This window comes from Pagrus pagrus (assembly GCF_965226575.1).
Source record: "Pagrus pagrus genome assembly, chromosome: 4".
NCBI lineage: Eukaryota > Metazoa > Chordata > Actinopteri > Spariformes > Sparidae > Pagrus > Pagrus pagrus.
In genome coordinates, this window is record NC_140188.1 from 23,876,015 (window position 1) to 24,363,601 (window position 487,587).

Genomic DNA, 487,587 nt, shown 5'->3' on the forward strand with positions numbered 1-487,587 from the left:
GGCAGGCTTCTCTGCAGTGTGCTGGCTCTTTGGACGTTACATGTACGAGAACCTGAAGTACCCCATAGGACTGGTGGAGTCCTGTTGGGGAGGCACCCCTGTCGAAGCTTGGTCATCTTCCAGGGCACTGCAGCAGTGTGGACTAGAGCCAAGTCAAGACAGGTAAAGATATGGCACAGTTGAGCTAAGCTGCCTGCAGCCTGATATGTATGGTAACTGATTTAGGGCACTTAACAATAACAAAGAAAACTTGGCATGCACTAACTGTGAAAATCTTATCAGTCCTAAAGAGAAAAATTCTGTCTTGTGGAATGCGATGATCCACCCGCTGCTCAACATGACCATCAAAGGAGCCATCTGGTACCAAGGTAAGACTACCTGCACAGGTAGCAGATGTTCGGTATACCATGGATCCAAGTACCTTTTGTTCTTTTGAATTCCTTTTTAGAAACACGTATTAAAAACAAAACAAAAAAAAGAAGTAGGGGCGCCAATTAGCTCAGTTGGTAGAGCGGGCGTACTATGTACAGAGGCTTTGTCCTCACTGCAGTGGCCCCGGGTTTGAGTCCAACCTGTGGCCCTTTGCTGCATGTCACCCCCCCACCACCCCCCCAATCCAAGAGGTGGGGGCTTGACCGCACTTTAACCCAGGCTTAAGCAGCACCGTCTGGCAAACCTACATCTGACGGTCTTGTCTTGTAAATGACCACATCTGGTCAACAGACCAGGGGATCAAATGACTAAAAGATACACTGACCATCATGCATCTATAATTCTTGTCTCTCCTCCAGGTGAAGCAAATGCAGCTTATCATCAAGATACATACAACTGCTCCTTCCCCGCAATGATTGATGACTGGAGGATGGCGTTTCACCAGGGCTCAGGGTGGCAGACGGCTCACGACTTCCCCTTTGGATTTGTCCAGGTATGTTGGTATTATAGTTTTAATTTGCATGGACTATCCTTTTGCAGTATTGTAGATGTAATCAATGATTTCCTTGTACTCGTAGCTGTCTACTTACAAAAAAGACTCCACAGACGACAGCTTTCCGAACATCCGCTGGCACCAGACAGCAGACATCGGCTTTGTCCCGAATCCCCGCATGCAGAAAACTTTCATGGCTGTGGCTATGGATTTACCAGATGAATCCTCCCCCTATGGCTCGTAAGGACCGTGTTTATGCATTCCTAACATTTGAACTCAATTTACGTAATTAACTGAGACAGTGTTAGGGCTCAAAAACAGATTGGTGTCTATTGTGGTAACATAAATGTCATTTTTGGCGATGCTGGATTGCTGCCAGACTGCCCGTTAATACACGTTCATACCTACCTCTGTGAGCCGCAAGCAGGACAGAAAACTGTTTTTTGACCTCAGTGAAAAAGTCATTTTTTAAAGGAGAAACACCAAACAATATGGACTGAAGGACTCCTTCATGTGAAATTAACTTTTAACTTGAATGTTGCGGTGCAGGAAGCCAGTGCTATTTTTGACGACCGTGACAGGTTTGACCTGATTCCATTCATGTTGAGTATGTTTATGAAGAGTTTTGCCGGAGGACTTTTAATGGGAGCAAAGAGCTCAAATCACACCTGTTCAAATCTTTCTCGCTCTGGCTTCCAGTTAGTCTTTGGATGGATTTTTAAGATCCTTATAAACATCCATAAAACTTTTTAATGGACTTGTGCCTGATATGCTGCCAAGGCACAGTAAGTCTCTGGCATAATTCTCATATCTACAGACTTCCTTAATGTACCGAAAGCTGAAAGAACAGCAGGGAAACAGCTTTCTGCTGTTTTTGTCTTTATTACATCTGATTATGTGATTATTTTCATTTCTAAGTGATAAGCTCTTTTTACTTTTTACTGTATTGACTTTCAACCTCCCTATCTGGTCTCACCATCTGTCTCATCATGGAGTGATTTTATTTTTCTTTCAGGATCCACCCCAGAGACAAGCAGGATGTAGCCCACAGACTGACACTAGGAGCTCGGGCAGTGGCCTATAATGAGCCGGACGTGCCCTTCCTTGGACCTTTCCCCAACCTCATCCTGTCCACTCCAGCGTATATCAACATCACCTACAATCAGACCGTCTCTGTCACACCGTCTAAAGACATCTTTGAGGTAAGGCTGGTTAGTCAGTGCCAGTTGTGTCCCATAATAACGCACTGGCTTTGTTAACCAATGCTAACAGATAACCACTATCAGATAACAGTTAGATGTAGTTGATGTTCGGTCTGATGATCAATAAACTAATTTCTTGCTAAACAAACAACACAAAACATCTATTTGTCTTTTTCTAAGATCTGTTGCTCGAGGATTAAGGCTCCATGTGGGCATAAATCTCGCTGGATTGAAGTTCCCATCATGCAGTGGGGTCGGACCACTGTCCAAGTATCTGCCAAAGTGTGTGAGTTTGCTGATGAAGTAGCTGCCATCAGATATGCATGGAGAGACTGGCCCTGCAAGTTTAAAGCCTGTCCAATCTACAGCTCCAGTGGGATTTTACCTGCACCTCCTTTCATTATCAACCGCTACCCACCCAAAGGAAACGTTTGGATAAGTTACTGAACCGGCAACTGTAAGAAGACAAATTGATAAAAGCAAGTGCCTTTTTTTTTCTTGAGATGAAAATACGCTGCCTGGACGGATGTCGCCAGAGTTAAGACAATTGATGACAACGTAAAAGTGATGCTGAGATAACTGTAGCTAATGTTTGTGTTTTTCAGAGATAGGGTTTTTTTTTTAATTCAACAGTCTGTTTTGTGTTACCAATCAGTCTCTGAGGAAACTACTTTTTCATGATTAGCAGAGGTGGAAGTAACTAACTACAGCTACTCAAGTTACTGTAAGTCATTTTTTAGGGGACTTGTATTTTATGAGTATTGTTTCAAGTCTGTGATTTTTAATCATACTTAAGTATGCATTACACCATGTAATCTACTTATAATCAAAATTGAGTGCTGAGTACGATTTGAATTAATATCTAAACCTTTCATATACATTTTGTACCCAATAAGACTATCCAATCACAAACGGGCCAGTGAAAACCCTGACATGCGGACAAAATAAACAAAACTGTGCAGCAGGCGCACGTCTGAAGAGGTGACCGTGACCACCGAGCAGAACAGAGCAGGAGCTGGGAGGAAGATTTAGAGAAACAGAAAGCATTTTGATTGAATGCTGCTATTGATAACGCATTAAACATCAACAGTTTAAAGTAACTAATACTCTGAGTAGCATTTGAGAAGAATACTTTGTACTTTTACTCGAGTATTATTTTAATACCAGTAGTTAATAATTACCCTTTACTTGTAATTGAGTAATAATTCAGGAATGTAACTGTACTTGTACTTGAATACAGATTTTCAGTAATCCTTCGTCCACTTATCATCAGTCTGCCTGGTACAACACAAAGCTTACTGGAGCTTAGAAAGGCAGATAGGTCTGTACATATAATTTTGGTTTCATGTGTTTATCCTGTATACAATCACTGCTGTTACAACCACTGCTAATATTTGCTGGACTACATGAATGTAGATCATTGTGACAAATGTGTTTTTATTTGAATGAAACTGTGGATTTTGAATTATACAACACAAATAAGCCTCGAGTACAATTTTGCACAAATAAATGACAAAGCAGCTGCTAAGTGTATGTGGGTGTGTTACATTCAAAGCTGATGCTTTTTATTTCAAAATAAAACAGATGGAAATGCGATGAAGTTATTAATCCACAATAATCTACTTGTTTCAACAACTGCAGCTTTAAATACCAACAGGATTATAGTGTACCATGTACCGACACACCAATTAGTAAAAAATATTATACTAATTACATTTCAAACATAATGTCACCCGACACAGGTGTTGGGTTTATGTTGCTATTGGCACATTAAGCACACAGCTAACTAACCAACCACATCCAGTATATTAGCATAAACCATGCTAGCACATATCCCCGGGTAATACAGTCTGGGATCGCTTGAAGATGACATACTGAGTTATTGAGCCAGGCAGGGAAAGGGGAAAAAACAACATTGTAAAAAAGAATGAAAGTTCACGAGGGTTGTGGTCATGTTTGACCTTGATTTCAGCTGCTGTAATATGAGGTAGAGGGCTTCATGGTCGGGGAGGTCAGGTGGTGCTGATGAGAGGAGCTGGGAGACTGTGGTGTCTGTCCTGAGGAAAGAGACGGATAAACAAGAGAAGACGAGTCACTAGCTGCATTTACATGAACCCTGATATAATATTCCACTAACAATCACAAAAAATGGCTCATGATCAATTGGAAGAGACTGGTCCAACCCCCCCTGATGAGAATTAATTTTCACTCGAGCATAGGGAAAAATATTTGCGCCTTAAAACCTTGTGTCTCTCCGGGGGGGGGGGAGACACAAGGTGTAAATCCCATGGACGACATATCACTTACCAATACTTTCAAGTTATAATTGGTCTACCCGTCGCTGACCGGAGCACTTTTTACCACAATTGGGTTACTTTGGTTAGTAGTAAGGCACCTAGAAAAGTTGAGATTCTGTCTCAGTACTTACAACTTTGTCGAAATGGCATTTGCCGAATTTACAAGAATTCCGTGCTGAACTGTGAGTCATCGTGTTTTACAAACTGTAAGATGTGTACACTTACTGATAAACAAAGAAATATTAATTTATAAAAGAAAGATTTAAAAGGGCACTTAGTGTGTCCGCCTGAAAAAGAACAAACGAAATTCCATTCAAAAATCTTGTCACTTTAAAGGTGGCTGTGTCTTGTCAGCAGATTAGATGCTTCACATCTTGTCAGATCAATTAACATATTGCATTTAAACAGAGTCAGAATGATTTCAGTCTGGTTGAAGAAATACTGTCCATGCAGCTACTTTCAATGCTCAATTGCTTTGAAATCCTCATGGCTTGTTACTCTTGTAAGAGGAGTGCACTTATAGTTTTCAGATAACCTAGACACTTTCATTTATGATATGTTGTTTACAGCAGAGGCCTGGAGGAGCAGCTGCTGGGGTAAGGAAGGTAATTCACACACACTCGAGCAGAGAAAAGTATAACTTAGCAGCTTCACTTTGCTCACACATTTTGACAGCAGTTATCAGGGAACAAGACCGTTTTTACTTATTTCCCCACCACGAGAACTCTAACCCAGCTGTTCAACCTAAGGCTCCACTGGTTTCTAAATGTTTGACACATCAGCTTTAATGCTCCTACATTACTTGTGAAATGTTTGGTTGTACGGTACATGCAATAATCAGGGTTTCTGTAAATGTAACAGACAAAACAAAACATCACAGGAGTAATAAACAGTACCACAAAGCTAGAAACATCTCCAGTATGGAAGAGTGATATTTAACCAACCTGTTATGTGCTCCGTCTTGATGTTCTCATCAAAGCCCTGGTGTCTCTGGTAGGCCTCAAAGTTGACCGAGGCATCGTCCTCCGATAGGCTGTGAGGAACCTGGCCGTCACCAGGGCGACACACCTCGAAACGTATCCATCGGTAGCTAAGGCAACAAAATTTTACTCATCATCTGGGAAAACAGGTTGCAAAAATTGTCGCAGTCTATAATAATTATTGTAATTAAATGACCCATCTGTAAAAATCCCTCATAGCTTGATGGTTACCACACTACCTACAGTAGGTTCTTGTTTAAATAATGTAAACTTTACATTACTAAGCACAGTAAGTCATCTGCTTTCCAAAGTAAACAGTCCAAAAATCTAAAATGTTGTAAAAACATGAAAATACATCTCCTTCTTAATCTCAGAAGATTCTAATAAGTCAGAAAAGATGTGATGTGCATGTCGTGTTCTCAGTGAGAGCTTTGAATTTACTTGCTGCATTTGCGAGCTCCAGGACAGCTCTGGATGAGATTCTGGATGGTTGGGTGTGAGAAGCCGAAGAAGTCAGCTCCTGACGGCACGATGGGCACCACAGACTTTGAACTAAGAGAAGGACGCATCAAAAGAGTTTTTCAAAGTGATCAAATACAGTTGACTTGGCTTTTATGAATTAGTCTGATAGTGGACTAACATCAAACCTCGAAGCACAAAGCCTTTATGTTGTTTGTTAATTAAAACCAAATACCCCAATCAAACACAACCAATCCAAGGCTTTGTGGTGAACTCTGGTACCTGACAGACGCGATGGCCTTCAGTAGATTGGAGTGGCACGTCAGGGCAGAGGAGGCCGCGATGGCATTCTGAGGATCGTCTTCAGGCACAATCTCAAACTGGAGGAATATTATAGAATAGCATGTGTTAGTAAAGTTTACTCAAAACCATCGACTTTCAGGTATTCTGCACCTTCTATAGTGGCAATTTTGTCATGTGACACCAAGTTTAAAATATCTGCATCTTTCTACTGCATGGACAGGCCCGTTTGATGCAAGGGCCATCTTTCCAGTCATTAAATACTTCTTTAAACATTGAATTCAAGGACTTTCCATGCCCAATTCCGTCATGTTCAAGGACGCTTCTGTGTTGTTACAACACAGAAGTTTTATAATTAGTTGATGAAACCGGCAGGCTCTACAGAAGCTCTCAGACAAAACTTAAAAAGAGAGAGAGGATGTGTGAATAGGTCTGTGTGTGTGTGTGTGTGTGTGTGTGTGTGTGTGTGTGTGTGTGTGTGTGTGTGTGTGTGTACCTGTGGACCTGTTCCCCCATCCTTGATTTGGCAGGTGTAGAGGCACTGCTGGTCGGGGTTTTTCATGCTGGCAAAGACTCGTGTGCTGCAGAATCCCACTGGGTAGATGGCACACTCATCGTGGAACAACATCCTGTCTGTGATGATCTGGAGATCAGACAAAAGGTTGCATTCAGCTCTCTATCAGCATTTTGTTGTGTTACAGACTCCATATTTATTTATTGAACCACCACCTGCCGGACAGTTTGACTTGTCACAGCATGACGAGAGCATGTGTGCCTGACAATATAAGTGACCATGGTGATAATAAAGCTACAGCAAGTGAGTGAAGCCACACACTGACCTCTCCCAGACTGTAGACTGTTAAACCTCCTAGTACGATGGGGAAGACGGGACGACCAGACGAGTCCAGAGGTATGGGCTGCACCAGCTTCCGAGACCCGTCTGCCAACTTTCTCTTCTTAGACATCTTCTTTGGAACTGAACAAACACAAGACAATAAAATAAAATAAGAGGCCAGCTGTCTTGTAAAATTAATTTCATGTGTCATGTTATCTTATTCCAGCACTCACGTTCCTCTTTTCCATTTTCCCTGCCTCGCTCTTTCCTTTCCTTCTTTGGTTTTTTAAGCGGTCCGTCTTCCCCTGTTGACACCATTGACACCAGGTTGTGCCCCCCGGACAGGCCCGAAGCCCCTGCAGGACCTGAGGTCAATGCCACAGGCGGCACAGGCGGATGGGAGCTTGAGCTAGGCGTTGGCAGTATCTCGCCCTCTGACAATGACTGGTACTGCAACAGTGACTTCAGTAAAAACCTGCAAATGAAAAGGAACACTAATGTGATTCAATCATTTGGGCCAAAGTTGGATGAATGTGAAAGTCCTTGCTGGACACACCAGTTGTTCAAAACCATTTTTACACGTCTACTCACCTCCGCTCCTCTTTCGCTCTCAGAAACTTTTCCTCTAAGTGGGCAACTTCATCACAGAGAGCTGCATTTTCCTGTGGGTATCAATCAATCTTTACAATATCATACTGAGTGAACCTACAAAAAAACTAGTCACAGCTTTAAAAGAATGAATAGTTTGCTCACAAATATCATGGCCCGGGCAGTTTTGCGCAGTCTAAGGTACTTGAGCCTGTACTTTTCGTTCTGGTTTTTTCGCGGACCTCTCTTCATGTTGGTCTTACGCTCGGAGGAACTGGCAGGGGATGGGAAGGCAGGGGCCGAGGCACCTGAGCCAGAACTAGAGATGGTGTTCTGCTGTGGGGATCCTAGGAAAGACTGGGCGGTGAAGGCCTGCAGGGCCTGCTGCCTCTCCTCATCAGTCTGTGAGCGAACAGAGGAGCAGAGAAAGACAGAGATCTGTTCTTGGGTCCCACAAGTACCTGAGGCTAATGCTCGTGTTGCCTTCAGGATGATGGATGACAATATACAGAACAAAATAACACTGATGGAGCTTACAGTTAAACTGCTGTATGACAAACGGTGAAAGTTACAGAAAACAAAATGTGCACGGGGTCTTCAAAATGAAAGAAAATGAAATAAAGTAATTATTTGTGCACTGAATTTATCTATAGTAGGATTCCCTTTTTATCATCTTTTCAAACTGAAACACAGATCCACGAAAAAAATGTTGAATCCAGGTATGCATTAGTCAAAATGAGTCGTCTGATATGGCTCCAAGATCCCGCTGCTGACCAATATTTAACACAGGCCCGACACCAATCAACTATGAGCTCAGCTTTGATGGTGTAAAAGTAGTAAGATGTGTAGTGGTTACTCTAATTAGATATAAGGAGTGATAAATGATGTTGAAATCTAATTTTCTAAATATATTGTGTCTTTCCTGATTAAACCAGGCAGTGATGTGTATCAAACTGCAGTTCTTGTGTGAACAGCAAAAGAGAAAACCAATTCTTGACTCTTAGATGCATTGTGATTCTCTTTTGAAAGATTATTTCTTAATGCAGGAAAGGAAAGTCAACAATAGGAAATTTTACACCCAACTGACATGATGATCCCCCATAACAACTCTGCAAAACCGGGCTGAACGTTCCTCACAGTTGAAGCAACTGGATGGTGAAACGTAACGGACATAAACATGTGCGTCGTGTTTCTGTTGTAAGCTCGGCTACTTCTTGAGTTTAGGTGAGGATGGCTGATCGTGAGCGAAGGTAATGGAAGTAAATTCATCTGTTTATTTTACATATGGATCATTACATATATGTTTTAAAAGTAACAAGTGGTCATACCGTGAGGAAAAAAAATATTTTTTTAATTTAATTTTAAAAATTCTGAAAGTTTTGATGCATCAATAGCCGTATCAGAAGTGCATTGTAGCCCTCTAAATCAAATCATAATGTGCTGAGAAATTCCCACCCCTACCAGAATCCACGACCAGTAGTCAAATGCATTTTCAGTACTATATTCATATAACTCACCAGCAGTGCAAAGACTCCGTTTCTGTTCTCAATCCTCTTGAATCTCCTGCTGCCTTTTTGTGTCTGAAACATAATGTGAGACTGACGCCAATGCATGGGCCTGGAAAAGCCAAATTTGACTGCCAAAAGCTGGGGGGAGTCAATTTAAATGAATTCTACTATTATCAGATATAGCAGCCATAAGGCCTCTGCGCCTGGGCACAGAGCAATCCTTTGTTGTGTCTCTTTTTAAAAATGTGAAATGAAGTCAAAGAAGCAGGATGGAAAACATGGAGAAAGAAAAGTAGTAAACAGAAATACAGATGAATGCATGTCCTGTGGCAACCTAACTCAACACATGTGCGAAATGGAGGTGCAGGCTTTTAAACTCGACAGCAGAGGTTGCTGTTAGACTGAGTCTTAAACATCCTCCTTACCTCACGGTACATGACAGCCTCCAGGCTTGACTTTGCACTGCCAATGAGAGAACAGCAAGATGAGCGAAGTATAAATGTAAATTCAGGAGTAAGTTTGCAGTCTACTTCAGAAATTGAGACAAAACTGAGCCGTCAGCGAACACTTAGAAAATCCATCCTGACTGCTTCAAAACCTGGCTTAACAAGTGAGCACATGAGCTCTTAGATGTATCGTAAACTGAGAGATTTGCTGTACTTCGATTGAACAAGTCCCCTGTCGATGATTCTCTGTTTTATCTCCTTTATGTGCATGGGACGTCCAGCTTCTTCCAACACAATCTGCATACAAATAAAGAGACACACACTAAAAATCATATTTCATGATAAACGGTAAATGTTATTACTAACACCAGAGTAAGAAGAATGAATGGCGGATACCTGTGCAGCATCGAGCCATGTGAGGTTGGGCTTCTCTGCAATTTCACTCTGTGGTTCACTGCAAATAGAAAGGATCTGTATAATCCAGTGTAACATTGATTTCCTGGCACTTTTAGAGAACATATTCATCCATATTTTTAAAATTAGTAGTAAAACTGTACCAGGAAACTAAGAATGGCATGCAAATGAAACGTGGGAGGTATTGTGTTTATCGTTTGATACCAAATTGATCTTTAGTCACAAAAACATTAATGATAGAGTCTAGAATCGCAATAAACTTTGCCACTGTTGATTACGAGTGGCATTTAATCATAGTATTAAATATGAGTTGCATTATAATTTCATTTTCTGTAAGCACTGTAAACACTTCACCCACTGACAGAGATTTTCATTTGGGTACATACAGATAGGATGCTCTTCTCTATAGCAATCACACTGTGTAATCTAAATGAGTCATGGATTAAATCTTGCACAGTTGTCTATATATAAGCAGTGAGAGTACGCTTTCTAAAGTATGACACAGTAATAACATGTTTTAAAATGACAACCTCTCCAGAGTTTCAGCAGTCCCAGACAGACTTGCAATGCTGTCCAGAGCAGGAAACAGAGAGTAGTTCCCCTGCCCATCAGCCTCCATCTCAGACTCAAACGTGTTGAGTGACTCCATAGGAGACAGGGACCTGCACAGAGAAACAGCAACAACACATGTATTACCTTCTGCCTTCAAGAACCTCATACACTGAGCCACAATAACACCAGCAACACTGAGGCAACACACGCACAGATATCTGACTATTGTGTTATGGTGTAGTTAGCTAACACTTGCTAACTGTTCATAGCGGCTAAGACGTAATATATAGGAGTAACGTTTAACTAGAAGCAAATACTTACACCTCAGTAAAACTGCAACAAACCAGCAACCCCACTTGTTCAGGTCGTGCTCTGGCTTGTTTATTTCCGTGAGTCAACCGGAACCTTCGGTCGTCTTAATCGCATTGTTTACATACCGAGTGGCTAAATGCTAACGTTAAAAACCAAGCAGCAGCCATGTCTGCATTAAGCTATACTGTGGAGCTGTATACAGAAAAAAGGTAAGAAATGTGGTTCAAAATGTGAGTTTCTACGGGAGAAATATACACGTATGTAAAAATAAATATAGACGATAAAGGAGATCGGTAAAGGAAGTGGTCGGACATTATAACTGAGCGCACCTTCAGCGGATACGGAAGCCCTAAAGGGCCATGCATTCATATATTTGATTTCCTCCGTTTTCCTGTGATAACAAGTTAATTTCATTTGTTTTCTCGAGATCTCGAATTATTATCTCGAAATAACAACTGCCGTTTTCCCGAGATAACGATATAATTAATTTGAGATCTTGAGAAAACAAAACGATAGTGTAGTATATTAAATCATTGCAGGAAACATCATTCAGTGTAGCAATGTCAGAGGAGCAGGAGCATGTCGATCACCATGTCACATATCTTTTCAATCGAGGCCTGACACAGGCTGAAATAGCACTATGCCTTGCTATTACAGATAATATACACATTAGTGTGTGTAATCTAAAAAGAGGGTTAGCAAGGCTTCAGCTATATCGGCGGCGCAATCCAAGCCTGATGTCGTTGTTAACTACATAGCTGACCAGCTACGAGGTCCCAGGCATGTCCATAATCTCAGGCCTATCATATCACATTATCTCGAGATCTCAAATTAAATATATCGTTATCTCAGGAAACAAAGTTTTGAATGCATGGCCCTTTAGGGCTTCCATAAATGACTGCAATGATTTAATATACTACACTATCGTTTTGTTTTCTTAAGATCTCGACTTAATTATATCAGTATCTCGGGAAAACAAAGTTTCGAGAAAATTATCCCGTTATCTCGGGAAAACGGCAGTTGTTATTTCGAGATAATAACTCAAGATCTCGAGAAAACAAATGAAATTAACTTGTTATCACAGGAAAATGGAGGAAATAAAATGGATGATGCATGGCCCTTTAGGGCTTCCGTAGAGATATCCGGTTTAGTTTGTTTTATTTTTGTATTTTTTTGTATTTCTTTTTTTTTTTTTTACTTTATTGAACATTGAATTTTGAAGTGGTTTAAAGTTGTATTTGCCTTAAGTTTAGTCCCTGGTTTGGCCTCATTCGCTGACTTCCCTATCCATCCAACATCTGTTAAACAATGGAGAACATTGTAAATGAAAGATTAAGATATTATGTAAAAGGTAAAGTATATAACTATCAGAGTGGTTTCAGGAGAGGAAACACACTGTGGATCCAGCTTTGTGTTTAAAACATGAAATAAGGAAAACACAGATAAACAAAGAAAATGAAGTGGCCGTCTTTTTTGACACAGAGAAGGTGTATGAAATGATGTGGGGAGAAGGATTATTAGTCTGACTCAGTAAATAAGGTGTCAAAGGTTGAATATTTGGATGGATTAAGGACAGGAGAGTAATACAAGTTAGAATGGGAAACGACCATTCAGAAAAATTTGGTGTTGAAAATGGAACACATCAGGGAAGCATAATCAGCCCTTTATTATTTCCATTAATGATAAATGATGTATTTATGGAAATGGAGTGTGGATGATTTAGAGAAATCTTTAATTTATTGTAAAGAAACTGCAGGGTGCCATTATGAAAACTGAGGAATGGTCGTATAAATGAAGAAAGAAAAGAAGCGGAAATGACATGAAACCAAAGTCATATAATCAAGACACTTAAAGTTTTTGGGGTTGTGGTTTGATGAGAAAATTATATGGGCTATACATGTTCAGAAAGTGGTCGACAAGTTCATGAAAGTATTCAATTTAATGAGATTTCTTGTTGGAAGTGAACGGGGGACAGACAGAACTATCAACATGAGATTATGGCTGTGTGGTATATGGGTCAGCAGCAAGAACAAAAAGTTGGAAACGAAACGTGTAAGTATCATAAACTTGTGTTTTCCACAGATTCAAAGATCACATAAGCCTTTCATTAAGGGAACCAGAGCGATGCTAACTTCCAGATTAGCCTACAAAATACATCATCCCCACAGCACTCTATTAGGGCTTATCGGGGACAGTTCTTACAGTTTTTAAGTCCCAAGAGCCAAGTGAGAAACAAAAATTCTGGTGATCCATTTTCTAAATCTGATCTTAATTGTTTTCTCTCCTGTGTTTTTTACTTAAGAGTGGAAGAAAATAAAGCTGTATAATTGCAATGTCAATAAACAGCATCCAATTCTATATGATAGTTATGAATAATAACCATATTAAATTAAATTGCCAAAATCAAAACGTATCCCAAGTGCTTATTCTGTTGTGTATAGCTATCACTACATGTACCACATTATCCTATTCCCTTATCCAGTCACAAATCCAGCAATTTAATCAAAAATACAAGTAACCTTATAAACCTGGCAGAGTGTCTAACAGACTTAAAGAACCCTCTGTTGCCAAAACAAATGTCTATCAAGTGTATTGCAAATTTTCAGTTTTCACAAACAAGTTTTCACCTGTTTCTTGAAACCAAATGTAGATGGCAAGGAGAAATTAGATGGATGGGGCGATAATAGAGGCAGTTTGCATTTAGTCTCTTTCCTTCTGAGACAGTTAAAAGTGATTTATTGGAGGATTCTAGTGGTGCTTTTGAGAAAAAATTGAAATATTTGACATAAGAGAAAATGAGAGTGTGTTTTTTAAGCTTGATGTTCGCGTGGATTTATCAAGGGAGCTAGTGCTGAACTCCAACACCGCTGAACAGGTAACAATGATGTTCAGTCAGTAAAAGGCAGCTTATAGCTTACAGCTCTGTTTTCTGGATATACACTGATCCTAGGGCATCGGTTTGAGCATACAGAAATCAGCCTGTCAAATGTACAAGACCTGCAGTCATTTGAGACCAGACAGTGAAAACACCTGTTTTCGACCAGTTAAAAAATAGGAAAATAAGCTAAAATAGAAGGTTAGGTTTAAAGGAGACAAGACTGAAGAATAAAAGCATCATTGCTTCAATGAAAGGCAGAGGCAAACAGAAAGGTCTTCAGCCTGGATTTAAAAGAGGTGAGAGTTGGAACGGACCTGCAGTTTTCTGAGAGTTTGTTGGAGATATGTGGCGCATAATAACCGAACACTGCTTCTCCATGTTTAGTTTTGACTGAAAGCAGACCTGTACCTGACGACCTCAGAGGACTGGATGGTTCATATAGTAGCAGCAGATCAGAAATGTATTTTGACCCCTAAACCATTCAGTGCTTTATAAGCCAACAGCAGGGCCGCTCTTATTTAAGTAAATGAATCATTCCTCTTCAGATACCTGGAGTCAGAGCGCTATAACAGTTCCTGTGAATTCTCTGTCATTCAGGTCATGGGATATCTGGAGGTACTAAGTACTAGCTCACACTTGTATAGACTGCTTCTGCCTCAGCAGTTGTTAACATAACTTGGTTTCCTGGAAAACTCTTTAGGGCCAAGATTACTGGGATCACATTCTGATTTTATTAGATCTTCTTTATTCCAAATGATATCTTTTCTCATCACTCATCATTGCAAAATGATCGACAGTATGTGGTACAGACCTAAAATGTATGTGTGGTTGTTTTACGTGCAGAGAACAAAATAAGATTACAAGGACATCTTGAGGAGCACAAATATGTCACACCTACAACCACAGCGCAACAAAAAGTCCTCTAAATTCATGGGTGACTGACAGAAATGAGGTCAAACTGATCTCATTGGCTGTTTACTGGAATGTCAACATCTGCAAACTAAATTACACTTGAGTTACTGCCTGAGTTCTGTCACTTTGACGTGTAAGCAGGCAATAGAAGGACTAGCCCTCCCTTCAATTTGATTTAAGCAGTTACCTCTTCTAATCAGTATTAAGACCACCAAAATGACTAAATAAAGGGTTGGTTCACCCAAATTACAATAAAGTATTTTCTCACTTACTCCTTGTGGTAAATAGCCATGCAGATAGTGTTGGTTGGTTGGTTTTGTCTGCTGACGTTTAGATTTCTGCCTCTTACAGTGGAGGTGTAGCTTTGTGAATTGTGTAGACAGTTTTCCACTGGAGTTATAGTCATAAAAACAAATGCTGACAGTGTGTGTTCTGGCTATTATCTGGAGTATGGGGACACATTCGGTAAAGACATTTTGCTGTTGTGTAATCCTGCGACGATGACACTAATAAGGTCCTGTCACCTCCATTGTATTCAGGTAGAAGCAAAAATTCTAGTGATCGATATTTTAAAACCTCAGTAAATAAAACAAAATAATTGGATACCATTACAGGTAAGAGATGAAGTTAATTTGGATGTAATTTGGGTGAACCAGCCCTTCAAAGCTCCCCTTTTCTTGTTCACCTCCTTGGTTTGTTTTGTGCCTGTACTGCCTGGACGCATGCATCACTAAACTATAAAATCCTTATTTTAGCCACATTCATGAAAACAGTAGTGACTCAGCTCTCTTTCTTTATTGAGTCACCTCTCATGTGGCCAAAGTTGACCTAACAAGCCCTGTGGTACTAGTTCTAAAATTGCAGCAACCGCACAAAACACAGGAGTACTTCTGAGCACAGCAGAGACATGATGCAAAACAAATGATGGTGTAAATTGTTTGCTTTTTTTCATTGTAACACAAGTTGGTGTTTTCACTTAAGAATATTCTGCATGCTGGACCCTGATATGGTTAAAGGCGATGGAGATATTGTATGGTAGCTCTTGCATAAGTCTTTTTTCACATTTATTTGCCACCCTGGACGTGTTCAGAGGACCCCTCATATTACACTCAAAATTGTGCATTTTATCATCACTGAAATGACTCAACATCTCAAATACATTCACCATCAGTACATTATTTTGCAAATTCCATACAGAAAAACATTTAACAGAAACATTTTTAAGCAGGTCAAGGATTATTTACAGAATTGATCGAATGATAATCACTCACTGACCTTTGCCTTCTAGAGTATTTGCAATATACGTCAGCAGCTGCAGTAACACTTGCAGAACAACATCTGTCATTGAGAACTGTTGCCCACATCATAAGAATATATTACTCATTTGATTTACTTCTTGATATGCTAACTGCGGTCACATCTCGGACGTAGACAGCTGTGTCGTTGCGCCTGCCGCAGAGTTCTCAGTAACAGTTGAGCCAGCCGTAGTTGAGCAGCACACGCACCACCCTCTTGTATGTCAGGTTGTACTCAGTCTGTCTGGGACCAGATGAGAAATATAGATATCCTGTGGGAGGAGAGATTCACTTTATATCAATCATGCAGTATTAAGTGATTAGTTGGCCACTCAAAGTTCTTCTGGTGAACGTGTCAGCAAACTGTTGGCTGATTAAAGGGACAGTTCACCCCAAAATCAATAAAAAAAATTTCCTCTTCCTTTCCCCGTGCTTTTTATCCATCTGGATTGTTCTGGTGTGAGTTGTCATATTTCTAATGTGTGTCGTAAAGGTGTCTGCCTTCTCTGGAATGTAATGAAACTAGATTGCACTCTCAGCTTTTGGTGCTTCGAAAGTGTCAAAAGTAAATATTTAAAAAAATAGGCTATTTATTTTTGATTTTGGAGTGAAAGGTCTCTTACAGAAACCAACATTATGATTAATTTAGAGTCATGTTTCCTGCCACCTAAATGAATGTATGTTGAATATTCACTCTCCTTTTCGCTCTGCTTTTGGTCTCCACCAACTGTCTTTAGCTGCTAACTGCTCCACTGTGGTCACCAGCTAATTGCTAACTGTGTCTGTCTGCTGTTTGGTGTTAGACATAGGGCGCAGTGAGTTTATTGGAGCTATTTTTTTTTTTTTTTAAAAACAGCGGACAGTTGCTGGAAACTAGGTTAACAGTGGTGGTGTGAGTGAACTAAAACTTTAAAGTTGTGGCCCATAAAACCCAAAATACACTTCCACACTTCATATGGCAGGAATTCTCTGTGGGATTTGTCAATGTGAGACCTTTCACATTACATATTGTCATTCAAGCAATTTTTTAAGTTTGAAGAAATAGTCTACCCAATACTAACCTCTCTTTAATCAATGACTGGTTAAAATTAACAACAGAATATGAAGAAATAACAGTTTTGACATAATGCCAAAGAAGACTATGTATTGCGTTCCTGAGGTGTTTACTTTAGTTAGCATGCTAACCAGCTAACACTGGCCCATCCTGTCTTGTAATACCATTCTGAGCTCCCAGTCAGGACCACTGCTGTTAACTGTTGCTGCCGTTAGCTAGTTAGCTCAGTTAGCCATCCAACTAGCAGTTAACTGGCTAACTGAGTATAATATAATATGTTGTCTGGTATTTGTTTGGAGTATGAATTCAAAAGATGGCCAAATCTTACAAATTGCACCTTCTATCTAAGTTAAGCTAACCAACTCCTGGCTGTAGCTTCATATCTAAGGAGCAGACCCATGTCTGGTAGTCACTATTTTTCTCATCTAATTCTCAGCAAGAAAGCAGGTAAGTGAAGCTGTCAAGCTGTTCTTTTGATAGCTGTAAAAATACTGATTATGGTGATCATTTTCTGTCCTTACAGAAACTACAGGTGAATCTTGACTTGGGTTAAACAAGTAAAGTGAATAATGTCTCTCACCGTAATTCTCAAATGCGGCATCCACTTTGGAGCCTATGCCAGGGAAATCCCAAGTGATGTATCGTGGGTATCCGGTGTCCATTTGGTTTCTGCGGTCATCATAACTGCAAGAGAAATTAATAGAAACTATCACAAAAGCTTTGTATGTGTGTAGTTGTACGCAATAAATATATCACTGATTCATTTTTACATTTTATCTACTAAGAGTATGTGCCTTGTTAAAAAACATAAAGACCTGTTCATGACCAACACTCACCTCCAGTACTGGCTATTCACAAAAATGAGGGTTTTTCCAGTACTTGGCACGTAGACGGCTGCATCTACCTTTCTGACTGAAGAGGGCAGACCGAGGGTCGTGAGAGACTTTGGATAGCCAGGCATTATTGTCTTTGCATAAGCTCTTATGCCCCAGTATTGATTACCTGCAGAGAATCAGTTGGTTGGAGAATATCACCTGTTTCACAGTATTTATTGAATTGAGTTTTCAACATCCATAACCAAAGCATTTGAAACTTACCTTCAAACAGATGGACCAAATTTTTGCTTGGGACTTCATAGGCAGCATCGACATAGTCAATTCGTGACCATTTCGTGTTCACTTTAATCAAACGGAGTCCTTGAGATGAACTCTTCCTCCAGTAGTATCTAGTAACGATTTGAAATGAAAATGTCACAAGATTATTACATATTACAATATTTACATGTCACACGTGAACAAGATGATTATCAACTGTACCCGTTTTTGAAGAAGTACAGGTCTCCCCTGATGGAGGTGGCAGCGTCAAACACCAGACTGCGGCTGCACTGCTCATCTTTGGGGTTGGGACCTATGTTTGGATCCTCTGTTGGGTCCTCTGGCTCTGGTTCTGGTTCAGGCTCTGGTTGAGGAGGTGGTTTAGGTTTTGGCGTGGGCACTGCTTGGCGGCTGCCTGAAAGATTGATTAGCAAGAAAGATTGTCACCATAAATAACTACAAGATGCACTTTGGTTAATGCTTGGGCCTTAAACTCATGTTTAAATCAGTCTGACTGTCAGGGATATGAACCACATTAATATAAACTGGATCCAGTTTAATTGTCGTGGTCGAATGGAAGATTCTGTCATGAGCCAAATATGAAGTAAAAAAATTCAGCTTGGCTTTCGCTTGCATATTTGGACTGATTGTTTTAGCAGAAGAATGCCTCACCATAATTTAATAATCCAACATTAATGTGAATCATTACATGGAGTGTGCTGTCCTTGCTCACCATAAAGGGCTTGAACCCCACGCCTGTCATCGTCTGGCAGCCTGTATCCATTTGTGTTGACGTATTGGTAAGTGGGGAACATTAGTGCTCGTCTGTCCCTGGAGTGATCCAGGCCCAGAGCGTGGCCAAACTCGTGGGCCGCCACCAGCAGGAGATTCACACCTCAACACAACAATTACATGAATCTAGTCAGACATATAAATATATACTTTATCTGCAGTACATTTGTTCTTTAACAGAGAAAAAACTTATTATGGAACTATGGATCAGATTCAGTTTTTTCTAAAGAAGAAAAGTAAATTATCTCAACAAAAGATTCTAGGATGTTTATTTAGCTTACTTCGAAAGAGTCAAGGCTGTTCCTTGAGTGAAGACAGTTGCCTTGAAATAGTTTTAGTGATAGAAGTTTTGTTTTTTTTCCAGCTGTGGGCTTTATTTTTTCCTCATGCACTGAACAACTAAACTGCTATAAAGGGATCTGTACAGATGATGTTGCTTTTCCCCAGTGGACGGAGCAGAGTATATTTACCTCTTCGGGTAAGAGTCCAGGTTTCGTCATCATCAAAGTGCGTGTCCCCTCCCTGATTCCGACCAGGAGAGTTAGCATGAGCCAAAACACCACCCGCCCCATCAAAAGGGTAAAAGTCCCCGTGATCTACAATGGGACAAAGAAGATAATGTAATCTATAGTCTTCAGAGTCTATAATTGTATGCAAGGATAACAAGGATTCCTGTAAAGATCAGCTGGGGACACTGACAAGAACAAAGGAAGAAGGCAAAGGTTATTTTTATCAAGGCTGTGTTTAAAAAGCTCTCGTCTAATCCAGACTCACATCCACCCTTGAAGAGGATCATGATGTCCGCAGTGCCACTGTTGATCTGTTTAAAATCCAGTGGGATGACATCGCTGTAGAGCTGGAAGGCCTGAGCAATGGTTGCGTCCACCTGACTCCTGCTCAGATCTGGAGTGTACTGAGTGATCCTGTTCGAATCATATTACACGTCATCATGACTATCACATTTCTGTTTATACTGTAAAAATGAAATCATGTGACTGAAGCATTGCATGTAACTTCCAGTTACCTGTATGTGATTAGCCTTTTTCTCCATCTGGGCTTCCCGGAGAAGTGTCCGTATCGGCTGATGTCTGACACACCACAGCGAGGTGCCTTCATCACCTCAACAGTCTCGTTATTCAAGACACCAGTCACCTAAGTGAGGTTTGAAAAGTGTTAACATTTTGCTGTATGTTATCTCGTATGAATCCTTTTCGTTGATTACAAGAGGGCAAACATAAGTAAAATCTTTCATTCATTGTGAATACCTCCAGGCCAAAGAAAGCCTGCATGGCCTGTAGGTCCTCAGTGAAGTTTGAGATAGTGAGGCTTCTAGCTGAGGAGTTTGTCATCCCAACGTCCGAGTAGAAGCCAGAAAGGTATGCCTGATATCAGCACAAGAGAGATGATGTTATTGCATATGATTCATGTTTCATCAAATCTATGACAGAGCTTAATTCCAAGAATTTCAAGACTCATTTTGCAGACTTTGACATATTTAGTTATCAGAGTGGTTTAACCACAACATGTTATCACCTAGTTAATCCAGACAGTTTTTCATTGCCAATCTTTCTGCAGACTATTTGCTGCCTTACCTGAGCCAGGTCTTCATCCTCTGGTGAAACCGTTGGAGCGGTGGTAGGTGCTGCACGACACACGGCTAAACAACCCAGCAGCACCAAAATCCCAAAATCAGCTGGAGACATCTTGTTAAAATGTTGTCTTCTTCCCATCCGCTCTCCTCTTATAAACACGGCTTTGACAGCCTGATGAAAGTTGAGTAAGAGAAGCAGCGTCCTCTTGCACATTCAGCGAAAATGTACAGACAAGCACCTTTACCAGAGGGGGAAGGGGACTAAATAGTTTTCAGTGTTCTCTTGTACTTTTTGATAACAGTTGACCACAGTCCAGTTTGGTGGGTAAACATGAGCATGGGGTGCAGTTAACCACGTCACATGATTTCTAGGCACTGAAGTCCACTGCAACTACCTCTCACTGCCATTTGAGGACGCCAAAGTTGCCAAAACTTTCTAACAACTTTCTTGCTCGGATTTCAATGACACAGGGGCGCTTCAGTTCATGTAACTGACTGAGTGGTCAGAAAAAATCAAGTGTACAAGTGTACTTATTGTGAATACAAGTCGGGGGCAATTTAAGTATTCTTTTCCTTTCATGCTTCTTAATACAAGTACTTCCTTACATCTCAGAAATATTGTATGTTTTACTCGACTGCATTTATTCGGTAACTGTATTGGTTATTTGGAGATTAAGACCTTCAGAACCCAGCATGAGCATCTAAAATTCAATGCATTGTTATACAGTATAACCCCAAATACAAAAACATCGAGGCGCTGTGTGAAATGCGAATAAAAACTCAATGTGATGATTTGCAAATCATTTCCAGCAGACCTTTAATTGAATGCAGGACAAAGATGATATGTTCAGTGTTCAAACTGATAAATGTGTTGTGTTCTGTAAATATACACTCGTGAATTTGATGCCTGCAACATGCCAAGTGAGAAAAAACACAGCATCTCAACTTTTCTTCAATCAGGTTGGGATATGAACAACCTCACAATATATGAATTAGAATAAGCCCCGCTGAAACCAACTACAACAATGAATACATGCTTCAAAATGAATGCGCCTTTAATAATAATCTACTTGTGTAACATATATGACGGGGGCCATTTGCCTGCATACTGAGTATGTTTACTTTTTATAAAAAAAAACTACTTTTACTCAAGTTATGAAGTAAGTATGTTTAAACTGGTGTATTGTTGCTTTTATTGACTCTAAGTATGGAATATGAATATGTGCACCTCTGCCTTGAAAGGGCAAAGATGAAACAACTGTGTTGTACAAAAGCATTTTCAGATTTATCAACCAAAATGACATTTCAATTTATTAAGACACATCCTGTGTTTACTTATTCAGGCTCACAACATGGTCAAAGTTATGTTAACTGTGACATCCTACACAGTACATTTGGGATATAAACAAGCTAAATTAAATGTACATTTTGAATGTACAGCTTAATACAAATTATATTAAAAGAAATGATACACAGTGCACTTGATATTCACATTATAAGACCTCTGTACTTGTATATCCTTGCACATAAGGGCTATTGTGCTCAGCAGGGAATAATAGATGACATATACATACAGGTATACACATTTAGTTAATTCAAATTCATAATGTCACATGGTTATTATCTCAGTCTAACAATATGACCTTTCTTTTCTCCTTATTTCTCATTATGGAGTTCTATATAATGAATGTATTCCCAGTGCCTCGCCCACCACTGTATCCACTGTATCAGCATCCTAGCCAGGAATTTGCTGAGATCACGTTCACCACCCGGTTTCGTCTGAAGTCGTACTGGTAGGATTTTGCCCCACTGAAGAGGAAGATGCTACCTGTCAACAGAACATCATACAAAAAATGTGTCATGTCCTCATGTTGTTTCAAAGCAGATCTGATGAAATGTGCACATGAAAGTCTAGCTGTAAACATAGGGGTTATACTTGGGTAACACATTGTTCTAAAAATGGGCCGAATGGTGTTTTCAGTATAAAAGTGTGTCCAGTGCGGTAAACCCCACCCGTCTGCCACCTAAACACGGTAAAAAGAAGAAATTACAACTTCTATTTCAGCTGTTTTCTATTTGTGTCCAGCTCCTTAGGTCCACATTATACAAAGTTCATGACCATAAACTGTTACAGGTTTCCCTCTTTACCATGTAACTTGAAGGCGGCGTCAACCCTTTTCGGGACTCCGGGCCAGTCTGCCTGAATGAGTCTGGGGAAGCCTGGGTCCATCCTTCTGCTGCGCTCATCATACCTGAGAGTGGATCGTTCAAATAAACTAGTTTTCAGTGTGGAAATGTCAGTAAAGAGAACACTGTTGTTTAATGTTGTTCATCCAGTTAAATCCTTTAAAAAGATTTTTCCAGATCAGACTTAATTTGCTCTTTGGGTGCAGGGACAGTACATGCTGATTTACCTTAAACGGACAGTATATATACATAATAATGGATTTATTAACAAATTAAGTTTTCCATTGTATTTTCTTTCATGTAAAAATATATGATCAACACAAAAAATCATTTTAAAGGGACAGTTCACCCTCAAATCAAAAATACTTATATCTGCTCTTACCTGTAAAGTTGTTTTACATCTAGATTTTTTCTGTGTGAGTTGCCGAGTTTCGGAGATATCGACAATAGAGACATCTTCCATATCGCGAATATACTGGAACTACATCTTGTGCTGGGCAGTTTAGAGATCATTGTCTATCTACCAAACTACCATAAACACATCACCGCACAGAGGAAAACATGCATCAGCTCATGGACGAGAGGCTCGTGTTTATGACAGTGCGGGATGTCCTCCTCAGATGAGATGTACTGTAAGAGTGCTTGGTAAGCTTAGCTAGCCTTGTCCATGAGTAGATGCAGTTTCTGTCTGTGTGGTGATACGGTTGACGGGTGCAGTTTGGCAGAAAGAAATGAGTTCCTACAGGAAACTGCTCACACGTGGTCTGTGCAACTGCATCTGCTCATCGACGAGAGGCTAACTGAGCAAGCTAATGTTACAGCTCATCCGAGGACACCGTTAACATTTACATCTGTCGCACACAATCATTAGCCTCATGTCCATGAGTGGTGATATGGTATACTTTGCTAGAGACAAAATAGTCTCTACATAAAACTGCTCACAACAAGGTCTAGTTCCATTATATTTGAGAGAAGGTAGACATCCCTACGGCCGATGTCTCCAAGACTCGGCTACTCACACCAAAACATTTTAGGCACGAGGCATAATATGTATCTTTCATTTTGGGGTGAACTGTTCCTTTAAATGTGAAACAAGTTGGCACCGAAAGAAGTTACCTGTAATAAAGCTCTCCTATGAAGAAGACTGTTTTCCCATATTCACTGACATGCACAGCAGCGTCAACCTGCTTGACTCTGGAGGAGAAGCCGTACTGGAGCCAGTATGACTTTTCATCTTAAGCTGTTGAACCACCCAGTACTTATGACCTGGAAAAACACAGCCGTGTCACTACATTTTTGGACACTATGAAAAACAGAAACATACCACAAGCGCTGCCAAACTCAACGAGCCTCTTGCATGAACTGCAACACTTAAGTTGCACAAGGCTGTAATTTGGGTGCGACATTGTGTTCCCCGGCTGGAAATCGAGCCATGTCATGCTGACAAGACCTAAGTGATGCTTTGCAGACTGCCCATTACTCTACCAGTGAATATGTACGCCACGCCTTTGGCAGGGATGTCATAAGCGGCATCAACATGAGAACTGATGCTCGGTAAATATGTGCTGCTGAGGCTCTCTCTCAGGCGATTCCAGTACGTTGTCTGTGTTGTTCTCATCCACATGTGCCTATAGGTTGACAAAGTAAGCAGACTCAGTCGCAGCTCAAACATACTGAAGGTCTCTTGCGGTCATTTAAAACACGTCGTACCTGTCTTTAAAGAAAACAATCTCATTTCTGATCATGACTGCTGCATCGAAGGAAAAGTTGGGGTCACACTTTTTGGGGGCTGGTTGTGTTTCCGCTTTCCCTGTTGGTTTTCCTAGGAAACATTGAAACATGCATTTAATATAACATTGCACATAATGGTGCACTATTCTTCAGTCATTTTATATCCAATTTTTAAGTCCCTCACCGTACAGTGTTTGGATCCCGAGCACATCATCTTTGGATAGAGAGTGCTGAATACTGCTGCGATGCCTGTAATTAGGGTACATGATGGCGGAGGGGTCCTTTGAGTGAGTCAAACCCAGCGAGTGGCCAAGCTCATGAGCCGCAACAGCGAACAGACTGTAACCTGAAATGCAGGAACAGAAAATGTCCTGTTAGACCATTTGACAGGTAAATTGACTGAAACTTCCAGAAATGTTGCACTTTTGGCCACACCCCTCTGATGATGTCATAGGAGTGTTTTCAATTAGTTGACATGAGACACCTGGGGCAAGTTCAATCTGAAAATGGTGTGGATTGTTTTGCTGTGGTTTCTAGTTTGAGCAACATGTTTCCTGTGGTGTGCAACAGGTTAACACACATTTGAAGCAGCAGCAACATGCATTTAAACCCCGCCACAAAAGGCAGAGTGTACAAAGGACAACAGGATTTTCAGCGCATTTCTGTTTCTTCCTAAATATATATATAAATATTCATACTATAACACATTTTGCACCTGTGACACTGATTGGGGTGTAGTTTAAAGGGGTTTAGAGGAGACCTATTATGCTTTTTCAATTTGACTTTGTGACATCACACGACGTCACAGAGTCACACATTTGCATGATTTATGCCTTGCGGCTAGTTTGGCTGGAAATAATTGATTTAGCACAGCTGATATGTTGTTGTTGTTAGTGTTGCTGGGCCAGGCATGTGTGAGCTGACCAATCAGAGGAGACTGGGTATACAGGAGGGGGAGCCTTAAAGAGACAGGAGCTAAAACAGAGCGTTTCTGACAGAGGGGGAATATAGTGCTGCAGCACTGGACAGTACGAGAAAACTGATGTGTTTTTTCCATCATTAAAGCATGTAACAACTTTTAACAAGTTAAAGTCCTGCAGACATATGCACATAAAAGTACATGTAGTGAAAGCAATATGTACTTAAGCTCCCATGAGACTTGTGTTATTATATGTCATATCATGTATAATTATTATGTATCCAGCATTATGTAAGTAGCATTTTATTGCTGTAGTTGTGTGGAGAGAGCTTACTTTAACTACATTATATACTGTTAAGTAGGTTAATGTTACAACAATGCATCAAATGTTATGTTGTGTAAATGGATATGAAGTTGATCTTTCTATATATCATGTTAAATGTCAACAAAGTAACTATAAGGTAGCTGTATAAAGTACATGGAAAAACTGAAAAAAAAGTATCTTATAACTGTACTAAAATACAGTGCTTCAGTAAATTTACTTTACATTGAAAATATTGACTAACTTCAACAAGCAGTTTAAATAAAATGACTGGACTGTTTTAAAAGCTGCACAATCTTTCTGATTCTTAGCAAAGCTTGCTGACTAAATATTGTTCCTGCTCACTGAATTGTAAACATGTTTGGAGTGACAAACCTTGCCTCCCCGCTGTCCATGTTTCATCCTCATCAAAGTGCACGTCTCCTCCCAAGCCCTCTCCTGGCTGAAAGGCATGAGCCAGCACACCCCGGGGTCCATCAAAGGGAAAGAAATCTCCATGGGCTGCAGAAGAAAAGACACTTCTTCACACTACGATTGAGACAGGATTTACAAAGAATCTATTTTACACTAATTACTAATCAGGAATTCTCTGTTGAGAGTATCTTAACCATCATATTAATTGTTCAGAAGTGGTTTTCATATTTACTTCTGCGAGCGAAGGAGAAGACTATATCAGCTTTGCCATGGTTGACTTTGATGAACCTCAGCGGTGCTGCGTCACTCCACAGCTTCAGGGCTGAACGAAGTGACTTTTCCACATCCTCTCTCTTCATGTCTGGGGTGTATTTGGCAATCCTGCCCGCATGGACACAAACCCAACATAGTGTGAGCAACGAGCTCCACGGCAGCAGCAACAGTAACATTTAAAATGAAATCTAAAAATAAAATAAATAATCAACATGTTTTTGTTTATATTTATCGTTTTACAATATGACAACAAGCTTTTTTCTGAGATACCATGAAACATCTCACATGTATGTGATGGTGGGGTTCTTCCATTTAGGATTTCCGGGGTAAAAGCTGAAGTTTTCCACATCTGGAACACCACACCTGGGCTCCCTCATCACATCCAGGGTGTGAAGGTCCAGACGACCCGTCTCTCTCAGACCAAAGAAGTTCTGCATCTCTCTGATCTTCTCCTCCACGGCTGACGTGGACCTGATACTTCTTCCTGACACTCTGCCTCTGGGGTTCAGGTTGTAAAACCTCCTGAGGTAGCCCTGTTGTTGAGAGGATACTCAGGTCGAGAGGCTCGGGTCTAGACAAGATGTCGAAAATGCATCTGCAAATAGTGTTTTCTGTTGTTTTTTTTTCTCTAACAGTATTGGAATATGATGATGTGAGGTTAAAGCTAGTGTTTTTTTCTTCCAGATGCGCTTTATATTAGTTATACAAATCCTTTCCCCCTGAATTACCACAACTAAATTGTGTTGCCACCAGGGCAGATTTCTCTCTTTCAGTTCAATTCATGAAGGAGACAGTTGAAGAGTCAGGATTATCCCTCATTGATCCGACTTATTAAATGTACAGTCTATCAACAGTGAAGAGGGAGACAGATTAGAAAAGGATTTTAAGATAATTGAGCAGTGGATTAATGAAAGGAGCTGTAATTAAGAGCTAGAGGGATGCTCACATATTTAGTTTTTATGTCATGCCAGTAATGTTGAGGTTAAAAAATGTATTAGCACCAATTCTGGTTGCTTTGCATATAGAGCTGCAGCAATCAGTCGATACATTACATTTTCAAGCAAAAATGTCAAACATTTGCTGGTTCCAGCTTTTTAAATGTGAAGATTTGCCGCTTTTTTGTTTTTCTTTGGACAAAAGAAGCAATTAAAAGACATTACTATGGGTTGTAGACAACTATAATGAGCATTTTCCACATTTTTTTCACATTTTATGATTGAAGGATCAGTTGATTCATTTCTAAAAATTATCTGCAGATTATTTGATAATGAAAATAATTGTTACTTGCAGCCCCGGTTGCATATTATCCTTATCATGTTATACTTAAAGAATCTGCATTTTTTGTGGGAAACAATTGATCTATGCATAAATTGTTATTTGTGATATAGGTTAGAAACCGCCTGCATTATGTTGTAGATACCACTTTGTAACTGATTCCATTAAAATCAAATACCCAATATTATTCCTTTTTAACTGAAAGGATACTACACACTTAGTTTACAGTCTGGAATAGGTAAACTTATTGAACTGGACAATAAAAGAGACATTCATTATCATGTAATTAAATATGTTTTAGCACAACATTTCTGTGTATCATATAATTTCCTATTTCGGTATAAAGACAGTCGTCCACCCACAAACCTCAGCCAGCTCCACATCCTCAGGCCTCAGCCACTGCTCCTGATCAATGGGTAGAGTCCACACAATTTCCGCTAACATCAGAGAGCCCAGAACAGGTATCCACAGCCAGAACAACTCCATGTTTAAATGCACATTTCCACCAGGCTTCACATTTTTTATATGGGAGGATTCCCATGGATGTTGGGCAATCACATGCCACAAAAGCGCACGATCCTGGTAGTTACAGTCAGGTCTACCTGCCCCAATTTTCTGGAGGTTTTGTGGTTCAAACCTCCCAATGAAATGTCTACATACTATGTCTACATACTTTCTGTCTGTAATGGTGAAATATGTGTTTGTGCGCTGTGTTTTGTTGTATAGAAACCAGAAGCCAAATGTGTTGTTGTGTAAATTCTGCAGATTCTACTCAGTCAAGTCAGAACCTGCAGCCATTAAACTCATCACATCTGTATATCAATCTCCACCACAGGGATGTGCAGATCTATTTAAAAAAAGGATTCAAACTAAACAAACCATTAAGTGCTTGGAGCATTTTTCTGTGGCGTACAGAAAAACCACACTGATCATTAGGTTTAAGTTCTTTATTCTGACAAAATAAGATAAATAAAACTCCACTGAGACGTGAAGGTGTACAGTGTTTATTTTTTCTTCTTCTCGTGGTTTAATTTAATCAAGGTTTCCAGGTAATTTCCTTGTTGCATGTTGGGAGATTTACAGTATTTCAACATCCCAGCCAAGAATTTGCTTTCTCAACCCCGACGACGTGTTTCTGGGTGTAGTCGAATTTGAAGACTTGTGATCCGACAAAGAAGTGGATGAAACCTGAGTGAGAAAAAAGAGCAAACACAGTGGTTCAGAGTAGTCGAGTAGTCCCCTATGTTTATGTTTTTGATGATGATGATGATGATGATGATGAGCATCTATCTGAACTTAAATAACCATGCAATGAAATGTGTATCACATGAGAGGCTGGTGGTGGGTAAATTATATGGTTTGAATCATTGAGGGGAACCACATGCTCTGCAAAAACTTTGCTCAGCTGATGTTGCATGTAAATTAACATTCCTGTGCTACTAATAACAATACAACTCGTGAAAGCTCCCTTAAGCTACAGACAGAAGTATACTGCCTGCTATAGACAAGATTACTGCACTTTCCACATCACTTAGTTTGCCTACTGTTTACATGTACAGTGTGTTATGTGGTTTGCTGTGGAACATTTTTAGACTTGAGTGAGATTTAAAGGGGCACTATGTAGTTTTGGAGAAGAAATTCATACTCAGAATTTTAATATTTACCATATTACTGAGGTAATAATACAAACTCAGAAATATTTTTTTTCCCATAACTGAATAAACATGCTCTTCTCTGAGGAAAATAAGGTCACCAGAACACTGTTTGAAGCTAGTAAGGTGGCAGGGTCCGCCAAATATAAACAAAGTAAAACAATATGAAATTGTGTTGTCCTTGTCAGTTTGTTTATTCAGTTTATTCAGTCATGACACAAAGAGAGTTTGTGTTTTAGTTTGTTTAGGCATAAAAAGAATCTGTTAATGAAGATGTTTCTCTTCTGATTAACATTTCTTCCCCCAAACTACACGGTGCTCCTTTAAGTAAACAAAAATCAGTGCAATCATTCATTACAGCGGGTAATAATAATCACTCTGGCTCACCGTCTTTATACAAAGCTGCACTTATTGTGGTGTTGACTCCGGGAAAGTCCTCGCTGATGTACTTTGGGTAACCGAAATCCATAACCCTTCGATTTTCATTGTAACTGGGAAAAAAAATCACATAAACTATGTTTTTCAGAAGTCATGACTCACGATCAACAAAACACATTTGTTCGTGGTTGCTACTGGTCCGGTCACGTCATCAGACCTCAGAGTCCACACTGAGCCCTTTGCTCTGTGTGTGAGGTCCAAATGACCGATGAAATCTTTTAGCCTGATCTGAGTCAACTCTTTTAACGTGCAAGTCCCTCTCAACCAGTGCTTTGTGATTTGTCTCGGTTATGCCACTACACGTTCATTTAATTTAACACAATAACAAAAAAGTAGTTCATTTAGACTAAAAACAGTACCATATAATTGTGTTTAATTTAATATGTAGTGCACATACACAGAAATCTTTTATGTTCAATAATGCATGAAAATGGACTCTCCAATTTCCTGCCCTCAAAAAGGGAAAATATATATATTTATTTTCTACAGTGCAAAACATGAGCATTCTGGCACTTGAGACTGTTTGCTAAAATAACCTCTAACAATTGAAAAGAAGAAGAAACTAGTGCAATCCAATTTGACAACAAGTCTATAAAGGACTAGCTTGTCTTAACTGATGTATAAGAGCAGTGGGGATATTGTTTAACTGATTGGACTCATGCTGCCTTACCTCCAGTAAATATCATGCATAAAGAAGAGGGTGCGTCCTGTTTTCACTACGTGCACTGCTGCATCAACGTCCTGGACCCAGGCTGGAAACCCAAAGTGACTGAGTGCTCGTGGCTTTCCCTTCACAAGAGAGCCTTTCACGGTCCAGAACATGGATTCTGTCGACACACAGGAAGAGAAAAATCAATGGGTTTGTTTTTTATGTGAAATAAAGGTAAAATTGCTTAATTGTTGACTAACAGCTATATTACTGGTCAGTGGCCTTGCGCTTCTTAAGTATGAGGGTGCAGTCACACATGCAGCATCATCTCTAGACATGCCCCAGTGGTGTAGTAATATGAAGAGTGAGAGTGAGATCAGTACTAGTCAGGAGGTGGTTGGGATTGGGTGGATCACTCACAGGACTTTCACCAGGAGAGCCCCAGTACCCTGTGTGACCAAGTGTCAATGTAAGGACAGTAAGGACATTTATGTAAATTATTACATATATGTTAAATGTATGTCGGCAAGCTTTACTTTGAAAGTCTAACCACACATTGCATATAAATGCTAACTTCAAACGCTGACACTAGAGGGGTAGGTAGAGCATCACAGTTCAAAGCTTGAGGCCACTGACCAAGCTGCCGTATTTGACAAGTTGCCGTGGCATCAAGAGATGCGGTGGCATCAAGGAAACCTATGCTGCAGTGCACTTGCAACACTGAATTACTGAAGACATTTACCGTGAATGAGATAAGCGGTGGATCTGCGAGGCACCCAGAAGGCCGCATCAATGCTGGTTTCAATCTTGGGCATAAAGTTGGTGATGGGACCTTCTTTGATGCTGTATTGCTCATTATGTTTAATCCAGAGATATCTGGTGAGCAAGAAAAAAACGGGAAAGTCAGAATATTAAATACCAATTACTGTTGGATGCAACTGATAATATAATCAAGATCTCTTAAAGGTACAGTGTGTAGGATTTAGTTGCATCTAGCTGTTAGGTTACAGATTGCAAGCAGGTGAACACCCCTCACCTCAGCCTTCCACTCTGGTTGCCGCTAAAAATGCAAATGTATTGCCATTGAAAGCATGTTTTGCCCATTATAGGCTACTGTAGAAACATGGCGGACTCCGTAGAAGAGGACCCGCTGCCTCGACAGATATAAAAGGACAACATTCTTCATTTCAGCACTAATGAAAACATAGATGTGAGTATTATATTTAATTTCTGCCCTAATCCCCATCACTGGACCTTTAATGCAATCTGGAAGAGGCTGTATTATTCATGAAATTTAGATATGATTATGAAATAACGTATCCAAACCGTATGAATTTATCAATACTATTACATACCAAAAACTAGATAATATTCCGTTTTTCTTGAATGGTAAAAACTAAAACACTTTTACGTGGCAAACCATCAACTCCTACAATCAATCAACTGTATAAGACACAATTATTCAGTGATACAATAAGCTGTTGTCTGACTTTTTGCTTGTTCTGAAGTTAAAATATATCTTTTCATTTATAAAAGTTCTGAATTAAAGGAGCAGATTCAGTCTTATCTACTCCGAAAAGTAGGATGAAGTTTCATAGTCGAGCTAGTACACCAACTTCGGATGGGCTAACACTTTTAGTTTAGCAGCTACAGTGAAGATTTCGGCTTTGGAAAAGTGTAACTAACAAGTATAATAAGTATAATAAGTCGTTTTATGTTTTTTCTTCCGATTGTTTGTTTACATTTAAAAATTTCAAAAGTCCCTATCAGCTTCAGTTGTTTAAGAGAATGATGTTGTGCTGTGAAGCTCCAGAAATGTTTCATGGACTACGAATCTTCACCTGACTTTCCATCCAACTGTTTATTAAAAGGAAGGAAAAAATGATAAACAATGATAAATATTCATACCTATCTCTGAAAAAGAAGGTTGCATCCCCAAGAGTGGAGATGGCGTCAAAAGTCAGGTCTGCATCACATTTGTTCTGCATGAGTCGAGGGAACAGCGATCCTGACACCCAGGGGTTATACTGAGTGCCGTACCTCGAACCTCTGACTGGACCTGACACACAACAGCACACACCAAAGGATCAGGTTCCACGTACAGTAAGCAAAAAAGTGTATTGTACTTCAAGTATTAATCGTTTTAGGTAGATATAAATTTACTGTAAAGTGCGTTGATATTTGCTACATCTTCTCTTGATAATATGTTGGCTGGACGGGAGGATTTGTAGGTCGGATACATCAGTGACTCTGGGTTTGTGGAGTGCTTCAGGCCCAAAGCATGGCCGAATTCATGTGCAGCGACAACAAACAGATTAAAACCTGCAACAGGAGAGAGAGAACGTATCCACATAAGTGATAGTCTTTTATGTGTATCTATTGACTTCATTCCTCCTTCAATTCAGCACCTGTTTCTCCTGCTGTCCAGTGCTCATCGTCGTCAAAGTGCGTGTCCCCTCCAACGCCCAAACCTGGACCGAAAGCATGAGCCAGCGTGCCTCTGGGTCCATCGAATGGATACAAGTCTCCATGTTCTTCATGATATAATCCCGGCAAAACATGAAAGAGAAACCTCAGAGAGAACAATTTTGTTTCACGCCAGAAGAAAATTACAGGCCTCTGTTCACCTCACCTAAATGAGTCTGACGAGTTCAGCAGCCAGTGTGCGATGACACTGCCTTGTTTAGCAGTTAAATGACTACTGAAGCAATGGTGTGGTGTTTTACATTATACACCCTATATCAGTGAAAAGTGTTTTCACTCTGTGAGCATGACATACGCTGTTCAGTCCACATCTAAATATCATCCATCCCTGTCTTGCGTGAAACAAAAAGACAAACTCACGATTGGTCACAAACTCCAGCATGATGTCAGCACTGCGGGTGTGTGACCTGACAAATGTCAGACCGCTGGCTCGGGCCCAAACGCTGAAAGCTGAGTCAACCAGAGAGTCCACAGTGAAGCGGGGTAAATCTCTGGTGTACCTGCCAATGCTGCAACAGCAGTGAATGCATGTCATGTTGTTGATTAAAGATCAAGACATAGGATGCCCTCAATGTAAATATACATCTCATCATCATTGATACTGATACTTTTGAGAAAAAAGTAGATAACCATAGTCCAACAATGCCAAAACATGTACTAGATGGTTAAACAGCCTTTTGGAAATGCTCTCTACATTGTAAAAACAATGGCAGTAGCTGCCTTTCATATTTTATCTTTAATTATACATTCGTTCCACATCTAACCCAGCAGGCATGCCTCGAGCAGAACTCACAATGAACTGCAAAAGGACATTTCAGGCGGTGTTACATAAGTTAAGGCATGTATGGTGAACTTGGCACTTTCACAAGCCCACAATAACTCCCAGAGGCAGGAATCCCAAACCCAAATACTCTGTTAACCATAATGATTTGTGACAGTTGCTATTCCGTCTTTCTGCCAAAGGTTTTATTGCCCGCTGGCTCAAAATGTTTCCCACGTACTGGCGGAGTTTGCAGTTTAGGGACAACCAGACTGGTCTATTTTTTGCAAGCTCAGTCTCGGTCAGACATGCCTATATCTGTCCTATACAGACTGTAATTCTACTCCATTAAAAAGTACATTGATCATTAAACACCATTAAAGACCGCATAAATACCTGTAGGTTATGACATTCTTGTTCCATCGTGTCCCCTGGATGTCGCTGAGCTCCTCCACATCTGGGACGCCACACCGAGGGGTACTCATCACCTCCAGGGTGTCTGAGTCCAGAGCACCTGTCGCGTTGAGCCCAAAGAATATCTGCATGTCCTTCACCTTGGAGGTGAAGGTGGGCGAGCTCCGCTTCATGCGCCCCATGGGCTCTTTTTGCAGGTTGTAGTATTGTTGAAGGTATTCCTATGAGTAGATTCGAAAGCAGCATCAGACCTTGTTGCACTGCAGAGCCAGGTAAATGAACTGGTCCTGCACCATTCCATCAATGTCAAGGACGGTCTGCTTTTTTGCGGCATGCATGATAGTAGTGTCCATCTTATTTTGTAGTATCCATCCAATTGCACATTATTTCTAATCATGACCTCCACATAAACATACTGATCTACACCAACAGATGATCAGATTTACAGCATCACACCTTCTCTCATTGCAGCTAAAATCCTTCACAATCAACTGGATAAAAACAGTCCAAGCATTCAGTCCCCATGCAGATTGTCTTTCCAAACAATTCCTTCTAAAATAAAACAAGAACACGTCCACGAAAGGACATGACGATGCTGAAAGAATCTGCTAAAGCATGCGATATAACAGCCACTCGGACTCCGAGGGCAGTGCAGTGACTTACCTCCGCCCCCCACCCACACAAAAACAAAAGAAATAAAAAACATAATGGCAAATTCTCAACACAGGCGAGACCGGATCGTTGCAATAACCCTCAATAAAAAACACTTCTAAATTGTCACATTTCTGGCATTGTACAGAAGATAAAAAGTCACATGCAGTCCATTCTCTAACATTTGCAATGCAGCTCATGCAATTATGCACTTACAGTGGCCAGCTTCAAGTCAACCTGTGGTTCTGTGGAAGGAGAGATCTCTCCCTCCGGCACAAATGTGGGCGCCGTAAAACACGGACCGGGCATAAGCAAGATCAAGACGCAGCAGGAGAGCAGCATGACATGCATTTCACAGACTTAACACTACATGAACTGTAATGGCCCAGTTTAAAAACACCTGGAGATGGAAGTTCTGGTTAATGAGAAAGCCTTTTAAATGGTTATTGTGACTCATACCGCTTGCAAATCCAAAGGGAAGCCTCAGACAGTACTATGGAATTAGGGAGGGGTTTGGAGAGAGCCAAGGACAGCAAAAGAGAAAAGATAGAAATGACATTTCAACATTTTTTTGTCACGTGACTCGTTTGCTCCAATGACGATTTAAATGGATGCAGTGTGTGGTTTCAATTTCAACACTTTATTGAAAATCAATGCAAATTTAGGGCTGGAACTGATTGTTTCAATAAGGATAAGAGTGACGTGAATTAGACAAAGATGCAAAATTTACACTGGGAGTTCAGGAGTGCAATGTGTTGACTCAGATAATCCCAAACAAGTGGTGAAACTGAAATATGAGGCAACAAGTAGCATAGAAAAAGATTATTTCTGCAAGATGTGCTCATTACTGCAACTATAAGTTTATTTGGCTTAAACATGTTGATTAAAAACCTCTGATATTGAGTCAATGACTCCCTCAGCAGAGCTCCAGTGAAGGAACCTCAAGACTGATGCAACACAGTGAGCTGGGTGGCACTGCTCAGTCCCACGCATTCTGCGAGGGCTCCCGAAATAACCCCATCAAAGACCATTCTCGTACCGTTATAGCAGCAGATGCATGTAAGACCTTTCAATGAGAGAGTTCGCTGAAAGGGGGCTGAAATTGCAGGGGTGGATTTAAGGCCTTCGAAAAAGACAATGGCCGCCAGCCAGGCCGCCTAGACTGGCAAGGGTGGTGCCGCGGTAAATTCAGGCTACAATTACGGTTGATTGGTCATTGTGGAGGTTTATGGGACCAACAGCATTCCTCTGCGGGGCAACATCAAGTTTTCCAGAGGACGCCACGATCTTTTTGCAAGAGGACTTGCAAGAGGACTCGCTATGGTTTTATGGTCTAAGTACAGACGAGGTAATGAAGTCATTATAGGCAGAGGTGATGACTGAGAGTGGAGTTTGGAGCTGTAAGGTTACAAGCTGGGAGAGACCGCTGGGGTAATTAGAACGGTAGAAACAACTCTGTTTTGCCCCAAACATACACTTTCAGACTGATGAGGTGCCGCAGATGTTAGAACAAGTAGCAGAGATGACAATATTTTTCCTGGAAAGCATCTTTTTTTAAATCTGTAATGATAAGAACTGAGAGTGGCACGGTGGTTAGCACAGCTGCCTCAAAACGAGAAGCTTTGTGGAGTTTGCATGTTCTTATCATGTCTGCATGGGTTTCCTCCAGGTACTCAGGCTTCCTTCCACAGTCTAAAAACATGCAGGTTAATTGATCACTCTAAATTGCCTGTAGGTGTGAATGTGAGTGCAAATGGTTGTTTTTTCTTTATGTCAGCCCTGAGATGAGTCAGTGACCTGTCCAGGGTGCATCCCGCCTCTCGCCCAATCTCAGCTGAGATTGGCTCCAACCTATAAGTAGTTACAGATAATAGATGAATGAATGATAAGTACTGAAAATTTGATCTGCGTTTTTCTACTTTAAGACACTGTGTATCATCAAATGACTAAAACGGGAACTGAGAGTCAGAATGACATGACAAAGCTTTCAACGCAATGACAAGTGACTTTATTAATAATGCAGATATTTTTAAACAAATACTCAAACTGGTTCCTTCCCTTTATCGTTCATTCTCCATCACTCAGGAAAAGTCAAACCCAACTCCGATCGAACCTGAATATTAATTCTTGAGTTTCCCATCACACAGAATCACACCATGTTCTGAATGTGTGAATGAGTCTTTGAAAACTTATCACTCCACTATTTATATTTCAAATATGCAACATACAAGCAGTTTTGTTTTAAAATGGCACTATCAAATCCACTGTGTGAAGCAGGCACTGAAACAAATGATGGTGCCTTTAAAGCCACAATGTGTAGACTATGAGTCTGGCTTTGGCTCCCCCTGGTGGTACTATCTGAAAAAGTAAATGTGGCGAATTGTACTGCACCTCGAGACTCCCCCCCTACACATCCAAGCCGATATGAGTGGGTGAAATCAACACTGTAGTGCTGAAATAATCTCAACTAGGATTTTCTAATTTTTTCTACAAGAGGAATTTATGACAATAAATTCGAATAATCCATAAATATTCTACCCACAGTGGCTTTAAAATCCCTGTATAAGATTATGTTTTGGATGTAGCACTTTCACAGCAGTAACATGACTACACACTCTAGTGATGACTACATGATATTGTTTGGTTCCTCTAAGAGCTTTCACAATCTGTAGCCAGAGGCCAAGTGAGCCATAAAGGTCATGTAAGACTTGTTAGTGTACACGCAGCTTATTGCACAATCTGGGGCAATCTGCATCAGTCCAGCCCATATTCTGTTCAAACAACTAAATGTGCTTGCCATCAATATAAAATGGTCCAAAAGCCACATATCAGAAAAAAATAATAAATTAGTTAACAATAGTGCTGATATTTATGGTTAAAATGTGTTTTTACAGGCTCTTTCGATGATGGACGGCAAAATGTTTGTGCTCTATCTATTTCAATTTAACCTTTGTTGACCTTTAATGCTCCATGAGGTGGTGGTAACACCTGGGGCGTGATAAGTGACACACAGAGGACCAGAGGCACAAGAGCCGTCAGTCTGCTGCTCCAGTCTCTGCTGCCCTCCTCTGGTGTCTCTTCAGTACATATAGTTTCTACATTTTTCTGAATAAGCCTGACCTTAAACCACAGCAGTCGCTGTGGTTTGAATCCTAGCTGTTGCTCAGCAATTGGAGATGCTCAGCATTTTAATTTAAGCCCTATTTATGTATTTTTATTGTGGGCTGGCGATGTGTGAAGATGAAATTACAGCTTCAATAGAGTACTGTATGATTTCTCATTCTGCTGTGTAATCTAAATCCTCTCTTTACTGAGGGCTGCAGCTGGTTCATATTGTGGCTCACTGAAATGTCATTATATTACATTGTGTTTATTTGGCAGATGTTTTTGTCCAAACAGATTTAGGCTACAATACATGTTCCATATTTTTCCATGGTTGCATAATGCTGTTGCATTTTCCCCAGTCTGTTGCCAATAAATGTGTCATGCAGTATGTCAGGCTTTAGTGTACTGTTTAAGGGTCTGTGCTTGTTCTTCTTCAGACCTTTATCTTACAAAAAGATAACCACAGTTTGGCTTCTCCTGCTCCTCTACCTCAAGAAATATGGTATGCGACTACACACCACAATGTACAGAGTCTCCAAGTTTACTTTCTAAGTTAATGGCTAACATGGTACCTAACAAATTAACCAAAAGTGCCAATAGACCACATTCACTCAGCAGCCATTTCCTGTTTGGGGTGGGAAGCTAGGATCTCGTACTGCTGTGTTCCAGGTTGCAAGTCGTATTAACGTAGGGAATCTGATAAATTCTTATCATTTTATCGCTTCCTTATTGATCAGCAACTGGAAAGACAACATAAAGTGAAAATCCAGAGGGACATCGGGCCATATTTCACAGTAAAACAACATATTTGATCCCATTAGCTACTGTTAGACAACAGCTAACGTTAGCATTCAACCTCATCCTAGCTAACACAAGCCTGCTGTTTCATATAGTGTTAAATGATACGATAGGAAAGGTGCTACTTAATTCTTAAATATCAACACACACCTTGGACACATTTATTTAAGCCTGGAGGTGAAAGACACTGGATGTAATCAAACGGTAATGTTAGCTATGAGTGGTTGAATGCTAATGTTAGCTCATTTATTTGCTACTGCTGTAGTGTTATTTTAGGTCACACTACCTCGCTCGGCATGACCCGCCCTACTCTGCGTCTATTGTGTGCAACCCTCACCAAAGACTGAACAGAGGCGAGATGTCTCACTCTGTAGCTAACATGGAGCGTTCAAGACACAGTGTGAAAAGGGATGCTGCAGAAATGCACCATATGAGAGCAAATATGTGTTTTTTGAAAATTAAATATGTAACCCTATTATATTGTGAAGCTTGTGTGATGCAGCTGCAGGCACACATTACACATTGAGTGAGTAAATTATTAAAAATTAATAAAAATGTCAAATTTCACAGTGATTTCATGGCGATTTTGGAGGTGGATCAAAAGGAAAAAAGTGTAATAACAGCTCCACAAATCCAGGTGTTCTGGATCTGCTAAATTTAGGCACAGCAAAATAAATGTACAGGCTCTCACTCAAACCATGGCCATCCACATATTCAGTAAACTCCACTGACTGAAGCAACAGTACAGTTCATAACTTATCTGCTAGAGAAATTAAGGAAAATGCTTTATTAAGCCTTACGTGGGCAATGACATGCTGTAAAAACGTCTACGACATCAGCTGTTTTTTTTATTACTGCCTGCTGTATCTGAAGGGACAGCAGGAGTACACACTGCTGTAAGATCTTATGATGCTGAAGTCTTTCAAACTATTTCAAAACTTTTTTTTGGTCAGAATTTCAAACACAACAATTAATAACTGATTTACACGATGAGACACTGCGCACATCAGAGTGAAACTAAAACCAGCATCTTATGTGAAAGTGTACTGTAGTTCCAGCTAAGAATGAGTCCTCTGTTTATGACAGGGTGGTTGATTTATCACACTAGGGGAGGGCCATACCATAGACTTTAGTTTCAATCTGATACCAAGTAATACGAGGGCCAGGATCATAAATATCTATACCGATAACATTATTTTAAATTGATTGTGCTATTAATAGGCTACCTCTGAACATATGTTAATGACCACCAAACAGACATGAGGTGTTTATTGTTACTATTCTGTGTTAAAGACTTTATAACGTTAATGTTTAAACAGAAGACATTCATTGATATTACATAACAAATGTCAATCATGTGAATGATTTGAACTGAAGAGGTGATCACTGTGGGCCTCCACAAAACAGCAGCAGAGATGCAAGTATTGGAGAACTATGAATATTCCCAAGATGTGATCTAACATGTGATGGATCCAATTGTTTTTTGATACTTTGGGTACGATCCACCCTCCCCTGTGTCACACCACGTCATCCCTGATCAACCTTATTGCAGGTTCCATGCCAAAATATAATGGCGAAGTGGTATAATAGTGACATTTAATGTGTGAATTTCACTGACATGATGAGTGTCATTCCAGTTGCAAAACCAGTAAAGTAATCCAATACACCAATTCAGAGTAAATGTCCATAATGTACGTTTTTGCAAACCACAGATTTATGTTGTGACAGTGCTGTCTGGTTCGATTTAGGCACAAAACCCCCTTGGATATTGTTTGGAAAAGATCATGTTTTGGCTATAAATATCTGGTTTGGTCACTACAAGGCATTCTGGACATGTCACGATGCCTCTCTGTTCTGTCTCTTCAAATCCAGCTCGAAATTGTCCTAAGGTGTCTTAAAAGTATCCAGTGGTGTCGCGTCTCCAACTGTGGTCAGTGGCTTGGAAGCCTTGTCGACTTGTACTTTCCACCTCCAGCCAGCTGAATTCCAAGCACTGACATAACAAAATTTCCAATAACAAAACCTAAGAGGCTTTGGATCGATTATTACCAACATGTTGATTAATCCAGAGAAGGAGCAAAAAGGGTCTGAATAGGGAATGAAGGCAAAAAAACAGAGTCGTGCAATCAAAGCCTGCAACTGATGTGAGGCACAGTGGCATCGACCAGTTCTTCATTGTGTCAGAGAAAGGTTAATGCAGGATGATCAGCGACCAGATGAAGTAGTTAATGTGTCATTTGTCATAATTCTCTGTTTCCAACCAGCAGCTCATAATGTCCATCTCGGGATTTGTCTCTTGGTATGACAGGATGTTAGAGAAGCCTTACTGAGCCTGAAATGTACAAAATCCCTCAGTGTGGAGAGGATAAAAAAACACAGGGTTTCCTCCATCTCCATTATCGGGCAATAATTAAACTTTTTACTCCACAAGTGTTAACAATCAGCATCTGACAAAAGACTTTTCTGCTGTGGAATGAGAATTACAGCCTCATGGGACTGCTGACATGGCTGTAGACGTATCGCTCCTCTGAGACAAGTAAGAGCATCTCAGAGAAAGAATGACAAACAAGCTGACAATGCTGCTTACCACAGCACCTGGAATTATTTTCTTATCTCTGTAACAGGGATATCATTGAGTGTACCATGCAGCATGCCATTTGTGTGCTTTATAGGTTTGAGTCCTCGGACCTGCCGCCACAATATAGGTCATAGGGCACCGTTTTTTTCACATCTCTGTACTGTAACTATCTTTGAACGCTACCAGAGCCTCACAACACAGATCAGGAGTGTGTGTGCTTCCATATTTTTGTGTGTGTTCAGTGTGTATGTCAGTGACATTTTAAAATAACAGCAAAAATCCCCCTTGCCGCCAACTTCCCCTGGAATGAGTCAGGAGCACTCTGTTAGCCACCGTCTAAACAGTGATGCTACTCCAAAAATATTTGTCTCCACAGGATGCTGAGGTGTTTGGATACAGTGTTTGTTACACATCACACATGATATCACAAACCTGATACAGATAAATGTTCTCTGCGTATTACCCTCATAATGCAATAATTACCATACTTTAAATCTTTTTTTAAGAAATGTAATTAAAAGCATCAGAATTTAAATTGAAGTTTCACATGTCACTGCCACTATAACTACTGCTCCAGCTGTGACGCCAGCTGTTTGTAATCTGTATGTGTATGAGGTTGGGTTTGCTCTGACAGCGCAGCGGCTTGACTGCAAGACTTGACGTACTGTCTCATACTCAGCAAAACATTGTCATTAAAGGACATTTCCCGAAAGTATGTTGACAATGACTGGGATTGTTAGACATCCTTCGGTCCAACACTTTAAGTTGTACAGAATTCTTTGAATGCCTAACTCACTGAAAAAGTGATTTATTTTTTTTTCTATCCAGATGTGAATAGATCACATGGTAAACACTGCCATTTTTTTAAATTAATTGATTTTAGAAAAGTGTAACCTCTTACAAATGTTTTAATTCTTGTGGTCTTCTCTCTTATGTAGAAGTGAAGGAATTCCATTGTTGTGGCAGGAGGAAATAATTATACACCTCTGTTGTCTCGCACTGACAGTGGAAGCAGTAAAAAGCAGCATGTTGCTACCTGCCCTGGCTCCAGAGGCCTACCAGATACTTTTACAGTTTTATTTTTCCATTGTCATACCCTGAGTCCTGGTACAACAATGCTTTTATTGTCTTTCATAGCCAGACATCATTTGACATCATCACTACTGCAGTGCCAAACAGAAGTTAAAGTCAGGGCTTTTTCTTTGAAAATAACGTAAAATAATTTCTATTCTACTTTCTGTGCAAAGCATTGTTGTTAGCCATAAAAACAATCCGGGTGTTACAGCTGCCCTCTCCATCTCCTTCGACCTAGCGTATGAGACCTAAACCCTCCCCAGTGTAAACAGTCTACAGCCATGCTAGCAGCTCTTGAGGCTTTACTGATGCACAGCAGTGCATTAAGATGTGCTAATATTAGCAGTTCTAATGTGCGTACATGGAATTGATAACATGCTGACGTTCAGGAGGTATTATGCTCCCCATGCTCACCATCTTAATCGAACAAGTTAGCATGCTTATTTTAATTAGCAATAAACACAATGTACAGCTGAAGTTGATGGGAATGTCCTGATGATTTCCCTGGATGAGTGAAAACATTGACCTGCTGTTGGTGCCAAATCAAAAGTTAAGGGATCAACAGAGGCGTTGGGATTTATCCTGAGGGCTCCGTAGATTAATACACTAAATTTCAAAATGCTGTGCACATGCTCTGGTTAGATTAAGGCACAAAAAACACTTGTTAGGATGAGGAAAACATCATGGTTTGACTCTTTTGGTTGCCTCAAACACAGCTTGAAATGTTTTCTTTGTGTTTCTATGTATGTAAACTGTGCTGTAATAAGCGATTATTCAGAATGTAAAATTTCATTGTTTTTGTAGTGTGTCACCACGGTTTCTACACTGTAATCAAAACTTTTACAGAAAACAGATCCTCATCATTGACAACACCGGGGTCATTTACGCATTAAATTAGTCATTGCTGTTCTGTGTAATCCTGCTGACTCTGAATCACACTCTGCTGTAAGGAGTAATGTTGGGACACACCTAAATTAGAAAGAGCTGTTGTCAATTACGAAACACATGCAGAACATTTGTTTGAATTAACTCAATGTCAGTATGAGTGCTCACTTTATGTTAAATAAAGTTGTAACTCCAAATGTTTCAAGTTTAAATGTCAATGCTTCATCATTTATTTATCTATTCATCTATTTTTATGTATTTATTAAATTTGACGTGTGTTTGTTAGTCACATATTCCTATACGTCCTCACCTAAAATAACAAGACGCAGACTATCATGAGACCAGCTGCAGCATGAAAGAATTCCTGAAACTCCCTACTTTTTATAGTAGCGCGTTTACTTTTTTTTCCAACTGTACAAGATACAGATAACCGGTAATAACCGATGCTGTGACATCCTTATTAAAGGAAAACCCAGAGTACCTGCCAAAAGGTCATCTCTTCTAAATCTGCCAACAAGCAAAAGATAAGACGTGTTCGTTCTTGTGTTTGAAAGAAGAAAGGAAGAAAAGTGCATAATTTTGCCTCGTAAGCATTTTCAGGGAATCTATCGGCAAACTCCTTAAGTCATGGCGATTATGGGAAATGGGATATGTTTTATCAAAGCACTTTAGGTGGGTTCAAAGGAGTTCACCCAAACCACAGTCACTGTACAAGCACATTCTCAACAGACAGAGGAGGAAGTGGCGAGGTGCTTTTACATGATTCACTCGGGCACTTTGAAAAAAACTGGTCTCAAACAGTATAAATACCCCGTAGAGCTCTGCGACCCCAATGACTGGTTAGGACAACACAGGGACAACAACAATGATAGCTTTGCTGCTGCTGGTGCTGGTCGCTCACTCCTTTGCTCTGCCTGTGCAGTCAGGGGACAACTGGCTTTTAGCTGAGGTAAGAGCTGACGTCCCTCAGTCAGACATGATTTAGTCCTGCACTTCTGGCCTCAAATGGCTGTTTTTGTCTTATCCACATAGTGTTAGAATGGAGTAATCTATGGCTATATTTCTCATATTACAATTTTTGCCATTCAGCTGTTGTTCTCTTTCAATGAGCAGAAGTACCTCCGACGGTTCTATGGCCTTCCAGCTGGTCTCCAAGGAAGACAGAGGACGTCAGATGCCTTTCAGGACAAGATCAAGGACATGCAGAAATTCCTCAACCTCAAGGTGACCAGATCTGTGGTGTAGTTATTCATTCTGCTGATACAAATGAAGAAGGCTATTGGTGCTTTTGTAAATATTCTTTGAAGTTGATCTCTGAATTATTCACAGTTCAAGTGAGAGTAGTGAGACAGCCTATAGACCTTCAACACAGATTTTGGTTTACATTAAAACTGAGTTGTAGGACAGAAGTTAGATTGCATCGAGTTGCCTTTATTGCTGTGACAAAACTTAGTTAGGAGCTCGCCTTGTTGAGCTCATAGTGCAGGACAACTTTTCTTATATATTTTGTTGAGCTGTGTACTTACATTATCCTAAATGTTTCCAACAGTATTTAAACGAACCTAGAAATTATTTATTTTGCTTTTAAATAAGAAATTGAACACATTGAAAATACACAGAGATTTGAAGAAATTTAACCTCAAACAAATATATATCTCAAAGAGTCAAAGCTTCAGAATTCAAGACCACCACACAGCAAGGGTAATGTCTTGATGAAGTGTATTAGTACTCTTGTTGACTGTACCTATGTAACATATTTTCTTTCCACCTCCTCTGCCTCTGCAGGTGACAGGAAATCTGGATGACAACACTCTGGAGGTGATGAATCAGGCCAGATGTGGCGTCCCAGACGTCGGGGAGTACAACCACTTCCCACGACACCTCAAATGGCAAAATAACAATGTCACATTTAGGTATGCATTATGAAGACACTTGTGAATATAATGTAAGTTGAACTATTCAGAAAGCGAACACTAAAGTCTCCTATCCCCTGATGTTTCAGAATAGTGAATTATACACCAGATCTGCAGAAGTCTGATGTGGACAGAGCCATCCGCAATGCACTCAACGTCTGGGCAGATGTCACCCCTCTGACCTTTAAGAAGCTGCACCGGGGCATAGCTGACATTATGATCAGTTTCGGATCAAAAGGTGCAACAAGCGTTCATCCTGATGCACTGCACAACCTCTGAAAATAGTTTTTTATACACCGCAGCTGCTTGGCTTTACAGAACAGATATTATGCAAGTGCACATTCTGCTCAAGGTATTTATGAATTGTCTGTCCTGTACTCTGCAGAGCATGGAGACTACAACCCTTTTGACGGGCCTAATGGATTGCTGGCTCACGCCTACCCACCCGGCCAAGGCATCGGAGGAGACACTCACTTTGATGAGGACGAACACTGGAGCAAAGATTCATCAGGTACCAGTCATGTTCAACATAATACAATAAGCTGCATCCTAATGATTCATCTGAGCAGTATTTTGACCGAGCATCCTTCCTCTCCAGCTTACAACCTGTTTATAGTGGCAGCCCATGAGTTGGGCCATGCCCTCGGTATGGGCCATTCCTCAGACGCCGGCGCCTTGATGTACCCCATCTACTCATTCGCTACAGGCTACCCGCTGGCTGAAGATGACATCGAAGGCATTCAAGCGCTCTATGGTAGGAAAATACACAATCTGCGTTTTTATGGCACAAAACAGGTGTTATTTCTATTAAGGGAAATATTATGTGAACAGTACATTAATGCCAGATATTCAATCACAGGCCCAAACCCGGACTCAAGGAAAGTGAAGCCCAAACCTGATGCGCCAAACAAATGTGACCCCATGTTGACTTTTGATGCCGTCACAGAGCTCAGAGGGGAAACCATCATCTTCAAAGACAGGTACAGTAAGAAGCATGATGATGCTTACCAAGATGGTGAAACATAAACTCTGGAGCTTGATCACCATGGACTACACTGGTAACCTGTAACCAGCAGAGGGCGTCTCAAGGAAGAGCTGATTATTCTGTGAAAACAATAACAATGTTTACTGTTTACATTATATTTATGTATTTACTGCAGTGCATGTGTGTTCCCCTGCATTTTAAAGGAGCAGTATGAAATAATTTTAGTTTAACACATTAAAATATAAAGTAAAATTATCAACAGAATGAAAAGAAAATAGCAGCTTTGACATGATCACGTTGACGTACACTGTTGCAGTGATATCTACTGATGTGAGCATGCTAACCAGTTAGCCTGCACCGAATCAAGCATTTTTTTACATCTCAACAAATGAGGTAAATAAGGATACCTCCTTAATGGTTATGATGCTGATAAGTTTCTTCTCCTATATTTTGCACTTTGTTGCAGATTCTACTGGCGTCTCCATCCTCAGATGCCCGAGCCTGAGCAGACACTGATCAAGTCCACGTGGCCCTCCATCCCCAACAAGGTGGACGCAGCGTACGAGAACCAAGAGAAGGATCTTGTCATCATATTCAGTGGTAGGATATATATATAGATACTCATTGATGTTATATTTTTTTATTGACATGAGACACTAGATACAAACTGTGCTCTGTGTTTCAACAGGGATCCGAATGTGGGCTTTGAACGGATACAGCCTCGTGGACGGTTATCCAAAGTACATCCACAAACTCGGACTTCCCAAGACAGTAAGGAAGATAGATGCTGCTGTGCACATCAGTGACACCGGGAAAACTCTTCTCTTCTCTGATGAGGACTATTGGAGGTATGTGGTGAATGATCTGCTTATGTTTCTGTACATACACTAACGTGGAAATCCACATCGCTTCAGAAAGTCTACCTTTACAATTTAAACATTTACACAGATAGTTCCTTAATTTGAATCAAAATAATTATTGCTAATGTTGCAACTATCAACCTAGATCTCTGTGTTGTTCAACTACATACATTTATAATCTGTTTACTTTTGTTATTGCTGCTTAACACTGTATTCTTATATGGGATTTCTTTTGTAAATGTCTGAGCCTATATACATGAAAAAATTCCTGGGTAAGCTTGTTAACTTTTATCATTTGCTCGTACTATTCATACTTTTATTGCTTTTGTCCTCACTGCAGTAAAAAGCAGTTTTTAATGCTTCTTATACTGCAGACCCGCAGCTGGCAATGGTTTTTCATCTCTCTGTTGTTTATTTCCTGCTGAAAATAAAAATAAATTAAATTAAATTGAGAAAGTATTACATGTCTCAGCGTAAAAAGTCTTTCAAGCTGCAAAAAAACCCCAGATTATTGAGGAACTCTTGAGTCATTCTTGTTGTATGTAATTGTGTATTTCATCAACGTCGTTATGTTTTTTATCCCCCGCAGCTATGATGAAGCAACAAGCACCATGGATACCGGCTACCCACGCTCCATTGAGGAGGACTTCCCAGGGATGGATGACGAAATCGACGCTGCTGCCTATCACTATGGTATTGTGAAGCCTCAAATGTCACATTTTCAGTGTTTTCAGTGTAGTTTAAGTATACAAAAGTCGGATTGTTCTCCCAGCACCACCACCAGACTGTTTTCCTCACTGTTATCTCGCTCTGTTCTCTTTCAGGATACTTGTACTTCTTCCATGAACAAATGCAGTACGAGTACAGTTACAACGCAAGAAAGGTCATTCGCATCATGAGGACCAACTCCATTCTCAACTGCTGAGGAGGTGCTCTGCAACTGTCGGCAACGGCTTCACCATATACACAGAATATGCACAAACACACACGTAAGAAATGAGACATAGGAAGATGCAGGTCACTGAGTGAGCAGGGTCACTGAGTTGTTACCGTTAAATAGGTTTTTGTCAAGTTAAGAAATAATGTTTACTTTTACTCGTGCTGGACACCTGTAGGTCTTATGATTTGTCAGACACAGGATGCTGGAGAATTCCTCAGGAATATGTTTCCTTAGATTATTGATATTTATTTTACATCTCTATATTTGTACTTCAAGTTTCACTACTGACAGCGAGATTCTTAGCAGGTTAAGTGTCTTGTCGGTCTCATTATTTGACTTGTTTCACTAACTTTGGTGTTTCATCAAAGAGCTTAGAAGTTTAATATATTCTGTGTTTGTCCTCCCATTTTTGTAAGTTTTGTGAATTACAATAAAAAGCAAAGAAATCAAAGCTGGTGTGATGATCTCGTTGTTAAAGAGCTCAATATAAATAATGTTGTCCTATTTAGTGACAACTTGAGGGAATTCCAACATTCAAGATTGCATTTCAAGTGTCATCCTCAACATTGCAGACCTGACTCTGCAAAAATGTTACATATGTGTACATATTGAGTATGTCAAAGATGAATCTTAACACTGTCACACAACCGTGTCTGAAAGCTCCCATTATTCAGGCCAGATTTCTCAACATACTGCTTTTTCCAAATGTGGTTCAGCACTGAAGATATGTGACATATTGTTAATATTTTTGCACAATTTGGCAAATGATTCATTAAATAAAATGCAAGTATGCTATGACAGTCAGTAACTCAATCACCCAGTGGTGTACTCAGGATGTTTGAGGGGCAGGGGTGAAAAAAATAAAAAGGGCACCACATGTATGCAGGGAGGGGAGTCATGATGTATTTATAGTGAAGAGGGCACTTCACCATGTTTTGTACACTTGAAGGACGCCTTAGACGGCACTTAATCGAGTTTTATGGCATCCCCCAGTACACCAGTGCAATCGCCAAAATTAATGTTGGCATTGTACATATCTGCAAACCACAGATAAGTTTAACCTTTACATTTCTTTATGTTTCAACTTAACGTTTAAATTTTAAATTGTATGTTGTGACAACAAAGTGCTCATGGTCTGGTTAGGTTTAGGCACAAAAATCACTTGGTAACAGTTAGGAAAATATCATAAAATATGTTTTTGCGTCTCATTAAAAATATCCAGTTTTGTTGCCACACAGACGGCTGGAAAAAAAAAAACATCACTAAAATTACCCAGTTCTGTCTGTTGAAATGGGACGTGAATGGTGGTCTTGAACAGTGTTCGCTCATCTAGCAGTTGTCATATAGTACATACTGTTGAAATGTTAATATGATACATATGGAACCAAGTTTACTGTTAGCAGAAAACATACATTGCTTACGTTTTATTACACTGAGCAGGTAAAAAAAAACTTCAAACAGACTGATGAATTATGGTTTATTCATTTGTAATGTTTCCTGGAGCCCTCATGCAAACTATCAGATGATGTAACCTTGAAGAAAAGTGTATGATATTATAGACTAGCGCTGAGCTGAGCACAGTTGAGAATTGGAGGAATTGCTATTCATTTATTGCAAAAATATTCAACAAACTCCTCACACCACAGTGAGTCACTGAATATGTAGAAGCAGTATGGTACATGTACTCGTAATTCTCTACCTTATCCACTAGAGAGCACTGCTATCAACCATTTGAGTGCACAAAGGTCCTACTTTGACCAGAGACCTGACAGCTCTGAGACAGATTAAGCAACAAATAGAAAAATATATCTAATACACAAGATATAAGCAACATCATGACAATATTCCACTGTGTGGTGCGAGGTCTCTATGCCATCAAGTGTCTCCAAGTTGGGAAAAAAATCAGTCTATGCTTCATTAGCACAACAAATGTCAGGGAAAATGGCCACATTAGACCTGAACATACCACATATCAAACAGACTAAGCACTAATCATATTAATAAAGAGCCATTACACTCGGTATCTTCATCCCCCAGCCTTCTGTAACAACCCAGAGCCAATGATTTCATTTGTATGTGAGTTGTTTTTCAGGAAATTAAGGATTTGTGTATTTTGAGCAGCCCAGTTTTTGAAAGGTCAGTAGAGTATCTCTTGCTAAAGTTTAGAAAACAGTGTAGCTTGAGCCAAGCAGCATAATCCACAGGCCCAATCATGTGGATGTAATTACAGTGCAGTGAAGCAGTCACCTCATTTGCTCATTTCCGAGGTATTGCGCTGTGGAGGCTGCACCACCGGTTCACAAATCCTGTGTGTTCATCACCGGTGCTCCTTTGAAAGTCTAAGCTCCAGTTTTACAGAAACACAGATGCTTGATCTGAGAGTAGTGTGCCTTTTACATGACCCCCTTTTTTTTTTTTTAAATCAAATCAAGACTATAATCATTTGCATGTGTCAGAAATGATACTCTCCCTTTAGATCACCACTTCAGAGTTCATGTGTTTTTGAACAGGATTTGTAATTTTGCAGTGGGCACTGGAAAATGAGGAGGAGAGACAAAGGCAACATTTAAACAAGGGAGCTCATTGTGTTGTGCGAACAGCAGTAACCGCTGATACTGCTACAACTGACTCCAGGCCTGTGTTAAATGGTTTACAATCCTCCCTTTTCCTGTAACTTCACCTTGATGCTTATCATGTTTAGAGATGCATGTCAGTGGGCTGAGAGAAAGTAGATCCCATCCAACTCTGCAAAGAAGCACTAGCAAATAGCAAAGGTGTCAGATTTAAAGATCAAGCTGTAAATGTTTATCTAAGTGTGAGGATCACTCCTGTCTGGTGTACTTGGATGCGTCTTCGCTACTTTGGAAAAATGAACTAGACTCTAACTAAATATTTACTGCTGCTCCTTGGTGGTTTGCACCCCTTTTGGTATTGACATGACGTTTTTAGAGCAGTGCAACTAAGAAACATCAAAAATTGAGCCACTTTGAGCCTGTGTGGATCTAGAGGTCGTGTAAGTCTCCTTATTTTCCTGCCCCAGTCGAAAGTCATTACCACATCCAACTCTTTCTGCTCATTCTAAATGCAGCATCGAGGATTTGAACCGGAGCCAAATGAAAAGGTCATAAAGCCTGAATTTTAATGTCTCTGCACTGGTTACATGTGAGGCTGAGAAGTGTTACTGTGTTTATTGATATTTCAAGGAACAGCCAGGTCAACTTTTAGCTACATTGCAGAGCACTCGCTGACCTGTGAGCAGAGGATTTTGATCCTGCAGCCAAGACTCAAGAAAAGGTGGGTGCGGTTCAGCCATCAGTGCTCTTAGTATGGAATGAGCTCCCTGAAGCTAGAAAACCAACCTTTATCTTCTCATCCACCTCTTATTTTTCCGTTTTATTATTTGAATGTTATGTTGAACACTTATTCAAATGAATCTGTGTTTTTTCTAACTTCAGTTTTATGGGGATATTTGACATTACTCTGTTTAGGTACTATAGCACTCTGGAGTTAATAGAGCAAGGGAAGAGACAGTTCAAAGAGGTCAATGGGGAAAAAAAGTAGGAGGTTAAAACAAAGGTGGTATCCTTTGAGGAAACCTTTACGCAGTCCAGCCCAGCAGCTCCTGATGGAAACCAGATGGAGGAGAATGACAGAAAGGGCGGCAGTCTCAGGATATATCCCTTTTCCTCTGGGAAACTCCCTCCTCAGACCACCAATATGAGACGGGTGATGCAATGATGGTTCTGGGGAGTTATGAGCGTTATTAAGAAAGAAAGCTTTTGATTGAAACCTTCATTTATGTTCTTTAAACACCTACGAACTGCATATTTGAGTGTTGGGCGATTTAAATGTTCTTGTTACACTTTATGTCCCCTGACACACTGGACACATTTCTAAACATGCATGTCAGTCAGTGTGCAGGTCAGCATGTCCTTGTTTCAAGTCCACTTCTTGTTTTTTAAGTGATGAATGCGTCTTTTATAGTGTGCATCCAAATATGATTATTTTCTGTAGTACTATTAAACTTCTTGTCTCCCGGTTGTTATTCTCAGTCTTGTAAAAAGGACCCAAAGGTCATTCTTGAGTTAAAGTCAGGATTGTGTGTTAAAATAAAGAAGTTAAAAAAAAAAAGTCCCCCATACAAATAGTATACGAGAAAAAGTCTTAAAGTATCTGATATGACATGTACTTAAGTATTAAATTAAACAATTAAACATACATTCGCATGTATGTATACACTGTATACTTAGTGTTGACTTTTGCCGCTGCCGTTATCAACCAGGCCAATTTTCAGATCTGATATTCAGCATTTTTGTGGGTTTTTTTTTGTTTGTTTGTTTTTAATTTGATTGCGGATAAAATTAATTAATATACAAATGTGCTGCTTTGGCTCAGATGCAGCATGCAATCTGCAACATAACTAGTAGCTAAAGTTATCAAATATGTACTTGACTAAAAAGTACAACATTTGCAGTACATATAATATGTAAAGTATCATAACATTTGAATACTAAAGTAATAAACAAGAGTTGTACTTAAGTACAGTACTTTAGTAAATGTACTTAGTTACATGCCATCACTGGTTATTCTTTGTTTTCCCTGCATAGAATAAAGAAATCCTGAAGACAGAGTGTTTTTAAAGCAGCCAGTGCTTCACTGAAAAGGTGCAGTCTGTGTTTCTTCCTGCTGGAATGTGGAGAAAGTCTGAATGAAGCTCTGTGTTGACCCATGAGTAGCTAAGTCTAACCAGATATGACCCCGGGGGCAGATAGGGCTTTGTCGTAAAAGTGACCAATCAATTCAGTAAAAGAGTTCATCTCTTTGGTGCAACAGCAGAGCTGACAGCGCGCTTTGAGAATTAGTGGCTATAATGTTTTAAAAAAAACTTAAGGTGTTCATTGCACAAGATTAATTAAAGCCGATATTGGTATTTTGTGAAGAAGCACAGGCAAGGCCTTAGTTGAGAACACAGGAGTCTCTGTATTTTATAAAAATGGACCCTCACAGGTTTGATTTGAGAAACAACAGAGCCGGAGAGCGTGCCATATCTACTGCCCGTCACTCAGTCTTCAATTCTCAGGCTGTGAGACTCCTCCTTAGAAATAAGATGATGAACATAATTCTATCAGAAGCGCTGTCAGGGTGTTGCCATTTCCAGCTGTCTGTGTGTGTGATTATGCTTCTTCTTTTCACTCCGTGTAAGAAAACACAGTGTAGGCCAAAATGCAAATAAGCCATTTGTCATTGAGAGTAACTCAATCCAGGATTTGTTCCTTGACAAGCAAAGTCATGCTTTTCTCTCACATACCTCATGTCGCACACTGTAGATACAAAACAGATAACCTGAAGCTGACCTCCTATGAGGAACAAGATGTAGATAGCATCATGTCATGGTGGTACAAAGTCAGTGATATTTATGGAGGGGAATAATACAACAACCAACCTGTTCCACCTTGTATCACATTGTCTCTGATATTCAAGATGTGTAAAAGTCAAGTATTATTTCTAACAGTCTGGCTGAGTAACATCTAAATCTGACACATTATAAAATTGCTTTGCATGTTAAGTTAAACACAAGCAAAACTATCTGAACTTGACTTGTGTGGTTTTAACCAGTTAGGGGACACTTGTAATGTGAATACAGCAGCAAACAATTGTACCGACATGACCTCAATTTGCATTCAACATCAACACACGTCGAATGCAAACTCGTTCTACAAGGTCCTCTCGAAGCAAAATACAACAATCAGCGCAACACAACTGCTACTGTGCTGCTGCTGGTGACCATGAGCTGGTCGTCCACATGCTGAGTCAGCTTTTTTTAATAATGGCTCGATTTAAAGAGTTGTTTATTATTCTTGAGATGTTTGACTTTTTAGCTGATGGGGAGATTTCCGAAAGCCACAGCAGCATTTTTGGAGAGCAGTGGTTCCCAATCTGTTTTTGATCATGATCCCTGAAAACAAAGCAGTGTTTACAGTTTGCATGCATTTGTCCTCAGATTGTGATAAAGAGTGATTTTTAAAAAAAACTACTTTAATTTGATCTTAGAAACCCAGAGTAAACGAGAAATGTATATTTTTTTCTACTTCCCTCTGTTATTAATCATATCACAAGCCCCTTTGGAGAGTCCCAATGACTGTCTCAAACTACAAAGTGGCATCATGTCTTTTATGAGAGTCAAATTCAATGAATATGTCGCATTTTCCTTGTTTAAACCAAGTCTAATAGGATTTACCAAATGCATAATAATGCCATACATTGGCACAAACTCCAACAGTTTTAGTGGCTCTTAGAAAAACAAGCAAATCTTTGTGGCCCGTGACAAGTTGAGCTGATCTTTTGTTTGTGTGAAAAACAAAACCTCTGTGCTGAGCTGCAGTGCGCTGACACAGTGCCTTGGTGTCTATTGTCACGGCAGCACGACAAGCCAGAGGGCATTCGGAGCATCAATACATCAATATCGCTGCTGTCCGATGAAAACTTCAAATCTGCTTCAACTCTTCTGGAAAATACAAAAAACAGGTTATTGTCAAGTAAATAAACACTCTAAACAAATAGCTTCGGGGAGTTGCTCCTAGAAAAAACATTCTTGAGTTTCCTGGCGTCCCGCGGGAATGAAAAGTAAAACCTTGCAGAGCTCGGAGCGGTACAGGCTCATTGTTGAGGCAAAGTGAATTAGCTGCTTGGATAGCCTGATCCTCCAGAGGGTCTATCAGGGAAGGTCAAATTACATTTGTTTGATAGCTGCTCAAGCAAGAACAGCGCACTTAATAAAGACACCCTGGTTCTGCTTGCCTGAATTAATTATACACAGTTCAAAGCTTCCCTCTGCTTTGAAGTAATTACATCTCGGAGCCAGACCTCTGCAGAGAGGCAAGTGATTGCCTTATGATTTGTTCGCTCACATGTCCCACACTCCAAAAAAACACACCTAAATTGAGTTGTTTTCAAAATATGAAATGAATTATGATGCTTAAAAATGCTCTTTAAGCCGTGGGCGTGCTTTGAAAAACAAACTGAGAACAAGAAATTCAGGTAGATAAAGCCCCCTTTTATTCAGTAAAAGCTGAGGCAAGTCTTATTAAGTCCTGTTTAAACTTGCATAAATGTGAATCTGCTGTTTGTTTAGTAGAGATTGCACCACAAACGTAGACACACATTAAAATGCTGTCTTTTCAGGCATCACCTGACTGAAAGCACGTCCCACTCACTCAACTCTATTAACCCAGGATCAATTTTATCTACAGAGAACAACCAGAAAAAGGAGCGTTGCTCTCCTGATTACTGTCCCTCTTCCTATCTGACTGTTATTTAGAGAAGGCCCTGTATTTATGTGATGACATTACTTCAAACCATGAAAACAAGATGTCATGACAAAATTCCAACACTGTCATTGCTCCATGGACGTATTTGAACACGCCTGGGTTTTTTACTTCCTTAATGGGAATTTAACCTTCTGTTTCAACCGTTAGGCAACCGTATCCTGGTTAACTCTCGGTCACTGCACCTCTTTTTGAGTTCAGCATGGTTTGTTTTTCCAGTGTCAAGCAGACATGTCAACATTTCTGTTCAGATCTCTATCGATTCCAGCTCTGACAGGAACTTCTGCACCCCCGCTAGCTGTAAACACGTCCAAGTTGCCAGAATAAAACGTTGGCGTTGCACGATTGTGCATTAAAGGTACGATAAGTAATTATTTCAGGTGAAAATGCTCAAAAATAAACTAAAATCATCAACAGAATGTGAGAAAATAACAGTTTTGACATTACATCGAAGATGTCTATGTAGTGTGTTGCAGAGATATATGCTGAAGTTATACCACTCTGAGCTAGCTTACCGCTAACTGCACGGCTAACTGAGCTAACTCGCTAACGGCAGCCATAGATAGCAGCGGTTTCTGGTCAATCTGATGATCTGCTGCCCCCTATTTGTTTAAAGTATGGATTTGAGAGGTGGCCAATTTTTAAATATTGCATCTTTAAATGTGTACGTTCCATATGTTATCATATCAACTATTTCTACAAACCCAACATAAACAAATGTAAAGTTTCAACATAAATGTGGATTTTAGCATTTATTCTGGCTGGGTTGGGTTAGTGAAACATTGTTAGATGTTCTCTTATAGATTGTGCTTCATTGTGTGTTTTCTTGGAACTGAGCAGCAGACACATGTACAGAGCATCATTGTTGTCAGCCAGCAAGTCTATAATGTATCATAAAGATCACAGGACATGTGTGCTGCTTTTCAACACATCTCTGCATGTCCCGGAGCAGACAGATGGGCATTGTGAGGAGCAAACTGAAATGTAAACTGACACATGACCTGATCTTCACTCGGTGTATCTTTCTGATTAAGTCCTTGCCCCCACTAAAATCTTAGTCATGTGGCAAACACACGGCACTTCAACCTGAAACCATCATGACACACACTGGACTTCATGTGCAGACATGAAGAGCTACAACCGTGGGACCACAGCGAAAAAAAAATCCTCTTACTTTTGATGTGTAACCTGATTTGTTGTGCTGATGCATTCCCCGAATGTCTCTGCAATTTCACAGCGACATTCATCACCGCGCTACTGAATGCAACAGGGACTGTTTCTGATGGATGGCTGGTTCCTTAGGTCTCAACATGCCAGCACTTCAGGAGATGGACAAAAAACACCACCAACATCTGGAAGTGTTTTCTGCAATGGGGTCAATCCAGAGAGGGCTCTCCGGCAGCCTCCTACCCACTTGAAGAGAATAGTCCCATTCACACATAAACCAGCTTAAAGTGACTCAAACACAACTGGAGGGAATTTGGCTTGTTTAAAGACTCACCAGAGGTCCTCTGTATTCTCAAGCACGTACAACCATGATGCAATCTGTGAAAAAAACCTTCGGTTTAGTCAGCCTTACTTTGGCTGTTTCTGGGTGTCTGAGTTTAAGAGATGTGTCACAGGAAGGAGTGGTGCATACACATACATGAGTGTTTTCTCTGTCTCACAGGACAAAAACACTCATTGTCAGACACCACACAGGAGATCTGTAAGCTGCCATGACTGAAACCCAGCTTTCTTTCCCTCTTCCTCCTTTCTCTTCTCGTCTCCTTCCCTGCCACCTCCTTGGCAGGTTACCAGCACAGTGTAGCGTGGTATTCTGCCAAACCCTGGCGTTTCTGCCCACTTTACTGTGTTTTTTAAGGACCGTTCAAAACCACAAGTGTGTGTATGACAGTGTCTGTGCATCCAGACACTTTCAAGTAAATACAGCAACGACAAAAAAAAAGCCCTACACAAAATCATGCTACTGAGCTGTAAAAAGAAAAGAAGCTGTTGTGAGGGTGAAGCTTTGAAATCCAAGCTTTCCTCTTGTCCTATAGAGGGGCACACCCTGCTATGAGTCAGTCCAGTGCTTACAAACGCATCACACTTTGCTTTGAAAAACAGGATCTCATGCAAACCGTTAAATACAGTGTTGACACAGACACGTTCTTTCCTTGTTTGTGGTTTTCGCTTTTAATGTGTGTTTACGTTCCTTCGCCGACACACCCAACAATTCTTTGTCATTCCTTACATCAAACAGTGAGCCGCAAGTGTGAGAATAGTCATTTTATTACACATATGATTCATATACAGTATATATAAAGTTATATACAATATAGTTACATACACACACATATAAACTTCGACACCGAGACTGGGCTAATTTGACTTTCAATTAACCAAGTTAAAAAAGGTGGATTTCCTTTCAAATTTCCAAACCAAAACACTAAAGGCCATGAGCCTTTTACACATTGCTGACATTCAAAAACCCTAACATGCAGTCTTGAGGCTGATCGTCCCCTTAGGTCCACAGAATACCACAGGAATGCCAAGGTAAGGCTACACAAGACAGCACAGTGTGCCGTTTAGTCATCAACATCAACATACTGGCATCACTTCATTACATGTGAAAGTTGCCGTACTTCATTGGTCAAAGTTTGCGTAAAACAACGGTCTTGCTCAACTGGAGGCTGATTTGACAGCAGGTCAAAATAGAGTCCCGGTCAACGTGGTCACATGTTTGTTTACGCCTGTTGTGTAAAAACAAACAAAACACAAATCAGCGAGCGAGATGTCAAAGGCTGCGTGAACCTAATTTGCAAAGGCTGTGCACCGAACCTCGTCTCATTATGAGGACTCATTTTCCAAACACAATGGACAAGTTGTCAGACTCGGGCTAGTATTCATGGAGACTAATTCAAGTAATGAAATGGTCATTTTGTGGGTGTAACAAGAAAAGATCTTTACACTCAGCTGGGTTTAGTTACAGTGTGTGTAACAAGACTTTACTGGAGGTTTCCCAACCAGACCGTTCTCAATAACAGAATCCTAGTCCTTGGATTGTACATTTTCACATTTTTGGGAAGAACACTATTAGCCTTCTCACTGAGAGTTAGATAAGAACACTGACACCACTCTTGTGTCTGTAAGGTAATACAAGGCTACAGCCAGCAGCCAAGATAATCCAGTTAGCTTAGCTTGGAATAAAGACAGGAAACAGGTGGAAACAGCGAGCCTGGCTCTGTCCAAAAGAAAAATAATCCAGCTATTTAACAGATTACATCTCATTTCTTTATACACAGAACAATCACAAGTGTAAAAACAACAGCTTGTGGTTGTTCAGGGGATCTCCGCTGGTTGCTTTGAGACCTCATGGTGAGGACATCAAGACGCCAGGAAGTCGCTGAACTGGCCATGAAACGGCACCTCCCCCTACAACCACGACCGCTTTACTTTGGTGTTCGATGGTTTAAACAAACAAGACATATCATGTTAATTACTGAGCTTTAGTGCTGGTAGGGGGGTTTGTACTGTGTTAGGCTCGCTCTTTCCCCGTTTCTATTCTTTGTCCTAAACTATGCTAGCTTGAAGCTATCAATCTTCAGATCTAACTCAGCTCTAGAAAGTGAATATGTGCATTTCCCAAAACTCTCCCTTTAATCGTTCCAATAAAGCATCACATTCAAAGTCAAATGAAAAATCTTAGTGGTCAACAGTCGTAAAATATTCTTCAGTCTGGATATTATGAGCGATGCATTGCTGGTTTTATGTTAGACTGGGTGACATTTCGGCCATGTGTAAATGCATCGTCATTAAAAAAATACCATGACTGGAAAAAGTGCAAATAACTCTTAATATGGTCCCACTTTAAATGAAGTACATGATGTATAAACATTGCTTAAAGTTTTGGTTTGATGACAGGTTCTGTGCTATCAAAGATAACATTTTGTCGTAGTGTTTCAAAGAAGGTACAAGAGTTCATGAAGGCTACATTAAACCTTTAAGGCATATTCCAGTTTCACCTCAGAACAGAGGTAATTAAGTAGGGGTATCACAAAAAAATGTTTTGCATATCAAAGACGATAAGGCACGGCTCTGGCATCAAGATTGTGAGGGCTGGAGGTTATTCTCTATCAGAACTGGATTGTAAAATGCGCTGTCGGACCACATCGCAAAGTGTTATCGTTGTTATGAATGACTACAAAAGAAGGCGCAGTGAAAAGCCAGCCATCATGGGTCGCAGTATTGTTTAAAAAGTGGGGATGATGGAGAACATTTTTACTTGGTGTTGCACTCGGTTGTACATATGAAATGTTAGAGAAATAGTTGTGTCAAGAATGAAAAAAACATCATAAAGTTGGTGTGAATGTCAGATCCTCAGTTTCAGAATGACACAGAAATGGTCGGACACAGCCTCCTCTGATCCAACATTGAAAAGCTCCGGGTAGAACCTATTCAACCACCCAATGAGTTTACTGGCCGCTTCAGGAGTTGTCCGTGTCCACAGCCTCACAACACAACGCCCTCCACATTACAGGTGAGCACCTCGTTGTGTTGGACCTGACCCAGCTGCCGGTGGAACTGTCCCTGTTTCTGGGTCCTCCAGCACTGGATGCTTTCTCCCAGTGTAATACTCTTTATACTGGGCAAGTGGGTCAACATGTTATTTGGCAAGGACACCACACCAGAGCCAGACAAATTCAGCTCTTGCAGGGAGTCCAGTCCGCTGAAGACGGCGGGGCTCAGATTCTTGAGCTTGGGGTTGTTTGAGAGATCCAGAACTTGCAGGCTCTGCAGGCCCTTGAAGCTGTGTGGCTCGATTTCCTGAAGCTCAGGAAGGCCACTGATGTATAAATAAACCAGATCTTTCAGCTGAGCGAAAGCCCCCTCCTTGATGCAGGTAATGGGGTTATCGTCTAGATTGAGGTACCTCAGCGGAAGACCTCCAAGCTTCGGTACGCTCGTCAGCCGATTTACTGACAGATTTAAGCTTTGAATGTGTAGTACTCTTCCATGCAAAGTCATGGAGACCGACACAAGCTTGTTATGAGACAGATCCACGTTGAGAGGTTCGCCATTGACTTTAGAAGTGAACGCGTCCATGTCGAACTCTTGGAAGCTGTTGTGGCTGAGGTCAACTTCAGCCAAAGGGAGGCCGGAGAAACAGCTCGGGGAGAGGCTCTCCAGGTGGTTCTGGCTGAGATCCAGAGTCTCCAGGTAACGCAGCTTGGACAAAGCATTGGAGCTTATCTGAAAATGTGAAGGCGAGGGAGAGCAGAACAAAGATACATTCAGAGACACAAGTTGAAGATATAGTGAAATAATAATATACTGTGAGATTTGACATATATATCCTCATATAAATCAAATATTGTTTAAAAAAAATATTTTTTTAATATTTCTGTATAATAAAAAAAAAACTTTTACTGCTCTAAGATCACTTTTAAATACTATTAATGACTGCGGTACAATCTACAGTGTACAGTGTACAACACACATCTATCCAAACAAAATGAGCTGTGCTCTTATGTCATTTAAATAAAATAAAGACACAAATCACCAGAAACGTGTCACCAGCAAAACTACTGCTTCCCTAAGGGAAAGGAGGGGGTGCTCCTTTCTTGCTCTATGTGTCGTGTTTTTTTGCAGTTTTTAGAAGTTAATATATAATGTGATGTAATTTATGTAATATAAAACAGCTTTTCATTAAATCAGTCACATATGATGGATGGATGCGCACAGCCTGGCTCCACAGGCTGTAACACCAAAAGTTCACTGAATTCAGGATGGATGTATTATTAATTATAAATAAAACTTTTTGTTTGTCTCAGTAAGAATGTGTGACCTTTTTAAAGGCTACATAGTCTCATTATAGACCAAAAAAGTCTTTACTCAAGTTCCTCCCACCACTGACCTTTGTTATATGGTTGCTGCTTAGGTCCAAGCTAACCAGGGTAGTGTAGCCTGGACCAGCTAACATGGTGTCACTGAGCGGGCCCATGGTGATGGAGGACAGGTCTAGGTGAGAAGTGTCCAGCGGGATGGGGATGGGCATGGAAGTGCTGGGTCCCAGCCCTCGGCAGTCCACCCTGGTCAGGCTGAAGCTGTCGAACAGGCCAAAGCTTTCCACCTCACAGCGGCAACCAGGGTGGCAGTTCTTGACGGCGCTGGACTGGACAGAGGCCAGCAGTGATAGGCTGAGCCACAGGAGGAGTGCCATTATAGCCTGGAGAGAGAGCAAGTTGAAATCTTTTTAACCTGCCACTCTCACTGAGGTAGGAGTAAAAAACATCTTTTATGATGTTCAAAACAGCCTTCATGCTACAATCAGAGAGAGAAAAACGCACAACCACAGTCACCAGATCAGATCAGCACACTTTGTCCAAACTAATTAAAAAGAACACCTTGTTTGTGTTAGAAACTGGAGGAGCTGTCCCTGCCCCAATGTGACCTTCAAGGTATTTATTAAGCTCTGTGAGAAGATTTTAAGCTTTTATTTGTGCAACTTGAGTAGCCCCAATTTCCCTCGTTCTTGGCTTCCCAACGGGTGTGACCTAATTTATTTTGATCAAAGAGTTCATTTGCACTTTCTTCGTTTACTCTGTACGCGTGATTGTAATAATGAAACTTTGAAAGGCTAATCCCTGCTCCATTTTAATATTCAGGAAAAAAAGAGATGTGCCCATTTTCTGAGCACATTCTCGTCGCATTAAGACGAAATAAAGCTAATTCAGACAACTTCTCCTTCTGAAAAAGATACTACAATATGGTCTAATACCACAGTAGCACTGCAAGTGAGATAATAGAGGAAGCTTCAAAATCTACAAAAGGACACACAGCATGCACATTCAAAAGTGATGAAACAATAACTTTACAGTATGAATTACAAACTCCTAAAGAAGAGAATAAAATATGATATAATATAATATATAAATGAAAAAGACAGTTTTGTTTAAAACCAGAGAAGATCCTGTCATACCTTTCTTTCAACTGTTTCTGCAGCTGTTGCTGTCCCTCTATGTGTGTCAGTCTGTGTGTAAATCAATGGTGCTCACAGAGTTCAACTTGAGCAACGTGTACAGTACACACGCGCACACAAACACTTAAATAAGTATGAAAATTGGACAGAGGTGAAGAGTTGCGTAACAGGTGCACACAAACAGTCACGGTCTAGTGACTCATGACACAGCAGAGCAGTGTGTTTCAGATACCATCCAGAGTTTTACAGCACCATGTTAAGTTAAATAAAGCTTTTCAAAATACATTTAAAGCTCAAAACCTGATGCAGAATTGTAGAATTTATTGTTTGTTTTCTCATATTCTTGAAGGTGTTTGTTTACATTATAAACAAGTAGTTACTCAGCGCACTCTGAGCAAATCCAGCCCTTCAGAGAAAATGTATGTTCCTGCTAAAATCAGTACAATTAACTGCTGTGTAATCCTCAGACTGACCAGTGTTTTAAATTCAGACAGACTTTTTGGGGTGTGCAGTTAAGATGCGTGACTCAGGTTACGGCTGTAATCAGGTATATTATCTAACAGGGGTAAACGTTATTTATCTAGGCTTATGTAACAGGATGAGGTTGCAAGACCGCATAGTACTTGTGGGTCAACATATGTAGGCTGATTACAATGGCTCAAAGTCTGCTCAGACAGAGCTGCGTTTCTTTAGTTTTGACCCATGAACTCACTTATTGGCTGCTTGTAACACTGAGAATGTCTGATTCTATAATGAAACCACCTGACTGATTGTAGTGTAGCGCGCTTGTGACAACGAAAGTACAAGGGCCATGTATGTTTTAGTCTTTGAGGTGAGAGTTCGGTCACTGTTATCTTATTCTCCTACATAAAGAAAGGAACTTTAAATGGTGACAAACTAGATTTGAAGCACCTTTCAACTAAATCCAGGGAATCTTAATATAGAGAAAACAAGCAAAAAATAGTTTAGTGACTGAAAAACACAAGTTATATAAACTTTGCTGGTGTTCAGTCTCTTAACATAAAAAAGACAATAATAAAATCAGTATGTGAAGTTGTCTCCAGTCTCCAGATGCTATGATTTCATGATTATGTGTGTGTGCGTAAGTCACCCTTTGAAACCATTGTTTCAGGTCAATGAAGGACAGACACAAAACTTCTCAACAGGTGATGGGATCAACCATCCGTCTGTCACCGTCTATCACGGGCTAACTTCTACAAACCACATCAACAGTAGGGGAGTGCTACCACCAGTGGAGCCCTCTGGTAAAAGAAAGAAATGGTTTTAAGGGTAGGGTTAGAATTAAGTTCAGCTTAGGGTGAGGGTTTAGGGTTGGGCAATTAGTTGTGATGGTTTAGGATAAGGGGCTAGAGAATGCATTACGTCAATTAGGGTGTGTGTGTTTGTTTTGAGTTCAGGCTAGAGTCCGTCAGCTGTGTAGGTTCCTCTTCTTACCAGTTAAGCTGAGGATACAAATCTTTCACCCGCTGGACAAAATTTAACCAGATGTTTAATGGTTGATCTATTGAGAAGCTCAATAATAATCCACCCATGCAATGAATCCCTCATAAAAGACAGAGAGGAATGTCAATGAATGACCTGATCAATGGATTCTCTATATCTTAAAAGATATTGGTAGTATGAGACCAGATTTCATACATAGTGTTTTGGATATTAACTCCACACTTCCAAGGTTTTATAGCAACTGCTAAACTTGTATTTTTCTGTGTATATATCACATCATTGGTTGATTTAATAATGATAATAAAAGGTCCTTCTCAGCCCTCCCTGCAATTACAAGTTTTTAAAACCTCAAGCAAACTGCAGGCCTCAAAAGAGATCAGCCTCGTTGTTAAACCACAAAGAAGCCACATGCAGACTAAACATGGGAAACTGCCAGTTAAACCAAGTGGTCATACGTGTTTTTTTACCACACCGCCCATCAGCAGCAGCTCGTCATCTACGTGTGGTTTCGCAGCCACATTCATTCGTCCCTCCTTCCTTTTTCCAAGCATCCTTTGCTCCATCTGTTACTTCAGCGCGGATTGTGAACTTTCTGCGCCAGCTGTTCCTCTCAACCTCCTGCCAATAAATCTCAGCTAACAGCAAACTGCTGTTGCCGCTGCCTTCAAATCAGACACAGTCTAACTACCGCTATTACCCAAAGGCAACGGCAGTTCGGGCTGCGAACCCCCTGAGTGGACAATTGGCAAAGACCTGTGAAGTCACGCCCCAACACCTTCTCACTTTCAGAGGCCTCTTCACACCTTCTTGTCCTGGGAAAGAAGCACAACAACCTCTGCTGTCCTCCGAGGATCATCAGCCATTAGTTGTTTATTATGTATTTACCATCCTACAGCTACTGTATACTTTTCATGGCACAATTTTAACTGAACTTTTGCCAAACTTTTATTGTGATAATCCTATTACCGTTATCGTGGTATCATCGTAAACACAATGATTAAATGTGTATCAAAATCCAATATAAAGCCCCATTTTTATTGCCCACAAGCAATATACTTATCTTAAGTCAAGTAACAGACTTTTTCTTTATCAAAATGCAGAAAAAACAAAACATATGAAACTGTGCATTTAAAGCAGAAGACAGAACGAAGATCTACTTTGGTTATCCCATTTACAACATTCATTTGCATCTATGTCACACATCATCTAGCCCTCAATTTGTTCAGCATCCCCTCCTCTTCTTCATCAGTCTTCTGATGTATCCTTCATGTCATTGAGACCGCTCTCTCCCAATTTAATCTTCCAGTTGAAGGCTGAAAACTGTGTAATTAGAAGATGGATGCCACGCTAATCCTTTTAGGCCAAATTAATGCATGTCACTGAGGAGGAGGCAGTGAGTTTAAATTAAATTGATGGTACTTAAGTGTTTTAAAACAATTAGGCACCAATGGGATGTCTACAATGACGGTGAATTAATTAATTCACAAGTCAGGAGACTGATCAAATTCATCAAAGTACATTTTAACGAAGCTGGGAGAGACAGTATTTCAGAAAAACGGATGAAAGATTCTCCGGAGGTGTGGTTTAACGGCATGGTCTGAATATAATGACCACTTTTTGTCAAGAGACAGTCTGATGTAATAGTTTAACTTCACTATAGGCTGATCTCTGGCTAAAAGATGGTGAACTTTAATCTTTTAATGTTGTGTATGTAAGACAGACCTCCAGACTTTTTTTTTCTCCAAGTTGATTTCAGCCAATAACAACATGCTTGTTTCATTTGACACAACAAAATGCTGAAGTTGATATTAAAAGTCAAACTTACCAGAGGAGAAGAAAAGTCCAAAACCTTTCAGTCCTCTGCCTGTATTATAACAGTAGTGATGGTAGATGATACTGATACTGGTTTATCAGTATCAGTATGATCCATCAAAAATTGTTTGTCAAACATTTGTGACAAAGATACGTGATGGACACAGGATATTTTACTTTTACTTCATTGTGTAAAACGACATCAGTGCACTGAAATAGTGCATTTTAAAGGTCTCAAGGAGACCGATAACTGATACTCCGAACCAATATAGATGTGCACAATCTTAGTGTCAAAACTTAGAGTAGTGCAAATTCCTCAAGTACTGTACTGTTTTTCCATTCTCTGCCACTCTATACTTACTCTCCACTACATGTATTTGATAACCTAAGTGACTATTGCCAAAGTAGCACATTTTAAATTCATTATTATTTCTATCAGCAAATGGATGGAAAAAAAACACTGATACTGATAATAGGAAAAACGCAGCCCAGATAATCAGCCAGGCTCATGATCAGCCTAGGCCTTGTAAATTAACTGGGCACTTAATAATTATAATGTATACAAAGAATCTTTTTTCTGTGTTATAATCTCTAAAAGAGGAGAGGTTTTTATACGGAGGAGTATCAGACAGCATTATGCCGATACTGATGTGTCTGTGATGGGCCAATATCGGCCAAACGACAAATCAGTCAGGCTCTATTAGACAGTGATTTATCAGTAATAATAATCTGCTTAATGGAAATATGTTACAACACAGACACATTACAAAGTAAGCTCCTTTTACAACTAAACAATATGCAACTTATTGCACCATTGCTACTTTTACATCAGTGACAAACTTCTTCCACCACTCTCTCTGTTACAACCAGCAGCTTTATTAACAAACCCCTTATTATGCTCTAGTTTTTCCCCTTTTTACACCTTCTGCATCATTTATAAGTCTGACCAACTGAATTAGTCACTGCTCTCGCTGCATTACCACAGTGAGCCACTGCCCTGTCCCGGGAAGTTACCACAGGAGGCGGGTATACAGTCCCTGCATGGGCACCTCTGCAGATCAGATTTCCAGCAGCCGTACGTGGCAACCCGAGGAGAGGCGAGGACGCTGCTGCAGCCCCTTTTTCGGTGAAATTAAACAAAACAGCGATGACACGTTCATCTCCGAGCACCGTTATTAATACCCTCAATGTCAACCCCGCCCCTCTTCAGCTGTCAATCACAACTCCACATGTCACCTCTGCGCGCATCAGTCGCAGGAGTTTTACGCTCTGCGCGAAAGTTTGTGTCTCCGTCTCAACATGTTGCGGTAACGACACACTTGAGCCCGGTCAGCTCGGTCGGGACACCAGGGGCGGGTTTCTGAAACGCGGAGGCAAAACGTGAAATCTGATCCTGACCACGGAGGTCCGCTGGTTCCGCTGCGTGTGTCCGAAACTCCGCCGCCGCGAGACGAAGACCGAGCACACGCTTTTCTGACCGACACCGGAGGGACGTGATAATGAAACTGTCCCACTTTTTGTGACTTTTTCTCGCTTCGCCTGTGTTCAGAGAGTAACTTACTTTGGTGCCGTTCATCCAGACAGTCCGCTCTTCGGCCGTTTTTTTTTCACTTCACCGCTCCCATTTTCCAGACCCCCGCAGCGCTCCTGTGTCCCGCTGGTTCGCGTGTCTGCGGGTCCGCATGAGCTCCGCAGCTCCCTCCGTGTGTCCGCCCCGCCGCAAGAAACTGTCAGGAGCTGGAAACACTGGGACACACTCGTCTCTTCCCATCCCACAAAGTCCTCCGCCTCGCTTTTACCGCTGTCAAGCACGCCCGTTCACAAAATAAGCGCACTTCCGGTCCGTAGTTTCCAAAATAAAACACCTAAAAGTGCAACTTTTACTTTTTGTTACATTTCACTTCTGGTTTCATTCGTGTATGTCGCAAAAGTTCGCTATGTTCAGCCCATTAAATGTTCTGATCCTGTTCATAGTCCGTTCTTTCATTGTGTTGCCATGGTGCTTTTAATGTCAGTTTTTTTTTTTTATTAATTATTTCACCTGGTAGCCTAATTAGCTTAGCTAAAACACAACAAGGTAAACTACACTTAAAGTTTTTTTATTCCTTTGTTTTATTATAGTATTTTTTTTTTTTTTATAGGTTGAACTTGAATAATTGGAGTCAAATGGAAAACATCATTTTATGCACTTGACCCCTCCAGGAAAATAGGCTATTTAATCTGGTCAGTATCATCATGGGTAAATACTATAATCATTCATGTAAGTCAAGAAAGTGTGGTTGGGAAACGAATAAGCCTAAAATATTATCTTATCTTCTTTATTGATACTAGCTGATGAAAACCAGCCAACACACAGCCTGACACTGCTGCCACATGGGTTGACTGTGTGATTTGCTGATAGGGTGAAACAATATAAATGAAGTGTGGTACAGTGGTATGTTTTGGCTGTGTATAGGGATCTGTTTGGACTGTTACACTGACTGCTGAAATGAGAAGATGCCTTCATTATTTTTTTTGTGGGCTACACCTGCCATTATTTTACTTTTAGTTTTCATTTATCTATGGATCTATTTTTATGTATTGTAAAAACAGCCTTATTGTTTTTGAGGGAATGCACAATCAATATTCCTACTCGAAACTGTAATGCACTACATTGTTCTCCTTCGACCAATCTCACACTTTTATTTTTGAAGGCCCAAACGTGTAGCTTCCGCTCTCGGTCTGCCGTCTCAGGTAGTCCGGACGCTGTTTGTCAGTGCGCCCTCTAGTGGAGAGGCCGCAAACAAACCCACATGCAAAGAAACGGAAAACATTGTTGCGCAACAAGGCGGCGGTTTGTTTCATTTGGCCTGCAGTTCACATTTTGATGAAACTGATTAAATAAAGTGAACAGGAAGCCCAGACTCTTCCTGTTTCTGCCTATGCAGCATATCTGGCCTGTGCAAAGAAAACAGCCATTAGTTTGGTAAACAACATTTTCAGAGACGGATCCTGCAGGTTTATGATAAGTAATAATAATAAATATGTAGTGTGCTTACAATATGAGGAAACAGTTCTAGACAGGAATATTACAAAAGAGCCAAATGCAGCTTACTACAGGACAACGTGTGTGTGCATTGTTATAGAACAGAAAATATGTGGAGACATTAGACTGCGTCACTGAGACACTGTAACAAGTTCTCTCAAAGGAGGGCCAGAAACACTCAGGTCAAGTGTGATGAATTATGATGAACATCTGTTGCTGCTCACACAATGCTGAGGGGCCTCTGCTCGTCATCTGCTGCCTCAGCCATTGTTTTCCTCCTGAGAACATGACAGCATCACTGCACAGCACAGCACACACCCATACAAACTACACTCGCACTCTCAACAATACACGCACAGCTTTTGTCTGAAATTAAGGGAGAAAAAGAAACAAAAGGATGATGGCTGTGTCCTCTCAAGTCATGGGCAACTGTTGTACAGTAAGCTGCGGTGGAAAGAGGAACCTATTTGGCGTTACCCAACATGTAGATACTTGTATACACATATATCTTGCTTGTTGTGGTGTCTGGGAATCTTCAAGGGTGTAAAGATAAGATAAGGGTGGAGGCAGACAGAAAGCAGGGTGCAGGGTCAGTCTGAAAAAAGAACAACAACAAAAAAAACCTCAGAATCTGAGACATATGATGATGAATATCCTACACAGAGCAGACACTGCGATCACCAGATAGTGGATGTTTTAGTGTCGTTGTTGTCCACAAGTTTTACACGTTTCAAAATACAGTCCCACATTGTACTCCTATAACACTGTTGGACTCAAAACCTGGCATCCACATTTCCCACAATGCAACTTAGCCCTTGAGTGACATCATTGGACGCAGTTCAGATTGCATGCAGCTTCCTCTGGAGCCAGAAAAAGGCATTATGCTACTTCCCCCCCATGACATGTAAACATATTTTAATGCATAAAAATCTGTGAAATTACCCTTTAAAAAAGAAAAAAAAAAGGATTCACAATGCAAAGTGTTGTCATGGAAATCATCCCTATTGAATCTAGGTTGAAAGAAGCAGTTGTTCAGGTTTTTTAGTATCCAAAGAGGTGAATCTTGTGACACATGGGGTCTATTCACTTTTATTCCAGTGCACAGTACAGTGTCACTGCATGCTCGTCCACTAGATGGCGCCAGAGCTAAAAACATCCTCTAATAAACTGTCTGCAGTTGCACAGTAAAGGCTCATGAAGCAATTTAGAGAAAGCAACTCACTTTTAAACATAGGAGTGCATTTATCGAAAATAACAGAAAATTAAAACAAGAGGTCAGTGCAGGTCCCACACTACAATAGTCAATAGCATTCCACCTTTCAGTATTGATTCATGACCTGTGCCTCAGCTGTGACCACCAAATGTGTGTCTTTTATTCTGGGTAGCTCTTCAGAAACCTTAATTTAAATTATGTTCAATATAGGCCTGAGTTTTGTATTGATTCTGCATGAATAAAGCTGAACGTTATGTCCCAAAAGAGACTATAATGTTATTAAGAGTCTGTCTGAGCCAAAAGCATTCTCACTCACATTGTTGCTCAAATGTGCCTCGATACAACCCTACTCTCCCTAATCAAGAAAAAATCATTTAATTCATAGAGTGAATTGTATCTTATTCAGATCACATCATAATTACTGGCGAATCCTCCTCAGTCTTGGTTGTAGCCCAAGCAACATTAAAGGACGGCCCATTGCAGGATAAGTTCACGAAAAAAAATGAAAATCCAGATGTTATCTCCTCACCCTCGTGCTGATGGAATGTTGGGTGAGGCTTTGTAGTCCACAAAACATTTCTGGAGCTTCACAACAAAACAGGGTTCCTAAACAATTGAAGTAGATGGGGACTTGTTAAAGATCGTAAAAAAAAAAGGCCACCAAGAAAAATCATAAAATGGCTCCAGCTCACCTGGAGTAATAAAAGTCTCCAGAAGCCCTGAGATCCCAAATTGATTTGAAAAGATGATGTTTACACCCTTGATGTGCGGTCAAGCTTGTGCGACCACTTCAGACAAGGTGCGTGCTAACACCTTTAGCTTAGCAGCTACAGTGAAGATTTTGGCTACAAAGATGTGAATTACACCAGCCAAGCTGTGTGGAGCCATTGTAGGTCATTTTTCAGTTATTTTTTTATATGTAAATCTCCATCTGTTGTTGTTAAGGAGAATGCTAACATGCTGTTTTGCTGTGAAGTGGACTACAGAACATCACCTGACTAGTGTTCAGTAGATAATGACAGAATTGTTCATTTTTGGGTGACCTAATCCTTTAAGGGGACTTGACCTTAACATTGACATGCAAGGTGTGATTGACTTTAAAATACAGTTCAAAATTTAAATACACAGCAATGTTGTTCCCAGGTGTCCTTATCTGCCTTTCACTGGTGTATTATTTCACACCATCGCCTCATTTATTCTGTTATGCGTGCACCTGTTTATCTCCTTTTTGCCCACGCAGCATTTCAGATATTTCTCCTTGTTCGACACAGAGATGTGACTTGACTTTGTTTGATTCATTTTAAGTCATTTTATTGACCTCCCTGTTCTACTTTTGAATCATTACGTATTTTTGTTTTGCATCTCTGTTAATTCCATGACACTACTTTTTCATGTTTTCTGCTTGTGGAGACAAGCCGTCTGAGCGGCATCAGATGTGCTGCGTTCACTGCTCGCTGGGTGGACGTAGTGCATAGCGCTGAGTCGTCGCTTCTGGCCTCTATTCCTGGATGCGGGACAGCGTTGTCAAGGTGGTACGTTTAAGAGGCTCATCAGCTTATGTGGGATATGGGTCAACAAAGGTGGAATCACTTTTCCAGCTCCATGTGCACACAATGCAGCGTAGTATTCCTGCTGCATTTATGTGATGTTTCTTTACGGGTTTCACTGCCTTTCGTGCCGAGCAGTCAGGATTGAATTTGTCCTCCAGAGACACACACAGTGTCTCTCTGTCTGTCTGTCACACACACAGAGGCAGCAAGCAGCCTTAGCCTGGTGCTGGTCGAAGCTCACCTTGGTTACTTGAAGCTTTGGTTGCTTTTACCTGAAACCAAACATAATGGCTCTGTCTTTGTAGTATTTATTTCCCTTCCTGATTATTTTAACAGTCAGTAAGCATGTAAGATTACTTGTTTAGGCTGAAATTGATCATTTTTGCAGTTCTCTTGACTAATAAACACACCTCATCATGACATCAGGTAGTGGAGGCACCTGAACCTGAAGAATCTGCTGAAAAACAACAGATTTTTGATGTATTTTTGCAGTTGTTTGCTTTGTAATAATCACAGTCTAATCACAACCACTGCGTGGTGTCATATGGTTCTGTAAAGTCATCCATCCAGCCCACATTTGTGCCTTGCGCCCTGTCATGCAAGGTTGATGTTGTGGCAACCAGCTGCAGGGATCATTTAGCAGGCAGGCTGCGTCACCTGGTGGAGTCTTTTCAAAGAAAAAGACTGACGCAGGCAAAACGCAGCAGAACTCAGGGGACCGACAGGGAGAGCCCTTCGTTATCTTTAATTACCACCACTCCACCAGGGTTCAAATTCACTTTAATCTGCTGCACCGTGGGCATATTAGACCAATTAAAGCACGGTATAGTGCCATGTGGCTGAGGTGTCTCCATGGCGAGAAAAATGACCCCAGTCTGCACATCAGAACATGTTTGTTTACTAAATCAATCATATCATTAACTGAAATCAAATGGGGAAAAAGTGACTTGTGACTACACGTCCGGAGGAGTGTGACGGGGGAAGGCCTTGTTGGCTCTCCAGCCTGCATGATAACAAAGCTTTTAGAGTGGACTAAGGCCTGCTGTCAATCCTCTTATATTGTGCCTCACTGAAAATGGATTAGTGAATAACACCTATTGGCCCCAGGTCACTTTGGAGGGATTTGATTGAATGGGCCTGTAGCTGACACTGGCCTCCCATATTGATAATACAACAAACAGGCCTACTCTTCCATTTTTGTTATTTCAAAATAGTCTTTTGGGAGGAAGGTTGCTCGTTTTTGCGTCACCTGGACTATGATTTTTATTTTTTAAATACATATGAATGGGAGAAAAGCAGAGGAGCAGAGCAGAGGTGTTTTTTCCTCCTCCTCCTTCTTCTCCTTCTTCTTCCTCAGACATGCAGCCTGTGAACAGAGGTGTTTGTGGAAACGCACGGGAGCCCTGAGAGGCGCTGACTGCGGGACGTAAGCAGCTCTCCAGGGTGCTGAAGTTGTCTCCGAACGCCGGAGCGCTGCCTGTCAACTTCCAGCCCCTAATCCAAACACGATGACCTGCGTGCGTCTACACCGAGGCGACGCCGCGGACCCTCGGGGTGAATAGGTGAGGTTTTTAGGGATGGTTAGGTGACGAGTCGTGCGGATAAAGCAGATCCGAGAGAGGACACCTGTGCGATTGTCTCATCGGATCCAGACGCTGCCCTGATGGAGTCAAACAAACGGTGAGAGGCGCATTCGTTTTCAACCCAGCCTTGTTATAATGTATAATCCCACTGTGAGGAAATGACCATGGCTGTTATGTGTTACCCGTTTTGCAGGTGGTCTAACTGACAGCCTGCTCCAGCAGTGACCACAGAGACTCACCGCCTTGGATACCCCTGAAGGACAATGCAACATATTCCCCCAAGCTTCAGAGGGGCGCTATGGGAGTCCAACCATCCATGTATGCCCATAATTAAAAGCAGGCCAACGTTAACGACGCTGCCCTTTTATAACTTTATGTTATGGGTGCTGCTCGGGGTGCTGACGTTCCCCTGCTGTGTCCGCTGTTTGATATTCAAAGTGGGGGTCCTGGGGCCCTGGAACTGCGACCCTGTCTACTACAGGGCCCTGCCCGCCGCGGCCGCCAGGCTCGCCGTGAGCAGGATAAACGGTGACCTGAGTCTGGACCTGGGTCTGAAAATGGAGTTCATCATCCTCCAGGAGCCGTGCGAAACCTCCAAAGCCCTCACCGCGTTCATTTACTACGAGCAGATGGCGGACGCGTTCGTGGGCCCCACCAACCCGGGGTACTGCGTGGCGGCCTCTCTGCTGGCCAAGAACTGGGACAAAGCCATCTTCTCTTACGGCTGTGTCAACTACGAGCTGGACCGGGTCATAGGTTACCCCACCTTTGCCAGGACCGTGCCGTTCCCCTCTGACGTGCTGTTCACCGTGCTGAAGCACTTCAGGTGGGCCAGCGTCGTGGTGGTCTCATCCAATGAGGACATTTGGAGGGACACCGCGGGGAGGGTGGCCACCGCCCTCAGGAATAAGGGGCTCCCAGTCGGCCTGGTCGCATCTATGGGTATGAATGAGACAGAGGTGGAGAGCACGCTGAGGAGGATCCAGGCTGCGGGGGAGGTCAGGGGTGAGTGTGCAAGACTGTTATGTGAAAGTGAATCCAGAGGAGATAGTGTAAGATCATTATGAAGCAACAGTTAAAATAGTGGATTTATAGCAATTAATAATATAAAACCTGTAATTTAAAAAAAACAAGGGGAGCAGTTTGTACATCCCAGCTCTCCAGCTGGCTTATCACTCCACCACCTGACCAGGACGCCATTTTGACTCTGCAGGTGTCACCTTGTTGTTGAGGTGAACTGGGACAACAGTAAGGGCTGGGCTGTATGCTGACAGCACCGTTATCTTGGTGATATGAGTCCTCATATCATCTCAGATGTTTTGATGTCATGGTGTCGTGATACTTATACGTGTTGTCTTTTCATTTCCTCAACTTCCCAGACTGCTCTGGTTGTTCAAACACTCGCCTTTACCCAGTGTGTCATTATGTCCCCATTGCTGATGGTTATGTGCCTTCTCTACTCCATCATGGAGAGCTGTAAGGAAAGAGCAGAGAGGGAGAAAGGGCTGTGGCGAAATTCAATTATTGTAGATGTTATGTGGTCAGTTCAGAAAGGCCCCCAGTACTCCAGTGCACCCCATAGACTCACTTTTGGAGTGTTTTTTAACCTGTCGAAGGGTCAAAGTGCTGTAAGTGCCTACCAACCCACACTGTATATTCATAAGAGGAAGTAAATAATGAATATATAGTAGATCCATGCCCCACACATGAAGTGTGTCTGTGGAGCAGTCTTGGGAGTGTGCTGGTGGCTGAACCCTTGTAAGTCGGCTAGCTGCTATGCTAGAGTCAACTTAAAACAAGAGATGTGTCACACATTTTTATTTACTGTTAACACTCGATAGATTAAAACACATTTACAGTTATAACCAGACTGCATTGTGTTTGGTCCTTTTCCTTGTAACTGAATCTTCTGCATCAATGCGACTGTATATGTCAACATGGGGACATAGCAGCTTCTTTTAACATGCTGGTGCAACCCTAAAGCTATTTACCCGTCGATTATACAGTGTGGTTTGAGAGTAGTCATCAGCGTTTCTTCTATATGCATTTAGTATAACAGTGTTTTTGGCGGCACCATTGGTGTCCCCTTCAGGAATTGCTCTGGAGAAATGTTTCTGTTTATTGTCCCCTCCCCCCAACAATGGAGTGAAATATCCTTATCCCTTGTTTTGAGTATATCGCTGTCACTTCACTTTAAGGGGACATTAGAGTAATCTATCCAACACTGCATTTGTCGGGCTGCAGCTGACAATTACTTCCATTATTGATTAATCTGCCAAATATTTTCACGATTAATAATCAGTAAATCAGTAATTTGGAAAACTTACTATTGCACCAATATTTTAACAAAACCCATCTTATGTTCTCCTCATCTGTTTCAGTCATCATCATGTGCATGCACTCCATCCTGGTTGGAGGCGAGCAGCAGGCTACTTTTCTTCTAAAAGCACAGAAAATGGGCCTGACCTCGGGGAAGTACGTGTTTGTGCCCTACGACACCCTCCACTACAGCGTGCCCTACACCAACGTCTCCTACCTCCCCCTGCTGAACAACAGCAGGCTGAGGGAGGCCTACGACGCTGTGCTCACCATCACTGTGGCCTCGGAGCCTCTGTCCTTCAACGAGGCGTTCACTGCCGCCCAGAGGAGCGAGGAAGTGACGTTAGCTGTGCAGCCAGAGCGGGTAGGAAATGAAAGGATGGGATCACATTTTGTAAAGCTCACATTTCAATGTGTACAGTAAAAAAGGTAGTGGTTGTCCATACTGACCATGAAGTGAATCCTTGAATCCTAGCATGACTCCATTGTGAGAGATTGGAGGTAAAATCCACAGTCCTAAATGCAAAGTATTATGAGTCAGTGTAATCATGTTGATGTTACAGTGTCTTGTAACAGGGTGAATGGTGTCTCTGTCTCAGCCACTCTGCCCCCCATCACTTGTTTCTGCTCTATGTAACTTCAGTGAGAGGGGAGGATCACAGCGTTACATACATGTTTACTTCAACATACTAGTTTTCAACACATAACACTGTTATGATGTAATGAGTTTTCTTTGTAGTTAGCACCTTAGTCTGACAAACTGTTACAGACCTGGGATCTGTATTTATGACAGTGGTGTTGCACTCAGAAACTGCGGGGGGCATCAAATCACACAAAATGCCATTTTCTACATAATGTTGCTTTAAATGGCTGCTCAAAATCTGTGCATTTTACAATGTTGTTCCATCCCCCCCCCCCTCGCATTTCCAGCTCGTATCATTGTTGGCATCACTGTTGCAAAGACAACTGGATCGTTTCCATTTTCCTCAGTTTTTTAATCATTTAGTCTGTAATAGAAATGGATCGCCAGTTAACCTTGCCTGTCCTTCTCAAAATTCTCTTGATTTTAATCTTTTAAAGATTTTCTTTTTTGGCTTTCAGCCTTTATTTGAGTGGACAGTTTATAGAGTTTGATAGGGAATTGACTCATCCTCTGCACATCTTCACTGATAAGAATTTGCAGTAAAACATTTACATTTTATAGGTCACCCTGGTAATTTGCCTGGTAGAGTGTTCATCCCATAAAATTTAATTTTTACTGCAAATGCATATCATTTCTGAATACCTCACTCTCCTCGGCCCTGAAAATAACTCATTTGTGTCCCTGCTAAAAACATCCTGTCTCCATCTTCACTGAGCCCTCTGTGTCAGCCCAGATCTGAAACATCTGATTGGGTCCCTGTCATTCCTACAGAGGACGATTACAAATAGTTTTAATCGTCTGCTTATACATTTCATGTCTTTTCTTGTGCCTCCTGCAGGTTAACCCTCTCTTTGGGACCATCTATAACAGCATCTACCTGCTGGCCAAGTCCATCCACAATGCCAGGAAAGCAGGCATGCGGCTGTCAGGCTCAAACCTGGCCTACTTCACCAAGAACACCACCTTCAGCGGCTTCAACCAGAAGGTTTGGGTGGACACTGGTGGGGAAGTTAAGACCAACTACGTCATCCTGGACACTGACAACAGGGGGAGCCGGCTGTACCAGACCTATCTGGTGGATGTAGAGTCCGGAGTGCTTCGTTTTGCAGGGAGGTCCATTAATTTTCCAGGAGGGTCTCCTCCGCCGTCTGACTCCAGCTGCTGGTTTGATAAGAACGCCATCTGTAAAGGAGGTAATAGGCACATGGATGTATGGGTGGATGTGTTTGCTCTATGTTCTCATAAACATTTTGCCATTTGTTCATCATTCCTCATTTACCACAACATCGAGTTACCTGCTGTCATCCTCAGGTGTGGAGGTCACCTACATCATAGTGGTGTTGGCTGTCATCTTCATTCTGGCTGTAGGAGGGCTCGCTATAAGTCTTTATATCAGGTACAGCCTGTAAACACAAACAAACTCATCTTTTTCACCAAACAACTCTTCCAGACTTTTTTTTTTTATCAGACAAGATGCAGTCATATATTCGATGATGTGATGTGCACAATAATGGATGGTCTGTGCAAATGCTTGAAAATTAGAAAGGAAGATTTGCAAAAATAGTCCCCCAAAGACATCGTCTCTGGAGGAAAGGGAATCATAGCTGAACAAAACAAAGATGACCACTTGAAGATCATCTCAATTATTTCAGTAGATTGGTCCGCCATCAAATGTCTTGTTTGCTCTACAACCCAAAGATATTCAGTTTACTGTCATAGAGGAGAAGAGAAACCAGAAAATATTCACATTTAAGAAGGTGGAATCAGAGAACTTATACTTATTTTCCTTTAAAAAGAAATACTCAAACCGATTAACGATTATCAAAATAGTTGGCAAGTATTTAAAAGTTGCTGATTAATCAATTATCATTTAAACCACACAATGGATTTCCTTGACGTAGACGTCAAAGTAACCTTTACTTTGAAAGTACCTTAAGCAAGTACTTCAAACAGCACAAGTGAATGTAATCCAAAAGTAAAGACTTGATTACTCATATCAGAAAACCTGACCCTTTTTATATTCTCCCATCTGACTACAGGAGACTAAAAGTAGTTCTTAGAAAAGGCCGAGCTTTCCTTGTTCATCATCTGTCTTTGATCCAAAGATCATCTCTGACGTAGTTTTAGGAAACACACTGCCATCGGTTGAACTGATTTCCTTATCTTTTCTAAATCTGATTGACAGGAGGAGACTTCAACAAATCCAGCTGGTCAAAGGTCCCAATCGGATCGTCCTGACCTTAGAGGATCTCACGTTTATCAATCCTCAGCTTAGCAAAAAGGTAAGCAGCATCACCGTCATCCAATCAAACTAACGCACATTTAATCTATTGTTTGTTTGTTTCCACATTCTTTGAATTTTAGCTCAAAATACGGAATAATGTGCACATTTGACACATAAAATGTTTCAGGATGCAGCTAATTTGTTTGATGTCACACAGAAAATCACTTTGGAGGATCTGAGTGAGTCTAAGAGTGCTATTGAGGAGAAATCTGCGGAGCGCTCACACTCGATGAACAGCCTGCAGACGGCAACTCATGAGACTACCAATGTAGCTGTGTACGAGGTAGGTGACACTAACAGAGTCGTCACACTTCAGTCTGTACGTATACACAACATTTAAAAATGCAGTCAGTATGTAAGTTAGGAAGGGACGGGTCTGGGCCTCATAACACTGCTTTGCATTATTTTGTTTGAGATCACTATTTTAGGGGGTTCTACAGTTTTCTGTAAGATTGAGATCATTTTTTGTGTGGGGTGGATGAACAGGCAGCAGTTAAAATAGGTATTGACTTATTTAGAAGTTAAAAAAAGGTTTAATACCTCTTTCAGGAAGTAACACCATCTTCTTTTTTATGCACATGGAAGAAAGTACTTGAGCCAAACGTTTGATCCTGCTGTAACAACACAACTTCTCTTCCAGGGTGACTGGGTGTGGCTGAAGAAATTTGAGGAGGGACACTTCAAGGAAGTGAAGCAGAGCACCACAAAGATTTTCACAAAGGTAGAGCAACATGTCTCGATCTATAAGAAGTAACACTTGCACCGAATTGTATTTTTACTGTAATAAGGTGGTTTGAAAAAGCTACACACTTCCACAAACACATTGGCCTCATATTCAGGGCAACAAATATTGCAGTTGTTAAAAGATAGAACCTACACATTAAGTCCCAGTAACAAGGCATACTGTAGATTAATCTGTTGTGACAACCTCCATGGACTTGTTTATCTGCTTCCTCAGATGAAAGACCTGAGAAACGAGAACGTGAACCCATTCCTCGGCTTCTTCTCCGACTTCTCCATGTTCGCGGTGGTGACGGAGCACTGCTCACGGGGCAGCCTGCAGGACCTGCTGAGGAACGAGGACGTTAAATTAGACTGGATGTTCAAATCCTCGCTTGTGCTTGACCTCATCAAGGTAAAACACTGACATCCTGAATAAAATTAATAATGATTATCCACCGTGTGCTCCAGTTGTCCTCGTCGTCTTGCATGTGCACAGTTTATTGTGCGATAATTTGCTCTATGATTAATTACACTGTTGAACTTATTGTGCTTCCAGGGTATGAAATACCTTCACCACAGAGATTTCCCCCATGGCAGACTAAAATCTCGTAACTGTGTGGTAGACGGGCGTTTTGTCCTCAAGATTACTGACTATGGCTTCAATGAGCTGCTGGAGTCGCAGAAAGCTCCTATAGAGGAACCTCCACCTGAAGGTACCTTAATGTCTCATTACTGTTCATGGCCAGCCATATATTATCCTTTATGTGCAGTACATTTTTGTAGAAAGAAGGTACCAGGTTTACACTCTAATTACCAATCTTTTCTCTGTCTTCACTCAGATCTATTTTGGACAGCTCCTGAGTTCTTAAGGGACCTTGCTAACTCACGTAAGGGAACCTACAAGGGAGACGTGTACAGCTTTTCTATCATCCTTCAAGAGGTGGTGGTCAGAGGGCCGCCGTACTGCATGCTGGGTCTGTCACCCGAAGGTGTGTATCCATTAGGGAGGAAGAGGTGTAGATAAAGAGAAGCTGTCATGAAAATGTGTTTTTCTCCCTCTAACATGCAGCAGAGCTAACAGTGTAACAGAATACTGATGTGGTACATGTTGTAATTTAAAACGTGACTGGCGTGTCCCGTCTCCTCACCAGAGATCATCCGCAAGGTGAAGAAGCCTCCTCCGATGTGTCGGCCCACCGTGGCCCCGGACCAGGCTCCTCTGGAGTGCATCCAGCTGATGAAGCAGTGCTGGAGCGAGCTGCCTGAGCGCAGGCCAGCGTTCGATGAGATCTTTGATAGGGTATATTTCTGGAGACTACTTTATCTGCAAAGCCCTTTTTAAAACATGGTTTTAAAGTGTTTTACAAAACAAGATTAAACAGTACACGCAGTCAGTACAGAAACATAAAAGATAAAACAACCAGAGTAAAAACATAAGACCTGAGTGTATTATTAAAGCACACAGATAAAAGTGATAAACGAGGGATAGAAAGTAAATACAAAACAGGTTTATTATAAAAGTGAGTTTTGAGGAGAGATTTAAAAAGAAGTAACTTACCTTGTGAACCTCAGCTCCTTAAGGAGTTTCACAGTCTTGAGTTCAAAATGCTACTTAAATCAAAGTACAGAAGTATTGTTATCAAAATGTCTGATATTAATTTGTATGTCTTTAAATTTGAATTCATACTAATGTACATGTATTAATCACTTTCTTATGAGCCATGTGTGAGCAGAATGTAACGTGGCGTGAAAAACGAGACCCTCCCCATTTCTCTCGGTTGCCTGTACAAGCCTGTTTAAGTTGTCTCATGCTGCTTGACTGTGGATGTCTTTGTGAAGGACTTTCCGTCCAAAGGATGTGACTTTATGCCTGTTCTCGAGTGCCTCGTCTCGGTGCCTCTCTCCGCTACTGGAAAGTCACTAGTAACAAGAAGTGTCAAATAAATGTAGTGGAGTAAAAAGTACAATATTTCCCTCTGAACTGTAGTGGAGAAGAAGTGTAAAGTGTCTTAAAATGGAACAACTCCACTGAACAAGTGTGTCAGAATAGTAATTAAGCACAGTACTTGAGTAAATATACTTGATTACATTCCACCACTGCACCCTTGCAGCCTTATTGTTTTGTTATCCAACTTAAGTCAACCAGTTTTAAAATATTAAATATGTATTTATATAATATATACTCATTATTTAATATGATGTTGTATTTCTTTAGTTCAAGTTAATCAACAAGGGGAAGAAGACGAACATCATCGACTCCATGCTGAGGATGTTAGAGCAGTACAGCTCCAACCTGGAGGACCTGATCAGAGAGAGGACAGAGGAGCTGGAGGTGGAGAAACAGAGAACAGAAAAGCTGCTGTCAGAGATGCTCCCACCGTGAGTTTACACACAAACACACACACACACACACAAAATCAATCTGAATGTAGCCTTCACACGTCTGATGGGTTTAGACATATTTAATAAAACACCTGATCGTCCGTCCTCAGTTCTGTGGCTGAGGCCCTGAAGACCGGCGCCACAGTGGAGCCCGAGTACTTCGACCAGGTGACGATCTACTTCAGCGACATTGTGGGTTTCACGACCATCTCCTCGCTCAGCGACCCCATCGAGGTGGTCGACCTTCTCAACGACCTCTACTCTCTGTTTGACGCCGTGCTCAGTAACCACGACGTCTACAAGGCAAGAGGACATGCTCAGTCATTTTTCTGACTCTTTATAAAGATGTTGAGTTTATGACTTATGAGGGATTCTGAACATATTCACAGGTATGTAGGTCTTTAAATATTAGATTAAGTGGTTTGTTTTCCACTGAGAACAAGTAAAAGGTAGGTTAACATTGACTAAACTAAATGCACACATTGATGTGGCCATGATTTAATAAATATGTTGACATTATCCAGGTGGAGACCATCGGTGATGCCTACATGGTGGCATCGGGTCTGCCGAAGAGAAACGGCAACAAGCACGCTGCCGAGATCGCCAACATGTCTCTGAACATCCTCAGCGCAGTGGGAACCTTCCACATGCAGCACATGCCAGACGTGCCGGTCAGGATACGAATAGGAATCCACTCAGGTGAGACGAGACAAAGCCGGAGTTTCAGTCACTCTGTTTACATTGGGGTGATCCAGTACCTGTGCAAGAGCAGTCAATTAATCCAGAAAATAACTGACGGATTCATTGTCAATGAAGGCACTCGTTATTTGCTGCCCAAGCCTGTGCAGATGGAGGCGACTGTTGGCCTTATTTCAACTGCATGTTTTGTCTGTTTTTGTTGAGATTTATTCATTGATTATTTATTCTCACTGCACCCATTTTCATCACACTCAGGGTGGGAAGCTCAAAAGTGGTACTGCTGTATTCTAGGTTGCATGTACCATAAACGTAGTGAATCGGACAGAATTGTTGTAAATTCACTGCTTCCTGATTGATCAGCAACTGAAAAGACAACAAACAGGTAAAATCTGGAGGATAAATCCCAATTAGCTTCCATTAGACAATAGCTAACGGCCTCCGTATGATTATGGTCTATGGTCCACCTCAGAGAAGACGCTTGGTCTCACCCATCACCTCGACAGTCCAGGCTGCACCAGCTGCCTGCACCAACGCTGACTTTGTGATCTCCTCAGTCTCACTCCTTACAGTGTCCTACTGTTGACTCCATGTTTAAACTGGGCAAATGTCTTCATTCTTTGTGTTTCCAGGGCCCTGTGTTGCCGGGGTGGTGGGTCTGACTATGCCTCGGTACTGCCTTTTCGGAGACACCGTCAACACTGCCTCCCGCATGGAATCCACTGGGCTGCGTCAGTGTCTCCCGCACACATACCCGCCAGATTTTTGTCGTGTTGTTTCATGTTTTCTTTTGGTCTGATTTCGTCTTCCTTTCTCCTCGTCCCTCAGCTTATAGAATCCACGTAAATATGAGTACTGTGAAGATCCTCCATTCTCTCAACGAGGGTTATAAAATAGAAGTCAGAGGCAAGACGGAGCTGAAGGTAACAGTCTATAGCCTCTTGTCTAACTTTAAACCTTTTAATGTCAGTGCTTGAGAATTGAGAAATATATTTTGGAGTCTATTAATTTATGCTTCCTTTTGTTGTTTCAGGGTAAAGGAATTGAAGAGACTTACTGGCTTGTGGGAAAAACAAACTTTACAAAACCTTTGCCAAAACCGCCAGAGATCAAACCAGGGTAAGAGCTTCAACCTGCTGTTGAATCAAGAAAATAGTCATCAAAAGTGTACAAATTCTTTAATACATAATTGTTGAATATACACTTCCACTAACCTACTCTTACCCATCTGATCTAAAACTGAATGAATACCTTTGCTACCCTCCACCTGCAACAATGTGCATATAACTTCAGGGCAGACAATCACGGGCTGAACCCTGAGGACATAGCTGCGTACAGGAGAAAGAAAGCTGAGAAAAAGGCTTGACCATCTTAGTCCGAACACAGGAGGTAGAGACCTGCATGCCGGCTGGTGTCTTGTGGTGGAAATGTTACTGTGGCTGTCAGCTTGATGTGCACACGCACAGTTTTGTCTCAGTGATTCCTGAATGTTATTGATCGCCCTGTGACCTTCTAGTCTCATTAATCTCTTGATTTTATCACCTTCTGCATCTTCTCATAAGCAGATTGGGGAAAGCCCTCTTTGTTCAGATCTTTCATTGTGGCTGGCTGGCACACTGTCATGATTAACTCTATTTTCCTGTGTTTTTGTCAGTGTTTGTGTTTTTGTCTGTTTTGTGGTGTTCATGTGCTTTTATAGTTTTTTTCTCGTGTCTTTTAATCCCCAGTGTTCTGCTTAAAAACAAATGTCTGTAAAACACATTATCGGTCTTAACTCCACCCTCTGTATTTACCAGGGACAACTGGCAGGAGATGGTGACAGAGGAGATCAAGACCCTTTTCCGCAAGGCCAACAGGCAGGTGGATAAAAAGATCTGAAGTGAAGGAAAGTTGTGAACGAAACAAAACAAGAGGAGCAGAGGAGAGGAGAGGAGAGGAGAGGAGGACACATCCAGGAGACAGAAAGGGACAACGATCTAGGAGGGGCAGGCAGGGAACAGAGAGCACCACCCAGCCTCTCACCGTGGCTTAATGCAGACTTGTTTAAGAGGATTGTCCATCGGCTGGCTAATCTGCCTGCAGCCAGCGCAGCAGAACACCACGGTGCTAATGTAATGAGAGTTGTCACATTACCTGCCTACGTAGCACGGGAAAGCTGCGCCGCTCCTTCATAAAGGATGCACTCATTCACTCCTCTCCGCACTCACTGGCCACCAAGTGGTCACCTACTTCAGGGCAACCAGAGGTTCACCCACTGGAAGATTGAACACCCCAAAAGCCTATTTCTAAATGAAATGTTTATATTTTCTGGTGATCATGTCTGTTTTTAGTTTGCCATGAAAGCTCAAAATAGAGTCATGGGGCCGAGGCTGTCACTTAGCTGTGGATGAATATTATAATAATATTATTAGCTCTCCAAAGTTGGAGGCAAAGGCTGCTACTGTATATAATTTCCTGAAGAGGAAAGGAGAAATCTGCCACTTTTATTATATTAGAGCAGAATTGAGGTAGGAGTCGACCAAGTCCATTTAAGTCCATTCAAATAAATTATTTTTAAAAATGTTCAACTGTCACCTTTTGTTGTAAAGAGTGACAGTGCTTGGAGAGCGATGGGGATGCTATGAATGTAATGAAAATAACATATATATTTTTTTCTGTTACAATCAATACAATTTTAAGGTTCCTCTGTGAAACATGTTGCTGTTTTAATCCACTGACACGTATTGTTGTAACGCTAGTTGTCAGCATCTATAAAATTGAAATGAGTTGGTTGTTTGTGCCGCATGTCCAAATCTAAATCATACTTCTGCGGTATTTGCTTGCCATCAATAATGGACCTGAAATATGAAGTCATAAATAACATGAGGACAGTGATTTGTGGTGGCCAGTTTCAGCATCATAACAACTTGAAATATTGTTAGTTTGTCATATCACAAGTTTACAACCTCTTTTTAATGTCTCAATATGAGAACACAAACTCTTGATGCTCATACGGCAATTTGTATTTCATAATTTATAACACTGATCAAAATGTCCTCAAAATTGATTATTACTTTGTGATGTCAAAGTGACTCTTACGCATAAATGAATGTATTCTGGTTTATTTCTGAGGTCAGCAAAAATGTGTTAATGTTAAACTATGGTACCTTTAAAGACTTCTGTTTTCAGAAGAGGTTTCCCTCTCAGATGCATGATGTGTCTGTGGGATGCTTACGGGCACCATCTAGTGGTTAAATTAAGACGTGTTCAGAAGCAATGGATGGGTGTCGAGTGACTTTGAGTACAAATTAAAAAGCAACATGTTTCGTGACATGTTCACTTTCATTTATAAAATGTCATGTAGTAAGTGTCATGTCGTGTGTAAGTAGAGCACACACTTATAAATGATTTAAAACTAAAATGATGATAATAATACTAAATATGTTATTTGATAGAAGTGTACCTACCTGTGAAAGTATTGTTTTGACATAGCCCAAATATAAAGTCACCTCTCAACCGAACCATACCCAATAATGATTATAATAATTATTATTTTGTAATAAAATGTGGAAAATAATCCCCTGCATCTCATCATAATATTCATGCAGACTATAGGAGCAGCTTAATTCATGCTTGGTGTACAGAACAGCAGAGTCAGTCAGAAACATGTACATTGTGTAATTTATGTCTCTATTTGTCTTGTATATTATCACTGCAATGCAAAGTATGAGGTGTGTGTAAATATGATGTCATTAAGTAATTAAATCATTGATTTGTAACACCTTCATTGTTTGGCCTTCCTTATAGTGTAACCACTCCTTTTCCTTTGTACAACCAGAGGGTGGCGCTATTATACAGAAATCCATAAGGCTTTTGTTTCTTCTAAAGGGATTGCATCATTATGTAAGAGAGTTTTTGCATTCTTTGATGCATTTTTTGTGATCATTGACAATACAAGAAAACATTTCATGCTTAAAGGTGCACAGTGTATTTTGGGGAAGACATTTTATTCAGGAGAAAGACCTTCAGTCTGTCTAAACAAACTAATTACACAAACGTCTTTGTTTTCATGACTGAATAAACAAACTGACCTTAAAGGGCAACACAATTTCATACTATTTTACTTTGTTTATACATGACGGACCCTGCCACCTTTCTAGCTTCAAAGAGTGTTCAGGGGACTTTATTTTCCTCTGAGAACAGCTGTTTATTCAGTTAATGAAAAAAAAAATAATAATTCTGAGTTTTAATTTCTTCTCCAAAACTACATAGTGCCCCTTTAAGTTGGATGAAATGCACCTTTAACACTGTTCAGTTGGAACAACTTTTGTCAGTCTGCTGTTGCAGTGCAGCTCCAGCTTTCTGTTTGCTCTGCTGGAATTGCAGGTGACCGAGCGTCCCATTCACCACGAGAACCTGCACTCCAGTTTTTGCACCGCAGTGTGCTTTTCTCCTGTTTGAGACACCCCAAAATAGATCTCACTGACATTAAGCTGGAGAAATGAACCACAAAATTCTCAAGCAGATTAGCTGTACAAGAAGAACGCCCTCATTGTTAAATCCCTGCATTCCAGACCTGGGAGGATTGTTTTACCTCCAGCCAACTGGAAAGATTGTTATCCTTTTCGTTGGAGATGTTAACTCTAGCGAGCTCAAATTCCTCTTCTAAACACTCCGCAGGACTGTATCAACTGTGTTTGGATCATATTCAGAAAACAGAACAAACACACGCACACAGATCTTTTTCTTTATTTTTATTGAAAAATCAACACATTATTATCACACAATTCCAACAGCTTCTCTGCGAAAAAACAGCAACAAAAATGGCACAGTGTGGCTGGCGAGCGAACGCAAAGGAAACGCCAGATATTTGCCGCCTTTTTTTCTGAACAAGAACAATTCAGTGCAGGCTGGACAAAAATAACAACAATGAGAAAGCGAAGGCGGAAGGAGTGAGACTGAACTGTTAAAAAACTAGCTTGTGCATTGATCTTTTTTTCTTTAAACGTTAAAGATAGTGCAAGAAAGCACGCATGGATAGTGGCCGAACTAATACAGAGTGTAAAGAAAAAGAGATCATACTTAATATAAGCATGTTGTCTGCTGTGCCAACTGCTGTTTGTTAATGGAAGATCTCACATACATTTGTAACTGACGTTTTCGCAGAATTGTTCCCTGCGAAAAGGTTTAGTGTATCTTAAAAATAGTACGCTCAGATAGCCTGTTGGAATGTGCTCATGAGGTAACAGACATACCAGAAATATTTTGTGTTTCCTGCCATTCATTTCACAAATAAAGCTACCCAGCACGACTTAACATTATAGCTCGTCGCGCATCTTTTCTCCGTTAGGTCTAACCACCCTGCCGATGTACATGATGGAGTTGGTCTTGTTGTCCCTCACTAAGAAAAAGAAGGGGTGATCTACGTAGAAAAGTTTGGGGTTCCTCAGCTTGTCGGAGCTGAAGATGCTGGGGTCGTACGGGTTTCCTCCCACGTCCAGCTCCAGGGCTGATGCGTGGAAGACGTTGGAAAGGTAGAGGTCTTTCTTTCCAGAGATGTTGGACAAGTCGGCCTTGGCTTTGTCCACGGCTTCAGTCAGGCCGAGCTCAGCCAGGTGTTTCTGGAAAAGAAAAATTGCTCAGGTCAAAGGGTTGCTGTCAGTTGACTTTTAGATGTGACCATACATTTTTACAACCAATCGATCCATCATATCGCCATGACTTACCTGCAGGTTGTGGCTGACGTCCACTGAGACCTTGGGGAGGGAAATGGCCACAGCCCTGTTCTCCATCTTGCTGATCCAGGTGTCCACCTGCTTTCTGGTTAGGAGTTTCTCCAGACGACCGAGGGGCTCCAGGTGGTAGGGCATGATCATGATCATAGAGGCCTGCTTCTGGCCCAGGGGCATGTTCAGCACATAGATGCGGTTCTCCGTGTCATCATAGAAGTCATACAGACCTGCGGGGAGCAGACAAATCAGATAATGTTATCTTGCTTGCATTCTTGTGGGTAGAATCAGTTTTGAAGACACAATAATGATGGAGAAACTCACCTGTGCGATGCATCATGGGAACTCCAATGGTGAATGAGCGGGTCACCAGGAAACCACGCTGGTCCACCATTTTCTCATGGAACCTCTCGTCCCAGTGAGCTGTTGGCACAAAACGTAGAGGACTCGGTTACACATCTCCATGTGATTGAGATGAAAAAAAGGAAACATAACAAGTCTTTGAACAAGAGAGACTATTTATACTTACGCTTGAAGAACATAGCGTTGACAATCATGGCTCCGTCTGTGTTCTGCACATCCTTGGTGATCTCAGGCAGCTTGCCATCGGTCGACTTGGCTGCCCACTCGTTGATGGAGTTCACCGCGCTCCTCTTGTCCCTGAAATTGATTTTCGAGTGGTCATAGTTGTAGTGCTTCTTGCTGGTTTTCACAAACTCGTCAGCGAAGGAGACGGAGCTGGGGCCGTAGAGGCGGTTGTTGATCTTCCAGGTAGTGTTGCGCTTCTTGGCATCGCTCACCTGAGAAAGAGCAACATATTAACGGTCACAAATGAGCGATGTATAGAAAGGACTGAGGGTCTAGTTTGTGTATTTGATATTGTTGTACTTACCTCAGTGAGCAGCTCCGACAGGCCTGCATGCAGATGCTCGTCCTTCAGTTTGTCAGCACTGAGGACGGTTTTGACCTGTGAGGCGGTGGAGGCCTTGCCGCCAAGAGCCACCATCCCCAGAGAGGAGGCCACCACCACGGGGGAGATGAGGATGTTCTCCATGTCTTTCTCCTTCGCCATGTTTTGGTAGAGGCTAAATCAAAATCACAAAAAAAGATGATATGCTTGTGTTGTACTTCAGCAAAACCAAGTGTATCACCATCACAATACACGATTCTAATCACGGAAATGTGTCGATGTCAGACCTGAAGGCCAGATTGGCGCTGGTGTCAGCCAGCGTGGTGGCATGGCTGCTCAGCTTCTTGTCCTCTGCAGAGGCCATGAGGCCCAGCAGACAAAGAGCAACAACGTTAGTCATCCACATCCTGTCTGTCTCCTAAAGCAGTCTTGGCAGCCTGTGAAAAGGGAACAAAAGAAAAAGTTAGGGCTTAACGTTACTCAACCTGCGTTGGCTTCCTAAAATCAAATAAAACAGGTATGTGTATTGAGTTTGAGATGGAAGGCACGCGTTCAGAGTATCTCCCCAGAGTGGGTTTGTGGAGTGTATAATCTTCAGAACTGGAATATGATTGGGATGTGAAGCTGCTAGTGGAGGGGCAGGGCTGGATCAGCCCACACAGAAGCTTGGGGAGGCCTCCGGTTTCAGGCTGTACCTCACCACGTCAGCAGCAACTGAGGCTTTTAGCTGTGCAGCTGGAGCTGCCGTCCAGTCAGGGTGAAGCTCTGCGCTGAGTCAAGACTGAAATATGACACCTCTCTGTTCTCTGTTTATTGTAATTGATGCAAACTGTTGCACATCTACATTTTGATGACTCTAATGACTTCTTCTTGAGCCAAAAGAGGATAAGGATAAGAAATCACTGTGTTTCACTGTGCAGGGTTTGTTTAACACATTCTCTACAGCAGCTCTCTGAGCCGTCCTTCGTCCCAGAGAAAGGGCGTGTGCCTGCAGGCTATATCAAACTCATCCCATCGCTTGTTCAAACAAAGCGCTCAATACCTAAGGCTGTGTTTAACCAGCTGCTTCCGCATCTCTAAACATGTTTCTGCTCCCTTTCCACCATTCTGAGTGCAGATATACAGTACGGCGTCTGCATCTCTGTGTTTGCATATTTGTGATACAGCAGAAATGACTTTTCATCATGTTCGTATACCTTGAGATCTTTTGATGTCTGTGATTTTCATTCTGAAAGACAAGAGGTGCGAGCAGGGTGTAATTCATTAAACAAGACCTGATGCAGACATATTCTGTGTTGTCGGAATTTTTCCATCTTATTTCCCAGTTTTCAACCTTTGAGAGTTAAGTCGTTATGCAAGTTAGTCACCACTCATTCGCAACTTTTTTCATTGGCTGAGCGCGAGCCAGAACAATTTCATCCAATCAGCTGCGCCACAGTGGAGCAGCACAGATTTCTGGAGGGCAGGGCTGGACCTCTCAGCTTCACAAAGTTAGGGATTCAACAACAACAAAAAAATAATAATTGGATGCATATGACGTACTTTCCTAATTGCACTTGATACATTTAAATGTGCACTGACAAGCAAGAGGCAAAAAGCTTTAGTATCATCATGCTGGGAAACTTTAAGATCAGCAAAAGAGTTATTCTTTTTTTCCTCTACAGATAAACTCAAATAATCTGCGTGCAGGTCAAACAGCCAGAGAGATAGTTGAGATTTAAAACTGGTTAAAATGGAAAAATGCTGCACTGTAACTTTGAACCATAAAAAATAAAGCAGTCCTTTCACCCTCGGCATTCCTCCCTGAAAACAAAGACAGTTCTTTTCTAATCCTTACCTGGCACAGATTCGCTGGGTCTCTCCTCTGAGTTTTGTCCTGTGAAAAGCACAACTGCAACACACTCTCCTGCCCTTTATATCCTGAGAGAGAACTTTCTAGAAGTGGGAATGGAATATTCCAATGAGGGTGTCTGCCTTTCCTCAGGAAGTTGGGAGTTGGGACGTCCCACTTTTAACCACAGGCTGGAATGAGAGGGGCAGCTGAAGTCTCAGCACTGGTCTGGGCTCAGCTTTGAAACTTTCCCAGCAGTGGTTGCAGATAGAAACAAAGAGAAAATCTGATTTATGGTCAGTCTTAACTGCTGATGTACAGAAATACTCCTCTGTCTCTTGGTCCTAAAGCTGCTCGCTGACCCAATCTCTTACACTGGTTTCATCACATGTAAAATATGAACAATAAACTGATTTTTAGTACGAACTGAATGATAATAGTGCATAAAAAGTTGTGGCATGTCGACACTGTTTTTGCAGTTGTTGAAAACTTTTGTGTGGGAGCCTCTATGGAGCACCATTCTTCTGCATTCTCAGTCGATAACAGTGACAGTAAATGGGCTCATTGTTTGCAAATGTTCCCAAGTAACGAGAAAAGCAGTGACTTTATTAGTGTTAACATCGTTAGAAAAATGTCTGATTTCACATAGAAGTTTTACAGAGGCTCACAGGGATTCATGATCTCCATCCCTTGCCCCCTCCCCCACAGTGCCACGTCTCTCCAACCCAGCTGCTGATTGCAGGGTTGTTGAAGGACGGGGGTGTAAAGGAAGACCACTGTCGTAAAAAAAAAAAACTGCAGTGTCCTGAGCAGAGACTCCTTTCTTAATTCATTTAAGAACTTTTTAAAGACAATAAACTATACAGTGTATTCGTGTTAACCTGTCTGTCCTTTGCTTGATACGAATGTCTGTACAATGCTTGATACAATGTTAGTCATAACATGTACTTATTTTTCTATATGTTCTGTCTAATCTGCAGAAATCAGTGAAATATTTGCCACAATAATATCCACTACAGTAGGTCAGAGCAAGACAGTTGATAGATGAGTATAAAATATTGATCTTGGTGTCTGATGCAAGCAAGAGGAATTCCTTCACGCTTAATCCTCCTCTTTTGCAGCCCTCTGCAGACTGTCCTGACATGCCAGCTAATAATTGGCTCGGAGTTTTTATAGCGGCTTGTCGGGCGAGACGTCAAGAAAGTTCTGTAAAAAGAAAACAGTCCCCAGATTTCAACGCTCTCATCTCATTTGAAACAATATATGACTCAAAATTTGGGGGACGAGCCCACATTACTAACAATTTCATCTTTAAAGGGTTTTCACGTGTGCAGGCTTACAGCCACTTCCCTCACCTCAGGGGGTGTTTGTCATTCTACAAAAGCCCCAGGAGCAAAAGTTCACTGTGAAATTCCTGAGACTGAGGGCAACTTCTGGGTCAAGCAAGACTGGTCAAATCTCTGAGTACACATGATCTTTAAAATAGCAGTTGCATTGTCTGCTGTTATGTGGAAGAGGCCTGGAACATCCACACAGACATAAAAAGTGGGAAGAAAAGGACTCAAAAGTTTTTGTATTTCTATGATAATGGTCTGATCTCAATGAAGACGTGAGATTGTGATACTAGAAAAGACTCTATTACATGCAGAATAAAATAGACATACAGGATTAGTACATCCTTGATACTGTCCATAGATACTGTTTACGTATGTCAGTGTGAGCATAAAGAAGCTTCCAGCGCTTTCCTGAACCACCACCACACGCAAACATCTAAAATACTTTGAGACTTTTATCTTTAAGATATGGTAGGAAGGATGTAAAAGCAACACTAAAATGATGCAATATTTCACCAAGTGAAAATGTAAAGATGGTCAGAGGATTGCAACAGAATCTGATAATAGAGCAGGAGTGACAGCCCTCAGAGGGTGGAGCCACTCCTAAATAACTAGAGCAACGAAATGCTATGGAGCCCGGTCAACATCTGGCTATGATTACACTAACCTCAGCATCCATCTCGGTCTATTGCATCATCAGTTGTGTCTTTTTCAGTGTTGCTAAAAAGAAGATCAATCGATGAGGTTTTTTCTTGCTTGTTTCCTTCAGTAAATTTGAGTTCATTTCATGTTTATACATTTGGATTTAAATGATAAACTATGGTTGACAGAATCGACACGTTTACAAACAGGATGGTCAATATTTTACAAGTATTGATTGGAGAAGGAAAAGTAGCTAATATTACATTTAAAGGAGACATATTATGCTAATTTCACGTTCATAATTTTTATTTTGGGTCACTTCCAGAAATGCTGAAAAAACACATCAGTTTTCTCATACTGCACTGTATTACCCCTCTGTCTGAATCACTCTGTTTTAATTGGTCAGCTCACTCACACCTGAGCCAGCACAGGCAACATTGCTGACAACAACAGAGCAGCTAACAATATCAGAGCAGCTGTGCTAAATCAATTTCTATGTGCCAAACTAGCCGCTAGGCATAAATTATGCAAATGTGTGACACGATGATGTAGTGTGATGTCAAAAAGTCATAGAATTTAAGGTGAGACTACTGACGAAGTGTTTCAGGAGCAGTGTTTTTTTGGGGGAGAGATGAGCTCTGTTGGTACGGACTTTGACCTTTTTAACTTTCAAGATCTTTTACATACACAAGAACATATACACTGAAGGAAAACAAAAACAAAAAAACAAACAAACAAACAAAGCATAGTAGGTCACCTTCAAAGGTCCAGTGTTTAGGCTTTAGTGGTATCTAGCCCTGTGGTTGGAGATTGAAACCAACTAAATACACCTCGCCTCAGCCTCCCCTACAGAGGCCATTAAAAATGCAAAAGGCCCGCTCTATATCTAGTGGTTGATTTGTCCATTCTGGGCTACTGTAGAAACATGGCGGTGAATATGGTGAACTCATTGTAAGGTAGCAAAAACACAGTTCTTTGTTCAGGCGACTATACACTAATGAAAGCACAGCTGCCAATAGATCCCCCTAAATCCTACACATTGGTCGTTGCTATTTATCAAGTTATAAGGAACTCTTTATAAGAAATTCAAACAGCTGCTGGTTTTGAAGTTGCTTCAGTAGAGGAGGTCGGACCCACATGGGGGATGAGAACAAACATAGGAGTTCAGGAACTCTCCCGTCTGACCATCTGTGTTAGTTCTTCAAGCAAAAAGACAAACAGGATTTGGCAGCCTGTTGGGCTCTTAGGAGGACTTCTAAACACCTACTTCCAGACGTGTCAGCGTTGACCCTTCCTCATTAATGTTCTTTCCATATGGACAAACAATATTGTTTACAGATTCCTGTGCTATCAGCTAAACTCTCCCAAGGTGTATGGGACAGAGTTTGAAGTATGTTCTGTTTTCTTTATCATTTACAGTTGCAATAAATAAAAATGTTCTAAAAGAATGTTAACAGTTTAAAATCTATGTTATATATCATGTTTATCAGTGTTGGTTGTAGTCACGTCACTCTGTTACAAACTACTACAACTGCAGAGTCTACTGAGGGAAGCAGAGCACTGCAGCTGCCAAGAGAAGTGTGACGTAAGACCTGAGAGATGTTTCATTTTTGCTGCATGATGTGACATTCTGTACTTTTGAGTCTATGAGTGCGGCGAGGGGTTTTATTGTATATAGTGCAATTTCAATCTGACCCAGGCTTTACATCCACTGGAGAATTAAGACCACTTGCTTTTCTCTGAAACACACTGTCAATTCACTGTTCACAGTCAATTTTGAATATTTACATCAATTTGACCATTTGAACTGTGTACTAACTAAACTACTGATGCTGTACAAGTAGGATTTACTTTATAATCTTCTAATAAACACTACTACCCCTGAAACAGTTCCATTAGATAGATAGATAGATAGATAGATAGATAGATAGATAGATAGATAGATAACCTATTAATACCAGAGGGGTAATTACTTCCTCTATAATATTGTGCATTCAACAAAGAACGATTTATCATCATACCACATCCTGTCACTAAACAGTTCAGCTTTAAGTTCATTAATATTAGATTAAGATACTCTGTCTACGAAAACATCAAATTAATGGGGGGATAAAAGAATGATGTTCCATCAAAATTATAAAGCTGACCACACTGAGCACAAATCTTTTAATTTAACAAAGCAAATGAGAGGTGGATAATTACACGGTCATTTTGTGCAGTGTAACTGTCTAATTTGGATCTAAGTTGGTGATGACAAGGCAGCAGCACTGCTGTGAGTCCTTCCGATGGTTTTGATAATGAATAAAAATGCCCCCTGGTGGCAAAAGTTTGAAGTTGAAAAGTTCCTCAAGGCCATCAAAGTTCTCTTCACAGTAATTAAAGTCTTAATTGAGGTTGTGTTAAAGTTTGGATTATTTCTTTTACTCTAGAGATGTTGTTAAATGTAACCTCTTTTAATTGGTATTTTTTAATCTCCCACTATGTGCATGAGGAAAAAATGCAAAAAGAAGAATGTTGCCATGACACCAGAAACATCAAACCCTTAGAGTTTGTGAGGAAGCCATAAATGTTGGATATAAACACTGAATGTCTACAAATGTAGAAGAACAAGTGGAAAAAATAATGTTCTATTATCTGTCAGACAATATAACTATTCTGCCACTGCGTTGCATTGTGGACTAACAGCCACTAGATGGAGTGCAGAGCAACATAATAAAGTACACCCTCTGTGCTTAGGAAGGTTTTTCAAGACAGCATCCTCAAAGATATGCAGATGGTGTTGTTGTTCCTTTACAGCATGCACATATTAAAAAGTGAGGCATTTTGAGGAGTCAAATCAAGCTGCTTTGTCGACAGTCAAGATATAGTGACTTCCACTTTCTGTTTAGGGGCACTGACACATTTTTCTGTTTTCTCAACCGAAGCAAAATTAAAGGTGCTACATGTAAGTTTACCTGCCAACAGCTGTCTCCAGCAGTGTGCAGGCTGACTACTGTTTTGCTTCCATGTCTGTCACTTTTTTTTTGCTGAGGAATGTGGTGTCTTAGCCCTCGAGGCGCTACTTCATCATCATCGCACGTTGGACTGAGGGCAGACTACATATAGCTCCTTATGGAGAGGAAAATTGAAAGCAAAATACGCAGGCAAACATTCACAAGCTCAGTGAGTGTGACGGCTCCTGACACCAGTGTTTATCTACCTGTCAGATAGTTGTCGCATATATTGGATAAACTGGGTCAGATCAAAGTAACAAGGTTCATATCGACTCCCTGCAGCATTCTTTAAAGTGTTATATTAAATCAATGCTGTTTCATTCCCCCGTCAGACTTGCTGCAGTGAGGCCTCTGAACAAACCACACCCTGCTGTGAAATTCCAGCCAACCTTCAAAGTCATAACAAGCTGTTGAAGTGGCATTTAGACGATACAGTCTGCATTATTTTCTTCATTGGTATTCTTATTATTTCATCCTCATTCCCCCATGTCTCTGCACCAGTTGTGTCCTGCACCCTTTCAGACAACAGCGGTCACAAACCCTTCCATCGATCCTGTTGCATTACATAACACCACATGCAGAGGAGACCCCTACCAGCCATCCCACCCTTCCTGCTTGGTTGGCATTTCCAAATGGGTGGAGTTCACAACAAAATGGAGCAGCAGGAGCTACTGACTAATACCAACCTGTGGAGAGAGGAGCAGGGAGGCTGGGGTCAGCCACATCAAACAGTGATATGCCACAGGAAATGGTCCTGAGGGGAAGCATCTCCCCTGCTTCCCCACCTGTTGATGCTCACAGGGTGACAATGTCAAGGTGTGTGTGTTATGTATGTTGGCTGCACGGATGTGAGGACGAGGGTATAATCTCAATATCAAATTGCCAGATGGTTTGAGCGCTTTTTGGTCTGACTGCAGTTTTATGCAACATGTCTTAAGAAGGCAACACATACACAACTCTTAATTTCCGTCAGAATGATGCTGAAGTATCTGGCAGCATCACCACACTGACTGTTTCCCTGGTGATAAATCTGAACTGTTACTCTTTATAACCACAACTCCTCCTCCACTTAACATAGGAATGTTCAATGTTCAGGTTAACCAAATAAATGCATCTGCTCTGAAAATGCTTTAACACCGCAAACACTGTATCTGTATCTGCTGGTGAGTCATTTCACACCCCAGAGACCTGCTGACCGCCTGTCATTGTCCTGGACGATCATCACAGTGAGTGAGTGTCCTCTCTGATACAATACATACTTACTTTGTCTGTGTAGCTTTGTTCCAGAGAAAGTGCATGTGTATGAAATAAACAGTTAACTAAACATATCACCACATACTGCATGTATGAAATGCACCTTAATGTGTGCAGTTCAGTGAAAGATGGTGGTCTGTTGGCCACTTTAGTAGGTTTCTTACCTATAAATAAAGATACTGATGTCATGGAAAATCAGTCTGTGTAATCCAACAAACTACTTTTTTTAAAACAAGTATTTGCCTTTTTCTTCATGAGTGAATACATTGTATCCATGCAGTCAGTACGCTGTGTTTCTTGATGTTTCCAGAATATTCATTTGTGGTTAAAATGGGGTTTCTGTTATGAGTATTGATCCAAGTAACAAAGGAAATGTTTTAATCATTACAAGAGGTCAACATTTGACACCACCCACCAGCACTGTGGCATTATCAGCAGCACATCTATACAGCTAATGGAACAAATTAGAATGAATACTTGATGTGTCACAGTGTGTGTCAATGGTCGATGGCGAGGCCCTGCCTGACATTACATACTGCCTCTGATTATGACTGGAGAATGTTCCTGTGACAAAAAAAAAAATCAATAAATCAGTTTTGTTTAATGAGTTATCTGGTGTGCGTCAATATCACTGAAAGCGACAGAGTCTAAACGGGGAAAACACTGAATGTGGATGGGCCGGTGACCCCTTTGGCGGATAGATTGTTTACTTTGTTGAATTGCCTGGTCGATTAATGGGACTCATTTGAACAGTAACTAACTTTATCAGATGCAATGGTCTCTGATGGTACTGGAAAGCAGACCTCACCGCCTGTTAAAGTGGACGACAATCACAAAAACACTAGGATATTAAAACATGTAATGCAGATGAGTAATCTGATTGAAAAGAAACCCCTCCATTTGCAGAGAGAATAAAAAGATGAAAATGTTTTCGGTCACAACCTTTAATCTTTGTCACGTCTGATAATCAAATGCATTTTGTTGATTATTTCTTAATATGTACAGTGTGTTAGGTGTGTCACTGAGATAATAAACAGACTGATAAAAAATGCTCTTTTGGCTTAAATGACATTTGCACGTTGTTGCGTTCACATACCATCGGATTTTCTGACAACGAACAGTCGACTGAGGGGTTTGGTAGTTTAGTAGCAGTTGGCTTCGATTTCTCTCACTAAGGGTGTTATTAGAAATTAAGACAATAATGTTTCAGTTAATTAAAGCAACGTAAGCGCTTTTAAGGTGTACTACCGGCGCATCAAACACCGGCCATCGGGTGATTTTCGACGTGACTTGAACGCGCAGACCGGGAGTAAAGTCAAGCCTGGTGACGCTCTCTCACTGTACAGGAGGGCTGGAGATAAAAAGACCGACACACACTCCTCCCACCATTCAGCACACTGAACCGGGGTGTCGGTGTTATACTGCTGTTCACAAAGGGACGAGGAGGCTTTACTTACAGTGCGAACTAAAAACCACAGAGGACGGAGTAGCTGAAAATATGAGACGGGACGTTTTTCTAGCTTGACCGAAGCCACCGCCAGCACCGTCCCGCACTCACCTCACCCGGCTCCTTTCTCCTTTGTTTTTCGCTGTGAAACTTCGGCTCTGTCAGCATTTACCGGCCACCCACCTCTCACACGTTACCTCTGACACGGGTTGTCCCCGTTTGACTCTCGGGGAGGGGGACGTTTTTTTTTTCTTTTTCACCGAGGAGAAAGAGCCTCAACTTCACCGTGCGGCGCAAAGCTAACTGTGAAATCAAAGAAAAGTGGCAGCAGCCCTCAGACAGGTGAGTGTGTAACGGTGTTTACCTGTGGGTGACTTTTTTTTTAAGTTAGCAACATCTGCATACATTTTCGTTTTTTTTCTTTCTAGAACATTTTTACAGTCACACACCTCCTGTTCATATGTTTTAAAAAGTGTTTGCAGCTCTAATTGATGGGAGTTTTTTACCATTAACACAAGCTAACTAGCTGTAACGTGCCTACAGTCAAAACAAGCTAGTATCCCTCACAAGTTGACATGTTTCTGTCCTTTAATGGACGTTTACGTGTCAAAGTTAAAGGCTGGATCTTTGGGCTTTCTCAGTGATAGGCATCATCAGTGTATTTTTAGCTATAAGTATGTGTTTTACCCATCACAGGCTTTAGGCTCGTACTTGCCACACTGCTCACTGGTGGTCTCATGTGCACCCAGAGGAATGGGACACGCCCATGATGTTGTTTCCCATGATAGCTAGGGTTTCCCTTTTTGGTGAGACCTGATTGATTCACACACCTGAGTTTCCCATTCACCAATGGATGTATATCACAAAAAAAATGATCATTCATGTAAAGCTGAGGCTGTCTGTGAATTCCTTGTTCCATATGTACAGCATGAATTAGGCCGATATGGCCTTAAAATAATATCGCAACATTTTTAAGCTATGTCACGATGCATGATACATATCTCCAAATCGCCAAATCTCAAAGCTCGATATCGATGTTGCGACTTATTGTAGAGATGACTAATGCTACTTTCTCAAAATATGAACACAATGAGATGGGTAGAGCAAGTAGAATAGTCTGAGTATAGAAAATTACATAATTTTACTGTAACACAGCTTTAATAACCAGCAAAAGACACTTATCGTGATATGACTACATGTCTAAGAGAATATACAGTTTCATATGAAATAACTATAATGACAACGATATGATACTGATAATTTGATATATTGCCCAACCCTCATATCAATTTTACTCATGCACAGCTCTCTTGCCACCGACATTCATAATTCATGACACCATTATTTTTTCTTTTGAAGCCAAGGATCGTCATTCGGATGTTCCTGGGAGCATCTCTATTCCAAGAAAGATTTCAGTGTCTTGTGTGAATCATAGGATCACTAATTGCATTCATGTTATGCAGCACTTCAACAAAGAGAGTTTAATCTAGTAAATATGCAGGCTATACTCATCTTTAAACTCGGGCCACTGGAGAGGATCCATTTGGTACATCGTCTCTAACGTCTAGATCCTACTTGACTTTGTTCACACGTCCCCATCTGTCAATGCAACACTTCCAGTAAAAACAACTAACACTTATTTGTTTTTGGTAACATCTTGTAGGTGTGTAAATAATTACTTTTAAAAGGATTACAACCTGCTTGGTCAGAGTTTCAATAGACGGATGACTCAGGACGAGTCAAGACTTTAAAAGTGACTGTGCAAGGCTGTTTGTGTTTATCGCATTTTTACAACGTCTATAAATGGATTGAGGGGCCTCGGAGTGGAGTGTGCTGAATACTGTGTTTTTTAACCTCTTTTTGGCTTGTACCACAATACTGTATATGCTTCTGCGTAGTGAGTGAGGCTCCTGTCCCGAGGGTAGCCAGCGCTATAAAAATGTTTTCAGGTCATGACATTGAAACTCATATTGTTTGCCACGTGAGAAAATAAACATTACTCTTGATGTTCAGATCGCTTCAGTTTCAGCTATGCAAAAAAAAATGGTACAAAGCGTTGACATTTTGAGGTTAGCATACGTGGCATAACGTATACATTTGTACAGTTCTTCAAGTTTGCTTGGATTACAGTTGGATATGCCTGTCAAAAAATGTCAGCAACCATGCTGAAAAGGCTTTGGCTTGTTTTAAAGATTACCCTCAACTTGAAATGTTATTTTAGGAGAATAAATAGAGAATGGAGGGAGATATAATAGGTCAGAACATGGAGGAATGCAGTGTGCTGTGTTCACAGCAGTAATCCACTTACTGGATACCGACTCTTGCACACACAGTGTTGCAGATACATTGAAGAGCTTTTAAACCTTTTCTTTATCCAGCTTCCAACTTCCATGCATATTGCTGCTGTTTGTAAAGTAGATGTCCTGCTGATTAGACATGTAGAGTTGCACTGCGGAGACAGTAGCTGGCCCTATTGTCCATGTGAGATGAGTATTGATTCTGTGTTTCAGCTATTTGGCTTTGCCCTGCTTGTGTAACTGCCCATGTATATGTTTATGTACTGTATCCTCAGAAGAGAAACGCACCCAACACTCATCCTTCTATGGATGCAATATCCTGTAGGATACTTGCTAGCCTCTTAAAGAAACACATCTGTAAGATCAGTCAAATCTGTATAGAATTATCCAGAGTACCAGTCTGACTTGTAAAAAATTACCTGCTATTACTGGTTACCCTAAAACAGTGAGGTCAAATCCAGCCCTTTCTGTCTCTCTCTTACGTTCACACACACAAACTCACACATGCACACATCTTCTGTGCCTGTCGCCAGTAAGGAAAATGAACCTCCACCGAGAGCTAACATGCTTCTGAAACCATTTGCTATTAATTTGTTGCACCCACATAAAAGAAAAATCAGATTTGCATGTGGTTCCACTCACTGGAGCAATAGTAAATGTTTCATGAAAAAGTAATGGGTAGCTAAATTGGATTTAAAGGTTTGAGGAAATGAGAAATAAAAAACATTTGTACAAGTCTGTGTACATATCAGCCTTGCCTCAGAAGAGAACCATCATTTCCATAGTATTTTTACTTCACACACCGCTACTGCATCCAATTTTCCTCACTGCTAGTAAATTTCTCGCCATCTTTAACTGGAGTTAAAAGAGCTTAAATGATGCACATGCTGGCAAAGATTAGGTTCAAATTGATGCTGAGGAGTGGCAGTGCTCAAGACTTTACAATATGAGCTGGTCTAATTCTGTGATTGTTTGGGAGTTGTCGAAGCATTGTTGAAGCAAATGCGGATGAGTAACAAATGTTTGTTTTTCCAAAACTGATGTTGAAGCACACAGTCAATAACATGCAATCACATAATGGAGCCTTGCTTCACCGAGAGAACAAGCTTACTCAATATAGACTGAATATAAACAATAGGTTGAAGTTGAAGGATTGGCTAACAGGGGGAAAATCATTTGTTTATCTGGAAGACCAAGTGACAAGCCAACTCTTTATCTGCGTGTGATATTACACACTTAGTCAGCTTCTTTCAGTCCATGGTTTTCAGTCAAAGAACATAATGGGCTTGGGGGCAAAGTTTGTAGTCATTTTTGGCGTTCAACTGATACGTTGATGAGTAAAACAGTCCCTAGAATGAGCTTGTACGCTATATTAATAATTGTAATTTAATACAATGAATTGTCCCAGATAAATTATTTTTGGGGTTTTGAGACCATTTTTAACCACTGATAAAATAATAATATAAAAGCATAGTGAGGCATGTACACTTTTCAAGAACAGAGCTTTCAATTCTTAATATTCAGAGGTTGGAATTGTAATGTGAAACAATATTAAAATATCCTAAATAAATATGAAATAAATAAACTAAAACCATACAACCAAAACAATAAATAAAATGTGAAAAAAGGGAGGTGCTGCACCCAAGTCTAATATGGTAGGGAAAACCCTGCTATTTATTCTGGCATCATATAAACTAAAATGGGGGTTACATTTTTATGTATATGCAAGTTTTTCTTTAAGACATGTATAATTAATCGGTAATGTAATTATCCCTTCTGTGTCAAACACACTTGATATTTGCAATGAATAGCAGATCCTGTTAAATTTCAGTGTTTAGCAGAACATGACATTCGTGTGTGAAGACCACCTGATGGACTGTGGATTCTGGAAAATTGTTGCCAAATTGGAGCCCACAATAAAAGATCCAGGGCTAATTGCTATTAATTTCTCTGTCAACACTGGAGGCTTTGGTTCGCTGTTTTTGCTAGTTTGCAACTTGAGCTCTCTTCAAAGCCCTACAAACTGGGTGGTGCAAAGCAGAGGCCCCCCTTTGAAAAAAGGCAATAATACCTCCTTGACTGCATAACAAGTCTGTTTGTTTTTCTTTCATTCTTGGTTATATTCCCAGCATCTGAGATCCACTGCCACAGAGTTCGAACATTGACTTCTGTAGCTCAGAAAATGCCAATTTAGTAAAATAAGTTTTTCATATGTTCAGTGCCTTGGGTGTCTCTGCATCACATCTTTTAGAACTGATTAAGATTATTATCTAATCCTTTAACCATGAGAAGGAAAGTGGTTTTTCTGGTTATTTCATCATCTTAGTTTATTTCAGACACATATTGTACTTGTATTTAAAATTTCTTTGCAACTAGGAAATGAAAGTGTTGTTTTGTGTAATCAGTCCTGCAATGGAATTAAAGAAGTTGTATACAAGACCATGTTTATATATTGAGAAAGCTCAGAAAACCAAAGATACCATGGTGGCACCTGCTCGTCTGGTCCTGCCTCCCGGGCTCAGACAGCAGTCACAGTAGAGGACAGGGCTCGGTGTGATGTCAACACACAGATGGTGGTGAAGAGCCCTCACGCAGACATACAGATGGCACCTTGATAAAACATGCTAGTCCACCCACTTTCTTTTTCCTCTCAGCAGTGTAAAACAGTCGGACTGAGGAGGCCAGAGGGTGAACTAAGCCAATGGAGTTGTCCATTTGCCCACAACAATGGTTCCCACCATGTCTCTGCATGCCACGAATGTCTTTGTCAGCTGTTTGCTTTCCCGGCCACAGTATCAGCACGACAGTATCACCTATGATTAGGAACCCAGAGTACTTTGTCTCAACCCTAAACGGCAGACAGGCCAGTAGGCATCCAGACATAACCCCTTTTGCCATTGCTGTATGTTCCTTAAAAGCCTCACAGTTGGGAACATTGGGTCATGGCAAATTAATTTAGGAAGCACTGCCCCAGGTTGTATTACAGGAAAATAGAGGTGTACAGTGGAGTGTTGGAAGTAGGTCCATCATTTTCTGCCAGGCAGCACTAAAATCGTGCCATGAAGTGCCAAGTTTTCATCCCATCCAAAGAATACAGTCACTGATTTCATTGATGACTACAAAGTTACAGCCAAAAGAACAAATCTCTTAAATCCTCTCAAAACCTGATTGCTTTCTGCTGTAGAAAATTAATTCTCAGCAATAGATTGCTACAGTGATCGCTTGGCTGGTAACGCCCCCACACACCCCTTTTTGTTGACTGGCATTTTATGGCAAAAGCAGCTGTTAAAAGCAGTGATGTATTGGATAAAATACTGTAGGTTCAATCACATGGGGCACTGTAAAAAAGTAACTGTTGCCTTGGTTAAAAAGCAATTTCAGCAGGCTTGAGAGCGCTCAAGTGGTTGTGATAGGCTGTGTGTTTGTTACGGCCTTTACACTCTTTCACACAAAATGCATTTTGTAGGTATTTTAAATGGACCATTAACTTAATCAAGAACCATCAAATGGAAAGCATCCAAAAGTATCTGCCTGCATTTATCTTTCTTTATTAACAAATTCATGAACCATGTTATGAACAGTTTGGAGAATTAACATTTACAGACCATTTAGTGGAAACTGCTGATGTGCCAGCGGAGCTGAGCATGGGAGCTAAACGCCTAGTTCACATTCGTTATCATAACTTCAGTAATCGGTGTGAAGGAACATCAAATCCAGATGAAAGTGACTATAAAAAGCTGTTTAATAAAAGAAACCTCTTCATATAAGGCTTGAAGTATTGGATCCAGATGTTGTACACCTGCTGCTGGTTACAACACCACCATACACTGTTTTGACAAAGGAGGCAAAGTGCTCATCTTTTTTTTTCTCTGCAAAACCATTAATCCCCCTGCCCTTTTGTCCTGACTGTCTCTCTCCCTACCTACAAAGTGTTTTTGTAGAAATAGAAGGGATGTCAGAAACCCCTTGAGTCATTTGGTTGCTTTATCCAACTTGACTTTTTTTCGTGCACCACTAACAGGCCAAAGTTTTCTACCTGTCCAGCACAATATCTCAACAACTACTTGGTCTTGTTAACTTCTGAGGTTCATCTTTGTGGTTATAAGTGAAATGTCTAAAGAACGTTTGAATGGGGTGCCATTATATTTGGCACAAACATTCAGTGCCATCATCAGGTCAGAAATTCAGGTTTTCCAATACTTTGGTTTATGACTAAATAATTGCAAAACGAGAATGGCACTCAGTAGAGCATATACCTCCGTCAAGGCCCAGCAGTCTCCTCTAATACAATCAAACCTAATCCAAATTCAAACTCAACAGCCCCATATCATTCTAAATTTGAAACCACCTATAACTGCTTAGCTATGATTTAAGCTCGCCCTATCTCGCCATGTTAAATAAAATGAGAAAAAATTCCTGGATCCTTCTCTTCAATCGAATCTGAAGCAAAAGTTAAGGGTGTCTATTCTGGGACGAGACCCATCCTCCATCCAAGTTGCGTAAAAATCTGCTCAGTAGCTTTTGTCTAATCCTGTTGACAAACCCAACCTAAATCAGTTTAGCATCAAAATGTGAACATTGTCAGTATATTAGCATCCTGGTGTGTGCTTAGTCTGTGCTGCTTGTCTGTTAAAGTACAGTGGCTAAAAATTTAAATTCTAAAAAGTAAAGCCAGCATTTAGCTTTAATTTATGGATTCTTGTCAGCTTGGACAAGTTGCATCATGGACGCAGACATTCAGCTCAGACATCCCCACAGAGTTCTTCCTGTTAGCTCTTCATAGCCTGACACTGGGATCAGCCTCCTGTCCCGAGTGCTTCCCTTCACTATCCCTCCAGACATCTGAAATCACAGGCTGTACTGAAGTTCATAAGAAAGCGCAGTGCAAGTATACATTAAGCAGACAAGAGTCAGTGTCATCCAGTCTTTAAAGGCGATAATTATTCCCACCCACACACACCATCAGCTGCCTAAACAGTGGCCTGGTGGAATCAGAGGTTAGCACTGTCACCACACAGCAGGAAGGTGCTTGGTTCAAAACCCTCAAAACTGACTGGGGCGTTTCTTTGTAAAGTTTGCATGGTTTCCTTTCTGCCTCTGCACCAAAACATGTGTGTGGGTGGTCCACGTATCTTAGGCATTGGTAATACTCCTGCCTTTGGCCTTGACACCTAGCAGAAGAAACCTAATAGATGTTGCTCAAATTGTAGATCCCTATTTTCATGGTACATTGGTTGATGCCTCAAGGGAAAAGGACTGCATTTGCAGCACCTAAAACACATAAATCAATAATGACAAACTCCTCCACCCACAAGGCTCCATAAAGATCCTAATATGGCTTTATTGTTTACTTTATCCACATTGATTTGTCAAGCACTGTCCCTGCACTGTCAAGCTATCAAATCACCTTTGCTCAGACTTCAAATCTTCAGTCCATGAAGAAGCCTTCACGCTATAAGGTGAAGCCCACCTTCATGGACTGAGTCCAGATTATTTTTATCTCCAGATGAATGATGAGAGCAATATCTCCACACATCACTTGACCCACTTACACCTCTGTCATTTTGCCCGCACTGAAATGAGTGGGTGGATTTCCTTCTCCTCTTCCAGTCATTCATTTCATTTTGTTTTGCTCTAATAATGGAAATGAGTGACAGTAATGACTCTTCGTCTCCCGTTGTCAATTTCCTAATGTGAAGTTACTGATGGGCTGTGATTAGATTAATTTATCCTCGGGATTATCTGTGACCCATATTTTTTTCCCATTGATGGGCTGTCAGTGAGATGAACAAAGTGTCAGATTGTCTGGATGTTCTTGTACCGTACCGTACCCCTCCCTTCAGCTTTATTAATTCTGTTGTCGATTGCTGTTTGCTTATATTGTGTCAGCTGAATTATAGCAGTCATTTTGTGTTGGTTAGTTTGAAAATGATTTCCCCTCACAATAATTCTTATTTCTCAGCTGACTTTGAGCTACACTTGCATTACTCACTGCCTCATATAGCAGAGCCCTGGAGTGTGACTCTTTTAAATCTCAGGTTTAATATATTTGATAGTGTGAGCTGTTGTGATGTCTGCACAGCTCAGTTGGCCAGAAGTAGAAGAATCACTCTCTGTCATGTTGTGCTAAATCAAGCAGCGTTGTCCCCTATGTTATCTGGTAAATGGTTATATTAACATAGTGCCTTTTTTTTCCTAAAGCATTCTTAATGTCATAGAGGATACATTTACTCAAGATTAGTGGTGTAAATGGATTTGTAAGTTTCAGAGTCAATAATCATTAAATGCATATCATGACCTGTTCAATGTCAATAGCAGGAAGGATATCAACAGCCAAGAGCCCTTACGTAAGTGTTTTGCTATACCCCTCTATCCTCATTTGTCAGGTCAGGATGTTCTGGCACCATTGCCTCTTCTTCAGCGCCTGTGTGTGTTGAATAGTACTCAATTATTTTTTTTCTTGATGTCATAAAATCAGGGGAACTGGAGGAAACCTGAACATCGATTCATGTTACTGAATATTCATTATTCCTCAAGGCTTGTATGCGCTTATGAATATGTCAAGGACTGTTTTTAAGGTCACCAAAGTGTCTTCAATGGACTAGCGCCGTTAGACGTATCCCCTCACACTGCCTCATGTCCTCCGTTAAAAGATGCACTTTGCACCACAACTACATCCACCTGTTTTGTCAGAAGTGACGAGGGATGTGTAAATCACCTTTATCGCACCAGCGGAATCTCTTTTCCCTCCTTGTGTCCACTGTTGAAAATGAAAGAGTGAAGACGTTTTAAGACAAAAATCCCTGACGTCTACCTTTTCTAACATCATAGCAAACTGCTTGTTAGCCAGCATGCACTTAATTGTGCTTTGTCAGTGCTTATAAAATTGCTTTTTTGCTTACCTGCAGCAAGTTAATCAGTATTCCTCCCCTGATATTTAAATATTCTGTGAAGCAGACTGATGATTGTTAACATCCTCCTATTTGTAGGCGCCTGGTGACCCTGACAAAGTGAAATCAATGGCTGTAATTGATTCTACCATCAATCAGTCATTTGTCTGTCAGTCAGTAGCAAATGTCTGGACAAAGTGGATACATAACTGGAAAGAAACTTTGCTTAGATTAAAAACTTTAAGCGCGTTATGAGTTCAGTTTCAGTCTCATCTTGTGGACCCATGACTGAAAGGCTCGGGGAAGGTGACAGATCACCTTACTTCTATGTGTGCTGTAGGAGTCACTGACTGGCAGAGCTGACTGGACAATCTGAGAGTGGTTTGTGGTGGGACTTGATGTCGGACTCTGGAAGAACAGGAGCTTTGGGCTATAGGCTGTAGCCATTTATTCTTTGCCTGCTACCACATTGACTCATGGGAGTGATATATAGTGTTTGTTTAGAAGTATGTTGGTAACTTATGTTGACCTGTTAGTATTTATGGTTGCATTTGAGATTAGATGGAAACATTATATCTGTTGGGTAATGCAGAGGCTTTCTACATTGATTGGCATAAAGCCACTGCAGCAATGATTAAGAGGCTCAGTTTATAAAGTATATTGCACCATGTTGTTAATGCATTATGCATGCTGTACCTTAACACCACCAAAAGTATGTTGTATGCCTGTTTCTCATGCTTGTAACCTTATCTGGAAGTGGATATTTTTTCACACGTTTTGATATTCTTGTTGTTGTACTTGTTGATTATGTTACTTTATTAAGTGATCTTCACATCATGACGATCGCAAGGAGCATTAGGCGATTTGACAGAGGATGACAGGGGTTGCATCCCACTTTGTTACAAATCACCAAATTGACCTAGCAGCCCAGGAAACTGACGGACCAATTGCATGCGTTGTAAATTATCTCACGTCAAGCTACTCAGCCAATGAAACTGTGCATTTTGAGAAGCGCTGTATCTCAGTGAGTGGAATGGATAAATGCACAGGGGAGAGTCGAGATGGGAGACAACAGTCCGAGAAATAAGTTAGCCGGAGAAAAGTAATTTCCCATGCCGTGCTCTAAAAAGAGACAGACATTGAACACAGATTTAAATAAAGACTGGACAGACTTACACTCCTCCCATGGGCAGTGCAAAATCAGTATGTCTCATATCCAGGACTGTGGCGATTATTAAAAGTGGCACTTTTAGACAAAGCACAAAGCATTTTTTCAGCAAACATACCCACTTAAACCCTCAGGCAAAGAAAATAAAATACATTATATTATATGCTACTGAATCATGACACAAGTTAGACATTAGGAAACTTTCTCAACTCGACCACTTTGAATTTTAATCCCTCAGATATTGTGCAACTGAGTTTGTGATTTAGGGTAATACCCTCCACTCATTAACTCCATGGTTATTGAAGGGGGTGTTACTCGTAGCTGTCACCAGGTGATGGTGGATACAGCTTGTTTAGTTGATTATTATTTTCATCATTCAGATGGAAGAAACCAAATGAAACCGCCTATTACCTGAGCTTTTTAGTGCCTGCCACATGATTGAAATGTGTGTGAACATAGTTGTGATGTGTGTTTCCAGACTGTTCTTTATGATGCAGTTGTGCATTTTTTTTCCCGCCTTTACAATATATAACTTTTTGCAGTGTTTTTGCTGGGATTAAAAGTGTTTAGATTAATTATTGATGCAGTAGTTTCCATTAAGGAGGCGTAAGGCCAAAGGTAATATTGAGTAAAGTTTAATTATGATATATTATAGTGTGAGAGAAAATTGACTAAGCAGATTTTTTGAAGCCAAAGCCTGTGACTTTCCTGCTGGGATTTAGTGTGTTCTGCTGCCTAAATTAAAACTTGGATCTCCTCTTTCTCCCTGATCCACAGTGCTCCTTTATGAATAAATTTAATTTAACAGAATCTTTTTGTGACAGTAGCTTGCCCTTGCGTCACCTTAGCAGTTGAAGGAGTTATATGTTAAAAAGTGTGCACACAGCGCGTACACACACTCACACATAATATATTGCCTGTTAGAACATGTCTCCATATTTTAATTTTCTTAGGAAACTAACCTGGCTTTGTCACATGGCAAGTGGAATTAAAGAAAGTAGGTACAAGCTTAGCTGGCATTAGTGTGTGTGTGTCTTTCTTTATAACCTGTGTTCACCTCTGTTTACATAGTTGATGATCTTCCTCTTTTTTGTCTGTTTCACGTCTGTTTTATTTAATGACTAAACCAACAGCCAATTTATTAAAATGGAAACACTGTAGTCTTGTGCTGCAGTGCACAGGAGGTGAAGGGGTTCACTTCGCAGAAAGCAGCAACACTGGTTTGTTTTTGCTTAAACAGCACAAGAGGTGAGTAGCATTGGCTACCAGCACCAAGAGCACAGATTATTTGGGGGGGAATAGACCTTTCATGACTTAATTTCAGATGTTGCCAAGACTCTCTACAGTGAGTGTCCTCGACTGTCCTGGCTGAGCCAGCTTCAGCCGCTCTGATTTAATGACTTGCGTTGCTTGTTGTAATGGGCTTTTTCACCCATGTGTCACTAATCGGCTCCCTCGCATGCATCTTCTGAAATATTTTTCAGAAATATTCCTTAAGGAACTTCTCGTTCTCACTAGTGGCCTTCAGACCCATAGTTCTCTGCTGCTTGCCCTGTCCCTACTGAAGAAGACACTGTTTTCTGCTGAGAAACTGCTGAGGCATTTCCTCCCCTGCAGACTGTTTTCCCTCACTTTGCCTTTGGATTGGAGGAAATGAGGCAGCAGAAAAGAAGATGACAACAGCCGTTTAGGGGTTCAGGTCATACACCCCTCATCATCTCTTCATATTCACCCAATTTCAGACAACTTGTGTGACAGACACAAGTGTGGAAAGCTGTTTCTCCTGTGCTGAAATGCATTAATCACTTGTTGATTTCACCTATTTCAGTCACAAAGAGGAATTATAGCCGACAGGATCTAAAATGGTCGTTCCAGGCTTAGCAAAGTAGTTGCATTTCTGAAGATATCTGGATGTGAAAATAAGCATGTGGAAGGTTGTCTTTTCTGATTGTGTGTCCTGGTTGATGTGTCTATGACATAGTGAGTCACTGCGATAGTGCAGCCCACATGGTGGTCACACTTCTGCACCTACTGTGGCCTGAGGTGTCACATCCATGTTGTTCAAAATATGGCCGTGCAGCTGCAGAGTCTTGGATGAATATATTTTCTTTCTAAGATTTTAATTTAAGGAAAATTACTGCTCATGCTGTATTTAACTCAGCTTTTCCAATTCATTGCAGTTTATTCAAGATTTAATTGTCTCCACTGGGTCATATTTAGCTGATTAAATTCTGGAAAAACATCATGCTGATAAAAGGATTAACTGCAGCGTCTTTATGCAGCCTGGAGGAGGGTTGGAGATTATTAACTATGAAGTAAAAATGGATGAGCCTCCCATTTGAGGATGACAAACCTGTGGCCTCACTGCTGCTCAGCCTAATTATGATAATATCCCACATCAAATAGTTGGAATTAAAAGGCTGTTTGATGTTCAGCTCAATGTAAGTAGCAGTGGTGTGTGTATGTGTGATATTTTTGACTTTGAGGATACAAGTGGCTGCAACACTGCCGTGAATGGAAGCTTTTGGAGGTAAACATGTTACAACAAAAAACACATGAACCACTTGGCTGTGACAGCGTGGAGATATTGCTGTGGATACAGGTTTTAACAGTATAATTTGTCAACGAGTGACGACACGACGGTGCAGAAAGTGGTTGTTACTTGGCCTCGATGAACACGCCAGTGGGGCTTTGCTGTGTCAGCTGCACCATTGTTTTTTAGTCTTAAAGGCTTGGTCGACATGCCCAGACACATTTCCATGTTTGTCTTGTTCATTAGATGTGGAGTTGTTGATCATACTCAACCGCCATTGAAGTTCAGGCCTGCCAATATTTAATATTAAATCTTTTAATCCAATTTGGTGTTTGTTTAGCAATGGATTTACTTCATGTCAGTGTTCTCCCAAGTATATTTATCACAGCCAAATGGAAACAGTTTTCACATTTTTTTTTAATCCTTTAAATCGTTAGTACTAATTGGTCAAAAAAGTTGATCCTGAAAGTAGCAATAGATCCCAGTCCAAATTTGTACCTGCATAAAAAACAGAAAATGACTTTCTCTCCTGTGTTAGTGGTGGTGTTTCTGTCCTTCTGTAAGGAAATGTATTTCATGTGGCAATAAGGGAAAAAGTCTGAAAAGACGAGGGAAACATATCTGAAATTGCAAAAAAATAAGTTAAAAAAAATAATTTGATATTGATCATCTGTGTATATCGTTTGAATATCCACATTGAATTTAATGCGAATTCACTGATTCATTTTTGACGTTTAATGTCAGACAAGTGCCCATTTTAATCTGTTTTTGGCACCATGAGAAGTTTTTTTAACTGCTTGACCCTCAAAAAGAGCGACTGCCAACACCATCCATTGAGCCCTGCTGCCAGTGTAGCTAAAAACGGCAGGATTTTGTGCTCTACCTCTTTTTTTTGTGTGTGCAAATTTTATCCCCTCAGCAGACCCAAAATCCTGTGCTTCCCAAGCTGTGATCTCCATCCATCCGACAGACATGATTTATTCAGAAGAAATATCAGACAAGCATAATTGCTATGCCAGTAGTCAAGCAGTTCTGATCTGATTAGGGTCCAAATCCCACAGACTGTGATGTAGCTACGCGGTAATGTTGGCTGCATGACAGCTTTATATTTGGCAATACAGTAGTACAGATAAGATGATTATTGAGAACACACTGGCAGCTCGTGGTGTATTTAGCCAGTGGTGGAAAGCAAAGTGATGTTCTGCATTCGTCCAGTTCATGCCTGGTTTTGTTTGACACTGTTCGTCCCATATCAGTCAGTGCCGGTGTTCGGGGTTTGATTCTCATTTCAGCCAAACAATAGATTTATTCACCGTATTTAAAATGTTTGATGTTTGAACAGTAATCCAAATCGTATGCTTTCCAACCAGTAATGCAGCATTTAATTGAACAATTCTGATCTTATTCCTTCCAATAATTTAATATATTCCAGACTTAATCGCTGGTCATCAAATTAGTTGGCCTTGATTCTCGTGGTCGTTGAAGAGGTTTGATTGATGAGTTAATGGTTTTCTGCACCAATGTTGTTTCAATGGCTACATTGCTGCATGTAATGAAAGCAGCTGTATGTTCTTGTGTAACACTTTTCATCTTAAGGCATCGAGCAGCATTGCATGTTGCCTGTCAAGATCCTTTTTATTCTGCTGGGGTGGGCCAGTAACATTTACCCTCTGGTCAGGCCAGCCCTCCTCAGAGCAGTTTTACTAATAACAGGAAGCATGGCCACTGCTGCAGATGCTAATGAGCAGCTGTCCAGAGCCTGAGACAAACTGATTACAGCAGGAAGAGTGTAGTTATCGCGCTAAATGCTCTGAAACATCAGACTGACTTAACCGCGTGCTAGCTGTGCTTCAAAGCTGAAGGAAATGGATATATCACCAGTAAAAGTGCAGTGTTTGTGTGTTGCTAAGCATGTTTGTTTGACTCTAATTAGCACGGAGGGATTCCATTAATTATGCACAGTTTATGCTTTCATAACCCCAACATGCACTTTCAACCCCCAGTTTGTGTGTTTTGCAGCTGTAGCAGCACAACAGGCTCCATCATTTCCCTGGAGAGTGAGTTAAACTTGTGATAACAGCCAGCACTGCTGTAACATCATTATTGTTATTATAGCTGTTTGCAGAGTCTCAGTGCTGAATCAGCAGCAGCTCAATGGGAGGACTGAGATATAACTCTGATTATTCACAGCCAACACAGCCTGGTACGTCCTACCATGGTCAACACCACAGCATTAGACAGGCATGAAAGGGCTTGCTTCTGGGTTCCTTCTTAAGCATCATGGCGTTCTGCTGCTCCTCAATGTTGAGAGGGGGTAGTGGAGAGGTAGTGGAGCTGTAACAGGCACCAGGGTATGATGGTTCCCTGACACTTACATTTTAAGATAAAGCATGAAATTAACGCAAAGATCCTCTGATTTTTTGAGAGATCTAGAGAAGGCGGTAGAAAAAATGGAAAGGCCTTGTGCCTGTTTGGGTTTACAAAGCAGCATGCATTGATTTATATTCTGTAAATTGAATGGTTTTGCTAAAATGCAACTATTACGTTACATCCTTGTTATGCCCGTTGGCCTTTTCTTTGCCTGGCCTTTGTTCTGGGTCTGACATAAAAGATGGGGCCTTCATGCTGCCTTTTGGCCTAGACATGTACCGACTGTGTGATATATTCATTGTCACTGTAATTTAATGTGATGTTCAAGAGATGGTCTGTTCACCAAGCCCCTTTTCAATTTCATTTTACCTTTTTATCCCGTTAATCATATTGATGAAAGCTGCTAGCAGTCTCAGTTGTCATTGGAAACAGGAGCTGGGAAACAAGGTCTTAATTTGAGGCTGGGCGTTCTTTTATCAAGAGCATGGTGTTTTTAAGTTGGCATGTGTTTTTCAAAGTACCAGACATCTTGTTACTATTTGTTCTGTAGATTGTTCAATTTGGTCTTGTTGGTCTCAACACTTTACATTAATGCTAACACTTCAAATGTTTTTTTTTTTGTTTTTTTTCAGGATACTTTGTCGTCAGTGGGATGTTAGAGCTCTGGCAGCAGGACTGACTGAAGGAGCATGGTGAAACACCAACCCCTCCAGGTCTATGAGCGCCAGCTGTGTTTGTCATGTATCACTGGGATCTACGGTTGCCGCTGGAAACGCTATCAACGTTCCCATGATGACACCACCAAGGTGAGAGGGTGGGGGAGCCCCTATTGTGGATGAACAATTTAAAAAAAAAAAAAAAAAAAGACATCAAGACTTCTTCTGTTGACCCAGTGCAACGTATTTCATTACAGTGCAAGATACAGTACATCTATGTGATGGTCACTAGATAATACACATCACTCATGTGGGCCCTCAGCAGCCAATCTGTTAATGCACTGGGATGACATTTGACTGACCTTGCAGCATTTTACTGCATGTCTGAATAGTTTCCCATCTTACAGATTTACTTAAGAAATTTTACATTCAGGAGATTAAAGATAACCTTTCCCTGTGAAAAAAGAACCTTGTTGATGGTTTGACGCTCTGGTACAATGAATTTTCAAAACAACACTGGTTAGTAAAGCAGTGAGGTTGCGCTTGCTGTCATTGATTATCTCACAAGATAATTATATTCTATACACACACACGTGTGCACATTTGCTCACATCAGGTTAGCAGTGAATGAGACCTGATTGTCTCTTTCTCTGTGGAATCGGTCTTGTCAAGGTCATTTACCATGATGGCTGCGCAGCTGTCCTGAGAGACATCAATGTAGATTATCATTTGTCAGTTTATTACAAGAGCGTTCCCTTTTTTTTAAATGTGAATTTCTATGAATTTGTTTAAGATATTGCAGAATTTCTTGTCTGTTTTATATACATCTTGCAGTGACCTACCACCTACGTTTTTGGCAAATCCATGTGCATAAAAGACATCATTCCTCCTCTTGATTTTGGCTACTGAATTTAAAAGCCTTTATTGTAGCGGTTGCATTAATGCGAGTGTTTTCACAGCTCTGAGTAAGAAGATGTTATGTAGGAACTGGAACATTTTCAAACGTACTCTGTTACTGAATGTACTAAACCCATAGAACCATCTCTGTCTGGCATCCACTGCAGTGTGCTCGAACACTGCATGGTCTCTAGATGTTTTCTCTCAGCATTGATTTACGAAGAACAATTATCTTCAAACAAATATGTCCTTGCTGGCTTATCCAGCATCCAATAACCTTGAGCTTTCAACATAGAGGTGCATTTGAAATTACAAAACTCCACTGCTTCCAGTTATCTGTCATCTCCTATGCTCTGCACTTGTTTAATGAGTTTAATCAGATTTTGTGATGAATATTATTAAAGAAATGTTTAAAGGAGGTGAAGGAGTCATATTTTTCATACTCTGGAAAGATTTTGAGACAACTAAAGGTTAAAGGTCGAAATTATTTTTTAACATTTAAATGACAGCCTGTAAACGCTTACATTCTTAATAATTATGCTGTTGCCTTTTCATGATTGTTTCATCACTTGTAACTAGGGCTGCAAGAATGTATCGAAATATTACTGAAATCGCAATATGACCAAGTGCAATATCGAAATCTCAGAAGCTGCACTTTTTTTTGATAAAGGTAAATGTCTGACAAAACAGCATTATAATGAAGTAACATAGTGCTGCAGAGATGTCCTGGCCAACAAATCTTGTTCTCTGAATTTAAGGAAACATGTTTGTTTGGTACAGACCTCAGCGAATGTCACATCATGGCTACTCCCCAAATGATCATGCCCACTAATCATGAATCATATTTTCATTATCTGTCAACAAAATCGCAATATGATTTACTTTTTACCATATCAAGCAGCCATATCTTTTACACATATGTTGCTTAACTTTTTATAATAAAATTAGGGATGCAACTTATGATTATTTTCATTATTGATTAATCTGCCAATTATTTTCAACATTAATCAATTAATTGTTTAGCCTATAGAATGTCAAAAGATTGTGAAAATGCTCAATGTTTTGTCTTCAAGTTGCATTTTGCACAACCAGACTCTTCATTTACTGTCATTATTGACAAGGAAAAGCAGCAAATCCTCAAACTTATAAAGCTGGAACCAGCAAATGTTCAACATTTCTGCTTGAAATGCAATTAACTGATTATCAAAATAGTTAGCAACTAATTTTTTTCAATCGACTAATAGCTCTTAATAAAACTTTAAGCCTAAGTGTGCAACCAGAAGAGTCACACTACACTCCCGACCAAAGAATAGTACAGTGCTTTATTCTCATACTAGGCACATGCCAGGATAAGTATTACAGCCTACACAAGATCAGCAATTCATCCTGACCTTTTCCCTTTATCTCCTCTACTCTGTATTTAGGAAGGACACAGGTTATGTTGCTGCAACAAACTCAGACACACAGCACATACCCATGTCTGCACTCTCATGCACTCGGCTGGATAATTTATTAATGCCCACATACCATACTGTAGACAAGCAGCAACCTAGGACACAAGCAATAGACTCATGTCACTCAGCACACACTCACAGATGCAGCAAAGAAAATATATGGCCTGCATTAAACCTACATTAGTTGTGTAAACAAACAGACATAAATAACACAGGAAGGGATGGGTGGCTATATCTGATAGCTCTTGGATCATATAAAAAGCAGAACTAAATAAAGACAGATTGATTTTTTCCCTCCTGTATGCAGGAAACTGGACACTGTAGCTCTGTTTCCTGTGGCAAGTGGTTGTCTTTCAGGCCAACTGATAGGATAATGCCGAGTCAACATTCTTTGTCCACGGTGCTCATCCTTTGTTTTGACCGCGTTGGTGGTGGATAACACTTGTCTTGACCTCAGTGTAAGAAGCACACAGTCAGGCACATGCTGTCAATTTCAGGCAGGAAGCGGATATTTTCCCCTCTACATTCGTTTAATCTGTTTTACATAATGAGTGGAGAGAACTGAAAATAGATTGAGCCAAAATGATGCTTGTATGAACAATAGAGGAACAGAGCTGGTGCCTGACTATTTATATGCCTGTAATTAACGAAGCGTCTATGAGGAGCAGAGAGCTATCATTTCCATTGGGAAAACTTCCCAGCATAGGTCAAGGTGATGTTATATAAGTCTGCATCTTTAACGATCCCAGTAAACAAACTGTGACCAATCAAGGACAGGTATCAGCTACATGTAACTGGACCTGAGCGAATCACAGAAGCGTGAGAACTGAGAATCTCATGTTGAAGCAACTGTAGACTCATTCATAATCCACAAGTGGATCATTCAAGACCATTTCTCTCCTTTTTCATCTTTGTTCACTGCATTGAGCTGTTCCAGGTTGACTGGCTGTCTCAGTGAAGCCGCTTCTCTCTGTGTTCAAGGTGCTTTGTAGAAAGACAACCCACGTCATGCAGTGCAAGCCGATCTGGCCTCTCAGTAATAATTGAAAGTATTTCCATTTAGCCAGTCTTTACCATTCAGTCACACAAAGGCTTCAAAAATAGGAACAAAGCTGCTCTGCCTTCATTTGTCCGTGATCTTGTGGTCTTCATTAGCCCTGCCCTGTGAAATATTGGATAAATACCACTACACCGGTACCTAGAACTAGCAGTTGCACTTACATGGTGTCAGGAACGACACAGCTTGGTATATTGTTGTTTCATTAGCTTTGTAAACATTAAAAATGCCAAGAGAACAGGAGAGCAATTGAGCAGAGTTAAAGAGTAGAGACTTTAATCGTAGAATGGCCTTTGCAAGCCCTGATTTTCTTGCGTGTATGAGTTCTATTTTTGGATCAGTGTCTTGTACACATTTCTGAAGGACATTAACATTTTTTGTCAAATTTTTCTTTCCTCTGCCTTTTGTGAGCCTGATCACATTCTCGTCCACTCGCTTTCCCTCTACTGAAAGGTCATAAGCTTCAATACATCAGATGTGAGTTGACTCAGTGATGAGGCTGAGGGTGTGATGGATGCTTAGTGATGTTTTCAATGTAAGAATGGTAAAGATGATAAAGGTAATTCTTGTAAGACATTATTAGGTTTTGGTATCCGCTTAATGATGTTTTCTTTTGCTAACTTGGTAGGACAATCCAAAGAAATTAAAACAAATACAGTTGTTTTCCTGGATTAAATCCTTCCACTAGACCTCCACACTCTTTAAATCCCATCTTCTCCAGTGGCTGAGCATCTTTCATCTTTATTCGTCTTTGATTTTTGGAATCGCATTTGCTATAAAATATGATGGTCTTGCAGGTCCACATCGAGAGTTGTTGTGCTGCTGAACACTATAATCAATATTGTTAAGAGAAACCATCTATCTTTTCACTGATATCTAGTAGCGAGGTCTCTATTTGATGGTAAAGCCACAGTTTCAAGTGTTTATTCAACAATTTGTCCATTTTATTTGACGATATTCATTTGTAGGATGTGATGTAAATTCCAAAATGCTTCATAAGTTGTTTAAAAAAAGTTTACACCTTCACAGCCTTTTATCAGACCTTTTTATTTTTCACCACATCCCTAAATGTCCATTGACAGTAAAGTAACCAATATCTTTTTTGGAAAATCAATATCAAATTTAGGAAACTATAGACAAGACGATTCATAGATTATTGGATAAAATAATCCATCATGAAAATAGCTGCAGCCTTACACCTCACTCTTACTGTAATTCAAAACCATTAATAATGATTCATTGAAGTCTTTTTGTTGATAAAGATTATAATCTATTAAAGTGCAGTATTAATATAAATGTAATAAATGTGATGGGCTGACTTCCCCACCTTGCCTGCAAGGCAGCAGTCACAGAAACACCTCACACTCACATGTTCAAGACAGTGAAACCAAGGCCTTGAGGAGTGACAAATGTATTTGTCACTTCTCTGTTAAGTCAGCACACGATGAGACGGCGTTGCAATATTATTCTTAAGATTATCAGTCATTTGTTTGAAAGAGCCTCTAGTTATCAGGCAGTCACTTTAATGTGTATCAGCAGCACAGAAGGTTGCTTTGAAAATGTAACACAGGGGAATCAAAGCGGCTGTCGCTAAGGGACTAAAGCAGCTACGGTATGTAGACTCTAAAATATAAACCGGTTATCACCCGAGTGCTCTGATAGCTAAGGTTGTTGCTGAACAACATATTTACTTTATGTGCTGTGATTAGTAAATCAACAGTCCGCTTCCTGGTGTGTGACTGTTCACCCCCGTGATGCCTAGAGTAAGTGACTTTTGTCATATTGTCTGGTATGTGATCTGCCTTTTAAAGGGGTAATCCCAAGCATCTAGTAAATTCAGAACATACATACAATGTGCAGTGCAAGTATAGAATATTTCAACTACATTAGGTGTATGGACATTTTGGTGGACGGTCTGGCACTGCTTGTGATTCGAGAAGTCTCATGCTTAGAGTCATGTTTGGTACGAGAGTGTTGATCTTGCTTGAGGAGTTAATGACAACCACAAATACTGTGACAAAAATCCTCTCGCATGTGACCCTCTCACAGCAAAGAAGTGATCAGATTTAAGGATGGTTAAAATGGAGAAACAATTATGGATCAGCAAACAATGTTGACTGCCTTTCCATATAAAGCGACACATTAAGTATCAGAAAATTAAACATTTTTGTCAGTAAAATACATTTACGGTGTTATTTCTGTATTTGGTTAGTTTCAATTATCAGGGCCACCTTCCTACCTTTGCATACAAGTTAACATTGTGTGCATTGTTCTGCTGGTATAAATGCATTATAGAGCTGTGCACAGCAGCAGTGTGTGAAATGCCAGGGACTTATCTGGATATGTTCAGGAATGTGACAAGGGACCGAGGTGTTAAATCCAGTGAAGATGGAGGCAAAGAGGCATGTGAGGCTCGGCCTGACTGTGCCTCACAGGGAAAGAAGCACCGTCAGCAGAACATGAACAGCTAAAGCAGCTTTGCTTTTTTTTTTTTTTAAAGCGGTATGTGAGCTGAAAATGTCTCTCCTACATTTACTTGAGGTTTCAAGTTTATTGGCACGCATCAACATGTTTGTGTTTGTTTGGATCCGTCTGTATTTATTCTTGACAGTGAGTTGATTCAGGACCATCCCACACCATATTTTCTCTCCACAGTGTTGGCATGTTCAGTGGCAGCATACTGAGTCAAGCTGCCATCTAATTGAATGCATCGTTTAATTGTGTGTTGTCTATATGGTAGCAGAGCTCTGCACTGAAATGATCTGGTTAGAAATGATCTCTACCATATATATGTACAGTAACTTGGTGTTTGTATACGTGAATGTTAATTGTCTATTTTTGTAGAGGAGACTAATGTTGGCTGTCAAAACATATTTTATATCTGATAAATACAGAAACATATTCCTTGAACTTAATAGCAGCCTGCTTGACATTTTCTCTAAGCTCAAGTATGGGGATGCAAATTCTGGGTATAATCGAGGTGAACATTTCCAAAGGGATTACAAGGGATTTATGGGAAATAATAGGATATAACATGAATATATTGGAAATATAGGGGTAATTTGCTCAGGTGCTGTTAAAGGTGCAACATGTAGCTTTGATGATATGTCTGTGGATTATGTTAAAGAAATATCTACTGAAATTGTCATGCTAACCAGTGCTAGTGGTGTTAGTACCAACATGCCCCCAGTGCTGCGAGCTCACAGTCCGGACTGCAAGCTGCATGACTAACTGAGCTAACTAGCCAACGGCAGCAACAGCTTGCTGAAATTAGCAACTGCTCTGGTGATATGTGGTCCCTTCTTTGTTTTGAGTTTGGATTTTGCAGGTGGCCTTTTCTACATATCACATATTTGAACATGTATATGCAGTTAGAAACAAAAGCTTTACCATGCCGTAAAATAGTTTATGTCAATTGAACTTTCAATAAATTAGTTGATTAATTTTCCAAAGATTAATGAAAAGAGTTTGATAAAAGAAATCCTTATATAGGACTATCATCAAGCTACATCCCACATGGGACATATTTAGCTAGCTGTTTACAAATTAAAAACTGTGTCCTTGGCTTTTGGCTACTATCTGCTGGTTAATTGTTTGAATATATTTAATACTTTTAAAAATAAATTCCTCACTGTAGTCCTTTGGCTCAGACACTGCAGTAGTCTTGGCAGTAGTGTGGGCTGCACATGTGATGGGAGAATAAACAGTGCCTGCAGTGGGTTGTTATTTGACTGAATTGCTATTTAATGGGATGCTGAAAAAATAACTGTGCATGTGATGGAAGAGTGTACTGCTGAATGTAGCGCATGGAGGTTACAATGCAGTTAAAAGAGAATACAAGAGGTTACGATTTGTCTTTTTTGATGTCTTATCTTGCCGTATGTCAACATGCATTGTCATTTCCAGAGTTATATCACAGCCTGAAGCAGATAATCAGTCGAGCACAAAAAGTGTTGTCTTGTGATACCGTACATAGCGACCTACTGTACATGATGCAAGGACACTTTCTTCTTAAAGTGCATACACATTAAGTTAACCAGCACACACCCAAACATGCTTCATTATGTCTCCCGTGTTGCTTCATACATCAGTTCTACAAAAAGTGGTTGTGTGCAGTTATTGTTACACTAGTAATCCACATGCTTGGCTGTGTGATTTATTGGCTGTTGAGCTGTGCTTCTTTCCCTGTGTACTGCTGTTAAGGGAGCTGGAGTTAAGCTGCATGTGTAGATTTGACAGCTTGAATAAATTTGCACACAAACACAGCAATACACAATTTGACTTGTGGATCTAGAGAGGGCTTCAAGAGTTTCAATGTGTGAATGCGTTTGTTTATTTATTTAGTATCACTTGTCAAAGAACAATGCATTCTGGTTCCATATTCGTCCCAAGGTTGACCTGCAAATCGGATGCAAATCAGAGTAGATAGTATTGGCATTTGCATTGTTTATGTAACCATGCAGCATGTGTTTGTGTTTTCTTTTGTACACTAAGTAACCAAGCATGTGTTGTCCATATATGTATGCACTGTGCTGTGGAGCAGCTGTCGAGTGTGAGTAATAGTCATCCTGTGGATATAACTTTATATTGTAGGCTAGATCCTGTATGACATATTGAAGCATTCTTGGAGGTAAAACATGGTGCACAGGTCATTCAGTCATGTTGACAATGTCATTAGCAGCTATCCTCACAGGGAAAAGTAGGCAAAACGAATACCAGAGAAAATCTCTGTGACCATTATAAAGTAAAAGACCTGAATTACTGTTCACATTTTAATATGGCCATATTTTCTGCATGGTTTTAATCTGATCGCCACCAGCTTGTCCCAAAGAACAACATAGAAAGTGCCAAAAATCCTAAAAAATATATATATATTTAAATTATAAGTAATCTACTGTAACTACAGTAAATTGGTTTGGTAAACTCTATCCTCCTGGCACCACAAATGATATTCACCATGCACTAAAGACAATATTTACCAAGCTTACCACAAATTACCGTCAGGTCTGCAAAATTTGGACAGGAGTATGGTTTCTGTTTAGCAATGTATTTACTAAAACTAATTACTTAAATTCAGTTAACTAGATTTAACCTAAAACACTTGATGCTGGGCTGTCTAAGACCCACCATTGAGGCAGTGGAGCTCAAACAAGTGTTTATTGAAAAGCTTGATGGTGTCAGCTCAACAAGAAAATCAGTGCTATAATTTAGAAGGCTTCCCAGAATTATGTTAGGCACTTTAAACTTTGCAAGATTATTTGCTCCTTCAGTTGTAATGTACTGTACTGGGCTTGCTCTGAGCTGTTAGAAGTCAAGACACATACATTTACAGGGGGAAGCAGAAAGGTAAAATTGTGTATTTTTGAACAAAGGCCCAAAGTTGTCCTCTCTCTCTCTCCACACACCTGCTTTTCCCAGATGTTAACTGAGGCAATTTCTTCTGGCGCAGTAATGAGTCAGCAATGATATATCAGTTTTACATTTTTTTCTGGTTCTAAACAGTTTTGCTCAAAACCTCGATGCAATCCCTTAATAAAAATGGTTGAACACTCTTCAAATCTGCAACACTTAAAAAGGGCTGTAGATCCTTTTAGATATATTACTCGAAATTGTCTTTTTATAGCATTGAGTTCAGAGAGCACAGTGCAACTGGAGGGTTTTCAGGAATGTTTTTTTTTTGTTTGTTTTAATATGAGTGTTTATAATTCTACAATGAATATTTCCTGATCCATTTGACCCCTCTTTTTTATCAATGGCATTTGTTCTGTAGGACTTATTCTTTCTTCAGTACCTTTTCAGTATTTTTGGTTTAGGAAGCTAATTTGTTCACCACTCTTAAAATAAAATCAATCCTAACCATCGCAGCTGTCTAGACTACATTCAGAAAAGGTCCCTGTCTGATCGTTTTTTAAAAGTCATTCCAACAGTTTTTGAATTACGTTTTAATTACAGCACACCCCATCATTTAATTTAAATTCAAGCTAATTCTGAGTCTTTCCAAGGAGAACTTGTCCCTTCTGTCCTCTATGATTTCTCCAAGGGAGAACAGAACAGCACTACACCAATCAGAGTAATTGTTCGAACAAAGCACAGTTGACTGTGAGCCTACGCTGTTAGTCAGACACTTCCCAGAGTTTATGGTGGTCTGATAGATTTCTGTTGCCTCACTGTCAGACTGTGCCATGGGATAAAATGCCAGCCATGCAGAATGGTAATGTGATGTCACTAGTGCAGGCCAAGTCGAGGCAGGCTGGACAAGCACTGCTGCTGAGTTAGCTGGCAAACAGAGAGCGAACATCAGACCTAACGAGAGAGATTAAGAAAAGTAATTTGTCTTTTACAAAAACTGTCAAAGCTAAATATTTTCTACTTGGCTGTTACAAACATACAAAATGTCCATAACTTAAAATCAAAGATGGAATTAAAAACTGTACTTGTGAGACAAGCTGATCTCCACTTTGTACTTTTGTTTTTGTCAGTTTTTATTATGTGCATAGTTGTAATGATAAGAAAAGGGTGGTGGAGCAGAAAAAAGAGAGATTTGTATATAATTGCTATATTCAAGCCAATGTTGTAGTGCAAGTTAATAATGGATAATAAAATCATCAGCATCAGATTTCAGAAATGACATTGGGTTGATTAGGTTATCCGATTAATTAAAGAAACCTCAGTGTGCATAACACATGAATTTCTCTCTCAGGGGCATCTCAGGATGCATCCATCATAATCCACAGGGGAGGGGGAGGTGGGTACATGAATGAAAGGGTAGGGGGTTAACAATCTCCCAGGTAGTTATTAAGGACCATGGGAACCAGAGTCGGTGCTTTGTCATCACTGAGCAGAGATGCCTCCCGCAGAGACCATGCTAACCTTTTTATCACTTGAGTGATTTGCTGTGCTCTTCGTCAGAGGACATATCTGAATGTAGGTAATGCTTTGTTTTGTTTTGTTTTTGTTTTTTGCTTTTGCTGTGTTTAATAGTAATGATAGAAACTTATTAAAAGTTTTTTTTAGCTTTATTTCTTTTTGTTTCATTTCATTCTTGTAAAGACAGCCAGCGTTATTTGATGCCCATATTATTTGATGAATGAGGACCTTCTTGCATAATATTGTTTTTCTTACACTTCTGAAATGTACTTCAGAAGCCATGCCCATTTATGAGATGGGATTGAGCAGCATTCCCCCCGGGCTTGTTTCCCTTTTTTGTACAACTGCTCTCTGTTATGCTATAATCATGCCCAGCAATGTAATAACCCATCTTCATACCATTGTGATTTCCACATTAAATCTGACCCCAGGTCCTCCTGCTGAAATGTGGAAAAGCTCTTAAAACAAGCCTCAGGTCGAAATATGACCTTCAAATGCTGCACTGTTTTGAAATAATTTCAGGAAGTGGATTGAATCATGATTCAAAACTTCCATATTAAGCACTTGAAAAGCTTTAGGAACAAAAAAACATACTGGGACTGAGAGCAGTTTAAAACGGGTCAGACGGACTGTCTTACCTGTGTGTCGCATCAGCTGGTCGAGGCGATAATAATCTGATCCTCGGTGCACACAACAATGGTGCATTCAAGCTGATATGCTTAGGTTGCTTAACTGAGTGTCTTTATCTTGACACAATCGTGCACACGATACACACATGCAGAACATACAGACAGCATCTTACCAGTATGGATTTTTGTTCTCACTGAAAATGATATTCAGTTCGTACCCCAAAAATAGGGTACAGCAAAATGCTGATCAACTATACATATATCTGACACATGATTTTTGCACTAAATGACATATCGATTCATGGTAAATACCTCTTTACTGTTCATGCAAATGTTTGCACATATTTGGTTTAAAAGTCTTAGCCGTCCTAAGGACATGTAAAGACACTTGACATCTTTAATGTCTACGATTAGAGTTGACGTTTTGATGTGATGTGACTTTTTTTCCCCAAGGTCATCTAAAGAAAAGATTACTGACAAAATGTGCAGTGTTTTGAGATGACACAATTAAAGTCATAATTCAAGAAGCCTAACTACTTGTTTATCTTAGAATGTGATCGTATATGTTTGTGGTTTTGTCACACTACATTTTAAGTAGGCAAATACTGCTGCTGCCCAGTTATTTCAGGAGTTTTCTTTATATAATAAGCAATTTCTATGGTTTATGAAAAGGTCAAACGGTTCTTGTCTGACTCACACAAAAAGGGTTGTTTTTAACGTATGCTGAGAAAAATGAAGATGAGCATGCCTGCATGCACGTATGCCCTTGAGTATGGCTGAGGGGTGTGTTTCTGTATCTGTAGATGTCGCCAGTTTAATATTTGCCATGGTACAAAAGTTCATGGCAGAGGATGACAGTAATTAGTCAGCTTGCATATGAAGTTATTAAAAGTCATTCCTTGATAATGAGCAAAGTGTGTGAGGGAATACTCTCAGCAAAGGTCAGCAGCCAGGTTGACATCATGTGCTCAACGTAGGAAAGTTTGTGTATAAGTTTACTTCTAATGAACTCTGCCGGTCTCTGAAGATCTTCTGTAAAAGTTGAAGTTGTGCTTATTAAGCCGATAAGTTATACAAATTCATCCCACAGAGATTCAGCGTCATGGCTGTCTGTCCACAACAGTAGAATTCTCTTATCTTTTTTCATTTGTTTTTGCAGCCTTCACAGCTGCTCTGCATTAATTGCCACGTCAGAGACCAGTAAATGTGCTTTTTAGTATCACCAAAATTAATTGTATTCGTGTGTGTGTTTGCATGTTCATAGTGGGAGCTGCTGTGGTCCCTCATCCTCCTCTTTACCTTCTGTCTGCTGCTTGTCTGGTTCTACTTCTGGTGGGAGGCACATAACGACTACAACGAGTTCAACTGGTGAGTACACAACCATAACCGATTGTTCCTGAGTGCTGTCAGGTCAAACTTGAGCCAGATTGTCACCATATTGTTTTAGCTGTAAATAAATTGTATCCATGCTTGTCGGCTTGTTGATTTCCTAAATCAGCTGTTTAATCCGTCCTCTGCCTTAATCTGACCGGATACCACCGAGCCCTCCACAGATTACATCATTACATAACTGAGATGGTTTGACCAATATTTCCTGTTCTGTCAATGACTCAGCCCCTGGTGGTTGCTTTTATGTGACCACTTATTTATGTGACTGAAAACAAAACAAGCAAACCAAAAGCGAAACTTATTCCAAACCTATTAGCAGAATCCATTTGTTTTTAAGTAAAGGGTTCAAATAAAACCACACATGCAATTTTCATTAAAGCACAAGAGTTACCATTATTTCATGCAATAAGTGTTGGTGAAATTCAAAAAAGATACCTCAAGGTGAAATAACTTACAGAGATAATTTACGTATAATTAACCATTCAGAACATTAAAATGATGTATTGATGGATGAAGTTTCGACCTTCTGCAAGCTGCGGATGAGACGACTCCCAAGATATTCTTCTGCCACATGCTTATAAATAAATAACAATAAATTAACATTACAATCGAATGGTAAAAAATTGACGTTATGTATTGTTTTAAATCATGATCCTGTACATGCTTTAGTAGAAAATGGTTACTGCTGTCTGTGTCCCATAATGTCACATACCCTGGACTTTCTCTCTATCTACCTTTCCCCTCCCCCTCTCCACCTGCTCTCAGTAGCCTCCACAATGTCACCTTTTTCTCTATATCCTCTGTTTCCTTTCATTACCTCCTCTCACATCCCTTTCCCAATGCAGTGATTTCCCAATCCAATCTCTATTATATGCCTTCTGTTTTTTTCTCTTTTACCTTCAGTAACCCTTTTCAGAACATCTATTGCTGTCACCCTTGTCTTTCAGTCTCCCAATCAGTCACCACAGTCCAGTTTTTTATCCTCAATCTCACCAGTGTTTTATTAATCTCTGTAGGTCCATATGGAGACTTTTTAATAGAAAATATCCACTTCCCCTGCTTTCCTTCCTGCTTTTTTGGAAGGACTGCACAGATAATCATGGAGATGACATCCCTGCCCTTATGTCTTCTAGTGATTTAGCAGCAGGGAGTGTCCCAGTCCATCTGCAGTATAAATATATTCACAAGGGGCTGGGAGCATCAGCACTAAGTGACCCTGCTGTGGCTCTGTGCCACTGGAATCACTGATAAGGCTTTGAAAGTGATTAGTGCTATAGGCCCAGACTGACATGTCAAAGCACACACTCACACACACACACTCTTTACTCTTTTGAGCAACTATGTCTGTCTGTATCTGTTTGCAAAAAAAAGTGATACATGGCTTGTTCACTTTGCTGTTGCCTCTGCTGCTGTTTGCCAAACTAAAGTTCCCCAGAAGACAGAAACCAGCTGTCAATAATTTGCCATTCAGCCATTAATATAATAATCACATAATCTCTCTGGTCTGAATCCTCCCTATGGCCCAACAATAGTGTCTGCAGTCACTGAGGCTGCTGTCTGTCGTATCTGTGCTGGATTTATTGCAACAATAAAGCATTAAGCTCGAGGATACTTGATGTGTGTCTGTTGCCGTTTCAAAGGTCTTTGACTTGCAGACAATCTACAGTAGTTTATGAGTTGCTCACAAGGTTTTTGTTTTGTTTGGGTGCTCGTTTTTTTAACCTTCCTTTTACCCGTCTTGCATATCTGTTGTAAACTGATAACGCTTAAGACCCTTATCGTCACATTACCGTGCTATCCATTTAGCAAATAACTTTTGCAGGCTGTTATTCTCTATAAAGTGTAATTATTTACATAATTGTAAGTGAATTAAAGGTTAAAGGTTTAAAGTGAAAATGGCAAATACTGCCTTTTTAAAAACACAAAAGACTGAATTCTCTCAACTCTTCACCCAGGGTAACAATGATATAATGCAGGTGAGCTATCAGCAAGTGAAATGTTATTCTTGTTCTTGTTCTGTCAGGTTCCTCTATAACCGCTCCGGGGAGTGGAGTGATGGCACTGTTCCCATCCTGGCCACCACTGCTGCTGGCTTCACCTACATTGCATTTTTAATGGTCAGTCCAACATCAGATGTTAAACATATTTTGCTCATCATAATACCCTGGCAGTGATTTGGAAGCTTTTGAATTGTTTGCATGTCTTTCCAGACATTGTAACAGTTATACACGTGGCAATGTTGAGCAAGTTGAGATCTGCCAGGCAGCAGACTTGTTTTTCTACTCTTACATGTGTCTCTTGTTTTCTCTCTGTTTTCAGGTTTTAGCACTTTGCCACATTGCACTTGGGCAACAGTTGAATTTGCACTGGCTCCATAAGGTAATTTGCCAAATGTGGGAATGAGTAACAGTGTTCGTGTTAGTGTGTCGGGGGGTGGGTGGTGAAAATTGGGAGGCAGAAAGGGATGGGTGAGATTTACATATGTGTCAATCTCTCTGTTGTTTTTTTGGTGTCTGCGTGTGTGCTCTGTCATTGTCGATCAGCTGAACTCGTCCTGAACTTACAGTTTGGATCGTGTAGTCCCAGGAGGGTTGTGAAAGCTCAGTAAATGACCTGGTCTAAAATGTTATCAGCAATCCAAATACAAACAGTGTTTGGGGTGGGGAAGGGCTTGGAGCTATTTGGGGTTATTCTGTGGCGTGGGTTTGTGTGGGCGTGTACATGTATTTATCCAAAATGACAGCCTCTCTGATTGTGTGCATCTGTCCCTCTCTCCTCACAGATAGGAGTTACCGCTGCTCTTCTCACCACTATTGTTGGGGTGATATCTGTTAATCAAACATGGGGCCAAGAGTGGGATGTTGTCCCCATCTCCTTGCAGGTTAGCAGACTGAAACACAGGAAAGCCCTGAAGTAGGATTGAACAGTTAATCGAAACATTATCAAATTCTCAGGCCAAGTGCGACATCCAAATTGCAGAAGCTTTATTTTTTAATAAAGATAAAATACGAGACAAACACAGCATTATAATGAAGTCCTGTAGTGCAGCAGCATGTCCTGACCTACAAATTGTATTCTCCAGATGTCAGAAAACACGTTTGTTTGGTACAGGCCCCATCAAGTGTAATAGTTTTTTCAGTAAAATGAAATTTGTCTTACCCTGGAGCCACTCTTGCTAATGATCACTGATGATGCCAATTTTGAGCACTAAACTGTTGTGATACAGAGCCACCCTCTATTTTTCAACAACCTGGACTTTGACCGTTGGTTTGTGAACACTGAATAAACTAATTGAGCTGTAAACACAGTTGGCTGGATAAGGAAGTCCAGGGTAGATTGTTTGAAAACTTCCTATGTGTTTTCAGTGAAAGTTCTCAAATACCTGTTTTAAGCCTGGTATCAAATCAAATACCAGTCTTTATATCTATCAATCCCACCTGCAACAGCTGTGTTTATATACACATCTTATATATTTATCTAGTTTTGTACTCTTTAAAAAAAATATCCTTTAAAGCAAACTGTATGTGGATAATTTTTAGGAGTGTAATGAGTTGTTTGTGATTACATTTCCATATTCAACATTTTCCGCAAGAAAGAGTAATATTTTAAATGTATGCTGCAGTGACACAACGCTCAATTCATATTTGTCCTGCTAAGAATTAAAGCTTCAGTGTGTAGGATTAGTGGCATCTATTGGTGAGGTTGCAGATTGCTATCAGCTCAATACCGCTCACATTTCCCCTTCCCTGTGGTGGCCTCTAAAAACTTGAGCCGTCCTAGGCTACTGTAAAAACATGGCAGTGCCACATGGCGGACTCGATAGAAGAGGACCTGCTCCATCTGTAGACATAAAAAACGGATTCTCGGGTAATGAAAACACCGATTCTTAGTTTGTGGTGATTATGCACTAATGGTAAAGTATGTTTTAATTATTTATAACTAAGAATATTATATTCCATTTCTGACAATAGAGCCCCCTAAATCCTACACACTGGACCTCTAACAGCTAACCAATATCCAAGGAGTCGAGAGAAGCGTGTGATTACCGTTTCACTGTGAGATTATGGAAGTGGACGCACAATTCCACTGAAACTGATGCCATTAAAATTGAATGCCTCTACAAATGATAGCTTTTATCTCTGAATAGCCGATAATGTCTGTAATTTAAGCCTCTCTTTGTTTCTCTACTCCTTTACTCGCTGTCATCTCTTGTAAACCCTGATTCTCTTCCCTTATTTCCCCTTTGTCTACAATTCTCTACATCATCTGCCTCACACCTCTGTCCAGGCCACAGGTCCGTTCCTGCACATCGGGGCTCTCGCTGCGATCACAGCACTGTCATGGATTGTGGCCGGACAGGTCGCCCGCTCTGAAAAAACGAGTACGTTTTCTTCTACAACACAGCATACGAGTTACACTCACCTGCTTGTATCCATCTCCTACACACACACGTGCACACACAGGAAGAGTGGTGAATGATTAACACTATATAGACAGAGGCCAGGACCTCCACAAAGGGTGTCAGAGATAACGAACATTCCTACAGGCTCATGTGATGTTTTCCAGCCAGGACACCTTGGATTGTTTTCACCCGGAGCACAGGACCCTTTTTGGGGATTAGCAGCTCTTGGTGTGTAGTCAGACTCTCGCTGCGATCACTGTCTACATAAATGAAAGTCAGTATCATTTATTCAGCAGTTTTTCTGTCTTCTGAAGGAAATTATTACCAGATAGCATTGTAAATTCTTGGTCATGTAAATCACACAATTTATTTAGAAGTAACACTCTTCATTCATTTAATGATGCATTCGGAGATACATTCACTTGCTGTTAGTTACAGAACTTTCCTTTTTATGACTGTCCTCATACTGGACAAGGCAGTATGTCCTTTGTACTGTGAGAGACATTTAAAACTAATTAAAGGGATCTTTTGTCCTTCGTTACATTTTAGTTTGTGCTTATGGAGAGACTTGACGCAATGAAAAGGTCCTGGCCATTTCACTCCCACTTCAGCCTGCTTTAATGCAGAGTGGAGTGTGAATACCAAAGAGGATGTGAGGGTGTGTGTGTGCGCGCGCAGATGAAGGCTGCGAGTCTCCTGTGTGTGTAACAAGAGTTGTCTACTCAACCCCACCCCGGAGCTGACCTTGAAACAAATACATTACCCTGCATGTGTGTCTGTGTGTCCACCTGCAAACACACACACACTCACACCGCATCACTCACTTACACTAAGGTAAATGCAGGGGAAATTGTATCCCCTTGGCCCCCTATGTCAGTGTTGATGGCCACTGTGAGTAGTTATAAATGATACTGAACATTACTTGCATCAAACATAAAATATGTCAAATCAACATTTTCTCATGAATGTTGGTGCTGTAGCTTGAATTTGTTTATCTATGTCCATGCTTAGGATGTTTACTAAAAAGAGACGGGCTTGGCAAATTTGTGTGTACATTCTTTATGATTGTCATTTTTACACGTTTTTTGCTCAGATCAAACAAACAACACTGGACAGAGCTAGGCTAACCATTTCCCCGGTTTCCATTCAACTTTTCTTTTCACTTTCACTGTAATAATATCACCCTTAACTGTTGATTATCTTGTCTTCTCCCAGAATTCCAGGTGGTGGTCATACTGCTGTACATCAGTGTGTTACTGGGACTCTATGTGGTGCCCCTCTACATCACCTCTCCCTGCATCATGGACCCCGCCACCCTCAAACAACGCCCCGATGTTATTGGCCATCAAGGGGCCCCCATGGTCAGTCACCTGACCTCTAATCATCCAATCCGATGATAGAGGTTACAAATTGTATTCACACTGCCATATACTTTAAGCTACCTGACATTGGCTTTACAGAGGGTAAAACCCCTTACCTCAGTTATGTTAATGACAATGAGCGACTCTGTATATGGAACCTTTTACTTACTTTTACTCTGATGGGGAGGAGACAGCAGAGAAATTGTGCTGGCGTTATAGAAATGTGCTCCCCTTGTTTTTCATTCGTTTGTCTTCTCCTGCACTTCCCAGGGGTATTCTTGTCTAATAGTGACCTTGTGGTCGTGCAACTGAAAATAGTGCACAAACATAACTGAGTGAGCGCATGAAGCCTGGAGCTCTCACTGCATGATGTATGGCAGGAATATATTGAATATACTGAATATATGGATTTTGTGAAGTCCTGCATGAATGACTTGGCGGTTCGACATGAAAGAGAGTTGATTAGAGATCACTTAAGACCATTTTCATTGCTGTGTTTTCAGCAGTTACAGCGTTCCTCTCACAGATCAGATTTTGTAGACTCCACCACACTGTTAAAAAGCCTGTTGTAGCCTGTTAGCTAAGTATGCATCCAGAGGCCACATTAACGTATGACTCATGCACACCAAAGTGCATTTTTATATTTGATTTATCTACTTGGATTAATGTTATTGCTTCTAAATGTTAACCTGAAGTATGATTTATGTATTTGGCACAATATCAGGCTCAGTGTTGTAAAACACTTGCTTGGAAAGGGAAGGTGGATTCCTTGTTATTCATAACAGTTACTCACACGCTCCCAAACACACACACACCCTGATTTTTGTGGTATTTGTGTAAAGTGATCGATCCTCACAGTGGAATCTAAAATTAGGAGCGGCTCTGCAGGGCGGTGAGAAACTTCCACAAGGAAAAAAAAGTCACATGAGTAGAATCAGTTTCCAGGAACGTCTCTGTATTGATTTCAGCATCATTCCTATCCTACTAGTCACTATCTTTACTCATAGGGTCTCAGGGGAGGATGCCTTTCTAGTAAGTGATGTTTAACCTATTGACTTGATATTGATCATTACCCTGACGTTTTAAATTCACAACATTCCTTTGTTTCCAGAGTCTATTTTCACATACATCCGACTACAGTGATGTTTATTTTTTACTTTGCAACATAACCTACTTGATAATTAATTAGAACTACTTGCTTAGTTCATCTAACATTGTGTCTGTCATGTTTTTTCTTCCCGTAAAGTCCACCAATTAGGTCATTGTTACAGGACTACATGTAATGGTGTTTGTTTGTCTTTACTATGTGTGTGTGTTTCCAGCTCGCTCCAGAGAACACACTGTGGTCCTTTCAGCGAGCTCTGCAGATGAACGTCACTGGGTTTGAGGCTGACGTGGCTATCAGGTACACACACACACGCATGCGATCAATACAGCGGAACGACAAAGCCAAACAAATGAAGGATTATTTAGTTGTTCTTTCATATATTTGGTTTACCAAAACCTCTAAGTACCAGTTGTAAGATCTAACTGGAATACATATGACCAATCAAAACATAATGTGTTGCTTACATATAAGACATGAAAAGGTGAATTATTAAATTGATATCCCGCTGCAGTACATTGTTCAAGATATTATAATCTAACAAGGTGGATTATGAGGTCTATCAAAAAATAAGAGCAATGCTGTGAAAATACTGTCTTAAAGGAGGAATAGGCAAAGCAGTAGTATTCATGAATACTACATACATGAAAAGCAAGTAAAACAGAGCATTTGAAGAGTCTGTCTATGAATCAGTCTATCAGCAGTCAGTAGATGGAGGCAGGACATCACCAATATAATGAGAGATGACAGGCTGAGCTCAGAGAGACTCACATGGAGGAAGAAAGAGGAAGTGGGGAGGGTGGATTGAGAAGAAGCCTTGGTATATGATGGATGGTGGGTGTACATGTCCACTCATGCATGTGCAGTGATGGGGGGTGAGTGATTGTGTAGGGATGGGGAGTGTTGCTTTAATGGTGCTGGGTGTGTGTGTGTGTGTGTGTGTGTGTGTGTGTGTGTGTGTGTGTGTGTGTGTGTGTGTGTGTGTGTGTGTGTGTGTGTGTGTGTGTGTGTGTGTGTGTGTGTGTGTGTGTGTGTGTGTGTGTGTGTGTGTGTGTGTGTGTGTGTGTGTCTGGGCTTTGTTTTGTAGTGTAGCGTGTTTAAGTTTAGCGAGGGTAAGGTTAGCTTAATTACCTTTAGACTATTTTTCTAAATTAGCAACCATGTTGGCTGTGTGTGTGTGTGCTTGTATTTCTATCCTTGTGTGGACACATTTTTGGACCAGCGTTGTGAGGACATGTTTTTCATGACTTCAAAATGCTGTTTGAGGGTTGAGATTTGGTTTAAGGTTAGAAGGTTAGAATTGGGTTTGAGTTAAGGTTAGAGTAAAATGTGGGGTTAAGCATTTAGTTCTGATAGTTAGGGTTAGGGTAAGGGGCTAGGGAATGCATTATGTCAATGAGGGCCCTCGCAAATAATGCAAGACAAACGGTAGTGTATGTGTGTTTGTTTGTTCACTTTCAGTCCTAAGGGAGTTGACTGTGTGTGTTATTGGTGCAGCCTGCTGACAGGTGAGCTCCTGACTGTGCTGAGTAATTAGACTTGACGACAACCAGAGCGACAGGGAGACTCCACTTCTGCAGCAGACCGGACACACACACACACACACACACACACACACACACACACACACACACACACACACACACACACACACACACACACACACATAGACACACACACACACTCACACTTTGAATGGCAAATATTGAGAAATAGGAGGGTTTTTTCTTTGTGTTTACTGGACACCATGCCGATTTGAACTAAAGAAAGGGGGGAAGTCATTTGGTATTCAAATATTGAGAAGCAGCAGTTTCATTAAGAAAAACAAAAAAAAACCCTCACGTTGTCTTCTCTGCTCTCTATTTCTCTTTTGGTCTTGTTTGTGGTGATTTCAAGAGTTTACCCTCAAAACAACTTTCTTATCTTATCATATGTCTTATCTAATTGTCATTTTGAGAGCTTTTATTCCTCTACTAAACACAACATGATACAGAAAAGTTACCTTTGATCCCTTTTTCAGTCCTTTTTAAGTGTTAATGTTCGCTCAGTTTGAATTACTATAAGAATGTGAGCAGCACTAGTTGGGTGATAAGAGGAAAACCCCTCTCCTGTATATGATGTTATAGAAAATTACACAGTGAAACACTGCTGTATGAACACACACATCACTACTTAGTTCTCTAAAAATAACAGCACTCTGGCCAATAAGAATCAAGGATTTTTTGTAAACGATGTATAATACTAAATATTAAAAACTACGGAAGCCTATTGCTGCCATGCCAGCAAAAGAAAAATGGATCAGTATCATGTTATAACGTGAAAAGTTTATTGTTATAGCAAGATGTTTTCACCTTAAAACAGGATGTTATTACACCATATAAACTTTACATTATAGCATGAAACTCTTCCTTCTTCTAACAACGTATTATTTATCTTGACATAACGTGAAACATTTTATATTTTAACAAGAGAAATAGCATATGGTAATAACAAGAGAAGTCTTTTATTTTAACATGATAAGTTTGTATTATGTTATAACGTGAAAACATCTTGCTATAATATAAACTTTTCACTTTATAAGGTGATACTGATCCACCTTTCCGTTTCTGCTCTGGCAGCAATACGCCGTCATGATAAACTAGCCGACTTGCATGTTAAAAGCCTGCACCTCCATCTGATCTTTAGTGTGGACGGAGTGCCTTTCCTGATGCACGACCACACCTTGCAGAGGACCACAGACGTAGAGAAGGTTTTCCCAGACAGACAGACGGATGACGCCTCACACTTTAACTGGACAGATCTGCAGCAGCTCAACGCGGGACAGTGGTTCCTCAAGGTACTTGTTGTTGATGACGAGTTTAGAAGCCATTTCAGCTTTATTCAACAGCATGACGTGGTGCGGTGTGATGTGTGTGTGTGATAAAGGTCATTAGCCCATTGAGTCATGAGTACTCCTCAGCATGTTTCCTGCCTCACTGATACTTCATGACATCCTCTGGTTTTATCCATTAATGCTGTAGAGATGCTCTCCTGTATGCAGAGAGGATAAGGGTCAACTAGCGCTTCATAGTAATTGTTTGTTTCGACCTGCCTGAAGTACGAGACTAGTGGGGCCAAACAGGATGAAAACACACCGACAAATGAGGAATACTGTTTGTTCTGGTACCCAATTATTCCTTCCTGCATAATGATGCTGCACCGTCCACGGGAAGTGGAGAAATGACCCACTCCCACTCTACTGTTGTATTCTCCTGCAGCCATTACCTGCAGATGGTGTGAATGCATTTATCTTCATATTCTGTTTCTAAGGGAGAAAATCTGTTTGAATGTGGTGCAAGATGCAGTGATGTAGATACATGGCTTTCTGCTGTGTTCCACTTTAGTCCCTGTGCAATGGCCTCCAGTCATGTTATTGTTCTCTATATTTTTGTACTCGCTCAAACTGCTATAGCGAGCATTTGTAAATGTCTAAATCTTTACACTTACTGTGTAGGTTTGAACTCATCTTGTGTTTTCTGAAATATGTTCTTCTGAGACTTATATTTTAAGGGATCAGATTGTTGTAGAAAGACACTTTGCTCTTATGCCTCTGATATGTCAGTATTTGTTTGAATCTCCATTATCCTCTCCACTCTCCACTCTCCGCCTCAGTCTATTTACGTTGCATGTGGAGGACATTGTAGCAGGAGGAGATTGTACTCCAAGAAAAAGCTACCTCTCTGTGCTGTTATGACAACTCACTGTCATACTCTGATTTCCATACGCCCAAACATGTCTTAAGCTTTGTCATTTTACTGACACTTTGATTACACAATCAAGACAGATTAAGTGTTTTTTTTCATCGGTAAAGTGAAGCACAACATGGAGGATGTATATAAGTAGCATCTGATCTGATTCTCCTGCGTGCTCTGACAAGAAACGAGGGAGCAGTGAAGCAAAAAAGGATATGAAGGAAATGAGGAAGAACATTCAACTATTTTTATTTCCCGTAGGCGTTGTCCAAACGCTCTACAGAACACTTGGATGGATGTTGCTATTTAAAGCAACTCAGAGGGTTATGAATTCATATATATTTCTCGACAGGTTTCCAAAAGAATCTCTACAGGCAGGAACGTTATTACTATACAGTAATTGTATTTTAAACAATAAAACCAATGATATTACACTCTTGTTGAACACATGTGTGATCCTCGTGATTTTCAGGATGACCCCTTCTGGACGGTGAACAGCCTGTCCCCCCATGAGAAGGATCTGATTGCCAACCAGAGTGTATGCAGCCTGGAGCAGCTTCTAAAGCTGGCTTCCTATCACAACAGCACAGTGGTGTTCAGGCTGAGGAGACCTCCTCCAGAGCACCCCTGCTACGACAGCTGGATCAATGATACACTGCAGGCTGTGCAGCAGTCTGGGGTCCCTCAGAGCCTGGTGAGTATATAGGGACTGAAGGCTCTCCACAGCATGTTGTCGGGTTAAAGGGTTTAAATGTGAATTAATCTAATAATAGATATATAAATTAGTCTTGCAGAGTGTTCCCTGTTACTAGTTGTGTGAATTCAGACCCTACCACTTCAAGTGTAACATTAGTGGTGTGTACTGTGCTGTGTGTAGGTGATGTGGACTCCAGATGAACACAGAGCTCAGGTGAGACAGCTGGCACCTGGTCTGATCCAGACCTCAGTGGATAAACTGACTCCTCAAACTCTTCATCAGTCTGGCATCAGCAGGCTGCTGCTCAGATACAACCAGGCGAGCACACAGGAAATCAGGTAAAAACACACACACACACAAAGCTGATATGTTATCAGGTTGGCACCTTAACACACATGGGTTTCTGTTCAAAGCTGCGCCTGAGTGTGTGTGATTGCTTTCAGAAACTTCTCCGAGAGCAACATCAACCTCACCCTTTACACCATCAACGAGCCCTGGCTGTACTCGGTGCTCTGGTGCAGCGGGGTGTCTGCAGTCTCCTCAGAGGCCCCACATATCCTCAATAAGGTGCCTTACCCCATCTGGCTCATGGTAAGGACCCATAACACACAAACTGTTTTCTTCTTCTTTGCTTTGAACTTTGCAGGTATCGCTCTAAAAATCAAGCGCTGGCTTTTTTGTTCATAAAGTAAAAAGGTTTCATAAATTGGCTGTAGGTGGATTCATTGTAGATGTTATTGGACTAAGCCTGACTAAACTAGATTCTAACGGGTGACAACAATGGGACCTACCTGTCGACCGAGCTCATCTAGTCTGTTTATTCCCTGCACTGAGCATGCTATCATCTGATTTTAACACTCATCTGAGGACCCAGCACAGTAGAAAGGCGAGCATCATCACTGGAGTGTATCCTGTAGTGGATGACTCATGGCTTTCTAGTTCACTCGCCTCAACATGGGTAGCACCCACACTGTGCCACTCTGGTATTGTTCCACCACCACCGCGTCTTTGCAGTCTGCAGGCCTGGCCTTTCCCGTCTGTACCGCCATACGGGAGCTCTGTATGACAACATGTGAACGTGACCCAGGCCCCCCTGCTGTGGTTCAGGGGGAGTTCGAACCGCCGAGGCATCTGGAGCGCTGTCTGTTCATTTGAACTGTGAAAGTGAACTCTGCCATTCAATGTTGTTAAGGCCAATGGAGGTGAATATTTATCCTCAGGGCATCAGTTTTGCTTTACAGGGTTTCCTCTTCTTCTTTTTTTTTTTTCTTTTTTGTAAGTCACCTTTTATTGCTTTTCAAAATAAGAAACATCTCACAGAAGAAAAACATCACAAACAGGGGAGAGAACAACAACAAAGTGAAAGGAAGGAAGAAAGACATTACAAGAAAGCAAAATTAAGGAAGAGATGGAAAGGAAGGAAAGATGGCCGGATTGAAGGAAAGAATGGAAGGAACGAAGGTTGGCTAGAAAAGAAAGGAAGGGAATGATGGATGGATGGATAGAAGGGAAGGAAGGAAGGACGATGGACGAAGGTTTTCCTCTTGTTGTCACTGTACATGACAGATTTAAAGATTCTGTTGTCATCTTAAAAATGCACAAAATGAATTGAACTTTTCAGTAAATGTTGCATTTGTAGTGGATATATTTTTAAAAAGAGCGAGAAAATGTGAGTTTATTTGCAGAAGTATTGTTCAAGACAGTTTGAGTGTTGCTGCTTATATTAGAGATTATATTGTTGACCTAAAGCTCCACCCAGTGGTGAACCCTGCCATGAACCTGTTTACACCCGGACCTACCAAAACCCTTCATGTGTGTGTTTCCAGAGACCAGATGAATACTGCCTGATGTGGGTGTCTGCAGACCTCATCTCCTTTGCTGTAGTCATAGGAATATTCATTTTCCAGAAGTAAGTCCACTCACTCTGTGATAAAACTGTAGTCAAATCATTGTAGTGAGTTTTTACACAAGTGTTAATGTTTCTGCATTTTTTTCCCCCTGCTGGTTTATGAGGAGGGAAGTTAATGCAGTAAATGTTTGTGTTTTCTCTCCTGTTGTGCTCTTTCACACCCAAACACACACGAGTACATATCACACTTTCACACTTTTACTCAGTAAATATGTCTTTGTCTGTAACAGATAGTTAAAATAACAGCTCATACGTAATTACCAAGGTAACAAGGCGATTTATTTGTCATTATACAACACAGGGTTTGTAGAAGGAAAACCGAGTATGTACTTTCTTCATGCTACACAAACATGGATCATGCAGTTATTGATATACATAAACACATACACACCAAGGAGACAATTCATGCAGCTTCTTTGCATTTTAATCACTTTTTTATTGATTTCACAATAATGACCTTCAAAAGAAAAAGGCGAGAAACACACATCGTTATGTTTCTCCGACATGTGTGTATTATGTGGTTTCATAAGCTGCTATGATGTATTTTTGCTGTTCTCTCCCCCTACACCTCAGTGTGGCCTCAGAGAAGATGTACTTTGTACGAGCATGTGTTCTCCTAGCTGAAACATATAAACCCCTCACGCTCCTCCAGTATTTCTGCTCCTCTGTCGGAGAGTGTGCTTTTGTCTGTTTCTGTGACGACTCCAGAGACAGATGGCCCGTCCTCCTGTCATCTCGGGGACGGAGGGCACCGATCTTTCTTCCTTTTCTTTTTTTTTTTTTCACGGCCCGGTGCAGGTTTGCTCTGCTTAGCCGAGCTCTTCAGTAGCTTCTGCTGGCTTCTAAACTGACCTCTCTTGTCTCCCGCCTTCTTTTGTCCTTTTTTTGTCCTTCCTGCCTCTTCCTCGTCCTCTCTCCTCTGCCTGATGTGCATGCTCTTCTCCTCCTCTGCTGCATTCTGGCATCTTCTCTCAGCTATCACATGATCAGGTAACTGGGTCGCCTCTTCTGACCCGAATACTTCTCTTGTTTCACCCTCCGTCTGTCTTTTACTATCTTTATCTTTCTTTTGTCTGATGCACTCTTTTGCTTTCTTTCTATCTTCTTTCTATGCTTTCTCTACTATGACATCGATCTCCATTTGATTTTGCTCTCCACCTTACTTCCACTATCTTTTTCTATGTTTATTCTCTCTCTCTTTCACTTCTCTCCGTCTCACCTGAATCGTTGTACTGCACTGCTGCCTCTTTCCTCTCGAGGGAGGAGCTCACGTCTTTATCTCTGTGGGCTAAACAAAATGAATGCTTTCCACCCACACGGCGCAAAATATCTACTGCGTTAAGTCACCAATGAGATTTAGAATTTATTATCCATCTAATTGAGACAACCGATTAAATGTCCAAGAAGAACTACGGGAATTCATTCATCAGGGGAAGTGCTTAAGCGTTAGCTTTTATTGATGCTGATGAACTAAAAGCCCTCCTGTTTGCATTTCTGTCTCTAAATGCCTCGGTGCATTAGTCGCAGTTCATTGTGACTAATGTTCTTCAGTTAATTGAAATTAAGGCTCTTTTCATTAAAGCAAGGACACCGGTTTAACATTCAGGAAATAAATTCATCTGATGCGACTGATATTTAAAAGCTAAATCCAGTGAGTCACTTTATGTGCAACTAATAAATGTTGATAAGATGAACACTGCCTCATGGAAAAGAGCAAAATGGTCTCTTTTTTTATGACATTGTACTAATTATGAATTCAGAGGATATTTTCAATAAATATACAATGAATGCAGCGAAAAAAAACAGAAATAGAGAACACTCTGAAGAGCAGTCACGTTTCCCTGACTCATTCATAGTATTTTCTGTAGGTAAACAACCGACCCGAGTATACAATCTGCTTCCTGTTAACAACCTCACGCACATTTGTTGTATGGATGCAGATTATTTCTGAAACGGTGCTAAAACGCTCGGTTTACAAAAATACCTGTGTATGTGTGGACAAGTTTCTGAAAGAGGGCTGGAGAGGATCAGGACCAAAATATACTTATAGACTTATTATTAAGCATGTATCAGTGGTTTACCTACATTAATAACTTTATTACCAAACAGAAAGCCGACAGTTGCAACATAAACGTGATAATTAAGGACCCTATCAGAAAGTGGTGTCCGTATTTTAGTGCTCATTATACACTTTGATAACATGAGAAGCAAATGATGTGTTGTGTTGTGTTGTGTCAGCCTAAACTGAGCTCCATACTCTGCATTAATATTCTCCATTTAGTCACCTTTAAACCAAATCAGATGAAACAACCCGTAGCTGCACTTCAGGAGCTCAAAGAAATACTCAAACATTTGTTTTCCATTTAAAAAAAAAAAAAAAAAAAAGAGCTGGGTTTGTACACCTACTCCAAAAATGTAAATGTCCTCCCTCTGTAGAGCAAAATCCTGACCCTGATCTGCATGATGAGAGTAGAGGCAGCAATTTTAGTGGCACCATTATTGTCTTGAGGAGATCTCTGACCTCACGTGTGACCCCCCGCAGGTATCGGACGAGCGGTATGCGCAGCTACAACCCTGAGCAGATCATGCTGAGCGCCGCCGTCAGGAGGTCCAGCAGAGACCTCAACGTGATGAAGGAGAAACTTATCTTCTCTGGTAAGATGTTTGTCACTCTTGGATGTTTTGTAGCCTGTTCTTGTTCTTGTTGTTGTTCGGGCTCCTGAACTCTGAGATAAATTTCTCTTTTTGATATGCTGATTTTCCAAAAAGCAGTTTCTCAAACTTCTATCTTAAATATGATGAATGAGCCTTTCGAGCTTCAGGCGCCCAGCGAGCATGTCACTCCATCCCAGCATGCATCCGTCTGAGTGTCTGTGAATGTTCTCCTACTCTTCCTCCTCTTCCTCTCTTCCCTGTTGAAGGTCAGCCCCAGTAGCAGCCTGTGTGATGTGCGCCACCTCCTGTCCATGCTACCAGCAGTGTGACTTCTTCCTTTATTCCATGCATCCATTGCATCCCTCGTTACCCACCACTTCTCTGCCTACTGTGCCCCTCTCCTCCTTCATCCATCCATCCATCCCTTCATGCACCAAACCTCCCCCATAAACCCTCCCACTGGAGACTACGTCATGTGTAGGGGAGCTTATAGACGCCCCAGTCTGTCTAGACAGCCCCTAGTGCTGGGGGTCAAAGGTGAGTCACATCAGTGCCAGATGTTTGAGGTTCTCCATCACCTTCTCATTCATTTTTTCATTCAATGTCTCCTTTATCTTTAAGTTTGTCAACCTTTTGACTAAATCTGAGTGGTTTCTTGTGAAAGTGATGACATCATACAGTTCACTGACTTTTTTTTAAAATCCTTTGGCGCCCTCCAGAGGTGGGGAATGGAGTTGGCAGTGCTGAGGAGCTGTACGGGGACAATGGCTACGACTACTACACCAATCAAGGTATCAGCCAGTGATTGGGACCGTGTGAACCTGCTCGGATCATTCCTGTTTAAGACGGAGTGAAGTCTGTTCTCCTCCTCTGTCCGACTGATCAGCTGACAGACTGCTGTACATGACGGAGGAGACATCCACCCAGTTGCTTTGTGTACATTCTGTAAATAGTTTTGCTTGTCAGACATACTGTATATCGCATGGGACTACACGCACTTTTTATCAGCGGGATACGCCAAATCCGTGGCCTCCTCTCTCGCATCTAAATGTCCCAGAGGCCCCTCTGAGTTACCGATGCCTGCTTCTTTTTAAAGATGTTTTTTCTTTCATGTTTTAAGCTAATTTTCCAAAGCAGTGTCTCGTTTTTAACCACTGTACATGGTATTCTTCTCTCAGCAGATGAGTTTCTTTTTAACGAGGCTTTATTGCAGCATGAGACTAAACGCTAGCAGCTCATTATGCCCCCCCGCCTTCTGTCAGCACTCCACTGTGCTGTTGTTCATAAAAGTACAAGTATTAATATTTATATTTAAAGAGAAAAACAAAAAACACAAACAAGCTGTTTACAGAAGTCCTGCCTTCTCCTCCAGGTGAAATATTCACGTGGTGTATGTAAGATATCACCTGATGTGTGTGAGCTGTGCTCCCAACAACCAGAGGAACTGGTGAAAATGGATTGGGGAGGAACATTAGTGTTGTCTTTTTATGGTTAATGTGAATGTGTTTGGATTTTTTTTAAAGATGTGTACGGTGTATTGTGTGTATTCTGGCCGGGTACATATTTTTTACCCTGTGTGCAGTGCTACGTTGAGTGTGTTATTGTACATAAAAGGTGAACCAGTGCATGAGATGCTCCAGCCAACTAAGAATTACATTGGAACAATGTGACAGTGAAGAAACTGTTGAATAACTCCAATAGCAATAGTCTGGTCATGGTGGAAGTCGAGTCACTTCCTGCTCAGCCTCTGAATTACAGTTAAGTCTGTGGTATTTTAGTGTTGACATGCATCTAACTGTTGGTTGCTGGTGTAAAACTGAATGCTGTAGGTAAATGAAGTGGATGCTAAATGTGAAAATAAAGCTCTAAGCTAACTGAAGGGACACTACAGGTATCACAAGAGGCAGCACAGGGTCAAGAAATGGATTGCCTTTTGTGTTTCTTTTCCTTTCTTTGGGTATTACTGTGCCTCAGAATAAAACATTAAAAAATCTTCTAAAACAGTTTACTAGTTGTGTTATTTATTTTTACAGCCTTGAGGAATCTGTTTCAAACTATTTTTTTCCCCTACATACATACACACAATCAGGTTTGGTGTTTTGCTCAAAGACACTACAAATAAAACACTAATCCTACCATTAAGTGAAAGCTTGTCGTGTCCATTTACATATATCTTATATATGTTCAGGACGTCAGTCAATTCAGGGGAACTGAGGATGTTATAGAAGCTCAGAGAGGCAACGGAAAATTTAAGGATCTTTATAAGATTATCCTGACTTTTATTTTTTCCTACATACTCTTAATACACAAACGAGAGAAAACTATTTAGATAAGACTTGTGTGTATAAGAAAATGTATCACCAGAGTTAGTTTTTTGTCTCTGACTTGCCTCCCAGGGGTTTTATACAGTACCACTTTGCATCTTTACACATCATGCGTCTGCTGTTGGCCTGTGGTCCACCACTGAGTGACACTTTTGGCCCTCCTAAGGGAAAAAGGTTGGGCACCCCTGAGCTGGAAGATCTTGATACAACATGCATGTATAACAACGTATGTGAAGTGCTAAAGTATGTGTACGTGGCCCAGCAGTCTAAAGTCAACAAAAGAAGTTTGACTCTTCCTTAAAATAAACAGACAGTGAAGAAGTTGCAGAATTGAGTTTTAATTGGCTGAAAAGTTGGTCATAACAGTTTAACTTTGTCATTTTTTAGTTGGCTAGACTCTGACAGTGAGTAGAACATGATATAAAAATAGACCTTAGTCTCAGTTTGTTTCTCCCTATTTCAACAGGGACTGATGTTTTTTTTACAGTATCAAAGGCCAACAGTATAGCCTTAGCTTCATCTTTCCTAACAGCTGTTACATCAAGATCTCGGTTCCAACATGAGAAATACATTTGGAAAAGAAAACAAGATAAAGTAAAACACCAACTCATGAAAGACATTTGGCAAAATAAGTTGTGACAGCTTTTGAAGGAATGTTGGTACTTTTAGTTCTTGGTTTGAAATTATATTAGACCGTCTGTACTTCAGAGATACAGAGTTCTGGGTTTTCCAAAGACAGTCTAAGAACAGAAACGGAAATCAACTTTCATACTGGACGCACAATAACAAGGCAGTCGTCCACCAGAATCAGAACAGGTGAGACACAGTTTCTTCACACAAAATTACTGAATAAATCTCATCTTTCTCTTCACATTTTAGGCACTACAAATGCAATATCAAATACACAAGGCACCAGAAAGCAACGCTTTGGTCCTCCTGTGGGACTCAGAGTTGACCTTACAGCAGCAACAGCAGGCTGTACTTCACTCTGATACGCAGCACAAACACTTAAAGTGTGCGTGCCATTGCCTTTTAAATGAAGCATGCACTATTGCACAGAAAAAGTAAAGTTGGCCAACAAGTGGAAGTCCTCAAAGTGCAGCACTGAGCATGACTCCTGTTGCTAAATGCATTTCTTCAACGGGAGGGGTGATGCTAATGATTGAAGATTTACAGTACTGTGAGAACATTAAGGCTTTCTCCAACATGCACCTCACGAGACACCTTATTCATTTATCAGGCGAGTAGCCTCTACAGTGGTGAATTTGTTTGGTTGTCCAAAACTACATCTTTGCACTTCCCCTGTTTGCATGACCATGCAAAGTTTGACAGGAAACCACCAGAGTGCAGTGGTTCGCCTTCACACGCAAACTTTCACAATACAGCAGCTTCCTGCACAGACGCACATCTCCATTAAAGTCCTGCTAAACACCTGTATACACTCACACACACAAACATACACAGTCAGCCACACAGTTAATGGGAATAAATAAATAAATAGCTGAAGATGCACTGATCAGTCATTTAGTCCATTAAAGGAGAGGCTGTTCCCTGAATTGAACACCATTTAAGTATCTACCATGAATAAGCATCATCAATGAAGCTGAATGGATAAGCAGATACACGAGATGTCACTTTTAGCAAGGCTTCTCATTTATCGCTGTTATTTCTGCTAAAGCATCGTGTGCAACAAAAGCAGCCGTCAGTTTCGAAATTATGAAAAGGACGGTTCACGTCTGCAGATGTGATCAGGTTACTGCGCCTAAAGGAGGAATGTTGGTTTCAATACATAATCATCACATATTTCCGCTACTGCCGCTTTTCCCAGAAATGTAAGCAACCTGAGTATCTTGCATGTCTTCATTCGGGTGACGCTGCCTTTTGTTGCTTCAGTAGATTTTAAATTATGCACATAAGAGCAGCATGAAACAGTTGGGAAGCAGTGACAAGTCTCTGAGGCATCACTTTGATGTTAACAAATAACCTGGATGAAGATTAGCTGAAGTTCGTCTTGCGCAGGTGTCTGTTGGGGATTTCTATAGCGCTCACTTGTAAAGGCCAGGAGCCGCCCATGATGCCAGCCTGAATGGCCACACCTGTGACCACAGCCAGGTCAGGGTCCACCGACGTGTTGGGCTCCTTCCCAAAGTACTCGCTGATCAGCCTCCTGATGCGCGGTATCCTGGTGGACCCCCCGACCAGAACGATCTCATCCACGTCATGTTTCTCCAGGTGACCCTCCGCTAACACGGTCTCCACCGGAGCCAGGATCTTCTGGAAAAGGTCCTTGTTGAGCTCCTCGAACAGCTCGCGAGTGATCTCAGCCTGGAAGAGAACCGGAGCAGGATCGGGGCCTTCGGGTGACTCAGAGCTGTCGTGGGTGTGAAGGTGCAGGGGCACCCTGACGGTGACGCTTGGTTGGAGGGTGAGGTTGAGCTTGGCGGCTTCCACAGCCTGTCGGAGACGGTGGATGTCCTCTTTGAGAGTGGGTGGGACGCCAAACTCCTGTCGGACTCGCTCTGTGGTGTACTGGAGCAACCTCTGGCTGAAGTCTTGACCTCCCAGCTTGTTATTCCCTGCATAAAAATATTGTCCATTTAAGATTAGGCCACTGTTATCCTCCAGCAACAACACTTCCACAACCTCTATTAAAAAAAAAGTTGGGTCACTGTGGTTTTTCTCACTTTGTATGTTGCAGCCTTCAAATTTATAATGAGTGTGCATTTACGAAAAACAGAATTCATAAGTCTGAACATTGAATATCTGTCTTTGAACCATATTAACTGAATATAGATCGCAGCATCCCAACTTTTTTGGAATCAGGGTTGTAATTCAGACAAATATTACTTAAAAATAAACCAGACTATTGTCTGAACAGATATTAGACGCCCATACTTTCCTCTCCCTGTAAACACACTGACTGGCTGAATCCATGTGAATGTTCTGACCCCACATTATTACCCACTGTTGAATCCACTTCATTCATGAAGAGGAGAGCTCTGACTCAAAGGACATTTTAAGCCTTTAACTGGGATCCGAATAGTGAAACAATATGTAAAGTTCCCTTTTCAGACAACCGCAGGCTCATATCAGTTTCTATCTCTTATCTCTGTGGAACACATTACCTGCCATGGCTCTGGTGAGGAACATGCCCCCCTGTTTGTTGAGCAGAGAAACATCCAGGGTTCCTCCCCCGAGGTCGACCACCAGCACGTTGAACACGTCCACCTTGTGCAGGCCATAGGCCATGGCTGCAGCAGTGGGCTCATTGATCACTCGCAGGATCTCCAGGCCTGCAAGACGAGGAAGAATGTACATTTTATTCCAGATATCTGTGTGTTGATTGTATTTTTAATTCTTTTGGGGAATAACAGCCAGTATGGATCTTATCTGAAATATATCCAAGTATACCAGTAGCAGAGTGTGTCTAGAATGCTAGTGTTTATTTAAATGATATTTTATTACCCAAAGGTGGAAATTAATTAGTTAACAGTGAAAAAAATACACAGACGAAGTAGAAAAATACACAAAAGCTTAAAATAAGAACTGACTGAGAACTGACCGGCGAGGTTGGCGGCCCTGACGGTGTAGTTCCTCTGCCTCTCGTCAAACTCTGCCGGCACTGAGATGACAGCTTTCTGGATGGGCACACCCAGATGTTGCTCAGCCATCTTCTTCATCTTCAGCAGCAGCCTGGAGCCGATGAACTCTGGGCTGACGGTGAAGGTGCGGTTGGTGGAGACCACGAACTCTGCACTTCCATTATTGTTTATCACCTGGAAGATGGGGCGACATATTAACATGATTTTGTTGGAGTTTTCAGTTTTCTTACATAAAAGTATAGTAAGGCGATTTTATTGAGAGATAGCTGACATGGATTTTGATGCTTTTATAATGTGTGTATCTGATTGCATTTAATAAAGGCTGATTAAAGTAGATGATGGTTGACATGGCACATGCCTCTTTTGGGCCATTTTACATGAATGTACATACACCTCGTATACTGCCAAAAGGTTTCAAAACACAGATTAAAACATTATCTTAAAACTAACGTTTCCCAGAACTGTCCTACAGCAGTTATTAAAGTGAGATCACTTATTTTCCCACATTATCTGTGTGAAACAGATAAACAAGCGATTATAATAAAGACAAAGATGCTTGAGGTCATTTATGATTATAGCATTTCCAGTGAAGTTTACTGTTTCACTACGCTGATGTCATTTTAGACAATACAGTGTATTGTTAAAGTGTAAAATATCCTACATCTGTTACATGTATTTGTGTTTGTAAACCACATTTTAGAGTATTACTTTAATGCATTTGATGGCATGTTAATTATTTAGTGAGACAATTATTTATTTCTATCCTTATTTTTTATTTTGGGAGCTTCAGTCCTCCATACATCAACGTGGCATTCCACTCAAAAACACTTAAATAAAACAATTAAAAAACACCTCCTATATAACCCTGTGCTGAAGTGACTCCACTAAACAAATCACTCATTCTGCAATAACACACAAATAAGCCCACAGTCAGATGTAGCAGCCCCAGCATGACCCACCGTAAACGGGTACCGAGCACTCTCCTGCTCCAGCACCTCCGGCTCGAAGATCTTCCCGATGAACCTCTTGGCATCATAGATGGTGTTTTGAGGGTTGCTGTCGGCCAGGTCCACGGCGTCGTGTCCGGACAGCACCGCAGCAGTGGTGAATGAGACGGAGCTGGGGATGCTCTTCCTCCCATCTTTATCCGCTATCACCTCCACGTCCCCGCTCCCCGGGAGGAAGACGCCGACGGAGCAGAAGGTGGTGCCCAGGTCCAGGCCTATTACTTTGGGTTTGGGGGGCGGTAAGTACTGCTGGCCCAGGTAACCAGCCAGGAACAGGGCCAGGATCACCGAACCTGTGGCACGTTAACAACACGCGTATTACAGGTGGAATAAACCGGTTAGCTCATGTGTTAGCACCCAGTCACCGGTTAATTACTGGAGAAAAATGCGTAATTAAACTTACCAATCATTGAAATTTCTCCCGTCATCGTCTCACAACTGTTGCGAAGTCACCCACCGCTTGAATTTCACAAAATGTCGGTATAAATTGCTCAAGTTGCGACCAAATGATGCTTTGACAAGTGGATGATGCGATGTGGGAAGTTTTTAGACTACCAACAAAATACACGTCAATGTTTTATCACTCCTGGTGTAGGCTGGGTAATGTAGTTTGCGGGTAACACCATCGACGCCACGGGTGGCGCAGCACGTTATAGTTTAGTACTACATTTCCCGTCAACGCTTGCGATATGCAACGTAACTCGAAGGTTTTGTGACGTATCCGTACACTCAGCCAACCAGGCACGGCCAAGACAGTGGAGCGTTTATAAAAAAGGAAAAAGGAAATGTTCACGTTGAATTAAAATGTCTAAATAGTTTAATGATAGTTTTTTTCTTTAAATAAATAAAATAAAATAAGATAATACAAACAAAAATATTTAATGCGAGTAAAATTAAAAGAAAAAATAAACAAATAAAAAACAAAAATAACGAATTCAACTAAAATTAAAGTAGAATAATAAATAAAAGGAAAGAAAGAAAAAGTAAAAATCACAAAAAATATTAATTCAGCTAAAATTAAAATTAAAAAAATCTATTGTAAAATACAATATTGGACAAAATAATAATAATAAAATAATACGAAAATAATGTATATAATATAATCAGAATAATAATTATATACAAAATAAATGTTAATGTGTAATATATACATTTCAGAAAATAGAAATAAAGAAACAAAATCAAAGATAGTATTTTCAGCTTATATTTAAGTAAAGAAATCTAAATAATGTTTTAACTTTCAAATTAAAAATCACATTTGTTTCTTATATATTATATTTAATTTAAGGTTATTTAGGCCATCAAGCACTCAAAATAGGCAGTGTACTAGTAGGTGAAATAAATAACTGACTGACAGGAAAACATCATTTTAATTCTTCTTTGATTTTATTTACAAAAAGTTGTGAAAACAGTTGAATTCTGACTTTCACATGAATGCACACACAGGCTCTCTCCCACACATTCTCATATCCATCCACACACATTCAGAAATTAACATACACGTTTTCCTGTACAGTATAGATCATAGGCAATATTTGAAATGCATTGTTCAAACCCATCACAGGAACATCCATTCACCACTAAGACCAATAATTCATAGGAAAGAGATAACACTGGATGCTGAACTGAGATTGGATTTGATGAGAAAGGTCAAAATGATGCAGATGCGATAAATAAAGGCTTTATATGGAAAAACACTGAATGATTTAGAATGCAATAAATACAAGTGACGTTTAATCAATGAAATGTCACCTTTTCAAAAACATAAAATTAAAAAAAAACTCAAGAAATATTACAACTTGATTATTAGCTGACAAAGTGACAAATGGATAAGATGACATTTAGAATATTGGTTGTTCGTTCTAAACATCACACTTTTAAAATGCTTCTACACCGGGCAGACTTGTGGCTACCTTGTTGGAAGAAGGGTTATTAACATGACATTTTGAGAAAATTAAGGGATAATTGAATTCCAAATGTTATCATATCCATCTGACAAGTAATGAAACACATTAAGACTCCACAGCGTGTGTGTGCGGCTCTGTGTCCTCTTTGCTGTCTGAACATTCGGAGGGAATGAAGCAGCCCGAGTCTCTGGGACAGTCGCTGTCTTCTTCCTGTAGAGTGTGGGAGGATTTGTGCTCCTCCGCCTCCCTCACATCATCACCTGCAACCACAAACAAAATAGAATTTAATCAAATGTCATATTATTCCAAGTTTCTGTTTCCAACCACATCAGAGATTAAATTCAGCGTGAAGCGCTTCAATCACTGGAAATTAACCCATATTTAAATGTATGAAGCTGATGCTCTTTGACATTTAAATCATTTATTGCTGTGACAGCAACAGCACTCTAGATTGTTTCCAAGATTAGAGGCTGTTATTACTCAAATGACGTAGAAAGTGGAACAATGTATGGCTGGCTGACTGAGTGGCCAAATGACCCAAAAGCTGAAATAACTTGTGCAGGTGTGACCCAGCAAACATCCGCAGTAAATCATGCCTTCTTCTTTTAGATACAACACCTCAAAATGTCCTCTTTATTTCCCACTCTCACAAAGTAAAAATATTCCACCATTCTTTAATATTTTCACTTCACTGATGGAAGCTACTAATCCTCATGTCCGGGTTGCCAAACCACTAACCTAATGGAGCTTGATTAAATTACTGGCCTCTCATGTGAGTCAATAGGCTTGGCAGGGTCACGCCACGCTGGCCGCTGCCATCTGTTTCACTCAAACTGTCACCCGACACAAACATTACAATGACCTTTCATTTGTCTTGTACACAAACTGCAGTAAAACACCAACAGACTGAACAAAACTGGCCTGTAACTGCTGTTCCTCTCTTCGCACTGGAAAGTAGTTTTGTTTTCATTCATGCAGGATCTGCGATTATAGGCCTTCTGCTACAAGACATCAGATTACAGGAACACCTTCTGCCCCATTAAGCACTTTCTATCTGAGTAACAGGAAACCACTGATAAGCCTCTCACAGCACGGAGGATGTTAAAGAATAAAAAAACACCTTTCTACTCTACAGCAGAATTTACTTCGCAAATAATTTCCAGCCACATCAGCAATAAGGAACAATGGAGTGACAAAAATATAGTTAAACTGTTGTATATTTATTTATGTTGAACTAGTATACCTTATTTGACAGAAAGACCAAAGTCACTAAAGCCCTTTGTAACTTGAAAGTGACCGAGAACTACTCTCGCTATGGTGTTTTGTTGAAAGCTCATTTCTGATTGGCTAATGAGACAAATTCTGAGGCCTATCACCTCACACAGGTGTGTCGCATTTAATCATAATTACTGCTGCTGCTGTTTGATTGCTGTTAAGAAGCACGAAACCATCCACACAGATAGATGCAGAGGGATTTTTACAATACTGACTTGATTTACTGAAGGATTGTAAAACCTTATGACTGCTGGTTAAAAGTTAGAGGGCAGTAATACCAAATATGTCAGTGCCAAAATTTAAATATTGTCAGTGAGGGTTGTAATGAAGAAAACAAATGACAACTGTAATTAAGTAAAGTGGGAATAGGCTTTTATCACAGGAGACATTTGGACTTTTAAAAAGTAGGTGAAGCACAAATATAACTGATAAATAAATGATGGCTGAATTCCATTTAGCTGATTCAGTTTCAGGTTACTGATATTGTTCGTGCCTACTGAGACACTTTAATGGGACAGAACCATCATTAGTGTTATTAGTAACCTGTTTCTTTGGGTTAGGGTTAACCTTTTGGGTTAGGGTTAACCCTAACCCTAACCCATGATATGTCAAAATGTCTGCTGTGAAAAAAGATTATGTAGGCTACAGTGAGCCAATCATTAAAGGTCCAAAAGGTAAGAATTTGAGTTGAAATTGTTAAAAATGAACTTAATTTATCAACAGACTGTAAAAGAATAACAGTTTTTACATTATGACGTCTATGTAGGCTATTGTGTGGCGGAGATATCTACCGAAGTTAGCATGCTAGCCAGTTAGCCCTGGCCCATCCCAGTCCAAATTTCCTGTGTAAGCACCAACACTCCTCTATTGTTTCGAGCTCCCATTTTTGATGCATTTCACGAACGGCTAACCAAGCTAACTAGCAAACGGCAGGTAAAGTTAGCAGCAGTTATTCTAAGTGCTGTATCATAGGCAACTGGACATGTTTCAGTTTCTTCTTCAGTTCTAACTTACTGGAGGGGGAGTCGCAGGCCATCAGCAGTTAGTGGTTACTTTGATCTTATGCTTCCCCCTGTTTGTTTCGAGTATGATTTCAACACCTTTAATAGCTCTGGGGTTTTGTCAGGGTTTAAGTCGACTATGTGGCTTCATAATTAGTGATCTATAAAATGAAACGTTAATTGTTAATAATATGGCCATGGCTGGGTGTGTTGCTCACCTTCTGTGTAGCGGTACTCAGCAGCAGCGAGAAGTTTGCGTCTGTGCTCGGGGTCTTTGACGTTCAGCTCTATCAGGTGCTTCTCTTGCAGGTGCAACAGGTCCTCCACTGTCTGGTAGCCATTCAGCAGCAAGGCAGAGGCGTACTCCTGCAACAGCAACAGGGGTTGTTTTCATTGGAATCAACTCGGTAAAAAAAACCCAGTGGCGCAAACATTCACCTAGTTTCTATCAAGTTTCTGATCATGTATAGTACAAAAGGTTAACAAAGGTGTAACACTGGTTTCAATTCGGAGACAACAAAGACTTGATAATGTCAGGTGTTTTACCTGCATACATCTTTGATGCTGAGGTATGAAAGTAGGGCAGCATTTCGTGGTAAATGAGATGAATTTAAAAGGATTTCTTTGAATTTGCAGAACAATTTGTTTTCATTTATGAAACGAGGTTAACGGCATCAGAAGTGTTGCTACTCATCAAGAATAATACTAAACAGAAGAGTTAGCTGAACACTCTTTTAACTGGTTTTCTGTCTGAAACCTTCTTGTAAACAGACTAAATCTCACCTCGAGGTTCAGTCGCTCCAGTAACTCCAGCAGCGTTTTAGGCCGAGGTCTTTTGCACAGTTTCTGTGGTCTGATCTTGGGAGCTTCTTCTTCTTCTTCCTCTTTCTCCACCACAATGTCTACATAGATGAACTTGAAGTTGCCCACTTTGTTGTTTAGCATGCCCGTCCAGATGCCCATTGGAGGCTTACTGATGATGTTGATAATGTCACCCACCTGTGAGTGTAGAGAAACATTGAGATGATCCTGATCTTGATGTCTTGAAAGTATAATGTCTTGTTGATGTTGCTGCTGCACAGCAGTGTGCACAAACAGTGCTGTGTCTTACCTTGAGTTTGAGGGAATCTGTGTCGTACGGGCTGGGAACGAAGTCTGTGTGGACGCGAGCTTTGCCACAGAACTCTCCCTGATAGGAGCCGTCCTCCTCCAGCCTCAGACTGTCTCTCTGACCAGAACCGTTGGACTCACTGGTCACACCGCCTGAACACACAGACACAACATGGTTGAAGTCCAAACTCTTTTGTTGTGGATCCACACAGTACCCTTTGGTCCAGCCTGTGTGCAGATTGTGCAGATACTCACTCGAGGAGCTCTGTCCGCTGTAGAGACTCTCTAAGGAGTTGCTTGTCTTTGCAGAGTCTTTCTCAGCCGGAGCCCCACTCTCCGTCTCTGCCTCTGGGTCTTTGTCTGTGTCATCGCCCTGGTAGGAAAAAAAAGTGAAAAGATATAAAGTCATGTCATTGAATACAGACATAAATGAAATCTGCTAAAGTCAGCAAATTCCCGTAAAGTCCGCGTGAAAGTAAAAGTCAACAAGGAAACTAAAAGAGCGAGCTTCAGATAGGGATGTGGGCTGTGAAAGTTACACAGCTTGTCAAAAGCTTCATCTTATCGCTCCAACTCGTCTACAGTCAAAATTACCAGATACTCATCGGCATAGAGCAGCGTCAGAGCTGAGGATGTGGGTTTGTAAGAGATGAAAGTGATAAAACTCCAGAGAGAAACAGCGCAGGTTTGCTGTAACTGAGGTACTTCTGCTGTAATCTCACCCCTCGAGTTACTAATAAATGTGCATGGATGATGAAAGCTTAACCTGTTGTGGCTGATAGCAATTAAATAAAAAGGGGAGGCTGTGTGTACGTGAGTGTTTGTTTGTGTGTGTGTCTATTTTCCAGTGACTCACTGTCTCCTCAGAGAAGGACTTGGCGTGTTTTTTGCCCATTTTTCTGCGCATGGTCAGTGAGATTGCCTTCATCTTCTTCCCGAGTCCGGCTGATTTGTGCTGGTCCGGACTCTCATTTTCTTCTGTGAGCTGTGTAAAGAAAGCAGGTTTAGCACGTATGGTATTGCAATACTCATAACAGTGAATTTATAACTCGCCTCCTCAATTTTTATCCCAAACAAATTGTACTTCTGCTCCATAAAGACGGAGCAAAGTGCACCACTTCCTGTGCAGCAAAGGGTTTTTCCCAACATGAAGTTAATTTTCCAATGTAATTTTATATTAGAAAAACACCTTGCAGCATCATGGCTGCAAATATTTGTATATGTGCACATATTCAGCACATTTCTATCACGACTTTAAATTACTATATATAACTCTTGCTCTTACTGTATCTGACAGACATTCTTTGGCGTCACGCATACACAACTGTAATGAAAACAAATCTACGAACCACGGTTGTTCCATTTTCCTCTGGCTTGGCTTGTGATGAGTGATGTCTGAGACCCTCAAACTTGCCAAAGCTGGTAGAGCGCTGTGAGGAGGACAAAGCGTTATAGAGGCGACTGTCACCATTTATGCAGCGGGGTTTAACAGCATTGCATAACAATTGCCGAGACATTATGAGTCCTCGTCCCAGCTGTCTCAAGGCACAAAAATCCTTCAAAAACCTGCTGTGTCTTCACTCTGTGTGACCCGAGTGGATCCGTCTGATGAAACATGACTGTACAGTCTGTTGCGAGATTGTTTTTCGAAATGAGAGCTTCAAAAAAATGTTGTGCATTTGTGGTCATGTGGCAGCAAAGAGTGTACTGGTCTCTGTACAGGTGCACCAGTAAACCTGTCAGTATTCACAATAAGTAGATACATTAAATACATAAATGAAACTGTTGTCTCCTCACAGCACTGGTGATATGCACACACACACAGTGACTTCACTCTGGCCCTGTTTTAATACATTCCCCCCCTTTTTCCAATTTTTCATAAAACTAAAAGTCATTATAATCCCATCCTCTCCACAGCAGCAGAGCACCGAAATAATTATATAAATGAATAATCCCTGGAAATCCTGGTTAAATATGAGCTCCATACTCCTAGACGACCCTCTGTGGATTGATTTAATGCAGCGTCGTCTGCCAGCCCCAGTTTTTTATTTTTTTTATCTACAAATACAGCAGCAGAATTCAAGATTGTCTGTTTTATATCAATGTCCTTCCCCCTATTTATAGTTTTTGTGTTATTGTATCATTGGTATTTTATTGTCATAGTTTGTCTGTTTTACATTATGAAAATTCACTTTACTCTTTAAAACTGTATAAATGTGGACAAAAATATCCTCTCATGTCACCTAGTCTTTTAGTTTTCCTTTAAAAATACAATTTAAAATGTTCAATTTTCAATGACAATTCAAACAACGTTCACTTCAGGTATGTCTCTCTCTTTATCTTGAGGATTTTTTGAGCAACTATGTCAAAAGTCACATTCAAAGGTCTCGGCTTCCAACAGATTTATATTTTCTTTAAATGTTCACCTACCTTCGGCTTGCTCTTTGCTTTGTCCGACACATTGGAGGCTGCCCTCTGCAACATTTTCTCTTGTTTTAGGGTTTTTTATTGTCAAATCTCAGCCCTTTGCTTCTCTCTCGTCTTAACCCCACACTCTACTGACAGTGAAGTGTTAACTCGCACTGAGGCTGCCTGTCTGATGGGCTGGCTGGCCCACTTCCTTACAACACAGGATGTGAGGCAATTGGCATTGTGTCTCTTGAAGCAGTATCGCTTTGAAAAGGGGAAAAATACAAGTGCTTAAGTGTGCATTTTGTGGCCTGCTCGACGAAAACATTGAGCACCACTTCCAGGAACGGCTGTATTTAGGTTTTAAAACTGTGGTAGCTATTGATCAGCTGTTGTAGAAGATACGAGATTCTCCGGTGAGGATGAGTTTGTGTCACATCTGCTGCTGAGGTCGATCTGCTCAGAGTTGTGCTGTAATGTCACAAAGCAAGACTTATACTAACCACTGGAGTGGAGTCATGATAAATCAGGATTAGGGTTACATCCGTATGAACTAACTATCGATACCACTATTCTGAACTTTGCAGCGAAAGCTGTTTATTCATGACTAAAATAACGTAAAAATGTCAAAATCTTTCATTGTCAAGTCCAATATTCCTCAAAATGTCCTTTTCACAACAAAGGGGAACTTGGTTATGGTAAATGATGCTGGAGTAATTATTCCTATGTGTTCATTTCTTAATGTGGGGCCAACACTTTTGAGGAAGTGCTGACGTACGGCAGAGGAACAGCTGAAAGCGGCAACTTTGCCATGTCGAAACACTTTCCGGTTTGTCTCTGCTCTCAATATGGAAGAGGAAACACTTCATTTGAGGTCGTAGAAACACTTCACTGTCATGTTTGATGTGTCTGGAATACATTTTTCTTTTTGATCACCAAAATAATAACCTGTGACCTTCTCACGAAACATAGCCTCCCACTGAATCCGAGATCAAGAGGTGATTGGACTCCTCACGGGATCCTACATTTCTGTTAGTCATTGCTCTGATGTTGCCATGCGGGGATTTGCCACTGTGTTTACATTGCGGGGGGTTTGAAGAAAAGGGAATTCTAGAGACAAAACCATTGACTAATCCCACGGCTTGCAATCAGCCGTAAACTCCTGTCAATCCAGATTAAGGTTTCTAATCTATGACTTCAGAGGCTCCCCGGGGAGGCAGTTGTTCATCTGAAGAGTTCAAAATGAGATATCTGCCATTTGAAAAAGTCACCTGATCTTTGTTGAAATATGCACAGTCAGGGGAGGATTATGAGTTAGATTGTTTTAAATAGTTTTCAAATGGAACTGAGAGGAGGACAGATTTTATTAAAATACAGCAACATATGTATTCAAGGTTTATGTCTGTTATAGAGTACAGCATGTTTAGCATTTCAGAAAGGTTTTCTTTGTACTCATACGAAAGCTATGAGGCCTTTAAGAGGAAGCACAAAGACAATCTTAATCTCCAACATCATCATCATCTCTGGCTCTACTCTAAAGAGGCTTCGTGGCTAATGAAATGACCTTTTATCTCTAAGAACCAATGACACTATAGATCCATAGGCATCTTGTAATCTCCACCCCGGATCATCCTTTTCAACGTAGACAATTTTCTCCCAAGTCATGTTAAGCTTTAACAACAGCTTTGTGTCACACAGGGCACACAGGGCACACGTGCTCACCGGCTATCGGCAGAGGTCTAATGCTGAGAGATGTCAAGTGCACGCAAAGGCACTGACCTTGAGGTCAATCTGCACCCTTGTGTGGTATTAGCACCGAGTGACCATTGGACTTGTGGTTTTGAACAGCAAATGACTGAAGGAATCCCAATAGGACAGTCTTAGATTAGTTTAGAAATGACTTGGCAAATAAATCGAACAAATATCTCTTTTAGACGGCCTATCAACGTGCACCTGTCACCGGGTCTGTTGGGTTTAACTTATGATATTTGCTGTTGGATTAGGCTTGATTGAATTTGAGGGGACTGTTGGGCATTGGAGGAGGTATGTGCTCTACTGTTTGTCATTCTAGTTTTCTGATCATTTCACAATGGTTCAAGCACAAATAAACATGGTCACTGCGACGCACAATCCTCTGGATTTTGTGTGAAACCAGCCAAAGTGTGCACTTCATACTCTCTGCTGTTTGACTCTGCTCTGTCTGTGTGTATGTGTGTGTAACCTCGCCCTTGCACATCCATGACAGCCAGAGAGCAAAGGAAAGAGGCTGAGGCAACGATGTAACCTGGTCGCTACTTTTCTTGATGTGTGTTTTTTGTTAGGCTGGAGGCTACACACCACTGCCCAGAAACAAAAACACAGCAAAATATAAAGAAAATATGAAAACACAGGCAGAGAGAAGGGTCTCTGCAGACAGAGATACTGCCACACACTTCGAGTGGACTGTAAGTGATGATTGAGAGGGATTACTTTTGTATGAGTCAGCTCATTAGAGGTGCATTGTGACTGTCAAACTGCAGCTGCATGAAGCACTTCTGAAGTCTAAATGTCAATGATGCAATAAAAGCATCAGAATAAAAACAGCTCTGACTCGGATCTCTTTGAAAAACACGTATCCATCCAGCAGCTACTTACATTTGGTTCTGACAGATCCACGTCTGTGATCGATCGCGGCACCCTTGGGGGAAGCTGGGGTTTACAATCTCGTTTCAAGCTGCCATCCTGGGCCGTCCCTTGCTGCTGTCTTTCCTCCCACTCCTTCCCTTGGGTCGTGGCAAAGTCATGGGAGTACACGCGATACTCTGTGAGCGGCCTGCGGCAGGTGTGCTGGGCAGTCCCCCAGGCAGGACCGCTGTCACCTGGGTTGCTCCAGCGCTGGTGGTAGGTGTGGGTGGGTGTCGCTCCACCAGGGAGGTTAGCTATTTCTGTGCATCGGCCCGGGGTAGTGTTCTCCTGGGCAGGTAGGGTGGAGGACTTGCCAATGTAGGGTCTCCTGTCAGACCTGTATGGCACGTCCAGATAGTGGGGCCCCATGGTTGGACTCATAACAGATGGTGGGGAGTGCACTGAGAGAGAAAACAGAAGAAAATCTGAATGAAAAACTGACATTTACATGTTTCTGAGACTAGGGAAGCCTTATTTGACCTCTTTTAAACTGCGATCAGATGTGTGCGTCATATTGAAGTGTTGCTACACCAAAACTCTTCATTATGCCAGAAAATGATTCATAGTTCTGTATATGCTCAGCCCACTAAGTGTCATAGCACCACCACAGAACTTCTGTTTAATCTCTTTTAAACATTACTTTGTACTTACACAATACCCCAATAGCGAAGACAGTGAAGAGACATTTTGCACTAGAAATGGCCACTTAACACATCGAAGCAGCACCGGAAAGAGTGTAGGCTGAAATTTGGAGAGGGCCAAACAGCTTTCTTGTGGTGTCAAGCTTCGCCTTTGAAACCCCTATGTATAGTGTGAACGGATGTGTGTTGGCTGTAAAGCAGCCCCTCTTTGTACCTTTGCTGTAAAGACACCTCAGACAGACACCTACAACTGAAGGTTTTGCAACACTTAAAAGCAGAAGTATAATTTAGAGGAGAAAAGTCATGAACCAGAGTTGCTACATCTTGATAAATTCTGTGCGAGCCTCTTTTGCTAGTGCAAGCATAAGCCAAGTTTAGTCATGCTGGGGCATTGAGTCACGCAGATGCTAGAAAGGTCAAAAAGGACAGACATTACTTTTATCCTGCTGTACAGTAATTGTGGAAAGCGGTCTCACCTGTGGCGTTGTGGCTTTTCTTTGACGCCTCTTTCCCGCTCTTTCCAGCTGGTTTCTTTCCAGGCTTTTGGCCTCTCTTGACAGCAGGTTTAGACTCTGTCGCCACACCATTGGCATGGACACTCTGAAAAGAACACACAACACATTTAAAATACTTTAATTCCTACGTCTCTAAAGTGAGACACCTCTTCTGATTGTTTAATAAAACATGTATGGAAGCTTTACGTCATGGTAAAAGTGTTAGCAGCATAGCTATAGGGATGGCAATGTCAGTCTTCCAGTCGGTTGGTCCACATTCAAACAGCAGCTACTGAAAGGACTGCCATTGAATTTTGTGCTGACATTCATGGTTCCCAGGGGATGATTCCTACTGACTTTCTTTTCCTCAAGACAGCATGATGTTCACATTGTTGTATTTTAGTGAGATATCTCAACAACTGTTGGTTGGAGTGCCATTACATTTAGGACAGAGCTTCACATCCCTTCACTTTCCATTTCACACCATCATCAAGTCTGTGAAAAACATACCTGCTAAACTAATACAAATCTCATGAGCATTAGCTGTAGTTTGTGTTTTGAGCTAATTAGTAAATGTTAGCATGCTAACATGCTCAACTAAGATGGTGAACATAGTAAACAGTATAAACAAACTTAACATCTGCTTGTTAGCTTTGTCATTTGAGCATGTTAGCATGTTAATGTTGGCATTTAGCTCAAAGCACTGCTGAGCCATTAGCATGGCTGATGGTTATTTAGAGACAACAAAGACACAATATCTTTTACCAAATCCTATTTGGGTCACTGGTTCTTTTAGCACATTGTGAGGTGCTGAGAGCTGCTGCTGATCCACTACTGGCATGCTCTGTTTTGTTTGCTTCTCACTATGATGGGCATTAGTCAGAATGGGCACTGGATGACCTGGCGCGAGGCCTCTAAACCCTCCAAACCCCAAACACACACACAGAGGCAGTCCTCTTGTTTTCACATCTCTCTGCCATGTGGCCCAGAGATTACACTGGGGGCAGTACCCTCTCTGGACCATCTGCACTGCATTAAAACCCAATCAACATTTGCGGTAAATGATTGTGCCATTTAGGCCACCGGAGGCTCTCTGGATGTCACAAGCAGGTGGCAGCTTGAAACTCCCAAAGTTGACACAAAATGGCCCTGTGTGCCATGTGACCATGAGTCTGCACTGTCTGTAAACACGCTCCCGTCGACTGGCGCAGCAACAGGTCCATTTAAATGCGCCTCAAACACCAGATTGGGCACAGATGCATCAATCTGTGATGGACACTGATTTCACTTAATGCCTGGTAATAAAAGAGCTATAAGGGAGTGTGTTTTTTTGACACGTCACATGTGCTTGACTCAAAAACAGGTTAATGCTCCTCCATGTACCCTCTTTGTGGTTGCTGCTACTGACCTATAAACTGTTCCACTACTCTACTTCTACAGCGTATGTTACCCACAGCCATGCCTACAAAAAGCATTTAAAATATAACTTTTTTTTTTCATTTTCCATCATTGCAAAATTTTTGCATTAAAATATCTGTTGACTGAGATTATAAGATTATAAAACTGCAGTGAAGCTTTTATTCTAACCTGGCTTGAGGGCGGTTTCTCCTTTTTCTTTGTGCCAGAATGATGAGCTCCTTTCCCATCTTTGGTTTCTGTTCTGTGTTTAGTCTTCCTCATCTCTACATGGACACAAGATATTACAAAAAAACACATCAGGTTAGTGAAACACTGGAAAACCAAAAGAAAACCCCAAAACAAGAAATAAGAAAGTTATGCAGGAAAGTGATTTTATCATGTATTCATCTACTTTCACAAAGGACAGGTTCACAATTCTTCAAGTCATTTCAAGTATTAAAACAGACAGTCAGGTGCCCATCTGAACACTGAAACAGGTTTTGCTTGCTGTGATCACTTCTCCTGTTAATACCAGACATATGTTGTCCTTATGTGCTCCCAATGGACAAGATCCACATTCCTCTTTCTGTGTGAAAGCCTATATGAGGCTTCAGCAGCCTGAGTTAATCAAATCAAGTGGATATCTTCCAAATTTCCAGTCCGAGCAGTTAGAAAAGACCTCCCGCTATGCTCATTGCAGGCCTGTGTAACGTTATTAAATACTCAGTAGTTTGGGACACAATTTTGGTGGTGAATTGGTTGAAAAGCCCAACCCGCATCTTCAGACGTCACGCTGAGAGTCCAAATGAACGCTGGCACATAGATGAGCTTAACCTATTTATTTCCTATTTACCTTCATTGTGATTGTTGGTGATGTGGACTAAATCTTCTCGGCTCTTGGCGGGCTGCCAGACTGCGGCATTACAGCCGGGGTTATCTGCCACGGAGGGAGACAAATCACCAACATTGAGGATTTTAAGTGAAAAGTCAGGGTGAAGTGAGGTCACAGGAGCACATCAGGCTGAATGAAATCGTTTTCGGAGTCACGGACGGGCTGAATTGTAGGTTATCTGAGGTTTAAATCTAAAAACTAGACAACAATAATTTCTTCGGTAAATGATTTACTGTACTGTCTCCCTGAGGGTTTATGATACAGTTGAATGTATGGGTGGCAACACAGGAGCTGGTGTTAGTTCAAGTGTTTAGCCATAATGTTCAGTAATACTTAGAAATTAATAATTTTCTTGCTGTTGTCAATTTCCCTTGAGCCTATGCAAGTCTTTAAATTAATCCAGGATTAACAAAACACAAATGAAATTGTCTGTACTCACCAAGTGCTTCATTATCTGATGCTGATTTGGATATATGTGTTCTGAAATCAAAGTTGACAAAGATTTATATCATCAGTCACGTGTCTTTAAGTGTTTGAGTCTTCTGGAGCTTTAATCTGATAACAAATTACAAAAAAAAAACACACTATATGATTGTGTTTTTATGATGTAAAGTCACTTAAAGCAACATCGAAATATGTCAAAGACAGAAAGAGAGAGTGTAGATATTGTGCAGAAGTGCTCTTTGTGAAAGAGTGATCTACTTCTGCTCTGGGTTGAGACGCTGTGACCACAAAGTCGCGTTTCTTTCAAAGTAAAGGGAGTCAAGGTGTTGAGGCAACTGGGGACTCTAAGTAGGTGGGCATCGAATCCGCTTAGTCCAACTAGCCCAAAGCCATAATCTGCCTTCTGCTGGCCCTACAAGTCCGCATGGCCCTGCTTCTCAAAAAACACTCACTACCAATCAAAACAATCTTTATAAAGCTTTTTTTTCCCTTTCAATTGTGTCTAATGGGTTGTCAATCCCTCTCCCTAAAAATACAGGATTGCGTCGCAGACCAAAGATACTAAAGATAAGGATGAGGAGGGGAGCACTGCTGAAGAGCCCGTCTGCTCTGCTGCAGGAAGGATTTACAGTATTAACCCTCAGTGAAAATAAACAGGGAGCCTTTCAAGCCATATGATTACTCTATGGGAAAGCCCTTTCACTTGCACGGCAGATTTCCGTGGCGACAAAAGAAACATAAAGACGGTTATAGGGTAGACACACAGGAGCCTGAATTCCTGGCAGTAATTGACGTAATTAGAAGACGATGACGTAATTAGAAGAGGAACAAGTCACATGATCTAAAAGTAAATTTACCTGCGATCTAAAAAACAGTGTGATTTGGTGCAATTATATCAGCATGTTTGTGTCAAATTCTCAGGTGAGCTCACCTTCTTTTCTTTTTGTTGTAGTTGGTCCCCTGCATCTGAGGCATGTCCTGAAAGAAAACACAGTATTTTCAGTCACATTTACATTCAACTCGATGTAATAAATAAAGTTTGATTCACTCTCATGCCAAATATATTTACTTGCATGCCATCAGTGATATTTAATTTGCACGACAAGCTTGAATTAAACATTCTGAATTGTCTGCCCCTCACAGCAGCAGCTGTCGACGGGCTCTGTTCATCATTTCATAATCAGCTTTGTTTTATAGGTACAATCTGGTGGGTAGTCCAAAAGTCCCAATTCCTCTGAGAAGTGACCTCACACAATCTGCTCATGATTGCTCACATGGCCCCATCAATCACAGTCTGTATGACATGTATGTTTGCAGACATGTGTAAATGTTTTATTGTTATTCTTTGAATTCCTTTGAATCTCTGTCGCTGTTTTTAACTCTCCTGTCTGCACAACAAATTTACCCCTGGGTACCAATAAAGAAACTTTGGGCCTAGTTTGGTAGAAAAAAGAAAAAAAATGTATGCATTCCTCTCACCATAGAAATAGATCTTCCAGAGCCTCCCCACTTTGTGTTGTCGTCCAGCAGGACCGCTGGGCTGCAGGAGCGGCTGCAGGAACGACTGCACGAGCGGCTGGAGGAGCGGCTGGGGATGGGCGGCGGCGGGCCATCAGTGGAGCTCTGCACCGCCTCATACAGGCTGTCCATTGACCCCTCCTGATGCCACGTGGACAGACACACAGCTGTTAGACAGTGAAATTTGGCAGCAGGAGCAATTTATGAATGGATTTCATCTATCCTGTTGGATTAAGTCTGATGAGCACTTGTGACGAACACGGTGTGCACATAACAAACAGGTTTAACACGTTATCACACATCAGTTTAAAGCTTTAAAAATGGTTGTTTCCAGAGCCTAAAGCTGAGAAAACCTAAAGAGTGTACAAGATTATTTCCAATGCAAAGCATCACAATTTGATATGACTGTAGGGATGTGCTGCTAATGCTCCTCCAAAGCTCCTCTAAAATTGCTTGTCACCCATGGATGTAGGGGAGGATCGAAATTCCTCAGGACAGATTTCAGCCTGGATTAAAATGTGTTCGGCTTGTTTGGATTCCTTCTAGGAACGTAAAACCAATTTCTGTCTTCATCCATCTCGTCGTGTCCGCACGATGACATCTTATCTGTTTACTGGAAGGACTGCCATTTGTAGTGGCAACAAGGGAAGGTGGAAGGTGATTTTTACTTTTTTTTGATCCACAGAAATTCTCACATTTGTACGTTTACACAGTTTCCCTCTGAGTTGTAACAACTTCATTGGGGATATTTTAAAACTAATTCCTTTAATTCATGCTTTTAATTGTTTTCTATGTAATACGTTGAATCTTTGATGTAATCTTTGATCTTGTAAATTCATTACCCTTTTATGTGCGTATGTTTACTGCACCCAGTTAAAGTCGAAACATTTCAAATGGTATTATTGTTTGCACCGCTGTTGCAAAGACAACTGGATCATTTCAGATTTTCCTCAGTGTAGTAGCTGCCAACAGCACTGGGCAAAACATGGATTTATTAATTCAATTAGTCTAGACGTGAAAGCATATAGTAACGGTGCCAGGCTGCCAGCCTGACTTCATTTTACTAGGAGATTTTGTGCCCAGTGGTAGACAAAATTGCATTATGAAAGCGATGTTTATAAGGAATCAATCTAAATGCTGATGATGTCATTATCCTACAGTCATTACACTGTGCAATCAACATTTACTTCATAAGAATAAGTTAAAGGAAAAAAAAGTCTATAGCCAGATTTGAAGGTGTTCGCACAAGAAGTCCCTATACACGTGATGTTGAATCACAGCAAGAGGGAGGGCGCGGTCAGTGTGATCGCAGTTCAAGCCTTTGTTTAGCGTAGCAAGACGTTAGTTAAAATCCAGATTATTGGTCAACATCTGCAACATCTGTCTCAAGCCAAGTTTCTGTATACATGACCTTGTGCCCACGTGCAGCGTGACAGCTGCAGCAGCATCTGAGGGACCATATGTGCGAGCGGTGCGTGTGCGTATGTGTGCGCCTGCCAACACACACTTATCTTTAACCTTGTCGCTTCACTCATCAATACTTTCTTCTGCTTCTGCTTTCTCCCATGCATCATGAAAACAACAACTTATACATTAACTACGGCTCTTACATACACACATGTGGTGCTACTATCATACTCTACTCACATAGAACATGCAACGTCTCATAAAGCACATGAGTTTAAAGAAGTATTATTACAGGCAGCTGAGATGTGGATGGTGCAAAAGGAGAAACTTGTTATCAGGGGGATATTTCTAATAACTGAATAGTGGGGAAATGATCCAACTACAAAAGGAGTACTACTACTACTTTGTAGATTTGTCGTGCCTTGCTTGTGGCCAAGCTCACATTTGCATCACAGGTCTCTTTCCCACAGCATCTCACACACAGCTGGTTCAGTAAATGCATGAAAAAATGGTGTCTCTTACCAGGGAGAAGCAGAAAAGGTTCATGCTGGCTGTGAGAAGTCCTGTTGGTGTCGATGCGTCTAATGGAGGTGAAACAGCGAGCTGAGTGACAGCCAGAGACCAGGAGACACAACAGCTCAGTGTGAGCCCAGCCCGGGCCGCCTGCTGTCTTCTCAGATTAATACCACAGTGAAATCCCTCCACTAATCCAATAGATGGACCACCATTACTCTACCAGCTGAAGCAGAACTCACTCTTGACAACAAGCCCATCATTGGTGGAGCAACAGGATGAGTCTTTGTTTTGAATCTTTTTTTTTTTTTTTTTTTGTCACAGAGTGTTTTATCCAGCAGCCAAGCTTTTTTTTAAACATACACACGTACCAGAATAACACAAATGATCCATTACAAGTAAAATGTTCATTATGCAAAAAAAAGGTCCCACATGACTGATATATTATCATAAATGACATTATTTGATAGTTAAAGGTCAAGTGTGTAGGATTTTGTGACATCTAGCAGTGAGGTTGCTGACTGCAATCAAATAAATTCCCCTCCTCCACCAGGTCTCCGCTTAAAACACGGTATAGACCCGGTCACTGTCCAATCAGAGTAGCTGCCCTGTCAGAGAAGTGCAAGCATGATCTTGGATTGCAACACTACTTGGGCAAACCACATGCAGAACTGCAGTAACACCGTGTGGTTGCCTGTCACAGCTTATCATATTCTTCAGTGTTCATATAGTGGTTATTGTGTAGTGTCCAGATATTTGTCAAAAACTTTTCATGCTTTGGCTGTATTGTTCTTGAAACTTTCATGCCAATAAAGCCCCTTGAATTGTAATCATTATGTTATAAATGTTATTATTAGCAGATATAATCCTAATCACAAGATAATTTAACAAATTGCCGGTGTTACAGTAGCTCTGTGTGTGGCTTGTCCGAGTGGTGTTTCCATACCCAGCCATCCAACATGGCGGACATGCTCGCAAAATCATAGATATTATAAAAGAGACAATTAAAACTGTGGGCAGGACACTTCAAACTGCAAACAAGGTCAATAGTGACTTCTTCTATCATGAATTTATGATCCATGGGGGATTTATATTTGTAAAACATTCCTGCAGCTGAGAACAGCAATTGTAAAAAAAAAAATCTGTGATGTCATCGCAATGTGAAGTCTATGGGCCGAACAGGAACTTACAGGCAGCCGCTAATCGTAGTCAGTGTGCTGCATAACCAGGAAGTAAACCCGGAAGCTTGAAACCTTTTTTTGTCGATGGCACTAGATGAGCAATTGGATTGATTAGGCACCATCGTTGTGTGTACTAAATAGTATGTATGCTACTCAGATCACGCGGTTACTCAGATTGGGTAGTGACAGCTCCCAATATAGTACAGTATATAGTATATAGTTTATAGTATATTGTTCAAAAGGCTCAGTCTTAGGAAAACATGACTATGCACTAATGAAAACATAGTCAATCAATCAATAGTTCTTCTTTACTATTTATGATACTTTTTTAGATATACTATATACTGGTAGTTGAATCCAGTGGTTCCCCCCCCTACACATGTTCCGACACAATCCAAATCTGGGGGCTCTTGAGATGATAGTGAGAGCAAAGAGAAATTTTTGATACACCGTAAAACCATAAACTGAAATGCAATTAGTGATTATGTCTGTCAAATAAGTGCAGTTGTATAAAACGTATCCTTCTTAAATGAGTAAGAGTAGGAACCTCTACAGAACTGGAGTAAATGTATTTTCCACCACTGCCTACACGATGCTTCACATGCAGTGAAATCCCTTTGGTGCTGGACACTAATAATCAGTCGCTCTCTTCAGCACCATCTCCTGGAAAATATCATTCCAGTTGTGAGATGATTGAAAACTTTCAGCTCAGGCTCTCTGGATGAATGGAATCATCCGCACACTATTTTACCAGATGTGTTAGCCACAGATGATTGAAGAATGACTCAGATAGTGTATGATGTGTATGTTTATTACCGGGAACAAACAAGTGTTTTGTGATAAGAAAAAAAAGTGTCAGCCACCAACCACTTCTGTTGGAGGGGTGAATGACAGTTAATATGTTTAAAAATAACCCTTCCAAGGAAATGACTATATTTACAACAACATTGCCCTCATGCAGTCGTCATTTCGATATCAAAACAAACCAGCACAGCGAGAATGGTGCGCGTTGATTCTCGAATTGACAGCCACAGCTCTTTCCTGTGTGGGCAGTAGATAAGTCTTTAAGTATTTTTCTCATGCCCTGAATGTGGTTTTGTGCAACATACTGGCTTCTTCAGAAAGCACAATAATCACTCCACATGATGGAAAGCTTTTACATATTTGTTTTGGTGGAAGTCACCCGAGTGTGATGCAGAGAAAATAAGAAACATTTTGTCGTGAAGTGATGTAAGACATTTTTTCTAGAAGACGTACAATATGTGTGTAATAACCGGTAACACTTTAAGTGTAAAGGTTGTGGTGTGTTAATCCACCAATCATCCACCTCTGATGTCTGAGCTGCTCTAATGTAAAGAAGAAACAGCTGGAGAGATTAACATTGATGACCTATATTTTCATGCTGACGTGACGAAAGTATGAATTGCTGTAAGTGGAATGTGGTGAATCAAACCGGTCAGTTCACTGTGTGTTCAACTGTTACACAATGCTGTTATTTGAGCAACGGGAAACGTAATTGAAACTAAACATGAGTCCTCTGTGAAGGTGCTTTAATGATCATAGAGATACCACCAGATTATTACTTTCCGTGTCAAGCCTCTGAATGACACTGGCTCCACATTGTCTTGATTCTGGGCTTTAGTCCAGACTGCCGGGAACTGAGCTCATCTGACAATAACAGAATGTGACATGACCACTCGCCCTCAGGGTGCAGCGAATGAATGCTGCCAGACAAGACGCACCTGCAGGTGCACCTGAAAACCTTGAACATGACTCTGACTCATGGGTTGTTTTTGTTCTTATGTGTTTTATTGTCTAAATGAAAGAGAAACTACTTAGTTAAGTGGGGCGTTTATTGATCTAAGTGATGTATTTGTTTGCTTACATGTGGGTTGAACATGTATTTTCACTTCTTCATTTTGACAAAATGATTCAGTCAATTCAGTCAATCCATCTTGGCCCTGTTGGACACACTTGGTTTTACACTCTTGGTGTGGAGCTGATTTGGGAACTCATATGGTCTTACTGCTCCAAATGCCGGTGTATCCGGATTAATGTACGGACTACGTGGGCATTCTGGATAACATAATTGGCTGCTACAGTTTATTTTGCACAAACACTGTGGTATGTACATTTTACATTTCTCACAAAAATGCAATGTAAAGCTCTGAGGCCTAAACTAAGTTTTCTTACATTTCACTATAGTTAGTCATTACATCTAAATACAGCTGTTTTTGGCCTCAGTCTCAGCTTTTATATGGCATATTATTGCATTGAACACTATGATTACTAGCGCCTGCTTTGTGGGCATGCACTGTTGTTGTTTTTGCTTTAGTTGCTTGGTGTTAGAATAGCTTTTTGTTTGGGTACAAATGGTTATGATGTACTTTCAGCTGAGCTTCTTCCCATTAAACAGGCTTGCTGCAGAACAATGGTGCTGCGCCATTAGCATGCCCTTTAATGGCGTGTTATGCAATATGACACCCCGCCCCCTGTACAGGGGGCACTAGGGTTCTGATGATGATTTAATGCATGAATTAATACAGCATTCAGCCTTATTTCAGACCTGTGTGTTTGCTCAGCCCCTCGAACAGCAGGATCTCTTCCTGAAAATATGTTCCCAGAAATAAGAATGTTATTTTTAATCAAACTGGTCATCAGATGAAATATTTTATATACAATACAGTTACATAGATAAATGAGATAAAAATACATTATGTAACAGAAATCCAGCTAACTTTATCATATATCAATCAGTGTGAACTAATCACATAAAATCATGGTGATTTGATCGGAATTCATGATACACCCTGATTTAAACCGTGAATTGATGCTGCTATTTTTGAACCTGTCTTGGCTTGGTCTAACTTTCAAAAGATATTTTATATATATATATATATATATATATATAAAATCGTCATGCATTAGTTAATCATTACCTAAGAATATGAATTGTACCCTTAGTGTTATTGCACACATAAGCATCCTCGTGTGTTTTGATAGAGACTAATAAAAAAAAAATTTAAAACACGAGGAACCCTTAAAGCCAGCACATCTCAGCTACAATATGTCAGTGAAACCACTCATATGATCACGTTAACTATTTAAATCTTCAGAAAGAGAATTGAAACTGTAACAAAGGACAACTGAAACAAATGGATGAGATCAGTTCAAAGATTTATTCATTCTTCATTCAATGATTTTGAAACAGATGAGTTGGTAGTTCAACTTTGCATTGCAGCACAGACAGACAGCAACCCACATAGCAGTAGGCTGCTGCAGTGACCCACTAAGTGACATCAAGAGGGGATTAAGTATGTTTGTTGGCATGTGTGCCTGTGTGTATGTGCGGCTGCCCTGCTTCCAGCATTATTCATTTGAAAAGAAAATAAATCATGGCTGTGACTACGAGAGCATTGTGCAGCTTGAGGCAGCTGCAATTCTCATTGAAACTGAACAGTAACAAGACAAATCACAGACAGGATGTTCTGATTTAAGTTAACATTTTTTTTATACTTTTTTGATTGAGAAAGAAAACGAAAGAAAGCTGAGTGATGCCTCGTCTCTAGCAAAGATCTGTTGAGCAGCAGGATACGCCATACGTCTCCTCAGAACACAAAGCCTCACAAGTCCGAGATGTGATATCACCCCCTGAAAAACAAGCACAACAATATGCAATGACTGAGCCATTCCTCCGTCACTCTGTTACAGCTTCTATCAAAATATTTAAACACATATTAAAACATGAATATAAGAGGAAACACAATCAATGCAGCAGGACGAGTTCTACGTACCTGACTCTACAGTCTTGCAGAACTGAGCTTTTGATGAGCACACTGTCTCCGTCTTACAGTCGGGGTCACTTGCACCACCACAGGTGTAGCATGTGAGTGTGAGCACTGGTGACAAGACAAAACCCATCAAAATTAACATTTTCATTTGACACAATATAACACTGAAGAGCCTTTCATTATCTAATGGTGCCATTATAAGTTAAATATGTATATGAAAGCATTCATGTCCTCATTTTGACCTTTGCTTTAGGAAGAATAATGCAAAAATGAAATCAAAACCAAAGTTCCCTCACCTTGAGTGCTACACAGCAGCATCACGAGCGTGAGGAGTAGCAGCTTCATGTTGTCAGATGGTATGTGGACAAACCTCCCGCACAGGCGCTTTTATACTGAGACGCAAACAGCATACCAAACAAAGAATCAGTCCTGCACTTCCTTGTGTCGAATATTCCAGTAACTGCTCTCTAATCTATTTTCTCAAACTAAGGACGACACCTATGTGAGTTATTTAATCAGTGTCATGCTTTACTGATGAACAAGGTGTTCACTGAAGGTTGCCTTTACCCTCTCCTGTCGGTTATTCACGATGCCGTTTGTAACCTTTCACCTTTTTAGATTGATTTAATGTCTAAGCTTTGAACAGGACTAGATCATTTCCTGGTTGACTGTATCTGATTATATCACACCACATCATAGATTTCAGCGGGTCAATCTGTATTTTTTCCATCCGTTTGATCTGCAGAAGCACTCAAGGTTTAGTTTTGTCACACCCAACCAGTAGCATAACATTTATCCCACAACAGGACAATACCTAATTCTTTTGTTTGCTCGTCTTGGCTTTCTCGCCCAGCCGCCCTGCATTATGCTCTTATAATTACCAGTGCTCGAGTTTGGTATCCTTTCTCAGGACTTTTTGAGAAAGTGGAACTCACTGAATAGAGAGGTGAAGTCACAGCCCTTATGTTGGACCACCGTGGGACCTTATTTCAGAAAAGTATGATTGGTAGTGAATGGTGAGAGATAAATAATTTTTTGACCCTGTTTGAATTGTGCCATGAATTACACGCATGATGTTTGTCAAGGCAAAAGGTGTATTTTCAACTCTAGAGGGTTGCAGTTTGTCATAAACACTATACGACTGTGAAAATAGGTCATTAGCAAGACTGCGCACGCAAGAGTATCCTAATTTGAAAGTGATATTGCACACATAAGCATCCTCATGTGTGCGTTGATAGACTAAAAACAAAAACACGAGGAACCCTTAAAGCCAGCACATCTCAGCTACAATATGTCAATGAAACCACTCATATGATCACGTTAACTGTGTGTCAACTATTTAAATCTTCAGAAAGAGAACTGAAACTGTAACAAAGGACAACTGAAACAAATGGATGAGATCAGTTCAAAGATTTATTCATTCTTCATTCAGTGATTTTGAAACAGATGAATTGGTAGTCCAACTTTGCATTGCAGCACAGACAGACAGCAACCCACATAGCAGTAGGCTGCTGCAGTGACCCACTAAGTGACATCAAGAGGGGATTAAGTATGTTTGTTGGTATGTGTGCCTGTGTGTATGCGCGGCTGCCCTGCTTCCAGCATTATTCATTTGAAAAGAAAAAATCATGGCTGTGACTACCAGAGCATTGTACAACAATAAAAAGACAAATCAAAGACAGGATGTTCTGATTTAAGTTAACATTTGTTGTTCATACTATTTTGATTGAGCAAGAAACAAAAGTGACAGCTTGAAGAGTGATGCCTCGTCTCTAGCAAAGATCTGTCGAGCAGCAGGAAACGCCAACAGCATCTTCAGAACACGAATCCTCACAAGTCCGAGAGGTGATAACGCCCTCTGAAAAACAAGCACAACAATATGCAATGACTGAGCCATTCCTCTGTCACTGTGTTATGTCTTCAATCAAAATATTGAAACAAGAGAAAATCAATGCAGCAGGACGAGTTCTACGTACCTGACTCTACAGTCTTGCAGGACTGAGCTGTTGATGAGCACACTGTCTCCGTCCGACAGTCGGGGTCACTTGCACCACCACAGGTGTAGCATGTGAGTGTGAGCACTGATGACAAGACAAAACCCATCAAAATTAACATTTTCATTTGACACAATATAACACTGGATAGCCTTTCATTATCTAATGGTGCCATTATAAGTTAAAGATTCATATGAAAGTATTCATGTCCTCATTTTGACCTTTGCTTTAGGAAGAATAATGCAAAAATGAAATAAAAAACAAAGTTCCCTCACCTTGAGTGCTACACAGCAGCATCACGAGCGTGAGGAGCAGCAGCTTCATGTTGTCAGATGGTATGTGGACAAACCTCCCGCACAGGAGCTTTTATACTGAGACGCAAACAGCATACCAAACAAAGAATGAGTCCTGTACTTCCTTGTGTCGGATATTCCAGTAACTGCTCTCTAATCCATTTTCCATCTCAACCCTGACTGAAACCTTGTAGAGCCGGTCCCGTGTATCAGCCAGCTCACAGAACTGCATGACTTACTCAGCTTTCACATAACTGCAGTTGTCAACATGGCCAGATGTATTGTGTGCTTCACCTTTTTACATCATTTTCACCTCATTAACAAGGCCTGCGAGCCCCACTGACACCGACCCCCCTCCCTCCCCCTTCACTTACATTACATTAATGTAAGTTTTGGTCACTTATTTTGCACATTGCAATATCAGTATCTGCTGCACAATCCAGGTCAAACCTTTTGCAGTATACTGGATAAATCTGGACAGTCTTCATCTACTTTAAAATTGGTCACACTCTATTTCTATTTTTACATTTTTATTGTGTCTTTTAGGTATTTTTAGCATTGTTTGTTGTTTTGCGCCTACAGACCACAGCTAATTCCTCGTATGTGTAAACTCACTTGGCAATAAAAGCGATTGAGATTCAGATTCAGATTCTGATTCTGATTTTAAAATACTTTTTCTGTGACACATTGGAAGGGGTGTGACTTCCTTTCTCTAGGCTTAAAGCAGAAATATCTTTGTAAGATATGGCCCGCATCCAGCGCCGCCCCTCCCAACACGCAGAACACGCGCTGTGCGTAGGGCCCCACGATCCGTGGGGGGCCCCATTTTGTGCAAGGGGACGCATTCTCTGCAAATGCGCAAAGGATGCGCATCGCTGCCGTGAGGCGCGCATAGAGCACCGAGTCAGCCCGAGGCAGGAGAGAAAAGAAAGAGACGAATAATCTGACACCGCACACGTTGCCGCAATGATTGACAGCACGCAGCATCTGACCAATCAGCGGTCAGATGCGCTGACAGGCAGTTGTATGCAGGTGGAGAGATGGCGTCCAAACGGCAATATGAATCAGGAGCAAGCAAAAGAAAGACAAAGTCAAAACAAGAAGAGGCTCGTGCTTCACTTGAAGGTGGGTATGTTACACCCCAGCTGCTAGCATGCTAATCATGAGACAGAAGAGAGGATAATTCTGTCTAGATGTGGACTGGAGATTAAATTTTCCAGCGGCCCTGATTATCATGTATTAAATGTCTTGTTAACTGCATCTACATTCACCTCTGTTGAAAAAGGAGCGGTTAATTGACCAGTTGGTGGTCATGTTGGCTCAGGTTTAAGGCCTAGCAATCTATGCTATCAATAGAAGTTTTGGGCTATTTTTATGGAGGTAAAATGTCGCCATCTCTTGGTGAATTTAATTCATAACAGTATAAGAATATAAGATGAATTAAGATGATACTTTATTTGACCCACAATGGAGAAATTTAAAGCGTTGCAGCAGCAAACAGCAGTGTAGGAATATAGAACCTAAGTACAAGATGTAAAAATAACTATATAAAAATATTTAAATATAGAAATATCATCAAATCAAATCATTATTATTATTAGTTGTAGTCATATTTCCATTAATTGCATTTTAATCTTTGTGAGGAGGCTAGCCCCATTGCAGTAACTCTCCCTGCTGAGGGAAGCTTTTCAAAACTGAAGCTCATCAATGGCGCAAGAACGCTTGAGTGGCCTGGCTATCATAAGCATCAACTCAGAAGTGGCACAGCAGCTGTCATGTGATGACCTCATTGATGACTTTGCATCCAAAAAATGCAGACGTGTGCATCTGTAAAAGGCTTGTCCAGTTGTTGAAAGAGTCATTTTGTAATGGGGGGGGGGGCTCAAAATAAAATTCTTCTTAGGGCCCCAATTTTCTGCCCGCATCCAAAGGCAGCTTAAAAAAATAGGGGCCAGCTTAGCACCTTTAGCTTACCAGAGTAGCTGACAACTGCTTCTCTATACTCGTTGCTGTAGCTATCTTTGGCTGTAGCTAGCTGCTGTTAGCTATTCAGCTCAGTTAGCCGTGGAGTTAGAGGCTAGTAGCTGGACCACAGCCTCAGGGAAGTAACCACAGGCAACTAGGCCCAGCTAGTGGACACCAGACTCATAGCCTAAACAGCCTCCAAGACTGATGGAGGTCAGTTTGACCGACAGAGGACACAGTATGGAGGTGATTTACAACTATGACCATGCAGATGAGATACAGCAGGCAGGAGCAGGAGGCGTGCAGTGGAGGACAATAACAATGTGTAGACAGAATTTTGTGGAAAGACAAACAAAGGCTGTTCTGATGAGTTTTAATTTATATCGATCTTGAAGTGTGAAGTTTGTTTTACGATGAATTAATGAGGTAATTTAGCTTCTCTTAGATCTGCAAAACAGAAACTTGAATCCAGACAGGTGTATTTTTCCGTTTAGTCAGGAGAACAGATGTCCTTTCGTTACATTTTGAGAGTTTATTTCATTAACTTATCAGACAATGTAGCAAACCTGCCGCTGGAATACATCTCCCAGCTGAAAACTACAACAACTTTACTATCAGATATTTAGATACAATGTTGAATTAAGAGTTAATGTTAAGGTTAATCTAAGTTCATATTTCAAACTCAAATTCTGGACATATATTACCAAAACAAGGCTAAGAGTCCACAGTGCTAATGCTAACATGCGGACAGTGACAAAGCTAACATGCTGCTGTACTGAAGAGCTACCTTCATCCCTTTGGATATTCACAGCTAAACACAATATGTGTACAAATGAGTTTAAATGTAATGACTGTACAGACACCACCTTTTTCTAAAACCACAATTCAGTAATGTTAGTTCAATTAGTTAATCAAATAATTACCTCTTTAATATTATCCAATTGTTAACCTCAGAAAAAGGTGATTGTGTAATTCTGTTATTGTGAAAATATAAATTTACAGTGAGAATGTGAAAATGTAGTTTTAAAACAGAAAATACACAAAAAAGGCGGAAGGCTGTCAGAGATCACATCAATCATGCGAATAAGATGCAGGTTTGATCAAGTACACTTTAAAGTGCACAGGATTGTGACACAACTAAAGAGAAACTGTCACTTAATTTTCCTTAATTAGAATACGTCTAATATACCTTTATACATGAAAAACAGTAACGATGCACCCTTAGCACAACTAAATGAAATAATGTTGTCCTCAACCGACTGCCTCTATAAGTTATTACATTTAATCACTCAGAAATCATCATCATTGCTCCTCATATCTGACAAGGTGATTCTGTGGGTTTATTAAGAGAAATGAAAAGCTGTCTCACTTCCTCTGCGTATTTTCTCAAGTTTCTAATATTTTGTGCATAGGGGGTCAAATAGGGTAAATAACATCATACTCTTATTATCTGAATACTCATAAATTCTATACCCCAGAAGCCCTTCTAGTGATTATGAGTAGAGCCTTAATACGATACAGTATGCTGTTTAAGCTCGGGCTGACTCTCCCCGCTGTGAAGTGTTTATGAGGTTGAATACAGCATGATGTTGCCCTTTAGTGACATCTGTTGGCAATAATGAGGAAGTGCAAGATGTTATATTATACTGTGCATGAGAATTTATTACAATTATTTTTTTGTTGTTGTATGTTTTACTCCATTTACAACAAATCACACATATTTTACATTCCAAAAGACCCTGTAGGGTTTTAGTTTTTGTGTTTATTTGCTGTCAAAGTTGTTGGCAGGGTAGCTGCACTCACCAAACGGCAACCAGCAAAGACTGCATTGGAAAATAAACTTAAGAAATGCAACAACATATCTCTCCAGAAACAATGTCCTTAGACTTTATATAATCATTGTATTTACCTCCACTGTAATGGAGTGACCAGCCAGAGATAATATCTCTCCCACCATTTCAATCTTTCCGGTCTGAGTCATACTACAGCTTTGTAGGTTTAAAAAATAAATGAAGGATGGTGACAGTGCTGAGGAGTTGACAGATTGGTGTTTACTTGGTGCTTCTCCACTCTTCCCCATAGGACATTTTTAACAAAGAACATGTTTTACTTGTTTTCAGAATTAATTTTTTAGGAAAAGAAAATGTTCACACCCAGAAATAAAGATATTTCTTGCCACTGATGTCCCTACTGTGCACTCGGCACTGGCACAGCATCAAGAGTTTAGCTCAACACCATTACATCATCTGTACCATTTATTGAATTTATAAACCAGAACTGTAAAAGGCATGCTGGAGAAAAGCCAATAAACATGCTGTCACAAAGCAATTATGCCGTGATCTTGTGTAGACAGCCAGAGGCTTCACTGGGTTTAAGCATATTTTACATGTACGTCCAGTTGTGTTATGTTAGCTTCAAGTGCTGCAGCTACTGCCTTATTTAAACTCTTCTTGTGTTTTGCAATTGTTATGATAAACAATCAAGTCAAAATACATCATGTTTCTTATTAAAATCTTTATTTAAAAACGTACGTAAGTAAAAACAAATGATGATTGACCGCTCTCAAGTCACAAATATGTTGGAGAACAAACTGGCACTTCTGTGTTCTCCTTGTGTTTGCATGGGCTAGTAATACACACACAAAAGGAAAACATTTTAGCAAAAAAAAAAGTGAGCATATTAGCATAAAAACTTAGCATTTAAGCAAAAAGTTCTAATTCTGAAATTAGTTGAATCAAAAAAGAGCCTCTGTACAGTTGTAACTACAGTTTTTACTGAGAAAAAACAAGTCACCACTATAAAACACCTGCTTTTAGAATGGGGTTTGGTTTACCAGACCTCCAGGAGCAGAGGGTCTTTTAACATTAATAATACACATAAATTCAGCTGACCTACCTTCTAATAAAGGACCTAATAAACAGCATAAAGTAACATTGGAAGTGGAACTAAACAGACCTGTTGTGACCTCCTCTCAGCTCGTAGTAAACGGTCAGGCACAAACTGCTGTCAAAACAATGACAGCGTTGTGCTACGCCACAGGGATGTCATTAGTTTACAATAAAGTCACATTGGACAGATTATAAAACAGCAAAACAAAGCGTCTTAATGACAGAAAAGATGATAGATGACAGGAAAAAATGACCTGAACATTCAATAAGGTAGTTGTGTGTGTCAGACAGAACACTCATCATCCACTATTTCGTTCATTAGATGGATCAACTACAACATAACATGATCGCTTCCCTGTCTGACCATCAGATTTGGGCTCCTAATAGCTAAAAATCCATGTGGTATTCTTATTTTATGCCATTAAATTGGCAGAAACCCAGTCAAATAAGAGGGGCTGTTTACACCCAAAAGGGGGCGGGGGCATGACACAAGGGCAAAGTACCCTGATGGGTTGCTCTCATCCATCCACGTGTCTGTGTGTTTGATCTGTCGCCTCCCACAACTCTGGTAGAAAAGTGGACTTAAAAAGTGAACGCAGTCCCCAGAGTCCAAACAACCTAGCACCGCCTCTAATGAGAGTTTGTGCAACATGAAGAGCCACATCAGTGATGTGTGGCATAAACACTGAGCCACAGTGTGAGGCCTCTGTGTGGACATTTGGTGAACAATGACGTTTGAACCAAATATATACAGTATTATACTCCACAGTGTTGTCAAAATGAACTTAGCATTAGTCAGTTGTATCAGAGTTGTCCTTGCTGTTTCAGGCACTAAATGTGACTTATAAAAAAGTCCTTTTATCCAATCAGCAGTCAGAATTACAACCTTTACACAGCACATCATAATGACCATAAAAAAATAGAACAACATTAAAAGTGTTGTATCTTGATATCTTTTAGATTTTCAACAATATTTTCTGCAGGAAATATATAAAACATTTTTTACATTTTTTTTTAAAAGTTTCCATAAATTAACTGTTGTTTGGTTTAAAAGACTTAAACATACACACAGTTTATGGCTAAAACCTGAATAAAGTCGATGGAATATCTCTTGATGGGATTTTTTTGTCTTGGACAAACTCCTCTCACGTAGTGAAAAGACTAAGACCTCAGTTGCTCCTGCTCCACGCTTTTTTCCTCACAGTTGCCTTCAGGTGTTGATTTTGGTGTATCTCTGTGGAACAGAGACACATTGTGATGGTTGATGTATATGAAAAATGTGACACATCAAAATTACACTAGCCAAGAACAGCTTAAGATCAGAAAAAAACTGCTACCAGTGTTACTTTCACTAGATGTACAGATGATTGTCTTTGGAAGAGCTTCACGACTGCAGCACCAAAGGAAACCTCATCATTCATTTAAAACTGACAGCTGGCATGAAGTCACAGACTGATCATATTATAACCCAAAAGTTTGCACATGAACTGTATGCCCTTAAGTTAAAGCATTAAAGACACAAGCAGCACTAACTAAAACTGTGAAAATAAGTGGTGTGATACGTTCTTAGAAAAAGAAATCTGTACTCGTGTGTTGCTTTTAATACCTGGATCCTTCAAACTTCCTCTCTCGATAAGAGTCGCCCTTCTTCATCAGGTAGAGAAGGACCATGTCACAGAAGAATGCTCCCTGTTCAATGAAGTTAAACAGTATATTCAGTGATGTGATCGTCCAAATTGGCAAATATAAAGGTCAAAGAAAAATTCCTGTGCAGTTCCTTACAGCGCCCATCAAAGCCAGTCCTGAAGCGACATTGATGGCCGTTGGGATGATGCTGAATTTCCCCGCCTGTGTATAAAAGCAGAAATACAGGAAATGCGGTTATAGAAAAATGACAGAAATCATCTTAAAAGCACAGAAGTAAAGATCTGCCTTTTGTAAAAAAGAAAATTTAATTAACATGTCAGAATTGCAGTCTGCTGAGACACAATTGTACAAACATCACAAAACTACTTAAACCTGTTATCTGGGTAATACAAGACCCTGTAAGCTTCTATCAGTTTGTTGTTATGTGCTAACGTTTGTCTCTTACATTGTCCTTACCTTTCCATGCACCATGATGTTAAACCGGACACCGTAGACTTTGTATAGAGATCGAAAGCTCTCACCAGCACCATCTTTGAAATAACGAGTGTGTCTGTTGGAGGAAAAAAAGAGCAATGGAGGCATGAGAACCCGAAAAAAAATAGTTTCAAGACTTGTGCATAATTTTCTCCTGTCGAATCATGTTTTTAATTGTAAATACAGTTAATGACATTGTCGAAAACATCTCGGCACGCCATCTGTATCAGCTGATAAAGGCTACAAAACTAAACATAGGCATCTGCAAATAAGCATTTCTGCTGACATGACCAGCCGGTAAGATGATGTTTTAATTATGCACTCGCGATGAGAACCGTTGACTGAGTAGTTTTCTTTTCTCGCCAAGTGAATGTGTACATTTAGGACGAAGAGTAGGCAGAATATGTTAATTCCACAACAAGAAAGTCTCATTGATTGACAGAAACAATGTGCATTTATTGGCAAAAATCCAATATAAGTGTTGCAGTGATTAAGACAGTGTTTGCAGCGAGTCTCACCTGAAGTTAAATCCCTGGGCGATGGTCTTTTTGGAGACGCCGATGTCCAGCCGAGTGAAGTGGTACTGTGGATTGCAGTTGGAGTAGCCTTTGTCGAGGTCACAGTCCCACTCAATCATAATACCAATGGAGCCGCCCTGGAAAACAGATCACAGATTCACTCATGTCCTACCCTCTGATGCTCACTCCCTAACGACACACGTTTACTCTTGCTGTTACAGCCAGTGTTCTGCCCAAATTACCAGTGCCTTTTTCTGTTGATGTGTCCTCATCCTGAACGTAAAAAGGTCAGGTTACAATAATGTCAGCATCTGCACCAGTGTTGTATGGCTTGTAAAAATCAATATAAGCTTGTTTGTTTAAGATCTTTCCATGGCATTCAAGCAAGATCTCTGTAGGAGAACATATATACATCAAAAAAATTGAACAATTAAAATCTAAGTTGCCGAGCGTAATACTAACAAATGTGCTCATGTCCTGGAAGCTGTATCCAGCTCGCCTGGTGATGTCTCCCAGGCGGAAGATGGGACAGTAGGGATGCAGCTCGTCATTGTATCTGCATTTCTTCAAGTAGGAGTTGTCAGTCGTTTCAAGGACGTTGGACCTTACAGTTGAAAAGAAAACACAGTGGTGTGAGCTGAAACTGTTTCCAGTTAACCAAGCAGTACATGGAGAGCTCATGGTGAGTTTGAACACAAAGAGGACTCACTTTGAAAATGTGAATTTGGAAAATGAAATGAAATTCTTGATGTAGATGGTGAAGTTTTCAGCATTTGTCAGCAGAGGTCCTCTGGAAAAAAACAAAACAAAACAATGAGGCTTGTTATTACGTTTGTCTTGCTGTTGGACTTCTTGTTTTAATGTGCTTATATGTAATTATTCAAAAGACTGTGCTTAACGAAGCTCCTCAGCTCACACAATGTCATTGTCAGACGGGAATCTTGCATTAAAAGAAACACATTTTTCAGGAATTGCTGGTTGTTATATCATTTAGCATGTTTCCAGCAGGGTTCTGCATTCAGGATAATGTTAAACCAAGAGTTTTTAAACATATATATGTATGAAAATATAGTTTATTTAATTATTCTCAACCACACTGGCTGTGCCTGGTTTTACCTCACCTGAATGTGTGTGTATGTGTGAGGGTGATCAAATCCATCAAAACAGAGAAAGAATATGAGCTTAACTGTTTTCATGTGTGTCACAGTTTTCATATGATCGTATTTCTCCTTACTGTGGTTTGAACATTCTTTCAATAGGACACCAGCCATAGATTTCACAGGTACCAGTGGAGTTTTCATCTTTTCTCATGCATCGACCACTTCTTATTCCTTAAGAAAGAACAGACGAGCTGAAATCATCCAGTTTTTCACTGGAAAAGACGTTACGCTTGCATTTCTATTGCAAATATATGGATTATGTACAACCAGTTCAAATGAGAATTCTGAAATTATATTCTTTTTAAAATTTCATTTCATTTATCTGGAAAATACCGTGACACAGAGAGTTCAACCTTGCTGGATTTAGACTCAATGGCAATTTAAAATCCGTGATGTTTCTTTCTCACCGTGTCCAGCCTCCACCATCTTTCCGTCTTCGCAGTCCTCATCGTTTCGACAGTGGCCATCCAGCACTTTCGGACTCTGCGAACACAGGAAGAAAATGTCGCACTGTAAGACGCATGAATCTGGACTTCTGGAGCCGTATGGCAAGGCTCGTACTATGGAAGCCCATTAAAATACATACAGTAAGTCAGAAGTATCTTGTCATGTCGATATAATTTCATCTTTTGACTTGGTTTTCATCATTTTGACTTACTAGCTCCTGATTTTGACTTAGTATTAAATAATTTTGATTTAGCGTCTCCTAATTTTGACTTCCAAACGTCGGGTGTGGGGTAGCCTTTCAGACGTTTGGGTAGCCCGACCGGGTAGAGCAGAAATGTATACAAGAGCAGTGTTTTATGGCTGTGTGTTGCTGTACAGGCTTGCTATTCTCCTTGGCTGTTGCAGTGAGTCAGGAGGCCAAGAGAGGCTGAGTTTACATACCAGGAACCCTCTGGAAATTTGCAGCAGGAGATACAGTTGAGAGAAATGACTAACAGCATAATTGAGACACATGGGCATACACACTCGTAGAAAGAAGAAGGAGGTGTGGGAGCTTTTGTCAAAAGTCTTTTGTTGTGACCAAGCACTGTGGAGAAAATACAGAGCGGTGGTCGTGCCATCTTCAAGTCATTTGTCGGCATGATACAGAAATCAGGAGAGGGACTATAGACTCTGCCGTCCACTTACATCTGAAGGAGAAAAATAATTCCTTTGAGGACAGCAATATAAACATCTTGGCCAGAGAAGACAGATGGTTTGAAAGAGGAGTAAAGGAAACCATCTATGTCAAACTGGAACGGAGGAGGTGGCCTACTACATGACTTATCATCCACCTACAATGCAGTACTGAGTTCTATCCCCAGACAGCTTAACAACCATTCACACCTGGGCTCACCTAGCCCTAGCAACCCACATGAAGGACGGTTAGACCAATGACCCACAAGTGGCCCTGACGACTCTGTAAGGACACTCGGCACAGAGTTTAAAAGCCTGCCAACTCCTCTCCAGTTAGTTAGAAACTGAAGAAGCCTCTTGGATGAGAGGTGAAACGTCTTCGAACCTTCATCAACAATAACACTGATGATTCAAAACTTTCTAATTTCCAGACTGACTTTAGGGGGGTTACGGCAATGTGTCCATCCAACACATACTAAAGACCTACTAATAATAAGTGTGTTTCATACAACTGGGACACCATCTGAGTGAGTAGATGTATCTGAGTAGATTGTTGTTACATTTACATAAACTTGTGGCCATTTGCTGCATATCACCGTACTGATTTATGGTGCCACTGGTAGCTGATTGGCAAAAGTGACCATTTACCAAGACATTGAACATGCTTTACAGTTCACTGAATTATCAGGTAAGAAGAAGAAGTTTCTGTTTATTAACGATTTCATTAATCTTAATTACAACACAGGTCATTTGTAGCTCTTCCCAAACCTTTGTCAAACATTTCCCTTCACATCTTGAATATTGCCGGCTGAAATAGTTTCCAATGATCAGACGTCAAACAGTGGAGAGTAAATAAAGTAACCTTAAAGCAAACACAGTTAGTCTCTGACAGCTCGAAACTGCAAGCTGAGCAGCGTTCCTGTAAGAGGACACAGTGTTTGAACACATCCTGCCCTCCAGCCAGCTGACATGCACAACAGAAAACTGACTGTGTGTTACCTTCAACAAAATAACATGTTTGTGGTGCTTCCAAGTGACAAGTCTGTGACGCAAAAACAACAGTATGAGAGGGGTCTGCGTCATTGTCAGTAATACTGAACGCTGAAAACAGACTCTTATAAGGAGCAGGCAAAGTTAATTCCCCAAGCCAGTGTTTTTCAAACGGAGTTCAAGGACCTCACTTTGAGAAACACTGGTTTAGGGGTCCTTGAAGGGGTTCTAGGGGCTCCTCAGCACAAAGGGGAATAATTTATTGTCACTATAATTTCATCCATAAGATACACAATGATAAAATGTATGACTATTTTTGTCTTAGGTTTCATACACATTCTCAGATAAAACATCTAAAAGCAAAATTATCATCAGACCGGGGTCCGTGGTCTACTTTGTGTCAGTTTAGGGCTCTTTGACATGAGAAAGTTTGAGAATCAGACTTTGATTAACTTCGGGAGTTATTTATTAAATATGAGATAAGGTCTTTTGGAGGCAGTGGGTGTCACATGACCCGCACTTCATGCCCATTAAACCAAAATCATCGAAACCCCCAGTGCTTTTCCCTGGCACTCCAGTTAGCCTCTACGCTATTTTATCACCATTGTTAAATCCGGACTTTGTCGTTAACTTAATGTCGAGATGAAAACTTTTGGAGCACTGTGGGAAAATTCAGCTCCCCTCGTCATAAATCACAAGAATAACACACATCATGAAACTGGCCCGTAGTTCAGGTGTGTCTTTGTCTATTATGAATGCATGTATCATGTGATCTTGGTCGTTTTACATTTCTAGCGTGAATGCACAACTCCAGTGCCACGAGTTCGACTACTGTATGCGTGCACGTCCATAAACAACTATCTTAAGAAAAGGCTCTGACTGAACACAGTGAAAGGGTTGAGGAGCTCATTATGTAACTGTGCAAAGACACTTTCACTCACTCATGGTGTTGCTTTAAAATATCTCTTTAAAGGATCTCAGGTTCTTCTAGCTTTTGACATTTTAAAGTGAAAATTAACTAAAATTTGCTAATATTCATCTGTCGGGGGTTTAATGTGTGATGCATTTCATGGATTGTTGAGATGATTTTAGTGTTTTGTGAAAATGAGGTGACACAAAGATAACATGACCACTGCTGCTGTTACTTTGCAAAATGCATCTGTCAAATACCACACTGCATAATACCAGGATTAGTACTTCTGTTATGTTATCAAATATGTAAATAATTATTAGTACATAATACATGTAACGGTTCAATCTAATTCGAATACATAAGCCCAATGTAAAGAATCACTATTGATGCACAGTTTTTCTTTTGTGTTGAGTCCATGCGTATAAAATGAAATAACAACATGCACGATTTATGACAGGAGATAGAATAATCAATTTGAAAATGCATTACTTTTATGTGTAATACTAGAAGTAGAATTTCCCCTTAACTTTATATGTAATAACTGAATAAACAAAGAAGGTTTGTGTGTAAGTTTTGTATTTAATTTGTGGACATTGACTCTACACGATAGAAAAACCTTGCATTGTACATTGAACTCACGTAATAAAATTAGATGGGAAATGTAAAATACTTGGGAGTCATTGTCTGAAGCATTTTTATTATGAAAGTACCGTTTACTTAAGGAAATCCCACCACAGTTTTACTATTTCAATCAACTCTAAATAATATTCTTACCTCAGCACAGTATCCAATCTTCTGGTTTGGTGTCTCTAAGAAATTTGTTACAACAAACAGAACAGCTTCACCCTGTATGTAGAAAAAACAATGTAAACTAGTTATTTATTGACATCATACTATGATGATGATGATCACCCGACCCTACTCCTGCCTGCAGACCTCAATCCTGCTTTTTGAGGATATATAAACCCCTATCAAACCCACACACATCCTGCCTGCGTTTGAACTGCTGTCACACACTGAATGTGCCTGTTGCCTGTGTGACTATTTGTTTTTTTCATTCATGCAGCTTGTTCACTGTTTGTTACTTTGCCAGCCCACACTGATGCGTCTTACCACTGCAGTTCAGTAAAATCCTGCAGACATGCAGAAAAAATGCTTCGGAAAGTTGTCGTCTTCATTTCTCCAGTTTCACTTCCACCCCACCCCACCCCACCGTAGCTGTTCACTAGAGATAAAAGACATGAACCTTTGCCCTGAAAAGGCTACATGTGCACATCCTGCAGAGCTAGATGTGAATTCACCTGTGGTGGGATCACGTAGTCCTCTGGTCCCCACACAAGCAGACCAGACTCCGTGGTGTTTGTCACGGAGACTCCTTTCAGTTTAGTTATGACTGAACTCTGGATGGCCTCGTCGGTCTCTTGGTAGCCCTTCTTGCTTAAGAAAACCCACCTGTGGGAGAAAGCAAAAAAGTAAAAGTGGAAAGTGAAAGTTGTGTTGTATTTTCAGAAGGTTTGTGTGTCTATACATAAAACATTTTTAGCAGTAAATAAAAATGACTAAAAAAGGAGTCTCTATGATCTAGCGCCATGACTAACAATTATTATCATTGTTGAATAATCTGTTGATTATTTTCTTCATTAATCGATGAGTTGTTTGGTCTTTTAAATGTCAGAAAATTGTGAAACGTGTTATATGAGTGTTTCCCAAAAGACCAATGTCTTTTGTCCACAACCTAAAGATATCCAATAAACTGTTATAGAGAGTAAAGAAAGCAAAAGAAAAAAGACAAAAAAAAACGATTAATCGATCGTCGATTATCAAAATTGATGCAGATTCATTTAATTTAGTTGAACTAATTGATTAATACTGAGAACCTTCATCAACATAATTGATTAATAGATTATTCATTGCAGCTTTACTATAATTACATAATACTCTGATAAGGACTTAAAAGTACTGCTAAGATGCAGTCTACAGTATTGTAGAAAAACATTCCTGTCATTTTTAAACCAACAACAATAAAATGAACTAGATAAGGTTTACTGCAGCTTTTTTAATTAATGGAAATACTGCAGGGAAAATAGAGTCACAAGAGTGCACTGACAATGAGCGAAACTTGGTGTTTAACAGGTTCTAGTGTGAAAAACCTGTTCTGTTGCTACACGCAGTCATCAGCCAGCCACCCATACGTTTCTACATTTAAATGTAATCATTTATTTAAAATACCTTTTTAAAGCTACAGCTCGGCATAAACTTCTCACAGACATTTAGATACTGATATTATAATTATTTGCCAAGCTTTAGGTAGGCTGGTTTATGTTATATGTGTGTTAAAGTTGTTCACTTACCCTATAATGTAACCGATGATAGATAACTGGATGAGTCTGTACAAAACTCCAACTCTCTTATTTTTGGCGACAATGTATTTTTCCGTTTTGTAATCGAACAAGGCGACGAAGCGTCCTCTGAAGGAGCTCCCGGCCATCCTGCAGCTCCTCCTGGATGAACAGTCAAGTGGCCTCAAGCACAGCAGCAGCGCGGGTCATCATCAGCGTCAAGTCAGCGGCAACAGGCGCGATATCCGGTTAGGGATTTCAAAATAATGGCGGGCCTTCTTGACATCCGGTATTCTCTTCTCAGACCTGAATGCTTGCTGTTGACTTACACACTGTTTACTGCGGACTGTGTGTTGTTTTCATGCCTGGTAGGCTCATGTTAAATGCGGGTTTCACATATTGCCACTATATGATAAACTTGTAATTCCAGCTTTATGATATCTCATGTTTAATGTGAGAAGGGATTTTTATTGTGCTTCACATGCAACTGTCATTTTGTATTCCATTTGTAGCTTCTTTTTTTTTTATGACAGAAAATGGCTCTTGTTCCTGGGTGCTCTATAAAAAGGCATACATAATGTTACTGCTATCACAACATGTTTGTTTAATGTTAGAACGTTGGCTAAAGGACTATAATGACATTGTGATGGGGAAATGTTTATTATACTAGTCTTTTGTAAAGAAAAAAAGGAAAATACTCCTGAGCTGGAGACTTGAATGCTTGCATTTGCCTTACACACTGTTATTGAGGACTGTGTGTTGTTTTCATGCCAGATTAAAGAGTGAGCCAGTGTGAGAGCCTATGTGGCCGTGCCATCCTCCCCGCACCAGACATAAGGGGACAGATCCAACATCATTCTACAGATAAACACCCACAGTTACACATGCCTACATCGTTATCCTGGAACAAGTCAGATGCTCTGATGTAGACTGAATTATGGCCATTTACTGACAGATATAGAGATAGGTGAGAGACATTGCAGAGCTTTCACGCATTCTTACATTAGACTGCTGAAGGTGTGAAACTGAAACACAGCAAAGCATTTCCGCAAATGACTAAAAGAGCTGTGATGGTCTTGAGGTTTTGTCCCATGATGCTTAGAGGGTCTAGCATGCAGCATAACCACATTGCTGGTTACACTGTACCAAACGCTGACAATGACTGCAGACAGGTTGATTTTAGCTCTGTGCTTCATGTGTGTGTCTTCAAATGGTAAGGTATTTTGAGAGATGTTCATCCTCTTTTGCTAATTGAATTGTTTGATCTATTTGTACATTATTCAGTCGATTTAATTGATCATTGAGTCATCATGTCGTGTTTGTGACTTTACATACTGAAAAGTTGGCAGATCTGTTGACGATAACACAATATGATATTTCTACTGCGTAGAGTTGACTACGATATTTTTTGCATTATTTAAATACTTTTCTTTTTTTCTGTTTACTGCAGATCATTATTTCCCCCTTTAAAGCACAAGGTCTACTAACTGATCCAGTAATACTGGACTAGTTTTTTTAAAAATCAGTCTGTGTTATATTTGTAATCAGTGTCTGCAATAAGTTAAATATCATTGTTATGTTATTCTGCTTAATTATTCTCAACCCTGACATTTAATTTGAGGATTTTCAGATAAGAGTTGTGAATATCTTCAGTAACTTGAGAAACTTGTTCTTCTCTTCTCGTCAAGATGAGCCAAACCTTGCGAGTTCCTGTGACGACTCGGGGCTTTGTGAGACGCACACACTCAGTGCTCCACTCGGCTCCTCTGTCCTCCTACCATGCAACTTTTTGACAAGAAGCCCCGACTGGGTGTCATGGGTCCACATTCCTGAGATGAACCTGGTCCAGCTCACATCTAATGGCCGTGTTAAGTTCGTGGACCCCAGATATGGCCGGGTGAAAGCCTTTCCAAACCAGGGCTCAGAGGGGAACTACTCCATCTGCATTGACAAGCTTAAAAACTCCGACCTGGGGTGTTACCGCTGTGAGCAGGGGAAGGACTGTCTTCAAGTGGAATTGGTAGCTGAGATAGGTGAGAGGATTTCTATTTCAAGCTTTGAAGGTCTTGCTTTTCTCATTTAGGCCAAACTCATGTGAAAGGACGAGCGAAAGAGCAAGAGTTTCCTGTGAGACGCATTTTTGTAAAAACCACAACTTCTCATGCAGGCAGAGTGAGTGAAGAGCTCCTGCTGCTGGTTTACATCTGTGCTGGCATGGCTTTCATTAATTAATGGGTCACGACGAGCAAAAAAGTTTTTCAACTAGTGCTATAGACATTTTACAAGCTGAGTTTAAGAAAACTTAAACATACTGTAGTAATGGGCACACAGGAATTGAGTTGCTGACTGGATACGCAGCAGAATTAGTTTGCTGACGACTGTTTAGATATAATCTTGTTCTACTTTTCAAGTGAGCTGATGACTGAAATGTTTTAGATTATCCACCATGTAACTAGCAAAATTAAACTGGATACACCTTAAGTGCACTTGCGCCATGGCTAAGATTGTTTAAATAGGGCCTTTGTATGTCACAGAGAGAATCTCAGATAGACGTTTGCATTCACAGTTACATTTCACATTTTCACGGCTTTCTTCGTCATCTGTGATGTGAAAACGTTACATTTCCACACAGACAGAGAAGGTAAAGTGTGTATATTTATAGTTCCCTTTACTAGTAGCTTGTATCCATGGTCCCTCCAGCTGATCAGTGAGGAACGACGCTACCTCCAGAGGGAGGATGACTGATTCTTTCCTCTGTGCAGCCCCATGCATTTTAAAATCCTCCTTACTGTACACATACTGATCACAATTTCATCCACCGTGCTCAATAAGAGCAAAATCTCGCCCTGTCTCAACCCAAGCATGAAGTAGAACTTCATCAAATCATGTAAATAAGATATAATAACAATATAAATGATCACGTTCTTACAATAAAGTTTTCATGTGTTAAAGTGATAGGTTTTTTTTATTGTGTGGCAGCAAAACGCCTCCGTAGAAAAGAAAGAGCAACAGTATGTCACCCAGTTTTTCTCAGAGAAAGGTGGGTGTAGTCTGTGAGTGGTTGAATTTAACCTGTTAGCTACATTTACAGATACCTTTCACTCCTTTCCAACCTACATTTAATCAGCGCAGGTAAATGTTTAGCAAGCTAATTATACTAAATCTGTTGTCCTTGCCCCTCCTACCAGACTCAAGAAAAGATTCATCAGCACGCCGTCCCCGACCCAATGAACCATCTCAAGAGGGTGAGCAACACTGTGTCGTATGACATGTCAGTTAGCATCATTGTGGGCGTCTGTTGTTTTTTTTTACTATTATGAAAAAAGGAAGCCAAAACTTTTTCAATCAAACACTGTTATTATTTTTCCACACAATGATAATTATATGAAACATAAACAGCCTATAGTTTGTATTGGATGCTGGACAGTTTGAAGCATTGAGTGACTCAGTCTATATTAAAGTTACAGCCAATACTAAAATAAAACCTTCAAGTCAGATGCTTTGATGCAGACTGAATTATGGCCATTTAATGACATCTACAGATATAGACTTTATTCATTGTTTTGCTAACATGTATACTACCATGTGTTCAACTCATTTTCCATTCAATAATTTTACAATAAAAAATGCATTTAGACTGTTAAACATGGTCTTTAGCACATTTCTTATAGAGAGTATCAGTCTTGCGTCAAATAGTGAATTCCACTGTATGCAGACTGTTGCATGTATGTCTGCACAGTGTTATAATAACACAGCTCACTGGCAGTAAACATCATACTGTAAGTGTTGGACTGCAAGTTATGGAAAGCTTTGAATGGGTCGACTGGGTCCTGGTGATGTGGTGACAGCAGTTGCACGTGGCCTGTGTTGATGGGGCCCGATGTGATATTTCTTCATGGGGCCTAAAATCCCTGGTGCCGCCCCTGGTCACACTGTGTGAGACGCTGACAATGATTTCAGACAGGTTGATTTTTCTTTTATCCCTGTGCTTCATATGTGTGTCTTCAAATGGTAAGTTCTTTTGTGAAATTAAAGGATTAGAGTATTATTTAATTAATAAAATGCGATCTTGCGGTGTTACCGCTGTGAGCAGGGGAAAGACTGTCTTCAAGTGGAATTGGTTGCTGAGATAGGTGGTTAGTTACACACATAGATACACCTGACATACAAAATATTTGTGTTCGATAAACACAGTTGTTAGGTACACATACAATCTCGGCCTTTAAATCAGTCCGTGTGACCACAAAGTCTGCCTTCATCTGCGCATCAGAAGCCTGCTTTCTTCTGAAGCATCACCAGATTTTAACCGGAAGTGGTCTGACAGTGATAGACATTTCAGAGCTTTCACGCATTCTCAGTGTTAAAGATACATTTTCATTGATTTGAATTTAATGTTTGACCTGATCAGCACACAGTTTGAAAAACAAAACCAGTTCTGTCAAGCATGTCGAAGGTGTGAAACTGAAACACAGCAAAGCATTTCCGCAAATGACTAAAAGAGCTGTGATGGTCTTGCGGTTTTGTCCCATGATGCTTAGAGGGTCTAGCATGCAGCAGAACCACATTGCTGGTTACACTGTACCAAACGCTGACAATGACTGCAGACAGGTTGATGTTTCTGTTAGCCCTGTGCTTCATGTGTGTGTCTTCAAATGGTAAGTTTCTTGACAGATGTTCATCGTCTTTTGCTAATTGAATTGTTTGATCTATTTATACATTATTCAGTCGATTTAATTTATCATTGAGTCATCATGTCGTGTTTGTGACTTTACGTACTGAAAAGTTGGCAGATCTGTTGACGACAACACAATATGATATTTCTACTGTGTAGAGTTGACTACGATATTTTAATTAAAAAATTTTTCCAATATACTGCAGATCATTATTTTCCCCATTTAAAACATAAGGTCTGTCTGCAATAAGTTAAATATCATTTTTATGTTATTCTGCTTAGTTGCCATATAAACGTGTTATCCAGTTACATGTAACACATTTATTCTCAACCCTGACATTTAATTTGAGGATTTTCAGATAAAAGTTGTGAATATCTTCAGTAACTCATAAACTTGTTCTTGTCTCTTCTTGTCCAGATGAGCCGAACCTTGCGAGCTCCTGTGACGACTCGGGGCTTTGTGAGAAGCGTACACTCAGTGCTCCACTCGGCTCCTCTGTCCTCCTACCATGCAACTTTTTGACAAGAAGCCTCAATTGGGTGTCATGGGTCCACCTTCCTCAGATGAACCTGGTCAAGCTCACATCTAATGGCCGTGTTAAGTTCGCGGACCCCAGATATGGTCGGGTGAAAGCCTTTCCAAACCAGGGCTCAGAGGGGAACTACTCCATCTGCATTGACGAGCTTAAAAACTCCGACCTGGGGTGTTACCGCTGTGAGCAGGGGAAGGACTGTCTTCAAGTGCAATTGGTAGCTGAGATAGGTGAGGGGATTTCTATTTAAAGCTTTGAAGGTCTTGCTTTTCTCATTTAGTGAAGGGCATCGGGCCTCTTCCTTTCCATGGTCACAGACCTCATAGGCCAAACTCATGTGAAAGGACGAGCGAAACAGCAAGAGTTTCCTGTGAGATGCATCTTTTGTAAAAACCACAACTTATCATGCAGGCAGAGTGAGTGAAGAGATCCTGCTGCTGGTTTTCATCTGTGCTGGCGTGGCTTTCATTCTGCTGATTGTCGGTGGCTACTGCTGCTTGAAGTACATCTGTGAGTATACCTGCCCTGTCTGTCTCCTTCACTGAGCTGATGGATTGGTTGGTTCTTTAATAATACTTTTTGTTTTTATTTCAGTGGGCTATGTTACCTGGACACCCGACAATATGGGCAATCCTGCGGCTGCAGGTACTGAGAATGAGCAATAACTTCACAACTGACCATTTACATTAGATGCTTCCATGGTTGAATGTTGCTTGGTACACAGTTATTTTAACGCCAGAGCACAGGAATATGAGGACGATTATTAAAGGACGAGTACAATTTTTTATCCAACTTTTTTAAAAGGAGCGGCCACTGTTACGGTCAAACCCTCCCCTTCTAATTGCTGGATTTCGAGATTATATTGTGTTATTTATTAGCCCGTTGAGCCTCAAGGAATCTTGAATCTGATAAAGTTTGATTTGTTATAAAGAGTTGCATCTGTTGAAAGTTATCTAAAAAAGATATATCATACAAAGGACAGGGAAAATATACATAACAGTAGAAAAAGCATATTGACAAGACAGAGTTAGGTGAAAAGATTGATAGGGAACCACTCTCTGAATGCTTAATGTGTAACCAGAGTCAGGAGGCGATTAGCTTAACTTAGCACAAAGACTAGAAAAAGGGGACACCAGGAGCTGCAAACAAGGTCAGTTGTGAGGTTTTATATTTGTAAAACTTCCCTCAAGCTGAGAAAGGCAATTTCAAAATCTGCGGTGTCTGTAAAGTCTATAGGCTGAGTGGGAACTTGCAGGCGGGGGAACTCTACTGCATGTATTCAGTGGGCCACATAACCAGGAAGTTAACACGGAAGCCAGAAAACCACCATCTTTGCATCTGGTATCTAGTAATTATATAAATCTATGGGTTAGCCATGTGTCTGTCCAAGGGTAGCAAATCTGTGGGCACCTTCGGCAAAAGTTTATTAAAACTAATTAACAACATAATATCTTGTTTGCTCAATCTTAAAAAAAAAAGAAATAAAACTAAAACAACCTTGAAACCAAGCCATGCTCGCAGTTTCCAGTCTTGATGCTAAGCTAATCTAACAAACTGCTGGCAGTAGCCTTGTATCAATCTCCTCATCCAACTTTTGTTGAGACACAAAACAAGCATATTTTCCAAAATGTCTGTCTGTCTCACTGCAGGTGCTAGTGCTCCACCTCAGGAAACAGGCAGAGAACGACAGAGAGGTAATCTATCACAATAACGAAACAAACACACACTCTCACTCAAGTAATATTTCTGTTTCTGTTTTATTATGACGTGTTTATTTCTTCACAAGAAACTCACAATGTGTTTCATTTTCCCACAGGAGAAGACAACCTTGTCTATGGTGCGTTCACACAGCTCCTCTCTCTCTTTTGATCCTTCATTTCAGAGTCATCTTCACTAATTCACTTTGTTTAAATGTTATCGTATCCCAATGTCAATAAACTCTGAACTGATCCTGTTTAAATGTCAGAAAATGATGACCAAGGTCGAGTGAACCAGTGGGACCACCCTTCCAGAAATCTCAGCGGTGTACCAGGAGTTCAGCCTCACCCGGACATGACTCAACCCACTCAGAGTGGGATTTATCCAAACGTGGACCAGTTCAACTTTGAGAGGATGGAAAGTCACAGAAGAAAACAGAGATTTCATAGAGGTGCTTGGTATTCAGTTAAATCACTGCAGTCTGTATTACTGGTGTCTTTTATCACCTTGTCATGAGAAACTCCGTCTTCTCTCTCCCCTGCAGAACTCTTCAACAGATTACGGCAAGCAAGTTTCAGTCGGCATCATTATGGTATGATACACTTTTGTTATTATAATACATGATTTAAAATGCTGCCAGGAATTTCACTTTGTCATTTTGTCACTCAGTTAACCAAAGTGAGCTCAGCAAGCAGCAAGCGATGTCGACTCAGGCGAGGAATCAACGCAGAGGTAAGTCGATTTTCTTTGCCTCGAGTCATCTGTTGTGAGAATAAACAGCATAAACAAAACTCACTGAGGTGTTTCATTTTGCAGGAAATGTGGGGAAAAAGACAGTCGAAGAAAGTGAGTGCTGACTTCATCTGTGGGCATGTGCGAGATGAAATGATGCTGTGCGCTGAAACTGCTCACCCACTTCTCCGTTTTTTGCTCCTCAGATCGTGAATACAAAAACCCGATTTATAACAGGAGCACAGAGCAGCTCAACAACCTGTAGAGAACCAAGGACACAGTTCTGCTGAGATGTTTTCAACATCCATCCAGTCGCTCGTGATTCATTTAACACAAAGAGTTTAAACTTGCTGCATGACTTATTGTGTTTGTGTGTTGTAAAAATGCACTGTATATCACTGCCTGTACATCTATGTGTAAAGATCTTTACATACAAAAAATAAAAGTCTGTATACTGTATGTGCTGAGTGAGGTAAACGTATGTATGTGAGTTGTGCATTATGTAATAGTGAAATATCCAAATGACAGAAGCTGTGTGACAATCCAGCACTTTAATGTAGATGCCCTGGCCAAGCGATCTTGTTCTGCAGATGTAAGAAAACATGTTTGTTTGGTAGAGACCCCAACAAATTGTGATGTCAAGATAATGCAAAATGATTTTTTTTTTCATCATAGCGTGACATCCTAGTTTAATACTTTCAAAATAAACTGCTTTTTGACCAAATAAAACATGTCTGACCTGTGGATAAAATGTAAGCTCTGTGTGTTTCTCTGTTGATCGTAAATGAAAGTAGGTACAGGCCTTCTTACCAAACCACATGAACACTGTAGCCTGTTAGCAGAAACCAGTTGATTTAAACACAGGACCCCGATTCTGTGAGGTGACAGAACCACTGTGAGCTGCTTTTACTCTCGTGCCAATTAAGCCAAACGAGAAGCAGCGGCTCCACCTGTCAGAGAGCCTCCAAAGATGAAGGCTCACAATTCAGACTTCATCTTGGTGACACGTATTTCATTTTGGCTGCTTCTTTTGAGGCGTGAAGCTGTTTCTTCTTCAAAACAATTTCAAGCGGCAATCTACAACACTGTGGATGACAACGCGCTGATTTGCCGTGATGGGTTCATGTCTGTCAACATATCAAAGGGACAATTTGCTGATCTGCCTTTTACTATTTATGTTCAAGGTGAGTCAGACACTAAAAATATATGGTGTTGATGATGATACAAAAAAAAAGCTTTGAAGTGTTTGCTGTGCTCTTGCTCGTGTCCAAATTTTCACACAGATGATCGCAGCGGATATTACCAAGCTGCTGCTGTAGCAGAGCAGTGTCGCTACTTCCTGGAAGAAACTGACACCTTTGTTACCTTCACGGTTGCTTCACATGGATGTTTTGTGAGAAGACAAGTGAGCAGAAAAGTCTCTCAAACTATTTAATTTTAGATTTCAGTGTACAGTTGTCTTTCTCATATTCTAATCTTTGTTCAACAGAAATATATCACAAATCTGACGATTGTCATCATGGCACCTGCGGACAGGGGAAGAGTTAATATTATCAGATCAATACCTCTCGTATGTGAAAGGAACGCTGAAGGTTGTGGTTTCATTTGTGCAGATAAACACCGTAGCATGTTTCAGAATGCAGTTTATCGCTAATTCTCTGCGTGTTTTCTACAGAAGTGAGCAAAAACAGTAACCCACTGGTGTCGAGACATCCTTCCTGCAACAAGGATGGGTTCGACATCACCATTTCTCAGAACGCCACAGTCCCACCTCTGAACCTGGATGCAGTCTGGATCCCTTCGAGCCAAAGCCACAACTGTAAACCCCGAAAAAGATCCAAGGATGCTGTCACGTTCAGCTTTCCATTCTCTGATTGTGGCACGCAGTCCATGGTAGATGTAAAATCCATATTCTTTAAACAAGTCAGATGGTATTTTTGTGACTGAATATCTGGTTGTGTTTTGCAGATATCTGATGGGACTATAACGTACTGGGTCAACATTGAGGTGAAACAACGTTCGCAGGGAGGCTCAATCTTTCGTGACACTCCTTTCCAGTAAGAAATGAAAACGTGTCTTACTTTTTGAAGGTAATGGAGACTCATTTCAATCGTTTGTTTTGTTTTCTGTTTTAGTCTTACTGTGCATTGTAGCTTTGCCCTTGCCCAAATGACTCATCTGGGCATCGACGTTCAGGGAGAAAAGTCCCCATCGACACTGAAGAGTGAGGGACGACTGAGGACAGAAATGAGGTTTGCCAAAGGTCAAGTTTATATTTGCATTTCATTCCTAATGATTACTTTTACTGTCCATAAAAGTTTTTTTTATAAATGTATGTGTATGTATGCTTTTATTCAACAAAATATCCTGAGAAAGTATATACATGACATGAAAATGAATTAATTGCTGTTTACTTTGAAGGGCCAGTAGTAATACTTCTGTTTTTACATTTTATCTACAGATTCTAATTACAGGTCTTTCTACTCTTCGTCTCGAGACTCTCCGACAGTGACTGAGCTCGGCCAGCCTGTGTATGTGGAGGTGTTTGTTCTCAAACATGAGGACGAGGATCTGAAGCTGCTGCTGGAGGACTGCTGGGCGACACCGACTAAAAACCCTCATGACCCCAAAAGATGGAAGCTGCTTGTTAAAGGGTGAATCCTCATGGAAGCAGCAGTCTATATTTTATGTACATCTTTACCTGTACTTTGATCAACTCAAGCTCAACTTTGTGTCTGATCCAGATGTCCTTTCACTGGCGATAGCCACAGAACTGTTGTGCTGCCAGTCGTCTCCAACAAGGAGCTGAAGTATCCCTCTCTTCATAAGAGGTTTTCAGTCAAGATGTTCTCATTTGTGAAGCCCCCGACATTTGAACATCTGGTGAGAGAATTTCTTTTTTCAAATGAGACGCTGGTATTTTTTAGCCTTAGTGATTTTTTTTCTCTTTTTTTTTTAACTAGGATGTCCTTCTACAGGTATATTTCCACTGTGATATAGAGTTATGTAAAGGACCAGGTTGCTCACAACCCTGCGGGAACGGTAAGTGGATCTGCAGCATTTTCATCCTTTATGAATCTGTCCTGGATTATTCATTTACACTCTGGTTTACACGTAACACTGTGAGTCTTTGTTTTTTCCATGTCTTTCAGGAAGGAGAAAATTTAGAGGAATCACATCAGGGCCAGGACAGACGATTCTTTACAGTGAGGTCTCTGGTGGACCTCTTCTTTACCTGCTGTAAATTAACAGAAAAGAGATAGTTGGTAGTATTTGGAAGTAACTGTCAATGATTTGTACTGACAATAAATCAACCTTACCATAATGAGATGTTAGATATCATGTTAATATCATTTTCATTTTCACATTAACCTTGTGAAGAGGTGTCAGAAGGTGTCAGAAGGTCCACTTTTCAATAGAATGGGCCTACCCCAAAACTCACCTCAGTGACCAGCATTACCTCTTGATATTAAAGGATAACTACCGTTTTTTACAACCTGGACCTTATTTCCAGCAAAATATATGGTCATGTACTCACCCAGATAACTTTGGTGTCATTCGGCGTCGTTCGGACGAAATTAGATCCAGTGTAGCGCCGATATATCCATATAATGCGAGTAACGGGGCATCGACACACAGCCTCTATATAACGCATTATCTACCACGAAACTAGTTCATTTCACCAATATTTTGTTACGATACGCTAGTGCTATTCCCCTCTGAGTCCGGGCTCGTCTGTTGTCAACATCCGGGGTCTGTAGGTTGACCTACTACCTCTGACCTGGAAGATGTCGTCTCTGAGCTGCGCGCGCACCCGCGACAGCCCGGCTTGTTTACCTGTAGCTGCTACTGCTAGTTTGACCCCGGATGTTGATAACGGACGAGCCCGGACTCAGAGGGGAATAGCACTAGCATATCATAACAAAATATTGGTGAAATGAACTAGTTTCGTGGCAGATAATGCGTTATAGAGGCTGTGTGTTGATGCCCCGTTACTCGCATTATATGGATATATCGGCGCTACGCTGGATCTAATTTCGTCCGAACAACTTCAAATGACACCAAAGTTATCTGGGTGAGTAAATGACCATATAGTTTGCTAGAAATAAGGTCCAGGTTATAAAAAACGGTAGTTATCCTTTAAAATTAGGTGTGCACCTGTCCCCCTGCTCAAACCAGAGGTGTTTTCCTAAGAAGTAGGCTATGGGTTTCTAATAGTCATTTAGTTCATTCTAAGTTGGATTGACAAAGTTACATCTTTGCCAGGTTCAAACTAGTGCAGGGTATGCTTTTGATTCAACAAATGTATAACTGTTGCGTGTAAAATACAAGACTGTCACTGTAGATCATTTACAATGTTGACTCACTTCTCCTGCAGCAGATTATTTTGGTCTTCAATATTTGATGATGAAATACAGAGGGAAAAGGTTTGCTGTATTTTAAGTTTTTGTCATTACTGTACTGGCTCTTGTTTGTTTTGGTTGGATGAACAGATCGCTGCTCGGGGACTCAAAGAAAGACCTCAGACAGCATCATATAATTAATTTTCAAACACTTTGGGCAAATTTCACACACACAAATGTTAAATATTTTCATTGAGAGAAAAGGACCAATATTCCGATTACTTTGACTAAATTGACTAAACAGACAAGGATCCCATGGACATATGAATCAATCTACTTTTTTATATCCCATTTGTTTGATTATTTGGTGTAGGCAATTAAGTGTTTAAAAAAAAAAACTTAATTTGAAAAGTCCAGACGGGCTTTTATTGTGGTGGAGAGCGTGGGTCACGTGCCCGCAGCGCGACCAATAGAAACGCAGAGTGGGTTCGTTTGCGGAAGTTACTGTCCGAGTGTGTCGTCTTTTAAAACGAGTGGAAGAAAGGTGAAAGAAGTTGCTGTTTTGTTCGGTTTGCTGCAGTCTGTGGACACACACACCAACTAAACCGTGTCCCGCATGATTTACGCCGGTATTCATTCCTGTCTGTGTGGCTCTTCGCACTGATATCTGCTGCTAAAGCTGGTCAGAGCCGTCGGTCATGTCCAAATCATCAAGATGGGACTCGACAGAAAACGAGTCAAAACACCTGCCGATCTACCGGCACAAATCCAAGCTGGTTCAGGCTGTTGAAGGCAGCACTTTTCTGGTTGTCACCGGTGAGACCGGCAGCGGGAAAACCACACAACTTCCACAGTACCTGCATCAAGCAGGTGAGCTGTCGTGTTGCTGTCCTGTCCCTGCAAAACCACAATGTGAAGCTTAATATGCAACATGTAGATGCAACTTAATGCGGTTGTGTCGGTTTAACAGCTCCGGACTATAAGCATTCTGTAAAGTTAGGGTACAGATGTGTCAAATATGAACCTCTCTCTTTTTTTTTTGTGCAGGTATGTGTAGAAATGGCAAAATCGGCATCACGCAGCCCCGCCGGGTGGCTGCCATCACAGTGGCCCAGAGGGTGGCCCAGGAGATGCAGTGCACTCTGGGTAGAGAGGTTGGCTACCAAGTGCGCTTTGATGACTGCACATCACAGGTGAGGGGCAAAGACGACTCATCTTTTCTACAAAACTCAATGTATTTAATGTCAAATGTTTGAAAGAGTGTTTGACTGTGTTTGATCCAGGACACTGTGGTGAAGTACATGACAGACGGCTGTTTGCTCAGAGAGATCCTGGCAGATCCTGTGCTTTCCCAGTACAGTGTTGTAATCTTGGATGAAGTCCACGAACGCAGCCTCAACACGGTGAGTCAGTATATGCCACTGGCCCAATGTCATACACCTATATAATTGATGCACTACACTGTCGGATGCATACATATCTGTCGTCTTTCTGTCAATGTTTCAACACACATTTTGACTAAGTGCTCTCATCTGATGCAGGATATTCTCCTGGGTTTATTGAAGAAGATGTTCTCCGACCCTGCCGAGGCCACCAAGGGCCGATCTTTCCCTTTGAAGGTGGTGGTAATGTCCGCCACCTTGGAAACTGACAAACTTTCAGCCTTTCTCAGCGACTGTCCGGTGTTCGCTATTCCCGGGAGGACTTTTCCTGTCACCTGCACATTTGGCACTGCTGTAGGACCTAAAGACGTAGAGAGCACTGGCTATGTAAAAGAGGTACTGAGTGTCAGCGTCATGTAGGATGTTTAGTTTTCTTTATCGTTACAGGGGGAAAAACATTTACTCAGGCCTGTATCCGGTGGTTTGAATCTATTCATAACGTTGACTTTCAATTTCAAAGTCAGCATTTAAATGCTGCAAAACTTTTTTTTTATTTTGCATCTATTCAGTGATTCTGGAGAAAGATTGTTGAGTCTCATTCCTAGATCGTCACACCATAGATGACTCAGACCGCAACTATTGCAGCAATCTGACAGCACCATAAATTGCTTTTATATAACCACAATAACAAGAAGTCTATTTCGGCACTAACACTATTACTTGAGTAATTTACTCTGTGCACCATTTAATCCAACGAGTCACTTTTTTCAAATTGAGGATGTTATTTGAGGATTTTTTTTTTTTTAGGGTGATGACATCATAAATATGATGACAGGCATTAAAATCTTCACTCGAAAACCTCAATAGAAGCTTCAAAAAAACCAAGACATTTGATTCGGCACTGCATTTATTTTCACTTCTTTACAATCATTACTCGTTGATCAAGTTTGGTTTTTAGCATTGATTTTAATTTGCTCCTCAGGTTGTTAGAATGGCCCTTGATGTGCACACCAGTGAAATGGCTGGGGATATTCTTGTGTTTTTGACAGGTAAGTCATCATTATCGAGCCCTAAGATCTCACTATACATCTTTACCCTGACAAAATCTGCCACATTGATTCTCCATGTTTGACAGGTCAGTCAGAGATTGAGCGCGCCTGCGACTTGCTGTTTGAGAAAGCTGAGTCTATAGACTACCGCTACGACGTCCAAGACCAAACAGTGGAGGGCCTTCTTATTTTGCCCCTCTATGGATCCATGCCCACTGGTGAATAGCCTACAACAGCTGTTACATCTTACTCATTGTTAAGTAGATTGTATGTAGCTTTTTCCAGATTAAGTCGAAAATATTTCTGTGTGATGCTACTGTGAAAGAAAGAAAACGAAACATTGATTATTTTTGGTCTCTTCACAGATCAACAGAGGCAGATATTTCAGCCTCCGCCCTCAAGAATCAGGAAGTGTGTAGTGGCCACTAACATTGCAGCTACATCTCTCACCATCAATGGCATAAAGTGAGCGAGGCCTGCGGTTTACCACTGCAACAATGAAGTATGTGTGTGTGATCAGCACTAAATATATTACGGACTTTCCCACAAAACCAATTATTTTTCTGTAAAGGTACATCATAGACAGCGGGTTTGTGAAGCAGCTCAACCACAACTCCAGGGTGGGCATGGATATCTTGGAGGTGGTGCCCATTTCAAAGTGAGTTTCTGATTGAGTAATGTGCCACTGCGAACCTGCAAAAAAAATGTTTGTTAAAGTGATTTTCCTGCTTACACACACACGCCATTAAGAGAGCTTGCCAACAGAGATTTGGGCTGGATTCTTATGGGGGGGATTTTCTGTGATTAGGAGCGAGGCTGAGCAGAGAGCGGGCCGAGCTGGAAGGACCTCAGCTGGGAAATGTTTTCGAATCTACAACAAGGAATTCTGGGAGAAGAGCATGCCTGAGTATACCATTCCAGAAATCCAGAGGACGAGTCTGACTGCGGTGGTACTCACACTCAAGTGCCTGGGCGTTCATGATGTCATTAGGTACACTGATACATCATCTGTGGCTGTTTGCTTTCTTATAGTTCCTTTCACCTCCTTTAGTCATGACATTTTCTTTTAAGGTTCCCTTATCTGGACTGTCCTGAGGAACGGTTTCTTCTCGAGGCCTTAAAACAGCTCTACCAATTTGATGCCATCGACAGGTGAGTGGTTGTGCCCGTGGACCGGATTTAAGCTTCAAGCAGAAGTGGGTTTGTGTGAAATTTCATGAGCTCTTATCTCTCCGGTCTGTTGGCTATAGGAGAGGTAGAGTGACCCAGCTGGGGGAGCTGATGGTGGAGTTCCCCCTGCAACCAGGCCTTACCAGGGCTGTGCTCAAAGCCACTTCGCTCGGCTGTCAGGACCTGCTGCTCCCCGTGGCCGCCATGCTGTCCGTGGAGAACATTTTTATCAGGCCAGGTCAGCACTGTAATTGAAAGAAAATATAATACACACAGAAGCGTTGAAGTGTAGTGTGAAGACTTTGAATTCACACATTTTTGGCTGATTTCTTCCTTCCTGCAGGTAACCCCGAGAAGCAGAAAGAGGTAGATAAAAAACACAGAGCGCTGGCTACCAAGAGCGGCGGCATGAATGACTTTGCCACACTCCTCAGTGTGTTTCAGTTGTGTAAATCCAGGTAAGTCATGAAGTCTCATACTTGCACTGTTTTCAGTATTCACTATAAGTTTGAGCCTTTCTCTTGCATTCTACAGTGACAGACCCTCAGCATGGTGTAAAGACAATTGGATCCACTGGAGGGCGCTGAAGTCAGCCTTCAGTGTGGAGACTCAGCTGCGAGAGATAGTCCTCCGCCTCCAGCAGGTACAGCAGTTTACAGAGCTGCTGCGAGAGCTGTTTTCACCCCACACCAGTGTTGTACTCAAATAATTGCAACAAACCTCTTTGCAGATTGCTGTTGTCAGATGTTCAACTCCGTCATTTGTTCCTCACACTGCTGTGATAATTAGTTTCATAATTAGAGTCTGATGATTTTTCTCCTTTCAGAAGAGAGATTTCCCTGTGGAAACATTCGATGGCAATAAGAGTGAACTCTTCAGGCGATGCCTGTGCACAGGATACTTCACCAACGTTGCCAGAAGGTATCACCAAGGCTCATTTAATATCCATATTTAATCTCCTTTGGGATTCCTTGATTATTTCCAAGAAATGGGAAGAAATTGTTCAGTTAATTTTATTTTCTATCCCACGTAGGTCGATTGGTAAGGTGTTTTGCACAATGGATGGCAATGGATCCATGGTTAACATTCATCCATCATCATCGGTAAGTGTGTTTTTAAATTCATTCCAAAAGATCTTGATCATGAGGACACACCAACACGTTCATGATGCTTCTCTGATTTCTCCTTTGTTTATGATTCCTTGTTGCTCCAAGCTGTTTGACCAGGAGGGTGAGCTGAACTGGGTCATCTTCCACGATGTGCTGGTGACCTCACGCGTGTATATCAGGACCGTGTGCCCTATTCGTTATGAGTGGGTGAAGGACTTATTACCTAAACTCCATGAGGTGGACGTCTATGAACTGAGCAGCGTGGCAAGAGAAGAAGTGACTGATGAGGAGATGATAAAGTGGGAGACCAAGGAAGCAGCCAAAAGACAACCAGGTTGTCAGAATCTATAATAAGATGTTTATTTGGAAATTGTGATGTTGTACAGCATGATTTAAAGTGTTTGGTTCCTGCTATGGCCACATGTGACATGATCAGAAACTCAAATGGCACTCAGTAGAGTGCATACCTCCGCCAAAGCCCAACAGTTTCCTTTAATTCAATCAAGCCTAATCCAATCGAACTTGATAGCCCTGTATCACTTTATATTTTAAACCACCCATGACTTCTTAAACATAACTGAAGCTCACCAGATCTAAGATCCAACTCAAATTGTTCTCAGTCATAGATACCAACCATCTGATTATACCTGATTGTTTCCATTAAGATCCATGCTTTATTTGGATCTGCACCAAAAGTTGATGGGGTCTTTTCTGGTCCGAGACCCTTCCTCCATCCAAGCCTTGTGGAAAACTGTTCTGTAGTTTTTGTGTAATCCTGCTGACAAACCAACGAACCGACCGACCAAACACACAAACACACACAGGTGAAAACAAGAGTCTGCCTAAAGCATAAACTAATAGATTACTTTTTTCTTTTTTCAGAGGTTTCTACTGAGGATATCGTGAAGAAGCTGGAGAAGCGAAACGACGAAACCACCGTCAGCGACGCTCGTGCTCGCTACCTGCAACGAAAGCAACAAAGGCAGCAGAGTAAAGCTCTTTGACGGAGCGTTCATTCGCTCAGTGTATCACCAAGAAGCATTTTTGTAAATATCTGAACAATAAACCTTTATTACATTTACAATAACATTGCCTCTTCCTTCAATTCCCTTCACTGTGCACCTGCTACTGTAGGGGTGGATGGTTTCAGGGGTGCTCAGGTGTGTGTAGTGGTGGCAGGTAGACTGAAAGAACTACTGGTTTAAAGAGGAGGTGGGAGCTCTGAGTGAAAAGACACATTTTGTGACATCTGACGTGAATTTATTGCATTTTTTTTTTTCACTGCCTATCTCTCAGACAATCTGCACAGCAGCTCTGTGCAGCCGGGGTGAGGTTAAGGTTACAGTATAGTACTTGATGTACTTTTCACACCGACTGTTCAGGTGCAGTGGACCCTCTCTGGCCTCGTACGTCACTTCCTTTTGTGTGCGTCTGCGAGGCTGCTGTACTGTCTGGCTTGGGACGGAGGGTTTCCACGCTTAGCAGGCGACTAACCATACCTAAACCCACAAAGAGGCGGTTTTACCCTTCCGGGATTTGTAAATTATTTGTCGTCGTGTTCAGCACAACTATCCATCAAGTTGGAGCTCGGTGGACTTTATTCTCTCGCTGGCTCGCTTACGCTTCAGTGAGCCACTGCAGCAGCAACAGACCAAGCACGCCGCCACCGCCGCTGTTGTTGTGAGAGAAGAAAACAAGCTCGGCGAGCAGTCCGCTAAGCTGTGTGATCATTGACAGAGTTCAATACACACAAGCTTCAAGTGATAACCGGTGCGAGCCTTGTGTAGCGAACCTCGGAGCCTCTTTGAGAACCGACAGCTGAGAATATTTCGTCGCTGAAGTCGAGGTAAGAACAGCCGGGGGAATGAGAACTAGCGCAAGTGGCTAACTGCCATGCTAACTAGCCGTTAGCTTGAAAGCTATTTTGGCTAGCTGCCTTGTTTGGTCGTAATGCGGTCGTGGTCAGTGTCCTCACTGCTGTCTGAGGCGCCACTTGGCCGAACCGTCCGTCGGCTGTAGTTGAAGTGTTGTAGTAACTTGTGTACTGTTAAGCTAGAGTAGGAAAGCTAACGACCTGTCTTGGACTTTGAAGGAAACGTTTGTTGACTTTGCCTCAGTTAGCTCCGTACTACACTGAGGGTGAGGATGCGTTAACGTTACGGTAATGTTTACGTTTGGCAGCTTGTGGTTGTGCTGGTTGTAGTTTATAATATGTCATACATTAATTAAATATAATAATCTACCATGGTAGATATGTAAAGTAATGATATTTATGGTCTCTACATTTCCTCAAGTTGTGCTAGCTAACATTACATGTGAACCAAGTACCTTAACGCTTGACTAGATATAATTGTAGATGTCCTCTTTGTTTAAATCCATTGTGCTTTTTCTGGTGTACAATAGGAAAGTTTTGTGCTTTGTGTTTACTAGCTCATAGAGCACACACTATTATTCTGGCTACTCAAATTAGTAGCTGTAAAACTATGATAAACAACCGCAGTCGGACTTCTGATGGCCATAAAAAAGTCCGAAGTCGTGGGAAGCCTTATCTTTTTATCTTTGTAAACAAAGTAGTTCAAACAGTCTTTGAGTTCCGGTGACTGACTGTATGTACTGTAATATCCAACCCCATCACTTTCACTGAAATACTGTGAAATTCTGGTAAACCTATTATCTAACATAAGCTGTTGATTCAGGGCTGACCCTGGATCACCAAGGCCTCTCCACAAACATTCAGCAAGAGCTGTGGGAGGCTATTATATTTAACAATACAGGGCTTTGCAGCCATGTTGCTAATCGTTAGATCACTGGCATATTCCACATTTGTTTTCTACCTGGCGTAATTAGAGTAACAGCATTTAAACACACTGTATCATGACACAGAAACACAAGGTTTTCTCAGGGAGGCTTGCAAGAGATAATTGAGGTGCCTGAAGTTTTAATATCTAGCTTGTGGTCATGATAGTCATTATGCTAGTCTCATTCTGGATATCACTGTCAAAAAGTGTGAGATGGCCAGATAAGAGGTGGTGAGCAGAGTGCAGATTTCAGCATTTTCTTTGTTGTGGAGTTGTGTTTCGGGTGCCTCAGAAGGTGAGGAATTTATTCAAGCGCTGTGCTGTGGCGACAACACTCAGATAGGAATCAAGAGCAATACACAGAAAGTTTCCTTTGTTTTGAGAAATTGGTTTCACTTTATGTCTTAACCTCCACCTTCCTGGCAGTAGGTTTACTTCCTTTAGGCCCTATGTCGGTTACATGTTTATTTTTCAGTGTTCCTCTACATCCAAAAAGGCAAGTGCGAGTAAAATAAGAATATTACCCCGGGCTGTGTTTTTTTATTCAAAGTGAGGAACTGAATTGTAAATAGCCTGCAGTCACACAGCTCTTGTTGCTCACATATTCACAAGTCAGCTGAGGTTTTATACATGAGTTTTTACAAAGAGTAACAGTGCACTTATGCTAAGTATTCACATGACCTTCTGTTGTGTTTGTGAAATTTTTTTTTTTCTGGTTTGGTCGGTTTATGGCCCTTTGCACGTGACTGACTGTTGTTGTTCCCCCGTGAGTTGTAATTACATATTAATGCCACAAGAGCTGCAACCAACAAAGGATTCTTATTATCAATTTAATGTAGTGATTATTCTCACAATTAATTGTTTGGTTTATAAACCGTCAAACATTGTGAAAAATGCTCATCCCAACTGCCGAGAGCCGAAACTGGTGTCTTCAAATTGCTTCTTTTGGCCAACCAGCAGTCCAAACCCCAAAGAGTCTTTATTTATTCTCATAAGTAACTAAGAAAAGCAGCAAATCCTTACAAACAGGAAGCTAGAACCAGCAACTGTTTTATTGAAATGTTTTGCTACTGATTATCATAATAGTTAGTAATTACTTTTATTTCAATTAACTAATTTGTAAATCAACTAATCGTTGCATCTCTCAAAGCTACACCAGCTATGAATGAGCATTGTTTTTGTTTTGTATGGAGAGCTTGAAATAATTGTCTATTCTGCACTAACAGTATTTCTCTCTGTTTGTTTTCCTCCAGGTATCACAGTTTTAAGTTTTTTTTTTTTGTTTTTTTATTTTTAATCTGAGCCACTGTCGGGCACTTGACCAATAGGAACAGTTTGCACAATTTCCACAAGCTTGTCTGCAGCCCCCTCCCAACCCAGAGAGTTTTCTGCCCCAGCATGAATGAAGTCACTGTTGTGAGAGAGGGATGGCTCCACAAGAGAGGTAAGGGGGCCCCTTGTGTTTGCTGTCAATCATCTGAGTTTACATTAAAGTCATATTCCATGTCAAAATCTCTATCTTGAGTATAAAATACTCCCCCTGCGGGTTTGTTAGGTTTCTTCCCCCATTGATGGCAGTCACTTAAAGCAGATTTCTATTCTAATCGAAAATCTTCACCTGTCCGTTTTCCAGGTGAATACATCAAAACATGGCGTCCCCGCTACTTCATCTTAAAGAGCGATGGCTCCTTCATTGGTTACAAAGAGAAGCCTGAGGTGTCCAGTGACCACAGCCTCCCACCGCTCAACAACTTCTCTGTCGCAGGTAAATTTTCCCTTCTGGCCAGCAAATTTCAAGAAGTGCTCGCTACGTGTTCGAGAAGTGTGTTTTTGTTTTGTTGTTCTTCAGTGTTAGCTGATGTGTCTGTGTTCTGTAGAATGCCAGCTGATGAAGACAGAGCGCCCTAGGCCCAACACATTTGTCATTCGTTGCCTGCAATGGACCTCCGTGATTGAGCGTACCTTCCACGTAGACAGCAATGAGGAGAGGTAAAAGATTTTCATTCCAAGGGTTTTATATTGAAATATATTTTCTGTCTCTTCGGTGGAATAGGCCTTAGTCAAAATGTGAACCACATCTGAAAATTCAATTTCACATGTAAATGAGGATACTTTTTAGAAACATCAGTCAAATCATGTATCACATGACACCGCATAAACATGAATACAGGTTAAAAATGACACACAGTTGTTGTATTCAGATTTATAAAGATTGGAAAGGACTGGTGGGCATGTAAAATACTGGCGTAGTGTGAAAATAAGGCCAAAATGAGAAGGAAAAAACCTTTTGATTCCAGATTTACCCAGCATAGCGTGAACACAGTCATAGCACTCTGTCTCCAGTGTAGATTAGAGTGGAGATGACCGAAGTCTTGTCTGTGTTTGAAGATTTGTTTTCATGAGAAACTCATTTTACCAACTAAAATTATTCCTGGAATGAAATTAAGTTTTGTGACAGAAGCTGAGACAAGTCTTTCTTTAAAGGAAGTATGGAAAGAAACAATCAAGGAACTGCTTTTCCCCAAAATGACTCACAGATGGCCTAAATGGACCATTGTTCACAACAGGCAGGGAAATGTAGTTTGCGAGAGTAGAAAAGACCGCCATGCTCGAAATAGAACTCGGTGCCAGATTAAACCTGATTTATTCACCCCTAACCCAAGCAATCGTCATTGAGATTTGTTTACATCGGCTCTGCCAAGTACCAAATCCCAGCAGCCCCCCAGATTATCCTCAACCTTCTGAATTTAGCTTACTGAACTAGTGTTTTTCCTTTTTAAGATATATATTTGGCACAACATCTATATCATCCATCTGAATACAAAGAGTTTATAAAAAATGTTATTGTTAACTACAAAGTGTATCTTAAGACAAAACTTAAAAACCTGCCATTTCAAATCTTTTTAGAATAGATTCAGAGTGATGTAAACATGGCTTTGGATAGATCTGATAAGGGCAATGTGTGTTTTCTTCTGGCACAGGAAAGAATGGATGCGATCGATCCAGGCAGTGGCAAATAGCCTGAAGAGTCAGCAGCAGGATGAGGAGCCCATGGAGATCAAATTTGGCTCACCAAGTGACATCAGCGGCACAGAGGAGATGGAGATTGCTGTGTCCAAATCCCGCACAAAAGTGGTCAGTATTTGCACAAGCAGCGGCTGGCAGCTGACTGTTTGCTGTTTGTCCAGCTAAGCTCATCTTTATTGAGCAAGTTGTTTAAACTTTAAGCCTCTTTCTCAAAGCTTTTTGGTGAAGCAACCTTTTAAATGGGCGGAGGGTAACATTCGTGTATATATTTTGTCTAGTGCTGATTCACTTCAAGTGATTTTGAACGGCTCTCTTTTTACGGACTGTATTTATCTTTTGACCGTTGACTTTGTCATCCAGTGTAAAATGTACGTAGAGATGCAGTACATATAGCTGTTATTAAATTAAGTAGATTAGGATCTTTCAAGCAGTTTGATTTACATACTTGTATGGTATCTTTATTTAAATCATTTCCTGCATTGGATGTGGTATTGTTTACCTCTTCCTACACATAACTGTAGCTCTGCCAAAGACTCAAGTCATTTTTTGCTGTGTTAAAAAGTCTGCTGTTTGTCAGTTGTTAATTTAAAGGCCCAGTACTCAAATTTAATGAGACATTTTCATATTTATTCCAGCATGTCACGTCATGTCTCGCATGAGAGACTAATCACTTATGTCTAGTATGTAAGTGACTAATGGGGACAACACTTTTTGACTCCATTTGCAGAAACAATCATTTTTAATCATTGTAAAACACACTTCATTCAAACTTGACAGAAAAACTAAATAAAATAGCATCTTTGTTCATCTTTCCACTGTTGCAACGGTCACTTATTCTGGTGATCAAAATAAATCCTAAATCCATCGCTTTTTGGGAAAATATTCCTTCTCTACATGCTGTTTTCCCCCCGCTGCTTCACTGATGTCAGCCCTACTTCTCATTCGTCTCCCAATATTTTCACATCTAACATCTAAGTTAGTCTTCAAGCCCCATCAAACTCACAGATGTACCATTCATGGTGTGTTTGAGAAAAGCTAGGTGGAAGCTCACTCTCTCGCACCAGCAGATGTGTGCACCGTTGTGAAGTCTTATCTTTGAACCTTGTTCCTGCAGACTATGAGTGATTTTGACTACCTGAAACTGCTGGGGAAAGGGACATTTGGTAAAGTGATCCTGGTGAAGGAGAAGGCCACAGGGATGTACTACGCCATGAAAATCCTCCGCAAAGAAGTCATCATTGCAAAAGTTAGTACTAATCATGTCACAGTATGATATTTGCATTAAATTGTTTCGGAAGTGTTTCTATATATTAGTATGGGGTCTTGCTTTCATTGCATATACCAAAGATGTTTGTGTGTGTATTCCTATAGGATGAGGTGGCACACACAGTTACAGAAAGCAGAGTTCTCCAAAATACGCGGCATCCCTTTCTAACGGTGAGTTACCAGTGGCTGTATTGTTGCCTCAGTTGTTGCTTTCCAAAATGAACTGACCATTAAGTCAGCATAATGCAGTCACTAAGTTTTGTTTTCTCCTCTACAGACACTAAAATATGCATTTCAAACGCATGACCGGCTATGCTTTGTGATGGAGTATGCAAATGGAGGAGAAGTAAGTTAAACTCTTTTCCATCTGGCCCACAGTTGCGTCTGATGTGTTGATATACCTGTGCATGACCCTTTGGAAGATGACCAATTGTAGTAGGGGTGTACAAAAGCCAACACGTTGCGATGCATCAAATTAAAGGGTGACTCCTCACCTGTTTGGTTAAACGGACCCTGGTGTGTTTGCCTAGTTAGTGCAGTTTGTTTGGGTTTGCATTAAACCTGTCAATCAAACCCTGGTGCGGACTAAACAACCGGACCAAGAGCACTTGAAATGGAGGGTCCTGTTCCACTTCTAAGCGTTCCCTGTTGCGGGTTGTTTGTGGTGTAAAAAGGGGGAAACCAACCCACAGGACTATTGATAGTACATGTGATGTTAGCATAATTTGAAATTAGCCTACTCTAAAATCCATCCGCCCCATTGTGAACTGTTCAAGAAGTCTGTAAATAATGATGCTTATATCAGCCATTGCAGGGATTGCTGTGGCGGCTGCATGTACTGGGCTGATTATGAATGCAAAAACTGATTAAAGAAGCTATTTTCAGAATGACTGTGGACCTACACGCAGAAATATTTAAATGCACACACTGAAAATGACCATAAAGAATAATTCGGAGTTCGGAAAAGTGTCCAAATCAAGTGCTTTTTGATCAAATCAAAAATCTCAAGTAACATGAAGGATTGTCCCTAATTCTTTTCTTTATTCTTTTTCAGCTATTCTTTCACTTATCGCGGGACAGAGTGTTCACAGAAGACAGAGCGAGATTCTATGGTGCAGAAATTGTGTCAGCACTGGAGTACCTACACTCACGCAATGTAGTTTACAGGGATTTAAAGGTACGGCGTCTGCTCTCTCTGATTGTATTGTTTCATAGTAAATAGCTGCAGAGGGTGTTATTTGATATGCTATAACCGTAGATTGTCATACAACTTAACCCTTTAGCAAGGCATTTTTATAAGTGCTGCAATGACTATATTGAAAAAGATTTTACAAGTTGATATTTTCACTAATTTACTTCTTACATTCACTGTTCAGTCCTCCTCTTCAATCATGTATTGTACTCACAGGTGCTCTCAACTATATTCCATATTTCACTCCTTTTCCCGTCATAGCTGTCAACTAATTTGACTCTAATTTGAATCTTTCCCTGCGCAGCTGGAGAACCTCATGTTAGACAAGGATGGCCACATAAAGATAACAGACTTTGGGCTGTGTAAAGAAGGCATCACAGACGGCGCCACCATGAAAACCTTCTGTGGAACCCCGGAGTACCTGGCACCAGAGGTAACTCCATAGTACTTGAGGGCTCTGACACTAATGTGTTTTGTGACCAGGTTTATGTCTGATGCCACAGTGCTGGATGAGCTTGAAATGAGTTAAGTTCGATGTTTCATTTTGGAGGGAACTTCATTGTGGGAAAAGAAAAGGCTAATTGACCTTTAGAACATTGCCGATCAACAGGATCAAAATCTCTCTGATTTTGTTCAAAAACTAAATATCCTGTAGCATAGATGTAGCCATGTAGTAAGGTCCTTATTTCATCTGTAATAATGCTGTATAATAAGTCATTTTGGTGTCTGTGAATAGGGCCTTGAAACGTTCTATTGTTTAATTTGTCTCTCATTTGTTTTAATTCGTACCCTGTCAGGTGCTAGAGGACAACGACTATGGACGGGCGGTGGACTGGTGGGGATTGGGAGTGGTCATGTATGAGATGATGTGTGGCCGGTTGCCCTTCTACAACCAGGACCATGAGCGTCTCTTTGAGCTTATTCTCATGGAGGAGATCCGCTTCCCCAAGAACCTGGCTCCTGAAGCCAAGGCCCTGCTGGCAGGTCTGCTCAAAAAGGACCCCAAACAAAGGTTTGTGGTTGGCTGTTGATGTATATTTTTACACCATTAAACCTGGATGGTTTACAAATACATGAAGAATAATTAGTAATAATATGTGAGAATAACTGGGATAAAAATAAGCACATGATAACGGCAGTGTCACTAATTCTATCAGTATTGGAAGGATGGAAATAAAAATGATGCCTAAAACAGTTTTACAGATATTAAGAAAATTGAAAACATTGGTTTGTGAAAGCTTGAGAATGCCCAGATATTGCTGGAGGTCTGTTTTTGTAAACATATATTTACTGCAGCCATATAAATGATTTAGGAAGAAGCATTCTTCATAAATCTAAATTGTATGAACACAGCCTTTTGAAATTGGTTTTAAGAGACTGGGCAGGACATTTTGAAAAAGAAATCTCGTCAGTTCTCTCAGCAACTTTTTTTTTTTACATTTGTACTCTTCCATTGAAACTTTTGAAAGATTTTTTTTGTTGAAAGATTTTTTTGTTGAAAGCACAGCAAAATCCAAAAACTAAACTAACAGACTATTAACTTGGGATATAATAAATTCTTATTATTTATGTACATTGTGACTGTGAAAACATAGCTCAATAACTGGCTCCTGAAGCCAGATAAACAATTTCTTTGCACCTGTCCACTGTGCTTGGGGGCACACACATACAGTTATAAAATAAGTAACCACATTATTAAACCCTTGTTCCTTCTTGATTAGTTTTGGTACAGGGTAATGGCCATAAACAAGGGTATAATTGATTGTTGTTTTGGTCGAGCCCTGTTGCTTCTGGGAACAGTCGAATGACATCTAATATTAGCACACTGAGCACTGCCTGCAGGCTTACTAACACATGCACTTGTAAGGAAGGAAATGAAAAGTACAATTTAGCTAAAAACTGGTAAACACAAGTCGGAAGAGAACAACACAAGTGCATGTTGTACATTTCTATTGACTGAGTTTGTACAATTATCTGCGTAAAGAAAAGGTGTCTGCTGAGTGGGTGATGATGATGACAGTGTTTTGTTTTGTTTACAGGCTCGGAGGTGGACCAGACGATGCCAAAGACGTGATGAACCACAAGTTCTTCACCTCCATCAACTGGCAGGATGTTATTGACAAGAAGGTGAGGTGCTGGGGAGAAAACACAAATGATGTGACATTTAAAGGGGACCTATTATGCCAATTTCCAACTCGATGTTTTTATTCTGGGACTCCACTAGTACAGCTTTGCATGATTCATAGTTCATACAACCTCCAGAAGCCTGCCGAGGGGCAGCATCCACAGATCAATTAGTGCCTTCCTCTTGCAATTGTGCTTGACGGGATGGTTTATTCACTGATTTTGGTAAAACTTAATCACATTTTAGGGATAAATTAACTTAGTGAATTACCAGTTTTTTTGAGGGACAGACAGTTTTACTTGTTGCTTAACTATTTAGCTCGTTTAGCTGTGCAGCTAGTTAGCTCAATTAGCAGCGACAGCTAAATTGTTAATGGGCTGCATTTACAAACCAGTTGCCTTCCACATGGTGGACGACCAGCTCTACCTCCTGAGACACTGCTGCCCCATGTTTACTCACAGGGATTACTTTTCCCACATTTAATATATTATTTGAAACTTTAAAGCATAGTGAGGCCCCTTTAATATAAAATGTGCAGGACGTAAAATGACTGATATTCTGCCTCTCCTCAGCTTGTTCCACCCTTCAAGCCCCAGGTCACATCGGAGACGGACACACGTTACTTCGATGACGAGTTCACAGCACAAACCATAACAATAACTCCCCCTGACAAGTGTAAGTAGATGGGCATCTGTCGTTTGTGCTGTTTTACCCGGTTCATACGTGTTTGTACGCATTTATATTTTTTTGAGCTGTTGGATGCAATTGATTTTTTTCTCTCTTCATTCTCATACTCCAGATGACAGCTTAGATCCAGAGGATTCAGATCAGCGTACACACTTCCCTCAGTTCTCCTACTCTGCCAGCATACGGGAATGATCACTCAGACTCTTGAACATGCAGGCAGGCTTACACACGATCACAATCCCACATACACACTTGCACTGCTGGGGAGTTGGAATGACACAAACGACAACTGGCACAAGACACATTTTCATTCGGTCTTTAACGCACATATACTCACAGACACTCAAACACACACACACACACACACACGTACTGGCAAATCAGACAAGATGCGATCATAGAGTATGGATTGAACACACAGGCCGTGAATGACTGACCTCAGCAGGTTTGTGTGGATAGACCGGCAGCTTTGTCTCTCTACGTCCTCTCAGGGTCGGCTTCAGGCTTTCCCTGCAGGACCTCTGCTGCACTACACTGGGTACCACATCAAAGCCTTTGACACTTTGAAAACCAGGTTATGCCAGCAAGTACCACCTCTTTACCAGCTGTACCCATGCTACACACACACACACACACACCCACCCACCAACCCATGCATAGACTGCATATATATACACACAAACGTACTTGATAGAATTAAAACAATTATAATCGAAATTAGGAAAATGGAAACGATTTGGGGAAAAAAGACACATTTTTATTTCATCGATTGTTGCGGTTTTAAATGTAAAGCCATATTTCTGCATATTTTGTGATTTACTTTTTCATTTTTTTTAACAAGTGCTCTTTCTGGAACTTGCTGTTACAAATCAAGTGTGGAACTGTTCTTACAGTCGGGGGAAATGGGGCAGAGAAGAGGGGAGGAGGGTTTGCCTATTTCTGTGTTTGCACTGCACGTGTATAAGCGAATGGACGCGTCAGTGTGTGTGTGTATGAGTGCAGGAGAATGTCTGAACAACCATTTTTGATTCTCAACCATCCATTTTTGATTCTCAACCATCCATTTGTGTCTGTTTTGTGCATGTTTTTAAACTGAACTATTGCTGGAATATCAACGAGAGGACACTACTCGGCACACTCGATGGCCTTTCTAAAAGGGAACAAGCAGAACAAGCATATAATTTATGATTGCTGTGACCAGCTCGGCGCTAAATTGACTCAGTCAGGAATAGAAACTCTCGCATGGCTAACCTTTGCTTTAAAAGTTGCTTAATTTAACTCAAAGTGTTGCAGCAGTCAGGCTCTGAAAGTCCACGTCACTGTGTCCAGACTGACTTATCGACCAACTAGCTTGTGGTTGGAGCTGTACATTTCATTAAGGCCAGTTGTGTGTTGTGTGTTAGAGACCATAAAAATAGAAGGAAAGAGGAGAATACTAGGTGCTTGACCACAGATGTTCCCCAATCTGTGTAGAGACCAATGTAGGTGAACACAGCTATCCGCTGTCCTCAATACAGTAATTCTCACATTCTAGCTGAAGAGTTGGGCACCAATCTTTTGTTCATTTGTAATATCAGTGTAAGTTTTAAAAATATTTTTTAAAATAAGCCTTTGAGTGTTCCCGTATTTAAAGAAAGAGCGTTCAATTGATGTTAACTATTTTATAATGAGGCCAAAAATCGACTGACTTGGTGGACATTTATCACTTCAAATGATTCCACATTTGATGTTAAGAACCTTTGGTTTGTGTTTTCTTTAATGCTGTCGAGGCACTTAAATCTACGTAGTTGTATGTCTTGAGCAACAGTCTCCAGGTTTACAATCCAACTAAACTCTGCATGAGCTGGTAGACCAACCTTCAACCTGCTGCAGACAGGAGGAACTAATCAAAACATCAGCTCATGTATTGTCAAGTTGAAACGTAAATCTGCTGGTTGAGTCATGACGGCACATGATTGAGAGAGGTTCTGGACAGCATATTGAAAAGTGCTCATGTTGACGCCAGCATTTTATATTACCTATCGCTGGAAAAGATGTTGGTTGCTCTTTGAGCTTCACTAAAGGAACATCAAGATCTTTTTTTTTTTTTGTTTGTCATTGTTTTTGTTGATTTTACTCCTTTTTGTGTCCATCTATTTCTATGATTTTGGAAGACGCATTGTCTTGTTCAAGTATACATTATATAAAATATATATATTAAAGTTTTTAAATGGCCTTCTTTTTGATTAAGTTCTTCATTTCATGGGATTTCCATCTTGATATTGTTTATTTAGCTAACATGCTAACTATCAGTAATTTCATTTTAAGTGGGCAGTTATTTTTTGGTTTGCATTATCACATTCTGAACTGAAGCTGAACTGAATTCACTGTTCATAATTTGCATAATTCAACATATATTTAAGTATTATCGAGATAATTAACAGCTATTTTATCATTCCTTTTTAAACTTAAGATACAATTCCCTCAGCACTTACATTTTCCTACATAAAATTGTACTCTTTTTAAAAAGTTTAGAATAATTAAATTGACATTTTAGATTTTTTTCACTATTCTCTGCCTATTGCTAATTCTACCATGATATTTAAAGGTTTTGCAAAAGCATCAACCAGCATCCACCCATCATCACACATTAATTTGTCTTTATTTAAGTTTGTGTGAGTGATAGTGAGACGTTCGAGTGAAAGTGATGACAAGGACACAGAAAAAGCAGAAGGTTTTTGACTCCCGTTGCTGGACAGCAGGTGGCCCCAGTTCCTGCGGATGAAAATGTGATCTCTGTGGAAATGGCTTTGATTTACAGTTCACAACTCCAGCACCTCTTCTCACTGGCTCAGGCACAGCCATCATACTCTAGCCTAGTGTCCTGCTTTGGAAACGGCAGGATCGGATATCAGAACCACTGCACTGATGGACTCCACTGTGGATTTGCCTTCATTGCTATCATGGCCATAAGGGGGTGCTGCTGAACTTTTTTAATATTGGTTGTGAAGCCATACTCTGAACCTCGCTGCTGCTGGCCACGCTTTAAGCAATGCTTCACAGCTAAACATGCAAGTTAATACCCCTGACCTCTCCTGTAGGCATACACAGGCACAACAAGTGCCTCCTCACTATTGTGTAAATACCAAAAAAAAAACAAAAAACAAAAAAAGCTTGATGGTGAATGCAGCATTAGTAGAAGGGGAGGCCTGCAGCTTTGTAGTATTTGATTTGCAGCTTTACTATGGTTACCTTGCTTCTCTGTATATTTGAATGTGATCAACAGTCACGAATGTCACACCTGATGCTGGTGTAACAAGATTTTGTTTGCTTGTTGCTGTTAGTTGAGGCTCAGAGGGCAATGAAAAAAAGCAATCTTTAAGGGGAGGACGTTGTCCTGGTAGACAGTTTCAGCCCCCCTTTGCAAGACTTTACAATGTAACGGGTTATACCTGCTACAATATGGTAGCTTATAACATTTGCAACTATAATGTGCCAGTAAACATTTTTACTGAATAAAGCTTGTGTGGGTGTCTTTTTTTAATGCATTTTTTTTTTTTTTTTGCAGTGCACACTTGTCTATTCTTATGAAATACACTGCAACAAACACGCATTTATGAAGCTTACTGTAGTATTGTGACCAGTGCTGTAGCTACCACTGATGATACAGAGGTCATGTGACCTGTATTATTTCAGATATTATCTCTGATATTATTTGAGAGTCAAAATCCACAAAAATAAAGTTACATATTTCTTCACCAGAGATATATTTTGCATTGTAGGAAAGGCTTTTAAATTGACACAGTCTTTAAGATAATATGCATGAATTCCCATCAGCCAGTTCATCCGTGATGCCACCAATGCACGTAAAAAACAAACAAATGTTGTCAGTCACATAAATTAACGCGGTTTATTTCTCAAACGTCGACCGGAAGTCCTAATCTCCACCTGTGTACCTCGACGCCGGTGGCCCCACCCCAATCAGCGCGGCCCACCTGGCTTTATCAGCCGCTGTCCGGGCAGCATGGCCACTCTCTCCGCTCCAGGCCTCCGGTGACACCTGTGGATAAGTAGCTGCAGCGGCCCGTCACGGAAACACCGTCTCCGGCTGAGACCATGGCCAGGACTGGTTTCTGCGACTCCAAGCCCCTGCTGGACTTACACAAGAAGGTGAGCATCATCTGCTCAGCGGGCTCAGCAGAACCAGTCCAAATCACATTTTATCCAGAAAGTTCAGAAGTGAAGTGTCATTCCAGTTTCCATAGGATTCACCAGGTTGTCTTAATCTGCTCTGCTTTTCTTTTATTTTTAATGTTTTCCCCTCATTATTTTCTAGGTATTTGATAGTAGATACTATGTATTGATTAATCTTATGAAGGGGATAACAAAGAAACTCCTCAATTAAACCTTGAAATGAAGTTATTGCATTCACCTGCCATGATCCCAGGTGTGGAGCAGTCTGATTAGAACCTCTTCAGGGACACTCATTTCATGCCACTACTGGCTGCTCACCAACTCCACTCACTGTCAAAGACATTAGATTAGATCATAGTTTTGAGTGTCCAACATCACATCAGTACCAGTGCACAGACTTTGTGTTTGTGTTGTCCCTCCAGGCGGATGAGAGGCGAGCCCCATTAAGAACTTGGGCTAATGCCTGTGTGCCTATAGACCGCTGGCAGCCTGTAGAAGTAGACGAGTCCAGGATGGCCTCAGTCAAAATGGAGACTGAATGCAGATGGGTACGCCTTCTCTTTCCTGCTTCTCATCTTTACCCAAAACATACCAGAGTGTCTGTCACATCTTAGCTCCTGTTCCAGCTTCTTTTCCCTGCAAAATAGTCTTACATCATGACTGCATGGTTAGAGGAATGCTCTTTGGGCGATGACAATGGGAGATGCTGCATTCACTGTAAACTGTTTGATCAGAACATCAGCTGGGACTATTTAGTGTTTCTTCTTTCTGTCATGATCACACTAGCAAATGTCTCACTGAGTCAGGCATCTTCTTTGCAGGAAAGGAGGTTATCGCAGACGAGTGAAGACATCATCATGGGGTTCCATGAGGACAGTCGAACATGCTCAGCTGGTAGTGTAATCATTACGAGATGTTTTATTTCTCTTTTTTAAAGGAGCTCTATTCTGCTTTTTTCATTTTTGTCCTGTCCCTTTAGTGTTTTATTTATGTTCTCTTTTATATAAAAGGTCAAAGTCCGCACCAACAGAAGCTCCTCTCTCCCACAGGAAACACTGCTCCTGAAACGCCTCGTCTGTTGTCTTGCCTTTTTAATTCTGTGACTTTGTGACATCACACCGTGTCAAACATGTGCATAATTTATGCCCAGTCGCCAGTTTGACAGTAAGAATTGACTTGGCACAGCTGCTCAGGTGTGTGTGAGCTGACCAATCAGAGCAGACTGGGTATGCAGGAGGGGGGCTTAAAGAGACAGGTGCTGAAAGTGTTTAAGAAGGGGGGAATTACAGAGCTGCAGCACTGGACAGTATGAGAAAACTGTTTTTTCAAGCATTAAAACATGTAAACCTATTCTGGTAGTAACCCAAAATTAAATGATGAACCTGAAAATGAGCAGAATGTCTCCTTTTTAAACAATATACCATCAGTTTGGAAAGTGCAACGACCACAACATAAGTTACTTGCATGTTACTCCTTCCTCTATCCCTTGTCCCATTTTCCATCCTGTGTAGCAGATGGGTGTGTGGACAAGCCGTTGCTTCTTCACCCTCTTGGGCTGCAGGGTCTTCACAGCCTCCAGGCACTGGTACCCAGCTTGCTGCGCCGTGAAGTGGAGATTGCCCTGGAGAAGCTGGACCTCATATGGGACCGGACATACGCCTGGGACATGTTCTTGGATATGATGGTGAGGCATCGTGAACGGAGGTCACTAAACAGCTTCATTAGTCTTTGTTAAATTTCCAGTTTTTGGATGGAGCAGTGCGCTGTGTGCAGGCGCCATCACTAGTTGCATACAAGAGGGACAACCTAGAGGACTGGCACAAACGCTTAACTCACTGCATCTCTGTGAAATATTTAGTGTCAGCCTCCTGTTTTGTGGATTTTACCCTGCAGAGAACTCAAACGCAGAACTCGATGCCCAACGCTGACCTGCCCCGGCCTTTCACTGATGTCACTCGTGCTGTCCTGGTGGACTGGCTCATTCAAGTTCATGTGAGTCTCGCTGCAGATGGAGGGTTTCTTCTCCCTCAAAACAAAGCTTATCTAACCATTCAGATCATTTAAGGCCATATGATTTTGAGGTTGGCAAAAGGATGACTCTATTAAGTCTTGGATGTCATTTATATATGTAACATTTTATTATTAATAATAAAGACAACAGCTCCCATAATCCCACAGTACTTACTTTTCATTTTGATTGAGACCCTTAGTGGCAGATATTATATAGTGCACGTTTAATGGAATAGTTCTACATTTTTTGTGAATAAGCTTTATTTTATTTTATTTGTTTTACTTTTCTTGCAAAGAGTCAGATGAGTGATATCACTCATGTCTGTATGGTAAATATCAAGCTAGCAGCTGCCTATCTTAGCATAAAGACTGGGACTGGAGGGGAACTGCTAGCGTGGCGCTATCCAAAGGTAACATTCGGCACTCTCAAAGCTCAAGAATTAACATTTTGTTTAATATGTACAAATACGAATATGTAAGACTGTTTTTATTTTTACCAGGGGGTTATGCAACCAGCTGCTGGCTGTTGCTCATAGCACGGAATCGATCAATAATCTTATTTCTCAAAATGTCAAACTATTGCTTTAAACTTCACTTCTAAACTTATTTTTTTGTGTATAGTTTTTGATCTCGAATGCCTGGTTTATTTCCTACCAGGAGATGATGCATTTTCAAGCAGAGACCCTCTATCTGGCCATACACCTCCTCAACCGCTCCCTGCGTCAGATCAAGGTGAACACGGCCAACCTGCAGCTCCTCGGCATGGTTTGCCTCTTCCTCGCTGCAAAGAAGGAAGAGTGTCTCCTCCCTGAGGTATGCTGGCTCAGCCCTAACCCTGACTATAAAGCTGCAGTATGTTAAAACACATGGTTGTGTGGGTGGTGCCTGACATGTAAATAATAGTTGACAGTTTTGTGGCTGGATGAGTGGGCACATTTTTCTTGGTTTATTAAAGTAAGTTGGTAGTTTTAATGCCCAAATAAAGTTAATTGATAAGTCTGAGATGACAGTATATATTTTTTTTCTTCTGTGCTGCTTCTTCCAGGTGTCTGGACTCTGCTACCTGATGGACCACACCTACACTAAGCATCAGCTGCTGCGAATGGAGCGCAAAGTCCTCTGCGGGCTCAAGTTCAATTTGTCCTACTGCCCCCCTCTGCATTTCCTCTTCCTTCTTGGCTCTGTTGCTCGGTGCAGTGCTAAGGTAGATCTGCAGTGTGTGTTCCTTCCCCAGTTTCTTGTAATTTTTTTATTTCCCTGAACTTCAATTGAAGCATGCTCCAACACATGTGACAGTGACCTTTATTTTGAAGTATGAAGAGATTAAGTGTTTTGTGTGTGTGCCTCCAGGTGGTGTGGATGGCTCGCTATCTGCTGGAGCTGTCTCTCCTCGAGGGCCAGTGTGTGGTGTTTCTGCCTGTGCAGCTTGCAGGAGCGGCCCTCTGCTTGTCCCGCCAAGTTCTGCAGGAGCCCCTGACCCCAGAAGGGGAGGCTGCCTGGTGTCTGGCCTCCAGCATCCATGTTGGCAGGTGTGTGTGTCTTGACTCCTAAGAAGTATTCTCCTTATCCAGAGGACCCATGTAAAGCCTTTACACTGGCCCCATTAGCACTCGCTGAGCTCTGGCTTTTCTGTGGCTTAACTTCACAGATGCAAAACATTCTGTTTTTAGTCTGCCTCTATCCTGCAGGTCAGTCTGATTATATGCTTTTAATTTTTCAGTGAGACTGCCCTGCTGAGGATCATGCACATTCTGGCCACCGCTGCAGCCAAGGTCCACACCCGAGAGACCTGTGCTACTTTTATTAAATTCTCCTCCCCAGAGACCATGCACGTCAGCAGACACCCAGGTCTAAATGACGCTCCTGCTCTGCTAGGCATATGCACCTGACATTCCTAACTCCCAGGAACTTGATGATCCCGAAGCTTAAAGGTGGAGATACTGCACCAGTATCACCCGAGCACTTTCACCTATAAGGCTGTTTATTCTTTGACGTGGATCCCGAGGAGTTACCATGGACATGGGTGAGGAAGAAGTGTGATTTTTGACGCCAAACCTTGTTTGACAAAGAATGCCATGCACTTTGCATGTGACGTAATTTAGCCAAACGAGTGGCACACCTGTTTTATGATCTTATCTTGCAGCCGGTTTAGAAAATATTTGAATTGTATCGATGTCGTTGTTGTCATTTGTAAAGAGGATGTCTATCAAGTTATTTCTAAAGTTTTAATGTACAAAATAAAGTGTCTGCTGCAATGTTTTGAGTTTCAGCGGTTTATTCTGCACAAACATACAGTTTCTGTGACTACAGGTCTACATGACAGCAGAGCCACCTTCTGACTGTGTGGCTGCATTATCCACTCCTGCTCACATGTGCAAGCCCGCTGACACAGCGGTCTGACTCTCAAGTCATTCTGGGCAACTTTAATTCTATACAGTAAATGGGGGGGGGGGGACGAATGGACATTTTGCACACAATGCATATTGTAAAAGCTATTTGTGCTGCAGCTAATTCATGAATTGAACTCTTAAGCAGGCGCAGAAGAGTTGTCAGTATTACAGTATTACTTTTATTCCAGGGAGCAGCAGCAGCTCATAGGCTACACTGGTGCATATCTGTGGTCAATGGTGAGCTGCTGTGGGATAAAACCAAACCACGTGACTAAGCCTTGATCTTTGGCTGAAACGCTCTCTCAGCGCATAACTTGTATGTTCTTTTTTGTCTGTAAATCCCAAGTGTAACGTTTAACACATGCATACAATCTTAATGACACTTGTTTTCGGTTCTTCTTTGCACACTTTGTTTCTGCCTGCTTCACGTACACGAATTTCTGATTGGTTGCCGTAGTTATGTCATAGACCAATGGGCGTTTAGCTCGCGGAGAGAGCTCGCTGCATTGTGTCTGATAGTTGGTCCGACAGGCGGCTGAGTGGGTTCAGCTGAGGTGACGCACGGAAGAATCACCCCGGTGCTGAACTGTGTCAAAGGTTCGGCCACAGCCACGACCGCGTCCGTGCTTGTTCCTGCGCACAGGATCGTATGACATGACGTTTAAACAACGATTATGGGTTTTCAAACATTTCATCGCTGCATCAGACGGCGGAGTCAAGCTGGTTAGAATAAGCCCCCTGGATTTCAAAATAAAAGCCCAAAAGTGGCCACTTTTGAAAAGACGTCAACATAAACCCTCACTGAGGGGATTTAAAAGCAAGAGCATGACTCGGGGTTGAGGTGGATGTCGTCGGACTCGCCGCCGTTGCTCTCAAAACCTCATTTTTGTCATTAATCGTATTTTATTTTGAAACCAATCGGATGTGGTCTTCCAATTCCGGGTAGTTTGACAGACGTCGCCGAATCTCGAGCCGTTTTCGCCGCTCGGTGTCTTATCACACACGGGGTGTTTGACAAAGAAGAAAATGGATAATTTTGTACCGCAATTCCCACAGACAATTTAAACATGGCACTGTTGCTTAATGTAAGCGTTGCTCGGCGCATTAAAATTGAGCATAAGGGGGTAAACGACAATTATTGGAAGTAATTGGCTGTCTTGCATTTGGAGGTAAGTTTTTTTTTTTTTTTTTTTCCCCCACTGTAGAAAGAGCAAATAACACGTTCAATATGTTGACTTTGTGAAAGACGTGATAATGCTAAACCTCTATACTTTATATCAGAGCTCGCGTTGTTTTTTTAAGTTCGTCTCGTGTGACTCATGTTGACAACCCATAATGTCGTTTAAAATGTCGACCACTTATTTTGTGTTTTTTTTTTTCGTGTACGTTAACGGCCAATGTGAGAGGAAGTGTGTATGTAACAGAGGGCTGGACTGAAAGTTGAGTTACATAACAGAGGGGGAAGGAAGGGGGGGGCAGGATGGGTGCCGCTGTTACAGCTGAGAGCGAGGTGTGATGCCTTCACGGAACCACCATCCCCTTCGAAAAATCTAAAAAAGCGCGTGCTGAGCGTACACAAATTAGCGAAAAAGTTTCAATATACATCCTCTCAATAGAAACGGAAAGTTACTGTTGCAGTGTAGATGCTGTCGCAGTTTATTCTCGCGTCCATGTAGAGATTTCCTACTCCTGTTGGAGACAAAGAAGTCATAACAGAGAGCACAGTATCAAATGTCTGTCAGGGTCGTTTTAAGAGTCAGTTCCGGCATATCTGGTTGATCATTTCTCCCTGTCTCACATGTCATGTGCCTACGTGCTCTTCTGTTTTTGGATTTGTACTTTGACCATCAGATACATTAATGGCAACCAGTTCATCTCGAAAGCAATTAAGTCCACTGATTGTTTGACATTGTATTAAAAGTTTCTGTAAGTGGCAGTATTAAGGATTGATGTCCTTGTGTTGATCAAAGAGTAAATGGCTGTTATTTTTTTGTTTAGTGGTCGCTTACAGCATCCTAAATATCACCAACCATGTTCAAACCAGAGAAATCGACACGTTTACTCATGGTTACGGTACATTTCCTCAGGTCACCCATCGTCACTTTGGGGATAGATAAGCCAGTCAACACAACTAAACTTAACACAAATATTATATTATTATTATTATATTTTATATGATAGTATATCATATGTTTATTTGATTTACTTGCGCTGGTTATTATGTGTGTGTGTGTGTGTGTGTGTGTGTGTGTGTTCGAATTCAGGCTAACCTCTCACTAAATTCAGCACTCACTAGACTCTGGTTCTCTCTTCTTTTCCCCTCTCCTTTCTGTAATGCCGTTTGTGTAGTAATGTACATTGCTTTACAGTGAAGTACACATTATTACATCACTCCAGTCAGCAAGAATACGGATTGTGCCTGCTGTCAGGTTGATAAGCAGGAGTGAAGATAAATGCAGTTTTTAATCCCAAAAGTTTAAAAGTAATCCCTGAGCTCTCCTCCAGTCTGTAAACGGCTCCAGATCAGAGTAGAATCTGATGTGAAGCTGGGTGTTTATTCCTCCAGAAGGTCCAGCAGCTGCGGTGCTTATGCCACCCTGCTACGCCCAGCCCTCCCCACACAACATGCAGAAAACTCCTTTTGTTTTGTTTCGTTTGGACGGAGAGACCCCTAGCCGCAGACATTACATATTGTGCCTTTAAAACCGTATTATTTATATCAGACACAAATGGACACGTGGAGGGCCATTTTGGCTACTATGCCTTTAAGATTGGTTGCTGTCATACAGTTGGGTATAAGAGAAAAAAAAAAAAAAAGTTTAACGTTGTAGAAGGCTCGATATCTCTGTTGGCTCAAAACAGCAGGTGAACTTTGCGTTCCATTGGCTGCAAATACATGGTGGATACGCACGTACACACACATGCACAAAAACAGTGGGAAAGAGTTTTGGCACATTTTAAATATACGAAATTCCTCTGACTACACAGAGTCAGTACAGTGCTGTTTACTTACTTTTTATAAGTATACGTATAAATATCTATACCAATCATTAGAGGCTAGATCCTCTCCCAGCATGCAATGAGTAATAGCATTGTGCAACCTGGGCAGGTGTCTCATGAGACTAAAGCATTGTTTTGTTCTAATGCTGATGATTCCTGGTGTTCAGAGACGTTCAAAATATCACGTATTCTCTAATTAGGGTCCAGTATGCCGAAGGAACAGCCTTGCTCAAACAAGCACAGTGTTTGTGCTCCATCCAGCAAGAATGCTAAAGATAAGAGCAACAGTACGACTCTGATGGCAATCCGTAATAACAAGGACGCAGACGGCTCCAGGGGACGGGGCTCCCGCTGCAGTTCAGAAAAAGACTCTGGCTACTCTGGTGAGTAAATGTAGCAAAACAATTACTAGAGGATGACAATTTGCCAAGCTTTGTTCTCTCAGGCTATTTCACATACACTCCCATTTACAAGTCAGCTCAATGTATGGTATGGTAGCAATACATAAGATGGTATGAAAAAGGGCAACAATATAAAAGCCAGCTTATGTCCCAAAAGTCCATCAATCCCTTACTCTGTATCCGTCAGCATTTGTCAGTTTGCTCCATTCTAACGTCTCTGCAGACGCCTCAGACTGGCAGCAGACAGATGTGGAGGACCAGCGGAGCAGCAAAAGCCAGTCCAGAGGCAGCGAGTATGCAGAAACCTCACCGTCAGGTCAAAACCAAGAAATTGGGCAAGGGAATCCTGTGAATCCTACCCGAATGCCAACAGGCCACCAACTTTCACCCATTTACATCATCAACAACATGGTGCTCAAGCAGGTAAGACAGGAATAGACACTAGTCCTGTGGCTGAGCCAAGTAGAGAGCTGAAGCATAGAATGGGTGATGTATAAACAAAACAATGTTAAAAAGTATCGAAGACAAACAAATGTCAATACTAGTTCTGGGTGCCATCTGTTTTACATGTATTTGAATTACGTGATGAGTCGGTCTTTAATTAAACATTAAAGTTTGCAGAAATGTGTCATTTTACAAAAACAACCAGAAAGACTTTCCATCATGCATCCACCAAATATAGTTAAGAGCAAGAGGGAATTTAGTATCTCCCTCAAAATATCAGTTGATTGTAAGAGATTGATCAGATTATTCACTCAGTAACAGTGGTCACTTGTCTACAAAATGTCTCAAATACAACCAATGAAGGGTAAACTAGGCAGGCGGGACCAACCTGGGGGAAGGCAAAATAGTGTTCTAGATTGGCTCTGAGAGGCGGGCTGCATCCACATGGCCAGACTCAACCACTCATGTAGACTGGCAGACTGCAATTGCTGAGGGCTGTCCAAACCCACAGTTCATCCAGTCCACACGGACCCTCAAGCGGACTTTCTGTAAACTTGTAGACTCCGCTTGAGATGCAGACTTCACCAGACTTTACTGATTTAATTACCAAGAATTCATTGCAATATGGACATGACATTCCTATTTGTAGAACACTGTCATTTTTGCTTTTATGAAATGTCAACCACATCATAATATAGATATATGTAGACGTTATCTAAATGCATTTAATCGCTGTAGTCTTTAGGCCTGTATCAGCTCACACAGACTTTGCGTGATGACAGTCAACATGTCACGGTACATATGGCGGAAGTCCGTGAGAGCTCAGTCTGCAAGTCCAAAGGGTGGATAATTGGATTCAAGCCACCGTTTACAAATGAGCTGCAATCTGTCGAGCTTGCCTGAGCTTGAGCTACTGTTTCATAACCAAAGTTATGGCCACCCTGTTGTGAGAAGGCCATCTCTAAAGCTCTGTATAGACTGCTATGATGCATTATGATGTCAGTTATTACTGCACCATGTTAAAATTTCAGATACAATTAGTCTACAACAAATCACAGCATTAACTAGTGGCTTTGATAGTCGATTATTCTGTGAAACCCCTACCCAGTCCACCCATTTTATTGCTTTATAATCGACTAAATTTACTCATACCCATTAGTTGTATGCTGCCCTTTGCACCCTTGTCTAATCTTTATCTCCTACAGCCGGACATGATCCAGAAAACAGGTCAGCTGCCCCAGAGGAATAGAACCGGGGAGACCGGCAGTTCTGGTGCTGCACACATGATCCTTTTACAACAGCCCAACTTGTTGCTGTCCACCCTCCAGCTCCACAAGCCCTCGTCTCGGAAGCCCAGCATCACAGGGAAGAAAATAAGTGGCACTCACCTACCAATTCTCAACTCCTACCCCCGCATTGCACCACACCCCAGCAAGAAGCCGCCTGATAAATCTTCATGCAACAATGAAACCCAGAATCTGAGCAAGAGGGTGTGCACGGAGCACAAGAATGATGACTCACTTGTGAATCTGCCTGAGCAGCACCTTAATAAGCAACCCAAATTAGCAGGCCTAACCTCTGGGCTGCCACATTCACCTTCAACCAGAGATAGTCAGTCCCCCTCTAGTTCCACGACTGTCTCCTCGAGCCAGGGCTCCACATCTGGCTCCTCCTCCGTCTCAACCAGAGGGCCTCACAGACACGGCAGCAGCAGCAGCGCTCGCCATCGCCGTTTCATCAACACAGTAGAAATCCTCAGGCAATCAGGTCTGCTGGACATTACACTGCGCACAAAGGAGCTGCTGCGCCAGAGCAACACCACAGAGCGAGACATTGCCCAGCTGCGCCAGCACACGGAGCTACTGTGTCAGGCTGCCAGCAACCCCACCTGCAGCCTTAACGGTCTCACAGCCTGGGAGCATGTACACCGATCCATGGCAGAGTCTGGCAGCTACCCCAACCTTGAAATCCTGCAAAATGTACAAATCCAAGATCCTGCCAGAGAACCACTGAGTATTTCCACAGGTGACGCCAAAGGCCCACTAGCTGGTGAGAGCTCAGAGGTGCCGCCGTCTCACTTTGTCGCTACCTTCCCAGAACCAAACCAGACGTGTCCTGTGCCACAGCAGTCTCACTCAGGACAAGGCAGGGAGCTTGAGGCCGGTTTTAAATCTTCAGAGAAAGTCACCTGTATGCCTCCTGATAGTTCTACTGGTTAACACAATCTGCAGTGCCTTTAAAGGAGGAGAGAATACTCAGGGCTGGCCAGTGGAAGACTAGTAGTTAATTTGGATATCGTGTGTCGATTTAATGGTTTATCCCTGGTCATTTGAACCTAGTTTTATAGGGATAATATATCAGCTGATCCATTATACATTATTATCAAAGAATAGCCGGCAAAAGAGCTTTGCTAATTCAGTGTCAAAGCCTGTTTTTTAGTTATTTATTATGAAGCAAAATCAGGAAATGTTGGGCTTTTACCAGCAGCAACTTAAATCAGCTCCTATACAGATGAAAGCAAGCTTGATGAAAGAGTAAAACACAGCAGATGTCTGAAAGTCCCAACAGGGAAGCGGGAAAGAAACTAAACTTCAAACTACAGAGATTTGGTTACGCTACAAAAGTACAGAGGGCTGAGCACACAAGACATTTAAAAACATCTTTCTGTCTGGTCTCCTGCACAGACATATATTGAGTATTGAAGAGGGGTCATTGTGAGGTCGCCGCTGTCGGAGACATCACTGCAACGCACTCGGAGGCTGGGTGGACGTGCTTTGGCCCCACTCTGGAGATGGTCGGTCCTAGGCATGGCTCGGATCAACTTTTGCGGTTAAACTGGTAATAGAAACTGAAATCAGCGCGGCATGGTTTGACTGGGTGTGACCAAAAGTGCCAATGAAAAAGCCCCATTTGAAATCTGAAAGTTGATCCTTAATTAATGCACTCAAGTGCAATTCAATCCCGAGGCACCATCTTATTTCACATTGCCACTGCAGACTTTTAAAGGCCACACAGATGAGTAGAAGAGCTCGTGCATGTGAGCCACTTAAAGGATTATGTGAAAATATAATGCGTTCCTCTGGAAGCAGAGGAAAGTGGCTCACACAGGTGGTGCTTCGTGCAATGACGATAACTACGGTATGTTTTAATCCATTGAGTTGGTCGTTTCACTGTCATGTCAGACCAGCTTAATTCAGGGAAAAGATGATCCATCTCCGGGTAGGTAAATGTTGACAAAATGGTCTCTTCTGACCTGCTTTACCCGAGAGGGACCCCAGCAGTCCAAACACGCCGATAAACAAGACTGCGGCCTTCAAATCAACGCAGCCGAAACTCACTGCTCCCAGAAAACCCGAGGCTCAGCTGGTCGCCCAATGTCAGTTTCTCTGTAACATCACGAAGTGCACTACACTGGACTGCTGCAAGGACCTCTATCCAAATACTTTTCAGCGAAGCCTTAAAAACTCTTTTTCACTTGGTATTTTTTGCATTTCCAGGGCACAGCTTTCTCTCACGTTATCACACTCATTTAGCAAATACAGACTGTATGAATCTCCAAGATAATCAGTTATCATATTCAATCTCATGCAGCAGCTTCGTTGTCTGCTTTAACTCTGATGATATTCCTCTTTTTTTTTTGCACCAAACTTTTAATTGTTGTTGTTATGTGTTCATCTGTTTTTAGATGGGTTGATGATGTCATGGATAGAGAGCAGTTGGCATTGTGAGTATGGGAGAGTTTGACAGCGTTTAAGTAAGGAAGTATGTTGGCTAAGTGGTTATATGCATGTGGTATGTGTTTGATTATTTTTTTTACTTCAATTTCTTTGTGCTTGTGCCAGCCATGCACATGTTTCTGAAATTTAAAGTGGTTTATACAGTATATTTGTCATAATTTTCAGGTATTTAAATAAAGAGATGCATTAAGAAGAGACCCTTTTAGTGTTTAAATTTGTAATTAATGTATATGCCTCTACATCTTTGACAGCTATGGTCAGAGACATTATGTTTTCAGGTTGCCCATCTGTCGCTTCTTATTATTTTCATCAAATTTGCCACCAGCGTCCTCATGGTCTGATCAGAATTTGGTGGTCAGAACAAGGTCACAGAACACATTAAAGGCCCAAACTCAAGATTTCTAACATCTAACTAAATAAAATAAAATAAAAAGTCAGATTCACTGTGATATAATATTCTGCAAAAACATTTTTCTGGCCATTTTCAAACAGTATAACTGAGGAACAGAGGGGAGGTGATGTTTAACATTTGTCGGATACTGATAACACCAACACTAATCTTGGATGTCCTTTAAATTGAAGATGTGAGTGAAGAATCCACGTTTTACACTTCGTAGCATCTTTGCAACAACATCCATATTTGAAGCATTGTCTACTGTCGCGGCTACAACTGTGTGTTGTATGAGAAGCAGCTTTATTGGTCAAACATGGGAACACAATGAAATTTGACTGTGACGAGGCTCGCTATCAATCCCTTGTACTCCTCTGTAAAAGATGGCACTCTCACTGGAATCATACAAATCTATTTTTCAAATTCCTTCCGAGTTTTCACTACACTGTACATCATGGATGTTAACTGCTACTTGACTGAAAACTACAAGGCAGTAATTCTAGTTTCCACACTCAGTTTGCATCACTTTAAGCTAATCCAGCTGCTTCCATGGAAACTGATAAGGGTCAACAGGGCTGTGATGAACATGCAAGATACACATGTACACCTGATCGTCTTCCTGCTCTTGAAAGCCAGTATCCTTCCCAGTTTATCCATTGAGTGCCATGGTGACAGAGAGAATTCACTTGTTTTTTTTGTGTGTTTTTTTTACAACAAGTTAAATATGATAGCATTGTTGTCATGGAGCCAGTTGAAGAAGTAAGGAGTGTTTTTCATCAGATAGATCTCCTCCAGTGTATTTCTGGGGTCTCTTTAAATCTCAACAACATTCAGCACAGATAACAATCATTTGTTGTTGAATCATTTATGTTTGAGTGTACGTTTTACGTTGCACTTTTTGTTAGATTAGAGTTGGTTAGATTATCACGGTTGTCTCTTTAAAATTTTGAAAGTGTTACCTCAGCATGGGGTAATTAAAATAGGAAGCTTCTTCGATAACCACAACACTTGTAGTGATAGAACAATTTACAAGTCAAGTATTTCATGATCACCGTTATATAACTAAAATTAGTAAAACAAACTCTTTGACATTTAAATTGTAGACATAAAAAGCAGAGAAAGCTACATCACGAGTAACCAGCCAGCTCAGTTCAAGATCCTAGTCGTTGGACACATTAAAGCAGCTGACAGAGTTCAGGATCAGTTTACAGTTCATATGAACTGACAGTGAGCTGTTGTTGCTGATCGTCCACACAGATGTGCTGCGGTTCAGGTTCTCTCTTCTGCAGTGTGCGGGGAAGGTCAGGTTGGCACAGATGATGGAAACGCTAAGAAATTGAGAGAAATATTCAGTAGGTGAAACATGATACGAGACATCTATCACATTGTTTCAATGGAAAAATCTGTATCAGCAATACTGGATGTCTGATCAGATCCCCCCACAAACTAAACAGCATGTAGTTTGTACTCAATATTGCGCAGATGTGGTTGTAACAAGTTTCATGTAGAGTTACTGTGGCGCTGATTTCTTTTAACCAAGCTACACCCGCCAACCTCGCCACAGCAGAGAACGCGTGCATCTCTTTCTAAATCTCGATGATCCAGATGGATAAATACACTACAGGTAAGTGAAAAAATAAGTGCCCTTTTGCTTTTTATTGACATACTCAAATCTGTTTAATAGCTAATGTTTTGCACTCAGATTTTAAGAACAAGGGTGTCGTCAGGCACATGAGTTGGACTTTGGATTTTCATTTTGAAGCTTTTAGATTACAGCTGATTGAAAGATTCTGTCCACAGTCAGTTGGATTAATGCATTATTTTGCATGATGTTAAAATGGCCCAGTAAGACCCTGTCCCAATGTATTCAAATTTTAGAAAATTAATTCCTTTTACACTAAATACTGTGTAATTTCCTGAATTATATGTGACAATCTATTGAACCCACCTGACTTAGATTCCCGGTCCCAGTTCCCAATTTATACAGTGCCCATCCCGGCACAAGCAGGATGGAGGAGACGGCCATTACCCAGCCCAATGCGTACGCCCAGGCTGGGTACACGTACCAGCGATTAAAGGTCAGAGGCTGGTACCAAACTAAAGAACATATAAAAGCGGTCTGAGAAAACAAGAGAAAGAGATTTAATGGCTGGACATTTTGGTACCAGGATTATACCTGAGGACATATTCTTATACTGTATGTAACACTGAGGGCCCGACTCACCAGTGAGACCAGAGGAGTGAGGAAAAGCCAGCAGATTTTAAAGAAGGGGTTGGCACGCACACCTGTCATGTCCTTTATGATGCCAAGCAACCGTTCTGCCCCTTCATAGGAGATGAGGTTGGATTAACATTGTATATAATAAACAGATCAGACTAGATGTTTGCAAATGACTCATTAAAAGGGGAACTTAACTTTCACTTAAGTAGTCATAGACCATATTCACACGGTGGCCATTTTTCTCTGGGTGCTGGGATAATGTGTTGCAGGTTGCAGGTCATATAAGCGTAAAGAATCTGACAAATTATTATCATTCCACCACTTACCAGTTGAGTTGTAACTGAAAAGGTACCGAACAATAAAAATCTGGAGGGAAATTTGGCTGTATTTTGAGGTAAAACGACATCTTTGATAACCCATTAGCTAACGTTAGCATCCAGCCACTTCCTAGCTCACATTACTGATTGATTACATCCAGTGTGTTTCACTTCTAGGCTTAAATAAATGTGTCCAAGGTAAATGTTGATGTTTTAAAACTAATTTGCACCTTAACACTATCAAACAGTAATGTTAAGTAGGTAGTCCCCTCTGTTTATACAGCTTGCAACTTGGCACACAGCGTGCAAGATTTGAGCCTCCCACCCTGAGAGTGATGTCAGAGGAAAATGGCTGCCATATGGATATGGTCTATTAGGGGTACTATGAGTTCCCCTTTAAAACAAAGCTCACCTACCAAATAGCCATCCCAGTGCCAGGGTTTCAAACACACACATAAAAAGGATGCAGGCTCCGTTACAGGCGTAGTAGTCAAACAACTGGAACACATACATGCCTCCCTGGAGACAATAGCAGCGACATGGATTTATTCATTCATTTTATTTTGAATGTCAACTTCATATATCAACCAACGTCAAGTATGAGTAGGGATGCAAAATAATAAAACTACTCAATGGTTTGCATCACACGCACATGATTAGAGCGTCGTGTTTTCAGCCAATCACTTCATTTTTAGAGCCTTTATCGTTTGATACCGATAAAATGCTGATAATTTTGTGCATCCCTAATTAAATGCTTGAAAGCATCTTGTTATAATGATAAGACAAAATCCTGATATAAAAATTGTTGTATTTTGGCAACAATACACTGCCATAACGGATTAATACATAATAGATGTTTGTGTTGCACTACATGCTGACCTCAGTGAGCATGGCGAGCTGAGAGAAGAAGCACAGGAGGCAGAAGAGGAGGAGCAAACGTTCCCGTCGGCCTGCCCTGCGCATTGCCATGGGGAACATATCTATGATGGATGTCATCACCACCTCCATGGCAACAAACTGTACAGTGAAGGGAGACAGAGTAAGTGCATTTGCAAATGTAAATATGATCCTCTGGTAAAAAAAAAAAAAAGAGGATTACATCTTACTTGTGTATCCAGACCCAAGAGAATGAGCATGACAAAGAAACAGACGGACCACAGTTGGGGCAGAGGCATCATGGCTACAGCCTGAGGGTAAGCAATGAAGGCCAAGCCGGGACCTGGAAACGACATCAGAGTGATGCAACAAGACTGCCTCCTTCTACTATCTGCCTGTATTGTTCTGACAAATTTAGCATCAATAACTTTGTTATTTAAAGGAAAATATGCGTCCAGATGGTGATGAATCAATCACCAGTCAATCAAGCGACACATAAACAAAAATCTACTAATTCGCTTTCACTCTCAGTGTCAAAGTATTGTTTTTATTAATGGCTTCTTTTGGTGAGGAAGATAAAAACCCAGCTTGTGACAAAAAGGGGTCTGATTTTGTTTGCACCGAAAATATTTGGGTACAGATTGAAGACACATAAACACAGTTAGGGCCTGACCATGAGAACATAAGTGAAAATTAATGTGTGTATACAGAAATCTATCTACTATATGATACCATGTACACACAGCTCGGGGCTGAGTAACTGTTACATTGCTTGTCCTGTCCCTGGTTGTCCTCAAGATGGCAGCAAAGATTTTAACTATGGTGGAAGAAGTGCTGAGAAGTTCTGTTTTTTTTACCCTCTCCATTATATTTCATGCCTTTGTGTGTGAAATATTGGAGATTAAGACCTCTTTGAACCTATACTTTATATTTAAAAAACTCATTGATAGTTAAACTACTGCCATCAACTGACGAAGATCTGAAATGTGACAAAAGGCCCCAACCAGACACAAGTCAAAATGTTGGGAACCACTGGTTAAACTCAACAATTTGTTGTATTTTAGATGCTTATCATATGTTGATATCATCAGCTAAGATGTCGACTTATACTATACTTTTTTCTCAAATTCACAATATTAATCCATTCTTGTCAAAAGAATTCTTTTGATCACATCAAATGGCCCCCCAAAACACACCCTAACAACAACTTTAATTACCTAATTATTTTGGCCTGAACATAACCGCTCTCTTCTTTGCCCACTTCAGTCATTAACCTCACACTGGAGGCCTCCTCTGCAGGGCTACAGCATGTTGCAACAAGGCACCAGAGTGTTGTGCTGCTCTGTAACATTTGGTGCAGGAAGACAAGAAAGTTGCATCTTTCTGACCTGACTACCCACCTGACTCAGCCACTTCTGCAATGGGAATACCCTGCTCATGAGACATGAATCCCAGCACGGAGAAGACTGCAAACCCTGCTACCACGCTGGTGCCACTGTTCAGTAAACACAGCCACAGACAGTCTCTACAAAAAAAAAAAAAAAACAGTGCACATCCTATGAATTGAAGTGGTTGATCCTTCATAGCAAAACTTTCAACAACCACTCCTAACCTTAACCTTAGTCATCAATAATGTTTCTTCGCTATGAATCAATGAAAAACGTTGACCTTCTGCTGCCATCATAGGAAAAAAAGATCTGCCAGGAAAAATCCCAAGTGCTGCACAGTTAGTGAGGCATTTTCTATCACCCAGCAGTGGTTGATCCAGCAGAGTGGGTAGGCGAAGTTAACGAAACAGACTTACCCTTCAGCGTTATTATGGATCCCGCCGCTTTTCTTGCTAAAACTCGTCCTACACTGCCTCTTATTGGCTAGTACTCATTGTCTTTTATCATCATAGCTCATCGTAACACCAAAACATCTCACTCCTCATGCCTAAACCCAACCAACCCAACCCAACTGATGAAGACAACCAATCAGAGGCAAAGTAGGGTGGAGAGAAGAGCAGATGGATCGATGATAATGCTGCTCTTCAGTGGCGTAGACTACTTTTCCAGTCTCTGCTAGCATTGCGAGTAAATGGTTACTTTGGCCAAACAGCTAAACAGAGATTTTAATGATGTCAGTCATTTTGACAAATACGTACTTATAGCAGTTGTTGTTGCGGTGGTTGTAGCTGCCTAGCACAATTAAAGAGCCCACACCCACACTGTACGAGAAGAAGATCTGAGCCCCAGCCTCCATCCAAACCTGCTCCAACAAAGCAACAGTGAGTACATTTGTCATTTGTCCACCTAAACTCTACACTGTTAGGATCAAATCCTGAAGCTCCTACCTGAGGGTCTGTGAGTCGTGAGGGTTCAGGCAGAAGATAAAACACCACTCCTTGTAGAGCTCCAGGAAGAGTGAGTCCACGGATCAAAAGAATGAGCAGCATCACATAAGGGAAGGTAGCAGTGAAATACACCACCTGGATAAAAAAGATCCAGATTAAAAAATGCACTGCATACACATTTACCACAGATTCATGGCTCATATAAATACCTTTCCAGTAGACTTGACCCCTTTCCAGATACAAAAGTAGCAGGCGATCCACATAACAATTACGCATAACACCACCTCCCACCTGATGCTGCCTATCTCCTCGATCCCCCCTGAGATAGCCAGCACTCGTCGTCTAGAAGGAAAAATTATGGACCAAAATCTTAAATAGTGACTGATTTGGACTATTTATGGCACATTTAAGGGAACCTAGAGGCTTAGTTTGTTAATCTAAAGGAACATACTCCCAGAATTCTGTTGCAGCAGAGGTTGTGAGAGTCTGATTGGTCCATTGAGCGGTCGTATTTGGTGTTGAAAAGTCTACACAGTCATCTGAAAGGAGAGTGAGAAAAACAGATAATAAGGATAATTTATGTCATTTCATTTGAAGCACTTTTTCAGTGGATGTTTTGCGATTAGGTAGGGAGGGTATAATGACAAAGTGCATTCATGCGACGTCAGAATAATTGGAAAAATTTGTTCACACTCAAAATTCACATGAATGCCCTCGCAAGTCGCCAAACATTTTGATCCACGTCTTGCCAGCTTTGACATCAAAAGCTCTGAACCGTGGTGGACACAAGTAAATGTTTAGTTGAGGCTCACATGCAATATAGTATAAGGCTGTAACCTTTGGTTGTTGGTCACACAAAGTGACCTGGATCACTTAGAAAAGTTTAAATCTAATAACATTAACTCTGATAACAAGTCAGGTAAAACGTTAGGCAATGTACAAGTCGAGCAACAAGTCTAGTGTAACGCTCTGAGCAATTTAAAATACAACACATCCTCTCTGTAGCGTCTCTGTAGAGTCACATTATGACTTAAAAGTTCATTAACACACCAAAGTTGTATGAACAAATTCCCAACACAGGAAATAGGACCATCCGAGCAGAACATGCATGCAGGGAAAGATCTTTCCAGTTACATTATGGGGAATGAAGGATCCAGTGTTTCTGAAATTTGAGCCATATTAGGGACTAAAGGGATATCTTGGCTTCTTGTTAACAGGATACAAGTCAACCAAAATACACGCAACAGCGTCCATTGAACCTGTGTTCCAGTAGTTGTTGCAGGTAGCCCAGGGGAGCTGGGGGCTGAAGGAGAACACCAGGTAGAGCAGCGCCCAGGACAGAATGATGATGTAGGTCATACAGCTGTAGAGGAGGATTAACACTCCACCATAGCCGACACCTGCGAGGCCACACGGTAATCTAGGTTATAGACAAGCAGAATGAAAATTCCTCCATTTATCCAATATACAAACCCCTTTTTGATCAGGGCCACAGGAACATGACTGTCATATCTGAAACAGCTTACTCACTCAGAGGGACCGACTAATACAAATAGATTTAAAGTGAAAAATAAACAGTTAATTTTTTGTTATTTCTAGTATGATAACTATATTAGAAATGACATAAACAAGCAACTTTTTGACAAGTGGAGGAAACCGTAGTTGAAATGTTACTTTGTTCTACCCAAGTTGAAATATTTGTAGCTGATCCTCTCATGAGCTCAACAATCACCTTTCATAAATTCAATCTTCAAACATTTCTATTGTGGAAGAGTTTCTTTGTTGTAAAGAAACATTTGTGTTATCTTTATACGTTTGGAATAACAATTTAATCAGGCACAGACTGTTTTTAAAGAGTACGCCACGGATTTACCATTGCCCTGTTACACACACAAATCGATGCAGCCTCGTGTTCAGTAACACAACTGAAATATTTCCCGTGGCTTAAATATTAAGAGGACATGTTGTTACTTTTGTCCTTGTACTGACCATCATGACAGAGCTCTGAAGTTGAGGAAACGGTTTGTGTTAATGATAATGTGTTACTGCCTCACACACTGCTTCTTACTGTGATCACCAGAATTAAACATTGCAACAAAGTTCTACCTTCTGCCAGCGGGCATAGCTTCCTCCAGCAGGTTATGCCGCCCTCCTGGGTGAACTGACCTACGGTGGTCTCCAGCAGGAACAGGGGTACGCCACAGGTCACCACAAATACCAGATACGGCACCAGGAATGCACCTGCATTTTGCAAAGAATACAGCAATGCATACCTGCAGCACAGATTTTGGGTAGAGTAGAGAGCATCTGGTTTACTTACCCCCTCCATTTTTGTAGCAGAGGTAGGGGAACCTCCACACGTTGCCCAGGCCGACGACATTTCCTGCCACAGCCAGGAGAAACTCCACCTTACTGCCCCAGTGTCCTCTCTCCTCCACCTCTGCTTGCTTGTGTTTTGTTGCAGATTTTATATTCAACATCCCCAAAAGCTCAGTCTGAACCCAATACACTGTGCTCAGGTTTTCTCTGCCTTTATATTCATTCCCAATTCTGTGTCATGTAATGAGCAACTGCCTCACCTGTTAATCAGTTCTCAGTGGAAATGATCTCCAGGCTGAACATGTCTTACAATTTCTAAAGAAAAAACTGATTCCATGTCGCTTGTTTCCACAACTGATGATCGCTTCATCCTGATATCCTTGTTTTGTTTTGGGTTTTTTTCCCCAAGGGAGTCGGTTACATATTTTACATTTCTTGTCTTGTGCCATAGCTCAAATAATCCACAGGTGCCTCAAGGTTTTCTGAAGGATGGTCAGACAATAATGTTGGTATGTGTGCAGTGTTGTGGTAAAACAGGCCTGACACAATCTCCACCACCCAATGTCTGTATGTCAGTCTTTATCTACACAGCGAGGTTGTAAAATATGTCATACAGTATCGATTCATTAAAGGACAGTTAAGTTTGTAGGGGAAAATTCATTATTCATGGACCATGGACTCTGGTCCTCCATGTAAGTTTAAAATACTTATTCTTTTATTAAACATATGAATATTAGTCTGATCTGTTGCCTCTCCTAGAGCAGAAGGGAAGATAGTTGTTTTAAGACATGTTTCTATTGTTTCTCAATATCCAGACTAATTTATCATTATGTCAACATTAAAGTTTTATTTTTCAATTCAATATGGTATGGCTGTATGGTCTCTGTGTTTTATGATTGGAGCCCTCCTTCTGGCAATAAAAGTGGTATGAATGATAATCAAAAAACAGAAGTTCCATAATACAGTTTAATAAATGTATCTGTTTTCAGTTGTAATTACAAGTTATCATCACAAGTCAGTAGTACTACAGGAATATCATTTTATCTTCTGTTATCATTTATGAATGTCAATCATCTGGCTCTCACTCATTCACCCACCCCACCAGATCTCCCCTTCACATTTACTCCTGCCCTCCTACACAACACTCCCCTCTCTGTCTTGATGTGTCACTCTCTCACACACACACCTCAAGACCCAAAAACACAAAACATTGTTCAGCTGCTCCCTGTAGCCTATGAGTTCTTGTCTCACACGGAGTCGTTGAACATGGGTCGGCGTGTTCTCTGGCCACTTTGCCACCACTTCTCAACTGCCTGCTCTGCATTATAGTCCTCAACCTCAGGGAAATGCAAAGATATACAGAGGAGGGAATTGAGCATTTTGCTAGAGAGTGATCCTCTCCAGTCAGTCCATCAAAAGAACATGAGGCTGCATTTTAGGACGTTTGTATGCATTGTAAGGCACAATTCAGTTGCTAGCGTTAGCTATCGCTGAGCACTAGCTAACATTGACAGTTAAGACAAGTAACTTACCACAGGGGAAGACGATGAATCATGACCAGGACTTTGGATGTCTTCGTTTCAGGAGTCGGCAGTATTGGGGCTTGCATCAGGGGGCTGTTTATTCAACCGCCTCAGCATTTCTTACTTCTTTTTTTTAATGTTAATGATGGTCTATCGCTCTGGCTCTATGAATGTTGCATTGGCGCGAGTGAAGCAGCAGCCAGCAGCAGAGTGGATGACGTAGAATGCATTTGCACGAACAGGCTAACTGCCTATCGTGAGGTGCCGCGAGAATGTAAGTCTTCTATAGTTTCGCCGTTCACACGTTTTTATTAAATTATTCAAACGACAAATTAATGTCTAGATACTCATATTTAATGACTTTGCAAATAACACCCATTTCAAAGTTTACCTTGACATTTTTTTTTCACTGTCCCGGAATTGTCCCAGACAAAATATATTTGTGTCCCAGTAGGAATTTTTATGGTCCCCGGGACATCGTTAATTTCAAGCCCTGCCTCCCTTTGTCTGTTTTCCCGCCCTTTTTCTGTGTACACCTGTGTCACATCAGTTAATTACTCCCTGTGTATTTAAGCCTGTGTTTTTTTCTCCCCTCACTCTTTGTTGGTTCGTCTGTCGTCATCCTGCTTTTCCCTAGTCTTCCCGTTGTGTTAGCTGCTTTTGCTGCCCAAGGCCTCGTGTTGTACTGGTTTGTTTTATTTTTTTGGTTTGTACTTAGTTTAGTTTTGCTTGTTACTGTTGTTTTGTTGCTAGCCTTTTTTATTTCAGATTTCACACTTGTGTATGTGAATTTTGGACCAGGACTGGCTTCCAAATGTTTACTGATGTCACAAATAACTCTCATAGGCCCGCCTCTTAAAATCAGAATTTTCAGTGAGCTTAGAGAAAATGTATACTTTGACCAATGAATGTGAAAACTACATTCTAGTGTCAAACTCGGAGGGGGACTTTAAATGTATTTTTATTGTGCTGTATCTGTTATTACCTGCTGCTGTATTTCATCACACACCTATCCTGATAAATTGACCACACGAGGAATAACTGATATCCCCAAAGTCAGGTGTCTACAAATATGTTCTTACTTTCATGTACTCTGGCACTAAGTTTTCTCTATAAGTAAAGTCATTTATTCTGATTATAGGCTACTGTTTCACACATTACACATTGTTAAGCCTTTACGTCCTATGAACGGTAACGTAAAAAATGTTGATCTATTTTGTCTGTGTGAGTCAACTATACTGTGAATCCATGTAATAGACTTCAATAGCCACACTTCCACATATCCAATTTTTTTTCATTTATTTTAAACAGAATTGTATTTCCCGGCTGAAAAAGGCAAAATGATTCACCCCATGGTGGGAAAGTTTCAGGTGTTCAGAAGTTGCAAATGTAAACAATGAAAAACAATACATTTATTCATCTTTATCCAGTGCACTGTCTTTGAAATACGAGTAGCAAGCACATGATCAGCAATGAAGAAAGACATGATTCTTTGCATTAAGTGCACTTATTTCAAACTACATTTGTTTTTTCAGTCTCTATCCTTCAAAAAGAACAGTTTGGATCTTTTTTGTGTAGCTCTTCCAGTGATCAACAAGTACATTAGTTTGACCTGCAAAACATTTGTAATCACATTGACCTAAATCAGACAAGACCACAGCAGACCCAACAAGAAAAAAACACCTGCTGTGAGTGAAATCCCTCCAGCGCTGCTGGTATCTGTACTAATGTCTGTAGGCTGCCTTTGCTGGCCAGATGTTAGACGACAGCGCTTCATGTTTCCAGCTGTGTCCCACACCAGCAGCTCTGCCTGAGCAGAGCAGCAGCTGGATGTGTACCTCGCCCACAGTGGCTCGGATGAGCCCAGTGCCCATTCAGATACATTCAGAGGCGGGTCCCCTTTCTCTAATCTGGACGTGTGGTGGTGATGGTGGTGGTGGTGGCCTCCACTGGCCACCTCATCCCTGTGTCCCTCTACCTGGCTGTCCTCTGTGGGTGGGGGACTGTGAAATAAAGTCAGAATGCCTTCACCTTTCTGTAGCTGGAGGGCAGCGAGACCAGAGCGCCCCCTGTCTGACACAGCCAGAGATACACTCCAGCGAGACTCGTTGCAAATGGAGGGACAGGTAGACTGTACTCGTGCAGCAGAGCAGGATGGTGGGGACGTGTCAGAATCCTAAAAGAGAAAGAGCAAGTGATGTCAGTGCAGTACAAAGAAAAAGCACTGGTAACCTCTGTATAAAACAATAAAAGTAGATTTAAAATGGATTATATTCCATTAGGTTCAGTTCTTTCTCACCGGGGGAATCACAGTCAAGTAGGCCACTGCGTAATTTGAGTCAGGAGAGTCAAGAGCACGCACAGTGAGTGTGAGGCTAACAGTCGCTCCTGCCTGAGCTGTGGCAGGAGTGTGGAGGTCCACCTGACCATGGAAAGATCCGTGTTCTGCAACAAATAACCTGAAGGACAGAAGCTCAGACTTAAAGAAGTAGTATGAAATTTTCTTTTGTAAATCAACATTGATTTGACTGTGCATGATGTAAAGACATACAGTATAAGGAAATTAAATGGCAAGATAAGAGTCCTGCTGTTCATTAGTAGCTCTGCAGGATTTGCTTTGTTTAGTTTAGTGTCTGGTCTACCTGTGAGGTCCTCTCTTCTGAAGGTATCCACAGTCGTCATCAGCCGTCAGATTGAAGAGTCGGGCCGGGCCATGATTCACAACGTCAAAGTGGACCATTGTGCTGTGACCAGGTACCAGGCGGGGGACAGACGACACCTGAAGAGATAGAGACACACAAACTATGAAGGTGAGGAAGCCCACTGGTTACATTTTATGCAACTTAGAAATAAATGCATGTCTTCAAAGAGAAAAGCAAAGGCCAAATATCACATAGAATTCATCTCCAGCTATTTTACAAATCTATCCAAATTTTGCAATGCAGTAAATGTAAATAAAATCTCTATGTCTATGCCTTCTAGTATCACATTTAATAACTACCAAATAGATAAACCATCAGATATTTGTGATGCTTTTAACAAATATTTTGCTGCTGCTGGAAATCAATTTGACATACTGTACTCAGGTTCTGCTTTTACCAGTCAGCTGCTGCCTAACTTCACTTCCTCTGTTGTTAAGGAGGCACTTCAAGGTGTAGATATCACGAAAGCAACTGGGGAGGATAAACTATACCCATAGTTTTTAAAGGCTCTGTGCTCCATTTATTTCTGATGAAATTACTTATCTTTTTAATCTATCTACCAGTTCAGAAGGTAGCATGTGTCTTGTTCAGCATCACGATTACCTGTATCTGAACATGTGTGGGCTGAACCATCTCTGTGGAAACCCTCTCCAGCCTGTTTCCTCTGCTGTCCTGGCCGGTTAGCCGAACACAGAAGGGGACTCTGGGAACAGCATCCACCCATCCCACCAGCTCCTCCACAGAGTAGGTTGATGACAAAGTGGAGGAGTTCAGCTTCACCTGCTGGAGGCTCTCCCCGTCAGCTCCCAGCAGTGTCACGTGACTGAAAGATGCCTCCTCATCTGGAGCCAGGCCTGTCACAGTCAGCACCAGGAAGGCAGAGACACCTAGGAAATTAAAACAGGAAGAAGACTGTTTTGCTAAATGGCAGGCATGCTGATGCATCACTTACTATACTAGAAAAATATCACAATCCCTTACCTGCTACTGGACTACCATACACTCTGGCCAGACCTGGATGTGTCTCATTGGCTACAGTGGCAAAGTAGTAAAGGAAATCCACACTGCTGTCACCTGGAGGTGCAGATGGAAAGTATTTATCTCTTCTCAGTACTCGTAGTTACAGAACAACTAATGTACTTGACTAACATGTCCAACATTCTTTTTCTTTTACCTATTACATTGAATGTGAGGTGTCCGTCACCCTTTGCCTTGAGTCTCCACTGGCCTGGCTGTATGGGAGAGAGCAGGCTGATGCGGTACAGACCCTTGAAGTGCTCCAAAGCTGCCAGAGGGCCTCGCTCGTTCAACAGAGACTGGCTTTGGTCTAACGAGGAGAGGAGGTTGAACAACAGGGCTTATTTTATTATCAGGAGTAGTGATAATGGAAGACTGCTGTCATTTATAGCTTGTATCCACCTAATGTAAGCCCTACTGTACAGTTACCTGATGGGCTGGTAAGGATACACTCTGTAAGGGTGCCAGTGACATGTAGCGTGACATTTTTTACTGAGCTGTCAACTCTGAAGGAATGGGAGGCCATCAAGTCTTGGTCACTTTCCACATGGAGGAGGGTCACCTGGAGGAAAGACAAAAACAAATCTTAACAATAAAGGCACATGTTTGAAGAGAAGTGTCTTTCTGTAATTTCTATAATAAAAACGGATCAAAACCAGCAGCTCCACTACCTTCCTGGTACTAAAGTTAGCAGCTTGTGAATATAGCGGAGCTTTCAGCATCTAAGGAGCCGAATCATTTTTTGCAGGAGTTGGTGGAGACCAAAAACAGAGCCAAAAGGAGAGCAGATATTGGATTACCTTCAATAGGTGGCCAGAAAAATGACTCTAAATGGATAATAAAGTAGGTGGATGTGTAAACAGACAACTGTAAAAACTTTATAAGGCGACAATATGCCATCTCACAGCTTGTTTCTGCTGCCTCGGAGTGCCCAAAAAGTGGGCAAACACAATGGGGTGCCAAAGATATTCTGCCACACAAAGTGTTTATTTTATAGACTTTCCTCTGATTTGTGCTTTTGTCTTGTTGTTTCACTGATGCTTCTGATCTGCCTTCTCTGCCTTGTAAACTTGTTTGATTTGGTTCAACTGAGTGTTTAAAAAGTTCATCACCATCAAATGATCTTCTTGCTGCCGTACCTTGTCAGCGGCTATGTTATCCTCCACGATGGTAGAGACGCTGTGGATGTCAGAGTTGGTGGTGAATATTGTTAGTCCTCCTGACAGGGAGGACAGGGACGAGTAGAGAGAGAAACGATCAGGGGACAAAGGTTCCTGACTCCTCCTCCTCTTCCTCCTCCTCCCCTTCCTCCCTCTGCTGTCTGTTGTGTAGCTGGGGTCTTCAGTTAGGAGAAATGTCACCTGTGGGAAAATCAGCCCATTACATGACCAACGGTTGGTCATAACAGTTGTTTTTTTTAATCGATGCTAGAACGCAATTTTTCTAATGTTATTCAACTTTTTTGGAACAATGGGAATATCTGAAAACAAAACCTTGTGTCTGAGATGTTATATTCATAAAGAGAAATACAAATTTAAACTTACCTTGCTCTGTTTCTCAAGAGCGAGGGCCTTCACCGCATCAAACAAGTGGGCGTCTTTAGGGGAAGCATCAGTGAATACAAAGATGTCCGACAGTGGCGGACTGTGAGTGAGCGCCAGCTGGAAAAAACATTGGTCACTGTAATCTCATACTGTGTACGTGTTTATACAAGTTGAACATTTTACCGTGAGTGTTATGAAAGAGGCAGCTTCTAAATGTACCTGAATGGCAGAGAGGCACATCTCTGGTTCGTCTCCTCCTCCCAGCGCCATCAGGTTCTCCATGTACTGCATAAACTGGTTTGGGTCATTGGTTTCATGCACTGGTCCCACCTCTGCAGAGCACAGCAGAAGGAAATGATAGTTAGTTAGAAAAAATTCAGCTTTTTCTGCAAAATCTTGACCATTCATTCTCATAGTTTTATGCATTTAAGGCAGTAAGTATTTTCCAGTATATTCAGCAGTTTGTCAAAAAACACTTCAGCATTCACACTGTATTTTCGCAGGAAATGCAATTTTTCTAGTTATCTTTACTATTATTCAACATTATGTGACCAAAATAATACCTGTTAAAGGTGCACTATGTAGTTTTGGAGAAGAAATTGTAATATTTCCAATATTAATAAGGTAATAATAAAAAATCAGAACACTGTTTGAAGCTAGAAAGGTCTGGGTCTGCAAAATATAAACAAAGGAAAACAGTATAAAGTTGTGTTGTCCTTTAAGGTCAGTTTGTTTATTCAGTCATGTAATCGGGGTTTGTTTACTTAGTTTGTTTAGGCATAAAAAACATCAGTCAATGAAGATCTTTCTCTTCTGATTAGAATTCCTTCTAGTTATAGAAGTTATAAAAGATCATTCATGATAGCAAGTGTTATGTAGAACTCTATTATTATATCGTGTGTTCAAGTATAATCCTCTGTTACATACTCTGTGTGAAGAGAAAAAAAAAAACATGTATCCTGAGTGCAGAGTATCATTCACTGAGATCAGAAGGCCCAGCTGCATGTTGTAAGAGCGCTGTGGAGGACACGAGGCGAATGATCACACCAGCCACAAGTGCTTACAGTGCACTTCTTAGGGCGGCCAAGAGTTTAATCATATACTGACCGCAGCTTTTATACTTTTTAGGGAAAGATCCTACTGGCTAATATAAGCTAATGGAGGCAGGCCACGTGTGAGAGAAAGGTCAACCAATGAGAAGGGCCATAGACAAATTGGGCGATGTCATCCACCATTAGAATTGGCCCTCAGGGGCGGGTGTTTAAGAAATAGGTGGAGACCCTTCAGAATAAAAGCAGGATCGCAGAGAGAACTTTCGCTCCCGGGACCAAACTCACTGTTTGTTGGTGTTGCTGCCTTGTAGAACCCAGTAAACTCCTTGGTACCAGACTCTGCACCTCTCCACTGATCTTATTTGAGCCTATTTCTTGACTCCAGCCTACACTGAAGACTACAATTTGGTAAAGTGTTGGACCAAGTACCAGGACCCATCTGGCCCATTTCCCGGTCCCTGGGGACTCAACACAAGTCATCACGTGAGTTTTCCAAAAGTGGTTTAAAGAAAGCATACGTAGATCTAGCAGGTGTTTCCAGCTCTATGCAGTACTGTTTTGATTCCTGACTGATACAGTATGTGCACTCTTACCTGGGTCATGAAAGGGTACAAGTATGAAGGTGCCAGGCTGCCTGGGGCTGCTGGCTTGGCTCTGGATGATGGAGTGGGCCCGGAGGCGAGCAGCAGTGATCTCCTCGAACATGCTACCTGTGGTGTCCATGACGAACACCAATGCAGGGACCTGCTTCGCGCTGAAGAGCCTGATGAAGGAAGTTTAGGAGGAAAAAACAGACATCAGTTCATAAACTCAACAACCGAAAATAAGAGTAATATATTATTTTGTTTAAATGAGCAGCAACAAATACAACATATTAACTGATTATGGCCGACTTCCTGTGTGTTCTTCTCAACACCTACTTGTAAAACACGAGTCACACTCTTTGTTACACTAGTTAAAACCTACCTGAGGAAGGTTTTGTGGCCCACAGTGTCTCTGAGGTCTCTCAGTACACTCAGGGTGGCCTCAGTTGCCAACATGGCTGCTTCCATGTGGAGGTAATGGTGGGGGGAGAAGAGAGGCGAAGTGCTGTCCTTGTTGATGCCCCCTTTGGCTCCCATATGGCGACTACTGTCCAGAAGACCTCCATGACTACATTTGCCTAAAAAAGAAGTAGTTTCTTTACTGTAAATGGGGTGCCCTTAATTTGGATGTACGTATTTCTTTACATTTTTTGGCAGGAAGGCAGCTGTTGGCGGCTGAAGTTTCCCCTGACATACTTACCATGAGGTTTTGGAGGGGAAGTGCTGAAGTAGCCAGTGGTGAGCAGCCTGGAGTCGTGCTGTGGGTTTATCAGTTTTGGCAGGAGGTTGCCTCGACAGGTGAGACTGAAGCACTCCATACAGGTAGGAGTGTCCTCTGTGCACAGGAAGGAAGAGGGGTTAGTCTGTAACTGTTAATGAGGCCAACTCAAGCTCTTTGCTATTATCTTTGCTTGGGTTTACAGGAGTGATGGCCTTTTCTTCCGTATCAAAGTTGACCACGAGGGTTTGGTGCAGTGTGCAACGGCTATATCTCACTACAAGTGATCTGATCCTAATCTGTCTGGCCGTGCTTCATGTTAAAGTCCAAGGAACAAACATGATTGAGTGATGCTAACACTGATACTGCCATGGCACAAAGATGTTCCGCTGAAATAAGCAATCGATTATAAAAATAGCTGCTAATTTTTTTTTTCTGTCAGTTGACTAAGCGATTAATCAACTGATTGTTGCTGCCCTACCTCAGATTGTTGGCTTTTTTTTTTCCTTTTGTGCAAATTTGGGTCATCAACTTTTTAATCACAATTCTTTAATGTTTTTTTTTCTGTTTCCCTAAAGTGAAGATGATTATTGTAAAATGAAAAGGTATGTTTCCAGAGATTAAAAGTGATTTATTTACAGATATCCAAATTTACTCAAAAGTGGACTTTGGTACCATTACTGCCCTGGACTTTGTCATGCCTCTGGTATCTACTGGTTGCTCTCAGTGTTTTCCAGCCTCTGTCTATAAGCTGATCAGCCACCCGCTGCACAACTGTTTTCAACAGTCATCATCATCCCCAGTGTATAATATACACTGTACTATGGAAACTCTGACTGTATATACACTCTGTTGTTGGGTGTGGTGTGTTTTGTTTACCGGCTCTATCCTACTTTTAACTGAAGAACCATTGACCTCTCATCTAGTTTGCTTTGCTTTAAGTCAACCTGCCTTGCCTGTGTGTCTGCATTTGGGTCCACATTCCTGCTTGATTAGTGACAAAAGCACTGCCCGTCAACATGTTGGCATTCCCCCCTCCATGAGTACTCAGGGGCCTTTACAAAATTATAACATGAGCGCTCAGCAATCATGGGTCAGACCCCACCCATCTTCAAAGCCGGCTTTTATTTTGATCTCGACTACACACCTGTAAAGTTTCGTGACTGCATCTTGCACTGTTGTGACACTTTTGTGCTGATAATAATTTGTCCACAGACAGACAGACACTCAAAACTACTGCTGTGGTCATTTTCACCTTGTGGCAGACTCACAGAGTGAAACATTACCAGCCTACGCTAATTATCAAACCAATGAACGAAACAGTGACCTGCTTCACTGTTATACATTATATGAAACCAAAATCTTCAATTATGCTGAATAAACTGAAACCTTGGCACCCAAGCTTGTCAAGAGATAGCTGCCCGGTAATACTGATTCAGCTCCCAGACCTATGATGACTGCCTGGTGTGATAAAGTGGCTGTTTGTGTATTTACAAATGTGAAGATGTGATTTACCTGTAGCCACGGGGACGGCGGGCTCATCTGGCTGCAGCAGGTGGAGGTAAATGAAGCGCTGGCCCATCTCAACCCAGTTACTGTGGCTGTAGAAGTCCTGTTGCAACAGGAGTTTGAAAGACAAAGCATTATTTATTTATTTATTTTGAAAGCACATATTGATTTAATTGTCATGCCGACATTTCCGCCATTTTAACATACAAATTAACATTCATGCAAGCAGCGTGGCCGAGGGTAAATGGATAAAACTTGACTGTTTACCTGTCAAACTGAGTTCATCCAGGACGACGCAAAGTCAACACATCATGAGCCACAAGTGCCTAAGAAGATTGTTCATTGCCCATAATCTCAAAATGCAGCACCTGTTTTGCACAGTTCTTAACTGGTTCACCAAAGTTTATATAACATGTTGTGTCCCTTGAGGTTAGTTTTATGGCAAATTATTAGCCTTTATGCTCCCACAAGAGGCCAACAACTGGAAGCATGGTCCTGCATGGTCCATTGCTGTTCTAATCCAAACATCCTCCAACTCGTTTTGTCCAGACCTAAAGTCATGACTAAAACTTATTTGAGTTTCAGTTGATAGGACCTCTGCAAACTTCTTTCTTCTATACTTTTATTTTGGTAAACTCACATTTCTCATATTGTCCATTGCTGCATCACTTCTGTTCTCCCTATTCATGTCTTAACACTCTGTTTTGGTGGCTGTCTCTTTAAGGACCGCCTCCCCAAAGCCAAATGTGCTCATTGGTCAGCTCCTACAGGCCTGAACAGACACTGCCTACCTTGTTACAGACTCAGCTCTGCAACAATAAAGACATGTATACTTCACTCTCCACAATACGGCATTGCACTGTACCTGCAGGGAGTGAAATAGCTGGCCCAAGCTGTGTCGGGCACTTTGGTACTCTTCGGCCTGTACTGAGAGTAGAGTCTTAGCCCAGAACAGCCGTAACATCTCTATGGCGCTGTCCACGCGCTCTGAATCAAAGTGGTACACCGGGTCAGACTTGGTGGAGTTCAGGAAGTCCATGGCTGCATTGGACTTCACCACCTCTCCAACAGCTCTCCAGAAGCCTCGGCTCAGTCTGGTCTGAGAGGGGTAAGCTGATTTTTACCATCATTGGAATGATGTTCAGTTTTTAATACAATAAAGTTCTTATTAACCCCTTCGTATATTCAGAAAAAGAAGTTCTTTTATGTTTTTATTTTTAGTGAATGTACAATAAATATCCTGACTGCAGACACGAGCTCACCTGTTGCTCTGCATGGTGTGTTTCAGTGCCTCTCAGAGTCTCGAGGGTGACATTGAGAATAGACTGCTCTGTGATGTACTGGTGTGTGTGTGAGTTCCAGGACAGCGTTAGCACTCGAGACCAAAAGTTGGGGAGGAAGCCTGTGCATGGTAGAGCCAGGAGGAGTAGATATGCGAGGATAAACAAGTGTATATGCTTCCCACTCCCTTCCCAAATTCTTCCTCTGCCCTGTGACATCATGTCCTGGAGATGGGGTGAGTAATGTAGGTCACATCCTACCTGCAATTAAAATAAAATAACACGATTGTTTTTTGTCATTTTCAATCCAAAATATACTCATATATCCAATTTGATGACATACGTTAACTTTTAAATGCACAGTATGTAATTTCTGCTGCTATGGGAGCCTCAGTCAAAACAGTGAAAACAGAAGATGTAGTTTGAAGATATTGTGAAAGAAGCACAGGATCATGGGAGTTGTCTTCACAACAACCACCAGACGGAAATGTTCAAGGATGAGGTAATGTCTTAAAGCCTTATTCATGTTACGTTTAGCCACATTTAGTCACGTCTGCAGACTTCCTCTTCACTCTCTGCGGTATCATCTGATACATGACATTAGCAACAGGTGACCAAATGAAATGCACAGTTAGCTTGGGTAAAACTAGGGATTTCTTTGGATTTGAACCTTGTTGGAATCATTTCGAACAATAAAAGTACACAACTCGACAAATATATAAGGACAGACTCTTTAATGCAGAAATGTTACATATTATACGTTTAAATTTGAATTTAATAGGTTATAATTAGCATAACATTTACATAATAAATATTCTAAATCACGACAAAACTGAAATTTACCAGAAATATAGAGTGATACTACAATACTGACATATAGTGAGCTTGTGAGTTAAATATGGTGACAAATTACTGCCATTTAAAAAATAAATAACCATTAATGCATACAGCAGGCATTGAGCAGCATTAGCATTAAAGGTACAACATGTGAGGATTTCAGTTGACAGTATTGTAGAAATGTGTAGAAATAACAGTTCTGATGTTATTATGTTTATGTATTGTGTTGCAGAAATATACTGAAGTTAGCATGCTAACCAGCTAGCCACATCCCAGCCCAAACCTCCTGTGCTAGCTATTTAAAAACCATCACTCCCCTGGTACCCAAGCTCACAGTCTGGGGACTCTAGCTGCATGGCTAACGTAGCTTATTTGCTGGAAAAAAGCCACATGATGTTGCTGTGAGCAGGAACGGTAAAGTTGTGGACAGGAAAACCAAAATATGCTAAAACTATGCTTAAATGCTCTGCAGAGCTGAGGGGAAACTCCAGAGTGGACTGATATTTGTCTGTTGGTTACATTACACATAGTCCTTTTATCTACTGTTCATATAAAAATATTGATTAGAGCAGCTTTAATAAGCTTTTTTAGCTGTTTTGTGAATTCTTTGTTTTTTTTTCTGAAGCTGTGATTGCAAACATGAAAAGACATTAAGATGAATGGATAATCCTAACCAAATCAGTTCTGTAATGATTCATTATCTTGTCATGCAACAATTTACTCTCGCTTAGTTATAAATAGACTCAACCCCTGTTGCTAAAGATGTTTTGTGCTAATTGGATCAGTTTGTGCCAGTCATCCATGTGTCCTCTCCTGTCATTTCCCGCTCCTTAACCTGCCCCCTCCGAACCTCCTCTCACATTTTTCTCAGCCTGGGCTGCACAGAGGCTCCTATTGTTCTTCGTCATCTTTATTCTGATACAATACTTTGGTTTTGTTCTCATAGTCTGTGCTGTCACAAGGGGAAGACTGAAACAAAGCAACGAGGCCTATAAACAACTGCTCCCTCCGCTCGGCCAGCCTCCATTCAGCAAATCAGTTTTAATTGATTGGCGTGGTCTCTTAAATTGGGAGCACAAAGACTCCTCCTTTCACTCATTGGGCAGGAGTGACACAATATCTGATACACATACAGTGATTATTATTTTTGACATGTAGTACTTGTGTACTGTCATTTACTTTGAGTCAGTAGTTCTCAAACTTATTAAAAGTCAAGGACTTTCCTAAACTGACACAAATTAGACTCCATCTGATAGGAATTTTGCTTTAAGATGTTTTGTTTTAGAAAGCTTATGATACCCTGACCAAAATAATCGTACATTATGTCACTGGAACTGCTTTAAGTAACTGCTAATCATCTTTTGCTTCGTCTGCAGCCCATTTACAGTATATTACTTCGTTATGCTTCAAAGCAAACTTCCTCCTTCATGCAATAATGTGAACTAGGAATGAGGAACTTGCATGCTGTATTGTTTGTTTTTTATATTCATATTTGTATATTACCAGGCAACTACAAACATTTTCTTAAAGCTTATACTGTAATCTCAGAATTTTCACACAAAAATAAAAATGTTCTCACCTCGTTTCATCCCGGAAGACTTTTCAGATTTGATTCGAACGCCACGGTGTTTAGCACAGATGTCACAGGCGCAGAGGAACACCACATATGTGCGTTCATATGACAGTGTAGACTTTCACCACAACCTGTCAGCAGAGGAAACTATCACAGCATTCCTGTCTGTGCAACAAAAAATTATTGAGTCTTCACATTTGTCTGTCCTTGGGCTCTTGTCTCCTGTCGGCTCCTCAGTAAGAAAAATAACAACTGAGATATGAATGGAAGAAGCACTTTGTTTGACTAAGATGAGAGTCCTGGGTGTGTTTCTTAGCGAGGGGGGGCACACCATGCGGCAGAAGACATCTCGTCATAGCTCCCCTACAGCATTGCGCCCCTCCTTAGCCCCCCATTATTGCACGGTGCATTGATTCGCCACAATAGGGCCGCATATATTACCAGGGTGTTCAACTTAGGCCTTCCCCAACCCCCCCTGCCATGCATCCATCACTCTCTCTTTTCCTCACAACACCACAAAAATCACTGCTTTTCACAACTGCAAACACTACAGCACCTCCATCTCTCCATGGTTACCCACATTTCTAACAGCAATGCAAAGGAGGGCATCGGTTGCTAGCCAACGCTAGGGTCAGTGTTGAACTTCAGTTTGTGGAATTGAAGGCTGTAAAAGCAGATGAAGTGAGTGATTGGGTTTTTTTTTCCAGCTTTGATCTTCTGTTGTTTCATGGGTTTCACTCTGGTACTGTATTTTTTTTCAGCTACCTCATAAGAAACTGTTATACAGACCAAAATATTTTCTCTTGTTTTACTGACGAGTGAAACAGAAACAAGAAAGTTATTTTGCAGAAAGTTGTTTGTGTCTGTGTTTCATGCAACCCCATGGCCGACCACGAAAAAAGTTTCTCCCGTTCATGTGTTTGGCTGATGAAGGATTCAGAAAGTGAAAGTAGACCTGTGGGAGGCTTGTCTGCACACACTCACACCACAGAATCAGGGAAGAATGGGTTAAAACATTTGGACAGTGTGCAATGCATGCTCCCCTTACATTGCTCAGGAGGGGAACCATTCTGCAAAACATTTCAATTTATGGGCAGCCGGCTGCAGGTGAGGTTAGTGCATATTTCCTGTTGACATGAGGTAAGGTAACCCAGTTTGGTTTGCACTGATTCCGAAAAATGTGTAATGACTGACGAAACCACAGGCAAGAGGACTCAACTGCATGGCACAGAGATTGGACTTCTCAAAAAGGGTTTGGTACACAGGTAGGAGCAGACAAAGATGAGGTCAGGTAAACTAGCAGAGGACAAACACACCAAGAACGCTTGACACTGGGGACAAACTAGTACTGAGTGAGTGAGGGGAACACACCGACTACATACACTAGAGGGCAGGTGGGTAACACAAGGGCAAGAATCTGAAACAAGAGACGAGGTGAATATATCAAATAGGATTGAGTGATATGAAACGACGAAACATATCCGGGATGTCACAAGATCCTCATGACCCAGTTTCAACACATCAACCACATACAGATAAGAACAGGTGCTCCTCATGGTTTACCACATCATTAGCCTGAGGCCAGAAATCTGGGGTCCGTTTCACAAAGCAGGTTTAGTGAAAACTCTGAGTCTGTTAACCCTGAAATGAGGGAAACTCTGAGTTTTCCGTTTCACAAAGGGAGGTAACTCAAACCAGAGAAGGAGGGGTAACTCTAGCCTGTTTCACAGAGAGAGGTAACTTAAGCTCTCGGTCAGTTACCATGGTAACATACTCTATGAACCTAACCTGGTTGGGACCAGGTTTTTCTCAACAAACCTCGAGTTTCTCTCTGTCTCCGCCTCTTTCAGCCACACACGGTATTTGATTTCCTCATTCATTCAGTCAGCAGGCGAGTTTTGGCGTAATATAGTTCTGCCGTCTGTTTTTTGAGAAAATCATTGCAAAAATCAGTCAGTAGGCGACATTAGAAGTTGTATTAGGTGGCGATTATTTTCACTACCATGGCATGTCCTTTTGATAATGATCCCGTGGATGAAGGTGCAGCATTACTGCGCAGAGAATTAAATATTCGTCGGGAGATGATCATCAGACCGCGCATAGATGTTCTTGCATTTCCAGACAATTATCTTTTTGAGCGGTACCGTTTCACGTCACAGTCCATCATTTACATACACAACCTAATCCGCCCTTACATTTCTAACATTACCAACCGAAGTCATGCTCTCACATCCCAGCAGATATTGTGTGTTGCGCTGTGCTTTTTTGCAAATGGGAGTTTTTTATACAACGTCGGAGATGCAAAGCACTTTACAAAAGTAAAAAAAAAAGTCATGAAAGGGAAATAAATATTTTTATGAATAGGCTTAAAATATATAGGCTAGATAGATCTAGGCATATTACATTTTATTAAAGCACTTGTGTCTTGGGGGGTGAGCTCAGAGGATGAGCTCCCTCCAGGCTTAGGCCCAGCTCCTCTGCCTCTGTTAGAGGTGGCGGTGCTGGGCCACCACCCGTTTTACGGGCATCTGCTTTCTTTCTGTTGGCTGAGTAAGTCTGTGTTAGTTAGGCTTAATTCTTTAACAGAACATGATATAGACGAGAAGACAATTATGTGTGTGAAAACAGCATTATGTTGGGGATAAAACAACTGTACAGTCAAACAGCCACTTAATATTTACTTTACAATGTAAAACATGATCAAAATGAGGAACCCCCATGAGATTATGCCGAGGTCTCACCTGTTTGAACAATGTTTTTGTTTCATCTTAAGCTGCTTACACTTCCTTCTAAAAACGTGCTCAAACTCACCGTATGAGCGCATTAATAAAAAAAAAACGTGGCCCTCCTCTTCCCCGTTGCCATGGTGACTCGTCGAATCGGGGCTCCATTGATGCTGTCTTTTTAGACTTGTGGCGCACGCGCTTAACTCCAGGTGAAACTACTCCGAGTTGATCAAACTAACTCAAATCAGCTGTTCTGGAACCGAAAACTCAGAGTTTCCTATCTCAGAGTAGATCAACTCAGAGTTCAAGGTTAGACTCAGAGTTTGTTGAACCTGCTTTGTGAAACGGACCCCTGTTCTTTATACTCATCTGATAAGCTGCTGGTATTTGTTTTGTGTGTTGGATCATTACAAGTGTCAACCTGCCATACAAAGTAATGAAACCATGATGCTGGCTTCAGGCAGATCAATCCCCACAGAGCTTCCTGTTAAAATGCAACTTTACTGCTGAAGTTACATGTTTACAGCCTGGTATAAAAGACGGTTATGACAACTGTATGGGGAGTGATTTTTTTTTTTATATAGCTCACTCGTTTGAATTATATTAAGGCTCTAAGTTACGCACAATTAAGGGTATGAATACTTTGAGATTGCTAAGCAGTGACGGACTAGGATTGGAAAAACAGCCCTGGCGTTTATGACTCACAGTGGCCCACTTTCTGAGCTGAACAATAACCCTGATTTCTGAAAAACCACACTGAAATCAGAAACCTGCACACACACACACAACCGAGAATTTGTTTTTATCACAAAGTAGATGAACCAGTATCAGGTGTAAGGCCGGGAAGGCAACACTACCCAAAACCTGTATTGTCCACCCTTGACTTGATAATAAATGCCCTGATGGAGGTAGTCATTTTTCTATTCTCCATTATGTCTTTTTGTTGTTCTCATGCTGAGATAGCTTTCAACACCACCTTCTAAGTTGCCGGATGAAGCAGGATTTTTATAATCGTTGGGACTGGAGTGTTTATTCAAACACAGCACGGTTCTGATGCCAGGTTATTCACAAAATTCTGAAACCCCATCAGATAATGTCAAGTGACTCAGTTGAAAGGAATTGATCACACCCTCAGAACAAAACAAAACTAATGTTAGATTGGGAAAATAAGACACTGCCACCAAAGCAGGACCCCTTACATGACCTTGTAGGTTAAAACTTTCCATGAATTAAACTTTTGGGAGCTTGCCATTTGCCGGTCTGTGTATCATCTGTACTTTCTTGTCATTAAGTCAATCTGGAAAATGTAAGAACTACTCAGAGTTTGACATTTGATTTCAGAAAAGAAAATGATAGATATAATGAACTGAACGGTCAGGTTCTGAATCACTCCTTATTACTGATTGAAATGTGTCTAAAATTTCAACTTAATTTCCACTATATTAATGTGTATTAGCTACATAGGGAAAGTACAGAAGAGTATTAGGGGCAGGGGTGAGAAATAAAGGGAAGGGAAGTTGTTTTTTCATTATGCACTTAATTATGAATGAAGTCGAAATGTCGAGAAAAAACTTAACATTTCCAGATTAAAGTCGACCTTTTGAGACTACATATGACTGCCTCAACAAAATGCCTGATGCGGATCATTTCCTCCGTTTTCCCGTGATAACAAGTTAATTTCATCTGTTTTCTCGAGATCTTGAGTTATTATCTCGAAATAACAACTGCCGTTTTCCCGAGATAACGGGATAATTTTCTCCAGATCTCGAGATAACGAAACTTTGTTTTCCCGAGATAACGATATAATTAATTTGAGATCTTGAGAAAACAAAACGATAGTGTAGTATATTAAATCATTGCAGGAAACATCATTCAGTGTAGCAATGTCAGAGGAGCAGGAGCATATCGATCACCGCGTCACATATATTTTCAATCAAGGCCTAGCATTATGCCTTGCTATTACAGATAATATACACTTTAGTGTGCGTAATCTAAAAAGACGGTAAGCAAGGCTTCAGCTATATCAGCGGCGCAATCTAAGTGAGCCTGATGTCATTGTTAACTACATAGCTGACCAGCTACGAGGTCCCGGGCATCTCCATAATCTCAGGCCTATCATATCACAGTCATTATCTCGAGATCTCGAATTAATTATATCGTTATCTCGGGAAAACAAAGTTTCGTTATCTCGAGATCTCAAGAAAATTATCCTGTATCTCGGGAAAATGGCAGTTGTTATTTCGAGATAATAACTTGAGATCTCTAGAAAACAAATGAAATTAACTGGTTATCGAGGGAAAACGGAGGAAATAAAATGTATGAATGCATGGCCCTTTAGGGCTTCCATACAGAACGTTACACTCCAAGGATGTAGCAATGGCAGCTCCCATAGCTGCCAGTTGCTCCCCTAACTGGATTTGATGGACCAGAACAGTTGACTTTATTCTCCACATTGCTACTTTATTCATGAAATGTTATTGTGTTTCAACTTTATTCTTGACATTGTGCATAATAACTTCCTCCTCACACTTTTCTCTCTCACCCCTGGCCCTAAAAGTCTTCCATAGAAAAGGGACTGAACTTCGGATGAGACCCAGATTTTATTTTGAAATAACTTCCGCTCTAAAACGAATTCATTCATTACACGATGCTTAACTGACGAACTAAATCTGGGGACGAGTGCTGGTTCCCTTTGATAAAGCTTGAATCCATATTAATACAGCCCACTATTATATACAAGTAAACGGCGCGTGACTAAAAATGACAACGCAGCACGACTGTTTCCTGTCGGGCACGCGCATCCTGAGTCACAGGAGCACGAGCTTATGAGAAACGCCCGTCATACTCTGCAGCGTCACTTGCCGGACAGCATTCTGCTACGTGCAGTGAGTTGGTCTGGGAAAAGTAAGTGGCTCTTAATAACAGGAACAGTCCGCCTGTCACGAACCTGTGGGCGTGATTTGAAGGGTTACAGCCAAACCCAACCTGTAAACTTGCTTACTGCCTCTCTGCGCTTCCTGGACAGAGTGGACTCTCTTCAATAAGGTATCTGATGCACTGTTTTCATGGGATATATGTTAAAAACAATGACTTTTATTGACTAACGCGTACTGTGGTGTTGCTGTGTGTGTTAAACCTGCTGTATCTAGGTGTGTGGTACATCAGATGATCAGTGTCACACCTGCCATGTTTTATGTGGAGTGTTGTGAAAAGTACCCCAAGGAACACTTGAGTAAAAGTACAGATACCTTGTTCAAGTTGTACTTGTGAAAGTGAAAGTGAAAGTCACCAGTATGAATAGTTGAGTTAAAGAAAGAAATAAGTAGTTGAGTTAAAGTCTTCATGTACCAGATGTTAAATCTTAAGGATCAAAAGTACAGCAAAAGTAAATTGTGCATATTTACATGTTTTCTGTGGGTTGACTGATTATTGGCAGGGCTGATTATCAGATCCGATATTCAACATTTCAATCTAATTACTGATATAATAGATTCATTTGTGCTACTTTGGCTCTGATGCACTATCCTCACACACACTGTCCCGCCCACATCAATATCTGATTGGTGACACATTGGAACATCTGCAAAGGAACTTGTAACTTTATTTATAAAATAAAAGCATTGCAGAGGAAGTGTAAGGTACCTGAAAATTGGAATTTAAAATGGTACCTGAGTAAATTGATCACACTGATTTAAAAATCACAGCTCATCTCATGAAAATCAAACTGTAGGCTGCTTGAATGTAGCTATTTAGTCTTGTATAACTCATGTCCAGGGATTGCTTTGCTGTGACTTTTTAGCATAAGATATTGAGTTGAATTTCCCTTTCCCTTTATTTTACAGCAGTAACTACCCTGACAGTGTAACTTGTTCAACGGGCATCATGGTGAACTGCTGTGGCCTGCTCACTGCCAATAAGGAACCAGGTACAGATCAACCGTTTGTCAATAGATTCTCTCACAAAACCTGCACAGTCGTTGTTTATTGTGTTTTGTTCTGTTTCTGGGTCAGTTCCTCTGAAGAGTGTGGAGGTGGAGCTGCAGGTGAGAGACCATGTGGCTACAGTGATCTCCACTCTGAACTATGAGAACAAGGAGGACAAACCACTAGAGGCTGTGTTTGTCTTCCCTCTGCCTGGAGATGCTGCCGTCTGTCATTTCAGTGCTACGATCGGACAGACGCAGATTGTTGCTGAGGTGAAGGAGAAACAGGAGGTGAGCTGCACAGTGAAGACTTTCTCAGTACAGTGGAGCTGAAAAACACAGTAAACACAGTGAAAGTGACTCACATGTGTTGTCTGTACTCCAGGCTCGAGAGGAGTACGATGATGCCTTGAGCTCCGGTCAGCAGGCCTTCCTATTGGAGGAGAGTGAGCAGAGTCCAGATATATTCTCTCTGAGTGTGGGCAGTCTGCCTCCAGGAGAGAGCGCCTCCATCAGGCTGGAGTACGTCACTGAGCTGGCTGTGCAGGCTGATGACGGGCTGAGGTTTTGTCTGCCTGCTGTGCTCAACCCTCGCTACCAACCTCAGGGTATGAAAACTTTGTCGGCTTTGTCTGAAGTGGAGATGAAGGGCTGACTGTTCATAGTTTAGCCTTGTTAGTGTTTTAAAGATGGTAGTGTCAGTAAGTTGGTCAGTTTCGTCCAGACCGATCTCAGGATATGTTTGACATTTCATTACTTCTCCCACAAATACAATAAAAACACAAGTATAATCACCACCAGCCTTCAGTTTCTCTGCACTGAATTACAGCTCACTCTTTATGGTAGCTAGCGGCTAGCTGACATGCAAACGAGCCACAGTAACATAAACCACTGATTGCAGTACCAAATGTAGCTGTAGTTTTCCTTTGCTGGCACAATGACATGTAGTGTTCATTAGCAGAGTTACAGCGCTACTTTCTGACACCCCCTTCAGGAATTTCTTTGAAAAAATGTACATAGTTCCCCTCGAGCACCCCCATCATGTCAAAATGTTTCCACTGCTTTGGTTTGTAACCAAATACCTGAAAAACTAATGAATGGTAAACACTGCTGCTAAAAATTAGTATAGCATTGTCATTGTGAGCATGTTAGCTTAATGATTAAGACTCTTAGTGTTTTATGCTTAACATTATTTAGGGTTGATATTGTCTTCTTTTTACTGTCTCAAATGTGATTTAATGCTCTTTGATTATAGCATTCATAACTTGTTCACAGAGAGTGGAGGCAGTGAAGGTGCCAGTGTCCAGGTGACCTCTGTTCCAGCCTCTCTGGTGCCCTACAGTCTGTCTTTCTCTGCCCGAGTGTCCTCTCCTCGTCCAATCTCTAAAGTAGAGTCCAACTGTTCCCTGGACCCTCTCCAGTACCTCAACACAGAGCAAACCCAGGCCACGGTAGGTGGAGTGCTAATGTGTCTGCTGTGTGTGATTGTTCCTCAATACTGACAACAACATACATCACTTTCTTTATATTTATGAGTGTTTTGTGAACTGCAGGTCAAGTTGGCTGCAGGACACAAGTTTGACAGAGACGTTGAGGTGCTGATTTATTACAAAGATGCCCACCAGCCCACTGCTGTGGTGGAGGCAGGACAGGCCTCTGCCAAGCCTGGTGAGTTAGTGAATGAGTCCAGTTGTTGCTTTACAAATAAAAAGGTCATTATCCTCCAACTGATGGGTTTGTTGTGATAACTGGTAAAAGCCAGATGTGTGGTCATGTTTCTGTCTCTCCTCTGTGTTTCAGGCTCTCTGATGGGTGATCCAGTGGTGATGCTGAGCCTGTACCCTGAGTTCCCCCAGGCTGTCATGTCTTCAGTGGCCTCCTGTGGAGAGTTTGTGTTCTTATTGGATCGATCTGGAAGTATGGATTGTGCAATGAACAACAGCAAGAGAGACCAGACTCGCATTGGCAGTGCCAGGGTATTCATTATGTGTTGTTTCTGTCATAAGATCATTCATAGTGTCCCTCTCACTCAGTGGCCTTCAGTATCTTTTCTCTCTTTCCTTAAGGATACTCTGCTGCTCCTGTTAAAGAGCTTACCAATGGGCTGCTATTTCAACATCTACAGTTTTGGGTCCAGATATGAACACATCTTCCCGTAAGTCACACCCTCATGTCACTAAGTGAAAAACATTTGTTCCTGTCTTTGGTGTTGATGCTTGTACATTGGTGATGATGAGGTCATATATCCATGGCAGTAAGAGTGTGGAGTACAGCCAGGAGACCATGGAAGAGGCTCTGAAGAAAGTTACCGACATGAAAGCTAATCTGGGAGGAACAGAGATCCTGAAGCCCCTCCAACATATTTACAGCCAGCCCTGCATTCCTAATCAGCCAAGACAAGTAAAACACACACACGTGTGGGCATGTGTGACCACAAAAACCGTACCAACTACAGGATTTTGTAATATACGATTTTTATCTGATTTCAAAGCTAAACTAGTGATAAATCCAGGTGCTGATCATGAAATCTATTCAGGAAGTGATATTATCTGTATCTGTATAAGCCATGCAAATCATTTGTTTACCATGTATGCACGTCAGCAGACTAGCTATAGTTAGTATACTCTATAACACAAAAGCTGTAAAAACTAATGTGCTTGTATCCTACTCTGTCTGTGTACTTTGTTAGTTTAAGTAGTCCATTTAAGAGTGTGACAGTGATCCCATGGTAATAAGCCCCGAATCATTAGGCTACAAGATGCCTCCTTTCAATCCAGTCTCTAATTGTTAGTCATAATTCAGAACATGCAGTGAAATTGCAGTCTAAAAATACGAATAATGCTAATAATCAGATATTTCTGATCTTTGTGACACCAAAGAGAATGCGTCTGACGCCTACCGGAGGACAGTTGCCTCCAGGGAGTCCATGAATTCCTGGTTATGGATCCCTCGAGTCACTTTACCAACCTTTTTAAAATAAAACGGGGTGTATTCACCCTTTATATGAGTTATCCATTACTTGTTATGGATATTTTAGCCAGTGGACACTTAGGTTGTCCATTTACTACAGTCCTGAGTGTAGGCTGACGTTACTTCCTGCAGCTTGTGTCAAATGCAAGGAGACGATTTAGCCTTTTTTATTTTTTTCTTGTGTGTCACAAATGTCATCATGACCACGACGCAAAAAAAACGGAACAGTAATCAGCGGGAGTAAATGCTGATGGTGCCAATTCACAATAAAGACAAAAGGCAGATGTCAGTGGGTGTTGGTGGGTTTTTTGTCCAGTGAATGGGTTATTATAGTGATATGTAAACTCTCCTATAGGTATTTGTCTTTACTGATGGAGAGGTGTTTAACACCAAAGAAGTTATCAGTCTGGTGAAGAAGAATTCAGGCTCCCACAGGTGAAACTACAACAACACAAAACACAACAAACACCCACACAGTTCCCAGAATGTGTCTCATCATCATCAAACTAATCTACTGTGTTGTAGGTGTTTCTCTTTTGGGATTGGGGAAGGGGCCAGCTCTGCTCTTATCAATGGGTTGGCCAAGGAAGGAGGAGGTCACGCTCAGTTCATCACAGGGGCTGACAGGATGCAGCCCAAAGTAAGACATTTACTTAATTTTAAAAGAACCTTTTTTAGACAATAAATTCAATAACCATTTTGTATTTGGAGAGAAATCCTAGTTCCATATAAATAAGTAGGGAAATCCCTCCAGTGCCTTTTAGAGTTGTTCTGATTCCGATACCAGTGTCGGAAATTCTGTCGATACTGCAGAAAATGCAGGTATGTGAGTCTTTGCACTGATCCGATACCACGTAATTTAGAAATGGAACCCTGCTGCTTCCCAGTTAGCTCCGTAAGCTCTGCTTAACATTACAACCCGGAAATCAATTCAGATTTTCAGTTCAGTGTGCAAGGCTGTCATTTTCGAGGGGGTGGCACGAGTGTTGCCAATTTCAACACCGGCGGCCTTATAAAGCATTATAAGACACATCACGTGAAAGAGTGCGACCAAACTGCTCCCTGAACTTCATGAGACAGTGAGGGAGGCTGAAAGAAGTGCAGGCGATCAGCTTTGCTACTGACATTTGGACCTCCGACTTGTGCCCTATGTCTTTGTTGAGTCTGCACACTGGGTGGACACGGTATCGCCATCAACATTTGCCCTTCAAAGTGTGGAGCTGACAAAATGGATAATAAAAGAGTGTTGTATGGCAATCGTTCTCTGCAAGGTTTTACCTGAGCCAGGACATACAACAATGATAGCAATCATATCACATCCAACAGGGTTAGTAGCATATACAGCTGTTACAAGAAAAACAAAAATCTCCTTGTTTTTTTTTAGTTTTTTTTTAACATGCACTGTTATTGGATTGGTACTCAGTATCAGCCACTACTCAAAGCCCAGGTAACAGAATCGGTATAGAGAGATGGAGAGATGGTATCGGAACCTATCTAGTGCCTTTCTCATCTTTTTGCTAACTGTTTTCACTCATCAGGTGATGCAGTCGCTGAGATTTGCTCTGCAGCCAGCTGTGGTGGACATCTCAGTCACATGGGATTTGCCAAAGGGAGTCTCTGTCACTGTCCTCTCTCCACCAATCACAACAATTTTCCAGGGTCAAAGGTCACTGGTTTATGCTCAACTCAGTGGACAGGTAGGAGCAACACCATCTCATAATGAAAACCCTCCCTGGTTTGATGTTTTTCAGCATTTAGCTATATAAAATATATTTTCAAATGCAATGTTTTTCCCACCAGGTATGTGATCACTCTAACAAACATGTTTTCCAACACTTTAATTCTTTGTCAGAGTTCAGAGGCAGCAGAGGGCTGTGTGACGGTGAAGTACAGCCTGGCAGGTCATCCCTCTCAGAACCAGCTCCACTTCAGTCTCACACCTGCACAGGACACTGGGTAAAACAGGTTGTGGTTCAATGCATAACTGCAGTGTTATGCATTGAGTTTTGATTTTACAAATGCTAAGTTTAGTTCACACACACACACACACACACACACAGTGCAAAGCGAGTTGTTGGTATTTTGGTGAAAAATGTGTCTTAGATGTTCATGTCAGTCTGCTTCCAATGTGATGATTTTATCTGGAAGAACAAACTAAATACTAGGAGCAAATAGACAGGTTTAATATATTATTGTAAATATGTGTACAGATATATTTACTTCTCTGTCTTGTCTGCAGATTAACAGTCCACAAGTTGGCTGCTCGGACTCTGATTCGCTCCCTGGAGATGGAGGAGAAAGAGAGCAGAAGAGAGCAGGATGGAGGAGTGAAGAAGAAGGTGGTGGAGCTCAGTGTCCAATCAGGAGTGAGCAGCGCCTTCACTGCCTTCATCGCTGTCAACAAAGGGGACGGCGAGGCGGTTCAAGGACCTCTGGTGCGCAGAAATGTTCCAACAGCCAGTGAGTGTTATTTCATGCAAAATAAAAAACAAAAGCCACGCTGTACTGAAGACATACTATCTGATGATGAATGGTAATATTGAGAAGCATGATGGTGTAGCGCTTTCATATTTAAGGTTCTAGAAATGAGGTGTTAAAATGAATATAACATCAAACAGTTACATCTCCTATGTAAAGATATAGTGGTGTAATGGCGTCCTGAGCAAGCAGCAACCTCTGCAGTGAAAAAATTAAGCTAATGCAGAAGTGCCAAAAATGCAGTTCCTTGAATGGCCACTTGAGGCTGGCTCCAAAAGTGAGTCAGTGCCCATACGACCATCTTTACAACAGAAATAATGATGTTTACAGACGGGCACAAAAAAACGGCTTTGCTCTATATAGCTAATTTTCGCGATTACATAATAACATAATTGTGAATAACTCACCTGTTTGAGTTATATTAAGGCTAAAGTTAAGCATAATTAAGGGTGTGAATGCTTTGAGCGACAATTAGCTGCTAGTCTCATTCAACAGAGATATTCATTACATGAACTGATATTCATTACTACAGCATGTCTTAATAGAGACTGAAATATATGATTAAACCTCTTGATTTTACTGTCCATGCCCATTATCACCATTTTTATTTATTTCTTTGATCAACCAATCACAGCTTTTAAAAGAATGTGTGACACCTAGCAACATAGTCAACTACGCCTCCTCACTGAGATAAAGGTTTCTGTCCTTTCCTTGCTCAGTGTTGCTGTTTATTGCGAGTTAGGAGCTCTCTGAGACAATTCTCTGAATGTTTGTGAATACAAGTTGTTTAGTTGATTTTTTTTTGTTCAATGATTCTATTAATGTCTTGACCTCATACTCTTCTTTTAAAATCTCAGGAATGATGGCGTGTGCTGTGACTATGGGTGCTCGGAGGATGTACTGTTCTGCTCCGATGGCCATGGATAGTAAGTATAGAATTAAATAAGAGTGAAACATACATCAGTGTATTTCTATAAATACACACTCTGCATTGTGAATTGTGAAATACTTTATTCACAGTAGGAGTTGCTTTAGTTCTGTTGTGCTTTGGTCAGTCATTGGGAGAGACATTGTTTACATTTGCCATGAGTGAATGTGTGTGCCTGTGTGTGTGTGTATGGATACATGTGTGTGCTCCTGACATATTGTTATGTTTTTAACACTAAAAATATTATAAATAGTTTATAATAATATTATAAATTATATAAAAAGTTCTACTTGTTTGCAGGTCATTGTAATAATCTCATAAACCAGCAGTTTTACTTGTTGGTCTTTATCTCTACTCATTCTCATATAATGTCCTGACCTGACACTCTGTTTTTACTCATCTCATAGTGAACTTTGTTGACAGACTTGCTGCTCCCATAAAGATGCAATGTAAGTATCAAAGCTTAATGGGTTAGGTGATTGTCCAGAGCAGCAAGTGAGGAACATTGAGCTGTCGTGTGTGTGTGTGTGTGTGTGTGTGTGTGTGTGTGTGTGTGTGTGTGTGTGTGTGTGTGTGTGTGTGTGTGTGTGTGTGTGTGTGTGTGTGTGTGTGCATGGAGGTATGTGTGTGCCCCTAACATTCAACACAATGAATAGAATCTGGCTGTTATGTCATAACAATGTTATGTGTTGAAAACTTGTTCATATGTTGAAGTAAACATGTATGTAACGCTGTGATCCTCCCCTCTCACTGAAGTTACATGGTGCAGAAACAAGTGATAGGGGGCGGAGTGGCTGAGACAGAGACACCATTCACCCTCACAAGACACTGTACCATCAACATGACTTTGCTGTTATTTTAAGGTCAAAAAGTTTAACAGTCTAGTTAAAAGTGTGTTTTCCTCTACATTTGAGTGAAGCATAGAAATAGATCAGGCTGAGCACTGAAGTCAGACTTCTATTGGCTGGTTGGAATCAGCCACTGTTGGCAAAATGAGTGACTGGTTTATTTACAAATATGTGTGTAGTAACATCAAATCATATTCATGCAGATATACAGTGTGGATACTTTAGACTTATCACTGTTACTCTACCGATTACATTATCATTAATTATAGTTTTTGGCCGACCAAGGAGTTCTGTGGCACAGAGGCACAACGGATATCATGCTGTGTTTACTCTGCTCTCTCTGTAGCTGCTGGGGGCGGTGCTTTTTTTGCTAAGATGAAGAAGAAGCTCTCAGGGGGGCCAACTAAGATGTCTGTCCCGCCTCCTCAGCCAAAGTCACTTAGAATTGCTTCTTGTAAGTAGACACATGCCACAGCTGCCATTATTTACAGCATGTCAGGGCAGATATTACTTTGTTCACAGTTTACTCTGTGTAACTGAACTGTTTGCTCTGATCTGATTAAATTCCCCAGCAGAGAAGTGGACGGACGTTGAAAATTCAAAATAATCTCAAAAAAATAAATCGAAAATAATTTTAATTGATGTTTTATATCAGCAAGATTTTGTCATATACCAGCACAGTCAGACATGTAAATTGTGTTTTTTTTAAGCACGTTGTGAATTGTTTTTGATAAAATGCAGCTGGCTGGAGTCATATACACTTTAAATATGTGTACGCTGTAATATTTATTACTTTTATCTTTCATCATGTAAAATAGAAAGGCTTGAACAAGGTTTGGTTCAATAGCTCAGGCACAAAGCTTCTGATACTTCAGTGCCAAAGACCAGTGATAACGTACGAATGGTGAAAAGTGTGGCCACTAGTCATCTTGGTGCTGGATTTGATGTTTGGTCTATAACTTGTCACTGTGAAGCATGTAAACAGGACACAATAGCAAATCATAATATACTTAACATTCATCTAAACAGAAATGATTGAGATCAGAATCAGAATCAGAAATACTTATTGATCCCTTCGGGGAAATTGCATGCGTTACAGCTGCTCCCATTCAAAGTCCCAGAAATATGCAGAAGAATAAAAACGATTGTCTGACACTCAGAGTGAGGAGTTGAACAGTTTGATGGCCACAGGCAGGAATGATTTCCTGTGGCACCCTGTGGTGCATCTTGGTGAGATTGAGATTAATTACCAGAAGCTGTAAATTGCGGTGCTGAGCAGTACAGGAGTTTCTACTTTCAGGAACATGTTGAGATGATTGTAAACACTGTATTTTCTATGTGGTACAGAAGCCAAGAACGACCATGCTTGCAATTTTTCCTTTTTTTAATGCTTTTGCAATGGAAAGGTATTTTAAACTGTTTGATCCCTGTCATACACTGTTACCGTGCTTGATGTCAAAAAGGCATCATGCTGTGGCGGTCACTATGATCTCTAGGATTGGCTATCAAGTCTCACAACAAGTTGTTGACTTGTGATGTCAATAATGACTTTAAAAATAATTGCAAACTTTCTCGGCTTCTGTAATGTTGATTTATTATGTAATTCTTACATTCTTGAAGATTATTTTTGCTGCATTGAATCATGTTTCTTTTAGACTTGTTAATTTTTGTGCATTACAATTTAATTTCTTTGTATTTGCTGTTGTCTTTTTATAATGTTCCATCTCTCTTTGACTCTTGGCCTGCTAGCTGTAGATGATTGCTGTTTTGATGGATCAGTTGACTTGGAGGGTAAGTCACAAAGAGATTATTAAAGAAACACCTGTTGACAACGATTGGATTGTTTTGCCATGAAATTTAGTGCACACTTTTGTGTCTCCCTCAGGATGAATTTATAATAACTTTGGTCCTAAACCAAAGTTTTGGAGCAATAAAAACTGATGAAGGCACTGGATGAAAATTTTAAAAATGCCCAGAAACTTTGTTGTAATTTTAAATTAAAATCTAATTTAAAAATATTTTTATACCTTCAACTCTAGTTTCTCTACACATTAATATCAAACAGGCAAGGACTAAAATTTTCTGCAAATACCTACCACTATAAAAATGTATCTTTGCTTTGATTTTGTCCTCAGAAAGCCGCTCGCTCAATCAGCCTCCCAGAGACCCTTTGCTGCAGCTGGTCTCCCTCCAGAAGGCGTCTGGCTGCTGGGGGTTGGATCCAGATCTGGCTGCTGCACTGGGAAAGACCAGCGAGGATGTGGAGAACACAAAGCCTGCGTCAGTGAGTTACTGTCAAATATAATAACACAATTAATAACTTATTTTAAAACACATTAATGACATTTAATGACAAAAGATAGGTTATGGTATTGTATTTGCTATATCAGTCAAAAGTATTTAATTGTCTTATTTTATTGTTGTCATGTTGTTGGGAAGTCAGACTGTTCAAAACCATCCAGCAGCATTTTCTCTCTGTGTCGTCTCTTCTGTGTTCTATTTGATTTCTTTCTCCTGTCGTGACTGTTTCGTATTTTATTCAATTTGATTTGGTGAATTAGGTGAACCAGGAAGTGTGGGCCACCATTCTGGCTCTGATCTGGCTTCACGGCTTCAAGATGGATGCTCAGGAAGAGTGGGAGCTTCTGGCTATGAAGGCTGCTTCATGGCTCCGTGCTCAGAATGGTAACAACCACAATAATAAGAGCTGATCTGTAGTTTTTAACAGTGTGAGCTGGTTATAATCTGTTGTTTGCCCACATTCAGTCTCCTCTGCTGATGACTTGTTTTGTGTTTTTTATTTCAGCACCATGTGTGACAGAGTGTGTGGAAGCTGGAAATGCTCTGTTGGGTTGCAGCGTGCAGAAAGACGCCCTGGGGCTCTGAGGTTTTCATTCAACTGGCTTCTCCTTCAGGACTGATGCACAGAAGAAGAGTCACTCCATCCTCCAAACTTTACTTTATCTTCATTAATTGCACCATACTATCTACCCTGTTATGGCTAAATCCTGTTCCTGTGTTTTCTATTTTCATTTGGTGTGCCCTGTTATTTTTATGGTCATTGGTCTTTTGAATTTGTATCTGGTTTGGTTTTATCGTTGTAAAAAAATGGAAGGAAATCGAGTAAGTTACACATTTTATCTAAATTTATGTCCAAACATTTTTACATTAAACTTTGAGCTTTGAAGAAAATTTGCATTTATGATTTAATCTGATACTTCACACCTGCTCTATTCATTGTGCAGTACAAACTGTGTGACACCGAGTACACATGACATTAAACAAGCCTGAATGGCAAAAGATGTCTTGAAGATCAAACCCTGAGCTATCAGCAAACATTTTTCATTTTTTTGTAGCTGAACTGGAAACAACAGAACAACCAAACAGACATACAAATAAAAACAAAACAATATTGGCAGTGCCACACAACAACAAAGAGGTTACAGTAAAATGATCTCACAGGTTAAAGGATACCAATACATGACATTAAGACATAGTTAGCCTATTAAACCATTAATTATTCAACTCTTCAATCAGATTAATGACAGGTTGCCAGATTTTCTGAATCAGTCCCCCCGTTTGACATAGTGAATCTAATTTCTGTAGATGTAGTACTAATTCCTTCAGCCATATGTCAAATGTTAAGGGGCTTCTCAGATTTCCACAATTGTACTAGTAATTTTCTGGCTAGCAGTGTGGATAGAAAGATGACCTGGGCTTCATGTCTGTTCATCAACCAACCTGGTTCAACCAAACCAAAAAGTGCAGTTAGAGGGGCAAGGAGGAACTCCTTGTTAAAATCTTCCTTCGCAGATCTTCTGATCAAAATGTCCAAGCAAATCAGAAGCTAGATAGCAAACAACAACTCAAATTATCTGTTGTGTTGCTCTTTCACAAGTTAACACCCTTACTATTCAAAATATGGTATCCAACAATCATATACTCTCAAAATCATATAAACCTGTTTAAGCTTTTAAAAGTATTCTCGATTGTCTTCAAAATGTATGCTTCGATCAGAATCAACTTAATGTTTTTTCAGTACAATCAACTATGATGATCTTGTTCTACATCTAGAAAGTTGAACGGCTGCATTCAGTACAGTGAAAAACACGTGTGGCATTGTGCTACAAAGCTTTCAGACTCACTCCTTCACACTCAGAGCACTGCTTTATGTATATATTTTATATATATCATATATTGTATATATTATATTATATTATATTATAGTCATATATATATACATACATATATAAAAAACTTTGAATCATCTGCATATATAAAATATTCGTTCATTTAAAATGTGTTGCTGCAAAAATGCCAACTTAGCATAGGTTTTTTACTGTATGTTGTTTGACTTTAATAGCAGCCATCTCTGTGGACAAACACTAAAATAGACAATGACAAATTTATAAAATACAATAAAATAGACAATAACATGAATATATAAAATACACTGAAATGCACTTGAATTCTCAATGATATTATACAGTGAATAGATTGCAGGTGTGTGTCTGAGTGAGTTTGGAAAGAGGAACAACTGACTAATTTCTGCAGACAAAACAACTGTCAGACATTACTGTGTGGGCTGTAGGACACATTATCAATGCTCCATTTTAGCAGAGGATGTAGTTGTAGTTTGGAGTTATGATTTTAAGTGTAGCAGCTGCATCTTATCACTTCATCAGCAAATATTATATCCAGGTCTTGCTGCACTTCAGAAGCAATTAGGATCCAAAACAGGTTTCAGACATTTGATTTTTCAAACATAAAGCTTTTGGGACAGGACTCAAATTTAAATTCAAGCTCCACCCTCTCTCTCTTCTGAAAGGAAACTGAGTGCACCAGGTAGGCGTGACTTTCACTTTTATGTCACTTTCCAGCTCTATAAGTTCTCTCTGCTTTGTAAACCTACAAGTTGTGTCTTCACACATCTACAGGAGGGAACTGCAGTTAAAGGGACTGTTACAGACTCATAAACATCTTTCCTTGGAGGTAGGCTTTCTTGTGGTCATTGCAGGGTTATAACTATAACTTTTATAACACAGTTTTAATGACATTTGTATGTAAATTATTCAAAACATATGAGAATAATGTTTGATTGACTGAATGTCTAGAATGCACAGTAACTTGCATTAACATCATCACTACAGCACAAAGTCCTCTAATGTCTTTATGAATTGTTGCACAGGTACAAAGATGAACGAATGTGGTCTCCTCAGTGCACAGAAGAAACCAGGTAAAACATAAATGTCAAATGTAAAGGCTTTAAAACTTGTATTGGCTGCAGTAGCCCATAATTGTATCACACCAAATTCAGAGGCGGAGGAGGCATGTACAGTAAATGTTGAATAGTAGAGGCCCCAGAATGGAGCCCTGGGGTACTCCACTTGTCATTTTCATCTGCTCAGATGTGTAATTACCTATAGACACAAAGTATCATTGAGATAGTTAATTCAGTACAGAAGATCCCTTAAACAGCGACCCTCAACAATTTGAAAAACACAAAAGCTCTCACACAGTTTATGTCCATGTGGTTCCCTTCTGTGTCTGGGCCAGTTCCTCTGAAGAGTGTGGTGGTGGAGCTGCAGGTGAGGGACCATGTGGCTACAGTGATCTCCACTCTGAACTATGAGAACAAGGAGGACAAACCACTAGAGGCTGTGTTTGTCTTCCCTCTGCCTGGAGATGCTGCTGTCTGTCATTTCAGTGCTACGATCGGACAGACGCAGATTGTTGCTGAGGTGAAGGAGAAACAGGAGGTGAGCTGCACAGTGAAGACTTTCTCACTACAGTGGAGCTGAAAAGCACAGTAAACACAGTGAAAGTGACTCACATGTGTCGTCTGTACTCCAGGCTCGAGAGGAGTACGATGATGCTTTGAGCTCCGGTCAGCAGGCCTTCCTATTGGAGGAGAGTGAGCAGAGTCCAGATATATTCTCTCTGAGTGTGGGCAGTCTGCCTCCAGGAGAGAGCGCCTCCATCAGGCTGGAGTACGTCACTGAGCTGGCTGTGCAGGCTGATGATGGACTGAGGTTTTGTCTGCCAGCTGTGCTCAACCCTCGCTACCAACCTCAGGGTATGAAACCACCAGACACTTTCAGCTTCAGCTCAGTGCACACCACAACTGTTCATACAAAGGTGTTGTTGCATTGGTGACTTGCTAGTGTACACCATTACAATGGTGAGAATAAAACATCTTTTGTTTCTCATACTGGGACAAAAAAGTACTGAGGTGTGACCATAAAACCATAAAACCATACATGCTCATACACTACTTTTGTTTATGTCAACACTTACAGTATAAAGAAGACTCATACAGCATAACAATACAATCAGTTGACAAAGAAAAGAAAAAAACGACTCAAGAGTTGTTTTAAATTTGTGTCCCTTGTTTAAAATGTTATAACTTTGCAATGGCAAAATGCAAAATGTCACTGAGCCAGTGTGATTGTGATTTTTGGCTATATAAATAAAATTGATTTGATGTGATAATTAAAGAGATAGTCAAGAAATGTTTATCGAGATATGCAAGCAACATACAGACAAGCACAAACATAATACAGAGACACAGACAGAGATTTCTTGCTTTATAGTTAAATATTTGCAGGGTTATCAAGTACTTTTTGTCATTTTAAATCTGTCTCATGTTATTTACAGGCAGTGAAGGTGCCAGTGTCCAGGTGACCTCTGTTCCAGCCTCTCTGGTGCCCTACAGTCTGTCTTTCTCTGCCCGAGTGTCCTCTCCTCATCCAATCTCTAAAGTAGAGTCCAACTGTTCCCTGGACCCTCTCCAGTACCTCAACACAGAGCAAACCCAGGCCACGGTAGGTGGAGTGCTAATGTGTCTGCTGTGTGTGATTGTAGCTCAATACTGACAACAACATACATCACTTTCTTTATATTTATGAGTGTTTTGTGAACTGCAGGTCAAGTTGGCTGCAGGACACAAGTTTGACAGAGACGTTGAGGTGCTGATTTATTACAAAGATGCCCACCAGCCCACTGCTGTGGTGGAGGCAGGACAGGCCTCTGCAAAGCCTGGTGAGTTAGTGAATGAGTCCAGTTGTTGCTTTACAAATAAAAAGGTCATTTTCCTCCAACTGATGAGTTTGTTGTAATAACTGGTAAAAGCCAGATGTGTGGTCATGTTTCTGTCTCTCCTCTGTGTTTCAGGCTCTCTGATGGGTGATCCAGTGGTGATGCTGAGCCTGTACCCTGAGTTCCCCCAGGCTGTCATGTCTTCAGTGGCCTCCTGCGGAGAGTTTGTGTTCTTACTGGATCGATCTGGAAGTATGGATTGTGCAATGAACAACAGCAAGAGAGACCAGACTCGCATTGGCAGTGCCAGGGTATCCATTATGTGTTGTTTCTGTCATAAGATCATTCATAGTGTCCCTCTCACTCAGTGGCCTTCAGTATCTTTTCTCTCTTCCCTTAAGGATACTCTGCTGCTCCTGTTGAAGAGCTTACCAATGGGCTGCTATTTCAACATCTACAGTTTTGGGTCCAGTTATGAACACATCTTCCTGTAAGCTATGCCCCCATGTCACTCAGTCCAACAAATTCAGTCCTGTCTTTGGTCTTAATACTTGAACAAGAGTTTGTTTGTGTGTTTATGTGATGGCAGTACGAGTGTGGAGTACAGCCAGAAGACCATGGAAGAAGCTCTGAAGAAAGTTGAAAGGATGGGAGCTGATCTGGGAGGAACAGAGATCCTGAAGCCCCTCCAACATATTTACAGCCAGCCCTGCATTCATAGTCACCCTAGACAAGTAATACACACACACACACACACACACACACACACACACACACACACACAGCATGTTTCTGTGTGTGATGTAATGCAACTAGTTGTGATATGTAAACTCTCCTCAAGGTATTTGTCTTTACTGATGGAGAGGTGTGTAACACCAAAGAAGTTCTCAGTCTGGTGAAGAAGAATTCAGGCTCCCACAGGTGAAGCCACAACAACACAAAACACAACAAACACCCACACAGTTCCCAGAATATGTCTCATCATCATCAAACTAATCTACTGCATTGTAGGTGTTTCTCTTTTGGGATTGGGGAAGGGGCCAGCTCTGCTCTTATCAATGGGTTGGCCAAGGAAGGAGGAGGTCACGCTCAGTTCATCACAGGGGCTGACAGGATGCAACCCAAAGTAAGACATAGTTAATATAAAAACATACATTTTTATTAAGAAATGCAACATCACATTTGTATTCTGACAGAAGTCATGCTTCCAGTAAGTAAAATCTTTCAGTGCCTTTCTCATCTTTTTGCTTTTTACTCATCAGGTGATGCAGTCGCTGAGATTTGCTCTGCAGCCAGCTGTGGTGGACATGTCAGTCACGTGGGATTTGCCAAAGGGAGTCTCTGTCACTGTCCTCTCTCCACCAATCACAGCACTTTTCCAGGGTCAAAGGTCATTGGTTTATGCCCAGCTGAGTGGACAGGTAGGAGCAACACCATCTCAAAGAGAAATACTTCTCTGGTTTGATTTGCCAGGTGATTATTATGTAACTATGTTGATGAGATTGGTTTCTAACACTGTAATGCTTTGTCAGAGTTCAGAGGCAGTAGAGGGCTGTGTGACGGTGAAGTACAGCCTGGCAGGTCATCCCTCTCAGAACCTGCTCCACTTCAGTCTCAAACCTGCACAGGACACTGGGTAAAACATTTTTTTTCCAAATGATCAAAAAGCATACAGGAAGTTGAGGTGGGTAAGGGTTACAACCCGGTTTGGGAAGACGAAGCGGTCAAACAAATCCCACAGGGAGCAGGCAAAAATAATAAACCTACAAAACAGGTAAGCATAAACAAGAATACGTGAGGACAATCACTCAGAATATTGCTCGAATTTTTGAACGGAGAAGAAAAATGATCAGGCAATGAATGAAGGGAACAATAAATACACAAGATAGGAGCAGGAAGATAAGGGGCAGGTGAGACCAATCAGGGCATGGCAGACAATCAAACAGGCTGGAAAAAAATTAACACACAAGAAGAAACATGTCACTATTTGATAAAATAATATTACACTGATACATGACATTAGGTGCAGCCAATGTCAGATACATAAAGAAGGCTACATAAACATAACTCTCACACATATCAACTGTTATGATCTCAAACAGGGGACTCAAAAGCAGCTGCAGACTCAGGGGTGGATTGAAAGAGCTTATTGTCCAAAAACTGTTTCAGAGGGTGAGAGGAATGGAAGGGAGTGAAGTCCAGGCTGGAGAAGGCAGGAGAGTCCCAGGTGGTGGTGTGGCAGGCAGGCAGCCAGGGAGACTGAGAACGAACCTAGGCACAAAAAGGCAACGGTTAGTAAGCAGAGCCGAAATCACAAAAGAACCAAAAAAAACAAAAAAAAAAAACAGAGCCAGAGTCACTAATAACCACGGAGGGCAATTAACAATCTGGCAAGGATGGAGCGAAGAATCAGAGTAGATATACTGCAGAGTTGATTGCTTCATGCGTTGCAGGTGAGTGGCTTGGAGCAGGTGTGTAGATGATATCAGGGAGCAGGGAGAGAGTGAAGCCATGTCCACCACACAGACACAGACACAGACACAGACACAGACGGGAGAAAGAAGGAGGGGGAGAAAAGAAATCAAGGGTACAGCCGAGGCCTTAACATCAACATGACTGCAGCACCATGTAACCGTAGTGGACAGTGATGAAAGCTGCATGGTTAGTGTTCATATGGCGATGCCAACAATCTCTTTAATGTCACACAAACCAACAGCTGTAACGTCATCGCCAGTTTCCTGTTAAAATAAGAAAGCTGCAGCTGAACACAGAATCAAAACAACAGAGATCTTAATTACCAGCCCAGTTGGTGAGAATATACGTCTCAGAACCCTGTGTGTTTCTAGCACAACGTCAATCTAAACTAATTATTTGAAGCAAATGCACAGAAACGGCAGAGTAATGCTAAAAATCTAAATCTGAAACGTTCAGGTAAACACTCTCCAGCTTGTGTATCTCATGTGTATGCTTGTGTATTTTGCTCTGTCACCTCACAGTAAGAGGAGCCTGGTTTGAATCCACAATCCAGCTGGGGCCTTTCAGTGTGAAATTTTGTCTGTGTGAGTTTACTTTGGGTGCTTCCTTCTCACAGTACCCTGCTTCTCACCCAATATGTTCTGGGTGAGGCTCCAGCTCTTTATGATCCTGGACAGGACCCACTAGTATAAAATGGATGAAGTGAGTTAATAGAATTGAGCAAATCTGTGTGCAAATGAGTTGACATCTCTGTCCTGTCTGCAGATTAACAGTCCACAGGTTGGCTGCTCGGACTCTGATTCGCTCCCTGGAGATGGAGGAGAGAGAGAGCAGAAGAGAGCAAGATGGAGGAGTGAAGAAGAAGGTGGTGGAGCTCAGTGTCCAATCAGGAGTAAGCAGTGCCTTCACTGCCTTCATCGCTGTCAACAAAGGGAGTGGTGAGGCGATTCAAGGACCTCTGGTGTGCAGAGACGTTTCAGTACTCGGTGAGTGTTATTTGTGGTTACTCTCCTCTCCCAACAGCTTGTAAGGACACAATTTATTAAGACATTATTCTCTGGCGACAAGAAAAAATCTAGTTAAAAGATCTTGTTTTCTACTACACAACAGTACAGAAACGTGTTAGTTCAAGTGTAGTCATGCTGATTTCAAGTCTTGGTCATTTCAACTGTGATGGCATTTTTTAAAGGCTGTGTTGTGTACATAATTGTTCTGGTGACAAAAATACTGAGGAAAATATACAGATATCCAAGGAGATCCAAGGATCCAAGGGGCACAAAAATACTCAAGGGCACATGTTACTTTTTGTAAGCCTTGTCAGTTACAGAATAAATACAATGACTGAATGGTTTTCTTCCAGAAAAAGCAAACATTAGTTACCTGAACACTTGTTTTTCCAGACAGCAAGGTAGCCTTTTCCACACAGACTTCATGATGATATTTATATGTCAGCAGATGGCTGTCAGGTTGTGTCCTACATGTAATTAACATCATGATGATATTATATTAGTGAGTTGCAACTCTCGATTACCACTCAGGCTGACGGTCTGAGACTGTTTAATCTAGTCAGGGTCATAGGAGATCATATTATTGCCTGATGCTAAACATGACATTCTGAACATGACTGAACATGATTCTTCTGAAAAAGCAGATACTGACGATGAAGACTATGACTATGGATGTGTCATTTTCGGAGAGGAGTCCAGTGATTACGGTATCTGTTTTGTTTCAGTGGTACTCACTCTTTATAGACTTGACAACATGTATTGATTCATTTCATGAAAGAAATTACATTAGACTACGTAGATTACACATGAAAGAGATATACTGTACTATTGCATTTTTTTTAAATGATTTATATCTCAGCAGGTGGCTGTCAGGTTGTGTCCTACATGTAATTAACATCATGATCATATTATATTAGTGAGTTGCAACTCTGGATTACCACTCAGGCTGACGATCTGAGACTGTTTAATCTAGTCAGGGTCATATGAGATCATATTATTACCTGATGCTAAACATGACATTCTGAACATGACTGAACATGATTCTTCTTAAAAATCAGATTTTGTTGACGAAGAATCTGAAAATGGATGTGCCATTTGGGGAGAGCAGTCCAGTGATGACGGTATCTGTTTTGTTTCAGTGGTACACACTCTTTATAGACTTGAAAATATGTATTGATTCATTTCATGAAAGAAATTACATTAGATTACATAGATTACACATGAAAGAGATATAAACTGTACCTTTGCATTGGGTGACATCTCAATAGCATCAGTATGATTTGGGGATTTACTGTACATAAAGTGTCATTCTTACCTACACTGACACTTGTAATTATTACACATTCAGATTGAATTACTGTATATCTACACATCAGTATCAAATAGGCAAAACCCCAAAACAAGTACTGCAGCAAATGCATACCAGTGTAATAACCCATAAAGGTTATTTATCTTTACACCAGCTTTGATTTTCTCCTTAGAATCCTCTTCCCCCAATCAGCCTCCCAGAGACCCTTTGCTGCAGCTGGTCTCCCTCCAGAAGGCGTCTGGCTGCTGGGTGTTGGATCCAGATCTGGCTGCTGCACTGGGAAAGACCAGCAAGGACCTGAAGAGCACAAAGCCTGCATCAGTGAGTTACTGTCAAATATAGTAACACAAATTAGTAACTTGACTTATTTAAAAAAAGTATTTAATTGTCTTATTTTATTGTTGTCATGTTGTTGGGAAGTCAGACTGTTCAGAAACATCCAGCAGCATTTTCTCTCTGTGTCGTCTCTTCTGTGTTCTCTTTGATTTCTTTCTCTTGTCGCGACTGTTTCGTGTTTTATTCAATTTGATTTGTCGAATTAGGTGAACCAGGAAGTGTGGGCCACCATTCTGGCTCTGATCTGGCTTCACGGCTTCAAGATGGATGCTCAGGAAGAGTGGGAGCTTCTGGCTATGAAGGCTGCTTCATGGCTCCGTGCTCAGAATGGTAACAACCACAATAATAAGAGCTGATCTGTAGTTTTTAACAGTGTGAGCTGGTTATAATCTGTTGTTTGCCCACATTCAGTCTCCTCTGCTGATGACTTGTTTTGTGTTTTTTATTTCAGCACCATGTGTGACAGAGTGTGTGGAAGCTGGAAATGCTCTGTTGGGTTGCAACGTGCAGAAAGACGCCCTGGGGCTCTGAGGTTGTCATTCAACTGGCTTCTCCTTCAGGACTGATGCACAGAAGAAGAGTCACTCCATCCTCCAAACTTTACTTTATCTTCATTAATTGCACCATACTATCTACCTTATGGTTGATTCCTGTTCTTTGATGTTTTTTTCTTTTTCTTTTTACTATCATTTGGTGTCTCCCCTTGTTCTTACGGTCATTGTTTTTTTGAATTTGTGTACATTAACCGATTGAACTGAAGTGTTATCCCTGAGTAAGTTACACATTATCTGTCAGTTTGTGTCTGAAACAACATAAAAATAAACTTGGAGCTTTGGAGAAAATGAGCATTAATGGCTAAATTTGACACTTCACACCTGCTCTTTGCATTGTGCGGTTAACGCTGTGTCACATCAGGTACACATGTGCTTTAGCCAAGACTAATCAAGCCTTGAGCTATTAGCACACATTTCTGTCATTGTACAAACTTAAAGAACTTCATGCTCTTACTGTGATGTTTTTTTAACTAATTAACTTCAGATTGCTGCTATTACTGGTTATGTCTTAGAAAGAACAAACAGAATATAACTTGAAATCATCTGTATATAGATAATATTTGTTTTAAATGTGTTTCTGCCAAAAATGCATGAATTTTACACTATAGAAAATAATGTATGTATGCTACTTGGCTGAATTTAAAAGCAACCAACTTACAAACAATATACTAAAATACCTATAAGATATAGATACATATATAAAATACAGATATTAATGTACACTCATTAACTTGGCAGGTCAATTTCAATTGTGTGTCTGTAAGTGTGCATAGAATAAGAGTAGAGTACAAACTGCAGGCAATAACACAACTGGCGACACATTATAAATGCTCCATTTTAGCATTTTTACTTAAATGATGACTCATTATATAAGTAGTTTTCTCTGTTCATATACTAGTCAATTGATCATTGTTTAACTTCTACTATTATCAAGTTTTGATATAAAATAAATCTCAAAGAAAATATTTCTTTAATTCTAAAGTAATAATAGGATCCCTTAATATTTTCCCAATCAGAGCCCACATCAGTAACATGTAGCTGGTAGTCATGATGATGACGATTCGTTCTGCACCTGAGCAGTGTTTAAATTGTTGAAAATCTGAGTTAAGAAAACGACTGTGTTAAAGTGCTAACATCAGGAAGTGAGAAAGCAGCTGTTGCAATGGGGAAAAAATGGCCTCCTGTGTTTCATGATGTGAAGATAGACTCACCTGCAGTAGGCATCCTCCGTTTGCTGGATGAGCACTCCGGTAAAACACAGTAGACCACCGCTAATTGAAACATGTCTCTATCATTATCATCATGTAGTGAATTGAGGATTTAAGTTAAACCAAACAGCCTCATCCTGCTCATGATCAGGAATAGTTTCACTGTAACACTGACACGTTGTTGGCAGGATTCAGACCTGCAGAGAACAACTTCTCTATATTTGCTTTATACGATTCACAAATGATTATGTGTTGACCTGTAGCTGTTAAACTATCAGACAGTATGTGCAGAGGATCTGAAGTCCTGTTAAAGACAGTGCCAATGACAAGTCCACCAAAGTCACACATCATCATATCCATCAGTAAAATGCCTGTGACGACTCCTCCCAGTCTCTGTCAGTCATATGTCAGTTCTCGCTCTCTCTCTCCTGCCCCTCCCAGCTAGCAGGGTTTGGTTTCTTTGCAATAAACATGTATTATGTGTTGTAGTATTATGTGAATAGTTCATATTGGTCAAATAAATGTGTTTTACCTAACCCACAATTATCTGTGAGCATCTAATAATAAATAATGTCATATTTTAGAACCATATCTCATGTGTTTTAATCACACTTGTTATTTACTAGTGTATATTGTGGAGATGTGCTGTGTCCTGCTTGTCGGGGCATCCTTTTCCACATGTGCATTTGACCTCACAACCAGTGAATCATTAAGGGTGACAACAGGACTTAAACTTGGAGGCTGTGTTAAATGACAGCAGCCGTGTCTTTGCCCTGATCGATCAGCTCGTCAAAACCGGTCAGAAGAAAAACATCCTATAGCGAGTTGTTTTGTTTTTTCAGTAGCAGGTGAACCAGTCAGTTCAGGTATCCAAACCACTAGCAAGGCAAGAGTAATGGAGCTGAATCCATTGTGTGTTGTGCATGTGTATATCATCCTGCATCACAGTGAGGTTGAAAAAACACACAAAGATATATCTATATAACAGGAATAGAGCCATCAAATAAAGATATGTCCTCATTGAGGCCTGTTTCCTGATTAATGACCAGCTTTTACCAACTAGTCCTTGAATTTAATCTTAGTTAGTCTATACATTGTTTGAGGCCTTTATTTTTCTGATAAAAATATTTTTTCAGGATTTACAATTTATTTTAACTTTTTGATGAATGAATCATTTTTTAGCTCCATTCAAAGACAGAAAAAAAGACAGAATAATGCAGATCTGTGCATGATCAAATAACCTTGATACCCTGGATATACATTATTAATGTTTTTTAATAAATAAATGACGAATGAACATTTTCTGTGTTTAACTCTGAAACTTCAGCAGGATAAACTATATATATATAATGACAATAAAGTCTGTCTAAGTGAAGGTCTATATGAAACAATATGATCCATATGATGGAGGATATTTAAACCTACAACAAGCTGCTGCTGATGGAGCTCTCGCAGCACTTCAGCGGCATTTTGGAAACAAAAACCGAGTTAGACATTTATTGAAGCTTTTGGATTCAAGCTCCACCCGCCCGGTGTGTCTCTTGTGAAAAAATGGAGCGTCCCCTGTGGGCGTGGCTTTCACTTTGCCTTCAGTTGACATGATCTGGAGAAACTCTTCCTGCTTTACAAACCTCCTGCAAGTTGACTTCACACAGGCTGTTTACGAGAGGGAGCTACAGTGAAACACACACACCTGTCCCCAGAGGTAGGTCTCCTTCTGCTGTGTGTTTTTTTAAGAGTCTGGTTAGCAGAGGCATTGATTTGTACAATACACAGGGAGGCCTTATTAATAAGCACATTGCTGTTGTTATCACACTGGGATTATTATACGAACTTTAGTTCAGTCTGTTGTTATAATACAAATATAACAATGTTGAGTCAACAGACAGGAGCTTGTTGCTGTTTGGATCATCATTTCCCGTCAGAGTGAGATGTCTTAACATGCTATTTTTAATCTCATCTGTAGTCATGAAGCAGACAGCTGCCTCAATCTATGTATAACATATAAACGCAAATTAACAGGCAATAATAATAAAGACTCAAGACACCAGGAAGCGTTTTCAGACTGAAGCAGGAAGGGTGGAGTAGAGACTGGAGAGAGCAGGAGAAATCAATATTTATTGATTAGTGAATGTATTGATTTACAGTAGATGATGACAGGACATGTGGAGGGAGATGGGAAGCATTAATGATAATAATCATCATAACAAAACTTATTATTATTATTATTATTAGTAGTAGTATCATACATTATATATTATTTAGTTATGTTTGTTGTTGTTTGTTTAGTTTGTAACTTGATTTGTGTATTAACAGTTTTTTTTTTTATATCCTTTTTAATCTCTTTAGTGAATCATATTCTGTCTGTAATAAGTCTAACCACAATGCTCTGTGACATTCTTTAGACAGCAATAAATGTATTGACTAGATTAAAAAATAAACACATTTTAATTGCTGCAATATGTCCAGAATGGACAGTAACATCATCACTTCAGCACAAAGTCCTTAAAAGTCCTTGTTGATTGTTGCACAGGTACAAAGATGGACTGCTGTGGTCTGCTAACTGCCAACAAGGAACCAGGTAAAACATAAATGTCAAATGTGAAGGCTTTAAAGATTGTGTTGGCTGCAATGGCACGTATTTGTATCACACTATTAGTCAGAGACTTGTTAAACGATCAGCTTGGTTCACAGGGAGATAACAGGAGCCACTATTCGGTACAGAAGAAACATTAAACAGCATCCTCAACAAGTTGAAAAATGTCTTTACCCGCAGAAAACAAGCTCTCGCACAGTTTATGTTCAAGTTGTTTATGTTCATGTTGTGTTTCTGGGTCAGTTCCTCTGAAGAGTGTGGAGGTGGAGCTGCAGGTGAGGGACCATGTGGCTACAGTGGTCTCCACTCTGAACTATGAGAACAAGGAGGACAAACCACTAGAGGCTGTGTTTGTCTTCCCTCTGCCTGGAGATGCTGCCGTCTGTCATTTCAGTGCTACGATCGGACAGACGCAGATTGTTGCTGAGGTGAAGGAGAAACAGGAGGTGAGCTGCACAGTGAAGACTTTCTCACTACAGTGGAGCTGAAAAACACAGTAAACACAGTGAAAGTGACTCACATGTGTCGTCTGTACTCCAGGCTCGAGAGGAGTACGATGATGCTTTGAGCTCCGGTCAGCAGGCCTTCCTATTGGAGGAGAGTGAGCAGAGTCCAGATATATTCTCTCTGAGTGTGGGCAGTCTGCCTCCAGGAGAGAGCGCCTCCATCAGGCTGGAGTACGTCACTGAGCTGGCTGTGCAGGCTGATGACGGGCTGAGGTTTTGTCTGCCTGCTGTGCTCAACCCTCGCTACCAACCTGAGGGTAGGAAACGACCAAATACTTTTTAGCTTAGTGAACAGCAAACTTGTCCATACAAAGCAGTTGTGTAATGCACGGCAGAGCATGTTATTTCACAAGTCCTTTAACATCGTGGGAACAGTATACCAGCCAATTGTGCTGACATGTAGATGCCAAACAATCTTAGATTGATATCGGAGAGTCTTATGCTGGCTCATATTCCCTAGCGCTGCTCGTGGCCAAAAAGGAAACCTTCAACACAAACGTTTTCGGCAATTATGTTTTCAAATTTGAACTTTATTTCAAAGATATTTTCTAATAGTTTAATAATAAATGTAACTGTCAAAGTTTGCTTTCTGACTTCATGGCACACCGAGCATCAAATAAGAAGGGATGCCAATGAAAGGAGGTGAATTAGTTCGATCTCCCAACAGGGGGGCGACCTTAGGGTAGACCCAGGACATGCTGGAGGCTTAATGAACCAAATCATCCCCTGGAGAAGGTGTCTCAGTCATGTTTTTCCTTACAATAGGTGGATTTAGGTTCTGAATATTTTTCTTTGGTCATACAGAACTTCTGCTGGACCGAAGATTATCAGTCTGTAATGTCTCTTCGATTCCAGTGTTCCTCACTTGTCTCATGTTATTTACAGGCAGTGAAGGTGCCAGTGTCCAGGTGACCTCTGTTCCAGCCTCTCTGGTGCCCTACAGTCTGTCTTTCTCTGCCCGAGTGTCCTCTCCTCGTCCAATCTCTAAAGTAGAGTCCAACTGTTCCCTGGACCCTCTCCAGTACCTCAACACAGAGCAAACCCAGGCCACGGTAGATGGAGTGCTAATGTGTCTGCTGTGTGTGATTGTTCCTCAATACTGACAACAACACACATCACTTTCTTTATATTTATGAGTGTTTGTGAACTGCAGGTCAAGTTGGCTGCAGGACACAAGTTTGACAGAGACGTTGAGGTGCTGATTTATTACAAAGATGCCCACCAGCCCACTGCTGTGGTGGAGGCAGGACAGGCCTCTGCCAAGCCTGGTGAGTTAGTGAATGAGTCCAGTTGTTGCTTTACAAATAAAAAGGTCATTATCCTCCAACTGATGAGTTTGTTGTGATAACTGGTAAAAGCCAGATGTGTGGTCATGTTTCTGTCTCTCCTCTGTGTTTCAGGCTCTCTGATGGGTGATCCAGTGGTGATGCTGAGCCTGTACCCTGAGTTCCCCCAGGCTGTCATGTCTTCAGTGGCCTCCTGTGGAGAGTTTGTGTTGTTATTGGATCGATCTGGAAGTATGGATTGTCCAATGAACAGCAAAAGTGATCAGACTCGCATTGGCAGTGCCAGGGTATCCATTATGTGTTGTTTCTGTCATGAGATCATTCATAGTGTCCCTCTCACTCAGTGGCCTTCAGGATCTTTTCTCTCTTCCCTTAAGGATACTCTGCTGCTCCTGTTGAAGAGCTTGCCAATGGGCTGCTATTTCAACATCTACAGTTTTGGGTCCAGCTATGAACACATCTTCCCGTAAGTCACACCCTCATGTCACTCAGTCCAACAAATTTGTTTGTGTCTTTTGTGTTAATGCTCGCACATGTACTGTATGTGTGCATTGTTGATGATAAGTTCATGTTATTATGGCAGTAAGAGTGTGGAGTACAGTGAGAAGACAATGGAAGAGGCTCTGAAGAAAGTTGAGAAGATGGACTCTGATTTGGGAGGAACAGAGATCCTGGAGCCCCTCCAACACATTCACAGCCAGCCCTGCATTCCCAATCAACCTAGACAAGTAACACACACACACACACACAAACACAATAAGTTATGTTGCTTGTACAAGAATCTCCTTTTTGTTGCTCCGACAGTCTGGTATTTTGTCTCAACCAGGTTAAATTAAATGGAGCAGCACAAATCAAGTTGTTGGTATTTTGGTAGCAATTGTTTTTGCTAATTCGTACCATATTATACATATTATATTATATTATAAATATATACATTTAGTGTTGATATTGATATTACATTCCATAATTTGTGTGTCCTTGGCAGAAATGAGAAGTTATAAAGACTTAGGTCAAGTGTGGCCCAATTTGCAAAGATGCAACAGCTCGCTGTTCAGTCAGTGAACATGTTGTGTAGTTTCAGTGTTGTTTTAGAGCACACAAAGTGTTTGACTGCTGTTATACTAAGAGTAATCAGTCAACTGGAAATCGACTAGGCGTGAAATATCCTGTATAGTTGAGTAAAAGTGCCTTGAGTGATCCACTCAATGACTCATACTGTTCTACTCACACCTTTCCAAAGAAGCTTTATGAAGAAACCGGTTATTCAACGCTCATACACAGCTTTGTCACTCTCTTTACTTTAGTGTTACTGAAACCACACTCTAACACAGCTCTCAGGAAATTATGTGGCTGACTTTTAACAGATGCAGCATGTTACCTGTGCAGTCTTAAGGAACTTATAGTGATATGTAAACTCTCCTCCCCAGCTGTTTGTCTTTACTGATGGAGAGGTGTGTAACACCAAAGAAGTTATCAGTCTGGTGAAGAAGAATTCAGGCTCCCACAGGTGAAACCACAACAACACAAAACACAACAAACACCCACACAGTTCGCAGAATATGTCTCATCATCATCAAACTAATCTGCTGTATTGTAGGTGTTTCTCTTTTGGGATTGGGGAAGGGGCCAGCTCTGCTCTTATCAATGGGTTGGCCAAGGAAGGAGGAGGTCACGCTCAGTTCATCACAGGGGCTGACAGGATGCAGCCCAAAGTAAGACATTTACTTAATAAGAAATTACAGTTTTTAAATATTAAATGCAACAACACATTTGTATTGACAGAAATTATGTTTCAAAGAGGTAAAAACCTTCTGTTCCCCTCCAAACTTTTTATGTGAATGTTTTACTCATCAGGTGATGCAGTCACTGAGATTTGCTCTGCAGCCAGCTGTGGAGGACATATCAGTCACATGGGATTTGCCAAAGGGAGTCTCTGTCACTGTCCTCTCTCCACCAATCACAGCCATTTTCCAGGGTCAGAGGTCACTGGTGTATGCCCAGCTCAGTGGACAGGTAGGAGCAACACCATCTCAAAGAGAAATACTTCTCTGGTTTGATTTGCCAGGTGATTATTATGTAACTATGTTGATGAGATTGGTTTCTAACACTGTAATGCTTTGTCAGAGTTCAGAGGCAGCAGAGGGCTGTGTGACGGTGAAGTACAGCCTGGCAGGTCATCCCTCTCAGAACCAGCTCCACTTCAGTCTCAAACCTGCACAGGACACTGGGTAAAACAGGTTTTGGGTAGACAGCAGGAGTACTTTAAATAGATGCTGACTTTACAATACTGACATTATTGTGGTTGTATGAAAGGGTAATAGAATTTTTAAAATGCTTAACCTGAATTTTTGGCTGCACATTCAGTTCTTTTAGCACCACCAGCTGGATGCAAAATTAATGACATTCCCTCCATACTCTGTATATTGTGTTGAATGCTAACTAGCATATGTTAGCATGCTACCACGCTAAACTAAGGGAACATGGGAAACAAAGCTTTATGTCCGTAAAGACCTTTACCAGGATTGGCTAGACATTGATAGATCACTATTTTGCGTTCATGTCGATGAAAGGTAAAATCCACCTGTGTTTCCTCCTCTCTCCTGTCTGCAGATTAACAGTCCACAGGTTGGCTGCCCGGACTCTGATTCGCTCTCTGGAGACAGACAAGAATGATGATGGAGCAGAGCCAGATGAGGGAGTGAAGAAGAAGGTGGTGGAGCTCAGTGTCCAATCAGGAGTGAGCAGCGCCTTCACTTCCTTCATTGCTGTCAACAAAAGCAACAGTGAGGCAGTTGAAGGACCTCTGGTGCGCAGAGATGTCCCAACACCCAGTGAGTGTATTTCTGAGTGTCAGTGCACATGTTGCGTGTTTAAGATCACGGCTCATTCCCATCTCAGTATGGTTAAAATGATGTGTGATAGACCTGGCTACTATGGCAGAAAAGGTTTCTGTCAACAACATCCAGCCAGATGGTTTTGTGTTTGTGTGAAAGAGAGTAGTAGGATGGGTGTGCTCTTTTTATGGTAATGTCTAAATATATAGCAGTGTGGTATTTAGTGCCCATGTGTTTCTGGAAATGAGGGAACAATTCTAGAAATATTCAAGACAGAAGCAAACTTTTTTGTTTTAAAGTAATGTTCATTTCAGATTTAATGGTGTTTATTGAAAGCTGTTTAGTCTTAATGATTTTTCTGGTCAAAGAAATCCATTTCAGATAAAACACATGAATTGTATTTATATACAGTATAGTGTACTGTATAGCATTACATGAACTGATATATTGCCCAGCCATACCACACACATGTAGCTTTATTAGGCTGGGACTGATAAACACCTTCTCACATAGTGACAGACAGCTGAAGTGATCAATACAGAACAGCTCATCACTTCTGTAGAGGCCAATTTGTGTTTTTACTCTTCCTTTCCCTTTCTTATTTTTTATTTCTGTTTTGAGCTAACCAGAGCTGGTTGGAGCCTTATATTGAACGGTCAGATATGAAAGTGGTACCAATCTTCTCATCTTACTGCAAGAAAACAAATAATTTCCCAAAATGTCAACTATTCTTCTGAATTACTGGTTCTTATGCGAGTCAGGGCAAGTACTGGTGCTGATAACAGGATCTGCATTGGATCTGTGAAAAACTAGGGGCATTGAACTAATTTGGCCTTGCATAACTATTATCAGTTCTCAGTTTACTTTCAGGCTTTTGTTTGTGCATAAGCTAATGACGTTCATTTAATATCCTACTCTCTTTTTCTTTCAGGGTATCTCTGTAGTGGGATGATATGCTGTGCTCAGATGCCTATGATGATGCCTACCGCTTGCTCTGTGAATCAGTTTGATTTAGACACAAGTGAGTAAAAGATTAATTTGGTGTCTTTCTGTTTTAACAAGGTGCAGTGCTTCACAGTAAATACAATGATTAGATGGTTTAATTCCAGATAAAGCGAACAGTAGTTTCACAAACACGGCAAGCTTTTCCACACAGATTCACAATTATTTGTGAAAGAATTTGGAGCTCAGCAGGCGTCTTAAGATTTTGTCCTCAGCTTCATTAGATGTAATTAGTCTAACAATATTATATTAGTGGGTTGCAACTCTGGGTTACCACTTAGGGGGAGCGTCTGAGATTGTTTGATATAGAAAGTATACTGTACGTGACATTCATGAACATGACTGAACGTGATTCTTCTGAAAAGATGGTGCTGCTGAGGACGACTTGCAGTATTTCTGTGGACCGCCCGTAATGGAAAAGCTCGAGGCTTTCAGTTTTGTAGGTATGTGTTATGTTTCAAGTGTTTCCCACAGGTTGAGAATTTACTGGTGGTGGTAATGGCAGGTGCAGCGTGTGATGGTGTGTTTTGTGACGATGCAGTGTGTGACAGTGACAGACACGTTCAATAACAAACAAACAAAGATTTATGAATAACTCTTTTTTGGCCTATAAGGTGCTGGCCATGTGCAGTTAATGATGATTAAGGGGGGTAAGGTCAGCAGTCCTTGGCTCTGGAATCATTGACATGATTGCTCACTTGCCTGTCTGATTTGTCAGGAAATGTTTATTCCTTTAACTTCAACAAAATCTACACGTCATGCATTATATCATATTCTAAATAACCTTTACATAAAAGTCATTTCTGAGTAAAGTGAAACTAAATGTCTATTTTAACTAAACGTCCTTTTAAATCAAACCAAACAGCTGTGGACTGTCACACAGTCCCATTCACGCCATAATGAGCCCACAGAGAGCCTGTGTGTGGGAAACACTGGTCGGCAGCTACCGACAACCATTTTGAAAATGGACTGTAACTTATAGTATGAGTTGACATCATGAATAAATCAACCCACCTTATATTAGACAACTTTGACCACGGATTTTACAATTACATCATTTACTCTGATCTTAATGACTCAACATGATTCTTCTGACAAGCAGATTGTGATGATGTGGTGGAATTGGATTATGGCGATGAAGAGGATCTTCTAAACGCTTCCAGTGATGAAGGTACGGTAATGGGGGTAGATCAGCAGTCCTTGGCTGTGCATTTTTCACATCTTAATTTTGATTTTAAATAATTCATCTGCATGAAAATTTATCCAATTATGAGCCTGTAAATGCAAAAATATCTGGCTATAAATTCTACTGTAATCACTTTTCTTTAAGCTAAATCTATAATCTGAATTTGAAAATGTAATTTCTTTAAAAACGCTAAATGTGTGAAGGAGATTAACGCTGTAAATTTTGAATGATTCTTTAATTTTTTATTTTTTATTTTACATATGTGACTAAATCTAGCTCGGAGCCAAGTTGCTGTTTTGTCTCTTATTAATGATTTTGTACAATAATTGATCCGATTTATGATTTCCAGTCAAGCCAGCATGACATTTTTTTATTGGATAAATTGGAAGAGTAGAAGCCATGTACAAGACATGATTTGGACAAATAAAATAACACTGAGAATAATCTGAATTATACCGTACCTACACATACTGTAAGTATCAAATTGGCAAAAATGAAAACAAAAAGACAGTTGAATGATCAACTAGCATAATTCTATCTTTGATTTTTTTCCCCCCTCAGGTTTCAGTTTTGGAGCGGATCAAGAGGCTGTTGCCAAACAGCCTCCCAGAGACCCTTTGCTGCAGCTGGTCTCCCTCCAGAAGGCGTCTGGCTACTGGCTGCTCGATCCAGCTCTGGCTGCTGCACTGGAAAAGACCAGCGAGGAGGTGGAGAACAAAAAGCCTTCAGCAGTGAGTGACACTGCACTGATCATAACACAAATGAATAACTTATATTAAAACAGATTTCATGACATGGAATATAATGATGACATTCAAAACAGATAAGAAACAGCTTAATATTTGCATCAGGGTGAGCATTGTCAAAGAGCAACTAGTTGGTTATTTATCCCCTGCCTCCATAGCTCCACAAAAGACCTGTTGAATGCCAAGGTGGCATGTCAAGGTTATCTTCTTTCCCCAAGAGTAGCTGCTGTGTTCTTTAGAAGCTAAAGATATGTGACTGACAATGATGTCAGGGCTATGACACAACCAGATTGAGAAAAGGGGTATGATGACTCCTTGTGGTAACCACCTGCTTATGAGAGTCTTTGAATATATCTGTGGACAGCGCATGTGAAAGTGTGACAGTTTTTCATTGACTTTCTCCTCTTCACAACATCTGCACTTCTTTGATTTGGGGAATTAGGTGAACCAGGAAGTGTGGGCCACCATTCTGGCTCTGGTCTGGCTTCATGGCTTCAAGATGGATGCTCGGGAAGAGTGGGAGCTTCTGGCTATGAAGGCTGCTTCATGGCTCCGTGCTCAGAATGGTAACAACCATAATAACTCCTGCTGATCTGCTGTCTTTAACAGTGTGATGACTTGTTGACTTGTTTCTTTCTTTTATTCAGCACCATGTGTGACAGAGTGTGTGGAAGCTGGAAATGCTCTGTTGGGATGCAACGTGCAGAAAGACGCCCTTGGGTTCTGAGGTTTTCATTCAACTGGCTTCTCATTAAGGAATGACAGAAGCAGATTTGCTCCATCTCACAGCTTTTACATTGCAAGTTACTCTGTGCTACCTCTACCTTTACATTAATGTGCCTGAGCATCTTTGCGCTAATCTTCATCTATCCAGGATCAGCCATCTAACAAGAAGAAGAATTGTTATAATGTTGCTTTGTGTTGGAAATGGTTTCACTAAAAAGTTGAATCTTTGGATACGTCAACATGCAGTATTTAATAACACAGTCCGGAGGATGACATGTATTTTCATTGCATTTGTATGTGTTGTTATGAGGGGCAGATACGCAGTATAGAATACATTTTTCAATAGGCCAGTCAAAAATATTGCAGCGTTAATAACACAAGTTAACTTGCTGTTTGACATTAGATTGGACTTTATAAAAATATATCAAAACATGTTCCAGATTTGAACACAAAAGGGAATAGATAAATAAATAGATCAACAATAAACTTTCATGCTTCAGACTTAATGAACGCTGCTCCAGACAAAATATTAAGTATACAAACTTAAAAGAAAAGTGTGAGCGTACAAAGCAGCTGCTGAACATACTGTATGAAGAAAAAGCAGTTGGGATACATAACGGAGGTGTCGTGTTCAAGATCATCATACTTCAAGTGCCCCTCCATGTTTCCTGATTGCTTCTTCACTTGGATGTTAGATCTTCACTGTGCAGAATGATGTATGTGCAGAGATAGTTTGACACTAGAGGGTTTAAATCAATCTGCTGAAGGGGGAACGTTTCTCTGTGTTTATGCTCAGTCTCGGATTAAAATATGTACATTCAAGCATGACTTTGTGACATCATTAAGGAATTTGTAAGCCAACTGTGGTCCAATATTCAAACTGTGGGAACCTGGAGACTTCAGCACACAGGGCTAGCTGATTAGCATGCTAACTTTAGTAGATGTCTCTGCAACACAATGCATAGACGTTCGGTCTGTAATTGGTTTACAGTCCTACATTTTGATCATTTTAACTTGCTCATGGTAACTGATTTCAGTCTTATATCTATTCCTGCCTATTTGCTGTGGTTCTACCTGCTCAGTATCAAAAAGTCTCAAGAAACCAACAATCACAGGGGACATCACAGGGTTTGATAATCCAGATTTGATAAGTCTAAGTATAGTGGTTTTAGATCTGGTCTCATGTGGTCTAGACATGAAAAATGCAGTGAAATGGCCCTTTTTTGTATTTTCACAAATACAATAAAGGCTTTTAGGTCAACAGGGGATAAATGCTACAGTGATAATAAATAAAGGTCATGATAATCAAACCCTGTGATGTCCAAAACCCCTGCTACTGGAGTATTGGTTTGGCTGGAAAATGAATGAACAACGCCATCTATGGATGGCAGTTTGTAGAAAGGGACATTAACTTTTTCAGGAGAGGAGATAAACTACACTCCAGCTTCCGCCTGAGTCTGGAGGCACATTTCAAAATAAAGGCCTGTTGCTTACTTTCTCCCTGTCTATCTGTCATGCCTTTCAATGCCTTCTCCGATGTTGAAACATGTAACTACGTTTGTACGCACCGTGCTTTTGTTAACAGGGGACATTACAGTCTCATTAGGTAAACTCCCGACACTGACTTACTGCAGGGAGGAGCAAATGAACACATCTAACACACCCCGGGTCCGTGATTTGATTTGTTTCTGGGCGTGTGTTGTGTTTGAGCAGCTGGATGAAGAGTTCCTGTTACAGACTGTAAACCTCCAGGTTTTATGCTCATGGCCACAGGAGAAACGTTGACAACGATGCAGAATTAGCTGTGAGAGAGGTAGGTGTTTGGTCTGTTTGTTTAAACAGTCAAAGATGACGCAGTTGTTATCTCTTAATTAATGTCAGCTTGACAGATTGATCTAGTTCTGCATAGTTGGTTTAACAATATTCAAAGAACTATTTGACCGACTTGAATATTGATGATATTGTCACAGTAAATGTCTGTATGTGTTTGAACTGTTTCACCAAACCTATAATTTATTTATTTATTTGTATTTATTTGTTTGTTTTCTTTGCTCTCTACAAGCCCTCAAATATGCTTCACACCTGCACAGGTGGGATGTCAGCCCACCTGTGTCAGCCTTCCTTGTGCTGACTGTTAAAGCATGCTGTTATATAGGAACAGCTGCATGGTTGACAGGTAAGTAACTGTGTCAAAACATCTCAGCTGTTTTTGTATTTTCTTCTGCAAGAATGAGGCCAGTTGGTGTGTCTGGATATTGGAGGAGAGTGAGCAGAGTCCAGATATATTCTCTCTGAGTGTGGGCAGTCTGCCTCCAGGAGAGAGCGCCTCCATCAGGCTGGGGTACGTCACTGAGCTGGCTGTGCAGGCTGATGACGGGCTGAGGTTTTGTCTGCCTGCTGTGCTCAAGCCTGGCTGCCAACCTCAGGGTAGGAACACCAGCCATCACTTTCATCAGACACTCTTAGGTGAAGTGATCAAACACCTAGCTGCTAAATGTGTGGCCAACAGGCCAGTCTAGCATCGCCGCAACAAACTGATGCCTCCTTCACAGAAAGAAACAACAAAATATTTTGTATTTAATGCAACATTTGCAAGAAGGCAAATGCCAGGCATCAGTTGAGTAGGCAGTCCTTCAGTGTGTACTTTGAGCCGTCCAGTTGTGATTGGATCACATGAGATGCATGTTAATGCCAGGTGTAAACAGGGCCTTAAACTGCAACTTAGTGCACACCACACCTGTCTGGATAAGGGTTTTATTGCCATAGTCGCATTGGCAGTGTGCAACAGTATATTTATACTGATAACACATCTTTATTTAGTATACTGATACTCAATACTATCAGTTGGCAGTGCCAGGGTATTCATTATGTGTTGTTTCATTCATGAAATCATTCATAGTATCATGCCTTTAAGGGCCTGCTATACACAACATGTACCTCATTTGTACTCACTGTGCTTTTGTTAACAGAGGACAATAAACTCATTAGGGAAATTCCCGACACTGACTGCAGGGAGGAGCAAATGAACAAATCTAACACACCCAGGGCCGTAATCAGGTTTGTTCTGGCCATCTTTTCTGTTTGAGCAGCAGGATGAAGAGTTCCTGTTATAGTCTGTAAACCTCCAGGTGTATGTCCACAGGAGAAACCTTGACAACTATACAAAAGCATCCTTTGCTGTAAGAGGTAGGTGTTTCTTCTGTTTGTTTAAATAGTTCAAGATGACGCAGTTCTAAGCTCTAAATAATGTTTGTTTGACAGATTGATTGCTTTGGTCTGTAGTTTTTTTAATCTGTGAATTGAATTGACAATTCAATTGCTGTGAATTTGGATGATATTCACATGAAAACAGCCAATCTTGTACATATTTTTCCAACTGTTTCACCAAACCTATAAATGCCCATTTCCTGCTCCCTACAGCAGGACGCCTCAAAGAATGATGTCACTCTGTGGTCTGCGTCGGGACGAACAAGGTACAGAGCTGAAAACATGATAATGAAAAGTTTTATTTCCTCCATAACACTTTTGTCTCAATAAAAACTGTTAGCCGAGGGGTGGGGGGTGCGGTGCATGTATCGCACAAAGCATTTGCTATAACCATGTATCACCAGCAGGACGCGCCAAAACATCATACTGGTGCATCAATACATTAGAAAAATAAATGAATTCATTACAATTAAAATACTCTGCTTGGAACAGTAATGTTGGTCTGATATGATTTTCCGCCACAACAAACTATAATTTATCACATTATAATGACACTAATTAAAACTAATATTTTTTTTTTCATTAACAAATTCCCAGAGCCCTGCTTGTCGAGACATCAGTCCAAAACGTAAAAACTCTTCATTTGCTATCATAAACGACAAGAAAAGCGGCAAAAAATTACACTCAAAAAGCTGGAAACACCAAATGTTTGACATTTCAGCTTACTCTTGTTCAGCAGCAGTGGGTAAGCCTCCCGGCTGGTGTTCAGCACTGCTTCAGGGATCTAGCTGCTGTACTCCCTGCAGCAGATCAGGTGCTTGGTGAAAGCAAACCTCTCCTTTGCATGTATAGTGTCTACAAACTTAAAAAATGCAGTTTAATACATTATTGAAATGGATATCAGCCTTACAATATATAGCTATCATAAATGATGTATTTATTTTTATCAATGTATGCATGTAAGTAAGCTTCTATCTCACCTCTGTCGCTACCCTCTGAAGTTCACCTGGCCCCAGTTTGCGATGCCTCTTGGCCAGCTGCTGCTGTACACTGCGACCATGTTCTCCACAGAGAGTAGGGAGGGTATCTCTGAACAGTGGCTGTGCTGGGTTGCTTGTATACACGGGGCCTCCAGCTGATCAATGAGAAGAGAGCAAAATCTGTGCGCACTTCAACATCCAGTTTTTTTTTTCTACCATGTCACCCTAGAGGGGCCTTGAGTTAATAAATAACTATGTCAAATCATTTTAGCTGTTTGTGTTCTTGTATATTCTTCCGCAACCATGAGGGTGGTCGTCCAGTCTGCGACTGTTCTGGTGTGAAAGTGGATATCTTTGTCCATGTGTCCGTGTGTTTGGTCGTCAGGGAAACAGCCTGGAGCTTTCCAATCAAAGTTAAATAAACATAAATCTGTTGATTGATCTGTAACATCAGCTGTTTCTGGGTCAGTTCCTCTGAAGAGTGTGGAGGTGGAGCTGCAGGTGAGGGACCATGTGGCTACAGTGGTCTCCACTCTGAACTATGAGAACAAGGAGGACAAACCACTAGAGGCTGTGTTTGTCTTCCCTCTGCCTGGAGATGCTGCCGTCTGTCATTTCAGTGCTACGATCGGACAGACGCAGATTGTTGCTGAGGTGAAGGAGAAACAGGAGGTGAGCTGCACAGTGAAGACTTTCTCACTACAGTGGAGCTGAAAAACACAGTAAACACAGTGAAAGTGACTCACATGTGTTGTCTGTACTCCAGGCTCAAGAGAAGTATGATGATGCCTTGAGCTCCGGTCAGCAGGCCTTCCTATTGGAGGAGAGTGAGCAGAGTCCAGATATATTCTCTCTGAGTGTTGGCAGTCTGCCTCCAGGAGAGAGCGCCTCCATCAGGCTGGAGTACGTCACTGAGCTGGCTGTGCAGGCTGATGACGGGCTGAGGTTTTGTCTGCCAGCTGTGCTCAACCCTCGCTACCAACCTGAGGGTAGGAACATCAACCAACAGTTTCGTCAGGGGAATGCTTTCATAGCTACATCAGTCAAAGTCAAAAATTCAGCTTCACACACACACCACTCACAGAACACATTGTCTTTTGCAATAGGCAGTTGATGAGGTGAAGCAAGTTGTGTGACTGGCTGAACTACAGACAACAAAACATTAGCAGTGAGGAAAATATAGCAGATAATAACACAGATAACAAATACACATCATTTGCAAGAGCTGCTTAAAAAGTGGTGCTTTTCTTAAGCCGTCACATTTTTAAGGCAAAAACATTTTCAGTTTATGAGCTTGTTAAAATGTGTGTAAGAAGATGGATATGGATGTAGTGTGTTCACGCTGAATCTCTGTGTTTAGTTTTCCATACAATCTTCCATGGGGTTGTGACTGAAATGAGATTGTTTCATAATGAGGTTGAGTGTCTCCCAAACCCCCACACTTGCAATATTTCCTTTAAGTCAATTCCCTTACTCATGTGATGTATTTCCAGTTTGTGCCAACAAAGTGCCTGTAAGTGTGTGGAGGATTGTTTATACACTATACAGAATACACTGTGACACACTGCAGCCATGCAGCTTTAAAATAACAACAACAAACTATTGAATGACATGAAGGAAAACTGGTCAGGACAGGAAACTTTTAGAGGGCTTGACAACTGATACAATGGATACAGTCATTACATTCATTAATCCCTAAGTCATATTGTCCATATATTGAGATAAGAGATGGATATATTTACCAGAAGAAAAGCTTTATTTTGCAATACAATGTTGGTGTAATGTCTCTTTGATTCCAGTGTTCCTCACTTGTCTCATGTTATTTACAGGCAGTGAAGGTGCCAGTGTCCAGGTGACCTCTGTTCCAGCCTCTCTGGTGCCCTACAGTCTGTCTTTCTCTGCCCGAGTGTCCTCTCCTCGTCCAATCTCTAAAGTAGAGTCCAACTGTTCCCTGGACCCTCTCCAGTACCTCAACACAGAGCAAACCCAGGCCACGGTAGGTGGAGTGCTAATGTGTCTGCTGTGTGTGATCACACATCACATCACTTTCTTTATATCTATGAGTGTTTGTGAACTGCAGGTCAAGTTGGCTGCAGGACACAAGTTTGACAGAGACGTTGAGGTGCTGATTTATTACAAAGATGCCCACCAGCCCACTGCTGTGGTGGAGGCAGGACAGGCCTCTGCCAAGCCTGGTGAGTTAGTGAATGAGTCCAGTTGTTGCTTTACAAATAAAAAGGTCATTATCCTCCAACTGATGGGTTTGTTGTGATAACTGGTAAAAGCCAGATGTGTGGTCATGTTCCTGTCTCTCCTCTGTGTTTCAGGCTCTCTGATGGGTGATCCAGTGGTGATGCTGAGCCTGTACCCTGAGTTCCCCCAGGCTGTCATGTCTTCAGTGGCCTCCTGCGGAGAGTTTGTGTTGTTATTGGATCGATCTGGAAGTATGGATTGTCCAATGAACAACAGCAAGAGAGACCAGACTCGCATTGGCAGTGCCAGGGTATCCATTATGTGTTGTTTCTGTCATAAGATCATTCATTGTGTCCCTCTCACTCAGTGGCCTTCAGTATCTTTTCTCTCTTCCCTTAAGGATGCTCTGCTGCTCCTGTTGAAGAGCTTGCCAATGGGCTGCTACTTCAACATCTACAGTTTTGGTAAAAAATATGAACACATCTTCCCGTAAGTCACAACTTATAGTAATTTAATTCAGCCCACAAAAAAAGTGTGGCAGTATTTGGCTATATATGTGTATTTGTGCAGTAGATATACCTTCAGCTGAGACCTGGTGACCCAAAAAGCCTAGCTGCTGTTTTTTAACTGTCTCAATGACATCAAATGTTGGATGGCACAAAATGTTTTACAACTGAATGACTCCAAGTCAGAAATCATACTTTTCAACTACCCACACAAAAGCCTCAGCATCATTGAAAATATCCTTGGTCCCTTACCCGCGAACATCAAGCCTTTTGCCAGAAATCTAAATGTCATAATTGATTCAGATTTTTCATTCCCACCACACATCAGAAGAGTTCTGCTTCATGCATTTAAGAACCATCTCCAAAATCAAAGCAATACTGTCACACTCTGATCTGGAAAAAATGTACTCATGCCCTCATCTTTAAGATTTTATTGATTACTATTAAAGTTCATCTCGGTCTTGCCCCAAGTTACATCGTAAAAAAAGCCGACCTCATATGAGCCTATTCGCAGCCTCAGATTCTCGGGTGGGACCCTTCTGGTCGAGACTCAAATCTAAGGGTGACCGCGCTTTTGTCGTCAGGGCCCCTTGACTTTGGAACGACCTACCTGAGGAGACAAGCCTCACAGAATCAGTGACCTCTTTTAAATCACTTCTTAAAACCCACTTTTTATGTGAAGTCATCCTATTTTAACTGAATTTCCATCTTTACCGCTATTAGACGACCTATTTGTTTTTAATTCCTACCTTGTATTCTTTTATTTATTTCTATTTTTGCATTGACTTTTTAAAATGAATTATCAATTTTTATTTTTATCTTATTTTATCTTATTTATTTATTACATTTTTCTTTCTTTCTTCTCCCTTACTTTTATTTCTGTGATTTACTACTATTGCTGTTTTATCACTTTTATTCCTTTTACTTGTACTAACTCATTTTTAAATTTTTGTGATTTTATATCTGCCTTCTTGTTTTAACTCACCTTAGACTAGACTTCCTTGTGTTTGGCTTGACTGTTGAGTGCTTATTCGCTAATATTGTCAAGTAGTCAAATTGTATGAGTTTCCTGCTTTTGCTTAATTGTCGAAGCACTTTGTAAACTCTGTTTTTAAAGGTGCTATACAAATCAAGTTTATTATTATTATTATTATTATTGTTATTATTACAGTTCATGTTTATACTTTTGTCTGTATTTTCTCATCCAAGTCAAAGTGTTGAGTACAGCCAGACGACCATGGAAGAAGCTCTGAAGAAAATTAAAAAGATGGGCGCTAATCTTGGAGGAACAGAGATCCTGAAGCCCCTCCAACATATTTACAGCCAGCCTTGCATTCCTTATCAACCTCGACAAGTAACACACACACACACACACACACACACACACACACACGCACACACACACACGCGCACACACACATCACAGAAGTTACAGAGGTGGTACTAATTATATAAAACTCAGTCATCAACACAATAGTTCATAGTTGATTTATTACATTATTAGTGGAGAATACAATGGGCAAGTCGAGCTTTCAGCCGTGATGACAGGCGTAGGATTTCGGAATGACTGGGAAGATAGTTCAAAGTAAGTTAATCAAAATGAATCAGGAAACCAATGTATGACTGCACATTATCAAGCTACACTCCGACTGACTTGCTTTTTCAAGGTCATTCGTCAAGATATTCACAATTATTCCAATTTGAAATGATCCCGATGATGGAAATTCACTATGTTTAACTAATCCTGAGTGTTTTTTATTGCAATTTGCTATTAAATCTTTTGTTGTCCTATTGCTAATGTGGATATGCTATAGACAATTAAAATGTCTGTAGTGCGGGAGAAAACTGTAGATGGGACCAGAGATTTGGTTAAATGTGTTCAAAGTCAGAAGCCCTCTAAGTTGACATGATTTGAGAACAGTGGGATTTGTCGAAGAAGGCGCAGTGGTTGGAAATATGTATATGTATAGTGGCTGCTCATGAAGTTACTGCAGTACTTAAACTAAACAGAGCTGCTGAAAATGTATTGCACATAAAATGGTCTGCCAGAGTGTCCCTATTCATTAGTCCACACTAATTCTAAGCATGTTTTGTGTATGTGGTGTATTCACACTGTGAAAGATGAGGGTTTGATATTTGCTGTAGCTGTAGCAGCCAATTAAGAGACGGACAGGCCTTACTGTGCGGGATGATCCTGAGCGTACTGTGTTTGGATATAGCTGAATAGTTTGGACATCACACACATGTAATCCCCTTATCCGACCCCTGTGTCTCGCTCCACCTCCTTAGAACTAAGGTGAAACTGGCGTCCAGTGGGTAGAAACCTGTTCAATTTACTAATGATTCACACATAAACAGTTTGCATGAAATGTATATGCTTTTATATGCTCAATTTGTAAATTATGAAATATCTATTGTGTATTAACTAAATCCCGACTATCAGTTATGTTGTAATGTTGCTTTATTATTACTTTAACAAGTTGATATCAGACGTTTTAACACATTTACATCAGTTTAATCCACTGCAACTGCAGCATCAGTTCTCATTGTGGCCAGTCTTCATCGCTGTCTATTCTTGTTCAGCTGTCTGACAGAACAACGCCTACATTTCTTTAGAAAGTCTGCTGGAATTCCGTTTTAAAGGGTTCGGGTACGGCGGTCAGTTACTGCCATTGGTAAGTCACCTCATAATATAAAATGTATCTCCTCCCCAGCTATTTGTCTTTACTGATGGAGCGGTGTGTAACACCAAAGAAGTTATCAGTCTGGTGAAGAAGAATTCAGGCTCCCACAGGTGAAACCACAAGAACACAAAACACAACAAACACCCAGAATGTGTCTCATCATCATCAAACTAATCTACTGTATTGTAGGTGTTTCTCTTTTGGGATTGGGGAAGGGGCCAGCTCTGCTCTCATCAATGGGTTGGCCAAGGAAGGAGGAGGTCACGCTCAGTTCGTCACAAGGGCTAAGAGGATGCAACTGCAAGTAAGACATAGCTCATATAAAAAGTTTGATAAGAAAAACAACAACACATTTGTGTCCATTTGTTTCAGATCAAGAGGTAGGAGAAAACCAAGTGCCTCTCCCACATTTTGCTTTTGTTTTCACTCATCAGGTGATGCAGTCGCTGAGATTTGCTCTGCAGCCAGTTTTGGAGGACATATCGGTTACGTGGGATTTGCCAAAGGGAGTCTCTGTCACTGTCCTCTCTCCACCAATCACAGCACTTTTCAAGGGTGGGGTTATTTATGCCCAGCTCAATGGACAGGTAGGAGCATCACCACTACATAGTGAAGTAGCTATTTTATATCTGAGAGCAGGACAAACTGAACGGCCAGTGTTTTAATCAGGTATGTTATCACATTAACAAACATGTTTACTAACACTGTAATGCTCTGTCAGAGTTCAGAGGCAGCAGAGGGCTGTGTGACGGTGAAGTACAGCCTGGCAGGTCATCCCTCTCAGAACCAGCTCCACTTCAGTCTCACACCTGCACAGGACACTGGGTAAAACAGTGCAAACAAGTGCAATGCACTGGAAAATGAATTTACAATTGATAATATTAAGTTTATGGTTAAATTTAATGATATGATATGAATGAAATATTACTGTGAAGGCTAATGTTTACAACTGTAAAGTGTCTGTTTGAATTAAAAAAGTAATAGAAAAATGTAAATGTAAAAACTGACCCCAATCTTCCACTTAGCTGCAGGGGTACAAGTGTGTATAAATTGTATTCATCACTTTTGATAGAAGACTTGATGACCATCTTGGGACGACAGGTTTGCTTGTGGATGAGCAAAATGGATTTAGAAAAGCCAGAGCATGTATTGATCATATATATGTAGTCACTTCTATTATGTTTTCAAAAATGAATGAGAATAGATCTACATTAGTTTGTTTTACTGACTTCGAGAAGGCGTTTTTTTACTGGATTAATGGGGAACTTCTTCAATATAGGTTGTGTAATGGAAAATTCTAGTATAGCTTGACACCTTTACCCTTGTGTAACCTTTTGTACTGCCTGTATCTGTATGAGCTTGAGCGTATTGCGCTGTCTATATCTAACCACGGAGCTTTTTTCAACCAGTTCTGCTCACCTTATTTCCTTTCCGAAAGAAGAACTGTCAGCTATAGGCTCGTGCTTTCTGCCTATAAAGAAAGCTCTGCTCCATATCATCTTTGCCCGCACTCTGCAGACTGATTCCACTCTGTATGACTGTCTGACCTCTTTGCTACAACAAGAGAGACAGTTTGCAAGACAAAGTCTTTATTTCAGTTCTCACCAACCTAAATTTCTACGACAGCTGTTCAAAGCTGGTGTTTCTATCCGTGTTAATGACTTAGATCTGCAAATCAAAACTTCCAGCCTCAGAGTTACAGTTGACGGGCAGACTGTGGGCATATTTCTAGGCATATGCAGATGACATAGTCTTACTTGCTGAATGTGCAGATTATGCTGAACTTTGTTGCAGATTGCTGCTGGAAATGGAGGCTCGTAGTGACTCAAGATAAATCACAAATAGTACATTTTAGACAAAGATTACAGGGGATAAGTTCTGTTAGTTTTAATTTGGGTTCAATTGTGCTGTCAAATACTGATCAGTACAAATATCAGCTTGATGCTGGATGAGCACATGACATTTAAAGATGCTGCCAACGTTCTAGTGCAGTCAGCGGGCAGAGCACTGGGGTCTGTAATGAACAAAGTTAAACATTGTGGTCATTTGGGTCCCCATAGTTACACACAACCCTACAATTCATGTGTTTGTCCTGTGTCTGACTATGCCTCTAGTGTTTGCGGTTCCCGAGAACATACAGTTTGTAATACTGTACATCAGAGAGCTATCCGATCTTTTTTGGGAGTTCACAAATTAACTTCAGTCTTGGACATTAATGGAGATATGGGATGGGAACTCCCAATCATCAGACATAAATGTCAAATGCTTCAGCTCTGGAATAGACGTGTGAAGCTGTCTGATCATACCTCACGTGAGGTATAAGTTAAACAAAAGGCAAAGATCCCTATTTGCACAGTTACGTTGTGGAACATTACCATTAGGCAGGTTTAGTGCCGCTCCGGAGGAACACAGACTTTGTTTGTTGTGTGAGTTAGGTGAAATTCAGAACGAGGTCTTGTTTTGTTGTCCTGTCGATGACAATGTAAGGGCTGTACTTTTTACTGAAATGACCTCAATTTATGCTGATTTCTTTTATTTGGTTGGATGATTTTGAACAACTTGAGCAGTGCTTCGGGAAGGAAACCTTTTTAGTAGCAGATTCTCTTCGTCAAGCTTGTAAGGGAAGGCAGAAAATATTTAGTTTAAGACCGAGCTGCAAAATAATTTGTAATTTTGTAATGAAATGATAAGTAATGAACTGTTTCACCGCTGTAACCGTATTTTTGGTGAGTATGTATAGCTGAAGGGGAATTGTGTAGAGAGTTGAGTGTAATAATTAGTCAAGCTTGTCGCTTGTTCGCTATCGTGAGCTTGTTGATAGCCCTTGAGAGAAATAAAGCCAAATTTGCAGGGGGTACACTGTGTCAGGTGTGATATTGATGCACTTGCATGTTTAAATTAGAACTGGTTAATAAATTCTGGCTATATAAAATTAAAAAAATAATCACCGCTCTGTCCTGTCTGCAGATTAACAGTCCACAGGTTGGGTGCTTGGAGTCTGATTCGCTCCCTGGAGATGGAGAAGAAAGAGGATGGAGGAGAGCCAGATGAAGTAGTGAGGAAGAAGAAGGTGGTAGAGCTCAGTGTCCAATCAGGAGTGAGCAGCGCCTTCACTGCCTTCATCGCTGTCAACAAAGGGGACGGCGAGGCAGTTCAAGGACCTCTGGTGCGCAGAATTGTTCCTTCACCTGGTGAGTGTTACTGCTTTAGGTAATGAGCCTGTGGTTTACTGGTTTACTGGTCCATACAGTGATCTGGATTTAATGTTCTCCCTTTTTCTTTTCTTATCTCAAAGCTATGTATTTGCGTGAGTATAGTCTTTCCTCTGAGGATGAAAAACCGACTAAGGGCGCTGGTACGTAGTAGAAAATTGTTTTTTATTTAACATGTTTTTTTATATTTCTGAATACAAGAGAAACACAAAAATAATATTTTATTATATAACTAATCAAATTAATGTCTCTGGTAAGAATAATCTTACATTTTTACTCATGTTTATTTATTATTATTCATTTGAATCTGGCATGAGCTATTTTGGCTGTTGTCTTGTTTCACACTACTTGTTATTCATGATAATATTTCAAAATTTTCTCTCTAAAGCTTCAGGAACGTCCATAAAGAAGAAACTAAAATCAGGTAAATGTTTCCTTTTCAGATTACTTGTCTATTTTAGATTACTTGTTGCCATTAAAAAGGAGTTAATCATAAAAGTAATTTAAAAGGTCATTATACTAGTTTGCTTTCATGGACTTATTTCTGCTTCTGAAAGAACTAAATAAATACATAAATCTTGTAGAGAGTTGCCACAACACGGCGGATCAGTGACCAGAGCTAGCTGAGCTGAAGCAGAGCAGACAGCTTGTGGCTGGCTTTGACTCAAAGCCACTTGGTCCTGCCATATTATTCATGAACATTTAATATTTATTAAGTGACAATACTAAATACTATCACTGATGTGGCAAGAAGCTGATGTGGCATAGTTTTCTGTCGTGCCTCCTAGATTGGAGGAGGGCAAACAATATGTGGCCAGCGAATATCTTTGGGTTGTGGACGAAAGACATTTTAGGACCTTCACCTTGGGCTTTTGAAAAACACTGATCATCATTTTTCACCGTTTTCGGACATTTTATAGACCAAACAACTAATCAATTAATCGAGAACAGATTATTCTACAATAAAAATAATTGTCAGTTGCAGCCATACTCTGCAGACCTCGCTTGTGCTCTACAACCTCAATGCAGGGAGTTGTGGACCAGTGATGAATTGGACTGCTCAGCTGTTTCATGTACCACGTAAAATGATTGGATGAGTGAATACACCTGCAGCAGTTTCTTATCAATCAGTGTATTAATGCTAAAATCCTTTAAAGAGTTAGGACCTGTCTCCTTTATAACTGTACGGTTACAATAAAATTCAGGTTGCAGTTTGTTTCATATTTCTTCACTTCAGCAGTGCTTTGCAATTTGCACTTTGAGCCGTCAGCATTCATGCATTTTCTCCAGAAGTTCTTATAAATGCATATAATAAAAACAAACCAAATCCTAATGATTTGCTTGAAATCTCTTCTCTATCAACAGTTTCCAGCAGAATTGGCCGCTCCTTTAGGCGAGGGAAGAGTGCCCCACCTCCAACCAGCGGTAAGCAAGCAAGTGGCATGTGGGCTATCCTTTCTCAATCTAATCAAAGCTATTAAAGTCTGTCAGAGATCCTACATGTTGCTTCCTACAGTATTTACTTGTATCTGCTTGGATTATTGTGAGTTGTGGTTGTGAGTTTAACTATTTTTATTGTGCACACGTGTCTTTGTGGTGTAAACAGGCAGGGATTTCTGTACAATCTGTGCGATCTGCACACACAGTTTACTTTGTGCTTATACTTTCTTTGATTTGTTTCTCAGAAATGCCTTCAAATGGGGATAAAGACAATGAACCCAAGCAGCCACCCAGAGAAACTTTTCTGCAGCTGGTCTCCCTCCAGAAGGCGTCTGGCTGCTGGGTGTTGGATCCAGCTCTGGCTGCTGTACTGGGAAAGACCAGCAAGGAGGTGGAGAACACAAAGCCTGCATTGGTGAGTTACTGTCAAATACTATTAGAGTGCTACTTTATAAAGTCTGTTCATGTAAATGGTAAATGGAGTTCCATGCGGGCTTCAGGCATCAACAGGAGAAATGATAAAACATGTGAAACTGAATCAGACCAAAACAAATATGGATGTAAAGCCAGTCATATCTTTACAGCGGCTAGTAATATCTCAGTGTAAGGACAATGTCTACTGAACAGGAGGTGAACCAGGAAGTGTGGGCCACCATTCTGGCTCTGATCTGGCTTCACCGCTTCAAGATGGATGCTCAGGAAGAGTGGGAGCTTCTGGCTATGAAGGCTGCTTCATGGCTCCGTGCTCAGAATGGTAACAACCACAATAATAAGAGCTGATCTGTAGTGTTTAACAGTGTGAGCTGGTTATAATCTGTTGTTTGCCCACATTCAGTCTCCTCTGCTGATGACTTGTTTTGTGTTTTTTATTTCAGCACCATGTGTGACAGAGTGTGTGGAAGCTGGAAATGCTCTGTTGGGTTGCAGCGTGCAGAAAGACGCCCTGGGGCTCTGAGGTTTTCATTCAACTGGCTTCTCCTTCAGGACTGATGCACAGAAGAAGATTCACTCCATCCAGTAACATTTACTGTACTTGATTAACATTGCACTTCTGTTTCAAATCCATGACATGGATGTGATATTTTGTGCCTGATTGTCCCTACACTACTTGCATTGCATTCAGATAGTTGTTCTCCTGTTTTAAGTCTTTATGTTGCTTTTTATCTGAGACAAAATATAATTAAGAAAATTGAACATAAATATTTGCCTCCACTGTTAAACTGTTTATATGTATTGTATTATGTGTGATGACCAAAAAAATATTCTACTACGACTAAATTATATTGTTTTTCTTGCCGTGTGCTATAAAAATGTAAACTGTGACGATACATGGGGAAACATGCCCTGAAGTGAAAAGTATATTAAAGCTAATGTGTTGCACCACGTTTCCAGTGCGGTCAATCCTCTACCACTGACATCTGTAAGTGATGTGTCTGAAATCACTCTCTGTACTATATAGCGAGATGGGAAACAACACGAGAGGCACAGACATAAAAAAAAAAAAGAAGAAAGCGCTTACATTTTTAATGAGTTTATTTTTTAATGAAGTTAAACTTCATGGAAACTTTAACAGACTCTCAGACCTTTTTTTTAATACCTCTCAGTGCAGTTCAGCATTGAAGACAGTTTGTGGGCAATTATCTTCTGTATAGTTTGCTGCAGTTTGCCAATGACGCAGTTCCACAGAAAGAGAAAGTGTAGGCTACACAAGCTCCACCCACCCGGTGCTTTGTCATGAATCAAGCGCCCCTCATAGGCTGATCGTGACTCGGGCATTAGGGCAGTCAACTGTACAGCTGTGGTGACTGTGTCTGGCTGCAGCTGCTCCACCGCTCCTGCACTTGTTGTGAAAACGTACATGTTTAGTGTCTGCAGGAGGAAACGACCACAAACTCTCCATAAATCCTTCTCTTCAAAGGTAGGGGGAGTTTCTTCAGTGTCGCCTATGTCTTTGAGCAACGAGGCTCACGTAGACTCGGCTGAATCATAAACCTTCCCCTGATAAAGAGCGTCAATGACTCGGCTGTAACTTTTGTTAGAAAAAGAAATATCAGTTTGGTTTAAAGTAAATAAATAAACAAATCAAGAAATACGTTTTAATCGAGTTTGGATATGGAACAAGCGGAACAGCGACGCACCGCAATTAAACTGTGATTATATGTTTGTATTGTTCTGTTTCTGTATTCATTTAAGCCTTTTTTTATTTTTTTTTTATTACTGGAAATATGGAGAGCGTGCGTAAGTGCGCGCTTGTGTGCGTACGCGTGCCCGGCCGTGGCAGTTAGGGACTGTGTAAAAATGACTTGAGTGATGGGGAGAGGGGCTGAGCCGCAAGTTTCAATTATTATAAAAAAAAACAACATAAAAATAAATAACCCAGTAAGGTCCTCCTGAGCATTTTGTACTCCCCTGAACAAGTGCAGTACATTTTTCTTTTTCATTATTAGTAGTTGAAAATGTCATCAAGAATTTTAATGGTGTAACCAAAGTTGTCATGAAATGTAAGCTGTGGACCCGTCATACTACATAGACAAAATAAAACACTCACAACAACTGGATTTAAGAATGACTATTATTGTTATTATGTATCATCTGGGTGATTTGTTGACTCAATTATTATAGGACTTTTTTTTAAACTCTTTGCTCATTTGTTGACATCCATTTAGATCTCAGTGTTTGTTGTCTGTTACACAGGTACAAAGATGAACTGTGGTCTGCTAACTGCCAACAAGGAACCAGGTAAACAGTTGTTGAACATTAAAACCTCACTTGCTTTTTTATAAATTTGACGAAATAACAGATGTGAAGTTTACTCTTGTGGGCGGGGCGGCGTAGCACCTTGTAAAATTAAAGGTATTGTGTTAACTCTGTAATGTTAGTTGTTCATGTATTTGATTTTCTGTTTGCGTGTGTGCAGGAAAAAGGGTCATTGTGAATGTGCTGGTGTACTGCATGTGTAAATATTCTAAGTGTGCAGAAATGTTTCTGTGCAACTGTGTGTTTTGGACACAGGGAGGTAGCAGAGAGCTTTTTCTAATTTAATACATACAGTTTTATGGAGAAGGAGGAGCGACAGAATATTCAGACCTTTCTGACTTAAATAAGTATAATTAGGTATCTTGGTTGATGTTGCATTAACCATTTGTAAATTTTAAAGGGTTTCCTTCTATTTCTGGGTCAGTTCCTCTGAAGAGTGTGGAGGTGGAGCTGCAGGTGAGGGACCATGTGGCTACAGTGGTCTCCACTCTGAACTATGAGAACAAGGAGGACAAACCACTAGAGGCTGTGTTTGTCTTCCCTCTGCCTGGAGATGCTGCCGTCTGTCATTTCAGTGCTACGATCGGACAGACGCAGATTGTTGCTGAGGTGAAGGAGAAACAGGAGGTGAGCTGCACAGTGAAGACTTTCTCACTACAGTGGAGCTGAAAAACACAGTAAACACAGTGAAAGTGACTCACATGTGTCGTCTGTACTCCAGGCTCGAGAGGAGTACGATGATGCTTTGAGCTCCGGTCAGCAGGCCTTCCTATTGGAGGAGAGTGAGCAGAGTCCAGATATATTCTCTCTGAGTGTGGGCAGTCTGCCTCCAGGAGAGAGCGCCTCCATCAGGCTGGAGTACGTCACTGAGCTGGCTGTGCAGGCTGATGACGGGCTGAGGTTTTGTCTGCCTGCTGTGCTCAACCCTCGCTACCAACCTCAGGGTAGGGACATCAACCAACAGTTTCATCAAACACTCTTAGAGCCTGTTTCTACTTGGCATTAACATGTGTCTTTGGCGATCCAAGTGGACAACAAGAAACAACTTAATATTTTGCATTAAACGCAGAAATTGCGAGAAGGCAAATGTCAGACGTCCTTCAGGTGGTCCTTCTGTGTGGCCCAGGATACATTTGTGTACACATTCCTAAAAGAATGAGACCACATGGGAGCCAGACCACCTCCAAATGTGGTCTGAGTGATTTGATCTCAGTGCATCCCCAATAATCTTGGGTGCATTCACATCTGTACTTGTTAATGCCAGGTGTAAACAGGGCCTTAAACTGCAACTTAGTGCACACCACACCTGTCTGGACCTGGATCTTTGTTTAGTATACTGATACAATACAGTGTCTCAAAACCTTTACTGTTGGTTGAAAACGGTCGTTCAACTTCCCCAAAGCTGCTGACATGTGACTGTGAAATCATACATGCTCATACGCTTCTTTTGTTCCATCTTATCACTGATGAGTAGGAACAATTATGCAGCATTACAATTTAAATTAAATAACAATGAAAACGGATATAAAAATAGCTAATCTTCAAGGCGTAGAGACTTCATTTTATAATTCTATATTTTCCTATTTACTGCATGATATCTCTTCGATTCCAGTGTTCCTCACTTGTCTCATGTTATTTACAGGCAGTGAAGGTGCCAGTGTCCAGGTGACCTCTGTTCCAGCCTCTCTGGTGCCCTACAGTCTGTCTTTCTCTGCCCGAGTGTCCTCTCCTCGTCCAATCTCTAAAGTAGAGTCCAACTGTTCCCTGGACCCTCTCCAGTACCTCAACACAGAGCAAACCCAGGCCACGGTAGATGGAGTGCTAATGTGTCTGCTGTGTGTGATTGTTCCTCAATACTGACAACAACATACATCACTTTCTTTATATTTATGAGTGTTTGTGAACTGCAGGTCAAGTTGGCTGCAGGACACAAGTTTGACAGAGACGTTGAGGTGCTGATTTATTACAAAGATGCCCACCAGCCCACTGCTGTGGTGGAGGCAGGACAGGCCTCTGCCAAGCCTGGTGAGTTAGTGAATGAGTCCAGTTGTTGCTTTACAAATAAAAAGGTCATTATCCTCCAACTGATGGGTTTGTTGTGATAACTGGTAAAAGCCAGATGTGTGGTCATGTTTCTGTCTCTCCTCTGTGTTTCAGGCTCTCTGATGGGTGATCCAGTGGTGATGCTGAGCCTGTACCCTGAGTTCCCCCAGGCTGTCATGTCTTCAGTGGCCTCCTGCGGAGAGTTTGTGTTCTTATTGGATCGATCTGGAAGTATGGATTGTGCAATGAACAACAGCAAGAGAGACCAGACTCGCATTGGCAGTGCCAGGGTATCCATTATGTGTTGTTTCTGTCATAAGATCATTCATAGTGTCCCTCTCACTCAGTGGCCTTCAGTATCTTTTCTCTCTTCCCTTAAGGATACTCTGCTGCTCCTGTTGAAGAGCTTGCCAATGGGCTGCTATTTCAACATCTACAGTTTTGGGTCCAGACATGAACACATCTTCCCGTAAGTCACGCCCTCATGTCACTCAGTCCAACAAATTTGTTCCTGTTTTTTGTCTTAATGCTTGTGTGCGTGTTAAAGTAAATAAACATGTACTGTATGTAACGCTGTGATCCTCCCCTCTCACTGAAGTTACATAGTGCAGAAACAAGTGATAGGGGTGCGGATTGGCTGAGACAGAGACACCTTTCACCCTATTGCAAGACACTGTACCATCAACATGATTTTGAAGCTGTTATTTTGAGTTACATAATGTTGGTCTAATTTCAAATAATTGACTTTTCTGCATTGAGAATCTTTCAAGGGAGAATCGCCACACGTCTAAAAGTAGATTTGTCCCCTCATCTCTGTATGCGGTGTTGATTATGAGTTCATGCATTTGTGTGATGGCAGTACGAGTGTGGAGTACAGCCAGAGGACCATGGAGGAAGCTCTGAAGAAAGTTGAAACGATGGGAGCTAATCTGGGAGGAACAGAGATCCTGACGCCCCTCCAACATATTTACAGCCAGCCCTGCATTCCTCATCAACCTCGACAAGTAACACACACACACACACACACACACACACACACACACACACACACTGCATGTTTCTGTGTGTGATGTAATGTAACTAGTTGTGATATGTAAACTCTCCTAGCTGTTTGTCTTTACTGATGGAGAGGTGTGTAACACCAAAGAAGTTATCAGTCTGGTGAAGAAGAATTCAGGCTCCCACAGGTGAAACCACAACAACACAAAACACAACAAACACCCAGAATGTGTCTCATCATCATCAAACTAATCTGCTGTATTGTAGGTGTTTCTCTTTTGGGATTGGGGAGGGGGCCAGCTCTGCTCTTATCAATGGGTTGGCCAAGGAAGGAGGAGGTCACGCTCAGTTCATCACAGGGGCTGACAGGATGCAGCCCAAAGTAAGAAAGATATTAAAAATAATACAGTTAGATAATGAAATGGCAAATCTGTATTCAGACAGAAATCATGGTTCGAGTCAGTGTAACTCAGTGCATCTTCCCACCTTATTTAAACTGTTTTTGCTCATCAGGTGATGCAGTCGCTGAGATTTGCTCTGCAGCCAGCTGTGGTGGACATCTCAGTCACATGGGATTTGCCAAAGGGAGTCTCTGTCACTGTCCTCTCTCCACCAATCACAGCACTTTTCCAGGGTCAAAGGTCACTGGCTTATGCTCAACTCAGTGGACAGGTACGAGTGGCACCAAGTCATGAATACCTCTCTGGTTGGATTTTTTTCCAGCATTTAGCAATGTAAAATATATTTTCCCATCAGGTATGCGATCACAGTAATATGTTTACTAACACTGTAATGCTTTGTCAGAGTTCAGAGGCAGCAGAGGGCTGTGTGACGGTGAAGTACAGCCTGGCAGGTCATCCCTCTCAGAACCAGCTCCACTTCAGTCTCACACCTGCACAGGACACTGGGTAAAACAGCTTTTGTTCAGCCAGCACAAGTGTGGTGTACATTATATAATATCTATATATGTGTATGTTCTACTGTATAATAACAGTTTGGCTTAAATTAAAATTCAAGGATGGATGTTAAAGTAGTTACAATAGGAAAAACCTCTCCTCAATTAAAAAAAATATATATAAATATATTAATAATGCTTTATTATTCATTTTTATGTTTTTTATCACCTCATGGTCATGGTCAAATCATATTATGCTGATTGCTGATTAATCATTAGCTCTAGTTTTTAGACGTGTAATGTCACTGGATAGATGTACAGGTTGGCCTCGTTCATGTTGCGTGTTTCTTCCTCTCTCCTGTCTGCAGATTAACAGTCCACAGGTTGGCTGCTCGGACTCTGATTCGCTCCCTGGAGATGGAGGAGAGAGAGAGCAGGAGAGAGCGAGATGGAGGAGTGAAGAAGAAGGTGGTGGAGCTCAGTGTCCAATCAGGAGTGAGCAGCGCCTTCACTGCCTTCATCGCTGTCAACAAAAGGGACGGCGAGGCGATTAAAGGACCTCTGGTGCGCAGAGATGTTCCAACACCTCGTGAGTGTTTTTTTTTTTTATTTAAAGTAAATGAAAAACTATTGTGTCACCCACAACTTTCATACAAGTGAAAAGTTGTGCGTTCCAATTTCACTTTTCTCACAGTTTTATAAATAAGTTCACTTTGCAGCATGTTTTGAACACTTGTACAAAGCTGCATTTAAGTGCTTCTTGTGGGCTTTGCATTCAGAGAGTATAGTTTGACTCCGTATGTGAAGAAAAAACTCAAGAATTTGAAAGGTTCAGAATTTGAGTCTGTTTTTTCGTTTCTCTCAATGAACATACACAATAGACATACAGCAGAACAAGAAAAACAAACCTGAACAAAGTCAAATCAGCTTTGTATCCTATGGCTCCTCAGTCTCTGCAGGAAGTTCCATTACATCATAGTTTATTTTCAACACATGATCTGAAAACCTTGTGTGTATCTAGCACATGATTTGAATAACAGCTGCAAGAGACCATGGCTTCATATCTGTTTTATTCTGGTTTTTGTTTTTTTTCCAAAGGGATGGCGCACCATTATCATCAAATGTGTGGAGATAGGTTGAAAAGTACATGTAAGTCCAAGAATGTTTTCCCCACAGATCCTTTTCATTTGATATTTATGTCAGTATTAAAACCGAACAATGCATTTCTTGTGCAAGAACACATTTTATTTTAGATTCCTCAGAGCTTTACGTGTGAGCCATTCCCTGTGGTTTATGTAGTTGCTTGTGTAACTGCATGTCACTTCACTTCATTGCTACGAGAACAACGATTTTCATGGTTTCTTTTTAAAGATCATAGCTATTTTTGACTTCAGTCTGAACTTAAAGCAGCGTTCTTAACAGACACTCCATTCTTGTTCCTTTTCAAATATGCAGCTGCCGCATTTGGAGGTGGGGACAGTTCAGGTGGTCCCTTTTTTGGTGGAGCACGTTCAGTTAATTGTGGTAGAAAATCAAGTGGCTACATGGTGACAGGTGGGTCATGTGCAGATGTATGAAACATTCTTCCGCCTTGGCATATTACAGTACACACATTTGAAATATTTATTCATGCCCACATAATAAAGAAGTACAAGGGTTCTTGCACAAGGGACATAAACACTGCCAGTGCAGTTGACAATGGAAGACGTCAGTCACAAAGCGCCTGGGCGGCTGAACACAGTTACATACAAAATCACAACCAACTTATGCACATGCCCCAGACTACCAAATATAAAGACTAGAAGTTTACATCTGTAGCCCAGCTGAGAGATGGTCTGCTTCAGCTGCTGGTATTTCAGCACTTTGGTTAGAAAGGCCTCCTCTAGGAATCAAAGGTACAGCCGACCTCCAGAATGAACACCTCTCTACGATTTTCTTTAACAACAACAACATCAGGAGTATTAGCTGTTACATTAGAGAACATTGAGACATCATTACACAGGCTGAACATACTCGCCTTCACAGTAGAATGTTTATACAGCATGATGGTAGACCTGAAGATAGAAGAGATATCTGCTGATATCAAATCCACAATTCTGTCATGCCTACATATGTAGAGCCCTCTGTAAACATGGCAACCATTTAAGATGTGAGGCATGGTTTCAGCTATTTGTTCACTGCCATGGTGTAAACAGTAAGGAGCATGACTGTCTGGAAACCAGATGGAAAGGTTCAGTTTAGTTGGTAAAACCTGTAGTCTCGCTTTTATAGCAAATGTAACAGTGTTCTCATCCAGGGCAGTATTCCTGAACACAGCGTGTGAGACAGAGTGGTCTGCAGCTGGGAGACACGCAGTCTTCCCTTGAAGTCTCAGCTCAGTCCATTGCTGCCGCTGCCTTTGTTGTTGCGCCCCCAAGAGGTGACTTCGAGCATTTCTTAGTGGGAGTAGATGTGTTTGTCCCACAGACATTCACAGTTGCTTTTACAGAGATGTTGGGGTCAGATATAACCTCCTCTGAGACCTCCACAGACTCAGAGTCAGACCCCATCCACTCCAGGGTAACATCAGCCAAGCAACACAGATCGTTCAAATCGGGCCAGTCTGACCACACACCGAAGCCAGGAGAGCGGCTGTCCAGCTTTCCACTAGGTTTCCTCTTAAAGCCCAGGAAGTTAGGCTCCGACCCACGAGCCAGGGGGACCTTGCGTCTTCTTAGGTCCAAGAACAGAGAAGCTCGGGCAAGCTCTCTGACACATTTATCATCATTGTTCAGCATATTCAGCAGGTGGGAAAGTCTCGTAGCAATATATGTCCATTCAAAATTGGGAACACCCAGACCACCCTCAATCTTGCTATGAAATATGATATTACGTGTTGTACAGTATGTGTGTTTAGGTCAGTCCATTGCCTCACAAAATATACAGTTTTATCTGACAAATCACGTAGTGATTTTCATGGAACATGTATGAAACATTCTTCCGCCTTGGCATATTACAGTACACACACACACATACACACACACACACACTCTCCTCTGCAGCGTCAGCTCCCTCCTGTCGCCACCTGCCGTGTCTTCTCCTCAACAGAGTCATAGTCCTGGTCAGAGCAGCTGTTAATCATCTCCTTACTTTGTCCCCCCTCGGTCTCAGAGGCTGTGTTCATTCCCAGTCTGGTGTTCAGGTGAGCCCTGTTCATCTGGCCCTGCTGCCTGCCGAGACTCCTACCATCATCCGAGGTTGCAGTCAATGCAGACTCCCGTCAGCTAATAGGGCCACTTATCTCTGAGGCTTACTGAGCTACTTGCCAAGGGCATCTAGTCGCCACAGCCGAACATAGCTACAGAAAAGATTAGAGTTAGAGGTCGTACTGCCCCCTATGCTTTTGGAGCTACCTCTGAATTCTGCCCATTTTTTAACAAATCTCACTTTTAAATGTTTTCACTTTCACTTTATTCTTTCTTCTTATTATTGTTATTATTATCATTCCTTAGCAAAAGGTTAGAAAAGTCAATGCAACATTCCGTTCAGTAGATCAGGATCAACGTACTTCTGTTCAGTAACTTCAGTAAGTCTTATATCCTGATTAAATATCTGTTACTTCAGTGCCAAAGTCCAGTGATAACACACTAACTGTAAGAAGTTGTCAGCTTTGTATCCTATGGCTCCTCAGTCTCTGCAGGAAGTTCCATTACATCATAGTTTATTTTCAACACGTGATCTGAAAACCTTGTGTGTATCTAGCACATGATTTGTATAACAGCTGCAAGAGACCATGGCTTCATATCTGTTTTATTCTGGTTTTTGTTTTTTTCCGAAGGGATGGCGGAGGATTATCGTCAAACGTGTAGAGGTATGGAGAAAATTAAGTCCAAGAATGTTTTCCCCACAGATCCTTTTCATTTGATATTTATGTCAGTATTAAAACCGAACAATGCATTTCTTGTGCAAGAACACATTTTAGATTCCTCAGAGCTTTACGTGTGAGCCATTCCCTGTGGTTTATGTAGTTGCTTGTGTAACTGCATGTCACTTCACTTCATTGCTACGAGAACAACGATTTTCATGGTTTCTTTTTAAAGATCATAGCTATTTTTGACTTCAGTCTGAACTTAAAGCAGCGTTCTTAACAGACACTCCATTCTTGTTCCTTTTCAAATATGCAGCTGCCGCATTTGGAGGTGGGGACAGTTCAGGTGGTCCCTTTTTTGGTGGAGCACGTTCAGTTAATTGTGGTAGAAAATCAAGTGGCTACATGGTGACAGGTGGGTCATGTGCAGATGTATGAAACATTCTTCCGCCTTGGCATATTACAGTACACACATTTGAAATATTTATTCATGCCCACATAATAAAGAAGTACAAGGGTTCTTGCACAAGGGACATAAACACTGCCAGTGCAGTTGACAATGGAAGACGTCAGTCACAAAGCGCCTGGGCGGCTGAACACAGTTACATACAAAATCACAACCAACTTATGCACATGCCCCAGACTACCAAATATAAAGACTAGAAGTTTACATCTGTAGCCCAGCTGAGAGATGGTCTGCTTCAGCTGCTGGTATTTCAGCACTTTGGTTAGAAAGGCCTCCTCTAGGAATCAAAGGTACAGCCGACCTCCAGAATGAACACCTCTCTACGATTTTCTTTAACAACAACAACATCAGGAGTATTAGCTGTTACATTAGAGAACATTGAGACATCATTACACAGGCTGAACATACTCGCCTTCACAGTAGAATGTTTATACAGCATGATGGTAGACCTGAAGATAGAAGAGATATCTGCTGATATCAAATCCACAATTCTGTCATGCCTACATATGTAGAGCCCTCTGTAAACATGGCAACCATTTAAGATGTGAGGCATGGTTTCAGCTATTTGTTCACTGCCATGGTGTAAACAGTAAGGAGCATGACTGTCTGGAAACCAGATGGAAAGGTTCAGTTTAGTTGGTAAAACCTGTAGTCTCGCTTTTATAGCAAATGTAACAGTGTTCTCATCCAGGGCAGTATTCCTGAACACAGCGTGTGAGACAGAGTGGTCTGCAGCTGGGAGACACGCAGTCTTCCCTTGAAGTCTCAGCTCAGTCCATTGCTGCCGCTGCCTTTGTTGTTGCGCCCCCAAGAGGTGACTTCGAGCATTTCTTAGTGGGAGTAGATGTGTTTGTCCCACAGACATTCACAGTTGCTTTTACAGAGATGTTGGGGTCAGATATAACCTCCTCTGAGACCTCCACAGACTCAGAGTCAGACCCCATCCACTCCAGGGTAACATCAGCCAAGCAACACAGATCGTTCAAATCGGGCCAGTCTGACCACACACCGAAGCCAGGAGAGCGGCTGTCCAGCTTTCCACTAGGTTTCCTCTTAAAGCCCAGGAAGTTAGGCTCCGACCCACGAGCCAGGGGGACCTTGCGTCTTCTTAGGTCCAAGAACAGAGAAGCTCGGGCAAGCTCTCTGACACATTTATCATCATTGTTCAGCATATTCAGCAGGTGGGAAAGTCTCGTAGCAATATATGTCCATTCAAAATTGGGAACACCCAGACCACCCTCAATCTTGCTATGAAATATGATATTACGTGTTGTACAGTATGTGTGTTTAGGTCAGTCCATTGCCTCACAAAATATACAGTTTTATCTGACAAATCACGTAGTGATTTTCATGGAACATGTATGAAACATTCTTCCGCCTTGGCATATTACAGTACACACACACACATACACACACACACACACTCTCCTCTGCAGCGTCAGCTCCCTCCTGTCGCCACCTGCCGTGTCTTCTCCTCAACAGAGTCATAGTCCTGGTCAGAGCAGCTGTTAATCATCTCCTTACTTTGTCCCCCCTCGGTCTCAGAGGCTGTGTTCATTCCCAGTCTGGTGTTCAGGTGAGCCCTGTTCATCTGGCCCTGCTGCCTGCCGAGACTCCTACCATCATCCGAGGTTGCAGTCAATGCAGACTCCCGTCAGCTAATAGGGCCACTTATCTCTGAGGCTTACTGAGCTACTTGCCAAGGGCATCTAGTCGCCACAGCCGAACATAGCTACAGAAAAGATTAGAGTTAGAGGTCGTACTGCCCCCTATGCTTTTGGAGCTACCTCTGAATTCTGCCCATTTTTTAACAAATCTCACTTTTAAATGTTTTCACTTTCACTTTATTCTTTCTTCTTATTATTGTTATTATTATCATTCCTTAGCAAAAGGTTAGAAAAGTCAATGCAACATTCCGTTCAGTAGATCAGGATCAACGTACTTCTGTTCAGTAACTTCAGTAAGTCTTATATCCTGATTAAATATCTGTTACTTCAGTGCCAAAGTCCAGTGATAACACACTAACTGTAAGAAGTTGTCAGCTTTGTATCCTATGGCTCCTCAGTCTCTGCAGGAAGTTCCATTACATCATAGTTTATTTTCAACACGTGATCTGAAAACCTTGTGTGTATCTAGCACATGATTTGTATAACAGCTGCAAGAGACCATGGCTTCATATCTGTTTTATTCTGGTTTTTGTTTTTTTCCGAAGGGATGGCGGAGGATTATCGTCAAACGTGTAGAGGTATGGAGAAAATTAAGTCCAAGAATGTTTTCCCCACAGATCCTTTTCATTTGATATTTATGTCAGTATTAAAACCGAACAATGCATTTCTTGTGCAAGAACACATTTTAGATTCCTCAGAGCTTTACGTGTGAGCCATTCCCTGTGGTTTATGTAGTTGCTTGTGTAACTGCATGTCACTTCACTTCATTGCTACGAGAACAACGATTTTCATGGTTTCTTTTTAAAGATCATAGCTATTTTTGACTTCAGTCTGAACTTAAAGCAGCGTTCTTAACAGACACTCCATTCTTGTTCCTTTTCAAATATGCAGCTGCCGCATTTGGAGGTGGGGACAGTTCAGGTGGTCCCTTTTTTGGTGGAGCACGTTCAGTTAATTGTGGTAGAAAATCAAGTGGCTACATGGTGACAGGTGGGTCATGTGCAGATGTATGAAACATTCTTCCGCCTTGGCATATTACAGTACACACATTTGAAATATTTATTCATGCCCACATAATAAAGAAGTACAAGGGTTCTTGCACAAGGGACATAAACACTGCCAGTGCAGTTGACAATGGAAGACGTCAGTCACAAAGCGCCTGGGCGGCTGAACACAGTTACATACAAAATCACAACCAACTTATGCACATGCCCCAGACTACCAAATATAAAGACTAGAAGTTTACATCTGTAGCCCAGCTGAGAGATGGTCTGCTTCAGCTGCTGGTATTTCAGCACTTTGGTTAGAAAGGCCTCCTCTAGGAATCAAAGGTACAGCCGACCTCCAGAATGAACACCTCTCTACGATTTTCTTTAACAACAACAACATCAGGAGTATTAGCTGTTACATTAGAGAACATTGAGACATCATTACACAGGCTGAACATACTCGCCTTCACAGTAGAATGTTTATACAGCATGATGGTAGACCTGAAGATAGAAGAGATATCTGCTGATATCAAATCCACAATTCTGTCATGCCTACATATGTAGAGCCCTCTGTAAACATGGCAACCATTTAAGATGTGAGGCATGGTTTCAGCTATTTGTTCACTGCCATGGTGTAAACAGTAAGGAGCATGACTGTCTGGAAACCAGATGGAAAGGTTCAGTTTAGTTGGTAAAACCTGTAGTCTCGCTTTTATAGCAAATGTAACAGTGTTCTCATCCAGGGCAGTATTCCTGAACACAGCGTGTGAGACAGAGTGGTCTGCAGCTGGGAGACACGCAGTCTTCCCTTGAAGTCTCAGCTCAGTCCATTGCTGCCGCTGCCTTTGTTGTTGCGCCCCCAAGAGGTGACTTCGAGCATTTCTTAGTGGGAGTAGATGTGTTTGTCCCACAGACATTCACAGTTGCTTTTACAGAGATGTTGGGGTCAGATATAACCTCCTCTGAGACCTCCACAGACTCAGAGTCAGACCCCATCCACTCCAGGGTAACATCAGCCAAGCAACACAGATCGTTCAAATCGGGCCAGTCTGACCACACACCGAAGCCAGGAGAGCGGCTGTCCAGCTTTCCACTAGGTTTCCTCTTAAAGCCCAGGAAGTTAGGCTCCGACCCACGAGCCAGGGGGACCTTGCGTCTTCTTAGGTCCAAGAACAGAGAAGCTCGGGCAAGCTCTCTGACACATTTATCATCATTGTTCAGCATATTCAGCAGGTGGGAAAGTCTCGTAGCAATATATGTCCATTCAAAATTGGGAACACCCAGACCACCCTCAATCTTGCTATGAAATATGATATTACGTGTTGTACAGTATGTGTGTTTAGGTCAGTCCATTGCCTCACAAAATATACAGTTTTATCTGACAAATCACGTAGTGATTTTCATGGAACATGTATGAAACATTCTTCCGCCTTGGCATATTACAGTACACACACACACATACACACACACACACACTCTCCTCTGCAGCGTCAGCTCCCTCCTGTCGCCACCTGCCGTGTCTTCTCCTCAACAGAGTCATAGTCCTGGTCAGAGCAGCTGTTAATCATCTCCTTACTTTGTCCCCCCTCGGTCTCAGAGGCTGTGTTCATTCCCAGTCTGGTGTTCAGGTGAGCCCTGTTCATCTGGCCCTGCTGCCTGCCGAGACTCCTACCATCATCCGAGGTTGCAGTCAATGCAGACTCCCGTCAGCTAATAGGGCCACTTATCTCTGAGGCTTACTGAGCTACTTGCCAAGGGCATCTAGTCGCCACAGCCGAACATAGCTACAGAAAAGATTAGAGTTAGAGGTCGTACTGCCCCCTATGCTTTTGGAGCTACCTCTGAATTCTGCCCATTTTTTAACAAATCTCACTTTTAAATGTTTTCACTTTCACTTTATTCTTTCTTCTTATTATTGTTATTATTATCATTCCTTAGCAAAAGGTTAGAAAAGTCAATGCAACATTCCGTTCAGTAGATCAGGATCAACGTACTTCTGTTCAGTAACTTCAGTAAGTCTTATATCCTGATTAAATATCTGTTACTTCAGTGCCAAAGTCCAGTGATAACACACTAACTGTAAGAAGTTGTCAGCTTTGTATCCTATGGCTCCTCAGTCTCTGCAGGAAGTTCCATTACATCATAGTTTATTTTCAACACGTGATCTGAAAACCTTGTGTGTATCTAGCACATGATTTGTATAACAGCTGCAAGAGACCATGGCTTCATATCTGTTTTATTCTGGTTTTTGTTTTTTTCCGAAGGGATGGCGGAGGATTATCGTCAAACGTGTAGAGGTATGGAGAAAATTAAGTCCAAGAATGTTTTCCCCACAGATCCTTTTCATTTGATATTTATGTCAGTATTAAAACCGAACAATGCATTTCTTGTGCAAGAACACATTTTAGATTCCTCAGAGCTTTACGTGTGAGCCATTCCCTGTGGTTTATGTAGTTGCTTGTGTAACTGCATGTCACTTCACTTCATTGCTACGAGAACAACGATTTTCATGGTTTCTTTTTAAAGATCATAGCTATTTTTGACTTCAGTCTGAACTTAAAGCAGCGTTCTTAACAGACACTCCATTCTTGTTCCTTTTCAAATATGCAGCTACCGCATTTGGAGGTGGAGGCAGTTCAGGTGGTCCCTTTTTTGGTGGAGCACGTTCAGTTGATTGTGGTAGAAAATCAAGTGGCTACATGGTGACAGGTGGGTCATGTGCAGATGTATGAAACATTCTTCCGCCTTGGCATATTACAGTACACACATTTGAAATATTTATTCATGCCCACATAATAAAGAAGTACAAGGGTTCTTGCACAAGGGACATAGACACTGCCAGTGCAGTTGACAATGGAAGACGTCAGTCACAAAGCGCCTGGGCGGCTGAACACAGTTACATACAAAATGACCTACAGGTCAGATAGAAAGCAGACATTCAAGGATATAAAAAACATCGTCTCCTCCAGATTGAGCGGCTACCAATAATAACTGAGACTGAGCAGTACCTGGCTAACTGTTTAGCTTTCCTTTTAGGGAGGCCAGCCATCTGAAGGCCCCTCACAACCAACTTATGCACATGCCCCAGACTACCAAATATAAAGACTAGAAGTTTACAGTCTAGTCGCCACAGCCGAACATAGCTACAGAAAAGATTAGAGTTAGAGGTCGTACTGCCCCCTATGCTTTTGGAGCTACCTCTGAATTCTGCCCATTTTTTAACAAATCTCACTTTTAAATGTTTTCACTTTCACTTTATTCTTTCTTCTTCTTATTGTTATTATTATCATTCCTTAGCAAAAGGTTAGAAAAGTCAATGCAACATTCCGTTCAGTAGATCAGGATCAGCGTACTTCTGTTCAGTAACTTCAGTAAGTCTATATCCTGATTAAATATCTGTTACTGCCAAAGTCCAGTGATAACACACTAACTGTAAGTTGTTCTTTGTGGATATGTGGATTTATTATGCAATTATGATATTCCTAAAGATTTAATTAAATAATGAAATCATGTTTCTGTTTAATTTTTATGACAATGTAAGTTCCATGTATTTGCCGTTGTTGCCTTTATGTGATGTTTTACTTCTTTTTGTCTTTAAGAGATGAGCGGTAACATCTTTGCAAGTGATCTTCAATCTGACTCGAGTCGTAAGTAACAACGAGATTATCGTAGAAACACCTTTTGACAACTATGGGATGGATTGCCATGAAAATTAGTGCACACATTCGTGTCTCCCTCAGGATGAGTTGTGATAACTTTGACCTGAAAATCTCACTTTTAAATGTTTTCACTTTCAATTTATTCTTTCTTCTTATTATTGTTATTGTTGATGTTATTGTTATTATTATCATTCCTTAGCAAAAGGTTAGAAAAGTCTATACAACATTCTGTTCAGTAGATCAGGATCAACATTCATGACACTTCTGAGGGCTATTCCAGAAAGGAGGTTCAACAAACTCTGAGCCTAACCTTGAACTCTGAGTTGACTTACCCTGTGAAGTGAAACTCTGAGTTGAGCTCGTGCCTGACGACTAGTAAAAAGCCATCATCAATGGAGCTCCGATACTGTGATTCACCATGGCAACAGGGGAGAAAACAGGAAGCAGACATTTTCTGGGGGGGAAAAAAAAGTAACATGTAACATTTTTATATTTCTGAACACAAGAGAAACACAAAAATAATATTTTATTATATAACTAATCAAATTAATGACTCTGGTAAGAATAATCTTACATTTTTACTCATGTTTATTTATTATTATTCATTTGAATCTGGCATGAGCTATTTTGGCTGTTGTCTTGTTTCACACTACTTGTTATTCATGATAATATTTCAACATTTTCTCTCAAAAGCTTCAGGAACGTCCATAAAGAAGAAACTAAAATCAGGTAAATGTTTCCTTTTCAGATTACTTGTCTATTTTAGATTACTTGTTGCCATTAAAAAGGAGTTCATCATAAAAGTAATTTAAAAGGTCATTATACTAGTTTGCTTTCATGGACTTATTTCTGCTTCTGAAAGAACTAAATAAATACATAAATCTTGTAGAGAGCAGACAGCTTGTGGCTGGCTTTGACTCAAAGCCACTTGGTCCTGCCATATTATTCATGAACATTTAATATTTATTAAGTGACAATACTAAATACTATCACTGATGTGGCAAGAAGCTGATGTGGCATAGTTTTCTGTCGTGCCTCCTAGATTGGAGGAGGGCAAACAATATGTGGCCAGCGAATATCTTTGGGTTGTGGACGAAAGACATTTTAGGACCTTCACCTTGGGCTTTTGAAAAACACTGATCATCATTTTTCACCGTTTTCGGACATTTTATAGACCAAACAACTAATCAATTAATCGAGAACAGATTATTCTACAATAAAAATAATTGTCAGTTGCAGCCATACTCTGCAGACCTCGCTTGTGCTCTACAACCTCAATGCAGGGAGTTGTGGACCAGTGATGAATTGGACTGCTCAGCTGTTTCATGTACCACGTAAAATGATTGGATGAGTGAATACACCTGCAGCAGTTTCTTATCAATCAGTGTATTAATGCTAAAATCCTTTAAAGAGTTAGGACCTGTCTCCTTTATAACTGTACGGTTACAATAAAATTCAGGTTGCAGTTTGTTTCATATTTCTTCACTTCAGCAGTGCTTTGCAATTTGCACTTTGAGCCGTCAGCATTCATGCATTTTCTCCAGAAGTTCTTATAAATGCATATAATAAAAACAAACCAAATCCTAATGATTTGCTTGAAATCTCTTCTCTATCAACAGTTTCCAGCAGAATTGGCCGCTCCTTTAGGCGAGGGAAGAGTGCCCCACCTCCAACCAGCGGTAAGCAAGCAAGTGGCATGTGGGCTATCCTTTCTCAATCTAATCAAAGCTATTAAAGTCTGTCAGAGATCCTACATGTTGCATCCTACAGTATTTACTTGTATCTGCTTGGATTATTGTGAGTTGTGGTTGTGAGTTTAACTATTTTTATTGTGCACACGTGTCTTTGTGGTGTAAACAGGCAGGGATTTCTGTACAATCTGTGTGATCTCTACACGCAGATTACTTTGTGCTTATACTTTCTTTGATTTGCTTCTCAGAAATGCCTTCAAATGGGGATAAAGACAATGAACCCAAGCAGCCACCCAGAGAAACTTTTCTGCAGCTGGTCTCCCTCCAGAAGGCGTCTGGCTGCTGGGTGTTGGATCCAGCTCTGGCTGCTGTACTGGGAAAGACCAGCAAGGAGGTGGAGAACACAAAGCCTGCATCGGTGAGTTACTGTCAGATACGATTAGAGTGCTACTTTATAAAGTCTGTTCATGTAAATGGTAAATGGAGTTCCATGCGGGCTTCAGGCATCAACAGCAGAAATGATAAAACATGTGAAACTGAATCAGACCAAAACAAATATGGATGTAAAGCCAGTCACATCTTTACAGCGGCTAGTAATATCTCAGTGTAAGGACAATGTCTACTGAACAGGAGGTGAACCAGGAAGTGTGGGCCACCATTCTGGCTCTGATCTGGCTTCACCGCTTCAAGATGGATGCTCAGGAAGAGTGGGAGCTTCTGGCTATGAAGGCTGCTTCATGGCTCCGTGCTCAGAATGGTAACAACCACAATAATAAGAGCTGATCTGTAGTGTTTAACAGTGTGAGCTGGATATAATCTGTTGTTTGCCCACATTCAGTCTCCTCTGCTGATGACTTGTTTTGTGTTTTTTATTTCAGCACCATGTGTGACAGAGTGTGTGGAAGCTGGAAATGCTCTGTTGGGTTGCAGCGTGCAGAAAGACGCCCTGGGGCTCTGAGGTTTTCATTCAACTGGCTTCTCCTTCAGGATTGATGCACAGAAGATTTATTCAATCCTCGGACGTTTACTTTTATTAAATTGCACTTTTGCACTATTCACATTCAATTATGCTGCTGCTTGTTCAGGCCCTTCGCATTGGAAATGCGAGACTTACACTGCTTTATTATAAAATAATATAATTTGCATGGTAATACATCCATCCAGGGTCAGACATGTGAAAAAAAGTCATTTTGCCTCAAACCTCAATGTCAGATTGTACATTAATTAGTTTACTTGGGAAAATCAAACCTGGAAGAATATGTGAATGAAGAAGAGCCTCATGTGTGAAAGCTCCATAGGCATCATAAAGAGAGTGAACTAAATGCAGTGTGAACATGACAAAGGCACTACTATACACTATGTTATCACAAACTTACAGGTACAGCACTTAAAAGGGAGTTGGCTTTATATTTTATATTTCCAGTGTAGCTGATGCAAAATACATTATCGTGTAAAGTGTTATTGATGGTACCTGGAGATGCCAGGAGATGTGACAAGTACTATATCAAACCCTGTAGTTTACTGTTTCACTAAAATGTTCCTGTAAGGATTCATAAAGTGGAGTTTGTGAGCTCACAGTAGCCTGAACGTACCTAACGTTCATACCTAACAGACAGTGTTCAACTTGTGACAGCCACATGATACTACCTATAGAGTCTTCACCATTATTTGAGAGCCTCTGAATAGGGCGCACAAATAAAAAGCAGCGCACTGGACAGTTATTGGATCTGAAATTCAACATTCTTGTTATCGGTATTAGTGAGTTTTTTTAATCTGACTGCCAATAAAATAAATTTAATTTCAAGATGTGCTACTTTGGCTTTGATGCAGGAGTAAAACAGTACAATATTTGCCTCCGAAATATAGTGGAGTGGAAGTATAAACTACCAGAAAATGAAAATACTTTACTGAGCTTTAAAATTGTACTTAAGTAGTACTTGTGTAAATGTACTTAGCTACATTCCATCACTGCTTATGATTTTAAAGTCTGAGGTGTATTCTGTGTAGGTCCTCATATTCAGTCACCTGTATGTAACTTTATTGGACAATCCCTTTTCTCTTCCTGAACATCATGTCACTACCTTTCCTGTGTCTTTTACTGCCACCTAGTGGTCAGTGTGTGTAACTCTGCAACTCCAAAAGACATTTGGTGTTAGTCCTCCCTGTTGTTCTTCAGTGTGATAAATGAAATGGTTCCTATATAGTGTCTGCAGTCTGCTGGAACCACAGAGCTCCCAGATGCATGTGCAGATTGACTTGTGCCTTTCTACAACAAACAGCAACCCTGTGACTGACTGTTTGTTTTTTGATTCCTTGACTATTTCTATTTACTCTTTCTAAATCTTATGATTCCATGTGCCATCTGTAACTGTCACTGGTTGTGGGGAAACAAGATGAGTTACGACACTCCTCCAGTAAATGTGTATTTTAAGCCAAATAAGTGAAGGCTTGTTTTGTTTCATGTCAGTTGCTGTGTTTTTCCCTTCAGCTGTGACAGATACATCATGTGTTGAGGGATGACTGTCTGTCACTTTTCTATAATGTCGCTGCTCTACAGCTCACATCACTGCAGCATCAGGAGCTGCCTCTGTTGTTGAGAATATAATGCAATCCGTTCTTAACAGCGACGAGATGAGATAATAAATATGCCACGTGGTAGCAGAATATTCATTTTTTCTTCGAGCAGCAGCTATCTTAGATGTGTATTGATGAGTTCAGAGAAGAGTGTGTGTGTGGGATTCTTGCAGAGTCAAATAATGCCATGTCTGTCTTAAAACAACAGTCAGGTGCTCATATCAACGCTGAATCCGGTTTTTCTCCTCTTCATACTGGCCATTAAAGACCCTTTACCAATGCACTTCCAATGTAAGTGATGGGGGACAAATACCACAATTTGTCCTTTAATTGGATCATATATTATAGACAAAAAATGTAACTGATCTCGATGAAGACTCAAGATTCAGAACCCATAGAGGCATTCAGTCATACCTCTAACCGCTGTCTTTCTGTGACATGATACAATATAATGTTTCCCTCTGTGATACATAATTTACACGCAGAGCTCTGCCAGAGAAAATGGGAGATAAATGGATTTTATCTACCTTGAAGTATCAGCGCAGTTCAGGCGATGGCGGAAGAATTACAGAATATTTATCTCAGTGGAAGAAATAACAACACAGAGAATACGACTCTGGGGAAATCTGGTTTTATGAAAATCAATGGAATATAAAAACATAAACAGTGAGTGCGTATGGGCTCATGCTGTAACTCCCAAAGTCCCTCCATTGTTGATCATCTTAAAACAAGTACACAAAATATCAATTATTTATTCATGCATAGGCTTGAAACTAGTTTTATAGATTTAATAATTAACATTTTAATAGTTGAGATTGGATTAGTTAGATTGATTCTGTTTTCCTCAGAGTACAATTTTCCAACAGCACAGGAGAAAAAGTGATTTATTTAATCATTTAGTCCATAACGGAGACATGAAAGGAGATTAAAATGGTGCCAGGTGATTGGCTCGACACTCAGCCTTAGTTTTCCTGATAGATTTGCATGGTAAAAAACGAGGTTTTTTGGAAACCAATCACCACGTCTAGGGTTATAAAACTATAGCCATTACAGTGCGCAACCAACATTTACTTCAAAAATTAAGTTTGAGTTAAAGTAAATTGTTAAAAACGTTGAGCCCGGAGAAAGTCAAACAAAAAAAAACTCAACTGCACTGTGTGCAAAAAACATATCCACATGCCATTCACCATCATTGACCTGGAGCACCGAAAAGCTAATGGGACTAATCTAAAATCAATATCTGAACAAAAGTCAACCAAGCATCAAAAGCACATTTTAAAATTATTTATAGGTCTACATTTAATCGGTTGCCAAAAATAATACACTGATAGTGCTGACAGTGACCATAAACATTCACATCTTTTCACACACCTGCTCTACAAGTCTTGTAGAACTACAGTATAATCTACTGTATGTTTAAACCTACAATCAACGCTATGTTTTGTTTTTCTCCATCAAGTGCTAGTCATCAGAAGAGCAGACAGTCATCTCTCTGCGGTATCACAGCCTGTGCAGCTCGGAGGAGACAGTCTGCTAGGATCTGTTCTCGCCAACACAAGGTCAAAACCAGAGTCTAAAGTAGACACTAACACTGTGACGACAGGCTGGTGTCTGTACCAGGATACTGTCGAATCCTCCTTCATAAGATCAGGTTGTGCATTTGATTGGGCTACATACAGTAAAGATTCAGCAAAGATATTTGTTCTGTTCAATCAAGTCAAAATATTCTACTATTATATGCTACTCTTCTAAGTATTAGTATGTAACAAACAGTACAGTGCCATCTGTGTCTCTGGAGGGAGCTTTGTCTCCTTTTCAATCCTTATAAGAAAACAATAAAATATACAAACAGTGCAGCCAAGGGTGGATATTTCACTTCACTGTTGGGGGGCACAATAAACAGAAAACATTCTCAAGAGAGGGCAGGGTCGGAACCCCTCCTGTAGCCCCTCGGGATTTCTGCCTATGATGTAGACATGTACTCAACAAAATGCTATACAAAAATGCTTTTCACACTGTGCTTAGCCCCAGGCTATAGGAAGCTGCTACCCCCGGGCAAAGGAAATGTAGTGTGAAAAGCACCATAGAAACAAAACATATAAATACATTTAATTAAAAACAGAATTGGGTTAAATACATTTAATTAAAATAAGATAATGATCAAAAACCCAAAAATAACATACATTTTCCTTCTTTAAAGAGTACACCCTGACACATTGTGTCACAGTGATGTCACCTTAAAAAAAGATGCATTATGGGAAATGATCCAGTCATTTTGCAGGTTAACCCCAAACAAGGGACTACAAGTTAGGATATTTTGGGCTCTGCGGTGTTGGTATTGATTGGAGGTACAGTACACAGTCACTTTAGTACCCCTTTAACACAATCAAGTCACGGTTCATAAGCAGATGTAAAAGAATATATAAGAATGAAGAATTATGTGTCACCAAGTAAAGGAAAAATCATCGCCCATTGAAAAGGGTCCAGAGCTGGTTTGTTTGCAGAGAGGGTTGAATTGAATTACTTATGTTAAGCACAAACCATGTGCCATCAGCTTACACCCTGACAGAGACTCAGACATGTAGCTTGTTAGTGAAGCTCACAGAGACAGATTTAGGCCTGTGGGGGAATTGTTACTATGGCAGACATCATGCAACAGTGATACCCGCTGTCACAAACCAGCGCCAACTCAGGCTCCTCCAATTTATATTGTACAAATCCTCATCTCAACCACAAAGTCAGGTTTTTTTGCGCTATTCAAAACATTTGAACCAAAGCAGGTTGGGCGTTCAGTCTTTGATATTTACTGAGGGCGGCATTTTTCTGACTGTGAAATGGAACAGAAGGCTATAAACAGCACAACACTTCTCCAGTCGTAGTGTCAGTGCTCTCTATTTGCATCACTGGTACAGTGTCGGTTACAGTAGGCCATTACAGCCAATCTTATCCGAACCCTTGGCAGACCTCCAACCAACACTTTCTAAACTGGTTTCCAAGGCAACCCCCAACGAGCAGGACCAATTAGAACCGACAAAGGATCCCTGAGCACTAAACTGCCTGGAGATTAGAGGAAAAGAAGACACATCCTCAAAACAAACACAACAAATGAATGAAGGGCACTCTGATCTGTGGGTGTGCCTATGTGTGTGTGTGTTTGTGGGGTGAGACACAGAGACAGCAGCTTTGCATGAGCATGCACCTGTGGGCTCATTTGTGTCTGCTTGGGTCTATCCATTAGGGGAGAAAAATCAAATTAAACCTGCCTTCTTGCCTTCCCTCCCTCTGGTTCTCTCTCCGTAGATCCGTTGTGTGTCCATATGTGTTGTTAGAGCCACAGGCAGGAAACCAGATCAATAACAAATAGTTTAGAGTGGCTGATGCTCCATCAGTGGAGCTCTATGGAGCTCTATGGCCTCTGAGCAGCACATCAATCAAATGCTGCGTATGTGTGCGCGGGTGTGGGCGTGATTGATCTGATAGCCTTTGTACTTCAATGGGGGATCTACTTTATTGAATAACCGACAGCCATGATCCCATGGTGTTTGTTGGTTATTGTGCGAATGTGTGTGTGTGTGTGTGTGTGTGTGTGTGTGTGTGTGTGTGTGTGCGTGTGCGTGTGTCAATGCCTGTTTCTCTGTGAGTTAAAAATGTGTGTCAAATATCAAAATCAGTGACCTTTACTGTAAAACCTTTGACACTCATGGGAGGTGAGAGCAGGGTTTCATTCATTCATCCTTACAGTCATACTGCCAAAGCCAAAACACAGACTACATATTTGGTTTCGACCAGAATCTCACCTTTTTGTCTGTTATAAAGATTATTATGTAATAGAAAGGTATACTTTCGATGAAAACAGCATGTATGCAGTATCTACAAAACGAAAACCAAAAAAATCTCTGGCTTTGTGTTTTTATCTGGCCTGCAAGCTCAGGTTTGGTCATCTCTGGATATCATGTACATGAACGTCTAAGTCTGTGATACTGGGAATTTCTTACAGCGACAATATCTCCCAGTCAACCATCTCCCATTAGTATCAACAAACCAGAGCTGGCACTACAATATTGACACTAATCCTGCCAATTCAGCTAGTCTAAAAGGAGCTTTACACAATTTGTGTCTGGTTTCACTTGTCAATGAACCAAATAAATATGTAAAAAACAAAAACCACATAAGTCGTTAATTTGGCTGTTTTAAATGCACAAAATGTCATTTCTGCAGAGCTAGACCTTCTGGAAGAATAAAGACCCGAGTCACTGATCCGCAGCCATTTACTGACTGCGATAGCTCAGAGATTACTTTCTAATTTTAGGACTAAAAAGTGGATTTATCCTCACCACTGTTTATCGACCTGACTGCAGAAGCGATCCACCGAGGTGTTTATGGTCTGTAATGTTGGCTGCCAGCTGGAGCTGGAGGGTAAATGTACTTTACAACGTGGACGTAACATTACAGAGGTGAGAGGAGAAAGAGAAAAGAGAGAGAACCAGAGTAAGTGTTAAATCTTGTGAGAGTTGACCTGAATTTAAACACACAGACACAAACACCGTCGGCGTTGCTCGCTAGCATACAACAGTAAAGTAATCTGGCTGTTTGGGGTGAATGAACACTGTGTGCAACATAACACAAATGATCCCACGGTAAAACTCGCACAAACTGTGGTGGTAAACGCACTATTAAACAGCCTGTCAGACATGACTCAGAGATCAACAATCACAGATGGGGTAATGATTTAAAGTTTGATTCATGTTAAGTTTTACATTTACAGAGCTTACAGAGATTTTCCTGTTCTTTGCATTGCATGAATGTAACTGTTCACAGAGAAACAGCTAACTAGCTAGGTAAGGCAAGAGCGCTATATCAAGTGAAAGCTAGCGAACGACTAAAATGTTCTTGTATACCTTAGCGGCTAACTGTAATTGGAAAGTGACATCTACCATTACCTAGTCCACATAAGTAATGAGGCAGTATGTAAATCCTGCTATTTTCATATAGTTAATATTAATGCCTCATTGCAATCGATCCTGTGGTCTCTCTGTCACTCGCTTTCAAAACAAATGCACACACTAGCAAAGTTTTTTACAACAGCAGGCTCTGGAGTCACTTTGACATTTCTAAAAACAACCAGAACTTTTTAATTAATTTTGTTGAGTTGTGTATTTACATTTTTTTTGTGTTTCCAACAATGTTCAAACCCAGAGAAATCCCCAGGTTACCTGAGATAACATTTTGTTTCTTTTGGTCGCTTGTTGCTATAACTTCAGAGAGGCTCATAGAGTGACTGTGACTAAACATGAGGTGAAATAAACTTTAATACCTTACTTCACCCAGTACAATTTCTGACTTAGTCACGCAGGGAGATTTTCATTGGCAAAATAAACATTTAATCCTTGAACAATTAAGTTAATTTCTTTCAAAGTGATTCAAGTGAAGATTATCCAGATGCAGATGTGCAGCATCTGCTCTGTCTCGTGTGTTATGTAGGTCTTGGACTATGTATCTGTATCTGACCTACGTCGAGGCCAGTGTGGTTCTGCTGTCAGCACTGATGATGAGTCAAGTGCTCATCTTCCCCCCGGGGGTCATGGTCTTTTAACTTTTCAGTGCCCTCACCCCTCCCTCCTCCTCTTCCCTTATTAATTTCCTGCTCTATCTCCTTTGATCCTTTATTCAGCCTTTTCTGCCTTTGTCGCTGTAATTCTGCTGAAATATCCTGCTTGCTTTTTTAACAGCCTGACTTTTTCTCTCTTTTACTCGCTCAGTCTTAAAATGCTTTGAAGGAGTTTAGGCGTAGCCCTCTCCATGGCAACGCCATCTCCCATGCTTACACATACACAGACACACGTTTTCTCGCCGTCTCTCATCTCATAATTCTGCCCTACACTGCGCTTTATCGCTGTACCCTCCCCCTGTATGCACTCCCTCTCCCCCTTCCCTCTCTCTCTCTCTCTCTCTCTCGCCTCCTTCTCTCTCACACACATTCACTCCTGCTCTGGCAGCTGGTCTACTGCTAATGCTGCACCATCCACTGGCTGCGAGATGTTCACCCCAGCTTGTAAAGGATCTGCAGGGGAGTCGAGGTAAGGCATCCACACTTGTTCCCTGTGGGGCAGAAGCACAGCACAGATGTTGCTGCTGTTGGCTGCTGACAACAGCTAACTGAAAGAAAAATGACTGAAGAGCGTGTGTGTGTGTGTGCTGATTTGTGTGAGAACTCCTCAGCTGGAGTAGGCAGCCTGTTTGAGTTGCAGGTTATGTGTGTCACTGTGCGATCTCCATGCAAACACAGTCAAGTGAAGTGTGCTTCTTTTTACATGGTTCTTCTCTTTCTGAATTTTCCTACACTTGAGGAAAATATTCCCTTATGTGTATGTGTTGTGTGTGTGTGTGTGTATTTATTTATTATTTTTTGCATGTGTTTGTGTGTGTTTGTGTACCTGTTGTGAGACAGCCAGTTGAAGCCCGGTGGCACACAAATTGTCTTTCGAGTAATGCTGCAACGGTGCTGCAGCGTCTGATTATGGTGCTACAATCTCTGGCGGTCTATGACATGATGTTGTGTGCGTTTGATTTGCAGGGGGATGGTGAGTGGGGGCATGAAGTTAGGTTTCTGCATATGTGCGTGGGTGGGTAGGAGCAGTGTTTCTTAATATTTTCATAAATCCAACTCAAAACACTGGAGGAGGAAACTCAGGGCGAGCAACAGATACCACACGCAGAAGTGAAAACAAGAACACTTCTATCGTTTTTAGTTATTATCAGTATTGTTAAGAGAAGGAGAAGAGTATGTGCATGTGGATAATATGTGAAATGTGAGTGTTCTGAACTCCGTGTGAGCCGGTGGGTAAATGTCGTCATGCATGCATGAATTTTCCAGCATGTGTGTGCGCCAGTGGGCATTCATTGATGTTCCCGTGCATGTACAGTACATGGTGAGTGTGTAATATGTGTAAACCAAAGTGCCCCTGAGGAAATGTGGTCCCTATACTGTATGCAGTGCAGAGGGAGAAGCAGTGGGAGGCAGAGAGATGTTATTTGATTTATGATGCTGATTCCCAGAGGAAGCCCTGCGCGCGTGGTAATAGCAGACATTAAACATCTTAAGACATCTAGCAAGAGATGAAGGCATTGATCAAGTCCTTACTCCAGGGGAGATCTTCTAGCAGTGCTTGAAAAAGTGTGACGTACATCGATTATTCCTGCAGAAAAGTTCCTTCTGTTCGATTGGCAGGCTTTAAAATGAGATTATGAGATTTTTGTCAAAAGGAAGAACAAAGCAAACACATTCTTCCTCCTGCAATTTAAAGGTTGAATCTATGAGGAAAAAATGCACCCTTGTTCAATCCGAGGCTGTTCTCAGTCCCGATGCATCAAATACAGCAGCTGGGTCAGTGGCCTTACGCTTCTAAGTATAACACCGCAGGTACCCTTCTGTCATCACTCCTTGAAGCGCCCCTCTTCAGTATAAAGAGCAAATAAAGTCATGGGATGGTTGGAGTGGTTGGATGGGTCAAGACTGATTAGTTTTAAGTTATGTTCAGTAAACAAGTTAACATCTGTAAATAACCTAACATGACGTAAGTGACATACTTCTGTCAGACGGGACATGAGTTAAGTCACTTACAGAACTTACGTCAGTGTAAGTTACGAAACTTAGTTATTTTAACCCAAAGTGTGATCTTCACCTAAACCTAACCAAGTAGATTTTTTCTGCCTAAACCAAACCAAACCGCAACCATTTATAAGATTCATGAAGTCATAATGGGTAATATGTGAACTGTTTGTCTGCAAGCTTTATTCAGAAAGTCTGAATGTTGTATATTATTACTAACTTGACCGTGGGGCCCTCCACGTCCGAAACAGATGCTAGAGGGGTAGTTGGAGCGTCATAGTTTGAAGCTTAAGGCCACTGATCAAGTCGCCTTGTTTGATGAGTTGAGGTGAGAGCATACTGTCAGTACGGACACTCTTGGGTTTTGCCAACAGGTTTATTTGGTCTGTTACAAGCGATAGCTTATGGTGGCTAACGTTAGCAAATGCTTACAAGATTTACGTAGGTATAGCTGGACATTACCAAGCCAGTTCACCGACTTTCTGAATTGACTGATCTGTCTTTTTTAGAAATGTGTATTCAGTTTATTGGTGTAAAAATGTGGGTAAACTTTTGCTCAAAGGCACATTTATGAATATTTTTTAAATTTGTCCCCACCTAATAAAAACAGAAAGACTTCTATTTTGATGACCTGCCTTACTGCTTCTTATTCCATGAAATTTCAAATTTTCACCTGGAACCTTAAATTTGTGTTTTCCTTTACATAAATAAAGATTTATTAGATGCTTAATATGTCTCTAATATGTCTAAACCTACGCCCTTTTTACCATCGGCTCTGATAGAGCAGTGAACAATTTGTAAGGCAGGGTGTAGTTGCTTTACCACAAACACTGCTGTCTTTAGAGAATTTATTTCGCCTAGGAGCTCCTATCATGCTCATATCATGGCATACATACTTTACACACTGTAGCACCATTAAACAGTTATTATTACATTAAATGAAGATAAAAAATCTTAAATAGAATGAGACAGATTAGAGAGTAGAATAAAAGTGCAGCGCAGACACGGCGCAATGAAAGATATGAATAAATAGTCCCGATATCAACCACAGAGGCAAAAAGAGACTGTTGACACAGCAGTCCAGACTAAGAGGCTTGACAAATCACAGACGTGCTGTGTGGAGTGGACGGCTGGTCCTGTCGGCAGCTCTCTGCATCCGCTGCTGATCCCAGCTCAAAATAGATGGTGGCTAATCTGCCCCTCTCAGGTGGAGTGAATTCAGGATTTGTCCCAGTTACTTAAATGTGCAGGCGCATGCACACAGATATACACATGCACATATTGTCCACTCATGCATTCTTATGATGATTAATGCTGCCAGTGTCAACACTTGTGCAAACACAGCAGAAAAACTGTCCAGCAGAGTCAGGAATCTCCCTGTTCTTTTATGTTTTTGCAGTTATCTTCATCTCTTTAATCTATCTGGGTGAAATTTTGTCATCGTGCCCATGCTCTGTCTCATCTCTTCTGTCCCTATTATGACTTGAATAGGGCACTTGAGATTTGATAAAAGTCAAATCCTACTCAGAGAAGACTGCGCACAGCTTCCTGTCTTCCCGTCCTCACACCTCGCCGCTCCTTCCTTTGCTCGTCATTAACCATCTTTCATTAATCCGCCCACAGTCTGCCAACACTCTTCACTTCCCGTTTTCTCTCCCACCTCCTTTCTCGCTCCCACCTCCGTCACATGTGCTTCCACGGTCATTAAGGCTCATTTCCAGTCACAGCTTGGATGGTGCCTCATCTCCTTTTGTAGATCGTCACGCACGCCTTTCCAAACTTTTGTTCACTTCCGCCGATACTTTTCTGTTTCTTTGGCTCTAACTGCTTCCAAACCAAATCAACCTTTTCCTCTTCATTAACCTGCCTCAGTGTTCCCTCACCTACTTTTGTGATGAGATCAATGCAAACTTTAATACGGTGAACCATGACTCCCCGCCGCTGCAGAGGGGATTTACTTTAAACTTCCGCAGCTTGTGTTTATATGTGCCTGTTCCCATTAAGTGGAAAATCAAGTGGTGTGAGGAAATTGCCATGCTCTCAGAACGCACCTGATTAAATTGTTTTTGTGTGGGATTAGCGTTTGCAGTTACCCCTGTGTGTGTTTCTCATTGTGTGTATGTGTGTGGAGGGGGGAAGGGTGGATCTTGGGTCTGTGCTTTGCCCTTCATCGACAGCCAGAGCTGCAGCGAAGGGGAAATATGTGAATGAAATGAGGTTTTTTCTCTGATCAATGTCGTCTGCAAGAGTGAGCAATGGAGAGAGTAGGACTGAAGGCACCGTGGAGGCCGTGGGTGGAGGACGTGCAGTGTGTGTGTGTGTGTGTGCTCATGTCACAGCTTGTTAATTTGGGTGCATGAATGTACATGAGAGCGCGCATGCAGTGCTATCTGTTTCTATCTTTAGTTGTCTTTGATTGTGTGTATGGCTGTGTACTCTCACTTGTTTGTGTGATCTGAAAGAATGGGTATATGGGTGGGCTCGCTGTCACTTTCACTAAAATCCACCAACAGAGAGAAGAGCGATGGGGGGGACGACGACGTAGGAAAATAAAAATAGGATGGAAACGAGGAGAGTGTGAAGAGTGATAGACTGAGGATTATGAAGGGTGACGAAGGAGAGATGGAAATGAAAGAATGAGTAAAGGAATGCACAAATGTATGTATGAAAAATGTATATCTACATATTGCTATGCACTTTCCCGTACCCAAGGAAGATTGACAGCCCCCATGGTCGCAGCTAGAGGAGAACCTAATATTGAAATAAAACTGACTAGATGATGATTGTTTTACTATCTGTTGAATAAAATACTTTTTCAGTTGATTTCCCTTTATTAGTCACATCACTACAGACGGTAACATCAGAGCAAAACACTATAAACCTCTCGTTTAATAACAATAAATTATGTTTTGACAAACTTGCAGCAGTGCACCATTAACTCATAACGCATAATTTTGAAGTATGTGTACTACTTAAAGCTGCTACAAGGAATTTTTTTTTTAAATTCTGGCGCCCTCTGTGGACAAAAGATGACGATGGTAAAAACAAGCTAAACTTGGCTCTTGATTAGCTGTGGATTAATTTGCGTGCAGTCTTCTTCATTTCATGTGCACTTTCACAAAAATAAACATTAAATGATTTTAAAACTGCTCCATGGTGATATTTAAAGATCCACAAGGTAACTTTTACTTGTGATGGAGTATGACAGTAGTGTAGTATTAATAGTTTTTCTGGATCTGAATACGTCGGCCTTCAAAATCATGTCAATTTTCACAACTGGAATAACAACAAGAACCACTGAATATGTCTTTGATCCAAAATATTTACATCCTCCTCCCCTTTGTGAAAATGTGCAGGAAGGACAAAATGATTCACAAGTCCTTAATATGCCTCTTATCAACTATATGTACTTGCAGAGAACAAGAGCTTCTCACAGTTCACATCAAAGGGGTGTTGCAGTGTGTTCCTTCATATTTCTGTGCATTTTTATTTGTGTCTGTGCGTACAGGCTGAATCATTTTTGTTTTATCCTGGTCAGAGCAGCAGACGGATGAGATTTCCTTCATCAGTCCATGTGGTGTTTACAAACACGTATACAGAAGCCTGGTCGCAAATCTTTAATAAATGTTTTCTTATCTCAACATCAGCTTGATTACGTGATTAGCTCAAGATGTCGCCTGTTTTTCAATTGAATTATCTCATAGTCATCATATAACAATGCACTTTTAAATTAATTTTGGTTTAATCAGAGGAATCAGTGGTTACCATGTCGGCTTGCATCATAACTTCAAATATGATGAATGAATCTCTTTTGACCTTCGCCGTCATGAGTGGAGGGACACGCACAACTATCAACCAGTTATCTAAGGATAAAGAGATAATTATCCTCAGTTAATTAGAAAGAATCTGTTGTGACCATGATTAACTCATTAACTGCAAGCATCCTCCTGATCTAGAGCCTCACTCTGAAGTCAATGGTTTGCAGCTAAAATCATTTTAAAGCAGGTAAAGCACATTAAAAGAAATGCCAGGATGCGTTTGGAAATATTGTTTGGCTGTCATTCAATACGTAGGTGTGGTGCCTCTGGTGCATGTGAGTATCTGTGCATGTGAGTATCTCTCTGTGTGTGTGTGTGTGTGTGTGTGTGTGTTATAATAGATGGTGATGGATGTGGTTGAGGCAGGAGCCATTAAAGCAGAGCATCAGCACAGTCTCTAAATCAGCACCCCTCCTGGAAAACCTCATATGACTAAGTAACCTATTAGAGAAACAGAAGGGAGGGAGGGAGAGACAGATGAAGGAAAAGAGAAAGGTCTCTCATGTCTATCTGGGCACATATCACTCCCTGGGAATCCATCTAATGACTAAATACCTTATTACATGGTGGGGAGAGAGGCGGAGGAAGGGAGAGGCAGCGAAGAGGGAACAAAAGTAATAAAGATGGAAACATCACGTCTCTGGTGGAGTCTCACTGGAAATGGGTGGCAGGGAGAAAGTTATTGAGAATGAGACGAGGGACTGAAGGAAAATTAAGAAAACTAGACTGGGGGAGAGAGAAAAGGTTGAGATTGAACAAAGGAAGGTGAATTATTGATGTTTCGAAAATGTTCTGTGAGAAGATAGTGCATTAATTTCAACTAGAATACCCTGCATAAAGTCTGCATAACAGATTTATGAGACTGAATCTGAAGACATCAACATTGTAAATCAGGAGTTGTTGTATTCAAAGCAGGCCTGCACGTTGTGAGGAAAATCTGTGATGTGCAGTAACACTGTTCAATCATGTGATGACTGACTATAAATAAATAGTGAATATTGAAGTGCCCATATTAGGTCTTCTGCATGTATTTCCTTAGCCATCATGTCAGATGACCTCACCCTCGCCACCTAATTTACACAGATTAGTCTGACGGTAGTTAACGGCTTGCTGGGACTTCACGGCCAAATGGTGTGAATGCATGGCTCATGTATCTAGGTCTCCATCTGATTGGGGAAATGTTCACATGCTGAGTGTGAACACATGCTTGTTGTTTTTATCATGTGTAAGGCTTGTCAAGTTAGTTATTGTGTATTTTTATGTTTATGTTTATTGAGATCCCCATTAGCATCTGCACAGCATCCGCTATTCTTCCTGGGGTCCAAAGCATATACATGGTATGGTATACGTATTTTAATTGCGATTGTGATCAGTCAGCAGTAGCACAAAAAAAAACAGATTTAACAGTAAAATATCTTCACAGAAATAATGTCAACAGACCCCGACATGAACAGTTTTCATTGGAACTACTTTCTGCTGGATAAATAGTCTCTAAAAAAACTGTAACAACAAGTTACTGTGCAACTGTTCATGTTTTAGAAAGACGCATTGCTGTTAGAGTAAAACGTGCTTTTGTTAACTCAAAATGCTGGTAAATGGAAATTTAAAGTGTTGATCTAATCTGACAAAAACACACTTATATATAGAATATAATAAAGTCTTGTAGAAGAGCCCTGTAATAAATTCTCCCTTTGTAAAACATAAAGCAAAGTTTGACATTTAATTTTATTTCTGGCGCAGAGATCGATACCACTCTCCTTATATGTTATTAAATGTGACGATAGCCGAAAGCCAATTAGTTTGACTTAGCACAAAGACTGTAACGGCTGCTGTCTAAAACCCATTTGACCCTCTCTGTTCTGTTCATCTCGTGGACTCTGCTCAAGCTGTGATGCTCAGTGATACTTAAAGTGGCTTTAATCCGTATTTTTATAACAACAATGTAGTCTATAAAATGACAATGTGCAAACAATGAGGCAATATGATAATGATAAGTTGTAACTCGTGGTAATAAACCTACAGAGAGTTATATAAATCTGCAGCCCGCTTTATTGAGATATTATAGTAAACGTTAGCACACTGTTTAACTCCAGCCTGCAACTTGACTGTTTTGATCCAGAGCACTAAAAAACTACTGGACACTACCTGATCAGCGCCAGACAGGACACTGACAAAGTTAGCAACTAGCTGGTGAACACAATGGAGCATTCAGCAGCTAAATGGTCCAAATGCAGATACGGAGGCGGGCAGATTAAAAACAAAAGCTAAATTTAGAGTGAAGCTGAAAGTCCAAGTACAAAAACACAAAATTCAAAAAGGCAAGCGACAAAGGCGCACAGAAGTGGGAAGTGAAACGTGACAAATGAGGATGAAACTACAAAATAAAACAGGAAATGGAAACAGGAAACAGGAAATGACTCTTTTAAGTACACATACTTCAAAGAGTCAGATATCTTCCTCAGGAGTTGGTAGAGACCAAAAACAGAGTGGACAGACAAGTTTGCAATATCAACTTAAAAAGTGTTGATAAGTCAATGTGTTGCTGACTTGTATCTGCCGCCCCAAGTGGCCAAAATAATCAGATATTGCAGGTTTAAAGTGCTCCGCGTGTTGCAGAAACAAGATAACTCAGTTAGGTCCCAGTTTAATTTTGCTCTTGCGCAATTTGGCATTTGCTCTTCATGTCTGTCTCCCCTCTGCACCCCACCAGGTAAATCATTTACCTATGCTGATATACAGCTGCACATCTGACACTGATTAAAGACATTTTTAGACAACAAATGACACAGTGGTCTATTACACAGATTGTGTCCAGCTGGTCCACCTACGTAGGGACACCATGCTTTAACTATGATTAAGCTACAACAAAAAAACACCATGTGGGCATGACAAAGTGCGACCTGTGCTGTCAGTGTGTATTAGTTCACATCCGAGCAGGAACATCTAAACTTTAGTCTTGATAGTTACAGTCCTGAGTCTGAGAGAGCCAGATGTCATCAAGCTTTACCCTGAGTTAAACTGCTAATATCAACATTAACATGCAGCAATGCTGTTTTATGGTTAAAATGCTCATCGCGGTGTTCAGTAAGTATCAGAGGAAATGACACTGTGGCGACCTGCTGACATCATTCGCTGTAACAGAAAATGTGATGGTGGTGTGATTGCAAGTTTCACATGTAAGTATGTTGTTGATGATCTTTACTTGAAACATTGAGGAGACATGAGGACAGGACTCCAGACTCTGAAAGCAATCCATGTGTCAGTTGACAATATTCTTCAAAGTTGAGTGAGAAACTGAACCTGCTGCAGTTTTACTGCTCAGTAACTGGCTGCAACTGTAGAAATAAATGTCCTCGTCACAACATGTGACTACAGTACATGTTGGTAGCAGCAAGGTCAAATACACATATCATTCTGTACATGCATCATGAATTTATGTAACTTTAAACTAGAGGAAGATGATCTGATGGAAAATCATCAAAGCCAGAAACAAAGAGCTACTGTCTGGCTCACTGAGCATGTGCAGTGCACATTCACTGCATCTCTTTCCTGCAACAATGTTATACTCTGAGATAAAACATGTATAAAAACTATAATTCTGTGTATAGACTTTGTGCTGGACACACCATCTATATGGTGTTATCAACATAGTAATTGCCTTTCAGGGTCACGGTTAATGTTACGGTCAGTAAGTAAGAAAAATGATTTCACACAAACAAGGCCGAGACATTTATAACGGTAATCAATAAAGCAATCATGAGTGTTATTTTCTAATCTTTAAGAACAAGGGTTCAGTGTAGCTAAAATACGACACATGGCAGAGTCAAATGAAAGCCATGGTGCTGTATTTCTCTTAGAATGGACACACACTAAAGAAAAGACAAAAGAAAAGAAAAGAAAGTTTCAGTTCATTTAAACCAATATTAATGTTGATTGATTATTTTGGCCACTTGACATATTATCATCATCAAGTTGATAGCTAACATGTTAGCAAATAGTTGCTTTTTTACACAGCAGATACGGAGCAACATTAGAATTAATCTGAAGTTTCTTCAGACACCAAAATTCACTCTACTTTTAGCTCTGTTTCTGCCTTTGTCTCCTTTAAAGGGGCACTACGTACTCTTGTAGAAGTAATTCAAACTCAGAATTTTAATATTTACAACATTAACGAGGTCATAATACAAATCAAATATTTATTTTTTCCATAACTGAATAAACAAGCTGTTCTCAGTGGAAAACAAGGTCCAAGGAAGACTGTTTGGTGCTAGAGAGATGGCAGGGTCCGCCACATATAAACAAAAAGAGAAACAGTATGAAATTGTGTTGTCCTTCAAGGTCAGTTTGTTTATTCAGTCATGGAAACAAAGAGAGTTTGTTTATTTAGGCATAAAATATCTTTATTCTCTTAATTATGTGGTGAAAAACATTACAAACCATTTTAATTTTGGATGCCATTGTTACTCAGTATTAATGTATTGTCTACTGTCAGGTGTCTTGCTTGCTAACTGAGCATAACATGCCCTTTTTTCCTGCTATTTTCCATCTACGTGTCTGACTTTCATGGAAACTGTTACTGAAGCTGTCTTCATTCTCACAGGACATCTTTAAACCACTAGAGGGAGAGTGAGCTCTGCAATCACAAGTGTCACTGTCAGCCGTTTTTTCAAGTTTTATTGAAGTGCAGTATCTTCTGTGCTGGAAAGCTCATTGTACATGCTCTTCTTTTTCATCTCTAATTATGATAAGTACAGATGCAGACTGACTCATCTTTGTGTGTGTGCACACACACAGACCCGCAGACACGTAGACCACATTATGCTAGTAGAGCGTTTTATTGCTTTTAATCAGTGTAGTATAATCTCCCCATGATAGTGATATGGACTGGAGAGCATATCCAGTCACCAGCCATATAGAAAGACAGGGAGTAAGAGTACATTGATAATATTTCATTGTGAGAGCTCTTGACTGTGATCACTGTGAACAGGCTTCAGATTTGCTTGTTGGGTTTTCTTGGATTAATGTGACTAATATGATTTCATGTGAATGCAAATCGATCTTCTATTCAAAGACTGAAAGACACGAGTTCAGCTTTAATGTTGAAAATGAAACCCAGACCCTCCCCAGGACATTGGTTTCTTTTATTCTGTGCTTTCAGGGCTTTTATTTGCCTTCGAGCTCCAGTTCACACAGGTTGTGAAAAAAAAGAAAACCACACAATTGAATTCAACACAAAAGCCTGTAAAAGAAGTAAACACTACCTTTGTCTGAGTGGTGTTGAGCTCTTTGGTGGTCATTAGGCCGTACTGTATCACAGGGCTGTATTGAATTCAAAGATGTGTTACCAGCCAGGCACAGTGGGCAACTGCAAAAAACATTTGTAGCATCGTACACATCCAAAGATTTTAAACACTAGGTGCTGGACAGAACCAAGAATACTCAAAAATACAAAACAGAGTCCACGCATAAGATAAATGCTCCTGTGAATGATTATTACCTCCACATGTGATATTTCGGTCCCAAACCCTTCTTCAGACATGAAGCAAAGTGACCACAATACAAATACCTGTATGGAGGGGTCATGTGACTACAACTTGTCCAACAGTATGTTAGACTTAACATACTGTGTAAAACGGACCCTGTAAATATGGATATATGTGCAATATCATCTGTGCAATTTTATGTGATTTTATCTATTTGGTCAAATTTTATTACAAACTGACTGTGGGTGACTTTTCGTTGCATGTATTTCAGTTCATTTACACAGGTGATTGACCAGTTTGGAGGCTGAAATGTCAGCTGTTGCACAGTCCCATCCTTGAACTGAGTTTGTCATACGTTACTCTGTGACGCTCTACTTTTTTAAGTCCATGTAAAGACTCTGAAGAATTGTGATACATTTCGGGTGCTGAGGTAACACAACTTGCTGTGTTTTGCTTTGACTTTTGACAGTCTGGTCATGTGTCATGTGTCACGGTTTGCAAAATGATGAGGACCCAGATGCAGACAGGCACAGGCAGGCAGTAGAACAAAAAGCAGGCTTTAATGAGCCGATTGTCCAAAATCTGAAAAATCCAAAAAGGCGAACAATAAAAAGGCAGGCTAAGGAAAATACTCAAGTAACACAGAAACTGAGGACAAACCTAAAACCACAAGGAAGAAACCAAGAACACAGGAGACACACAAGGGCCGAGGAACAGGGACAGGCTTAAATACAAACTAAACTAACAAGGGGATGGGGTGTAGGTGGAGACACACTGGGAACAGGGCAGTACCAACAAGGATGATGTGAGGTGGTTGTGGAGAGAAAATCCGGCTGGGGACACAGGAGGGAAACATGACTGCAGGAACACCTATGTTAGTATTTATTTGTTTGTTTTATTTTATTTGTTATAGAGGCAATCAACAAAAGTGAACATAAATGCGGCCATTTTATATGCTATACCCGAGTTAGTGTAAAAATCATTTTTGTTGTCCTTGTTGTTCTCTGGGTGTATAATGAAACTGCAGTCTGTATCTTGCTGTTTGCTGCACTTGAAGAGTATTGGATTTGACAGGATACACACACAATACAGAGGGCAGTAGCTATGAGGTGGGGGGGTCAATGTGGGGGCTACCAGCACGTTATTGACCCCAAACAGCTTGATGCAGCCATCACACAAGCTTTCTGAAACCTCTTGAGTTCTTTCAGTACATTAGCTGTGTGAATGTGAACTCTTGAGAGCGAGACCTGTCAAATCTGGAGCGAGGAGGAAGGGTGTCAGGAAGGACACTCCCTTTGGTCGCAACACGGGACGTTTCTATGTATACACCGCAGTCTGACTGCACGGCTGTTCAGCTCCTCCCTTTCCTTTAATAGCTTAAATATCACACTGTATGTCGTTGCTGCTGTGCATCTGGCCGACTCCCACAGTGTAGTTTGAACAGATTTCATGACTCAGGACCTTCAAGCTACACAACCCACATCAAAATGAATTGTTAGGATTTTAACAATTTTGCTGAAAAACATGACCTCAGGTGTATTTTACTTCCAATTTTACATTTTTATTGTAATGCATCTGCTGTGCATTGTGAGTGTGTGTGTTGGAAACAAACACAAAGCTTGGAGAGGGTGGCCCCTCCTCACAGCGCTCCTCCCTCTGCTGAACTGAAATATGTGTGTGTACCTCAGTGTACCTGCATTTGTGTTTAACAGCCTGTGAAAGCCAAAGAGCAAGTAGTGTTTCGGGACAGTATTTGCCTGGTCAAGTGGCAAAGTGGAAAACGACAGCTATTTGGAGGAGGCGGGTGGCAGAGAAGAAGAGAACGAGACAAAAGAAAGAAAAAAGACGGCAAATAGAGGCGAGAGAGAGAGAGAAGAGAGAGAGAGAGGGAGGGAGGGAGGTAGGGTCAGAGAGACACAAAGTGCAAGTATAGACAGTATAGAGAGAGAGAGAGACTGACAGCAGAGCACACACTTCCCAGAGGAGAAAGCCTGAGACTGCTGAGAAGTTCAGTCTGGCAAAATGATGAGGAGGAGGAGAAGCGTGTCTTTTGGAGGATTTGGGTGGTAAGTTGGCTTTTCATTGAATGCTAACGTTTATTTAGTGTGTACACATGCTCGTGTCGTGCACTTTATGATTGCTGAGTTTGAATGATGCATTCTGCACGCTGAAACGGGTGTGTGTGGTGAAATGGGTGTGTGTGGTAGACATGTGAACTTTTTTTCTAAAAAGGAAGGATGGGTGGAGGGCCGAGGGCGCTCCTCTGTGTCACACCTCTGACACTTTGTCCTGTTTTTGATAGCCATGTGTATGTGTGTGTGTGTGTGTGTGTGTGTGTGTGTGTGTGTGTGTGTGTGTGTGTGTGTGTGTGTGTGTGTGGTGTGTACAGTTTCACTCTGTGCTGTCTCCGCTCAGGGAGGAATTACAATCAACAGGCTGCTTTGTCTCTGCCTGCTCTCTGTTGTTGTTTTTGCCGTCCTGTTGTGGGACTGTGGACACAGCTCTCGCCAGTTAGGTTCTCCTGCTCTATTGGCTGAGAAGAGTTCCCATGATGCAGCGCTGAAGAAGCTGCCAGGGAGCCCATTTAGCGCTGAATGCGCTGACACACTCGGATGGAGTGTTTTTGTGCTGGCTCCCCTGCTGGTTGTCATTCTGACACTGAAGCGCTGCTTCAGAGCACTTAACCTTCCCAGCTGGGTTGAAGCGGCACGTCCTGCCAGACAGGCTGAGATAACCTGAAACAGTCAAAGCTGAGGTGCACATTACATCTAACGGGGTTAATCAGTGGGTATTGTTTTTAAAACAGTGCTGACAACAAAACAGAGCAGAACGTTTTTCAGAAAAATACATTATTTCTTGGGAGCACACTGATTTTACTCGAGGTTCAGTTTACTCGTCATGAGAGGTATTTGCCCTGCGAAAACAGCTGTATTAACTTTTCTCTGGCTTTGAATGAGATTTAAACATAAGAAAAAATAACCCTGAGTTGCATTATGGGAATTGTAGCATCAAGTGTGTCTGGGGTTTAACCTACACTCGACTTCTGTCGCTTTGTTTATGACCATTTTTTGTTAAATCTGTCTCCTGTGGCTCCTCCAGCAGAATTGAAGTGCAATATATAAGTGCTGGAGGGATCAGCTCAGCAACACTTTGGGATGTTGTGTGACTGGAGACAAAAATATTCATGACACAACAGCGTAAGTGCAAAAATGAAAGACTGCCTTCTAGAAAAAACTGTCGCGCTGCAGGAAACTTTAGCGTGTTAGACAATAAAATCTTCTTCTTCTTAGAAAATAGGGACCGATAGGGGATGATTATCTCAGACACAAAAATACCTTTTTTCCCCCAAGAAGGCTGCATTAAAAATGTGTAATCATCCCATTGGGTGTTATCAGTTCTGCAGGCAATCTAATCCATACATCCCTGAAAGAAAATGCAGGACAAGTCCAGTGGATTAACAGATACCATGTGAGGGAATAATGAACATTTTTCTTTTTCACTCAGCTGTCTTAAGTGAGGAAACAGCCCGGTGAGGGTACACTCGAAACCATTACATGCTGCTGTCCCACTATCCGTTGGCCTTAAGGCCCTGACACAGCAAACTAACATCAAAGAACTACAGTAGCTGCGTCAAAGGCAGACTGTTGCATCACCTCACGTCTCCTGTGTCTCGACCAAAAAGCTGCACTTGAACACAACACAAAGGCTACAGCTGGCAGCCAACAAGCTTGTACGTTCTGTGCCTGCATGAACGGAAATACCTGCCTGACAATATCCAACCGTTGTTATGATTAATGTCATTTTTTGACATCACTATAGCTCATGTAGCTAGTAGTAGTGTGGCTTTAGGCTTTTACTCAGCCTTGTTGTTGATGTTGAACATTGTATTTCTTTTATTCCTCAAGCTATCTGGTCAATTTCTGAAATTTGAACACATGGCCACAGACAAACACAGACATGAATGCATGGACGGCTGGTTCAGATGGAGAGCTATTTGAGTACCTGCTTAAAGATACATCAGTGAATGCAGCACCAAATCTCAAGCAGGGAGGATGTTTTTCTTAAAAATGCATCAGATGATGTCTGATGCATCTGGTAGAGGAAAAGAAATTGTTGTTGTATATCAGCGGCGAAAGCGCTGTTCAAATTTTGTAATAAATCCTGTCCCATCTGGACACACAGATCTGTCCCCAATGTGATTAATGTACACACACAAACACACACACACGCACACACACACACAGAGTCAATTGTAGTATTCTCCTCATCTCCAGGATGTGGGATGAATAAAGCTTACGCATTTTGATGTCATTTGTTTGGTGAATCAGACATAAGGTGGGTGTTGCATCTTCTGCTCAGAGATGAATCCAGCGATGGTACAGAGTTCAGCTCCATCATAGTATAAAAGAGGCTCACATTTGTCGTTGTGCAGGATCAGATACCAGTGGCACATGAAGGTGTCACAAAATGTGAGACACCCACAGGGAGTAGGTTTATTGTTTAATTTCACTGTACTCCTGTGAATTGAGGATCAATAAACAACATAGTTGCCTGCAGCTACATTAACAGCTACACCAGCTCAACATGGACCTGAATTATCCTGGCATTTGAATATCTGGTTAGTAACAAACAACAAAACATCAGTGTGACGACAACGCTGTTGTTGATATCATTCAAAAACTGTGGAAAAAATTCAAATTATATTTAAAGCAGTCAGGTTGGGTGAAGGTGGAGTAAAAATAGTTTGCACTGTGTGTTAGTACGCTGTGTTTGTACGTGTTTGTGTCTAACATGAGTGGGTGTATGTGCATGACATAGATTTGGCACCGCTCGGTCTCCAAATTAATGGGATTAAAGATTTAACGTCATAACATCTTCCTTGGAGAGGCATGCGAGATAAAGGAGCACTGAGCGTGCACACGCATGTGTGCACAAACTCAACACACTTACATACATGAGTACTTGAACACCCTCCTCTATTATCAGCAGTAAATAGCAACTGAAGTCAAAAGCTGTTAATGATACATCCTCTGACTGGGCTCTGTGTTTTTAGTATGAACAGAATGTAGTGAAGCATGAATAAATCCCTTATGAACACTGAGACCTCTCATAACCGGTCTGAGCAGCTTTTGGAAATGTACCCTTGGTAAAACAAGTTAGCTGTCGTGAAGCTGTGCTCTGCTCTCTGCCACTGATACTAGTCAGTACTGTGCTCACTCAGGCCTCTACCTACTCTGCATGAACGGAATATAATTAAATCTATATTGACCTTCATCAACAAGTTAGCTCTGCTGCACCAATCACAAAGCATGTAGGGAAAAAATGTGCGTCGCCCACCTTAGAAATGTTTTGTTTCACACCTATTGTATGCTTCAGTTCATAGTCGGTAAAGACTTTCCACATCAAAGTGAATGCCAGCAGGACAGGAGACGCAAGCGCACATTAACGGCCATTCTTGCAAATGCCAGGGCACCCAGGGGACCCGCTGTACTCTACCGTGCAGAGATGAAGTCATGCATCTTCCTCTCACCATCGTGATTTGCATTTCTTGCGGTGCTCACGCTGTAAAATAAGAGCACTTACAGCAGAGAATTGAACTGCTGCTTTTGAGCAATTTGTATTAGTGATCAATAATCTCTCTGTCTCTCTCTGTCTCTCTCTCTTTCTCCAGGATTGACAAGTCCACTTTGTCTGCACTGAAGGCCCGGTAAGTTCTTCTTGAAATCCTTGTTTTTGGACATCTTCTTGCTTCTAAAATGATAAAATCTTATCTCAATAACTAGTTAATAATCTAATCCTGGTTAGTCAGTCAATGAATGTGCTCCTGGAAGCACTGATGTGTCACACTGCTCACACGGGAAGACTGAGATTGCGGCTTCGGCCACATCGTAAGTAACTTTTAAAAGCCTATTTCAAGCTAGACTCTATTTACTCTTGTTTTCCATCACGCTTATTGACTTATTAACCTCCATGATTGATTCACTGAAGAGCTATGGGCATTATTCTTTTCACTGAGCAGCACACAATACAATACACACTCCTGCTGATGCCGAGCTCAGAGAAAGTCTTTTTCACAGTACAAGTGGAACTCAGCTCAACTCATTCCTGTCTTCTGTACTTTTGATGCTGTGTTCTGTGCTGGTTTATTGTTTCCTGTTTACGCCTCACTGCCATTTCCCTGAAACTTGCTGCTTGAGTGGAGATGGTCAGTTTGTAGTTGAAGTCAGTGGTTGTATGGTGGCTCACAGATGTGAATGTGACTAAGAGTGTAATTTCCTTTCATGACCCGCACGTTTTTTTCAAAATGTAATGCGCTGCCTTGCACTCACAGCAAGACTGATGGTTAGCAAACGTGGCTTTTCATGTTCACGTTAAATGCTTATATGCTGACTTTTACATCAGGTGGAAATGGCGTTATTACAGCTAACAAGGTTGCCAAATGGCCAACTGCAGTTTGAGTCACATCAGTGTATATATTTTTAAGGACACCTGGGGATATTTCTATCCGTTTTTGTTTCATCAAAAGCAGGAGACCTGTGGAGTATTTTTGGCGACCAAAACAGGTATTTCAAGCCAAACCATGATGTTTTCCCAACCCTAACCTGGTGGTTTCTGTGCCTAAACCTAACCAGAGCATAAGTACAGTGATGTGACGGGAGAGAAATAGAAATCGAAACCTAATTAACCTTGTTAATTTAAATGTATCTAAAAACAACGCCTTCACATACGTTTTTTTGTCTGGCTGAGGATCTCTAGATTTCATCCCATATAACTGGTTTATGATCTGTTTCTGCCGGATAGTAATTTGTCTTTAAAACATGACCTGTCATAACCCAGCCCACTCGCCAAGTGACGTTTCTGCAAACCACAGACACGTCCATACATATGTGTTGTAGGCGTTGTACTGTACCATATCCACATTCGTACAAAACATAACATGTTTAATCTCTGACTCTCATATTGGGACGATGAGAGGAAGGTGGTGTTGACACAGGCGACAAGGCGACAAAACTGCAGTTCGTGCATGCAGAAGTAAACCACTTGATATTTTTGACGAGGGACCATGATATTTAAACATTTGTAAGCGTGACACTACTGGATATTTTTAAGGAACCCTCGAGCCGTGTTTGTGGCAACCAAAACAGGTATTTTAAGCCAAACCATGTTGTTTTTGTACCTAAACCTTACCAGAGCATAAGCACAGCATTGTGATGAGAGATACATAGAGAATTCAATCTGAACAAACGTAAAGTTCCAACATGAACAATCATAACGTCCTAACTTACCTGTGGTTTTGTAGAAACATACTCTGCTTACATTTATTCTGGCGATTACAACAGCAACCACAGCATTCTGTTTAATAGCTGCCCCACGTTGCTCCACCGCTTGCTTGTTGATGTTAGATTCATTGGACAGGTGCCATTGTTCACTCTCACTTTGGCTGTCTTTGTTTTGGAAACAAGAACTGAAGATGTTCAACAGATAATTATGAGTCTCCTTTATGTTTCAGGGCTGTAAAAGGAGAAGTTAACAGTGCGGGTTTTGACAGATGTGCATTTTGATTTGTGGCCTGGTTTTGCAAGTTGAGAGAGACACTGAGGTGAAATGAAAATCACCTTGTGCAATGATCATTTGATTATGATTGAATGTGTTACAGCTACTTGGCCAAATTAATTCTGTATTGGAGTGGAGAGCGAACGTGAATATCATTTGCTCAGTTCGTGTACCTGCTTCATGTGATGTTCTTTCTGTCATTGTGTGTGAGGAGCTTCTCTTTGTTGAAACAAACCACCGGCTAACGGAGGTTGCCGTAGAGATGGGAGGTGAAGGGCTTCAGTGTGTTTGTCTCCATCTGTATCTAAACCCCAAACCCCATTCTGCTGAGCACACTCACTTTTGAGTCAATTACACTGATCCTTTAAACAGCAAGCTTTGGTGTTGTCCCATGTCCTGTCTTCATATCTCACCTGCCACCTTTGCTACTTTTCAGGCTCTGCATATACAATAATGGTGCCACCTGTTGAAACTGCACTTTACTGTTGACTTAGATTAGGAATTGCAGATTCATCTGGTTCTCAGGCTAACAACGGTGGGGAGTAAACAGTGTTACTTTTCTTACCTCATCTGTCAACATGATGCTGTTTTGGCCCACGATGCTTGCTCGGGATGCTGACTGCACTTGCGCTATCAACAGCCACTTCAGGGTAGAACAACTGTCAGCTGATTTGGTTGATTTGCTTTGCATAGACAGGTGAAATTAGCTAATTTGTTTGTGCGCCCGGGTTGGTTGGTTTGTCAGCAGGATAACAGAAATACAACTGAACAGCATTTCCATGAAACTTAGATGGAGGATGGGTCTCGGCCCAAAATAGACCCAATTAACATTGCTAGGGTGATTTTCAGCATTTTTGTTGATTTCTCAAGGAGTAATGCATGGTTCCTTCCAAGAGCCAGAGAGCTCTATTAAGCAGTTATGGGGGGTTTAATATTTACATTCTCTGTTGTAATTTGTCAGACGTACCTGTTGGTATGAATCAGTGTCTTTTGTTGTGTTTTATTTTGAAATCAGGCCCTGGTGTGTTTCTTCTTCCTTTTCCATTTCTCCTGTTTGTTCTTCCCTCTGTGTTTTTCCCCTCGTTACCTCACCTGCCCTCTTCCCTCCTCACTCTCCTCACCTGTTCTTCGTCTTGTCATTAGTGTGTCTGTTTATAGTCTTTGTCCTCCCTCTTGTCTTTGTCTGTTCGCTCAGTCATCTGTCAGCCTCTGTCTGTGATGTCCCCTGTTGCTCCGTCAGTCTGTCTGTTCCTGTTGTCTCCCGTTTGGTATGTTTTTGGTTTCCTACTTCTCGTTTTGATTTGAACTTTGCTTTTTCTTTGCACTTTGCTTTTTGAGCCTTTTAGTTGCTACTTTGCATTTTGTCTTGTTTTCTTGTGGGTCTAGGATCCCTTGGTTTTTGTTAATAAAGCTCGCTTTTCTTTCCCCCATTTCCTGCCTCCTGTGTTTGTATCTTTATTTGGGTCCTAAGATATAACCTCACCCTGACACCTGTAACATTTATAGACACATTGTCAAACAGTGGTCTGACCTATTTCATGTTCGTATGTTTCTGCTATGCTTATTTGATGTGCTGTGTTGCTTTGTTAGCGTCCTTGATAAACCAAATCTGCCCAAAATTGACATCTTGGACTAGCTGCTATTTTGGGGTAAACTCAAGCAGTGGTCTGTGGCCCAATAGGTGAAATGAGTTAGTGTTGTTGTAACTGAGATATGACAGACATGCATTTTAGTTGATTTAAAAAGTATACACTTAGAAGTAAGTGCTAGAAAGAAGCTAGTGCGTGGTGCAGGGTTTTTTACCTGGAAGTTTTTGTAAACTTCTGGGTAAATCCTGAGTCCGCCACTGGTTCATCATGAACTAGGAGTTTGTTTTAACGCCTTTCAAATGAAGTAATTGTCTTGGATTTCTACAGTAAAGAAGGCTAACAATATGAAGATTAAGTTTTAAGATGTAAGTATATTTCAGATGTACATGAATATCTGTAAAAGACAGAGGATTAAAATGCAGGACAGGGGCTCCAGAGGCCACGACGAACATGAAAACACTTCGTTTCAGCCGTAAAGAAAAAAACAAGGTTAGTATGAGTCATGTAAAATACTTTCTGTCTGTAGGACTGTCTGTCAACGCCGATCTCATGCACATGAACAGTTACACGCACAAACACATCTAGAGTCTCCCTCGCTCCCTGGCCAGGTGTCATTAGACGGTCTGCTCTGGAGTGGCTCTGAATATGAATGAGTGAGTCGTGACTCTGCCCAGACGCTGAATAACATCGACGTGTGTGTGTGTGTGTGTGTGTGTTCGTGCATGCATGCATGCACGCACGTGTGAGTGTCTGATCCAGGTGTTAGATATAAGGATTAATATGTGGCAACCCAAACTTATATTTGCTCCCAGTTAGAATCTGTTGTAAAATGGAGGATGGACTAATAGAGAAGGGAGTTTATCGTCCGTGAAATAATGTTTTGAAGAAAAACATCTGGCTTAGAGGAAGGCAGAATAGGAAGACAAAAAGACAAATATCTCACCTCACCTTTCTATTGCATTCATCATTTACAATAGTCTTAATTTGTCTAACTCAGGCCTCACACTTGCTGCATGAATGCTGATGTTTTTCCTGTCATGTTCCTAATTTACGACTCCAAGCTTTCTCTGTTGACTCTGGGAATGAAACCGCACAACGAGGAATATAAAGGAGAATAATGCCACAAAGTAAGAGCAGTGTAAAAATGGGGGAAAGGTGAAAAAGGGAAAAGGAAGGTCAAGGGAACAAAGACATGAGATTGATGTCTGACATCAAAGTTTGCGGCTGCAGAGCAGCAGGTGTGAGGGTTTTTCTGTCCAGCCTGCCCTCTTGTTATTCCTCCCTCGCTCCAACTTTGTCTCCTCTCTCCTCCCTCCGCTGTCATTAATCCCCAGTGTTTCTGCCTCTCCTCTGCACATGGTTACTACAAAGAGATCTCTCCACCTTCACCATGCTCCCATCGCCTCATTAATAACTGCATAATCAAACCTGTGTGTGTGTGTGTGTGTGTTTGTGTGTGCAAACACATGCATCTGTTTGTGTGTTTTGTCTTGAAGTGCTGGTGAGGGTGAATGAATATTATAAGTGGACAGACAGGGATAATAGAGCAGAGAGAGAGAGAGAGAGAGAGAAGGGGAGAGGTTGAACCTGATCTGTTTCTTAATAGAGTGTGACGATGCCCCGCAAACTGTGGTGAGTAACTGCTGTCTGTCGTGTGTCTCCATACTTGTAATTGAAATGAGTCTCCTGTCTTTTATTTTCTGTTATCAGCTGCTAAGGTGTTACATGAAACCCAAAGTTTGTCTCTAGATGAGCTTCTTTCCAAGCTAAGACGTACACCTGCTTGCAAACTTCTCAGATTTTGCTTGCTGTATGCACACAAATGACCAAAAACGAATGAATGGCATATGTAATAATCACTCTGATCTGTGATTTGATTACATTTAATACATTAACATGCATTTTAGAGGAGATCGCAGAATTTTGCAACAAAATGTCATAACTTTGTCACTGAAATGTAAGTTTTTAGATATTTATTGCACACTGTATTTATGCTCCTGTGTGATGTCAGTGGAGGGAGCTACTTATCCCACTTTGATTGAGGTCATGCAATGTTATGGATTGTTTTACTGCTTTGTCAGTTTTCTAAGAGGTGACAGTTTCATGTAGCACTATCTTTATCTACTAGTATTATTAGGTATGGCTGTCTTATGTTTAATTGACATTTACGTGTATGTTGCAGTAGAGAGAGGAGAGGACCGAGTTTACCAAGTTGACGACAGTGACGCCAATCTGAATGGAGTAGAGCAGACAGTGTGCGGATGAGACCAGAGTAATAAAACATTATTGTTGCAGTGTGTTGTATGTGTTTCCTCAGGATATTTGATGGCTCCATCATAAAGCTTGTCAGGGAGCGTTGTTCATCACAGCCTCAGATACAGATTAGCTCTGTTCCGTGATATGAAATGACCTGATTGGCATCAGGCTGGAGGATGAAATCAACCTTTTTCTATAAGCTATTACAGCTGTGCGTCTCTATCTAGGTCCCAGTTTATCTTGTAAGAGCTGCTGGTGTCCTGTGAGCTGCATGTCCTTCTGGCTGGTATCATTTACGTGATGTAAGAGGGCTTTAGGTTCATTTCCACAGCGTAAATACCAAAACAAATTACTGGTGTATTTTGTTTCTCGGGCTCCACCACAGATTGTTTTACCCTCTGGATTTTCAATCTGGCCAGCTCTCTGCCTGCTTCCACTGTTGTTGACATGCATGTGTGTATGTGTGTGAGAGAGAGAGAGAGAGAGAGAGAGAGAGAGAGAGAGGGCAGCCAGCTGCTGCTAATTAGACGTTGATACTTGTCATACATTATTTCCATCCTCCTCAGCCCCTCCTCTCGTGTCTTCTTCTCTCCCCCCTCACCTCTGCCATTCTCTACTCAGTTCAAACAGAGCAGCTGCTCACATCTGAGAGCGTTGTCCGCTCTGACACACTGCTCGCAGCGCTGTGATGTGCAGCTACAGGCACCTGTGGCGTTCTCCTCTCTGCTTTCCAAGAATCAGGCTGCTGGGTGGATGGTGCTGATTTATAGTCCAGTAGCGTTTCATTTCTAGATTTCGAGTTTAGGATCCTTTTTAGGACTGTGCCAGTATCACATTTTACTCTGCCCCATTTTGTGCATACAAGAGGGTTTCATCCACCATTTTTGTATTTTTTGGTGGACTGACAGGCAGGATGAGTGACAGCAATCTTGAACAAAGACCCTCTAGAGTAGCGGGGCATGATAAGGAGAGGAGGTGCCTCCCCTCCTCTTATCGTTGTCTAGCCTAGTTTTTTTGGGGGCCAGGTGTAAATGTTATCTGTCTGGCAGCATCATGGAAAAGAGCAAATGGGCTGCTGCTATTTCTGGAGCCTGGCATTTACTCTATCTCCTGTTGCGCCTTCTATATTGCGGGGAACAGTGGCGAGTTGTGACCACCGAACAAACACGAGACCAAATGTCTGCTGGTTTCGTATTTACTTTGGGTGATGGCTTATTAAAGCTCAAGGCCTTGCTCTGTGATGGGGGGAGAAGAAGCAATGATTAGTCACAGGGAGGCTGTATGCGGCCTTAATGAGCTGACAGCTTTATTGTGTTTTTCTTATTGGACGCAGTTGTTGATGCAGTGCACACAGTTACAGTCTGTTACCTAATGTAATATCAGCCTGGCAGCAGAAGAAGAGAGGAAGGAGAGGTAATCGTAATGGAGGACAGAATTGGCTGTTTTTATCTAATATAAAACTGCCCAGGGTGAGTATGATGCTCAGCTATGATTAATTTAGGAACCAGGGTTCAGTGTAACCACAGATAGTCACATACATGAACAAAGCTGCAGTGGGATTGAGTCACTCCTCATAAGAAAGTTTCAGTTCCCCGTTTCAAACAATACAACCTCTGGCCTCGTGTGTGACTTTCTGTCTCTCTGTCTACGGGCGGCTGCACAAGTGTGTGTGAGAAAAGGGTACAGAAACCAAGACCACAAGGTTGCGGAGACACTTGTAGCAATGTGATGTGGGAAGTGGTGGGACTCCACCCATCCTCAAGAGCTCAGGAGAGGATTTCGCACTTCCTCTGCTCTCACACCTCCAATTCCAACAAAGTTAAGATTCAGAGTACAATTTCATTTATAACAGCATTATTACTACATGACTTGCAACCATTTCTTTTATTTTGAAACCTATTTCTAAATGAAATTGAAACTCTAACCTTCTAAATTGCAGCTGATTACAGCCCTGTAACTATATCTGCATTTATTTAAATGCATTGACTTGACTCTTTCTGCTCATGGATTGTCTTCGTGCACTGTCTTCTATGGCGTAGTCCAGTCCACACACTTTCAGCTATTTCTGCTGTGACCACAAGGGGGAGCTGGCGACATGTGTTTGTCCCAAAGACTGCCTCTGCGTGCACTGCAATGAGGGCGGCTGAAGTGAAGAAAAACCATCACTAGAGTGAGCAGTTGCTCTATTTTCATGTGTGCAGCTCAGTCATAGTGAAGCTCTGACCCACCTGTTACAGTAACATGTCCACCTGTTGAAGCTGATGCAGGGAACAGCTCTACATGACTGGCATTCATAGTGAAATCCATTTACACTCGTATCTCCTAGTTGCACCAAAAGATTCAAGTCAATTCATTTCGACAATTCAAAGAATTTTTTTTTGATTGCAGTCATATTTTTATCTTAATCCTGCCTGTGTCTTTACCACCCATAAAAAAAAAATCACGTATAAACCAGGTGGAAAACACACACAGTTCTGCAAATGCAGTACTGCAAACCTCCATCTTAAATGTCACTTGACATACAGTAGGCCTGCATCTACAGGTTACCTCTGCAAGACAAGTGAGCCTTGTTTTTTTCAGCTATACTCAATGTAGCAGCCTATAGGGAGCCAAGGCTGTTGCCATGGCAGCGAGAACTGATGATCATAAGGGATGGTCCACTATGGTTCATTACCATGGTGATAGGCCCTGGTTGTCTCGCCTTGCAGCCAGACTTCATTGTCAGTGCATCAAACATGACCACTGGAAAGATAATGTGACTTGTAATGCCAAAGCAAGTTCATATTACTCTGTGTTTACGCCTCATGGATCGACACGTGGTGTGTGTGTGTGTGTGTGTAGGGATACATAGGGGACAATATAATATGACTGGTAACATGACACCTACACTTTGAGCCCTGTGTAATGACCCAGTCTGCAGGGTAGGTCCTCTTTCATTCTTGCCCTTGGATTCTTTTATTCAAAGGAATTAACAAGATGCCTCGAGGTTAATAGATGTGTCGCTGAGAGACAGCTTCATTAAAGGATGATCAGGTGGCTGCTGCTGGCCGACGACCAGGTAGGGACAGGAGCCTCTGCCTGGAAACAAGGTTAAATCTGATGTAATTGTTGAGGGGATGAAGGCTGAATCAGGTACTGTATTCAAGGGAAAGCTGGAGGACAAAGGATCTCGGTGGTTGGTTTTTGATCAATGAAAACGACTTCAAAATGTGACTTCTGCTTCTTTTCTCCTTCCTCGCTCCTTATTTTCCATTAATTTCCCTGGCTTGGAGACAGAAATAGACAACTTGTCAACTTTACCCCCTCCTTGCATTTCCCTGTGGGAACACAGCTCTTGCAAAGACAGTGTTATTAACATGCCTGTCCAAAGCAAAAAAATAATAAGAATAAAAAGAATCCCAATTTGACCTAGAAACCCTGATAATGACACGTTTTGTTATTTACTGATCTAGTAGAAAGAATGCAGGTTTGAACCATCTCAAGTCCTGGTGGTAAGAGGAAAAGGAAAACGACACATGAGGTTACAGACCCCATTATGTATTTTATTGTATGGCACTTTAATACTTGGAAACGTATCTAAACATCTCATTCAATAGCCTACTACCACACTGTAGTCTACAAATACACCCTACAACCTTCCCATGGGTGCTGCCGTTTTTGTGTGATGTCAGACAACTGCTCCCTCGTGAATTCGGGGTAGATAAATGTACCCTGAGTTTACGAGCGGCAATTTCTACCTCGAGAGGCCTTCCATTGTATTTCTCCTAGGAGGAGGTTGGAAATTTCTGAGTTCCGACTTGTCCTGAATGCAGCATTATTATTATTTCTATTTTACCTGTGCTTGTTGCCATATTTTATTTTCTCTAACTTTTAGCTTTCATTTTTATTTTATTTTTTGGTGTAACAAAATCCTACAACAAAATGAGCCGGATGGCTAGTTGGCTAATTGCGAATTAACGGCCATCGCCCTGGACAATACAAAAAACAACTAAACTGCAAAAAACATCAACTCTGCTTTTCTACCTCTTGTCTCTGAGTCTCTAAAATACGTATTGCCACTAGTGTCCCTGTGTGTGTGCTCTGCTTGTTAAGTGAAAGTCTTGTTACTCTAAAGTCCCCCAGACAACCAGCTGCCTCTTTGCTTTTTGACAAATATTTACTTCTTGCCTTCTGCCTGATGCCACACACACACACACACACACACACACTCAGACACAGAGTAGCTGATAAGCGCACCATCTGGCCTGAGTGCTGGCTGTTAAGGGCTCATAAAACAGACCCTCACCTATTTAGAGGCAGAGATCTCCATGAGCGGCAAGCTGTGGAGAAAGGGTAAACAGCACGCCCGCGTTCACTTCTACACACACTCACGCGCACGGTGGCACGCACGCCCACCCACATGAACAATCTATATCCACGGGGGACGTAGGAGGTGAGACGGATAGGAGGCGAGAGGATCAGAGATGTACCTGCTCGTGCTCTGTCAGTGTCTTCATCTCCACCGCCCTCACTGACTCTCTTTGAGGATAAAGATATACAGAGATGGATTCTGCAAACCCGCAGAATGATCCTACAGTTACTTATGCATCAGTACGGAAAAATACACATCCGACAACTGTGTGCAACTTCAATATTTATCACGATAAAGGGCTTAGAAGTAGCAGGATAATTTCACCTACTCCTGCAGTTATTATAACACCGATCGATAGTGTTATCAATACTGAATATTTGAAATATTAATTTTTCACAGTATCGATACTCCAGTACCAGCAAGTTGACACATGTACTGCAGTGCACGCATAGTCTTAGACTTAACTTAGTCTTAACTAAGATGCTGTTTTGCTTAACACGCAGTACACAGGCCTCGTTTGATTCATCTTTTCATAAAAATCTGACATTTGATGCCCCCAGTGTTGTGTCAGTTTTTCCCTGTGTCAATGAATATCGATATTTTTCAAGATATTGTATCCAAAGTTAGAAATTGCAGTATTGTGACAACACTAGTGCTCAATATATTTACTCACTTTGAATTTGCATGCTCTACTTTATGCTTTATTTTCTCACATGCTGCCGCCATATTTTCACATGAAAAAAAAATGTTTTTAGAAAGATTATGTGTTCAAGTCATAAACACAGGAGCGAAAAAACAATTTAGATCACACTTAGAAAATGGATCACCAGAGAAAAAAAAGCCCCTCAGGGCTGCTGTAGATTGGGGTTGAGAGCCACAGGCAGGAGAAGGAAATGAGTATTGAGAGACAGACTGTCACATGGATGGGTTTAATCTCTTAACTGGAATTGTCAACAGTGGAAAAAGACGATAGAATAACACCAGGCTTCTCCTGTAAATAATGTTAGAGAGAGAGGAGGTGAACTGGTCTATCTCAGCTGAGAGGGAGATGACTAATTATGAGGAAGTCAAATTGAGAAATTATTTATTTGAGATAATTCAAATCGAATCTGACATTTATGGGGTGTTTCATAACGGAAGTTGCATATCTTTTTTTTTTACTGGCAGCAGTAATATAATCACAGTTGCTGATTAACAAAATGCAGGATATTAATATACCCTTATTGGGGAAAGTAATAACAACACCCGATGACGTGAGTTCTCGCCACTCTTTTATTGCCACTTGATACAACCAACTGATCTTGGCGTGTGTTGTGTACATCTCTCCTCCGTTTCTGTTGTGTCTCTTGGAGTCTTTTTGCCAAAACTAAGCAGGCCTGGCAGTGTTGCTGCTGGAAACTAACTTAAGAGGATGCTGTAAGTTATGCTCTGCGATTGCCGCCGTTTCTGTTTTGTACACAAACACTTGACATAAGCTGGCGGCAAATTACAGGCTGTCTCCTTAGCATCTGAAAGAAAGGAGAGCGATGCTATAGAGAGTGCGGAAAATGAGAAAGAGAATGAGTGAAGGGATGGGGATGGACTTTGCATGGTTCAGAGGAGAGACAGAGGGGTGATAGAAGAGAGCGAGGAGACGATAATAGAGAGAGCAGGGATCCTTTGCTGAGATTGGACAAACGGAGAGGAGAGGGAGAAAGTCAGACCTTGTTTCCTTCCTGGCACTGCTGCCGACCCCACACAGCAGAGATGCTCTTAACATCTACAAAGAGAGAAGAGCGTCAAGGTGCTGGTGACAAATAAGGGGGGGAGGGGGGATGAGGGCTGGAAGAATCAAAATAGAGATGGTCTCTCTCTTGAGTAAAATGAGCTGGAAAGAGGGCAGAGGAAGAAGGACAAAGAGGCCGAGAGGAAGGACTGGGGGGTGTTATGAAAGAAAAGCTCCCCCACTTTCTCTCTCTCTATTGTAAAGTTTGACCTCTGTGGATGTGTGTTTGTGAAAGAGAGGCTGAGTGCATGCGTGCCTTCTCTGTGACCCTGTGAGGTCAAACACTCACATGACAGCTGTTGAAAAGATGGTGGAGCGCCTCGCTGAGGTTCTTGTCCGTCCTCCGGTTCAGAAGCCATTTTAGAGCTTTCTGTCAAACTAACAATTGTTTTTCTCTCGCTCTCTGACTGACACCCTATTTGTCCGAGTCACAGGGCTGACATCACTTTTCTTATTGGCTCACCTTGCTTCCATTCCCGGTCATAAGTTGACTTATGGGAAAAATCTGTATTAAAGCTGCTTTTGGCTCCCGTTCAGCTCTGTGTTTTATATGCATACACACACATAAACACACACACACACACATACTTTGCCTCAGCGCGTCCATTTTGTAAATACATCAGAGGGAGGGAACAAGGTCCTGTCTTGCTCCGGCAGAGCTGAGCTCAAACCCAATTTTCTTTCAAAGGAATAATTCATCTCCATATTGAGCAACCTGCAGATACGGCCTCAGCTTGTCCTTGCCTGCTTGGCCCATACATTGTTGCTAACAGCTGAAATGGTAATGGCTTGTGTTGATATATCATGGCAATTTACACACGGTCACTACAAAATTATATTACATGCTACGGAAGATGAAGGTGCGAATGTACAGTGGGATATTCACCATTTTGCAAAAGTGACAGCTGCTTGTGAAAATGGTTCATAGAACCATTGGAAACAAATGGAGGCTACCATAAAAACCATTAAAACCATTGTTGCATAATCTGTCACAGCTACTGTAACAAAGTTTATGTCGCTCCGCCTGTCTTGCACAGTACAGATGCAGTTTACTACTGTATAATGATGGTGTCAAATTTACCACTGCGGATTCTTGGTGATTTGCTTCTTAAACAATATGTTCTTAATTTCAGAGGGAGGTAGACAAAAGCAGCTGCACTATGTAGCTTCAGTGAGAGGTCAGGATCACAGCATTACATACATAATAACTTCAAGATACATGTTTTCAGCACATAACATTGTTATGATTTCATGAGTTTTGTCAGTGGTGTTGCACAGATTGTATTGCAGTGTTGAGCTAGATAGCCCTAAGGAGGGATGTAGCCGACTGTAGGCTGCACTATTTCTTTCTGACATCGCTCTGTGGGGATTTTAAATCGTACTTGTTTACAGTGTGTTTTTAGTTTACATGTTTAATGTTGGAAGAGACAAGGCTCCTAGGATGAGGACTATTAACCAATGTGTTTGGCTGACGTATCATTAGTTTGGGTACGACATTTGGCTAGGTTTTCTTGAGTGCAAACCTCAGCAAAGTGGAGAGCAGCTAACAGTTTATTTACATAACCCCACAACTAACGTTGCAAGCTGATATGATCCATGGCTGTGGAAGTGTAATGCCCAGATACTATTGTCGCCAGCAAGCAAGTTTGCCGGAAAAGCCAATGTTTGCAGTTAACATCAGGGCGGATGAACTGCTTAATCCATAATCCATGTTCTTGAAAGGCTACCATCTTCCCTCTGAGAAGGGGTTAAGCAAACGTGTAATTAGGCATTAACACATTCAGCGATTCTATTGTGTTTCTACCTCAGAGGTACGGTAAACATATTCTCAATTTTCCTCCTCCAGTGTAATCATTTCCTTAATCTTCGTCCTCGTTTGTAATTCCCAAGGTGTGTATTTAAATGTTCTTGTGTGTATTACTTTGCACCTGACGGTCATCTTTGTTAATCATGCAAACTGAGAAAGCAGGAAATTGATTTACCTCTCCGATGTTATGCATGACATCAGAGAGGCCAAGAACAATGACGCAGACTACAGAGGGATAAACGAGCGGGAGAAACACTGGCTCGTAGAAAGTACAGAAGTAATTAATTAACATAAAGAGGTGCAACAACACACATAAAGTCTAGTTTTATTGTTGTATCATATAACACTGCATAAATAAATGAATAAATAAATAAATAAAAAACCTTTTGCAGCGAAAGAGTAAGGCTTCATCTGTCCTCTTACGTTTTTATACTTCATTCCCAAATCCATTTTCAGTCATTTCAGTGATCGGTGACAAAAGTGGCAAAAAACAGGGTACACAAATTTTCAGAGTGTGTGTGTGTCTGAGATAGATAGAGAGAGAGAAATTATTGCCCGAAGCCAATTTACCAACACATCACACGCAAAGATAAACAATCATGCTGCAAATAGCCCCGGAGTGTGTGAAAATAATTATCCGATGACATTTCTGTCGCGATGAAATGACAGCAGTGAGCCGAGCGCTATAGTCAAGGCCAGTGTGCTTGGTGATTAACAAAGGACTGTCTGTGATTTGACACTGTAATCAGCGCTCACAAAAGGAACGGATATATCTCCTATTCATCATCGCCAAGCTTGCACCACTCACATCTCATTTCTCTGCTCCAACTCTCGCCTGTGATCTCTCACTGGTATTTTCTCTCCACCCTCTGCTCATTGGCTTTCTCGTTAGTCGTGAGTCTCTCATTTCCTCGCTCGGTCGTACTTCCTCACCTGTGTTAATACTTTCTTTTCTCATATTTGTGTTAGGTTCATTTATATTTGATTAACTTTATATCATCTTTGTTTTCAAATTTTAACATTCTTGTATCTTTTGATTTCTTCTATCTTTTTTTTCAGTTACTCGCTATCTTACTGAGATTTAGATGATTGGCTCAGTCTCAATCTCATGTCGAAACAGTAAATATGTAAATGGAGCCAGCAGAAGATTATTTAAGTTTAGCATGAAGGCTGGGAACAACTAGCCCAACTCTTAACTTGTGGGATTAGAAAGAGGATTTATCTTCACACCTGTTTATCAACCTGACTGCAGCAGTGATCAGCGGAGGGGAAACAACAATTTGCAGTTTTTAGTGGTTATGTGCCACACTATTTCTTGACAATCAGCTGAGGTTTTTTTTTTTTTTACGGATTAAACAAACCTTATAAGATGTGAAATAGTTGGCTAGCTTTTACCTCTGCTTCCAGTCTTTGTGGCCTCTTGATCATGCTACATATTTGCTGTACAGACATGAGCATAATATCCTCCCATCCAATTCATCTGCAAGACAGGGAGTAAGCATATTTTCCCAAAATGCCAATGCTGATGCAGGATGAGTCAAGACTTTTTAGTGCATTGAACTCGCTTGCCTGGACAGACCTGTAGTTATGTACTTGGTTCTGTCGAACCAAGCTGTAATCCATAAATGGCATCCTGGTGCTGGCAGTTGCTAATAATCTGAAAAAGACATCCTCTCAGCCATGTGTTAGACTGGCGACCTGTGCGGGCTGTACTCTGCCTCTCCCCTGATGCATGCTGGGATGAGCCCCTGCCCCTTACGTCTCTGAAGAGGATAAGTGCTCGAGAAAATGAATGGATAGAAGGATGGATAGAAACACATCTTCTCCCTCCTCCCTCACGTCCCCCCGTTTCTTCAGTCTCAGATTTTTTATAAGACTGGACAGGTGCAGGCTGGCGTTTCACTACACAGCTGTTACTGATTCAGTTATGTCAAATCAGTGACTTTCCAAGAAGAGATGGGCGACTGTGTAATGAGGTTTGGGGTTTAGGGTCAATTGGGCCTTGATATGTTTTCTCTGTTTTGTTGTTTTTTCTAGACAATCTTTTAAAGCCTTTAAAAGTTGGTTTTAAATCTTAAATGTTTCTGTGTGATATTAAATAGTCATTACTAAATAAGAAACAGGAAAAAAACATCCATAATTATTATTTGTGAAGAGTCTAAATGCATAACATGTAATTTCTGCCGCCAGGGGTCCATCGATTCAAACAAGACAAAAGACGCTTGCTGGAAGAGGTGGGCGGAGCGGGGTGGGGGTAGAGTTGCTGCTCAGTTGCTTGGAGTCGGTGTTCTGTCGATATGAGCTGCCTATCCAGGTGCTATTCACAACATCTCAATGGGTAGGATTTAGGTTCAGAGGAGGGGGCAAGGGTAGTACTATCAGTTGGCGTTATGGTAGCATTGGACTCTGGGAGAAGAGCTCAGAGATTACTTTTAAACTTTTGGGATTAAAAAGTGGATTTATCTTCACTCCTGTTTATCAACCTGACTGCAGCAGTGAGGGGAAATGTACCCTACTTCACGAATGTAACGTAGAGAGATAACTGGAGTACCTGGTCAGTGCTGAATTTAGTGAGAGGTCGACCTGAATTAAAACACACAGAGACACACACCCTCGATGCATGCCATCTTACAGCTAGGACAAATTTAGCCCTGCCCATTATCAACCAGTAAGAAAAGCACATAGAAAAACATAAATGCAGAAATTTGTCATTTATGCATTTATGCAGAAAAGAGTGTGTTCATCCATCACTCACAGTAAGAGAGCAGGGCCTTTAAAGGACATTGAAGCAGTAATGTTATAAGGCCGTGTTTAGGAGATTTGCATTTTCCTTTACGTTACTATGTCGTACCTTGATTTTGTCCCATTTCTGAATTCGACAGTCACATCCTCCTTTTCACTCCATCATTACATTCGTCATTTGGTGATTACAGTAATTTAGAATCATGATTTGCGGCTTCAACCTGTACAGATTCTGTAGTTTCACCCTGATGCTGACAGTACCCGCCACGGTGTTGTGCACTGGCTGTCTGGGTTGCCTGGGTGTCACAGCCTATCAGGAGACCAGACACCAATAGTCTTGCTGATGGATCATCCATCAGACACCACTTTGGACGCTCTGGGGGCAAGAAGAGAGCAGTTCGTAATAGCTGTCTGGGCTGTCGCGCTGTGAGTGTGTGTGTGTGTGTGCGTGTGTGTGTGTGTGGCCTCCTTGAAAACGCCCTGTTCTCCCATGCACCTCCGTTCTGCTCTGAATCTCACAGGACTGCTCACTGGTCCTATTGGTACTTCTTCACTCATGGCACACACAAACACACACACACACACTCCCAAAGACAGTTTTATCACTATTTCCTCTTTAGTTTATCGCCTTTATTTCCCACAGCTGGGGCCCAAGGGAAACTGCTGTTTGTGTGTACACGTGTATGTGTGTGCACGTATGTGTTTTGACTGGACCCTATAGCGCAGCCCTGCTTGTTCTCCAACATTGTGTGTGCACGTCTGTGTTCACTGCCATAATCCCTCAAGGCCATCCGAGCTGCAGGTAAACATTTGAACTTACTATCGTCAAACAACCTCTAAGAAAGTTCAGTTGTACAATAAAACACAGTTGCTGTACTGCAGCAGTCGTCCACACCAACGCATCTCTTGTGTCCCCTACATATCTCTCAAGTCCAATGTTCAGTGAAGAGATTACAGGAAAGTTACTAACACGAGGGAGAGCCATCCAATTCAAGTTCTGCAATATTAATGAGTCACAGCACTTGAGGCATTCATGCTGAAATTAAAGTCATAACACAAAAATTTTAGATAAATTACCCTTTGCTACAGTCTATTTCCCAATGAAATAGGACAGCTGTGATCAATCTCACAGTCTGTTGATGAAAGCTTTTACAGTTATTGCTTTACACACCAGGTGGCTGATGTATGTTACTTTTTTCAGCAGAAGCACTTATAAAAAAAAAAGACAAGAAGGGCACATTAACAAGACGAGCAATGATAGTCAACAAGGCAGAGGAAACAAAGAGCAATAGAGCTTTCTCACTCCATCAGTCGAACCTCAATGCTAAACCATGTTCAAAACATGATGGGAGAATGGTATTTACATCCGTTGCCTGTTGTCTGTTTCAATTGCACTTTACTGCATTTTTCACTCAGGTTTGCATTAAAACACGCATCTAGAAACACACTTATTGTCCTAGTCAGGACTGCAGTTGGCTCATCTACAATGTCACAGACATTGCATGATTGACAGGTGTTCTCTGGGAAATGCAATGAAATAAATATCACAATAGCTGAGTTTCCATCAACGCATATTTATGCGCATTTTGAAGTATAACCTTAAAAAGGTTGACGGAAAAGGCAAAATTCCACAAAAATTCCTCCCATGTGTAATATAGTCCGTGACAACAGTTTCCTGATGAAACTACGTTTTGTGTAGCCATGTTTATTGATGGTAACACGGCTGAGTCACATTTTTTTTTCTTTTTTGCAACATTTAAGAAGTTCACTTTAATATCGCTGGGCAACGATGGAAACATGGCTGATAACCTTTTCACTCTATGCTTGAAACAATCCACGCTGTACGCCATGTCGTCCAACCACAAAGACAAATGTGTTTATAACTATTCTGCAGGGCCGCACCCTAAGGTGGCGGTCAAACACACTGCACCCCTAAAACTGTCCATATGCATTGTGAAGTGGTCGTGATTGTTGGATTGTCTGCACTTCGGTGGTGACAATGTAAATATAAGTTTATCTAAGTTTGCACAGATTTCTTTAAGTCTTTAAGTTCAGTACAGCATGAAACAACAGCTGAGTTTTAATGAGCTCATATTCTATCTGTCATCTGACCTCACCCTGTAAGGTTGAGCCTGTGTGTGTGTGTGTGTGTGTGTATATGCATGCGTGTGTGTGTGTGTGTGTATTGACAGTCACACACCACACGTCCCTCTGTCCCTCCTCACGTCTCTCCCTCTCCTCTCCTCCTTCTCCATCTGTCGCCTCTTGACAAACACATGGTGTCTTGTTTGGCCGACTCAGCAAGGCCCCACGGCTCTGTGGGCTACATATATTCACACACGCACGCACACACACACACACACACACACATACACACGACAACACACTCATCCATCTTTCATGCATTGTTGTGTAGGATAACAGGATTTGGTGATGTAGAGGGTATGAAGGGGTTCACAATAGTTCAGACAGTGAGACAGACTGATGCATCTTTGGACACAGAATTAACATGCAGGGGAAGCAAAGAGACGCAAGAAATTAAGATGGCGATCCTCAGTAATGGTATGAGGGAGCGCAGTGCGGTCCGATCACTTGAGGCTGGTAGCAGGTTTGTCCTGTGCGTCCTGAAAGTCTGCCAGAGTGTCGTAGGGAGGAGGATAAGACACAGGGAGCAGAGGAGAAGAGCAAACAGGCATAAATACTATTAATTATGAGCAGAGAGAAACAGAGAAATGAGATGAGTGAATAGTTTTATATTGTTAATGATTTGGGTTTAGTATGCATTGCAGGGTGACAGGGCGAGACCTGGCACTAGCTCGTGATGAATGTCATATTTCAGTGCCAGTCTACTGACTGTCACAGGGTGTCAAGTGACATGCGGTTCTCTGGGATTACAATTGTTTATCAAAGGTTTGCACATGCTGTAGAAAGTACCACTCTCATTACCTGCAGCAATGCAACAGTGCTCATCGTTGGTTCAGTCCCTTGTAAATAATGGGGAATGTCTCAGGGGTGGGATACACAAAGTTACAGTACCAAATGTTTTAATCAGAGGTGGCAATTATTTACTCAAGTAAGAACAGATACTTGTTTAAGAAAAGAAAATAGAAGTGCTGAAGTAAAGTAAGAAAGTACAGCCTCAATGTACATAGTATCCCTCTGAAGGACATTTCTATTGACCATTTCTGTGCAAAGCTAACTGAACCTGAACCTTTGTCACTACACACCTTTTCTCCTCATTCGAGTCTCCCTCTCTGTCTGTTTCCGTCTTGTTACATCTGCCATGCGAGATATGCACTGATCACAATCAGTCTTGTGATGTTGAGAAGGTAGTGTGCAGTGATGCAAAATAAAATTAATCTTTAACTCCCCTTAAAAAGCGTTAAAACTAAAGTAACTAGCCTGTTTTAGAAATGTTCAAAAGTACAAATGTTTGTGCTGTCAGAAAAATAAAGACTCAGGTAAAGTACATATACCTTCAAAATGTACTTAAGTACAGCAACAAAGTACTAGCCTTGTCTGAATCAAATGAAGCTAAAGTTGTACCATCCAGAAAAATCTATCTCCTTTGAGTATCAAACATCTCCCCATCCAGACATGAAAGGTCAAACCTCCTTTTGCTCCTTCAGCAAAGAACACAGTCCGGGATCAGCTTGAAATCATGTTAGTTAAAATTGGACTTCAAAGTAAAAGAGGCAGGATATGAACCTTAATGCATCATGACACCATGTTGAATGTTTAACAGCTTCAAAGTAAGACCTTGCTCCGTTAATACTTAAAAAGACATCTCTGGCCTTGATTTCATTGTCCAAGAAGTGCGGTCCCTTCAATTCATCAAATGGCCACTTAGAGATAATGAAAACAAATGTGAACGAAATCTTTTCCTAACCAAAACATCTTCTTAAGCTACCACGACCATCCACTTCTGTACTCTCCAACTGAATTCTTGCTTCAAGGACTCTTTAACACTTTTAATTTGAACTTTTAATTAAAATCCAAATCATATCAACAAGCATTTCTCATCATTTCAGTTCTCTGTGTGACATTCAGGTTCATATTAGGGTAAATCCATTTCTTGCAACGTTCACAGCTTCAGTCAAAACACATGTTGTCCCTCTAGTCATTTACTGTTTCAATAAACATATCCCCTTTGACTTTATATTCAATTAACATTAGTAAATAAATCATCTATACTCACAGTATTTAACTGGAACTTTAAAGCAGCATGTCACCTGACCGAAACCAACCCGAATGATGTGGCCATCTAAGATCATAGAAGTGATACCATGATCATCTGCACACACACACTCACACACGGACCGACACAAACTATACTGTGCTCACACATTCACTCAGTCTGTGACACAATAATTACAATAGTTAGTTATAGGTAATGCTGGGCTGTGTGACATGTTGAGGTTCTCGCCTTGCAACATAGTCATCATGCTGTCGCATGTGCTCGAGTTAGTTGGTCAAAACACTCATGTGACTTCTTTTCATCCAAACAACTTCATGCACAGGTCATGCACACTTGATTTACACTGTGCACCATGGGTCTTGTTAAGTGCTGCTATTGTCTTGGCTTAAAGAGAAATAACAGTGAAAACCGCAGAGAGAGACAAGGAAGGAGAGAACAAAGGCGAGTCTGTGTCAGGTTGTGAGAAAGTTGGTGTAGGGTTACCTGAGTGAAACTGCAGTGGCCTCATGTAAAGTGACATACAGTACAGTGACTGGATCATGCATTATTTTACACAGTACACACGTCATTGTTTTTGTCATGTTTTCGTTTAACTTTGCGTGGGATGGATGGGGGACAGTTGCATTTATTCCACCCATCCACCACTCAGTTCAGTATCACGTGAAGTATCACAGCAGGCTTCAGGTTCTCCAAGAACACAAGGAAGAAATACCCAGAAAACACATAGAGAGTACTATGTAACTGTACAAGAGAGGAAATTTGATGAGACATCACCCCCTCCTTGGATGTCTGGGGCAGCTATAGGGGCTCTAGGTGGGAAAAAGGCAAAGTCAGGCATCTAGGCCCCCTAATAATAAAACAGCCATAAGCGAAATGTAACCCTTGATGAAATTTAAGACCTCTCAGGCTTTCTCTCCAAAGCCGATAAACAAAATCATCTGCGACTATGTTGTTTTTTCATTAAGCACCTTGAAATATGAACAGAAATCCACTGATCCTGGGCATTAAGTGTCACTTACGCAATGGAACATATCACATTACTCTGCAACATAAGTTACTCACTCAACCACTGCAAATGATCCAAAATGACACTCATGCATGTTTTATACTATAACTGAATCAAATAGTTAGGCCATTAAAAAGTAACTTATTATGTTACAGCTGGGAAAAGTAACTTGTCAGAGAACTTTTTGCTTTACCAAAAATGAAAACCCCTTTGTGATTCCTTGCACATGTTGCTTCCTATAGTGTCCAGAGGATGCATTTCATCCCTTACCCTTATTATCTGAACTGCAAAACTAACCCGATACAACAACAACTATGTCACCCTAACACTGGTGAGGAGTACCACATATGGGCAGATGCAATTACAATTTATGTGTTAAACAAATATAAATACACGACAATGATTAATATACACTGACTGTGCTGGACCTATAATTGTCTTAATGTTCTCGTGGCGTTGCTCTGTGTTGTTCACACCAGCGTTGCGGTGGAGCAGATTGCCTGTTTCACACATTTCTGCTTTGTGTCCCACTTTTAAATGGGTTAGTCATCCACTGCTGCTGATCGCGGTTTTGTACCAGCTGCTAGAATAAAAGGTTGCCATTTAATGTTACCATATGTTGCACTCAAGTTTGTATTTTGTATCACATCAACATTTCTATATGTGTCATATCACGCTCAGGTTACATGTATATGAGTTGCGTTTCATCTCAGGAGGTTGCGAGGGCAGTGGTGTCGGGACAGCTGGGCAAGCTGGCGTTTCAACATTTTTAAGTGCCAAACAACTGGATTTTTTTTCAACGATATACCCGTGTTTGTGGTAACAGAACCAGATAAGCCAAAACGTGATCTCTTTCTAAGCCTCACCATGTGGATTTTATGCCTAAACTTAACCAGACTATAAGCCCAGCGTGGCGACAACATAAAATGGAAAAAAACAAAGAAAAAAGTTTTCAACCTATCAGTTTGCAGGAACGTGCATTACCAACATTTATTGTGGTGATTGAGTTGTGTGTACTGAACTCATCGCTTCCCATGTCACTTAATGTGATATACAGTCTCGTATGTGGGTGCATGTTTATCTATGTCAACTGTAAGTGCTGGTGTGAATACGTTATTTCATGTCTACATTACTTACATAAGAGCAATTTCCCTGCTTCTGTACAGCGCCGGAGCAATAACTCATTTTGTTACCTTGCCTGAGGATGAGACAGCATGCTGCAGTAAAGTTATCTTAAAATAATAATAATCCACCACCTTCTGCAGCGTGTTTGCTGCTCTGTTGCTGATATGGTGCAAACAGTGATTCATGAAGCTTTTACGTTTAAAACAGCTGTCAAGTAGGTCTGGGAAAATCCTCTATCACACAGTTGATGATTCATTTTAGGTTGCCTGCAGAGGAAATGGGTAGTTAGCATGAGAGGCTACAGCTGGCACGGCTGGTCAGACAAATAAGAGCGCCATCCAGAGACGCTCAAATCTTGTTAACAGAAAACAAAGACAAAACACCCAACTTCCTTAACGGAGGAAGGCAAATGCTGGAAAGACGAATGATGAGTCTGAGAGTAAACATCTCTTGCTGTCTTCGTTTCTTCTGGGTTATCAGGTGAAGTCAACATTCAGGGCTTTTATTGTTATTTTATTTATGTAGTGTGCACAGCTTTGCTCTTTATCCATGATATTGCAAAAATCGAGAGAATGCTTGGTCAAATGACACTAACTTGTCTTATAGGTTGAAGAACAGAAGTGATCTTGGTAAAAGGCTTTTGAATCCAAGGTAAAGAAAGGACATCTAATCAAAAAACAAAGTAAAATAAGTACACAAGTACCACATATATATAGTATAATGTTAAAAAAGGTTAAGTCAGCTCCATAAACAGCTTAGCACCATCGTTTTTGGCAAATGTTACTCAAACAGGAGCACACAAGGCATGTGTTAGGGACTATTTTCAACGGCAAATGAATGCACATTTGGTGCTCTAGTGAGTATTTGGGGCAGCAGGACGCTGTATTTGGGATTGAGATAAAACACACCACAGTGAGTGTTCGTGGTGATGAGGGAATGTGTTTTTAATCATTTTTGGACAACAATGGAGCTCGGTGGCACAGAGGAGTAAACTGATAATCCTTTGGCTACACAGACATTGGGGATTTGGTGACAATTTAAAAAATAGAGGACATACCCAGGCTTACCATTTAATGTCATTTCATTTACCCCACCTTTTTTCTTTGTGAATACACTAATGTTTCCTTTCTACGGTTGTGATTGGCACTTTCCACCCTGCTGCTATATTGCTAATTTTAGCTAAATGAACAAATACTGTATAAGAGGCCCCTGCTGACCTGAACGCACACTCTAGAGTGGGAAATTATACTGAATGAGACATGAGTGGAACAGAAAGAGGAACTGTTTATGATTACATAAATGACTGTGTTGAGTGTTTTATAGATTTATAATTTTTACTCACTGTACACAATCTTTACTTACTCTTATGTACCTGCACTTGTGTGATTGTACGACACTGATAAGCCACAATATTAAAACCATTGACAAGTGACGTGAATAACAATGATTATCTTACTACAATGCAATGTGCTGTTCAGAACCCCCCATGGCAACAGCACTCCCCAATTGCAGCGGACGCCGAGCAAGACCGTAACAAAGACCTCAAGGCGTTGAACTGACCTCCAGATTCCTCTGATCCCAATCCGATCAAGTATCTGTGGGATGTGCTGGAACAAGGATGATCAATGGAGGCCTCACCCAGCAACCTATAAGATTCAAAGGATCTGACACCGACCCCTTGGTGCTCGACACCACAGAACACTCCCAGAGATCATATTTCCATGCCTTCATGGGTCAGAGCCAAGTCCAATCCATGATGGGGCTTCCATGGATCAGGCTTGTTTTGGGACATCCCATCGATGCTTGAGTGGATTGAGATCTGGGGTCTTCAGAGGCCAGGTTGATGGCTTGAGCTCTTGGTCACAGTCCTGCTGGGGGTCCACTGCCATTGGGGAGTGCCGTTCGACTGGATCTGAACTTGGGTGGGTGAACTGGCATCGATGTGAATGCTAGGACTCAAGGTTTCCCAAGGTTTCCCTAGAGATGATCATGAGATGATCAATGTTAATCACTTCATCTGTCAGTGGTTTACATGTTTTGGCTTACTGGTGTATCTGCATACATAAACATGTGGCATTGTGTTGGTGGCACACTTTGGAAAAATGGGTCTGGATCCAAATACTGAATGCTGGAAAGGATCAGCTTGTACTATACGAGGAAGCAGAGTACACAGAGAGGAGAGATAAAAAAAAAGAGGTGTGAGACTAAATAGCAGATGGGTGTGTATGGGAGGATTAGACTCGAAATTGATGCAGGTAATTAGTCACAGATTACTGATTATCTAAATAGAACATGATCAGTGATAACATATTCTGTCTGGATAATCAAATGTTGATTACCTTCCTTCAAAATCCACTGACTGTGAAGATTAGAGAGAGGCGTTGTTTCCAGTCTGTGTTTGAGCAGTGCTATCAGCTATTCTGTTATCATCAAGATGTGAAATGTGAGTTTGGTAGGTCATAATTCTTGCCTCGTGCATGTGCACGCTCGTAACAATTCAGAATGTAGTTTTTTCTCTGCAGAAGTTACTGTTTTCCCTGCAGGACAGTTTCTGACTTTTGTGATTGCATTTTGTGATAACAAGAGAGGAGGGGGGAGGGTGAAGAAAGTAAAAGAAAGAAATGTAACAGAGATTAAAGGGCCCATATCAAGCTAATTTTCAGGTTCATACTTTTGTTTTGGGTGTCTGCTAGCAAATGTTTATATGTTTTAATGTTCAAAAAACACGTTATCTTTCTCATACTGTCCATTGTTGCAGCACCTCTAATCATCCTCCGTCCGAGCGCTCCATTTTAGTGCCTGTCTCTTTAAGGCCCCCCTCCTGAAAAGCCCAGTCTGCTCTCATTGGTCAGCTCTTTCAGGCCTGAGCAGGCACCACCCACCATGTTTTCACATCAGCTCTGCCAGTGTTTTTGCTGGGGGCGTGGCTGAGGGTGGTTACTGTATCATTGTGACATCACAACCTTACAGAAGTCCTGATGGCTCGTTTGACGGCACCATTTCTGAATGAGGGCTGTGTGCGTTTCCCCGTGATCTGAGCTGAGTGTTTTGATACTTTTACAGACCTGCTTTATAATAATAATAAAAAAAATGACATGAAAATCTCACAATCTCCATTATGGGACCAATATGGGAAAATAACAGCAACAAAAGAGAGTCGGGCAGTGATGTGAAAGATACAGATAAGAGGTAGTGGTGTATAGATGGGAAAGCTCTGAAATGGGCCAAACACACTGAAAGCGACTGATGCGTTGCGCCAAAGCAGCATGAAATGATGAGCTTCAATTGAGCTGCTTCAATGATTGCTTTTAGTGCATGTGGGCTTTAAATCCTAGATTCTTTATAAGATTAGGAGTTAAAGACCAAACAAAATGAGGATTTGAAGACAAACTTATAATTGGATCTTTAAGTTAGAGAGAAGATAGTTTGTAAATGAAACCAGACATTACGTATACAGTGAATCTCAGACTCCCTCCTCTCAAATTAAAGTGATAAGGTACCTGTTTAATTTCCTAACAGCAAGTTCCACTAAAGTGACACCAACACACCGAGGGAGGAATTTCTCCCACCAGCTGGTACTGACATGACAAACAGAGCCTCAGTACACGATGACTAACCACATTTTAATAAACCTGTTGCATATTGGATCCAAAGCACAGTGGAGGACACAAAGAAACAAAACACAGAGCAAATTATGTTTAGAAAGCAATTATGGCAGGTACAAAAATTAAAAAACAGCTTTATGCACACACTCAAGTCAAGTAGAAAGGCAGCTACATTAAACGTCCTTCTATCTGAAATACCAACGCTTGAAAGTGATTTTTTAAAACACATGTAAGCTCAATTTGTGAAGTTCTTGTTCCCAAAGCACACGATGCTACTGTATGACCTGCTGAGAGACAGGGAGAGATGACATTTCCTTTATTTGGTATGTTCAGGGCTGATCGTTTGATTTATATGACAACATGACATTTCAGAGTTAATCTCTTATTTATGACACGTTTGCCATTTTCATTTGAACCTTATTGTTTCTTCATCAACACACACACACACACGCACACAGACACACACACACACACACGCACACACACACACACACACACACACACACACACTTGTTTCTGCCTGGATCAGGACCAGTTACTGCAGGATGGAGCTGAAAATGTCAACACAAGACAAAGTTATTTTAACACAGGTGTTACAAAAAAACAAAACAGTTGATCAATTGATGAATTGAATGGATGTGATGAATAGATAAGTGCAGATGTATATGTAACAAATCTTTAAAGAGTATCTATTTCTATTTTTACACCAGTTTACAACATGGTGGATTGGGACAAAAAAGACTTAATTATGTACACTGTGTGTGTGTGTGTGTGTGTGAGGGCGTGTGTGTGTGTGTGTTGGCGGATGGAGTAGTTACTCAGCAGTGGTTGTGAAGGTCATTTTGTCCAGCGGGTTTGCATTTGGCTCAAGCGTTTCGTGTACGTGTGTTTTTGTATGTGTGTGTGTGTGTGTGTGTGTGTGTGTGTGCGCTTGTGCATGTGTGTAAATACAGGACATGGCCTATTGTATGGAGTGCCACACTGAATTTGGTCCACTCTTCGGGCACATTTACGAGTTGAGTCTGTCATGTGTGTCTGAGTGTGCGTCCTGTAATAGAATGAGCTGCAAAGAGAGGTGACGTCGGAGGACTGGCATCTGTTTGTTTGGGAGACACTTGAGAAGCTGTGAAGTGACAGGAAAGGCTGCTTGGCACCACGGAGACTCACATAAGTGTGTGTGTGTGTCTGTGCATGAAATAAAGAGAGAGAGAGAGAGAGAGAGAGAGAGAGAGAGAGAGAGAGAGAGAGTAACTGTACATGTGACACCTGCGTCAGACTTGAATTTGAAAAACAACATTTAAAAAAAAAAAAAAAAATTAAAGAATAAGCTAAGTCCACTGTTTATAGACTCAACAAGTAAAAATTGGATTACTTTTGGACCACCACAATCAAAGATAAATAACAACTCTACCCAGAAATGCATTCCTAGCTATGGGGAGAAGGCTTCAAAATGATGTTTAGACAGATGCTGGGAAATGCTATTGATGTTAAGAAGTTGCTTCTACATAAAATATGAAAAATCCATATAGTGGAAAAATAGAGGCTGTCTCTTGGAGGATCTGTATGGAGGGAGGACTCGTGACCACATGCAGTACAGTATATATAAAATCTTGGCTATGGCCTTGCAAGAAACATGGAATAAGCTTCTGCCTTTGAGTTTCTCTGATAAATGTCTGCACACACAAGAAGTCTCATTTAATGAACCTCCAACCACTGGTACACTGTGTTCAACTACACCTACCTGCTCCCAATGTTTATTCAAGTCCAGGGGCGTACATTTACACTTCAGTGTATCACACAGGAACAATGTCAGTGTGTGTGCACGTGTGTGTGTGTGTGTTAAAGAGCGAGTGAGAGAAAAAGAGGGGAGGGGGGTTGAAAGAGAGTGTTTGTGTTTGTGAGTCTAAAAGTGAATGGATACAGGTGTTTCATTTCCCCCCTTGATGACGCACAATAGGACCCTAGTGAAATGGCAGAGTTACTGCATGTGTGTCTGTGAGAGAAAGTGGATGTGTATGTGTGTGTGTGTGTGTGTGTGTGTGTATATGTTTTTACAGGCCATCTCTAGAGAACATCTGACAGAGCAGCGTGGTTGTTTGCCTCCACACAGGACAATCCTCAGGTGTTTTTGATTGCAGGTTGCGTCAATCATGAATTTACAAACTGCAGTTGTTGGAAGCAGATTCCACAAAGCGCTACAACTGACGAATCTAGTGTTGTGTTGGCTCTGTGTCGAGGGGACACTGCCTCGGCCGTCCTTTCGGGAGATCGTATGGCGCTGATCATCACCAGGAAGAGCAACGCATGATGAGAGAAATGGGACCTTGCATTTAATTGTTGTGTTTGTTGCTGCTGTTTTCCCGGCTTAATGTATTCCCCTGCTGCCGTCGGACAATTACTGAAGCATCTCATCTACTCAGATGTCTTTGTCTCTTGTCTTGAATGATGCATTTCTCTAATTGTCCTCTGTAGCAGGAGTCTGACTTAGACTTTCCATTTCAGCTTTCGAACAACATAAACCCTGTTGTTACTGTCGGTACACTCACCCAGTTGTACCACATGTTCAACACATTCGCTCACTGTGTATTTTTCTGCCGTGTCAGGCTTTTGTGTTGCTTTTTTATGTCTGTGTCCTTGTCTGTCCGCAGAGCTTTATCGTTGCTGCCACGTGAGAATCTCATAATTCACATGGCTACCTGGAAATGAAAGTTTATGTTTTATGCTGGGGATATTTCACGGCCTTTTCAACCTTTTCAAACATGAACTCATTAGAGAAATCAGGAAATCAATGCAGAAATGCCCGTCTGTGAAGCTGTTTAATGAGCTGGATGAAAGGTAACAAACCAGAGCCTCATTACACTTCCAGCGGTGCACAAAGGTGTTTCTGGTCTCACTGTAACGAGTGTAACAGAAAACATTGTGGCTATATCTATTAAAAACTTTAAAAGGGTGTGAATCTTTCTGACACTAATGTGGAAGACTGGTTGAACATTTGGGGAGAACAACACTTGCTGCATGTGAGATGAGATGAGTGATACCACTGTCATGTCTGTCTGGTAATTATGAAGCCCAAAGACGGTTGGCTGAGCATTAACACTGGAAAGACTGGAAAACAGCTGGTCTGGCTCGTCCAAATGGGAACAAACTCACCAGCGGGCACCTCTTAAGCTCACTAAATAATATATTATATCTTGATTGTTTAACTGCTGGCCGTTCCCTGACTGCGACCTCATATTTCACAGGACATGAGAGTGGTATCAATTTTCTGATCCAATTCTCGACACATTTGTGAATAAACATTTTTACCAGAATGTTGAACGCTTCCTTTAATGAAAAAACAATCAGACCAGGGTTGAGCGAGTAATCGGCTGTAATAAGCATCCGGTACAGATAATGTACTTTTTACAGGTGTACAAGTTTATTCATTCAAGTTTATTAAAAAATGTTGTTCTGTAAATTGTTCTCTTACTCTTCTGATTATAAACATTGATATGAAGCTCAATTCTTAGGAGTTTTCTGATGGGTAATAAACAGGCGAAACTCAACTCAACCCATATCAATTTCAGGCCTAAATTCATCTTTCGCCTAGTCCCTGATGTGTGTGGTGCATAACTTAAGTATGTCCGCCATCTTGGACAGCTAAGTACAGCAACACGACTTGGACAAAAAGCGAACAGGTGTTAAATTAGTTTCGGTTTTTGCGGTGCGTGTTAACCTGTTGTAGCATTGCGTTTTGTTTTCCATGTTCATATTGCTGTTATTGGAGACAAGTAAAAAAAAAGGCAAAAAATATACTTTCAAGTGGTCAAGGAAATAATGTAGTGTATCATTAAATAATTATATATTTTTAGAGCTCATACAGTACATATGCATGAAACAAACAGGACAAAACAAGGGATGAAAAGAAAGTATTGTACAAAAAATCAATACATAGGCAATGAAATCAAATGTGTAAAAGAATATACCAAAATATAAAACATATATTAAAATATATTAGAATATACCAAATACCTTATTTAAGTATTTGAGAGGTCTTAAAATCTGTCTTGTACTGTATGTTGGTATCTTAGAACATAAGCAAATGTACTTATACATTTGTGGTTCTGTATGTGGTTTGTCCAAGTCGTGTTGCCGTACCAGATGGCAGACGTACTGGCACCATAGATTTATAAAAGAACTAGATACCGGATGCAAAGATGGTGTCCATTCAAATCAATGGGAATTGCTCGCCTTGCCAAAAAACTACACCAAAAAAGTTTTCAGGCTTCTGCGTTGACTTGCTGATTATGCGGCTCATTGAATATGCGCAGTAGAGTTTCCCCCGCTGGCTGCACCCAGGAGTTCCCACTTAGCCCATTGACAGAGTTTTAAATCGCTTGAGGGAAGTTTTACAAATATAAAACCTCCATGGCTCAAAAATGCATAATAGAAAGAGACATAATGCAAATTGTTTGCAGTTCTTAGTGTCCTGTCAAAAGTTTTACAGACGTCCCCTTTCCAATGGCGGTGAATGGGGAAAATGCTACTGTATATTGGCCACAGGGGAATTTTTTGCTGCAATGCTGCGAGTGGCCACCGGGCCAGATTGGAAGCAAGGTGAAGTGACAAACACCACCAACTTCCAGTTTGAAGCCCCGTCTGTCCTGAGTACAGATATTGATAGAGACAATTTCGTGGGTTGAACAGATAAACCAGCCCAATTACACAATGAAGAATTGATAGAACAAAAGGACTGAACAATGGCTAAATGACACATTGACGTACTATGCAGAAACATTTAATAATGCTAATTAATACAGCTATACAGTCAATCAGCCATCCGTTCACCCACTCAGCCACTACAGGGGGGAAGAAAAACAAGCTGCCCAAGATGGAAACAGAACACTTAAGATACAAATATTGTGAGAAGACGACTACTAGCTCTGCTGAACTGTAACTGAATAGAAAAGGAAAGAAAGACGGATAGTTTATTAGCGGTAGAAAAGAGGTAAAAGGGATGATAGGAGGCAAAGAAGGAATGCAACATGTGAGAAGAAATGTGTTGTGTATTTTCATGTGTGTATGTGCACAAAAGACAACGCTCATTTAATCTCCTGTCATTTTGTGAGGTTACATTTCAATTCCAATGTCTCTGGCAACAGCACAGCAGGCAATACGCTGATAAGCCTGCCTGAATTGAGATTTCACACAGAGGGACAGAGTGCGTGTGTGTGTGTGTGTGTGTGTGTGTGTGTGTGTGTCTGTGTGAGTTGGTTGAGTAGGTGTGGGTGTGCATGCATGTGCCTGAAAATGAAATCATATAATCAAACATAGATAGAACAAGGTCAGGGAGATTAATATGAAATTATTAACAAGGTAGAAACAAGGGCAGAGAGATAGAGGGAGGTTTACAGTAGAGGAGGAGGAGGGTGAGGAGGAGGCGGTCCTTGTGCAAACTCCAGCCTATCAGATGGAGGAAGGCGGGGCTCAGCAGTCAGGAAGGAGGTAGCAGAGCAGCAGCAGACACAGAGGGAGAAGAAGCAGGGCATGCTAGAGGAGGAGTGAGAGGTGGGAAGGTAGAGGTAGGTAGACAGAGAGATGCAGCACCACAGTGTGTGTGTCTTCGAGGCTGTCAGCAGCGCAACTCTTCATCCTCTCATCAGGGACCGTGATGTGTTATGGAGCTACGATGCACAGATTCTCTGCAGAAGCAGGGAATGCAGATAGAAGTTCACCTTGAGCTGGAGTCCAACAGTGCCACTCTGGACATCTGGGATTACAAGAAATTCTCATTGATCCAAACAACAGCAGAGATTTAATCGGATCTGACGATCTGCCAAACCAAAAGTGGCTCCAGAATCTATAACTTTTGGATTATAGTCAGATTTATACCAGAACGTCTGACAGAGAATCTGCCCATCCAGGGCCAGAAATCAAACAGGTACTTTGTTTTGGCAGAAACTTGCCAGCTGTCTCAAAACCTGACAGCATTCAGAACCAAAATTGTGACACCCACCGTTCACCGTGGAACCCCGCAAAGCCAAGCAGGTCCTGCAGCCCAGGGACCCAGGGGCCAGCCTGACCTTGGGCCGGCTGTCACCTGAACCCCTGCTGGCACCAGCGGAAACGTCCGGCATGTCTCAGACCGGAGGACGCTTCCACAACAAAAAGGCCGGCATCCGGGCTGCCGTGATCCTGATCGGACTCCTTCACAAGTCTCGCAAAGCCAAGGAGAAGGAGAGAGAGAAGGAGAGAGAGAAAGAGGAGAGCGAAGGGTGGGTGAAGTTTGTCCTGTTGTGTCGTCTGATGAGGCAGGCATGCTGGGTAGATAATGTAAGGCTCAGGGACAGGCAGAGAGGCTGCAGTGCAGTGTTAATTTGGGACTGTGAAGGAAACTTTATTAGCTTGTAATGTCTTTGTTAGTCCAACGGCGCAGGGAACTTTGCACTCTTTATGGTTCAATGAGTTTGCATCTGCAGTTTTACAATAAGTCCTTTCCATTAGTGTGTGCGTGTCTGGGTGACTGTGTGTGTGTATCTCGGTCAGTGGAAATGACAGACAGGAGCGAGGGAGAGGAAGGTATTGAGGTTTGTGGGTGAATAGAGGTGTGTTCTGAGTGCTTTTGAAGAGCAAATGAAAGATGCTGAGAGAACGGGTGAGAGAAGCAAAGCTGGGATGTGGAGAGAGCAGAACATGGAAGAAAGAAAGAGTGAAGTGAATGTGGAGTGTTAGAAGAGAGATGTGGCGAATAAAAGGGAAAAGGTGCAGAGCAAAGGTCATCCCACTCGTCTATTTGTGTCTTTCTATGTCCGCGCAAGCATCGGTGGACACTTGTTGATGCCTGTGATGCTGATGAAACACGCTGTTCGTAGGTTGGTGAACTGGCTGAGAGTTCAATAGGTGAGCTGCAAACTACAGTGGAGAAGAGAACACAGTACCAAGCTTGGCTGCCCACGAGCCTGCTGTAAACAGCAGCTGTCAATACGATATTCAAGCAGTGTTCCAAGTACTTTTATTATGGACTATGAAAGCTACAAAGATAGCAAACATAACTGGTGTTTCTCCTTTTTTACAAATCCCTGAGCGTTATGCATGTGAAGGACCTCCAGGCAGATTGTATCATGACATGAATTCAAGACTGCAGGAGGACTGTTGTTGCCATATACCCTCAGAAATTGCCACTCCAGATGTAAGGGGATTTTCCCTTCATACTTTGTTTTGACCAGATCAACTTACGAGTCATTGACTCAGAGTCAATAAGACCCATGGGAATGCCCCACCTGGTAACCAAAGGTGGCAGGGTCGAGACTGCCATAAACCCCACCCCCACTCCCACTAACCTCCCCACAGGTGGATTTGTTTTGGCCGAGCTAATGTTGACAACCATGCACGTACAGCTGAACTCGAATCTGAGCAGAAAGTTACCTATTTAGTGTTATTGTGGTGAAGGAGATATATACAGTTTAATCTGGGTTAGGTGTGTGTGTGTGTGTGTGTGTGTGTGTGTGTGTGTGTGTGTGTGTGTGTGTGTGAACACCTGATATGCAACACTGAATGCACTTTGCTGCTCTGTTCTAATAGCCTGGACCAAAATAGGCTACATGAAAATAGACTGTAACTCACTTTGCAAATGCTGATAAGTTTATCTGACCTCTGGGTGTTTGTGTGGATGTGTGTGTACAGTATGTGTGTATATATAATTTAGTTTCAGACGGTGTAAAATTAACCCCTGGAGGCGAGGCTGGATTAGCAACTTCGTAAATCGGGTAACTGCCCCAGACCTCCTGGGGCCCCTAATGGCCGCCAGTTCATTGTGTGACAGCTGGTTTGCGGTGATTTGATTAATTGTAATGTAGTTTAGACATACTGTATGCACCACTGAAACAACTGTCGACTGAAATCTCTTACCTTATCCCTAAATCGATATGCATAAGAAACCAAAACTTTATTATTTTAGTTGATAGTACACTTATATCGCGTATTTCCCCAAATAAATGTGTATTTAATAAAATCAAAATAAATTACTGACAAACAGCAAACCTGCAGCCAGCTGGTTTTTCGGCACAATGATGATTTCTCTGCCTCTGGGCTAAATATGTACTTGATGGCAGGAAGATACAAACAATAAGTGAGAGGGGTACAGGGTGCTCACTGGGGCCATGACAGTACATTTTTGCCCTAGGGCCCTCTAGTGGATTAATCCAGCCGTGCCTGGAGGCTATGATCGACTGTGAATGCAACACTGCTGCTTTGTCACGATACACAGTCATGCACCTTTCTCTTGCATGTTTGTCACATGCTTACTAAGTGACGTAGGAATTTGATTCTGCTTGTTATTTCATTATCGTCTCATGTCCTCTCAGAGTACAATTATGTCTGGACAGCAAAAACTACCACTGCTACAGCAACATTCAACTGCCTTCATGTCTTTTTCCGAGTGTGTGAGCATGATTGCACTCTTCTCAGAAACAAACAAATACAAGCAAAAGTGAACTACAGACTAGTTTTTCTTATTAGAGCCGAGCACTTGTTACCATAATAATAACAGGGAACACTTTATGCTTTTAGACAGCCTGACGTTGCAGCAGTGATTTTCCCCTTTTTATTCACATCTCTCGCCTTCCCGAACGTGTTGCAAGTACACATGAATACATACAGGCATGCAATCATGCTCTGTGTGTGTGTCTTCCCCTCTGTCTTTATCTCTGTGCTGATAGAGCCATAATGTATATTTGCCCTCCATTAATTTGAACAGCATGAGGTCCGCTGCTTGCGTCTGAATGTTTATATTACCCCTCCATGCATTAATGTCCTCCACAGCTCATTTATCTCCAGCTGCAGACCTGTTTTGTCTGTGTGTGTCTCTGTGTGTGCGCTCGTGTACGAGATGCCTGTCCCATTGTGTGTGTAGCTAAGTATGCATGAGTTGTGTTTAGGCGTATACAACAAGTGCCTTTGCGGTTATGGTTACATTTCCTTGTTGGTTTGTGGTGGTGTGATGCAATTGGTGGGTTAGAGAGAGAGACAGAGAGAGAGAGTGTGTTTAAGAGGAGGAAAGTGAGCGACAGACTCATTATGATGGCAGAGTGTTTTTGAGACCTAATCTATAATCACAGTGTGGGGCTTCCTGTTCACACACTGTGTTGTCCCCCTTTTAAGACTAAAAGCTTTTAATATCACAAGCATACATATTGACAAAACATGCATCTGTTCTTCAAATTGCAATATTTAAATAGCATTTTTTGTTTAACCGCACTGGCCTGGTGGTACAATACCTCCTGTTGATTGTGGGGAGTTGGACAGTAATGGCACAGGAAAAGGCACGAGCCTCACTGTAAATTAGAGGCTTGGGTCTCGGAAACACTGCATTCAGTTGTTCACCGCATGAAACCGATTCCCTGACAAAACAATGGGGAGAAAAATGTCAAGATGTGGAGACGAGCTGCTAACGTTGTCTGTAGATGAAGCCTGTGTGAACACACAGGTCGAGCAGATGCTTCATAACAAAAGCCCAAATCAGTTCTATCTGCTGAAAGGCTTTACAGGACTAAGTTGTTGCGGTTGTATTAACAGCATACAAATGTAGTTTGATTACTGTGGTAGTGTAACTCAATACCCCACAATAAATACATTCATAGGGATAAATTTGTACTTTGGTCTTGTTCTTGTTTCCCTCATGTCTGACCATGAGGGAAGCAGACAATATAAATTATGAAAATCCGAAAAAAGAAAAAGAAAAGAAAAATAAATTTTCCATCTACAATTCAAATCTTTCTAGGACATCTGTGTATTGTGAACCCCCCTTTCACAAGATTAAAAAAAATCTTTTTTCGTGTATGTTAATAGGGAGTCAGTCTGACTCATCACAGTCATTTTAGCGGACCTCTTTTTGTGCTTCTTTATTAGCATCTCATCTGCTTGTCAGGGTCATTTGGGTTTCATTTTATTAGCTGTGGAAAAAATCAAAGCAAACCTTTTAAAGGGAAATGTCAAGTTTCATGGACGCCTAACTTGAGCATTAAAGTAGCGAGGACTCCTTGAATCCTTAAGTTACATCTACATTCAGTGTTTCTAACCCAAATCTAGAAACAAGTCCTCAAAAAGATGTTGAATGTTGAATCCTTCTTGGAATAATTGAAATTAAACTTTTCTGGATCTATGTTGGCTTGCTAACACTCTTGTTTTTCACTGCCATCCCTGTGAGTCCTTGTGTGCAGACACGAGATACAAACAAGGGGAGACGGCCTCATAAAAACAGTGCTCAACTACTGTAGATGTTGAAAACTCTACAGGGTACTTTTAAAGGATTCAGACCTCCAGAGGTATTTTTAGCCCCTGAAGAACGTTGATTTTAACAGCGGTCTCCTGAATGAAAGCCCTGTGGTTATTTAACATGACCGTCCTTCCCAGACACTTGGTGACCAATGTATGTGGTCATTTTTTGATGTGGAGGGGCTCAACATGTTACTTTGCGTGCTTTGAAGGCAATGTAGGTGGAATTTTGTTACCAAGCTAGTTGTTTCCCATGCATGCACATTGACTCCAAACCATAATCTGTTTAAATGGACAACATTTGGATCCCGGTCAGATCACCTTCAGGTCAACAGGCTGACAGGCTCTAAGATGACAGGTGTGGTCAACCATCTCCTGCACCATGGGTGACAAAAACCTCAAAACAATTCACACATAACAACACAATAGAAGCTTTATCAAGAATACATTAGTCCCAATGATGTGCATATCACCACACTCCCTTTAATGTGAACTTTTCCTTTAAAACCAACTAGTTTTAAACAGTTTCTTTTTAAATGAAATCCTTCTTCAGATCCCCACAAGGTCTTCCTCACCATCTAAATTATTTACAAGCGCAACTGTCAAAGTAATGATGAGAAGAGACATATAATGAAATGTGCTGATGAGTCGGTTATTAGTCAGCCTACACGGACGGGATGGAATAAGATCACCGGCCTGTGGAGGAGGACTTTTGTGTCATTGTGTGACAAGTCCCTCATCCTGCTAAATGTAGCAAAAAATAAGGATTTCTGATTGATTTCAGAAAGTCGTCCTCTGCTACAATGACTGCTATTAAGGGAGAGGAAATTGAGCTGGTGGAGACGCGACAAAGAATTGGGTACAGACAAGAAATCTATTGGAGAATCTATAAAAGTGGAAAACAAAAAAATGTTTCTCTTGCGTTGATGACTGTTGTACTGACGGTTTCTAGGAACCTCATCATCTTCATTCACTGTAGTCTGGCATGGAAATGTTTACACATCCAGAATGAACAGGCTTGTTAATGTGACATGAGACAGTTGTTAGGGTGAGTCAGACCCTGCTCAGAGATATTTACAGCGAGCACTTGCATAGATTGTCCTGCACAGACAGTTTGAGCTCTTGCCTTCAGGTCACTGCCGATGAGTGCCAGCTACAGTAGGAAGAGGAAAAGCCTGAATGTTGTACTTGTCATGATGACTTATGGACATGGAAAACTATATAGACCTCCTTTATATTAAAAGTTTCCACAAATGTATCTGCACTTAATGCCACCTCGAATCTGATATGATCTTGGTTCTCTCTCTTTTTAATCATGTATAATGATCTTACAGTTGTGTGTGATTGTCCCAGTTGTCTGATTTGTTTTGTTTTGGTGTTTTAAACACTGTCTACATGTCATATTTCCCCTTGGAGCAGTTAGATTGATTTGATTTGACAGTTATGCGAGTATCTCAACTGTTGCAGTCCCTGAAGAGAAAATCTCATCAAACACTCGTGCGCTTAAATACTGTTATTCAGTTTGAGGGTCTTCAACATGGAGATGTTCACGGGTTTCTGCAGAGCATAACAGCAGAAATGGATAAATGGTTAGACACAAATTGAGTGCTGGCTGCCTTCGAAGAGCTTGGTGCACTTTAGAAAATGTCTATGCTTTTCAAACAGGTATGAAATATAATGGTGAAGCTCTTCTTTGTTAAATTGACCCGCTCTAGGGTTAGACCCTCTCATATACAAACCAGTCAGGTTCACGGAGTGTCTGTAACTGTGTTCAGATGTACAGCCACGTGGTTATTGAAATGTTTGGGACTGAACAACTGAGAGACTAAATTACACGAGCAGCTGGGCGCAGCTAAACCCAATCAGGAATAACCTGCCCGGCTTCCTCTGACACACAGAGGCCGAGGCAGCCGGCCAGGCAGTTGTCCAGAAGAGGGAAATTATACACACTTACACACAATACAAAGCAGCTCTTTCAGTTTTTTTTGTTTTGTTTTGTTTTAATTTTAATTCAGCTGTGTGACCGCACATTGATTAAGTCTCATTTGACAGCAAAAAGGCAAATTAAAAGTGACTAATACAAAAACAGATGAACAACTGGTGGCATTTCGGTTGTAATTGACCATTCGCTTCTGTTACCAGCCCTGTCAGGCCTCCTGTTCTCAAGCATTGGCAGATGAGTAACACTAGAAATGATCAGTCATTCTTGAAAAGAAGTGTCTTTGACCTCAGACAGAAGTAGACAAAAAAGACTTACTACTTGTTTTTCGACAGCTCAAGTGACAAAGAGGCCGATTCTTTTAGCTGTTTCTAGCTAGCTAATAAAGCTAGCACTAGCTCCATGACTTGGTTGAAAAACCTGTCTTACTTTAATTTGACTGTGTGAAGCTAAAGCTGCATGTCGAAAAGTCATTTGATGAGTCGCATTAAAGAAATGGACATAACACCTAATACAATAGATATGACATTGACATTTTTCCTTATCTGATTCTAATATAATCCTATTTGCTGCTTAGCTCGCACATATTTGGACCGGCGAGTCAGTGGTTAGATTTATGCTTTAATGCTACATGAGGAAAGGCTTTGAGAATGTGGACTTCTGTGTACAATGTGCAGGACGGATGCTGCTAATGTTAACCCAAATTCTGATGAACTAGCTCTCATGACTGACTCCCCTTCAGTTGGGAAACTCTACACAGTAGATGTTCTGGTCATGAATGGGGCTTATTTTCTGAACCTGTAACACTACAATGTAGTTAGCAAATCCTTGGCCCTGGAAGTAATACTTTAGCCAGAAATGATAAGCATGATGCGCCTTGTAGCGGGGCTGTGCAGGCAACCATGCACTACATGTAATTAATGGAAAACAGTGATGCGAGTCCACGCCTTGTGCTGAAAAGTTGAAAATATTTCAACTTCTAAAAACAGCTAGAAAAACACGACTGCGGTCAGCCGCTGACACTTTGCTCTGTGGTTTTCTGGTTTTGGAAACCTGAATAAAAATAGCCTTTTTTGAAACTCTCTCAATGTAAAGTGTCAGTCTTTCTGCAGCGCCTCTCACACCAATTAAATGTGGAAAAAAAACAAAGCTTGACAGATGTGTTGTGTCTATAGTTACGGTTGCCTGGCGATGATTTGACAATGTCCCTTTGAGGGAGGGGTTCAGCAGGCAGTCAACTGTGTAACTTTTAAAACTCTCATTGTCACACGTGTTAAAGCTTTTCAATCCAGGGTTTTGTTTCTTCTTTTCCCAGTTTAATAGTGCTTTTGCCATTGCAATCTGCAGAAATGACCCAAAATGATCCTCATTGTAGGTAATCCCAGACAAAAATGCATACTTTTTATTTGTGTGAAGCCAACGGAAGACCCTGAACATTTTCTTTTGAGGGAGAAAACTTCGTCACACAGAGCAGATGTTTTAAAGTGCAGTCTTTCATGTTGCTTTTCTTGACCACCTTACACAATTTTTCCTTGTCTTGTAGTCCCTTCCCTCCTCTCGCTGTCGAACCCTCCTCCTGCTGCTGTTCAACACAACCGCTTTTTATTCACTGACTCACTCGTATTTCCATTCCCCCGGTCTCCTCCTGTTTTTCCTCTCTACCCTCAATTACTCCCTCTTCTAAACTCTCTCTTGTTCCTTTTGTGCATTTCACTTCGTTTGTGATTAGCTGCTACACGCACACACAAACATGCACACACCTGCTGTCTGTCTGCACAATATGTGTGTGTTTGTGTGACAGTCAGCCTTGTCTTGGGATGTAATGGATGAGATGGTATAGTCTCTAACAAGTGTCCAGAGACCCACCCAAGACGGCCCTATTTACCCAGCTCTGCACTGGGGATTGAGAATGCTATTTTTAGTCGGCTGAGATTCATTTATTCTCTCTCTCCGTACTTCGCTCTGCGGCCCTCTCTCTTTCAGCAATCTGTCTGACATCCATTCATTCTGCTCCTCTCCCTCTCTGTCTTCATATCTCTTTCGGACCTTCTGCTCTGCTGTGGTTATCAGCCATCTGAAGTGGTGGAGTTGGTTGAGAAGAGAAGTATTCACTTCAGCATTCATCTGACAGATGCTAAACTCTGTTTTTTTCTTTTCTTTGAGTCGAGTCAGTGGGACTGGGCGATATTGGGCAATGATAAAAAGGGAGTGGGTCCCACAAAATGAATAGGATTAGATAGGATTTATGGCATTTCAAGTGATATGACAGAGAGCGTGATGCCAGGCAACTATGTTTTTCACTGCAATGCAGTATTGTGCCAAGGGACAAAAACCTCTTAGACCTACTGAATCCAAAAAGGAAATGTTCACTCTCACAAATATGTTTCATGCCAATCTCCAGTGTTGATAATGAAATCACACACTCCAGACGAAAACAAGAGTGGCGTGTGCAGACGAGATGTTTCTAAAGTAGATAAGTAACTTAAAAAGAGCGTTAACATGACACCTCTCTATCTTTTGAACCCAAACAGCATAAAATTCCTTTCCAGTGACTCCCAAAAACACAGCGTACCAATGATAGGCTGACCGGACCTACAGGTTTTGGCAAAAAAAAAACTACTTGGTTAGGTTTAGGAAAACACAAGTATGTTTCATATGCAACTTAAGTTACATCATGAACATAACTTAACTACAAACAGCGGCCTTCTGGTTGAGAATCCTGTTTGTTTGACCCATCCCTCCACCTCATCCTCCTCCCTCTGCAGACTTTTTGGCTCATTTTTAATAAGCTGCTTGCACAGTCAACCTATATTGTTGTTTCTCTGTCTCTATTACATTGTGCCATTCAGATTGAGCTGTCTTTTACTGTAGGTGTTTAATGGATCCATGTTTATTCACCTACAAACATATTGCAGTCGCTTAACAGTAAGCTGACAACCAGCGCTGCCGTGCGATCCAACTAAAGTGTGATGAACTGCATAAAGCACAACTGTAGACAAAGAGACGAACATGATTCAGCCCGTGGCCTTTTATCAGTCTCTCCCTGCTGTTGGGAAGTAGGCACATGTAAATGTCTATTAGAGGTCCCTTGGCACCATTTGTGAGGCGAGACAGCAAACAACAATGACATTCAAAGGTAAGACAAAAGCTGCAGCACGTAACCTTTTACTGGCTTGTTGTGTTTGCCTTCAGTGTTTAGACGATAAATCCAGTGTCAGAGATGCAGCGTGTGTGTCAGGAAATGAATGCATGAAGGCACTTACTGCATTATAATTAACCTGGTTTCTTTTGGAGGAACAAAATGACACACACACACGCATATTCATAGTTTCCTTGGGTAGAACAGTGTGTGCCTGCAGAGGGCGAGACCTTCACTGGTGTCAGTTTAGTCTAACACCTGGATTAATGACAGAAATAATTGAGTGAGAAGAACTGAGAGTCAAGTGAACCAAAAAGGCTGCAGATGAGGAGAATGAGGAAGATGAGGGATTAGGGAGTGACTCAGACAATCCTGCCCACTGATTCAAACTTTATTCCGCTAGCCACCTGTTAAAGGAAAAGTTCACTCAAAAATTTTTATTCAGTCGTTATCAACTCACCCCCATGCTCATGAAAAGACAAGTGAACCAACTAAATCTTCATTTTGGGGTGAACAAAAATGCCAACAGCAAACGAGGTAACATAACGATTCTGAATGTGTCGAAACAACCAGCAAGGAGACTGAACATTTCGTTGATTTATATCAACACAGTATAACATCATGTGTCATTGTTTAAAACATGACAATAGAGCTGGGCGAGATGGTGTAAGTGCCACACCGCCACCGTCTTTGTGTCACTAAAACTAAGTATTTTAAGCCAGAACAAGATCCTTTCCGAACCTGTACCAAGTGTTTTTTTGTGCCTAACCCTAACCAGACCTTAACCACAGCTGTCACAACGAAAAATTGAAAAGTGAAATGCAAAGTTTTACCATATCTATATGATACAAAGTGTAGAAATGTTGATATAACACATATGAAATGTACAAATGTAACATATCTGTGTCACAATGCCAACTTTTGTTCTGGCGATTGGGTTGCCACATAAATGGCTGGGACCTGCATGTGAAAAGTACAAAAATGAAACATTTCTCATCACTTCAGCAGATTAATTTGACTGTAAGATTCGCCACAGGCAATCGTTTTGTGTTTAAGAACCTATAATGTCACAATGTCAATTCTGCTGGAGCTGAAATTGAAAACATAAGACTTCATACATTGTGAAATGAAAGAGCTAATAAACATCGGCTGGAAAATACCAAAGCCAGACCACAAATTTAATCAACTGAAAGTGAAACCCAAAACCTTTTGAAATCAAAAACTAATTACCACTTAATTAAAAACATTATTAAGCACAGTTATGTGTGAGTCGCAGAAACAAACATTCCTCATGACCACGTGTGTATGTGTGTTGCCGCAGGGAGAATACAAGTAAATGACACGGCAAAGTACACAGAAGCCACTCAAAGGTCTCCTAGCTTGTGCTCGTTAACATGGGTGTCAGTCTGTCACGTAGCTGTGAGGGTGATAATGAAAAGGCGTAAGTTCAGGTGTATGTGTCATACTGTTTCTATAAGTTGTTAAGATGTGGTCTGATGTGTTACCTGCAACAGAGCTAACATGCACACACACACACACACACCCAAAAACAAAATCCATTTTCTTTCTTCTTCTTGGATGAAAAGGTTTTTTTTTTCGTTCCTTTCTTTCTACTCGCCAGCTCTGCATTTGAAGAACCAATTATGTTTCGTACAAATTCATGCATTCATTTAGAAAAGTAGCGATGTCTCTTCCTGAGACACACTGCTCCCCTCCTCCTCCTCATCACCCCCGCACTATCCGTCTGCCTGCTCCTCTTCCTCTTATTGATAATGAGAGTGTTTCGGGTTGTTTGGCTGGACAGTCTTATCTGCTGTCATCTTCGTATCTATTCATATCACAGAGGGCGAGGCCCGGCGCTCCCACAGGAAACAGCCGGTGGCTCGGAGTGCAGTTGCCTCGTAATTATTGCTCTCCTGACCTCTCTACGTATTTGCACATATCTGGGATGCCTGTGCTCTCCTGCTGGACAGCTGACTGACTCATCCGTCCATTTCTTGCCTCTGTAACAAGCACAGGCTGATAGATATTTGATAGTACAGGGGGGCGGGGAATAGAGGAGGGACAAGACGACAAAGTGATTGTGACTCAAATAGCTGCTTAGCAAACGTGACAGCGCTGTGATGCAGTGAATCCCTGCTTCATTCACTCATTCATTGATTCTTTTTTGATATTGAAAAAAAGGTGCCACATATAAAATAAGTAAAAGAAAAACAATGTGCACGGCGAGTTTTGTTGCTTTTAATAAGTAAAGAACAAATCAACAACATTTTCTGAAACATGTCCCTTTATCTCACTGAAATGTTACTTTAGGTGATGTTTCAAGATATTTTGACGACAAATATACTTGGTAAAATTTTTAGTTTTTCCAGTGAGTGTATTTAATGTAAATTTAGCTAATTAGATGAGCTCTTCATATTATTTTTGGCCTGCTATAATAACCCATGTTATATCGAAGGGAATCTGTTCAGACAAGAAATTGTTCATGCTGGCAAATCTAAATTGAGCCGAAGAGCCGATCTCCAGCACCATTTCATTAAATACTTACAGTATATCTTCTGTAAGATGTGTTCATGCGCTTGTAATTAACTTTGGTTTTATTAAGCAACGAGTGTCGCCTTTCCTACGCGCTCCCTGTAACATCAGCCTCTTAAAGTGCTTATCGAAACTGTAGCTGTCATGTCTAATATGTAATATTGCAGCAGATTTTGCTGTGCGACATGATTCTTTATTCCCAGTCTACTTTATTATACATCAGGGCTGATGGGTCCTACCCTCCCCAGCAGGCTGTCTCCCCGTCCTCCACGCTCTCCGTCTCTTTACAGCCCTCGTCTTCCTCCTTTTCTCTGTCTCCAATTACTGTTGTATTAACTCCATTAGAGAAACCATCAGTTGTGTAATTGGCCAATTGGCATGAGGATCAGGCTCCTTATCAAGTTTCCTAACAAATATGAAGCCCAACTGGAAACAGGAGTGCGCAGTAATCCCCCCCGGGAGAGGCTTCATATCCGAGACCCACAGTTCACCCTCTCCTCGATCTTTCTGTCTCTGTATTTTTATCCTCTGTGCACCCTCCATCACCCTGATTTCCTGTTTTCATCCACCAATCTCCTCTTCCTGTGATCTGTCCATCATGCAGGGATGACTAGAGGTGTTGTTGTCCTTTTTTTCTCCCTTTCACACACACTGTCTGGATCCGAGCCTGTGCCTGATGTCCCGCTAATCTCACGGGTGTAATCAATACGTGAAATAACAGAGATGTATTACAATCTCTGCCTCTATCTGTCTCTCTCTTCACAAACACACGCATCATTACATAAACATGATGACCGCGTAGATGTAATTACTGTCGAATCAACCGTAATTAGCAGCAGGATTATTGACATGATGTGCTCCACAAACGAGGTACGTCTTGTACATGTTTGGGTGCAGATGTGGAGCACTATCTGCCCTATTTTTGCCCAGCAGGTTTACAATCGCTTTAACTTAGCTGCAGGTGACAGAGGCGAGAGTTACACTTAATCAATCACGGGAGGAAATTCATTCAATAGCACCTATTTCCTAAAATCCTTAAAAGAGCGTGTTTATTGTTGTGGATGAATGAATTCTTCAGAGGTGACTTCTTGGCAGAGCGCCTGGCCAGAGAGAGCCACGAAACCCAACACAGCTGGTGAACGTTTCTCGCAGCCAGTATTTACTGTGTATTTGAAATAATGCAATTGTGTGGCAGCCGCTGCCCTTTGGCTCGCCGGGAAATTTCTTCTCATGCGTTGTTTGTACCAGCTCAGAGCCAGAGGTTTGAATGCAGTTTGACCTTGTGATTTCATTTCATGGCTTACTGTGCTTTACTTCCTCGAAGCCATCATTGAAGGTCAACGCAGAACTGATAAAAATATTTAATGGAAAATCCATTAAGTCAGAGCTTGTTTCCAGTCTTCTCTGCAGAAAACGCAGCATTATTGACACTGACAGCCACTGCCCTCCCTCTCTCTGTGTTACGTTACTGTGTATTCAGCTCTAATCACTGGTTACACTTTCAGTCGTCCTTTGTCTGGGTTTTCTTCCTGTGAAATCCTAAAATATCCCATTATTTTTTAAATACTTCGCTTTTCTATATTTACACAAGGCTAGGTTAATACTAGGCAACGATTGTAGTTATGGCAGATAAACTATAGTGAAGGTAAGGTCAGGGTTACGCACCTTTAACACCTTATTTGGGTTAGGGTTATGGTAAAAAACAAAAAGCAGTCGTGTCTTTCATGTTTTATCATTCCATTAGAATCTAGAACAGCACTCAGGAGAGTGCCTACCTCCGCCAAGGCACAACAGTTTGCAATGTTGAACAAAGCGAGAAAAAAATCCTGGATTTGTCCCTTTATCTGGATCCATACCAAAAGTTAACGGGGTCTTTTCCGGACCGAGACCCATCCTCCATCCAAGTTTTGTGAGGAATCGTGTAATCCTGCTGACGGAACAACCAGCCAACAAAGAAACAGACCAGGGTGAAAACATAACCTCCTTGGCGGAGGTAAAAATACCCATAAAACCCAGAAGGTTATTTAAACGTACCTATTTTCTGAAGGCATTTCCAGAATTGTCAAAGCGTCTTTAAACCATCTGGATGAAACAACATTCCATCTGCCGCAGGATTGAAATGATTTTGAACCCAAGTTATGACTCCGTGTCCTTTTCTGAAAAAAGGTGTTAAATAAAGTTCGTCCTTGGTCTTATTATATCAAACAAGAAAAATAAAGTGCTGGTTTCCTATTAAAATGGATAAAATAAGGGAAAGTGGCATCAATAAGGAGATTGTGTAGATATATTTATTTGTATATTGTGTAACCTACCAGCTGTGATGATAGAGATTATCTGAAATGTCATCTGCACGTCTCAAGTTGCTAATCAGACTGTCAACAATGGCACCGGTCATTGGAAGAGGAAGTCATGCACGGTATGTCATTTAGAGAGTCAGCGTCTCGCTTTGACGTGCATTGCTCTAAAGGTAAAGGTTGGCCTGACAGCACCGCGGTGCTAACAGTGTGTACTGACTGTTATCAGATACAAATTGAGAGAGGACGTGTCATTTCTGGCCCCCATCTCTGTGACTTGAATGTGCTGTTGATACATGAGAGACACAAGCTGAGGCAAGTCTGCAACAGTTATGAGAGTCTGGTGCACACCACTCCCATCCACCACCATGACCTCCACACCTCACTCTCCAACAGTGAGACATAAGTGAGAGTCGAAGTGAGGTCGTTGGGAAGTGCTGAATTGTCCAATGGGAACAAAGTTTCTATGGAGACTGGCCTGTAATGTAACGTATGTACTACATCATTTGATGATGCTTTTTATGCAAAGCACCTTCTTTAAAGTGCACTTCTTACCTAATCCTCTTTCCACAGTCCCCTCTTCTCTTCTGACTCACTCTCTCCATGACCTCTTCCTCCGAAATTGTTTCTTTGCGACCTCCCTCCTGCCGTCCCACTGTGTGCTCCCCCTCCCTCCTTCCCTCCCTTCCTGGGTGGGTGTCGGTAGCAGCAGTGACGTAGCTGTTTTCTCATCGCCACAGAGACAGTCCAGGCTGCAAGGACAGCAGCTCCTCGCCTCTTTCTCTCGCTCTCTCTCTCTCGCTGATACACACAGTTTCACTCTGCAAACAGCATCTCTCTGTGTGCAGGTGTGAGTGACTGTGCAAGACGGCCAGATAGGTGTTGTCCTTGTGCCCATACAGGGCGGCTGTAGAGACATGTAGTGGGGATCCACCCCAGGGAGGGTGCTCTGAACAAGCTTTTGCTTTTTACAGGTCAGTGTTGGAAAAAAACACACACTGTCATCCTTACCTAAGGCTTAAATGAACAAAGAGAAAGCTTATGAACAATGTCCAGCAAGAAAGCTGTTCTTTCTGTTTTTCTCATTTTAACGTTTGTCTTGGCCAGTGATGCTCAGTCAAACGATGTCCACTCCTGGTTACCGTGAGCTAACATACCGCAGCATAACATACACAGGGGGACACAGTGGTGCATTGTGCGAATGCTGAGCCTGTGGAAAGAACTGAGCAGTACGGGCTTTTCCTCTGGACAGTGGAATGAAAGGGTTGAACAGGAATTCGGGTTTGGCCTGCAGTGACTGACTGAGACTCTGGTGCTCTCTGGCCGTGACTCTTCCTCTTTGTTTGGGTGTCTTTGAGCCTCAAGTAGAATTTGCGAGACCAATAGAGTGAATTACAAAGAGCGTTGTAGATTAAATCCAAGAGAGGAATGGCTCTCCTCTACGACAGCAAGCTGTTGCTGCCTCAAGTTTTATGCTGTGGGCGATTGAGGGTTTTTGCTGCTCACAACCCACTTGACACCACTACATGAGAGAATGGAGAACGGGCTATTATAGTTTGCGCTAATGAGAGGAACGAAGGGGCATATTCAATCTCAATTAAAACCCTTGTCTTGTCCTTCTATCCGCTGATTCTGAAGTGATGGCTTAGAGCTTTTCACACTGGTGGAAACACAGCTTTTGGTTTAACTGTGTGCAGTCAGTGTGTTGTGTCTATTGTGCCCAGCAGGTAATGGACCAATCTAAAACCTGGTTCTGTTTGTCAGTATCAAAATAAGAATTTAACCAGATATAACAAGCTAAGACTTCCATATACAGGCAGAATAAAAACCAAAGGTCCCTCATAATATGGTTATGAGACGAGATAAAGGCTATATATGACTAACGGATCACATCCAACCAGCACTAGTGGAGTAGAGGCAGAGAAAATGTGGTTTTAAGTGCATTCTTCAGCTCTAAAGCAGGGTTAGGTGGAGGTTTAGTGCATCCGTGCTCTTTTTCCTCTTTACTCCTTTCTCCTTTCCTGATCTTGTTCATATATTCAGCATGAGAGCTGCCCGACACAAAGTAGTGTAAAAGCGGTTCCAGTGGAAACCACTGGAATTTTTAACAGAATCGATGGCATGCTTCTAGGGTTATGCTAATCCTCCTGCTGTCTGCCAGTGACAGCTCAACCTTCAACATCTGGGATCATTAATGTGCACTCATGCCTCTGAGTACGCTGCACAGCAAAGGCATAAAAGAGAAGGGGCTTCTAGCCCCAGCAGACTTCTCTTAAAGTCTCCCTGATAGCCCCTGGGACTCCAGAGAGCTTATTGAAACAGCAGAGAGCCATCTGATACCTTGCTGCTTATTTCCAACAGGCTCCCTGGCTCAATTTGAAACCTTAAATTACAGCAACGTTAGAAGTTAAAACAGAATTGTACTTCCTAGTAAGTTTATGGCTAACATGTTAATGATTAACATGCAAATAGACCGAGCTGGAAAGATGGAGGAAGTGGATGCTTTCAACATGTATTCCGATACAGTTACTAAATACGTTTAGTTACGAAATACGTTTCTAGCTACATAAAAATGTAGCTAGCATCGCAATCCAAGCATCACAATATTAAAGTAATGTGACTTGATTACTTCCCGTTACTTTTGGATTACTCAATACCAAACATACTAAACACTAAAGATGAAGAAATATCAATAAGATGACTTTTATTTGTGTGCTGTGTGTGTGTGTGTTCTGTAAGAATACACACTTGTGTATCTTGTTTCACTCAACCAGAGTGATGTTGTGTGAGACTCGTGAAGTGTTGTGCACAAGTGCATGGTTACAGACTCTCATTCTTTGTTTTGAAAGTGCAATCCTGTTAGTAATCCTCATTTTTACTGAAAGTATCTGTAGAATACAGTTACCTTTCTTTGTATCCTAATCATGTAATCCTGTTACATGTATTCCTGTTACTCCCCGAGCCTGGTTACAGTTCTGTTCCTCACAGATAACACCTGGTCGGATGATAAATTAATTTGAATTGCTTCAGGGGAATTCTTTGCTTGCAGTAATATTGTTTTGTAGGTTTCTTGTATTTGCTCTTTTTCCTTGCATATGAGTTACTTCCAGTTAAAACAAAAGGAAGACAAGGAGAAATGTGACAAGGAGCAATGTAGGAAATATGAACTCCTCGAAAATTAGACATCCTTAGCGGTAAAGCTAACGACAAGTGCACATTAAACCAATTAATAAGTTGAGTGTTTCAGACCAATGGAAGAGCAGGAGGCGCTCACTGTCACATAAGCAAATCACAACCCAGGATGGTATTTTAGAACTAATTGTATTGAGAATAATGCCTGTTTGAGAGGGGAAATAGTCCACACTTAAATAAGGGAAGGACAGTGCATCAGCTGAATCAAATTACTGTGAAAGTGCACTGTGTACGCAAATGAGGCCAGATGACCTTTGATGAAATTTGGAACATTTTGGTGGTCATGGAAATCAATAAATCAACCTTGTTTATTTGCCATCTTGTCCTCTTCACTCCAGGAAACAGGAGCTGCTGAACATTTCCACCGTCCCTCTGGGAGAATGTCCCCCCTCGCCGCCCCGCACTGCTCCGCCCAGCATGAAGGTAGGACACACACACACACACATACACACACACACACACACACACACACACACACACACACACACACACACACACACACACACACACATTAATGTGCATGTGGGACATACATGTTCGCACACACACACTTTTAGATGGATATTGATTTACTGACTTTTTCATTTTTCCATTTAGACCCCTAGGCCTATTAGAAAGTCTATTGATTTTGATTATCCTCATTGAGAACTCTCTTTAGCAAGCAAAGCAGTTCAGAGACAGTGACAAACTGCAGTGTCACAACATCCTAAAGTTAACAACTTGACACATATGAAATAACTACATTTAAAGCAGAGTAAGGCTTTAAATGTCCAGTGTGTAGGATATGGGGGGAGAAATTAAATACAATATTCTTAATTATGTTTTTAATAGTGTATAATCATCTGAAACTAAGAATCTTTGTGTTTCGTTACCTTTAAATGCAATGATAATAGGTTATGATATTGTTTTCCAAAATGTGACTGTTCAGTAAGAATCTATGTGGTTATCTTTAGTAAGCAGATTTACTGCATTTAAAGGGTGACAAGTAGTATAAAGCCTTTTGTGGCTCCATAGGAAGCTGAATGTATTTTTATAAACTGCCTCCAGTGATGTCACTTGATGGCTAAATTGCATTGTGGGTAATGTAGGCAAAAAGGTGATATCTCTGGTTCTGCTGTATCGATTCTGATTGTTTGTTTTTTATCCGTCCATAATAAACCCAAAATTGTTATAGGAGTGCAATGCTAGACCAGTGGACTGTTTCATAATCTGGTGCCTACATTACCCACAGTGCCTTTGTACTACCCAAGACCTGTAAATACACTTAAATGTGTAAAATGGGTGGAGTTACCCTTTAATTAGTTCAATACACACTCGGACATTGCACAATCTTTTGGTTTTGTGCTATTTTATATATATATATATATATATACATATATATATATATATATACATATATATATATATATATATATATACATATATATATATATATATATGTATATAGATAGATAGATATGGATAGAGATATAGATGTATAATCTCAAGGTCATCAAGGCAATCAAAGTTTAAGCTAGGGTAGCCACTGTAACAGTCAGAGTCTTCAAAATGTATTTCAAATTTTGCTCTCAGAGATAGAGAACACGGTGACATCATCTTGTAAATCTAACCCCACTCTGCACAGCTTTGCAGTGAAAGCTCTTCCAGGCATGGAGTGATGTAATCCTTTCCTTTTTTTAATGTCTGCTTGATATGAATGCTGATATTTCCTGAGTTTCTGTCTGGAGGCAATGATATTTTTAGTTTCCTACACTGGAATCCCTAATATCTCTAATAAAAGTGGTATACTGTAGACTAGGTGGTTAAGGTTCATGACCAGTACAGTAGGATAAGGTTTGAAGCTTCAATCCGATGGTATTCTGAACGCAGCCTGTCAAGTTCAATCAAACTTGTGTCATCAAAGGAAACTCTGACCAAAGCTGTGACTCAGCAAATTTGCAAAAAATAAATAAATAAATATCAGGAAAACCACGCTGGATCAGAATACAAATGAGGTCTTTCTCAGGTGTTGTCACACAGATTAATGTAGTGACATATCACTGTGCTGCACATACAGAGAAAGCAGTTGACTATTTATATGAGATCGTAAGGTGTGATACTTTCAGACACACATTTCTCACACTGCATTGCACTCCTACTACAGCTGAAGAATTTTTCTCATTTTTCCTCCAGCATGATAAAAGAGAGGATATATTTTGCTGGGAGGCAGATTAGCAGGGTGATACATAGATGACGGCTGGTGCAAGAGGGAGCCACTTTCTGCAGTATGTCACCTTGAAGTAAGCCGTCATTATTGAATCTGCTGCAGATAGCACAGACAGGAGGAGAGTGACGGAAGTCTGCTCATCGTGAGAAAGACAGAAAGAGCTGATTGGCTGGAAATGTGGTCTAGCCAGAAGACATTTATTTTCTTTTTGATGTGTGGCTGACATTTGGTAGTTATCAATTGGCAACTCACAATTTTTATGCAAGCTGCGGTCTAATGGACTGATAAGTAAGACTATACACGTCTAGATGTTAATGTACAATGGCCTTAAAGGTCCCATATTGTAGAAAGTGAGATTTCCTGTCTTTTCTGATTACAAGGCAGGTGCAGGTGTGATATAAAAACTGTGAAATTGCTCAGTCCACAGACAAATGCATGCAGGCTGTATTCAGAAATTGTGCCTTCAGATGAGCCGCCAGGACTTCTGTGAGGTTGTGATGTCACAACTAGACAGTCATCGCCATCAGCCAAGCCCCCAGCACGGTTATGGTTGGAAAAACCACTGTCAGAGCAGAGGCAGAAACATAGTGGCTGGTGCCTGCACAGGCCTGTGAGAGCTGGCCAATCAGAGCAGATTGGGCTTTTTGGGAGGGGCGCCTTAAAGAGACAGGCACTAAAATGGAGCGTTCAGGCAGAGGGTGAATAGAGGTGCTGCAGCAGTGGACAGTCTGAGAGAAAACAATGTTTTTTCAATTTAAAAGCACTTAAACATTTTCTATTAGACACTCAAAATAAAAGTGCGAACCTGAAAATAAGCGTAAATGAAACATTTAAGTAACAATCTACAAGCTTGTGGCTAAACCACCTGCAGGTTTATGCATATTCAAAAAAGTGTCCACTGTTTCTAGAATCATTGCCATCTTTCACACATGGTAGTTTTGGCACTAATCTCATTAATCTAATCCTCTGTGGTGCATTTTTTATGTGCTGGATGATGTACTACTCATAAATACAAGAACATTAACATCTGATTACACAGACTACATGTCGTTGCTACACAACGAATTTATTGGCATTGCCCTTCTATGGCCATAAAGATGAGTATCCTGGGAGGCCACACTGGCATGAAGACAGGAATTTTATGCAGCTGGCACACAAACTGCAGCACAGTATTGAAGGTGTGTGTGTGTGTGTGTGTGTGTGTGTGTTTTGCATGTGCTTTATCCAGACATTTCATTCTGTCGTTTTACACTTTGTAGTGACTCACACTGTGCTTTATATTAAAGTCAACCTTCAAAGACACTGTCGCTGATTCAGCAAAACAAAACTTAGACGACTCTTGGCCCACTTGGCCAACCTGTGTGTGTGTTCTTCATGCAGACACATACACACTGGAATGACCTGTTCTCTTCTGACAAATGCATCAGTTTGCTGCCTGACTTGACTTGCCAGTTTAAGCTTAAGGCGCTAAAAGGGAAAGCAAGAGATTGAAAGCAAGTGAGAGGGAAGTCACTCTCTAAATGTAGAAGGGAGGTAAGAACAAGAGGAAGACAGAGATACGAAGGCCTCAGATGTTTTAGCAGCTGTTGTTGAGGTAAGCCTGCATTTTGACTCGGAAAACAGCCAGCCTTTCTGTTACTGGAAACTGCTTGATGTGTGGTGTTGTTTTCGGATCAAAATGTGTTGAATCTGAGGTCTTTTTTCCTGTTCAATGAAATTATTCCTTTTCCTTCTGCCCTGAATGCTGTTTTACAATGAAATACAAGGCACATATAGGAAGGAAATATAGAAACATGCAAGAATATGAGGATAAGACAAAAACATACCCAGAAGATGTCCAATACATTATCTGTATGCATGTACAGTATCATACAAATATACATTATCATACACTATAAATATAAATATAAATATAAATATAAATATACAGTGCAAAATACTGAACTTGAGTGCAAATATGCAATGTCAGTGAACGTACGGTGAATGAACCAATTCTGTTCATCACTTCCCTCCTCGGCAGCATGCTGATTAAAGTCTAGTAAACTTGACAGTAAATGCTCGGTTGAAAAGACTAGCAGGGGAACAAACACACCTCGATGTCAGTCAGTGCTGCAAAATACATTGATGCTCCTGTTCAGAAACATAATCAGCCACTCAAGAATTTGCAGGACTTCATTTGAAATACATATTTCATCTTGTTGTTGAAATATTTTACAACTGTAGAAACACACTCCGTTGTGATTGAACTGGTATCCCACAGCATCTACAGTTTTATGTCGTATTTATAGCATATTTACTCCCACATGTACAGCATTTCACAACAAGATTTCATAACTCAGGGACCAAGCCAAAGCAGTATTGACTGATGTATCAAATACAGATGTGTGTCTTCCAGGTATCTGACAGAGCTACACTACAAGGATGCTACTAGGGTGTGTGTGTCTTACTGTAAATCTGATAGCTGAGAGGCCGGAGCTGCCAGATCCCCTCATCGCTGCATCACCTTTTTGAGCCAGAGAGGGAATCTGTGGATTTACCATCTGGTCATGCTAATGTAGGACAATGCTAACTTCGATTCAGGTGCAGGTATTTTAGACAAGGCTGTCTCATGTTGTGAACAGAGCCGAGGCAAGAAAATGTAGCTTGTTTCCATTTAATTCCTCCCCAAAGCTTTCAATTTGTGCTTTTAATAAAGTTCTGTAATATTCCTTTAATCTTGGAGATAACATGCTGAGACACGGAGGCCACTGTCCCTGTCTGTGACTTATCATCATTGCCCTCAATGTGTGGCAGTGATGATACTGATGATACTGTTCATGACTTTACATGAATATGTGGGAATTCAGCCGACAACGAGTCAGTCAATCAGTCAGTCAGTCAGGCAGCCGGTTTGATCTGCCTGAGGTCTGTTGTAGTCCCAGCGTGTTTCCATGGAAGATAAGAGATGCAGATGTTGTTGCTGGGCAAGAGAGAGAATTAGAGGAGGATCAAGGGGAAACGGCAACGAAATTAGAGATAGAAATGGGACAGAGAGTAAAAGAGAAAACACAATGTTATAAGGAGGACAAATTGGCCTCACATTGTGAGACGGGGGACGTGACAAATACAGACATCCTGTTTCAGACTGACAGAGAAGATGAAAGATAGACAGGTGTCTCTTGTCCTTGCTCTTGTCTGGTCACTGTGGGGGATTTAGATGATGATTGAACACACTGTCAGCGGTACAGGATCCCACTCGAGTGCTGCCGGGACAAGCTGCATTAGTGTGTCTTTTAGACGGTCATTATCAGCAGTCTGTGAGGACGTGCTGCTCGTGGATTCAGAGGGGGGGAAAAAGCTAAGGTTGGAGAAGGTGATTTTTAGGGATACATCTTATTTCCTTTTTTCTCTTTAGTATGAGTCCTGCTACCAAACACTCACACACACACCTCTTGTAACATGCACACGAGACTGTGAGGCGCATGTTGACGCCAGTATCTAGACAGCTGTCCTCATTGTCGGTCTGGTGTTGACTCTGCAGGTCCAGCCACAGCTCAGTATCAGCTAACAACACCTTTAACTGGTTAATATTAACTCCTTGATAAACTCTGCATGTGTGTGCAGTTCGGCAGCGGGAGACATAATGATGAATTTATAGATTTTTTCGGGAACCGAGGGATTAACATTAGCTTTTATTGCAGCGCTATCAAAGTGTAATCGTTTATAGTTTTTTACTGCTAGAAACAGTCGATCAGATGGCTGTAAAACACCAGCTAATCACCGTTCCGGCGCTTCCTTGTTGGTTCATTGGTAAGGCATTTATTAACAGGTTCCTTCTTGCTTTGCATTTCATGGCACTATGGAGTGTGCAGCATCTAGACTGATGCATTTATTACTGTGATAGAGCAGGTTACTGTTGCTCTATTTTTACAGTAAATTACTGGGTAATAACTGTAGTAAATTAATGGTAGTATACTGTAATTAATCAGATCACAGTAATATATTGTGTTTCTACCTTAGCTTAACAAAATCTTCCTGTGAAAATACAGCATGTTGATGTGAGTACTGTGATAAGCTGTAGTTAATGTAAACATACACATTTACAGTCATATTACAGAAATGTACTGTGTTTAATGTTAACCCAACCATATTGCTTTTTAGCATGTTAGCCTGTCAGCCTGTTAGCATGTGCACTGTACCTTGTTCGACCACTTGTAGGCATGTTAGCCTTTTATTAGCATGTTGTTTGCATGTTAGCCTGTTGTTAGCATGTGTAGCTTGTTGGACCACTTGTAGGCCTTATTAGCCTTTTGTTAGCATGTTGTTAGCATGTGTACCCTGTTCTAAAACTACTTTTATGACTCAATTGCTGTATGGTGCTGTACCCTAAAAACCAGTGTGTATTCATTTAAAGTAGGTTATGGTTGTTGTGTTTTTTGTTTTTTTAACAATGAATGTAGGCCAGCTTAAATCTTTCACTGGTTACATTGTGATTCAACAGCAGTGTATTTTATCGGTTTTAAAAGAGGAAGTATGCTTTGGTCAATTTCTCCCTTCAAATCTGACTTCTTGTTTAATGGGAAGTTCAGTTTGGGTCCATGGGTTGACATCTCCATGGGCACAAATACACACATTTAGAGCCGAAACCACCCTGCACACATCAACACGTTATTCAGTGGCCAAAAATCTGAGCACAATGACACAAAGCATGCAGACCATTATCACCCTCACAACTTTTTTATGTGACAAGGTGGAAGCCCCGAGGGCGAGGACGTGTGAATGCACTCAAGGTTGTGTGTGTTTGTGTGCGGAGCGTGTGCTACTTTGTGAGGAAGTGGTTGCTTATCAGCATGCGTGCATGCGGGTGTGAGAGGCTGATGGGAAAGTATCTCCCCTGCCCTGCCCTCTCGACACAGCTAAGTTTATACTGCGGGGGAGAGTCGTACGCAGTGAGCCGGTCAGCAATATCTGCTGCTGTCAATGCTATCGATGTAAGACCTTTAAATTCAGACATTCTGTTTTTTCAAAACACTAGCATAGGGTGTAAATGAATGCCAGCTAACTTGTGATGACTCAGCTGTTGTATTGGCTAAATGTGTGTTTGATGTCAGTGGATTTTGGTGCTCTGAGAGTCAAAGTTTAGTGTTACACCCTGTTTTACATCTTCTTCTGTCTGCTTTAGTCTGCAGAGTTCTTCGATATGCTGGAGAGGATGCAGGTATGAAATTCTTATTAATTCTTTCCTTTGAATACAGTTTCTTTCCCTACTGCTGTCCTCCTCTATTTCCGTTCTGTCTGTCTCCCTTTCTTAAGTTAAGTTTGAGGCATTGAGCAAAAGTTGCATTGTACAGTGTAGCAGCGTGTTTGTAGCATCAGGAGATTCTCTCATTGGGTGAAACTCCCAACTGAACACGAACATAATGTAAGAAGGTTTTAGTACATACAAGGATGAGACAGACATCGATGATTCAATCAGCGTAGGTCAGCCCGCTGGGTTCAGTCCGTCATTCACACATTGGATAATGGGAACACTGGAGGCAGAGAAGAACAGTACTTTAAAAGATGTGGACTTACATAATTCTGTCCTTCTCTGTATGGAATTCATTCAATTCATTGATTTTTTTTCAAGTCCGTCTCTCTCTGTGTGGGACCACTTTGTGCCCTCCACAGGCCCCCAAGGGCTTTGAATAGTCTGATGACAGATATAAAAGAGAGAGGAGGAGGAGGAGTTGAAGAGAAAAGGAAGGCTCAGAAAAAGAAACAGGGAACGAGTGGCCAAAGGAAGATATGAAGAGCGGTAGAAGTGCTTTTTTGCAGATTCTTTAGGGGGAAATAATGGTTCATGGTCCACGATGAGATCTCCAAAATGTGTGAATTGGGCAGCTGCACCAGGTCCAGTCTCTTGAAATGTTTCACGCCTTCAGAAAAGAATGGCCCTTACTTTTATGCAGCTAATCACACTTGCTTTGCATGGCTTCTAACCACAGTCCAGTTGGTGTGAATTATCCAGTCGCTGAGTGGACGAGTTAGAGAAAGAAAGTTTTATGGAGCAGCTGCATGAAGCGCACATTCAGCTATCCAAAAAGGAACCGTGCAGGCTCTTCCACCTCCATTATACAAAGCCTTTCATTTTGAGAACTTTCCTTAAAGTAATAATCCTGAAGATTTTCATTCAATTAAATATGTTTAGTCACTTTCTGTTGATGAATGAGGTCACACAATTGACCATATTCACACAGCAGCCATTTTCCTCTGGCATCTAATTCTGGGCGGGAAGCTCAGCTGTGGTGCTAAAGACTGCAAGCTGTATAAACTTAGTGAATCTGACAAATTGTTATCATGTCACTGCTTCCAGATTGATCAGCCACTGAAAAGACAGTGACAATCCGGAGCAACATCAGGCCATTTTTCAAGGTTGAACAGCACATTTGTTGACCCATTAGTTTATGTTAGACTACAGCTAACCACTTCCAAGCCAGCATTACTGTTTGATAGTATTAGATAGTGATAGTGATAGATAGTGTTACACGATACGAAAGGAAAGGCGTAAAAATTAGTTCTTAAAACATCAACACTTTTCTTGGACACATTTCTTTAAGCCTGAAAGTGAAACACACTGAATGTAATCAAACAGCGTTAGGGTTAGGGTTAGGCTCTCTTCAGTTTCTACTCAACCAATAAGTGGTGAAATGATAATAATGTTTACACGACCTCTACTGACCTACCACCCTGAGCATGTCATTATAGGAAAATCGCCGCCATGTGAAGAGGATCAATGATAACTGAGTCTATGGTCTACTGATGAAAGCCCTTGGATTTGCAGTATTACGAACTGCATTACCCAGCAGTGGTTGGTCCACCATAAAGGGTCAACAGAGCTTAACAGAGTCGCTTTTCAACTCACTTGTGTGGAAAGCAGCGTACTGATTTTTTTGGTTACTATGACCAAACAAACACAGAAAAGATTGATAAATACAGACAATGCAACTTTAAAAACAAGTGCAAAAAGATGTCACATGAGAACACTGTTTGGATCTCTGGAAAGTGAGGTCCAATGCGCATCTTCAGTTACCACTTTATGCCATTGTACCTCCAAAAGAGAACGAAACGGAGGTCTGTGAGATTATTACTTTAAAGGAATACTCTGCTTGTGTTCTGATTTCTTTATGACCACATGAAAAAGACCAAAACCAAAATTGAATTGATCCCACTAAAAGTTATTGGCCTGTTACAGTTTATTCTGTGCCATAGCGCATCTGTTGTCATCCATGAGCCACATAGTTGGTATAATGGCTCCCCATTAGGAAAAAAACATGGCCACTGTAGTTTATTTTGAGTCAATCCCACATTCACTGTCCCGTAAATACTCGAGCACCCGCTGTTAATTTATCCGCTGCCGAAAATAGTCCTGAACAAATGGAGGATTTACCTCTGTCAGAGCAGTGTTTGCTAAAAATTATAGTGCCGAGCTGTTAAAGGAATTTCTTATTGATTTCTTACAAACAAAAATATAGATTCGAGACCCTTTTTTGCTCACAGCTTGTGGCTCAGTGCCACAGATACAGCAGGGAAATTGGAAAAGATTGAGAGGGACTGACACATTCTTGGTTTTGGTCTTCCCACTGTAGTTTGTAAAAATAAGGCCTTACCATTTGTTGGTCATGACTTTCCCTTTATAACACAGAAGAACAAGGGTAGAAAGGTGCTGCTGATGGAGATGCAGCAGGACAGGTTGACTGAAGACGTCAGTACAGTTATTTGGAAAGTGTTACCAGTGGATGACAGTCAGTCAATGCAGCCTGGTGATCAAAGAGTCACACACACACACACACACATACACACAAACTGTACACCTCTTCCATCTTTTCTGCACCTCAGCTTGCATCGACCTGCCCTCTTGAGCCCGGCCAGCTCAAACTCCACATGTGGAACTCTGCGTTCAAAGTGTGCTTCAGTACTGTAATCTGGACGGTGCTGATGAAGGTCACCTTTCTGATCCCAATCTCCTCTTTTCCTTTCTTTTTTCCTCCTCTCCTAACTTCACCTCTCCACCGCTCCCTCCTTGCTCTTCCTTTGTCCTCTCCCTCTCTTTGTCTCTGTCTGTGACTGAAAATTAAAGCCTCTTACGAGCGTCTTTGTGATCAGTCTGACATTGTTGACAATGAGTCCCCTGTGACAGTAACAGCTGCTCCATCAATATGCACTCAGACAGACACACACCATTACAGACGAGAGTGAGAAGTGTATATGAGCGCTCGAGTGTGAGTATCGGGGTCGATGAGTCTCCAGTTGTGCTCTTTAAATGAATGCAGTCTGATTCTTGGTATGATTGGTGGCATTAGAAGTGATGGTAGCGGTGTGTATGATGAGCGCCGTGGACTGCCACACATTCGTTCATTTCCTCTCGTCGATGCTCAGTCATGTAGACGAGCTGTTCCACTGGGCCTGTACCATAATTGGCCAATTCACTCCATCTCTACCATCTATTCATATCTGCATATATATACACAAAACACTGCGGACTGAAAAGTTCCTAACAAATGAGGAAAGGAACACTCAGCGTGTCTGGGAGCTGCAGAGAGAGGAGATGACTAAGTGTCTGTATTACCTACCTGTGTGTGTGTGTGTGTGTGTGTGTGTGTGTGTGTGTGTGTGTGTGTGTGTGTGTGTGTGTGTGTGTGACTCAGTTATCAGATACAATGAGTACTGAAGAGGCGAGTGCTGTGTTCCAGGACATTTTTTTTTTAAATGCAAAATAAATATATAAATAAGCCAAACTTGCTTTTTGACCCTTGTGCTTTTCCGTCCTCATGCTGCTTACGGACACTTATAAGGTCCCTAAAGCTGAAGAGACCAAAAAATGGAAGGTGTGACTGGACACCAGACACACACATCAGTTTGTGTTGTTATGCCCTCCATTTCTCTGCATGTTTTTTCTTCATCACTGCTTCATCGTGCCACCTGACTTGCTCCGTGGTTGTTCTTGTCTCATCTGTCTGCGTGTTTCTGTGAACGCTTTTCAAATTTTCCTCACGGCTTTGAAAGTATAAAATCAATAGCCTCCTGATCTGATTGATTATAAGTTGAATGAACTCCAACTGTCAATTGATCCTCCCCGGACTGCCAGTATCCTGACTCCTGCTGCTTGCAGAATATAAATGACTGGCTGTCCATGTAGTGCTGCAGCGCTCTCAGCGGTGCAGTCGGGCCTCAGCAGTATTTAGAGGTCATACACTGGAGCTGCGCTACGCTAGCAGACTGCCAAACGCCCACAGGCTCATAACAGCTCTTAACCCCGGGGGGCTACTGAATCAAAACAGCTCTGACATCATCAAGGGGGGACACGCCCTCATTGATGTTTGCTGATGACTGTGCATTTCAGGCTGTTGCATCATCGCCTGAGAGTCCATTCAGCATGAAGTTGTGTTACCTTTCTGTACCTGTGGTTGTGCATTCAACTGTGTCATTGTGGTGAAAGTCAGTGAAGTCCACTCATGTTAAAATGAGTCTTTTTAACAGCGTGTGTCCTCTATTTTACAGGATGACTACATCCCCTACCCACGGATAGAAGATGTGAGTCATTTCTTGCACTCTTAACACACATTGACACCCTTCTCATGAAGAACCAAACGCTAAAGTTGAAGTACTTAGCATTATTTGTATTATTAAATGCTAAACAAGTTTGCCTTACGAAGGTTTATGAAACCCTGCATGCCCCAGAGGTATTACATGTCGTTATAAATTTGTTGTTATCTACCTCTCTGTTGCCCTTCTGTCCAAGGTCCTGGGGAAAGGTGGTCCATACCCCCAGGTAATCCTGCCACAGTTCGGGGGTTACTGGATTGAGGATGTGGAGGCACCAGCGGGGACCCCGTCCTCCTCAGAGTCCAGTTTCTGTGAGGAGGAGGACGGAGGGGAGGGCATGAGCCCCGGTGGGGGGCACAGCTACCGCCTGGAGTGTAACAGCACAGCCCGTGCCTACCGCAAACACTTCCTGGGCAAGGTTAGTGTGTGTGTGTCTGTGTTAATGTGATTTCAGTCATGAATTCAGCAGGCTTTTATTGTGTTTGACCTAACATCTCTTTCGCTTTCTTCTCTAAACTCGTGCATCCAGGAACACATGAACTATTACTGCACCGGCAGCAGCATAGGCAACCTCATCATGTCTCTGAAACACGAGGAGGCCGAGGGACAGGAGTACCTACGCATCATGCTCAGGTACGAAGACAGAAATGCCAGTTGATGTATTTCATGTGTCACACTGTAAAGTATGTCTTACATGAAGAACTCATGTTTCTCTTGAGTCCAGGCTCTAAAAGTCCAACTTAAACTCCCAGTCGACTGCTCTCCTTGTTCCTCTTAGTGATGGCCGAAACCAAGGTCTTCCATACTGATCATTACAATAACAAGACTAAGTCCTTAGTTGTGCAGCGCTGTGGGCGGACACAGCTTGGAGGGTATTGTGGTTTGGTCTGTGAAACCATCTTAGTTTAGTGTGTTAGCATGCTAACATTTGCTAATTAGCAGTACACTGAGGCTGAAGTTCAGCTGAGGCTAATGAGAATGCCAATAATTTAGAATATTTGGTCATAAACCAATGTAGTGGATTAATTGTAATTTTGAGCAACTCATGGTGCTACATGAAATGTCAGAATATCGTCAAAGTGATTACAAATGCACTAAAATGTTTTGGCAATCAATCCAATAATTGGTGAGACATAACAATCAGAGCCATACAAATCTCGTTCATGTGAGGAAAGGGCCAAAGTCATTATATGGGGATCATGAATGTTTGTACAGACTTCAATGGCAATCAGTCCAGTAGTTGTTCAAATCTTTCACTCTGGACCGAAGTGGTGGAGCGCCTGACTGTGTCTAACTCCTCCCTCGTCCTTTCTCTTTTGTTCCATGTCGTCAAGCTCTTTGTCATGATTAACTGTGCACAGATTTGTGGTGCTGTGGTGGACAGCTTTCTTGCCATTATCACAGTTGGTGACATTTTCACGAACAGGCGAGAAAAACAATGAAGCAATGTTATGTTTTTCGTTAGCCATTGTGGGCGCTGCAGAGGAGGCCGAAGCCATGTGATGGCTCTTTGATACCAATCAGCCCGTCACTAGTTGCTTTCTTTCTTCTCTGTATTTTCTGAAACTAAACCCATCGTGATTGTTGCTTTTCCCTCGTAGCTTTTACCCAAAGAAATCTCTGTGATGGAGTAAATCTCTGAGCTCTTCTTCTTTCTGTGTTGCAGGTCGAGGATCAAAACGGTCCATGACAGGATCTCTTTAGCAGGCATCAACCAGCTGCCCAGTGTCCCCCAGATTGCAAAGGTAACATCCAGTTTGCGAGCACTCAAAGGCATTTTGTGTGAATTTTTCTTAAACTCTCCACGCACACATAGCAACATCAAAACAGAACAGCAGCCGTAAGAGCAGGAGGCTGGGTCACTCAGCTTAAGGGAGTAGGATATCTTTTCAGCCGCTTACTGCCATACTTTATGTCATTTCATAACAACACTTAACTTTTCAACACATAGAAAACTAATGCAATATTACAACAGAATAAAACAAATAAAGAAAGCAATGAACAGAAGTAACTTGTAAAAGTAAAAGAAGACCAACTAAGTGAGGAAAAGAAGGAATTTTCACTTTCTGTTATAATTTTGTCTTTATGTAAATGAGACCAAACTTTATATAGCTTCCCGTTAGTCCTGCAACTCGTTATTTTTACCCACTGAACAAAATCAGACAGATCAGTACTTGGAGTGTCCATAAAGTCCAGATTCTTATTGTACTCAGTGATAGGAGAGATCTTTCTCCCAATAAACACGACGGGGCGGATTGTGAATGGTTTAAGCAACCACTCAATCAGTATTCCTTTGAGTCCTCGCTTCCCAAAGAGAAGCAGAAGAACAAGTACACATTAAATGAATGAAGAAAAGTACCTGCTCGGTTCATCTTTACATATCCAACAGTAATCATCATCAATGAGTCCCACTGAGCACTTCATTTTTTCACTTCTGATTTAATGATCCAGTCAGGGAGAGAACGGTTCACATTCAGTGAGCAAATTAGATGATAAACCACGGATGTACTGAGCAGATCCTTATTTTTTTTAGATGGCAAAAAAAGCATTTTTTCCCATGTTTTCAGACACTTGGTTAATAATTTGAAAATATCTATTTTACCAAAACCATGATCCTTTCCTCAACCTAACAAAGTAGTTTTGTTACTTAAACCAGACTGGGACTGAAAACTCACAATAACGGAAAGGACCCAAGACACGCAGGGAGGCAGGTAATTAAACAAAAAGGGTGCTTTAATCAAGTCCAAAATCCCAAAATTCAAAATCTAAAAGTACAAACAATTAAATGGCAGGCTACAAAAACTGGCAACAAAAAAGCCAAGCAAAGGAAAATATAAAAGTATTACAAAATCCAAGGACAAACCAAGAACACACGAGGACAGGGAAGCAGCCACAGGAGATGCACAGATGAAAACAGGATGACAACAGGACTGACACGAGGACAAGGACAGACAAACTGACCAAAAGTACGAGAAAAACATACGCTTAAATTGACAGGGACTTAATAACAAATGAAACACAGGTGAAGAGGAGGAAGAGAAAAACAAGACATGACACATGAGGAGAGAACTTACAAAATAAAACAGGAAACAGTAACTAACCCAACATCCCAAACCATGACAAAGTCTACTAAATCTAAAAATATTCTGTATCTTGCAGTTGGTATACTTTACAACATGCAGTCTTAGAGAAATAGATTCCTCTTATATGATATCGGTCAAACACAGCGAGTCTCTTTTTTCTTCCAGCTTCTGTGTGACGATGCCACGGGACTGAAGTTCAACCCGGTCCTGTACCCTCGGGTGAGTTTATCCCCTACTCCCACATTGTGACCTCATTAATAATCAGCCTGACCTGAGCTCATCTATCCAGTTATAAATGTATTCATTCAAGCTGACATGAGTTACCTTTCCTGTCTCTTGACGGCTTCTGCTGAGAGACAAAGGGCCACCGTAGGGTTCAAAGTGCTGATGCGACATTCAGTAATATCTGCCAAGTAACCTTCATTAGAAACTTTTTTATATTCTGCACATTTATAAATATTTCATGCTCTTTACTTAAGACCCGGGGCAGTTGTTTAAACATTAAGTGATGCAGTGTTTCCTTTAATTATGTTTGCCAGCATAACCCACCTATCCCTACGCCAACACCTTCAATAACCAAGCAGGAACATTGCACACAACTTACCACATTTTACCCTCACAAGCCCCCTACCTCCCTAACATCTGCCCTGTTCAGTAAGCACATCACTCAGAAAATGATTGATGATATTAAGAGAGGGCAACAACTTCCTAAAATGGATATGATGGATCTTCCTCTCCTCCTTAGCGCCCTGTGGAGGAGTGTGATGGAGCATGCTTTCAGTCTGTGCCTCCGGAAAGGAAAAAAAAAAAAAACCCATCTGTGTCTCAGTCGACGAGATCGCTGCCCTCGCTGAGGAGCGTGACAGTTTGTTGCATGTCAGCCTTACGTAACGAGGGCCTAATAAACCTACCCTGGAGACATGTCGGAGAGCAGGAAAACATGTTTTCCCAACAGCCACAGCAAGAAGAAAGTGTGTAACAAGTTGAGCGAGATAAGTGATCGTGGGGACTGGGAGAGAAATGACTGTTTTTGTGTATGCACAGGGATCCCAGTTGATAGTGGCCTATGACGAACACGAAGTGAACAACACTTTCAAATTTGGACTCGTCTACCAGAAATTTGGACAGGTGAGCGATTATATTGATCAGGGCACTTGAGTTTATCTCATATATCTGATTTTACGCGCTCTTTCATCTCTGGCATCTCTCGCCCTCTTTTCTGTCCTCTACCGTTTATGTGTCTCTTCCTCTCAGACATCAGAGGAGGAGCTGTTTGGGAACAATGAGGAGACGCCAGCTTTCAAGGAGTTTCTCGGTATCCTGGGCGACAACATTGAACTCCAGGACTTTAAAGGGTAAGAGCAGGACGAGAGTGCGATTGAACAAGAGATAATAACAAAGCAGAGTGAAGTGCAATGAAAATGAGACCAGAGAAAAAGTGTCCACAAGGATCAAAATAAGGGTGCCATGAAAGTGTATCGCAATAAAGGAGAACAGCAGGCTTTAATTACTGTAACCTTGGAGCAATTTGTCTGGCCCCAGTGCGCAGTTGGGATAAACTGCTTAGTGAAACAGATCCGAGAAAAGAAAGTGCCACATGGGCAGGTAATCAGAGCGTTCTATACTGTCTTTATTGTCTTGCAGTCATCGTGTTACACTTACATAGCAAAGTAAAGTCTGTGACAGGTCACACAGCCACATACACTCGGCCCACATAGGGGCTTTTCGATACATGTGCTGGCTCGGCTGGATCCGGGTTGACTTGGTGCATCAACACAGTGCAGCAAGGATTTGCATTTTCATTACAACAGGATTGCCTCCCCGCAGTATTATCGAAGAGCAGCCGCTTAAAAAGCTCTGTTAATTTGGTGATAAACACATTTCATTTCCTATTAATTCCTCACAGTAAAAGTCTGCCATTATTTAATTGGATAAAAGATTTTATTGTGTAGCAGCAGAACCAGGAAATGTTAGAACATGAACACAATCACTCACAATTGCAACACAATTTAATTGCAGTCCACAGGTGGTAGCCAGTATACAGGTGCCTATGACATGGCCTGGGTTCAGCCAGCTGTGTGACTATCGCTGGCCCTGTTCTGGCCCAAAACCCGGCCCTGTGTCATGGGCACCTGTGCTCTGGCTACCAGATCTGGACCAGGGGCCTCATTTATAAAAACGGACTCACAATAAATTTTGATCTTAAGTATGATGTAAACAGAAAACCATGTATAGGTTGTTATTATATAAAAACTTATTTTGATGTGATGATGTCTCTAAGCAAAGGCTAGACCTGGCATGAGTAATTTTCCTTCTGGTTATGTAGGGCTGGTGAACTTGGCATGAGCTTTGTGAACAATGTGCAGCGGTGACACAATCCCAAACTGTGTATTTGGCTTTGTTTGTCAACCCACTATTTAGTCTACTGAGTGATACGTGTTGCTTCTTTCTCCTGTGCCATCACCATGATCTCATCTTCCAAAAAGTTTGATTTTCTCTTTTGGTCCATGGCTTTTCTTGACTAAGCCCTTGTTTGTGCTGCATTATAGTAAAGAGAGGAAAAGAAAACAGGGAAATCACAAGGCAGGCAACAGTATAAGTAGCTTGAGCTTAGTTTTTCATGCTCGCCGTCTTTTATGAATTGAACGTAAGCGCACCCTCAGAAATGATCATCTAAGAACATTTACAAGAACACATTGCAGCGAACTGCACAACACGTTCGTGTGGCGGTGGGGCTATTTAAGCGTGCACCTTGCATTTTAAAATACATGAAATAAAATGTTATCTTCTTACTGGAGGCTGGAGGCCACACAGAGAGCGTGACGCGTGTGCTTTGATGACGTGACAGGTTCCGCGGTGGGCTGGATGTGTCCCACGGACAGACAGGGTCTGAATCTGTCTACACCGTCTTCAGACAGAGAGAGATTATGTTCCACGTGTCAACCAAGCTTCCCTTCACTGAGGGAGACGTCCAGCAGGTACAAGACTTTACTGGCTTTGTTATCGTTGCACTGAAGGCACAATGGATTTAGCTCAAATATACACATTTTAAACTGGTTATGTGTGGTTATTAACAATGTGCTATGCTGTTCTCGTTGCCAAATTGCTGTTATGTAAGCTGTGGCTGAATATTAACTGAATGTTTGCAAGTAATTTGATGTGGAGCTTCCAAACCCCTCTTTAGAAACACATAAACCCCTGTGCATTCAGTGTTTATCCGTCATGGAAGACTCGTAAATTGTGCTGTTGTTTTAAATGTGTCGTCTGAGCGACACAGCCACAAAATGAAATCTGTTGAGCAGCTAATAAATCTCCTCCCCTCTGCCTCTCCAGCTCCAGAGGAAAAGGCACATAGGAAATGACATCGTGGCTGCAGTCTTCCAAGAAGAGGCCACGCCGTTTGTTCCGGACATGATCGCCTCCAACTTCCTGCATGCCTACGTGCTGGTGCAGGTTGAGAACCCCTGTACAGAGAACACAACATACAAGGTACAAACCACGCCTGTGATACTGGGCAGGAAACGAATTGTGCTTACAGAAATATCTGCACAAGCACAACAAAGTTGTCGAGGAATCACAACGTGATCACAATGTGCTCTCAGGTTTCTTTCAGGCTTTGTTTCCAGCTTGAAACACGTGCCCTCCTGAAATACACGCTCATAAAGTGTGACTACTATTTGTTTTATGTCAACAGGTGTCTGTTACAGCGAGAGAGGATGTGCCTCCGTTTGGACCCCCTCTCCCGAACCCAGCTGTCTTTAGGAAGGTGAGAGACAGCACAGGTTCATATATGAGAGGTTTGAGTTGTGAATCTAATCATCTTGACTTGGAAAATTCAGAAAACCTTTTGGAGGTGACTCAAGACACCACCTCCAGCCTTGTGGCTAGATTAAAAATGTTATATAAAAGTGTTCAATGAATCAGCTCTTCGTTTTCTTCTGAAAAAACCTTGAATGTGTCCAATGGGAGCCACTCACATTGCAGGAGAGAGAGAGAAAGATGCTTTTGGTAAAAGATGATATGTTGGGTTATCATTTGGACTCAGCTGTGTTCAAGAAAAGAACAGTAAGTTCAGTCTGCAAAACATTTGGCTAGAATAACAAAAGAGACATTGATTATTTTGCTAAAATGTTTATTTGAAAGTGGTTATAATTTTTTAAAAGCATTCAATATGTCTTTAAATCTACTATAGTGACTGTTCATATGTTCATAAAATGGCATTATGCTTGGCGAAGGGGCACATAATGACTTGTTTAGGACCAAAAGAAAATGGATTTCACTGTGGACTCATTGTAACACAACGATGATGTCCCCTGTCAAAATACAGTACTTTAAAGTGAAGCACTTGAGCAGAATTTAGAGATACTAATACATTTTGTCTTAATTTAAACCTCCACTCTGCTACATCCGCTTCATGTATTCAAAAGCAGTGAATGTTTGTTTTATACAACGACAAAGAAAACCAATGATGACATGATATGAGAAGCGTTGTTGGCTTGTGACTCATCACAAAAGGAGAAGTGTCTGCTTGGAGCCCCTCGTCACATTTTGCATGTCTATGAGTTGACAGCAGTTCAAACAAAGACTCATTTTCTCCTCTAAACGTCTCACATGGCAAATAACTGTTGAAGCCTCAGAGATGTCAAATCATCCCATTTTTCACAAATTATTGATACATGAATGAATTTATTCATCAGAGCTACTTTTGATACTAACATTTAGCTGATGATATTTCTGTACTATAGGTATTGTACTGTAGGATTTTGAAGTATTGAGTATTTTTACCTTGGTTTATAGCTGCTTTTACTTAAGTAAATGATCTAAGTACTTCTTCCACTACTGCTTGTGACCTTAGTATTCAAAATGTTCTTAATTAAAACAAGTACAACAGTAACAATTTAACATTTACATGAATGTATTTTTTAAAAAGATACACTTTACAATAACCATCATTAATAAATGGTAAATTTATAGTTAATTACACTTTAGTTAGTATTTTTTTTCACTGTTAACAAACAATAACATGTTTTCTATACCATTTATAAAGCAATTGTTTATTATAAAGGTGCAACTGATGTTTATAATACTTTGTAAATGCTTTATAAATAGATGTAGTTCATCTGTCACCATTATTTAGATGACAAAGTTAACAAACCTTTAGAATTGTTCAATAAATGGTTTATAAAACATTTCATAGCTTGTTAACAGTAAAATACCTATTAACTAGAGTTTAATTTGCTACAAATATGCCATTTATTCATGATGTTTATTTTTAAGTGTGACCAAAAACGCTAGCCCTCCTCTTCTTCTTGCATTTTGACATGACAGGTTGATACTCTTCCTCAGACACAGTGTGCTGCGACACTCAAGTCTGTAGTGTTGATGAAGGTCACCTGTCCCTTCCTCATCATTGGCCCCCACCGTTCTGGTTCATCATCTAACTCCACCACTTCTCTCTCTCTCGCTCCCTCTCTTTCTCCAGGGTCCGGAGTTTAGAGACTTCCTGCTGACAAAGCTGATCAATGCTGAAAACGCCTGCTACAAATCCGACAAATTCGCCAAACTAGAGGTGACACACGTTCGCACAGCCGCACTCAAAACACCCCAGCACGCCTTCAATCACTCTTCAGCTTCGTCCATAATCATCGCCATAATTGCCAGCCTGACGCTTGCCTACATGAGTTTTGTGTGTGTGTGTGTGAACTGATTCCAGGGGAGGACGAGAGCTGCGCTGCTGGACAACCTCCACGACGAGCTGCACAGACAGAGCCAGGCCGCGCTGGGTCTGGGCCAGGCCGGGGAGGAGGACAAGCTGGAGAACGGGGGACACGGGGGTCTGCTGGAGTCCTTCAAGGTGAACATGAACCTGGAGAGAAGCATAGGAGGCACCATGTACTCATCTCTCAGCTCTGTGACATTTATTTAATCGCCCTCATTACGGCAGAGTGAGGTTTTCTCTCTGCAGGTCAACTAAATGTCGCAGGTCTGAAAGATGACTTAAGGTGTTGAACCGTGGGTGGTGTTGTTGCTGCTGCTGCATGCTCGAAGATGACCTTATACCTAGGGTGTGTGTGTGTGCAGGTGCATTCATGCATTCATGTGTGTGTGTGAAAATGAATGCAACACTACTGTACTTATGTATTTGTGACAAATGGTCCTATTGGTCTGTCTTTCTTCCCTCCCTCTTCATCTAACTCTTTGTGCCTCATCACTCACTGTCTCCCCACACTCTTTTATTCACAACCACAGGCTAAGTGATGTTAATAGGCCCATTTAAGTGTGAATTTCCGTTCGTGTATGTGTGCGTGTGTGTGCGGAGAATGTGTGACTAATGTGACAATTGGGCTCTCTTACTCTTCACAGGCATTATGGACAGCTACTTTGCACTTTGTGCAGTCAGTCCCAGGGGGCGCTGTTCTCATTGCTGTCCTGGCGGTCACTGTGTATTATCTGTCTGCATTACTGTAAATTCAACACAAGATCACCACATGATTAATAAACATTGTTTTTATATGATGTTGTCTGTGTTTATACTATCCAAGAATATAAATACCTCATGCTGTATGGAGATAGCAGAATAAAAAAGATAGAATGTAACAAAGTGATATAACTGTGTTTTTCATTTTTATCAACTGGCTGAACGTTGTTATGGGGGCTAGAAAATGTCATGAATCTTGTTATCAATGATATAAATGAATGTAAAGTTAAAATAATAAGGATGTTTTATTCATCCCCTCTGGCTCCCTTTGCTTCTTTCTTGGAGAACAGCGCCCTCTGGTGGTTGTATTGTGCAGTAACATCTATTACCCTGAACATGAATTCATACATTAAAGCTACTACTGGAAACTATTATTTCTCGTTGATTCTGGCGGCCCCTGTGGAGAAAAGATGATGATGTAGAACCAAAGTAAACTTTGTTTTAGTGCCGTACCACCACACCACAGAGAAGCTTCTTGCTGGCTGTGATGTCTCAAGTCATCCTCAGCACGCAACTCACAATTTTATAACTTGTCAGACCCACTGAAAAACATTAAGAATAACTATTATAATCATAGAGAAATAGACAATCTTGCTGATGGTCTTGCTTGCTTTGTAGGTCATTTAGAAGCATCAGTATTACTCTGACACTGTCTCAGAAACAGATTCAAGTTTCTTGTAGTACATTTAAAAATGGTCCCTGCATTAAAACTGCTTAAACCTCCCATTTCACTTCCATTTACTCTCCACACTCATTTCTTTCCCTTTCCTCTGTGCTCCTCGTCTCTCCGCACCCACTAATCCTCTTGTTTCCTCTCCCTCCTCCAGAGAGCCATGCGCGTCAGGAGCCACTCCATGGAGACCATGGTGGGTTCCCACCGTCACAGGAGCCCAGGGGTAGGAGGCGGGGTCCCGGCCAGCGTGAGCGGAGGAGGACTGCCGCAGAGCACCAGCGAATGCACAAAGAGCACCTTCACTGTGAGTGAAAGGGTGTAATGTGGCGAGAGGGGACGGGAAGCAGTGATAGTGACTCAGAACGAAAGTAGAACTTGGATGTCATCAAAATTTCTGTCATGTGCTGTGTGTCACTCTAGAAAGTAGTTTTATTAATAATGACAAGAGGAGAAAAGTTAAATTATAAATGTGTTGTGATTTTAGCTAATTTCATGATGATGTAATGGTGAATTAAAGGATGAGTTCACCCAAAAATGAAAGTTCAGTCATTATCTACTCACTCCCATACGGACAGAAAGTCGGGTGAAGTTTCAATGACTGTATTTTCATATTTGTGTGTGTTATTCTTTCAGGGACAGTTATTCTATCTGAATTGGATTTTAAGAGTTTGTCACATGTTTTCTGATCTTCAGCCTCCTGCATTGTCAGCCAAGTCTCCCCTGAAGAGCCCGGTGAAACGGCGCTCAGGCCTCTTCCCTCGTCTCCACTCCAGCACAGACACCCCAACGGACAAACACACGCGCAGGTTGGTGTTTAGGATTCACAGTTTTAAATGTTGTCCAGGTCTGTGTTTTCATACAGGAAGTATCATCATATCGCTGTTGACATTAACGAGCTATTTGTCTGCAGTGACCAAAAGTCTGCAGAGATCTGCCCGCTGTCCCAAGAAGTGAGATCAGAGACGTCATCCAATCCCAGCTCCCCTGAGATCTGCCCCAACAAAGAGAGGTAAGGTCACACTGGTCATCTCAATTCTCCACTATTTGATTTATAAGAAAAAAGCTGAAGAAAAACGAAGTACAGTTAATCTTTTGTAGATCATCTGATCCTCAGCTTCTCTGCATCTCTGTTTCCCCCAACAGGCCGTTCATCAAGCTGAAAGAGTGCAGCAGCGGCAGGCCGAACATCTCCCGTTCTTCGTCCAGCACCAGCAGCTTCAGCAGCACGACGGGAGAAACAGAAGCTCTGGAAGAACTGGAGACCGTGAGTACAACCCTCGCAGTTAATTAGAAGAAAATCTGTAATAAAACACGGAGTTCTGGCCCACTTTATCTGGTGTTTACATTGTGGCGAGCTTGTCTTGTGAAGAGAGCACGAGTGTGAGGTTGTTGCCTGTGTCAAAGCTTTCATGGAAGAAGTACTCTGTAATTACCAAGAACTGTCTAATAGAGAGTGTTGGCTGTCAGCACATTGATTATAATGATTACAGCTCCTCTCACTTGCTGTGTATCAGATGACACTGGCTGTCAGTGTTGTTTTATTTGATGTGGGAAACGCTGGCAAATCGGCCCTACTCTCACCATTTAATTTGATGGGAATCAGCGTGCGCAGACGCACAGCGTGCTGCTAAAACTGTCATGCTTATTATTAAGGCTGGAGAAAATAGTGGTGCTTTGACGCACGTTGTAGCAGTAAAGGACACCAGTGATCATCGTAAAGGAACAGATGGATCAATTCATGCTTTTCTTTGCCTTAAAAAAAACTTTTTCACAAGGCTGTGCTTATGCTCTGCTTAGGTTTATGCACAGAAACCACTTGGTTAGGGTTAGGAAAACACAATGGTTTGGCTTAAAATAGCCACAAAAAGCTACATTTTTTCCCCACAGAGTCAAAGTGCAGTCACCCGCTTGGCAGCCTTGTCCCCTATAATAAAGACACCACCACTCCCTCCACCTCCTGAGGTCAAAGTCAGCTAATAAGCATAAAATGTGAATATGATATGCCACGTTTGTTCCAAATGTCAAGCACGGATGTATCTCTGGTTTGCAGAAATGTTAACTGGGCATTATATCTGGGCGACTGGGCTGTCGCAAGAGTGTATTTTCCCAACTGAATTTGCATTATTAAATGTATTTGTATATTATACAGATTATTTCAAAAAGTTAACCAAGTTATGAAGGCTCTTCTCTGTAAACATCCTTTCCGACCTCCCAGTGAGACTTCCGGCCTCCTGCTGTGAATTTCCTGACAGGAGCAAAATATCACTTCCTTGTCTCAGTGAGCCTCCTCGGTTTCTTTCCTCTTCCTCCATGTTAAATTACTTCTGTTCTCTCTATCCCTCAGGCCAGCCATCCCTCTATAGCTTGCTCATCTGCCTTTAGTCCTGCCCTGAGTATTGACAGCCAGGGATCAGGTACCCCTGTCATCATGTGCCGCAGTCCAACAGGTAAACCCACAATTTCCCCAGCAGACACACATAGAGTAGATCACATCAAATCCTACAATGACATCCTAGAGATGAAAGACTCTAATGAGCATTTCTTTCCTGTCTTTTCCATTTCCGTCGTTGTTATCCAGCAGATGGGAGAAGTAAGACGTCACCGAGGTCAAACTTGAAGTTCCGCTTTGACAAAATAAGCAACTCATCCACAGCTGTAAGTCTTGTAACATCTGCCTGGTTAGCATATTAAAGTCCTGAGAGATAAAGCAGCGCATCTAACATATTTCAGCATATCAAGATTAGTTTAACTTCCTGAGATGTGAGTTAATAGAATTAGTGCAGCAGACTGGAAAGTGTGTTTTCGATGCGCTCGCTGTCTTATCATCTCGAACGCTGTAATGTCCTTAAAACAGTGATGCTGGTGGAGCGAATGTTCTCTTCTAACTCACTTTTGTCTCTTTCAGTCCGAGTAGCTTCGTGGAATGGAAACAACAGACTTGCACAACAAAGGGACAGTGCGGGCTGACTGAGCTGCAAAAGAAACCACAACAACAACAACAACCACAAAATCACCGTAGAACCACTTCCCTGAAGCCAAGGATAATCTGACGAGATTACAAGAAAAGCCCCACACACTATAAACGAACTGACAATACTGTGAGTGTATAGCGAGGAGAAACAGCTGACATGTTGGCTTTCTTTTCAAAACCAACCTTTAGCTACATCAGTGAGTCCATACTTTGCCAATGTTACAAGCTGCTGCATCTCAGCTGTTAGTTGTTCACATCACATGGAGGTCCTAGCATGGCTGTAAAACTGTGAGTGTAGGCCGAGCTAGACTCTGCCTCAGCTTTTTCTCAAGCATCTTGTTTAACAGAGAGACACGGTGATCTAGGAGAGCGTTAACACGAGACTCTGGCCGAACTGTTCCTCTTTAAGTTTTCGACTGCCGAGCGCTCAGTGGAAAGAACTGACGACATCAGGATGTTCCCTTTTGCCTTTTGCCCTTGAATGGTACGTCTGGGAACAGTTCCTGTTTTTGCCTAAAAAAAATAAGTGCACAGAGACATGATGTAGATTTACAGTAGCAGCTTTTTGGAGGTGGCAACACTGGGAGTAAGATCCGAGCTTGTTCTTTGCATATAAAAATGCTTTTCTAGGGAACATCTTTTATTTTGGAGATGCTTTTGTAACCTTGCTAGCTGCTGCGTCGTGTCTGCTGTACTATAATAGTTGCTGAAATTCCGTCCAGTCAGCATTTCTATATCTGTAAGGGTAACTTCAAACCCCTGAACTCAAGTGCTTGGTTAGTGGAAATTAGCTCATATAGGGCACAGTAGGAGACACTGCCAACACATTTCGCCATATGCTTATTTTAGCCAAAGCTGCGCCTTACAATCTATCAAAAGCCCTCTTCACCACTGTTGCTCTCTGTCTGTCTGTCTGTCTGTCTGTGTCTCTCACTATGTGAGAGGACTAGAATCTTCTGGATCCGGTTACAGTACAGTTGTGTGTAGCCGATCGACTCCCACATTTGCTGAAAATAGACGTTGCACTTATACTGAAAAAAATTCACCTTCTGATACCTCCCATTGAAGTTTGCTAGCTGCGGCGTATCCGTGTTTATGTTGGGTGAAACTTTTGAACAGGAAAGTCTCCGGGGGTTTAAAGTTTCCCAGCATGTGAACTGATGAGGATGACTTGACAAAGACGCTTCAGGTTACACGAACCCTTTGTACCACCTTGGGAAAAAACACCTTGAATGTGAACTTAGAACCTGTTTTTTTGTTTGTTTGTTTTTTTTTTGGTACTTTTAAATTCACGCTTTGTCAGTTGTTATTAGACAGTCTCTTAGAAGTAAATTGCAAAGCCAGTCGCTTACAAGCACAACAGGACAAAAGGTCTACCCTAGTCCTCAACTAGCCTATACCATTAGCATTAGCACGGGCCTGCACAAACTAGAGTGAGCAGAGCAAAGTGGGAGCGTGCTAATCATGAAAAAGCTTAAAGACACACAATGTGTTTCCTACAGAATGTGACCAAACAAGCTAGCTGGTCTGTCTTGGGAAGAATGTCTATGTATTCTTACTGTGCAGAGAACCATTCCTGTCGCTGAGGACGGCGTGATAGACCAGATTCACGCGGCGGCCATTTTCCTCTGCTCATGGTGGGAAGCTTGAATGCTGGGATAATGTTATGCTGCTGTGTTGCTGGTCGTATAAACGTAGGGAATCTGACAAATGATCATTTAATCACTTACGGCTTGAGTAGGAACTTAAAAGTTATTGAACAATGAAAATCTAGAGGGAAATTAGGCCGTAATTTGAGGTAAAACTACATATTTAATAACTCATTAGCTATTGTTAGCATTCAGCCACTTCCTAGCTAACACCTGATGAGTGTTGATGTTTGAAAACTAATTTACACCTTTCCTATCATATCGTGTAACACTATCGAACAGTTATGCTAGCGGGGAAGTGGTTGAATGCTATCGTTAGCTAACAGAAGCTAATGGGTTATCAAATATGCTGTGTTACCTTGAAAAACTGCCCGACACAGCAGTACGTCAGCTGAGCTTCCCGCCCTGAGCGTGATGTCAGAGGAAAATGGCTGCTGTGTGAATATGGTCAGTAGTGTGTGAAGTTCTGGACTAGAAGCAGGTGTGTGTGCTCAGTTAGTGTAGACCGGTGATTACCTCGAGGAAGGGAAGCAGGGACAGAAATCACACAAAAGCAGAGTGTCCAGATGTCATATTAGTTTGTAGCAGGTATCGCCTAAACGCCCTGCAGCCTTGTCTCTGTTATTACGCTTAATTTATTGAAACGATAACTTCTTTTGCGTTGATGTCATGTAAAAATGTAACTGCAGAGTACGCTAATTAATAAGGTAAAAATGATTAAAGGAAATATATTAATTTAAAAGATGTCTAAACATATATCTGTATATTTGGTTATGTAACGTGCCATTGAGGATTTATTCTAAAATAAAATGTTGTATTTTGTGTCATTTTTGTGTCCTCTCATTTTTTGAAACTTGCAAGCTCACAGCACATTACAGGGGTTCATATCATGGATGTGTTCATACTTTAATATTTTATGTACACAAACACATCAGATAGAAGTCATAGACAAGCTGCTCCACATTTTAAAAACTTCACTGCCTCTAAATTGGTCAGACTGCGGTTTTCCGCAGCCAAAAGCAAAGAAAATATGGCACAATGCTGAGTCTTTCCTCTCTGCAGCCCCTCAGGGTTCAGATGACAGATGCATACTGCAGGATCTCATCATTATCTGCTCCACTTGCTGCCTGTTGGGCTACATACTTGCATGTGAAGGATTTTTGGCACGACTCTTCATAATCAAAACAAGTCATTTCTTGCACTTCAGAGAGTCCATGTCATGGAAAGACAAATATTACTCTCCTGGATCCTTACAAATCTTACTCTGTCCTCTGCGTTAATGGTGTCCCACAGGTGAAATCTTGTAGCTGCACAGAATTGATCCTCATCCTCTCAAGAAAATCTGAGGTCTGAGTACACAGTGGACTGGGCCGGCTCTCTGTTGGCTCCCTCTTGTCTCGGTGCACCCTGGGAAATGTCTGCATACACCACCTGTAACGTGGAGAAAAAAAATGAAGGGCATGCAAGGTCACATGCATGGACTGCAGGCATATTCACGGATAGTCAGGGGAAACAAACAATGTTGAGGGCACTGCAAAGGGCATCCTGTCGTGAAACAGGATGCACACCCACCTCTGTCTTCTCCTGGTTCTTGGGGCGAGCTGTAAAATGAAGCAAAAAGACAACACAATGAGTAGTGAGGTTACAGCCACTTTAAATCAGCTTTACAGGCCACAAAGTAAGATACCTTTGCGAGGGGGAGCGCTACGTTTCTGGGGTACCGGGCACCGAGGAGGAGGCTGTGGAGCCGGTTGGTACACAGCTGCGTGTGTGGACAGCGTCCTGGGAAGAGGCTGAGGCTTGACCTCTGAACTCAGACAACGAGCCAATCCAAGAATGATGGGGAGACAAAGAAAAGCACTGGCACAGACCAAAACCCTGTGCAAAACACTCCTCTGAGAGGGGACAGCTGGGGGACGACAGAGAATGAAATTAGATTTTTCTGTTTGTAAGAAAAACGGTGTATCCTCTTTCAATTGTGACACATTTTTTTTTTTATAGCTCTGCTCTTTATCATCCTTCTTTCAGAATACACACATGGCAATACACACTGCACATTTGGCCAACGTGTGATTCTACGTACCTGCAGTGATGTTCACATATGTCAAATGTCCCTGTGAAGTCTGACCCTGACTCCATTCAACGCTGCATCCATAGGAACCTTCATCTGATTGGTCGACGCTCAGTAAGTTCAGAATTTGTCGAGTTTCATTGGCTGAGAGCTCCACACTGGTCAAACGGTGCCTTGCACTTTCTTTAACAGCATTCAACCTGTCATCGGTTGAATTTGTCCACACCCAGTGTCCAGTCCAGCTCTTTCCACAGTGCTGGACCACACAAGACAGAGACAGACTGCCCCCTGCTGGCACTTCAAATGTTTCACGTGCTGCCAGAACATTTTGGCTGCATTCCTCAGCTCTGACACCTGAAAAAAGGGAAGTCTCCTTCAGCTCGATATAGTGAAACAAGAAACTGTATACAGAGAAATAGGACATGTCATCATATTGTGCTGTGATTTTCATGTTTTAATATGTAGTGCTTTGACTTATTTAGTCTTTTACAAATTAGACAACACGTGGACATTAAGAGTCTGAATATTTAACAGATAAAGATAATTAGGCAGCTCCTCAATGTCACATAACAAGCCACACATAGAGATACAAAGACTGTGTCATTTGGTGAATCTGACAACTTGCTAAATAGTTGTGTTTTAGGGCTGTTTTCTTTTTATGTTGTTGTTTGTTTTTTTGTTTTCTGCCCTCAGAATCAACCTATCATAACTTGTGTCAAACAGACCGACTAATAAAAGACTTCAGGGTAAAAACAGAATGAAGAAGTTAAGTGTTGCTACAGCACAAATGACATACACATACAGGAATGTCCACAGCTTGCATTCACAAAAAAATAACCTGATGAACTTAAGTGCAACAAAAACGTATTAAATATCAACAAAAAGTAACAATATCGACTTGTATAAAAGATCTTACAGACTGTGAGTGTCTCTCACTCAAGCTGCTGCATCAAACCGTGTAGTCTGAGCCAACCAAGTTCCTCAAACACAACATAATGTCAGGGAGAAAGAAAAAGAAAAGAAACTAAAATAAAATAAAATGCGATACTTACAAGTAAGAAGAAGGCAGAGACAGCTGATGGCACTGAGGAGATAGTTAGTCATGTCTGACTGTAACGGTGTGCTGGTCATGGGTCATCACAGGTCGATTCTCCTCCCTCTGTCCAGATTAAATCTCCATGCCAGTGAAGGCTGTGCGTTAAACATGGCTTCTTTAGAAAACCACACTGCCTGCTGAAATGGCTGTCAGTTGCCGGGACTCTGCCAACTGGCTGTTTCTCTCACTTTCTTTTCCTACTCCTGACAGCCTTTCCTTTATCCTGCTGCTGCTTGTGCAGATGAAGTTAAGGAAGTGACCTACTATTTAACCACCCCCCCTGCACACACGCACACACACACACACATACACACACAAAGGCTTGTGTGGATAAATTACAGGAAAGAGATGACTTCATACGCAGTAATATAAGCTTTCAACAGGAAAGGGGCCAGTTTCAAGGAACCGCAATAAAAAAAGCAATATTGAAAGTTCTGATACTTTCTGTTTTATAGGCCTGAATTACCGTTTTTGAAATACATAAAATGGTTTACATCATAAATGTGCATGTTTTTAAAACAATTGGGTCTCACAACAATCTTGTTTTTTATAGTACTTTTATACTTGCTGAAGTTTTAACCTGAGCTGGTTGATTTCCATCACCACGTCTTCTCTTGCTCGAGATTTTGCCTTGTGAGTCATGTTTAGTGGGTTCAAACTGTAACGGCATGGCTGCAAGTTTTAAGAATTTAAAGAAACGTTATGTAGAAATTGACATTTGGCAACACCAATGCCGTGAATAAAAATCCTAGGTCTGTAACAATTTGTCAGACTTAATGTAGCAAAACTCATCACGTCATAACAATGTAACATGTTAAAGACTTGTATGTTGAAGTAAACATGTATGTAGAGAGACAGAGACAACATTCACCTTTCTACAAGTCACTGTACCATCAACATGATTTTTGAAGCTTTTATTTTAAGGTGAAAAAGTTACATAATGTGGCTTTTTAAAGGGGGTTATTGCTGCTACAACAGAGACGAGTGCTCAAAAGTTTGGAGTCTCGTGCCACAACAGATTGGAAAGAGAGAATATCAGCTGAACATATATCTGCCAGTGTTGTACTTAAGTACTATTTTGAGGTACCTGTACTTTACTTAGGTATTTCCTTTTTCTGCTATACTTTATACTTCCACTCCACAACACTTTGGAGGCAAATATTGTACTTTTTACTCATGTCATGTATTTAATAACTTTAGTTTCTAGTTACTTTGCAGGTTGCATGCTGCACCTGAGTCAAAGCAGTGCATGCTCTAAACCAATTTATCATCAATCCGATTAAAAATAATGTATTATTTACTTTTATTTGTACTTTTGGTACTTAAGTACATTTATTGCCAGAAAACTACTTCTGATACTTAAGTACATTTAATACAAAATACTTTACTAAATACTTTCATTATTGATGGACAGAAGAAAAACATGTGACTCCAAACTTTTGTACCATAGTGTGGGTAAAAGTTGTGACTTTGTACACCCTGTACTTTCCCAGCCCCACAGCCTACAGCAAACTGGTTTTCAGCAGAAAGTAAACCTTCAAATTAAAAGCTGTGTGAAGACGAAAACAGACAGGATGGATTCACAGGCTGTTATCACTGTATTCATACTGGTTATTAAGAGTGCACATCCTCATGTGCTTCGGATGCAGGCTAAGCAGCTGGAAGTTTTAATTAGGCTAACTACACATATTTGAAAGGCGTGATTTTATTTTGTAAGCAGTAACCGGACGTTTCAGACGCAACTATTCTGTCAGGTTTGACTTTAGGTGCGCTCGTTTAACGTTGCTCCTTGCCCTCCCTCTCACATGAACACAGGAAGTCTAGCCTTAGTGGCCTCCTCTGGATAACAGTGTGAAACATAGCCTAACAGCTGGAGGCGTAATAAACCTTTTTTTATGTTAGACATGATTAATAGTATGTCAGTAGTTTAACAATGGTGACTGTCACAGCAGGGGGGTAATATTCAAAGTGACCTTTGGTGAGGGACGGGCTGTTGGGAGTGGCAACCAAAGGAGAGTTGTTCAGTATGTATTTAGGATGATTGTTTGCCATTTGTTTAAACAATGTTGACTCCACATGGACCACAACACAAAAAGTTACCCAACACGGTGCCCAATCAATGTGGGTTATTGGTTCATTTTACACTGGATGGCAAAAATATGTCGAGCTCTCTGAGGTAAAACAATAAAAAAGTTTATTCCCATAAACATGTTTGAATTAATTAATAAAGACAGAAAAGCTTCACCTGTGCTGGACCTCAGTTGACGGGTTAACTAACTCAAAGTATCTGTGTGCTCTTTCTGACCATCTGTAGAGCCAGAGTGACACATCTGCAACACTTCAGCCACATTATAATGAAATAGGCTATTGTTGTGGTGCAGCTCCTTGTACATAGTCTCTCAGGGGTCACATCACCTGCTGGGGTAGGTTTGGCTGAGAGGGTAGGAAGTCTGAATGTACTTAGGTCGCTAACTCCGCCCAGTCGCCACGCTAAAGACCTACGGCGAGATCACAAACGAGCGCACCCTGAGATCACACTGGCTGACTGTCGGTGAATGAGATAAACAAAGAGCCGGTGACTTTTCAGGAAAACAGACAACGCTCCTCAAGCTCCACGGGAACATGGAAACTGGTAGGTCGAGTGCCACTTTCTCCTGTTTTCGGCCGCGGTGGTTCGTGTCGCCGGCCGCCTGAGCGGAGCTCGTATTTGACAGAGTGATGATGACAGCTGAGGGAGCTAACGGGAGCTAAAGTTAGCATTCACTGCGTTAGCACGCCAGGCAGCTAGCATGACTTTGCCGTCGTTTCCTCAGCGAGGTTGACAGTTCACGCCGACGGTCAGTAAGGTACAGAAAACCCGAACTGTACACACAGTCAGCTAATACACCTCAACTCGCTGGTTGAAAGCTGGTGTCCGCTTCAGGAGCCCGGACGTGTTAGCTTGTGCAGCTAGCTTGGTGAAGAATGGAGTTGGAGATGCGAGAAGCTGTCAAACTCTGTAAAGTGGTCGCTGTTCATTTAAATGGGCTTTTCTTTAGGAAGCACCGGTCTGACCCGAAATGAAAACAGGCTCACCCATGTTTCAACCCTCTTTTAACAACGATAAAACACGTGTAAATTAACCTTCTGCCACTCAACACAGTTGAGTAAGTTGGGATTGTTTCGATTTCACTCAGGTTTCATAACACTTTTTTTTTTGGTAGGCAGATGTTTTGGCGGTTAGATGGTTACTCCCCACTAATCGTTCTCTGCTGTAGAGCAAATGTGTCTCCTATATTTCTATAGTATTAACTAAAATAAGGACCTTCATAGATTCATAATATTTGGACCTTTGGTGTGTGTTTTCGGTCGGCTCCAGTGGATTTCCACTGGTAGGCTTCATGCCAGATGAAGTTCAGCCCTCTGCACATGGAGCAGTAATGGGCACAGTAAAGTGCTTAGCTCATATAAAGCCTGTTGTATAACCTCTGATGTATAAATTTGCAAGTCACCCTGGTTGCCTGTGTTTGGCCCCTGTCTATAGAAAATCACTGTGATGTCTGTCCTCACAATTCACGCCACCAATTGGTGAATACCTGTCTGATCCACTTACTATAGCTGACCCTTTCGTCAGGCTCATCCTTTTCCAATATCTGTTTCTTCAGCACACACCCTTCTAATGTTGTGTTTCAGTATACTGATACTCTGGCACGGATTGAAGACCCATTTCCCCCTCATTATCTACCCATCTGTACTCATCAGTGTCAAAAAACTCAACAGTCGCGCAACAAGCAGAACTGTGTTTTGTTAACACCATGCAGGCCTGCTCTTGAAATATTTGCTGCCTTAGGCCTGGTTCTGCTTTTTTTCCCTGATAATATGGGCACGACAGTTAACGAAGTTTGACACTGTCCTAATCTGTGGCGGTCAGTGCATCTCAGCTTTGTCTGACCGATGGAAAATAACAGAATGCAGCTGAGAGAGAGGGGTCGAACTCCAGGCCGCATGCATGACTAGGCAATGTCCCTCTCAATGTTTAATTGCTCTGCACCGTTATTTGACGGAATTACAAACAACACATGAGTGCCAGTTTGAGTCTGTCAAAGTGTGTGTGCGCCCCTCCTTCCACTGTCCAGCGGGAATAGACAAGCTTTCCAGTGTGTTCATTCATTCTTCATGTTTTATCAGAGCTGGAGTAATTATTGTACTCTATATCCTTAATGTATGAACTGTTCTCCATTATAATCTCTGTATGGATGTGGATACATCACACAGTTGTAATGTTCAATAGGATGTGCTGTTAGTTTATGACTATTGATCTAGTGTATTCCAGGCATTATTGTGACATCTAAGTATGTGAGAGTGCTCATGAATCAGATCTTAAAAGGGAAGTGTGTATGTCTAAAGTGCACAGATGAGTCATGGGTAATTGGGACATTAGGAAATTCCTCCTCGTATTTGTAGTCAGCTCTCTGAATGTCGAGCTGTGAAAGCCTTCGTCTTACAAGTTAACTTTATTTAGTGCTCGTCTTCCCACCTTAATTCCGTCTCTGTCTTTTATTCTTCCCTTCATCCCGTCTTCTCTACTCCCCCTTCTTGCTCCTCCAGGTCTGAGTCAGGAGAAGGTAGCCACCTTCCTTAAGCGGCTGCGGGGCGAGCCACGCTACCTGTTGGCCCAGAATGTGTCGACCTGCATTGACCCGTTGGAGGTTTGTCTGCACCGGCAGACTGTCCAGGATACTGTGCACATCTTCCAGCATTCTATCCCCACAGAGGGCAAGCCCATCACCAACCAGAAAAACTCAGGTAGGACATAACACATGGAGGAATGTCTCCACCCTTGGGCCAACATATATACTGTAGATGCCTGAGATGTTGCAGTTTGTGAATTTACATATTAGTCCTCAGAGCAACATTACAGAGAACAAATAAATGTTATGAAGCACACACTGGGGAGTCAAAGTCAGAGTGATTAACTCAGAATTGACATTTAGACATTTTCACACACCTGTGTCCCAGCAAGTCTTTATTTTAATGAATGAAACAAGTTGCAAAACCTTCCTGAAATTGTTTTGTCGTTTTGTCGCAAAAATGATTTCCAGATAGATAAATAGGTTGTGACTGTGTGGACGTCCACATAAGCAGATATTATATCATATGTCTGCAACCTCTGTTTTACTGTAGTCCTTTAAATGTTGAAGGACTGTAATGTACTCTATCTATACTGTGTGTAAAGTCAGGTCACTTTCAGACACTTCTGGTCTCGCATTCAACATTATTTGGTTGCTGCAACTTCTGTAAGCATACTTTACCAACTACAACTAATTCTCTGTTGGCACATCTTTGTCTTCATCTATGATTTTTGTCTGACAGTTGAAACGTTCACTCTGTATTTGCATGAAGTCAGTAAATTGTATGATTCAAATCATTTGCTAGAAGGAAGATTATTTATTTCTCACCAAAATCCCCATCGGGCCATTTTTTAATTCCCTCTACATTGACGTCTGTAGCTCACACTGAATTGTGGCACAGACAACACGATGCATTACATGTTTTAAGTCTGCACTTCTCTGGCTGAAATCTTGTTTTTCTACGTGGACTCCAGAGCCTCACAACCACGACGAGTGGTGCAACTGGAACCAGTCATTATGTGTTGGTGTATATAGTGTAGGCTACAAAAGTTAGTTTGTCTTTAAAAATAGACTAAATGTCTCAAAAAAAAAGTCCAGAGATGGATGCACTGTGAGCATCCTGAAGACAGCCTAATGCTGACCATGTTCCACAGCAGAGCAGAAGTGTTGTTACTAATAAATGCATTTATCCACCCTCCCAACTCCAACATCAGCCTAACCTGCGGCAAGCTTTGGAAGAAGTTTGTCGAGCACAAACGGCACTGCTGTTGCCTGTATAAACACGTTAAGTCCTTACTTACCTGCATGCTTCTCAAAATCTTTCTTCTTTTTATCATCAGGGAGATGTTGGATCTTCTCGTGCCTCAACGTCATGCGACTTCCCTTCATGAAGAAGTTTAACATAGAGGAGTTTGAGTTTAGTCAGTCCTATCTCTTTTTCTGGGACAAGGTAAGACATAGCACCACATATCGGTTCTCTGGTTCTCAATATGATGTTTCCCTCTTTATAAGCTGAGAGATGTACTGTGTATTGGGGAAGACGTTATTGGTTTTTAATTCTCTATTTAAGTGTTAAGTCATTGGTGTTGCAACATTGTGGTAAATGGATGTTATTTTGCAGTCAGAACACCATTTGAGTGAGTGTCATTATGCAGCACACTACTACTATACAGTCATTGTTCACCTAAAACCCTCTTTTGTGTGTTTTGGTCAGTGGTCTTCCAGGGCTGACGTCACAGTGATGCCCCACTGAATGTTTTTTATCTTTCTCTGTCACTCTCTCTCTCTCTGGCCTCGTGTCTTTTTCTCCCACGTTTAGACAGTTGGTTGTTTCACCACAAATACACCTTTCTTTGTAACAAGTGGCAGCTGTAGAGGCTCATGCTGATTACAATATTGGTTCTGAAGAAAGACATAGCATGTGTCGAGCTCTACGACTATCGGACAGTAACTTATCACATTACACCAGACTTGTGGTCTCTAGTCTTTAGTCTGTGAAAGCAAGTCTGTCTTCATGTGGCAATTGCAGGTAATTCAGGCCTCTGAGTACTGACTAGGTACGTGTTCTCTATTGAAAGATTACGTCTCGATGCAGAGAAGTCAATTCTTCAATACCTGTACGATTCTTAGGCCGAACCAGTTGGATGGTGGAACTTAAAGGATAAGTACCGTTTTTTACAACCTGGACCTTATTTCTGGCAAAACATATGGTCATTTACTCACCCAGATAACTTTGGTGTCATTCGGCGTCGTTCGGACGAAATTAGATCCAGTGTAGCGGCGATATATCCATATAATGGGAGAGACGGGGCAGCGACACACAGCCTCTATATAACGCATTATCTGCCACGAAACTAGTTAATTTCATCAATATTTTGTTACGATATGCTAGCGCTATTCCCCTCTGAGTCCGGGCTCGTCCGTTATCAACATCCGGGGTCAAACTAGCAGTAGCAGCTACAGGTAAACAAGCCGGGCTGTCGCGGGTGCGCGCGCAGCTCAGAGACGACATCTTCCAGGTCAGAGGTAGTAGATCAGCCTACAGACCCCGGATGTTGACAATAGACGAGCCCGGACTCAGAGGCTAATAGCGCTAGCATTTCATAACAAAATATTGATGAAATGAACTAGTTTCGTGGTAGATAATGCGTTATATAGAGGCTGTGTGTCGCTGCCCCGTCTCTCCCATTATATGGATATATCGCCGCTACACTGGATCTAATTTCGTCCGAACGACGCCGAATGACACCAAAGTTATCTGGGTGAGTAAATGACCATATGTTTTGCCAGAAATAAGGTCCAGGTTGTAAAAAACGGTACTTATCCTTTAACGGATATAAACATGTGCGTCGTGTTCAGGGTCCACTTATTGTAAACAACTTTGAACTTTTTTTTCTGTAAAGTTGCTTACAAATATCGGTAGTCGCAGTTTGCATTTTTTTGGGGGGGCTCTCAAGTGTCGTCGCGTCAGATATTTCAAAAGCTCTCTGTAGATACTGTAAGGGTGAAATCTGTGCACATCATGCAGATCATCTTCAAAATGCCAGTTCGCAGGAGTAATCATGCATTACATGATATAGTAAGTGTGGTGATATCACTATTATTAGGTTATATTACTTTGTTACTGTTAAAACTGTTAATATTACTGTTACACCCAACAATGTTCACTAATAGAGAGCACTGATAATGGTAATAAATTCAGCTGTTTATTTCATTCATGGATCATAACAAATAGTCACGCAGTGAGGAAAAATAAACTGAGTATAGAAATCAAGACAAGTAGTATAATAATTGCATCACATCCCTCTTAACTGGAATCCAATCAAACTGAATTGTGAGGTGAAGGTTCCCGACCCTAATTCTTACCTGTGTTAGTAACGCTGTTCTTTCACATGGCTGCAAATCCAGTCTAGGCAGTGGTCTAATAATTAATGACTGTGCGAGTCCTGCCTGACAGTGTGTTATTTAATTTTAGTGTTCTAGGATTTACCACATGAAAATTAGATGCTTAGATGTTTTTGGTTTTGAGTCTCAAGTCAAGTGAAGTCTTAAGCGGTTGAAGTCTTTCAGTTGTCGAGTATCAAGTCCTAATTTTTTTGACTAAAGTCTTTATTACATACAATAACATTGCATTATTGGATCGTACAGCCCCTCACAGTGTCTCTGTTGACTGACCATGTCTCTCTGTTGTTTGTTCTCTGTTCTACAGGTGGAGCGTTGCTACTACTTCCTGCAGGCCTGTGTGGAGACGGCACAGAGGAAGGAGCCAGTGGACGGACGCCTTGTCCAGTTTCTGCTCTCCAATCCAACCAATGACGGAGGACAGTGGGACATGCTGGTCAACCTCATTGGTTAGTTCTTATCGTGACATAATCACATTGACAAGAAGGTCATGTTGAATAATTGACTTATCCTTGTAATCTGTGCAGTTAATCTACTAACATATGAAAAAACACTGGTGGAACATTTGAGTTATCTGACTGGATTTAGAATTGTTTTTTAATTGTTTTAAACTGTGTTTTATTCTCTCCTGTCGTCAGAAAAGTACGGCGTCATCCCAAAGAAATGCTTTCCAGAGTCACACAGCTCAGAGGCCTCACGCAGAATGAATGACATCCTTAATCATAAGGTGCGTTTGCATATTTCCTTCAGTTCAAACTCATCAAGCACACGCACCAGTGAGTCATGTAATCGTTGAAGCAGTGCTGACAGTTGTTTTTGTTTCACTGTGTGTTACAGCTGAGAGAATACTGCCTAAGACTGAGGAACATGGTGGCCAGTGATGCTACTAAAGATGAGCTGTCTGATGCTGTGGACACCATGATAGAGGAGGTGAGACTGAAAGAGCACATACAGCTGTTTCCTGTCGCATATATTATATAGGGCACACATTTTCCCAGGGGAACTTTTAAGGAACTCAGCATCATAACCTGTGTTTGACTGGACTAGGGACTAAATTTAGTTCCTCTATTTCCAGTCGCCAAAAAACATCCCTTGTCTGGGGGTAGTACTTTCCAAACTGTCAGAGCTCAAACCGATCAAACAGGTCCTGAGGCTGCTAGACCTGACTCATCTCATGGTAAAGCAGAAATGAATAGTGATCATCCACTCAGCAGATTGTGTTATGGAGTTTAGAAGACAAATTCAGACATCAGATCACTCCACCATAGTAAATACAAAGAACAACAGGATTACTCGGTGTTGTTTTCTCGTGTGAAAATTGTGACTCAGTGCTGCCTTCACTTCTGTCATTGGCCTGATTAACTTAATCTTCAAGCTAATCAGGCCAATGACTAGCTTGAGGCAGTGGAAATGCAAACAGGAGAGTGCAAATAAGACTTTCAAATTTCTTGTTCAGAGTTTTGCTGCTTTGGTTCCATTGTTTGATGGAACTAATTGGTGGAAAAGGGCTAAGAGATACAGAGACTCACTGTTCACTGTGTGTTGCATTTAAAGAATGGTCTTCTTAGATAGTTAGATCGTTAGAGATATGATAATGTAGGATACACACACTGCACATGCACAGAGTAGTCTCATTCCCGACAAATATTCTGCCATAATCTCTACACTCTCAAGTTTTGGTGACACTGTCATAGAAGTGTTATTGTTTTAGCATTGAGATCATAGTTATTAGTGTTCTTGTACAAGATTATTTACAGAGGTGTTTATTACAGTCTACCCAACTCATTTATGTAAATTGGGAAGGAAGAACGTGAGAAAAGCACAACAAAGAAAAGTATAACATCACCTTTAACTCTAACATCCGTAATGAAGATTGATTTGAAATTATCAACAATGTCAATAAAAATATAACTTTATAAACTTCCTAGAGGTAGAATGTATGGCATAACCATTGTTATGAGAGCAATGGATTGCCACTGGTTGTATATTGAATAATGGCAGAAATCGTATTGAAGCTTACACCTGATTTAACTTTTTAGCACTGTTCCATTTTTTACCAGAAGAGGGAGCTGTCTTATAATATTTGAGTCAGAGTAGCAACGTCCTGCCTGTTTTTGAAGTGATGCCTAAAAGCAGTCTGCGTGTAATTGGTGTTTGGGGTAGAGTAAATCATGGGATAAGGTCAGGGTGATCTGATGAATGTCAAAATTACACCATCTGAGTAGGAGGGGTACATTTTAAGCTGTTTTCTTTCACATTAAGAAGATTTAAAATCACTCTATTTAAAAAATCATTTTTCATCAGAATTACTTAAATCACTAGTGTCAACGACTCTTATTTGCACTGATGTGTGCAGTTAAAGTGGAAATTAATCTTGTATTTATCTTCCACGCACTGATTGGCTTCCAAGACCTAAAACTAAAAAAGGTTTTCCTGTAACAAACTTGCGAAATACCTGCCTTAATGCCTTTTAGAGCTTGGTATTTAGCAGTTAGCAGAACACACTGCTGACATTGTGATTGGCTTAAATTTACGTATTTATACTGTATGAGTACTGTACAGAGCATACACATGTAAATTTGCATGTGTGATGTGCACACTTAATTTCCTCACCTGCTCGCTGCCATAGATGTCACAAAGTAAAAGATCGTTATCTTGTTTATGGAACAGTCCATTACGAAGCATCTGACGCAAGACCGTGTCCACCAATTCACCTCCAAAAATAAAATAAAAGGTGGACGTGTCCATGTAAACAACGTAACAAACTTAACATGTCATTATGTGCATATACGTGAGCAGTACAATACAGTCATGAGCCTACAATGTGTTGCTTTTGTGGCTTGGACAGGTTACACTGCGTAGGTGTGTATTCATACGAGTTTTTTTTTTTAACGCTTCCTGTCTGTGTGAATGTACGAGGGGCCAGTCAATCAATCAGCCTCCCATTGAGACGACTGCACACAGAACACGGCTCTGGTTAAGCAGCCTTTGTTGTCAGCTGTTTAGTTGCTTTGTGCTGCTGGCTGGTTGCTTGTTTAAACAGTCGACTGTATCTCACAGCGTCTACGTGGATGCCCAGCCATCACCACACACACACACACACACACACACACGAACATACAGTATGCTGTGCAACAGTAACGACTGCTCCCCTGCACTGCACATCAGGATAGAGGGGCGGAGGGTTGTCACTGTTTGTTTGTCCACCTGGTAGTAGTTTGTTTTGTGAAATACCACTCTGTCATGACTAGTGCTGATGGAGGATCGCTCATGTCAAAAGAACGACAGGGCGTTAAGAGAGCCAACAAGTTTCAAGGATATTGTCACATAACTACATTTGAACAGCATCACACTAGATACCGTATTTTTTTCTGTTATGATCCTCTGATAGTAAAATAAATTTTTTTTTGTCATTATCTGCCATAATGACAACAGTAATGATATTGTTTTTTGATATCTGTAAAAACCATTGTGTTTAAATGATTAGCCTTTCAATTAATCCGCAGCAATTTAATGTAAATTGAATATCTTTTTGTATATTATTTTGTCAGACAAGTAAGCCATTTGTAGACTTGATTGTAGTTTGTTGATTGAGCAAATAATCAATATAGATTGTTCATAAGAAAATATTTCCAAAGACGCGTTCCATCACACAATTCACTGAGTAAACTGTGTGATGAAACACGTCTTTGGAAATATTTTCTTGGATGAATAAGTCTGCTCTATTGTGTCATACTTTTTAGATAATACCCAAGTACAGTACTCGTGTATACTGAATATTAACATAGAAATTTGATATTATTACTGCTCCATCAGAAATTCAAAATCATGGCCTCAAATCAGTATAACTTGCAAACAGGAATACTTGTGAAAACAAATGAATGCCAGATTTACAGTAGTGTGAACATGTCATGCCATGACAAGTTTGGTTTTCCTCCAGCTCCATCAGCACTGTTGATGAACAGGTAATATGTTAGCTCTGTAATTGAGGCAGGATGTGATAAACTTGAGATGACTGGCATCTCATTAGTCTCAGCAGACAGTTAACAATGGTGTTAGGTGTTGCATTTGCAGGTTTTTTAGTATGTGTGAATATTGTGGCATTGCAAAACTTTTTTAGCAGAGCATGTTTAGTAGCTGTTGATGTATGTCAGGTTTACAAACTAACTAGCCGTGGTAATTTCACAGGTATGCCAATGGCACACATGTCTTGTGCACGCTTGCGTAGCTGTGGTTTTCTTGGACTCTTACAAGTGGGAAACTGGTGTTTCCTCACGTGCGTTTGCATCTATGCGTGCACATGTGTTTCTCAGGATCAAAGTGCCGTGTCAGTCCTACTTTAGTGTGTGTGGAGGTGATGCTGTCCACCCTCCCTACGTGGCGACTGTGATTGTACCCTGGTCTTCATCACGCCAGCCCACAAACACTCCCATGACAGGCAACCGGGGTCAAAATCTCTGCTTCCACTTACTGTACCCGAGGTGCACTTGATTTGAATCAATCCCTTTGCGTGTCAAGAACCTATTCTTTTTGTTAACACTGGTCAGGCACATCATGTAAGACCAAACATGTCACATTTATCTATAAAACTCTGCAAGAGCAGCGTAGCCATTTTTAACCTGCACCTGCACTGTTCTTGTGCACCATGAGGTTCTCTATATAGAGGCTCTTAGGATGACAGTGTCCATACGCTGCGTTATTGAGGCAGGATTAGTTTAAGTTTCAAAGCCAGTCTTTCGCTTTTATGCTGTATCTGGTGTGTGTCCTTGCTCCTCTACTCTCACTTACATAGACAAGTAGGCAGCACACGCACACAAATTAAGGGACATTCACTGGAAACTGTACATGCACGTACAGTTCTTAACACACAGATGGTATCCCTCACACCACAACTATAGTCTTTCCATGCTCCATTGCGTCATGGAATCAGAAACACCATGTGCGGCTCTGGTCTTGGCTCTGAATGCACGGAGAGTGATTCCTAAGACAAGACCAATTTATGAGACTGCCGTCAAATCACAGAGAAACTTCCCTCGCTGCAGCTCAGAGGCTCAGTGCTGCTGGCTGTTGGCTCCGTTGATTTGTTGTTCGATGTGGGTGGCTTCCTGTGTCATTGTAGTTTTGCCAGTTCAGGGATGTCCACTCACATTTCCTGAATTTCTTTGCACCATTGTTAGAATTTAACAATGACCACATGTGTTGCATGTTTACAAAACATGGAAGGTTAATCAAAACCTCACTCATTTTTATCCAAATTGTTTGCATGGTGTCATTTGCTTACACTCACAAGAGACAATAGTTATAAATTAACCTCAGAGTAGCAATAAGGCGCATGGTTTGCCTCAATTTGGCATTAACTGGTTGAGAGCCAGCTTCAGCCCCCAGTTATGTTCTTGGTCCACAATATTTATTTGAACATTGCCTTGGTATAGACGTGTTTAAAAAATGGTCTACCAAAAAATCATCCTGAGTCATGTAAGATAGACTTTCATCGACAGAGTAGTGGATGTTTAACAATGAAGACGGCAACTTCTGAAGTTAACTATGAAGTTAAAATCACTTTATTTAGGCTTTACCTAAAGTTGGAAGTTGGTCTATATTTATAGTGACTTTTTTCTCACAAGCTTCCCGTAGCAGCTTCACATGGTTTTTGCAGTGTGGCTAAAACATTCTGCATACAATAAAAATACAGTAAGCACTGTTTTGTTCTGTCAGTGCTGTCTGTGGACCACACAGACAGTCCAGGAAAGGTGGGAGGCTGCACTCGGGCTGCCCATCACCACCATAATCTTGAAACCTGGAGTGCCTTGCTCAAGGTCATTGGCTCAGCCTGCGTACTCCTAACTCCAGGTGATTTGTTTGTTTGGGTTGCGTAAAACAAATATACATGCAGAGGGACGCCAGCTGGTCAACACTGGAGCACAGATGCTATGAAAAATTAGCTGTGGTTAGCCCCAATAGCGTGCAGTCAGTCAGCTTATTGTTTATAGCAAGACACGCAAACTCGCTATGTTACAGAATCGAGTCGTCTGACCTGAGCTGGACCTTCTGCTGGAGACTGATTAGTTGAAGAGAGAGCTGCCTGTTAACAAACTCCATCAGAATAACTTCCTGATACTGTTAACAGTTCAGATGTTTGGAATATTAAGATATAAATGAGATGGCCTTTGAAGTTATGTGTCAAGTCCTCTAGAGTTTGAGTAACGCTGGTCAGCCTCCCCTTTCCCACCACCGCTCTGTATCCCTCTCACCTTTTCCTCTCCGTCTCTGCCACTAATGTACAGTATATCTGTCATTGAGGCGGCAGGTGTTTCAATATTGATCCTGCTCTGATGTCACTGTGGCTGTTTACACTCTAACTGAGGTCTCTGTCAGCTCAGCGTTTCCCCTCACACCTACTTTATTTGCCTTGCCAGGGGAGGATGAGTGGGCGCGGGGCTGAGCTGGCATTAAAGGAGATGCTTACAGTGTGTTGCAGGACATCTGAGAGAAGAATTGTATAGTGAGTGGAAAGGTTTAAAGTTAACAGGGAGAACGGAGTTATTCTCGGAAGAGAAAGAGACAAAAAGAAGGAATGAAGAGAAAAGGGCAGGGGGCAAAAGGGGTTTCAGAGATGTCTAGTCAAGGTGCTGAGGGCATCTGGGCAAACAGACCAGACAAGGGGACGGACATCTTGGCATGTCATCCTGCCCGCAGAGCAGTCTAAACAAAGGAGTGGAATTAAGAAGAAGATGGTGCAGGGAGGATGAGGGTTTGAACAGATGCCTTTGTTGACTCTACGGATGTGTATATTTTTGTCTGTACTTTTGTGACCCTATGCATTTCTGCAAAGAAGAAGATTGTTTGCATAAGCTGAGCCAGAATTTAAGCATTTTTGTATGTTTGTTCGAGCATGTTTGGGGTGAGAACAGTGGGCTCAGTGGGCCCAGTGTCTACTTACCAGAGAACAAGAATGTCATCTTTATGTAGGGGCATTTAATATGTGTTGACTAAGCACAGAGAAACTGCTGCCATGGCTGCTATATTTCTCCAGGCCGAGCCAAAAATAATCCCCCCATCAGCTCAGTATTCAGCTAGACAGAAGTTTAATTTGTCTGTATAAGTGAATGCTCAGCTCAATAAAAACCAGTGTGTTAAAGTCTATTGGAAATGTGTCCTTTGTGACATAGTTGAAGAAATGAGCGTGATGTATCACCATTCATCCACACAATCAGAACGATTCATACTTACTGTAGCACACACTGTGCTGTAGACCAACTGTACGTGTGCAATGTCAAGTCGTACTTCTTTTATCTACCACCAACAATAGACTGCGCTGCATCTTAATTTCTCAGTCACTTTTTAATCGTAATTGATAGGAAAAGCATCTACCGGGTCGTGTGAGAGGCGAGCAGAGGTCGGGAGAGGTGAAAAGCAAAAAGGGAAAATTCCTGAGATAACTATATCAGAGGTTAGAAGGGCCGGATTGACAGACTGCTAGTCCAAACAAGCCGATTTCGCCCACAGGAACTCAGTCTGAACTTCCAGCACCGCAGGAAGACACATGGAGGGAGGGGGAAAGAGGGTGGGGTACAAAAGGGGAAATGGTGGGATATGAAAAAGATGGAGGGGAATGAAGTCCTGCAGAAGTGAAAATATAGGGAAAGTTGAGAGGCCCAGGCACTGATGGATGAGGCTGTGCAAGGGCAGACATGGGGTTGGAGGGGTTACATTAAGCATATGAATGGGAAATTGGATTTACAAACTTCCTCGACAAAGACCTTGCCCTTGTCCTCCCTAAAGGCAAGGAAGTGGTCTGTTTTCATTAGGTGTATGCAGTAAAGCCCCAGTCTGTCTTAATAGTATGCTGTCCATTTACACATGCAATTAGGTCACTTCTGGCTTTGTTCAAATAGAGTTACTGTTTGTTCACTCTGATATTTGTTTTCTGAGCTTTTGATCCAAGGATAGACTTGTCTGTGAATGTTAAATATGAGTTTAACAGATTAGGTTGGCTTCCAAGATAAGGCAGTTTGGTAGACGAAGTTGATGTTCAAACTGTGTTTGCTGTGCAGGTGTTCCGGGTCGCCAGCGTTTGTCTAGGCAGCCCTCCGGAGACCATCTGTTGGGAGTACAGGGACAAGGACAAGAACTTCCATCGCATGGGACCACTCACCCCTCAGGAGTTCTACAGGGAGCACGTCAAACCCCTGTACAACATTCAAGACAAAGTACGTGACCCTTTAAGCACATCACAAAGGCCATGTAACTTGCTGTCATTCACCCCTGTGCGTAGCCTCAGTTTATGACTCCCTGTGGGAATTTGGAGCGTTTGTATGAAAACTCTCTATCCTCAGGTCTGCCTCGTGAACGACCCTCGACCCCAGAACCCTTATGGGAAGCTGTACAGCGTGGAGTTTCTCGGTAACATGGTTGGGGGCCGCAGCACTCTGTACAACAACCAACCCATCCAGCTGCTTAAAAAGGCTGCGGCAGAGTCCATCAAGGACGGGGAGGTAGGAGGGGGCAGACTGAAGACGCAAGTTTCTACATTAATGCATGTCTGTATGTGTGAACTTCATAAATCTCAACATGGCCACTGTTTTTCTCTTAGGCCGTGTGGTTTGGTTGTGATGTCGGAAAACATTTCCACGGCAAGCTGGGCATTAATGACATGAATGTGTGAGTATGATTCAAACACCGTTGAAGTCAAGTGTTTACCATGAGTGAGTGATTTGGCATCCCTGGCATCATATGGATTTTGCAAAATGTATCTAGCTGATTCTCCAAATGGTTGAAATCAAACAAATATTTGCAATGCTGATGAATCGTGTCTGCTGCTCACTTGGTCCAGATATTAGAATCGATGAAGTTAGTGTAACTTACGTGTGTATAGTTTCTCAATTTGTTCAATGTCGGTTCAGGCAAAGCAGTAATCTAGGGCAAGGAACAAGAAATTGGTATCGGAAGCGTTCTGGTTTCTGTTTGTTGTCCGAGTAGTATTTACCAACCACGTTTAAGTGGGCTTTGGTTGCATTGCCAAGAATACAAACTCTGAAACCATTTTTTAATCCTCTGACGAAGCTTTAGCTTTTTGTCAGCAACAAAAGAGGACGTTGGCTTGAATATCTGGTTATCCGGATATTCACTGGCTACACCAGATCCCGCTAAATATTGGCTTTTGACCCCAGAGGGAGATTTCATGTGGTTTGTTGGCAAGTAGTTGTCAGCTTTTTTAAACTTTACTAGGCTATTTCTCACCACTATCACTATACTGAACCTTACACTACTGGAATAGTTTTGCCGCAACTGCAGCTTTCACTTGACAAGAGCCAACCTCATCCGACTTCAGGAGGTGCAGGTCTCTCCACAGGGGAAAGTTTCTTATCTTTGCCCTTAAGGTGCAGCAGCATCTGCGCCTGAGTTGCAGGCGCCAGACTTAAATCTGCCCACTGAATGAAACCAGCGTGGTGCAGAATGTCCTGTACCTTCTCTGTTGAGACTCATCTTACAGACAGATATTTTCTTGTACTGGAAGATTAAAATTGGAATGAGACTGAGGCTGATTTCTACAGTCCTGCTCAAGAAAGTAACGTAAAGGGGAGCTGTCTATTTGCCTATTCTGAATTCCAGAAAATGTTGCTTTTTGCGTTTTAAGATCGACTTGGATTGTTGCCATACGATATGGACACTTTCCTATGAAGTTCTCAAAACGTTTGAACGTTTTGAAACTTTTTCTTGTTTTTTTTTCATCAGAGCAGGTAGTAAAATGTGACTCTTTTGTTTTTGGTGTATGTGTGTGCACGGACAGGTTCAACCATGAGCTTGTCTTTGGAGTTTCGGTGAAGAACCTCTCTAAGGCAGAGCGACTGATATATGGAGACTCTCTCATGACCCACGCTATGATCCTCACTGCTGTCACAGACAAGGTATGCTCACACAAACATGCTGCACAGGTCTGTGGCTGTTCAGTAAACTCATGCAAACATACAGTACGTATACAAGCAGACCGGCAGGAATACACACGTTCAGAGTTTCCCAGGGGTTTATTGCATCAAAGTGTGACTGCGTGTTTACGCTGCTTTAATCGGCTGCAGTTTTTCATAGTGATGTCAATTTCCCCCCTTGTAAGTAACCCCAGCTGTTAGGACACTTTCTTTCCCCCAGTCTCGACTTCTCACCCTTATCTCCCCATCGTTTCTCTCTCTCAGGATGGGAAAGAAGGCTATGAGAAGTGGAGGGTGGAAAACTCCTGGGGCGATGACCGTGGGAACAAAGGTAACACATTATTAAACTATTCCTACTTTCAGTCCTCTCCTTTAGGGTGCTGTTTTTCTCCCTCCAGGGAAATGTATTTTGACCTCAGTGATGCTGAGTCACAGAAAAGTGACTGGCTAAAAACATCTGAAACGGCTGCTTTCACCTCAATCTGGTCCTGAAATCATATAAACATGCTGTCCCACACATTTTTCTCACACCACGGTCTCTCATGATAAGCCATCATCTTCCTGTTTGTGTCTATTGAATTAAGAACAGGATTAAACTAAAATGTTCCCCTGTGTTGCTGCTTTATGAACTTGTAATTGGCTGTGTCCTGTTTCATAAACACTCAAATACAAGCGTAGCTGTTCTTATTATGTTTCTTGAGTTCAGTGCCTCAGTTTCCAGTTGCATAAACATAGTTACAGTATAAGCAAATGCTTGAGGCCAGAAAGTAGCACAGCTACATTCTCCAAATGTATTAGCAAAATATTTGGTGACTACTTGCTTGGCTAGTTGGTGAACAACTGTAGCTGGCATGCTGCCCGCTGACACTCTCATGTGTTTACTTTTCCATGGCATTTTGTTTATTAAATGAAATTATGTACAATCATAATAAAGGGCGAAAAGCTCTCCAAGGAAAAAAGCTTGCTAACTGTCAGAGAGCCAGCACGTTTGCTTGATTACTTGGGACACAGATAGCAAAGTTTAGACATATTTGTATCATCGACCTCTGTTTCATAACTGTCAGCAAACATTTACTGTCATAAACTTAAAACCTAAACTGTATTTATTTATATAGCACCTTTCATACATATAAAATGCAACACAAAGTGCTTTACAAGTTAAAAGACCTGATCACCCCCCCACACACACACGCAAGCAAGCACCTACTCACTCACTTAGGCATGCACACACAGCCGCAAACATACACTCTTATGTAGTGCAGTACTGTATATACTGCACCAGAGGAGGTAAATAAAATGGCTTTTTGGCCCCTTCAGCTCTCTGTTGTCTCAAACATCAGTCTTGTCAAGAGGGCTTGGTGTAAGTAAACGTGTCATAGTTCACTAAATTTGCACTGATTAGCTTTGCCCCTGCGAGCAGATCTATTAATTGGCTCTGTTAGATTTAATTTACTAACGTGAAGCTTCTTTTGTGATGTTTTAAAACCTGGAGATGGTTTCATTTGGTTGGATTTTAGTTCTTAGTCAGTGCTTCTTGTTCAAACTGACTTTATACAAACAAACCAAGAAGAGTAAACTTGATGTCATACAGACTGTCGTCTTGCATCATCAGGACCCACGTGGGGAAATGTGAAACTCCAGTGAAGTTTATGCAGCACTTAAATACTTCTGATGTGAATGTTTATGTTCTTTGGTGTCACAAAGAGCTCACAAAAAAATATCACGTTATAAGAATTATTGATATTGTAAGCAAGTTGAGCGCTTTTTATGAATCATGACTAACAAGTAGACACAAGACAAGACAAAAAGGAGGTGTCCTCTACAGTAATGATTCGGGGCTTACTGTGGGATCACTGTCACATACATTGAATAAACTGACAAAGTATAGAGAAGATACAAGCACAGCAGTTTTAACTGCTTTTGACCTACTAATCAGGGAAAATACCGTGCTGACATGCAGACGTGTTACTATGGTTAACAAATGATTGCATTTGGAAATAGATTTTACAGCTCGATTGTAAGATTTCTTCCTGAACAGTTTACGATCAACAGATGGATTTAACGGTAATCTGAAATCCTGAAAAAAATGATAAAATCACATATCTACTCTCAAAAAATCCTGTGGTTGGTCTGTTTGTTTTCACACCACAAATGAATCACTGAGAAGCGGGCCGAGACCCACCTTTTCAAGCAGTCTCAGTTCAGAGCAGCACCAGGGTTAGATTGGCAGCTTTCATGCCAGCCCAAATTAACTGTACTAACCAGGCAAACAAACCTAAGTAGCTTTAACTAAACAAAACAGTTTAGGTGTGAAAACACCCCCAAATGCTTTTAACTCTACGCTACAACTCTGGTATAAGACTTGTAGTTACAAAAAGTTTTATGTTGCCTGGGAACTTTTGAACCTGTTTTTTTAGTGGTCAGCTCACTGAGTTGTTTGTTTTCCTTTTAAACCACAAAAATCAAGTGAACGTAACATACTAAGTCAGTCTTAGGCTTAGTACCAGAAATTCCCTTTGATGCATCAGGAGAAAATGTTGTCATAAAGTAGGTAAGATCGGTTTGTCCTTAGGCACCTCAACACAGCAGGTACTCCTCGCCAGTGCCCCAGACTTTACTGTCTACTGTTGTTATTCCCTCTATCCTTTCATCTCTGCTTCTCATCTGCTGCTCCTCTTCATCTCTGGGCCCGACATTCCACTGCAAATTATAGGAGAGTATTTCAGGTCAGTCATGCATCGTCTGGCAACACACCACATACAGTACAGCATATACACACAGAGAGACACACACTCACAATATTTGTTTGAACCCACAAACCATAGTGACTGTTGGGAAAACATGTGAAAACCCCTCAGTCAAATCAAATGTATTTCACGCATATCTCATTCCATAAACACCAGCCGATAGGGAAGGCCAGGGCCCCCAGCCCGTCCGCAGCCAAATTGATAAAGTGTTCGAGAACAAAAGTTCGAGAAGTGGAGTTCACTTGGGAATCCAGAGGCTTTGTTTGTTTGACAAAAGCTGAGGGAGGAGAAGGCACAAGCAGAGAAAATGAGAAGAGAGCATGCAGGAGAACGGAGAGAGATTACACAGGAATACAGATGTTATTCACTGAGAATTAGTTGGAAATGAGGAAAAACAAAGGCGAGTAGATGTCAGGATGATTTTGGAAAGTTGACAAAGGAGAAATTGCAAGTAAAGTGGTAATAACCATGGAGCAGATGGAGAGAGTTGAGTGTGTTTATATGGTTTGTAAAGCCTTAACATCTCCCTTCAGGCCTTTAAATATTCCCCCTATCCCTAAAGGAGGACTAACTTTCTGTTTTCTCCATCTTCAAGCCCTCACACCGCCACTGTTATGGCTCTACTCACTTCACAGCTCATACTTTTACACCGTTTCAGACAAATGTTTGGCAACACGCAAGGATTTTTATTTGATAGGACATTGGCGGGAGGTGGACTCCTTAACATTAGTCACGAGTTGTTTCAGACCTAAATGAGTTCGACATGGAGGGAGGGAAGCCGTGATATTTCTACAGACGTGATTCTGTTGTTGAATAAATACAAGAAGATGATGTAAATGTTGATGGAAGGATTTCCTTGGTAGCGGACATAACAGATTCTTCAGTATCTGAATCGGAGGCTTCATTAGTTTTTAAGTATGCCTCTAATCCATTGCCATTCTTCTGCACCCAGACCACAGTTGCATATCTCATCTTTCAACTCATTTCAACTTCCAATTTAATTTCCCATGAAAAGAAAAATGCCCTTTATGTGGTTTCTCTGCAGGCGTGTTGTACCACATTTTCTTTTTTACCAAATAAAAGAAATTAATGCTCTTACACATATGCAATGCTTCTCTCAATGCTGTCAAGTGTCAACAATATTTGACAGATGCATCTGGTATCAAAGACCTCTTTTCAGTCAAGTGTCACACAGTCATCACAATGGGGAGTTCAGCCCAAACTTTCATGTTCTTGTATCAAACTACGTAGGATGACCCCAATCTAAAATCCACTCTTTCTTATTTTGACCTCTAATTGACCTCCTCATTTCTAAGCCAGTCAGCCGGTCAGTAAAGTCCACCACTTTGGTTCTGACTGAAATATCCCAACATCTATTCAATGGGTTTTCGATTTTTTGCACCCATTCATTGTGTCCACACCATATACTGTATCTTAATTTAAGATTCAAGATTAACTTTATTGTCCCACAATGTGGGAAATTTCTTCTGGGCCATTCGCCCATGCTGCAGCCACAAATAACACAGAACATGCAATTACATACAATCACATACAATAGATATGTGACTGAGCCCTTGTCTCTTCTCATAATGTCACCAGCAGTTCAAAGTTTTCATTTATGCTGTGAAGTCTCTCAGCATCTACTGGATGGATTGGCTCAAATGTTTGTATGGACATTCTCACTGATCAAATGATATATCTTAATATCTTTGGTGATCCCCTGACTGTTCTTCTAGCATGAAAATCAGGTCAACATTTAAATGTGTTGAATACTTTTGTTTATGGCCAAATACCAGCAAAACTAGTTACATTCCCATCAGCCTCAGCTGTACCTTGTGTGCATTGCTAATTAGCAAAAGTTAGCATGCTTACATGCGAAACTAAGATGGCAACATGGCAAAAACTTATACCTTTTATTTAAACATAAATATTTGTTTTGTGGTTGTGGTGTATGTTAGCTGTGATAATCCTACGTTGTGGATTGCTGCTTTAGTTGGAAATCAAGATGGCTGCTCCACTCTTCTAGCTTCCAGTACATCCATCTGTTCTGAGACAGGACAGTCAGCCTATCCCTAAAAACAAATAATGACACCCAACATTCACACACACACACACACACACACACTTACGCACATCGCCATGCCACCCAACGCGCAGGTTCCAGGAAGCTCACATCAACACACATACGGATACCACAGTGAGACCCAGGCAATGTGCCATGTAAGATTTGCGTACTTGGAAGAACACACATACACAACAGACACGCCATCCCTGATACATTGTTTTGAACTGTGGCATGTCTTTGCGGTTACCCTGACGTCTTCGATAAGTCAACTCGACAGTAGGAGGGATGCTCTTGTTTGCTCTCAAGACTCTGAACACATGAGGGGAACAGAAGAAATGGAGAGGGAGTGGTGGTCTCGGGGTAAAAGACGAGTAAAATTGCTTTAATTCACTCTAAAATCTATTTGCCAGTTTTGATCCAGCCGCCCATATGTGTCAGTTCAGTACCAGACTTTTAGCTGCTCGGGTTTCACATAACTTTTAGTGTTTGTTATTTACTGTAAGGAAAAAACACACGCTAACATCTTTCATTTTAAATAATCATTTCAGCATGGGGGCTGCATCCTCATCCAAAAAGAGATTAGGTTATCCCAACATGTCAGGTTCAAGGAAAGCTTTCGTAACCACCCCAGATTCGGTCGCGCTGACCTTGTATGAAAACACGAACACACACAAACACACACAGATGGAGGGAGGGAGTGAGGGACAGACATTGTTCGTATTATCAGGGTGGGTGTGCTGCAGTGACAGCAGAAGTGTTGAATGCTACTGCACTGCTAACTGGATATGAACCATTAAGGGGCGGGGCTCCTTCTCTTCTTCCTTCCTGTAGAAACAATAGTTCAGCGATAAAGAGCACTTTAAAGCAATTAAAATGTGCACACATAGACAGTCTGTTTGACCTTCCTGTTGAATTGTTCTTAGCAGCGCTCTCTACTTACCCCTTTAATGAAAGAGGGATAACGATAATCAGTTGAATTAACATTATTTGTTCTTAAATCAAGTATTTCTCTCTGAAAGAATGCATTGTGTCCCTTAAATCCTACTCCTGTACCCACATAAGACATATTTAAAGGCCCGACAACTCTGACTTTTGAGGAAAAACTGGGTCAGAGATGAGTAATATTTCTGCACAGGGCTGTTTAAATTTGTAGGAGCACCACTCTTGTTTGCAGTGATTAAAACGTAACAAAGACATTCATGGTCTTTTTTTAAATTGACGGGTTTAATTATAATATAAACAATGATCTACACACCTCCAAAAAAGTTTAACAGACTTCTTTGTGATATGGTAAAAAACTGGGAGACAGGGGAAGTCTAAGTCCCTATGAATGATTTATTTCAAGTGAACAAACTATATACAAAAGGGTAAATATGGGATGTGAATCAAAGCTGCATCAGTTGTGAAGAAGTGCATGGATGAGGGACAAATGTAGGTATGTGGCTGTGAGTGTCGAAGGCAGCAGAAAATGTCAAACAAATCCAAGCATGGACATCTGGAGCCCAGAAGAGAAAGGGAGAGGCACTGAGAGCCGGCCTGGCCTGTACTATATAACCTTGAAGGCCTAACAGGTGTCACCATAGTGAGCTAATGACCACTAATGTATTAAGAGAGCTACAGTAGATACGATGCTGGTCTTTGTGGTCATTCAGCGTCACATTCACCTACTATTTGCATGTGTTAGTATATAGATTGTAGTGACTATCATTTTGTTGATTCCAGTTTCTGTTTCTGTTATTTGTCATCTAAAATCTGTCCACGGCAATAATTCGAGTGTTGTTGTCTTTATGCCCTCTGAACCAGCGATATCCGTGGCCTGAGACATTATGTTGTCACGTCTTTGAATCTCAGATACGCCTTGAGGGAATTTATTAAAATTTGACGCAGATGTCCACTTGGACTGATTAGAATCTGGCTGTCAGGGGTCAATGTGACCTCACAAAACATATTTTTGGCCATCACTCAAGAATTCATATGATGATTACCATAAAATATTACACAAATGTCTAATAGGATGAAGTGATGACATTTCATATCCCAAAGGTCAACTTCGACATCAAAATATTCTGCAAAAAATGTTTTAGTCATTTTTTTTAACGCCATAGCTCAGGAATAGCACCTTGACTGCTGCCTAGAGGCACACAACCACACAGCAAATCTAGTATTTTTCCTTTTAATCTGAGTGCTTTGTTTGACTGCTGTCACTTCAGGCCCTTAAAATCTATTCAGGCTGTAAAAACTGATTGGTTGTCTTCCCTGTCCCGTCTCTGTAGGTTACCTCATCATGACGGACGATTGGTTCTCCGAGTACGTGTACGAGGTGGTGGTAGACAAGAAGTTCCTCCCCCCTGATGTCCTGGAAGTGATGCAACAGGAGCCCGTTGTACTTCCTGCCTGGGACCCAATGGGAGCCCTGGCATAACTGCAGAAATCCAGGTTTTAGCCCCAACCTCTGGTCTATTTGACTCCGCCCTATTCCTCGGCTGCTTTTACCTCTCCAATACTTCCCCCACATCTCCTTCCAAGACAGCCTGTTCTTCTAGACAAAATAATAAAGATTTTTTTTCTTTTTTACTGGACTACCTGTGTATTTTGTCTGTCTTTATTTCTTCCCAAGAGGAGGTTTGCACTGCCACACCTTTTGTATTATTGCTGGGCTTGAGCATTTAAAAAGTGAAGTGGGTTTATTGCATCATAAATAGACAGAGAATTTATGACTGCAATCTCTACCTGTGGACACACAGTAGGTTGCATACCGACAAATACTGTTAAAGGCAGTGAACACTGGCGTTTTATATTCCTGTGTAGTCTGTTGTTTTTAAAATGTCTGTCTACCCTGCGTCTCTTTCACCAGGCGAACAACATGGTTACGAACAAAACAGCAATGATTTACTGTTCTTAGAATAACACTTGCAGAATTTCCAATTCCAGCAGATAATCTTCCCATAACTTCCTCTTCCTGCAGAAAAGTAGCGTATATGTACATGTGTACGTGCATGCGAATACGTGTTTGTTTTCATATATTCTGCCTCTATCCCCCCTGATTGGGTATCTAGGAATGTTAAAAGCAGGAAAAGGCTCATACTTCAACAATAAGCACTCATTTCTTGACAGAACAGCCACATTGCCGTGCCAGATGAAAATCCAAGCACTTCCTGTACAGACTCGGTAATCATTCCTCAGCAACGTTCCAACTCTTCCTGCTCTAATATACTCCTGTCAAGGTAAGGGCGACCTCTGAACTCCCAGCAGTCGGTCTGTCAGCTGAGTTACTGCCGTTCACTACTGCAGTGTGGTTGTAAAAGGAAGAAGTGTGCGCTCAGCTTATTGTGACAGGAAGGTGCAGTCTGCTCGGTTTAAGTTTAATCTAGAGGTATAACTCTTTGTGATGTAGATATTTTCTGTCACATTGCACTGAGATGATTAAGCATGAGAAAAATCCTTAAAAAACTAGAAACAAAGGTTAAGTCTGCTGCATTAGCTCGTCCTGCTACCCATCAGCCTGCATTTTCTCAACTTCTGCCCGAACTACGTCCTCTGTCCTGTCTTTATTTTACATATTTATCTACTTTCTCAGTTTTCCTTCTACAAAAACCTTTGAGATGGACTTGTGCCATCCTCCTGGAAGTGGATTCAAACACAACCTAGAGACTCTGACATGTGAATTATAGTGCCAGTGAAGTATTTCTAAAGAAAAATTAGCTTGCAACAGAATCTAGAGGAACGGTGCTGTGTGATTTAATGTTGACTGTAGGGTAATTGATTGATTGCCCAGCTTTTTCTTTCCTAAAAGTCTTACCTCAGACAAATGGTATTTTCTTTTATCTGGGTTTGATTTAGAGGGGAGTGTACGCTGTAAATCTAAGCTGGCAAATTCTTGGTTCCACAATTTCACAATATGTTGTTTGTAGTGCAAGAAAGTTGATTAATGGGACGACACGAGTCATGACAAGAGAGGGAAAAAACAACCACATCAAAGAGGAAGTAAATACAGATAGGCCTAAGTAATCAACCGGAGGTGCCTGAGAATAACTGAATAAATTCGTTTAGGTTTTATAATTGTACTGTGCACATGTCTTGGTGTGTTTGTCTTATTCTTTCTTCTTCCTCCTTGCTTTTTTTCTGCATTCTCCTGCTTTAGAGGCCACAGACCCTCACAAGATGTTCAAATCTCTGTCATGTGGGTCCAAATGTGCAGATCAATTGACTGACTATTTATTAAAGTTATTACACAAACAGTAATTACAATTTCCAGGAAAAGGCTGCATCCAGTGTATTTCCACACAAGTGTTGCTCTATCTTGCAGTGTACAAAAATGAAGCTGCATTAACTGCATTAAAATTAATTGTCCCTGGTGGGAGATAATTCGCCTGGAGTATAACCTGCAGCTTTTTTTTAAACCTGTGTTCACATGATTGGCAGGTTGTGTGAGCATCCTGACCTCCAGAAGCAATTGCTCACCCCAGCTCACCAGGTTGAAGCCTCAGAAGAGAAGAAACTGTGTTATGGGCCTCAGGGTCAAAGGTCAAAGTCATAAGGTTAATATATAATGTTGTTTGTTGTCTTTGAGGGTTTTGCTGTTCATTTGATAATGACAACAAAATGTCCATGTAGGCCGTAGTGGGCAAAACTGAACCTTAATGATGGACCACGGTCCAAAAGGATATACCTCTTGTATCGTATAGTATTGTTAAGATACAAAATGGTACAAGGGTCTTAAGTTCCCTTCAGCACAGCAGGATGCTGCCTGCTCAGAGCTGAAAAATAAATGGGCTAATTAAGGATCCTACATATTTAGAGTGTTTTTATCTCTCAAACAGCCAAATTATAGGCCTATTATATTGTTTTTAAATTTTTCTTCCACTAGAAACATCTGGCGGGCCAACTTTGGGCAGCCCTGGGCTAAATGGTGGACTGCGAAAGTGTGCCCTTAGATGCCCTTGTGGCAGATAAAACTTGATAAAATGGCCTCTAGGTTGCTCTTCCAGTGGACAAAATGTGGTGAGTAGGCTACCCTCTCTTCACTAAAAATATATCAGGAGTTTATGCGCGCAGGTGCCCACCTGAATACATGTGGTGCATTCAGTCAATAGCTAAATATTGTTGGTCAGTGACAATATAAGCTGATTGTTTGACAAACATAATGCAGTATGCTATTAGCGTCATTTTCCTGGCTGTAACAGGTGTTCATTAATTGGTTAATTATTTTAACTGTGATATCAGACAGCCAATCAGGACAGAGGAGGCTACAGCGCTCCTCTGCTTTCACAGTTTGTGTTAAGTCTCCTTAAAAAAACAGTTAATTTAAGACATGGCGAAGGAGTTCAACACTAATGTCCTGAAAGTAAACCGAGGTTCGTATAATATTCTTCTCTCAACACATATACAGTACGTCTGCTGTCTCTAAAATGGCTCATGTCTTGTTAGCTACACTTCTTTTAGCTAACTTTGCTAAGCAGTGCTGTGTTTCTGTAAATTAACCTAATGTCAATAGCTACAGTTAAAGCTAGCTCAAACAAAAAACAGCGCTTAGCTTTGTTGTGTATAATAAAACGTTGCTCAATTTTTCAGCAGGGTAATTAGTTAATTTTTACTAATTGGAAAACATTAGCCTAACAGGGCTGCTTATGTTATGTTCAGTTACTGCTAATTCAAAGCAAATACTTCCTGCTGCTTGTTTGATGTTTGCCTTTTTAGAAGACAATTTTCAAAGTCAAGAAAGTCACAGTTTGTCGTAATTAAAGTAAAATACCATCTAGTTTTGTGTTAAACTGCTCTGTGAACTACATAGTCTCGTTAAAAATACGTCACCAACACCAACATGGCCGCCGCCTTGGCGCCAAGGACGTTTAATTATACTGCAGAGAATTATCCAAGTGCAGAAAAAGTATTAACAAAGGGGAAAACCACAATAAAACTGGCCATATTGACAATTGCACTTACGTGAAAGGGTAGTTGTCCGTTCTGTGCACAAGCTAATATACAAGACCAGCTCTATAATGTTTGACTTACAGTTTATTTGCCACACAGACATTTCAGGCAAGATGCCCTTCTTCAGCGTGTTTCTGGCAAGTTCACAATCAAACTATACAGGTGTGCTAATAGATTACCCAAAACTGCACATATATCCCAATAGAGGGAGCTGTATCATATTCAAAGAGAGCACAGGACCACGCAAGGTCTGATATAAACAAAACCTCACAACAAAATAGTACATATTTATATCATGAGAAAGAAACTAGCACATATTTAGTTTTATGACAAACTGACTTTTATTGACTTGGACTCAAGTGGGATCAAAATGATTTATCTCTCACCATTCACTATCATACAAAGTTTTTCTGAAATAAAGTCCCATGGGGCCCACCGGAAGCGGAGTGACGTCGGCTCTCTTTTGTCAAGGCACATCACTGTGTTCCCTCTAAAGTTTTTATAAGTGCTTAGCGGAGCAGGTATAAATATTCTGTTGAAGGTATCCTGCGAAGGCTTATGTGGATGTGTTTTAAAGGTGTGGGTCTCAAGCAGGACTGTGAACTTATGAACCTGTCCACCTTGGCTTACAAGTCCTGACGTCAAAAATGAGTCTTATGATAGTTTCCATGTCCAGCTGTTTGTGTTTGACAGGAGGAATTAGCCCACCATTGAACCATACAGGACTGCTAATTACACACCTGGTCTCATTACTCCCTTCTATTTTTCCCCCCCCCCTCTTCCTCCTTTTTCAGTTTTGTGTGTGTGTGTGTGTGTGTGTGTGTGTGTGTGTGTAGGTGTGTGTGTGGATTTATGTGTGTTGCAATGAGGATTAACCTAGTACTTCGGCTGATGCTGATTGGAATGACGTTCAACACTTACACACAGCCTTGCATTTAACAAGGAGAGACTGGGGCGCTCTGTGTGAGTGTGTGTGTGTCTGGTTGAGAACAGAAAGAAACAGGACACAGTGATTGTAATTTAATGTCAACATGACTGTGACTGTGTTGTCTGTCTGCCCAGGCTGCCCTCATTTATATCTCTTACATGTCTCTTCACAGACACACACACACACACACACACACAGGCTAAGCTGGACTACTGTACTTGGCATGGTGGCTTTTGGCCCAGTAGGTTGCAGGTGGCTGTAAATGGGTTAGTTAGACCGGGGCACAGACAGGCTTGGACTCAAATAATCTCTCTCTCACGCTCTCTCTCTCTCTTTCTCTCTCACACACACACTTAATAATGTATACTTTTCACCTTGCTGCTTTTCTACATTTCAACTTAATTTATGTATCTGTGTTCCTCTCTTGTTCCTCTTTGGCCCTCTTATAAATATGCATTAAGGAGTCTAGGATTAGGAGCAAGGATCCTTTTCTACAGCTCAGCGTGTGTGTGCGTATGTTTGCGTGAGAGCGGTGTGTGTGAGTGGGTGCTTGAGTATGTGTGTTTGTGTCTTAAGCCAGGCAAAACAAGAATACGGCCTGCTGTAAGCCCAGGCATGTGTGATTTGTGTGATTGGGTTTAGACTGCGTTGACGGCCGACGTCGTGGACACTGGATGGCCAGACGCTCCGTGGACCTCGCAGACTCTCCTGCTAAAAATATCAAGGTAAGAGCACACTGCCGGTCATCTTTCATCCCGTAATTTCATTATCAGCAGGTTAATCATTTACAGTCACTCCCAACAGTTCTCAGTTATATATTCATATTAATTGCCATCTCTGTAAAATGTGTTCATACGAGTTGCATGTGTGTAAGCCAGGGTCCAGTGAAACAAGGTGCGATTTACTTGGTGAGCAGTGTTTTTGTTTTTTGCAAGCTTTAGTGTGAGTTTAATTGCTTCTTAAGGCTTCTCATATCAACGAGTCACTTTTATCTATAATATTTACATAACCTCAAGATCAAAAATCCACTGGTTATAGCCTGTGAGATAATTATACATTATGGATACGTTATGTTTTATTATTATTGCCTGATTTAGAAATTGTAATATACGCAAATACAAATCAGAATTCTTAATTTTACATAATGATTAAACAACATTTTTTGTTTCTTGTATTAAATGAAAGAGATTACTTTCACGAAGGTAATGGAGGAATGTTTTATTTTCTGCTGCTTGAATGTGTTGTATCGTAAAAGAGAGACTCAGAGAGGGGAAACCGTATAGAAGATTGCTCTTTAACTGACCATCCATAATCTACAGTAGCTCCCTGTTCTTTCACTTTGGCGAACAATGAAGGAAGGGTTGTGTGTAGTTATAACTTTTCAAACGCTATTTTCATATCATCTGGAACGGCTTCACAGATCAGCTCCCGCTGTTCACTTGAGCACACAAAATGTTGGCATCAAGCCATTGAGTTCTTCAGAAATCCCCAAATAATTAACAGAACGCAAGCCATAACCCTCCACCATCCGCAGGACATGCCTCTGCCACTTTTAAACAGAACCTCTGTGTTTTACTTCACTACTTTAATTTCCCACTCGGAAATGTATTGGGAAGATTAACTTATGGGGGATATTTAAAGTACATATATACCCTGATTTCTCGGATAATTAATATGGCTGGGGAACAAAGTAACTGCTATTTCATTGTTTTTATGGCTGTGGATTTACTCCTCTTTTCTCCATCATGTTATTGTTTTTATTATTGTTGTATATGGCTATGCCGGACACGTTTTTATCTATCTATTTGCTCTTATTTAGGCCTAATGATAATTTATTTATTGTTATTACCATGGTTATCACCATATTTGTTTCATCTAGCCTGTGTGAATGTTAACTCAGGGCATTGCTGTAAAAGAGCTTAATGCCCAGTCAATTTTCCCTGAATAAACAGTGGTTTATGATAAAGGTCACATCATGATTACAAGGCAGGCCATAAGTTTAGCCTTAGAAAAATGCACTTGGCTTTAAGCTAAGGTTATTAGCATGATGTCGTGCACTTCAACATCAGCTGACACCAAAAGGCAGGAACATGTTTGTCTTTCTTTATGGGGTCTTTGCCACTGTTAATTTTTACTGCCTCAAGTAATGTTATGTAATCTTATCTTATCTAAGCTGTGAAGTCTTAAAAGGAAATAGAAAGAAAAAGTAAAAAGATGCTCCGACATTATGATAACTTGGCTTATTTGGTGTCTAACAAAGTATTAAATAGAGATAACATGTGTTCTGTAATGAACACTGACAACATTTGTGTCAGTAGCCTCTGAATTTCAATTCGGCATAATTAATTGTCACTGTGAACCTGTTGTTTTTGAACCCTTGTCGTCACTAAACTCAGATCAGCGACCGCCTGTAATCTGTCCTTGGATTGCCCCCATCTGTATTTATAGTGGCTGTGTGTCACTGTAGTGGTTTTGGAGGATGCTGGTACATCCCAGGGAGAGTTTATGTCTGTAATTAAGACATAAGTAAGACATCAAGCCCCCAAGGTGTGCTGTCATCATCTTGTTTGGTAGGTAGTGATTCTGGGGTGAAGCACTCTCATGTTGCGTAAAGTCTCAAGTTAATTATAGCTCATAGAACCTTTGTTTTCCCTTCATGAAACCACTGTGACATTGCGACCACATGATAATCTTCTTAACTACTTTTCCACCAGATACTCCATGGCCACACACTGTTGAATGAAAACTGTCAAATAGAGTATAGCATTTTCCCTTTAACTCTACACTCACATGCATCAATAGAGATATGTCTTTTCCTTACCTGCATCAATATTAGTTGAGAGCATATATTTCAGTTAGTCAAATCAAATCATCAAATCAAATCATTTGGCCTCCAAGTCCAAGACACATTCCTTAAAGCTGAAACCCATTTGATGCTGACATACAAATACATTTGTCAAGATGCAGAAATGGGAATCCACCCATCTCCATGCTGTTCTGCCTGATCATAATTGGCATTGCTCAATATAAACAAATCTTCAATGTATATGCACACTGCACAAATAAACCTAATGAGGTATTTACATTGAGGTCTGTGGATCAAGACTCAGATCTTCCAGCCACTGAAATCAGCCACAACTGTGGTATGTTTTGTACTGTATAAAAGTGCCACAGGTAACCATCTTATGTGTGCCTGCATTTATTCAGCTTTTCAAGAAGACATTAAGACTCAAACCATTCATGCATTAGCTGAAGTTGACTTTAATTAGATTGTTTAAGTCAAACTTTGGCCCATTGGTTTGATGATGATAAAACGTATCCCAAAATCTGACACTTAATAACTACATATGAACAGATTAGGATTTATCCCATCGATTATAGGTTTATCAAAGCCAGTCATGAACATGAAATGTTTGATAAAAAGGATATTGTGAACCCTTTACCTGAGAGAAAGAGCACACAGTAATAAGGCTATCAATTTTTATTAAAATGTGTGGACAGTTAAAACATTTCTGTATTAAGGCCACATCTTTTATGTCTGATCGTCTGACTCGGTCAAAGGCTTCACTTCAGACACTGACAGGAATTTAATATCTCCAGAAAGCCGTCGTTAATCACAATCCAAATTTTTCATTGGGCAGACAAGTCTTCATTATGCGTGTGGTGCTGCTTAATGCGTCTCCTCTTGGCTTCCAGATTACTGCTTGTAACTTAATTGGATGATTTGGATTGCAATTTCATATGTAAGCTCAAAGCCAGAGGAGGTGAAAGGTAAAGACTAGGCTGAGCGAATATGGTCCTGATCCCTTTTTTGGAAGATAATAGCGAGAACAACAAAATCTAATGATGGACTCTTTCATTGCACAGCAGCTTTAAAACAAGTCATAGCTGAACATGATGGAGAAAGTCCCGTACATGTTTGAGCCCCTTTGTTGACAACACATGGTGTGACTGTTCTTTGGGTATTTCAGAGCTGTCTTGGGTGCATGACCGGGCCAACAGATCGGAAACAGTCATGGTAGAAGCAAAAGGGCCATAATTTAATAATGCCCACATGAACATTTTCATCATCTTGTGCAGCCACTGCACAGCAAGCATAGAAGTAAATCTCTCCTTCAGGGTAGGTTACTCTGCATGTCTTGACAATTTGCCACTTAAAATGTGTTTGCACGTCTACTTATCAGGCTGCCTCTCAATCTTGGACATGTAAAAGCCAAAAGTGTTTTTCTCCCGGGAGTAGTTTCCTCAGAAAGTACTAAAAGTTCTGCTGACTAATTTGGTGTTTGTGCAGATGTGGCAGCAGAGTAAAGAGCCTTCAGACCAGCAGCCTAATGCACTGAATGGTTTTCCCCTCAAATGTCAAGCATCTGCACTGTTTATTTTTTCAATTAGCCGGAGCTCAAGTTGGCATGATGTTGGGTGGGCACGGAGAACCAGACTTGTAGAGCACAGTTGAGAGCCAAAGGAGCAAAATAAGGATTTTATAAATTACGACCTCTCTCTGTCTCTGCACTCCTACTGTGTGTGTGTGTGTGTGTGTGTGTGTGTGTGTGTGTGTGTGTGTGTGTGTGCGCGCGCGCCCACGTTCTTCCAGACTAGGATTGCCCCTTTCCCCCTCCATTAGTTTTCCGTCAGATTTTAAATTGCAAATGATATCGGGCAGCCAATTATAAATACTAGAATACTTTCCTTTACCTACCCCAGCAAGGTAACTTATAGTCTTGTAGGAATCTAGTGCTTGCTCAGAGACACTTCACCAGGGCAGATGTCAGTTGGCACAGAGGCTTAAACCCAAGTTCTCCATTTGAAGGATGACCTGCTCTTTCTTACCAACAAAACCCCCAAGAGCTTCATACTCATTGAAGGATAGAGAGTCTGTAATGTCCGCATTGTGCCTGGTCTGTTTTTGCCAGATATTTAGGGTTTGTTTTGATGAACAGATGAACAGAAAATCATCAGATTTCATAAGGCAGACAGACAGATCGAGTAGATACACGAACAGATGCACAGACAGTAGAGGTAGACCAATAAATCAGCCCGATCAGTACTGTACAGGCCAATATTAGCTTATCAAAGATTTGTATCAATGTAAATGTACGGCCAGTAAGTCACAAGAGATTGCAGTACAGAAATGCAAAATACATTACATCATTTGTCCACCAGAGAGCACTTGTAAGATTAAATTCAAACTTGCAAAATCATCCTCAAAAACATCACCATTGGTCAGACAGACAGACATATGGATGGATAGATAGATACTGTTGATGGAAAGACAGAGTACCTGTTATTATATCACTTGCCATTGTTATGTCCTCTGTTTCACACACAGATTAAACTGTAACAGAAAAGAAATGTTGGTTAATCGAGCCAAAAGTCTACAACTGTCACGAGTCCAAAACTTTTCAGGAAACCCCCTGAGAGTTGCCAGAACAGACCCTGATAAGCATGTTATTTTTACTTAACCCTTATGGACATTATACCCCACACTATACGTCGGGTGTTGGTGTGTGTTTAAAAACAGCTAGGTTGCAAAAGCTGGCATTGAGCCCAAAGCTTTATGAGTTGTTTTAGAGTAAAGGATACATCGAGCAGGCACCCTGTGGGATCTCTTGAGGATTTTAGAAGCTGATGATGCACATGAGATGATATACGGTTTGTTTTGGGGACTTTCACATTCCATTGTGAAATACGCTTTAATTACTCGTTCTACATTTCACAAATGGCAATAAGGATTGCGCTAACTCAAGCCTGTGATTGCAAATATTGTTTATGCAACATGGGTTTGTGTGAGGAAGTGTTTGTGTGTGCCTGTGTCTGTCTGGACTTCTGCGTCTGCATGTGCACATGAAATATGAACGGAAATCAAAATACGGCCGAGACGGAGAGCTGGCGACTTTTACTTTGCAATGCGACCATTTACAACAGTTTGATCTTGCACAGCATATGAAACACTTACATTTTTATGTTTTCTGAAGGAGGGAAAACGCAGCAGCAATAACCTGGGGGAGTATGGTTACAGATGCAAGATTGACTACACCGACCAGGGAGCTGCCCACCACTACCACAGCCTTGCACTGAGTGCAGTAAGCAAAATGATTCAGGAACTTGACCTTGCAGTAACACCAGCAGAAAACACTTTTTCTAATTTTCTAATGTGGCGTGTAGAGTATGTCAAGTGGGGAGAAGCTAACTTTTATTACTAAAGCACTGTAGGGTGTTTTAAATACACAGTAGGCAGCTTGTGAATTCAACATTTGACAGAATATCTTGCGCTTGAATATTTGAATTGAAAGCATGTACAGCAGATGTGGCACGTCACAAATGATAGGCAAAACAGCAACAAGTCTGTCCATGGCAGGTGTGCACGATGACACACAAACAACCTGAAAAGTAGAAGAGAAAATATGAAGGGAGGGATCAAATATTAATGAATGAAAGCAACATGAAAGTATAATGAGTTAAGGAGAAAAATGTAAAAAGAGGGAGTTTGTGCCTGTGTGTGTGTGTGTGCAAGACAGATGGTAGCAACTAGCACCCTGACACAAACCCCACATTGCCACACAACTAGTCAAGGATAGGACTTTCCCTGTTTCCCATGTCTGCACTGTGTGTGTGTGTGTGTGTGTGTGTGTGTATATGTGTGTGCGTGCGTGCGTGCATGCTTTAATGAGAGCTCTGCCATGGCCACACTGTGTCAGAGCTTCACTACAGTTCATTATTGCTGTTTGTGTTGTTATTGTATGTTTCAAACCAGGCTTCAATGTGTGCATGTCTATGCTCGCAGTGTTTTCTCCATTATCTTCTGCTTGAGCGCACGCATCCATGCATTCATCTCTGCGCGACTGTGCGTTTCTTTAACGCGGCATGTGTGTGTGAGTGTGTGTGTGGTTGGTGAGAGAGGGACAACAAGGGAGGGAGAGAGAGAGAGAGAGAGAGAGAGAAAGAGGGAGAAATGAGAGAGGTTTGAGAGCTCAATGGGCAAACACAGTGTCCTGATGTGCCGGTGCACGCTGTTTCTCTGGCAAGTTTTTGTAACACCACGGGATTCTTTGAAGTTTGGGCAGAAGTTTCTTCTGCTGAGGTTTTAGCCACCACTTGTCTTCATTTACCACCTCTTAAGGTAATGTACGGTATGTGAGTTGGAAAAAAAATACTCTTCATGTCTTTACTTTGCTGTTAATTTTATATATATTTTGTTACTTCAGATGTGTCAGTACTAATGATTTGTGTAAATTTAAGCTGAGTTCACTAAGATAAAATTTTTTAATTTTAATTTCAATCAGTTTAACTTTGCTTGAATCTTGTTGTTATCATCTTACTCTTTCTTTTTTTCATTAAAGTCTTCTTAGTGGAACGCTTAAGGAGAAAAAAATGATGATGAGAAGTGACTTTAAAGTTTATACCACAGCATCATGACGGCAAATGTTGTACATGCAGGTCAGATTTAATATTTCATCAAGCTATTTATCATTGTTTATTTTTCTTGACCCTCTACCATGAGGTAGTGTGACAGCTGATAGATTGTGGGCTTTATGGATATCCGCGAGTAAAGATAACATTTTTCAGTTACGTAATTTTTGTGTCAAAGTGAATACGAGTATTTCACTTCATCCTTGCGTTTAAGTCACAACCTTTCAAGTAGAAATTGCCAGATTTCCGTCAACTTAAACAGTTCTTGTCAAAGCAGAAGGAGCGTACTCTACTTTTGCCAGTCTTGAGAAATCATATGGAAATGAAGTCATTGTTGTGACGAAGAACTTATGTTTGCATTCATCAAGTAAGTGTGGTTTATATGAAGAAAATGTTTGTGTTGAATGGAAGTTTAGCCTGTGTTTTCATTTCCTCCTCGGAGTCCAGGTACATGACAGGATCTTGTGTTTGTCAGATGTCAGTGTGGAGTGAATGTCGTGCCGTACAAAACTGCCGGACACTCGTTCTTAATTACGTTAATGGGATTCCATGTGAATTGAGTCTTCTTTCATTCTGTAATTCATTACTAATGAGCTAACACTATAAACACTGTAATTCACTTTTAAATGTCCCTCTCGGTTTGCTCCATTACTCATGTGATAGAAATTTGTACTATAGGTTGAGTACAGTGAACTTTCTGCTGAAAAGTAGTTGGCTGAAATTTGTTAAAGACATATTTTTATCCATGAACAGCAGCCTTCCTCCTTGCCAAGTTTGAAACAAACAAACAAACAAAAAGTGTTTTATGAAGCAGCTGCAGAACAATTAGTACTGAGTATGGCATTAAGTTTATAGCACATTTTGTATTTTTGTTTCATTTACCTCTCACGCAGTGTAAAAAATGGACATAAACTACATATTCTTGGCTCTTCACGTCAAATATAACTTGATGCACTGATCTGAACAGCGACATAGATGTACAATGTTATAGAAGTTATTCTCTTAAATTATAGTAAAAAGTGATAAGAACTGAGCATTCAGTTCAGAAATAAAGGAGACAATTTCACTTGTCTGTAACTGCACACCAGTTGCAGACAAGTGAAAGTCTGGCATCTAAAACACTTCAAATACAAAGTACAGTTGAAATAACATCTAAGTCTAAGTGCAATCGAACATTTACAGGGTAGCCTTGTTTAAAGTCATTATTAAAAGATAGTCAACTAGTTTTCAAGCCATGAGTTTAAATAATTTATGTAGATTTGTGTTTTTACTGATCTGTTGTCTGATTGGTGCTTGTCACTGAGGGCGAACCTGTTGAGCAAATAGCTATCATACTGTCCATACCAATTTTGTATTTTATATTGCTTCTGCTTCTGCTTGCATTAAGATACAGAGAGCATCTCTTTCAGCACGTCAACACTGTTGTCTTTCAAGGATTTCCCTCCTTCATCCTGCCGATGCCTGTACACATCCCCTAATTTCTCCCCATAATACGGTTTTGATCCACTAAGTATTCAAGCAGGTTATGCAACTGAGAGATAGTGTGAAATAAGAAACATGAGGAGAAGCTAAGTAAATCAGCATGTCCCAGCACAATCCCCCTCAATTTGTACCATTGAGACTACGTTTCATAACTGTTTCATTATCACAGTTCAGGGGCTTATAGCATGAAGGGAAACAGACTCATGTTATGTATTCTGTGTCATGTGTTCAATCAAATGTAATCCAGAGCTGAGTAACTCTTTGCCTGTGACTCTCCCTCTGTGTGTTGCAGTTTAACCCATCGCAGAGTGTCTCGGAGGACGAGCAGTTTGTGGAGGGGATCCAAGATTCTTGTAACTTTTCTCCTGGCCACATCCTGTTCAAACACATCTCTCTTCTCGTCCTCTGTCTGTCTTCGCTGCCTGCTCTTATTTCTTCTTGCTGAACAGATACATTTCAGTGTTCTCCCCCAATACACACACCTCCCCTCATTCTGGCCCCTTTCTCCTCTTTTAGCTCTGGTCTCCTGCTCCCTGTCTCCTTTACCTGTCCAAGAGGGACAATTTCGTTTTTTGCCAAATTTGTCCTACACCATCATCGCACCACTCCCTCGCTCCCCTAATCCTTCTGTTCCCCTAATGGGCACCATATCAGACAGCAGTGCCACATTCCCTTCATCGTCACTGAGAACCTCTCTCCACCCCTAACCGCCTCGCCAACGCCAACATCAACACGACCCAATGGAGACAAAAGATATGATGATGACGAGCATGTTGACAATGGACAAAGGGGAGAATGAGGGAGAGAGGGACAAAGCGAGGGAGGAGGTAGGGGGAGAAGAGGAGGGGACGCAGCAGGAAAATGGCAGACTGATGCTGGCTGACGGTCTCGCAGAGAAAGGACTCAAGAGCCTGAACTCTAGCTCTGGACAACAGGTGTCCAATGGCTTCACCACTTCCACCCCTCAAAGCCCCAGAGAGGGTCCGGGGACTGAAGCGAGCTCTGCAGGTACAGCCTCTGGAGGAGGCACAGGGTCCTCTGTGCCGCTGGGAGGCCTCAGGACTCTGGTGGTCCAACAAACCAGCTTGGAGAGACCCAGAGAAACCTGGAGCAAGAAGATGGACTTCTTGCTCTCTGTGATCGGCTACGCCGTGGACCTGGGAAACGTCTGGCGCTTCCCCTACATCTGCTACCAAAATGGAGGAGGTGAGGAGGCAGAAGATGTTTGAGAGGGGGTGAGGGAGATAAGGAGCAGGGTGAGATAAGATCAGTGTACAAGAGATCCCATACAAGAGTAAAAAGGGATTTTCAAGGATTAGACAGAAGGAAAGGCTCTTTCTAGGTTTAAAATGTACTGCCCAGTACACTGTCAGCCCACAGTAGTAATAGAGTAGAATTAATACACAAATGTGTAGCAGCTGCAGTAAGTCAGTTTACTGCCCTGTAACTTTTTCCATCATAAAGATGGAGGTAGATGGAGACTATCTCTGGCACATCATAATTTCTGCAAAACAGACCTAAATATAAAAGGGCGTAGACCTGTAATGAATGCTGCAGTTAACATACTTGTTTATGAAAAGCACTTGATTTAGCTCATTTCTTGCACAATCTGCAGTACAATAAGGTAAGCTCATGGTTTCACAAAGTGAAAAAGCTGTGCCCTAGCTCGGTTACTACACAATCCTCACCTAGCAGCAAACAGGGCCTCCCTTTCTACTTTTATTGAATTTGCAATAATACAATCTTTGCAATTTCCTGTGTTCTGTGTGTGTCTCACAGAGCGAGGTAGAGATGGGGACTGGGAGACACTTGATAGAGGCAACAGTATTAATTGTGGTTTTTATGAGAACGCCTTCAGCCTCTTTCTTCTTGCTTAATAACCTGTCTCCAAGGCAGCTGCTCAATCAACCCTTATCTTTGCTCTCATGTCACAAAGCCGTGAGACACACAGCGATCCCACCCGCATACACAAATGCACGTATGCACATGAAATAAGTTGACGATCAGATAGAAAGAAAGAAGGAAAGAGAGGGAGATGTGTTATCAAACTCTTCACGTTAGGTTGGAGAGGCCAAAGATCAGTCTGCAGTCCTGCTGCTTCTCAGTTCTTCAGTGTTTGGTCTTCTAATCGCCCTTTCATCACTTTTATACTTTACTTATTTAGCAATAATGTAGCCAACATTGCAGAAGTCCTAATTTGTCACTGTAGAATTCAAACCAAATGACCCTCTCACTGCGTGTTTCCACATATTAAATGCCGGAAACTGGGAAAGCATGCTCTGTTGTTTTTGAATGGACTCGGGTTATGTAAATGATGAGGTACTTACAATATTTAATGATTTTTACAGAGTGCTTTTTAATGCTCTGGGTTCATTGGGAGTTATTGAGTGGAGTACTGAGATTACAGACGGAGTGTGAACGAGCAGCATTTCTCAAGAGTGTAATTGACTTTTTACTGTTAGTCCATAAATCTTTCTTTCTTCGAATTATTACCTTCTCACTTTCCCCACTGTTTCCCACTTTTCCGCCCTCTCTCCTTACTTGTTTTCTTATCTCGACCCTTAACCTTCGTCTCTCATTCCCAATTTTTCTCTGCCCAGGTGCCTTTTTGCTGCCCTACCTGTTGATGGCAGTGTTCGGAGGTGTCCCTCTCTTCTACATGGAGCTGGCTCTCGGCCAGTTTCACCGTAGCGGCTGCATCTCCATCTGGAAACACATCTGCCCCATCTTCAAAGGTAACAGGAGGAGTGGAGAGAAAAAAACAGAACAGATGGAAAAATGAATTAATAGCAATAGCTCGGATTAAAAGGTAAAAAAGAGAAGATGAGAGGACAGCGAAAAATAGGAAAATTGGCAGTAAGAGAACAAAAAAGACGAAGAAGGACAGTGTGAAGCCGTCAGAGACAACTCATTTAACCTCCTTGTCCTCCTCGGTACAGTTCCCTTGAAGAGCATCCCGAGCTTCTTGTACATCTACTGAGATGCACTGACTCTCTGTTATGGAAATTGTCACATTTCCATGCCAAATGCCAGATGCTGAGAAATGTGATAGTATGTAAATTGTTGTTGTTGGGAAATGTCACCCACTTACCCAACAGCAACTTGAATTAGCTCGAAAACACCACTGATGTCTCTTGAAGATCTGGGGAATGATTGGCTGGTGTCGAATATTACATAGACATGTTTTTAATACAATGTAGATGGGAAGTTTATGATCAAGATATTTCAAGATCTATTTTCTTCACTCTTATTATTCTTTTTTTTTCCACTCATCCAGGGATCGGCTTTGCAATCTGCATCATAGCCCTCTACATAGCCTTCTACTACAACACAATCATGGCCTGGGCCTTGTACTACCTACTGTCGTCATTTCGGCCCACCCTGCCCTGGACCACCTGCACCAACAGCTGGAACACCGCCAACTGTAACCGTTACATGTCCACCGACCACAACGTGTCGTGGTCCAACTCCTCCACCTCCCCCGCCGAGGAGTTCTATACGTAAGTGCATGTAAGTCGGATAGAGAGGCATAGGGGGAGAGCTAGGGAGAGGAGGGAGACGTCACGTGAAGGAGAAAGGATGACTTCCAGAGAGAGATTACAGGGTTGGTTCTGGTGTTTTTAAGAGCCCTGACAGATTTACCGTCAGCCTTCTCCCCAAAACCCACTTCATCGCTGGCTGTGAAGACATAGCAGGAAGAAGTTAATAGAATTTCATAATAAAAATCACTGATCTCATCTGAGATGATTAGCAGTACAAGAGTGATGCAGGACTAACATACTGTACTATGTCAAGAACAGAAATCAGACATATCCACAATATTTACTGTGTGACAGTCAAATCAAGACACACACACAACAGAAGTTAATGAGAATGTAGTGGCTTTATTTGATAGACTTGGGTGTTGAGTCAGTTAGAAAGAGTTGTGGGGAGAGAGCGCTATGAATAGCCATCAATCGTGGCTCCTCCTAGGGAGTCATAGACGGGCCTTGACACCGGTGGCGGTGGGGTGGTTTAGGGGCGAAGCTAAGAAGCTGCATGGACTCGTATGACATCAAAGAGATAAAACAGGAATGGTGGTTTATATATTCTTCAGCCAAGATGATCATTGGATCATAGGAAAGCCTGGTAGTGGAGCACTGTATGTGCAGATAATCAGGGGTCAGTCTTAAATCAGATCATAAAAAAGTAGTGAATTACATTATTTAGTGTTAACTTTGTTGTTAAAACAGACGCGTCTGAAAGTTGCCAGGTTTGATTCCATTTTCACTTCTGTTGACTAGCAAAAAAAGTGGTGTTTGAATAGATATTACAGCAAACTCACTTCATCCCAAGTTAGTGTGCCAAAATATGAACTACCCATTTAATTATGGGAGGAGGTGGAGGCAAGAGATAATGAGGGAGACAGAGAAAGAGCAGATGTTTTTTTGGAATATTGGAAAATAAGTTTTAATAATAATAAGAGTTATTATAATATATTACGATAAAGATAAAAAATAAAATAAAGATATAATAAAGATAAGAGAAAACATAGAGTCCCTCCTTTTACAAACATGCTGTGGCATTACTGACATGAAATTTAAGTGATTATTCATATTATTCCAAGTGTTAACCAATCTTTGGCATGTGGCTTTCACTGTAATTAACTCAATTCACTCTGCTCAGTCATGTCTTTGTATTTGTTTTTACTGTAAAATGAAACCCGAGCTGTGTCAGAACAATGTCTTTCTTATTCTCGACTGCTTTGGAACTGTGCAGTCTGCTGGCTCAGTCTTATCAGCAGCTCACTGGACCGTGTCCGTATCTTTCCAGTGAGACAGATCCCGGGTTTATCCATAGTTGACTTTTCCTAATACAGGTTTAAAAGTAACAAATTCCGCAACTCAGTCTGGCGCCAGAATTTCCTGTTTTCAGCATAAATCACGTCTGTGTTTTAGCGTCTCAGCACTGTGTGCTTAACCTGTGACCAGATGTGAACCTCGCTGCTCATTTCAGCCTCCTCCTTTTTTATGCCGTAGTGTGTTTTTACTTAATCTTGTGTAAACTTTGTTTAATAATTTAGATAAATCTGCTGTAAAGTCAGTCAAGCGCCTTCTGTATCGTTTTTATCTGGTCTCTCAATCGAGAACTTTGATTAATGCTTATTTAAACTGTCATGTGTGTATATTTCCCAGGGGATATCAAAGAGTTTAAACTCCTGTACTTTTCCCCACTGTCCTATTTATTTTTCTTTCTCACCCCCACTTTTCTATGTTTATTTTTCTCCACTGTTTTCTTGCTGCTCCTCTCTAAATCACATCTCGTTCCTTTCATGCTGTATCCTTTTCCTCTGGTTTCTAACGTCCCTGCTATCTACCCTATCTTTGTATTCTCACGTTCTCTTATCTTGTCTGTAACTTTTCATTATTCTCCATATTCTTCTCCTTCCTTTTAACTTATTTCTTCCCCTGCCCTCGTCCACTTTTCCTTGATTTCCACGACTCCCATTATCTCCTGTCCTCTCCTCTTATGTCATTTCCCTATATGCAATTTCACCCTTTATTCTGTCTTCACTGTCTTTACCTTGTCTAACCTCTTTGCAACCCCTCCGACCTCACCTCTCTACCCCCAACACGCCTCCTGCCTCGTTTCCTCCCTCCAGTCGCCAGGTGTTGCAGGTCCACCTCTCACCAGGTCTGCACCAGCTGGGTTCTGTCAGCTGGCAGCTGGCCCTCTGCCTGCTCTTCATCTTCACCATCGTCTACTTCAGCATCTGGAAAGGAGTCAAGACGTCTGGAAAGGTAACTGAAAGGGCGCCTGCATGGCTGATGGGGATGTCAGTTAGAGTGGATGGATGGATGGATGGATTGATGGAGCCAGAGAGGCAGAGACAGGGACGGTTGTTCTCCTGTCATCTCTTCACCCTCAGTATCGTTCATCATCATGGGTGGAAAAGTGTTGTAGAGTGGTTCAAACCTTGACAGCAGGCCTCCAGCCTTCCAAGGTGGACAAATCTTTCTTAAATGGTGTACATTTTGTCCACAGTTCCTGTCCATAAATTATGTTTACCATGTTTGAAAATGTTCAGATTAGGAAGTGATGGCTCCATACTACAGTATAATTCAATAGCTGATGTGACTGTTGCACAGGGCTGCTTTCATCAGCAGTGGTTTGTTTGCACAAGGAGCCACAGAATGTAGTTTAAAGCAGAACTTCATCAATTCTGTGTTGGGGATTTCACTGCATACGTGGAAAAACTAAAGCATTTTGTGGCTCGAAAGCAAGCAGTGCAAAATCTGATTAATTGCCTCAAGTGACGTAACTTGAATCAGCAGTGGAAAAATAGGTGAGTTCACCAGACCTCTGCAGCCTGCTCCTTATCTCTGCTTGAGGCTTGACATTAGCTCCTGCTAGTAAAGCTTTGCCAAGGAAGAAGAATGTGTGGAATAAAAATTATGAAATCTCTGGCTCTGCTGTGTCAGTTTTGATGCTTTCTTTTTTAACTGTTCTCAGTCCGACAGTGTTATGTGAGTGCAATGACAGGAACTGGAGTACTTTTTCGTAGATTGATCAATATCTCCTTCAATTCACATAAATATAATGCAAATGTACTTCTCCAATGTGATACTCTCTATGAACAATTCAAATAACATACTGGACCTGTAGTGATGTTCCTAAAAATATACCAATTTACCAATAAGGGTAACCAGTGTTACCATTTTATTCCAAAAGTGATTATTGAGTATAGATGGATATCAGCCGCTATGACTGCAGAGTTGTTTGGTTTTTCCTCTTCTCCGCATCAGGTAGTTTGGGTGACGGCTACCTTTCCCTACCTGGTCCTCCTGGTACTGCTGGTCCGTGGGGCTACTCTGCCAGGGGCCTGGAGGGGCGTGGTCTTCTATCTCAAACCTGATTGGCAGAAACTGCTTAGCACTACAGTAAGTTAGTTTCTCTGATATATCTCTTTTCCCATTGCTATTACCTTTAGACAAACTTCTTGTCTTATCCTACACAATTTACTATCATCAACTCTCTAAGGTGTGGATTGATGCAGCCGCTCAGATCTTCTTCTCACTGGGTCCGGGGTTCGGCGTGCTCCTTGCCTTTGCCAGCTACAACCCTTTTCACAACAACTGCTACAAGTAAGAATTTTCTCGAACTGTATAGTTCATGCTACAAATAAATCTAGCTGCTTAACAAGCACAATCCTACTTCAGGACTTTTCTACCTTCCCAAAACTAAAGTTCTGCAGAAATACTAAATCCTCCATTGAGTACAATCTTTATAGGTGGAGCCATGACCTGACCATATCAAAAAAATCCCAGTAGTCTAATCTAACAAGTCCCGAAGGTGAATATTTTTTAAAGATTTAATCTCTTACTCTTTCCTCTCTCCATCTCAGAGACGCTCTGGTCACCAGCTCTGTGAACTGTCTGACTAGTTTTCTGTCGGGCTTTGTCATCTTCACTGTGCTGGGCTACATGGCTGAGATGAGACAGCAGGATGTGGATGCTGTGGCCAAGGATGCTGGTAGGACAACACACCGACACAAACCCAAACAAATCATTCAAAAAATGCATCCTAGATTGACTTTACAATAATTTTACAATAAACATGCTTTGGCATAATGTGAGTGTTAATTTCATATTACATTAAATGAAGCATTTAAATTAAGCATTTAATGCACGCATTTGAATCTCAAATACTGTTTGAGGCCAACAAAAAAGAAACAGTAGTGAGGATGAATTCAACATCAGCATCTCTTTAACCTTCCTCTTAACCTTTCTTCTCTCCAGGCCCCAGTCTGCTGTTCATCATTTATGCAGAAGCCATAGCAAATATGCCTGCTGCTACTTTCTTTTCCATCATCTTCTTCCTCATGATCATTATGTTGGGTCTGGACAGCACGGTTAGTCTGTTGATTACTCATTTCAGTGAAAAAAGTTGCTGCTGTTTGCTACATGTTCTTTGTCTCCTCTCTCCTTGTTCTAATCTACCTGATTCTGTCATCACCCAGTGTCCAGCTCCAGAAACACAGAGTTCATATTTGCCTTGTTGTATAGGCAAATGCTTTGTTCTGCTTGACTTGTATTTCCCTGTTGCTTCTGAAAGGTGTCGGGTGTTATTTGTCCTCACTGTTCCATTTTGGATAAGAGTCAACAAAAACAATGTGACAGGACTTTCATATCAGTGTTGTGTTGCGATCTTGTCTCCATAAGCCTGTGTTTATCTGCACTGAGGCAGCCAGCTGGAGAAACCTGTAAGGCTCTTATCACGTACCCATAATCAGCGTAGAATCAGCATCGAGGGTTGCTGTGCTCCTCCGTTTTATGACTGAGGATATTACTGAGAAACGTGTCAGCGTACTTGGGTTCATGTTGGATCAGCTTCACATTTTGTATCTTTATTTCTTCTTCATTGGCATCTTTGGATGTCTTTCGTCGGCGTAGTTCGGATTGTCAAAAGAGTCATACTACTGCTTGAATGATTAGATCAGACAACTTATCATTTAGACTAATAAAGCTCTCAGTGAAGGGTATATGTACAATGTAATGTTTCCTAGAAAAGTTGCTTTGGTTTTAACTTCTCCTTTCTTCATCTTCTACCTCAGTTCTTAATTCTGCAGCCTCTGATGAGTTCTTATCCTCTTATTTCTTTCCAGTTTGCAGGGTTGGAGGGCGTGATCACAGCTATGCTAGATGAATTCCCTCATGTCCTGGTTAAGAGAAGAGAGTGGTTTGTTTTCGGCCTAGTGTGCGTCTGCTACCTTGGAGCTCTTTCCACCCTCACTTATGTAAGTTCAATAGCCACATTACATTGAGCTTACTATCACAAAAACATTATCATTATTATTATTATTATTTAGATTTGAAAATACCTTTAATTTATCCCACTTGACTGTAATTAAATCATAAATCTACTATTTAGACCTGGATACGGCTGCGCGGCTCAGTCTTACCTCCAGTTTTGCCCAGTGGCCACTCACGGTATTGTAGCTAAAAAGTATTTTCCCCTTAGAGCACCATTACACAACACATGTCTGTGAAACTGCTGACAGGACACCGTGAAAACTTTCTCTTAGCTGAATTCAACAAGTCTATGGGCAGAGCAGCAACTCGCGGGCTGAGCCAGCAAGAGAAACTCTACTGTCCATATTCAGTGGGCTGCATAACCAGGAAGTAAACCTGGAAACAAGAAAACGTTTTTGGCGTATACGGCAGGCGAGCAATTATCTGATTGAATAGGTGCCATCTTTGCATTCAGTATCTCGTTCTTCTTGTAAATTTATTGATTAAATAGCTGCATTTTGATAATCTTCTATTAATACGAAACAGTAATTCAAAACTTCAGTTAAAACCCATAGTTTACCACACCCTCACTTCCCATTCAAAACATTATAGACTGGCTCATATTGTTTAAAAGCATCTTAACTGTCACTGCTGTATTGTAGGTAATGTGATGGACTGTAGTTAATGTAACTGTAGTTAATTATCTGAAATCAGATTAGAGCAGTCTCTGACCAGTAATCTGTTTATCTCCAACCCTCACTAATGTAAGGTAGTGACCAACATGCGTCAAACACTCCAATCGTTATCTTAGACTGCCTCATAAAGCCTCTTGCATAAGAGTCATTTGTTCATAGCTTTGATGAAATTCCTCCTGTGTCTCTCCCTCGGCTTGTCTCCTGTGTCAGGGAGGAGCATTTGTGGTGAAGCTGTTTGAGGAGTACGCTACAGGCCCTGCAGTCATCACTGTGGTCCTGCTTGAAGTCATCGCCGTTTCCTGGTTCTACGGTAAGTTAAAGGGGCGTTAATTTATCATGATGATAATGATGGAAGTTGTGAACTATGATGCTGACTTATTACAATGATGTCATCTCCTCAGCTCTTTGTCTACTTCCCTCCTCCTGAAATGACACACACACCAGAAAGAGAATACATAAAGATGATCTCCCAATACTTGGGACTTTGTATTAATTGTGTGTGTGTGTGTGTGTGTGTGTGTGTGTGTGTGTGTGTGTGTGTGTGTGTGTGTGTGTGTGTGTTCCAGGTACCAACCGTTTCTGTAATGACATCCAGGTCATGCTTGGTTTCTCCCCTGGCTTTTTCTGGAGGGTCTGCTGGGTGGCCATCTGCCCCTGCTTTCTGCTGGTGAGGCTTGTGTATTTACACACAAACACGCATGAACACAATTTTCAGGGCAAGCACGTGAAGATACAGTAGTTAGAGCAGCTGTCATTTACTTTCTTGCTTTCAGGATAGTAGTTTGTCATATTTATCCTGATGTTTGTTCTGCTCTCTCCCCGCTGTGTCCAGTTCATCATCATCAGCTTCCTCGCCTTCCCTCCAGAGGTCAGGTTGTTCCACTATCACTACCCACCTTGGACCACTGTCCTTGGCTACTGCATCGGGGTGTCCTCCTTCATCTGTGTGCCTGCTTATATGGTTTACCATTTGCTCAATGCCAAGGGCACATTCAAACAGGTACAGCAGCAAGTCCTTTCTTTTACATTCAATGTCAAGTGCATTTTCTATGTGGTTTCCCACTTGTCCTTTTGCTCAGTCCTTCTCTGTCTTACCCAAATCCTCTCCTGTCCCTTGTCCTTTTACCGACATGTCTCCAGTGACAAGGATTGCCTCTGTTGCTCTTCTTTCCAATGCGCTGTCAGGGTCTACCCTCTCCAGTGAACACATGAGTGGAGATCAGATCAAGATCAAAGGAGCAGGGAGGAGGCACTGGCCGGAGATTAGCAAGAAAAAAAAAGCCATGAGAACTTCCAGACCTCAGATCTTGCACAGACAAGCGTACACGCAGAGCATTACCTGATGACACACACACACACTCACACACCCACATTCTGCAACACGTTACATTGCCATATTTGAGGATGAAGGCTAAACTAAAGGCAACCAAGCTTGTGACGTCAACAGCACTTTAGCATCCGAACCACCTGATTACAGGTTTTGTTGATTTGCTCCTGTAGGGCGCTGCCTAAAGTTTGTCAGGTGTGCATTGACTCTTCGTTGTGACTTACGTTGTGACTTACATTATCACTTACATAATCAATACAAGTACATGTCTTCATCATTATTATGATTTCGTAACAGCCTTTGATAGAGTTGACAGAAGGCAGGAGGACATCAAAGAGGCCAACAGACAGATCTTCTTTGGCTATTGTCCAGTATTGACACTGCCACCAGGGCGCACAATGGCACTGACAGACACTGTCAACACACGGGAAGCGTGTAATTTCTTATTTAATGTTTTTTTTTAGTCAGTGCGAATGTGAAAGAAGACAGTGTCTGTGTAACTCCAGGGGTAAGATGAGGCCAATTACGTTTAAAAGGTGCAAGTGTGTCTTTGCAGGTGGACTGTGTGTTTGTAACTAGGGGTGCTTCTCAAGATCATTTTCTTTGCGAATGAGTCGATCGATTATTTTCTTGATCAAATTGTTTTGTTGTTTGGTCTATAAAATGTTAGAAAAAGTTGAAAAAATGTTGATCAGTGTTTCCCAAAAGCCAATGTTTTGCCTTGTCCACAACCCAAATATATATGTGTACTGTCAAAGAGGAAGCAAAGAAACCAGAAGATGTTCACATTTAAGGGGCTGACATCAGAGAACTTTTTTTAATCTTAAACTGATGAAACGGTTGTTAAATAGTTGAAATCTAATTGTTTAATCATTGCAGCTCTATCTGTTACATTTGTTCTCTCTCCTGTATGTAACAATCATGCTTCTTGCAGCAAATAATGTTTTGACCAAGTCAGGTGTGTCCAAGATTAGAACCAAAAGAAACATTTAAAAAAATAAAAATAAAAAAAGAACATGCCACAATTTTGAGAATTGATAATCGTTAACAGCACCTGAACCTGAAACCTGAGCATAAGAATATTCTGACCTGCTTGGTGGTTTAATCCTCGACAGTTCCAGTTAAAGTTTATATCAGTTTTATTTACTCACTTTTTTTTTCTGTCCTCAATCTTTCCCCCATGTGTCTCTTTGTCTTTACTCCCAGCGTCTGTTAAAGAGCATCACTCCAGAGCCCAGCAGTGAGCAACAAAGAGACTTCATTGTCACCAACGCAATCTGACCGAACTCTGACCAAAAGAAGGTGCCACTTTAGCTGCAGAGCTATGGAGCGCCCTCTTCTGGACAAACTGCAAACTACAGGACAAGGGGGCTACCTTTCACCATCTTTGCCTCTATTCATTACATCTCCTTCACTTGTTTTAGCTCTCACACCAAGATGTAGAGATAGAGGTGGAGCCAGGCTGCAGTAGCTTTGTTTTAGCTTGGTTTAGTTTGGTTCCTTATGGTTCAGTTTTGAGGTCTTTGGTGTTACTTACAAACCCAGAGCTTTTTTTCCTCTTACAAGTGTCACCTAAATCATTCCATGACCGACCTTTCTTCAGGTTATACAGTTGTAACAAATATTTTATACAGCTATATAGTATAATAAGTATAATACAATCCATGTAGACCGTAAACTGAAGACACTGCACATAGAAATGAGCTGGAGAAGACCAGATAGTTACATTTCAATCCCCTCTCACTGTTTGTGGTTGTACTTTCATATTATGCTGTTAAGTTATGCATTCTTAAATGTAGCAAAATTCAGGTATCTTTTTACATCTGTTACTGAAGCCAAATATATGACATCTGTTCTGTTCATATTTCTCAAGATGTTTCAATATTGTACTCGTCGTTTTGTTGTGTTCACTGTCAGCCTGTGTTTATTTGGTGACATCTTGGACAAACGACGGATTTGCAATGAGTTCCCTACACTGTGAAGCACTGTGTGGAAGTGACATGAGTGTGTGTTTCTATGTGCGTGTGTGTGTGTATGTGTGTGTGTAAGTGTGTGTGTGTGTAAGTGTGTTCAAAAGAAAGACTGTTATAATGTTCAGTGGAAAAAAAATGGATCACAGACAGAACCAATCAAGTGTATTCATTCTATAACTGCAATATGAGATGTTTATTTATTTTATAATGTATCATTGCTGTTGTTTTGACCTCCCACACTTCACTATGACAACCCATTAGACGACATAGTGCTAATGATCTGTTAGTGACGTTCTGTTGTCATACTGTCAGTAATAGAAACCAAATATGGATCAGAGCTAATAACATTATCAATGGCATCGTTTAAAAAAACTTACTGCGTTACTGCTCTTTACTTTCGACCAAAAATTGGTGTGTTTGCGTGTGTGTGTGTGTGTGTGCACATGTGCCTGTGTGTGAGAGTGTGTGTATCTGTGTGTATGTAGGAGCAGGAGTTAAAATATGGCGAGTACTGTACATCATGTGTATTTACTAGTCTGGTATTGGTGTAATCTATCCTGTGAATACCTGTCTCCTCTCTCCATGGACGTGTGAATGTGTGTGAAGGGCTCGAGTGTTGTGTGTGTGTGTGTGTGCGTGTCTGTGTGTGTGTGTGTGTGTGTGTGTGTGTGTGTGTGTGTGTGTGTGTGTGTGTGTGCGCCTTGATTAATGTGTCGGTGCACGTATGGGATTAAAGGTGTTGAGCCCCTTTATGTGTGCATGCCGTGATGTGTGTGTACAATGTACTTCAAATGTGTGTGTGAGTGTGTGTGAGTGTGTGTATGTAACGTTATCTCCTGTTGTCTTGTCAACTGCCAAAATATATTATGAAGGAAGTAAACTCCCTGTTGCCTCTCTCTCTCTCTCTCTCTCTCTCTCTCTCTCTCTCTCTCACTCTCTCTTTTACCTCTCAAGCTTATGTAAGATCTATGTATGTCAATAAAAGACTGTATTAAAAAAACACCTGTATAGAATAAAGATATATAAATATATGGGAAATAACAGATAATAAAGATATATGGAAAGAAATAACCTCTTCTGTCTTCTTTCGGTTGATTCTTCTATTCATCATTCGTCAGTCTGTTTGACACATTATACAGTATTCTATCTTCTAGGGTTGAGATGTGTTGGGTGAAAGTTGTTTAATGTTCAATTTTCATAGATCCAAAACTGAAAAAAGAAAATAAAGTTAGGCTCAAAGGGGCATAATCACCACGGTGCTAAAAAACCCTTTGTGTCACGTCCTCAGTCATGAGAAAAAGCACAACAGAAGAAACAAAAAGTATTTATTCAATAATTCATTTTGGGAATAGCATGAATATACTAATCAGAAAATGTAAGTACATTAAAGGTGCACTATGTAAGAATTGGCCACGTGGCAAATTCATACAAATAAAACAAATGCGGGGTGGCATATCACCGGAGTAACCGTTAATTGCTGCTAATTGTAGCTGCCCTTGGCTAGTTAGCTCAGTTAGCTGTGCAGCTAGCGGTCCAGACAGTGACTTTGGAGCACCGAGGGGGGTAACGTCATAACGTCAAAACTATTATTCCCTCACATTCTGCAAAAAAAAGCTTTTTTTCCCAATGTTTTTAACTAAAATTCTTACATACAGCGCCTTTAAATAAATGTAATTTGTTATAGTAAGTTAATTATGTTTACAACCTATAATTTCCGTCATACTGTAATTTTACCATGTTGGTCTATTCTGCATACATGACATCTGTTACATTACATTTATTGTCAGTCCGTCCTTTGTCCCTTTTGATGGTTTTTGGTGGGAGTTTTTGTTTTTTTATTGAATGCTGTACATATTGTAAAGCCCCTCGACAAAAAATTGTAATATGCTTTACCACAAGTAGTATCTGCCCATGCTACTACTCTTATTTTTGCCATTCACACTTTGTCTATTGTTTTCCAAAACCTCAGGAAATAAATCTGAAACAATCAACATGACTAGATATCACCACTGCTGAGGGAAATTAATGTTTTTTTTTTGTGATTTAAATCTTGGGTTTTGGACACCGCTCTGCCAGCATGACAGAATCTGTAGCTGAATGCTTGTTAATGAAGCGGGGAACGGCTGAAGTTCAGCATTATCAGATCAAAACTACTAAAACAGTGGCCTACATGTTGAGACAGGATCAGCAAGTGTTGGTCTGTGTGAGGTTGCTCTGTGTGTCACTGTGTACTGATCCTGTGTTTATAGAGGATAACAACTCCATTAGCCATTCTTAGTGAGTGGATAATGAGCTGCCAGCTCAGATTTGGCTCACAGCTCAAGTGAGGCAGGACAACATCTGGGATGTTGTGTTTTATCTGTGACAAACATGTGAAAACAATTACAGCACACTCAGTTATGGAAAAAGCATGTTCTGTCCGTAGTTATGACTCGACTGATTTAAAAGTAGACTGACACAACACAGTGTGAAGCGAGCAGCATCTCGATCGAAGGTGTTGCATTGAGCCTCTATAAGCGCTGGCTACCCCGACCTGTCAGGACGATCATTGTTCTTCTGTCTTACATCTGTCTTCTGTCATTATGTTTACATCCACGACTGTTCGAAAGTTTGGAATCACCTGCTACAAAAGCGTCATTCTGTACAGTCAGATGGTTGAGAGGGCTACAATATATTTCTGAATGGTCCATTTATGTATCTATAAACTCCTCTTTACAAAAAGACGTTCTGTATGAAAAAAACGATTATGTTCGGAGCCTACTTGCTCTATTGTGGGTCAATAATGATCTACGACATTCACCCAGTCAAGGCTCTACTTCTTAAGTGAACTGAAGAGGGTCAGGATCTCATCAGCTATTACAGAAGAGCAATAAAAAGCATCCTGCAACAAATCTAGCATGGTTCGTGCACACACACACCCGGACACAAAGGCTCTGCAGCGGGTGATTAAAACCGCCCAGAACATCAGCGATATCATTAAAGTGAGGTGTCTGCACAGAACCCAAAGGATGCTAAAAGACAACACCCACCCCAGCCACAGTCTGTTCACCCTGCTGCCATCTGGCAAAAGATACAGAAGTATCCGCTGAGACTCCTCAACTCACCCTCAACACTCCACCATACAATATAAAATACCCTGTGTGGTGGAAGGACAAATAAATGAACTTTGAACCTTGATAAATGCTCAACCAGGTGAGCTACCAGGGTGCCCCATGGAGCCAAAACTTTTTCAAATGCTAAATAATATATCTTGTGTCTGAACTGTACTGTTTGATCCATGTTCAAATAGCTGTTATTGAAGAAAAGGAGAAAAACATCTACAGTACACAGTCTCTGTGCACAACACAATGGTTCCTTGTCGCCACCTATTAATCCCACAACTGAAACAGACACACACACACACACACACACACACACTAGAGAATGAGGTAAAAGAAAGAGCATGTGTGTTTGATTCCAGTATTGCTGAGAGGATGATTTTCTGCTGAGCAGTAGCCAAAGACAGATGTGCAGCGATGCATAATGCAGTGAGTGAGAACAGTATATCCTGAGGCAGTGAGAAGAAACTTTTTGCCAATCCACACAATGAAACTCATAATGGTGTTTTTTTTGTGCTTAGTGCACCTCTCTGGCTGTGCACATTTCTCCTATATGTGTGAGTGTGTGTGCTTTATTGTGGCAATTTCCTCTGAGCTCCCTTCCCCTGATTGATGGACGCATCCTGTGTTCCCTGTCTTGCCTTATCGCCGCTGATCTATATTAAACAGTGCGGCACAGCCAGCGTATCCCTCCGCCTCTGCTGTACCTGTCATCTCAGCATCTGCCTGCCTGCCTCCCAGCTTCTCTCACTATCAGGTGTCTATCAAGACCTGGGGGCTCATTTCATCTTTTCAGCTCTCATATCTTCTTATTTTTTCTTTCGTATATTAATTTGAGCAAACCAGCCTGGGCTGTGCGCCTGTTTGTGCATGTATGTGCCTACTCTCTTTCTCAATATGTCTGTGGACACAATGTGGTCTTTTTGACAAATCCCTCGTGGGTTTTGTTCAGCCTTTTGCGCTGTGATAACCTCATACTTCATTGCAGCAGCTCACTTTGACTTCCCACTTTCCGCAGAGCAACTGAGTTTGACATATCTTTTAACCGCCTGCCTGTCCGTCTCCCCTCAGTTCTCGATAAAACATATTTTTTGACAGCAATCCCAAGGGTCACTCTTTTCCTCTGACAGAAGAATCCTGGCATTTACTTCTCTAACTTACTCCGTCTGTCCTCTCCCTGTCTCTTCTTTTTTTCCCTCTACCCAGCCTCTGTGCTGATCCCCTGATACTGTCACTGCCTCTGAAGAACAGGAAATGAAACTCTTTTTTTCCCTTCAATCTGTCGCTCCCGCCCTTTATCGCACAGAAACCTTGATTCCCAGCAATGGCTGTCTCTCACTCCCCTAATGAACTCATTTTGCACGAAGGGAGAATACCATCTTATCTCTGCAGAGAAAGGCCCTCTCTTCTCTCTGACACACTCCCTCTCTGTCTCTCATTTCTCCATTGCTCGCTTCTCCTGCCTCGTCAGTTCATATAACTGTTGCCAAGATACACCGAGAGGTCCTCGATCTGTTGTCTTCTCATTACAGATGAGGAGATGAGAAAGATGAGGAGACAGTGAAATGATCTTTAATAGTAACTCTGAGATGCACCGGCTCCATTATTCCAGTATTATAAAGGTGTGTGTACGATATGAAATCAAATGACCACCGTGCCTGCCTGAAGAGCACCAGAAAACAAAACACTGAGTTGATGTTCAACGTCAGTGGCTCTTTATATGTTTGTATTCAGTATGAAATGAAGTTTTTGTCAGCCTGAGTCAGAGCCCCGTAAGTTTTTAGTTGGGTAAAGATCACAGTGACTGTGGAGGCCATAGCATACAGTATGCTTCACCTTATTTCTTATACAAACCATTCAAAGACCCACTGTGCCTCACACTGAAGCAACTTTCCTCAGAGAGACTAAGAATCCTTGGAGGAGCATTTTGGGCCTGCAGCACTGAAGGGCTCCCAGCATTTTATTTCAGCCACCATTTTTAAAAAATCTGCAGCCGCAAACCTTTTCATTCTCATGGTGCTTCTACACTTCAACATGGGGTTACAGAAAAAATTACAGATGGGCCGACGTCACATGCAAATATGAGCCTAATCTTTGCACTTCAGCGGTCCTTAGACCCCGTTGGAAACGCAGACAAAAACTGAAAGTCTTTCCTG

The 487,587-nt window shown here is 41.2% G+C and overlaps 27 protein-coding genes, 1 long non-coding RNA gene and 1 pseudogene across 54 annotated transcripts in view; 18 read left to right on the top strand and 11 right to left on the bottom strand.

Annotated features, from left to right (window-relative positions):
* siae (sialic acid acetylesterase) overlaps positions 1-3,723 on the top strand; it is an 8,024-nt gene extending 4,301 nt beyond the window's left edge. Inside the window, exons 5-10 of the mRNA XM_084350116.1 lie at positions 1-162; positions 283-368; positions 792-925; positions 1,011-1,165; positions 1,941-2,127; positions 2,308-3,723. The exon at positions 1-162 is cut by the window's left edge and continues 7 nt beyond it. Coding sequence (XP_084206242.1) covers positions 1-162; positions 283-368; positions 792-925; positions 1,011-1,165; positions 1,941-2,127; positions 2,308-2,574 — 991 coding nt within the window. The 3' untranslated portion in view covers positions 2,575-3,723. The remainder of the gene's footprint in view (positions 163-282; positions 369-791; positions 926-1,010; positions 1,166-1,940; positions 2,128-2,307) is intronic.
* tbrg1 (transforming growth factor beta regulator 1) lies at positions 3,661-11,123 on the bottom strand. 2 transcript variants are annotated; one of them, XM_084350114.1, is made up of 15 exons: positions 10,828-11,123; positions 10,485-10,616; positions 9,937-9,994; positions 9,755-9,837; positions 9,520-9,556; positions 9,104-9,166; positions 7,752-7,988; positions 7,590-7,660; positions 7,232-7,473; positions 7,003-7,139; positions 6,660-6,806; positions 6,146-6,243; positions 5,846-5,956; positions 5,369-5,514; positions 3,661-4,184 (listed from the first exon to the last, which is right to left on the bottom strand). In XM_084350114.1, the coding sequence occupies exons 2-15, from the start codon at positions 10,601-10,603 to the stop codon at positions 4,096-4,098; spliced, it is 1,638 nt and encodes a 545-aa protein (XP_084206240.1). In that variant the 5' UTR covers positions 10,604-10,616; positions 10,828-11,123; the 3' UTR covers positions 3,661-4,095. The 2 variants fall into 2 exon arrangements, with proteins under 2 accessions (XP_084206240.1, XP_084206241.1); XM_084350115.1 differs by lacking the exon at positions 9,104-9,166.
* A 4,948-nt stretch (positions 11,124-16,071) lies between these two features.
* LOC311256199 (uncharacterized protein) lies at positions 16,072-34,290 on the bottom strand (the record flags this gene model as incomplete). The annotated part of the gene is given in 32 exon segments (XM_084351048.1): positions 16,072-16,175; positions 17,538-17,641; positions 17,794-17,959; positions 18,055-18,182; positions 18,274-18,466; positions 18,785-18,946; positions 19,314-19,439; positions 19,618-19,766; positions 19,868-19,995; positions 20,109-20,225; positions 20,436-20,639; positions 22,195-22,262; positions 22,583-22,686; positions 23,738-23,832; positions 23,838-23,887; positions 24,107-24,249; positions 24,332-24,443; positions 24,537-24,698; positions 25,969-26,094; positions 26,240-26,388; positions 26,566-26,813; positions 27,922-27,992; positions 28,648-28,743; positions 29,595-29,698; positions 30,316-30,472; positions 31,037-31,170; positions 32,203-32,353; positions 32,458-32,616; positions 32,703-32,828; positions 33,139-33,287; positions 33,935-34,173; positions 34,204-34,290. Coding segments are annotated over 32 exon segments (4,311 nt in total).
* Positions 34,291-43,877: 9,587 nt separating this feature from the next.
* mmp13b (matrix metallopeptidase 13b) lies at positions 43,878-48,172 on the top strand. The gene is made up of 11 exons (XM_084350825.1): positions 43,878-43,992; positions 44,157-44,267; positions 44,829-44,956; positions 45,046-45,194; positions 45,342-45,467; positions 45,555-45,710; positions 45,816-45,936; positions 46,408-46,541; positions 46,630-46,789; positions 47,391-47,494; positions 47,626-48,172. Exons 1-11 carry the CDS (start codon positions 43,909-43,911, stop codon positions 47,724-47,726), a joined length of 1,374 nt encoding a protein of 457 aa, XP_084206951.1. The 5' UTR covers positions 43,878-43,908; the 3' UTR covers positions 47,727-48,172.
* A 9,150-nt stretch (positions 48,173-57,322) lies between these two features.
* On the bottom strand, positions 57,323-67,110 carry tsku (tsukushi small leucine rich proteoglycan homolog). Its single transcript, XM_084351727.1, has 3 exons — positions 66,868-67,110; positions 60,966-61,277; positions 57,323-60,301 (listed from the first exon to the last, which is right to left on the bottom strand). Exons 1-3 carry the CDS (start codon positions 66,880-66,882, stop codon positions 59,561-59,563), a joined length of 1,068 nt encoding a protein of 355 aa, XP_084207853.1. The 5' UTR covers positions 66,883-67,110; the 3' UTR covers positions 57,323-59,560.
* Positions 67,111-72,940: 5,830 nt separating this feature from the next.
* gucy2f (guanylate cyclase 2F, retinal) lies at positions 72,941-83,602 on the top strand (the record flags this gene model as incomplete). Its single annotated transcript, XM_084350782.1, has 18 exons — positions 72,941-73,682; positions 75,059-75,360; positions 76,478-76,832; positions 76,951-77,035; positions 77,825-77,921; positions 78,081-78,206; positions 78,564-78,644; positions 78,882-79,058; positions 79,203-79,359; positions 79,486-79,635; positions 79,798-79,946; positions 80,862-81,025; positions 81,139-81,331; positions 81,553-81,727; positions 82,357-82,455; positions 82,553-82,647; positions 82,758-82,843; positions 83,521-83,602. 18 exons carry the CDS (start codon positions 72,941-72,943, stop codon positions 83,600-83,602), a joined length of 3,315 nt encoding a protein of 1,104 aa, XP_084206908.1.
* A 2,834-nt stretch (positions 83,603-86,436) lies between these two features.
* Positions 86,437-90,277, bottom strand: serpinh1b (serpin peptidase inhibitor, clade H (heat shock protein 47), member 1b). The gene is made up of 8 exons (XM_084352179.1): positions 90,180-90,277; positions 89,539-89,570; positions 88,630-88,779; positions 88,325-88,517; positions 87,962-88,232; positions 87,757-87,855; positions 87,430-87,662; positions 86,437-87,324 (listed from the first exon to the last, which is right to left on the bottom strand). The coding sequence occupies exons 3-8, from the start codon at positions 88,746-88,748 to the stop codon at positions 87,022-87,024; spliced, it is 1,218 nt and encodes a 405-aa protein (XP_084208305.1). The 5' UTR covers positions 88,749-88,779; positions 89,539-89,570; positions 90,180-90,277; the 3' UTR covers positions 86,437-87,021.
* A 7,456-nt stretch (positions 90,278-97,733) lies between these two features.
* On the top strand, positions 97,734-143,913 carry gdpd5b (glycerophosphodiester phosphodiesterase domain containing 5b). 3 transcript variants are annotated; one of them, XM_084350595.1, is made up of 17 exons: positions 97,734-98,185; positions 113,734-113,907; positions 125,926-126,029; positions 128,074-128,167; positions 128,370-128,429; positions 128,833-128,931; positions 130,338-130,431; positions 131,668-131,813; positions 133,136-133,218; positions 135,604-135,754; positions 137,122-137,343; positions 137,527-137,684; positions 137,790-137,937; positions 139,173-139,255; positions 140,231-140,245; positions 141,798-141,910; positions 142,630-143,913. In XM_084350595.1, exons 2-17 carry the CDS (start codon positions 113,791-113,793, stop codon positions 142,713-142,715), a joined length of 1,773 nt encoding a protein of 590 aa, XP_084206721.1. In that variant the 5' UTR covers positions 97,734-98,185; positions 113,734-113,790; the 3' UTR covers positions 142,716-143,913. The 3 variants fall into 3 exon arrangements, with proteins under 3 accessions (XP_084206721.1, XP_084206723.1, XP_084206722.1); XM_084350597.1 differs by lacking the exon at positions 142,630-143,913 and adding an exon at positions 142,177-142,341; XM_084350596.1 differs by lacking the exon at positions 140,231-140,245.
* A 639-nt stretch (positions 143,914-144,552) lies between these two features.
* hspa13 (heat shock protein 70 family, member 13) lies at positions 144,553-149,399 on the bottom strand. The gene is made up of 5 exons (XM_084352053.1): positions 149,247-149,399; positions 148,796-149,136; positions 147,797-148,010; positions 147,360-147,527; positions 144,553-146,810 (listed from the first exon to the last, which is right to left on the bottom strand). Exons 1-5 carry the CDS (start codon positions 149,269-149,271, stop codon positions 146,230-146,232), a joined length of 1,329 nt encoding a protein of 442 aa, XP_084208179.1. The 5' UTR covers positions 149,272-149,399; the 3' UTR covers positions 144,553-146,229.
* Positions 149,400-150,206: 807 nt separating this feature from the next.
* On the bottom strand, positions 150,207-156,700 carry samsn1a (SAM domain, SH3 domain and nuclear localisation signals 1a). Its single transcript, XM_084350669.1, has 8 exons — positions 156,567-156,700; positions 155,486-155,566; positions 154,993-155,121; positions 154,392-154,509; positions 154,138-154,289; positions 153,810-154,025; positions 153,245-153,392; positions 150,207-151,010 (listed from the first exon to the last, which is right to left on the bottom strand). The coding sequence occupies exons 1-8, from the start codon at positions 156,618-156,620 to the stop codon at positions 150,856-150,858; spliced, it is 1,053 nt and encodes a 350-aa protein (XP_084206795.1). The 5' UTR covers positions 156,621-156,700; the 3' UTR covers positions 150,207-150,855.
* Positions 156,701-178,254: 21,554 nt separating this feature from the next.
* LOC311256021 (P2X purinoceptor 5-like) lies at positions 178,255-187,940 on the bottom strand (the record flags this gene model as incomplete). Of its 2 annotated transcripts, XM_084350768.1 has the most annotated exons (12): positions 178,255-179,862; positions 180,235-180,317; positions 180,411-180,476; positions 180,732-180,825; positions 181,268-181,404; positions 181,730-181,871; positions 181,977-182,057; positions 182,502-182,598; positions 182,835-182,910; positions 186,227-186,298; positions 186,754-186,904; positions 187,804-187,940. In XM_084350768.1, 12 exons carry the CDS (start codon positions 187,938-187,940, stop codon positions 179,790-179,792), a joined length of 1,209 nt encoding a protein of 402 aa, XP_084206894.1. In that variant the 3' UTR covers positions 178,255-179,789. The 2 variants fall into 2 exon arrangements, with proteins under 2 accessions (XP_084206894.1, XP_084206895.1); XM_084350769.1 differs by lacking the exon at positions 178,255-179,862 and having other exon boundaries at positions 180,721-180,825.
* A 17-nt stretch (positions 187,941-187,957) lies between these two features.
* LOC311256020 (uncharacterized protein) lies at positions 187,958-195,955 on the top strand (the record flags this gene model as incomplete). 4 transcript variants are annotated; one of them, XM_084350766.1, is made up of 14 exons in its annotated part: positions 187,962-188,039; positions 188,566-188,758; positions 189,480-189,824; positions 190,980-191,036; positions 192,882-193,226; positions 193,408-193,506; positions 193,591-193,641; positions 194,646-194,690; positions 194,813-194,833; positions 194,963-195,145; positions 195,239-195,286; positions 195,364-195,426; positions 195,511-195,540; positions 195,633-195,955. In XM_084350766.1, 12 exons carry the CDS (start codon positions 189,626-189,628, stop codon positions 195,689-195,691), a joined length of 1,200 nt encoding a protein of 399 aa, XP_084206892.1. In that variant the 3' UTR covers positions 195,692-195,955. The 4 variants fall into 4 exon arrangements, with proteins under 4 accessions (XP_084206890.1, XP_084206892.1, XP_084206891.1 ...); XM_084350765.1 differs by having other exon boundaries at positions 187,995-188,080; XM_084350764.1 differs by lacking the exon at positions 188,566-188,758 and having other exon boundaries at positions 187,958-188,039.
* On the bottom strand, positions 195,326-196,312 carry LOC311256022. 2 transcript variants are annotated; one of them, XR_014622431.1, is made up of 3 exons: positions 196,237-196,312; positions 195,607-195,685; positions 195,326-195,455 (listed from the first exon to the last, which is right to left on the bottom strand). It is a non-coding gene; the product is annotated as an uncharacterized lncRNA (long non-coding RNA). The 2 variants fall into 2 exon arrangements; XR_014622432.1 differs by having other exon boundaries at positions 195,553-195,685.
* Positions 196,313-196,336: 24 nt separating this feature from the next.
* LOC311256023 (zona pellucida sperm-binding protein 4-like) lies at positions 196,337-198,756 on the top strand. 2 transcript variants are annotated; one of them, XM_084350770.1, is made up of 10 exons: positions 196,337-196,610; positions 196,710-196,831; positions 196,916-197,018; positions 197,102-197,319; positions 197,395-197,483; positions 197,562-197,689; positions 197,888-198,080; positions 198,171-198,309; positions 198,390-198,468; positions 198,579-198,756. In XM_084350770.1, exons 1-10 carry the CDS (start codon positions 196,397-196,399, stop codon positions 198,668-198,670), a joined length of 1,377 nt encoding a protein of 458 aa, XP_084206896.1. In that variant the 5' UTR covers positions 196,337-196,396; the 3' UTR covers positions 198,671-198,756. The 2 variants fall into 2 exon arrangements, with proteins under 2 accessions (XP_084206896.1, XP_084206897.1); XM_084350771.1 differs by having other exon boundaries at positions 198,405-198,468.
* A 1,482-nt stretch (positions 198,757-200,238) lies between these two features.
* On the top strand, positions 200,239-205,560 carry dhx40 (DEAH (Asp-Glu-Ala-His) box polypeptide 40). Its single transcript, XM_084350774.1, has 17 exons — positions 200,239-200,639; positions 200,817-200,962; positions 201,053-201,172; positions 201,311-201,547; positions 202,134-202,200; positions 202,287-202,418; positions 202,566-202,665; positions 202,772-202,858; positions 203,009-203,191; positions 203,272-203,352; positions 203,451-203,608; positions 203,714-203,828; positions 203,905-204,013; positions 204,197-204,291; positions 204,404-204,473; positions 204,585-204,813; positions 205,362-205,560. The coding sequence occupies exons 1-17, from the start codon at positions 200,468-200,470 to the stop codon at positions 205,481-205,483; spliced, it is 2,223 nt and encodes a 740-aa protein (XP_084206900.1). The 5' UTR covers positions 200,239-200,467; the 3' UTR covers positions 205,484-205,560.
* Positions 205,561-205,896: 336 nt separating this feature from the next.
* akt2 (v-akt murine thymoma viral oncogene homolog 2) lies at positions 205,897-217,788 on the top strand. 2 transcript variants are annotated; one of them, XM_084350079.1, is made up of 14 exons: positions 205,897-206,325; positions 208,531-208,721; positions 208,911-209,042; positions 209,155-209,266; positions 210,259-210,412; positions 211,419-211,550; positions 211,676-211,741; positions 211,848-211,916; positions 212,625-212,747; positions 213,067-213,195; positions 213,560-213,774; positions 214,802-214,889; positions 215,460-215,562; positions 215,687-217,788. In XM_084350079.1, the coding sequence occupies exons 2-14, from the start codon at positions 208,676-208,678 to the stop codon at positions 215,764-215,766; spliced, it is 1,449 nt and encodes a 482-aa protein (XP_084206205.1). In that variant the 5' UTR covers positions 205,897-206,325; positions 208,531-208,675; the 3' UTR covers positions 215,767-217,788. The 2 variants fall into 2 exon arrangements, with proteins under 2 accessions (XP_084206205.1, XP_084206206.1); XM_084350080.1 differs by lacking the exon at positions 205,897-206,325 and adding an exon at positions 206,483-206,618.
* Positions 217,789-219,559: 1,771 nt separating this feature from the next.
* Positions 219,560-224,012, top strand: ccnp (cyclin P). Of its 2 annotated transcripts, none has more exons than XM_084350228.1 (9): positions 219,560-219,723; positions 220,170-220,295; positions 220,569-220,641; positions 221,259-221,431; positions 221,641-221,739; positions 222,415-222,570; positions 222,803-222,961; positions 223,108-223,286; positions 223,478-224,012. In XM_084350228.1, the coding sequence occupies exons 1-9, from the start codon at positions 219,670-219,672 to the stop codon at positions 223,644-223,646; spliced, it is 1,188 nt and encodes a 395-aa protein (XP_084206354.1). In that variant the 5' UTR covers positions 219,560-219,669; the 3' UTR covers positions 223,647-224,012. The 2 variants fall into 2 exon arrangements, with proteins under 2 accessions (XP_084206354.1, XP_084206355.1); XM_084350229.1 differs by having other exon boundaries at positions 221,262-221,431.
* A 1,101-nt stretch (positions 224,013-225,113) lies between these two features.
* LOC311256761 (CLOCK-interacting pacemaker) lies at positions 225,114-231,926 on the top strand. The gene is made up of 4 exons (XM_084352054.1): positions 225,114-225,316; positions 227,348-227,530; positions 227,772-227,971; positions 229,198-231,926. The coding sequence occupies exons 2-4, from the start codon at positions 227,356-227,358 to the stop codon at positions 230,209-230,211; spliced, it is 1,389 nt and encodes a 462-aa protein (XP_084208180.1). The 5' UTR covers positions 225,114-225,316; positions 227,348-227,355; the 3' UTR covers positions 230,212-231,926.
* A 1,399-nt stretch (positions 231,927-233,325) lies between these two features.
* On the bottom strand, positions 233,326-239,243 carry LOC311256200 (sodium- and chloride-dependent GABA transporter 2-like; the record flags this gene model as incomplete). Its single annotated transcript, XM_084351049.1, has 12 exons — positions 239,129-239,243; positions 238,321-238,408; positions 238,079-238,211; positions 237,870-238,004; positions 237,681-237,784; positions 236,935-237,059; positions 235,765-235,877; positions 235,538-235,675; positions 235,075-235,177; positions 234,345-234,445; positions 234,069-234,239; positions 233,326-233,448 (listed from the first exon to the last, which is right to left on the bottom strand). The coding sequence occupies exons 1-12, from the start codon at positions 239,226-239,228 to the stop codon at positions 233,326-233,328; spliced, it is 1,434 nt and encodes a 477-aa protein (XP_084207175.1). The 5' UTR covers positions 239,229-239,243.
* A 3,796-nt stretch (positions 239,244-243,039) lies between these two features.
* On the bottom strand, positions 243,040-257,619 carry vwa7 (von Willebrand factor A domain containing 7). 2 transcript variants are annotated; one of them, XM_084352103.1, is made up of 17 exons: positions 257,269-257,619; positions 252,100-252,378; positions 251,703-251,936; positions 250,844-250,940; positions 249,311-249,445; positions 248,993-249,188; positions 248,620-248,789; positions 247,194-247,306; positions 246,975-247,091; positions 246,570-246,791; positions 245,860-245,992; positions 245,588-245,740; positions 245,395-245,487; positions 245,017-245,300; positions 244,354-244,490; positions 244,011-244,170; positions 243,040-243,887 (listed from the first exon to the last, which is right to left on the bottom strand). In XM_084352103.1, the coding sequence occupies exons 2-17, from the start codon at positions 252,337-252,339 to the stop codon at positions 243,351-243,353; spliced, it is 3,021 nt and encodes a 1,006-aa protein (XP_084208229.1). In that variant the 5' UTR covers positions 252,340-252,378; positions 257,269-257,619; the 3' UTR covers positions 243,040-243,350. The 2 variants fall into 2 exon arrangements, with proteins under 2 accessions (XP_084208229.1, XP_084208228.1); XM_084352102.1 differs by lacking the exon at positions 257,269-257,619 and adding an exon at positions 254,534-254,864.
* A 2,387-nt stretch (positions 257,620-260,006) lies between these two features.
* LOC311256798 (von Willebrand factor A domain-containing protein 5A-like) lies at positions 260,007-271,437 on the top strand. Its single transcript, XM_084352104.1, has 21 exons — positions 260,007-260,298; positions 261,096-261,178; positions 261,264-261,466; positions 261,561-261,783; positions 262,451-262,626; positions 262,729-262,843; positions 262,976-263,151; positions 263,242-263,330; positions 263,431-263,575; positions 264,501-264,580; positions 264,671-264,785; positions 265,684-265,842; positions 265,998-266,101; positions 266,385-266,605; positions 267,481-267,549; positions 267,959-268,000; positions 268,746-268,853; positions 270,149-270,190; positions 270,535-270,683; positions 270,961-271,084; positions 271,206-271,437. Exons 2-21 carry the CDS (start codon positions 261,136-261,138, stop codon positions 271,283-271,285), a joined length of 2,463 nt encoding a protein of 820 aa, XP_084208230.1. The 5' UTR covers positions 260,007-260,298; positions 261,096-261,135; the 3' UTR covers positions 271,286-271,437.
* A 2,158-nt stretch (positions 271,438-273,595) lies between these two features.
* Positions 273,596-282,888, top strand: LOC311256201 (von Willebrand factor A domain-containing protein 5A-like; the record flags this gene model as incomplete). The annotated part of the gene is made up of 18 exons (XM_084351050.1): positions 273,596-273,635; positions 273,956-274,158; positions 274,253-274,475; positions 275,057-275,223; positions 275,326-275,440; positions 275,573-275,748; positions 275,839-275,927; positions 276,027-276,171; positions 276,279-276,358; positions 276,449-276,563; positions 276,700-276,858; positions 276,970-277,073; positions 278,678-278,898; positions 279,561-279,626; positions 279,978-280,040; positions 280,401-280,549; positions 280,771-280,894; positions 281,016-282,888. The coding sequence occupies 18 exons, from the start codon at positions 273,596-273,598 to the stop codon at positions 281,093-281,095; spliced, it is 2,319 nt and encodes a 772-aa protein (XP_084207176.1). The 3' UTR covers positions 281,096-282,888.
* A 969-nt stretch (positions 282,889-283,857) lies between these two features.
* LOC311256799 (von Willebrand factor A domain-containing protein 5A-like) lies at positions 283,858-294,036 on the top strand. Its single transcript, XM_084352105.1, has 20 exons — positions 283,858-284,031; positions 284,860-284,907; positions 285,166-285,368; positions 285,463-285,685; positions 286,314-286,480; positions 286,582-286,696; positions 286,829-287,001; positions 287,092-287,180; positions 287,298-287,442; positions 288,142-288,221; positions 288,312-288,426; positions 288,569-288,727; positions 288,839-288,942; positions 289,325-289,545; positions 290,480-290,569; positions 290,916-290,993; positions 291,653-291,721; positions 292,298-292,467; positions 292,925-293,048; positions 293,130-294,036. The coding sequence occupies exons 2-20, from the start codon at positions 284,868-284,870 to the stop codon at positions 293,207-293,209; spliced, it is 2,445 nt and encodes an 814-aa protein (XP_084208231.1). The 5' UTR covers positions 283,858-284,031; positions 284,860-284,867; the 3' UTR covers positions 293,210-294,036.
* Positions 294,037-294,707: 671 nt separating this feature from the next.
* LOC311256800 (von Willebrand factor A domain-containing protein 5A-like) lies at positions 294,708-308,810 on the top strand. 2 transcript variants are annotated; one of them, XM_084352107.1, is made up of 23 exons: positions 294,708-295,021; positions 295,437-295,635; positions 296,178-296,265; positions 296,351-296,394; positions 296,629-296,681; positions 297,865-298,067; positions 298,162-298,384; positions 299,225-299,391; positions 299,476-299,590; positions 299,723-299,898; positions 299,989-300,077; positions 301,304-301,448; positions 302,809-302,888; positions 302,968-303,082; positions 303,213-303,365; positions 303,500-303,603; positions 305,746-305,969; positions 306,074-306,133; positions 306,379-306,414; positions 307,356-307,415; positions 307,676-307,845; positions 308,058-308,184; positions 308,306-308,810. In XM_084352107.1, exons 5-23 carry the CDS (start codon positions 296,645-296,647, stop codon positions 308,383-308,385), a joined length of 2,364 nt encoding a protein of 787 aa, XP_084208233.1. In that variant the 5' UTR covers positions 294,708-295,021; positions 295,437-295,635; positions 296,178-296,265; positions 296,351-296,394; positions 296,629-296,644; the 3' UTR covers positions 308,386-308,810. The 2 variants fall into 2 exon arrangements, with proteins under 2 accessions (XP_084208233.1, XP_084208232.1); XM_084352106.1 differs by lacking the exon at positions 296,178-296,265 and having other exon boundaries at positions 296,298-296,394.
* A 404-nt stretch (positions 308,811-309,214) lies between these two features.
* LOC311256797 (von Willebrand factor A domain-containing protein 5A-like) lies at positions 309,215-329,107 on the top strand (annotated as a pseudogene). The gene is made up of 28 exons (XR_014624884.1): positions 309,215-309,348; positions 310,125-310,169; positions 310,612-310,814; positions 310,909-311,131; positions 311,830-311,996; positions 312,098-312,212; positions 312,345-312,520; positions 312,611-312,699; positions 313,090-313,234; positions 313,338-313,417; positions 313,497-313,611; positions 313,743-313,901; positions 314,034-314,137; positions 314,493-314,713; positions 315,223-315,273; positions 315,580-315,678; positions 317,942-317,986; positions 318,288-318,386; positions 320,650-320,694; positions 320,996-321,094; positions 323,358-323,390; positions 323,704-323,802; positions 324,693-324,740; positions 325,446-325,481; positions 326,372-326,431; positions 326,692-326,861; positions 327,077-327,200; positions 327,322-329,107. The product of XR_014624884.1 is annotated as a von Willebrand factor A domain-containing protein 5A-like (transcript).
* Positions 329,108-334,968: 5,861 nt separating this feature from the next.
* Positions 334,969-428,726, top strand: rap1gap2a (RAP1 GTPase activating protein 2a). Of its 11 annotated transcripts, none has more exons than XM_084351330.1 (24): positions 334,969-335,094; positions 351,599-351,634; positions 401,614-401,698; positions 408,643-408,678; positions 412,295-412,327; positions 413,001-413,033; positions 413,242-413,463; positions 413,575-413,678; positions 414,712-414,790; positions 416,294-416,347; positions 417,173-417,256; positions 417,383-417,483; positions 418,977-419,106; positions 419,462-419,617; positions 419,823-419,894; positions 421,611-421,697; positions 421,842-421,982; positions 423,434-423,583; positions 423,973-424,085; positions 424,190-424,288; positions 424,423-424,543; positions 425,624-425,726; positions 425,858-425,934; positions 426,185-428,726. In XM_084351330.1, exons 1-24 carry the CDS (start codon positions 335,054-335,056, stop codon positions 426,191-426,193), a joined length of 2,166 nt encoding a protein of 721 aa, XP_084207456.1. In that variant the 5' UTR covers positions 334,969-335,053; the 3' UTR covers positions 426,194-428,726. The 11 variants fall into 11 exon arrangements, with proteins under 11 accessions (XP_084207456.1, XP_084207461.1, XP_084207462.1 ...); XM_084351335.1 differs by lacking the exon at positions 334,969-335,094 and adding an exon at positions 347,886-347,993; XM_084351336.1 differs by lacking the exon at positions 334,969-335,094 and adding an exon at positions 347,886-347,993 and having other exon boundaries at positions 425,861-425,934.
* Positions 428,727-428,813: 87 nt separating this feature from the next.
* Positions 428,814-431,278, bottom strand: LOC311256178 (uncharacterized protein). The gene is made up of 5 exons (XM_084351028.1): positions 431,023-431,278; positions 429,983-430,324; positions 429,587-429,808; positions 429,472-429,500; positions 428,814-429,330 (listed from the first exon to the last, which is right to left on the bottom strand). The coding sequence occupies exons 1-5, from the start codon at positions 431,099-431,101 to the stop codon at positions 429,232-429,234; spliced, it is 771 nt and encodes a 256-aa protein (XP_084207154.1). The 5' UTR covers positions 431,102-431,278; the 3' UTR covers positions 428,814-429,231.
* Positions 431,279-433,557: 2,279 nt separating this feature from the next.
* blmh (bleomycin hydrolase) lies at positions 433,558-456,395 on the top strand. Its single transcript, XM_084350717.1, has 12 exons — positions 433,558-433,698; positions 435,654-435,851; positions 437,017-437,126; positions 439,386-439,527; positions 439,717-439,805; positions 439,916-440,008; positions 447,133-447,288; positions 447,415-447,573; positions 447,672-447,739; positions 448,869-448,986; positions 449,269-449,335; positions 456,090-456,395. The coding sequence occupies exons 1-12, from the start codon at positions 433,689-433,691 to the stop codon at positions 456,236-456,238; spliced, it is 1,359 nt and encodes a 452-aa protein (XP_084206843.1). The 5' UTR covers positions 433,558-433,688; the 3' UTR covers positions 456,239-456,395.
* Positions 456,396-459,105: 2,710 nt separating this feature from the next.
* slc6a4a (solute carrier family 6 member 4a) lies at positions 459,106-483,364 on the top strand. Of its 3 annotated transcripts, XM_084351747.1 has the most exons (16): positions 459,106-459,170; positions 461,318-461,400; positions 469,860-469,920; positions 470,084-470,773; positions 472,168-472,302; positions 472,845-473,067; positions 475,209-475,347; positions 476,353-476,487; positions 476,588-476,691; positions 476,952-477,079; positions 477,346-477,458; positions 478,212-478,343; positions 479,244-479,343; positions 479,600-479,700; positions 479,866-480,033; positions 481,567-483,364. In XM_084351747.1, exons 4-16 carry the CDS (start codon positions 470,308-470,310, stop codon positions 481,639-481,641), a joined length of 2,019 nt encoding a protein of 672 aa, XP_084207873.1. In that variant the 5' UTR covers positions 459,106-459,170; positions 461,318-461,400; positions 469,860-469,920; positions 470,084-470,307; the 3' UTR covers positions 481,642-483,364. The 3 variants fall into 3 exon arrangements, with proteins under 3 accessions (XP_084207873.1, XP_084207874.1, XP_084207872.1); XM_084351748.1 differs by lacking the exons at positions 459,106-459,170; positions 461,318-461,400 and adding an exon at positions 467,734-467,795; XM_084351746.1 differs by lacking the exons at positions 459,106-459,170; positions 461,318-461,400 and adding an exon at positions 467,734-467,795 and having other exon boundaries at positions 469,860-470,773.
* The last annotated feature ends 4,223 nt before the right edge of the window (positions 483,365-487,587 follow it).

What these genes read in the sequence shown, in the direction of transcription:
- LOC311256178 (XM_084351028.1), bottom strand. Translation starts at nt 431,101, where the DNA reads ATGACCAGCACACCGTTACAGTCAGACATGACTAACTATCTCCTCAGT. An exon ending in TAGCGCTCCCCCTCGCAAAG is followed by an intron (nt 429,501 to 429,586) that starts GTATCTTACTTT and finishes TTCATTTTACAG; the next exon opens with CTCGCCCCAAGAACCAGGAG. An exon ending in AGAACCAGGAGAAGACAGAG is followed by an intron (nt 429,331 to 429,471) that starts GTGGGTGTGCAT and finishes TCCACGTTACAG; the next exon opens with GTGGTGTATGCAGACATTTC.
- samsn1a (XM_084350669.1), bottom strand. Translation starts at nt 156,620, where the DNA reads ATGTTGCAGAGGGCAGCCTCCAATGTGTCGGACAAAGCAAAGAGCAAG. An exon ending in CAGCGGACAGAGCTCCTCGA is followed by an intron (nt 154,290 to 154,391) that starts GTGAGTATCTGC and finishes CTGTGTGTTCAG; the next exon opens with GCGGTGTGACCAGTGAGTCC. An exon ending in CAGATTCCCTCAAACTCAAG is followed by an intron (nt 154,026 to 154,137) that starts GTAAGACACAGC and finishes CTACACTCACAG; the next exon opens with GTGGGTGACATTATCAACAT.
- hspa13 (XM_084352053.1), bottom strand. Translation starts at nt 149,271, where the DNA reads ATGACGGGAGAAATTTCAATGATTG. An exon ending in GGGAGAAATTTCAATGATTG is followed by an intron (nt 149,137 to 149,246) that starts GTAAGTTTAATT and finishes AACGTGCCACAG; the next exon opens with GTTCGGTGATCCTGGCCCTG. An exon ending in CAGGGCCGCCAACCTCGCCG is followed by an intron (nt 147,528 to 147,796) that starts GTCAGTTCTCAG and finishes CTCGTCTTGCAG; the next exon opens with GCCTGGAGATCCTGCGAGTG.
- tbrg1 (XM_084350114.1), bottom strand. Translation starts at nt 10,603, where the DNA reads ATGGAGTCACTCAACACGTTTGAGTCTGAGATGGAGGCTGATGGGCAG. An exon ending in ACTGCTGAAACTCTGGAGAG is followed by an intron (nt 9,995 to 10,484) that starts GTTGTCATTTTA and finishes TTCTATTTGCAG; the next exon opens with TGAACCACAGAGTGAAATTG. An exon ending in CAGTCTACAGTCTGGGAGAG is followed by an intron (nt 6,807 to 7,002) that starts GTCAGTGTGTGG and finishes TCTGATCTCCAG; the next exon opens with ATCATCACAGACAGGATGTT.
- blmh (XM_084350717.1), top strand. An exon ending in TGTACAACATTCAAGACAAA is followed by an intron (nt 447,289 to 447,414) that starts GTACGTGACCCT and finishes CTCTATCCTCAG; the next exon opens with GTCTGCCTCGTGAACGACCC. An exon ending in CGATGACCGTGGGAACAAAG is followed by an intron (nt 449,336 to 456,089) that starts GTAACACATTAT and finishes CCGTCTCTGTAG; the next exon opens with GTTACCTCATCATGACGGAC.
- dhx40 (XM_084350774.1), top strand. Translation starts at nt 200,468, where the DNA reads ATGTCCAAATCATCAAGATGGGACTCGACAGAAAACGAGTCAAAACAC. An exon ending in TTGATGACTGCACATCACAG is followed by an intron (nt 200,963 to 201,052) that starts GTGAGGGGCAAA and finishes TGTTTGATCCAG; the next exon opens with GACACTGTGGTGAAGTACAT. An exon ending in ACATTCATCCATCATCATCG is followed by an intron (nt 204,474 to 204,584) that starts GTAAGTGTGTTT and finishes TGTTGCTCCAAG; the next exon opens with CTGTTTGACCAGGAGGGTGA.
- LOC311256800 (XM_084352107.1), top strand. Translation starts at nt 296,645, where the DNA reads ATGATGTCACTCTGTGGTCTGCGTCGGGACGAACAAG. An exon ending in AAATATGAACACATCTTCCC is followed by an intron (nt 300,078 to 301,303) that starts GTAAGTCACAAC and finishes TTCTCATCCAAG; the next exon opens with TCAAAGTGTTGAGTACAGCC. An exon ending in AAAACCGACTAAGGGCGCTG is followed by an intron (nt 306,134 to 306,378) that starts GTACGTAGTAGA and finishes TTCTCTCTAAAG; the next exon opens with CTTCAGGAACGTCCATAAAG.
- rap1gap2a (XM_084351329.1), top strand. Translation starts at nt 384,040, where the DNA reads ATGTCTCAGACCGGAGGACGCTTCCACAACAAAAAGGCCGGCATCCGG. An exon ending in ACCCGGTCCTGTACCCTCGG is followed by an intron (nt 416,348 to 417,172) that starts GTGAGTTTATCC and finishes GTGTATGCACAG; the next exon opens with GGATCCCAGTTGATAGTGGC. An exon ending in CTCTGGAAGAACTGGAGACC is followed by an intron (nt 424,544 to 425,623) that starts GTGAGTACAACC and finishes TCTATCCCTCAG; the next exon opens with GCCAGCCATCCCTCTATAGC.
- gdpd5b (XM_084350595.1), top strand. Translation starts at nt 113,791, where the DNA reads ATGGTGAAACACCAACCCCTCCAGGTCTATGAGCGCCAGCTGTGTTTG. An exon ending in CCCATGATGACACCACCAAG is followed by an intron (nt 113,908 to 125,925) that starts GTGAGAGGGTGG and finishes GCATGTTCATAG; the next exon opens with TGGGAGCTGCTGTGGTCCCT. An exon ending in GCGAGCACACAGGAAATCAG is followed by an intron (nt 137,685 to 137,789) that starts GTAAAAACACAC and finishes GATTGCTTTCAG; the next exon opens with AAACTTCTCCGAGAGCAACA.
- serpinh1b (XM_084352179.1), bottom strand. Translation starts at nt 88,748, where the DNA reads ATGTGGATGACTAACGTTGTTGCTCTTTGTCTGCTGGGCCTCATGGCC. An exon ending in TGTCGGAGCTGCTCACTGAG is followed by an intron (nt 88,233 to 88,324) that starts GTAAGTACAACA and finishes GCTCTTTCTCAG; the next exon opens with GTGAGCGATGCCAAGAAGCG. An exon ending in CAACGCTATGTTCTTCAAGC is followed by an intron (nt 87,856 to 87,961) that starts GTAAGTATAAAT and finishes TTGTGCCAACAG; the next exon opens with CTCACTGGGACGAGAGGTTC.
- LOC311256798 (XM_084352104.1), top strand. Translation starts at nt 261,136, where the DNA reads ATGGTGAACTGCTGTGGCCTGCTCACTGCCAATAAGGAACCAG. An exon ending in TGCTCCGATGGCCATGGATA is followed by an intron (nt 267,550 to 267,958) that starts GTAAGTATAGAA and finishes CTCATCTCATAG; the next exon opens with TGAACTTTGTTGACAGACTT. An exon ending in TGGATCAGTTGACTTGGAGG is followed by an intron (nt 270,191 to 270,534) that starts GTAAGTCACAAA and finishes TTTTGTCCTCAG; the next exon opens with AAAGCCGCTCGCTCAATCAG.
- akt2 (XM_084350079.1), top strand. Translation starts at nt 208,676, where the DNA reads ATGAATGAAGTCACTGTTGTGAGAGAGGGATGGCTCCACAAGAGAG. An exon ending in AAGAAGTCATCATTGCAAAA is followed by an intron (nt 211,551 to 211,675) that starts GTTAGTACTAAT and finishes GTATTCCTATAG; the next exon opens with GATGAGGTGGCACACACAGT. An exon ending in AGTATGCAAATGGAGGAGAA is followed by an intron (nt 211,917 to 212,624) that starts GTAAGTTAAACT and finishes ATTCTTTTTCAG; the next exon opens with CTATTCTTTCACTTATCGCG.
- LOC311256799 (XM_084352105.1), top strand. Translation starts at nt 284,868, where the DNA reads ATGGACTGCTGTGGTCTGCTAACTGCCAACAAGGAACCAG. An exon ending in CCCTCGCTACCAACCTGAGG is followed by an intron (nt 285,686 to 286,313) that starts GTAGGAAACGAC and finishes TGTTATTTACAG; the next exon opens with GCAGTGAAGGTGCCAGTGTC. An exon ending in CTGACAGGATGCAGCCCAAA is followed by an intron (nt 288,427 to 288,568) that starts GTAAGACATTTA and finishes TTTACTCATCAG; the next exon opens with GTGATGCAGTCACTGAGATT.
- slc6a4a (XM_084351747.1), top strand. Translation starts at nt 470,308, where the DNA reads ATGGAGACAAAAGATATGATGATGACGAGCATGTTGACAATGGACAAA. An exon ending in AGAAACTGCTTAGCACTACA is followed by an intron (nt 476,488 to 476,587) that starts GTAAGTTAGTTT and finishes CAACTCTCTAAG; the next exon opens with GTGTGGATTGATGCAGCCGC. An exon ending in TTTCACAACAACTGCTACAA is followed by an intron (nt 476,692 to 476,951) that starts GTAAGAATTTTC and finishes TCTCCATCTCAG; the next exon opens with AGACGCTCTGGTCACCAGCT.
- tsku (XM_084351727.1), bottom strand. An exon ending in GCAGCAACCATATAACAAAG is followed by an intron (nt 60,302 to 60,965) that starts GTCAGTGGTGGG and finishes TCACATTTTCAG; the next exon opens with ATAAGCTCCAATGCTTTGTC.
- ccnp (XM_084350228.1), top strand. Translation starts at nt 219,670, where the DNA reads ATGGCCAGGACTGGTTTCTGCGACTCCAAGCCCCTGCTGGACTTACAC. An exon ending in ACATGTTCTTGGATATGATG is followed by an intron (nt 221,432 to 221,640) that starts GTGAGGCATCGT and finishes TTTACCCTGCAG; the next exon opens with AGAACTCAAACGCAGAACTC. An exon ending in TCCAGCATCCATGTTGGCAG is followed by an intron (nt 223,287 to 223,477) that starts GTGTGTGTGTCT and finishes TTAATTTTTCAG; the next exon opens with TGAGACTGCCCTGCTGAGGA.
- LOC311256761 (XM_084352054.1), top strand. Translation starts at nt 227,356, where the DNA reads ATGCCGAAGGAACAGCCTTGCTCAAACAAGCACAGTGTTTGTGCTCCA. An exon ending in AAAAGACTCTGGCTACTCTG is followed by an intron (nt 227,531 to 227,771) that starts GTGAGTAAATGT and finishes ACGTCTCTGCAG; the next exon opens with ACGCCTCAGACTGGCAGCAG. An exon ending in ACAACATGGTGCTCAAGCAG is followed by an intron (nt 227,972 to 229,197) that starts GTAAGACAGGAA and finishes TATCTCCTACAG; the next exon opens with CCGGACATGATCCAGAAAAC.
- vwa7 (XM_084352103.1), bottom strand. Translation starts at nt 252,339, where the DNA reads ATGATGTCACAGGGCAGAGGAAGAATTTGGGAAGGGAGTGGGAAGCAT. An exon ending in AGCTATTTCACTCCCTGCAG is followed by an intron (nt 250,941 to 251,702) that starts GTACAGTGCAAT and finishes CTGTTGCAACAG; the next exon opens with GACTTCTACAGCCACAGTAA. An exon ending in TGTACCCTTTCATGACCCAG is followed by an intron (nt 247,307 to 248,619) that starts GTAAGAGTGCAC and finishes TGTGCTCTGCAG; the next exon opens with AGGTGGGACCAGTGCATGAA.
- LOC311256023 (XM_084350770.1), top strand. Translation starts at nt 196,397, where the DNA reads ATGAAGGCTCACAATTCAGACTTCATCTTGGTGACACGTATTTCATTT. An exon ending in ATGTGAAAGGAACGCTGAAG is followed by an intron (nt 197,019 to 197,101) that starts GTTGTGGTTTCA and finishes TGTTTTCTACAG; the next exon opens with AAGTGAGCAAAAACAGTAAC. An exon ending in CCCCGACATTTGAACATCTG is followed by an intron (nt 198,310 to 198,389) that starts GTGAGAGAATTT and finishes TTTTTTAACTAG; the next exon opens with GATGTCCTTCTACAGGTATA.
- mmp13b (XM_084350825.1), top strand. Translation starts at nt 43,909, where the DNA reads ATGATAGCTTTGCTGCTGCTGGTGCTGGTCGCTCACTCCTTTGCTCTG. An exon ending in GATCAGTTTCGGATCAAAAG is followed by an intron (nt 45,195 to 45,341) that starts GTGCAACAAGCG and finishes TGTACTCTGCAG; the next exon opens with AGCATGGAGACTACAACCCT. An exon ending in ACCATCATCTTCAAAGACAG is followed by an intron (nt 45,937 to 46,407) that starts GTACAGTAAGAA and finishes ACTTTGTTGCAG; the next exon opens with ATTCTACTGGCGTCTCCATC.